The following is a 576,716-nucleotide window of genomic DNA, read 5'->3' as shown; positions in this document are numbered from 1 at the left end:
ATATGGCCAAGAAATGCAAGGGAAATGTATGTTTTTAGTCAGATTTTGAGGTTTGCAGGGCATTGTGAGTAAGAAAATGGTGTGGGATGGATGCAAACATTCCACCCTTGCTTCCACCCAATGTCTAGTTTTCAGAATTGTCTTGATCTGGTAGTTTTTTTCAGGTGGCAGCCTACCCAAGCCCTAAAGATGCAGCTGTTTATCATTGCAAATGGGATGATACTTGGAGTTAGCCAAATTATCCTGGCTTAATTTGTAAAAACAACACCCAACAAAATCAAATATCCTCTTTCTTGCCATTGGGCTTAAATGCTTTAGTCTAAAGGGAATCAGAAAGACTGTTACCCCAGATCTGAGTGGGTGGGGGCATGGCCGTGCCCATGCTGGGCAGCCCCCACCCACAAAAAAAAGTAAGTCCTGGTGTCTAGTGGGCTTTCTGCCCCACCAAGGTTGGCAGATGGGATAATTGCACCCACCCCCGCACCCCCCCGGGGGCAGAACAACTGTTTCCCTTTTTAGGTGGGGTGGCATGGACATGTCCAAGTTGGGCAGCCCCCACTGATACAAATAAAAGAAAATGATTTCTGGTGTCCAGTGGGCTTTCTACTCCCCGTGGGGGAAAGATGGGTCTTAGTGCACCCACCTTCCCCCGAGGGGGTAGAAAGACTGTTCCCACTTGTGTCTGGGGGTATGTGGGCATTGGCATGCCTATTGTGGGCACCTGCCTGCCCCTCTTTTATAAAAAATAAATGAATCCCTGGTGTCTAGCGGGCTTTCTGCCCCCCTGAGAGGAAAGCTTGGGGGTAAGAACACCAGACTGTTCCTATTTGTGTCTGTGGGGTGGGGGCATTGGCATGCCTATTTCGGGCAGCCCCTACCCCTATACATTAACAAAAAAATAATCTCTGGTGCCCAGTGGGCTTTCAGCCCCCTGGGACTGATTTGGGCTATTGCCCTTATCTTCTCCCCCAGGGGGCAGAAACACTAAACTGGCCAAAATAATAATGGGGGAGCAAAATCCCTTGCCCAAGGGGCCACTCCCCCATCACTGGTGTCTAATGTAGTGGATCCCTGCTTGGGGATCACCCTCCTATGGTGATCTCCAAACAGGGATCCACTAGGTAAGGGCATGATTGGAAAGGGGGAGGTTCTCCCCTTTCCAATAATACCTCTCCCATCTACCTAGGTGCTCTGGAGGCTGAAAGTGAAATGAGCCAATCTGCTCATTTCACTTTCATTTTCAGTGAAATTATGTCAGCGTGCAATTTCATAGAAAACCAAAAACAGCCTCAGGAGCTGGGAAAGCTCTTTCCCAGCTCCTGAGGCGATTTGTACAAAAACCAAATCCCTTTGCTGTAAACAGCAAAGGGATTTGGTGCTCATGTGATCAGGATGAAATGGTTTCGTCCTCCGCACACCAGCGGAGGACAATTTCCTAATGTTGCCTGCATTAAAGATTCTTTTAGAATTGTTTCCTATAAGTTTCCCTCATACATGACAGTTGTGCCTCTGTGCACATTTTATATAGCTTTTCTGTAATCATTGTTCTGTCTTTGCTTTAATTATCAGTGAGTGGAAGTGCTGGAATTGGAAAAATAAATACTCCAATTCACCCAATGTGTGGCAGAGGAAAGAGGTTTTAAGTCATGAGTGCTAGAGCTTGAAAACCAGAGTCTCACAGTCAATTTACAAAATTGTTTAAAAATAAATCTGCTTCAGTGAAATTAGCAACAAGTACACATGTGACAGTAAATCTGTTCTAGATTACCTAACTGGTCACAACTAGGCTAATTTCAAAATATTTTACAGAGTTAAGACACCTGATGCAGAGTTCTCTGTTTGTCCAGAAATTCTTAGGGGATTAAACTAGCAGTAAAATTACTCTAGTGATTAACACAGCTCTAGGAGAGTTCTTTGTTTTGCCCAGTCACAGTTGTGAATCATAAGGTAGTATAGAGGATTAATGTGCCTGCTGAAAGACACACCATGTAACATGCAAATCACTGATTATTTAGATAGGTACGTGGGCTACTGCTTCTGACACTGAGATCATAAGTTGAAATCCTTCTCATATAGTACAGTGATCTATTTAGTGGCATAAAGGTGCTCCATGCAAACTGTAAGTCATAGGTTTAGAATCCGATTTTTCTCAATCTGTTGTTATGCTAAGATTGCAAAGTAGTGTTCCTTTGAAAAGTGATAAAGCTTGTTAGTACAGACTATAACAATCAACTGCATTATGTTTGATATCCTTTGTGTTTCTCCTGACCATTGACCCTTAACATATAGGCCCTCATTTTGACCTTGGAGGTAAATCCAATTTACCACCACACTGACTGCCGCCAATATACCACTGCGGCGGCAGATATCTGTTCACCATATTATGACACACATACACCAATCCGTCAGTATTCAGCCACATACACAAATCCGCAACACCAAAGTTCAGTGATAAACTGGCGGTATCAAAACCCACACCGTTACGCCAACAGAACAACACCCACCACATTATGACCCACGAATCACCACGGCAGACATTCAACAGCGGTAAACCATTGGCGGTACATACCGCTGCGCTCAAAACGGACACACACAAACCAAACAACACCACATTGGACAATTCAAACAACACACACCTGACACCCATACACACACCACACCCACACACCCACACCACTATAAAACACACACCCACATTACCCACAACCCTTTACGACCACACATCATTTCCAGCAAAGAGACATCAAGACCACAGACACAACAAGAGCCACACACTACTCACACCTATACACCACTCACACACCCCACATCACACACACCAACACATTACCCAACACACCCTCACCTACACACCTCACATAACACCCATGGCACCACAAAGACACCCCCCGCTTCACAGAGGAGGAGCTAAGGGTCATGGGGGAGGAAATCATCAGGGTAGAGCCACAGCTATGTGGAGCACAGGTGCAGCAGATATCGATAGCTAGGAAGATGGAGCTATGGCGGAGAATCGTGGACAGGGTCAACGCTGTGGGTCAGCACCCAAGAACTAGGGATGACATCAGGAAGATGTGGAACGACCTACGGAGGAAGGTACATTCCATTGCAGCAAAACACCAACTCGCTGTACAGAGGACTGGCGGTGGACCCCCACCTCCTCCCCCAAAACTGACAGCATGGGAGGAGCAAGTCTTGGCAATCCTGCATCCTGAGGGCCTGGCTGGAGTAGGTGGAGGACTAGACTCTGGTAAGTCAACTCGCTACTACTATCACCCCGCTACCTGCATGCCATCACATACCCCCACCCTCACTCCCATCACTCTACTACTACCCACACACCCCACCATCACATCTCACCCATTCCAATGCCAAGCCCTGCATGCTCTACCAATGCATGGATACCACTCACAGCCCTGCATGGACACTCATCACTAAAGCATGCACGCTATAGAGAACTAATAATCCCCACCATACACCAACGTACACAAGTGAAAGCTGCGAGGGCAAATACAACCAAAGAGGACAAGCCACGTATGCACAATATGTCAGACACAGAAACCATAACACATCATATACATCCCCACAGGTACCCCAGCCAGTGTCACTGGAGAGGAGGTGCCAGCAATATCCAGTCCCCCAACAGAAGAGGCCCACAGTGATGATAGCAACTCTGGTCTTCAGGATCTGGATGACCAACCTGGCCTATCAGGGACCCCTAGACAGCTGGTTACCCAGGCCCAGTCACACACCACCACAGAGCCTCCCCATCAGGAAACACCACCACAGCACCCATCCAGCGTACCCATACCTCTGTCCTCAGGACACGCCAATCAGCGGTGTATCCACCTCTACAGGGACCCTAGGGCACACCTCATACCCATAACAATCAGGGACCTGGGGTCAGTGGGCACACGGTTCAGGGGATAGAGGCACAGGCCAACAGGGAAACTAGCAGAAGTGCTGTGTGCCAGGGGGAGGACAGGCCCAGGGAACCGACTCTCCAGGAGGCACTTACAGAGATCCTGGGAGCATATCAACATTCCTAGGACACGATGGGCCAGATCCTGGACAATGTGCAGGAGAACACACGGAAACAGGAGGGACAGTAACAGGGGATCAGGGAGGACTTGCAGGCCATCAACAACACCCTGGTCTCCATAGCAGGGGGGCTGGCAGACATGGCCAATATACTGAGGGAGGCAGTATCACAAGAGTGGGCCCCTGCCACTAGCCAGACATCTGAATTGCCTTCCACCTCCGCTGCCGCTAGTGGACAGGAGGCCCCGCCACAGGACCAACAGGCCACTAGCACCCCTCTCCCTGCAGAGGGAGAACCACCCCGCGAACGTTCCCTGCAATCCAGACTGAAGCCAGAGATACTTGTGAAGCCCCGCACCAGGAAATGAGATTCTCCTGATTGTCACCCTTGTGTCCCATTCAGTCACCCTGTCCACCTTGAACTGCCATTGCTCTCCTTTCTATGTCCCTTTGAATAATGCACCTGTGCTACAAACAGACTTGATCAATAGCCTGGACTTTCCTCCATCATCACCCCATCCTATTGAACTTGCCCCTCAATATTTTAGCACTTCAATAAACACCTTTGGAAAAAAAAGAAGTTTGGAGTATGTCAAATTTTTCAAGTATGTATTCATTTAAACAGGTACAAACATTGCAATTCAACTGTACAGAAAATTAGCATAGATTAATGACCTGTAGCTGGCTGCAGTGATCACATCAGGAGCATATGTGAGGTCATCAACATCTACAAAATGAATTGCCAAAGGGTACAGTAAGTGGGCATAGAAGTGGGAAAAAACAGCATGCCAGTGCCACAGAAATTCAAACAAATGTACTTGAAATGTGAAGTAACACTATCTTACCTGAGTGTCATTGGAAGTATTGTCTGGTCACTGATGTTCTGTTGTCCTCATCCTCCCTGTCCACAGGGTCCACTGCTGCCACACAGGCATCTCCAGCCTCCTCCTCCTGCAGAAAAGGCACATGGAATCTCAGGGCAAGGTTGTGCAACATGCAGCATGCCACCACTATCTGGCAGACCTTCTTGAGTGAGTAGCACAGGGATCCACCTGTTAGATGGAGGCACCGGAAACTGGCCTTCAAGAGGCCGAAGGTCCTTTCTATTATCCTTCTGGTTCACTCATGTGCCTCATTGTAATGTTCTTCTGCCGTGGTCCTGGCATTCCTCTCAGGGGTCAGAAGCCATGATAGGTTGGAGTAACCAGATTCACCTGCAAATTTTGAGGGACAACATTTAGCCACACACTATCCAATATGGCCCACACCATACCCCTACACCATCATCTACTGGGTGGGAACCAGGGCTCACCTATTAGCCACACCCTGTGCCTCTGAGTTTGGACAATCACATGTGGGATGCTGCTATTCCTCAGGACAAAGACATCATGCACCGACCCTGGATACTTAGCAATGACATGGGAGATGTACTGGTCCGCCAAGCACACCATCTATGTATTCATACAGTGGAAACTCTTCTGATTTCTGAACACCTGTTCATTCTGACAGGGGGGGACAAATGCAATATGTGGTCCATCAGTCGCCCTAATTATGTTGGGGATATGTCCCATTGCATGGAACTCAGCCTTCACTGTGGCAAAATCTTCAACCTGGGGAAATACACTTTCAGCTGCACATGTGTTTAATCAGGGCAGACAACACTCTTGTTAGCACTATTGAGAACATTGGCTGTGACATTCCTGCTGCCAAGCCCACTGTAACTTGGAAAGAACCAGTTGCCAGGAAATGAAGCACTGTTAGAACTTGCACAAGAGGGAGGATCCTAATGGGGTGACGTATAGCAGATATCAGGTCAGGCTCCAACTGGGCACTCAGCTCTGTGATTGTGGCCCTGTCAAGTCTATAGGCGAGGATAATGTGCCTGTCCTCCATTGTTGCCAAGTCCACCAGGGCTCTGTACACGGATGTATGTCTCCATCTCCTATTCATTCGTAGCGGTAGCAACCTATGGGGCAAAAGAGTGAGGAGCCGGTCACAAACGGCTATGTTTGATTTGTACAGTACGTCCTAATTCCACCAGTGCCGCAGCAATTATCCAGGGGCTGCCCCCCTGAAATGTCATCCGCCTGTCCTGTGTGGAGGGACAGGTGGAAGTGAGATAATTCCGCTGACGTTGTGCCCCGTTGTGGGAGGCGGTCGGGAATCGCCGTACAACTCCTCATTGGTTAACATTGGGCCCTCTGGGTTACAGTGGCCAATGGTGATCTACGCCAGCAGTGACGGTATGCACCGCCGCAGACGTGACTGCCATTTTCTATCTCATCCCTCACTTGCTACTTGACCTTCAACAGGAGAGGACCTACACTGTATGTGCTGCTGTGACCTGTGTCTGGAACCTACCATGGCCTGTGTGACTCGGAAAAGGGCCCCAGCCTTCACTTCGGCAGAGTTGGAGAGACTGGTGGAAGGGTCCTACTGCTGTAAGGGCCTCCAGACCAACAGGTGAGTACACTGTGGGCATGATGCATGTGGCGTGAATGCATGGAGTGGTGTGTGTGAAGGCCTCGTGTAAGGGGGTGGGTGGATGTCCTCTGGGCGGCGTATTGGTTGTGTGCTGGGCCATGTGTGTGTAAATGGTGATGTGAAGGGGTATGGTGGGCCATAAGTGTGACAGGCAGGACTGTTTGACTAATTCTGTTTTCCTGTGTGTATTTCCTCTGCAGGTCAGCACCCATCAAAAGAAGGGTATGTGGTGTGCCATGGGGGTCGGACCGCAGGGGTCTACGGCAGGCGGAGCGCCCACTGTCGGAAACAGTGGGAGGACCTGAGATGCTGGGCACGGAAGACAGCAGAGGCCCAGCTGGGGATGGCCTCCCAACGAGGAAGGGGTGCCCGTCGAACCCTGACCCCCTGATGGCTAGTATACTGGCGGTGGCCTATCCTGAGCTGGATGGGCGCTTGAGGGCATCACATTAGCCACAAGGGAGTGAGTACAGTGCCCATCATTACAACTTACGCATGGTAGGGTGGTATCTGGGTGGGGGATGTGTGTCAGTGGGTGCCCCAAGACCAGGCCTGACATTGCAGCATAGGTCCCCTTGTTGCTAGGGTTCAGAAGGTTAAATCTTGCTACCTAGCTCGTAGGCATCCACAACTGGTCAGGGCTGGGTGGGTCCCAGGTGTGCTGCATTTGGCGGTGTGTGCCCCTCCCCATGGCTTGGCTGCCAACTATTTCTCTGGTAGTGCTATGGCATATTGCGTAGAGCTGTTCCCTGTGTGTGAGGGTGCTGTGTACGCCAACGGTGGTGTTGGTGCAGCCATTGACCAAGTGTATCCTTTGTCTCTTCCTCCCCTTTTTGTTTTGTCACCCTGTCCTTATGTGCATTAGCATCATCTGGCGGAGGAGCAGAGGCACTGGCGACAGAGGGAGCTGCATCCCACAGGACCCAGGAGGCAGAGTCCACCGACGGTGTGGGCACCAGTGGGATAGAGGGCGAGGGGAGCACCACGGCAGAGATTGAAGGAGACAGTTCTGACACAGATAACTCCTCTGATGGAAGCTCCCTGGTGGTGGCGGACACCTCTGTGACCACCCCAGCTAGAGGTACATCCTCCACCCCCCGTACCAGCACCCCCCTCCCAGCAGCCCCTCAGTGAGTTGCCCTTGCCCGCTCATCCAGGGGGGTGGGCATCTCCTTCGCCCCAGGCACCTCAGGCCCTGCCCCAGTGAGCCCTGCTGCCCTGAGTGAGGAGGCTATTGACCTCCTGAGATCCATCTCTGTAGGGCAGTCAACCATTGTGAATGCCATCCAGGGGCTGGCAGCCCAGATGCAACAGAATAATGCAATCCTGGAGAGAATTCACACTGGATTGGCAGCCCAACAGAGATCGATCCAGGCTCTGGCCTCCTCTCTGATGGCAGCCATTGTCCCTGTTTCTACCCTACCCCCTCCAACTTCCTCTTCCCAGTCCCATTCTCCTCAACCCATCCCAAGCACACAGACAGACAAGCATGTACACAAGACATCACACAAGAGTGGTACAGGCAAACACAAGCACCACACCTCATCCCACAGTCACTCACACAAACACCATCCAGATGCAGACACACCATCATCCACTATTTCCACTGTTTCCCACTCCTCCTCGTCCACCTCCCTCCCAGTTCCGTCTACATTCACACCTGCATGCACTACATCATCATCCACTACCAGCATCATCACCACACCAAGCAGAACACACACCTCACTAGCAGACACCTCCACAACAGCCATGCACACGTCCCCTGTGTCCTCTCCCACTGTGTCTGTCCTCCCCCTCCTAAGGTACACAAACACAGGCACTCAGACACCCAACAGCCATTCCCTTACAACAGCATCCAGCCCATGCACCTGCACCAAAAATCAGCAGACGAGACACCTCCAGTAGGCAGCCTTCCGAGGTTGCAGGGGATGGACAAAAGCCTCCCCCACCAGCAGCACTACCACCTCCAGTGGGCAGTCGTACGAGGTAGCAGGGGATAGGCAGGAGCCTCCCCCCACCCACAGCAGCAGCACCACTGAGCAGCCGTCACCGCCGGCGGACGGTATGTAATCCTACCTCCATGGGCTGCTGTGCGGCCTGCCCCCTGCAAATCTAGTGGGTATGACACCCACCTGAGAGACTGTGACCTTGCACTCCCCAGGATCAAGAGCACAGGGCACGAGGCCCCTTCCAGAACCAGTGGGTAGGACACCCACATAGCCAAGACTCCCCAGGATCAAGAGCACAGGACACGAGGCCTCCTCCAGAACCAGTGGGTAGGACACCCACATAGCCAAGACTCCCCAGGATCAAGAGCACAGGGCATGAGGCCCCCTCCAGAACCAGTGGGTAGGACACCTGCATAGCCAAGACTACCCGGGATCAAGAGCACAGGGCACAAGGTTCCCTCCAGAACAAGTGGGTAAGACACCCACATAGCCAAGACTCCCCAGGAACGAGAGCACAGGGCACGAGGCCCCCTCCAGAACCAGTGGGTAACACACCCACTCAAGAGACTGTGGCCTTACACTCCCCAGGATCAAGCACATGGCATGTTGCCCCCTCCAGAGCAAGTGGGCAAGTCACCCTCTCAAGAGACTGTGGCCTTGCACTCCCCAGGATCAAGCACAGGGCATGTTGCCCTCTCCAGAACCAGTGGTCTTGTTTCATCTCACGGCTGAGGTGTCCCCCGTCCCCCATCCCCCTGAGGTGCCTGCCTATTTACTAACTGAGGCCCCTGCAGTGTACTTTCCATGTTGATGCAGGTGACATGTGTGGCTTTGGACTTTGGCCTGTGGCCATTTGGCCTACGAACATTGTGGACCGGGCTGTTCCGAGTTACGGGGTAAAAACGGTTTGCAGCTGATTGTGTGTATGGTGTTGGGGGGTGCGTGTGTGTGTGTCACTGTTGTTTTTCTCCCTCCCTCGCATGTGTGCTAGGGGGCTGTACTCATCGTCATCGTCTTCGCCGGCGTTGATGTTCGTGGTGGAGCAGCACATAGAAGATAATGTGGAAGACATGCAGCTCGTGCCCCATCGCGGTGTGGTTGTTCCCCGTGTCTCCAATGGTGAGTCCTTTCCCTTCTCAGCTCTGTTTCTACCAGGCTTTTGATGTCGTTGGTGCCGCCCCGGAAAAGGTGGCGGTTTGCTGTGTCTTAATCTGGTGGATGGAACTTTGACTTCCGCCTGGCTGTAGGCGGCTACCGCTGTGGAGGGTGTTGTTTACCCTTGGCAGCCGATGTGGTACATTGGCTGTCTATCGGAGATCATTCTGCCGTAGTCTTAATTTGGCGGTATTACCGCCACTTTATCACCAACCACCAGGGTTGTAATGAGGGCCATAATGTCTACAAGTATGGATGATATGTGATTCCTACACCCTATAAGACTCAACGTCTTGTGTAACATTTCCTGTACATTGATTTACAAACTTGTATGATTAATTGTGCCTCTCTGACTGATTAAAGCAATCTGACACCCTACACTTAGATGAGTAGAGCTATAAATGAATTACATATAAGAATTTAATAGATGACATTTAAATCAATATCACACTACTTTATAAAAAAAAATCTTTTCAGTGCTAGAACCTTCGCTCATTCCTTTGATAAGATACAATGACATATTTTTGCCCCACCACTTTCAAATTCACCAGCTGCCACTGACCGCCAAGGCAAAACTAAGATTGACAGATAAGAAGGTAAATATGATTTCTAAGCTACACAGAAGGACACAAGATAGGGCATACAATTCAAAGTCAAAGAGTCGAGGGGGGATGTGTGGTTTGATGTGTGAACTAATATCACTGTTACTAGTTAAAATCAATAACCTATATAAAAAAGTAACATGTACGAACTAAAACAGAGACCAGAGACATACAGATGTATTTTACTATCCTCCTGATAACTAGGGAAGGTCCCCCTTGTCCAGCTGAGGTTTGTTGAGCACTTGCCAATTACAAGAGCATTGCCATTTTGTTAGTATCGATGCTTGAGTCTTTGTAAGCAATGGCTGGAGAGGCAGAATAGGTAGTAAACATATATATATATCAGCGAATGATCTCTATATACGTTGAATGTGTACTCATTCATGGATAGTCATTAAAGCCAGGTATGCAGCAGTATTGTTGACTAGATATGCAACAATAACCCCTCCACTACGTTAAGATCCTTACGGGTTTACTGAAATACAGTCAACCTATATTGGGCATGTTAGTTTATCGCAAGGGAAATTGCCACACGAACGCATACAGTATGTCTAGGGCCATTAACGTTGCCTGGCCAGACGTAGCCCGCACCTGTTACTTACACACGACACCCAGAAAAGGGAAAGTTAAACATAAGTGACACTACAGATATGTTGACTGAAATCACGGGGATTTACAAACAAGGAGGCACTGAGGTGGCAGACAAAAGTTGCATGCAGCGGCAAACACAGGAGCACCTGTCATGACTTTTATTGTGCTAATGGAGCCCTAGCCAGCCAAGAGGAGTGACATTCTATTTTGTATCACTAGAAAAAACCCACCAGCTTGAAACAATGTGTACTCATTACACACCACATAATAAATACAAAATAATGAACATGTGCTTCATATGGTAATGGTGCACAATTTCCCACAGTATCGATCTTGGGGAGGCATATTAACAAGACTGTATACTACCATACATGATGTTCCACCTTTTGTAGCCATTGAGATGAAACTGCTGGAGATCATAAATAACTATAACTCGCACCCTAAAGTAGCAATATCTCATGACCCTCACCAGGCACATTGTTTATGATCTCACATAGTATATCACTCATGACATGTTCAATAACATCATTGGTAACATCACTGATGACATATCTGCATATATAAATATACTATTACATAAATATTAAAAATAAGATACGTCATTTAAAACAATAGGTACTGGGGATGGCTAGGGGTAATGGCTAGTATTTGTTTAAGGTAAAGGGATGGATATGGGTAAGGGTCAATAAATGTTTATTGGGTTTAAGAGACGGGTAAGAGTAAAGGGTGGAAAGGTTAAGAATAATACAGATGCAAGTCATAGCAACAGCTTTTAGGGTTCAGTGTGGTTGGTGGTAAGGGTGAGTAAGGTTTTAGTGATGAGGAGGAGTAAAGAGTGCTAAAGTGTTTTTAGGGCTTAGGAATCGATAGGTGTAAAGGGAGTAGCAAGGGATCTGTAAGTGTAAGGGACAGGTCGGAGTAATAAAGTAATGAAGGGTTTTATGTTTAAGGCATTGTTAGGGGTTGGGGTTCCTAAGGGATTGTTTTAAGGATATCATCGTCCCTCAGAAAATTGCCTTTCACAGACAACATTGTGCACAACCACAGCATGCAAACCAAAGTAGTTTATTTGAATCACCACATGATGTGTTTCAGCCAAAGGCATCATGTGGTGACTCTAATAAACATCTTTAGTTTGCATTCTATGGAATTGCACTGTGTTGTCTGTGAATAGTGATTTTCTGGAGGACGCTGATGTGTTTGTCAACATCCCAACACATCAGTCATGCACAGTTTTCTCATCAGAAATTGTACTGCAAGGGTTGCAGTGATATTATTATTTCATAGTAAGATGTCATCAGTGATGTAATATGTGGGGTAATTAGCAGTGCATGGTGAGGGTGCACGTTATAGTTACCCCAGAGCATGAGTTATAGCTTCATGAGATAACTCTAACTGCTGAATTTCCATAGATTTGTGTGTGTAAATTCTGAACCTAACTATAACGTTGCTGTAACCTCTGTTATTGTAGTGAACTTCTAAGGTTTTTTAAATTCTACTTCCTAACTATAACATTTCTGTAACCTTTGTTTTTTCAGAGAATTTCAGTTAATTTATATGGTTCTTTCAACGCAGCAGGGGATTGGCCACTGGGCCAGCGGCCAACCCCAACCATGCATCAAACCCCACACAGCGAATGGCCTTTGGCCGTGCGCAGTGGTGGGTTGGCCGCGAGCAACACCTCACATGCAGCCAACCTCCCCCACATACAGACAGCCCCACTCTGTGCACAGCTAGGGTGTTGACCACAGGGCCAGGCCTGCAGCCAGACACTCTGACCTAACCCCAAATGCAGCCACCCTGTGAGGTGGGCACATAGCCCCCTCCCGGGACGATTTTGGCCCTGGGGAACCAATCCCCGGGGCCTGCCACATTTTGTTAGGGGAAGGGAGTATGTAACCCCTCCAGGGTGGAGTTCGACCCCAAGGACTCCATCTCCAGGAACCAGCTTTTTTGTAAATGGAGAGGGGCAAGAGCCCCCTTCCTGGCCCAATTACTGGCCCCAGTGACCCCATCTCCCGAGGCTTGGCCCTTTTTAGAAGGGGGAGGGAAACACGTGGCCCCTTTTCTCAGGCTGTATTTCTGCCCAGGAATACCATCTCCCGGGGACTGGCCTTATTGTAATTGAGGAGGGGGCATGCAGCCCCCCTCCCCGGGCTGACTTATGGCCCCGGGGCCCCATCTCCTAGGGCCAGGACATATTTCTATGGGGGCGGGGCATGCAGCTCCAATCCCTGGGCCAACATTAGCCCTGGGGACCCCATCCCCTGGGGCCTTTCGAGTAAATTGTAGGTGGCCTGGAGAAAACTCAGGGCATCCACTACATATTCTAAAAGGGGAGAGGGGCATGCAGCCCCCTCCCTGGGTCAATTTAGGCCTTAAGGATCCTATCTCCAGGGCCCGGCCACATTATTGATGGGGTTTGGGGTACACAGCCCCACTCCCTGGGCCAGTACTGGTGCGGGTGCCCAGAAGCCCACGCAGGGCATCCCACTTCCTTTTTGTTGCAGGCCGCGTGGGAAGCCCCAATGCTCCTGCGGCCCCAGCCAGTTTTCCACATCCAGCAGGAGCCAGCATTGCTCCTGCCCGCAGGGAGCAGCAAAACATGCTGCTTCCCGCTGGCGGAGCAATTTTTTCATGTGCTCCCAGAGGGCAGGAGCATTTTTCCTGCTCCCGCTGGCTGGGAGCGGACTTAGGGTATGATTTAGATTTCGGCAGAGGGGTTCCTCCATCGCAACTGTGATGGATATCCTGTGCACCGAAATCTAAATACCATAGAAAACAATGGTATTTAGATTTCGGCAGATGGGATATCCGTCACCATTGCGACAGAGTAACCACTCCACCGAGATCTAAATCAGGCCTTAGTGTTTGTTCTTGTTGGCAGGAACTTTGAAATTGCTCCAGCCAAGCGAGAGCAAACATAGGAATCCCTGCCCCCACCGGGCAGGGAAACCGCTATGTCCTGGTGGTAGGCATCCTGGGAAATAGCTGGAGCTGGCCCTGGTGGGTGGGGTCCCCAGGGCCATTAATGGCCCCCTCCCTTTTGGTCGCATGACCAGGCCCATGGGGCTATGCTCCCCGGTGCTGAAAACAGTCCGGGAGAAGGTGCGGCATGCGGCATGCCCTCATCCCCTTCATTGGCTTGGTCGGGCCCCGGTGGGAGGATATCCCCCTGCCAAAATCAGATCCAATCCAACACATTGGTGTACTCACATCAACATAACACTGCCAATCAAGGTTCCATCACATTCATATGCCACAGAACAGAATCCCCAATCAAACCATCTCTCACTCAACTTGCATGCAAAACCACCAAAGCAAAACCTTACACACATATGGCCAGACATGTCAATGGTTGGTGGCTCAACAACTTTCACAAATTAAAAAAGGTTTAACTATTTTTTACTACCTGTCAAGTATCTGGCTTCGTCTACATTATGACCGTTACTGAACTCATGCCTAGTGAACCTTTCCTAACATGAGAGCTATATGAGGCTCAGGAAGACGTGTCTTTCATGTGCCTTTAGCACACTCACTATGCTTAATCCAACTCCTTCCAATCTGTAGATGTGAGTTGGGGCGTGTTTGAGGATGCATCAATGCCTTCATTTTTCAAACTTAGTGAGCATATCTACCTTTGAAATTAAGGTAGACATCCTGGGTAAGACTGTCCAAAGTTCCCTAAAGAGCACGTCCTAAACTACTAATGACCGTCTGATGGAGGATGAACATGGCAAGCAGGCCACAACTATGACTAATATATGTAGTATTAGGTGCAGAGTAGGTCTGTGTAATGTTATGTGTTTTGAAAAGCACACTATCACCAGAGATGGTATCCAGCCATCAACACTGGAGCAGTCAGGGCTGATCCATTGAATAACCTGCTTGAAGAGCCAAGTCTTCAGCTTCTTGCAGAATGCAAGCATTTTAGAGGTGGCACAAATGTGTGGGGGCAGATCATTCCAGCTTTTTGGAGCAAGGTAGGAGAAGGTACCATGACCATGTTCCACAAAATCGCTGGACAACGACTTGTCAGATCCCTGTTCAGATAGCCATGTGTCAAGCAGGAGCTACTGGGTACAACCATGGGGGTTCAGGCCTTTTATTCCTGATATCCTGGGGCCTGTCCTACTATGGATTCTGAGCAACTGGGCAAAGTACCCCTTCAGCACTTGACTCACAGGAATAGCATAGTCCAAGCAGTCCAAGGTGCCCTGGGCGGCTGGTGGTGAATACAGGAAGTGAACACAGGCTCACAAATCAAAATACATGCATCAGCACCAATAAAGTATTGTCCAGCCAAATACTCACTTTTATGAAAAGAAGAGAAGTATTTTTATTTTACCGCTCACACAGCACCAAATAAAATATGACTTTCACACACAAGTACACAGTCTCCCTTTGTTAAAGGCTCTAGTGTTTCATAGGCAGTTTCATGTGTCTCACTCCCTCCTTGCTCTAGCGATCATGGTTATTCCCCATTCATTTAAGGCAACATTCAGGGTAAGCCCCACAAGTAGTCCAAGTCTCAAGAGTCCGCTCTGACTCTATGGCAGAGTCAAAAGCACTCCAGTGCCAAAGTGCTATCTAGCAAACAAGTTCCCCGGAGGCGGATTTGGGCTCAAATATAGTCTTACCCACACCTGCAGGATCAGAGCATCTGGAGTGTGCCCCCCCTGTGGGCACCGGAGCAGCTGGTTTAGGTGTGTTCACTTCACACAGCCCTCGGTAATTCTGAGTTCCTCACTCAGGGTCCCACTCCCGGAGCAGCTGGAAGTTCCTCTCTGCTCCTCTTGGGAGAGTAAGTCCTTCAGTCCCCGCCCTTTGATGGAGAGATGGTAAGGCAAAGTTCCTGATGCTGGTCCCATGTCCCATATAGGTGAGCGGGGGGTCCCATGCCAGGCTTACTCCTCTGGAGATGATCCCAGCCAGGTTGCAACTCTTGCTAGTTTTGGTGACCTCCTCGGGCATACATGGTCACCATATCTCTGCTATACATGGGCACCATTACAATTGGCACAGCAGATGTTTGCATCGCAGTCCCTTGTGGCGCACGGGATCACCGGTTCTTGACTGTGCTAGGTCTATAGCCCACTCCACTTGGCAATCCGTAGATGGCTGCCCCAGCTGGCACACAGGTTTGCCAAATCCTCACTGCACATGGGCTTTGGCCTGATCAGCACAGCGATAAGGGTAGTTCACTTTGCGGGAGCCCCTTTTGGCATATGGGTCACCAATGCTTCACTGTACACAGGCTCTGCGCCGATCAGTGCATCAATATCCAGGATTCATTTCACCTCAGCCATCCCCTGGCATACGAAGGTCAACATCTTTATCCTACAGATGGGCAACAACCCAATTGGTGTAGCAGCCATTCCTTACACTTCGCTCAGGGAATCTACTCAACAGGATTCCCCACTGAACCTTGCTCCCTCCAGCGCTCTCCTCTTCCTCACGGGGCAAACTACTCTTGGAAGGCAGGAGGTTTTGGTGCTACAGAAGAGGTGGTTTTGGATTCCCATGGAGGTGTCTTCTCACCCAGCAGGGAGGCTAGCAGGCCCTGGCCCCCAGTCCTGGTCACAGGCAAAAGTCATACAGAGCTTCTCCTCCTTGCACAGCCCAAATGGCTGCTTGATAGTTGACAATTGTTGGGGTCTCAAGCTCCTCTTCTTATAGTACATTTTCAGATAACACATGTGATTTCAAGTCTGAGTCTTTGAAGTTTATGTGGAGGGTCTACTCCCTCTTGAAGTACCCACTCCTCTGCTCTCTTCCCCTCCTGAAAGCAGTCCGTCACTGCAGGAGTGACTACAAAGCTGATAGCCCCAAAACACAGGGCATGAGACTGACTAGAGACAGTAATATGTTCATCAAAATGTTAGTTCAGGGCCTCAGCCCTACCCTTCCTGATTCCCTTATCAGCCTGATCTCCTTCCTGATATGTGCCCAGACCCCTTGTGACTTCACTCTGAATCAAAGAGCACCCTTTGAAGTGCATGGGAGAAGCCTGGCTCTCCCTTCTCCAGTGTGTCCCACACAGCTGTCAGGAATGAAGCAATACACACATCTGTCACAAATCTGCCTGTACCTCTTCATGTTTCACCATGGAGGCCTGGGTCTCCCAAAATGGAACTGTGACACTTAGTAACCACCCACATAACACACTTACTGGGGAGTCAGTCCCTGGGGTCTGCAATGCCACCGCTGAAAAACAAAACAAAATGGGTAAGCAAGCTGTCCTGACCTCGGATGTTGCTTTTCAAAACAAGGACAGACCAAAGGAAGAACCGGGATAGGAAACAAGGAAGCTGAAAAACCCCAGGAGAGATAAAAAATAGAGGGAGAACAAGAGACACCGGAAAGGAGAGGAGAGAGAAAGAGCCAAGGATGGCAGAGGAAAAGAACAAGGACGAGAAGAAGATTGGAGAGAGGAGCAAGGACGAGAAGATGACGATTGGAGAGAGGAGCGAGGATGGGAAGATGGCAATTGGAGAGAGGAACGAGAAGAAGACGAGTGGAGAAAGGAGCAAGGCAAGAGGTTTGAGGCAGAGTCCTGGGACTTAAACCAGAAAAGCCAAAAGCCCTGCCATGGTTCTGGGGAACCATGCACTCGTGATGAGTGAGGTGGGAAAAACAAAAAGGGAAATACACTAAGGGAGGTGGGGCCCCGGTGCATGAATGTGTACATGGCACAATTTCTCACATAGCATAATGGTTCAACTAGGAAAGCATTAACAGAACTTACACACCTGAGCTGAATATAAGAAGGTGGGTAACTAAGTGGATATTTCTTCCTTTCAAAATCTTTTCGGGGCATCTACGCAATCTCCCTTTCTGATGTACACATGAGCACTGTATTTCTTTTGGTTGTCTGGGTTTCCCTTCAAGTTCTCTCCTGTTGTGCACTACCTTGTTAGACCCTTGTGTGTGGGGGAGTGCTGCGTGAGCACTTCATTAATGTGCTATGCGCCCTGGGTGTCTTGGTGATCGGGAACGGTCATTGTAGAACCGAATACTTACCACAGGTTTTTTTTTCTTCTTTTCTGGTTACTACGCTGTGAGGCTTTGGCCGTTGTCGCCACTCCAGCCCAGACACACCTAAAGAGAAAAGAAAGAAGACAACCATTAGAGTAGCACATATCATAAAAACTCCGATTATCTTTTTTTTTTTTAAAGAGACCCCGTGAGGAAATCAACTAAAAACAATAACCTACTCTGTTTTTTGTTGCATAAGCCAGAAACTGATAAAATCTGCCACCATTGCACACCATATAAGGCCTCCGAAGCTTCATTTCCGATACAAACTCCCGCAGGAACCCATAGTTTGCAAGGTATTGTGCCATCTACAGGCACACGTACATACAGTGCATGCACTTAATATACACACCTCAAAGCACTGTAGTTCAGGGACCATGCCACTCACAGGCACACATACACCCAGCACATACATTTACTGTGCATGCACTGCACAGTACTTTACCCTATCAGTCCATTCACAGGCACACCTACATCCAGCACATGCATTTACCATGTACGCACTGCCCAATACTTCATTATCCCTGTAGTGTACCCTTCCCAGGCACAAATACAGCCAGTGCAGATACACCATTCATGCGCTGCACAGCACTTCACAACCACCCAGTGTAAGCCATGGGATAAGTTAAGCACACAGCAGCACTACTTGAATGAATAAGCCTGTAGGTCGCATTCTAGGGATACAGGTTAAAGAGGACCTGTTCACTCATAATTAAATCACACACATTATGCTGTCACCATTGCGCATACTGACAAAATCCTGGTAAAGGCAGTAGCCTTTCACCACTATGAGGGTAGCACTTTGGGGGCCACCAAGCCAACAAGACTGCAATCCATGAGACAGGCCTATGTCATGGCGCACATGAATGATCCATGCCTGCCTATGACAATAGAAATCAGCATTAGATGTCCAGACATCAGTACAGTTGAGGCACTCAGAGCAAGAGTGCACATCCATTACCTTTCTGTCCCAACAGATGCCCTTCCCAGATCAGAACACCCAAAACCAACTCCTGACCTGGGGTTTTAGGGTGGTCAGAGTGGTAGAACTGACAGGAAACTCCATCAACATACCTGTGGCTCAATCCAACTCTGTGCTTCACTACAAAGTCTAACCTTTACAAAGAAATAGACCCTCTCACCAACTTGAGAGTCTCTCCCTTCATAGCCATCAACCATTTCAGTGGCTTATGATCCATTTTGCATCACAAACTTAGTGCCAAACAAATATGGGCAGAACTTATGCAAGGCCCATACTGTGGAAAACACTCCATAGCTACCCAGTTCTGTTCTCTGGGTATTAATCTATTACTACTAAAGGCTACCGGATGCTCTCTACTTTTGTCATCCAGCTGACCTAACACTGTTCCAACGCTTTTGGCAGAGGCATACATCTGTACAATGAAAGGATGAATGTAGTCACATGTTTTCAGTATAGATGTATTTCATAATGCCTTCTTCCATTACTCAAATGCTTTCTGACACTCCTCAGTCCATATCTCTCTTTTGGTCTGCTTCTTGGAAGTCTAAGCAGTCAATGGGGTAACTGTATTTCCATAGTTCACCACAAAGTTCCTGTCATACCCGGTGAGTCCTAAAAACACACTCAATTCAGTAGTACGCACTTCCCGCTCCATTACAGACTGAATCTTGGCCTCCAATAAGTGAAACCCTGCATTCACCACCTCATGCCCATGACTACAGAGGACTGCCTCACCTCACATTTGGTTAGCTTGATGGTCAGTTTCCCCTCCTATATCATAGCCAACACCTGACCTATGTTCCTCAGATTGTGCTGCCATGAATTGCTCAAGACCGCTATCTCATCCAGGTAGACCACACAGAACTCTTCCGGCCCTATAAGAACATGGTTCAACAGGTGCGGAAAAGTGGCTGGAGCATTTTCCAACCCAAAGGGCATTGCCCTGAAGTAATATAGCCCCTTTTTGAATACAAATGCAGTCTTCTCTTTGGCATTTGGCACCAAAGTGATCTGGTAATATCCACTGGTCAGATACAAGGTGCTCAAATACTTTACAGCAGCTAACCAATCCACAAGCTCATCTGCTTTTGAGATTGGATGGGCATCGGTTTTAGTTACCTCATTGAGAGCTTGGTAGTCCACACAGCATATCAAGCCAGAAGACCCTTGCTTTGGTACTAGAGCCACAGGACTGACCACGGAGTACAAGATCTCTCAATGACCCCCGAGGTCCAACATTTTGGCAACTTCCGCCTTAATGCATCCCTGAACCTGGTCAGACATTCTGTACATCTTGCCCTTAACCGGCAGACTGTCACCTGTGCCTATGTCATGCACACAGACAGGCGACAAACCCAGAGTCAACGTGAAAAGTTTGCGAACTGTCCCAAAACCTTTTTTATATTCCCTGTTCTGCTCAGGTGTTAACTCAGGGGCCTTCCACTGTGCCATCCATTATGTCTCTATGCAGCAAGTCAGGAAGAGGTTCATTGTATTTCTCTACTTCCTCTGTCATAGCCATGATATTCGCTGTGTAATCTCTCTAGAGGTAAGGCTTCAGCTTGTTACCATGGAACACCTTCTTTGGTTCCCTTGTGGCACCTGTATATATCAAGTAGTTAATCTCAGAAATCTTCTGAACCCCTTGTATGGCCCACACCATTTGTCCTCCAAAGTCTTGGGACATATAAGCTTTAGCTCCAGTAACTCCTGACCTTCATGATACCCAGTACTATCAGATGGCATAGCTTTCTGATAGTACTGTTTCTTCATCAGCACTTGGCTAGTTTGAAAGTGTTCCTTTGCCTAACTCATGTTTTGTGCCATAAACATCCTGCCATAGTCTACCACATCTTTCTGTGAAGAATCTGAGGTTCCTTCGCACCTTTCTTTGACTAAGGTGAGAGAACCTCACACCTGGTATCCATACAGAAGCTTAAAGGGACTGAACCCTATCCCCTTCTGCGAAATCTCTTGGAAGGCAGACAAGAGACATAACAAAAGAAGATCCTATTTCCTCCTGAGGTTCTCTGGCAAAGTTCCCATCATGCTCTTCAGTGTCTTGTTAAACCATTGGTATGTGAACTGTACGCTGTGGAGAAATGGTATGTCACACCAGGTTGCTCCCACTTCGCTCTCATGTAAAAGAAGATGAGTTGGTTCCCCAGTCAGAAATTACGCGCCTCGGAACTCAGGCGGTATAAAAGATCACAGGAGATCTCTTGCTACCACTAATGCTCCTCAGGGGTTCAGCTTCAGGGTATCTGGTGGCAGATCTACCACACTTAAGGTATAATTGTTGCCTGACTGTGAGGGGGTTTGAATGGACCAAATGGAAACCTACAACTCATAGATGCACTAACAGTTCCTTAGTCCTCCCTTCTGTTTTACCAATCATCTGACAAGTGGGACAGGTTCTACAGAACTGATCTGTGTCTCTGTTCATCCCTGGCCAGTAGAAAAGAGGGTCCAACCTACCCTGGGTTTTTCTAATCCCTACGTGTCCTGCTAAGGGCACTTCATGGGCCACTGACAACAGGATGTTCCTTTGCACTAATGGAACCACTAGGCTCTTGCTAGTTCCTTGCTCAGAATTCACCCGCTTACTATAGAGTAGGCCATCACCCAGCCAACATAGTGTTTCCCAACCATGCCATTGCTGACCTGTTCGTGGGCTACCTTCTATAGTCCCACAATTGTAGGGCACTCCTCCTGAGCCTTGTGGGGATTTTCCAAGGTAGGCCCTACAGCAGCTAGCAACCCTGGAGCTCTGGAAGCGACACAGACTCCAGCAACTGGCCCACTTCAGGAGCCTCAACCGCCCCTCCCTCTGCAGCAGAAGGGATGACCTCTCCGGCCATTGCCTTCCCGAAGTATGCCCTGTTCCACAAACTACTGTGTTCTGGACCTTGAAGATCAGCAGTGATCGCAGTTCCACCCTGAGAGTGATGTGCAGCCTGTGCTTGCTTTTCCCTTACTCCGACATCAATCATGACTGCCTTGTCATTGAGCTCAATCGAAACCCTGGCAAGTGAGTACTTTATGACCTCTCCACTGGCTACCAAACTTGTATCCTTGGTCCTAGGAAGTACTGCCTCAGGCCTAAGGTACTTTTTCTCAAATAGAGTGAAGAAGGCTCCGGTATCCCTCAGGGCAGGCCCTTTCCTCACATTGATACTAACACCCTGCACAAACCCCAATGTGTTAGGATGAATGTGCTTCAGAGTATCTGTGTCCCTCTCCCAGATGTCCATAGCAACTAGGATGAGCACAACAGGGTCCTTTTGGGTCCCTTCACCCATGTGTAACATGCTTGCTATCACGGTTGTTGCTGGGTCCTGTTCTTTTGTCTGATTACATTTCTTAAAGTGTCTCATCTTGTGGCACTTGAAGCAAGTCACCACCAGTAGCGGCAGGTAACATTTGAGAGTGGTAGGGAGTAAAAGTCTTTATAAGACTTTTATGTAGCGGGTGAAGCGAGCAAGCTCAATGGTTACAAACGTGGGGTCCAGGGTGGGTCCTCCTCCCAAGAAAAATTTGAAAAAAGATTGACGAACGGTGCATTTGAAGGGAAATGAATTTAGTGAGAAAATAAGATTTATAAATCAGTGGGAATGTAGTCTTGAAATATTAAATACATTAAAAACTGCCTCATATCTTACTGCATTAATATGTTCCCACTTTACTTTCATGTGTGAATTGTACACTGCAACAGCTTCAGGCCCTTTAAAGTGTGTGCTTACCAAGTGTCTTGCACTGCACGCGGCATCAACTTCGGAAGAAAATGCTCTAATCAGGCTTCAGGAAGTACCCACACCTGTTAGCTGCAATCAGCAATTCAGAAGTATGTACAGGCAGGTCTTTGAGTGGGATATAAAAGTGGGGGCTCACTAAAAGGGAACATGCAAAATACATTTCTGTGATTCCCACAGTATGCCACCTGATTTGTATTTTGGTTTCTGAGATATTATTGCATCCACAAATATAACACAACAACTGACATACACCTGTCAGTACTGTTGGCTTTGTCAATGGTTGTAAGTTATTTAAGGTAAATGAGTAACAACAATGATTCATTATAAATATTTAACATTGGAAATGCTTCAATTCTGAAATGGTGAGATTGTGAATTAAATATTATTGAGGCCTGTGGAAGAAGTATGGCCTTCAGTTATGTGTGATTTATGCTAGATATGTTTGCCCTTTTTCTCTTCACATCTCATCCATGTACACATTTTCAACCTCCTCTCTTTCCTCTTCAGCACCCTCTTTTCACTCTCCCCTGCATGCACTTCCTCATATCTCCCTCATTTTACCACCCCAAACATACACTTCACTCATTCACATTTAAGCACTTTATTTCCTTTTGTTTTTGCCTTCTAAATATGTTGACCTCCGGACACCCCCTTCACACACATTTACACTGAATTTCAATTATAACTGGAATATGTGACTATTGCTCTGTATACGTTGTAGAGGCGCCAACCTACTGACAGGCATTTGCTTTACCTTCAGCCTCAGTGCCAGCGCACTCAATCAAAGCCCCTCATAAACACCTGGCGCAAGTCAAAGTGTGCACTATGTAAGAGTAATAAAATGCAAGAAAAGAAACAGAGGATGATGAGAAAACTAACTCTCTTGCCGAATGCAATATTAAGTAAAATGTGTGAAATAAGAGGAACTAAATCCATTTTTAACAATCATTGTTTGCTTATCAATTCATGTTGTTGACATTAATGCTAAGGGCATGACAAAAAGGTCAGTTTCTGTAATAAGGAAACTGTAGCCATCACACCAACATGGGCAGACGCCAATCCGTCATGTGCAGCAATAATTAATTCTTGCCTGCAGTCCTGGTTGGGTATCATTCGATCACCCACTCCGGTAATGAAAGCAAAAGGAATGAATGTTTTGGGCACTCAACATATAGGAATATGTTGCTAGATATTTTTTAGGCAAAGGAGTGCCACTGCACAAAGTAATGATAGCAGCGATTATGTCATCATCCACTCTTGTGTGTGAACGAGTAATCACAACCACTACAGCACCCTGGACTGCTCCTTTGGTGGCTGTATCAGCCAGTGAATTGCCTGGTGGTCTTCTGGCGCCCAGGGCCTTAGCGGTCTTTGAAAAAGATTGCCAAAGTCATACTGAGGGCCATAGTCTACAACAGAAGCTGTTAAGGAAGTGCCTCAAGGTATCCATCTCGGATGTAGCATTAAGAACGCTGGCCTTGGTGGCAGCTTGTAAGACTGGAATAGGGGTTACAACAAATATGCGTTTCCTCTGAGGCAATGGGCTTTCTTTTATAACAGCTGTTTGAACTGCAGCCAGTATTTTTTCAGTTGATGCAAAATGCATTTCAGCATTGGAATATAAATGTGATTTATAAGCAATCAGCCAACTATCACTCTCATTATGGGTAACATATGTATAGTCAATGGATCCTGCAATTATATAGATCCCTAACCTACCTGTGTTGGCACGAGTATGTAAGGTTGTGGATGCAAGCATGTCAATTTGCAGTGTTCTGCATATTTGTGAGTATTTTGATGTCCAGTGTGTACTGGACAAATCTGGGTGAAAGAAATTGTACAACGGTTTAACCCGTTGTGCATAATCTGGTATGTTTTACCAAAGTACGGAAAGCCTAGGAGTGATTTTAGCTTTTTTATGGTGTTTCGTGGTTCCAAAGGAACACATTTCTCCAAGAAATGTGGTGCAAGGCTTTTTCTTTCATTGGATAGCTCGTATCCCACAAATAGGACACTGAGAAAGGCAAACTTTGATTTTTTTTTCTATTTAATTTGTAGCCGTCTTCAGCAAATCCCAAGACTAAGGTATCTACTCTGGCTGTGTGTATGTTCAAGTCATCATCCATGAGATGTATGTCAGCAACGTAAGACAATGCTTCTGAGTCAATTTCTTGTCAAATTGATTTTACTCGGACAGCAAACAATCCTGGATTGTTATTATCCCCCCTGTGGGAGTGAACAGATGTTTCTCTGAATTCCTAGGGCGCTGAATTAAGTTAGAACTCTGATTTCAGGTGCTATATTTTGGCAGAAAAATCCACTGGCAATGTCCAATGTTGTTGTATATTTTTTGGTGGATTACATTGTTAATTAAAGCTGTACTGTGTGAATTTTGAATTGCAAAGGTGCAGGTAGGACTGTTTAGATGTCTATGACCTAAGACTATGCAATAGGAATGATCTAGTTTTACACAGAGTTCAACTACACCCTGATGCTCTGGTTGTGAAAGAATTTTCCTCACAGGAGCTTTTGCTTCATGTTTATTTTGATTTTGTGACTGCACTCATGGTCTTGAGCGTATAGGTATAATATGGTACGGGGAACCCTTATCCCAACCTACATGACTGCAATATAATACCGGGGCTTGTGCAGGAGCCCAATATTTGGCACTGGCTTGCTTAACTGCTTCAGGGACAAGAACAGAGAAGGAAGGCATAATTACGTCTTCTCTTTGTGGGACTTTTCTAACAAACTCAGGCAGCCAATCTACCTCAGCCAAAAAAATGTAATAGGTGCAAGTTAAAATGTCCCAGAAATTACTTTAATAGTACGCGATATGACACCCTCAATTTGGATGTCCAAATCATAAAGCCTGTCAGGAGGGCTCACCTGTTGATATGGTATTTTCAACTTGAACAGATTCACTAGTTGCTCTCAAAACCAGAAACTCTTCAAATTTCCGTAGAAACATTGTGGCCTCTGCTGAGCTGCCCAGCAGTGTCAATACCCAGGTTTTGTACTAAAGGAGTGTTCTCAATATATGTGGCATATTTAGCTGAAATACCTGCTACTTTCGTCTTTTTAAACTATTTTTTTTTTGTTGTGGAAGTTTCTCTTCCTTTTTTATGATGATGTCAGGTGGGCTTTGTGAGTCAGTTTTTGATTTCACATACTCTTCATGTCTGCTTTAGAGTAGTCCTCTCTCTGAGCGTTTGAGTCCTGAAAGGAAAGAGAGGGACGTGTATCAGTATACCTGATAACTGTCAGGCTGTTTAAGTGTTTCACGGTTGTGTAAATTATAACACTTTTCAGTGGGATCCGGTTGCGGAGATCCACCCTGTGTTTTTGTTTTATCCTTATTTTTTTTGTTTGTGCCAGTGTTTTTTAGAAGAATCGGGTGCCTGCTTGGTATTATCTGTTTCTGATTTGCTGCAGCTTTTTAGGCCTGGCTCCTAAATTATCTTGACCCATAGATGTATAGGTGTCAGCAATAATGTTTGGTAATTCATGCTCCTGATCCACAGCAGGAATTTTCACAAGGTGTTGGCGTACTGCCAACACTGCTGCCTGCCTGCTTTTTAATATTCATAAAAAAGCTGAGGAAACTGTTGCCAATTGATTTCATCCCCAAACCCAGGGCAGGGGCAACTCTATATTCATTCTGAATCTTCTTTAGCACTTCAGCAAAACAGCAATAGACAGTATACTGAGTGTCATGGTATATATGGCAGCAAAGATTATGTCCCAGGTGGTTCAGTCTTCTAGAGGGAGATCCATACCAAATGGTAGAAACATTGTGAGAATTCTATGTTTGTCTTGGGATCCCATATGGTGAAACATTGTTTCAAGCTGGTTTGTTTTTTTGTGCAATCCAAAACAGAATTTCCTCCCATCTGGTGGTAACCTTACCCATGATTATGTTAATAGTGACAAGAGTAATTACAGGCACAGCTAATTGTAACTGCACAGCTCGAACAGCCCTTCCTGGGGCAGTTGTTATTGTACGCATAACAAACTACATTACAGGGTTTGGAATTCATCAACGTTTAATGGTACTATGTTTGGGTATGGTGTGTAACCAGATAGAAATGACTGGCCAGGTTGCCCCATCATTGCTAAGGGGACCTAGTCTTATATTTTGAAGTGGCTGTGGGAGGGCGCTTTGAGACCAATTGTGATGTTTGTGAAAAGTTAATGCTATTTCTAATTAATTATATGGCCTGCATTCATTAGGTATTCTGCTCTCAGTGTATGTATGAAATGTTTGTGTCATGGCATCTGCTGCAGGAAAATTGACCTAACAGTGGAAAATGTTGTATTCATATCCTTAGTGTCCCTCGACCAGGAAGGGAACATCTCCACCAGTAAGAGGGAGTCCCTGTGCCAATAAATGTGCTGTAACAGTATGTCTACAATTACGAGGAATGTTAATTGTGTGCGCCATTTTAAAGAATCGGATACAGAGAGAAAGTACTATGGTGGGGTGATCCTTTTAAAGGCTCAAGCTTGTACAGCTGCAGTTTAAACTAGGTATTTCCTAAACTGAGGAGGATTAATCCCTAACACCATGGACATCTCTGTACAATGGTGAAAAGGGGGCCTTGTGCTCACGTAAGAACTACTCAGGAGATCCATTAAATAAGTACCTGACCTAAAACGTTGGTGGCACCATGTTATACCATTCCTACGAATTAAGTAGGACTGTGTGTTGGGTCAACATAAACTTCTGGATATAGGGACTCAGTTCATCTGTACCATCAGGATATATTGACACAATTCCAACTAGCTCACAGTGTCGCATTTAAACCCCTAGACATACCATAGTAACAGATGGTGTTGACAACCTCAAACATCCATGGAAATTATGGAAACAGATCTACACTTTTGTTGTCAATTTACCTGCCCAAGGTAAGACAGAAGAAAGGTACGAAAATGTACTTTCCAACATTTATTTAAAAAATTGCATTCTTGTATAGAAAGCATGAGCTGCAATTATTAGACTGATAAAACAAAGCATGGTACCCAACCATGATAATGTTACTGTGTTGTTACACTCCTATCTATCTGATAGAGACTTCTAGCTGCAGATTCCTTACCTTAGAATTCCCTGGTGTCAGCTCTGAATCCAGAATTTTTTCTGCTGAGCAGTACCCTGCGCGTGCCGTCAGATGGCGTTGTTCAGATCCGCATGCGTCGTCCTGCTCTGCGTGGCATCGTCAGCAACATTGGAGCCGTCTGTGACGTTACGGTCTTCTATATAGGCACCACCCCCCGCGCATACGTCAATTATTTTCCTTCTGCACCGGTTAAGCGCGGGTCCAGATAGAGCTACCCTTTTTTTGACATTTCTTTGAGGACTTTTTCGATTGTCTGTGCGAATGACTTCGAGGAAGACTGGATTCAAACCTTGTGGAGCATGTCATTGCGCCATGTCGGTCACTGATCCGCACCAAGTTTGTCTCTGGTGCCTTGAGAAGAACTACAATGAGAAGTCGTGCTCTGACTGTCGGGCTACGGCTCTAAAGGCCTTGAGAGAGAGCTCTCTCAAACTTCTAGCAACCCGACAGCCGTCTTTGGCCGGCGCGACTCCGAGAGATCACAGTCCTACTCTAGGAGGAGGTGGCGGCACTGCTCCAGGACCCCCAAGTCATCTTCCTCGCATTCGAGGTCATCAGGGCATTCAGGTAAGAGGCACAAAAACAAGAAGAACTCCGCGTATTCCTCCCTTTCTGGGACTCGGAGCGATCCACGCTCAAATTAAGGAATTTTACAGGGCTATGTACCTTGTTTTTCAGCGGGCTGCATCTTTGGGTGGATCTTCGGGCCCTTCTTCAGAGCCGATGTTACCCTTCAATGCAGCCCTCACAGATGTCCTTCTGGGAACGTGGTCCAAACCTAGCAAAGGGGCTCCTGTGAATAGGGCAATCGGCCACCGCCATAGACCAGCTCCAACTGACCCTAGTTTCCTCACCCAACATCCCACCCTGGAGAGCTTGGTGGTCCAAGCCGCCACTTTCCGTGGTGCCTTCCCTTCCGCTCCCCCAGATGGGGAATCCAAGAGGTTGGACCAACTTGGAAAGATGTTGTTTTCTTCCTCCAGCCTGGCATTGAGGTCGGTAAACACCTCTTGCCTATTGGACCGTTTTCCCATACTTTATGTGATACGGTGGCACAAGTGCTGCCCCAGGTCCCGGAGGGCATACGGGACACTCTCACCCAAGCTGTCAAGAATGGGAGAGATGCAGCCAAGTTTACCATCAGGCGTGGCTTGGACATGACTGACTCGCTGGGCATGCCGCTTTCTTCGACAGTAGCCCTCCGACACCACACCTGGCAACGTACCCCTGCCTTTTCGGGGGATGTCCAGTCGACCTTGATGGACATCCCTTTGGATGGCTCATGCCTTTTTGGTGACAAGGATTCTCGAGCTACGGCCAGATCCTTGGGCCTCTCAGCGCTGGCTCATCCGCGATCTTTCTATCACCCCTTTGGAGGCTTCGGGAGGGGCATGGTATCACACCAACCACAGGTTCGCCACTGTCCTCCGGCTTCACAGAATCCCATGTGAGGATGAGGTTGTGGTACCTTCAGACCCATAGGGTCTAGCCAGAGGTCGGCCAGCACCCAGCCCCCCTCTTCTGCAACGCCCATGCCCCGCTAGTATGGTTCTGCAAGGCCATGTCCGCCCAGTTGGAGGGAGAATTCAATTTCATCTCCCTCACCGGCTTTCCATAACATCAGACAAATGGCTCTTGCAGATCATAGAGAAACGTTTTTCCCTCCCCTTCAAGTCTTTCCCTCCCTCTATCCCTCCGGTAAAACAACGGCTGATGGATGATCATTTGATCTTACTCCGTAAGAAGGTTACGTCTCTCTTGGCCAAGGGAGCCATAGAAAGGGTCCTGATGTCAGAAGTAGGCAGTGGTTGTTATTCCCACTACTTTCTGATTCCAAAAAAGAACAAGGGCCTTCGCCCTATCTTGGATTTAAGATACGTCAATGTCTTCCTCAAAAGGGAAAAATTCAAGATGCTCACTCTTGCTCAGGTCTTGTCTGCCCTAGACCAAGGAGACTGGATGGTAGTGTTGGACTTGCAGGATGCGTATTTTCACATCCCCATCCTGCCCGCCCACAGGCATTACTTGCGGTTCAAGGTTGGCCACAAGCACTTTCAGTTTATTGTGCTCCCCTCCGGTCTCACCAGTGCCCCTTGGGTGTTCACCAAAGTGATGGCGGTGGTGGTAGCTCATCTGTGCAGGTTAGAGATTTCAGTCTTCCCCTACCTGGACGTCTGGCTGTTGAAGGCTCAGACACCCCAGGCTCTCGTCACCCACCTTCAGACTATGGCAGACCTCCTGCATTTATAGGAGTTCACTATAAATGTGCTGAAGTCACACCTGACTCCCTCTCAGAAGCTCCATTTCATCGGAGCTGTTCTGGACACAGTGCAGTTTCGGGCTTATCCTCCCGAAAAGCGAGTCCAGGATATTCAGGTTATGATACCAATGTTTCTGCCTCTATCCTGGATTTCAGTGAGACAGACTCTGAGTCTGTTGGGACTCATGGCTTCCTGCATCCTATTAGTCAAACATGCCAGATGCATATGAGGGCTCTGCAGTGGGACCTGAAGTTCCAATGGGCACAGCATCAGGGAAATCTTACTGACATGGTTCAGATGTCGGAGGGAACAGCAAAAGACCTCCAGTGGTGGCTAGTGAACTGCGATTGGATCAAAGGCAGACTCCTCTCCCTTCACCAACCAGATCTCACCATAGTGACAGATACATCACTCCTGGGATGGGGTGGCCATCTGAGCGAGGCAGAAATCAGAGGTCTATGGTCTCCGTCGGAATCTGGGCTTCATATTAGCTTGTTGGAGCTTCGGGTGATCCGGCTAGCATTAAAGGCATTCCTTCCTGTTGTGAAATGGAAGATAGTGCAGGTGTTTAAGGGCAACACTACCGCAATGTGGTACTGCAACAAGCAGGGCGGTGTGGGGTCGTGGACCCTTTGTGAAGAGGCTCTACGTCTCTGTACATGGCTCAACGACCAGGGCATAACCCTGAAGTTTCAACACCTGACAGGTTCTCTGAACGCCAGAGTGGGCGAACTCAGCCAGCGATGCTTAGCGGATCACGAATGGTATCTCCATTTGGAGGTGGCGCAAGGACTCTTTCAGCAGTGGGGAGAGCCTTGGTTAGATCTGTTTGCCTCCAAAGAGAACGTGCAATGTCAGCAGTATTGTGCATTGGAGTTTCCACGGCGGCTATAGCTAGGCAACGCTTTTCATCACAAGTGGAGTTCAGGCCTCCTGTAAGCCTTTCCACCCATACCACTTCTGCCCAGAGTTCTCAAGAAAATCAAGAACGACAGGGCCCAAGGAATCCTAGTGGCTCCGGATTGGGCACGAAGAGTCTGGTATCCAGAGCTTCTCAAAATGAGCATCAATCCTCCAATCAGGTTGCCTCATCGGGAGGGTCTTTTGTTGCAGCAGCAGGGGAAGGTTCTCCACCCGAACCTGTCAACTCTGCGGCTTCATGACTGGAGATTGAGCGGCGGCAGTTGATGGTTTATGACCTTCCTCCCGAAGACTGTAATATCATTCTGGCAGCCAGGCATCCCTCTACCAAGATGGTTCACGCCTGCTGTTGGAAGCGTTTTGTATTATATTGTACAGAGAGGTCTATTGATCCTGTTTCTTCTTCTCTTTCTAATATCCTTCTTTTCATTCTGACACTCGCCCAACAGGGTTCCTCCTTAGGGACTCTTCAGGGCTATCTTTCTGCCTTATCGGCTTTTCTTCGACTGCCTGATCAACAGTTTTTGTTTAAGTCTCCTATTGTACAGAGATTCTTAAAAGGGCTTGTACATATGTTTTCACCTACGCCTTTTGTTATGCCCCAGTGGGACCTTAATCTGGCGCTCACTTTTCTTATGTGTGCTCCTTTTGAGCCTTTACATATTTGTCCTCTCCAGCTGCTCACTATCAAAACAGCCTTCTTAGTGGCGATCACATCTGCCAGGAGAGTAAGTGAGATGCAGGCTTTATCATCAAAACTGCCGTATTTCACGGTATATCCTAATAAGGTAGTCCTCAGAACTCGTGCCTCTTTTCTCCCCAAGGTGGTGACCCCTTTCCATCTGGGTCAGAACATCACCCTGCCCACCTTCTTTGCTCCACCGCATCCCTCTAAAGAAGAGGCGCGTCTTCACTGTTTGGACCCAAACAGAGTGTTGTCATTCTACCTTGACCGCACAAAGGAGTTCCGGGTGGATGACCAACTCTTTGCGGGTACGTTGGTGCAAAGAAGGGTCGGACAGTTCAGAAACTAACCATTTTGCACTGGGTCGTTCTCTGTATTAAAATCTGTTATGCATTGGCTAAGAAGCAGCCTTCTGAGGGCTTGAGAGCTAACTTTACAAGGGAGAAAGCTGCCACCACGGCATTAGCTCCAGACGTACCTGTCTTAGACATCTGTCAGGCAGCAACGTGGGCTTCCTTGCACACGTTTGCAAGGCAATACTGCCTGGATAGCCAGGTGAGGAGAGATGGGCATTTTGCTCTCTCGGTCCTACAGGACTTTCTTGTGTAAAGTATATGTCTGCAGCCCACCGCCAGGAGGTTATGGCTTGGGTATCCATTCTAAGGTAAGGAATCTGCAGCTAGAAGTCTCTATCAGATGAACAAGTTACTTACCTTCGGTAACAAATTCTTTGGTAGAGACTCTATCTAGTTGCAGATTCCTTACACCGAACCATGCCTCCCCGATCTGCGGATATATCATGTATTGTCAGATTTTTACCTTTTTTCAGGGTATGTCATTTCGCACAGACAAACAGAGAAAGTTGGTTCTTCCATGACTCCGCACTTATGGCGAGGGAAGTTGTGGAAAAGAACTGATGTACGCTTGCCGCTTGCTCTCCCCACTGCTGAAAGAGTCCTTGCGCCACCTCCAAATGGAGATACCATTCGTGATCCACTAAGCATCGCTGGCTGAGTTCAGTCCCCATATACTATACTGCTTTGTTTGCAGTAATATATAGCACAAACTGAACCTGAAGGTATTGGTGCACTTTACATGAGCACCCGCCACTTTACACAAGGTCACTTTAATTTTTTTAACCATGGAGATGTTTTCCCCTGGGAGGTGAGATTGTGCCCTCCTTGGGAAAGCAAACATCTCCATAACTAAAATAATGTGCTGCTGGTGGTAGGCACATATGCAGAGAAGGACGACCCACCCAAAATCTTTTTTTGTCTGCTTTACATAGCACAAATCAACCTGGAGTTATTGGTATGCTATGCAATATACCAGTTAAATTACACAGAGTCACTTTGATTTTTCTGGCTATGTAGATGTTTGTTTTCCCCTGGGGTCACATATCCCTGGCCCAAATAATGTGCCCCTAAGGGTCAGACCATGTGCAGAAAGGGGCTACCACCATAGTCCTTTTTTGCCAGTTGTATATAGCTTGAACCTGGCCTGAAGGTACAGGTGCGCTTTTCAAAAGCACCAGTTACATTGCATAGGGCTTCTTTCAGATTTTGGGCCATGGAGATGTATGCTTTCCACTGAGGGTGTGAAGGTGCCCCTCAGGGAAAGCAAACATCTCCATGGCAAAAATATTGTGCCCCAGGGGTCAGCACATATGCAGAAAGGGCCGACCCACATAGTTATATTTTAGGCAATTTTATATAGTGTGAATTCGACCTAAAAGTATTTGTGTGCTTTTAAGGGCACCAACTATCTTACACAGGGTTACTTTCATTTATGTTTGTTGGCCATGGCAACTGTGCCGCCCAGGGCAAAGCAAACCTCTCCATGGCCAAAACAATATGGCCCCGGTGTCAGCCCATATGCAGAGAGGGTGACCCTCCACACAATAATTCTTAACATGTTTTTCCCCTGGTATGGTGTGATTGCACCCTCCATGGGGATGCAATTGTAACCACCCAGGGAAAAGCAAACCTCTTTGAATATCATATATGCCCCAGAGGTCAGCCCTAGTACCAGGAGGGGACGAACCCCCCCCAAAAAAAGCTAAAATCCCTGGTGTCTAGTGGTATTCCTGCTCGTAGATCATGCAGGAGATTCTCCACTTTTCAACAATGCCTCCCTCCAACCTGGGTAGGCATCCTGGCCATAGAAACCTACGCAGATTTGGGATCCTGCAGTTCTTCCACTCCGGTGGGAGTTTGTGGTGTCAGCACATCGCAAATGAGCATGGCAAGGGGTGGGAGTTGAAGCGGAAAGAATTCTGCTTTGGACCCATCCTTGACTTCTGAGAGAAGAAACTTTGGTACAAGCACCAAGGGGTTCCTTTTAACCCGCCTCAGCATTGGGCAGTGACCGAAAGAGGGTGTGCAGGCATGAAAGAGGTTAAGGTAACAGGCTATGAGTTCCTTCATGATTCTAAAATTGATGAGCATCCTCGAATAACTGAAAGACTGGCAGCAGTTAGAAACTATTTTTAATGGCCAACCCTGTTTGCAGGTGTTGAGAAGTATGTTGAGACATATTGTATTTGAGTTCATATTAACAATGCACACACTAAACCTTGAGGTCTTTTGAAACCATTACGTGTTCCACCAAAGCCTTGGCATACAGTATCTTGGACTTTTTTGTAAAGTTACCCAAAAGTCAAAATTGTACTGACAATTTGACAGAGATGGGACATTTTGCTGCATTAAAAAGATTGCCCTCCTACTAGTTAGTACATATCTTAGTTTAGCATATTATTTGTTTACATGGAACAACCAGGTTGTGGGCTTTTCAGTTAACCTCTAAATTCTGGTTGCAGTGTGTAAAGAGCTAGACATGGAAGTCTGCCTATCTACTAGGTTTCATCCTCAGACAGGCAGGCAGAATAGTTCAATCAATATGCAGAACAGTAGTTGAGATTTCAAAACTTGATGTAAGAAGGGGATTGGAAGAAGAAGTTTTGATTAGCAGAATTAATCTATAATACTCACTATTGTGCCACATAATGTCACTTTTATTTTACTTAAATTGTCATCTTAGAAAACAGCTAGTAACCTTACCCTCATCTACAGCACTCGCCATGAGCAAAAACAAATTGACCTTCTGGAAATTCGACTATCCGAAGAAAAGACATTGGAAAAATGCCAATGCAAGGTACAAGTTATGTGCTGATAGAAAAAGAACTCCAGCACCCAGGTATGTAGTGGGATGGGAAAGTGTGGTTACTTAGAAATAAATTACATTTGAACATATTGTAAATCCCATGATTGTATAGTTAGAATTGTCTCAAACCATAAAAATACATCCTATGTTTCATGAGTACTTGTTGAAACCTTGTTCTGTAAAGACAAGTCGTGCTCCAAATCCTGTGCCCATTCAAGTAAAGAATACATAATGTAATTTACAATATTTTGGGTAGAGGCTGGTGGTATGGGCGGCAGTAGGCACCACCCTGGAAGAGGCTTTGCATCCCCAGTCAATGCACTATGCAAGACACCTGGGTGAAGGCAAGGAAAACTAAGGCCCTCAGTATGAAATTGGCAGTAAATCCCACTTACCGCTGCATTGACGGCTGCCAACTTACCACTGCTGCGACAGATATCCGTTACCATATTATGACACACACACACCAATCCGACAGAATACTGCCACAGACACAAATCCGCCAGCCCGAAGGTCAATGATAAACTGGCAGGATCAAAATCCACACCGTTACGCCAACAGAACAACGCCCACCACATTATGACCCACGAATCACCAAGGCGGACATTCAACGGCAGTAAACCATTGGCGGTACATACTGCTGCGCGCACAATGGACACCCACAGACAACACAACACCACATTGGACAGTTCACACCTGACACCCAATACACACCACACCCACACCACTATAAAACACACACCCACATTACCCACAACCCTCTACAATTACAAACCATTGCCAGCAGAGAGACACCAAGACCACTTACACAGCTAGAGTCACACAGTATTCACACCTATACACTACTCACGCACTCCACATCACACACCCCAACACATTACCCAACACATCCTCACCAACAAACCTCACAGAACACCCATAGCACCACAAAGATACCCCCGTTTCACAGAGGAGGAGCTAAGGGTCATGGTAGAGGAAATTGTCAGGGTAGAGCCATAGCTATTTGGAGCACCAGTGCAGCAGATATCAATAGCAAGGAAGATGGAGCTATGGCGGAGAATCGTGGACGGGGTCAACGCTGTGGGACAGCACCCAAGAACTAGAGATGACATCAGGAAGAGGTGGAACAAACATCTGTCCGAGGGAGCAAGGGATGTGCAGGAGCCTCCCACTACCAGCAGCACCACCACAGTGCAGCTGTCACCGCCGGCGGGCGCAATGTAATCCTGCCTCCATGGGCTGCTGTGCGGGCTGCCCCCTCCAGAACCAGTGGGCAAGACACCTACTTGAGAGACTGTGGCCCATCACTCCCCAGGATCAAGCACAGGGCATGTTGCCCCTCCAGAACCAGTGGGCAAGACACCCACTCAAGACACTGTGGCCCATCACTCCCCAGGATCAAGCACAGGGCATGTTGCCCCCTCCAGAACCAGTGGGCAAGACACCCACTCGAGAGACTGTGGCCCATCACTCCCCAGGATCAAGCACAGGGCATGTTGCCTCCTCCAGAACCAGTGGGCAAGACACCCACTGGAGAGACTGTGACCCATCACTACTACTGTGTTGATCTTATTACAAACACTTTGGCAAAATCGTTTTGTCATTGCATTTTTCAGGCGATTTAGGGGGATTAACTTGTTTTCTTGTGCATCTGGTTGTGTGTATGGGGTGTGTGTTGTGGGTCACTTTCTTTTATCTGCCTTCGCCGGAGTTGGTGTTCGTGGTGGAGCACAATACAGAATATAATTGGAAAAATATGCAGTTTTGGTTCCATGGCGGTGTGGTTATTCCCTGTGTCTCCAATGGTGAGTCCTTTCACTTCTAAGGTCTGTTCCCGCCAGGCTTTTGATGTAATTGGTACCACCCCAGAAAAGGTGTTGGATTGTCTGGTCATAATATGGTGGGCGGAACTTTGACTTCCACCTAACTGTAGGCAGCTACCGCTGTGGTGGCTGTTGTTTCCGCCCTGGCAGTCGGTGTGGTACATTGGCTGTATTTCTGAGATCTTTCCGCCATGGTCATAACTTGGCGGTAGTTACCGCCAGCCTGTTGGCAGTATTACCGCCACTTTATCACCGACCACCAGGGTCATAATGAGGGCCTAAATGTCCCAGGTAGCCACAGGACTATAAGGGACTTACCAATGGTAGCAGTAATTTGGAACTCTTAGAGTATACGTTTCTTTTTGTCCAGAGCATAGATAGTCCGAAATGTCAGAAACATTTTCCTAGGGACCAAAAAGTATGGTCTATAGTGTGACTAAGGGCTGCGTCAATGTCAGCAGATTTGGAGAGAGGACTGTGTAGCCCACAAGTCAGGATACATGGCATTTAAAAATAAGTCGCATAGAAATTTAATGTTAACATGTATTTACGGTGACTAGCACCTAGAAGCCATTTTTGTGGCATGCCTAGCTGTTCTTTGTAGAAAGCCAGAGAACAGACTAAAATTCTGTACAACTATTTATTAAAAATCCAATTCAATTGTTACGTTGTTGCTGAATTAATATTAAGGGAAAGCAAGATTGAGAAAGTAACGTTTTCCCTGCCTGAAGTTCCTGGAGGCTAACTTGCATGTGCTCTCCAACTTCTCCCAGCCAGTAATTGGAATCTGAATAAATATGAATGAAGTGTGAAATTCCACCTAGGAGCTACACAATAGGTCACTGTGATTGACAGGTTGACCTGAATGGGCAGGGATGCCTCCTTTGAGCCCAGCAGAAGGGTGGGGATGTGAGTATCCTTTTTGACATTGCAGTGTCAAATCCTGCTACAGTGTAAAACCCTGCTTGACTGCTCTACTGGGTTTACATGTAATACTGGGACACACTTGAAAGGAAGGAAACAGGATGCCCAGACGATTCTTGTATATCTACTATCTGGTTGCTGAAAAACCCTGCTTTTACCAGACTACTCTTCTGTCTCTGGGCTTTACATATACACTTGTGGGACACACTTGAAAAGAAGGAAACGGAATGTTAAGACAGTTCTTGTGTAATCACTGTCTGGTAGTTGGATAACTCTATATATTCCTCGCCTTTACATATCAGTGCTCATGCAGTGAAGACCATCCCCAGCTGTGTGACCAGGCAGAGTGATGCTATCCAGTTTCTCAGTATCTCTTCTTTTATTTAATGCCTTTTCCCTGGCTCTACTTCTAACCAACATATCATTCAGCGGAAGTTTGGAAGTGGGTTTGAAAAACTGCAGAAGCACACATCACTCCCACAGGATCCAAATTACAAGGCCAGTGCTTTGTAACAATAGGAAGGAAGATACTTTTCAATACCTAAAATAATGTTTTTCTTTGGCACCATTATCTCACTATCCTGATTATGACTTACACTTTATCATAGAAACAAACTCATCAGCCCAGGCTGTAAGAGTGATTTTTCTCATAGAGATAGCCTGAAACCAAGCCCTTAATCCTTTAAACATCCCTTTCCAAAATGTTGTTCTCAGAAGAACTGAATTGCATCATACAGGGAACTTCTATATATTAAGAGGTTTTCAATCATTGGAGAAATGTTCTAAAATAAGCTGAATGCCTGATTAAGGTTTAGAGTGACCACATTTTTATGATCTATGAGATGCTAAAACCCTTGACATGATGCGTAGCTGTTGTTCTTTTTGAAGTTTTCAATATGGAGCTTCTTTTTGTGTAGGAAAGAAAGCATTCACATTATCAAGACCAGAACTAAACTAAAATAGAGATCAGTGTTTGTATTCTTTTCCTTAACACTAAAACTCATGATTTTCAAAGAAAGCATAAGAAAAACCATGAAGGTAGAAAGGTAACGGGTACAGGAAGCAATACTCATAGACTTAACAAAATAGATATCCTTTTCCAATGCGTGACATCTTATTTATTATTACATCAAAAAATATGCTCACGACTTTCTGGTACCAGAACATCCTGGCACAAGGAAGACTACAGACTTGGTCAAGCATTATTTTGGTGCCCTATCTGGGGTAAAAACATCATAAAGTATGCCAAGACATGTGGATCGTGCTCAGGCCAAGAGTGATCATGAAAATGGTTGAGCTATTGCAACCCCTGCCTACAACAGAACAACTGCTGACCAATGTTCCAGTGGATTTCATAGTGGTATTACAGGGTATTACGTTTATCTTGGTAGCTGATCACTATTGCACCAAGGTAGTACACTTTATACCAGAATATTATATCACCACTCCACCCTAAATAAAACATCATAACCTCAAAAACATTCTTAAATAACATGGCAAACCTGAAGTCAACATGACTGAGAGAGAGGTCTAATTTCATAGCCAAATTCTTTTGAAGGGCACAATCAACTTCAAGTATGCTAGCCATCTTCCACTGACAGATGAAAATATATAGCATACTAATCAGGTGTTGGAGCAATACTTGCAGTTCATTACCACGAAATAGCAAGAGAATTGGGATTGAGGGATACTTTGGCTGTCTTTGATAATAACTCCCTCTACATAGTTCTTTATTCTTTCCCCCCTTCTATTGTACTTATGGGATGCACCCCTGTATGTGATCTTTGACAGCAGCAACATGCTTAGTCCTGCAAGTCACTTCCCTTTTCCAATGTCAAACAGTAGTACACTAAAACCGAAGCTGATGTGAGATTTTCTCAATGAAATTGTCATCTCGCACAGGTGCATCATCCTAGAGACATCAAATGGCTATACACATAATATGTGCATGGTTTAATTTCCTATCCGAAATTAAAGTCGTGCTTGCTTGTCCCTTTTCTATTTAGAGTCTGTAGCAGTCCTCTGCAGTATGTCTCACCTTAGCTGCAAGGTAGAGGATGCATTCTAAGGTACATAAAAGATGCCCAAACTTTTCTAAGGTTCTCTCTCCACCGGTAATGGCCAATGGGTCACCTGAATTTGACATAAAAGCAGTTTTGGCTTTCAGGGGATCATAAGAGGCAACTGCAGAGTTTGATCTGGTGAAACCGTTATGGTGCCTCCGAAGGTTCTTGGCAACCTGAATTGTCGGTGCATGCTCATAAGTTAGTAAGAGCTTTTCTTAGGTGTTTTCAGGGAAAATACTTTTGCAGCACCGTGGACAGAGAAGTGGTTTGGGGTTCAGGATTAGGGGCAGTTGGTGCTCCCTCTTATCCAAATCACAAAGTGTTCAGGTGCAGCTGAGGCCACTGGAATCTTTGAGGCAATGGAAGACTGGCTAGAAGCAGCTAGGACTCAGAGGGCAGGCCAAAGACCAGGAGAGTACAACACTTCCAAGTTTCTGTGGAGGTCAGGCGGGACTTCTAATTTGCTATAGGAAGGGTCAGAATTCCTGCTCTTCACATGCCTGTTAAATTGTGTGTGTTGTAGGGTCTCACAGACCACTCAGTTGGGCACCAACTTTCTATTTACATTTTTTTAATGAGTACCTCAGGTTCACTTTCTCTACACCCTCGTTTGTAAACTATTTTCCCTTTGCGGATCTGCTGCTGGACCTTTCAGTTTGATCCAGGGTTCTCGGGGGTGCCTGGTCCATGGTGGGGCTCATCCCAGCTCTGCCCTATGAAGTAACTGGTAAGTCTCTTTTTCTGATACTTGTTAATTTTGATACACCATCTTCACCTGCTTGCTTATCACTGTCATAGTAGCCAAAGTCATAATCACTTTATTTGATGGACTTAGTATACATAAAAGAAAAACAATGCACACACAATAAAAACATAAAAAACACACGATAGAAATGCATTTCATAAAAAACAGAAAATAAAAGAGACAATCCGTTTCAGCATTAACACAAAACACTTCATAGCATTTTGCTACGGGCCCGGACAGCCGATCTCAAGAAAGAACCTTGTCTTATCATCTGGAAACTGTAACAAAAAGCTGAAGGCAGCCTTAAAACCCTGATATTTCGACTTTTAATGAACTGAAGTAAGAAGTGCTTTGTATATTTAGAGTAAAATTTTCAAAAAAATGCAAAGCGCCTAATGGACTGCCAAGATCTCCCATCGCAGGGAATCACATCAAGGTTCATTTAAAACCCCAGTGGAAAACACAACAGATATTTTTACTGTGCTGGCCCTAAAACGGAACAGCAAGCTGTGTTTCCAGCGCCCCCCGCTCTAGAGAGATACATAGTGGGTGGACTTTTTGGAATCATGCTCAAATAAGCTACCACACTCGACTTCCACCCTTCTTTACTAATTCTTACGAGGCAATAAAGATTATATAAAGCTTGCTGCACGTGTTTTTTATTTACATTATAGTTACACTAACTAAAAACATGTTGCAGACCTATCTTTGAAAAGGTTGTCTCCACATCAGCTAGCCATGCAATGGAGAGTCTCCTTCACACTCAAAGCAATCCTTGATGATATCTCAGGTCAAACAGGCTCCTCATGTCTCCATACTGCTACCTACAGTGATGGAGGGCGTACTCTGTTATAATCTTGTATATAGCACAAACCCAATTCTTCTTGGCAAATTAAGTGAGAGGACGATATGTGGGCCACTAGAACCTTCCCCCAAAACAAGTTCCCTTCAGTCTGAATGGCTTCACATTTAGAGAGGCCCAATACCTCAGATCCATACGTTGCAACGGGAATATATTGTGTTTTGTAAATTTGCAACAATGTAATATGAGCTCCCCCCTCCCAGGGTTGTGGTAAATAATATAGTGAGCCAATTGCCCTTGGCAGTTTGGTCCTACACTGTGTGATATGTCATGTCCACGATCCCGCTGCAGCAAAAGTAACCCCCATGTAAGAAAAAGTGCTAGTGCATTTAAAACTATTAGTGCCAACGGAAAGAGTTGTTAGCTGCTTACTATTTGGGCCACATGCTATGATATAAGATTTGGCAAAATTAGTTTGTAGGTCCGAGTGCCCATAAAATACTCAAAGGCGTGCATCAGCAGGTGCAGGGCTTTTGGCGCTTGTGCCATCAGCACTGCATCATCGACATATAGGAGCGAAGGAAGCAACAAGCCTTTAACTTTGGGTTCATCAGGGGAAACGGAATTAAGGAAAGGGTGGTGCTTATTAATATATAAACTAAATAAAAGTATGGCCAATACACGCCCTTTCTCACCCCGAGAAAAACCCCATAAGTGCTAATTCTAATTCTGGCTTTCATGTCCCTGTGCAGATATGCTAAAAAAGTGCATAAGTGCTTCATCCATCCCACAAGAAAGGAGGTTTTCCCATAGCTTTGCGTGATTGAAGCAGTCAAACGCTGCGGTCAAGTCCATAATTGGGCCTGTAACACCCGGCTGGGATTGGTCACCTTTCTTAAAGATGGGTACAATAATAAAGTTTGTCCAGGAGCTGGGTAATGGAGAATTGACAAGACTATTAAAAATGTTCAATAATAATGGGGCTCAAAATTCGGGGGTTACACTTTATGAGATCAACTGGAACATCTTGCCACTAATGCTCTGATGGATAGCATCCTCTACTTCTCTCAAGCTTACCTGAATACCTAGGTGGTTATAAATAACCAGGGGGAGCTCAGTAACAATGGCTTAGATTTTTGTAAAGTCAGCCTCTCATGTCCCGCTGGGGATATGGCAACTAGTTGTAGCCATGGTTTGGTTCATTCTTCTCATATTCGATACAGCGAACCAAAAGAGTTTACTTTTCTTCATATTTGCCGCCAATAAAACTGAGTCCCAGTTTTGCACTAACATTTCGCTCTGATTCTTAGAGGTAGCCTCTTTGTATTGCCTGCGTAGGCTGGCTACCACTGAGGGAATCCTGGGTTTCGCAACAAGAGCCCTACGCAATAAGCGGTTAGCACCAAGCATTTATGATTGAACCACCTGGGTGTGTTGGATGCAGTCCAAGATGTTTTTAATAGGGCTTTTCTTATGTTAATACAAAGGTTATCGAAAGCTCCGACTACCTGATGTTCTACATCTTCTTCTACTACACAAGCCTTGACCAGTCCTGGGTTCACCTTAATCATTTGAATAAAAAATTGGTCTGGCTCCTGAAGTCTCCACACCAATCCTAGATTGTATCTTGATGATTACTACTACCACTATCCAGCCTAAATTGTGGCTTGAGGGAACTACTTCCCATTCAACAAGAGCTCTTTCAAATTAGTTAAGATGAAGAAGTAGTCAATTGTGGAGGAACAGCCTCTGCCCATATAGGCTGGTGCAGGTTACACCTTCCACTTCCATTGCATTATTTAAGTCATGGATGGGAGGCAAGATGGGTCATCAGCGTTAAGCCTTTGGAGTCAGAGCTTGCCAACGGGCTTATCAAATGACCTGCCAAAGCTCTTTTAGCGGTACTACGTGGATTCATTTGCAAGGAAAGTCTTGCATTAAAATCTCCTGCTAAGCTGAGCCAGGCCTGATGCCCTTTACTAACAGCGCACTACTTAGCAGTGAATTATTACAATCAAATAAAACTGGGAATTTAGTATTGGGAGTATTGACAAAATCATTATTATAAAAATGAATTAGATGCTGAGTCTAGCCCCTATTATACCTCAGAACCTAAAAACTTTTCCACTCGGACCAGGGCCTTGCCTTTGTCTAAAAGGCGTTCAGGGACACCATGGCAATGATGAGTGTTTAACTCCATTACTCCCCACCATACCATCCTGAGGGTAATTTGGTTGTGGAGAGGCAGAACAAGACTTAAAGCAGTCCTTAACAGTATGGATAGTAGGTTCTGGTCGTAGTTGGCTTCATCACCTATATGGGATCCAGGGAGCACTAAATGATATGCCCAGAAGCTCCTTGGAAGAACACACCCCTTATGAAGTTCTGTTTGGGATACCTATGTATGTCTCAGATCTTGATGGCCCTGGCACGGTGGTGGCAGAAACACCTTTTGACATAAATGAACGTGTTGCTGTTTAACAGAAAACAAACACAACAATTCGGTGATGAAAATTCCTTTGCCTATGCCGCCACCTTGGAAATGAGGGATTTGCCAACAACATCTACTGGCTGGATTCCTAAAGCCGGGGGTCTAGTATGAGAAAAGTTGTGTGAAAAAGGAGTGTGGCCCATCATATGGAGCACCAGGTCCAGTCCTGGGAATACACAATACCAGAACTGTCATCATACCACCGCTGCCTGGTTCTAAAGAAAAACGCTTTGTTTCAATTGACAACTTCAAATTTTGCACCATGTGACCAATCCTGCACAGTAGACCACAAGGATTCCTGAGTAGTTCCCTAGCCTCCCTCACTACCCAACGGGATATACCTCTGCAAGCACTCAACAATGCTTCTGCAAGTACCAATTCTACAATTGTCTCCCCCAGTTTGGGGAGGGCGGAGAATTAACTTTTGCTACTTCCTGTCACCACTTCACCGACAAGAAACATCCAAGATGTAGATCTCTACTATTGCAATTCCATACAAACTGTTGACATTGTTTATTATGAACGACCATCATTGGGTATGTCTACCAGGTCTATACCGGTTCCTGTTTGTGCACTAGCTGCTTCTGGTTATTTTGTTGACATCAACGACTTTTCTTCAAATCCCTCTGCAGCTGCAACTCCACCTGTCTCAAGAACACGTAAGCTTTATAACTGGCTTAAAACATTTATTTGGTTTGTCCATGGTACTATCTATGGATACTGCTGACATTGCTTGCCTTCCTGCTATGGACTGGGTTTGTCATTGTTTTCTTTTTGCTGACAAATGGTCACTATCTTCCTGATCGCTCTGCTGTTGAACTGGTGGATGAGGTTTTGACACCGTACCTTTCTTCGCATAAGGTCAGAAGAGACTTGTCCCTTATGAACATTTTAGCTGTTCCAATTCCTGATGGGATTGTGTAGGATAAAGTACCCTATGATATATTCAGGCCTACTGAGGTCATTTAAATTCGATATGTCTTCAAAGTGAATTATATTACTACACTTGGGGTTGTTTCTGATGACTGGGATGTTCAAACACCTGATTCCATGCTTTCTGATTTTGAATATTATACTGTATTTGAAAGTGAAGATGTATATATTAAGATACCAAATTATGGGGAGATGTTCTGTTATCATCATTATGGACATTCTTTTCTGCATTGAGCTAGTACCCTTTGATCAGTTTTAATTACACACAATGGGAGCATTGTCTGAGTCCTCCAGTGGGGAGTTTTAAATCATATATAGAAAAGTGTGCATGTTCTTCTGGGCACAATGCTAAAAGTGCAGAGTCATATTACTTCCTTTAAAAATTAGAAAAATATTTCTAACCAACACAAAATCTATTTGTATTCCTTTGTTTCCCAACTAGCCGTTGAGGGCTATTAACTTTGGAAAAACACTGTCGATTTGAAGAGTGTATGGGGAACACATGATTGGCAAATACATGGTAAGGAAGCTTTCTTTAGAGCATGCCTTATTTCTTTACAAATGATATTTTGGAATGTTCAGCAAACAACTTGCCTAGAGTTAGCAAAAATAAAATAACTTAATACACCCAGTATCCTAACACTAGCTAAATTTAACACTGGGCAGACACTTTTAAATGTCCCAGAAGAACAGATCACTATTTGGGTTCAGCATGGTACCATTAATCCCTCACTTTTACGTCCCACAGTTATTGTGGCCAGTGGACACAAATGGTTGTCAGGCACGTTTTGTGAATTCCACACGGGATTTCAGAGCAAGCCAACCGGACCTTTGCTGCATCACAGCTCAGCACTCAGGTATTATTACAAAATATTGGGCAAGATTTACAAGGTTGTAGTGCCTCCTTGCTCCGCATTAGCATAATTTTTTTCATGAAATTTGGCTCAAGGAGGCAATTTTTGTCGCACTATATTTACAAAGTGGCGCAATGTGTGCATTGCGCCTTTTTGTGACCCGTTGCGCCACATTATGCCTGTATCAAGCATAATGTATGCAAGAGGGGCATTCCAGCATTAGGAGGCATGCAAAAATGGTGCAGTGAAATTCACAAGGGCAGGCGGTGAAATGACGCACCCATTGAAATCAATGGGCCTCCTTGCACTTTGCAACACTAGCGTCAACATTTTTGACACGCGTGTAGCAAAGTGCCACAATAGCGTCAAACATTTTGACGCTATAGTTCTAACGACCGCCATGGTGAACCGTATCAAAAATACTGCGCACACATGGTGTCATTAGGTGGGGCAAGGACAGCGCAAGAAAAGTGGCGCATCAGTATTTCTTGTGAAGCTGGTCCATAGTGTGGGTAAACTTTGCCAACAGTCGTTACTTTTTTTGCATGTTAACAGCTGTCATAGAACACCTTAGTCTCCTTTTGGAAGACATTGACTTACAAGATTTCTTGTTAGGTCCTAGAAAGCCATGCTCAAAATGTTTTCTATATGCCAAATACAATGGAATTTGGAAACTTTCGCAAATGGTAGCTGCTGTACGTTTAAAGGAGATTGATAAATGAAACATGGAAAAGGCTTTAGACGTTGTTGATAATGGTACACATTGTCCAATCACATTTACATTCTAAATAACATCATGTCATCTGCAAAAGACATCATTCAGAATGATATGCAATTTTTACATCATGGACAGAGTCAACTTAGGTCCATTATGCAGCTGGGTTGGACATTGCAGGTTCTTAGAAGTGGCTATGTACCTTGGCAGCATGTTACCTTTACTGAGTTATTTGCGGCCTTCAATTTGACAAAACAACAACAGATAATGGCTAAAAAAGAAGCAAGTTACATTAGGCTTAACATTGAGTAATTGGAAAAGTTTTCTTTTTCAATAGCACAAATTCCACCAGCAGTATAACAAATGCGTGGGGGGACTAATCTGCCTGTTTCCACATTTCAGTTTAGCAAGTGTTTGAAACATTTTGCATTTGGCTGGTCAGAGCAGTTAGGGGGCAGTTACATCTACAAGGTGTGGGAGTTATGTTTTGACTATAAATTTCTAAACAGCGAAACATAGGTCTTTCTCACCGGAAGTGAATGTGAGGCTGCTGTTAGTCATTCTATGATTTGTAGGCAGGTGTCCTTGCAAACTTGGCTAGCTATCTGAAAGGGATTCCCGTCTCTTGGACTCACCCAATATTCCAGATACTTTCAAATGGAAGTTATGTGATGCTGAACAATGAAAGCTGTTGCGGGATGAAGCTTGGAATTGCCTATGTGATTTTGGTTTCCCAAATTGTAATTTGTTGGGTCATGTGTTATTTCCCCCCTACACGAGAGATAAAAGTAGCAGCAATGTGGCCACACATTACTACTTCAAATGTAAATTTTGACAAGCTGAGCAGTATAAAGGTGCTATAGTTTAAAAAACATGTGACTTTAACATAAGCCAGAGAGACCGATGACTTCCAACTAGCAAGGTCATCAGCAGAGATACAGTCCTTATTAAATACCAACTTCCCGAAACATTTTGGAGAATTGGTGAACAGGATTTTAAATGCATCTAATACTGCGGGAATTGTGCACTTTTTTAAGGCTTTCAGGTCTTCATTTGTTAGCACCTTCCAGATTGTATTTGGAGTGATACCTTCAGTCATCCATTCACTCTTCTCAAGTGTCTTTGGTGGACTCCCAATAACTTTGGAATTGATTGGCAGCAATCTGCTGTTGCTATTTCTGATACACAATGGCTGTACCATCTCAGCTAAGCAAAGTAATGGGGCTTCTACCTGTGGCGTGATTGCATGATGCATTACTTTGGAGTTTCACTGCTGGAGGAGCTTGAGCTAAATTGGTCGACATTCTAAACAATACTGATCTGTGTGCAGCCGATTTTCCACTGCTTGTGGTGCTTCTTTGAGTGTGCACCAAAGTTGTGTCTTGACGTGCATCCTGTGCCTTCTGTGGACATGGATCTGTTGAAGTTCTCGATGAGGCTTCATTCACAGACATGTCCATTGAGACTGCGGCTGAAACGCGAGGCAGCCTATATGAAACCACTAATTGATTTCCTGGCTCCTTCTACATCTCCCACTGTGAGGAATGTGCCACCCTCCGCCAGTCCTATTGTTGAGGCATCTGCACACATATGCTCTGTGGATCCTTCAGTTAACGCGCTGGTCAACTTGTCGCATGCCAAGGTGGAATCCTTCTTGGCTTCCATCACCATTGATGTAATCTGAGATTTCCTGCTGGACCATAATTATTGTTGAATTCATTCACTGGCATTTTTGTTCATATTACTGAAATTATCCTTTAAATTGGCCTGTCTACTGGCCTGCCTGGCTTGTCATCTTTGACACTTTTATCTCTTTCAAGTGTATTTTAATACTCTTTTAGGCCCTCATTACAACATTGGCGGAAAATCCCACTTACTGCTGTGCAGAAGACCGCCAAAACACCGCTGCAGCGGCAGAATTCCGTTACAACTATTACGACCCACAGCTCGAAATCGCCAAAATCCAGACACCCACACAAGTCCGCCACACCAAAGGTCAGTGATAAACTGGCGATAACAAAACCTCCACCGTCATACCAACAGGAATATGCCTACACTATCACGACCCACGAATCCACGCAGCTGTCTTTCAACCGCGGTATTCCATTGGCGGTACACACCGCCGCGCTCAAAATACACACACATTTACAAAACACAACCACATTGGACAGTTCGAAATACACACATTTGATACACATACACACACCACACCCACACACCCAATACAATATAAAACACACACCCACATCACCCACAAACCCTTACTACCAAAATTGAGAAAGAAGGCCAGAGAGAGACACCACCATCAACAACGCTAGCATCCACAGGCACACAACACCATCACTCACACAGCATCCACGCACCTCAGACAACACACACAAACACATCCCCTCACACATCACAACCGACACCACCTCACACATCACCCATACCACATCATGGCACCTCAACGACACCCCAGATTCTCTGAGGAGGAGCTCAGGGTCATGGTGGAGGAAATCGTTCGGGTAGAGCCACAGCTATTCGGATCACAGGTGCAGCACACCTCCATTGCTAGGAAGACCGAGCTATGGCGCAGAATCGTCAACAGGGTCAACGCAGTGGGACAGCATCCAAGAACTAGGGATGACATCAGGAAGAGGTAGAATGACCTACGGGGGAAGGTGCGTACCATGGTCTCAGGACACCAGATTACAGTACAGAGGACTGGCGGTGGACCCCCACCTCCTCCCCCACAACTTACAACATGGGAGGAGCAAGTCTTGGCTATACTGCATCCTGAGGGCCTCACAGGAGTAGCAGGAGGAATGGACTCTAGTAAGGCAAATCTTTATTACCTCACCCCCACCCTACCTGCATGCTATCACACCCCCTCACCCCCATCACTCCAACATCTCACAAATGTCCCACTATCACAACCCACCCATCCCAACACCAAGCCCTGTATGCAACACCAAAGCATGGACACCCATCACCAAAGCATGTCCACAACAGATACCCACACAGACCCCAAACCAATTATCACACAAGGTCCTAGACAAGAATGCAAGCACTGGAGTACAGGGTCACTCCCCCATTGCACACAATGGCACACACAGATGCAATAATCAAGCCTTTACACCCCTGCAGGATCCTACCCAACGTCACCGGACAGGAGGTTCCAGACATGTCCACTCCCCCACAAAAGAGGCCCACAGTGATGACAGCAGCTCTGTCCAACTGGATCTAGATGACCAGCCCGGCCCATCTGGGACCTCGGGACAGTCGGTTCCCCTGACACTGGCACAAGCCACCACAGAGCCTCCCCCCTCAGGAAACACCAGCACAGCACCGACCAAGCGGGCCCATCCCTCTGTCCCCAGGACATGTCAAGCAGCAGTGTGTCCACCACTACAGGGAACCCAGGCAAACCCACCAACCCAAGAAAATCAGGGACCTGGGGGCAGTGGCAGTGGGCACACGGTTCAGGGGACAGAGGCACAGGAAAACAGGGGAACTGGGAGGACTGCTGTGCGACAGGGGGAGGACAGGCCCAGGGAACCCACTCTCCACGAGGCACCCTCCACCATCATGGGAGCGTACCATCACCCCAGGAGACGATGGCAACGGTACTGGCCAACTTTCAGGAGACCCAGGGGCTGCAGGAGGAACACTATCTGGGGATCAGGGAGGAACTCAAGTCCATCAACACCACCCTGGTCACCATTGTAGGGGTGCTGGAGGACCTTGTCAACACCAGGAGGGACACTGTGGCACAACAAGGGGCCCCTGACACTAGCCTGGATAATGAACAGCTCACCACCTCCGCCGGCGCTAGTGGACAGGAGGCACCGCCACAGGACCACGACACCAGCATCCCACCCCTTGCAGATGGAGAACCACCCCGGAAATGGTCCCTGAGATCCAGGAACAAGACAGAGAACAATGCCAATACCCCCACCAGGAAATGAGACCCCACTGAATGTCATCCTTCTGTCCCACTTTGTCACCCTGTCCATCCATCAACTGCCCTAGCTCCACTTCCTATGCCCCTTTGGACAATGCACCTGTGAAACTAATAGACTGGACTCTGCCATGGACATTCCTCCACCATCACCCCTGCCCATTTTACAACCCCCTCCACTTATTTGCACAGAAATAAACACCCTTGAATCACAAAACAATCTGGAGTCAGTCTGTGCTTTCACAAATGTGTATTTACAATAACTATTGAACATAGCAATGTCAATTTTATTGTCAACATACCGATGTAACACAGCTCTAGTCCATGAGTTAATATAGCAGAGGTCACACAGTGGGATCCACGTCTGTTAAATGGAAAGACAAACTGACAAGTCAGGGTCCATACACTGGGTAAAAGTGACATACTTATGATAGGTCAAACAATTTTATGAGATGTGTGAGGCAGTGATATCTTCTTACCTGTGTCTCACTGGAAGTATTGCTGGATAACTTTGTTTCTGTTGTCGATATCCTCTTCTTCTGCCTCCTCTTCTTCACTGTCCACAGGCTCCACAGCTGCCACAAGACCTCCAGCTGGACCATCCTCCTGCAGAAAAGGCACCTGTCATCGCAAAGCCAGGTTGTGCAGCATACAGCAGGCCACAATGATCTGGCACTCCTTTGGTGAGTAGTAGAGAGAACCACCTGTCATATGGAGGCACCGGAACCTGGCCTTCAGGAGGCTGAATGTTCTTTCTATAATCCTCCTAGTTCACCCATGTGCCTCATTGTAGCATTCCTCTGCCCTTGTCCTGGGATTCCTCACTGGGGTCAGTAGCCATGACAGGTTGGGGTACCCGGAGTCACCTGCAAATGTCGAGGGACAACTGTTAGACATACACTAACCCGTAGGGACAACCCAAGACAACTATTCACAGGGTATAGGGTCCTTGTCCTCACCTATTAGCCACACACAGTGCCTCTGGAGTTGCCCCATCACATAAGGGATGCTGCTATTCCTCAGAATGTAAGCATCATGCACTGAGCCAGGAAACTTGGCATTCACGTGGGAGATGTACTGGTCGGCAAAACACACCATCTGCACATCATAGAATGGTAGCTCCTCCGGTTTCTATACACCTGTTCACTCCTGCGGGGGGTACCAAGGCCACATGTGTCCCATCAATGGCACCTATGATGTTGGGTATATATCCCAGGGCATAGAAGTCACCTTTCACTGTAGGCAAATCCTCCACCTGAGGGAAAACTATGTAACTGTGCATGTGTTCCAGCAGGGCAGACAACACTCTGGATAACACGTTAGAGAACATTGGCTGGGACATTCCCTGGTGCAATGGCCACTGTAGGTTGAAAAGGCCCACTTGCCAGGAAATAGAGTACTGACAGGACCTGCACTAGAGGGGGGATTCCTGTGGGATGGCGGATAGCTGACATCAGGTCTGGCTCCAACTGGGCACACAGTTCATGGATTGTTGCACGATCAAGTCTGTAGGTGACTATTACGTGCCTCTCTTCCATTGTCGACAGGTCCACCAGCGGTTTGTACACCGGGGGATGCCGCCACCTCATCACCTGGCCCAGCGGACGTGCCCTATGGAGGAGAACAGCGAGCAGAAAGTCAGCCAACACTGAGATATTACAAAATGTCATTTGCACAAATTTCTAAATCGTCAATGTGCCTGTTACTGTGTGTATGCAAGGCCTAGATAAGTGTGACGCAGTTATTGTTAATGCCATGTGGCCCCCTAAAATGGCGGCTGCCTGACCTGTAAGGTGGGACGGGTGGTATGAGGTAACTGCGCTGGCGTTCTACACCGTCGCGGTAGGCGGTCGAAGACCGCAGCGCAATCCTGCATTGGTTAACATTGGACCCTACGGGTCCCAGGAGCCAATGACGATGTACGCCGACGGTAACGGTACGCAGACGTGCGGACGTGACCGCCATTTTCTATCTGTACACTCACTTGATACCTGACCTTCAACAGGAGAGGACCTACACTGCAAGTGCTGCTGTGACCTGTGTCTGGAAGTGATGATGGCTCATGTGTCTGGGGAAAGGGCCCCTGCCTTCACTTCGGAGGAGTTGGAGAAGTTAGTAGATGGGGTTCTCCCCCAGTACACGTTACTCTACGGTCCTCCAGACAAACAGGTGAGTACACTGTGAGCATGCTGCATAGGCAATGCCTGTTTGGATTGGAGTGGATGGAAGATACAAGGGGGGGGGGCTGAGCCCTGCATGAGTGGACCATGAGTGTATGTTCGTCAGGGCAAGGGTGGGAATGTGGGCCAATGACTGTGACGGTCCGGATGGTTAAAGTTTTTCCTTGTCCCCTGTACTATTCCTGTAGGTCAGCGCCCACCAGAAGAAGGATATTTGGCATGCCATCGCCAAGGACGTCTGGACCCTGGGGGTCCACCACAGACAGAGCACCCACTGTCGAAAAGATGGGAGGACATTCACCGCTGGAGCAAGAAGACAGCGGAGGCCCAGCTGGAGATGGCCTCCCAACATGGGAGGGGTGCCCATCACACCAGGACCCCCCTGATGTTCCGGATCCTGGCGGTGGCGTATCCGGAGTTGGATGGGCATGTGAGGGCATCACAGCAGCCACAAGGGGGTGAGTACAGTCACATCCATCTGACTCTGCGCGCATTACGAGGTGTCTGGGTGGGGGAGGTGGGCAGTGGGTTCCCCTAGGCCAGGGCGAGCTTTGTAGGCAAGGTCGCTTTGTGAGGAAACCTATGTGGCACCCCAACCCCACCAGTGGTAAGAGCCTTCTACACCTAGTCAGGCTCCTGTGACTTCCATGTGTGCAGCAATCGGGCATAGGCCTTGTACCCCATAGCCCTGTGAATAATCTAGGAACTATAAGTGCATGGCGTAGTGCAGAGGGCTATGGTGTCTGTAGTGTCCGCCAACGGTAGTGGTATTGCATGCACTGAACATGTCTTTCTTCTGTCTTTCCCCCCCTTTTTGTGGTCTCCCTGTTCTTGTGTGCAATAGCATCATCAGGCGGAGGAGCAGTGGCACCGGAGCAGGAGGGAGCTGCATCCCACTTGGGCCTGGAGGGCGAGACAACTGAGTCTGAAGCCACCAGTGGGACGGAGGGCGAGGGGAGCTCCGCGGCGGGGACAGGAGGTGACAGCAGCGACAGCGACTCCTCCTCTGATGGGAGCTCCCTTGCCGTGGCGGGCCCTTTTGTGCCCCCCGCATCAACAGGTACAGCCACCACCCCCCGTACCAGCACCGCCCTCCCAGCAGCCCCTCAGCGTGTGTCCCGTGGCTGCTCACCCAGGAGGGTGGGCATCTCCTTTGCCCCAGGCACCCCAGGCCCTGCCCCAGTCAGCCGTGCTGCCCTCAGTGAGGAGGCTATTGACCTCCTGAGAGCCCTCACTGTTGGGCAATCTACCATTGTGAATGCCATCCAGGCTGTCGAGAGGCATTTCCAACAAACAAATGCATACCTGGAGGGCATGCATTCTGGCCAGGCAGCCCAACAGAGAGCATTTAAGGCTCCGGCCTCAGCACTGATGGCAGCCATTGTCCCTCTGTCCAGCCTCCCCCCTCCAACTTCCTCCACCCAAACCCAATCCCCTGTACCTCAGCCTATCCCAAGCACACCATCAGACCAGCATGCACACATCTCAACACACAAGGGTGGCTCAGGCAAACATAGGCACCACACATCCCACAGGAACTCACACAAGCATCATATCCATGCACACATATCAACATCCACTGCCTCCACTGTGTCCCCTCCTCCACATCCTCCTCCTCCCTCCCTGTCTCGTCTCCACTCACACCTGCATGCACTACATATTCAGCCACTACCTCCATCACCAGCACGCCCATCACCACACACCGCTCACGTGCACTCACCACCCCCACTACCATTCACACATCCCCTGTGTCCTCTACCAGTGTGTCTGTGAGCCCTCCTCCCAAAGTACACAAACGCAGGCACCCACCCACCTAACAGCCATCCACCTCACAACAGCCTCCAGCCCATGCACCTTCACCCAAATTCAGCAAACGTACACCTCTTACAACCACTACCTCTTCCTCCACTCCCAAACGCCCTCCATCTACCCGTCCAAGTGTGTCTAAAAAACTTTCCTGGTTAATATTGACCTCTTCCCTACACCACCCCCCGTCTTTCCCCTAGGGCCCGGCTTTCCAGGTCCCAACCCAGCACCTCAGCCACAACATCACCAGGCACAGTGGTGCCAGCAACTGCAGGCTATTGGAGTGCGCCAACCAACAGGGCTGCCAGTGTGCCACGGAGCGAGGGCAAGGACATTCCACCACCTGCAAAAGTAAAAAAGTTGCCCACACCCCGGAGGGAGAAGCAGAAAACACCTGCCACCAAGGGCTCAGGGAAAACAAAAGGGGATGGTGGCAAGACAGCTGCGCCACCATCCAAGGTGGGGAAGGGCCAGAAAATAAAGGGCAGGATGAAGCACTCTGGGCACCAAGTCCCCTCTAGAACCAGTGGAGAAAGGCATCCACTACCTCAGTCCTTGGCAGGATGAAGCACTCTGGGCACAATGCCCCCTCCAGAACCAGTGGAGTATCACACCCACTACCTCAGTCCTTGGCAGGATGAAGCACTCTGGGCACCAAGCCCCCTCCAGAACCAGTGGAGAAAGGCATCCGCTACCTCAGCCCTTGGCAGGATGAAGCACTCAGGGCACAAAGCCCCCTCCAGAACCAGTGGAGAAAGGCATCCACTACCTCAGTCCTTGACAAGATGAAGCACTCTGGGCACAATGCCCCCTCCAGAACCAGTGGAGTATGACATCCACTACCTCAGTCCTTGGCAGGATGAAGCACTCAGGGCACAAAGCCCCCACCAGAACCAGTGGAGAAAGGCATCCACTACCTCAGTCCTTGGCAGGATGAAGCACTCTGGGCACAATGCCCCCTCCAGAACCAGTGCAGACTGTTATCCACTTGAGAGACTGTGGCTTTGCACTCCCCAGGATAAAGCAGTGGGCAAACCACCCACTGGAGAGACTTGAGAGACTGTGGCTTTGCACTCCCCAGGATACAGCAGTGGGCAAACCACCCACTGGAGAGACTGTGGCTTTGCACTCCCCAGGATAAAGCAGTGGGCAAACCACCCACTGGAGAGACTTGAGAGACTGTGGCTTTGCACTCCCCAGGATACAGCAGTGGGCATGGAGCCCCCTCGTGGAGCAGTGGCATCATGCATTCATCAGGCTGAGGTGCCCCCCTTCCCCCTCCCCCTGAGGTGCCTGTTTCATTTCGATCTGATGCCCCTGCAGTGTTCTCTCCGTTTAAAGTCTGGTGTCATGTGTGGGCCTCGCCCATGCATTTTGAGCCTCTGATCTATGGACGATGTTTGAGTAATATCCAGACTTATGTAGTTGGTGTACATATTTGCATATACTGATTTTTTAAATCTGATTTTTATTGATTACATTTGTTCAAATCAATTCCTTTTGTCCTTGCGTTATTGAAGGTGGGGTGGGGGGGTATATGTAATGTTGCTGCATGTATTTGTGAGTATGGTGTTGTGGGTGAGGGTGTGGGTGGGGGTGTTGCGTGTGTGCGTCACTCTCTTTTCCCTCTCCCCTCCCCTGTGTTGTAGGTGCAGTACTCACCGTGGTCATCGCCGCCGTCTTTGGTGCTCCTGATAGAGGAGCAGGAAGATCATCGCAGGGAGTATCTGAAGTTCTGGCTCCATGGCGTCCTGGTTCCTCGTGGGGTGTGGAGAGGTGAGTGTTTTCCCTTCCAAGTCCTGTTTCCACCATGTTTTTGTAGCGGATTGGCGGGTTGTGATAGGGTGGACAGTACATTGTCTTCCGCCTTTCTGTTGGTGGTGACCGCCGCGCTATTTGTACCGCCGTGGCGGTCGGAGTGTTAAAGTGGCTGTCTATGTTGGCGGTTTCCGCCATGGTCGTGATTCCATTTTTTTTACCGCCGCTTTAACACCGGCCACCAGGTTTGTAATGAGGGCCATAGTGTTTTAAGTTTTAGAGTGTTTTAGTTTTTAGAGATAGCACTCTTGTCCTGACAAAGGGGAGGGTGTCATGGGTTCATTTTACACCTTGCGTGGGCACATATATTTTACCTTAACTTAGGCTTGTGGCCTATGCTGTTGCACCTAAAAATGTGCTCTGATTACGTTTATTCAGTTTTTTGTTTGCTTATAATCTGTTTATTAAGGTTTTAAAATCTTACATCGCTGTATGCATCATAAAGAATGGACTATTGGTTAATATACACATATTTTTGGCAACACATTGAGTAAAATAGTGCAGTAAATACACCGTTGAAAATTAAAGCTGTCCTAGAGGGAAGAGCAAAGAAATGAGCCGTGGTGTATCATTGCGCTGTTCGCTTCAGCTCTGCTGAATGCCTATTTGGGAGATGCAAGAAGACAACTAATAGAAATATGTAAACCAAGGGCGAAAAGAAAACCGGGGGACGTTGTGAGGTCTCCAGACGATTCTCACTTTGGTGAAAGTGTAAGGGGAAAGGAAGACTCCAGGACAATGCATGTCCCTCTGCGCAAGTCTTTGCCTGGGGGACAATCTCCCCTATTCTAATGGATCAAAGATGTGTAGTGCGCAGAGCCTAGGAGGTTGAAAGTATAAGTATTCTAAGCGGGACATCTGTTCCATTGCCATGGTGTGCCAAAGCTGTGTGAACCAGGACGCTATTGGAGGGGCAGAGGGAGACTTCCAGGCTTGGGGTATAAGTTGTTTGGCAGCACCAGTCATGTGGCATATGAGGGACCAGTCTGCATGTGTCATTTCTGCCAAAAATGTGGGGTGAATGGCATTTTGGTGAAAGTGTGGGGGGAACGATGACTCCAAGACAATGCGGGGGTCATTCTGACCGGCCACCGACCACGGGAGCACCGCCAACAGGCTGGCGGTGCTCCCACGAGCATTCTGACCGCGGCGGTTCAGCCGCGGTCAGAAGCGGAAAGTCGGCGGTCTCCCGCCGACTTCCCGCTGCTCGGGGGAATCCTCCATGGCTGCGGAGCACGCTCCGCAGCCATGGGGATTCTGACACCCCCTACCGCCATCCTGTTCCTGGCGGGTCTCCCGCCAGGAACAGGATGGCGGTAGGGGGTGCCGCGGGGCCCCTGGGGGCCCCTGCAGTGCCCATGCCAATGGCATGGGCACTGCAGGGGCCCCCATAAGAGGGCCCCACTGTGTATTTCAGTGTCTGCAATGCAGACACTGAAATACGCGACGGGTGCAAACTGCACCCGTCGCACCCCTGCAACTACGCCGGCTCAATTCTGAGCCGGCGTCCTCGTTGCAGGGGCATTTCCTCTGGGCCGGCGGGTGCTCTTTTGGAGAGCGCCCGCCGGCCCAGAGGAAATGTCTGAATGGCCGCCGCGGTCTTTTGACCGCGGTGCGGTCATTTGGCGGCTCCCTCCAGGCGGGCGGCTCCCGCCGCCCGCCGGGCTCAGAATGAGCCCCTGCGTGTCCCTCAGCATAGGTCTTTGCTGGGGGAGAGGGGACAATCTCCCCTATTCTAACGGATCAAACATGTGTAGGGCGCAGAGTGTATAAGTAATCTAAGCAGGACATGTAATTGATAAGAGTTGTCCATAGGTGCAGAAACTTTTTGTCTGTAAAAGACAATTTATGGGTCATCTCTTCCATTGCCATTGTGTGCCAAAGCTGGGTGAACCAGGACGCTATCGGCGGGGCGGAGGAAGACTTCCAGGCACAGGGTATAAACTGTTTGGCAGAGCCAGCTGAGTGGCGTATGAGGGACCAGGGTGTGTGTGTCATTGCTGCCAGCAATGTAGGGTGAATGTCCAGGACGATAGTGTGATAGTCTGCCGGGGTGGGATAACCTATGGTGCCCTTGAAGTGGCTTATGATGGGCATGCCTACTATATATGATGGAAGTCCTCCTTCTGAGCTCCACAGCGCCAGTACGAAGCAGAAGCTGTGGGGTATATAGCATGTAAGCCAGTTGGTGTGTGGTACCACTGCAGCATTATCTGGTATGCCATCTCCTGCTGGGGAATGCGTCTATGGATTTGTAGAATTTCTGTCCATAACTACTCCCACTGTTTCTGTGTAATTTCCTAGGTGGTGTCTGGGGCCCATTTCCTCTGGTATGGGTGGTAGGGTAGGAGTTACGACAGCTGAAGGACCTCATGTGTCTTTGACATCAGGCCACGGGTGCCCTCAAATCCTTGAACAAGTGTTTCAAAAGGGGTGAGTGGGTGCGTAGCAGCTAAAACATTGGGGGGATGGAGGGCCCAGTGCCATAGTTGGAAGGTATTGGTGGCGGGTGGATTCAGAGAGCCGAAATTCAGTTTTACACTGGTCAAAAGATGTAATTGTTTTCCTCTGAAATAAGTTTTGTAAATTCTACATTTGCCCTTCACCCAGTCCAGAAAAGAGTCTCGAGGGAGATCTGGTGAGAAGTCAGGGTTACGCGCAGTGGGGGTGTTTGCAGAAAAGGAATGTGGTCAGACCCCCACCCCACCGCAAGTTTGTTTCACATTTTCAAAACCGTGCACATTGGGGCAGCTATATAAGCACTACAGGGGCAGAGCTGCCTTGGGAATCACGCAAGGTCCCAGAGAAGGATGGCAGGTGACAGCTCTATCCATGTGTATCCAATGTTTTTCACTCTTGCGCACTACCCACACGGAGATGTGGCATAAATGGGCTGGCTATAGTAGTCCTGAATGATGAGACAGGAAAGCCCACCCCGGTTTCTTGGAAGCATAAGCAGTGCAGTGGAAACCTGAGAGTGTTTTTCCATTCCAAATGAAGGAGCGAAGGTTCCCCTGCAACCATTTGATCTCATCTGAGGGGATAGGGGTAGGTAGCGATTAAAAGAGGTAGAGAAGTCATGGGACTATGTTCATTTTCACTACCTTAGTGCTGCCCGGCCATTAAACCTGGAGTGGCCTCCATCGCCGGAGGTCTTCGAGTATGGCCCTGTGGTAGCACTGCCAATTAACCCTCATCCATGTATTGTATGGAGTGGGACGACCATTGGAAGGGGGTGAGTGTCTGTAGGCGATGAAGGTGTTGTGGAGGTAGCATTAGATTGTGCGTTTGGGACTTGGTCAGGTTGATCTTATACCCAGATATCCGCTCATAGGTTTGGAGGGCTTGGCCCACAGCTGTGAGGGAGGTGTCCAGCACTGTCAAAGTATGGAGGAGATCATCAGCGAACAGGAGGACCTTGTGATCTTGTCCCCAAAAGGGGATGCCCCTGATATCAGAGAACTGCTGAAGATGGATGGCAAGTGGCTCCACCGTGAGGGCAAACAACAGAGGGGACAAGGGGTAGCCCTGCCGAGAGCCCCTGCACAGTGGGAAAGAGCGAGTCAACTGGCCATTAACTCGAATGGAGGTGGAAGGCGCTGTATAGGAGGTCATAATCCTACTGATCATGATGGGACCCGGCTCTCTCTTCTGCAGGATTGCTTGTAAGAATGTTCAGCTCACCCTGTCAAAAGCCTTTTCAGCCAAGAGGGAGGAAGGAAAGGGGGGATGACATGTCTGTGGGCCTTTTTTAACTAGGTGAGCTAGGCACCGGACATTATCCGATCCTTGTCTTTGTGCATGAAGCTGACCTGGTCAGGATCTATCAAACCCAGTAGAAGGGTTTCTAAGAGGTTAGCTAGCATTTTAGTATACATTTTAGTACCAGTGTTCAGTCGGCCTATCGGTTAGTTGGAAGAACAAAGCGTGGGGTCTTTACCAGGCTTAGGTATGAATGGGATTTCTGCATTAGACATCGTTGGTGTGAGGCCTGTGGCGTGGGTGAAGTAGTTGTAAAGCTTGAGCAAGTGGTCTTGGAGTTGTGGCAGGAAAACCATATAAAAGGCCGGCGTAAGGGCATCCAGGCCTGGGCCTTTGCCCTTGGGGAGATCATTATGGGCCCTGCAGAGTTCAAATTCAGAGAAGGGTTCCTCCAGATGTTTAACCAAAATTGGGGGTAGTGGGTGCCACAGGTAGCTCTGGAGGTAGAAATCTATTGCAGTTAAATCTCCTCCCCCTAAGGTACAGAGGCCCTTGTAGCAGTACAGGAAGGCTTCCGGCTTATCTGATTCCCTGATAGCCCAGCCAGAGTCATAAGTTTTAAGTTTAGTGATGTGGGATCTGGCATGCTGTTGGCGTAGCCTACGTACCAGCAGGAAGCCCACTTTATCACCCCCTTGTATTATTTTTCCTTAAGTGATAAGAGGGATCACTCTGCCTTATTAACTCAATGTGCCCAGATCTGCCATTGCAGTATGGCCACTAGCCGATTGGTCCTTCATGTTAGGTGTTGTTATCGGAGCTAGAGAGAGGATGTCCTTTGTAAGCTTCATCTCAAACAGGCACACCTCCCGAGCACTGGCTATAGCAATGAAAGATATTATTCCTTGTATGGTCAATCAATCAATCAATCACTGCATTTGTAAAGCGCGCTACATACCCGCAAGGGTCTCAAGGCGCTGGGGAGGGGGGGTGCTACTGGTCGAAGAGCCAGGTCTTGAGGAGTCTTCTGAAGGCCAGCAGGTCCTGGGTCTACTTTACTGGTGGTAACTTTAAACCTATTCCAAAGAGTGTTGGGGGAGGTGTTGGTGAGGAAATTGAGCATGAAGTATTAGGTGATAGCGTCTTCCATTGCCGCTCTGTCCACTGGGTCCCTTGGCAGTTGGTGGGAGAGGAGCTAGTGTGGGGCCGTGTGTGTTGTACATGCTCGTGGTAGTAGTAGTAGTAGAAATAACTTTATTTGACTTTCAGCAGGTCATAAAAGTATCAAATATAATACGTCTACATATATAAATAGAATAAATAAGTTAAAATAGTAAAAAGATAAACAACAAAAAGATAACTAATACATGACATTAAAATTTCCCATTCACAAGTATTTAAATGAGCTAGATAAAAATTACATCACTACTCCCATAGACTTTCTTATAGTTAATACAGAGTATAAAAAGTTAGCCAAAATTCCACACATCTCGATAGAGGATAAAACCTGAAGGCTAACATACGCGGTACGACACGGGGGCAAATTAATTAATCTTAGAAGAGGCACTACTAGGCGCTTTCTCTGCTTGGCATAAAATTTACAGAATAAGACCACATGGATCGTAGTTTGAAGTGCCTTTGCATCACAGGGACATGCCCTTAGCGTAGTGCTCCAGACATTCATAGTTGGAAAGGTTACTAAACGGTGAAATGTGTCTAACCTTAGTCTAGTAAGAACAAAGCAGTGTCGGTGGTTTACCACATTAACCAAGTAGGGCTGCATGCCCTCCACAGACAAAATTAATTGGTTAGACATGACGCTGGCCTTTTTTGATTCAACCTCCCATCGTAATTCTTCTAGATACTTTAATGCTAGGGCTCTCAGATCCTTCCTGGTGATTTTTCCCAGCGAGGCTGGGTTTGTGTCTTTACTACCCATATTTTCAAAAAAGGTCATAATATATCTCAACCAGGGAACCCTGGCTGAGTATGTTGACTCCATGCAGTCAGACAGAATGGCCTTGTTTAATCCAGTATTTTCCGAGGTCCAGACTTTATGCCATAGCAATAATGGTTGAATCTTTATCAAGTCTGCAATAAAGGGGACCCCCAGTTCCGAGTGGATGATGTACGATGATGTACCATTTGGTACCATCAGCAGATATCTTAAGAAATCATTTTCCACTGTCTGAACCGGGTTGCAGTTGGCGTACCCCCAAATTCCTGACCCATACATAGCAGCCGGAATGCACTTGGCTTTATACATTTTTATCATATTCAGAGGGGTAATCCCCCGAGCCTTTTTGAGAAAATCCTTAAAGCCGCCGTTGTTTTAATAATCTGATCTCTTTTCGTTTTCATACAGTTGGCCCAGGAACCCTGTTTGTCAAACATTATGCCCAAATATGAAAATGTTCGAGCAATTTCAACCCTCCCGTCCTGGGTGGTAGTGTTGTAAGTCTACTGCGTTTCCCACCGTAATTCCTAATAACCGTTTTGGAACGATTGACGGCGAGTCCCAGGTATGACATAAAAGTAATACAAGTAGTTAAGAGTTTTTGGAGAGCTAGTGGGGTCCTGGCCATTAGTACTGCGTCGTCTGCATAGAGTAATACCGGGACAGCGCGATTACCTATTTGGGGTAGATCTTTACAATTACTTGCCAATTTGTTTTCTAAATTATTTATGTGCATTGAAAACAAGAACGGGGCGAGAACACAGCCTTGGCGCACTCCTCTATGTAGGCCAAAAGGGCGAGTACATTCCCCCTTTAGCCCATACCTTACTCTTGCTCTGCACCCTGTGTACATATCCCATATGAATTGAATTATAGCTTGTTCTACACCCATACTGCTTAGAATGTCCCATAGCTTATCATGTAATACACAATCAAATGCTGATGATAAGTCTATGAAGGCCAAATACAAGTTACCTGCTCTGATCCTTGTATACTTTCCAATAATGATACTTAAATTCAGGCTTTGCTCCACTGTCCCAATTCCTTTCCGGAAGCCGTACTGTACTGAAGATAAAGCGCCCTTTTCTTCCGCCCATATTTGCAGTTTATTCAGAATAATTCTCCCTGCTAGTTTAGCTGTTGTATCCAGCAAGGAGATTGGCCTGTAGCAAGCTGGATTAAGGCGATCACCTTTTTTGTATATTGGGATAATATTGGAGTCTCGCCAAGATGGTAAGGGTCCGCGTATGCAAATGGCCCTCAAAGTCTGCGTCAACACAGGCCCCCATAGCTGTATATTGGCCTTGTATAAATCTATCGGAACGCCATCGGGGCCCGGCGCTTTCTCTGATTTGCTTAGATTTATGACTTCCTCTACCTCCTCTAGGCTGAATTGAGGGGTTATGATCGGGCGTAGGCCTTCCTGGGGGCCTGGGCCATGTACGGGATCTGTGGACTTTATATCACTGGCCTGCGAATATATTTTGGAAAAGTATGCAATCCAGTCCTCTTCAGAAATCGCAATTTCCATCCTAGGGGTATTTCTATCCCCTAGCACAGGAGAATTTATTGTTTTCCAGAAGAGGATATTATCTTTCGTACAGCTTGCTGTATGCAGAGTTTCCCACAAGGTACTTTTCAAGGTCAGTTTCCTTTTCTTCATTGCTGTCTTGTATTCCTGTCTACACTTACGTATATCAGTAAAGGATTTTTTGGGGGCGCTTAAAGCCTTTTTTAATCTCTTATGTGCTTTTGTACAGTTGTGGTCAAACCATCCAGTATCCCTTTTCTGTCCCATCTTACCTCTTCTAATAGTAAGAGCTTCTTTTATGGCTTGCGTGATCTGTGTAAAAGCACTTAAGCATTTTCCTGGGTCTAAGTTCTCACTGAGAGTCTGCAAAGGCTTGATTGCAATCACATATTAACTGTTTCAGCAGAGACTTTGGATCTGTCTGAGACCATTTCAGTATGTATCCATTGCATGGCACTAATTCAGTATCATCAGCCCTATCGCCCCTAGCTGCTATAAAAGGAGTTAGTGAGAGGTTCAGGCTCTGGGAAGAGTGATCGCTAATTGCAATGTCGTGCAGAATATAATTCATGAGATAGTGTGCAAAATGGTTTGACATTAAGACATAATCAATCACAGTATTAGCACCCCTTCCATTGTAAGTTGGTTTAAACTGAGATTCATCCAAACGTAATTCATTTACAAAGGACAGATTATAAGTTTGAGCCATTAGGTTCATTGCATCTCCTTGAGTGTTATGTGAGAAGTGGAGTCTTAAACCAACGCCTTCAGGATCCCAGCCACATACCTTCTCCGAGATTTCTTTACAAGGATGGACATTGAAATCACCACCCCAAATGATGAGAATCTCGCGATTGTTATTTGCACATATTTTTTTTAGATCGTTTCCCATCGCCATTAGAATATTAGAAAATTCTCCTGGAGATGCATTATTATAAAAGTTAATGATTACTAGATGAGTCTTATGATCCAGATTACTCTCTATCATCTGATAGTGCAGACTCATGGTTTGCATCTCTAAATTCTGTAAGCGTAACTTGTTAGAAATGTATGTGCACAATCCTCCTTTTGGTCTACCATATCTGGTCTGGGCGGCAGGTGTGTGAAATGTTTTATAGCCGTTAATATGGACGGGACTTATAAGCCAAGTCTCTTGTAGACAAATACATGAGATATCTTCTATAAAGTTCACCCAGATCTCATTATCTATCTTGTTAGTTAGACCTGCAATGTTCCAGAAAAGTAAGGCTATTTCCGCTTTCTGTTGAGGATGACAGTACTGGTCATTTGGGATTCGGAGGGGTGCATCACCATCTATTGAGTGACATATTTATAGGGGCGTTACTCTGGTTTGAGTGAGATCGTGTCGAATTTCTTACAGGAGCCATTATGTGAGGTGTATCTTCCTTAATTATACCCGGCCCTGGTGTATATGCTTCCTGGACCAATTCATTGGAAGGAACTTTCTGGTTCTTGTCTATGTCTTCTAAGGTTGTAAGAGGTTGCAATCTATTACACCGTGTGATAGGGTCTGGTCTAATTAAAGGTATTCTTCTTACTGGTTATGGATTCTTAGGGTTATACCCCACCGGTCTTTGATAAAAGAAACCAAAAGGTCGTAGCGAGCTCCCTTGGGGTGTGACTTGTCTTGCTCCTAATTCTTGGATGATTCTATCCACTAGGTCTGGCGATCTAAATGAAAGAACCACACAGTCTCCTTCCAGTGCTTTCTTACTACTTCCCTACTTCCTATCCACTTAATTCTTCTGACCATTTTTATGTCGTCAAAGAGGACCCCCACCATTCCAGAACCCAAGCGGGCTCCTATCCAGTTAAGGGCTTTGTTTCTCAGAGCCGACCATGATTCTCGCTGTTGATCATCTATGAGCGGAACATTAGCCAAGACCACTACATATGGTGTGGCCTCCGGAGGGAGATGTAGTAGGTCACTTGGCAAGTATACCGGTGTAGCTGGGCGTCCACCGAAGCTGCTCCCAGTACGGCTACAGAGACTGAGTGGCCATACCCCCGGGGCACGAGCGGAAGCCTCGGGGGCGTGACAACAGCTGGAGGAACAATGGAAAAGGACGACGGACTAGAGAAAAAGTCGATGGAGAAACCGGAAGGAGGAAGACGAAGAGAGCGAGAGAGACGAGAACGGGAAAAGACGGAGTTAAAACCCGATCCGAGAAGAGAACCGCGAAGGACGGAGGGAAACCCCAGGGCGCCTCCCGGCCCTGCCGAAACAAAGTCGGGAGACCGCAAGACTGCCGGCCGCGTCCCCGGAGGGACGTGGTCCCTACAGGTACGTTCGTACCAGCCATGGGAATTTCTGCCACAGTGGTTACGGGGCATAGGGACTGCAGGGAGGGATAAAGGAAGGTCCTGTAAGGAAGGAGAGATCATTTGAAGTGGGGACATCTGCGATAACCGCCCCCCCCCTAACCTCACAACAGCCCAAAGGGAAAAGAGAGAGAGAGAGGAAAAGAACCACCCTCTCGAGAAAAGAGAGAAACCTAGGCACAACACGGGCAGGTGATGCACACCGAGTGATTGTTAGATACCTCACCCCAACCACATGTACCTACCCTCACCCCTATTAACCCGCTATAAACTTTACTTACCTCTACACTTACCTATTTTCGTTCTGTCTTTATTTTGGGAGACCCTCTGCTACTTCCAGTCAAGACCAGACAGGAATCCCTTCCAATCAGGACGGACCACAGCGGGAACCCGAATACAGCCTGAGAAAGAGAGAGGGATACTGGGTGAACTGACAAGAAGCAAAAGGACGGAATAAACAGAGACAAGAGAAACCCCCAACTTTAATAACAAATAAATAAACCATTCTTCCCCCGCAAACTGCGCCTATCAAATTATTCCAATATCTATCCTGCGTGGAGATAAAGAACCCACTACAGTGGTGTCAGAAGTGGGATATTGGAATAGGCGAAAGGATCGATAGAGACCATGGAGGGTACCCCTACAATAGCTGACATGATGCAGCAATTAGCTGAGGGGCAACGACACCTGCAAATTGTGTGGGAGGAGCAGCAGAAAGAAGCAAAAGTGGAACGAGAAGCCCTACAGAATGCCCTTAAAAGTCAGGCCACCATCATGGCCAACAATCAGTTGGTCCATGAGAATGCACTAAAAAGTCTCACGGATACCACTGCAGCCACTCGAGTATACCCGAATGTACCCAGCTCAGTCTTACAGAGGTATCAGGAAGGCGACGACCCGGACGCCTTTTTTACCAACTTTGAACGCGTTGCCACTTCCGCCACCTGGCCTCAGGATCAATGGGGACAGTACATCGCCCCTTTACTGACGGGGACACTCCAAGCCGCATACCAAGCGGTAAACCCGGGTGGCACAACACCATATCAGGACATTAAAAAGAGTATCCTGGAGCGGGTGGGCTTTGACACCGAACATTACCGGGTCAGATTTAGGAAAGCCAAGTGGGGACCCTCCGAGAATCCCAGGGCATTATACTTTCGGATTAAAGATTTGGGTCTCAAATGGCTAGGACCCATTGGGACTAATAGGGAAGATATCATTGAGGTTGTCCTTTTAGAACAATATCTAGACGCCCTACCCACAAATACCTGCAACTGGATCAAACAACACCCGAACCCTGATACAAACGCTACCATTGAGCTGGCCTGTGCCTTCCATCGCTCCCTCGAGTTCAAGACGCCCCTCTCCCGTACACCACCTAATCTCATCCGACAGAACCCCGGACAAACCTCGTCTCTAGGACGAAGACCGGTAGAAGACCTAGGAAAAACTCGAGCAACGGAGAGACCATACATACAACAACCTCAATGTTTTAGTTGCGGAGAGTGGGGTCATATTGCCCGGGTTTGTCCTCTAAAAACTGAAAAACCTGAACCCATGGAGATAGGGGTTACCAGAGGAAGGGTCTTCTTCACAGGGGGGAAAGAAACTCAGTACAAGAAAGAACTATTATTCAATGGGAGGTTGACTATGGCCCTCATCGACTCAGGCTGCAGTCAGTCCGTAATTAGAGCCGATTTAATAAACAGTCATGCCTTCACTCCGGGACTCACGGTATCCATTTGTTGCATACATGGGGAAACAAGAGAATATCCCCTAATTTGGGCCACCCTTTCATGGGAAGGAAAAGAGACCCCCATACGGATGGGGGTGGTTGAACGACTGGTTGAGGAAGCCATCATAGGAACAGATTTTAAGGACTTTTTCGATACTTCTGGATAGTACACGGAATAAAGAAGACATGAATACCTGGTGGAAGAATGCTCCCTTCTTTAACCTACCAATTCAACCCCCAGTTGTACGATACAAACCCACGAGAAGAGAAAAATGAGAAACAAGGAAATCCTATGCACAAGGGCTTTCGAACCACAATGGGGTAATTACACAGGTCCATACCCTTACCGGTCTTCCTCCTTTCCGTAGTTGTCAAAGGGAAGATCCGAGTTTGCTTAATGCATGGAAAACTGCCAGACCCCGAAGTCCTAACGATACAGGTTCTTCTTTTACGATAGACAAAAATCTGTTATATCGAATCACTGGCCCTAACGGGAGGGAAAAGAAACAGCTACTAGTACCCGAACCTTATAGGATACAGGTACTACACCTGGCCCACAGTCAACCCGGAGGTGGTCACTATGGGAGAGAAAAGACAGAAGAATACCTGTTAACAAGGTTCTACTGGCCTGGGGTCTTCTCTCAGATTAGAAAATTCTGCCAACAGTGCCCTAAATGTCAATTGATCGATCCCGGCCCAAAGAGAAGAGCCCTGTTGCAGCCCCATCCCATTATTGACGTACCGTTTTCCAGAATAGGAATGGACATTGTAGGTCCTCTTCTTCCTTCATCTAAAGGAAACCGTTATATACTAGTATTGGTAGACTACGCCACTAGATACCCCGAGGCCATTCCCATCACCAGTATTAACACCAAGAGTGTTGCTAATTCCTTGATAGGATTCTTTTCCCGGGTAGGTTTTCCCCGAGAAATATTAACCAACCAAGGGACCCAGTTCATGTCCAATTTAATGGCACAGGTTTGTCAACTGCTCGGGATTAAACAGTTGAGAACGGCGGTTTACCATCCGCAAACGGATGGTTTGGTCGAGAGATATAACCGCACCCTGAAAACTCTCCTAAAGAAATCCATTTCAGAATCAGGTAAAGATTGGGATAGGAAGCTCCTGTTAGTATTGTACGCCATCAGAACACATGAACAAGCCTCTACGGGACACAGCCCGTTCGAATTAGTGTTCGGGCGGCAACCTAGGACATTATTGGACATGGCCGCAGAACAGTGGGAAGAGGAAGAAGACGGGGAAAAAGCCCTTTTGGAATATACCAGCGACTTAAAAGTCCAATTACAAACCGTATGGGAGAACGTTAGGGAACATATGGAGAGGGCCCAGGGTAAGCAAAAACGGTACTACGATAGGAATACGCAATTGCGAACCTTTAAGGAAGGGGACAGAGTATCTCCCCAGTTCGGATAACAAGCTGTTGGCAAAATGGCAGGGGCCCTATCAGGTGGTAGGAGTGGTAACTCCTGTTACCTACAATGTCCAACTCTCGACCAATCCCAAAAGGTCGCAGATCTTTCATGTCAATCTGCAAAAAAAATGGGAGGAACCTATAGTAGGTCAGACCACGGGATGTTTAGTTAATACGGTTAAGGAACTAGAAATAGGATGGTGTCCCACTGACCGACCCTCTGAGCCTGAGGAACCCCATAGGAATATCGAAATCACATCTCAACAGAACACACAATTAACCCTACTCCTTAACGGTCATTCCCACCTGTTTTCACCGATCGCGAGGAAAACCACCCTAGTACAACATCAAATTATAACTCAACCTGGGAAGGTAGTTCAGTTGCGGCACTATCGTATTCCTGAAGCTAGAAAGATTCTGGTAGAGAAGGAAATAGAAAAAATGTTAGATCTGGGCATTATCGAGCCTTCCCAAAGTCCCTGGTGTTCTCCAGTGGTGTTAGTACCGAAACCGGATGGGTCTATACGCTTTTGTATTGATTTTAGACAAGTCAATGCGGTATTGCAGTTTGACACGTATCCCCTTCCAAGGGTAGACGAACTCCTAGAGAAATTAGGGAAGGCCAAATATATGTCTACCCTTGATCTGACTAAAGGTTACTGGCAAATTCCTTTAGCACAGGCCGATAAGGAAAAAACTGCCTTCTCTACCTCCTCAGGCCTATATCATTTTAATGTTCTCCCTTTCGGGTTACATGGGGCGCCCGCCACCTTCCAGCGACTCATAGATACCATTTTACGACCTCATACCGGATATGCAGCCGCCTATCTGGATGACATCGTCATTTATAGCGAAACGTGGAGTGACCATTTGTTACATTTAGATAAAATATTTACAGCCCTACAGAAAGCAGGACTGACAGCCAACCCATCCAAAAGCCGACTGGCGTTCAATGAGATCTCCTACCTGGGATATCACATAGGGAGAGGTGTCATCAGACCACAAATGAATAAAATAGAGGCCATTTTACGTACAAACACCCCCAGTACAAAGAAGGAGATCCATTCGTTCCTAGGCCTAGTGGGGTACTATCGGAGATTTATACCACACTACTCCACTTTAGCAGCACCCCTGACAGACCTATTGAAAAAAGGGCAGCCGAAAAACATCTCAAGTCTAAACCCAGTGCAGTCCCATAGTTATCATACCCTACAACGGTCTTACTACCCAACCTGTTTTAAAGTGTCCCAAGTTTGATCTCCCGTTTCATCTACAAACTGATGCCTCGGATGTGGGACTGGGGGCTGTACTTTTCCAGAAAGATAAAGAAGGCATAAGTCATCCAGTAGTCTTTGTTATTAGAAAACTTTTTCCCCGAGAAAAAAAGTATCCTATAATTGAACGTGAGCGTCTCGCCATCAAGTGGGCTATCGAAAGCTACAATACTACCTCCTAGGAAGATCTTTTATGTTATATACGGACCACGCTCCTCTTACCTGGCTCTCGCGGTATAAAGATACCAACGTTTGAATTCTGAGATGGTTCATGGAGCTTAAACCTTTCTCCTTTCAGGTTTGCCATCTCCCTGGGGATCTCATGGGACAGGCAGATTATTTGTCCAGGTTCCCGGGTCCTCTGGGTCTCGAACAGCCCCATTCAAGGGAGGGGATGTGTAGCCGGGCGTCCACCGAAGCCGCACCCAGTACGGCTACAGAGACTGAGTGGCCATACCCCCGGGGCACGAGCGGAAGCCTCGGGGGCGTGACAACAGCCGGAGGAACAATGGAAAAGGACGACGGACTAGAGAAAAAGTCGACTGAGAAACCGGAAGGAGGAAGACGAAGAGAGCGAGAGAGCCGAGAACAGGAAAAGACGGAGTTAAAGCCCGATCCGAGAAGAGAACCGCGAAGGACGGAGGGAAACCCCAGGGCGCCTCCCGGCCCTGCCGAAACAAAGTCGGGAGACCGCGAGACAGCCGGCCGCGTCCCCGGAGGGACGTGGCCCCTACAGGTACGTTCGTACCAGCCTTGGGAATTTCTGCCACAGTGGTTACGGGGCATAGGGACTGCAGGGAGGGATAAAGGAAGGTCCTGTAAGGAAGGAGAGATCCTTTGAAGTGGGGACATCTGCGATAACCGCCCCCCCCCCCCCTAACCTCACAACAGCCCAAAGGGAAAAGAGAGAGAGAGAGGAAAAGAACCACCCTCTCGAGAAAAGAGAGAAACCTAGGCACAACACGGGCAGGTGATGCACACCAAGTGATTGTTAGATACCTCACCCCAACCACATATACCTACCCTCACCCCTATTAACCCGCTATAAACTTTACTTACCTCTACACTTACCTATTTTCGTTCTGTCTTTATTTTGGGAGACCCTCTGCTACTTCCAGTCAAGACCAGACAGGAATCCCTTCCAATCAGGACGGACCACAGCGGGAACCCGAACGGAGCCTGAGAAAGAGAGAGGGATACTGGGTGAACTGACAAGAAGCAAAAGGACGGAATAAACAGAGACAAGAGAAACCCCCAACCTTAATAAAGAATAAATAAATAATTCTTCCCCCGCAAACTGCGCCTATCGAATTATTCCAATATCTACCCTGCGTGGAGATAAAGAACCCACTACAACTGGATTCGAGGATTTTGTCCTACAGGATATATTCCTCCCTAGATTTAAATGGGGCTGAGTAGTCACCGTCCTGGACGGAATATTGCCTGCTGTCTTAAATAGTCTGGAGTTTGGATCTGTTGGGTCTGATGGAAAATGTTGTGCTTTAGTCAGAGGGGTTGGGGTCCGATGTATTTGATTGGAATTAGATACTAATGGTTGAGGTTGTGACTTTCTCAGGGGATTTGCATTTGAGTGTGTGCCATTTGTCCTATTTTGCAGGGCAAATTGAGTGATATTCTCATAATTTGGGGTCAACAATGGAGAGCTGGAATCCTTTGTTACGTAATGTGTGTCTTCCCGTTGTAAAGACTTTATTATTCCTAAACCTACCTCAAGGTAACTCTCCACCCCCTTTAGACGCTCCAACATGGAATACAGAGTGGCTCCAATGGATGATTTCAGAGTGTTTACTAATTCATGGAGATTTATAAGGAGAGATCGAGTCGTATCTCCTATAATACTTGAGGGTTTCTTTCGAGGTAGTTTCTTTGATGTTTTTTTGGCTGGGGTGGTTATTAAATTTATCACTGGCAGTTTGTTTGGGATCTTGTCTACCAGATCCGCCTCCGGTTTCCTTGGTTGTTTGGCTACAGGAGAGATTTCGTCCAAGGAGTAAATTAGATTCGAGGTATCTTTAATACATCCATTTGTGTACCTTACTTCTGTGCACGCATCCCCGTGATCACCAGATGGGGAATTATTGTGCAACTCTGTAATTCCTGGTAATTCAAGAGATTGTTCTTTAGACAACGACAATTTCCCTTCTACAGTGGCAATTTGTTTATCTATCATTCCCATCACCCCTGAAATATATTTTAATATAGATGTACTATCATGCTCGTGGTATCCATTGAAGCTCTACATGTGTGTGGTCTGAGATTGAAATATTATTGATTCACACCAACTTTAAATTTTGCAGCAAGAAAGAGGTGATAAAGAGGTAGTCAATGCAGGAGTTGGAAAGTTGCACATGTGAGTAGAATGAATAGTCCCTTATATCTGGGTGTAAATATATCGCCAGATGTCAACCAGTCCAGCGTCCATGAGCGCCTTCTTAAGCAGCTTAGACAGAGCTCCTGCATCCTGTGCATGCACTGTTTCTGTCCAGGGCAGGGTATTAGACCACGTTAAAGTTGTTCCCCACAATTATGTACCCTCAACCGATCGCAACTGTTCAGTGAGTGTCTGTTGTATGAATGTGTCTTGTTCTTGGTTTGGAGCATAAAGGTTGATGACGGTCAGCTTGTCTCTGACACTCTCGACTGTTAAAGCAAGGAAACACCCACCAGGTTCCCTGACTGAATTCGCAGCTTTAGTATAAAAAAAACTTTTGCAGAGGATGACACCCAGTGTTTTGAAGTCGGTATTTGCCCAGTGTTGGGGTGGGTATTTGAGGTGTGCTATGCAGTCAGATCTAAGCAGATGTGTTTCTTAGAGGAATATTATGTCTAGGTCCTACTGTATAAGGTAACCCCAAATTTGCCACAGTTTACTGGGGGAGTTGAGCCCTCTAACATTGAGAGACAATACCTTCAAGTCGTGTGTAGTACCCATGAGGGAAGAATGAGGCACTGCTCATGCTGGAGAAGGTGTATGGTCATCCGATAAATGGGTGGTCAAGGGGGAATCTGTACCTTCACAGTTGAACTCATGTAGGGGCTGTGGTAGCAGTGTGGAACCCTACCAGGGAGGGTGTGGGTAAAGTGTAGGCGATGGGGAGACAAAAGGGGCCAACAGGGGCCTAACCGAGCAAACTACTTCATAAAGGATCAAGGGAGATTTCCCGACCCTATAGAGGTGTTCCCCTCAATGAAGAAGAAGCCCAATGGAGGGGGGTGAGAAGCGCAAATATGCTCTCTGAAGGATGAACAAACCCTTGAGAAGTAGTAAGAAAAAACACAAGTAGTAACAAACAGGTCTCGAAAGTCTGAGCTCCAGATTAAGAGCCTTGCTGAGGATGTAGAACGTGTATAAGTCAGGGAGGACCGGTGGCAGGCCACGGTCAGAGCCAAATCTAAGGTTGCGTTCATCAGTTCTCTTCAGTTGAGGAGGGTGAAGGTTCCATCTTCATCTTTTGGAGGTGAGCAATAATCTCAGCTGTCACTGTGTGGGAGGACTGGGCGGCCTTGTTATTGTGATTGCTGCTGCGCCGATGGACCGTTTGCCATTTGGATTGCCAAGCATCTAGGTGCGTAGATGCAAAGTGTCTCTGCTAGCGGAGTCCCCCAGTAGGCCAAGGTCCAACCTGACCTCAGCAAGGGAGCAGACCAAGCATTGTTTTCCATTATATGTGAACAGCAGGCCGAAGGGTTGGGTCCATTCGTTTTTGGTTCCTTGGGCACACAAGTGTTCCATCATGGGCTTGAAATATCTCCTCTTTTTCAGAGTCAGGGGAGAGAGGTTTTGATAGATGTGCACAGTGTGCCCATGGAAAACTAAATCTGCTTTCCCGCTTGCTGCTTTAGGCACTCCCTCTTTGTCCTGAAAGAAATGGACCCTTATAAGGATGTTGGGGGCATGTCAGGCCTTCCAAGCATGGTTGCTACTCGATGCACCCAGTCGAGGATCAGGGGTTCCCCCTCTGAAGCACCCCAAATGGACCCCATGAGTTACCTGGTGAAGGACATGATGTCTTCTCCCTCTGCCCTGATGCGCAGGTTGTTGCAGCAACCCTGGTTCTCCAAGTCTTCCTGTTTAGCCTGGAGCTCGATATGCTGCTCTTCCAGTGCACTGAGTCATCTCCAAAGCTCCTCTTGGTCCCCGCTCTGGAGTCAACCGTGCATTCTATGTCATCTACTCTCCCTCCCACAGCTGTCACGTCCTTGTGGAGATCAGTGAGGCTGCTCCAGGAATCCGTCTTTAAAAAGCCTATCTCCTGGTGGATGTCCGCCAAGAATTTCTCCATGTAATCCTGCGTGATGGAGAGTGTGGGAGGGGCAGCAGGGGCCTGTGCAGAAGGGTCCTTATTGCCATTCATGTCGGCTGTGAGTGCTTTAGCCCAAAGGGAGGCCACTGAGAAGTCCCTGGAGGTCTTGCCCCTGGGCATAATAGGCGAGGCAACAGTAGGGTGAGTTCCAAGGGTGCTGCGCAAGGAGCACCCGGCTTATCTCCACCACCATCAAAGGCAAGGGGTGTAGGAGGCGTTGTGAGATTATTGTAGGAGGCCAGTGGGTATCCACCCATGGGGGGTCATACCTGGGGCGCTAAAGGGTTGTGCAGGTAGGTGGTGCCCCACTCAAGGTTGTAAGGGCTGGCGATAGGAGATTTCAGCCGGAGCACATGCATGTAGTTAGTGTCAGTTCACACAGCTGATACACAAGCCCCTTAAACTGCAATCAGGTGACCAGGTTAGAAATTTAGCTTGTTAATGTGGGATGCCAAGTCTTTAAAAATCCTCAATACTTCCAAGTCAGTCCAGTGTAGTGGACCCCAGTGGCACACATACAATTTGCAAATTCACTTAAGGCAGCTAGAGCAGTAGTGAAGCAAAAGTGTGGGGAGGGCTGATGGTAGCCTCCAAGTGCGTCGCACAGTCTGGGCTAGACAGAGTCCAGTTACACCAGGAGGGTCTCCTGGGGCCCAACCCAGCATGGCCTTCAAATCAAATTGGGGGGCACTTACCTGCTGTCTCGTGATGGCAGAGAGCACCTTGGTCACTGTTCCCAAAACTTCCCAGGACGCCAATGAGATGCAACAGGGGCCATGATGCATAGGCATTGGGCTCCCAGGTAGGCAGGGAAGCAGTGTGTAGCCTCTTGTTGGGTGGAGTCATAGGCTCTAATTTCTCCAGGTTTCCAGGAGGAGTTCAGGTGGGGGTAGCAAGTCCAGAAGAGTGCCCCAGGCCCATCAGACCTGAATTGGTTACTGTGGCACCGCCTTCGGGTTTTTATGGGAAGAGGGACACTTATTTTGGGGTCCGCGGACTCAAAAGTTGTTTCCGCAGCTGCTCTCAGGCCCCCAGCAAGTAGTGGGCCTCATATCGGTCAGGCCCAGTTGTGGCGGAATTTGAGATTTGTCGACCACGATTTCCGCTGAGAAGTCAGTGTCATGCATCAGGCTGCCACATATCACCTTTGCTTTCTATGTTTGAATGAATGAGGTGCTGGTAGCTAGCTAAGGGTTGGGCCAACAGCTGCGAGGACAGTGTGGAATTGACTCAGTCACCCACAAACAGTGGTGCTGCCGCCCCGAATCCAGTAGTCTTATTCCAATAATGATAGTTCTACAACACCCCTTGGATTCAAGTGTTTTGTATTTGCCAAGCCAGCGAGCAGTTCTGTTGCGTAGCTGCTCCCAATATTCCATTTGGTCACATCTACGGGGGGAGCTCCTGCTAGAGATCAGAACGTGGGTTCAAGCTGCAGGGGGCAAGCGCAAAGTGTCTTTATTGGGAATAAGGCATGCTCCGGTTAGATCTTGGTTAATTGTCCTGCCCCCAAATGACTCTATATCCGACGTATCTACATTGCCAGTACATCAAGATCTGCCCTCTGGCCCTGTCGCTACAGATTTTGCATATTTCTTGTGGGCATCCCGAGTTGCTACTAGTCTTTGCAGATTGCTGTGCATTGTCATCCCCTATACAATGGACAATATTACTTCTCTGCAAAGATGGAGTGCTCCCGCTTGTAGTAGCAATTGGCTATTTAGGTAAATCTGCCCTACGGCTCGCAATGTAATCGAGACACTCCACAGTTGGTTTCAGTTTCTCCTCCAAAATGATACAGAATTTCCCACATAGAACATCGTAGTTTAGAGCAGTGGTTCTCAACCTTTTGATGTCTGTGGACCCACACTTTATCATTACTGGAACCTGGGGACCCCCACAGAATCATTATTGGAATCCGGGGACGCCCTCTCCCCCCCACTGAGTCATTACTGAAAGCTGGGGACCTATCCTGTTACTATTATTTAATTTTCTAAGCAGTCGCGGACCCCCTGAGGAAGCTTTGGGGACTCCCAGGGTTCCCTGGACCACAGGTTGGGAACCACTTGTTTAGAGGATAAGGGGTTACGTGGTTACATGTCTGAGTTGACTGGTTTGCTTCCTTTTTGCCACTTGAGTCTTTCCTGCCGGTTTCTTCCACTTGGCTCAAGTCCTTGTTGTGGCTGAGTCTTAATGGGGCTCAGAAGCTCTTAATCAGTTTCTACACAGCAGTTCGCATCGCAAACACTGACTACAACATTTGGGCCTTAAAGCACTACCATTGAGAAAAGGACAGTCTCTAAGTTCATCTATAGTAGGGCAATGCTCCAATGATGGCCTACTCTCAATGAGCGCAATTTAATTTGTGTGTGCATGCTCAAATGTTAGTAAGGGCTTCCCCTAGGTGTTTTCAGGGAAAATCCTCTTGCAGCACTGGTGGGCAGAGAACTCATTTGGGGGTCAGGGCCATCTCATCTAAATCACAGTGTGTTCAGGGGCAGCTGAGCTCACTGGACTCTTTGAGACAATGGAAGACTGGCTAGAAGCATCTGGGGCAGGGAGGGCAGGCCGTAGGTCAGAGGAGTACAACACTTCCTGGTTGCTGTGGAGGGCAGACTGGACTTCTAGGTCTATTGGCATATCATTTGTTTTTGAATGACAATCCATATAATGTGAAATTAACCTTACAGTATAGTAAGGAACGGATTGACTTTCTTGATATAGGCTTTTTTGTTGAAAATAATAGGATACAAAGTACCCTTTTCAGAAAAGCCACCTTGTGCAATAGTATTTTGCATGCTAGCAGTGCCCATCCCAAATCAGTCATCAATAATATCCCCTTTGGTGAGATGGTTCGCATTAGGCGGAACTGCAGTACGAGTAAAATCTTTACTGCCCATATTGATGAAGCCAAACAAAGATTTAGAAATCAGGGATATAGTGAGGCAATTCTTACCAATGCACACAAATGCATTGAGACAGTAAAAAGACATACAACACTTACCATTGATCATAAGAACAAAAGAAGCAAAGACAGATCTAGGTGTTTGGGGTTTACGTCACAATTTTCCATCTTGAGCAATGACATATATAAGATCTTACGCAGACACTGGCACCTGTTACTTGAGGTACCGGGTATGAGTAATTCTATCTCTAAGAATCCACAGGTGACTTATCGCAGGGGATGCACCCTGGGAGACCACCTCTGCCCTAGTTACATCACCACCAGCAAGGTACAGACATGGCTACCCACAGGCCCAAAAGGCTTTTTTACTTGTCATGAATGCAATGTGTGCAACTTTGGAGTTGATAAGATCATAAATTTCAGTTATTACATCACTAAAAGATATGAAATCAGACACTTCATTAACTGTAAAACTAAATATGTGGTATACATTTTGGGTTTTGAGGTGTGGTTGTGACAAAATCTATGTGGGGAGTACTATCAGACCCCTCAAACTTCGTATACAGGAACATATTAGAGCAATCAAAAACAAGGATACCAAAAATCCCATGGCGCTCCACATTTTGGAACAACATCCTAGTGATAGTGAAATTTGGTTCCATGGGGTGGATCAGGCACCTGTCAACCGCAGAGGAGGAGACAGAGAATTGGCCCTATGATGCAAGGAGGCAGCATGGATTTGCCGCCTACGTGCTGTTGATATGGGTCATAACTCAGATGATAAACTTCATTATTTCCTTTAGATACTATAAATCTTTTTAGATATGTTCTCTCCCCTCCCCCTTTTTTTGTTGTTGATATTTCTGATCATTTTTTATTGATTTTTCATCAAGCATAGTCTTTGTGATACTTAGTTCTGGTTTGTTGAGTCTTACTTTTGGTGTCCCAGTTTGATTGTCTTCTGTGTTTTTGTTAATTATGGGTTGCGTTATGTATTTCCCCTATTGCCTAATATTTTGTCTTCTTTCTGATTATTCTTACTTCCGGTCTTTTTTTTCCTTTTTCTTTTTCCCTTTTGTCTTAGTTGTTATTCTGTTTATTATATTCCGTTTTCCTTTTAATATTCATTATTTTTGTTTATTTTAAGATGGCCGCCACCTTTCTGTCTTTCTTGGTTGTTTTCAACCTCATCCAAGATGGCCGTGTCTTTCTCCTTTCCCGTTTCTGTTTCGAATCGGCACTACTAAGGCCGATTTGTTACGATTGCAACACGTCTGCGGGAGCGTTATCGTCAACTTTGGTGCCTGGCTTTCTATAAATACCTGAAAGCCGGTACACTTGGTTTTCATTGACCACGCTCTGTACCGGCAGCGTGGGTGACCATCGGTTTACCTTCTTACCGCCTCACACTTTGGGGTAAGTTTATAACAGGAATTGCCTTCAGTCTTTTCTCTTTCTGGTGATTACATTGGTGACTTCTAATAGTAGGCGGTCTGTTTACTTGCTGCAAACCAATGGGCTATTCTTAGAATCAGTTTACTACCGAATAGCAACGGAGACAGCTTGTCATTAACTCATGTTTTGGGCAGATGTTTATTAGTTTTGACTAAACGGAATTCTTATTGTCTCACTTTTCATTTACATATTGAGGTCTATTTCTATAATTTTTTTCTTTAATTCCCTTTATGCTTTATTTATGGATATTCTTTGTTCTTGTATTACCTTTTTGTATTAGTTCTTTTCATTTTATTATTTTTTACTGCTTTAGGTTTAACTTACCCCTTGGGTGTCGGCTGGTTACCGACACTTTTGTTCGTAAGAATTACCAATAAGTTGTGGAGTAAATAAGTGACATTGACATAAGGTATGAACTTTCTGATCATATATATTCCTTCTTGTTTCATTATTGGATATTCAATATGTAGAATTGTGTGTCATGGGCAAGTCCTTTACTAAAAAATAAGCTTTAGTGAATTCTTCTGGTAGTCGCTTTCTCAATATTGATATTACTATCTACACATGTGATTTTTACATTTAGGTGTGGGTCTTTTTGTTTAATTCTACTGTTCATGTTGGATATTGTTGGTTTCTCCTTTTTCTATTATATAATATTTAAAAAGTGCTGTACTTTGTTAAGTCTTTTAACCTAAGGTGACAATTGTTTCCTTTTCTTTTGTTTTGTGTGTTTGTTGTCTTTTGCCCTCTTGTGTATTTAGGCTTTTGGTGAGATCCTTAACACATTGTATTTGAAACATCTCTTTGTATGTTTTGTATGTATTATTAATGTATGTCTGTGCATATATTTAAATTATATCTGTGTGTTTTTTATCATGTTCTCAGCCCTGAAGAAGTCCTTTTATAAGGACGAAACGCATTGGCTGTTTTGTTTCTACATTCAAGGACACCTTAATAAAGAGAAGTCTTTTTTGTTATAATATGGACTAAGTGGATTCAATTACTCAGTTTTTTGTGGTGCACGTTCAAAATTTCTAGTGTTTGAACTCTTTTGAGGCAGTACCTTGGTGGCAGGTACTTTGTTCAGTTCACACAGTCAATCATTAACACTTTCTGATTACAAATACTATATACAAGCTGGCAATAGGAATAGGTGCATCTCCTTTTCAAACCCGCTGCCAATCCTTTTCTGGACTTCTAGGTTGTTATAAGAAGGGTTAGAATCATGTGCCTCCCATGCTTGTTAAATTTTGTGAATTGTAGGGTCCCACGGACAACTCAGTTGAACTCCAACTTTCTATTTACTGTTTCTTTTTTATTAGTACCTCTGGTATGCTTCCTCTACACCCTCATTTGAAAAAACGTTCCCTCTCCGGATGTGCTTTTGAACCTTTGTTTGTTCCAAGGTTCCCAAGGGTGCCGGGTTCATGGTGAGGCTCATACCAGCTCTGCCCTATGAAGTAACTGGTAAGTCTCTTTTTCTGATACTTGTTATTGTTGATACATCCTTGTTAACTGCTTGCTTATTACTGTCATAGTAAACATAGCTGGAGGCATCAGAGAGGCTACCCTACACAGAAATGGAAAATGCTCTGTCATCAAGATTGTGTCACCCCATAACTTCTCCTCACTTGGGCCCAGAAAGAGGTTATGGCTGTCTTAGGCCTCACTCAAGCCAGATTGACTCACTGACTGCAGTCATCCAGAAGGGTCACCTCATGCTGGACTGCAAAAGTCTGGAAAGGAGATGAACCTCACCACTCTGTACTCCATCACTGCCCCACTTGCTCAGGGTTAGCTGCACATCATCTTTGCTCTTCAGATTCACCTCTGCTGCACTCTTCGACCAGTCTCTGCATTCTTACAGTCAGGGGTTTCTCCACATTCCAGCGTTTAGGGGCCACTCAGAAGAGTCCTTGGCCTGTCTAGTCATTGGGGGAAACTGTTATAGGTACTGGTTAATCAGGCTTCTAAGAGGAGCCCTCTACTACCTTGCCTTAGTAGGCATGGCTTTCCTTATTAAGCACTCTCATACACACACTGCAAAAAAATAGAGGAACTTAGGGGTGTGCTCAGCCATGTTTCTACCAGGGAGAGGTGAATTTTATCAGGGTGAGCCAAGAGGTAGTCTTCCCACTGTGATGTGGGGAAAAAAGAAAGGCCAGTATCACAGTGCCATAGCATAATCAGCTGCCACCAATGGTTAGTAGTGATGTGGGTGGTAGCCACCCATGATAAAAGGAGAACCATTCTAGCCACACTCTGGTCACTCTACAGTCTAGTAGTCAAGGTGCACTCTGAATATCAAAACCAGACTATCAATGGCAATTAATATTGTTGTGAGGACCTCTAAGACCTGGGTTGGTCACCCCTGTTTTAGCGTAGCTTTGCAGTTCATGTATTATTCACATGTATTCATTTTAGTAAGGCTGCTTTTCAGCGAAGGCTTTTACATATTTTATTAGTTAGCTTTTATTCTAAGAAAGCAAGGAACACACTGCTAGTTTAGATAGTCTGTGTACAACATATAAGCAGTACTTTCTGTCAAAGATATGGAGCACAGTACATGATATGCTAGCCTGTACTGCCCGTTCAGGAGACAGCTTCTACCATTTAGACACAGCACTGAATTGGAACTACATTTCCAATATGGTTTGGTTTATTATATAAATAGTGCACTGATCCAAGAAGGGCAGAGGGCAGAGGGCATTCCAGCCATGACGATCCTGGGGCACACGTTCTGCCAGCTTTCTGAGAGGACTGCCACCTACACCACAGGCTGTTTCCCGGCACTTTTCTAGGTATGGGGCTGGGGCGAATCCCTTCGTTCGGGCCAGGCAGAAGGTTACAACCACTAAGCTTTCAGAATAGACACAGGGTTACATAGGAACCTCTAGCACAACTAGAATCAACTTACATCAAGTGGCTGTTGGAGAGCCTCAAGAAAGATCCTGCATTTTCTCTTTCTCACAACATACTCCCTGTCTGTACTATGTACCTCGATACCATTGTGTTTGAACACTATAGAACTGTAAGAAAATACAGATGAAACTGGCTAAATGCTATGAAAACAACTTTTATTAATAGATTTTTATGGTTCAGGCAACATGTTTTTTTACATCCACTGCTGAAATTAGCAGATTGTGCTAGACTCTTTGCTACATATCCATGTATATTACACGTTAGGCTATTATTTCATAAATACCACTAAATTCAAAACATGTAATTCATTGGACGAAAATCTGTCAAATATGAGCTATATTTCAAGGTTCTAATGTAATTTGCATAAATTGAAGATGTTTATCTAACATGAAGCATAAAACATTTCATATGCGATATATTATTGATAAGCAACTTATTTATAATTGGTCATGAATGCCTTTTTAGAGGTTCTAGTGGCACTTCCAATTCAACGATTTATCATCATAACCCCAGAGCCTCTTGGCTGTGTATTATGGTACACAGCCTCCTCATTGGTGGTAACTTTCATTACAATACATTGTTTATTGGGAAAGGGTTTTACTTCAATAGGACCACAGTACACAGTGGGTAATTTTCATTACAATACATTTTTTATTGGGAAAGGCTCTAACTTCAATGGGGCATTGCCTCTTTTAGCATGACTTGCCTTTGAGCATAATTTAATTAGCAATATATATGATGGTTTGTGGAAGGCTGCACGGTGCCAGTGGACAATCAACAACACACATTTGAATCAAATAAGAAGATATACCATTTTCTTCCCATTTAATTTTTTTGTCTTCAGTCCCAGTGCCTGCTGCGCCTCTCGGTTAGGCTGTCCATAGAGAAGACAGTTTAAAATCTCTGGTTCTCTTTTTGCTCCTTTCTTGTTGGTTAGGAAAGCTAAAATCTTTCGTACTTTATGAACTAAAAATGCCATTACTTCTGCCTCATCAGATGGTTCTTCATAAACCGGTTGTTTCATGTCATCATAGGCAGATATAATAACAGCTTGAAATAAATTTATTACAATACAAATCATAACTAACATAAAAGATGTCAAGTATATACCACCGAGAATCCTATTATTTAAAAATAATGTATCTCTAAAAGCTGAAACGCAGTAAGCTAAAACAGTCTGTGCTGAACGACTTAAATTACTGTGGCTCCATGAATGCTGTCCAAAAACCAAGTACCCAAACGCCATGTATGCAAAAAAGTACACAGCCACGACCAATGCCATTGAACAAATGCCGGGTAGAGCTGCATGAACAGACCTTTGTGCTAATCGTACACTGTAAAAAAATCTGGCATATCGAAGAGTTTTCAAAATAGTAAAAAATGCCAAAAAACCTTCTGTTATTCTCAGAGCTTCATCCACACGTGAAACAGTGTGAAATGGTGTAAACTGATTGGGGTAGTGAGCATAAAAATGAAGCAAATCAGATGCCAACTTAAATTTTACAATTTGAAGGTAAACCACCAAAAAGAAAACAGACTTTAGACCAAAGTTGATTAAATTAGACACCCGCTTTAAGTAACCTAGCTTTTGCTGATGTATAGTGTAAATCTCATCAGCGACATATATGAAGAGAAAAACAATAAGAATGATATGGGTAAACATTTCCATCTTGTCCATGTGATCAAACGTCATTAAGGTAAAAGAATGCACTGACAAACGTGTATGTACAATTCCTAAAGGAGTAGCTTCAAATACAACTGATACAGCACAAAACAAACTAACATCAGGGTTGAATGTAGTTAATTCAGTCATCACAGCCCAAGTATGTTCATCAAGCCAAGAGCTATTCCGAAGATCAAGAAGACTCTTAACTGAACTGAATAAATCATTTTCGGGGAAAAAATAAACAGTGTAACCCCCTGTTCCATATATTGATGAATTCCCATATGAATAATAAATCCATGGAGAGGTATCATATTCATAAGTAAATCCTGTTTGTGTTCTGGAAGCAGCAGTATGTGTAGATTTCCAAAAATCTGTATAGTTAAGCTTGTCCTCTTCATCAACTCCATACCTATGATGACAGTGACTTTTACCAAGGTTTGTTTTATAAATAAAGCTGTTGGATCGAAAACAGTTTTTTGGAACCTGTTTTGCTCTAACTTGTCTCATTCGTGGTAAACCTACAATTTTTGACCAGCTGGCAGACAGAAATGTGGGATGATTTTGATTATGAATCAGGGGCAAAAACACAGCACTCATCCAAATGTAAATGTTGTCCAGCCTATCAACATTAGACAAGTTTATGGACAACTGACTAGCAATTGCCCGATTGTAGAGGAAAACATTGATGTCATCGGTAGAGTAAGCAAGGTTTAGCACCAGTGTTAAAAAAATGAAGTGGCTGACAATCCCTTTAAAGAAAGTAAACGCTTTGCTTTTAATAACAGTCCTCTTTTTCATTATTGTAATTTCATCTTCTTGTAATGGTCGATACTGCTTGCTATTTCGGATTTTCACAAGTTCATAATGTAACTCCCTCATTTCATCCGAGTCTTTAGCCATATCCTCCACCTTAATTTCGAGGAAACTGTTTCTATTCTCCCAAGGAATGTGTCTCAAGTACTTATGGGACAATGAAGCAAGAGCAGAAAGAACTAATATTTTTGTAGTCTGCAGTAGAAATATACTCAGGAAAAGTGATATTATGTTTGCCAAGAGCCAATCTATTGCTGTTTCATAACTGTATGAAAGGCCATATAAAATAACAAAAAATGATGAAACAGCTACAATTATTAGGATTATGACCCAAGAAACATATATGCACCACCATGAGTATAAAATATCTGATTTCTTACGTGAAAGAATAAAACATGTGCTACAAGGGTTGTTTTGCTGATTCTTTTTCGAACTGTCGTCTGAGTCAATGGTTTTGGTACTATTTTGATTATTTTTATTTCTAAGAGAATGTAGTGGAGATGTTGGACTTAGGTGATCTTGCATAGGTTCTGTATTTGCAGAGATAGTCTCTTCATCTTGTGGGACAATTACATTTGCAACAGATTCAGAAACAACACAGTTGTTGAAATTTTTTTCAGCAGGAGCTGATGAAGGAATGGTTTGTGAATCTGATACTACAGAACTGTTTTTTATAGACTGTGCAGATTCTTTATTGATGTACCATGACCGCAAAGAGTCCTTCCAGCCTCTCGGCTGAACGTGAGATACCCAGAAAGATACATCATTGGTCATGACACTTTTCTCATCAGTTCTGAATTCTGCATATGCTTGATATGGGATGTAGGATGTGGGCTTATGCCTTCTCTGTGAATATCTAAATAAACAACTTAACAAAAGAGATATGGGTACTGTTACTAGAGAACTTTCAGCTCCTACTATTAATGATCTTATATAACGTTCTACCCTCTCAACTCGATCTTGATTTTTCTCAAAATTGTACAACAGTGTGCAAGTAAGGAGAATGCTCATCAGCACTGCTAGACAACAAGACAATCTTTGAAGTCTATTAAAGGGTCTAGCCATTACCAAAGCAAAAATTGAGACCCAAAGATGGACATCTTCTAAGTTGTTGGATACATTTATCAGGAAAAAGTCTTTTTTATGTAAAGGAATAGCTGGATTTGCAACTGGAAAGGTCCGGTCTATTAAGCCATCTGCCTTATCAACAGCAAGCCACTTTCTACAAATGAAGTACCAAGTGTGTTTGGTATACATGTGTTCAACTTTCACTCTGCTCAGGAACCACCCAGGTGACCCCCCTCTGTTGTTATGCCAGATTCTCAAAAAATACAGATCTCCCAAATCATACTTTGTAGTTAACAAAAAGGTATCTAATCCACCTCTGAGAAATGCTGAGTAGTCTGGGTGCTTCAAAAGATGAACTTGGCTTTCGCTAAATGTTCCAACTAATTTCAAGAAAACATCCGCTGTAGTTCCAGCCCCACAACGACTGCCTGTGTAAACAGTAACCAAATAGCATTCCTTATCAAATGGATCATTGTCTGGTAATATTACAACTTGATCCTTGCTAATTATGTCAATATTGTCCTGTTTCTTTGCCCACACAGCCAAAACAATGTAGATGGCAAAAATGAAAAGAATAGTAGACAAGGTGACTAAATTCTTCTTAAGATCGGTTAAGTAACTTTGTCTGAAATCCACTACATTTGGTGGGACCCATACTTTTCCAGCAACAATCTTGGGGATATTTTTAAAAAATGAATTAACCTTGGGAACCACTTTACGTTGTGAAAAATGGCAAATGCAATGAGTCTGAATATTGTTTGTAAAAGGACCAATTTCACAATTACCTTCACTCCAGCTTTCTGATAATGCATCAAAATCTATGCAAGAATAATGAACAATGGAAATACTCACTAGCTTATTTGTGTATTTTGGCACCTGAAATTCAGACCACAAACGAAGAGTTATGTTCCCCTGTTGTGGAGCCTGAATAACTGATTTTAAAGGTAAATTAATCACATAGGGATCCCAAATCCGAAATAAAGTATTTTCAGGTTTTCCATTTTCTGTAAATGTTGCACGACCAAGTGTTTGATAAGTAGCCAATGGAGAACTTCCACTATAATTATAACCTAAGTATAATGAAACATTAAAAGCTATTTTTTGTGTAGTAAAAAATTGTATCAACAATACTGGTGCTCTTGCCATGTCATATTCGAAGCCAATTTCCCCGCTTGTTATGTCAGTTATGTTAGGGTCAGGGCCTATGGCAATAGGAATTGGAACAACCAAAGTGGTATCCTTTATCATAATCATCATATCTACTTTGTCTGGAATAAGATGTGTTGGGTCTCCTTTTTCAGAAATGGCTGTCATCTGAAATCCAGTAACCGTTGTTTGAATATCTCTACCATATTTTAACCAAGGTAGAGGGTTCTCTTTAAATTCATAAAAAACAGTTGATACTATAGACTTTTCACTCACACCTTCTACGGTATTTTTGAAAGTGGGATGGAAACAATTTTTACAACCAGTTTGGGTTATGAACGTACTATCAATATCCCACATTTCATCTTTCTTCAAGTGGATTTTCCAGCTGTCGCTTTCCATTATCGTTTTTTCTCCTCCCGGGACATTTCCAGCCATGACTATTTCGTTAACAGTCTCGAGTACTGACAAGACTTGTTTAAGCACATTAATTTTTTCTGGTGATATTGTATCAAGATTCACAATGTCTGCATTTAACAGGGCAGCAATGATAATATTAGAGAGTGCTGTGAGCATGCCAGTGCTCAGTTGCTCTGCTTGTTCAGACAAAATTGTTTCTTCTCTAAATTTTCTTAGGACACCCACGACGTCTGCTAATTTGTCCACTCCTAGCTGTTGAGATTTCAGGTTTAATTCCTTGCTATTTTTGGTGACTTCATAAATAATTGTGACAATTTGATTGACTGCTAGAACATCCACCGCTGATATGCTCCCACACATGTTAAGAATATTTTCTCTCAACCTAGCTCTGTCTAGTAAATTGTCTGCAGCCACAGAAGAAATTTCATTGTTTAAAACTGATGCAACTGTATACATTAAATTACCTGCTTTTATAAAGTCTCCCCTTTCTAGATAAACGTTTATTGGCACGTCTTCTAGTCTGCTTGAACTTACAGCTGTCACTCTTGCAAATAAAGAAACTTGGGAAAAAGATCCCAGAGAATCGTACACTACAACATAGACTGGCAATCTATAGTTTTGTGAGGAATCACCAATAGGTAAATAAAAAGGCAGGGATACAGGCTCATAGCCATAATATACTATAGTGCCTAACATATCCACACGCAAAGAACTTATTCTGCTTAGTTTCTGTGTCACTGCTATTACCCTGTAAACAAGAGGTTCGTCATCATCATAGAAACCATTACAGTCTACAACAAACAGTGTTACTAAAGACGTTCCTTGATCTGGTTTAATATAACAGTTACCAATCCGAGGTGCGCCATTTACAAAAAAAGAATACCCAATAGATGTTTCCGTAGCAGCACCTATTTTAAATTTTAACACAAGGGTGTAGTTTTGTCCTACAGTCTTTAGCAAACTTAGGGCATCTATGGACATATATGGCTTAAACCTTCCTGTTGAAGAGTGCTTCTCCCAATCAAATGTTACCTCTGTTATACCATTCAGGTATAATAACCATTCGTATAGTGGTCTTCTCTCATCAGTAACACAGTCTAAACATTTTGCAGTTAAACTAAAACGGACTGTTGGCATTAAAGCTTCCCCACAGTTCTCAATACATTCCACATTTAGTTTAGGTACGGTATCTGGAACAATGCTTACAAATTGGTCTGCATAAGCTCTTCTTTCTCCCTTAGAAATAATTAAGCGGAAATTATATTGCTTGTTTACCGCAAGGGTCTTTGGGGCCACACTTTGAATAGGAGAAACAGCGTCTAACCACGCGAGGTCAGTCTGTAACGGGCTACAGGCTGCATTAGGAGATAATGTCATTGTTGCATAGTCAGATGCAACTTGTGTACAATACCATTTGAAAGATATTCCATCTAACGGGTCATGTGAATCTGGATCAGCAGAGCGCTTTCCACTAAGTGTCCAGCTATCTTGCAAACCTATTAAACGGCTAGATCCTCCCTCAATCCTTGCTTGAAGCACTCTTTGCTTAACTTCCACAATTACTGAATCAGACTGATAAAGTAAAGGATCGGTGTCATCCGTTGTATTTATTGTAACTGACACATTAAACAAATAAAACCCCAAATTTAATGTAAAACTGGGAATGACTAAATGACACTTGTTTACCGGTGATAGGGATGGTATTTTCAGATCTGTGCCCCAGCGTGGAGCATCTTTTCTGCTAGACAGTCGATAGACTTTCCAGAGTAAGCTAACATGTTGAGCATCAGGACAGTTCATCTCCAATGTGGCATACAGAGTCATCTGTGTCCCCTTTGCCATGGTGATAGCTAGGAGTGGATCACGGGGCTTTTGAATATGAAATTCTTTGACGACACAAGGCACTTTGTAACAATTAAGCATAGACTCCACGACCTTGGAAGTATATGTGCCAACAAATGTCTTCAAGATAAGAGGGTACTGCCCACTCCTTGTACAGTTAACTGTGGCCACAAATCCCTTATACTGCTTAGGGTTGAAAGATAGAACAGATTTGGGAATGTACTTGGCAGCATCCTGAATCCCATTCTTATATGTGTAAGTGTTGTTACTGATAAGTTTGGCCTTATTAGCGCTATAGCGTTCCAGACTAAACGTCCACTGACATTGTACAAAGGGGTGCTGCAGTGGAATGAACCAGATCACATGTATGAGAGTGAACCGTTCGGAGGGGCCACTGTTAAACAGGTGGATCTCCAGGTCCATGTCGCTCAGTGGCGTGTAGGTCAATTTACGGTTCATATGCAGGTACACACGGAAGATGTCCAATGCCCCACCCTTGAAGTCAACCTGGAAAAGGAAGGCAGGGCCCTGTCTCTGGAAGAAGATGTGGTGTTCGATTAAGTTGTCTTCCTGCTCTGTGGAAAAGTAGAAGCCCCCAGGGAAGCTAAATGATCCGGGTCTGTCAGGCTGAACGAGGCTAATGCTCTGAGTGTCCTGGTTCACCTTCAGAAGTACTTTGCCACTGGCCAGCTCCAGGCGGCCGAGCTGTTCTTCATCGACGGACTGGTTCACGAGCAGGAAGATGAGGCGGTCCACCAGGCTGCTTCCAGCTGGCGGCTCGGCGGCAAAACAAAGGTCGCTCCTGGCTGCGTGCGGGTCAAGGGTGGGCACCCAGCCCCCCAGGTTCTTGTGGTCAAAGAGCTGGTAGGCCAGGCTGCGGCCGCCGAGAGGGGTCAGTGTCCAAGACACGCTGAGCGCAGAGTCCGCAGGCAGCAGCGAACGGGAAGTGGCGGTGAAGATGTTCAGGAAGCCGGGGAGTACATTCATTTGGATATGAGGGTTCATCATCACGGAATCCTGGAGCTCCAGGATGGTGATGTGCTGTCCCTCCCGGATAAAGCGCGTTTCCACTTGGTAGAACCAGTAGAGGGCGCAGGTCTGGCGCACGTCCGCGCTGGGCAGCTGCTCCGGGCTGACCTCTGCCCTCGCGCTCTCGAGGATCTTGATTGGTGGGACATCTGCGCGTCGCGTGAAGAGATACCCTTTGCCCGTGCTCCAGAGGCGCGCGCACCAGCCGAATCGAACCTCCTGTAACTGGTACACCTCGGGGACGGGCGGCTGGATCAGAAAGAAGAGCAGGTCATGCTCGGTGAACCGGATGACAAAGGGCAAATGCCGGCAGCCTCCTCCAGCGCAGCCCTGGCTCATACATTGTACCGTCAGCTCGCACGGTAGAGGCGGCAGGCGCAGGGTCGCCGTGGAGGTCCAGTCATTGCCGTTGTAGAGCCTTAGGCCTCCCACAACCCAGCCGCAATCAGGGCCCGGGCCGGCAGCGCTCTCTGGTGTCACCCACTCCGCTGGCTCGTAGAAGATCCGGGCGAACTGGCCCCATAGGCACGAGATGTTATTGGGAGTGTCCAGCTTGTGAAACACCGGCTCTGTATCTAAACAAGACAGTGACAGTGGCGGGGGGCGCTCCTCGGCCCCCACCGCCACGAGGATGCCCGCCAACAGGTAAAACCGAATTTCAAGTATCATCATTGGTATAGTCTCGGCTCGCTGACAGAGGAGACTAAGACCTCCCAAAGCCGATTTCCTCGCGCATATTCGAAAACACGCATTCCGCGTGCCTGGGTTCGAACCGGTATGCGTCCGTCGGGCCCACGACATTGTTCTTTATTAGAACTCGGTGCGCAGCGCCTTGGCAGTGGGAGCCGCCGGAGCAGCTACGACGTGTGTTTTCCAAACGCCAACAAGCCATGGAGCCCGAAGTGGCTGTGGGAATGGTCATCCACTCTACTCTGGATGCCCACCAGACGAATATATTGAATTGAGGGTGCAGATTACACAATGCAGTGCAAAGGCAGGACTGCGAACCAAAAGTATCCCTGGCAAAAATGTCCGAAGAAGTCAACTCCCTTTCCGCTTCTGCTTTCTCTCTCCCCTCTGTCTTTTATCTCTCTCGTCATGGCCCACGGTTCCTACCGCCATAAACCCGGGGAAAGTTTGGAGAATGACACTGGCCGCGGCAGCCAGCTCCAAAAACTGTTGTTCCGTGGCTCAAACGTCCCAGGAGAATGCTCAATGACTAATGACCACCACGCCCCTGAAAATATTTTACCTGTCTCAGTGTGAAATAAGTTATTTACGTTCTCTGGTTTCCATACCCGTCAACCTGCCCCCTGTTATGGATATGACTCTTGATTTGTCCAGTTTCTCAACAAGCACCTCTAAGTGTACTTAAGTTTGTAGTTCTGGATTTCCATCCATAATTATGGACCTTTAAATCCCAGCGTGCCATGACCAGGAGTTACACCAGAAATGTGAAATTCCTCCCACGTTGATCCATACCTCAAATACTACAGGGTGAGCCTAACTCATCCTAGAAGAGGTCTCTTCACTCTTCCATTCTCCCTTCCATCCTTTTATCATCCTTATAGCCTACCATCCAACCATTCGTCCATCCTTTCACCATTCCTAGCATACATCAATTCACCATTCTATCCATTTATTCTTTCTCCCATCCCTCTGTCCACTATCACCCAGCAGTCCTTTCACACATTCATCTGTTCACCCATCCATCCTTTAACTATTCTAGTCTTCCTTTCATTTATCCAGTCAACCTTCAACATTCTTTCCATCTGTGATCCACCCTTCCATTTATCCAGCCTTTTGCCTATTCATGCATCTAACTATACACTATTGATCTTTAACTCTGCATGCTTCCTTTCACCCTTGACTCAAAACCCCTCCACCCTGTCATGATTCTCTCTTCCATAGTTATTTATGAACTTTTATTTACTGACCTGCAAGCTGGAAAGGGCCCATAAATAATGAATAGCATTTTCTGGTCTCAGCGTACCTGCCCGTTATGCCCAGTGGCACCCCCCCTCCACATTAGCTACTAAAGCATAGGGAGTGGGGTAGGCTCTTGATACCACTTACCATGACTGCTTGGTAGCCACTCTCATGAAATGGGGCATATTGACATCACCTGAAGGATTTCAGAGATCCATCTGCACAATGCATTACTTCTTTTAAACATGATTTTTCATAGTAAATGTTAGAAATGGGGTCTGTAGTTGGCAGTGGTTTGCACCCTGTCAAGTCGGGACCCTCACTCTAATCAGGGGAAGGGAGTCACACACCTAAGATAACCCCTACTCACCCCCCTGATAGCTTGGCACGAGCAGTCAGGCTTATCTCAGAGGCAATGTGTAATGTATTTGTACATACACACACAGTGACAGTGAAAACCCCACAAAATTACCCCCACACCAGTTCAGAACAAGCATTTGTAACGCAATATGTCCCGCATTTAATTGAGTTGGAGCTATTGGCATTGTGAATGCATAGCTGGACTTTTTTGCCACATTAATTGGTCAACTCTGCCGCATATTTTGGTCCTTTCTGCCACAGAATTCCAGTGGCCCTGCATATAACAAAGTATGGACGGTCAACTGGAATGTTTAAAACAAAGGCCCTTAAAACACAAACTACTCCCAGTTGCAAAACATATTTACCTGTCAGTTGGTACAGGTGACATTGCCCGCGGGGCAATAAATAAATAATTGAAGAATGTGTGCTTACTGGATCACTGTCCCTTTACTGCAGTCTGGGGAGTCAAACAAAACGTCCATGATTTTTCCACACACTTGAGGGCCATCTCACACGATATTAATGATCCCAGTTAGTCTTCAACTGAAATAGTAGTCAAAATATTGACCACTGCACAGCATAATCAACTGTAAGCTCTCCTCACGGTTGGTTTTATAAATACACGCACCCCCAGTTCCAGTTTCACAGAATCAAATATGTTTAGATCATCTAGTCAGGTTTCTGCTTTGTATTTGCTGCTTGTATCACACTATAAAAATAAAACAACAAGTCCCAGAATGCAAAGCAGAAACATAAACTAAAAGAGCGCATCACCCATCAAACTAGGGACCTGGACATCTCTACGAATACTACTCTAAGGGCTGGTTTTCAGCTTGTATCACGTTATAAAAATAAAACTACAAGTCCTAGAATGCAAAGCAGAAGCATAAACTACATGATCACATCATGTTTTGAACTAGGGAGCTGGACAACTCTACAAATACTACTCCAAGGGCTGGCTTCAAACTTTACGATATTACAGTTGAAATGCCCTCTTAAATAGTAGTGTATCATAGTAAAAACACGGCAAAGCCAGGATTCAGCACCTTACCTGACTGTTTTCATCACGGACTGCAGCTACAGCCCAGGAGCTGGGGTTGGCTGCCTGCACAGGGTTTGGAAGGCGATTCAGCGCTCAAATTTCAAAGTTATTTATTATGGGTGAGTGATGCTAGGAAGAATATTCAGCAAAGGACAAGCAATGATAACTCTTTTGGGACAACCAGCTAAGGATATGGCACGGGGTCAACGGATATCCGAAAGCGTACACATGGGTCATAGGCTAAGAATATGTTGCATTAATATTTGTGGCCTGAACAACACTCAAAAGAAAGGTGGCAAGGTAAGCTGATCTCATCTGCATTCAAGGAATGTATGATGGAACAACAAATGCTGGAACTCCGCATGCCTGAACAACGCAGTCGGAACAACGACTGCGTTGTTACCACAAATGCCTTTACCACGCATGCCTTCACAATGATTTTTCATTGTAAAAGCATGTCTAGTAAAGGCATGTGTGGGAACAGCATGCATGGTTCTAGCACGCGACCCCCCCCCCCCCCCCCCCCCACCTGCCCTAAGGCCCAGAAGTACCCCACCCCTAATACTAAAACTACCTCGACCCCCACCCCTAAAACATAAATACCCCGGATACCTCCAACCCACCCCCAAAAACCAAATTACCCTGCCCCAAACCCCAAAAACCAAATTACCCGACCCCCTCATCCCCAAAAACCAACTACCCCAATCTCCCCACCACCAGAAACCAAACTACCCCGATCCCCCACCCCCCAAAAAACAAATTACCCCGCCCCCAAAACAAAACTACCACAACCCCCACCCCTAAAAGCAGAACTGCAGCGATCATCGCCCCTAAAATACCAGAACTACCCTGATCCCCCCACTCCTAAAAAAACAAACTACCCCAACACCCCCGCCCCAGCCCTTAATCCACCCCACCCCTAAAAACTACCTCCCAACCCTGCCTTATCCCCACCTACCTGACCGTGTCCTCTCCTGAAGCACTCTCCCCATTTCTCTACCTTAAACACACATGCGTTGTTCAGCACATCCGTGGTTAAGGCAGAGAAAAAGGGAGTAATTGTTAACGCAAGTGTGGTTCCGCTTGCGTTAACGTAATCATTGTTCCGGAGTTGTTTTTCCGGATGTTTCCCGCATTCAAGAGGCTCGTATCCCTTGGGGGAGACAGGAAGTTCTGAAGGAGCTATGGCTGACACTCAGCTCTCACAGCAGACGGTAACAATGCGGGAGGTGGCAGCTTTGGCCAAAAACTCTATTTGTAGCCCAGACAGCTCCCTTGTAGATAAAGGGGGTCGCTGGGTCATCTTAGAATGCAATATAGGTATGGCTATCTGTGGATCACATTTTGATGAGGCTGAAGTACTTAATGCTTTAAATTTGGAATTAGCTTCATGCCACCTCCGTTAGTAATATGTGGGGATTTTAACATCCACCTGGAAGTTCAATCAATCAATAGTTTATTCGGTCTAAAATTAAACCATTAAAAAGGATAAAAATGAACCGTACATACAGAAAAAAAATAATAATAATTGAAATCATAAACATCACGAAAAGAAGGAAGCAATAACAGTTGGCACACTGCTTGTCCAACGGACCAGAGGTTAAGTAAAACTCCTCAGTTTGTACCTCCTAGCTTAAGGGATACCATTTGCCAAGACAGTTTAGAAGAAAAACAGATAGTATGCCAAATCTTTTCAGATACTACCTATAAAAACTATTCTGGAACAAGTTATACTTGAGAAATGGTTCATAATACTTCGTAAAATATTTCGTGGTTGCAACGATTAAAAAACCAGACAATTAAAATGGTGCCATAGAGTTAACCTCATGTCTTAAGTAAATTAATCAAGGGAATTAAATCTTACCATTTGCAAAGTGCTATGTGCTAAGATAGTATGAATCGATTTAAAACAGATAGTATACCAAATCTTTTCTAATGATACCTATAAAAAAACTATTCTAGAGCAAGTTTATACATAAAAATAGTTCGTAATACTTCATAAAATAGTTCCTGCTTGCGAGAGTTAAAAACCAAACAATAAAAAGGGTACCATAGAGTTAACCTCATATCTTAAATAAATTGATCAGGGGAATTAAATCTTACCATTTGCGAAGTGCCATGTGCCAAGATACTATGAACCGATTTAAATGAGAAGACCCACTGGAAAACATACACAGGGATAAAATCTAATATCATGAATAGATCAGCACAGGTAATTATATTTAAGATCCCTAACTATTAAAAAATCCTCGTCCACTAACTGCTGGACTAGGGTCTAAAATAGTCCTACTGCGGATTGTCCATGCTGCTGACAGATACTTAGAAACAGAGCTTACTATCAGCGTGGAAGTATCATATTTGCATAGTCTGTAGGCACTGATTCGGTTTTGTAATAGCAGTGCTTTACACAAGGGAATAATCCACTTTCCTCTAGGGCATTTATACAAGGGGCAAAAAAATAGAACATGCTCAGGAGTTTCCTTGCATAAATGGCAGTTTATACATTTGTCAGACGTAGGACTGTTGGTCGGCCAACGGGCCGTTAAGCTGTTAACTGCTAATGTTCCGTAGCTGAACTGAAGGAGTAAAGCTCGGACACGTGCTGGTATGGGGAGATCCAGGACATTTTCGGGCCGGGGTTCTTGCTTGACCAGCAGAAACTCTGCTGTCAGCCGACCTGGCCCATTAGAATGAAAAAACTCCTCGTAGATTTTCCCCCAATATCGTTCTTTGATCAGCAATCTGGCGTTAGCAGGAATCATCTCGGGATTCTCCCAGTAGTGGGAGAAGCCCAACTTGACCCAGGCTGATTTCATCTCCCTCAACCAGCAAACTTTTTCCCATCTCTGGAAAGGTGGTATTAGATCTTTAATTGCTGTCCTAAAGGGTTCGAGTTCTTCTGTTTTCCATAGTCGAACCCAGTATAGAAGTGGCCTTAAGCATGCTGTATCTTTGATGCTATTTATACCCAGGTCTAATCTTAGGGGGAGCATCGGCGTGCCCTTCCCTAGCCTAGATATGTGTCTGAGGAAGTTGTTTTCTTTAGTTTGGAGGGTGCCCAGTTGTCTTTATGAACCCTAGAGTTCCGCTCCATACAGGGCATCGGCACGGATTTGGACTTTATAGATTTCAGAAATAAGAATCAAAGGGGGGCTTACTGCGGTACTGGCCTTCCGGTCTAGCACTCCACTTCTTTGGCTGATAATGAGTGCCCCTTTCCTTATGGCTGCGTCCCAGCTGCCCTTATCAGATAGTCTAATGCCCAGATAATCGTATTCCGTTACCCTCTCCAAGAGGACTGAATCCATCATTATATTTGCTTTTAGCTTCTTATTCGGGGCACTATATATCATAAGTTTTGTTTTCTTGGCATTGATATCCAGCCCGTAATCTCTGCAAAATACACAAAACTGGTTAACCAGATTTTGGATTCCCATTGGTGTTTTGGCCAGCAAGATAGTGTCATCCGCATAAAGTAGGCATGGCACTTTGTTCCCGGCCAACTTTGGGGAGTCATTGGTGCAGTTTGCTAAATAGTTAATACAATTATTTATGTATAGGAGAAAAAGGGTAGGGGCTAGGACACAGCCCTGTCTGACTCTTCTTTCAATGGCAACTGGATCTGTTAGGTCGCCATCCTTACCGCTCCTAATTTGTGCGTAAGTGTTCTCATGTAATCGGGCCATAAGTTTCAAAAGACCATTTGGGATGCCCATGTTGGCTAATGTCAGCCATAACTGGTTCCTGGGGACCAGATCAAATGCGGCTCTAAGGTCAACGAAAACTACAAATAGGTTACCCCCTACTGCTTCCACAGTCTTCCAATTGATTGTTAGGAATCTTAAGACTTGATCTACAGTGCTGACTGCTGGCCTAAACCCTGCTTGCAAGTCGGAAATGGCATTGGTTTCTAGAATCCATTCTTCTAGATGGAACAGGATTTGCTTTGCAAAATTGTTTTGGAAATTATCAAGTAAGGAGATTGGACGGTAGTTGGCAGGGTCAGAGGGGCTGCCTTTCTTGAAGATGGGAACTATCTCCACTCCCTTCCAGGAACTCGGGACCGGTGCTCCTGCAGCTACTGCATTAGAGACCAGGTTCAGGTATGGGGCCCATATATCTGTACTTGTCTTGTACAGGTCACCTGGGATTTTACCAAGGCCGGGGGCCTTTCCCCATTTCAGTGAGGCAATCGCAGCCTTGGTTTCTGCCAGGGTGAATTTGATTGGGAAGGTCTCAGAGGTCATAATATGGTTCAATTCCCTGGTAGTAACACCTGTAGTCCCAGAGTATAATCGGCCAAAGTGATCTGTCCACTCTACAGGGAGTATTGAGGCACCAGGCGAACGGTTAGGTTCTTCACTAGCATCTGCCACCAGTTTCCAGAATTTCGAGGTATCATTAGCTTTTGCAGACTCCAGAAGGGAGGCCCATCTGAGTTCATTCCGTGTCCTGCGGGCTCTACTTAGTTCCTGTTTGTAATCTTTCCTTGCTTCCCTTATATGTTCTGTCTGCCCCCCTCCTAAAGCTCTCAATAGTTTGTGCTGTGCTTCCCTGCATGCGGCACTGAACCACCTTACATTACACTTCTTTTTTGCTTTGTTGGCAATCTCTTTGGTGAAAAGGTGTTTTAAAGAATTAAATAGTTGTGTGTGGGCTGCTATAAGCCCTTCACTATCTTCTAAAAGCAGGGGTATACGCTCCATATGATCAGCCAACTGGCTATACACAGATGTCATTGTACCTGTGTCAGTGCTCACAAATTCCCATTTGACGTTTCGTCTATTATTTGTCAATGCGAGCTGCTGCTCGTAAATCTTGGGGCAAGGGGCTTCAAGTAGAGGTAATAGACTCCTAAGCGATAGAATCAGTGGCTCATGATCACTTTCCTCGTGTTCTACAATGTTCATGTCAACCATATGACCCCACAGCCGAATATCAAGCAAAATATAGTCTATCTGGCTCTTCTGGGTTCCACGCCTAAATGTAGGATGAAGGTCAAGGTCCGAGCGGGAACGACCGTTACAGGCCCGAAGGCCATGTGCCAGTGTAATGTCCACAACTTGATGTGTTAGTCTGTTCATTCTCGGTCTTTTGCTTGACACCAGTTGGGGAATGCCCCAATATGCGTCCTCTTCTTTGTATAGTTCCTGGACCAACGAATAGGGTTCAAAAGTAACATTAAAATCCCCTGCGATAAGAATAAAATGGGAGGAGGATTTGCAAGAAAGGAAACTATCCAAAATAGTCAATGCATCTGACTCATATTTACTACCCAAGCTCCTGTTATAGATGTTAATTATTAGGAGCGGTTTCTCCTTAAGGGATGGTATTGATAAACCCATCAGATCGGGACAGCCCATATCTACTATTTCAACCCGGCATTTGAGGGAGCAGTGAAGCCATGTGAGCAGCCCGCCTGAGGGCCTCCCGGAGTTCGCCTTACTTGCTGGGACCCAATAGCTTTTGAAACCAATTCTATATTTGGGCTCCAGTGCCCACGTTTCTTGAAAAAGGCATATTTTGTGTTCATCTATAAATTTTCCCCATTCAGGGATACTCATTTTATTCTCCAACCCTGCAATGTTCCAGCTAAGAACTGTGTCTAAACCGTCTATTTTATCTTGGGGAGCTTTGGCCGTAGAGTGCCCTCTTGCAAATGAAGTGCCATGGGGAGGTTTAGTACCCCTTTCAATCATAGCTAAACTGGCCTCAGTTGGGTTTTCCGCTACGTTATCACCCAAGATATTACTTGCCCCATTTGGATCGGGGCCTGGCATAGTCGATTCGAATGCCCGGACAGGTGGAGAGGACCCGTGGTTACTGGGACCTATTAAATCCGGGGCTGGGTTGATCTCATGCGCCTTACCCTCCTTACTAACTCCCCAAATACAGATCTCCAACTCTGATCACAGAGGGAAAGAGGGGGACTGTTTTCCATCCTAGGGGGTTCTATCTGGGCTAGTGTGAGGGTTAGCATGGAGTCTCTGATGTCTACGGTAAGAATCTGATCAGCCTCAGGATTGCCTAATCCTATTCCTTGTGTTTCAATATTTCCGGCTATAGGATAATTCTTATCCCAATTTCTAGTTCCTTGAGGCTTAGATGGGCCATGCGCAGGGCTGATTTTTAGTCAATCAATTTCAGAAAGAGATGGTGAAAGGGAGCTACGTCCTAACTGGGGGGCAAGCTGCATCTGCGAACTAGTAGCACCTCTGGGTGGCATTGGCGCCCCCTTAATAGCTGGTAAAACATTATGAGGGTAGAAAGCCTGGAGTCTACACAGAGATACTTCTCCCCCTAGAGGGTTGGATTTGCACAGATTCAAAGAGAGCTGCTGGACAAGGGTGGGTGAATCAAAATTGATAACAATACAATCCCCCGTGCCGGGGTTCTTGAGTGGACCCACCCTCCTCACCATTAATATTGAGGGTACCATATGGAATGCAAATCTAGCGTTACTGTGTAGCCAATGAATGACCTTATTTTTCAGTTCTGTGAGTGTTTCGGGAATGTTGGTTTTAAGTTTGGGAACACTTGTGATAACAAGAACGTATGGGCAGGCTTCCGGTGGTAGATGTAAAGTTCTTGGATTAGTTCCTTGATCTCTATACATCCGATCTGTTGATGGGTAGTTCTGATCAGGAGTATCTTAGTAGGATTTTGTACCCATGTTATTGGAAGAAGCAGCTCCTTCATTCCCCCTCGGAAAGGGAGAGGCAATCTTAGAACACTTGACTTTTGAGGCATTGACCAGCCTAACAGTTGGAGCCCTCACTGGTTGGTATAAAGGATCAGGGCAGTTTATTGGAGGGTTATGATCCATGCCCAATGGTAGGGGAAGGCTACTGGCACTATTGCCTAGAAGGCTCGGGGGAAGAATTCGGCGGGAATACTGCAAGTCCGGTGAGGGAGGGATGGTCATCTGCTTGGACTTAATAAAACCTTCTAGTTTCTCCTCAATGGCTTGTAGGCGAGTTGTTATAGGGTGTAGCCTTTAGGAGAGCTCGTCTTTTATATGTTCAATTATATAATCAATTTCTGGGCGGTCATTGATAGAAGCTTGGGCTAATATATAGTCCTTGTTCCGAGTTGGTGCGACATGATTGGGGGAGTTCAAGATGCAGGCCCGTTCGTTCCTTAGGTTTGCCTCACCTCATTTTATTTTATCCTTTGTGTTGTGCTCTGGGTTGGGTACAGACCTATCTAAGAGAGGCTGTGTAAGTTCTGGAGGCTGTGTAACATTTTCCTGGGTCTCCACAGCAGACTCTTGGGTAGTTAGAGGTGAGATAGCCGAGGCAGGCTGTAAATCGGGTGGATGGAGGGATTGTGCTGGAATTTGCGGTGGGGATAGGGATAGGCAATTAACTCCCGTCAGTGGGGGGGCAGTTAGACGGCGCTCCACCATTTCAATTTCCTTTTCTAATGCCCCAACCACTTTTTGGAGAAATCCATCTAGGGTCTTGTTGTTACCGGCCTTTTCCAAGAGTACCCCCCCCCCTTCCGTCTACCCATCTTGACTATTTGGACTCTTTTTATCCAGCCGGTATTTTTTGTCAGTCTTTTTCTATAGGTGCTTTTCCTCCCCTGTTCCCACCCTGTTTCCGCCCCACTGGGGCCTTGTTGGAGAAGCTAGAATGACAGAAGGGCACAAATGCTGCTCACCTATGGCGGTATGATGTCCTGACGATTACAGTGTGTTCGACCGCTAGTCACCGACCTCAGTATCAAGATGAAAATGGTGTGGCCCAACCCAGCCTCCTCTGGTCGCCGACGGACGCAGGAGAGCCCGCCCTTGGCCGGGGCTTTGCCCGGGCACGTCCCGCGAAGCGAGCGCGCAAAAGTTTTAAAAGGGGCCTCGTCCCGCCCCTGCTGCCTCCTCCAGTGAGCGCGTCCCGCCAGGAAGCGGGCGCGCGCAAAAGTTTTAAAAGGGGCCTCGTCCCGCCCCTGCTGCCTCCTCCAGTGAGCGCGTCCCGCCAGGAAGCAGGCGCGCAAAAGTTTTAAAAGTGGCCCCGTCCCGCCCCTGCTGCGTCTCCCAGTGAGCGTTTCCCGCCAGGAAGCGGGCGCGCAAAAGTTTTAAAGTAGCCCCGTCCCGCCCCTGCTGCCTCTCCCAGTGAGCGCGTCCCGCCAGGAAGCGGGCGCGCAGAAGTTTTAAAAGGGGCCTCGTCCCGCCCCTGCTGCCTCCTCCAGTGAGCGCGGCCCGCCAGGAAGCGGGCGCGCAAAAGTTTTAAAAGGGGCCTCGTCCCGCCCCTGCTGCCTCCTCCAGTGAGCGCGTCCCCCTGGAAGTTAATAAGGGCCGAGGCAAGTCTGATAGTTATCACAGCAGTAAACCCAAGGTATTTAGAACCATAAAAAGACTAATGAAGGATCATGCTCTTATTGATGTCTGGGAAAAACATAATGCCCCAGACCCTGGCTACACATATTACTCTTCCCCTCACAATAAATTTGTACATCTTGATTATTTTTTTTGCCTCAGCCGCTCTAGCCTCTGAAGCAGAGATAGAACTTTCCCTTTGAATTTTATCAGATCACAACCCACTACTCTTGGCTATACCAATAACTGGATTTCTTAGACCTCACAGAGCCTGGTCAGTTGATGAAAACTTATTAGTTGAGCTGGGTTATTTAAATCATATGCATAGTTGGCTGAAACAATGTTTACAGAATAATAAAAACACGGCTGTGCCAGGAATGATGTGGGATGCGTTAAAAGCTGGGGTCAGAGGGGAGACTTTGAGCTTTAGTCTACATCTGCAGAAGGGGAAGGAGGCAGAGGCTAGGAGTCTCTATCAAAAGCTTATGTTGGCGGAGGGGAAATTGACGCAAAGTATACTGAAGATGGAAGAGGTAAGTACAGCACAAACTGAGCTATCTGTGTTAAAAGCTAAAGCCAATCAGCGTCTTAGTAAGACAGCAGTAACCAAATATCAGATGTTTAAGGCTGAATGTTATGAATATGGGGAAGCCACAGGCAAAGTCTTAGCAAGGCGAATAAGACAAAAAGCGGTAGATAGGGATATAGCGGCTTTTAAGGACTCTTATGGACGTAAATTGGGGAAACCAAAGGAGATCTTGAACGTTTTTAGAGATTTCTATGAGGAGCTTTACTCTGATGATATAGAACTTGCAGCTGGTGAGTAAAGGGAAGCCATAGAATTCCTTGAAGGTTAACATCATTTAGGATTACTCAAGAGGAGCAAAATGTATTGGATACTCCAATCCTATCAAACTCTTACCAGAAGAAATATACGAAGTCATGAACTCCTTGGCTTCAGGAAAAGCGCCGGGGCCAGACACCCTGCCACTCAAGTTTTGAAAGTTATTTTTTCAAGAACTACGATAAGACATGTTAGTAACCTTCCAAACGGCTCAGCAAAGTCAGATCCCACTGTCTTGAGAAATAGCCAGCATAGTATTTTTTTTAATTTTTTTTTTAGAAAGGATAGACTTCCTTATTCTCATTGTTAAATTGTGATGGGAAAATATAGGCTAAGATCTTAGCAAGCAGGTTGGCAAGGGTTATCTCTCCTTTAGTATGCAAAAGGCAGAATGGGCTTATTCCAGGCAGGGAACAGCTGACCATATCGGGAGAGTTACTTCTCTATTTGATCTTGCGAAAGTACATCAAACATCACTCGGCTTGCTTTTATTAGGTGCCGAGAAGGCATTTGACCGTGTTTCTTGGGATTTTTTATGAGAGATCTTGAAATGGAAGGGGGTTGGAGAATATTTTTTAACAGGTATTAAAGCTATGTATCAGGCCCCCAAAGTCCGGGTACGTCTGGCAGGTTTAGAATCTGACTTAATATCTATTTCTAGCGCTACTAGACAGGGCTGCCCGTGCTCCTCGCTATTGTTTGCATTATATATAGACCCCTTTTTAATTAAATTGGAGGACTGCACAGATACCAATCCGGTTGTTTATTAAAGGGAGAGGTATAAGGTTTTTGCTTATGCTGATGATGTGGCAGTGACTACAACCGACCCGGAGGGAGCCTTCAAAGAAATTGAAAGGTTGGCAAAGCTGTTTGGAACATAATCTGGCTACAAATTAAATAAGGATAAGACCCAGGTTATCTGCTCCGACCAGACTATTATCAGGGATAAGCAGGTTCTATCTGATGCTTTATATTTGGGGATTATAATCACTGCTGCAGTAGATCAGTTGGTGGAGCAAAATATGGTCCCTCTGATGGTTAAAATACATAGAGACTTAGACAGAATGCATCACTTAAATCTCTCTCTTTTGGGTCATTGTAATGTATTAAAAATGAATATTCTGCCTAAAGTATTACGGCCCTCATTACAACCTCGAGGCAGCGGGCGCCAGAATACCGCCGGTGCTGGCGGTATTTCTGGCTCCCTATTTTGACTTTTCCACTGAGCCAGCAGACGGTATCAGTGTTACCATCTGCTGGCCCATGGGAAAAGTCACATCAACATTGATGCCGGCTCGTAATAAAGCTGGTGGCAATGCTGATGTGCAGTGGGTGCAGTAGCACCTGTTGCGCATTTCGGGCAGTGAAATGGATGATGGGGCTATGCCTGGGGGCCCCTGACTGCCCATGCCAAGTGCATGGGCAGTGCAGGGGCACCCCAAGTCCCCCTTTACGACAGCCTTTCCATGGCGATGTTTACTGCAGTGGCCAGGCTGGCGGTCGGGGACTCATAATCCCCAGGGCAGCAGTGCCAGCACCGCTGCCCTGGGGATTATTGACCACCAGGTGAAAGCCTGGCGGTATAGTGGAGGGGCCGGTGGTATGGCTGTGGCTATTGTGCCACGGTCATAATAGCTGGCGGAACACAGCCAGCCTGTTAGTGGTGTTACCGCCAGCTTACCACCGGCCACCAGGGTCGTAATGAGGCCCTATATCTCTTCCAATCGATCCCTTTAGAGTTTGCCAGAAGCTGACTTGCCAAGCTAGATTCAATAGTAGCAATTTCCTGTGGGGCTATACTGAACCTAGAAGGACCTTGAAATATATGACTCTCCCAAGATCTCTGGGTGGATGGGCGGTTCCCCATTAAACGCTATATTATTATGCATGCTTTTTGCAACATATGAATGTATTAATTACTGGAGATATGGACGGGTGCAGCTATGCACAGTCTCTCTATTTATGCAATGCTGCTGGGTTCTGAGGCTAAAGGTTGGCTCCTGAAATATATAGAACCCAGCTATTTTAAAAGAACAAGAATTAAGGTTTTATGGGCTGGTCATTAGATATGGGTACAGTTAAAACGGCGGATTTCTATAGGAAGGATACATTTTTATACTATATTGTCCTCCTCGTTACTCCTTCCTTAAGTTTTTAAGGGTTCTGTGTTCGATATTTGGGCACACCGAGGGATAACTATGATTGGAGATTTATACGCCAACTCCATACTTAAATCATTTACGGAATTACAGGCCCAGTACAATTTGTTGCAGAATAATTTTTTTAAGTTCTTGGAAATTCGGGATTTTCTCCATAGTCGTAAAAAGGAATGGTCCCCAGTGAACATAATTTCAGTAATAGATGCAATCCGGCGTAAGGATAGGATAGGAGTACTCTATAACCTATTAGTAGATACTCAGCACGATGATCTTGCTCTCCAGAATGAAAGATGGGGTATGCGATTTGGTAAAGAAGGGGTCTGGTTGGAAGAATCATTGGAGATGGCAGAAAATATTTTTTTCAGCTAGTCTAAAAACCCAACACTATAAGGCGTTATTTAACCTGTATTATATGCCAGCTAAGGTCCTTAAGTGGGGGTGCCTCCGATTGAAATGTAATCGTTGTTGGGGGGGGGGGGAGAAGGCTGAGATTATGCATATGTTTTTTGTTTGCCTAAAGCTGAAGCCACTGTTTTATGCAGTGGTGCACTTTCTTAGTGTTATTATTAAGGGACGGGTCAGTCTTACACCTGTATTAGTGTTACTGGAGGTGGTGGACTCGGCGGAAGAGAATGGATATGTAAAAAAGGAAAGGTACTTCCTTTTTATGGCCATGGCAATACTTCGGCTATGTATCGCCTCAGACTGGATAAAAGAGGAGCACCGACATTGGAAAATTGGAGGGCAAGATTGTTAGTCATCCATATTATGGAATTGAGTTTATATAAACTCAAAGGCTATAAGAAGTTGTGTTGGGGGAACATATTTGGGCAGTATTGACTAAATGGTCGGCAAATATTACTGTGTGAGCAAGGGACATTAGATTATATTATCGCTTGCCTATGCTAAATTTGTCTTTTTCTCTATCTTGCCCGATTGTGATTTTGGTTTGTTTCTTCAATGGTTGTGGTAATTGATGAATAAGTGTAAGATGTAAGGTAGCCTGCCGGGGGTGGGGAAATAAAAAATAAATAAATAGTAGTCTATCATAGTAAAAACACTGCAAAGCCAGGATTTCGGCACCTTACCTTACTGTTTTCATTCTATAGTGCAGCTGCTGCTCTTGAGCTGGGGTTGGCTTCCTGCACAGGGTTTGGGAACAGCTGCAGTGCACACATTTCAAAGGTATTTCTTAAGGAGTTCAGTAAAGTTGTAATATTGCGCTCAAACAAATAACTCATTATTCCTGGAGGCCTAAATAGAACAAACATCTTCAAGGCAGAAAATAGCTTTAAAGCTCTCTGCAGTAACACAGCTGTTGCATTTAATGTTAAAGCACTACATACTGAGGTAACATAATTTAAAGCTATATCGGGTCTATATATTCCATGTCCAGCCACACCCGGCCCCTTCCGCTCACTGATTTTTTTATTCCCCATTTGTGATGTTTTTCTGTCTAATTTAAAAAAACCTCTGGTGATTAATGATATTTCTGGAGTGAGAACATTCTATTATCTAGTGGAAGCTTGGTGCCATCCTAAGGTAGTGCAGATGGTTAACGTGTGCTAGGCAAATCACAAAGTGCATATAACGTAAAAATGTAAAAATAACTCTCGCGATTAATGTTCTTTTTGGGGAGAGAACGGCTTTGTATTTTCAAATCTGGGTCAAATCTCGACTATGAAGTCACTCTAGGTCTCTGCTATGTGTCCTAGTGACCCTTTGTTTTGACCACACTCCCCACCCCTTGCTTCTGACTTCACAGAGATCTCATTCCCCACAGTGGACAAAGTGACACCCAACTACAGCTTGCCTGGGCATGATGAGCAACAGTTCTTTTAACACACCTCCGGACCTGGAAAGAAAATGCTTTCCGATGTGCTTGGAAGCGCTAGCATTAATAAAAAACAAATATAAATATTTACCATGCACTATCTGAGAAGGTAATCTGGTAACCTACAGATCACATGAATAAAAGCCAAAAGCAAATATGAAATGACTCCTATTAGGTAACAATGTGAACACTCTGAGCAGTGCTCCAATACTGTGTGCGAGTTCGCGCTCTGAGTGCTGTAAACAACATGGCAGCCACGAAGTGCAGACAAAAGAAAAAAATGCTTTATGATGTGCCTAGAAGCGCTAGTGTGAATAAAAAACAAATACATAAATATTTTCTATGTATTATCCGAGAAGATAATCTGGTAACCTAGTGCTCCAATACCGCTGATCGAGTTCGCGCACTGAGCTCCATGGCAGCCAAGGAGCGCAGATAAAAAGTGTGGGCCGGTCACGGATTCGTACGAACCCACATGTGTGGTACCTTTGAACACACTGAAACAAAGATGTTGCACGGAGTCCGAGGGGTGAGGCGTTGCTGGAGCCTGCGTGGCGTCAATTCCTTACTGCTACTGGGGATGTGAAGCGTTGGTTCTTTGCGGTTGCAGGGGAGGTGAAGCAGGGTCGGTGGCGAGGTGTCAGTTCCTCAGGATGAATCTAGAAAGTCAAGATGTGCTGCATTGACTTCGTGGTGCTGCGATCACACCAATGTGCTACAGACGTTGTGGTGGAGTCCGGTGTCCCAGACATCGGGGACATGGCACTCAGGACTTACACTGTGGTGGGACTTCGGAGGCGCTGTGGCATCGTCAGGCCTGAAGCGTCGGTCGCAGTCGTTGCACTCAGTGCAAACCACAGTTCCTGGTGCAGGCAGCAGCGTGGAGTCAGACAGCGGCGTCCGTTCCAAAGTCGTTTTGGAGTCGATGCACTTGGTTTCTTCTTAGTTACTCTAAACCTCACTTCCAAGGGCCCATGAACTGGGTTTGGCACCACTTGGCAAGTCAGGACTCTCGGCAAGAAAGTCCAGGTGCTGGCATATGAAGTCTTTGATGTCCCTGGGACTTCTAACAGGAGGCAAGCCCAGTTCAAGCCCTTGGAGAACCTTGGAAAGCAGGATGTAGAAAGCACAGTCCAGTCCTTTCACTCCCGGGTCAGAAGTAGCAGCAGCAGACCAGCACAAAAAAAGAAACTGGTTGAGTGTCAGGTCCTCCTCAAGCATCCAGCTCTTCTCACAGGCAAATGCCCTCAGTCCAGAATTGTTCTGAAGATGTGGGGTTAGCAGTCCAATACTCAAACTTCAAAGGAAAGTCTTTGTAGTGCATAAGACCCTGCCTCTCCCTGTCCTGGCCCCAGAACCACTCCAGGGTGTTGGAGCCTGCTTTGTACAAGGATAGGCACAGCCCTATTCAGGTGCATCTTTTAGCTTTTTTTTTCCCCTTCACTCTAGCCCAGGAAGACTCATCAGGATCTACAGGACACACCTCAGCCCTCTTTATGTGACTGTCTAGAGTGAATTCACAAACAGCCCAACTGCCAGTGTAACTCAGAATTGTATTCAGCAGCCAGGCAGAGGCACAGAACGGTTAGGCAAGAAAATGCCCACTTTCTAAAAGTGGCATTTTCAATCTTACAGTGTAAAATACAACTTTACCAAAAAATATATTTTTAAATTATGAGTTCAGAGACCCCAAACTAAATTTGTCCATCTTCTCCCAATGGAAAACTGCACTTAAAAGATATTTCAGGGCAATCCCCATGTAGCCCAATAGAAGAAATAGGCCTTGCAATAGTGGAAAACAATTTTAGCACTATTTCACTATCAGAACATGTACAACACACTAGTACACATCCTACCTTTTAAATACAGTGCACCCTCCCCATTGGGTTGCCTTAGGCCTAATGTAGGGGTGCATTACATGTAGTAAAAGGGAAGGTTTGGGCCTGGCAAGTGGGTACACTTGCCAGATCGAACTGGCAGTACAAAATTGCACACACAGACACTGCATCAGCAGGTTTGAGAAATTGTTACAGGGCTACTCGTGGGTGGCACAATCAGTGCTGCAGGCCCACTAGTAGCGTTTGATTTACAGGCCCTGGGCACACGAAGTGCACTTAACTAGGGACTTAACTAGTAAATCAAATGTGTCAGTCATGGAGAAACCATTCACTAATACAATTTAGACAGAGCACACTTGCACTTTAGCACTGGTCAGCACTGGTAAAGTGCTCAGAGCCCTAAAGCCAGCAAAAACTAAAATTCAGCACAGGATCACAAACAGGAGGTCAGAATCAAAAAGTACAGGGGAAACTACGCCAAGAGCTTACAGGTTTAGCAGTAAAGTATAGATTTTGAATTTTGTGTGTTTTGATGGAGATATTTTCTGTGTGTTGCTTTGTGTTGCGTTCTGTGCTTTGCAAACCTAGGTGACATTGAAACTTCATGTACACTAGACCTAGAGTGAGGACACATACTGAACTCCCTTTTATTGGCAGGCCCAACTGGTTGGCTAACTGGTAATGCCTGTGAGGGGTAGGTGTGGACAAAGTGTGTAAGCCCTTTTGGAGAACTATCCTGATAGACACTACAATCCACCCAAAACAAACCCTCCAGGATTTTGCAGTTTTGCGATTTACCCCCTCCCCCCCCCCCAAAAAATAAAAACAGGACTTTTGTAAAAATCCTGAGCTTGAAACTTATTTCCATCACAAAATAGCCCATGATGTTAATCTCTTTTCCAGCTAATCCACTCTCACATTAGTGGGTTCCAAACTTTTGTTTTGCCAATTCTTGTGAAAAAATACATCAGAACTAATGGTACATGGGGATCCACAATCAGCCATTACCATTAAATCCCTTCTATCAATATTGATTTCACTCATTGGTGGTACATATGGGTCCAACACATCACTCATTATCTCATTGCTGACAGCCAAATTAACTTTCTTAACCTCAGTTCTACAAGACCTTTCCTCGGTACAACACTTTGGGGGTCATTTTGACCTTGGCGGTCTTTTGTAAAGACCGCCGAGGGACCGCCGTGCGGAAGACCGCCAGTGCAGGCGGTTTGCCGATCGGCCTATTATAACCGTTGGCAGCTCTCCGTCCCTTTACGGACGGAGAGCCGCCAACAGCCATACTGGCGGGCGGCGGGGAAGTGGAGGTTGCTCCACCTCGACCGCCACGCCAACAGAACATTGCCCAGCGATTGACCAAGGTCTTCAGCCCGGCGGGCAGAACGGAGAACCGGCGGATGACCATGGCGGTAACCGCCATGGTCATAATTCCATGCAGTAAGACTGCCAATATAGGATTTGCAAACTTTTTTGCAGTTACTTAATATTCACAATCACAAATAGCAATTACCAAATAGCGATTTGGTAAAATATCGAATTGCTATTTGTTAATTGCAATTTGTGATTTTTGCATTCTGGAACAGCTTGATGACCTCACAACCAGGAGATGGACCAGCCCATAGTGTTTCAAGCAATAGGGTGCCAGTTTGGAGTGTCACCCAGGACCAAAACACACCATGGCTGCTGAGGGAATGCAAAGGTTGCTGGAGGCAGAAAAAGGAAACTGAAGTTCAGTGAGCAGGAACTGGAGGTGCTCTCTGAAGAGGTGGTAAACAGCCATGACAAGCTCTTTGGGAAAAATCCCATACCCCAGAGAGGGAGAAGCAGAAAATATGGACTGACATCCAGGCAAAGATCATCGTGGTGGGTGTGATGCAGCGCTCCATTGAGGAGATACATAAGCGCTGGTACGATTTACGTACACTTGCGAAGGAGAGGGTAGTGATCAGGCTTGCCGAGGTAAGGAGTAGTGGCAGAGGACCGTCCACCCAGACACCATCCACCCCCTTGGAGGACATGGTAGAGGCAGCTCTGTAGCCTAAAGCCATCATTAGGGTCACTGACATAGACACCTCAGCCACACCAGGTACCAGCAAAGGTAAGGACAACAATTATCAGAATTACCATATGTGCAGGGAAAATTGTCCCCAAGAGGAAATCAATGTTAACACTTACTGATAAAAATAGTCCATGCCACACATTCCATGCTACCCAACAATGCCTTATGGGAGTGATAGTCCATACTCCAACAGTGAACCAAGATCAAACATTGCAGCATTGTGCATCCCCATACAGCTAGAGAAGACAAATGACAAGCAAAAACACTATGTTAAGGAAACTGTTTACTTCAAAATTATTATTTTTTAACTTTGAACAGAGACATGCAAAAGTAATTTGTAACTGAAATATTGCTTATTGATGTTGCAGATGTCCCTGCACCACATGCAGCAGCAACAGAAACTGGGTGAGGGGGGATGAAGAAAGCCAGACACTGTCTGAAGTCGAAAATGGCATTTCCACATCACCCATAACACCTGCACAACCCAAACGCAAGGCAACATAGGCACCACTTCCTGAGTTCAACCTGGAGTTCAATGATGTGACACAGGACATGCATACACCACATTCAGACGATAGACGCACCCACAGACGTCAGTCCCTTTCCATGCCCAATACACTCCCCTCAGAGTCATCGAGCAGATGTCAGGCAGACCTCAGACTAAGGTGAGAGCCAATCTATGGAGGTAGCAATGTTGAAGGTGCAACGCCTATAATGTAAGCACATGAAATCAATGCACAGTTGGTGTCTCTGAATCACAACATGTGTCAGCTGAATGCATCAGTGTTGGAAGGACAGAAAGCAGCAACAGACAATTTAAGGAAGATGGCGAATGCCATTAAGGAACTCTGCACAGTAATGCAGCAGGACCATGTCACCCACCATAGGCGTCATCACCAATTGATGGGTATAGCAGATCTGTCCATCACCTTACAAATGCAGCTGCTTTACTGTCACAACATGCCGTGGGTATGAAAGTGGAGATGGCACATTGCAGCAAATGTTGTACGGGGATTGGTGTGGGTTAGTAATGCTCTGGAGAACATTCCGACAGCCCGGATCGCTGGGAACAGCAACCTAGGTGGTGGGGATAGTGAGGAGCATTCTAGCCTCAGTAGTGTGACTGCCCCTGTGATGGAGTATAGGCATCGCAGTTCCAGACACAGTGCTGTCTCAGAAGCCCCAACAAGAGATGCCGCTGAGCCCACTGACCATACCAGTGAAGTGCGTGAATACAAAAAGTAATGGGGACATGTTCCAGAACTTGTTGTTTTGTGACATTGCAATACCTATGAAATGTTAATGGTGAAGCATTTGATTTAAGTACAGATTTTGCTTTTGGACTACCTATGTTGTATGCCCACATATTTGACCTGAAGTTAAGGGAATAAATGTGATACCTGTAGCAATAAGGAACAATACATGGCCTCTTCATTAATTAATTGCATGTAATTACAGCACGTCTTTATCTGCCTTCTGCTGATCTTGATCTATCTGCTGGGCGACAGGGCGGTAATGGGTCATCATCCTCATCAGATTCCGTATCTGAGGGTTCCCGGGATGTGCCTCTCAATGTTGTGAAGTTGTGCAACATAGCACATGTAGCCACAATCTTGCAGCAGGTCTCAAGACTGTATTGTAGTGCCCCGCCACTTTTGCGCAGGCATTGATAGCATCTCTTCAGCATGCCAAATGTCCTCTCTATCACACTTCCTGTCCTCCTATGTGCAGCATTGTAACACTATTCACTTGGTGTGGCTGGATTGAGTTATGGTGTGAGGATGAAGGACCGCACTGCATATGCACTGTCTCCCACAATGACAGGAGTGAATATTGAGTCATTGTCATCTCTAACTGCATCTGTACACTATGCTACATTGTTCTGTGATTAATTACCAAGTAGGTATCTTTCTCCAAACTCTCCACAAAGTAGCTGTGTGTAGATTCCACTATGCCTAAATATAAAGGAGTTATGCATGCTACCAGGGAATCTGACCACTAAATCAGTGATGATGTTTGAGGCATTCGATAGACCTGCATGTTCATAGAATGGCTACATTTCTGATTTCGGTATCTATATTCATTGGCAGATGGTGGACAGATTGTGACGTGTCTCATCAATGCAGCCAGTGACATGTAGCAATTGGGCTACCTGTCATTTGGTGAACTGTAAGTCCTGTAGGTGTAGGAGGCTGGCCTGGTTTGTAGTGAGTACCTAAGGTACTTACATCTTACACCAGGTCCAGTTATCCCTTATTAGGGAAATGTAGACAGTGTCTAGAAGCCAGGCTCTCTAGGGGTAGTGTAGATGAGCAGCCATGGCCTAACTCAGAGACATTCAGAGCTCATGCAGTACCACTGTATTCACGCAGTACTCACACACATGAAAGAAAATACAAAGTGTTACAAAAAGGAAGGTACTTTATTTTGGTGACACAAATGCCAAAAATACCATAGAGGCTATACTCCCTTAGGAGGTAAGTAGTACACAAATTATATACTCTAGTGTGCAGAAATAGCTGTAAAACATTTAGAAAACAGTGCAAATAGTGAAAATCTCAATAGTTAGAAATGGGCCTAGGGGGAACACAAACCATATTCTAAGAAAGTGGGATGCGAAAGTCGGTTTTCCACCTAGGCAAGTGTAGTGTGTAGTGTGTAGAGGGACGCTGGGACTATTAGAAGACACCAAAGGTAAGTAATAGAACCCACCCCAGAGCCCAGGAAAGCAGGAGTAATCAAAGTAACTTTCCTAGAACACACAAGAACACGAGAAAGAAAATTATGCAAGAACCAGAAGAGACTGCAAGACACCAATGGTGGATTCCTGGACCTGAAGACTTGTGGAAGAAGGGGACCAAGTCCAAGAAGCACAGAAGAGTCCAGAGAGAACAGGAGCCCCTGCTAACCCGGATGAAGGTGCAAAAGAGGAACCACCGGTGAAGAACAACAGTCAGTACTGCACCTAAGAAGAAGGATGCAGGTTCCTGGTTGGTGCAGATGATGCCCCACGCCGGATGGATGATTGCAGTCTGGTTTGCGTCGCTGGATTCCGCCAACAAGCCTTGGCACTCGCAAAGCTTGCGGTTAGCTGAAAATGGCACTTCCCAGGACCAGGTGGGATCTGGTGGACTCTACCCAAGGGGGGAGCCAGAGGCGGCTCTCAGCAACTCAGAGAGCCCTCAGAAGATCAGGCAGCGTGCACCAGAGTCCCATAGCACGGGGACAAAGGAGGTGCAAAAGGAGGCCCACGCAGCACTATATCAAAGGGTCCCATGCCGCCAGAGAACCATGCAGGAAGCTGTGCGTCACAGGATAGAGTGCTGGGGGCCGGAGCTGCACGGTGCACGAAGAACTTTGTGGAAGGATGCCAACAAGCCTTGGCAACTGCAAAACATGCGGTCTAAGGTGGTACTGTCTTGCGTGGTGGAGGCAACCTGTTACCTCCACCAGAGTTGGACAGTAGGACGTCAGGACTGTCGGGACCACTTCAGTCCACCACCCATGATGCTGGATCCACGTACTTCGTCAGGAGAGGGGACCCACGCCACGGGTCATCGCTGCAGAGGGATGCCTGCTGGAGCAGGGGAGTGACTCCTTCACTCCAATGGAGATTCCTTCGTTCTTCTGGTGCAGGCTGAAGACAGGCTGTCGTCCGAGGCTACGTGACCTGGAAACAGTTGCAGTTGCTGGAAGGAGCTGAAGATACAATGTTGCAGAAGCCTTCTTTGCTTCTTTGTTGCAGTTTGTAGAGTTCCTGGAGGGTACAGATGCAGTTTCTTCGGTGAGAAGGTGAAGTAAATGATGCAGAGGATTCCTGCTGGAGTCTTGCAATCCGAATCTGAAGAACCATCCAAGAGAGAGACCCTAAATAGCCCTGAAAGGGGGGTTGGTCAGCTAAACAGACAAGCACCTATCAGGGGAGGGCTCTGACGTCACCTGCTGGTACTGGCCACTCAGATGCTCCCAGAGTTCCCTCCCAACTTGGAATCCAAGATGACAAAACCCATGGACCCTCTGGAGGAGCTCTGAGCGCCAACCCTGGGATGGTGATGCACAGGGGAGTGGTCATTCCCCTTTCCTTTGTCCAGTTTTGGGCCAGGGCAGGGCCTGGGGGTCCTTGAACTGGTGTAGACTGGATTATGCAAGGAGGGAACCAAATGTGCTCTTCAAAGCAATTCTAGTTGCTTGGGGAGGCTACCTCTCCCAAGCCTGTAACACCTATTTCCAAAGGGAGAGGGTGTAACACCCCTCTCCCAAAGGAAATCCTTTGTTCTGCCTTCCTGGGTTTGAGCTGTTCAAGCAACAGGAGGGCAGAAACCTGTCTGAGAGGTGGTAGCAGCTGGGGTTGCCTAGAAAACCTCAGAAGGCTGTAATGGCAGTACTGGGGGGTCCTCTAAGGTGCCCTCAGAGTGCATGGAATCATACAACCAATGCTTGCAAAAACATGGGGTTATGATTCATACATGTTTGATAACCAACATGCTTATGTTTGGAGTTACCAGTATGTAGCTGGACATTGGTAGTGACCTATGTCCAGTACAAGCGTAAAATGGCATCCCCGTACTCACGAAGTCTGGGAAAATGGTCCTGGAGGTCGTGGGGGCACCTCTGCAGGGGTGCCCTCACACACAGGTACTCTTCACCCTGCCCTCAGGGCTGGAGGTCCTGCTATAGGGTTGACTTATAAGTGACCTGGTGCAGTGTAAATGGCAGTGAAAGGATGCATGCAGCTTTTCACACAGGCTGCAATGGCAGTCCTGCAGAGGCCTTTGCATAGGCTCCCTATGGGTGGCAAAAGATATTCTGCAGCCCATAGGGATCCCCTGAAACCCCAATGCCCTGTGTACCTCAGTATCATATACTAGGGACTTATAATGTCCCAGTATGCCACTTTTGGGTTAAATACTGGGTTACCAGTATGCAGTGACAACATTTAGAGGAGATAGAGCATAATCACTGGGGTCCTGGTTAGCAGGATCCCATTGAAAACAGTCAAACACACTGACAGGCAGAAAACTGGGGTAACCATGACAAAAAGAGGGTACTTTTCTACAATATGGTGTTGGGGAATTTGGTGTCCTCATTTATTTTAGTTAACATTGCATTCAGGAATGAATGGAAAAAGCGTGAGAGCACACTTTGGGACACACCTCAAGCTGCTGCCATCACATTCTGATAGCTTCCAAAGGCTAAGAGGTGCAGGGAACATAACACCTGCACATGAACGGGTTTTGCATTGGTTCTGTGTTTATGTCGCTGTATTTGTGGTTGCAAATCTGCTATTAGGTAAAAATCTGGGCTGAAGTTATCCTATACTTGTCATAGATTTCCTCCTCTGGTCAAACAATGTTGTGCGCACTCTGAAAATGTGCTCCTGTCTCCTTCCCCCTGTCCTCAAACCTGCCAGGATCATCATCCTCCTCACCATGACGTAGAGTGCAGCTATTGTTGAAAAAGCAGATGCACTCTGGGTCCCTTTATATAGTTTGCACCTGATTACCACCTAATTTGAGTTAGGAGTAAATTGCACATGCAAAATCCCCGTTTTGCGAACATTCACAGTTTGCACATGGTTCAGACATTGAATTTGCTATTAACTATTTCCGAATCACAATTTGCTATTCTCAAAAATTAGTTGTGATTTTAGGGAAACGCTAATTTAGCAGTTCCTTAAAACTGGCCTGCAAATGCCTTTTATACATTGTGGAAAGTGATTTTGCATTCGCAAGCAGCCTATTTTTGCGTTTCGCACTGTTTTGCGAATGCAAAAACCTTTGATACATGTGGCCCTTTATTCTTTATGCGTGTCTTTCACCCACCCCACACTCCCTCACTCCACTCACCCGATGGCACTTAGCATCATACTTCCCATACTTTGGGCCACATTACGACTTTGGTGGTCTCAGGATCGCCATGTTGGTTGTACCACCAACAGGCTAGTGGAGAAGACCACCAAATTATGACCATGACGGTATTCCCAATAGAATACAGCAAAAGCTCTGCCGGTACCACCACAGCGGTCTGGCCCGCCATGGACAACGGTAGCCACCTGCGGGCCAGAGGAGACCGTGTTTCCACCGGACATATTACGATGTTGCACACCACCAAGGTTTCTGCAGAGGTCACACCACTACGGAAACCCTGGCGGAAACCAACTGCATAAAAGGAGACACTCACCTTTAGGAAACCATACTCGTCCGGAGCCGCCATGGAACCAGAACTACACATCTTCCTGCTGCTTGTGCTCACCCAAAGACTTCGGCATCTGTGGCGACGACAGCAACCATAAGTACACACTCTTACCTGTAACTGTTGTATATTGTCAATTTTGTACACTCACACAACGTACATTTGGTAAAGGGGTGCGAGGGCGACACTCACACGTAAAAGCATACTAACACGCACATTCACATACAGCCACACTCGCATATACACAACAAACACGCCACGGCCACCACCCACACACGCCACAAACACACACAGGTACGCACGAAAACACTGCACAGGCCCACACACACAATACCACACAACACCACAACACGTCACAACGATAACACAACCTCACCATCTCCAATCTCTTGGCAGGGACCCTCAGGGAACACTACCCAGGTACACATCACACATACATCACAACCTAACAGGCAAAAAATACATACAAATATGCAATCATGCAACCTACTGATCAACATACAAAGAACACTATCAAAAATTTCATGCACATAACACACAGAGTCAAAGCACACATAGCCACACAACACACTAACAAACACATCTCAACACACAATACCAACACAACAAAAAACACACACCCTACAACTTTAAGACAAAAGCACTACACACATCCTTAAATACTGCTTATACAACACATGTAGCCCTAGTAGTACACACAGACACACATACAGACATACAACTAATGTCAGCCAGGAACTACTCTGTACTAGGGAAAGAAATGCATGACAAAAGGGGTAACCAGGAAACCAACTACATGGTGGGTGAAATTATTATTAGTTATAAAATCATTGTCAACAACAAAGGCCATAGGCCAATCCATGAGTGTAAAGTCCATATGCACACAGTGCACAGATCTGTGTCCCGAACTTGACTCCTGACTGCCATGTAACCTCCACAGGTTGGGGCATCTATGGGGCAGGCAGGCACCTCAGGGGGTATCTGGTAGGAGGGAGGGCGGTGGTTTGGGTTTAGGTCTTGGAGGGTGTCCTTTGGGATCTGGTTTGGGAGGGGGATTTGGGCTTGGTCTTAGGTTTAGGGGAGGGTTGGCTTTTTGGTGGCAGTGTTGACTACTTGGCAGGGATAGCGGCATGGGTACTTGCATGGGAGGTCTTGGAGGTGGAAGAGCCAGACTTAGGGAGTGACACAGATCATTTAGGGGTATGAAAGTGTGGGAGAGGAGTAGGGAATAGGCAAAACTGCGAAAAGAAAGCTTTTTTGACACACAGGGATGGTCATAGCAAAAGGGTGTGGTTGTGGAGGGAGAGGGAGTGGTTGACTGTGGTGCTGATGTGGATTTCTGGTGCATGTTTGTGGGAAGTATGTTTGTGGGTGTTGGGTATCTATTGGGTGGGTTAATGAGGGCATTTATGTGTCTTGGGAGGAGGGGGTGGAAGTGCTGGGGATGCCATGGTGGGTGGGTGACTGTAGGGATGGTGACTACAGGTATGGTGGATGTGCTGCATGTAGGCATGTCTGTGGTTGTGGTGTCTGCGGGTGGTGACTGGGGTGGATGTCTGAGGGTCTGCTGGGGTGTTGTCTGCAGGTAGGATGGGTTTAGTGGCTGGGTCTGTGAATGTTGGTGTGGTGTCTGTGATGCTGGGGGCGGTGGGGGTGTCAGGGCAGGTTGTGACTTGATGTGTGTGCAGGTGTTTGTTGCTTGTGTGCATGCCGGTGGTTTGTTTTGTGGTGCTTATGTTTGTCTGAGCTACCCATGGATGTTGAGGTGGATACATGCTTGTCTCTGTGTGTGCTTTGGCAGGATCAGGAAAGGGGGGTTTGGGAAGAGGAAGATGGACGGGGGACGGGAGACAAAGGATGGCTGGTTTCCATCATTGTGGAGGCCAGAGCGTGAAAAATCTCTGTAGGCCAGCCAGTGCACCTTGAATTCCCTCCAGCAATGCATTATTGTATCTGAGTTGCAAGTCCCTTGATGGCATGCATGCTGGCAGACTGACCCACAGAGATGGGCCTCAGAAGGTCAATAGCCTCCTCACTGAGGACAGCAGGGCTGACAGGGGCAGAGGTGCCTGCAGCAAAGGAGATGCCCACCCTCTTGGGCAAGCGGGCACTGGCAACTGGGTGGGAGCTACAGGGAGGGCAGTGATAGAAAGGGGGGTGGCAGGCAGAGATGGTGATCGGGTGGTCCCAGATGGGTCAGCCACCACCAGGGAGTGTCCACTGGAGGAGGATTCTGAAGCTAAAGACGTTGATCCTGTCTCCCCCTTGGCACTCCCCTCGCCCTCCGGATCACTGGGTTGCTCGGTATCCGTGGTATCAGACTCCGGGTCCCGTGGCCAGCAGCTTCCCCACTCGGCTGTGCCCCGTCCCCTTCGCCTGCTGATGCAGAGAAACAGAGAGAGAGGTAGGGTCATCACATTCTTAACATACACATACATTACACCATACACCAGAGTAACATCACATCTATGTCTAAGAAAGCCCCACGTAGGAACCATTTAGAGCCTACATCATGTTACAACTACATACTTCCAACAATCCTATACGACAACAGTCTCACCCACAACATAAGCCAACCATCTGACCACTACATCATCATCCCATCAATTCAGCTGTAACACGAAATATTCATGCACAAGATGATTTGGGAACATCAAGAGTCTCTCCCTATACAGATCATCTGTGACGCAGCGAAGACCGTCAGCGCCTCACTTATGGGCTGCAGTCAGATCAGTGGTCCACGTCTCGGGTGGCCGTTTCTGCTGCGGTCCGCTTTTTGGCTAAATTTACCCTTTGGGCACTGTTTACGCTGCCCTTGCTCTTTACCCTCTTAATTTGCTTACCTGTTCTTGCTGTTTTCCTCTTTTCTTCTTTTTTCTTTTCCCTGCCTTAGCCATGTTCCTTCTTCTCAAGAGTCTGTGTTCCTTTTCCTGCATGCTTTGCTCACTACCTTGCTATAATATGACTATTTTTCCATTCACCTGAATGTGGTCTTTCCCAATCCAAGATGGTTTCCTCAATACTTCCTGCATGCCACTTCCTGTTTGTCAGTATATAAGCACAATTGGTCTTCTGTTCCTTGCGTTGCAAACACTTCCTTCGTGGTTGTGCTCCTCGCTCCCGTATCCTGTGATTTTGGATTTCTCCTGTTCTTTTTCCATCCTGCAGCTTGTTCCAGTTCTTTTTTTGTGCTTTTGTTCTTCTTTTTTCAGGAGTCCTTGATTCTGAGGTTTTTCCCACATTGTTTTTTTTCCTCTGGGACTCCTTCTGGAAGTTACAGCCTGCTTGGTGTTTTATTATTAGCAGAACCGTGGCTACTGGAAAAGGTTGCCCCTATCTTGGTCAATCCAGAACAAGCAAGAAACCAAGTGGTGCCCAGATACTGGCTGATTACAGCGGTAAGAAGCACTCAAGTCGTGACATCATCATGTATCAACAAATCATCCTTAGCAAATGCTGTTAACTGACATCACAGTATCATGCCTACCCCTCATCCAGACTTGCACAGGCCATCACCAGTAGTCATGTTTCTTGAAAGTAAACTCATCTTACTTCAACTACAACATAGCACGTTGCTTTGCAATCGCAGACCTATCATGTGACTCAGTCCATAGCATTCACAATGTCAAATACCTCAAATGAAATCACTACATATGGCAAATCCAAATAATGAGGTTAATAAAATGACATACCATGTCTGCAAAACATCTATCAAAAGTGTATACAGATGTTTAGATAGAGTTTCTGGACCCACTTATCTTACTCATTTACACATAGACAACAAAGGTATGACCAGCAATAGAAGCCTACTTAGCACACAGGATACACACAGACAACCACAGGTAGCATACTAACACCTTCAATACAATGGACACTAATCATGTGCATAAAGGCCACATACTATTCCACTATTCATATTGAGTGGAAACCTCTACATGACAACATCAAGAAACCAACATCACTACTAACTGTCCAGACTAGTGTAACCTAACATTTTAGGACTAAAGTAACACTGACATAAGCCACTTCTAATGTAACCATGTTTGATACATACACCTAGAGTCCAGAGAATTGACTTACAACATATCCCATTCCACCAAAACTTGAATGACAGCCAGAACACCTGCTACACTATGAAGTTAGGCTAAAATTAACTGATCCATTAGAAAATGTATCAATATAGCCTCAAATTAGCAAAGATAAGTATGGCAAAGTAGAGCCCTCATAAAAAACAGCTACACAGTACAAACTGGCACCTGATGTAGGTAAAAAAAACTGCGTATGATGCACCCATATAGGGACGATCCTGACCTATGTAGCATGGACAAAATACATGGCCTAAAGGATCAGCAGGATAGCCACTTACCTACTCAATACCATGTACATGGTACAAATTTTCTGAGCACACGTCAATGATATGTCCTGTACTGCTCATGTATCATTACCATCATGCTTTCCATCATGTACAATGTCCAACCTGATGAAACATAACATTTGCCAATGTGTAATTTAGACATAACAATGGGGACACCTCCTCACACCTCAGAGGGAGTTTAGAAAGTATGGTATGTCAAATTCCTGATTGGGATAACGCCCTCACATGAAGTTTACATCTATATCGAACACAGGAATATTTTGCCCTGTTACTCATCTGTTAGACACTATGTTGCACAGCGAGCTAGTTCCAGTGGAATAGGAATAGTCAAAGACCAAACAGCTGGACAACTTAAGTATCTGTGTATCAATGTTGGCAACTGTAGTACAATGTCTTCCTATGAGACTTATTACCTGTAGCACTTACCCCACTATCACAGCTGAGATACTTAGACATCACTTAACTTGCAGAGGTATGTACATGTATGTAGTCAGTACTTATCCCCTTGAGGCTGCTGTGCTGCCCTCAGACGCCCATCCACCTCAGGGTAGGCCTCCGCCAGAATGCAGAACATTAGAGGGTCAAGTTCCAACAGGTACCCCTCCCTCCCTTCCCTCATTAGGAGGATATCCCCAGCTGGGCCTCTACATTATTCTGGGCCCAGCGTCTCAGGTCCTCCTACCACTTCCTACACTTGCTTGGCGATGCCACGCCAAATTCCCTTTTTTTGATGGGCGTTGACCTGCATGGATGGCATACGCCAAAGGAAAAAGTCTTTTGCACCATACCAACACAAGTGGGCAGAACACTTCAGTCACAGCAAATAGGCAAAGATTCCAATCATCTCAGTTCACACTCATGCACAATTTAGCATCTGCAGGCAGCAAAGCCTTCACTAATCAACATTTCAGGTAAACCATCATACACCCACACCTATCACACATTGGTATACCATTGGACTCACCTGCTCCTCTGGTGCACCATATAGCTGTCCATACAGTGGTAGGACCTCCTTCTGGGGTGAAGACTAGGGTATTATCACCTGCAGGACGTGGCATGATAATTAAGAGACAGTACACTGCATCTCAGGTAGTGGAGGTGGAAGTCACACTGCAGAAGATGGCAGTCACGTCCGTCAAATACAGGACCGTCACCACCGGCAGACATGGCCATTGGCCCAAGTCCACCAAAGGCAGAAATGTGTTCCTATCGCAATTTTCACTGTGGTTGTGACCGCCTACTGACATGCCAAATTCCGTCTGTAGAGTTAGGTCACTGACACATGTCCAGTACAGTAGGTCAGGGGGCTGCCATTTTGAGCACATTTCATGCATGGAAAAGTTTTGGAATCTGCATCATGTAAGATTTCCTATATTGTGCGAAATATTAATTAGTACTGCCTTCAGGTTTAGTAGTCTATTTGTGCATGTGAGTAGTTAAAGCTGTGTAACAGAGGGATTTGTTTTGATAGAAAAGTACACCTATTCTCAACATCCTGTGTGCATAATAAATGCAGATTAAGTGCTACAAAATGTGTTTCACATGTAAACTCCAGTAGACTATCAATCACTGACAGCCACAGTTAAATATGCATGTATGGTTCATTAGATAACTATGTGAATGTGCCCCAAGGGGAGTGTTATAGGATGCATAGCAATAGGCTGTACTGTAGATGTCAGATGTTGTAACTCACCTTGAATTCAGATATGTGTGACTTGTATATGGGCATATTCATTATGTGTGCATTGTTCATTTCACATACAATATTTACATGTTTCCACAGTTATCATTGCATGAGGAGAGGAAGACAACCTCCAGTGTACTGCCCTCTAATAGACCTGCACACCATGAAGGAGAGACATACTGTACAGACATATCGCCTGAATAGGCATACAATCATGGATCTTTGTGATCAGTTGGAGCCAGATCGATGCCTACCATTAGCAATCCCTATAGCATACCTCAGTTTGTTCAAGTCATGTTAGTGCTACACTTCCTGGCCACTGAGTCCTTCTAGAATATAGTGGCCCTTACTGCAGGGATGTCTCAGCCCATGTTCAGTCTGGTTTTGAGGAATGTACTGTGTGCATTGTTGAAGCTACATCAGGTTTCCCCAGTGTACGGATTTGGCCTATGTGAAGGCAGAGTTTTATGCTATGTGACATATTCCACATGTGGTTGGAGCCATAGATGGCACCCATGTAGCAGTGGTTCCCCCCAATGCCAATGAACAGGTATACAGGAACAGGAAAAACTACCTCTCCATCAATCTTCAAGTGGTGTGTTTGGGAGACCAATACATTTCACAAGTCAGTGCAAAGTATCCACGATCAATCCATGATTCCTTCATCATGTGGATCAGCAATATTCCACTGCTGCTGACACAACTCTACACAGACAGGGCCTGGCTGATTGGTAAGTCAGATTTGACATGTGTGTTTGCAAAGTTTATCTCCTGCTATCACAGTTGTGCATGTCCTCGATATATGTTTATGTTAGTCTACCTATGTCCTCACAGGGGGCTCTGGCTATCCAAACAGTCCTTGGTTGTTGACACCAGTGAGGTACCCAACCACACCAGGGGAAGTCCGCTACAATGAGGACCACAGAAAGACAAGGCGTGTCGTGAAGCGGACTTTTGGGTCCCTGGAGGCAAGATTTTGCTGCCTGGACAGATTAGGAGGAGCCCTCCTCTACTCACCCAACACGGTATGTCAAATAATTGTTGCCCTTTGCATGCTCCACAACTTTGCACTGAGACGTCAGATACCATTCCTACCAGATGAGGGGGATGCAGCGCAGCCTGTGGGTGGAAATTTAGATTTGCAAAATGATGATGAGCCAGATGAAGATGAAGCTAGAGACTTTAGTTCACATCTCATCAATCAGTACTTCAACTGACGCAAAGTATGTGATGTCTCCTTAATACTGATATGTCAGTTTGTCACCTAGAGTTGATGGGTAGCATGTCACCAATGTTCCCTCTAATTTGTTTCCACTGTGTGCGGCAGTGTGAGGTCTCTGTGCGCTGCAGCCAAGGATATGTGTGCCAAGAAATTGACCATTCACACGAACGCAGCGCATAACTACCAAGATCTTTGGCATTAGCCTCTCCATACCACTAAAGCAAAAAAGGGATATTTGTATAAACATTGCTCCATGCAATAGGGAATTAAGGCAGTTTTGTGACATGGTTGCACACCCCAAGGACATGACCTTGTTAAGTGCCACCTACACCCCAGTTAGAGAAAACAGAAATCAGGAGGTTGAACCATTATGAAACTTTAATGAATACTCTCAGAGTGCTGGAGAGGGCCCTGCACATCAAATACAGCTAGTTGTATAATTAGTTAACATTTACAATTTGATGAACACACTGCTGATAAATGCCATGATGCCCCTGCCAAGATACAGGCTGAGAAATGTTCCTACCCCACCCACACATGGACTGTAGGAGGAGCCCCATCATAGTTTAGACAAGTCAGGTGCCAACATAAGATGTGTGACATGTTTGTTTTTCTCGCCGGTCCTTGCCATTTTTCCAGTGCTGATAAACTCGGTCTAAGTCAACTTTCCCATTTGATTGGTAAGCCTTTGTCCTCATCAGCATGTCTAGGTGACTTTCCTCTAGTCTGTTTCTTAATTTGGACTTGATTGAGTTCATGAGGCTGAATCCTCGTACGCAGTCTGCACTTGAAGCCTGGAAAGTTGCACAGACATCAACAAGCTGAGATACAACACTATGGTGGTCATTCTGACCCTGGCGGTCTTTGACCGCCAGGGCGGAGGACCGCGGGAGCACCGGCGACAGGCCGGCGGTGCTCCAATGGGGATTCCGACCTCGGCGGTAAAGCCGTGGTCGGACCGGCACCACTGGCGGGGTCCCGCCAGTGTACCGCGGCCCCATTGAATCCTCCGCGGCGGCGCAGCTTGCTGCACCGCCGCAGGGATTCCGACCCCCCCTACCGCCATCCAGATCCCGGCGGTCGGACCGCCGAGATCCGGATGGCGGTAGGGGGGGTCGCGGGGCCCCTGCAGTGCCCATGCCACTGGCATGGGCATTGCAGGGGCCCCCGTAAGAGGGCCCCTACATGTATTTCACTGTCTGCTGCGCAGACAGTGAAATACGCGACGGGTGCAACTGCACCCGTCGCACAGCTTCCACTCCGCCGGCTCGATTCCGAGCCGGCTTCATCGTGGAAGCCTCTTTCCCGCTGGGCTGGCTGGCGGTCTGAAGGCGACCGCCCGCCAGCCCAGCGGGAAAGTCAGAATTACCGCCGCGGTCTTTCGACCGCGGAACGGTAACCTGACGGCGGGACTTTGGCGGGCGGCCTCCGCCGCCCGCCAAGGTCAGAATGAGGGCCTATATTGTGCAGCATTCCGCAGAGTGAAATTCACCATGTCTTGAAAAGTCCTAAACAATCCGTTTTTGATATGCGCTGCCACCACATATTTATAATCTCTGTACTGCCAAACAACATCATCAGGGGTGTCACAATCACCCAGGACCAAGACCTTCTTATACTTTTCAACAAGTCTTTGTACATTCTCAGTCCCAAAATCAAACTGGGATTGTGTTGTTACTGTATGGAAATCAAAGCTTGTCCATTCCTTCAATTCATCTTCTGGGAACCTTCTTTCCATGTGCTCACAAAGAAGTTTAATAAAAGATAACATCGGCTCACTATCATACTCCCGGTCCTCTTTCCACAAAGCCATCAGATCTCTTACTGTGTTGCTCCAAAAGACCGTGTCGCCCAAATACTGTTCCTTTATTTGGGTAATTTTTGCTCTTGCATACTGTACAGCGGTGGTCAAAGAGTTTTTCTGAAACAACTTGCACAAAGATGCAAGTTCACCCAGAATGTCATTTAGTGCTGCAAAGGAAATGTGGTAGTTTGAGTCAGATAGTTTTTTGTAGCAATATTTAGCAATTGGGTCATTCTCCTCAACTCTTTCATGATCAAAGTATTTGAGAGCAACTTTGTAATTATGCAAGAGTTCACCAACAGCAAAATGCCTTGAAAGCCACCGCACCTCATTGAGTGGCCGAAAGGAGACCGCTTCACATTCAGTGACCAAAGCAATTTCATCCAGCTTGGACTTCCTTAACGGAGAGCGGGAGAACACAGTGTAGACAGTCCTCAGTAATGTTTCCATTTCCCTGATCATCGGCACTTTTTTCCAGGCATCATCAACTCCCAAATCTTCTCTGTGTGCAACACAGTGCTGCTCAACTAGATGGGGAATGGATTGTTTGAGGCGTGTAGCAACACCATTGTTCTTTCCCAGCATCACTGATGCACCATCTGATGTGAACATGATCATTTTCAGAAGATCCAGTTTATTGGCAGTGTAGAAGTCTTTTACAGCTATAGTGATAGCCTCCGCATTGCATGCACTCAGAGTTACAATTCCCCCAAACACTGTTTTGTGCTCTGTTGATGTTACAGATCGGAACTTGAAGTAGAGGATGAGCATTTTTGTAACTGAAATATCTGTGCTCTCATCAATTATCAATGTGTGATACCGAGCACTGTGAAGTTCTGCCATGAAGTCAGAGCGTATCACGCTGTTGATGGCCTCCAAAAACTCAAAGGCATAGTTCTTGCTCCTCTAGCTGTCTGGTATCTTCACATACAATGCGACGTGGTCATGGATGTCTTGAACAGCTGGCTCATGAGCTTAACTTAAAGGAGTTAGATCAGAGGAGCCAGTCCAGTAGGGATGGTGGCAGCAATCCTACAGTGCAGCCGGAGAGAAGAGTACACATCCCAAAAGACCTTGTGAGGGATTATAAGAGGGAGGATGATATCTACTTGTGGTTCAAGGGTTATGAGTCAGCTCTCCACATGAACCTGGTCCCTGAATCTCATTGGGGGGCAGCCCTGTGGAAGCATTTTGAGGCAGAGGTGAGGGACACACTGACGGCCTTAGGGGATGCTCAGAGTCTCACCTACCCTGTCATGAAGGAGGCCTTACTCACCAGGTATGGTCTCACCCCTGAGAAGTACAAGGAGAAAATTAGATCCTACAAGAGAAAGGAATCCCAAACATGGTTGGAATGTGTTGATTCTTTTTGCAGGTCACTGGATGGTTGGGTGAAGGGCAGTAAGGTAAACACGTATGAGGGGCTTTATAATTTAATTGCTTGGGAGCACTTGTACAGTTTATGTTTTCCAGAGCTGCGCCAGCACCTCATTGACAGCAAGCTGACTGACCCCAGGAAGCTTGCGCGGGAAGCGGACCACTGGGAGAGCACCAGGGTCCAAAAGAGGTATGGGGGAGACCACGCCAAGGGTGGGCAGGGTCCCTCTCAGAAGAAAGGGGGGGTAAGGGCAAACAGGGGGAGTTCTCTAAAGGGCCCCAAACTGATTCCCAGGGTAAGGATTCCCAACCCCCCAGTGAAAAGAAGCCATGGTTGTCCAAAGGGAAGCCAGTAGCAGGTGGTCCCCCACGTAAGTGCTATGCATGTGACCAGGTGGGTCATGTGAGCGGGGACCCCAAATGCCCCAAAGGTACACCGGCACCCACTGGTGCACCGTCCCAGGGTTTGGCCAGTGTAACGCTTGGGGAGGAGTTGGTTTCAGGTGGGTGGGAACCAGCAGAAATGACCCTTGTCTCACTAGGGGACAGTGAGATGGTCCAGAGAAACCTAGGGCCTCATTCTGACTTTGGCGGGCGGCAGAGGCCGCCCGCCAAAGTCCCGCCGTCAGAATACCGCTGCGCGGTCAAAAGACCGCCGCAGTTATTCTGAGTTTCCCTCTGGGCTGGCGGGCGTCCGCCAGAAGGCCGCCCGCCAGCCCAGCGGGAAACCCCCTTCCATGAGGATGCCGGCTCCGAATGGAGCCGGCGGAGTGGAAGGGGTGCGACGGGTGCAGTTGCACCCGTCGCGATTTTCAGTGTCTGCTTGGCAGACACTGAAAATCATAGTGGGGCCCTGATAGAGGGCCCCTACAGTGCCCATGCCATTGGCCCCCAGGGGCCCCACGACACCCGTTACCGCCATCCGGTTCCTGGCGGCGAACACCGCCAGGAACTGGATGGCGGTAAGGGGGTCGGAATCCCCATGGCGGCGCTGCAAGCAGCACCGCCGTGGAGGATTCCCCAGGGCAGCGGGAAACCGGCGGGACACCGCCGGTTTCCTGTTTCTGACCGCGGCTGTACCGCCGCGGTCAGAATGCCCCGGAAGCACCGCCAGCCTGTTGGCGGTGCTTCCTCTGCCATGGCGGTGAGACACCGCCAGGGTCAGAATGAGGGCCCTAGTGCCTGATAACACTAAGAAATACAGGCAATGGGTGACCATCAATGGACAGAGGGTGGAGGCTCTGAGAGACACAGGAGCCAGTGTGACTACAGTGAGGAGTCACCTGGTGTCTGAAGAGCAGATTGATCCCCGGGTACTTCACCAAGTAGTTGCGGTAGACAACTCTGAGCGCCTCTGCAGAGTGGCACAGGTTCCCTTTGAATGGGGGGGGGTCTCAGGTTCCTGGAAAGTAGCTGTGAGTCCAACCATGCCTGTTGATTGTTTGCTAGGTAACGACCTGGAGGATTCCCCTTGGAAGGAGGTGGAACACAGGTCTCACTTGGAGATGTTGGGTCTGCCTGGGTGGGTATGCGTATCCACCCGGTCTATGGCAGCCAATCAGGGTAGTCAAGAGCCCCTGGAGCCTGAAACAGTGGCCCAGGGGACCACCAAGAAGAGGAAGGGCAGGGGGCGCGGGAAACCGGCCCGAGAAGTTCCCACGGTCCGGGAGGAGGCAGAGCCTGAGGGTGATGCCCCGGAGCCTACAGGGGAACAGGTGGCTGAACTGGGGGAGGTCCCTGAGCTGTCGCAGTGGCAGCAGGAAGGGGGACCCACCAGGGAAGCATTCTGCACAGCGCAGAAGGAGTGCCCTACTTTTGAGGGGCTACGGCAGCAGGCTGCAGACCAGGCGGCTGGCGAGGCGCCAGGTACTCACCTGATATATTGGGAGGATGGCCTCCTGTATAGTGAGCCTAAGGTTCCTGAGCCTGGGTCAGCTCGTATGCTGGTGGTACCCCAGTGCTTCAGGGCCTTCCTACTGGGTTTGGCTCATGATGTGCCTTTGGCAGGACTTCTAGGGCAGGACAAGACCTATAAGAGGCTTGTCTCCCACTTTTACTGGCCCTTGATGCACAAGCAGTCAGCTGCTTATTGTAGGTCTTGTCAGACTTGTCAGGCAAGTGGCAAGAGTGGGGGGAAATGCAAAGCTCCCCTCCAACCTTTACCTGTAGTCAGTACTCCCTTTGAAAGGGTAGGAATTGACATTGTGGGGCCTCTGGATCCCAAGACAGCCATGGGCTCACTATCATACTCCCGCCATGGGCAACAGGTTCATCCTGGTCTTGGTGGACCATGCCACACGGTACCCAGAAGTCATTCCTCTAAGGATGGTCACTGCCCCTGTGGTGGGACGTGCCTTGATGGGAGTTTTTACCCGCATGGGGTTCCCCAAGGAAGTGGTATCTGATAGAGGTACAGACTTCATATCCACTTATATGAAGTCTCTGTGGAAGGTGTGTGGGGTAACGTACAAGTTAACCACACCTTACCACCCCCAAAGTAATGGTCTGGTTGAAAGATTCAACCGCACCTTGAAAGGCATGATTCAGGGCCTGTCAGAGCCCTTGAGGCGTAAGTGGGACGTCCTCTTGCCATGCCTTCTGTTCGCTTACAGGGAGGTGCCTCAAAAGGGACTTGGCTTTAGACCCTTTGAGCTCATCTATGGCCACCCTGTGAGGGGACCGCTCAGTCTGGTGAAGGAGGCTTTGGAGAAAGCTCCTAGTAAACCACCCCAGGATGTATTTAGCTACATGCTGGCACTAAGAAACCAGACTGCCCGCTTCAGGATTCTCGCTCAGGAGAACCTGGAAGCAAGCCAGGAGGATATGAGACTTGCAATCCCCCAGGAACCCTTTGAGGGTCCTACATGTCAACCGCCTCAAACCACACTTTGAGCGAACTGAGCTATCCATGCTCCTAGCGACAGATGACGGGGTGGAGGAAAAGAGTGAGCCTCTTCCTGACCTCCTGTCTGCAGGAGAGAAAGATGGGTCTGTGGAGGGAGTGATCCTCTCCCCGTCCCTGACTGAGGAACAGCAGAGGGACTGTCGCCACGTGCTGGGACAGTTTGCCTCGCTCATTTTCCCTGATCCCAGGAGTCACACACCTGTGCACACATGATGTGGACACTGGGGACAGTACACCTGTTAAACATAAGGTTTACAGGGTGACTGTCAGGGTCAGGGCTTGCATTAAGGAGGAAGTCTCCAAAATGTTAACCCTAGGGGTTATTGAGCACTCCAGCAGTCCTTGGGCCAGCCCAGTGGTCTTGGTCCCAAAGGCTGCTGCTCCTGGTGCCACTCCAGAACTTAGGTTCTGTGTGGACTACCGGGGTCTCAATGCGGTCAGCAAGACTGACGCACACCCCATCCCCCGAGCTGATGAGCTCATTGATCGGTTAGGAGCTGCCAAGTACCTCAGTACGTTTGATTTAACATCTGGGTACTGGCAGATTGCCTTAACTGAGGGGGCAAAGGAGAGGTCAGCATTCTCTACCCCAGATGGGCACTTCCACTTCATTGTGATGCCCTTTGGGATGAAGAACGCCCCTGCCACCTTTCAGAGGTTGGTCAACCAGGTGTTGGCAGGACTTGATGAGTTCAGTGCCGCCTACCTGGATGACATTGCTGTGTTTAGTTCCACATGGGAGGAACACCTGCAACACCTCTGGAGAGTGTTAGAGGCCCTGCAGAAGGCAGGCCTCACTATTAAGGCGAGCAAGTGCCAAATAGGGCAGGGTTCTGTGGTGTACTTAGGACACCAGGTGGGGAGTGGCCAGGTGGCACCCCTACAGCCTAAGATTAACACTATTCTGGCTTGGGAGCCTCCCAAGACCCAGACTGAAGTGAGAGCCTTTTTAGGTCTCACAGGATATTACCGGAGGTTTGTTAAGGGATATGGTACCATTGTTACCCCCTTAACTGAGTTGACTTCTAAGAAGCAACCCAAGACAGTGATCTGGACAGAGGCTTGCCAGAACGCTTTCGATGCCCTGAAGGCTGCCATGTGCACAGCACCTGTGCTGCAGGCACCTGACTACTCCAGGGAGTTTGTTGTGCAAACAGATGCCTCAGAGCATGGTATTGGAGCAGTACTCTCACAGCTTAATGAAGAGGGCCTAGATCAACCCGTAGCCTTCATTAGCAGGAGGTTACTACCCAGGGAACGTAGGTGGAGTGCCATAGAACGCGAAGCGTTTGCTGTGGTCTGGGCACTGAAGAAGCTAAGACCCTACTTGTTTGGGACTCACTTCCGAGTTCAGACCGACCACAGGCCCCTCAGATGGTTAATGCAGAGGAGGGGTGAGAATCCAAAACTGTTGAGGTGGTCCATTTCCCTACAGGGGATGGACTTTACGGTGGAACATCGTCCTGGTACAGAACACGCCAATGCTGATGGTCTGTCCAGGTTCTTCCGCCTTAGTGATGAGAACTCCCATGAGGTTGGGTAGTTGCTCCCCACTTTTAGCTGGGGGGGACACGTGTTAGACTTCATCTTTGGCGTGGTCTCCCTTAACTTTTTGCCTCTGTTCCCCATGTTGTTGATGTGTGCTGGACTCTGATTTTACTGTTTTTGTTACTCGGGCACTTTACCACTGCTAACCAGTGCTAAAGTGCAAGTGCTCCTGTTTCAAATGTGTACATAATTGGTTCTCCATGATTGGCATATTTGTTTTACTGTTAAGTCCCTAGTAAAGTGCACTAGAGGTGCCCAGGGCCTGTAAATCAAATGTTACTAGTGGGCCTGCAGCACTGGTTGTGCCACCCACACAAGTAACCCTGTAATCATGTCTCAGACCTGCCACTGCACTGTCTGTAAGTGTATTTTTACACTGTAAATTCGACTTGGCAAGTGTACCCACTTGCCAGGCCTAAACCTTCCCTTTTCTTACATGTAAGGCACCCCTAAGGTAGGCCCTAGGTAGCCCCAAGGGCAGGGTGAAGTGTATGGATAAGGTAGGACATATAGTAATGTGGTTTAGATGTCCTGACAGTGAAATACTGCCAATTTCGTTTTTCACTGTTGCAAGGCCTGTCTCTCTCATAGGATAATATGGGGGCTACCTTTAAATATGATTAAAGTGTAGATTCCCCTAGAGAGTAGATGGACATGTGGAGTTTGGGGTCCCTGAACTCACAATTAAAAAATACATCTTTTAGTAAAGTTGATTTTAAGATTGTGTGTTTGAAAATGCCACTTTTAGAAAGTGAGCATTTTCTTGCTTAAACCACTCTGTGACTCTGCCGTGTTTGTGGATTCCCTTTCTGGGTCAGTTTGACAGTTGGGTTGTTTTTCACCTCACACCAGACAGTGACACAAAGGGAGCTGGGGTGTAACCTGCATTTCCTGATTAGACATCTCTGCTAGGCGGGAGGGGTGGAGTGGTCACTCTCATCTGAAAGGACTGTGCCTGCCTCTGACAATGCCGGCTCCGACCCCCTGGTGTGTGTCTGAGGCCTTGCCTGGGCAAGGCAGGATTTCACAAGTAGGTGTGAGTCCCCTTTGAAGAAAGGTGACTTCAAAGACTAAAATGGGTATAAGAAGGGCACCCAAATCTACAGACTTTAGAAACACTTCTGGAACCAAGAGGAACCTCTGGCTGGAGAAGAGCTGATAGCTGAGGAAGAAGTGCTGCCCTGCCTGTGACTGTGCTTTGTGGAGCTTTCCTGCAGTGCTGCTTCTGCCAGAGTAAGAGGGCAAAGACTGGACTTTGTGTGCCTTCCATCTTGTGAAGAAATCTCCAAGGGCTTGAGTTTGAGCTTGCCTCCTGTTGTTTGAAGTCTCAGGGACAGCAAAGACTTCTCTCTGCCAGCACCTGGAGTCTCTGGAGAGACTCCTGCCCCGACAAGTGGTGCCCTATCCAGTCCCTGGGCCCTTGAAAGGAAAGCTGGTGGAATCCAAGGAAATCAACTTCGGACGACTTCGGACCGACGCCGCTGCTGAATCCGGTAATGCCGCCTGCACCTGACGCTGTGACCTTCGCTGGAACGTGACGCTCTTCGCAGGCCCGACGCCGCAGCAGCCCCGCTGAAGTCCGAGACTCCGTGGAAGTCGCCACACCACGTGGTGACCGACACCGCTCGAAGTGCACGGATTCAACGTTTCGCACAGACGCCGCGATCCCCGACTTCGCGTCTCTGCTTGTTTTCCCTCTTCACCAAAGGTACTGTACTTGGGGGTCTACACGACTCCGTGTCCGGCGCCGCTGGTGTCGGCTTGTTGGGAACGACTCCATCACGACGCTGCGTTAACATCTCATCGAAGCATTTTTGTTTCTAAGCACTATTTTTGAGTTTAATCTTTAAAAATTCATAACTTGACTTGTGTATGTCGGATTTTTGTCGTTTTGGTCTTGTTTTGTTTAGATAAATATTTCCTATTTTTCTAAACCGGTGTTGTGTCATTTTGTAGTGTTTTCATTAAGTTACTGTGTGTGTTGGTACAAATACTTTACACCTAGCGCTCTGAAGTTAAGCCTACTGCTCTGCCAAGCTACCAAGGGGGTAAACAGGGGTTAGCTGAGGGTGATTCTCTTTTACCCTGACTAGAGTGAGGGTCCTTGCTTGAACAGGGGGTAACCTGTCAACCAAAGACCCCATTTCTAACAGGCCTCACACATCTCTTTCCTCCTATCCCATTCATCATGCCCCAATGGGCTCTTAACCTGGTCTTAACATACCTTATGTGTACCCCATTTGAACCGCTTCACAACTGTCCTTTACGGCTCTTACCTATAAAGACTTTCTTTTTAGTTGCCACTACTTCTGCCTGCAGAGTTTGTGAACTCCAGGCTCTGTCATCTAAGCCACCTTTTCTGGCCATACATCCTGGCAAAGTGGTGCTTCGCAGAAGGGCTTCTTTTCTACCTAGGGTAGTGACACCCTTCCATGTCGGACAGTCCATCACCTTGCCTACCTTTTATGCACCCCCACTTCCCTCTCATGAAGAGGAGAGACTCCATCGTCCGGACCAAAAAAGAACATTGGCGTTCTATCTTGATCATACCAAAGACTTCCGAGTGGACGATCAACTCTTTGTGGGATATGTGGGTGCAAAGAAGGGGAATGCGGTGCAGAAGAGGACCATTTCATGATGGGTACTCTTATGCATCAAAAAGTGCTACGCTCAGGCTAAAAAGCAACCTTGTGAGTTCACTCCACCAGAGCTACTGCTGCTACCAGAGCGCTAGCACAGGGCTTTCCAGTCCTCAACATCTGTCAGGCAGCGACGTGGGCATCTCTGCACACTTTTACCAGAAACTACTGCCTAAACAACCAGGTCCGAAGCGACGGCTACTTTGGCCGTTCGGTCCTGCAGGACTTCTTGGTGTGATCTTGGTTCGCAGCCCACCACCGGGAATGGTATTGCTCGGGTATCTATTCAAAGGTAAGGAATCTGCAACTAGAAGTCTCTATCAGATGTACAAGTTACTTACCTTTGGTAACGTTATATCTGGTAGAGACATATTCTGGTTGCAGATTCCTTACTGACCCGCCCATCCTCCCCACACAGCGAACTGATTTCTAGGGACAGGAACTTTTCCTTAAGGGCCCTAGTTTTGACACACCACTCTCAGGCCCTCATTCTGACCTTGGCGGTCAGCGGAGAGGCGGCGGTCGGACCGCGAACAGACCGGCGGTCAGAAAAATGGCATTCTGACCGCGGCGGTCACCGCCGCGATCGACCGCCACTTCCCCACTCCGACCGCCACGGCGGTCATGACCGCCGGGCTGGAGTTTGCGCACTCCGGCCCGGCGGTCGTCCCAAGACCGCCAACGGTATCATGACCCTGCCTACCGCCGCGGTTTCTGGCGGTCGGGAACCGCCATGCGAACCATGGCGGTAGGCACTATCGGGGCCAGGGAATTCCTTCCCTGGCACTGATAGGGGTCTCCCCCACCCCCCACTACCCACCTGAGTCCTCCCCCCACACCCTCCACCCCCCTGCCACCCCCCAGAGGTGGTACGAACCCCCTCCCCACCCCCACCCCGACATGCACATACATGCACCCCGACATGCACACACCCCCAACATGCACATATACACACCCCCTACACACACATACACAACGGGGACACATACCCGCACACATACATGCAGACATGCGCACCTGCCGAACAGCACACATTACCCATAGACACAGCAGCACCCCCCGCCCGCATACACGCACTCACACACCCCCTCTACACACTCACACGCACACCCCCATGCACGCCCACATCGCACAACACCCCCCCTCCCCCTCCCCTCACGGACGGTCAACTTACCTTGTGCGTTGGTCCTCCGGGAGGCGACGGGAGCCATGGGGAGGTGACCGCCAACAGAACACCGCCAACAGAAGACCGCCACACAGATATGTGGGTCGTAATTCTGTGGGCGGTGTTCTGCTGGCGTGGCGGTGGAGGTTGACCAGTCTCCACTTTTCCGCCGACCTCCAGTGTGGCTGCTGGCGGTTTCCCGGCGGAACGCTCCCAGCGGTCGGAATGCGCACAGCAGCATACCGCCGCGGTCGGCGGTCTTCACCGCGGCGGTAACTCGGCGGTCTCGCGAAAAGACCGCCAAGGTCAGAATGAGGGCCTCAGTGTTCTTCATGACTCCGCACTACTGGCGTGGAAAGTCGTGAATAGCAACTGACATCATCGTGCCGGGGTTGGCACCTATATACGCATGTGACGTCATCACGGCAAACACAATGCCAACGACGCCCGCGGAGTCGACCAACGCCACCTGATGGTGCACAGAGGTACTGCTCAAAGAAAAATCTCCAGATCCAGTCTGACGTCTGGGGAAATTCAAAGGTAAGGAATCTGCAACTAGAATATGTCTCTACCAGATATATCGTTACTGAAGGTAAGTGACTTGTACGTTAATCATTAATGAAAGAAAATAAGGAGTGTTAGGCTTTAGCTGACTCATTGTCAGTCTGACCCTGCTGGTTCCATTTTCGTAGGCTTCTCAAAGAAAGTGGGGAACTGCTTCTGATATATTTGCTGGCAGCTCCTGTTTTGTGTAAACTGCACATGCTTTTCCCTGTTGCGTTATGTTTATTTTCTTTAAGATCACGGCCAAGTTTACCGCCTTCTCACAAGAACTAGAACTCCAGCAAGAGGACAACGAACTGAAGAAGAACAGGACATTGCTCCAGTACAGTCTCTCCTTTTCCCATGCCATGGATAGCTCCTTTTTAACAGAAGGCACCTCCTACTTATTTAGTAAAGGCTGCATATGTACGTTACAGTTAAAAATAGGTTTTTCATTTCCCACCATAATGTTTCCAGTTTTTCTCAACCTGAACTTGTCCATATCGTTTGAAACTCCAACACACTGTAATTTGCGATTTCATATTTAGAATGCATGGAAAGGTACTCCCAGCGATTACAAATCATTGTGATTCAGTATTTCTAAATAAGGAATAATACCATGCCAGTAAGGTGCACACGATGCCAGCAGAAAAAGCAAGTGCACGTTCAGCGATGCTGAACTTGAAACACTAGTTGAGGAGTGTGTGGTTGAAAAGGCAAATCTTTTTGGAAAGGCCTCATTCAGTGTCCCAGAATCTACCAAAAACATGTACTTGGGCGCAAGGTCAGATTGGGAAGGCAGGCAGTTGGGAACTGACCGATGGGCGGGTGCTTCAGGGTCACATGTGGGGCGGTTTTATAAGTGCCTCATTTAACCAGCCCACAGAGCCTTACAGTCTGGTAGGCCCCGCCAGGCCACTGTAATGTGTAATTCACCTTCGCTATGCCTCCACCCACTCAAGCCAGGCTAGAGGCCCCCATTCTAAACTCAGGGCCCCCATGTGTCTAGAGCAGCATTTTCCCCTGACACCTCCCTGCTGGGCAACCACATTCTGGCCATGGTGAGAAGAGGAGGAGGAAGTATGCAGAGGCCTGGTGGGGGGTTGGGGTGAGGGGGTTTAGATGATGTCACCTCGTCCCTAGTGACTTTTAGGCTGGTGAGGGGTGTGCAACTGCATACGCCTCACTATGAGGCACCTTTCCTTTCGAGTGCCAGCATCCTTCAGAAACCTGTGTGCTTGTGGGCAAATCAATTACTTTCTCCAGGCCTAAATAAAATTGAATTTGATCTTGTGCAGTTTAACTAGATGAATGGTAGAATGCAAGGGGGATAGATGGATGAGTGAAAGTGTGAATGGATGGATGAGTGAGTGAAACGTTGGATGGATGAGTGAAAGGATGGATGTGTGAGTGAAAAGGTGGATGGATAGATGCATGGATAAATGAGTGAAATGATGGATGTAAGAATGGATGAGGGAAAGGAGGAAGAATGGATGAGTGAAAAGGTGGATGGCTAGATGGATGATGAGAGAAAGGAGGGATGAGTGAGTGCAAGGATGGATCGATGTATTTAAGGATAAATGGATGGATCAATGAATGGATGGACTGAATGAAATGATGGATTAATGAATGAGTGGATGTATGGATGAGCAAAAGAATGGATGGATGAGTGAAAGGGAGGGTAGATGAATGGCTGGATGAAAGGATAGATGGATGAATGAGTGAAAGGGTGAATGGATGAACAAATGAATGAAAGGTTGGATGGATAAGTGAATGAAAGGATGGATGAGTTACAGGGTAAATTGATGGATGAGTGGATGGGTAAGTGAAAGAGTGGATAGATGGATGAGTAAGAGAGTGGATCTATGGATGAGTGAAATGGAGGATGGATGGATGAATGAGTGAAAGGGTGGATTGATGAGTGAAAGGATGGATGGATGGCTGAAAGAATGGATGAAAGGGGGATGGATAAGAGAAAGGAAGGATGACTGAGTGAAAGGATAGATAGGTTTACTGGATAGTTTTGAAGATAGATGGGTAGGTTTGGATATGGATGGTCAGAGGAATGGAGGGAATGGTGACAGACTGAATGTTGGATGAAAGACTGAATGGATTACAGAATGTAAAGGTGAAATGGCAGGGGCATTGTCAATCCTCCGCTTTAGCAGCTACAGCAGGGTTGGGGTTTTTGATGGACCTCTTCTGTCTGTAACTCAGCAGACAAAGGCTCATAATGCAATATGGTGGGAAGTTGAGTGAGTGAAAGGATGGATGGATGGATGGATGTGTGAGTGAGTGAAATGGAGAATGGGTGGATGATCGAAGGGGTAGATGGATAGATTCATGGACAAATGAATGTAAGGATGGATGGGGAAGAAGGATGGATGAATGGATGAACAGATGTGTGGAAGGGCGGTTGAATGATGAGAGAAAGGATGAATGAGCAAAAGGATGGCTGATGAATGAAATGGTAGATGGATGATTGAATGAATGGCTGGATGGATGGCTTGGTTGAAAGGGTGGATTGATGAGTGAAAGGATGGATGATGGATGAGTTAAAGTATTGATCTAAGGATGGATGAATGAGTGAACGAGATGATAGATGGACGGCTGGATGAAAGGGTGGACACATGGATGAGTAAAAGGATAAATGAATGGACGTACAGATGAGTGGATGGGTCAGAGGGTGGATGAATGAGTGAAAGATGGATGGCTGAGTGGAAAGGAGGATGGATGGATGTATGGAGTGAGAGGCTGGATGGATGAGTGAAAGGATGGATGGATGGATGAAAATGGGGTGGATAAGTGAAAGGATGGATATGTTTGATGATAGATGTATAGGTTTAGATATGGATGGACGGAACGGTTGCATACTGACTGTTGGATGAAAGACTGAATGGATGACATAATGTAAAGGTGAAATGGTGATTATCATTGTGTGGATGGAAGGATGAAAAGATGAATGGATAGATGCTTGGATGAAAGAGACAAGCAAGCTCTTCTAAGGAGGGTCTCAATGGCTTGCTTGGTGTCATAAGAGTTTTGGATCAAAGTGGGAGGTATTTAAATTGTATGGCTACTCCTTTTCTGCAGACCGTCTAGAAGAGGCAGCTGCAGCTTTCCAAACAGAAGAACCACCATTGCATAACGTGAGATCATTGTGGATGTTAAGCCTGGAAGTTAGCAACTCTTTTATACCTGCCACCTGGTAACCACCTGCTTTCACTTAGTGGTAATTTGTATATGCAATTTGGCTATTTTTAGAGGAATCACAGTTTACAAATGTTTGGTACATAGGAATAATGATTCTCAAATTCTGATTTCTATTCAAGGAATCACTAAATAGTTCTCTATTTCGTGATTCCTTATTCATTTGGTTTCGTTTGCAATTTTAGAGACCCCTTATTTTTACCCTTTGATACAGAAAGATTTCCTATTTTAGCATTTGCAAACCTGTTTGCGGATGGATTTGCCTTCTCAAAACCTTTGATCATGAGACCCTCCGCTCCCAAAAATATCAAGGAATAGCATAGGTACTCCCACAAACACCTCAGATGATGAGATCTACACAGTGCTGAATCTGGAATATATAGTACCAGAAGACATCTTACCACCAACAACTTCTGAGGACACAATCATCCAAAGCACTAACACTTTTGTTACCGTTTCCGTCACACAGGCACTGAAATGGATTCAGTGACAAATAGGTCAAGGCCTCAGAGGCGTGAACAAAATACGCAGCAGGATGCAGGGCCCTTTGCATAATATTTTTTCGAACTGGAGTGTGATATGTTAACTGTTAAAAAAACAGAATAGAGCAATGTGTGATGTGCAGCGTTGGGATACTGATTTACGAAAAACAAATCAAACAGGTTTTCTATCTTCGTCCAAGGGTATTTTAGATATGGCAGATGCTGTACAAGCATTATGTCAAACCTTTATGAAAGACATAAGCTGCTCTAGTCCAATATTTTCAGTAAAAGATTGGCCCAGGACCTGATTACGAGTTGGGTGGTTGAACCGCCACAACTCCAATATGGCGGTGGTGAGGCAGCTGTCAAGGTGACGGCCTCACCACCATTGTATTACAATGTTTCCACCAGGCTGACTGGCGGAAATGTCTGTAGGAAAGTACCATCTTGCCTGGCATGTTACCCCCATTTTTCACTGTATATATGTTGTTTTAGTTGTATGTGTCACTGGGAACCTGGTAACCCAGGGCCCCAGTGCTCATAAGTGTGCCTGAATGTGTTACCTGTGTAGTGACTAACTGTCTCACTGAGGCTCTGCTAATCAGAACCTCAGTGGTTATGCTCTCTCATTTCTTTCCAAATTGTCACTAACAGGCTAGTGACCAATTTTACCAATTTACATTGGCTTACTGGAACACCCTTATAATTCCCTAGTATATGGTACTGAGGTACCCAGGGTATTGGGGTTCCAGGAGATCCCTATGGGCTGCAGCATTTCTTTTGCCACCCATAGGGAGCTCTGACAATTCTTACACAGGCCTGCCACTGCAGCCTGAGTGAAATAACGTCCACGTTATTTCACAGCCATTTTACACTGCACTTAAGTAACTTATAAGTCACCTATATGTCTAACCTTTACCTGGTAAAGGTTAGGTGTAAAGTTACTTAGTGTGAGGGCACCCTGGCACTAGCCAAGGTGCCCCCACATTGTTCAGGGCCAATTCCCCGGACTTTGTGAGTGCGGGGACACCATTACACGCGTGCACTACATATAGGTCACTACCTATATGTAGCTTCACAATGGTAACTCCGAATATGGCCATGTAACATGTCTATGATCATGGAATTGCCCCCTCTATACCATCCTGGCATAGTTGGCACAATCCCATGATCCCAGTGGTCTGTAGCACAGACCCTGGTACTGCCAAACTGCCCTTCCTGGGGTTTCACTGCAGCTGCTGCTGCTGCCAACCCCTCAGACAGGCAGCTGCCCTCCTGGGGTCCAGCCAGGCCTGGCCCAGGATGGCAGAACAAAGGACTTCCTCTGAGAGAGGGTGTTACACCCTCTCCCTTTGGAAAATGGTGTGAAGGCAGGGGAGGAGTAGCCTCCCCCAGCCTCTGGAAATGCTTTCTTGGGCACAGATGTTCCCAATTCTGCATAAGCCAGTCTACACCGGTTCAGGGGACCCCTTAGCCCTGCTCTGGCGCGAAACTGGACAAAGGAAATGGGAGTGACCACTCCCCTGACCTGCACCTCCCCTGGGAGGTGTCCAGAGCTCCTCCAGTGTGCTCCAGACCTCTGCCATCTTGGAAACAGAGGTGCTGCTGGCACACTGGACTGCTCTGAGTGGCCAGTGCCACCAGGTGACGTCAGAGACTCCTTCTGATAGGCTCCTTCAGGTGTTGCTAGCCTATCCTCTCTCCTAGGTAGCCAAACCCTCTTTTCTGGCTATTTAGGGTCTCTGTCTCTGGGGAAACTTTAGATAACGAATGCAAGAGCTCATCCGAGTTCCTCTGCATCTCTCTCTTCACCTTCTGCCAAGGAATCGACTGCTGACCGCGCTGGAAGCCTGCAACACTACAACAAAGTAGCAAAGACGACTACTGCAACTCTGTAACGCTGATCCTGCCGCCTTCTCGACTGTTTTCCTGGTGGTGCATGCTGTGGGGGTAGTCTGCCTCCTCTCTGCACTAGAAGCTCCGAAGAAATCTCCCGTGGGTCGACGGAATCTTCCCCCTGCAACCGCAGGCACCAAAAAGCTGCATTACCGGTCCCTTGGGTCTCCTCTCAGCACAACGAGTGAGGTCCCTCGAATCCAGCAACTCTGTCCAAGTGGCCCCCACAGTCCAGTGACTCTTCAGTCCAAGTTTGGTGGAGGTAAGTCCTTGCCTCACCTCGCTAGACTGCATTGCTGGGAACCGCAACTTTTGCAGCTACTCTGGCCTCCGTGCACTTCCGGCGGAAATCCTTTGTGCACAGTCCAGCCTGGGTCCACGGCACTCTAACCTGCATTGCACGACCTCCTAAGTTGTTCTCCGGCGACGTGCGACTCCTTTGTGTAACTTCGGATGAGCACTGTTTCACGCATCCTCGTAGTGCCTGTTTCTGGCACTTCTCCGGGTGCTACCTGCTGCTAAGAGGGCTCCTTGTCTTGCTCGACGTCCCCTCTACCTCCTGGTCCAATTTGCGACCTCCTGGTCCCTCCTGGGCCACAGCAGCGTCCAAAAACGCTAACCGCACGATTTGCAGCTAGCAAGGCTTGTTGGCGTTCTTTCGGCGGGAAAACAGTTCTGCACGACTCTCCACGGCGAGAGGGATCCGTCCACCAAAGGGGAAGTCTCTAGCCCTTTTCGTTCCTGCAGAAACCTCAGCTTCTTCTGTCCAGTAGAAGCTTCTTTGCATCCACAGCTGGTATTTCCTGGGCATATGCCCATCTCCGACTTGCTTGTGACTTTTGGACTTGGTCCCCTTGTTCCACAGGTACCCTAGATTGGAAATCCATCATTGTTGCATTGTTGGTTTGTGTCTTTCCTGCATTATTCCTCTAACACGACTTCTTTGTCCTTAGGGGAACTTTAGTGCACTTTGCACTCACTTTTCAGGGTCTTGGGGAGGGTTATTTTTCTAACTCTCACTATTTTCTAATAGTCCCAGCGACCCTCTACAAGGTCACATAGGTTTGGGGTCCATTTGTGGTTCGCATTCCACTTTTGGAGTATATGGTTTGTGTTGCCCCTATCCCTATGTGTCCCCATTGCATCCTATTGTAACTATACATTGTTTGCACTGTTTTCTAAGACTATACTGCATATTTTTGCTATTGTGTATATATATCTTGTGTATATTTCCTATCCTCTCACTGAGGGTACACTCTAAGATACTTTGGCATATTGTCATAAAAATAAAGTACCTTTATTTTTAGTATAACTGTGTATTGGGTTTTCTTATGATATTGTGCATATGACACTAAGTGGTACTGTAGTAGCTTCACACGTCTCCTAGTTCAGCCTAAGCTGCTCTGCTAAGCTACCATTATCTATCAGCCTAAGCTGCTAGACACCCTATACACTAATAAGGGATAACTGGGCCTGGTGCAAGGTGCAAGTACCCCTTGGTACTCACTACAAGCCAGTCCAGCCTCCTACATTGGTTGTGCAGCGGTGGGATAAGTGCTTTGAGACTGCTTACCACTCTTGTCATTGTACTTTTCATAAGAGAAAAATATATAAAACAAGTTCAGTGTATATACACATAGCCAAAAAGTTTTGCATTTCCTCTTTTCACTCTATTCTAAGTGCTGAAAAGTACTTCTAACTTTCTAAAAAGTTCTAAAAAGTTTTAAAAGTTTTTTTTCTCTGTCTTTCTAAAAGCTCTGACAAACTTTTTATCTTTTACTATCACTTTAACTCTCTCTAAAAATGTCTGGCACAGGCCAAAATGTTGATCTGTCCAAACTTGCATATGACCACCTTAGCTGGAAAGGAGCAAGGAGTCTCTGTGTAGAGAGAGGTTTGAGTGTAGGGAAGAATCCTTCCTTGGAACTGTTACTTAACATGCTTAGAGAACAGGATAAGGCTAGAAGTGCCCCATCTGTTGAAAAAGTAGCTAATGGTTCCCAATCTGATCCAGGGACTCCCCCAGGAAAAGATTCAGGAAAGAAACTTCAAAGCCTGCCCATTACTAGACAGTCTAGCATAGTTGGTAATGATGAAGAGCCACACCATACAAATAGTGTTGTCTCACATCATAGCAAAAGCATTTATTCTCACCACAGTGGTACTGATGTTTCTGTTAGCCAAGCTGTTAGGGTGCCCTCTGTAAGGGACAGGTCTCCTTCTGTCCACTCTCACCATACTTCTGTTTCAAGGCATGTCCCTCCCACCTACCCTGATGACAGATTGTTAGAAAGGGAGCTCAATAGATTGAGAGTGGAACAAACCAGACTGAAGCTCAAGAAGCAACAGCTGGATTTGGATAGACAGACTTTAGAAGTAGAGAAGGAGAGACAGAAACTGGGTTTAGAAACCCATGGTGGCAGCAGCAGTATTCCCCATAGTCATCCTGCAAATGAGCATGATTCCAGGAATCTGCATAAGATAGTTCCCCCTTATAAGGAGGGGGATGACATTAACAAGTGGTTTGCTGCACTTGAGAGGGCCTGTGTTGTACAGGATGTCCCTCAAAGGCAGTGGGCTGCTATCCTATGGCTATCATTTAGTGGAAAAGGTAGGGATAGGCTCCTTACTGTGAAAGAAAGTGACAATAATTTTACAGTTCTTAAGAATGCACTCCTGGATGGTTATGGCTTAACCACTGAACAATACAGGATAAAGTTCAGAGAGACCAAAAAGGAGTCTTCACAAGACTGGGTTGATTTCATTGACCATTCAGTGAAGGCCTTGGAGGGGTGGTTACATGGCAGTAAAGTTACTGATTATGACAGCCTGTATAACTTGATCCTGAGAGGGCATATTCTTAATAATTGTGTGTCTGATTTGTTGCACCAGTACTTGGTGGACTCTGATCTGACCTCTCCCCAAGAATTGGGAAAAAAGGCAGACAAATGGGTCAGAACAAGGGTGAACAGAAAAGTTCATACAGGGGGTGACAAAGATGGCAACAAAAAGAAGGATGGTAAGTCTTCTGACAAGGGTGGGGACAAATCTAAAAATGAGTCTTCATCAGGCCCACAAAAACACTCTAGTGGGGGTGGTGGGTCCAAATCCTCCTTTAATCAAAACAAAGAAAAGAAACCATGGTGCTATTTATGTAAAGTAAAAGGCCATTGGACAACAGATCCCAGTTGTCCAAAGAAAAGCACCAAGCCTCCTACCACTACAACCCCTACTGCTACCCCTAGTGTCCCTACTAATAGCAGTGGTGGTGGGAGCAAACCTACTAATAGCCAATCCAAGGGAGTAGCTGGGCTCACTATTGGTAACTTAGTTGGGGTTGGCCTTGTTAGGGAGGCCACAAAGGCTGTGTTAGTCTCTGAGGGGGCTATTGATTTAGCCACCTTAGTTGCTTGTCCCCTTAATATGGATAAGTACAAGCAGCTACCCCTAATAAATGGTGTTGAGGTTCAGGCCTACAGGGACACTGGAGCCAGTGTGACTATGGTCATAGAGAAACTGGTCCACCCTGAACAACACCTACTTGGTCACCAGTACCAAGTAACCGATGCTCACAACAACACACTTAGCCACCCCATGGCTGTTGTTAATCTCAACTGGGGGGGGGGGGTTACTGGTCCAAAGAAAGTTGTGGTAGCCACAGATTTACCTGTAGACTGTCTACTAGGAAATGATTTGGAGACATCAGCTTGGTCAGATGTGGAGTTGGAAGCCCATGCAGCAATGCTGGGCATCCCAGGGCATATTTTTGCTTTGACAAGGGCTCAGGCCAAAAAGCAAAAAGGACAGGGAAGCTTGGATCCTGGAACAATGGACCAAGTGCTCCCTAAAGCTAGGGCTAGTAGAAGCAAACCACTTCCTACTATCCCTCCCTCTACAGTGGATTCAACTTCTGAGGAAGAAGAATTCCCTCCCTGTGCAGAACCTACACCAGAGGAGCTTGAAGCAGACACTGCTGAGCTTTTGGGTGAAGGAGGGCCTGCCAGGGAGGAGCTGAGTGTGGCACAGCAAACCTGTCCCACATTAGAGGGTCTAAGACAGCAAGCTGTCAAACAGGCTAATGGGGATGTCAGTGACTCTCACAGAGTTTACTGGGAGGACAACCTCTTGTACACTGAGCATAGGGATCCTAAACCTGGAGCTGCCAGGAGATTAGTGATTCCTCAGGAGTACAGAAAGTTCCTCCTAACTCTAGCCCACGACATTCCCCTAGCTGGGCATCTGGGACAAATGAAAACTTGGGACAGACTTGTTCCCTTGTTTCATTGGCCTAGGATGTCTGAGGACACAAAAGATTTTGGTAAGTCCTGTGAAACCTGTCAAGCCAGTGGCAAGACAGGTGGCACCCCAAAGGCACCCCTTATTCCACTGCCTGTGGTTGGGGTTCCCTTTGAAAGGGTAGGGGTTGACATAGTTGGCCCCCTTGACCCTCCTACTGCTTCAGGCAATAGGTTTATCTTGGTGGTAGTGGACCATGCCACAAGATACCCTGAAGCAATTCCTTTAAGGACCACTACAGCACCTGCAGTGGCAAAGGCCCTCCTGGGAATATTTTCTAGGGTGAGCTTCCCAAAGGAAGTAGTATCAGACAGGGGAAGCAATTTCATGTCTGCACACTTAAAGGCCATGTGCAAGGAGTGTGGTGTAACTTACAAGTTCACAACACCCTATCATCCACAAACAAATGGACTGGTGGAGAGATTTAATAAAACTCTCAAAGGCATGATTATGGGTCTCCCTGATAAACTCCGCAGGAGATGGGATATCCTTCTACCATGCCTCCTTTTTGCCTACAGGGAGGTACCCCAGAAAGGAGTGGGCTTCAGCCCCTTTGAACTTCTTTTTGGACACCCTGTTAGGGGTCCACTCACACTTGTAAAGGAGGGTTGGGAACAACCTTTAAAAGCTCCTAAGCAGGATATTGTGGATTATGTACTTGGCCTCAGATCAAGGATGGCTGAGTACATGAAAAAGGCCAGCAAAAACCTTCAGGCCAGCCAAGAGCTCCAGAAGCAATGGCATGATCAGAAGGCTGTTTTGGTTCAGTACCAACCAGGGCAGAAAGTGTGGGTCTTGGAGCCTGTGGCCCCAAGAGCACTCCAAGATAAATGGAGTGGACCCCACACAATTGTTGAAAAAAAAGGGAGAAGTCACCTGTTTAGTTGACTTAGGCACTGCCAGGAGTCCCCTTAGGGTGCTCCATGTCAACCGCCTGAAACCCTACTATGACAGGGCTGATCTCACCCTGCTCATGGCAACTGATGAGGGACAGGAAGAAGACAGTGATCCTCTACCTGATCTCTTCTCTTCCACAGATCAAGATGCTCTTGTGGAAGGTGTAGTTTTGGCTGATTGTCTTACTGCTGAGCAGAAAGACCATTGCATAAATCTCCTAGATCAATTCTCTGAACTCTTCTCTACTGTGCCAGGTACCACTTCTTGGTGTGAGCACACTATAGATACTGGAGACAGTTTACCTGTCAAAAGTAAAATCTATAGGCAGCCTGACCATGTCAGGGACTGCATAAAGCAAGAGGTGCAGAAAATGTTAGAACTAGGAGTGGTTGAGCACTCTGAAAGTCCATGGGCTTCTCCTGTGGTACTTGTACCAAAACCCCATTCCAAAGATGGAAAGAAGGAAATGCGGTTTTGTGTAGACTATAGAGGTCTCAACCTGGTAACCAAAACTGATGCTCACCCTATACCCAGGGCAGATGAGCTCATAGATACACTGGCATCTGCCAAGTATCTAAGCACTTTTGATTTGACTGCAGGGTATTGGCAGATCAAATTGTCAGAAGATGCTAAACCTAAAACTGCATTTTCAACCATTGGAGGCCATTACCAGTTTACTGTAATGCCTTTTGGATTGAAAAATGCACCTGCCACTTTTCAGAGGTTGGTGAACACAGTCCTGCAAGGGCTGGAAGCTTTCAGTGCAGCATATCTGGACGATATAGCTGTCTTTAGCTCCAGCTGGGATGATCACCTGGTCCACCTATGGAAAGTTTTGGAGGCCCTGCAAAAGGCAGGCCTCACTATCAAGGCTTCAAAGTGCCAGATAGGGCAGGGTAAGGTGGTTTATCTGGGACACCTTGTTGGTGGGGAACAGATTGCACCACTTCAGGGGAAAATCCAAACAATTATTGATTGGATTCCCCCTACCACTCAGACTCAGGTGAGAGCCTTCCTAGGCCTCACTGGGTATTACAGGAGGTTCATTAAGAACTATGGCTCCATTGCAGCCCCTCTTAATGACCTCACATCCAAGAAAATGCCTAAAAAGGTATTATGGACAGCAAGCTGTCAGAAAGCTTTTGAGGAGCTGAAGCAGGCCATGTGCTCTGCACCTGTCCTGAAAAGCCCTTGTTACTCTAAAAAATTCTATGTCCAAACTGATGCATCTGAATTAGGAGTAGGGGCAGTCCTATCACAACTTAATTCTGAGGGCCAGGATCAACCTGTTGCTTTTATTAGTAGGAGGTTGACCCCTAGAGAAAAGCGTTGGTCTGCCATAGAGAGGGAGGCCTTTGCTGTGGTCTGGGCTCTGAAGAAGTTGAGGCCATACCTGTTTGGCACTCACTTCATTGTTCAGACAGACCACAAACCTCTACTTTGGCTAAAACAAATGAAAGGTGAAAATCCTAAATTGTTGAGGTGGTCCATATCCCTACACTGAATGGACTATACAGTGGAACATAGACCTGGGAGTAGCCACTCCAATGCAGATGGACTCTCCAGATATTTCCACTTAGACAATGAAGACTCATCAGGTCATGGCTAGTCTTATTGTCCTTCGTTTGGGGGGGGGGGTTGTGTAGGAAAGTACCATCTTGCCTGGCATGTTACCCCCATTTTTCACTGTATATATGTTGTTTTAGTTGTATGTGTCACTGGGACCCTGGTAACCCAGGGCCCCAGTGCTCATAAGTGTGCCTGAATGTGTTACCTGTGTAGTGACTAACTGTCTCACTGAGGCTCTGCTAATCAGAACCTCAGTGGTTATGCTCTCTCATTTCTTTCCAAATTGTCACTAACAGGCTAGTGACCAATTTAACCAATTTACATTGGCTTACTGGAACACCCTTATAATTCCCTAGTATATGGTACTGAGGTACCCAGGGTATTGGGGTTCCAGGAGATCCCTATGGGCTGCAGCATTTCTTTTGCCACCCATAGGGAGCTCTGACAATTCTTACACAGGCCTGCCACTGCAGCCTGAGTGAAATAACGTCCACGTTATTTCACAGCCATTTTACACTGCACTTAAGTAACTTATAAGTCACCTATATGTCTAACCTTTACCTGGTAAAGGTTAGGTGCAAAGTTACTTAGTGTGAGGGCACCCTGGCACTAGCCATGGTGCCCCCACATTGTTCAGGGCCAATTCCCCGGACTTTGTGAGTGCGGGGACACCATTACACGCGTGCACTACATATAGGTCACTACCTATATGTAGCTTCACAATGGTAACTCGGAATATGGCCATGTAACATGTCTATGATCATGGAATTGCACCCTCTATACCATCCTGGCATAGTTGGCACAATCCCATGATCCCAGTGGTCTGTAGCACAGACCCTGGTACTGCCAAACTGCCCTTCCTGGGGTTTCACTGCAGCTGCTGCTGCTGCCAACCCCTCAGACAGGCAGCTGCCCTCCTGGGGTTCAGCCAGGCCTGAACAAAGGACTTCCTCTGAGAGAGGGTGTTACACCCTCTCCCTTTGGAAAATGGTGTGAAGGCAGGGGAGGAGTAGCCTCCCCCAGCCTCTGGAAATGCTTTCTTGGGCACAGATGTGCCCAATTCTGCATAAGCCAGTCTACACCGGTTCAGGGGACCCCTTAGCCCTGCTCTGGCGCGAAACTGGACAAAGGAAAGGGGAGTGACCACTCCCCTGACCTGCACCTCCCCTGGGAGGTGTCCAGAGCTCCTCCAGTGTGCTCCAGACCTCTGCCATCTTGGAAACAGAGGTGCTGCTGGCACACTGGACTGCTCTGAGTGGCCAGTGCCACCAGGTGACGTCAGAGACTCCTTCTGATAGGCTCCTTCAGGTGTTGCTAGCCTATCCTCTCTCCTAGGTAGCCAAACCCTCTTTTCTGGCTATTTAGGGTCTCTGTCTCTGGGGAAACTTTAGATAACGAATGCAAGGGCTCATCCGAGTTCCTCTGCATCTCTCTCTTCACCTTCTGCCAAGGAATCGACTGCTGACCGCGCTGGAAGCCTGCAACACTGCAACAAAGTAGCAAAGACGACTACTGCAACTCTGTAACGCTGATCCTGCCGCCTTCTTGACTGTTTTCCTGGTGGTACATGCTGTGGGGGTAGTCTGTCTCCTCTCTGAACTAGAAGCTCCGAAGAAATCTCCCGTGGGTCGACGGAATCTTCCCCCTGCAACCGCAGGCACCAAAAAGCTGCATTACCGGTCCCTTGGGTCTCCTCTCAGCACGACGAGCGAGGTCCCTCGAATCCAGCAACTCTGTCCAAGTGGCCCCCACAGTCCAGTGACTCTTCAGTCCAAGTTTGGTGGAGGTAAGTCCTTGCCTCACCTCGCTAGACTGCATTGCTGGGAACCGCGACTTTTGCAGCTACTCCGGCCTCCGTGCACTTCCGGCGGAAATCCTTTGTGCACAGTCCAGCCTGGGTCCACGGCACTCTAACCTGCATTGCACGACCTCCTAAGTTGTTCTCCGGCGACGTGGGACTCCTTTGTGTAACTTCGGATGAGCACCGTTTCACGCATCCTCGTAGTGCCTGTTTCTGGCACTTCTCCAGGTGCTACCTGCTGCTAAGAGGGCTCCTTGTCTTGCTCGACGTCCCCTCTACCTCCTGGTCCAATTTGCGACCTCCTGGCCCCTCCTGGGCCACAGCAGCGTCCAAAAACGCTAACCGCACGATTTGCAGCTAGCAAGGCTTGTTGGCGTTCTTTCGGCGGGAAAACACTTCTGCACGACTCTCCACGGCGAGAGGGATCCGTCCACCAAAGGGGAAGTCTCTAGCCCTTTTCGTTCCTGCAGAAACCTCAGCTTCTTCTGTCCAGTAGAAGCTTCTTTGCATCCACAGCTGGCATTTCCTGGGCATATGCCCATCTCCGACTTGCTTGTGACTTTTGGACTTGGTCCCCTTGTTCCACAGGTACCCTAGATTGGAAATCCATCGTTGTTGCATTGTTGGTTTGTGTCTTTCCTGCATTATTCCTCTAACACGACTTCTTTGTCCTTAGGGGAACTTTAGTGCACTTTGCACTCACTTTTCAGGGTCTTGGGGAGGGTTATTTTTCTAACTCTCACTATTTTCTAATAGTCCCAGCGACCCTCTACAAGGTCACATAGGTTTGGGGTCCATTCGTGGTTCGCATTCCACTTTTGGAGTATATGGTTTGTGTTGCCCCTATCCCTATGTGTCCCCATTGCATCCTATTGTAACTATACATTGTTTGCACTGTTTTCTAAGACTATACTGCATATTTTTGCTATTGTGTATATATATCTTGTGTATATTTCCTATCCTCTCACTGAGGGTACACTCTAAGATACTTTGGCATATTGTCATAAAAATAAAGTACCTTTATTTTTAGTATAACTGTGTATTGTGTTTTCTTATGATATTGTGCATATGACACTAAGTGGTACTGTAGTAGCTTCACACGTCTCCTAGTTCAGCCTAAGCTGCTCTGCTAAGCTACCATTATCTATCAGCCTAAGCTGCTAGACACCCTATACACTAATAAGGGATAACTGGGCCTGGTGCAAGGTGCAAGTACCCCTTGGTACTCACTACAAGCCAGTCCAGCCTCCTACAATGTCGTATTACTAACTTCCTACAGGTCAGCCCTCTAGAAACAGTGTGGCGCCAATGGCCTCAGCTTCCTCTGGCCGAGATCAATGCCATAGCATACAGCACCCTCGTAATGTGCACTGTCTGTCATAGTAGACAGTGCGCATTCTGAGGGTGCTGGCAAGGGTGCCACTGCACTGCCCACAACATGATCATGGGCAATGCAGCGGGCCCTCTTTGGCCTCTAACTCTGCCTTTCCACCAACCTTTTCATGGCGGGAACTCTGTCTTGAAAAGGCTGGTGGAAAGGAAAGTTGTGATCAGCACCCCTGTGGTTGACCATGATTTAGACCGCCGGTAAACCATCGGGATCCCTGATCTTGGCGGAAGCTGTGGTTTCCTGGCAGTCCGACCGCCAGGATCGTAGTCTGTCAGCTGGGCCACCAGGATTGCGGCGGTCCGACCACCACCGCGAGTTTGGCGGTCCTAGCCCACCAAACTCGTATGTGGCCCTGAGTCTTTTTGAAAACTGGTCACTAGCACTACATTAATGTGCCCCAGATCACTACATTTCCAGGCCCAATTAACTAGACAAAATACTTTGATGAATAAGACTTAAAAAATTAGTAATATCTTGGAGGTTAAAGTGAGCCCTACTTTACATCAATGGTCTCCCATTACAACACCAGGAAGTGATGAAGGTACAAGTGGCACTCACATATTTGTCCATGTCTCAGTGTTACACACATGTCGTTTGAATAGAAGTGAAGTAAAAACTCCATGTAGCCATTAGTCAATCAACAGACAAACAGATAGTAGAACAAAGGGCAAATAAATGTATATTATTAAGGAGACATATCTGTATGTTAGAATACAGTAGTGTCAAAATACATTTTCTTATTGTTGTGTTTATTGACAAACAAAAAATTCAAACACATATCTGTGATATAACAGAAAACTTAAAATGTTGATTCAATGTGAAGCACAAGTCTATTTATCTCTTTATTTGATATATTACATCTCGTTACAATAAGCATCTGTGATCTTTTGTCTTTTAGTCTCTTCCTTCAGCTAAATGTAACTTGCCTTTGTCATCAATAATTTCTTGTGGTAATCCTCTCAGCATTGCTATGTTATGCAGTATTGCACACGCATCTATTATTTTACATGCAGTCTCTGGTGTATACTCCAAAGCAACCCCACCTCTTTCAAGGCATCAAAATCTTACCTACAAAATTTGAACAGTTCTTTCAATCACATTCCTAGTTTGTTTTTTTGCGCAGCATTGTAACACATTTCCCTGGCAGACACTGGCTGCAAATAAGGAGTCTAAATCCAAGGACGAAAGGCATAAGCACTATCGCCTGTAACAAACAATAAAATGTGGTAAATCTTAATCTTCTATGACATGTTACATACACTATGTCCAGTTACCTAGCAGATAACCATCTCCGATGTCTCCTCGGGTAGTCGACTATAGAATGCACAATTGCCAACGATTAGAGAGTCATGAGTGCTTCCCGGAAACTGGGCAACATTGTATGTTGTAATATAATCTGCATTGCACACCACTTAAATGTTTGAGTTGTTTCTTGTTAGGAAATTGTGCAGTTTGGTAAAAAATTATTTTAGTAGACACATCATGATGGCTTTTTGGAAGAAATATGCATATTGAGTTTGAAGAGCATTACATCCAAAATGTTTCAAAATACCCTAGTCAATGCACTCTGGGATGTACCACCAGACAATGCAACAGCATTTTGGTAAATTTCTAATGACAAGCATATGTAGGTAACTTTAAACATAAACATGCATTGGGATCGCTTGACTGGGTCCAGTGGGCCTTGCAAGCATTGGCTCCAATACATTTATGATATACATAATGGCAGCCTTGCTGAGTGTGTATGTCACTTAAACCTCTTTCTCAGTTTGATCAAATAAAGTTGTACGCTGTCTGTAAATGCACTCCTGTCTCCTTCTCCTTATATGTAGAGCCCCCAGAGAATGCCTCCTGACCATCATCTCATAGAGTGCAGCCATTGTGGATGTTAGGCCTGGAACCCAGCTACCCTTTTATACCTTCCGCCTGTTTACCACCTGCTTTCACTTAGTGGTAATTTCAGGGGCAGCTGGTGTTCAAGGGCTAAGGGGCTGCACCCCTGGCCTTTTCTGGCCTCTCCAGTGAAGTATATATTTAATAATTACATGGTGAAAATAAAACATTTTCTGCACAACATTTTCCGAGTGAAAGTTGTGCACTTTGAAAAGCCCCACTGCGCCTGCGTCAGTATGTGGCTGAAAGCTGCACAGTAGGGCTGACAGGGCTTGCCCACGCAAAGCCCTTACATTTTCTCAGAACGCAGTCCCTGGCTTATCTACTCCTCCACCAGAAGCCCTGATAGTAAACAGCCTGAAGCGTTTTTTGTTCAGCCCGGGTTTCTGAAAACTTCATGGTACTGTCACTCCGATATTATTCTCCACCCTTTCCCATTTACTCAAATGGTGGGGTGTGATCAGAAGGGTCTACGTACCAGAGGTCACATTTTATTAAAAGAATGTGGCATTGTGCAAAGAAAATCCCCTTTTCCTGCATTACAAGCAGTCTGTGGCAGAGAAATGGAATAAATACAATAAATAACTCCATCCAGGGCTCTCTGGGAGACAGGAGTGTGACCTGAAGACCTCAAGTCATAAATATGCCAAAGACAACCCTGCATACCAGTAAGTTGGAGCTCTATCTTTTTTACAGACAATAAGACAAAAATCTGTTCTCTCAGCTCTCCTCTCCTTTCACTTCCTCTGTAGGTGATTTCGTCTCTCAAAGGCAGTAATGGTTCCAGTAATTTATCATGGCTAGTTATTGTTTTATTTCTTCTGCAGACTAATGATGTGATATGTCATATTAAACATGTAATCTGCAACTCAAATAAACGTGTACCTTTTATCACTGAAACTGATGGATACTGGATGGGTGAGGCAATGTGTGTTTGTTTGAATGTGTTTGCAGGGCTTGACTGAGTGGCTGAGAAAGTGTGGGTGTCTGTGTATAAGAGTTTTGTGAGTGGCAGTGGATGACAATGTGAATGAGTATATGGGTAGGTGATCAAAGGCAGTGGGTGAGTAGGTGAATGGAAATACGTGGGTAGTGAGGCTCTCTCACAAGGTGCAATTCCGTCTTCTATTTGTGCCCCACCACTGCTTTCAGTCACCAGCCACCACTGGGTAATTTGCACATGCTATTTGGCCTTTTGTAGAGGAATTGCAATTTACAAATATTTGGTACATAGGAATAACGATTCGCAAATTCAGATTCCTATTTAAGAATCACATGAGGCTATAGGTTCTCAAATATATCAAGTAATGGTATAGGTATAATGTTACTTTCATAAGTTCAACAACACGTAGAAATACTGCTGGTATGTATGGATGGATTAACAACATTAGCATGCTTATGGCAGGATTGTGTGTGTTGCAGTGTGCGGTGCCTAAAAGAGGTAGGCAAACAATCACAAGCTAATAGGTTTGTTTGTATTCAAATACCTCATAATCGTCAATGTTCAACTGTGGAAATACACAAATATGCTCCTGTCAAATGCAGGAGTAGAAGATGTTCTAGGGTGGAAAATGTAGGTAACAACCAAGCATTTAAGGTGGGTACATAGAATATGGTTTTCCATTGAATAAACTATTTTCTACATTGTAGAGAACAACCTGACATTTAATGTGGGTTCACTGGACGTATTTTTCCACGGTCCAAAAATGTTTTTACACAGAGAACAAAAAAGTTACATGTGCAATGTTACTTTATTGTTTGCTAAAATGCAATTTTACTTCCTGAGAAGGACTTTGTGGTGCTGAGCAACCCAGCAAAAACACACCTTTTTAGTTTATCACAGAGAAACCCTATAAAGATGGAAAGGTGACAGTCTGCAACATGTTTTCATTCTTTATCTTGGCACGTTGGGAATCTGGCCATTGGCAAATACCTGTGATTCATCCATCCATTCATCTGGCTTCACTCTCATTAATGCTGGGTGTATGTCTGTTACCATGACCAGTTAGTTCAGGGTATCACAGAGGTGTTCTACGTAAAATCAGGCCTATATAAATAGAGTTGGATCCATTACAAACTCCAGAATGAAAAGTGAACGGAGGGGTAGACAAAAGTGGAAATCCTGGGGGAAAGTATTTTGGAATTTGACTCCTGTTAAGATCAGAGTCTTTGTGTTTTCATTGCAGATCATCAACAGAACTGTGGAAGAGAATGGAGAGGAGCAATATTTAAAAGGGGTGGGGTTATGACCACCTCTTACAACCGATCGCCCATTCAGAATCCTGGAGAGGGGAAGACCATTCACTCTAGCCAGAACTCCACATAGAGGGAATTAGAAGCTATGGGCTTTCTCTAATCCTCTTTAAACTCCATCCTATACCAAGGAGAGAGAGAGACGGCTGATTAGGTAACGTTGAGGATACTTGCCAGTTATGACCACTACCTCTTCTTTGTGTCAGGTAGGAACTGTCAAGGGAATTAAAGGAGGTTAGTCTTAAGGGTTTGGGCTGAAAAGTGGGGAAGAAAATTCAGGCTACTCACTAAAGATGACCATTGCCTCTTCTTTCTCTTTGGACAGGAAACGTTGCCTAAACAAGCTTAAACAAAGAAGGATCTGGCTTTGTCAACTAATCCCCTCAATATGGTCAACTCATAAGTAATGCCTTATTTTTGTCTAGCATAGCAGCATGCAAGTGTACGTATCTGGGCTTTTAACCACGCCCACCTCACGCCCATCACTGTCGCTCGTTCATGGGTCTGCCCTTAAAAAATCCTTTGTTATCATTGGTAAACGCTTTACGTTGGTCCCTTCTTGGGGCGGTTTTATTACCGCCTTTGACATCGACAGTGTTACATGGCTAATTGCACTTTTGTCGATTCATTTGACTGCGAACCAACTTTTTTCTTTTGTGTGGCTCCTTCATGCTCATGGCGCTTTGAATCGGCTCACTTATGTGAAACTGTTTTACTTTTCACTTTCAATATATGTGGCAAGAAAAGTCCGGTTAGGAGTTTACAACACTAATAGCTCTAACTCATTTTTTCGTGGCCGCCGCAACTTGAGATTAATTTACCATTTTTAGTATGCCTGTAGCACGTTCCTCCACACGGTGTTATTCTTGCATTTTTCACATTCATTGTAAGAGTTTTGCTTTTTTCAAAGTGTGTTTTTGCAGACTTTTGCGCATGAAAAGTCCTTGACCAAATGCCCTGATTTATCCAATATTTGTGCAGTATTAATGTTGTTACATTGTGGCAAAGAGCAAAACGTGGCACGGCAACAGGCAATTAATACGCAGACTACAGTTTGTGTCACAAGTCGCATACTTAAAATCCCCGGGCACTTTCATTACTTTTTTCCAAGGCGTCCTCTGACTCTACTATAAGCCCCTATGTCAAGGGTTCTGCTGTTCGAACACCCCTCCATATGTACGGTGACATGGTTGCGTCAGTGCGCCAAACACAAACGGACTCCTCCCTTTCTATTCCAACTTATGGTATACATTTGTATGATTTGTGCAGGAGGCTGGCCTGGTTTGTAGTGGGTACCAGAGGTACTTACACCTTGTGCCAGGTCCAGTTATCCCTTATTAGTGTAGAAGAGGTGTTTCTAGCAGCTTAGGCTGATAGAAGGTAACTATGGCAAAGCAGCTTAGGCTGAACTAGGAGACATGTAAAGCTCCTACTATACCACTGGTGTCATATGCACAATATCATAAGAAAACACTGTCCCCCCAAAAGGTACTTTATTTTTATGACAATATGCCAAAAGTATCTCAGAGAGTACCCTCAGTATGAGGATAAGATATATACACAAGATATATGTACACAAACCAAAATTATGCAGGTAATAGCAAGAAAAGTAATGCAAGCGGTGTAGAATTACAGTAGATTGCAATAAGAGCACATAGGTATAGGGGCAACACAAACCATATACTCCAAGAGTGGAATGCGAACCACGAATGGACCCCAAACCTATGTGAGCTTGTAGAGGGTCGCTGGGACTGTAAAAAGACAGTGAGGGTTATTAAAATAGCCCACCCCAAGACCCTGAAAGGTAGGTGTAAATTGCACCTACTACGCCCAGAGAGCACAGAAGTCGTGATAGGGGGATTCTGCAGGAAGAACAAACACCAGCAATGCAACAACAGTGGATTTCCGGACCTGAGTACCTGTAAGACAAGGGGACCAAGTCCCATAGTCGTGACAGTGTCTAGAGTGGGCAGAAGCCCAGGAAATGCCAGCGGAGGGTGCAAGGAAGTTGCCACCTGTTGGAAGAAGCTTGGAGTTCTGCAGGAAAGAAGAGGACTAGGAACTTCCCCTTTGGAGGATGGATGTCCCACGTCGCGATGAAGTTGCAGAGGTGTTCCCACGCAGAAAGACCGCAAACAAGCCTTGCTAGCTGCAAGGGTCGCGGTTCGGGTTTTTGGGTGCTGCTGTGGCTCAGGAGGGACCAGGACATCGCTACTTGGAAGAGGAGACAGAGGGGGCGCCCAGCAACTCAGGGAGCCCTCACAGAAGCAGGCAGCACCCGCAGAAGTACCTGACCAGGCACTTGGAAGAAGAGTGAACCGGAGTCCATGCAAAGTCACAAAAGGGAGTCCCACGGCGCCGGAGGACAACTCAGAAGGTTGTGCACTGCAGGAAGGAGTGTCAAGGACCCAGGCTTGGCTGTGCACGAAGGAAATCCTGGAAGAGTGCACAGGAGCCGGAGCAGCTGCAAATCACGCGATACCCAGCAATGCAGTCTAGCGTGGGGAGGCAAGGACTTACCTCTACCAAACTTGGACTGAAGAGTCACTGGACTGTGGGAGTCACTTGGACAGAGTTGCTTAGTTCCAGGGACCATGCTCGTCATGCTGAAAGGGGACCCAGAGGACCAGTGATGCAGTCTTTTGGTGCCTGCGGTTGCAGGGGGAAGATTTTGTCGACCCACTGGAGATTTCTTCGGAGCTCCTGGTGCAGAGAGGAGGCAGGCTACCCCCAGAGCATGCACCACCTGGAAATAGTCGAGAAAGCCGACAAGATGAAGCGCTACAAGGTTGCTAGTAGTCGTCTTGCTACTTTGTTGTGGTTTTGCAGGCGTCCTGAGCAGTCAGCGGTCGATCCTTTGGCAGAAGGTGAAGAGGGAGATGCAGAGGAACTCTGATGAGCTGTTGCATTCGTTATCTGCAGAATTCCCCAAAGCAGAGACCCTAAATAGCCAGAAAAGGAGGTTTGGCTACCAAGGAAGGAGGATTGGCTACCAAGAGAGGTAAGAGCCTATCAGAAGGAGCCTCTGACGTCACCTGCTGGCACTGGCCTACCCTGGGAGGTGCAGGTCAGGGGAGTGGTCACTCCCCTTTCCTTTGTCCAGTTTCACGCCAGAGCAGGGCTGGGGGATCCCTGAACCGGTGTAGACTGGCTTATGCAGAGATGGGCACCATCTGTGCCCATCAAAGCATTTCCAGAGGCTGGGGGAGGCTACTCCTCCCAGCCCATCACACCTATTTCCAAAGGGAGAGGGTGTAACACCCTCTCTCAGAGGAAATCCTTTGTTCTGCCTTCCTGGGCCAGGGCTGCCTGGACCCCAGGGGGGCAGAAACCTGTCTGAGGGGTTGGCAGCAGCAGCAGCTGCAGTGCAAACCCTGAAAAGGCAGTTTGGCAGTACCCGGGTTCTGTGCTAGAGACCCGGGGGATCATGGAATTGTCCCCCCAATGCCAGAATGGCATTGGGGGGACAATTCCATGATCTTAGACATGTTACATGGCCATGTTCGGAGTTACCATTGTGACGCTGTACATAGGTAGTGACCTATGTACAGTGCACGCGTGTAATGGTGTCCCCGCACTCACAAAGTCCGGGAAATTTGCCCCGAACGATGTGGGGGCACCTTGGCTAGTGCCAGGGTGCCCTCACACAAAGTAACTTTGCACCCAACCTTCACCAGATGAAGGTTAGACATATAGGTGATTTATAAGTTACTTAAGTGCAGTGGTAAATGGCTGTGAAATAACGTGGACGTTATTTCACGCAGGCTGCAGTGGCAGGCTGTGTAAGAATTGTCAGAGCTCCCTATGGGTGGCAAAAGAAATGCTGCAGCCCATAGGGATCTCCTGGAACCCCAATACCCTGGGTACCTCAGTACCATATACTAGGGAATTATATGGGTGTACCAGTATGCCAATGTGAATTGGTACATTCAGTCACTAGCCTGTTAGTGACAAATTTGGAAAGCAGAGAGAGCATAACCACTGAGGTTCTGGTTAGAAAGGCCTCAGTGAGACAGTTAGGCATCACACAGGGAACACATACATATAGGCCACAAACTTATGAGCACTGGGGTCCTGGCTAGCAGGGTCCCAGTATCACATAACAAACATACTGACAACATAGGGTTTTCACTAGGAGCACTGGGCCCTGGCTAGCAGGATCCCAGTGAGACAGTGAAAACACCCTGACATATACTCACAAACAGGCCAAAAGTGGGGGTAACCAGGCTAGAAAGAGGCTACTTTCTCACACAACCCCCCCACCCCCCCAAACGAAGGACAATAAGGCTAACCTTGGCCAGTTGAGACTTTATTGTCTAAGTGGTGATAAGTGGAGAGTAGCTCTGCAATAGACTGGTTACTCCCTTTATCATCCACTATATGGTTACTTCCCTGTGGGGATGTAAACCACCCTGTTTGAAGTTTTTTAGCTAACCAACAATGTGAAGATATATTTTCAGAGTTCCTATCAGTAAGTTTTAGTTTAGAACAGTGGGAATTGTCCACTGGACCTATTTCTAGTGATGAGAATGCCAGACAGGGATGCTGTCTCAGTAAAGCCATAGCTGGGCAAAAACTTTGTCCATATGGCTGTAAGAGAGAACAGGGATGCTGTTTCTCTTTAGTTGGAGCAGGGCAGGGATGCTGTCCTATGAGCTCCACACTAGGGCAGGGCTGCTGTCCTAAGTGTTAGGAGGCAGTGCAGGGTTTCTGCACTAAAGTTTCTCTGGGAGGGTTGGAGGGATGCTCCGTGTTAACTAAAATGGTGCCCTTTTTCTCACCAATATTAGTTATCCCACAGAGAGGTACTTTCACCTCAGGGAGTACAGCTGTGCCAGCTGATGACTCCCCTGTTACAGGTGCCACCCCAGGAGAGGTTTCTCCCACCACAGGAATGGTATCCTGAATGGCAGGGTGGTTAGGGGATACTGTGATACCCTTTTTACCTGTTGTTGGAGAAGGATCCTGAGTTTTCAGGCCTTTTTCTCTCCTTTGCTTTTTCATTTCAGCTGAAACAAGAGGAAGCAATTCCTCAGGGATACCCAGCATGGCTGCATGGGTATAAAACTCTACCTCCGCCCAACCTGAGGTCTCTAGGTCATTACCTAAGAGACAGTCTACAGGTAAGCTAGGTGATACTACCACCTGCTTAGGGCCAGTAACTCCACCCCAACTAAGCTGAACTATAGCTAAGGGAAGAAACTTAGTGGAGTTATGGACATCAATAATCTTGTACTGTTGTCCAATGATGTGTTGTTCAGGGGGCACTAGGTTTCCAGTCACCAGAGTGATACTGGCACCTGTGTCCATGTAGGCCTGGGCCTCAACACCATTTATTGAAACTGTCTGCCTGTACTTATCCATTGTAAGGGGACAAGCAGCCACTGTGGCAAGGCCAATGCCACTAGGTGTGACAGAAACTATCTTGGGACTGACTACCCCAGTTTCTATGATGGACCCATAAGTTAACCCAACTACACCCTTACTTTGACTGTTGCCAGCAGTCCCACCACTATTACCACTACTGCTAGGGGCACTAGAGTTTGATGTATTAGTGGTGGTTGGCTCAGGGGGTTTACCTGGACAAGACTTATCCCCATGCCAATGGACTTTATTTTTACACACATAGCACCAAGGCCTTTTAATATGTGTATGTTGTGAAGAAGAGGAAGAATTTGATTTAACCCCACCCCCTGAAGAGTGTTTAGGATTTGAAGAAGGATCTTTGGTTTTACCCTTATCCCCATGCTTATCCTGAGATTTCTCACCATCTTTCTTCTTGCCATCCTTGTCACCCCCTGCATGAACTTTTCTGTTCACTCTTGTTCTAACCCATTTATCTGCATTCTTTCCCAATTCTTGGGGAGAGGTCAGATCTGAGTCCACTAGATATTGGTGTAACAAGTCAGACACACACAGTTATTCAGAATATGCTGTCTCAGAATACGATTATACAGGCTTTCATAGTCAGAAACTTTACTGCCATGTAACCACCCCTCCAAGGCCTTCACTGAACAGTCTACAAAGTCTATCCAGTCTTGTGAGGACTCTTTTCTGGTGTCTCTTAATCCTGTATTGTTCAGTGGTTAAGCCAAATCCATCCAAGAGTGCATCCTTCAAAACTGCAAAATTGTTAGCATCACTTTCTCTAACAGTAAGGAGCCTATCCCTGCCCTTTCCAGTGAAAGATAGCCACAATATAGCAGCCCACTGTCTTTGAGGGATCCCCTGTACCATACAGGCCCTCTCAAGTGCAGCAAACCACTTGTTGATGTCATCCCCCTCCTTGTTAGGGGGGACTATCTTGTGCAGATTCCTGGAATCATGCTCTCCGACAGGATTACTATCAGGAATACTGCTATTGCTGCCACCATGGGGTCCAAACCCCAATCTCTGTCTCTCCTTCTCCAGGTCTAGGGATTCCCTATCTAAGGCCAGCTGTTGCTGTTTAAGCTTCAGTCTGGTCTCTTCAGCCCTCAACTTTTTGAGTTCCCTTTCTAACATGTTGTCTTCAGGGTGGGTGGGTTGGGAATGCTTGGACACAGAAGATAAATTGGAAACAACGGAGGGAGATTTGTCCCTAACTGACTGAACCCTAATAACCTGGCCTCCAGGAATAAAGACAACCCTACTATGATGGAAACCTCCATTACTACCAGCATTACTAGGTGGCCTGCTAGGGGGCAGATTTGGAATAGAGCCCTCCCCACCTCCCTCAAGGAGATCCCCTGAGTCAGAATGGGAGCCATCTATTAACCTCTCATTTGAAGTGCCTCCTAGGAACTCATCATTCACAATAAGCATGTTATATAGAGACTCTTTTGTAGGGTTCTTTCCTATCACTAAACCTCTATCTAAGCAGAGACTCCTTAGGCTCTTGTAATTCAAATTGTCATAAGTAGTATTGACCGTTTTAAGAGTAGAGTTTACCACAGACATGATAGCAAAAGGTTTAGAGACAGTGAGAAGGAAGAAACTTTTTAAAGAACAGAGAAAAAAACTTTGCTAACTTTTTAGAAACCTTTAGAAGTTTAGAATACTTTTCAGCACTTAGTAGAAAGTGTAAGAGGAGAAAAGCAAAACTTTTTGGTTAGGTGTACCTACACTGAACTTGTTTTGCATATTATTCTCTTATGAAAAGTACACAATGACAAAGTGGTAAGTAGTTACAAGTACTTATCCCACCGCTGCACAACCAATGTATGAGGCTGGCCTGGCTTGTAGTGGGTACCAGAGGTACTTACACCTGGTGCCAGGTCCAGTTATCCCTTATTAGTGTAGAAGAGGTGTTTCTAGCAGCTTAGGCTGATAGAAGGTAGCTATGGCAAAGCAGCTTAGGCTGAACTAGGAGACATGTAAAGCTCCTACTATACCACTGGTGTCATATGCACAATATCATAAGAAAACATAATACACAGAAGTACTAAAAATAAAGGTACTTTATTTTTATGACAATATCCCAAAAGTATCTCAGTGAGTACCCTCAATATGAGGATAGGATATATACACAAGATATATGTACACAAACCAAAATTATGCAGGTAATAGCAAGAAAAGTAATGCAAGCGGTGTAGAATTACAGTAGATTGCAATAAGAGCACATAGGTATAGGGGCAACACAAACCATATACTCCAAAAGTGGAATGCGAACCACGAATGGACCCCAAACCTATGTGAGCTTGTAGAGGGTTGCTGGGACTGTAAGAAGACAGTGAGGGTTAGAAAAATTGCCCACCCCAAGACCCTGAAAGGTAGGTGTAAAGTGCACCTACTACCCCCAGAGAGCACTGAAGTCGTGATAGAGGGATTCTGCAGGAAGAACAAACACCAGCAATGCAACAACAGTGGATTTCCGGACCTGAGTACCTGTAAGACAAGGGGACCAAGTCCAATAGTCGCGACAGTGTCGAGATTGGGCAGGAGCCCAGGAAAAGCCAGCTGAGGGTGCAAGGAAGCTGCCACCTGTTGGAAGAAGCTTGGAGTTCTGCAGGAAAGAAGAGGACTAGGAACTTCCCTTTTAGAGGATGGATGTCCCACGTCGCGATGAAGCTTGCAGAGGTGTTCCCACGCAGAAAGACCGCAAACAAGTCTTGCTTGCTGCAAGGGTCGTGGTTAGGGTGTTTGGGTGCTGCTGTGGCCCAGGAGGGACCAGGACGTCGCCACTTGGAAGAGGAGACAGAGGGGGTGCCCAGCAACTCAGGGAGCCCTCACAGAAGCAGGCAGCACCCGCAGAAGTACCTGACCAGGCACTTGGAAGAAGAGTGAACCGGAGTCCACGCAAAGTCACAAAAGGGAGTCCCACGGCGCCAGAGGACAACTCAGAAGGTTGTGCACTGCAGGAAGGAGTGTCGGGGACACGGGCTTGGCTGTGCACAAAGGAAATCCTGGAAGAATGCACAGGAGCCGGAGCAGCTGCAAATCACGCGATACCCAGCAATGCAGTCTAGCGTGGGGAGGCAAGGACTTACCTCCACCAAACTTGGACTGAAGAGTCACTGGACTGTGGGAGTCACTTGGACAGAGTTGCTGAGTTCCAGGGACCACGCTCGTCGTGCTGAGAGGGGACCCAGAGGACCGGTGATGCAGTCTTTTGGTGCCTGCAGTTGCAGGGGGAAGATTCCGTCAACCCACGGGAGATTTCTTCAGAGCTCCTGGTGCAGAGAGGAGGCAGGCTACCCCCAGAGCATGCACCACCTGGAAACAGTTGAGAAAGCCGGCAGGATGAAGCAATACAAGGTTGCTAGTAGTCGTCTTGCTACTTTGTTGTGGTTTTGCAGGCGTCCTGAGCAGTCAGCGGTCGATCCTTTGGCAGAAGGTGAAGAGGGAGATGCAGAGGAACTCTGATGAGCTGTTGCATTCGTTATCTGCAGAATTCCCCAAAGCAGAGACCCTAAATAGCCAGAAAAGGAGGTTTGGCTACTAAGGAAGGAGGATTGGCTATCAAGAGAGGTAAGAGCCTATCAGAAGGAGCCTCTGACGTCACCCAGTGTCCAGTTTCATGCCAGAGCAGGGCTGGGGGATCCCTGAACCGGTGTAGACTGGCTTATGCAGAGATGGGCACCATCTGTGCCCATCAGGCTGGGGGAGGCTACTCCTCCCAGCCCATCACACCTATTTCCAAAGGGAGAGGGTGTAACACCCTCTCTCAGAGGAAATCCTTTGTTCTGCCTTCCTGGGCCAGGGCTGCCTGGACCCCAGGGGGGCAGAAACCTGTCTGAGGGGTTGGCAGCAGCAGCAACTGCAGGGCAAACCCTGAAAAGGCAGTTTGGCAGTACCCGGGTTCCGTGCTAGAGACCCGGGGGATCATGGAATTGTCCCCCCAATGCCAGAATGGCATTGGGGGGACAATTCCATGATCTTAGACATGTTACATGGCCAAGTTCGGAGTTACCATTGTGACGCTGTACATAGGTAGTGACCTATGTACAGTGCATGCGTGTAATGGTGTCCCCGCACTCACAAAGTCCGGGAAATTTGCCCTGAACGATGTGGGGGCACCTTGGCTAGTGCCAGGGTGCCCTCACACAAAGTAACTTTGCACCCAACCTTCACCAGATGAAGGTTAGACATATAGGTGACTTATAAGTTACTTAAGTGCAGTGGTAAATGGCTGTGAAATAACGTGGACGTTATTTCATGCAGGCTGCAGTGGCAGGCTGTGTAAGAATTGTCAGAGTTCCCTATGGGTGGCAAAAGAAATGCTGCAGCCCATAGGGATCTCCTGGAACCCCAATACCCTGGGTACCTCAGTACCATATACTAGGGAATTATATGGGTGTACCAGTATGCCAATGTGAATTGGTACATTCAGTCACTAGCCTGTTAGTGACAAATTTGGAAAGCAGAGAGATCATAACCACTGAGGTTCTGGTTAGCAGGGCCTCAGTGAGACAGTTAGGCATCACACAGGGAACACATACATATAGGCCACAAACTTATGAGCACTAGGGTCCTGGCTAGCAGGGTCCCAGTGTCACATAACAAACATACTGACAACATAGGGTTTTCACTATGAGCACTGGGCCCTGGCTAGCAGGATCCCAGTGAAACAGTGAAAACACCCTGACATATATTCACAAACAGGCCAAAAGTGGGGGTAACCAGGCTAGAAAGAGGCTACTTTCTCACAATTTGCTACTGTCACTAAGACAACATAACACCATACAGAAGACAAACCAGTCTCAAAACTAAACAGAGGAAGGGCACATCCTGTCATGAGCAGTTGCTAACACCTGGCGCAGGTCAGTTCCCAGAAAACTATGTGTGGACTCTTGACACTTTTCAAGTTGGTCGTGGCAACAGGATAAATATGTTAAAATGAGACACACATTTGTAAAACCAATATGTTGTTGCTGTTGTACAGCAAAAAAAAATGTTCCCAAGTTTCTCTGCAGAATATTGTCTGTGTGCTCTATTTTGTTTGGGTCCTGATGATGAGGCATTAATTCAGCCAAAAGTTCCAACACAAAAAAACTGATGTTAGACTAGGGTATGTAAGTGCCACATACAACTCCTGTGCTTCATCGTGATAAAATGTCGCTAGATAACTATTGTCCTATGAATTAAAACTTTGTGAATAATTCAATGTAAAGCATTATTCCTCACTATAAACGTAGTGCCATAGTGCCTGCTGGTTTTTGGGTGGCTCTTGTTTTATAATGCAAATCCCAAGATATACAGACCGTGCAGGCTCCATGCTTATAAACTACAGTTCAGGTAAAGTGCTGACACACTGCTCATAAAACCACTACAGTTTAGGTAAAGTGCAAGCACACTGCTCCAAAAACCACTACAGTTCAGGTAAAGTGATAGCATACTGGTCATGTTGTGTAGCCATTTTAGCTATAGCTCCATGCACGTTATTTTAACACACTAGGCCAAGCCGATGTGCACCTTAACCTAGATATATTTTATTCGGCTTTATTATATTATTGTTACAATAGCCACTTTTACGGTCTTGTATTATTTTCTGTTTAACTAACTGTTTTGCCTAGGCCAGCACTTCTTGCTCACTGTGCTTCTTCCAAGGCTACAGCACGGTACATTGCCGGTGAACAAGGTAGAAGTTTAGTCTCCAACATTCGTAGAAAACACACATCCTTACGTAAGGACATTTTATCAGAACATCAGCTATGTTGTTATAAAAACATTTCCTTGTCCGTTACCCATTAGAGGGAGATTCCAGACAGAGAACCACAACTGTATGCCGATTGCTGAATGCTTTGCTTCAGATGCTAACGCAGACCGCAGGCCTTTGCTCAGGTATGGGGGATGATGCTTTCTCAGGGGAACCTATAGAGCAGAATTCGAGCTTAAGATGCTGTGCGCTATTATAGCCTAGGTAGGAGTTAGTCTATTGACCACAGTGACAATATGATAGCGTTATTTCTATGCTTCACTCTTCAAGTCACAATTTTTACATTGTTATGTTGTGTTGTCCTGGTTATTGCAGCTCACTCTTTGCTATCTAAGATGCAGTTGTTTTATTAAAATCATTATTGAAACATATACTGCCTCCATTTGTCATTTATATATGAGACTAAGGTAACTGAGAGAAACGGATGAGACCTGAGTGACCACTGCTTCCCTGAGAAACCAAGTATGTCATGCGCTCGGATGCCCAGTCATCCCTATCCTTGGGTAGAGATGAGGCACTGCTAGTTATCCGGAGCAAAACCCGGATTGGAGCGACAGGTGTCACCCGTAGTGGATCACACTTAGGCCCTCATTACAACCCTGGCGGTAAATGCCACCTACCGCCGTGCTGATGGGCGCCAATGTACCGTGACCGCGGCAGTATTCCGCTACGAGCATTATGGGCCACACTGAGAACTCCGCCACTGTACAGACACCCACACAAGTCCGCCAGCCCAAAGGTCAGTGATAAACTGCTGATAGCAAAGCCCACACCATTACGCCAACAGGAATACGCCCACAGTATCACGACCCACGAATCACCGCAGCGGTCTTTCAAGCGCGGTAAACCATTGGTGGTACATACCACTGCGCTCAAAATACACACACATTTACAAAACCCCACCACATTGAACAATTCAAACAACACACACCTGACACACATACACACACCACACCCACACACCCACACCACTATAAAACACACCCCACATTACCTACAACCCTTTCAACGAAAAACAAGATTGCCAACACAGAGATACACAAGCCAGGAGCACCCACTCAATCAGAGGCACAGAACACCATCACCCATACACCATCCACGCACATCACAGCATACACCCCAACACATCACCCCACACATCCTCACACATATCACTCACACCACATCCATGGCACCCCAAAGACACCCCAGGTTTTCAGAGGAGGAGCTAAGGGTCATGGTGGAGCCACAGCTATTCTGAGCACAGGTGCAGCAGACGTCCACTGCAAGGAAGATAAAGCTATGGCGGAGAATAGTGGACAGGGTCAGCGCCGTGGGACAGCACCCAGAACAACGGATGACATCAGGAAGAGGTGTAACAACCTATGGGTGGTTGCAAGACACCAGGTAGCAGTACAGAGCACTGGTGGTGCACCCCCGCCTCCTCCCCTACAACTAACAACATGAGAGGAGCAAGTCTTGGCAATAATGCATCCTGGGGGCCTCCTAACCCACCCGTCCCAATACCAAGCCCTGTATGTAACACCAATCCATGGACCCCCAACACAGACCTGCATGGACACCCATCACCACAGCATGCCCAGCAGAGAGACTCACCCAGCCGACAAAATCACCACTCACACAAGGCCAAGCTGACAGGGAAATCACAATCATACAGGGAAACACCCCATGCACACCATGGCGCACGCAGATACAATAACACTGCATTTGCATCCCCACAGGACCCATACTCAGCGTCACTGGAGAGGAGGTGCCAGCTACATCAAGTCCCCCCCTGAAAAGGCCCACAGTGACAATAGCAGCTCTGCACGCCTGGATCAGGATGACCAACCTGGCCCATCCGGGACCTCTGGACAGTCGGTTCCCCTGCAACAGTCCCAACCCACCACAGAGCCTCCACCCTCAGGAAACACCAGCACAGCACCCACCCAGCAGGCCCATGCCACTGTCCCCAGGACACGTCAATCAGCAGTGTGTCCACCACCTCAGGACCCCAGGCAACCCCACAAACACAGGACGATCAGGGACTTGGGGTCAGTGGGCACAAGGTTCAGGGGACGGAGGCACAGGACAACAGGGAAGCTGGGAGGACTGCTGTGTGACAGGGGGAGGACAGGCCCAGGGAACCCACTCTCCACGAGGCACTCTCCAACATCCTAGGAGCATACCACCATTCTCAGGAGACCATGGGCCAGATACTGGCCAAGTTGCAGGAGACCCAGCGACTGCAGGAGGGACAGTACCTGGGGATCAGGGATGACCTAAAAAACATCTACACCTTCCTGGTCACCATTTCAGAGGTGCTAGCTGACACAGACAAGACCATGAGGGAGGCAGTGGCACAACAACGGGCCCCTGACACTAGCCAATCCGATGAACAACCTTTCACCTCCACCGGCACTAGTGGACAGGAGGCCCTGCCACAGGAACAACAGGCCACCAGCACCCCACGACTTGCAGAAGGAGAACCACCCTGCAAACGGTCCCTACGATCCAGGCAGAAGCCAGAGAACATTGCCAAGGCCCCCACCAGGAAATAAGACTCTCCTGATTGTCACCCTTCTGTCCCACTCTGTCACCCTGTCCACCTTGAACTACCATTACTCCCCTTCCTAGGCACCATTGGACAATGCACCTGTGATACCAAGAGACTGGACTCTACCATGGACTATCCTCCACCATCAGCCCAGCCCATTGCACATCCCCTCTACTTATGAGCACTTATATAAACACCCTTGGAACAAATACTAATCTGGAGCCTGTCAAAAGATTCACATATGTATTAGTACAACATTATCAAACTATTGCAACTCAAATGTACAGTGAAATATACTTTGGAATGACCTTTGGTGGGCAGCAGCACACATAGCAGAAGCCAGAGTGGGGCACAGAGATCTGAAATTAGAGATGCCAAAGGGTACAGTCAGTGGTCATAGACATAGGGAAACAGGCTGCCATGTACAATGTCCAACAGAAAAATGAAATGTAAAGTGAATTTACAGTGTCTTACCTGTGTGTCACTGGAAGTACTGCTGAATTATATTGCTTCTGTTGTCAACATCTTCTTCCTCTGCCTCGTCTTCCTCACTGTCCACAGGCTCACCGCTGCCACAAGACCATCTCCAAGCACATCCTCCTGCAGAAAAGGCACCTGGCGTCTCAAGGCCAGGTTGTGCAACATGCAACGATGATCTGGCACACCTTCTTGGGTGAGTAGTACAGGGAGCCACCTGTCAGAAGGAGGCACCGGAACCTGGCCTTCAGGAAGCCGAAGTTACGTTCAATAATCCTCCTTGTACGCCCATGTGCCTCATTGTAACGTTCCTCTGCCCTTGTCCTGGCATTCCTCACTGGGGTCAGTAGCCATGAGAGGTTGGGGTAACCAGAGTCACCTGCAAATATCGAGGGACAACTGTTAGACACACACTAACCCTTAGGGACAACCCCATACCCAGACACCTACTCATACTGTGTGGGGACCTTGCGCTCACCTATTAGCCACACCCAGTGCCTCTGGAGTTGGCCCATCACATATGGGATGCTGTTATTCCTCAAGATAAAGGCGTCATGCACAGAGCCAGGATACTTGGCATTCACATGGTAGATGTACTGGTCCGCCAAACACACCATCTACATATACATAGAGTGATAGTTTTTTCTATTCCTGAAAATGTGTTAATTTCTCCGGGGGTGGGGGTCAAATGCCACATATGTACCATCAATGGCACCAATGATGTTGGGGATATGTCCCAGGGCATAAAAGTCAGCTTTCACTGTTACCAAATCCTCCACCTGGGGGAACACGATGTAGCTGCACATATGTTTTAGCAGGGCTGGCAACACTCTGGTCAACACGTTGGAGAACATTGTCTGGGACATCCCTGATGCCATGGCCACTGTTGTTTGGAAGGAACCACTAGCCAGGAAATGGAGCACTGACAGGACCTGCACTAGAGGGGGGATACTTGTGGGCTGGCGGATAGCTGACATCAGGTCTGGCTCCAATTAGGCACACAGTTCTAGGATTGTGGCACGATAACTGTAGGTTATGATAATGTGTCTGTCTTCCATTGTCGCAAGGTCCACCAGGGGTCTGTACACGGGAGGAGGCCGCCATCTCATATTCAGCCTCAGTGGTTGAAGCCTATGGAAGAAAACGGTGAGCAGAGGGTCATATTCACACATCTATTGCACTAATGATGATTTGTTTCCTTTACAGAACCAGTATGTGATTCCGACAATCAGTTGCTGTGGCAATATCCACTCCCAAACCCTCTCCCTCTTCCCGCCCCAGTGTGTCTAAAAAGCTTTTCCTGGCAAACATTGACCTCTTCCCTACCCCTACCCCCGTCCTTCCCCTCAGGCTAGGGTGTCCAGAACCCAGGCCAGCACCTCAGCCACCAAGTCCGCATCCGCTGTGGTACCTGCAACTCACAGAGGCTCAAAGGGGGCAACCGTCAGTCCAGCCTGTGTGCCACCAACCCCTGCAAAGGACAAAACCATTCAGACACCTGCCAAAGTGAATAAGGGGACAGCATGCAGCAAGGGCAAGGAGCTGCCAGAGCCAAGGTCACAACAGCATCTTCCAAGGTGAGGAAGAGGCAGAAAACCCAAGGCAAGGCACTTCAGCCATCAGAGGCTGCAGGTGAAGGCCTGGTGCCCACGAGTACAACCACCAGCCCCACACCTGCACCCCGGGCACCACCGCCAGCAGCCCCGCCGCAAGAACCGCCACTAGCACCACTACTGTCAGCAGCAGCATCCCCAGTGGGCAGCCTTCCGAGGGTGCAGAAGGGATGGAGCCTCCCTCCACCACGGCCAGCACCGCCAGCAGCCCCGCCGCAAGCACCGCCACCTGCACCGCTGACAGGAGCACTACCAGCAGCAGCAGCCCCAGTGGGCAGCCGTCTGAGGCTGCAGGAGACGGCCTTGAGCCTCCCACCACCATTGGCACCACCCCCACCAGCCCTGGCACTACCACCAGTTTGTAGCCTTAGCCACCGCAGGATGGTGTCTAGCCCTGCCTCCATGGTCTATCATGCAACCTGCGTGCCTCAGGCACCCAGGTGAGGGAATGTGAACTGCCACACCCCAAGTGCTGCATCACTGGGCACAAGACCCCCTCCAGAACCAGCGGAGATATGAATCTGCTCACCCTATCTTTGGCAGAATGAAGATCACTGGGCACAAGGTCCCCCTCCAGAACCAGTGGAGATATGCATCCACTCCCCCCTCCTTGGCAGGATAAAGCACACTGGGCACAAGGCCCCCTCCAGAACCAGTGGAGAAGTCATCCACTAGAGATACTGTGGCTTTGCACTTCCCAGGACCAAGCAGTGGGCGAACCACCCACTTGAGAAACTGTGGCTTTGCACTCCCCAGGACAAAGCTGTCAGCAAACTACCCACTAGAGAGACTGTGGCTTTGCACTACCCAGGACCAAGCAGTGGGCAAACCACCCACTAGAGAGACTGTGGCATGGCACTCCCCAGGACCAAGCAGTGGGCAAACCCCCCACTAGAGAGACTGTGGCTTTGCACTCCCCAGGACCAAGCAGTGGGCAAACCACTCACTAGAGAGACTGTTGCTTTGCACACCCCAGGACATCGCTATGGGCAAACCACCCACTTGAGAGACTGTGGCCTTGCACTCCCCAGGACATCGCTGTGGGCATAGAGTCCCCTCCAGGAGCAGTGGCGTTGTCCCATCTTCGGTCTGAGGTGCCCCCCATTCCCCATCTCCCTGAGGTGCCTGTGTGTTTTCGACCTGATGCCCCTGCAGTGTTCGCTCCGTATTGAGGCGGGACTCAAGTGTAGGATTGGCCCATGATTTTTGGCCCAGTGGTCCACAGACATTTGGAAAGGACAATGTACGGTCTTATGTACATATTGTATATTTTTGTAAATACTGTTTTTCTATTTGTTACGTATATCTGCCTATTTCTAATATATCACTGATTTAACTCAATTCCTTTTGTCCTTACGTTCTTCCAGGGGGTTATAGGGTGTAAATATAATGTTGTTGCATGTGTTTTTTGTGTATGGTGTTGTGGATGAGGGTGGGGGTGGGGATGTTGCGTGTTGCGTGTTTTGTGTGTGTGTGTGTGTGACTCTCTTTTTCCTTCCTCCTCCCCTGTGTACTAGGTGCAGTACTCACCGTGGTCGTCGCTGCCGCCTTTCATATTCCTGGTAGATGAGGAGGTAGACCAGCATGGGCAGGACCCGAAACTCGGGCTCCATGGCATCCTGGTTCTTCGTTGAGTGTCGAGAGGTGAGTGGTTTCCCTTCTGTGTTCTGTTTCCGCCGTGCTTTTGATGGCGTTGGTACCACCCCGGAAAAGCTGGCGGATTGGCGGGTTGTGATGGGGTGGGCGGTACATTGTCTTCCGCCTGTTTGTTGGCGGTGACCGCTGCGGTGTTTGTTGCTACCACCGTGGCGGTCGGAGTGTTAAAGTGGCTGTCTGTGTTGGTGATTTCCGTCATGATCTCATTTTTTTTACCGTTGGCCTGTTGGCAGTATTACCGCCGCTTTAACACCAACCGCCACATTTGTAATGAGGACCTTAGTCTTCCACACCACGGGTGATTCTGCCACTCAAAATCTAGTAGTCTCATTAGAATAATGAGAGCCTACGCGACATGGCACCGCCAACGTTGGGTCAGGCTCTAATGTTCGGGTCCTCCAGAGTATCTCTGTCTCATTATATACAATGATGCCTCAATACCTTATACGGAGACGTCCATGGTACTGACAATTTTCACTCCAGCTACGTAGGCTATCCTATCTGAAGCTGGAGGTTGTTCAAGCTTGAACTTTAAAAGGAAAGAACCCTATTTGGTGTGCCTTCTCTGAACATATCGTCCATCTAGGATGGCAAATCCACAGCAGATAACAATAGCAGTTAATATGAGACAACCTCGGACTGCACACTTACTAGCAAATGGCCTAACTGCCCAGGGGAGTTCAGTCACATTTGTGGTGGACGCCCATCCAGCTTATAGAACAGAACTCTTCTATTCTTGGGTCACATTTCCAGCAGTTGATGGGGACACAAACACATTTGATCTCTATACACATGCAAACGCACCTTGACAATACAGGGCATATGTATATTTAGCAATACCATTATCTTCTCAAGAACATAATAATTGGTTTGATGGCGCCCTACCCCATACAATATTACCAGTAAGGTTAGGACCTTTAAGTCAGTGGTTCCCAACCTGTGGTCCGGAGACCCCTGAGGGTCCGCGAAGCCTTCTCAGGGGGTCAGAGAGAGCCTAGAAAATTAAAAAATATTAACAAATATTGACAAATTAGGTCCCCAGCTTCCAGTAATGACTCAGGCGGGGGTCCCCGGATTCCAATGATGATTCAGTGGGAGTCCCTGGATTATATTAATGTTAAATTGGGGGTCCACAGAAATCAAAAGGTTTGGGAACCACTGCTCTAAGTAATGATGGTCCTACCTGGCCTTTATTGGCCACCTATACACCACATCCTGCAGTAGTGCATTTAGCACAGGGATGTGGAATTCCTATCGCCCCACGCCCGGGACATCTTGTTTGGGGTCAAGGGCAACAAGTTTTTATGTGTACGTTGTCCTTGGGACAAGTAGGCCCAACCCTCTGCAGCACAAACCCTTTGGCTGCCTGTTTACAGAGAGTGGAACTCTCTGCAGTTGAGGTAATGTGTTACCAAAAGATAATGCTGTTCGAACTTGTATTTATGGTTCATTATTTGAAAACCTTCATTATTAGGGTGAGTGCTGTAAGTAAATGTTTTAAGGTCACACTTCACTACTGACGTTGGTTCCAGTACTAAAAAAAAAAAGACGTGTATACACATGTTTGAAAAGTTTAGGCTATGAGGCTAAGTATAATGCTCCCAGAATGCTCTCTGATTATATGCAAATGAAATGTCATTTAGTAAAATGTGTTGATGCATGCTAGTATTTCCCAAAAATATTTCTAATGGAAAATCAGTGTAACCATTTTCAACACGATTATGGGAAGCATGAAAATAAACAAACACTGACAAAGCCAACTGATCTCACATATTTTTATAAGTCTTTTAGTTTCATCAATGCGTGTCTTGTTTTGACATGGCTTTTGTAACACTTTATTGTTGTGGGAGCGACCAGGCCCTCAACATTGTAACAAACACTGGCAAAAAAAAAAAAAAAAGGTTTTTGAAATCTGAAAGCACAATTTGCCACCAGTGGCATAACAACGGCCCGCAGCCACCCTCCAGGGGGCCCCTTCAGCACAGCACCTGCCCTGAGTGAGTCTGGAGAGGGGGCTCCTCCATGTTCTTTGCAAAGGGGCACCCTCCAGTTTCGTTACGTCACTGATTGCCACTGTAGTTCCTGACACTGAACAAAACTACTTTGTGTGCCAATATGCTCCTTGTGGAAGAGCAGAATGCGATCACTCATAGTAAAGCCAGCCGAAAGAGAGAGAAATAGAAGTTTAATAAAAACAAAATGTCTTAGTTAACACCAGACCTAATTAGGGACCAAGACCCACATGTAGGTAGCTTTTTGCATGTCGCAAACAGCGACTTTCGCTGTTTGCGATGTGCAAAAAGCACATTGCGATGCACAAACCCAGTTTTGTGGTTCGGTAACCTGGTTACCGAATCGCAAAACGGGCTTGCGACTCGCAATTTGGAAGGGGTGTTCCCTTCCTAATTGCGACTAGCAGTGCAATGTAGGATTGTTTTGTGACCGCGAACGCGGGCGCAAACCAATCGCAGTTTGCACCCATTTCAAATGGGTGCTAACACTTTCGCAAAAGGGAAGGAGTCCCAATGGGACCCCTTCCCCATTGTGAATGTCACTGTAAAAAAAATTTCGGAGTAGGCAAATGAAACGAAAACGTTTCATTTTTCGTTTTCGTAATGCATCTCGTTTTCCTTTAAGGAAAACGGGCTGCATTACAAAAAAAACAACAACAAAAAACTGCTTTAATGAAAAGCAGTCACAGACATGGTGGTCTGCTGTCTCCAGCAGGCCACTATCCCTTTGAGGGCCGCCATTCACAAGGGGGTCGAAAAATGCGACCCAACCTCATGATTATTCATTAGGTGGGCATTTGCGAAGCCCTTGCGAATCACAGATGGTGTCAGGGACACCATCCTACATTCGGATTTGCAAATCTCAAATTGCGAGTCGCTCTGACTCGCAATTTGTGGGTCGCAAATCTGAACCTACCTACATGTGGCCCCAAATTCTTAAAGTCACAAAAGTGCACCCATGGTATATGTCGTACCCCTATCAAATATTGGTGAACTGTATTTTAGCATGGGTAAATACGCATGTGTAGATTTGCTCATGTGAAAATCTATTGAGCATTTGCAAGTTCATTTTCCCTCCAGCCACTTTCTTCCCAACCCTGGAAGAAGTTCTAATTCTGCCATTGTCAGGAGTAAATGTCCAACCTTTCTTATTATGGGAAAATATTAGAGAGAAGCTGGTGAAAATCTTTAAAACATGCAGGTTAGTAGGTTTGCAGACTCAAAGGCATTCCAGCCCTGGAACTATTGCTTACTGCTTCCTCCAGCCCCAGTATGCAGATCTGCAGAAAGGTGGCAAAATAAGGAAATTGCTACAGTAGGGATTGAAACGCAAGTATTCAAGCCCTACTATGGTAGTAGCCCTGGCATAATCAGAGAGGCTATTATCAGAGCTCTTACATAATGAGATTGCTGCCATAATTTGTCGCCACACTACATGGCACCAAAGGGACAAGTAGATCTTTTTACAGGACAAGTAGATTTGAGAAGCAACCTGTCCCCTGGACAAGTAGATATTTTAATAAATTCCACACCCCTGTAGCAGTAGCTGAGGTTTGTCGCTTATATACTGAATTAACAGCAACATATAGACGATTACTACAGTTTGTGATGCAAACATTAAATACAAACCCAGCACGTGCTGCTCCAGCACAATCACATGCAGTCACGCCAGGTATAAACCCTGCGACTGTACATTAGATCATGGGTAAACTACCCGCCAAACAAGAGGAAACTCCGTTCTGGTTAGCAGAAAAAATTAATGCGCTGGAAGCAAGATTTCCCCATACGGGACCTCAGGATAAACATAGAATTCTAACGATGTGCTTCCAATTTGGGATGGTCGCTACAGTAGATAACTGTAATATTTGGGGCAGGGTATTTGCCGCGCTCTATACAACCGCACACGGTACACCGACACTTGCCAATTTTCCGAAAATGTTGAAACAAATTCAAGATGAATATGGGGCTGCCCCGGCCCTGGACTTGGGGATGCAACTAATGGGCAATTTTGCCACAGTATCCTCAATTATTTTAAGTAATCTTAAAGGAGAAGCAGTCGCACTAGCAGTGCCTAAGATTATCGCAGAGACCTATTCTAGCATTGGTCGAGATAGCTTAGGGGCCAGACCAACTAAACCACAATTTCAGGGCAAATCTAACAAAGATTTTTCCAAGCAAGCTCCTGAGGGTAATAGGAAATGCTGGGACAAAAAACAACAAACTCCAAAAAAAGAGAGGGGAGAATCTCCACGTATGGAGACCCCACAGAATAGATATAGGTGGTCATTACAACCTCGGCAGTCTTTTAAGAAGACCGACGAGGGACCGCCGTGCGGAAGACCGCCAGTAGTGGCGGTCTGCCGCTCGGCGTATTATGACCGTTGGCTGCCCTCCGTCGTTTTTCCGACGGAGAGCAGCCAACAGCCATACTTGCGGGCGGCGGGGGAGTGGAGGTTGCTCCACCTCCACCGCCACGGCAACAGAACACCGCCCTGCTAATCACGTCCTGTGATTCTGCGCGGCGGTGTTCTGTTGGCGGTGTGGTGTCGGGGGAGCTGCCCCCATGGCTCCCGTCCCCTCCCGGCGGATCGACGGAACAGGTAAATCGATCGTCCGTTAGGGGAGGAGGGAGGGGTCCGTATTGTGTGGGTGCATGGGGGTGTGCGTCTGTGTATGTAGGGGGGGTGTGTGAGTGCGTGTATGCTTGCGGGGTGTTGCGTGTTTTGGGAATGAGTGCGTGTATGTCTGTAGGTATATCTGTGTGGATGTGTGCGCGAATGTGTGAATGTGGGTGTACATGTCTGACTGTGTGTGTGGATGTTGGCATGTATGTTGGTGTGTGTGCGTGTATGTGTGTTGGTGGTGCCTGCGTGCGTGTCGGGTGTGTATGTGTAAGGTAATGTCGGGGGTGGGGAGGGGGGCCCTGCCACCTTTGGGGGGTGGCAGGGGTGGTGGGGTTGTAGGGGAGGGAGTCGGGGTGGGGGTGGGGAGACCCCTATCAGTGCCAGAGAAGGAATTCCCTGGCACTGATAGTTCTTACCGCCATGGATTTCATGGCGGTTCCACCGCTAGAAATCCACGGCGGTAAGCCGGGTCATAATACCGGCGGCGGTATTGTGACGGCCGCCGGGCTGGAGACCCAGGTCTCCAGCCCAGCGGTTGTCTCCGCCCTGGAAGGGCGGAACGGAGAAGCAGCGGATGACCATGGCGGTAACCGCCATGGTCATAATACAAAAAACAGGACCGCCAGCCTGTTGGCGGTCTTACCGCCGCTTTAACACTGTCCGCCAGGGTTGTAATGACCCCCATAATCTCAGAAATAGAGATAATATAAAAATGCCTGATAGATATCAATATACTGATACACGCCAATGTCGTTTCTTTCAGGACTCATCGGAAAAAACGAAATGAGAGAGGTGGGCGATCAGAGCAGAGATCAGAGTACGTGGAACCGAGACAGGAATCACAATTCTCATCTGAGGTTTCTGTTAAAAAGGAGGAGAAACCTGTCCAACAAAAACCCCAATTCAAAAAGAAAAAAGTGGCATAGAGTCAGTCTGCAACTGGCACAAAGCACCAATATTCTGCTGCTTGCGCAGTCGTAAGTGGGTATATGGAAGACAATTAATTTTGTCCCCTACATACATTTACGCAAACCCTAGGGGATTGCACAGCACAATTGGCAGACCTGAAAGCTCTGTTGATGGCACTGGAACATACGGATCCTGCACAGCCAACGCTGATTGTTTGTGATTCTTACTATTGTGTCCAGTCCTTCAATGAATACCTGCATTACTGGCGCCACAATGGGTTCAGAGATTCTAAAGGCAACACAATTAAACACAGAGTTTTGTGGGGGAAAGTAGCAGATCTAAAAGAAACGCTACCAAATGTCCACGTTGTACACACACTTGGACCCCAGCGTGTTGGAATATACGTTGCTGGGAATACATTGGCTGATGAAGCCGCAAAGTCAGCAGTAGCTGTGGCTGCTGTTGCTGCAGTAACTCGTTTGAGTTCTAAACTGGGCGCAGACATATGAGCTGCCGTGACAGCTATGGCGGATGGTACGCCCTATTCAAAAGGATTTCCTGACAAATATTCCTACCGTATGGGAGGTATGCTGAACGCTGAAGTTAAGATACCAGGCGTAGGGGTACGAGATATTCCCAACAAAGATATAAGATCACAATTGATTAAAGCAGCACATGAAGGGGCGCCATCTGCCCATGCTGGTGTAGCGGCCACAATCTCAATCCTACAAGCCTGTTATTGGTGGCCAAGCCTGTACAAAGAGACCAAGCAGTATGTCCTTTGCTGTGACATCTGCCAACAAATTAAAGTTTCAACTGCCAAACGCCCGCCGCAGACACCCCTCTTGATTTCAAATAAACCATTACGATGTGTGTATTTGAACCACTGCGGTCCCCTAACATCAGATAGTGCATACAAGTACATATTAATGGCTGTTGATTCTTGCTCCAGATTTTTATGGGTGTGGTCACAACGCTCGGCTGACGCTTGGACTATTATTAAAGATTTTTGAGTCTTTAACGGTACATATGCGGTTGCAGCTTTCCACTCGGACCAGGGCCCTGCTTTCGCCTCAAGGCCATTCAGGGACACCATGGCTTTGTTGGGGGTCCAACTCCAGTACTCGCCTCCATTCTATCCCGAGGGAAATAGTGTCGTGGAGCGAATAAACGGTGATTTAAAGCAATCCTTAACAGCCAGAGTCTTAGGTACGGGTTGTAGTTGGCGTAATCACCTGTATGGAGTTCAGAGAGCACTTAATCTGCCTAGAAGGTCCCTGGTGGGTCGTACTTCATATGAGTGCCTGTTTGGAACTCAAATGTATGTTCCAGATTTTGATGGTCCTGGCGTGGAGGCAGCAGAAACCCCGTTTGACATAAATTAACATGTCACTGTCTTACAGGAGTTGCAACAGTTCTGTGATGATAACTCTTCTATCAGTGCTGCCTCCACAGGAATCAAGGATGTACCTGTAACACCTACCAGCTGGATTCCTAGAATAGGCGATCTAGTACATGAAAAGGTTGCTGTGAAAAAGGAATTTGGTCCTTCTTATCAAGCACCAGTCACAGTCTTGGGTATACACGGTACCAGAACTGTAATTCTACCGCCGTTGGCTGGTGCCAAATAAAATCATTTTGTCTCCATCGACAATGTCAAACTACACCATGTGGCCGAACCTGCACAGCAGACCAAGAGGAACAACCAGTAGTTCCCAAATCCTTCTCACTACTGGTCAAGAAGTCCCTCTACAAGATGTAAGCAGCAACACTAACACCTTTCTGAGCTTGGGGAGGGTGGAAAATGATCTTGCATTGGTTCCACTATATCGAACAATACAGAAATGATTTGATTCAACTTCAACACAAACGGATGGCGCTATTTATTCTGTGCCACCACGAGAAACACCAACTCCACCAATGAACACAACTCCAACTTTTGCACAAACTGCTTCTTGATATTTTGCCGACATCAATGATGACGTCTCAGACTCATTTGCCTCTTCGACACCTGAACTGTCAAAAACACGTAAGCTAATGAACTGGCTCAAAATAACATATTTTATTTTTTCCATGGAACTATCTATGGCTTTCCTTGACTGTACTAGCTTTCCTACTTTGGATTGGTTTTGTTATAACTTTCTTTTTATTAATACATGGTCATTTTCTTCCTGAAAAATCAACAGTTGAACTGGTGGATGAGGTCCTAAAACCACATTTTTCATCACCAAAGGTCCGAAGAGACTTATCCTTTGTGAACATTTCCGCAATACCAATTCCCAATGGGATTGTTTGGGATAAAGTCATATTTGATATATGCGGGCCCACTGAAGTTATTCAAATACCATATGTGTTCAAACTATCTATGAATGATACCATAATACCACGCATTGGTTCTGATGATTGGGATGTGAAAACAGTTGATTCTATGATGACTGAATTGCAGTATTACACCGTATTTGAAAACGAAGATGTGTATCAATCTAAAGAAAATTATGGTGATATTTTTTGCTATAATTATTATGGGCATGTGGCAGTGGGTGTGGCGATAATAAGGACTAGGATGCTCGAGTGGGTTGGAAATGGTGACTTTATTTAAAGTTATTTAAAGCTATGAAAAAGTCTTCAGTATTATATGGTTTGTGGGTTCTCCATAATATAATGTCTCTTCACTTTTTCCCCAGGTTTCCTCTTGACCGGCGAAGATATTCCTCTTGGGTCTCCCAGATGCACCGGAAATAAGAGGAACGGAGATATGGGTGAGTCGGGATTGTGTATATGTACAGTTAGTATTAATATTACAAGACGAAAAAGGGAGAGAGAGAGAGCGAGAGAGACAGAGAGACGTCTCCTGGGAAAGTGAGACGAATGTGATAATTAGAGTGTACAGGGAAAAAAAATCACCTAGTAGTGTCTTCTTAGGGTTTCTATCCTGGGTGCTCTTTAATTCTTTCTTTGGAGTGCTCTTAGTATTCTAGACTTCTGCTCTTTTCCCCATGGGACTCCTGTTCCTTCCTGTCCTTCTTCCACCTCACTAGCGTCCCTCTCCTCCCCCCTGTCCCTCCAAATTCCCCCTCCCCTCTCCCTGTATTATCTCTCCCCTCGCTTCCCCTGGCGTCCCACTCCCCTTTAACTAGAAGTTGTCCTTTATATAGGACCGTACCTGGTTAAGCCACGTCCCTCCTGGGACGTGGCAGAATCCTCGTCCTTCGGGTTTCCTCTTGGTCGCAATCCGGCCTTGGGCGCTTGCCTCCAGGGTTTCTCCGGTGTTCGGTCTTCTTCCTGTGTCCTCCAGTCTTTCGCTCCGTCTTCTCTCTTCTCTGTCGGCATTTTTCTGTCCTTCCGCGCGCTTCGCGCGTAGTCCGTCCTCCCTTTCTACTGTTTTGGGAACCCGGATATCCGGGTTCCCTGTAAGGCTGCCGGCGTCAACGCTGCTATGACGCCCGGGCGGGGCGTCGTCCAGGACGGAGAATCGGGACTCCGTTCCCGATTCTGCAGTTTCAGTAGCCGGAATATCCGTCAGCTGGCTACAGGGCACTATTTCATACACAGAGCAAGCAGCCCGAAAACTATTTTTAATTATACACAATGGGAACATTGTCCGACTCCACCACAAGGGAGTTCCAAAACATATTCTGAAAAATGTACTTATTTCTCTGGGCACAATATAAAAAATGCTGAGTTGTATTATTTTAAAATGCCACATACTAAAGATATACACATATTATTGACAAATACAAAATGTATATATATTCGGAATCCTTTGTTTACCGGTTGACTATAGAAGGCTATGAATATTGGCTGAAGTCAATTGACCTGAAAAGTGTATGGGGAACTAGACACTGGCAAATTAGGGGGAAGGAAGCTTTATTTAGAGCATGCATGATACCTGTATAAATGATATTCTTAAATGAAACAGTACAACAAACAAGTTGTTAAGGCTTAGCAAACATTAAGGACTTAAACACACCCAGTATACCTGCCCTTGCGAAGTTTTATAAATGGCAAAAATATACAAATGCAACTGAAGATCAGCTCGACGAATGGGTCCAGAATGGTACATTTAATGTTTCACTGACGCGTCCTGAAGGGTGGTTATTGTGGCCAGTGGATACCAATGGGTGCCACCAACGTTTTATTAACTCCTCTGGAGGTTTTAGAACTAATAGACCAGACCCTCGCTACATATATTCTGAACATGTGGGTATAGCTACAGCGTACAGTGTAGGGAAACTATGCCAGCAATGGTTAAGAACTTCCTCACTAGATGCGGTTAGAGAACACCTCAGTCTCCTGTCTAATAATACTGATTTACAAGATTTTCTGTTAGGCCCCAGAAAACACAGCAGAAAGTGTTTCGTATATGAAGTGTATAATGAAATTTGGAAGCTTTCCCAACAAGAAGCAGCTGCCCGGTTAAGGCAAATAGACCAGGAAAATCTAAAAAAAGCATTAGCTGTTGTGGATAATGGGATTAATACCCTGTCCGACCGAATATACACCTTAAATAACATTGGGGGTTATTCTAACTTTGGAGGAGTGTTAATCCGTCCCAAAAGTGACGGTAAAGTGACGGATATACCACCAGCCGTATTACGAGTTCCATAGGATATAATGGACTCGTAATACGGCTGGTGGTAAATCCGTCACTTTTGGGACGGATTAACACCTCCTCCAAAGTTAGAATAACCCCCATTGTCTCTTCTGCTATAGACATTATACAAACAGATATGTCTTCTTTACACCATGGACAGAGTCAGCTAAGGTCCATTATGCAGTTGGGTTGGACACTTCAAATATTGACGGCGGGTTGCGTTCCCTGGCAGCATGTCAGCGCAAGGGAAATATTTTCTTCCTTTAATTTAATGCGACAACAGCAACTAATGGCTAAGAAAGAAGTGACTTAATTCATACTAAACATCGAGAAATTAGAAAAGTTGTCTTTTACCGCGGCTGAAATACCATTTGCTGAGTGGCTAATACACGGGGTCATAAATCTGCCTATTTCTACACTGCAATTCACCTCCTGTTTAAAACACATTCCGGTGGGCAGATATGAAAGGCTGGGAGATAATAACATCCACAGGCTCCACAGCTGCAACAACACCGCCATCTGGACCATCCTCCTGCAGAAAAGGCACCTGTCGTCGCGAAGCCAAGTTGTGAAGCATACAGCAGGCCACGATGATCTGGCACACCTTCTTTAGTGAGTAGAATAGGGATCCACGTGTCATAGGGAGGCATCAGAACCTGGCCTTCAGGAGGCCGAAGGTCCGTTCGATCACCCTCCTAGTTCGCCCATGTGCCTCATTGTAGCGTTCCTCTGCCCTTGTCCTGGGATTCCTCACTGGGGTCAGTAGCCATGACAGGTTGGGGTAACCAGAGTCACCTGCAAATGGCGAGGGACAACTGTTAGACACACACTAACCTGTAGGGATATCCCCAGACCTAGACAACCATTCCCACTGTCTTCCTTCCAGGTGTTCACCTAATAGCCACACACGGTGCCTCTGGAGTTGACCCATCACATAAGGGATGCTGCTATTCCGCAGGATGTAGGCGTCACGCACTGAACCAGGGAACTTTGCATTCACATGGGAGATGTACTGGTCGGCCAAACATACCATCTGTACATTCATCGAATGATAACTCTTCCGGTTTCTGTACACCTGTTCACTCCTGTGGGGGGGGGACCAAAGCCACATGGGTCCCTTCAATGGCACCTATGATGTTGGGGATATGTCCCAGGGCATAGAAATCACCTTTCACTGTAGGCAAATCCTCCACCTGAGGGAAAACGATGTAGCTCTGCATGTGTTTCAGCAGGGCAGACAACACTCTGGACAACACGTTGGAAAACATAGGCTGGGACATCCCTGATGCTATGGCCACTGTTGTTTGAAATGACCCACTTGCAAGGAAATGGAGCACTGACAGCACCTGCACTTGAGGGGGGATTCCTGTGGGATGGCGGATAGCTGACATCAGGTCTGGCTCCAGCTGGGTACACAGTTCCTGGATTGTTGCACGGTCAAGCCTGTAGGTGATGATCACATGTCTTTCCTCCATTGTCGACAGGTCCACCAACGGTCGGTACACTGGAGGATGCCGCCATCTCCTCACATGTCCCAGCGGACGGTGCCTATGAAGGACAACAGGGAGCACAGAGTCAAACAACTCAGAGGTATGTACCCACAGCTTACACAGAACACGATTCCTAATCCAAAAAGTGGCCTGAATGTGTGTTGAGTCTAGGCCTAGGTATGTGTGACGCAGTTAAAAATGAAGCCATGTGGTCCCCTGAAATGGCGGCTGCCTGACCTGTAAAGTGGGACAATTGGATGTGAGGTAACTGTGCTGGCGTTGTACACCGTCGCGGTAGGCGGTCGAAGACCGCAGCGCAATTCTGCATTGGTTGACATTGGACCCTATGGGTCCCAGGAGCCAATGACGATGTACGCCGACGGTGATGGTACGCACCGCAGCGGACGTGACCGCCATTTTCTATCTGTTTTCTATCAGGTATCGAATCACTCGATACTTGATCTTCGACAGGAGAGGACCTACACTGCAAGTGCTGCTGTGACCTCAGTCTGGAAGAGACAATGGCTCGAGTGTCTGGGGAAAGGGCCCCTGCCTTCACATCGGAGGAGTTGGAGAAACTCGTGGATGGGGTCCTCCCCCAGTACACGCTACTCTACGGTCCTCCAGACAAACAGGTAAGTACACTGGGAGCATGCTGTATGGGCTATGCCTGTGTGGAGAGGGGTGGATGTAAGAAGGAAGGGGGGAGAGTGCGGCGTGCATGAAATGACGGTGAATGCATGTGCCACAAGCCAAGGGTAGGGATGGGGGCCAATGACTGTGACGGTGCAGTTGGTAATACGTTTCTCTTCCCCCTGGACTAATCATGTAGGTCAGCGCACACCAGAAAAAAGATATTTGTGGCGTGCCATCGCCAAGGACGTCCGGACCCTGGGGGTCTACCACAGACGGAGCACCCACTGCTGTAAAAGATGGGAGGACATTCGCCGCTGGAGCAAGAAGACGGCAGAGGCTCAGCTAGGGATGGCCTCCCAACGGGGGAGGGGTGCCCGTCGCACCATGACCCCCCTGATGTGCAGGATCCTGGCGGTGGCGTACCCGGAGTTGGATGGGCGCTTGAGGGCATCACAGCAGCCACAAGGGGGTGAGTACACTCTCATCCTGCTGATTTTGCGCGCAGTGGAGGGGTCTGGGTGGGGGAGGTGGGCTGTGAGTTTCCCTAGGCCAGGGCGATTTTAGTAGGCAAGGTCCCTCCGTAAGGTAGGCCATGTGGCACCCCACCCCACCTCTGTAGAGTGACAAGTACACCTAGTCATGCACGTGTGTCATCCATGTATGCAGATGTCGTCCATAGCCTAGTAGGTTATTTCCCAGGAACTGAACAGTGGAGCCCAAGAGCGCGGCGTAGTGCAGGGGGCTTCTGTGTCTGTCGTGTCCGCCAACGGTAGCGGTAATGCATGCACTCAACATGTCTTTCTTCTGTCGTCCCCCCCCATTTTTGTGGTCTCCCTGTTCTTGTGTGCATTAGCATCATCAGGTGGAGGAGCAGTGGCACCGGAGCAGGAGGGAGCTGCATCCCACATGGGCCCAGAGGGCGAAACTACGGACTCGGAGTTCACCAGTGAGACGGAGGGAGAGGGGAGCTCCACGGTGGGGACAGGAGCTGACACCAGCGACACGGACTCGTCTTCTGATGGGAGCTCCCTTGTGGTGGCGGCAACATCTGTGCCCCCGCATCTACAGGTAGAGCTGCCACCCCCCTCCCAGCACCGCCCTCCCAGCAGCCCCTCAGCCTTTGCCCTGTGCCCACTTACCCAGGAGGGTGGGCATCACCTTCGCCCCAGGCACCTCAGGCCCTGCCCCAGTCACCCCTGCTGCCCTCAGTGAGGAGGCCATTGACCTCCTTAGGTCCCTCACTGTTGGGCAGTCTACCATTTTGAATGCCATCCAGGGTGTAGAAAGGCAGTTGCAACAAACTAATGCATTCCTAGAGGTCATTCATTCTGGTCAGACGGCCCTTCAGCGAGCTTTTCAGGCTCTGGCCTCAGCACTGATGGCAGCCATTGTCCCTGTCTCTAGCCTCCCCCCTCTAACTTCCTCCACCCAGACCCAATCCCCTGTACTCCAGCCTATCCCAAGCACACCTTCAGACCAGCATGCACACACGTCAACACACAAGGGAAGCTCTGGCAAACATAAGCACCACACATCCCACAGGCACTCACGCAAGCATCACACACATGCAGACACACCAACATTCACTGCCTCCACTGTGTCCCCCTCCTCCTCGTCTCCCTCCTCCCTCCCAGTCTCGTCTACACTCACACCTGCATGCACTACATCTACAGCCACTACTGCCATCACCAGCACACCCATCACCACACCCCGCTCATGTGCAGTCACCACCCCCACTACCATTCACACGTCCCCTGTGTTCTCTCCCAGTGTGTCTGTGACGCCACCTCCCAAGATACACAAACGCAGGCACACACCCACCCAACAGCCATCCACCTCACAACAGCCTCCAGCGCATGCACCTTCACCCAAAGTCACCAAACGAACACCTCCTACAACCACAACCTCTTCCTCCACTGCCAAACCCCCCCCAGCTACCCGTCCCAGTGTCTCCCAAAAACTTTTCCTGTCCAACCTTGACCTCTTTCCCACACCTCCCCCACCCCGTCTGTCTCCTAGGTCCTGAACTAGCACCTCAGCCACAACATCTCCGGGACCAGTGGTGCCTGTAGTCACAGGAATATGGACAGCCAGTGTGGCACGGAGCCACAGCACAGACAGGCCCCTACCTATGAAGCATCAGAAGTTGGCCAGTGCCCTGCAGGAGAGGGGGAAGACTCCAGCCACCAAAGCCGCTCCCAGGGGGTCCGGTGGGAGTGTGGAGTCAGCTGCGACACCTTCCAAGGTGGGGAAGGGCCACAAGAAAGCAGGAAAGTCTGGGAAGAGCAGCACGGCGGCGGAGACCGCCATCATCCCCGCTGCCCAGGAGGCCACAGCCATCATCCCCGCTGCCCAGGAGGCCACAGCCATCATCCCGCTGGGCCAGAGAGGACCATCAGCACAAGCCCCGCTGGGCCAGAGAGGACCGCCAGCACAAGCCCCGCTGGGCCAGAGAGGACCGCTAGTACAAGCCCCGCTGGGACAGAGAGGACCGCCAGCACAAGTCCCGCTGTGCTAGAGAGGACCTCCAGCACAAGCCCCGCTGGGACAGAGAGGACCACCAGCACAAGCTCCGCTGGGGCAGAGAGGACCGCCAGCACAAGCCGCGCTGGACTAGAGAGGACCGCCAGCAGAAGCCCCGCTGGGACAGAGAGGACTGTCAGCACAAGCCCCGCTGGGCTAGAGAGGACTGCCAGCACAAGCCCCGCTGTGCTAGAGAGGACCTCCAGCACAAGCCCCGCTGGGACAGAGAGGACCACCAGCACAAGCTCCGCTGGGACAGAGAGGACCGCCAGCACAAGCCGCGCTGGACTAGAGAGTACCGCCAGCACAAGCCCCGATGGGCTAGAGACGACCGCTAGCACAAGACCCGCTGGGACAGAGAGGACCGCCAGCAGCTGAGTCACTGCAAAGGAGCACGCCGCCTCAAGCACCGTTGAACAGGGCACCGCAGTCTCAAGCACCGCTGAACAGGGCACTACCGCTCCAAGCACCGCTGAACAGGGCACCGCCGCTCCAAGCACCGCTGAACAGGGCACCGCCATCTCAGGCACCGCTGAACAGGGCACCGCTGCTCCAAGCACCGCTGAACAAGGCACCGCTGCTCCAAGCACCGCTGAACAGGGCACCGCCGTCTCAAGCACCGCTGAACGGGGCACCGCCGCTTCAAGCACCGCTGAACGGGGCACCGCCGCTCCAAGCATCGCTGAACAGGGCACCGCCGTCTCAAGCACCTCTGAACAGGGCACCGCCGTCTCAAGCACGGCTGAACAGGGCACCGCCGTCTCAGGCACGGCTGAACAGGGCACCGCCGCTCCAAGCACCGCTGAACAGGGCACCGCCGCTCCAAGCACCGCTGAACAGGGCACCGCCGCTCCAAGCATCGCTGAACAGGGCACCGCCGTCTCAAGCACCTCTGAACAGGGCACCGCCGCCTCAAGCACCGCTGAACAGGGCACCGCCGCTCCAAGCACTGCTGAACAGGGCTCCGCCGCTCCAAGCACCGCTGAACAGGGCACTGCCGCTCCAAGCACCGCTGAACAGGGCACCGCCGCTCCAAGCACCGCTGAACAGGGCACCACCGCTCCAAGCACCGCTGGCCCATGAGCGCCAAGAGCACTGACGCTACTGAGTCCATCACGGGCAGAATGAAGCACTCTGGGCACAAAGCCCCCTCCAGAACCAGTGGAGAGATCCATCCACTACCTCTGTCCTTAGCAGGATGAAGCACTCTGGGCACAAAGCCCCCTCCAGAACCAGTGGAGAGATCCATCCACTACCTCTGTCCTTAGCAGGATGAAGCACTCTGGGCACAATGCCTCCTCCAGAACCAGAGGAGACTGTTATCCACTTGAGAGACTGTGGCTTTGCACTCCCCAGGATATGGCAGTGGGCAACCCACCCACTGTAGAGACTTGAGAGACTGTGGCTTTGCACTCCCCAGGATTGAACAGTGGGCAACCCACCCACTGTAGAGACTTGAGAGACTGTGGCTTTGCACTCCCCAGGATATGGCAGTGGGCAACCCACCCACTGTAGAGACTTGAAAGACTGTGGCTTTGCACTCCCCAGGATATGGCAGTGGGCAACCCACCCACTGTAGAGACTTGAGAGAATGTGGCTTTGCACTCCCTAGGATATGGCAGTGGGCAACCCACCCACTGTAGAGACTTGAGAGACTGTGGCTTTGAACTTCCCAGGATTGAACAGTGGGCATGTGGCCCTCTTGTGGATTTGGCGTCGTGCACTCAACCGGCTGAGGTGCCCCCCTTTCCCTCCCCCTGAGGTGCCTGTTTTCTTGCTCTCTGATGCCCCTGCAGTGTTCTCTCCATCATAGTCGGGGATCTTGTGTGGGCCTTGCCCATACCATGTGGGCCCAGTGTTCCACGGACTTAATTGGAGCACTACCTGGATTACTATGCTTGGTGTATATTTTGTTTATGGTGTATATATATTTTTTTGCATACTTGCTTTTAATATATTTCTATGGTTGCATTCATTTCCTTTTGTCTTTGCATTCTTCCGGGGGGCTTGGGGGTGTAACTATCATGTATAAATATGTATTAGTGTTTGTGTTGTAGTGGGGGTATTGCGTGTGTGTGTCCCTGTTTTTTTCCCTCCCCCCTCCCCTGTGTCATAGGTGCAGTACTCACCGTGGTCTTCGCCGCCGGCGTTCGTGCTCCTGGTAGAGGAGCAGGAAGACTTTCGCAGGGAGAATTTGGAGTTCCGGCTCCATGGTGTCCTAGTTCCTCGTGGGGTGTGTAGAGGTGAGCGTTTTCCCTTTGGAATCCTGTTTCCGCTGTGTTTTTATCCGCTGTGAATCCGCCCCAGAAAAGGTGGCGGATTGGTAGGTTGTGATACTGTGGGAGGTACTTTGTCCTCCGCCTGTCTGTTGGCGGTGACCGCCGCGCTGTTTGTTTGTACCGCCGTGGCGGTCGGAGTGTTAAAGTGGCTGTCTTTGTTGGCGGTTTCCGCCACGGTCGTAATTGCAAATGTTTTACCGCCGGCCTGTTGGCGGTCTTACCGACGCTTTAACACCGACCGCCAGGGTTGTAATAACCACCAAATTCTCAGAAGTCCTCCATGCTCAACTTGACCCTTTGTGAGGCTACCTGAACACAACTTGCATCCGAATTCCATTTGACGTGGGTCACACAGGGGATCACCTATTCAGGCATTCAGATACATCCTCCACCAGACCATACAGTGGCCCGTAACTATGGCAGCCTCCTTATGAAAATGCAGACAGACCTCTCCAGGTGGAAGAGTCATTGCTTTTCCTGGCTGAGTCACCTGGCGGTGATCAAGATGACATTCTTACCGAAAATCCTGTGCATAATGCAAATGGTTCCCCTCAAGCTCTCCCCATGGGTGCCTGACAAGTTGCAATCGGTTATCTAGGATTTTATTTGGGCGGGCAAGAAGAGATAGGTGGCTAAGTCGTAAGCATATCTTTCACAGGCAGAGGGAGGCCTAGGTGACCCTAATTCACACTATTACTATCAGGCAGCACAGCTACATAATGGAGTGGTCTCGGCAAAGCACCAAAAATTATTGGTGTTTTATTGATCAGGCGGTGGCGGACATCCTGATCCGGAAGGTGTCATGCCTGCTAAAACATCAGCCTATGTGAGTGTAAATCTCCACAGTAGTGCGCGCCACAGTGTGGGATAAGGTATAGCTTTGGAAAGAACTTCCCACCCCTCTGTCCCTCAGACATTGATAATAGGAAATCTGGATCTCCCCCCCAGGCACAATGATGCTCTGCGTTCCCTCCATGGCAGGTGTCTAGACGGGGCCACTCACCTGAAAAGCAGGATGTCTGCAGGGGCAATGGTATGCCCCCGACCTCCTGGAACACCTCTCGGCACCTCCTGGTGGACACAGAAACCCCAGCAGGTGTCCCAAAAGGAAAGGGGGTGGAAGAGAAAGAGACAAAACACTGCCACGTCTTGCCGGTCCAGCCAGACACCCTGTATCTTCGGGGGCAGGTCGTTGTTGACAGACTTATAGTAGAGTTAGAGCACTCAACTTCCATGAAATTGAATCTCTCTTTCTGATATGGACATGGGAGCGGTAGAAAAACACCGGGATGCTCCAGCACTTTTCTTGGATAATAATAACTGTTGGCACAATTACTAACACTGCATTACCAAAAACCCAAACTGAGTACCATAACAATAAGTACTGTGACCCTAGGGCTGGCTTTACAGAGATTCACTGTTGCACACTACAATTAGAACTGTGGTTGCACTTATCATGCACAAAAAAGACAAACAAGGGCATTAATTATATCACATATAACTTTCCTGCATGCATAGGATTAAACGAAAAGGAACAAAAACAATCCAAGAAATACAAATGACCACTCTGGATTCAACCAGTTAGGGTGGCACAGTTTGGTTTAGTTTCACTCTGTGTGTGAAAAACCCTTCAAAAAGCAAATTCCTCAAACCTGATACACAGGCATGAATGGCACAATTTAAATCCAAGAGTTATGCTATTAGAGAAAGAAAAGTCACGTAAATGCTCTTTTCAAATTGCACTGTCACTTTTTGTAGTACTTGAGCTCAAACAGATTTCCTGAAGCACATTTAGGCAAGTAACTACAATAATAATGTAGAATGTTCAGAAATACATTAGTCTCTTCAAGATAAGCATTGTGCCAAAATACGTGGTCTGAAATACAACAGCTGTTCTAGGAAAGCGCAGTGCTCAAAGAACAAACTCCCTGGAGAATACTAGTCACTTAGCTGCAGTCTTTTCCAGAGTGCTGGAGGAATGCCTGGTGTCAGCTGGTACAGGAACGAAGAAAATAATTGCCTCAAACATCCTGAATACAAGGATGACAGCAGGGGCTGGACTGCCAAATCAGATGCTGAGATCAGGAAGCAAAACAAAGCCAAGCAGGGAGGAAAGCAGTTGAGTTTCCAAATGTGGATGAGTCACCACACCCAATTAGAAGCACATGTCTACACCACACCCAATTAGCACGTCTACACCTATTCACATTAGCAAACAAGCATGGTAAAACAAGCATTGATAAAACCAATTGTGTAACACAGCACATTATGTTTACTTAGAAACATGAATGTTTAACCAAGAACAGAGATATGATTGAACCCTAATCCCTGGGGATGCTGACAGATAACGCAGGCGGCACCATGGGGATTCCTGACAGCAGGATGCCAACTGCAAGCAGGTAGGTGACCTGTTTGATGAGAATTGCCTTGTTGCTTCTCCCATATTCAATCAGCCTTTGGGATCCCATCTACAGCCCATTAGCAGTACATGGCTATCTCCCACTGGTTGATGTAGCCCTGACTTCGCCCCCATGCCAGCCATCCCTCACTTCCTTTAAGAAATGGCTCCTTACTCACTCTTCCACAAGCACTTTCTTTATGATATTTACACTTTCCTCACCACCCCCAAGAAGCCCCCAGAAGCCCCTGAGGTCACCTGTGCAGTGTAGATGAAAAGGGGAATATGATCATGTCTTTACAGACAAGGAGTGGAGCGATATCCTTCACTGCGCCCGCGCCTCAGCCCGTAACACTACGAGTAAGGAGCTGTTTTTGAAGATCGTCCATTACTGGTACTTCACACCAGCTAGAGCTGCCCGGTGGAACGTAAGTAAAGACAGAGAATGCTGGTGCCATTGCGGGTAGACAGGCACTCTTACACACATATTTTGGCAATGCCCTAAACTCGACATTTTGAGACGAGGTGCTGGCTGCGGTGTTTGATGTTTGACATGTTTGATACAGATATTCCAAGGTTCTCTAGCTATGTTTACTTGGCCTCCCTAATCCCTTGATGTACCCTCTGAAGTCTCCTAAGGGGCGGGTGACCACATTGGCACTGGGAGCCGCTAACCAGGTTGTTCTTTCTTAATGGGGCACGGATGGGATACCCACACAACTAGAGTGGGTGCATAAGCTGTGGGAACTACTGGGAATGGAAAAACTGACTGATGTGGTGACCCACTCCTTACGCCTATTTGACAAGACCTGGGGACCCTGTATCCATTATCTCTCGGATAAGTTCTGAGAATAATCATGCCTGCTATTTCTGCGGATCCTTTGACGGACCCATCCAGAGCAAGACCCCTTCACATCTTCTACGTGATGGCCTCTTATTCACGTACGCTTTCCGGCTGACAAAGGCTTTCAGACTAGTGTCTAGTTTTTACTTCCCCCTAATCCTTCCTGCTATCACCTATCCCACTCCCCTTATTGTAAGGTTATCTTGTACTTCTTTTGGCCTGTCGTAATCAAGCAGATTACTCCCCACTGGCTAGTGGATGTAGGTGGGCTACTGAATTCTTATTGCTTTATTGATACTAAAAAACCCAGATCTTAAACCTAAAAAACTGTGAGGTGAATGAAGGACAATACAAGACCTGATGAGAATAAATGAGATAGTATTCCTGTGTTGCCTGGTGGTACCAAATCCCGCTCCAATATGATTTCCTTTTTGCTGTGGATGCAGAATGGTATACAGCTATACAGCCAAGCATTCTTCTCCATTCCTCTGTATGAGGATGGTCAATTTCTTTTCACATTTCAGTTCCAAAATAAAGTTCTCATTTGCTATCGAATTCCACAGGTGTATACTGAAAGTCCCTTGAATTTTAGACAGATTCTGGAGACAGATTTGGAGAATTTGCAACTACCCTGTAACTTGGTCTTAGTACAATATATTGAAGATTTGCTTGTAGCTTCAAAGACAAAAGAAGACTGTAAACTAGAATGAATTGCACTTTTGAATCATCTTACTGCCACTTACAAACATGCTGTAGTGTAAAATGTAAGTGATTGTGGTATCATATTGAAAAGGGGTCAAGGAAAATCTCAAAAGAACTTGTTTCTGTAGTTCTGAAGACAAATCCCCGAAGAGGGAGATGAGGATGTTCCTGGGTATTGTTGGCTGCTGTTATCAGTGGATTCCAAACATTTCTCTGACTCTGAAGCCTTTAATATGGCTTACTCACAGTGATATAAAGGATCTGGTGCCATGTGATGATGAATGTTTGACATGCTTCCGAGAAGATGAAATATGTGTAGGGTGCCTGCTCTTGGAATGCCTGATTATGACAAACAGCCTGTTCTCTTTCATGATGAAATAGGTGGCTGCTCATTATCCACTCTGAGCAAAAACATGGTGGTATCATGAGGCCTATAAAATACATAGGATACATTTCTGCTTTGTTATACCCAGTAGCTGTAGTTCTTTCTGGTTGTCTGAAACCAGTTGCAGCTGTTTGTATTACAACTGAACAAAGTGATTGAATTGTCATGGGACATACATCTACTGTATTTGTTCCTTATTCAGTTGAGAATTTTCTGATGTACCAGGTCTCAGCATCTGTTACAAGGTAGCAGCAAATCAGACTGGTGGCTGAAAACATCTCAATCAGAATATTTATTTCTTTGAAACCTGCAATGCTGCTACCAGTCTCAGATAGCAATGAGGACAATAGAAATAATGATGATAAATCAAAACATGATTGTGTGAATGTTACTGAACCATGCACCACACCAAGACAAGATATCAGACACATTCCTCATGAAATGGCTGATATGATTTTGTTTGTAGATGGTTCTTGTTTGAGAGGCCATTTGAGAACATTAAACGCCGCCTATGCAGTTTGTTCCATTTCTGAACTTGTTGAAGTATCATGTCTTGCTAACGTAATTTCAGCACAAGTGTCCGTGTTGATTGCATTGATGGGAGCTGGATGCCTTGCAAATGAATTAAAAGTGACAATTTATACAGATAGCCAGTATGGTTTTGGGGTGGATAATAACGTTGGTCAACTGTGGTCACAATATACTTTTATACAACTTCTTGTAACCCTCTCAGGAACAGTCCTATATGCTTGATTTTGTATAAGCAACACAACATCTGAAAGAATTGCAGTATTCACGTTTACAGCACATAAGACCGGGGATGACATGTTACAACGGAAAACAAATATCCTAATCAAATTGCAAAGTACTGAGCACTTGAGAATGCATCTGTGAGATCAAATGAACAAATCACAATAGATGAATAAGAGCAAAATTAAGACAGTGCAAGTTCTACCGGAAATGTAAATTATGTAAACTGGTTCCTATTAAATCCAATTCAGACAACATTGAGTGAATTCAGGGAACTCCAGGAGAAGGTATCAGAGAATGAAAGACATAAGTAAGAACAAGGAAGTTTCAAAAGAATCTACAACAATGTTTAGATTACTTTGGTATAAAAATGTGTTAGCTAGACTATGTAAAAAGTGACTCGATCGCAAGAACATTCTGAAAGTACTGGTTCAATCCCAAATTCAGAGCTGTTGCAGAAGATTTGTGTCATTTGTCAGGGAAACAGTTAGGGAAAGAGAACAATTGTTATGAATCCTACTGGCAAATCAGAGAGCCCATTTACCAGACTCCAAGCAGACCTGACCTCATAAAGATGCCCCTTTACAACTAGCTTAAATATGTTCTCATGATTATCTCTTTATTCTCTAAAGACCTCATGAAGATGCCCCTTTACAACAAGCTTAAATATGTTCTCATGATTGTCTCTTTATTCTCTAATTGGGTTAGAGATGTGATAGTATGAAAGCAGCCACACTTTTGTTAATGGAATTAATACCAACATTTGGTTTGCCAACTTTTATTGAGACATATCTTGGAACTTATTCCAAAAATAAGATCCTGACACTGATTTGTACAGCTTTGCAGATTGCACAGAGGGACATTATAGTTATTGTCCTCAATCATCTGGCGTAGTATAAAAGGTAAATGGGACCATCAAAAATAAGCTGGCTAAAGTATGTGCATCCATTAATCTGAAATGAACAGATGCCCTTCCTCTTGTTCTGATGAGTCTTAGAAGTACCCCAAATAAAGACTGGATTTTCACCCCTTGAAGTGCTAAAAGGCACAGCTATGCAGACTGCATGCATGCCCTCAGCAAAAACTTGTTTCAATTACTGATGTTACCGGGTTTATTGCTGCAAAGTTCTGCCTGATGTAGTGAAATCTGTCTCCCATCAGTTATATTTCAAAACAAAGCTGACAAAAGAAATCAAGTGGCATCCACTGCGACCTAGAGACTGGGTCATGATTAAGAAGCATGTCCAAAAAAGCTATTGTGAAGCTCAAGTGAAAATCCCATACCAAACTGTGCTTCACTGCTGTGAAGGGTGCTGGTATTCCACAGTGGATTCGTGCAGCTCACACAAGACGAGTGAAGACAGCAGATGAAGAAGTGGTGACTACAGCCACTAATTCATAGAGTCAACCTCAAGTGCGCAGAGTGGATCCGAAGGGGAGTGAAAGAAAATTTGAAGCTGGTGAAGTTGTTGTTGAAGGTGAAAAAGATCCTCGCAAAGGAAAAAGTGGTCAGTTCAGTTTAGGGGTCAGAGTTGCAAAGGAACAGCAGCAAGAAGAACTAGTCTCCAATCCAACTCATGAAAAACTCCAGTTGAAAATTAAACTGGAGCCCCAGGGAAAGAAAGTGGTACACAGTGAGCTGGGTTGCTGGTGATGGTCAAAGCTCATGTTCAGCTGTGAGTGAAGAAGAGTCAAGTAGTCCTAAGTGAAAATACAAGAGCGCTATCTCCCAAAGCAGTGAAGAAAATTTGCAAAATAAGACACTGGGAGTGTGAAACGACAGGACCAGAAGTAATTGAAATAGATGCAGACAACAGTGATGGTGAATTACCTGTTGCTAAAAGACCAACCAGAAGGTGATTCCTGAATAAAAAGTATGCCTCTCCTTAATGGCTGTGTCTACCATCAGTGTCTGAAGAAAAAGAGTCAAATTCACCAATGGACTGTTCTAAATTCCTTTTTTCGAAGAGCCACCTAGAATTTTGCACATCCTGATGTTCATGAATTTTTTAATCTAAACTTTTTAAACTTGCAAGAAAAAGACTAGATGATGAAATAGAGTCTTGAGTCTATGAACTGATCAAATTTGTTCTGATTATTTAAAAAAAAAATTTTTAAAGAAGATTTATTATTGCTTCGAAAAAAGTTTCATTAAGACTGATTTTGGAATCCTGAATTTTGTTTACATTTTTGTTTTCATTCCAATTAAAATGGCATACAACAAATGCTGTTAAACTGTTAGCATGATCTCGTTGATATTGATACTAAACATTTTCATTGTCTTATTGTTATGCCTTATTTCTCCAGATGAATATGTTTCCACAGAGGTTGAATTAACTACAGTACATGATGAGATTCGACATTACACACATAGGGAAACATCAGTTAGTAGCTTCAAGAGTAACATTTATGCAAAGTTGTTGGATCAATTTGTTGCCATAATGAGAGTTAAGAACTGTTTAGGTTGCACTTTTCTTCCTTCTTTTGCAGGTGAAGGAGCTATGTAGCTACAGTTGTTGTTCTTATACAGTTTATAATGTAGTGTTTTCGTTAGTATATTTAATGGGCAGGTGTTCCCATGGTCATACCGGTTGGACTTCAACGTTTTGCTGGAGAATTTTCCTGTTTCTGAATATGCTGAGAATAGGGTAACTCATGGAAAATATTTGAATACAGTTGCATGAATTAATCCTTACACTAAAACTACTAAAGGCAAGTATGTGTGTGATCGGAGTAAAGAACAGTATGTTTTTCTTAAGGAATATAATGAAAGGAGAGTGAAGATTTTGCAAGAATGGAAGGATGAGTGGAATATTAAAGATGAGCTAAATATTGAGGCACATACTGCAGTTTCTTTAATTTCAAGATGTTTGGGTGAATATTGTGTGTGGTGCAATTTAATGTTATGATCATTATGCTGGGAACAATAGACATTGCTGTTGTTTTAATCACAGAATTTGAGGGTAAATATTCAGCATGGACCATTGTCTTTTTAGGTCAGTCAATGATGGTGCCTAAGGCATTTTTCTGAGTAGGATTAAGGAAACTTTAGGATGGTAATAATTAGTGACTTAACCTAGGTATTATGATCCTGATTGTTTGTAATTTTTCACTTACCAGGTGTCAATATGTAATACCCATTCCCTAATATATGGGATGGTGTGATGAACAATATTTGCCCAATGTTATACAAGTGTAAGATTTGCAACTGTGGAGTATATACCCTGGGAAAATAAAGGCGAAACAGATGTGAAGATGTTGTTGTAACCACATCAAACAATTGATAGTTTTCACAGAAATACAGAAGATGCACATTCCTTCAGAATCTATGTATGTGATACAAATCAATTTTACACTTATTGGGTATAAACACCATCTTTTTTTATGTGATCTAATGTTCAGAATTTTGAAAATGATTTTGTGCTTGACTTGTTTTTGATTTTGGTAATTGCATCTATAACACACGGAATGGTAGGCAAATTGAATATATATGGTTAAGTATTAGTCATATCATGCTCTTCTGTTTTTTTGGATAGAGGCAAAGGTTGCTAGAATGAAATTTCATCAAATACAATGGCACAACTGTATGTATGATAAATTGTTTGATTTTAGCTATATATAGTGATTATAATTTATGTTTATGATGTTTGTTATATTTGCTGTATATATGGTATTGTACTTTGTTTTATATCCGTGATCAAGGCTACGGCCGAAATGCGTTGGAGGGGAAACTTTTTCCTGATTAAATGATTTCTCGGCAATGTGAAGGTGTCCTGGCATATCCTTACTTGGAGGATATACTTTCGATAATTTGGGACTTTCGGAGCCAGGCAGTGGACCACTGTGCAATAGTTTTCCACTTTCCGGTTGAATTTTGGTGATTTTGTTATTATATATATATATATATATATATATATAACAAGATTCTCTTTCTACTTAAGCAAGAGAAAACCGCACTCTGTCGTTGTGCCAAAAATAATTAGACTTTTATTCCATTAGTGAGATCACAAACAAACAAAACAGGAATCCCCTGACGCGTTTCGGTCACACCGGACCTTGTTCACAGGTGTTTCCTGTACTGGTTTAGCGCTTTAAATAAACTACCCAAACTCAACAGAAAAAATACTCAAGTTACACCAAAATGTCAAAAATTACCCCTTAACATCACAAAATATGTACACTTTAACAAAGAAAAACCAAATACTTTTTTAAATATTCTTCAAATTGCAACAATGTTTTTACAAAAAAACAAAATATTTTTTTATTGAATTCCACATTGCAATGTCTTCTGGTAGATGTAGTTTATATCATCTCCTTAAATCAACAGATTTTTAAATATATTTTTTGAATTTTGTTTCAGGGACTAAAAAAGATTGAAAGACAATATAAAGACAGTTCTCGAGGTGTATTAACCACCTACAGGGGGCCTCATAAATTTTTGATTAATGTTCACATAAGATTCCTATTCATTTGTTGCCTAAAATGCCACAGTCCCCAAAGTTCATTTTAAACAATAGTCCTCACTAAATCCTACACCTCTGATGTAAATATATTTAGATGTTATTCCTTCAATAAACTTTTATTTTTAGCGCCAAAAATATATATCTGTCTAAAAAATCTATATAACAACGGAAGAGAGACAAAAGAGGAGGTAAGAACCAGGAGAGTAGGGAACCATTTGGAAATGATTTTGTGCTTGATTTGTTTTTGATTTTGGTAATGGCATCTATAACACACGGAATGGTAGGCAGATTGAATATATATGGTTAAGTATTAGTCATATCATGCTCTTCTGTTTTTTTGGATAGAGGCAAAGGTTGCTAGAATGAAGTTTCATCAAATACAATGGCACAACTGTATGTATGATAAATTGTTTGATTTTAGCTATATATAGTGATTATAATTTATGTTTATGATGTTTGTTATATTTGCTGTATATATGGTATTGTACTTTGTTTTATATCCGTGATCAAGGCTACGGCCGAAATGCGTTGGAGGGGAAACTTTTTCCTGATTAAATGATTTCTCTGCAATGTGAAGGTGTCCTGGCATATCCTTACTTGGAGGATATACTTTCGATAATTTGGGACTTTCGGAGCCAGGCAGTGGACCACTGTGCAATAGTTTTCCTCATTCCGGTTGAATTTTGGTGATTTTGTTATTACATATATATATATGTATATATATGTATTCTATATGTGTTTTATATATTATGGTTGCAGCCTTGAAGAAGTTCAATAGAATAAAACATTGCTGGGTATTTATTTATTTTTATGCTAAAGAAGGAAACCTAATAAAGAAGAAATAGGAAAACTGATTATAATGGACTTTTTGTTTTATATTTTGAGTGTACCGTTAGGATTATCATTATGTGTTTTTCTGCTTTGCAGAAGTGCCATTAGCAGCCGGTATTGCAGAGTATGCAACAAATAAGTAACAGGAGAAGGTTTTGGATATGTGATTTACATTACCTAACTGCTTTGTTAGTTGTTTGAAAGACTGAGAAAGAATTTAGGGTTTCAGATTTCCATCTGAGATTGAGACTGGAGCATGACCGAAAGGGTGCACTGTGTATGGTGCTTCATAGACCTATAGGAGTTAGGTCAATAGTGTGGGTGAGAGTGAATGTGAATTAAGTTATGTTGCTAGTTGTAATTTACCAAATGGTGACAAACCAATATTTAGAGGTCTTATTATGTGAGAAATCTACCACTAATGCTGTATAGTGAAAGCATTTAATAATCAGATATTTATAATACTAAGAAAACATCTGATCCATTTGATCATTTTACTGCTACCCCCTAGGTTTGAGGTGATCAATAAGCTGATGATTGATAGTGTTGAAGGCTGCTAAAAGCTCCAAAAGCATCACATTATCAACACAGCTACCATAAGGAATTGTTCTCAGTTCATTTTACCAACCTCACCACAGTTTCCTTTCCTAAACCAGGACAGGATCCTGCATGTGAGTCATTTAAACTTCCTGCTGATTCAATAAAATATAGCAGTTAGGCTGTAGCAGAACTTTCCAACAATTTCAGTTTGGTATCAGGGATTTGGTAAGAGTGCTTTCTCTTGATAAAGGTGTGGATGTGGGCATAGCTTGGATTTAGTGCATTTACAGCACTACACCCAAACCATTTGGACAGATGACACCAGCTAAAGTATCACCTTTGGTCCTGAACAGGGCAGGAAATGAAAAATTAATGTCAGGGATCCCATAAATTGGGGGCCACGAGCAGAGTCACGAATAGCACAGTCTGGCTGTCAACTTACACAGTTATTTTTTTAAAGCTTCCCCCATGAGGATTGATAGCAAATACAGATTTTCCTAGTAGACTATGAAGGAAATTCTTAATTTTATTAAAGACACGGAGGGGAGTATTATGCTTTAGTCTTTTCTTTATTTCTAATAATAAGGCGAACAAAAGTAGCCAATGGGAAACAAAAGGTAGTTCGAAGTAATGCACCAATCACTGACAAACCGCTCAAATAATACCTATCTTGACTGGGAACAGTCCTCTTTTCTTGTGCAAGGTTAGTAAGTAACAAATAACGGAATAATGGAGCAACAAATACAAATTGCCATGCAGAACAATAAAATGTCTTGTAGAATGAACAAAAGTCTATAAACAAATTCCGGATGAGAGTGCGGATTTGGCAACTGAATGTTCCTGAAGGCAGATGGAACAGCAATCCTTGTAGTTGAAGGAATGATGGCAGAATCTCTAAGAAGAGGTCTGTTGTGTCGTTGTAGATGCTGGAAGGGAGGGTAGAAAAACAAGAGCGTCAGTATTTGTAGAGGCGGGATAATACTTGTCTCCGTGTCTTTAATAAAATTAAGATTTTCCTTCAGAGTCTACTAGGAAAATCTACATTTTATGGCAAGACCGGAGGCTCCTATTATGCTATTTTAAAGCGCATCAATCACATTTAAAGAGGCATGTTGTATTGGTTTACAATATAAAACTCTAAAAACATTGCCATTAGACCAGTCAGCCGATGTGAGAATATCCTCAAGGCGAGAACCAGCCCAAAAGGCTTTAGACGCCATGGCTCCTCTAGCCGAATGGGCACCAAAGGAGGAGGTATCAATACCAGCAAGAGGCATAATCCAACGAACCCAGCGAGCCAAAGTAGGAGAGGAGACGGGATTGAAAGGTTTTCTGAAAGAAATGAGGAGTTGGGTTGTGGAAGAATTTCTCAAACCGGCTGTCTGTTGCTCATAGACTTTTAAACATTGACCTACACATAACTTAGGGTGATCAGGAAAAAAGGGATAAAAAAAAAAACTGATGAGAGATTAGTCTTAGTACGTCTAAACACATTAAAAAGAACACCTGAAGGAGTAAAATTTCGAGCTGTAATATCTAAAGCTCTAACATCAGATAAACGTTTGAAAGAAACAAGACATAAAAAGCATGGTGAGTTTAGCAGAAAGTTGCTTTAACAATAACATTGAATTGTCCGGCCAGGAAACAAACAGATTCAAAACAGCATTAACATCCCATAACGAACTGTATTTAGGTTTCGGAGGATTGGAAAATGTAACTCCCTCTAAAAGCCGGCATACCAACAGATGTTCTCCAACCGGTTTTCCCAGGATGTAAGAGTGTGAAGAAGAGATCGCAGATCTGTACAAGTTGATAGTGCGAAATGACTTACCTTTACTGGCCTCTGCCGCCAGGAAGCTGACAATTAGGGTTACATCTGTTGTAAAGGGATCAACATGTTTTCCCACACAGCAGCTATGCCAGAGAGACCAAGCTTATCTATATGCTTTCTTTGTTCCTGGAGCTCTTGCCATGTCAATGAAGTTTTAAGCCTCTGCCGAAATAGGTAGGATAGATTGGTATTCCCCGATATTTTCCAAGCCGAAAGGGAAAGGACATTCTGAATTAGACTGTGGCGGAGGCCGAGGGGGTTGGTCAAGAGATCCGGGAACAAAGGGATTAAAAACGGAGAGTCGATTGACAATTCCAGGAGAGTAGGGAACCACACCTGAGAATGCCAGAAAGGGATTCTGAGAACTAAGGAGGCCTGCTGACGTCTGACTTGCGCCAGGTCTCTGGAAATCATGATGAAAGGAGGAAACGCGTATTTGAGGAAAGATGACCAATCCTGAGCAAACGCATCGAAGGCAAGAGCTAGTGGATCCGGGTGCCAACTGAAGAATCGTGGAAGATGTGCATTGAGACGGGATGCAGTAAGGTCTATGTGAAAGGGACCCCATTTGCGAAGAATGTTGTTGAAAACCTGTGTGATGAGCATCCAATCGCTGGAATCCCGGAAGTGGCGAGAATACCAATCTGCTACGAAACTGAGGTTGCCTAGCAGATACTCTGCTTGGACAGAAATTCTGTTTTGAAGACAAAACTCCCAAAACCCTTTTGATAATTCCGCTAAAGGTTTGGATTTTGTGCCTCCCAGGTGGCTGATGTAACGAACCACGGAAATGTTGTCCATTTTGAGAAGAACCAAACAAGAAACTCTGGCCCTCATTACAACCCTAGCGGACGGTGTTAAAGCAGCGGTAAGACCGCCAACAGGCCGGTGGTAAAAAATTTGCAGTTACGACCGTGGCGGAAACCGCCAACAAAGTCAGCCACTTTAACACTCGGACCGCCACGGCGGTACAAACAAACAGCGCAGCGGTCGCCAACAGACAGGCGGAAGACAATGTACCGCCCACACTATTATGACAGGCCAATCCGCCACCTTTTCCGGGGCAGATTCACTGCGGATAAAAACACGGCGGAAACAGGAATTTCGAAGGGAAAACGCTCACCTCTACACACTCCACGAGGAACGAAGACACCATGGACCCAGAACTCCAAATTCTACCTGCGATAGTCTTCCTGCTCCTGTACCAGGAGCACGAACGCCGGCGGCGAAGACCACAGTGAGTACTGCACCTACGACACAGGGGAGGGGAAGGCAAAATACAGGGACACACACATGCAACACCCCCACCCTCACCCACTACAACACACACACTAATACATATCTATATATTATAGTTACACCTCCCAACCCCCCCGGAAGAATGCAAAGACCAAAGGAAATGATTGTAACCATTGTAATCTATTAAAATACAGTACTATAAAATATATATACACTATAAACAAATATATACACCAATAATACAAGTCCAGGTATTGCACCATTTATAGTCAGTGGACCACTGGGCCCAAAATGCATGGGCAAGGCCCACACTCAATACCAGATCAAAACAGAGAGAACACTGCAGGGGCATCAGATAGAAATACAACAGGCACCTCAGGGGGAAGGGAAGGGGGGGCACCTCAGCCGGAGGAGTGCACGACGCCAGATCCACGAGGGGGCTCAATGCCCACTGTTCAATCCTGGGGAGTGCAAAGCCAAAGTCTCTCAAGTCTCTACAGTGGGTGGTTTGCCCACTGTTCAGTCCTGGGGAGTGCAAAGCCACAGTCTCTCAAGTCTGTACAGTGTGTGGTTTGCCCACTGTTCAGTCCTGGGGAGTGCAAAGCCACAGTCTCTCAAGTCTATACAGTGGGTGGTTTGCCCACTGTTCAATCCTGGGGAGTGCAAAGCCACAGTCTCTCAAGTCTCTACAGTGGGTGGGTTGCCCACTGTTCCATCCTGGGGAGTGCAAAGCCACAGTCTCTCAAGCTGATAACAGTCTCCACTGGTGCCCAGAGTGCTTCATCCTGTGAAGGACAGAGAAAGTGGATGGATGTCTCCACTGGTTCTGGAGGGGGACTGGTGCCCAAAGTGCTTCATCCTGTGAAGGACAGAGGTAGTGGATGGATATCTCCACTGGTTCTGGAGGGGGACTGGTGCCCAGAGTGCATCACTCACCCCGTGACGGTCCCAGTTGCGTCAGTGCCCCTGCCGCTCATGGGCTAGCGGTGCTTGAGTTGGCGGTGTCCTGTTCAGCGGTGCTTGATTTGGCGGTGCCCTGTTCAGCGGTGCTTGATTTGGCGGTGCCCTGTTCAGCGGTGCTTGATTTGGCGGTGCCCTGTTCAGCGGTGCTTGATTTGGCGGTGCCCTGTTCAGCGGTTCTTCATTTAGCGGTGCCCTGTTCAGCGGTGCCCTGTTCAGCGGTTCTTCATTTAGCGGTGCCCTGTTCAGCGGTGCTTGAGTTGGTGGTGCCCTGTTCAGCGGTGCTTGGCTTGAGTTGGCGGTCCTTCATGGCCCAGCGGGGCTTGTGCTGGCGGTCCTTCATGGCCCAGCGGGGCTTGTGCTGGCAGTGCCCTCCTGGGCAGCTGGGCTGGGGCTGGCGGGGCCCTCCTGGGTAGCTGGGCTGGGGCTGGCGGTGGCCTCCTGGGCAGCTGAGCTGGGGCTGGCGGTGGCCTCCTGGGCAGCTGAGCTGGGGCTGGCGGTGGCCTCCTGGGCAGCTGAGCTGGGGCTGGCAGTCTTCTCCGCCGTGCTGCTCTTCCCAGACTTGCCGGGTTTCTTCTGCCCCTTCCCCACCTTGGGAGGTGTCACAGCTGAGTCCACACTCCCACCGGGACCCCTGGGAGCGGCTTTGGTGGCTGGAGTCTTCCCCCTCTCCCGCCAGGCACTGGCCAACTTCTGATGCTTCACCGAGGAGGGACTGGCTGTGCTGTGGCTCAGTGCCACACTGGCTGTCCTGGTGGCCGGTGCACTCCACATACCTGTGACTACAGGCACCACTGGTCCCGGAAATGTTGTGGCTGAGGTGCTAGTTTGGGACCTAGGAGATGGACGGATGGGGGAGGTGTGGGAAAAAGGTCAAGGCTGGACAGGAAAAGTTTTTTGGACACACTGGGACGGGTAGCTGGAGGGGGTTTGGGAGTGGAGGAAGAGGTGGTGGTAGTAGGAGGTGTACGTTTGGTGACTTTGGGTGCAGGTGCATGCGCTGGAGGCTGTCGTGAGGTGGATGGCTGTTGGGTGGGTGTGTGCCTGCGTTTGTGTATCTTGGGAGGGGGCGTCATAGACATACTGGGAGAGGACACAGGGGATAGGTGAATGGTAGTGGACGTGGTGACTACACGTGAGCGGGGTGTGCTGGTGGGTGTGCTGGTGAGGGACATAGTGGCTGTAGAGGTAGTGCATGCAGGTGTGTTTGTAGACGAGACTGGGAGGGAGGAGGGAGACGATGAAGAGGGGGACACAGTGGAGGTTGGAGTGTCTGCATGTGTCTGATGCTTGCGTGAGTGCCTGTGGGACGTGTGGTGCTTATGTTTGCCTGAGCTTCCCTTGTGTGGTGAGGTGTGTGCAGGCTGGTCTGATGGTGTGCTTGGGATAGGCAGAGGTAGAGGGGATTGGGTCTGAGTAGAGGAAGTTGGAGGGGGGAGGCTAGACACAGGGACAATGGCTGCCATCAGTGCTGAGGCCAGAGTTTGAAAGGCTCGGTGAAGTGCCGCCTGACCAGAATGAATGCGCTCCAGGAATGCATTAGTTTGTTGCAACTGCTTTTTTACACCCTGGACGGCATTCAAAATGGTAGACTGCCCAAAAGTGAGGGACCTCAGGAGGTCAATGGCCTCCTCACTGAGGGCAGCAGGGGTGACTGGGGCACGGCCTGAGGTGCCTGGGGCGAAAGTGATGCCCACCCTCCTGGGTGAGCAGGCACAGGGCAAAGGCTATGGGGCAGCTCGGAGGGCGGTGCTGGTAGGGGGGGTGGCGGCTGTACCTGTAGATGCGGGGGGCACAGATGTTGCCGCCACCACAAGGGAGCTCCCATCAGAGGACGAGTCCGTGTCGCTGGTCTCAGCTCCTGTCCCCGCCGTGGAGCTCCCCTCCCCTCCGTCCCACTGGTGAATTCAGAGTCCGTAGTGTGGCCCTCCATGGCCATGTAGGATGCAGCTCCCTCGTGCTCCGGTGCCACTGCTCCTCCGCCTGATGATGCCAATGCACACAAGAACAGGGAGACCACAAAAAGGGTGGGGGGAAACAGAATAAAGATATGTTGAGTGCATGGATTACCGCTACAGTCGGCGGACAAGACAAACACAGAAGCCCCCTGCACTACGCTGCGCTCTTGGGCTCCACTGTTCAATTCCTGGGAAATGGCCTACAAGGCTATGGACGACATCTGCACACATAGATGACACAGGGGCATGAATAGGTGTACTTGGCACTCTACAGAGGTGGGGTTGGGGGGCCACAGGGCCATGCCTTACGGAGGGGCCTAGCCTACGGAACTCGCCCTGGCCTAGGGAAACCCACCGCCCTCCTCCCCCACCCTGACAACTCCAATGCGTGCAAAGTCAGCTGAATGAGAGTATACTCACCCCCTTGTGTCTGCTGTGATGCCCTCAAGCACCCATCCAACTCAGAGTAGGCCACCGCCAGGATCCTGAACATCAGGGGGCTCGTGGTTCGACGGGCACCCCTCCCACGTTGGGAGGCCATCCCCAGCTGAGCCTCCACCGTCTTCTTGCTCCAGCAGCGAATGTCCTCCCATCTTTTCCGGCAGTGGGTGCTCCGTCTGTGGTAGACCTCCAGGGTCCGGACGTCCTTGGCGATGGCACGCCAAATATCTTTTTTTCTGGTGGGCGCTGACCTACATGAAATGTACAGGGGAAGAAGAGAAGTCATTACCAACTGCACCGTCAAAGTGAGTGGCCCCCATCCCTACCCTTGCCATGTGGCACATATGCACACCGTCTTTCGAGCACGCAGAACTCTGCCCCCCTTCCTTCTTACATCCAGCCCTCTCCACACAGGCATAGCCAATACAACATGCTCCCTGTGTACTTACCTGTTTGTCTGGAGGACCGTAGAGTAGCGTGTACTGGGGGAGGACCCCATCAATGAGCTTCTCCAACTCCTCCGATGTGAAGGCAGGGGCCCTTTCCCCAGACGCACGAGCCATTGTCTCTACCAGACTGAGGTCACAGCAGCGCTTGCAGTGTAGGTCCTCTCCTGTCGAAGATCAGGTATCGAGTGATTCAACAGATAGAAAATGGCGGTCACGTCCGCGGCGGTGCGTACCATCACGGCCGGCGTACATCGTCATTGGCTCCTCGGACCCATAGGGTCCATTGTTAACCAATGCAGCATTGCGCCACGGTCTCCGACCGCCTACCACGACGGTGTACAACGCCAGTGCAGTTACCTCACATCCCATTGTCCCACTTTAGAGGTCAGGCAGCCGCCATTTCAGGGTCCCACATGGCCTAATTTCCAACTGCGTCACACATACCTAGGCCTAGTCTCAACACACATACAGGCCACCTTTTGTGTATGATTGGTGTTCTGTGTAAACTGTGGGTACGTACCTCTGAGTTGTTTGACTCTGTGGGCGCTGTTGTCCTTCATAGGCACCGTCCGCTGGGACATGTGAGGAGATGGCGGCATCCTCCGGTGTACCAACCGCTGGTGGACCTGTCAACAATGGAGGAAAGACATTTGATAATCACCTAAAGGTTTGACCGTGCCACAATCCAGGAACTGTGTACCCAGTTGGAGCCAGACCTGATGTCAGCAATCCGCCATCCCACAGGAATCCCCCCTCAAGTGCAGGTGCTATCAGTGCTCCATTTCCTTGCAAGTGGGTAATTTCAAACAACTGTGGCCATGGCATCAGGGATGTCCAGCCTATGTTTTGCAACATATTGTCCAGAGTGTTGTCTGCCCTGCTGAAACACATGCGGAGCTACATCGTTTTCCCTCAGGTGGAGGATTTGCCTACAGTGAAAGGTGACTTCTCTGCCCTTGGACATATCCCCAACATCATAGGTGCCATTGATGGGACCCATGTGGCTTTGGTCCCCCCCCCCCACAGGAGTGAACAGGTGTACAGAAACCGGAAGAGTTATCATTCCATGAATGTACAGATGGTATGTTTGGACCAGTACATCTCCCATGTGAATGCCATGTTCCCTGGCTCAGTGCATGACACCTACATCCTGCAGAATAGCAGCATCCCTTATGTGATGGGTCAACTCCAGAGGGACCGTGTGTGGCTATTGGGTGAGCCCCTGGAAGCAAGACAGTGGGAATGGTCGTCTGGGGTTATCCCTACAGGTTAGTGTGTGTCTAACAGTTGTCCCTCGCCATTTGCAGGTGACTCTGGGTACCCCAACCTGTCATGGCTACTGACCCCAGTGAGGAATCCCAGGACCAGGGCAGAGGAACGCTACAATGAGGCCCATGGGCGAACTAGGAGGGTGATCGAGCGGACCTTCGGCCTCCTGAAGGCCAGGTTCAGGTGCCTCCACATGACAGGTGGATCCCTATTCTACTCACCAAAGAAGGTGTGCCAGATCATCGTGGCCTGCTGTATGCTTCACAACGTGGCTTTGCGACGACAGGTGCCTTTTCTGCAGGAGGATGGTCCAGATGGCGGTGTTGTGGCAGCTGTGGAGCCTGTGGACAGTGATGAAGATGAAGCAGAGGAAGAAGTCATGCAGAACAGGGACTCAGTGATCCAGCAATATTTCCAGTGAAACACAGGTGAGAATACATTCCTGCCTACTACATGTACTTTTACACTACTACCTCTCTACTGTCTGTCGTTTTCACCCAGCGTATGGTCACTGAGTTGTCACTTTCCCTTATGGTTTCACAGATGTGGGTCCCAACGTGTGTTATCTACTTAGATTCCTCATGGACTAGAGCTGTGTGACATAGGTATGTTGACATTACTATTTCAAGAACATTTGGTCACTGTAATTGCAAATACACTATTTCGAAATCACAGACAGACTCCAGATCATTTTGTGCTTTAGGTGTGTTTATTTAAATGCAAAATATTGGAGGGGGAAGTTAAATGGTGAGGGGTGATGGTGGAGGAGTGTCCATGGCAGAGTCCAGTCTATTAGTCTCACAGGTGCATTGCCCATATGGGCATAGGAAGTGGAGCTGGGGCAGTTTAATTATGGACAGGGTGACAAAGTGGGACAGTGGGATGACAATCAGGGTGGTCTCATTTCTTGGCGGGGGTCTTGGCATCGTGCTCTTTCTTGTTCCTGGATCTCAGGGACCGTTTGCAGGGTGGTTCTCCCTCTGCAGGGGGTGTGGTGCTTGTGTGGTGGTCCTGTGGCGGGCGTCCTGTCCACTAGCGCCGGCGGAGGTGTTGGGCAGTTCATCGTCCATGCTAGTGTCAGGGGCCCCTTGGAGTGCCACAGTGTCCCTCCTGGTGTTAAGTAGTTCCTTCAGCACCCCTACGATGGTGCCTAGGGTGGATCTGATGGTTCTGAGTTCCTCCCTGAAGCCCATATACTGTTCCTCCTGCATGCGCTGGGTCTCCTGAAACTTGGCCACTACCTTTGCCATCGTCTCCTGGGAGTGGTGGTATGCTCCCATGATGGAGGAGAGGGCCTCGTGGAGAGTGGGTTCCCTTGGCCTGTCCGCCCCCTGTCGAACGGCAGCCCTCCCAGTTCCCCTGTGTTCCTGGGCCTCCATCCCCTGGACTGTGTGCCCACTGCCACTAGGTCCCTGTTGTTTTTGGGGTGGTGGGTTATCCTGGGTTCCCTGTAGTGGTGGACACACAGCTGATTGACGTGTCCTGGGGACGGAGGTATGGGCCCGCTGGGTGGGTGCTGTGCTGGTGTTTCCAGAGGGGGAAAGGTCTGTGGTGGCCTGTGACTGTGTGAGGGGAACCGATTGTCCCGAGGCCCCCGATGGTCCGGGCTGGTCATCTAGATCCAGTTGGACCGAGGTGCTGTCATCACTGTCGGCCTCTTCTGTGGGTGGAGTGGACATGTCTGGACCCTCCTGTCTGGTGACGTTAGGTAGGGGTCCTGCAGGGGTGGAACGGCATGATTATTGCATCTGTGTGTGGCATGGTGTGCAATGGGTGGGTGACCGTGTACCCCAGTGATGGCATTCCTGTGTGGGAGCTTGTGTGATGATGGTTTAGGGGGGTGTATGGCTATGTGCAGTGTACATGCTTTGGTGAAGGGTGTCCATGCTTTGTTGTTGCATGCAGGGCTTGGTGTTGTGATGTGTGGTTTGTGATATTGGTGTGATAGGGGTGGGGGCATGTGATAGCATGCAGGTAGGGTGGGGGATGTAATAGTTAAGATTTGACTTACAAGAGTCCATTCCTCCACCTACTCCTGCGAGGCCCTCAGGATGCAGAATCGCCAAGACCTGGTCCTCCCATGTTGTTAGTTGTGGGTGAGGAGGTGGGGGTCCGTCGCCAGTCCGCTGAACTGCCAGGTGGTGTCTTGAGACCACGGAACGCACCTTCCCCCGTAGGTCGTTACACCTTTTCCTGATGTCCTCCCGATTTCTTGGGTGTTGTCCCACGGTGTTGACCCTGTCCACTATTCTTCGCCATAGCTCCATCTTCCTTGCAATTGAGGTGTGCTGCACCTGTGCTCCAAATAGCTGTGGCTCGACCCGGACGATTTCCTCCAGCATGACCCTGAGCTCCTCCTCCGAGAACCTGGGGTGTCTTTGCCGTGCCATGGGGTGGTGTAGGTGATGTGTGGGGTGGTGTGTGTGGTGATAAGTGTGCTGATATGTAGTGGTGTGTTGTGTGAGGTGCGTGGAAGTTGTGTGGGTGATGGTGTTATGTGCCTGTGGATGCTGTTGTACTTGCTGGTGGTGTCTCTCTCTGTGCTTTGTTCTCAATTTTTGTCGTAGGGGTTTGTGGGTGTGCGTTTTATATTGTATTGGGTGTGTGGGAGTGGTGTGTGTATGTGTATCAGGTGTGTGTATTTTTAATTGTCCAATGTGGCTGTGTTTTGTAAGAGTGTGTGTATTTTGAGCGCGGCAGTGTGTACTGCCAATGGAATACCGCGGTTGAAAGACTGCCGCGTGGATTCGTGTGTCGTGATACTGTGGGCGTATTCCTGTTGGCGTGACGGTGGAGGTTTTGTTCTCGCCAGTTTATCACTGACCTTTGGTATGGCGGATTTGTGTGGGTGTCTGGATTTTGGCGGATTCCGAGATGTGGGTCATAATAGCTGTGGTGGAATTTCCGCAGCCGCTGCGGTGTGCTGGCGGTCTTCTGCACAGCGGTACACTGCTTTTACCGCCAATGTTGTAATGACCGCCTCTGTCTCTTGCCAGGCTCCTGATTGCAAAGGAGCCAGCAGGCATCCCTTAACAGTTTATGTGCAATCTTGACTCCTCTAGAGACCATGAGCCTCCAGTCGAGATTGGACCACACCGGGCTCCCCAACCCAGCAGACTTGCATCTGATTCTAATACAAGATCTGGGGCTGATGCGAAAATAGTCCTGCCGTTCCAGGCATCTAAATGGTCTATCCACCATTGAAGTTCTGAACGAGAATCTTGGTCTAGTACTATGGAATCTGAGTAAGCGAGACCTTTTTGAAGGTGACAAATTTGTAGCCTCTGCAATGCCCGGCCATGTAATGGACCTGGAAAAATAGCTTGGATCGAAGAAGAGAGGAGGCTTACGATTCTTGCCAGAGATCTGAGGGATAAACGAGAACTTTGTAATATCAGCAGAATCTCTGACTTTATGGACTTGATCTCTGATGACGGAAGAAGAAGAGTGGCCGAAACGGAGTCCACCAGAAAACCTAGGAACTTGATGCTTTGAGTCGGAACCAAGGAAGATTTTTCGTAATTTACAATAAAACCTAGATCTGAAAGAAGAGTGCAAGTAAGATGAACCTGAGACAGAAGAGAAATACGATTCTGATTCATGATCATAATATCGTCCAAGTAAATGATTAATCTGATGCCTCGGGCTCTGAGAAAGGCCGCTACTGGTTTCATTAATTTTGTAAAGCACCATGGAGCGGATGACAGGCCAAAAGGAAGGGATGTGAAATGGAAAGTTTGATTGGCCCATTGGAATTGGAGAAATTTCCGAGAGTCCGGGTGTATGGGAACTGTGAGGTATGCGTCTTGTAGGTCTAGCCGTACCATCCAGTCTCCCTGAAGCAATGAATCCCTGAGATGTAGAATAGTTTCCATTTTGAAGTGTCGATATATTAAAAATTGATTGAATTGTTTCAGATTGATAACCAGACGCATCTTTTTGTTCTTTTTCTGGACTAGAAATACTGAACTGAGAAAACCTGAAGGATCTAGAGAACAAGGAGCTATTGTCTGTTTCTGTAGGAGAGATTGAATTTCTAAAGTAATTAATTTTGTCACTTGAAGAGAAAACTGAGGGGGGAGGAAAACTTGATTGAAAAGGCTCTGAGAAGAGCTTGATAACGTAACCCTGAACTGTATTTAAAACCCAGGGATCTACTGTGAGCTCCCTCCATTTTGGAAGGCACAAAGAAATACGACCCCCTACAGCAGGTAGACAGAAATGTTGACTTACTGGGTTGTGCAGAGAATCTGGAGTTGCGATTGCCTTTGGTTCTGAAGCCCCTGTTTCTTTGGGGATAGAATTGTGGCCTGTAGTCCTGGTATGTGTTGTTGTTGTTGTAGAAACCGCAGGACCCTTGGTTGGAATAGGAACGGCTGGCAAAGCGCTTCCTGCCTCTGCCGGCCCTGGCGAAAACCTGTGCTGAAAAAATCTTTTTCAGGGATTGTTGTGCTTTGTCAAGGGAGGCGAATGTTGCAACGTATTTACTTAACTCTTTAATCAAAGAGTCCCCAAAAAGTAAACCTTCTGCCTTAACACCGGGATCTGATCCAGCTAAATTAACCAGTTTGGGATCAAGTTTAAGCAGGAGTCCCTTCCTGCGTTCATGGGTAATGGAAGAATTTGTATTCCCAAGTAAACATAAGGCACGTTGGGCCAACAAAGATAGTTCCACAGGATCGACGAAAGCATGTTCTAGCCGGGCTGTTTCAGCCAACTCGAAAATGCGGGTTACGGGTCCCACAATATCTAAAAGTTTATCTTGGCAAGTAGACCAAGCTTTGTCGACTCCTTTGCGCGGGTCTTTTCCGTATTTAGTGAAGAAAGTAATGAGTGATGAGTCAATTGTAGGAGTTGCAGTGATTTTGGAAGGAAGGGCGGGGACATTCAGACTTGAGTTTCACCCGTACCTATTTGTCCAAGGGAGTGCGTAACCTGAATGTTACATAATCCGCCACATGATCAGTGGGAAACCACTCAGTAGAATGTGGATGTTGGATGTCGCTCGGGTCAAACATTGGAACCCCCTGTGCATCCAGGATTGTGCATGACCCCGAAAAATCTAGAGTCCTGCATTTGGATTTTTTATGAGGAGGAGGGGAGATATTTTCTCCAATGTCCTTGTCGGAATTATCCGAATCCGAATGAGGGTCATGCATCTCGTCGCCCGTGTCAAATATCTTAGAGATAATGATAGGGGAAGAGATAGGTTTTGATTTAACCATGCATTTTTTTGAAGATTTAGATATTAACCCCTCCTTTATTGGAGGTCTTTGAGGAGCCAAGCCCTCTGTCCTTTGTGAGACATTCTCACTAACCAACAGCGTCGATTTAGCATTTTTTTCGAAGGTGCAGGACGCTTTCTGCTTTCCCCGCAGATTGGGACAGCATGGTTTTTGACACCAAATTGACGACTGAATTTTCTAAATGTTTTGACAGTTTTTGCCATGAAGCTGAAATAGCTTGATCAACAGGCAATTGGATAAAGTCATTTAAATTTTCTTTAAGGACATCTTCCTCCTCCTCCTGGGTTAGGTGAGAAATAGAAGAGCTGCCCATGGTGGCAGCAAAAAAGACTGGAAAAACAGACGTGAGGGAGGAAAGGGTTAAATTTCTCACAGAAGTGAGGAAAACAGCAAGGCTCCGCCTGTGGGTGGGACAAAATACTTGAAAGACGAAGCCAAAGAGCTCCGTAAATGAAATAGAGAGTCCGACGTCGGAGCAAGGCTGCAACCAGATGAAACAGCTGAGCGAAAGCAGTAAGCGTTGAAAATAATTATTTTCCCCTTAGTAGCCGGTAAAATATGGCTATCGCGCACTGAGGGGAGAACGGGAAGAAACAGTAGTTGGGGAGCGAGCGAGCAATGGCGCGACGCGAGTCGCAAGAGTGTAATGCAGCTACAAGCCGACTAGCTCAGAATAAAGCTTGACAACGAGCCTAAACATTATAAATACAGCTTAAATACTAAACACGTTATCAAACCAGAACAATATGATATGAATGTAGAGAGAAATAATACTTATCTTGACTGCGAGCAGCAAAAAAAAAGAGGGCTGTTCCCAGTCAAGATAGGTATTATTAGAGTGGTTTGTCAGTGATTGGTGCATTACTTCGAACTACCTTTTGTTTCCCATTGGCTACTTTTGTTCGCCTTATGGGATCAGTAGTTCTATTCTTGACTGCAACTGCTATTAGAAATAAAGAAAAGACTAAAGCATAATAGGAGCCTCCGGTCTTGCCATAAAATTTGTTCTGGCTTACTTAATTCATCACAACTATGCCGTACTGTAGCATACCTTATGGTACCTGTTGCAGAGATCTTTATATACTCAACTAGTTCATGATATAATAGCGCCAAGATTACTCTGGTGATTAATGGGTTATAAGCAGGCATTAAGGAGCTGCAGACAAAATACAAGGCTTAAGTTTAGAATCATTCAAAACTCAAGGAGACCCCCAAATTGCATATTCTCATTAAAAAATGTATTTCGCAACAAAGATTGTGTGGTCAATCAAAAGCTGAATAATGAAGACTCCCACAAGGCGATTCCATGGTATCCGATTTTCCAGATGTGTGGTTGGCAAGAGCTCAATAGTAATGCACAGAATACTACACGAAAAGGGAAAGGCAAAAAAGGAACCCCAAGAAGCATAAGATCCTAAAAACAAATCCATGCTGCCTTACATTCAATTGTCGCCTAGTTGTCTTGTCCATGACTACAGAGATGAATCAATATCTAGTCAACTCAACTAGTGCTCCTGAATTACCCCTACTGTATTATGATCCTATAGATGTCTGGAATCAAATCCCCCAGGTTCCTATTTAATCATTAGTAATAGCTGATATAGACAGACACATCCCACAGTCTCACAGTGCATGCAGATCTCTTGCATACAAAACATGGAAAAGTTGAAAACCTGCCCGTTCTTTAACATATGTGAAGCCACAACAAGCTGTTTTTATTTTCTCACTGTCATCAATATCGTAGTCTCCAACTTTCCAAAATAAGATTCAAACAAAAGGAGTGCTGTTGACCATTTAAGTGAAACGTTTTGTTTAGCCCAGATGGAACTGGGAGTAAGAAACCTCTAACATCCCCGCAGGCAGCCTCCTGCTCTAAAGGGAAAGCAAACAGAGTGCAGTTGCTGCTGAATGTGTCCTTGTGTCTGCAAAATACTCTGAGAAAAAATAAGTACATTTCACTGGGACCGACACGAATCTCGGAACCAGGTCACAATATTAGCTGCCGGATCCATGATGACTCCATCCGGCCCTTTTTTGCCGGCACTGGTCCTGAACTAGTGGCACCCTTCGGGGGGGGGCTTGTGTTGCTGGCGCCGCATCTATAAATTTCCTACCCTCTCCCCCTTGTTCCTCACTTCCCCACCCCCCCCTTGTTCCCCACCACCAGAGCCAGCAAAAACAGTGCCCTCTCAGCCTTGGAACAACGAGGTAGTTTCTGTTTACATTTTACTTTTGTAACAGTGATTATATACAAAAGTTTATACAGGGCGTGTACAGCTGTTAAAATATTGGCGGGCGAAAGTTAAAGAAAATGTAGTTGTGTGAGTGAGGGACTGGTGAAGTGCAGGGAAGCACATGCAGAGAGAGAGAGTGAAAGGAAAGGAGTATGCTAAGGAGGAAAGCTATGAGGTGTGAGATATGCAGATATAAGGAGAATGAGCGCAAATGTCTAAAAAGTGGTGTGAAGAGGAAAACTGACATACGTAAGTGACTGAGACGCGTCGAAAGTCTTGCCCCTTCCACAGACCTTAGTAGAGACAGAAATAACGAACACCTCAGGAGGGCGGGCGACCTTCTTCTAGCCCTGAAGCACCCTTTTTGTGTCTACTTTGGCGGAGGGAGGGGTTTTCTTCGGCCCCGCCCACACCCAGACCAGAGAGGAGGAGAGTAAATTCAGCCGATCAAAACGCAGCGTGAGAATCACAAGCACAAACCACAAACAGTTCACGAAACAAGGACGTGTTCATTATCTGGGAGGCTCGAAAAATGACTTCTCTGTACCCTGGTTTGAGAGATTGCAAGGTAAGCAGAAATTGCATTTGTACCACGCTCTCCGAAGGGTTCTTGTACGGGCACTGTGAAGTAAAATGGCTTCTAGGACTTTCAGTGTAAACTCACCTTTGCCCTTATTTTTTTTTTTTTTTTTTACAGCGCAGCCGTAATAGAATACAATAGAACAGTCCAGTCTGGTTTCTGTATTTAAGCACCATATGTGAATACATTGTTGTCATTCGAGAGCTAGCTTTGGATGCTTTGAGGGACGCTAAATCCCTCTTTTGCTAGTTCATAGATACCTCCAGTCTAACGATGCACAGTGGCAGCACAGCAGTAAACAGCCAGTAACAATTCTGCATGATTTAGTGTTCCCTTACTAATGTGCAGAGGGATCAAACGATTCAGAAGTTTATAGATAATTCTTAATATCTGCGATATAGAAATAAGCCGTTTCACTAGCAGTGGTTGGCCCAAAGATGGAGAAAAATTCACTACCACAATTTGGTGGGTCATTTGTGAAAATCCTCTCCCTCCTTGACGATAGTTTTGTCATTTCCTTTATAAGCGCGGTAGTGCACCCTTTTCCGTTAAAGAGTGAATGGATCTGTTTAAAGGATTGTTAGCCCCCCCCTGGTTTGCTTCATATAGCAGGAATAGGGTGGCTGACTAGGGAGCCTCGAGAGGTAGTTAGATGGCCCTCTCACAGCCCTGCATACAGGTGCCTGAGATGTGCTTCATTGTTTTAACTTTAACAAAGCTAACGTGGGCATCTGAACTTTGCAGTGAATATTCACTGTATCGGTAGGGGATATGCCCCCAAAATCTTTTATAGTGAAAAGGGCCTTGTCTGGTCAAAGAAGAACTTAGCAGTGTTCATGTTATCGGTCTTGGGGAGAGAACGAGTGAGTGCAAGCTGACCACGAGGTGTAGGAGATACACACAGGTCAATGTGAATCGAGCTAGGTCGAGTCATCAAAGACGGGTGGGGAGGGGGGCCATTAGGGTTTTCTGGCTCACCGGCAACATTTTCTCCTGGTTCTCTTCATAGTTGAGATCCGATGCATCGCTGGTTTAAATTGCCTGGAAATCAAGCATCACACTCTCAACACATGTGAGGCCTATTACGACAGGTGTGTCTGCTCAAGTCTCCAATGGCAGTGTTAGACGGCAGGGAGGCGTAAAGTGAGTGGCGGGGCGTAAACGTTGGGTATGACTTTTATGTAGCGAGTGAAGAGAGCAAGCTTAATGGACAAACGTGGGGTCCAGGGTGAGTCGTCCTCCCAAGAAAAAATTGACATGGTATATTTGAAAGCAAATGAACTTAGTGAGAAAGCAAGGTTTATAAAGCAATGGGAACGTGTAGTCTTGAAATACTAAACACATTAAAAACTGCCCAATATCTTTCTGCATTAATGCGTTCAATAGTTACCTTAATGTGCAAATTGTACAACGTGACAGCTTAAAGCTCTTTAAAGTGTGTGCTTGCCCAGTGTCTTGCAATACATGCAGCCTCAACTTTGGAAGAAAATGCTCTAACCAGGTGTCAGGAAGCTGGCTACAGTCAGTTATACGGAAATATGTGCAGCCAGATCTTTAAGTGGGATGAAGACAGTGGGGGTTCTCAAAAAGAGACCATGTAAAACATATTTCTGTGATTCCCATGGTGTGCCACCCGGCTTGTATTTCGGTTTCTCTCTGAGATGTTATTGCATCCAGAAATATAACACAGCAACTGACATACACCTAAAACCTTAGCAACACAAAACGATGATGGACGGAGTGTTGAAACTTTTCAAACACTCACCCCCAGTCACAGATCTAGGTTTAAACCATTGTTCTTTTGCTCACCATGCCACCCCAGTTTGGACCCTGCCATATGCAAATCAATCTTGACCCTGTTTCCCATGGGAACAATCCAGCCCGAACTGCCAGGACAGGTCCTCCCTGCACCAGAAACAAGTCTTACTAGAGGTTTTGGTTATCAGCATCACTGAAATGATAACCCACACACTGTCAGATTTCAACAGCAAGAACCTTAAATTTGTGGTCTTTTAGAGCTACAAGTGATTGGTTTATGGCATTTATAAGTTGTAGACTCCGCAAGATCATCAACCTCTCCTTCACCTCCGCCACTTTCCCGGACAGCTGGAAACACGCAGAAATCCAACCCCTCCTCAAGAAACCCAAAGCCGACCCCAACGATCTCAAAAACTTCCATCCGATCTCTCTCCTCCCTTTTCCAGCTAAAGTCATCGAGAAGATCGTCAACACTCAACTCACCCACTTCCTCGAAGACAACTCCATCCTGGACCCCTCACAATCCGGATTCAGACGAAACCACAGCACTGAGACTGCTCTCCTCGCCGCCACAGATGACATCAAATGGACAACGGCGAAACCTCAGCCCTCATCCTCCTCGACCTATCAGCCGCCTTTGACACAGTCTGCCACCGCACCCTACTGACCCGCCTCCAGGAAGCCGGCATCCAAGATAAAGCCCTCCACTGGATCTCATCCTTCCTCTCCGACAGAACTCAGAGAGTCCGTCTCTCCCCTTTCCGCTCCAAAGCGACCAACCTCATCTGCGGCGTCCCCCAAGGATCCTCCCTCAGCCCTACGTTGTTCAACGTCTACATGGCCCCCCTCGCTAAACTGGCCCGCCAACATCATCTCAGCATCATCTCCTACGCCGACGACACCCAGCTCGTCCTCTCCCTGACCAAAGACCCGCTCACCGCCAAAACAAACCTCCACGAGGGACTAAAAGCCATCGCCGATTGGATGAACAACAGTCGCCTGAAACTCAACTCCGACAAGACGGAAGTCCTCATCCTCGGGCGCACTCCCTCGGCCTGGAACGACTCATGGTGGCCCTCCGACCTCGGACCCCTGCCAACCACGCAAGAAACCTCGGCTTCATCCTGGACTCCGCCCTCACCATGTCCAAACAGGTCAGCGCCGTCTCCTCCTCCTGTTTCAACATCCTTCGAATGCTCCGCAGAATCTTCAAGTGGATTCCAACAGAAACCAGAAAGACGGTGACCCAGGCCCTCGTCAGCAGCAGACTTGACTACGGCAACGCACTCTACACAGGCATCCCAACCAAAGACATCAAACGACTCCAACGTATCCAAAATGCCTCCGCCCGACTGATTCTCGACATACCCCGCCGATGTCACATCTCCCCTCACCTGAAGGAACTCCACTGGCTCCCGGTAGACAAGAGGATCACCTTCAAACTCCTCACCCACGCTCACAAGGCGCTTCACAACACCGGACCCTCCTACCTCAACACCAGACTTAACTTCTACACTCCAACACGTCAACTCCGATCCGCCAACCTCGCCCTCGCCATCTTACCCCGAATCCAGCGCAAGACCTCCGGCGGCAGATCCTTCTCCTTCCTCGCCGCCAAGACCTGGAACTCTCTCCCCACACCTCTACGCCAGACCCAGGACCTCCTCGCATTCAGAAGGCTCCTCAAGACCTGGCTCTTCGACCGCTAAACAGCAGCGCTCCACGCCCCCCCCCCCCCTCCCCCCAGCGCCTCGAAACACTGACGGGTACATAGCGCGCTTTATAAATATTGTGATTGATTGATTGATTGATAGATCTCTTGGTGCTGTTCATTCGCCTAGTACAAATATATGTTTTGAGGCCTGGTACAGCGTTGAAGAACATAGCCTTTAAGTCTTAAGCTGAAAAGCTTTTAAAGAGAAAACCTTCAACTGAGAAGGCCCTGCCAGCTCTACATTTGAGCTTAATGCAGGGTAGTTAAGCCTAAAATAATCTACTTTTCCACATGCTATGGATAGTCAGATTTTATCAGGGCAAGCTATTTTTAGGGCCTACTGGATGTTCTTGTGAAAGAGCTCCAGCTGATTTAGAGCAAGTGTTCTGTTTACTCAAAAAGTGAATGAGTTGTAAAGATGCCTTTAAATCTTGTTTATATCTTGTCAGATTTTATGTTTGTTCAAAGACAGAGGGCAGATGTCGGCCTATGCCTTCTTACAAACTGCTGCCTATTCTGTTCTGGAGATTGATGTTTACTTTTCTTCCTCTGACTGCAAAGTTGAAGGATTCTGTAAAATGAACTGTCAGACAATTGTGCGGGGGTACAGGGAGTGTTTAATGGAATGATGTATTTTTATCATAGATTATTTAAACAGATTGCTTCTAAATAAACTGCACAAATATAGTAAATATATGAGCAGTTAGGATAGTACAGTTTTTGTAATACTTAAGTGTGATGAATACAACGATTTTAATAGGCTCATAACAAATCACATCACTTTAGTTGGTGATGTGCACATAACTATTTGCTGCAACCCAATTTCACCACATTATCATTTGTACTTTGTATAATTTTATCAGTAAAACTTCATGTCAGTAGGAAAGTATATGGCCATTTCAATGGAAAAATGGTGTCTGTAAATTGCAGTGTGCATCACGCTTAAGTAGAGAGTGGTGATATCTATAGCACCTCCCTCTGCCTCCTCGCACTAAGCACTGGGCGTTGGTGTTCCCTCCAGAAATGACAGCACACAGCAGAACATCCCGCTCTGTGGTAGAGAGTGGTGGGATTAAAGCACCCTCCTCCTCCTGCCACTAAGATCTCAGGGTGTTGTATTACACTCCAGCAAATGTCAGCAGACAGCATTGCATCCTGCACCTCAGGAGTGAGTGGTGAGCTTTATAGCGCCCCCGCCGTCCCTGGGTCTAAGCCCTTGGTCTTTGCAGTTCCCTCCATCAGATGTCATCAAACAGCACTGCCCCTGGGCACTTGTTCTGCGTTTGCCTCAAAAGCTTCTTTGATTCTCTGGGGTAGCTCAGTCAAGCCATCAAGGCCTAGGTCGTAGGAGGTGGTGTGCATATTGTGATTAGAGAAAATATAGCTAAGTTATCCATTTTGATGTAAAGATGTAATGTTCAGCCAGGGGTGGCCATGCTATCACCTTAGAAATATAAGTAAATGCACGGTAAAATAGTCCGTCAAAGGATAGCTGTAAGGCATTTCACTAAACACTAGGCGCCCATGTTTACGCATAATATGGTTGTTAACTAATCAGGATTCCTGGTCTGTTAGTAATTATTGCACAATTATATAGAGCAGTGGCTCTGTATGTTTTTGTTAGTAGCACTAAAGTTACCTCTTTGCGGACTGTTGTTAATTAGTGTAGTTTCTACTCACGGTCTGTCACCACATCACTTGGTTACTTCATTAATACAGTCCTATTATATAAACAATAAAGACGTCATCAGTGCAACAGAAATGATATTGAAATATTTTTTTGCAGGCGTACCTACAATTTCAACAGACAATGACATTTCAGCATTGTAGTTCATTGACCCGTCAATGTTATCGAAGGTGTAATAATACTCAGTGCTCTTAATGATTACCCAAAAAGTTACAAGTATGAAATGCAACATATAAAAGAGCACAAATATCCAGAAAGTGGCTTAACAGTAACTGTCAGAGCAAGGCAAACAGTTTCATTAGTCCTATTCTACCTCTAGTCCATTTGTTCAAGTTAATGTTAAATCCTGCATTAAATATCAGTCAATTGAAAGGATCTTCAAAGGCAAACTTTTAAAGTCCTTTCAGGTACCGGCGTGAAGGCGATCAAGAATAAATGAAGGGTGGCACACAGTTTAAGGTAATGAGTCGGGGTTGTTTAGAAATGAATTGCCTTTTATTTGGAAAACAGCAGTAAGTTGTCACAGTGGTGTTGGCTGGTGCAGTGGATGTTTTTTTGCTAGATCAGGTTTTGTCATTTGCTGTGAAATATTGAACATGTATTTTTTTTTAGCTTGGGACGTAAGTGATATTATTGTTCAGACTGAATTTCTCAAACTTTAGATTTTTGACAGCGTCTCATGGGTCTCTTTTACCAAGTTTTCAGTCTCAGATAGTGTTTTTTTTCTGGTCGATGCTGAACTACTCGTTGGTCCTGTTTCGACTTCCTTTTTTTATTTTAAGTGTCTGCTTATCCAGTTTGGAGGTGATATTATGTTGGACGTTTTCTAACAATGACATGGATCCTGCTGTGACGTATGTTATTAATTTGGGAAGAATTTATCACTTAGAATATGAAATAGACAGACTGCTCCAAAAGACATGAAAGCACCTTGAACCCATGATAAGCTCCCAACTAAGACGTTTAATACCTTTCACATAATGCGTGGTTCTGGCTGTGTAATGTCTCCTGTTCCTCTGATTGTAAATGTATGTGTAATGACAAGTTAAGCTGCTCACTGTGCTGTTTAGCACACTCCAAAGTACATGTTTTCACCTTCCCCAACCTTTATGGTTTCTCTAATACAGTTTTATCAGGACTATACAAACACCACACTGATCTATGTACATCACCTCATGTATAAGATGTCCCAGCTACAGTGAGAATGTTGCATTACTTTTCCTTGGAACTGTGTTTGCCATATACTGAAATACCTGAAGTAAATAGTGCCTCTTGACTTAGAAATCAGAAAGACAAACAATATTACCTGCTGAAGTTACAAATTCAGTACCAGCTTCTCAAGGAAGGATGTACACTTTGACCTATTTGCTCCCTGAAAGGGTCTGTGTATCTTCTGGAATGTTGGTACTTCACCTTCTGAAAGGGAGGAGGTGGTCAATGGTGTGTTAATGCAACAATTAATTAGAAGGCTTCCTTTGGTAGCAGAACTCACAAAGGATCAGAGTCCTGATTAGTTTAGCAAATCCTTGCTGTTGTTCATGAATGTCGTTACTGGGTGAAATTCCTTCAGAGTAGCTTTATCAGGTTTGAGGCATTATAGCATGTAATGGTTTGAAACTGGTTTCAGTCGATGCATTTTGTCCCTTTCCTTTTGCAGGCATGGCAGGATGCCGGGCTCCCACTTTCCACTCCCAGCAATGAAGCCTGCAAACTCTTTGATGCTGCTCTAACTCAGGTAACTATTTCTTTGGTGAAAATAACTGTGAAATACACAATTCTATCAAGCATTAGGTGAAAGGATGTTTCGATTTATAATTTAAGGTATGGCAGAGACTGCTTTACGTGTTTTACAGAGTTCATATAGACTTTTGGGAGAGAGGCATTGTGCTCAACTCTTGGCGATTGTATCATTTATCAAGCACACAATAAATGACGGGAGAAATGCTTGCAACTTGTCTAAACCACTGGCAGTCGCTCATGGTAGCATTTCAATCCATAATTTGCTCGTCCAATGTGTTGTCTTAGTCAGAGGCTCCACTTATACAATTAAGTACTTTGTGGTGAGGCCCCCGTCGGGAGGGAAGACAAGCAAACCCAGAATGGTTTTGGTTTTGATTTTGTTAGGCCTCATCAGCAGAGTTTTCAGTGTTTAATGTAACCCCATAAGTGGCCAAGGTTTTACCAGTACGTACCATAGCCTCCAAGCTAGATCTCTTTGATCAGGCATAACTTGTCTGAAACCAGCCTGGAGTTTCTTGTGTTCCCTTCTGGAGAGTTACCTGCCTGGTGGTTCAGGATGGCCTAATCCCATGAGGAGCAGAGCCAGTACTGATTTGTATAAAACCGACTTGGCTTATACAAATCGGGCACGATGGGTGAAAATGATAGGTTGGAATGACACCCAGAGAAATTTCCATTGGTTTAGACTATTTAAAAGCATTCTTCCCATCTCCCTTTCTGTATTTGATTGTATCGTTCATCACATTCACTGGCCTAATTGCTTCTGAGTGCCATTTGTGATGTATGAAATGTGTCTACTGCGCTAAGCTCTATGACCATTTAATTGGCCCATAGTGTTATAAGTCTTCAAAGGGAAAGCTTTCCATCTTCTTTGTTTAGTGCAACTGTTTTTTTAAAATTTTCAGCAGTGGGAAAATCTTTTCAGGAATCTATTTTGACCAAAGACAGGATGACAAAATGTGCTGTTAAAATCTTGTATTTAATGTGATCTCCTCAAAGTATTTAAGGAAGAATGTATAGCCTTGGAGGGAAATTGCTGTGTCTTAAAGTCTTGCCTCTAGTGAAGTAAGAGAATGCTTGGTTCAGTGGTTCTGGGGCATAGTCAGTCACATGTCAGGTATGACTCGGACAAGGCTGTCAGGATGGAAAAGAGTCCAATGCTAGATGCTCTGCTGAGTAGGCCAGCAGGGTCAGAAGAGTAACTAATTGCAGAACCACCTCTGATTGGCAGGTGGAGCTTGTGCAGAGTCAGGCGTGTGAAAAGCCAGCGGGGCTGTGAAGAGTTTGCCTTATGTCCCTAAAGGCCTCTACTCCTCTACTGCCATGTTTTCCAAAGCATTGCTGACGCCAATAAGTTTGGCCTTTGTCTTGCTCTCAAACAATTCACACACTGGCACCTGTGCATATAGACAACACCCACAAGGTATCCACACCCAAACCAACATGTTATTTGGAATGCCGACAGTGTAAATAGCCATGTAGAAGTAGCAGATATTATTGTATATATCTATAGTAGATATTATAATCTTATTTAATTGATAACATTCACTAATTCATTGTATAGCAGCACTCATATAAAGGTATAGGCAACCTCCTATAGGATACTGATAAATTTGAAGAGACTTTAAGACCTCATGTTTTTCCCATGTTGTATAACTTACATAACAACTTACACAACAAAAGTGCATTAACACTTATGTAAAAGCCAGACCCCTGGACGTAGCTTGGCTCACCTGTCCCTGTTCATTTTCAGTCTGTGGATAGGTGGGGATTTATAGTGGTGTTTGAGGATCACGCATTACTGTAATAGGACCCAAATAATTGACAGCACTGTTACACTACCAAGAGGTATTATATGGAGCAACAGAGAAGCAACGCGTTGGTCTACCTGATAGTATCACAGAAAGCAAACAGTCAGTGACACTGTTAATTAATTAATCAGAGGTATTATGGGGAGTCTACCCAGGCGCACCAGAGAAGCAACAGAAAAACAGCCCATTGGTGACATTAACACATCAGGTAGTTGTACATGGAGACTGTCCAAAAGCAACAAAAATGTGATCCATTACAGACATAGTTACTTCTCAGGGTCTGCTATGTGAAGTCTGCCTAAGAGTGAACGAGGAGCAACACTTTGAGGGCACTGTTAGACAAAGAAAGCAAGTATGTATGTTTTTCAACCAGGATTAAATAGAACTTGGTTGAAGGGAGGACAGGAGAGACAAAGAGAAGAAAAGAAAGCAGTTATTGCCTCAGACCATCCCTGGCCCCAACAGGTCTCAGGAAGATACCTTCAACATTTCAGCCTCTCTTGTATGCCTTGGCTGATGTCCCTTATAGAAGAGGATCAAATAGCTGGAAAAAAGGAAGGGTGGAATAGGGGAGGCCAGAAGAGAACGGGGAAGTCTAAGACAACATTAGAGGAAGGACTCCTAGGAGAGAGGGACAGACAACAGAACCAAAAGAGTGTGAAATGAGAGGGAAAGGGAATAAAATGTGAGGGGAAAGACCCAGAAGGGGAGGAAAGGATGGAAAAGGGAGGTGGACAAAAGAAGGAATCACACAAAAAGAGAGAAGATGGAGCAAAGATATAAAAAACGAATATAAAGAAATACAGCACAGGTATGAATCTTAAATGTTGTAGCACATTATTGACTTTCAAGGCAGCCAAAGTGTAATATGTTTTATAGCACCTCGAACTGGGGGCTCTTAGGTTTCTTTCAGGATGACGTGTAGCCTGCCACTAGAGAATGAAGGTTCTGTCCAAAGCCCCTTCCTGGGCCTAACGTGGCCAAACAGGGGAGTCACCACAAGGCAACCAAAGAACACCCAGACAGTGGGATGATCTGGAGAATTATGAAGAACAGAGCATTACTAATAGAGCACAGGGGAGCAAAGGATGACTAAAGAAAGTGCACTGGTTCCATGCTCTTTATTTTATTCTGGCAAATATTTGTTGTGCGAGGTCACAGCTTCCCCAGCTATAGATTTCCTTATGTTTCCATGCCCTGCTAAGTATTTAATAGCTTTATCTGACATTCTATTTCACCTACAGGTTTCTCTTAATCAGTTTCTAAGTCTGTATGTGTTTTTCTTTGTCATATTTATTGACTAAAACTGTATTTGGTTGTGGTCTGATTTTACTGTTTTCTTTATATTAGCCCAAGGGTTTATAGAAGGTTGATCCTTATGATCTTGTTGCCATTACCATAGCATGTGAGGGAGGGGTGCTGAAGTGAGATTGAGTGTGAATGGGTATGTGGTGTTCTGTATCTAAAGGTTGAGTGTGAATGGGTATGTGGTGTTCTGTATCTAAAGGTTGATGTAGAATGTGATGTGGTTTCCAGGGTGGAATGTGGAGAGGTGAAGAAGAGTCAGTTGCTCTGGCTTGAAGGTGGATGAAGTCTCTGCCTATGTGTACCTAATAAACTGAAGCTATGTCAACTAAACCTTCCTGCGTTGTTTTGTGGACTGCACAGGGTACCATGACTCATAATATTCAGTGAAATGAGAATCCATCTGCTTTACACTCAACTCCCTTTAGTAATTGGGTAGTGCAGTGTTGTGGTGCGAAAGTTCAAATTTATCATTGAGAACCTACAAAACACGAGACTCTGTAACTGGAGATTCTAGTAATTCATGCAATGTTTCAGCAAGCCACCCCAGTGCACCAAGTCTCCTGGCTGAGATTTCCTCTGTTGAATCACTCGCAGGGCACACTCAATCATAATTTTAGTATAATAAATTGGGAAATAGTAAGTCAGATATTTACAATATTTTGAATTTGCAACTGCAGTACAGGGTGTGTTAGAAAGTGGATTTTTAGTTGTGGTGGATAGTAGCCAATCACAAGAATGTCACCATTTTTGTTAGGCCTATTCAAAGTTTCAGCAATTTAGACCTGAACTTAATCCCATGTAGCTGTGGCACAGAGCAGACAGGTTTAACTTAAGAAAAACGTGTAAAGCATTTTGAAGTACTAAAACAGTTAAACGTCAAAAAACGCAACACAATAAAAAAAAAATCACACTCCAATTTATAAACATAAATAAATTTAATGAACAAAATAACATTATGTCAAACATCCAGTAAGGGAAACCAGAGTTAAGAATTTTTAAAGTTTATATTAATTAGTACCAAAAAGTGCAATACGCCAACCACAAGCAACTGGTTGTGCTAGCTTGGACAAGGGTACGTTTTCAGGCCAGCTACAATAGATTGTGGGCAGTATAAAATTATCTGATTTGTCCCTGTGGAATAGTTCTCTCCTGCCATCAACAGCCTTCAGCGAAAGTAGACAGTGGACTGATGCAGAGAGAAAGGGTTCAACAGATTCTGGCGCCAGGATAGAGGATAGAGCCTCAGTGAAACTGTTGGCTTATACAGGAAAACCTCAGGTGGGATAAGTTCAAATATTCGCTTCCCGGAGGTTTCTGGCATTGATCAGATCTGCTTCAACAGCAGCTCCAATTAAGCTTTCTAGGGAGAGGCTGGTCATTCACTGGCTAACAGACTTCTCCTGGTCCTCCCAAGTACATCCTAGGAATTGTCATACAGTCCTTACTCTATCCAAGTGTAGAGACCGCTGGTAGCCTTTGGCATATGTGTTTCATTTTGCTCTACTTATCAGAAAGACAAAATCCTTAGCAAATGATGGAGACCTGAATGAGGAATCAGTGAAGTTCCTTCAGTGTTCAGGTGATGTGTTTTAAATATGATCAGGTTCCTAGTAAGTAGGATGCTCTACAGACACAACAGTATGCAATGGGAAAAGCCTCTGAACAAACTTTTGCTTTCATCCAGGTGGGGGAGAACAGTCCCTCCACTGATGATCTGAAGTCAGCTTTAGGGAGGACGTTTTATATTATATGCCCACAGTAAGAAGCTTATTACTCCCATTAGTGCGCTGCATTTATGCTTTTGAGCTATCAGCTTTGGGAATATGGTGTATCCTTGACCATACACTGACAGTCTATCACAGTTCACAATGTCCTATGTACTCCTTAGTAGCCTCTACTAAGTTGGCAACTTTTTTGTTTATATCATTAGCTTTAATGGTGCAATATTTTCATGAACAATATTGGGACAATACATTTTTAACATGATTTTTAAGTCATGATATTCTGGCACCCTACACTCACTGCCTACGCCCCCAGCCCAGCATCATTGTTGGGGGGCCAATCCCCCTAAACAAATATTCCTGGCTACAGGCCTGAAAGTTACAAAGAAGGCATTATAACTTCTATAACACGATGACCTAGTCAGGTAAATATTTCCTGCTCTTACCACAACAATAATGGACTAAGCCTTTGAATCACACCTGTGAAATGGGTCACACTTTGGTGCAAACTAAAGACCTAATCTAAAAACTGTTTGGTGTTCATAAATCCTGAAATGAGAGAAACATATTAGAGCAGTCAGTTCTTCCAATCTCCTAGCCATAACAATGGCCACCAAACTTGTCAGTTTAACAATCAAAAACTTAAGGCTCAAAAGGCGCTCTCTGAAGTTCCTTCAAAATTAAGAAGAGGTCCCAACCTGGGATGATGTTCTTAATTTTGCTCTTAAGAGCTCCGACCCCTTAAAACGTCTTGTAATCCAATTCTTAGCCTATAAACGAGAACCCCAAGAAGATCTGAATACCTCAATAGCTGACCACTGCACCCTTAAAGAGGACACAAACAGGCCTTTAGCAGAGCCATCCTGCAAAAACTGCAATCAATTCTCTGGATTGCAAAGAGCTGGAGCAAATATGTTATCTTTACAGCACTTCAAGAAGGATGTCTATCAATGGACGTACACTCTCTGAATAGAATGGTTTTCTAGAAGCTTGAATAGACTTGTAAAAGAAACTGACAAACCTACATTTTTATGTGTCTCCCTTTCAAATTCCAAACTTCTAATTTTAACCTCTGGAGGTAAGCAAGCAGTAAATGAGATGAAGGGAGTAACAAATGTCGAATTAGAGGAAGAAACTATACTTCTGATGTTAACGTCTCACTGAGCAAAGGGAACCATTGTCTTTAGGGCTGGATGGAAAAAACTGAATTATCTCTGCCTTCTCCCTCTAAATTCTTGCAATTAAATGCAGAATCAAAGGAATCAGGGGAAATGCAAACTCCATTACTGACTGAACCGATTAATTTAGTGAGGATGAACATGTTCTGAACTGCCTGTTTACATAAGACATAGCCACTGAATTGTCTGTTGTCACTACCACATTTGAACCCTCAATACTGCTCTAAAACACTCCAAAGGCTTTCCACACAGCTCTGAGTTACTTCCAGTTTGAAGCATGATTCCTTTCCTGGCCCATCTAATGTCCCTGAGCCATTCTTGATGCAACACTGCTTCACATCCCATCTTGCTGGCATCTGTTGTTATTACTACCAGATGCTGACGAGAAAAATAAACCTCCTTCTTCAAATTGACAAGAACTAGACACCAATAGAGTTGATTTCTTAATCAATGAGTAATTGGAAGAATGTAGCTCAAGTCTTTTCATACTGGACTCCAGTGATGAAGAATATATTTCACCAGTTGTCCCCAATGACTTTGGGCTTATGGAACCACAAACGCACAGGCTCCCTAAAAAAAGAAAACATATAAAATTGTCAATGTCCTATTTGACTATTAAGACAAAAATAGTCTCACAAAAGATATAAATAAAATCTACCATGTCCCCTTGGTAATTCTCTAGCTAGGGCCTGGTCTGTACTAAGAAGATTGTACGTTCTGGAACGATTTTTGCTCTTCTTTCCACAGCCAGACCGAAAAGACCTACATCCATATGGAACTATGCTCCAATGTAAACAAGACTGAGCTGGAATCCATTTTGATTTTTTTAATGTTTAGAAGAAACCCAAAACTTTCTGGAGTGTTAATCACCAACGGATCTTTTCTGAAACAAGTTATCATCAAAAGATCATCCAGATCAAAGTAGTCTTGAACCCAACCCCCTTCTCGTTAAGAATGGCAACCACTGGGGCTAAAATCTTGGTGAGCACCCTGGGTCAAGATTTTAGACCAAAAGACAGGACTTGATATTTCCAATGTCTGCTTTCATGGTGATGTGGTTGACATTTTAATGCTGTCCTTCATGTCACAAAAGGTGTCTCTGTGACAGTTTATGCCTTTATAATAATCAAACACTGAGTTCAACCAAATGTTGAAAGGATTAGACTGATAGCCTAACAGAATGTATTGAAACAATATTGACTTTCTAATGATTAATGATTTAAATGTGCCTGTAAAATAGAAGGAATGTAGTTCCACATTATACTGACTGAAATACATTGTCTTTTCATTTAAAGTGAATGTAACATGCATATTAATGAAGTAACATTAATGTTGAATTCATAATTTTGCATATTAAGGGCCTGATTACAACTTTGGCGGAGGGGGTTAATCCGTCCCAAATGTGACGGATATCCCACCCACTGCATTACGAGTTCCATAGGATATAATGGACTCGTAATACAGCGGGTGGTATATCCGTCACATTTGGGACGGATTAACCCCCTCCGCCAAAGTTGTAATCGGGCCCAAAATGTGTTAAAAGGTATTAATTAAATAAATGTATTGCTATAATTCACTCATGTGAGGCCTACTAAGTCTGTTTCTTGTGATTGTGCTGGAAATGCTAATTAATTTCTTAACATGAGCTTTCTTCCAGAGTTCGTTCCCATGAGACTTGCTTTGGTAATAGACCTCTGCTGTTAAAAACAGAGAGGAAAAATGTAACAGTGTCCTTAAGTTTAGAACATCCTGACCAGTGGACTAACAAATTATACAAATATATTTCAAACTCATGTGAAGCTACATGGATGGATGAAGTTCCCATTACAGATCTGGGAAGAAATGTAGATGTTGCAAACTGGAGACGTGTGGTCGATTTCTATTGGATGATGCCCCTTGAACATAATATGGATTGTCATCTTTGGCAAATCAGAATGTTGTATGAACTTTAATATACTGATGACCAGTTGAACTTTGGTCAGATTCCCAACAGATCGAGATGCCCAGAGTTGAGATGTTCAGCTCTTTTTCCAGAAACTCGCTTGCTGTTTCCCTGCAGAGGTATCTTCCACTCTGCCTTTGCACCTCTGTGAAACCGTATTGAGACTTAAAAACCTGTCTTCCAATCCCCTTCAGAAGACTCTTGGTAGTGCTTCTGACATGCTGACGCTTTCCCTCTTTACCTACCTTTTGCCCACTGTAGCTAGTAACTTGTTGCCTGAGATTATCTTTTTCCAAATTCTTTTTGCCCTTTTTGTGCTTTTTGTCTTTTGCCTGCTTGTGTTCCGCTCCAAGGATGTCTTTCCCTAACTTGACTGACAGTACGGATTTCCCTGTGCCCAGCTAAATATGTAACTCTGCTAAACTGAATTGACTGATGCTTGCTGAGCCTGACTGTTGGAAATGTTCGCTCTGCAGGGTCACCCCCAAACTTTTTGCCTTCCTCCCTATCTTTTTCTGACCTCATTTTTTCTGGCTTTAGGACTCTGCACACTTTACCACTACTAATCAGTGCTAAAGTGCATATGCTCTCTCCCTAAAACATGGCTCATACCCAATTGCCATATTTAATTCACTTGTAAGTCCCTAGTAAGATGCATTACATGCACCCAGGGCCTGTAAATTGAATGCTACTAGTTGTACCACTCACATAAGTAGCCCTTTAACCATGTCTCAGGCCTGCCATTGCAAGGCCTGTGTGTGCAGTTTCACTACCAGTTCGACTTGGCATTTAAAAGTACTTACCAAGCCTGAAACTCCCCTTTTTCTACATATAAGTCACCCCTAAGGTAGGCCCTGAATAACCTACAGAGCAGCGTGCTAAGAAGTAAAAGGCCGGACATATACCTGTGTGTTTTATATGTCCTGGTAGTGGAAAACTCTTAAATTTGTTTTCCGCTGCTGTGAGGCCTGCTCCTTTCATAGGTTAACATCAGGGCTACCCTCATATACTGTTTGAGTGGTAGGTTCTGATCAGAAAGGGGTAGACAGGTCATATTTAATATGGCCAAAATGGTACTACAAAATCCTACTGACAGGTAAGGTTGGATTTTAGATTACTATCTTAGAAATGCCACTTTTAGAAAGTGAGCATTTCTCTGCACTTAAATTCCTCTGTGCCTTACTGCCTGTTTCCAGTCCACGTCTGGGTTGGGCTGGTTGACAGCTCCCTTATGCATTTCACCCAACAAAACCAGAGAATACCAACCCTGACCTCTTTCTAGGTGGTGAACAGGAATCACTGCATTTTTGTGTGCCAAAATTGAAAGGCAGTCCATTTAAAGCTTGTCTCTTTTTTTAAAAATCTGTCGCTCTAAATTGCCTGTCTGGGATAACATCCTGAAGCTCCAAGAAATGATGCAGAGATACCATTTGAATCCCTCCGTTGTCTTGATTGCTTCCTGCCAGGTATTGGAAAAGAGACTCAGTTTCCCTCCATCCACTTCCTACATGCTGCTCTTAATCTGGGCATAGTCAGGAATGCTGAGTGGCCCTCGAACCCTGCAATTTCCTGTAACCGCCCTCCCAAAGACTGGGTTGAAATCATTATTTAAACAAATGTTATTGGCATTTCATAAATAATATGCAGCAGTCCTCTGCAGCAAATCCAAGGAAAGTAAATATACTATCTAAAACATTCCTACCCCCCTGCTGTTGCGCAGTCCAACTGTGTTGTCATGTCAATCATGGCTTGAAGTGGGTAGTGTTAAGGTAAGTCAAGGGTGGGCTCTCGCTGTCATAAGATATGACAGTATGGGAATGTCCAGTAGTGCACAAGATCTTAAGGCTTAAATGACCTCAGATGAAAGGGGCTAATCACTCCCCTGGGGTGTATTGTGGAGCTCCCAGTGGTGAGGGGTACCGCTGTGTGTAACAACCCAATATTGTGTCCCACGCCTTAGCCACGTCCAAAAACCCTCACCCTCTCTGGGCTTCTCGAAATAATATCCCTACCTCATAGCCTGCCCACCGTTTAAACTCTCTTCTCTAACCTTGTACCGTAGGGCCCGTCATGTTGCGCGTTCATTCTTGCTTCGCAATCAGGCAGGCCAAGTCGTGCAGTCTTCTTGTGGCTTTATGTTTAGCAGTGTGGGGGAACCAGTGGAGTAGGCAGTGGAGTGCAAGTGACCTCCCGCTCACTAATATCAGCCACGTTATTTGTAATTTCCTCCTAGAACAATGTTTGCTGTAAGCACGCCCACATCATATGCATAAGTTCTGCCCTCACCTCCCTGCATTTAGGGCTTAGTGCGATAATCATGTGAAAATGTTGATCAAGCTGACCAGGCGTGAGACACTTCTATGGGCTTCACAGGGTGTCTATCAGTTGGAATCGAGCGTTCTGCAAAACCTTAGGTGCCCTCTTCAGAATAGCCGCCTAGTCGGTGTCTGGTATAAGCGCGTCGAAATCCACTTCCCACTTGGAGCGTAGGTTATTCAAGGTCAAAAAGGAGTCATCTCCAATCGACCCGTGGAGACATGTGACTGCTTTAAACCGTCCAACTGAGATGATAGCATATTGACTAGTTTTCTCCAGTTGTGGCTCAGCCTGCCTCTTCCCCCAGTGCTTCTTCACCACAGATGTCCCCGCTCTATGGAGCAGAAAGTGTCCACATGGAAGGTCATACTCCAATCTAAGTCTTCAAAGGGGAGAAGGGTGTCATCTTTATAAATCCCCCTCAGCTTCTGCGCTCCTGCTTCCGCCCATGCCTCTAGCTCCCCCTCCACTCTCACCCATGTGTTAGTGCTAGCAGAGCTCCCATTGGAATATCTGGTGAGTACGGAGCAGTCATATCTATTTTCTGAAGGCGCCGTGCCCTGCAGCGTTGTTGTACCTGAAACTCCACTGAGACCTGTCCCCTCGGATGCCCTAGTTGCAGCAGTACTCTAATTAACATACAAGTATCTGGGACCTCCATTCCCAGCTCCCAGGGTTGAAATCATGATTTGTTAAATGAAGGTTCATACTTTTTTTTTCTCCCTTCTGTGATTGCAAGTTCTTCTACTCCTTGAATCACCCTTGCACTCAAATGTGAAGGTTAGCATATGCTTTCTACTTTTAAAAGACTTTTAGGAGATTTGCTAATGACAGTTTCAGGTTCTTCAACACAGAGATTGTCCCTTAAATAAGGCATCTGTAGCAGACAAGATTTCAGCTTCTGAGATACAGCTGCTTCCTTGCTGTCATTGTGACACTTTCAGAAGTTAATATCCAATAGGCATTTACCCTAAGATTTCATTGCTGCCAGAGTTTGAGAGACGTCGTCCCCATCTTATATAGCCACAGATAATGGCTGAAAACCTTTGACTAAAGAAAAGAAGGAACAAACTGAATAAGTCCCTGCTCTCATGCCAAGATGCAGATCAGAATGACTTTTTAAGGAAGCGTCCACTTTCTTGTCGACAGGATCTGAAATTAGTACTTCATGAGAAAGTAATCTGGTTGACTGACCCGTGAAATCTGTTAACAAAAGAACAATTGTTAGTCTCTGAGGAAGATCTGACTCCCTCTTTACCACTGGATATAGCCTTTCAATAAAACTAGAAATGTAGGTTGTTTTTTTCTGGGTCCCTCCATTTCGTCTTAAACAAACCACTGACTGCATGATTTACAGGAAATTTTGGAAAGACTGGCTTATTGACTTGTCTAAAACCAGTCTTCACTGATAGTTGATTGGTCATCATCTAGAGGCCAAATTAGAGGAAATGTACGACATCAATCCCTTTAACTCTTCTATCGGAATATACTTGCCCCTGGGAGCACCAACTTCTCAGTCATCTGTATCATAGCTCAGCGAAGACCAGGTCAAAGCTTCAGCAGAGGGGGAAGTACAGGAAATCTGAGATAAATCAGCCACTGTGCCTTGAATTTTGCCTACCTCACCCCTTGCTAGGTTGTCTCCCTTTGGCAAGTGTAGATAGGTCTCACCTCTGGGGTTGAGTGTCTCTCAGACACTTATCAAGGCTTAGGTGCAGATTACCCAAAAGTTCAGCTCTTAGTGTTGAGGGTCTTTACCAAGTCTCAAATTTTACAGGCTTGTCACAGTGCAGATCTTGAAGTTCGATTCAGATGGCAGCAGGTGCCCAAGTAAAGTCTTGCTTCCCCTCCAATTTTGGGAGAGACGCACTGGCTGGAGGCTTGGCTCACAATCCAGAAAATGACCACAGAGGAACAACAGCTGGCACCGAAAGCTGACATCCTCCCACGCAGGTGTTGACTGCGGCAAGCAGATGACCCCCCTGCTGGTCACTGGTGAGTTAAAGTTGTCTTGTGGGCAAGGCCAGAGGTCACAGCAGCACAATGGCAGTCACCAGCGGGGTCACAGGTGCAGCGGCACAGCAGTCCTCAGGCACTGTCACTAAACGACAGCAGCACAGTCTGCTTTGGCACAAACATCTCTCAGTAGCGGTACAAACTTCCTGGTTGTGACTGGCTCCAGCTTTGACACAAATTTTGTGGTGGCATTAACAACTGCTGCCTACTATTCTTTCAGGAACTGTCCACATAGAGAGTCTATGGCCATTTGCCTCGGGGCACGCAGATCGCTCTCCTCAGTCTTCCTTAAGCCAGCTGATCCACATAGCACCAGTTCTGGCTCTTCAGGTCAATCATACTTCTGTAGGGATGGCAGACTCCACTCACTCAACAGCACCCTAGCAACAAACTGCAGTCCCACTTTTCACCCCCACCAAAAGGTAGTGTTCATGAAGACTAATCTGCAGCTCTTCTCAACAAAAGAACCTCATCGAAGTTCCAAAGAAGCCCTGTCTTTTTCTCCTCTTCAGTGTCTGGGTCTCCTACCTCCAGCTTCAGGAGTATCCACAATATACTTAAACTTTCTGGAAAAACAAACACAGAAATATGCCAGTGACTTACAAAATGAAACCCACAGACCTTCATTAGTCGTGCTCATTCATACACACCTAAATACTGTGTGCACGCTATACAGCACAACGGTCTGTAGAGTGCACTACAAAGGCCAATTAAATGCACACAGTTAACATGAAATTGGTATGTCAATATATGGATCTGGGCTACTGCATGGAAGTGGAACCTTACCCAAGTGGCCCAGAATGCCTCCAGTCCAGTGTTACAGATAGAAACGTTTAGTTACAATGACTGATTCATAAAGCACAGTATGTTGCCACCAGTGCTCTACTGGACAAACCCATGATCGAGACTGCATGCCTATATCAGTGGAATTAAGACATACTTGGTGCACCCCTCCTGGTCCCAGGACAGGATCAGGACCTCACACATGACCAGATTCAGGCCTAGACCTTTGTGCACTGTATTAGCATGCTATTGGGGCCAAAATAAAAAAAAACAGAATACTAGATACTCTCAGTGATGAATTTGGGGTTGGAGAACATAACTGTACAGCATTCCGGGGACAGTGTTGTCCCATCAGTAAATGTTATCTCATTTAATATTTTCAGGTCAAAATTATCAGTGCATATCTTTCCCCAACACCAGAATGGATTTCGTTTTTTTATTTTATTGGCAGTAGTTTATGAGTCAGCCTTTGGTTACGGTTGACTTGTGTGGGTGAGCTGCCTTCATGCAATAGGGTCGATTAGGTTTCTGTCATGTTTTGGTATCAACAAATGGCATTTTGCTTATGTTTATATTTTTGTTCATTGGACCCTTGTTTTGAGTAGCCTCTTGATGCCAAAATATTTAGGCGAAACTCTGGGAAGAAATCGGGAATGTCGCTTGTACATTACACCTCTCCAACTAACCTGGGCTCTCTACGCTCTTTTCTTGATCCCCTAATTGCAGAACAGAGCTTGCTTGACTCTTCCGAAATACTGAATTATAGTATCTACTTTAAAATTCAACAGGATTAAAGGGTGGAATCTGCCATTTTCATCATCACTTCAGTTGTCTTTGCTTGAGAATCTTACTGTGTGCAGCCTTCCTTCATCTCACTGTAATATTTCACAAGGTCTAGTCTAAAGTTGCTTCTCTTTTCCATATGTAAAATATCTTATTGATTTTCTACATTAAATAAACTTTTTTATCATGCATTGTAAAACAGTTGCAAGACGTGATCAAAATAGCTGCTGAATTCATTAGCAGGGATTTACAGTTGCTTGTGTTTTTCAATTATAGTATGCAACATGGACCAATGATAAAACAGCAGGAGGCATAGAGGGGTGCCTTTCAAAGATGCAAGAAGCAGATCCAACTTTTGGTAAGTACTGAAACTTTTTACTCTTGCTTGATGAAAGTATGGACAGTCTGTGTGATGGTATGTACCATAACTACCCGTCTGAAGGTGGACAGGGCATCCTCCTGATGTGTCGTCCAACAAGCAATGGACTAAAAAGACACCACACTTAGGATACATTTAGAAGGATTCTAGAAAAAAATGAAAATTGTGGGCTATAAGCAAGCACTAGAAAGGAACATTAATAATCATAAAATAAAGTATATGTCTATGTACATTATGTAACATATATAGCAAATTATAGCATTAGTGATTATTTCACAGTAAATATACAGTTTTATGTGATATTGACATATTAGTCATATGAGCTGAGTTTAGAGGGGTAATCTCACTCTTTGGATCAGAGGGCGCTTGTGCAGCAGTACACATCAATTGCCAATCTCATTCAGCACTCCAACAAGGACACTGGCAGATGTTGGAACTTTTTTTTTCTTTTCTGATTTTCCAAAGCAGGCAACCCTTTAATGTCAGGGTACACAATAACATTGATGGACTCCTTGTCCCATCATAGTAAATGTAACTTAAATTGGTGCACATGTTATGTGGTTACTCCACCGCAAACTGTAGTTCACCAGGTGCATCTATGTGGTAAACGGGGAGATGAATAAAATGCATGTGTGAAACACTGGCTCACTGGTTGTGCTACATTATTCTGCTTATGTCTGACAGTAGCAGCACTATTTATGTACATGACCACATGCCACCATGTGGGAACTTGGGTGTGGGGGGGGGGGGGGGGGGTGTCACACCTCAGTCAAGTTGAAGGTATTGAGGGTTGTGGCCAGAATGAATAAGTCACAGGTAATCTGTCTGCACAATTACTGGGATCAAACTGGCTGTGCAAAGTAGTCTATTGAGTCATACATGTAAATCATGAAGGGCAGAGTAAAATGAATACACTCTGGGGGTAGCGTTATAATGGCGCCCGATGTCTGTCAACTGCCAGTGGTGCAGCCAGGTCACCAAAGGGCAAGCGTTTGAAGTGGCAGTAGTGCGCACCAAAGGTGGAAAGGATCTGTCTAGATGTGTATCTAGCACACCATTGAAATCCTCTCCAATCAACCAAGGGACATCGCTCCATCGTGCCAGTAACCTATTGAGTATGTTTAGAAAGGAAGCCTGGTCCATGTTGGGGGCATATATGTTACCAATGAGCATGTGGCGACCACTTAGCTGTCCTCGGATGAACACATACCAGCCATCAACATCTACGGCCTGTTCCATCAGTTCAAACGGGACCCCAGGTCGAACCCATATTAACACCCCTGTGCATATGATGAGTAATTTGTAGAGTGTATCAGGCCTCAACATTTTCTTCTAAGTGCGTCTGCCTCTGATCTCATTAGGTGAGATTCCTGCAACATGAGCGTTGCAGAGCTTCAGAATGGAGCATATGGCACATCTGCGCGCTGGAGTGTGCATGCCACGAATACTCCAGGCCATTACGTTAGCGTGCACCATCTTGTATAGAGTTAGTAAATCAAGGCGTAGCGCATAATAGCCGCCCAAGTGTTGGCACTAATAGGGTGTGCGGGAGCAAAGCGGTGCGCAGTAAGTGACATCATGGATTGCCTAGCGGGGAGCAGGTTATTGGGAGTGTGACAGAAAACAACGTACTGTAACAGTAACATAGCAAATACCAAAAGAGTAGCACACTAGAACACGTGGCCACCCAAACCGAGCAGCGTTAAATAAAACAGGTTGATAGTTGGTGTTACAGCAGGGGTAACCAGATGAGGGTCTGCAGTTTATAGTGATAGTAGGACCGCATTGCACACCACCTTACTGAGAGCATAGCATTCACGAACACATTTGGAGCATTATACGCAAACAGTGGTTGCGCTTGCATGGAGACAATTTAAGAAATAATTTAACACAAATAATAGTGTCTGATGTCTGCGGAGTTATATCTGGGGAATATGCGAGCTCTGCACAGAAGGCCATGTAGTAATGGAGCTCTCTCCATCTGAGGAGGGGGATCCCAGGACATCCGACTGGAGAAGCATCTCGAAGCCGAGAGTGTGGCCACCTGTTGTAAGGCGTTGCTCCAAATCTGAGACCGCAGAAAGGTCTCTGTCTATTTGTGACTTCTGCCTATGTTGCCCCCGTCGGTTCAGCCGAGAGCTGTCCTCCATTGTGATCTCAATTTGTGCTGAGCAGGAAGTAAAACCATCAGAGCCTTCAATCCAGTGCCATGCCTCCTCAGGGGTGGTAAAGAAATGTGTGGTGTTTTCAGCCACCACACAGAGTTTAGCTGGGAAGAGGGGAGAGTAGCCAAATCCCATTTCACATAGTCACCGCTTCACTGCTAGGAAGGTATTAGGCTGTTTCTGCATGGCAGTTGTATAGTCTGTAAGGAACATCACTTTGGCGTTATACACCTGCATATCTGTTAGTGAGGGCATCTCTTTTAACACTGTCTCTGTCACAGTAAGGGAGAAAGCGTATCACCATTGGCCGCAGGTTGGCACCCATCAGGGGCTGCCTTGCAGGGACCCGATGCTCCTGTTAGATGGAGAAAAATTGGGAAAGCATGTCTGGGGGGTGAGCCGCGTGTAACTAGTCCTCAATTTACTTCACTAGGTCCTATCCCTCAGTACCCTCTGGCAAACCCACCAGTGGAACATTATTTCTATGGGACCTGCCCTCTGCGTCCCCTCCATGCAGCTCCAGTATTCGTACTCTTTCCATCCGTTCCTACAAAGAAGATTTCAAGCTGGTGGTTCTGGGTGGCAGCGTCGTAACAGTTTGCTCTGCCAGTGCCACCCTCTCCGGCAGTTTCCTGTGATCCGCATGCAGGAGGCCCAAGTGCGAGGCAATCGTGTCTATTTTGATCTCCAGTGAGGTCGGCATGTTGTCGATGGCCAGCAGTACAGCATCTAGGTTGTCCTCCAATGTGCCGGACGTGCCACATTCGTCATACCAGTCATTAATTGTGGCATGGATGCTCAAGACTGGGATGTGGCCGGCTGTCCCATAGCTCGCTGGCGACCCATGGCCTATGGTGTATTGCTTTTTAGGGTAATGAAGCAAGACAGGGTGACCAATGTCCACCAGTCAGCTCCTAGGCGGCCCGCAATGGGTCATGCAGCTTTTATCAGGGTATAGAATATAGTTGATCTGTCACTTATACGCCTCACATACCAGGCACGGCTGTATACAATTTCAAACAGTGGGCCTCCTATCCAGTCTCGATGGCATGATCCTCAGCACTCACTTCATTCATCACATCACAGTGCCCCACCTCTATCACGTACTAGCACAGTCTTCGCACTACCAGGTCATGCGCTGCTCCATTGATGGCACCAGGTAGGACAGAGCATGCAGCGCTTTTGAAATAACCTTACTCAGTGTGTCATGTCCAGTGGCTACGCTGTTAGATCCAGCGCTGTGCCACTGCGCTTACCCACCGCACCGTTGTCACTGCACCTCCAGTAGGGTAAATTAGGATATCCAGAGTATAGGGGTGCACAGGTCTGGCACACGAAATGCGTGCCCCACACCAACAGCTCTGTTCCCAGGACACTGCCGCTGTAGGGCCTCGCAGTCCTTCACATTTAGCTCTGTGGCAATATCCGTTTGGCAGAGTGCCATGGTCGGGTCTGTTCCACAGGAAGAGGGTTCGATATCCTGGTGTTTTAGTCGCCAGGGATGCTCTCATTCCCCGCTGATGCAACAGAGCCCGTGCTCGGGCATCAGCTCACTCCTAGCATCCGCGTGGCCTCACAGCCACTGTTGTGACCCGTTCCGTGGAGGCCTCGCTGACTGCACCTCCGTGGCTCTCCACCTCTCAGTTGTGCTCTCACAGTCTTGAATGCGGATCTCCTTCACTTCTTACCGTCATCGACCTGCTATGTTCAGACGTCCGGCTACGGTGCGGGCCCAGACTCCCCTCCAGGCGACCCGTAGCTTGGGACGTACCAGCCATTATCAGTCGCTCAAAAGAAATGGCGCCCAGTGCCACAGCCTCTCCGCAACCCATGCATGTCGATGTCGGTGGGCATCGCCTCGTGATGTGGTTGCTTTTATCAGGATAAGTTGGTGGTGTGGCAGCGCTCCACTTACTTGCGTCCGTCATGTTGTCTCCTCAAGCCACAACCCCCCCGGCAGATGTTGGCTCATGTGGGTATGTCAGCACCTCATCAAGAATGTTGAGTTTCTATTTGCCCGTTCTTCTTCTCACCTGCATCTGCCACTTTCATTTTAGAGGGCTCTCTCTTCAAGCTCCACTATCCCCTTTGTCTATTTCAGGCTCACATCTACCTTTTTTTTTTTTTTTTTAAACAGTTTCAGTATGGTGTCTTATGTGTAAACATATTGTTACATCATCTTTCTTTTACATTTGATTTGAATCTTGTATTAATAATCAGTTACTGGAGTTGCTTCATCAGAATTATCAGATTTTCTGTGTTAAATTTTCACCTTTAACATATTTTGAGAACATTTAGTGTGGAAGGTGGGATTTGCAAGGCCTTGAGACCTGTGCTGAGAAGTCATCTCTGGGCGGCCAGCCACAACAAATGCCATTCTGCTTTTCACTGTATGTTGGTCGCAGGGTCTGATTTTTGGCCAGGACCTGTGCTTCACCCTCTGTGGGCAGCCAACCTCTCCTGTGCACAGCCCTGGGCTGTACTCAGCAGGGGAGTTGGCCACAGGGCCTGGCCTTAGGTCACCTCCTGTACCCAACTTTCCGTTGATAGCCAACACCAGTAGTGCCGACTGTAGGGAGTGAGGGTTGGCAGAGACGCATGGCATCTGTTGAGGCCCTGCACCCAACTCCCCATGGGCAGCCAACCATGCTAGGCATGACCTCTTATTCTGTGCATTAATGGATGGCTGCAGAGCTTCTCCTTTGGCCAGGCCCTTTGCCAAAAATTATGGTGGCAAATAACACCCATTGTAAATGGCCTTTGGTCATTTGGGAGGGGGTGGGGGGATAGGTGTGATTGGCCGAGGGTCTGTCCCTATGCATCCTTTGATCCCAATCCTCAGTGGGCAGCCACCACCTGCAGCACATGGCCTTTGGCTTTGAGCAGTGTGGGTTTGTTGCAGGCTCTGACCTCAAGACCATATTCGTCCAGTTAGAGGGAGGATTTGGTTTCATCTTTGATGGTCCATAACATCGGAAAAAGGGTCTTGCAGATCATACAGAAAGGCTATTCCCTCCCCTTCCAGTGTTTCCCTCCCTCTATCTCTCCATTGAGAGCACGTCTGATGGAAGATCATTTAATCTTGCTCCACGAGGAAGTCACAGCTCTCTTGGCCGAAGGAGCCATAGAAAGGGTCCCGATGTCAGAAGTAGGCAGTGATTGTTATTCCTGCTAATTTCTGATTCCAAACAGGAGCAAGGGTCTTCGCCCTATATTGGATTTAAGGGACGTCAATCTCTTCCTCAAAATGGAGAAATTCAAGATGCTTACTCTGGCTCAGGTCTTGTCTGCCCTAGACCAAGGAGACTGAATGGTAGGGTTGGACTTGCAGGATGTGTATTGTCACATCCCCATCCTGTCCACCCACAGGTGTTACTTGCGGTTCAAGGTAGGCCACGAGCACTTTCAGTTTATTGTGCTCCCCCTCGGTCTTACCAGTGCCCCTCTGGTGTTCACCAAGGTGATGGCAGTGGTACCAGCTCATCTGTGCAGGTTAGGGATTTCAGTCTTCCCCCTAACTCGACGACTGGCTGTTGAAGGCTCCTATGCCCCAGGAATTCACTGGGGTCCACCATAAATATGCCAAAGTAACACCTGACTCCCCCTCAGAAGCTCCCTTTTATTGCGCTGTTCTGGACACAGTGCAGTTTTGGGTTTATCCTCCCGAGCAGCGATATTCAGCTTATGATACCGATGTTTCAACCTCTATCCTGGATTTCAGTGAGACAGACTCTGAGGCTGTTGGGACTCATGGCCTCCTGCATCCTGTTAGTAAAACATGCCAGATGGCATATGAGGGCTCTGCAGTGGGATCTGAAGTTCCAGTAGGAACAGCATCAGGCAAATCTTACTGACATGGTTCAAATCTCAGATAGAACTGCAAAAGACCTGTAGCGGTGGTTAGTAAACTGCGATTGGGTCCGAGGGAGACTGCTCTCACTTCCCCTGCCAGATCTCACAGTAGTGCCAGATGCGTCACTTCTGGGATGGGGTGGCTATCTGGGAGAGGTGGAGATCTGAGGCCTCTGGTGGAATCCGGACTCTATCAACTTGCTGGAGCTCCAGGCGATCTGACTGGAATTGAAAGCATTTCTTCCCATTGTGAAAGGGAAGATAGTGCAGGTGTTCATGGACAACACCACTACAATGTGATACTGAAACAAGTCCTACGTCTCTGAACAAGGCTGGACAGCAGGGCATAATCCTGGTGTTTCAACACCTGGCAGTTTCTCTAAACGCTAGGGCGGACGAACTCAGCCGGCAGTGTCTAGTGGATCCCAAATGGTATCTCCATCAGGAGGTGGTGCAAGGACTTTCAGCACTGCGGACAGCCTTGATTAGAGCTGTTCGCCTCCGCAGAGAACACGCAATGTCAGCAGTATTGCGCATTGGAGTTTCCAAGGCGGCAGTCTCTCTGCAACGATTTTCCGCCCATACCGCTCCTGCCCAGAGTTATCAAGAACGACCGAGCCCAAGTCATCCTAGTGGCTCCGGATTGGGCACAGAGAGAGTCTGTTATCCCGAGCTTCTCAACATAAGCATCAATCCTCCAATCAGGCTGCCCCTTTGGGAGGATCTTCTGTCGTAGCAGCAAGGGAGGGTTCTCCACCGGAACCTGTCGACTCTGCGCCTTCATGCGTGGAGATTGAGCAGCGGTAGTTGATGACTTTTGACCTTCCTCCTGAAGTCTGTAAATTTATTTTGGCAGCCAGGCGTTCCTCCACTAAAACGGTATACGCCTGCTGTTGGAAATGCTTTGTATGTTATTGTACAGAAAGGTCTATTGATCCCCTTTCTGCTTCTCTTTTTGATATCCTTCCCTTCATACATTCCCTGGCCCAGCAGGGACTTTCAAGGGCTATCTTTCTGCCTTATTGGCATTTCTTTGGCTGCCTGATCTGCCTTCTCTGTTTAAATCCCCCATTGCCCATAGATTCCTCAAAGGGCTTGTACATATGTTCCCCTCCTTAGCCTTTTGTTGTGCCCCAATGGGACTTAAATTTGGCCCTCACATTTCTGATGTGTGCCCCCTTTGAGCCTTTGCACAACTGTCCCTTCTGGATGCTCACCATCAAGACAGTCTTCTTAGTGGCAATAACATATGCCACCAAACCTTAGCTCGCAGACACAGTCAGCCTCTCCTCTCCACTGGAGACGACGGACGCGAATGACTCGGCTCACAACCTCCACCGCTGGATCGCCGACTACGCAAACACCCTATCTCCCACCCCCATCACCACAAGATACCCAGCTGGTTCATAAATGACATCCTAGATTCTAAATGCACCTGCAGACGACTCAAACGAAAATGGAGGAACAGCAAAAACATGGCAGACCGCACAGCATGCAAAGTCAGAGTCACTGTGCACCACCACACATCAGAGCCTCCAGAAAGGCTGTCATCCAGGAATGCATCAGAACCAACGCGCACAACAGCAAAGAGCTTTTTAGCATAGTCAAGGAGTTTACAATCCCTGGCACGGAGACCACAGACATACCCCCTCTCGACCTCTGCAAAGACCTTGTCACATTTTTCCACTGTAAAATCCAGGACATATACAAAGGGTTCGCAAGCCAAATCCCACCTCTAATGCGGACCAGCACCATCACGGAACTCACCACCCAGCCAACTCTGAGCCAATGGACCCAATCTCCACAGAAGACACTTGAACGTTCATGAAGTCTATCCACTCAGGGGCACCATCGGACCCGTGCCCACACCACCTCTTCAACCGAGCGAGTGCCACCATCGTCCCCGAGCTGGACAATCAACCACTCCGTTGAAACTGACATCTTTCTGAATGACTGGAAACATGCAGAGATCAACCCGCTACTTAAGAAACCCACTGCCGATCCTAGAGATCTAAAAAGCTACGGGCCCATTTCTCTTCTCCCCTTTCCAGCCAAGGTAACTGAAAAGGCCATCAACACACAGCTCACAGAATTCCTAGAGTCAAACCACATCCTGGACCCCTACCAATCTGGTTTCAGGAGCAACCACAACACCAAAACCACCCTCCTCACAGCCACGGATGACATCCGCACCATACTGGACCACGGAGGCACGGCTGCCCTCATCCTCTTTGACCTCTCCGCTGCCTTCAACACTGTAACCCACAATACCCTATGCACCAGACTTCATGACGCCGGCATCTGCGGCAAGGCCCTGGACTGGATCTGCTCCTTCCTCACTGGAAGAACACAGAGTCAGATTTCTGCCGTTCATCCCAGAAGCAACAGAAACCCACTGTGGAGTACTCCAAGGCTCCTCCCTGAGCCCAGCCCTGTTCAATATCTACATGGCTCCGCTCGCTAAAATCGTCAGACAGCACGGTCTCAACGTAGTCTCCTACACCAATGACCCATAACTAATTCTCTCCCTCACTGACAAACCTTTATCAGCCAAAAACATCTTCCACAACGGAATGAGAGTAGTCGATAACTGGTTGAAAAATAGCTGCCTCAAGCTCAACTCGGACAAAACTGAGATCCTCATCCTGGATCCCACTCCCTCCATTTGGGACGACTCCTGGTGGCCAGCTGCCCTCAAAAGCACCCTCCTACCCACCGACCACACATGCAACCTGGGCATTGTCATGGGCTCCACACTGTCCATGACTCTCCAAGTCAACGCAGTCTCATCGTCATTCTTCCACACTCTCCACCTCTTCCGAAACATCTTCAAGTGGATCCCCACTAATGCAAGAAGGACGGTCGCCCACGCAGTTGTCTGCAGCAAACTTGACTATGGCAACACTCTCTATGCTGGAATCATGAAGAAGCTCCAAATAAGACTCCAGAGATTCAGAACGCAGCAGCCAGACTCATTCTAGACATTCTCTGCCACAGCCACATCTCCGCCCACCTTAGAGGCCTGCACTGGCTCCCCCCCTCAACAAACGCATCACCTTTAAGCTCCTAACACATGCCTACAAGGCTCTGCACAACATCGGACCTGCCTACCTCACCCACCACCTATATTTTTACACCCCTGCCAGACAACTCCATTCTTCTCAACTTGCCCTCGCCACCACCCCTAGAACTAGGAAGAGCACAGTGGAGCCATATCCTTCTACCTTGCAGAGCAGACCTGGAACACAGCACCAAACCACCTCAGGCAGACCCCCCTCGCTGAATCCGTCCGAGAAGGACCTCAAGACCTGGTTCCTCGAATGGTGCCTTGAGACCCCATGGGTGAAAAGCAACACTATACAAATTACTGATTGATTGATTTAGAATGAAGAGGTGCAAGGTAGAGTGCTGTGGCATAGAATTTAGAGGCGTTGAGTGCAGTGGTGCAGAGTAGAGTAGAGTGGAGTGGCCTAGACTGGAGTGGTGTAGAGAGCATTGGCGAAGAGTGCATAGTAGAGTGGGGCAGAGTGCATTAGCATAGAATAGAGTGTGCAGAGTAGAGTACAGTGACAGTGTGGAGTGCTGCAGAGTAGAGTGAAGTGGTGTGGAGTAGTGCAGCATAGAGTGGAGTGGGGTCAAGTGGAGTATGCATGATGTGGTAGTGCACTGCCATTACAGACAACACGTCTTCAATTTAAGTGACCATTACATTTGCACAGACATATACTTTTACTGATAAAAGTATACAGTGCATAAACGATAATGTGTGGAAATGTCATCACTTATTGTACTGATTTTTTTTTTTTTTAATGTATTAATTCCAAAAAATGTGCTTCATTTCTGCTTCCCTAATTCCGACATATTCTGAAATATTTGTACAGTTCATTTAGATATTTAAATTTTGTTTTTGTGCTAGAATAAAAACATTGTACAGCCTGCCTTCCAACACACCCCAAATAGCCAGAGGATTGTCACATATATCCCCTAACTTTGAAGCCAGAGGAAAACAGAGCTGACATGTGACCTCTATCTTTTAATGCACAGCTAATGTGACAAGATAAGAATAAGATTTAATGGCCTATTTACAGAAATCGAGCACTGGTGGATAGATACTGTAAAAAAGCTATGGCCCACGGAAGGGATGAACTCAAGCTGGACAGCCTAAACCAAATAAAGCCAGCAAATAGAAAGCAAGCAGATGCGAGTTACAAACCACAAATGTACCCAAGATGTTGTTACTGTGCTGTTTGGTAGGCTTCGACCTAGGAATGAGACACAGCACCCTGTTGCAAGTAGGCTGGATGCAAGTGCGGTATTTACCACACCAAGGAAATGTTGTGAAATCATGTCCAACAGACGTAACGGTATATTGTTTCAAAAATCTGACATTGCAGGAAAACGTTAGAGTAAAACGTTGAGAGAAAAATGGCTGTTGTTTTTTTTTTTTCACCTCAATTTCAATAATTTTTTATTTCAGCTGTTATTTTCTGTAGGAAACCCTTGTAGGATCTACACAAATTACCCCTTGCTGAATTCAGAATTTTGTCTACTTTTCCGAAATGTTTAGCTTTCTGGGATCCAGCATTGGTTTCACACCCATTTCTGTCACCAACTGGAAGGAGGCTGAAAGCACAAAAAATAGTTAAAATGGGGTAGGTCCCAGTAAAATGACAAAATTGTCTTGAAAAATGTGGTTTTCTGATTCAAGTCTGCCTGTTCCTGAAAGCTGGGAAGATGGTGATTTTAGCACTGCAAACCCTTTGTTGATGTCATTTTCAGGGAAAAACTACAAGGCTTCTTTTGCAGCTCTTTTTCCCCATTTGTTTAAAAAAAAACAAAAAAAAACTTTTCACTGTATTTTGGCTAATTTCTTGGTCTCCTTCAGGGGAACCCACAAAGTCTGGGTACCTCTAGAATCCCTAGGATGGTGGAAAAAAAGAACGCAAATCTGGGTAGCTTATGTGGACCAAAAGTTATGAGGGCCTAAGCGCGAACTGCTGCAAACAGCAAAAAAAATGCTTGGCATCTGAGGGGGAAAAGACCTGCCAGTAAAAGGGTTAAGAGAGTGAAACGGCCCTACCAGATCAACACTTAATTTCTTCCATGAACCCATCAGACATTCTATAGACTCTAGAGGTGGTGTGATGTTTTGAGAGACTTGTCCCAATTAGCACAAATTGTACAGTTCCTTTCTATCTGTTCAATTTCATTTTGTGTGGCCACCAAAAAATACTGTATTTTTCTTTTGGTTAAAGTGGCCCTCATGAGCTTCTTTTATAATAATATCTCTCAGTTTATCTATTGGAATGAGTTTATCATTTGTTATGAGAACATTGCCCTCAGTGGTAAGTTTATCTGAAACTTTGCAGAATGGTTGAATATTGTCTGCCATTGCCTTATCATGAGGCCACCCCTCTGACATAACTCATGATTTCACATAAATCTTTGTCATTGACCATTTCTTCTTCCATTATCTTTCAGAACATACACTAACGTGTTCTATTTCAACAGCAGTAGTCAAGCAACTCTCATTCTCATTACTCTCTACATTATTGTTATTTGTTAAAATAGGGGCTCTAGATAAGTAATCTGCTCTGATATTTTTGCCTCCCGATATGTGCATTACCTGAAAGTCGTATTGCGTACTTGTGAACCTTGCAATTCTGGGAGTCCCACTCTTGTTGTTTGTCCATTGAGAATTGAGACAATTGTCTTGTGATTAGTTTTTAATATGAAGTGTCTTCCCCACAAGTAGCTTTTACATTTTTCTGTCACCCACAAACATGCCAGAAGCGCTTTCTCTATAACTGAGTAATATGTTTCTGCCTCTCTTACTACTCTTGAGGTGAAACCAATTCAGTTTTCTAGGCCATTTTTAGTTTTTGTAAGCACAGCCCCCCATCTGTATTTTAAAGGCATCTACAGTCAAGCAACATTGGAGACCTGATCATAAGGTTTCAGTACACTCACCTTAAATAGTTTTTGCTTAATTTCTTCAAACACACTTTCACACACTGAACGCCCATTTGAAAATTGTTTTCTCTTTCAACAGGTTTGAGATTGGCCTGACCTTAGTTGCAAAATCTGATATGAAACGTGAATAAAACTCACAAAGACCTGAACATGATTTGACTCAAGCTTTGTTCCTTGGGTGGAGGTGCTTCTAAAATGGCTTCAATTAAGCCCCGTATCGGGTGAATTCCTTTGGATGAAATTATGTGACCCAAGTACTCTACAGAGGACTTCAGAAATTTGCATTTTTCTCTTTTGAGAACCACCCCATGCTTCTCAAATATGTTTAGTACCTAACTTAGGATTTTGTTGTGCTCTTGTCGATCTGGTGCATGGATCAAGACATCATCTTGAAAAACTGATACATTTACAAACATCTTTGAGTAGTGTGGTCATTATCCTTTGAAATACTGAAGCTGCTGACGCATAGTCCAGACGGCATTCTGCAATATTAGAATGTTCCCCACAACTAAACAAATGCTGTCAAATATCTGGACTCGGGTGCCAATTCTACCTAATGATATGCTGTTGCCAAGTGCAGTTTGGGAAACACCCTGGCGTCTTTCATTGTAGATAACATCTCGCTTATTTTTGGCAGTGGGTATGAATCTACCCAAATCTTTCTATTCAGTGCCCTTAGGTCGACACACACCCTCAACTCCCAATTGTTTTTCTTTGCAACCACCAAAGAAGGGAGCCATAATGAGGCCTCTATGGGTTCAAAAATAACTTTGACTCCCAAATTCTCAAGATTCTTCTGTAGATCATTTCTAATACTAAATGGAACCCCTTTCAACCTGTGTTTAGCTAGTGTAGCGTTTTCTTTTATTTTATACTTAAAGCCACATATTTTCAGCAGAGAATACATAGGGGAACATATTTCACAGGTCTTCAGTTTCATCAGAGTCTCTAATCACAGGTACCTGATCACTAGTACCTGGTAGTAAAATCATCCCAAACAAGTCTTGATAAAACCCAACCTAATATGTTTAAGCCTTTTACCACTACACACATTTTTCCATATGTGCGTCTCCCCCTGAATTCTAAGGTCTTTGGAGTTCAATCCTTCTCCCTTCATAGCCCACTTGTACAGACCCGTAAGGGTCCATGCATTGTTCAGGATCACCATTTTTAACTGTCCTTTCATCAACCACCAGCACCATTTCTTGCACCTCATCAATCACATTTTCATCCATGTCATCACTCTCTTTGGATGGGGGGGGTGGGTGGTGTGTGTTGGGGTGGTGAGTGAGCCGCCTACCGGTGACAGGGAAGAAATTCCCTGTCATCGGTAGGGCCTACTGCCATGGTTTTCCATGGTGGTAGACAGGCTCATAATGCAGCCAGCAGTACTGTGCCGGACTCCGGGCTGGACATTGACAACTCCGGCCCGGTGGCTGATACCACCATGACGGAATTAATGTGTTGGCTGCAGCCAACCCGCCATTCTCATAATGTGGCGGTATGTACTGCCAGCCTGTTAGCGGTACTATCGCCACATTAACACTCATACCCCTATACTCTGGCATTATTTGATGGATGCTTATGACATCATTCTTGGGAGGATAACTGGCCTCTGACTTTTATTTGGGCTGCAACTCACAGTGAGTAGGTAATAATGGTTGTGTTTTTCTCTTTTGTACCTGAAGAACATAGGGAAAAAATGCACATGAATAACCTTTGGAATAAGGTCCTGCATTGTATAGGAATCAAATGGGATGGGTTGAAGAGTCTGATTTCACCTGTGATTCCTTGAAGGAGGGAGCCTCAGGTGCAGGCTCAGCCTTTGAAGCCAGAGGCTAAGCACGATACATAAGCTGTTTTAGATCCACTACAATATCAAGAAGTCTTATAGCTCATACAGAATAGTTTTAGATTATTGAAAATGAAATGAACGTAAATGCACACATGCTGTATTAAATGCTCACAGTGTGGGACCAGTGACAAACAGGAAAAAATATTTAAAAAACATTAGATCTAGCCAGTGTATTCTTTGCCAAAATATAGCACCTGAGCATCATTATATAACCACTTTATTCTTTTTCAGTATGCATATATAAGATTGCTCTTGTGGTTTAAGAATAGCCCTGGGCTCTTGGCAGCAAGAATGATGGCAATCTTGCAAGAAGAGCCTGAGGAGCTATCATATACTGATGATATATATCACAGATGATGGCTTGACTGAACACCTGACAAAGGTGGACAGAATACTGACTTTGCTTGCTCAAAATGGGTATAAATTAACTTTAACAAATCTAAAATTACATTTTTTTTTGATGTGAGTTTTCTTGGATTTGAATTATCCAGTGAGGGTAGAGGATGGGCACCTGATATCTTACAGAGGTCTGCTATTTTACAACATCCAAATACTCTGACAAAATTTTAAAAACCCTAATTGGATTTCTCAACTTTTGTAGAGCTTACGCCTATTGAGCAAGTGAAACCCTTGCATGATTTAATAACTTCACATTCTTTGGAAAAATTTTGGGTGAAAGCGCACACAGTTACCTTGCGTGGACTGCAAGTAGACATACCAGAGACTAAGGGGCTGATGTAGAGCTTGGCAGAGAAGGTACTTAGGCCTGATGCAGTACCCTGTCAGCCAAACCGCAGCTCCGCCTGACTGATTTAAAGTTGGGCAGACATTTATAATGCCTGCCTATGACGACCCAATGGAGTATGGGCCTTCAGAGGTTCACTTAGAACATTATTTGCCTGATTTTAGTTGGATTATGTTAATTTTTTGTAATTTATTTTATTTTTTGCTGTTCGTTATGTACGAGTACAAAAAATAATTATAATTCTCACACCATGGGATACAAGTCCCTTGGTTAGTTTGACTTTTTCCCCCCAAAAAAACTCTTGCTTTGGAAGTTTCTTTTTGGTAAAACTAAAATGTTGTAAAGGTTTGACAGGTGGCCGTCTTGTTACAGGGCGCCCTCCATCAAACTTTTATTAACTGTCATTATCTCATGATCTTGTTCATGTCTTAGTAGCTTTAAGAATTCTTGAAAATCTGTAGGATCTGTTCATGAACTGCAGGTAAAAGAGGGAGTGAGATTGTGGTTTCTTCATCTTTGTGGCCTTAAAAGGCATTGGCCTTGCCATGCCGATTTCTTAGGTGATGAAAAATTATGTAATCTAATCTGGAGTAACATAGTGACCATCTATTATATGTAGGATTGTGTACCTAGTGGAACATAAGAGTCCTTCATTCTTACGGTCTGTCCAGACCGTGATCATCTCTGCTGCTCCCACATGATCATCATGAGCATCTAGTGGGTAAATTATACATTGATGGTTATAAGTTCTCAGTTGTAAATGGAGTAGTTATTTTCAGTAGCATTATGAGTTTTGAATAAAAACAACCAGCATCTGATTCAGGATGTGGTGACAGAAAGACCCCTTTGGTGATTACTGAAGCATCAGTCTTAACAGTAATAGGTAAATTGTGATTAGGTTGACAAAGGCTCTGTGCAGAGATGAAAGCATTTTTTAATGTCTTAAGTGCGTGTTCCTGTTCCAGGCCCCACTTGAGCGCTTCTGTTTTTTTAGTTAACTTGGCGATAAGGAGTGACTATAGATGAAAAGCACAGATAAAGTGTCTGTAAATAGTGGTAAGGCCTGTAAGACCCTGAGGTTCTTTAATTGTGGAAGGAGTTGGTTATTCTGTTACATCAGAGACTTTGCCAATATCCATACTTTTCCCTTTTGAGGAAATAAGGAAATCTAAAAAAAAAATGTGACAGTAGAAGTCTCAAATAAGCACTTCTCACACTTGCCATGTAATGAATGGTTTGGAGATGTGACAAAACTGCTCTTATATAATTCCTTTGCTGTTCAATAGTTTCTGAAAATATGAGAATGTCATCAAGGTGTATTACCAGGTAAGTATCCAATAGGTCACACAAGACTTTGCCAACATAATGATGAAAAGCACGTGGGGCATTGCAAATGTCACATGGCTTGACTAGATACTCGAAATGACAATAACTAGTATTAAATGCAGTCTTCCATTTCTCCTCAGTCTTGGTCCTTATCAGATTGTTCCGCTTGAAGATTATGTTTGGAAAAGACCTTTGCAGTCTTGATATGATGGAAGAATACTGAAATTAATTGGCAAAGAATAGTTACAGTATTTAGTTCTAGATAGTAAATACAGGGCATGAATTTACTGTGAATTTACTTAGGTTTGTCTGTTGAACGCAAAACTGTGAATCTGGATGACGAATTGGTTTCATAACCGCTGGGTAGATATTCATCCAAACCCTACATCATAAAAGCAGGAATCGCTATCATCTCATGCATACTTTTCAACATCTACATAAAGTCCTTACCGGAAATGATTCTCATTTCACCTTTTCTAACTATGCAGATGACATGCAAATATTTATTAAACGGGAGAGCCACAATCGCTTTGAAAACTTCAAAATCTTCAGTTACCTATGAGCCATTGATCAGTGGATTACATGAAGCACCTCAAATTGAATGCGTCCAAACCTGAAATACTCACCAACTGTGGCAGTTGGAAAAATTATGTCCGAGGGTACGCCTGGCCTAACAATCTGGAACCACCACTTAAAGTATCCAGAGAGATAAGAAAACTCTGAATTACCAAGTGTATTACTCTGAAAACCCTGTGACACATCTTTGCCCACCTAGGATTTCCACAAAGATCCAAGTCACTATCTCTCCTATATTATCTAAACTTGATTTTGCTAATGGCCTATAACACAGATCACCTCTATCAACAATGAAAAGACTACACATAATTCAGAACTCTGCTGCCAGTCTACTACATGTAAAGCAACAAGCTCACATCTACTGTTCCTTGAAAGACCTACATTGTTTATTGGTTGCCTAAGATCCACCTTCAAGTTGCTTTGTATCAACCACAAAGCAATAAATGGCAAAGGGCCATGTTTTATCAGGAAGAAAATCACCAAATACATACAGCAAAGAAACCCCCACCCAAATTTCTGTTCTGAGCATATCTCTGCAGTGGAAGGTCAGTGGAGGTTGTCGATCATGTAGGTCTGTTAACACCAGTTATAAAGCATCAAGATCCTCTCTGAGACCTTAATACGAGGCCCATGCAGCGGCCTCCTCACTCCATGTAGAGTAATATCTCAGTTGTTGAAATTGGCAGATGTAGGGATTTCCCAGAATCTCTGTTTTAGATTGAGCACCCTTTTCTCCAAAGAATTGAGGCAAAATGTGTTTAAAATATATGGACCATCATAATCAGAAATATGGCCTGGTATACTGTCAGTAATTTTGCTGAACTGCCAGTTGATGTGCGGCCAAACCTCCCCTTACCATTCCCTAAACTCTGGTTCAACAGTGGAAGATAAAGCGTTACCCCAGAACCAGGGTAAGGGGTTGGGGAAAGGAAGCCTGTGCTGGGCCCTAGGATGTTCCATTTTATGTACTCCAGAGTTGGCAAAGATACAGTTGGCTCCACTATAGAAAAGGATGACCAAAGCATGGATGTAACAAAACAAATCCGTAACTTACAGTAGGAATGTCTCCGGAATTAATTGTATAACTCCCTCTTTCCTTAATGTTAAACACCATAGAAAGCCTAGGGAAGACCAAGAACGAACCTTGAGCCTGGAGGAGGAGAAGGGGAATCTGAAATAAAGCACAGTGAGGATAGAAAACAGACAAGGATGTAGTGAACCGAAGAGGAACCAGAAAGGAAGAAATAAAGAGGGAGGGGCACAATAGCTGGGTATGAACTGTAACTACAAATGAATGCTAATGCAAACATGAGAGGTTGTCGGCACAGACCCACAAAAATGCTCAATTTTACAGTGTTGCCAGACTCTTAATTTTAAGATTGTATCACCCCCACAAGGACACTTGTCAAAGAGTCAACGTGGTGACAGATGCAGAAGGCCTCAAGCAGAGATCTTCATAGCCCACATGGGTGACAAAGGGCTCTACATAAAAATGGCTGTCCTTCAGCCTTGCACATACACACTCTGACGAGTTACTGTCTCATGTTTATCATTCAGTTAAAACTAGTTTCCATGCAACATATACGTATATGTTATCTGGAAAGCCCTGCCCCTTATGTTATAAACATGCAGTGCAGGGCGCTTTTCTTTTCCTCAGATTTACAAGACCTGCACAAACGTCATGTTTGTCACTGCTAACGCTTAATTTGCTCACATGGGAGAATTCATCAAAGGCCTTCTGCTGAGCAACATTTTCAAGAGCACTTTGAAACATGAAACGTGCATCACTATGAGAATGGAGTTTCATTGACTATAGTTTGGTCGTACTGTTGAAACGATTTGATGGGATTGCTTTGTCCAAAGCTCATCCTTTCCCTGAACTCAACCGTTTCCAAACTAAAGAAAATTAAATAGATCTTTTCAATGCCATCCCACTGTAACCCATACCGGGTCTAACCCAGAGGCTTAAACCGTGGCCCTGTACAGAAATCTTCCCATAACAGAGCCCAATAACCTGTCTGCTCATCAATGCCTGATTCGCTTCCATGTTCAGCCTCTAGTCCACTTTAGAGTACAGAACTCAGCCCATTTCACCTCAAAGCGCATCCAAAGGACACACCATGCCCTCACTATCTGTAAAGGCCAGCACTTTGGCCACGACTAAAGTCCAGCATAGATAACACTCAATTTATTTGATCTCGCAATGACTCCGTTTCCCAACTGTTACTACTTGGGGCGTTTGATAACTGGATGATTGCCAGTATTGCTTTCTGTATAAACAACTGGACTCTTACTGACATGTATTTATTGTTATTGTTGGCAGCACTGTCCAAATTTTAGCATTCACTAAAAAGAGTTGTGCAGCATGGATTGTCAGAATTGTGCATCATTCTCTGGTGATCAGAACGTGAAACATTTCTTGTGCATCAGTAGTCTTTTCTTCAAGCTCTCACACATTGAATGTGGGTATACTGTTGCATGAGATACCCTTGCTCATAGTTTGTTTTGTAATTCAGCATTTTGTAAAAGGTTTTGCTGGTGGAGGTGGGAACATTATGTCTAGTGATTAGAACTAGATGCTGTCTAGATCTGATCAGTTCTAATAACGATCTCCAGCAAACTGTATGGGTAGTATAACAGTAGTGACACCTGGGGCTTGCCACTCCAAGGTGCTTTGCCTTCATATTCAGGGAGTCCTTCATGCTGCACAGATTATGAATACATGCATGGTGCACTGACATAGATTAATGTTAAGATAGGCATTGTGTTTACATGGCATGCTCACACCCAAAGGTCACAATAAGAAGTGCTCCAGGATCGGGGAAAACTAGAGTAAAAAGATATGTGTTTTAGGTTTCTTACTAAAATGAAAGTAGGAAGAAATGGTAGGCTGTTCCAAATCGCAGGTACTGAAAGGGATTTACGACCAAAGGTGGATTTATGAAACGAGGGACCAGAAGATCAGAATAAGATGAGCAAAGAGATCCTGAAGTATTTCAATAGATTAGGTGTAAGGAAATTGGTTGTGGAAGTATACAAACATTTGTATACCAGGAATGTAATTTTGAAAGTAATTCTGTTACTGACAGGCAGTCAGTGACACTTTCAGCCAAGGGGCTTAGCACATGTAAAGCACAGAGCTAAAATTACTGATCTTTCTGTTTTATTTTGAACAATCTGAGGACTGTGAACATTTTGCTTAGAAGTAAATAGGCAGAACGAGTTACAATTCAATTCTGGATCCATTAGTGATGTAAATGCTGTTGTTTTACCATCATTAGAAAGAACGGGAGACTAGCCCTCAATCTGTGAAGATAAAAAGAGCATGAAGCAACAATGACAGAAACGTGCATGTCCAGTTTGAGATTTTAATCTAATTTGACTTCTAGGCTTTTCTAAATTACTTGGGTTTAGCGAAAGAACTTAGAGAAGAAGCCCAACAAACAGGGGCACAGGCAAGATGGTCCCTTTCCACCACAAGAATCTCAGTCTTCTCCAAATTACTTTTGAGGCAGTTATTATCCATCCATTTAAAAAAAAATATATATTGCATGCACTCACCTAATCCATTGTGACGTAAATTGGTCTCACTTAAATGGAAGGCGAGTTAAGTATCATGCATAGGTCTAGAAATTCCATCCTCTTGGCTGGTTTGCTTCTCTTACTAAGTAGCTGACCTATCTTGATGGCTGACATACTCTTGCAAGGCGAAAGCAATAGTTTTGCAAACAAACTGTTAAAAAAAAAAAAAACTAGATTGTCATTGTACTTATTAACCACATTTACTGTTAAAATGATTCTGATATTGTTTATCCATAACATGTTTCTTTCACACTTTTTACCGAAATATATTCTAATGTCAATGCTCTAATTAACTAATTAGGTAAATCAATTTAATCTGATTTTGCAATCATATTCAGTGGTAGATAATTAAGGGTGATTTCATTATATAATCCAATGCTTAGGAAAGTTTTTCAGATAATCTTTCTGTAAGCCAAATGCTTTGCATTGTCGGTAGTTTTTTTTAACCAGTTTGCCATTTCACACGTTAACGATTAACTGGTCTTTTTTGAGGAAAGTAATGTAATTGGGGCGAACAAGATATAAACCGAACGAATTGGCTTAGGTAAAGCATACTGTGTAGCTGGGGTAAAGAAAGAACAATAACGGAGTAGTTGTAACTTCACAAATTCACACTGAGAATGTAACCTTATAAACTTTATAAAAACCTGTGACACACTGACTTTTTAAAAGAAAAGCATAGGACTGCATGCTTTGCCAAATATTTCTGTTAAAGCACTTCTATACCTTGAAAATATTTTCTCACACTTTTCTTGTAGTGATGGGGCACGTGATAGCTAATGGACTGGAGCTGATTGGCACTGGTCGATCTGTGCTTTGTGATGTGGAGTTGGACATTGCAGTAAAAAGGATGGTTGAGCTCTCAAAAGTGCAGCCATTGAGCGACAGGGAGCAGTTGCATGTGGCCGCAGTGGAAACATTTTCAAAAGGGTAAGCATTTTTTCTCCTTTGAATTAAATCCTATAAAACATATTGAAATTCAGTGCCCAGTTGTTTCATGTGGAGAAGAAACTCAATGAGCAAGCAGAGAATACAGGGGAGACAATGGTTTGGAAAAATAGCAGTCTTTGGCAAGGCTAGTGAGTCTTGCTTGCACTTTAAGGGCCTGATTTAGACTTTAGAGTATGGTAACTATTCTGTTAGGGCAAAGTAGTAAAATAATCAGTCGCTCGGTCCCAGTAATTGTACTCTTAATTCAGATATCTCTTAACATTGGCAAGAACCACCATAATTGCAGATTCTCTCAATGTATTAAAGTTTGACGGACAGTACTGTCAAAATTACTTTTGACAGAGTGGGATTTTGTTTTTAAAGAACGATCCCCCACCACCCCCAACCCCCTCACATCATGGGAGTCTTCTTCTATGGTGTGAGGGTCATTTAAAAGTTTTTACTGTCTCTTACTCTTGATCTGGCATGCAATCGAACAGCTAAACCTCGGACTGGCCTTACTCCATCAGGCTGTTGGAGGACTATTGTCAGCGACCTGTAAATCAGGTGGGCAGACCTTCATTTTGGTGGAGAGAGTACTCCATTCCCGTTGTGATGGAGTAGCCTATCAGTCAAACTCTAAATCAGCCCCTAAGTCCTGACTAAAACATTTATAAAGAATGGTGCAGTAAAATAAAATCAAAACAGTACAGTTGCTTTCTGTATGCACTGCATCAGTGAAATGAAGAATTGAAATGTGGTGATTCAGTGTGCTAGTTAAATAGTCCCTCATGCATTGCAATGCATGTGCTTTATAGAAGGCCAGATGATACACCAATATATCGAGTAGAATGAAAACAAGCATTTACAATGCAACGGGTCTCGCGTTTGCTCATTTTAGAGCTGATCGCGTTGTAAACTCCCAACCCGACTTTTCACCTATCGGGCAAAAGTGCATTTATGTACACAACCCGAAAAAGTGAATTTAACAATGTAAAGCGCTCGACTTTTGCCAAGCGAGATCGCACTCGTAAATTACAGAAAAAGTAGTCCACGAGCCCGATGGAAAACAGCGAGCCTCGCATGTTTTCTGTACTTGGTCGCTGCGCTCGAGGAGGGCTAGCCACCGGAAAAGGCATGACATATGCATGCCTTCGACTAATGAAAGCAAGCAGATTTTATTAGGCAAGCCCACGAACCAATAAAAAACACTGACGTGAAGTTGACAGGGCTCCGAGCCCTTTTCTAAATACAAAAGTCTTGCTGCAATACGCATGCGCATGCAACGCAGGCTCAACCCTAAAAATGACCCTTGAGATGAAGCCAAAGCCCATTCTAACTTAGAGCTATTGCCTATTGGCAAGAGGCCTTGCATACAGATGCTCTGTCAAGCCACACCTAAAAAGGAGAACTTTGGAGAGTGCACTGCCTAATAACAAGGTATGCAGTGGATATTGAAAAAGCATGGATGGTGCTTGTGCGCCCTTGTACATTACCTTCAGTTCCACAGAGAGGAGGTGGTTCCCAAGTATAGGGGACCGTGAAAGTGCCAGTGTTCTTACTAACATTACCTTCGGTCTCAAGGTACCTACTAAATATATCAACATTTGCTTCTGGGAACTGAACAAAATTGTTTCATACCAAATACGTATCTCATACAAAATTGATAGTAATAGACTTAACAGGATACCTTTATCTTGGTACGGTGTGTGTAAGGAGTTGAGATGGGGGTCTGCCACCTTCATCGATGAAAGTGTGTGTGTATTGAATACTACTTTTTCTTTCTGTACATTTGTGGCTTATAAAACTGAAAATGAACAACATTTGTTTGAAAAAGCAGGTGCTTTCCTTTCCCTCTTTTCTGCGCTCTGTACCCAACTACTCAGTTGTTTTTATTGAGAGAAATTTTGGAACTCTTGGTGGTGGCAATTTTATGGAACCCCACAGATTACGGAAATATTCTTCACAGAATAATGATGAAAATACAGACTTTCAATCAAGGTTCGAGGTTTGCAGAGCATTGTGGGAAAGAGAGCTGAGCGGGGTCAATTAATGTCACACCATCCTGGACTCCAGTGGGTGTACAGTTGTCAAAAATGTCAGAGGTTGCCCCTCGCAGCCTATCTACTACGCAAGCACAAACTCATACCATTTGATTTCGGCACAAAACATAGTGATAGGTTCAAAGAGTAAATGATAACAGTATCAGGCTAATGAACCAATGACATACTGATTGTGAGCAGTAATGCCACATCAAGGATCTAACCACTTTACTGGCCATTTACATGCTTTTCATACACCACACACAAAGCCATCAAACACACAAGAAGTGATGTGAGGAATGCTTGCAATTTGTCTAAACAAAGGCTATTGCTCAGGGTAGCATGCCAATCCATTGTTCTTTTACCCACCATGCCACCTCAGTTTGGACCTTACCATATGCAAATCAGTCTTGACCCTGCTCTGAAGATGTCGTGATTGAGCCATACATCAGACTGTGTGAACATAACTACATTTGAAAACTGGGCTAAACATGCTGGAGGTTCCCTATACAGTCCTTCTAGAAAGACTAAGGACTTGAGGGTTTGGCAGACCGGATACTGCTACAAAACATTCACTGCAAAATGCAATGCGTTGACTCTAATGCACTTGTATTACAGTGGATAGAACATCTGCCACGTTTTTATGGAGGATTAAAGTAACAAGCAGGTCAAAGGCAAGACCAAAATGTGCTATGTACTGGAGTCAATGAAAACAAGGTAACTGAAATCTAATTGAGGAAGAAAAACTCTGGCATTTATTTGCAGAATAAATGGAACAACTTGAAAGGCTACATAGCTAACAAAGTAATGGGCCATGGAAGGTATCTATCGTTGCACAGCCATTTAATGTCACATACTATGTATTCATCTGAATTCTCCACTTCAGTCAGTTTCCCAGAATTTCACTTTTGTGTGGAACAAAGTGAAGCATGTTGGAATACACAGGTCTGACTAGGATGGACATTGGGGACAATAATACTGCGTCTCTACCCTCTTCCCCTGCTGAGAGAGAACTCTGCATTGGCAAAACGGTTTAACAGCGAGAAGTTCACTGTAAGCAATTTACCGCTCTAGCCTTTTTGGAGATTCTTATATACAAGCTCCTGAGGGAATCCTTTGGGTGCCTTTGAATTGAAGCACCAGGGACTGTTTTGCAAAACACACTGAAAAGAAGGTATCCATATAAAGCTTATAACCTTTATAAATAAGTTATTGCGCAAGCTCCCATATAGTCTACTTTCTAATTTCTAACATAAGTAGGCAACCTGCATGATTTATTGTATTGCATATATATATTCTCAGGCTTATACATAACCAGTAGAGCTCTTGCACAGCATGTACATTCTGGTGCCATAATGAGCTCTTTTGCCTGGTATGTATTACTTGAACTGCAGCTGACATTTGTATAAGATCATTGAGTGCTATACCCCTACCTGGAGTATAAATATCTGGGACTTGGCAGACAAAGTTTTACAACAGACTGATTTTTTAACAAAGTATTATAATTGGGGTGGTTCAGAGCAATCAAAAACGTATCTCTGACCATGACCAGTGAAAAGCTGAAAGTTGCCTACATATGATTAGACCAGTGGGACTGTATAGTTGGTTTATGCACTATTCTTATTGTAGGAAGTCGGCTCTGTATATACTATTTCAAAGTAAGAAATGGTGTGCACAGAGTCCGAGGGTTCCCCTTAGAGGTAAGATAGTGGCAAAAGTAGATAATTCTAATGCTCTATTTTGTGGTAGTGTGGTCGAGCAGGAGGCTTATCAGAGGGTAGTGTTAAGCATTTGTTGTACACACACAGGCAATAAATAAGGCACACACACTCGAAGACTTACTCCAGGCCGGTTTTTATATTGAAAAATATATTTTCTTAGTTTATTTTAAGAACCACAGGTTCAAAATTTACAATTAATACTTTAAATGTAAGGTACTTCACTTAGATACTTTAGGAACTTTGAATGAAAGCAATATCACATACAATCTTTGTAAAAATGGCAATAAGCTATTTTCGAAGTGGACACAGTGCAAAAATCAACTGTTCCTGGGGAGGTAAGTGAAGATTAGTTTTGAAGGTAAGTAAAACACTTACAAGTCTCACGTTTGGGGCATAGGCAGCCCTCTGTTGGGGGTTCAAGGCAACCCCAAAGTTACCACAACAGCAGCTCAGGGACGGTCAGGTGCAGAGGTCAAAGAGGTGTCCAAAACACATAGGAGCCTATGGGGAACAGGGGTGCTCCGGTTCCAGTCTGCCAGCAGGTAAGTGCTTGCGTCCTCGGGGGCAGACCAGGAGGCTTTTGTAGAGCACCGGGGGGCCACGAGAAGGCACACAAAGTACACCCTCAGCGGCACAGGGGCAGCCGGGTGCAGTGAGCAAAGCAGGCGTCGGGTTTTAGATTGAAAACAATGGAGGGACCCGGGAGTCACTCTAGCGTTGCAGGCAGGCACAGGGGGGGCTTCTCGGGACAGCCACCACCTGGGCTAGGCACAGGGTCGCCTGGGGGTCGCTCTTGCACTGAAGTTCGGTTCCTTCAGGTCCTGGGGGCTGCGGGTGCAGTGTTGGTTCCAGGCGTTGGGTCCCTTGTTACAGGCAGTCGTGGTCAGGGGGAGCCTCTGGATTCTCTCTGCAGGCGTCGCTGTGAGGGTTCAGGGGGGTCGTCTCTGGTTCCTCACAGGCTCGCAGTCGCCGGGGAGTCCTCCCTGAGGTGTTTGTTTTCTACAGGTTGAGCGGGGGGCGTCGGGTGCAGAGTGTGAAGTCTCATGCTTCCGGCGGAAAACGTGTAGTCTTTGAAAGTTGCTTCTTTGTTGCAAAGAAGTTGCAGGTTTTGAACAGGGGCCGCTGTTCATTGGAGTTACTTGGTCCTGTAGTCCAGGGCGGTCCTCTGAGGCTTCAGAGGTCGCTGGTCCCTGTTGGATGCGTTGCTGGAGCAGGTTTTCGAAGTTGTAGACAGGCAGGTAGGGCTGGGGCCTAATCAGTTGTCGTCTTCCTCCTTCTCTGCAGGCTTGTAGGTAAGCAGTCCTTCTTTCTTCAGGTTGCAGGAATCTGATTTCCTGGGATCTGGGGAGCCCTTAAATACTGAATTTAGGGGTGTGTTTATGTCTGGGAGGGCAGTAGCCAATGGCTACTGTCCTTGAGGGCAGCTACACCCTCTTTGTGCCTCCTCCCAGTGGGAAGGGGGGCACATCCCTAATCCTATTGGGGGAATCCTCCAAACTCAAGATGGATGATTTCTCAAGGCAGGGGTCACCTCAGCTCAGGACACCTTAGGGGCTGTCCTGACTGGTGGGTGACTCCTTGTTTTTCTCATTATCTCCTCCAGCCTTGCCGCCAAAGGTGGGGGCGGTGGCCGGAGGGGCAGGCATCTCCACTAGCTGGGATGCCCAGGGGCGCTATAACAAAATGGGTGAGCTTTTGAGGCTCACCGCCAGGTGTTACAGTTCCTGCTGGGGAAGGTGAGAAGCACCTCCACCCAGTACAGGCTTTGTTCCTGGCCACAGAGTGACAAAGGCACTCTCCCCATGTGACCAGCAACATGTCTGGTGTGTGGCAGGCTGGCAGGAACTGGTCAGCCTACACTAGAAGTCGGGTATGTTTTCAGGGGGCATCTCTAAGATGCCCTCTGTGTGTATTTTACAATAAATTGCACACTGGCATCAGTGTGCATTTATTGTGCTGACAAGTTTGATACCAAACTTCCCAGTTTTCAGTGTAGCCATTATGGAACTGTGGAGTTCGTGTTTGACAAACTCCCAGACTATGTACTCTTATAGCTACCCTGCACTTACAATGTCTAAGGTTTTGCTTAGACACTGTAGGGGCATAGTGCTCCTGCATATATGCCCTCACCTGTGGTATAGTACACCATGCCTTAGGGCTGTAAGGCCTGCTAGAGGGGTGACTTAACTATGCCACAGGCAGTGTGAGGTTGGCATGGCACTCTGAGGGGAGTGCCATGTCGACTTAGTCATTTTCTCCCCACCAGAACACACAAGCGGTGAAGCAGTGTGCATGTGCTGAGTGAGGGGTATCCAGGGTGGCAAAAGACATGCTGCAGCCCTTAGAGACCTTCCCTGGCATCAGGGACCTTGGTACCAGGCATACTAGTTAGAAGGGACTTACCTGAGTGCCAGTGTTGTGCCAATTGTGGAGACAAAGGTACAGTTTAGGGAAAGAACACTGGTGCTGGGGCCTGGTTAGCAGGGCCCCAGCACACTTTCAAATCATAACTTCGCACCAGCAAAGGCAAAACGTTAGGGGGTAACTATGCCAAGGAGGCATTTCCTTACACTTATATTTAGCCCAGAATGGTTTCAACTCCCAAAGTGAAATGGTAAGCCATAGGTGTACCATGAAGTGTGTTATGCTCCCATAGAAATTGTTAGGCATATGAATTTTTGTTTTGTGCATTAGCATCCCAAGAAATGGAGTAATCAATAGGCACAAAAGCAGTATTGTCATGAAGCATCTGCATTGAACAAGGGAATATGTGACAGAACTAAATGGGGTGGAGGCCGCCAAGTTAGCACTGTCTGAAAAATCACTTCCTAATTTTTCTCCATGAAACAGTCATTCAATAAGATGCAATCCCTGCTAGCTATCTAAAATAAATCATCATGTATTGTGTGATAAAAATGGTAAAAGCAAAGATATGCCTGAAGTGGGCTGACACATTGCCTTATGCTTTGGTTGGTGGAAGCAAGATATCAAGTGGCACAACAGCAGGACTATGGATAAAGTGGGCTCATCCTTTTCCGTATGCTGTAATTGGCTCAATATCTCATCAGCAGCTTGGGTGGACTGACACATTGCCCTGCGCTTTGGTGAACAGAAGCAAAATGTGAACGGCACAATAGCAGGACTATGCATGAGGTGGGTTCACCCCGTGCTGTATATTGTAATGGGTGGGAGCAAAATGCCACTCCATGAGCTGGAATGCTTTAGGCAGAAGCATCGCTGGATAGAGAAGACTCTCCCCTATCCAGTGGTGGGGGAGACTCTTCCGCACTCCAGCGATGCCTCTTCTGTTGTGGTGGACCCCAGTAGGGTGGGGAGAATTGGTGCCAGAAACGCAGAGCAGCTTTTATCTGCTCGTCTAGCACTGTCCGGTATACTTGTGATATCGGAGCACAGCGGCTACAGGGTCTGAGGTGAAAGCGAGTCCAGTCTAGTCCCCATCTGTATTTTAACAGGGGAAGTCTCCAGAGCTAGAACCAGGGCTTCCCCAGCTTCTTGTCAATACAATCCCAACAGCTGTAGTGGGAACGTAGCATGACCATTGGGAACTCCTCAACAGCAGCACTAGAGGGGTTAAAGTGACTTATATTGAACTACATAACTATAATTTCACACTTCAGTCACCATTTATTCAAAATATGAGCAACCATAGGTAATCTTTCATATCAAAGAACAAGAGGCAAATGATTAGTTTTTGGGTCAGAATATTGGTGTTATGATCTATTATAATGAATAAAATGAAAATGTTTACTGCCGTATGTAAAAAGGATATTGCAGGTCACCTCCGAGGTCTTTGACCATATAATGGAACTTCTCTGTGACTTGGTGACTTGCAATGTTGACATAGTGTATGATGGGGGGTACAATATCCCTGTATAAACAGTACAGTGTACATTGGTATACACAATTGTTATTACAGTTTTGTGATACATATCGAAAAAACCCACAAGGAGTAACTGAAAATGTATTGATCAAACAATACAAGTGATGGAATAACCCTAAGCATCCGACTGGCTTAGATGAAAACCTGGGATTTGTTCCAAAAGTCCTTTCCAACATGCGAAAGGTGCTGTGATGCAATGCTAATGGCAGAATGTGTGCTATATAAATGCCAAATAACAATATCAGGACTAACAAGAAAGCATATTGTATGGATAGTAGCACTCTACTCTCAAAGTCTGCTTTTTTTTGTGGTATTTTTCAGTGAAATATATATATATATTTATGTGTGTGTTTTTATTTTTGAGATGAAAATGTATGTATTTTCTGAACTCCTAGGCTGATGTTTGGAGAAAAAAGGCTGAATTTCCTAAATCTATTTAAAGGTTATGTTTGAGTGATAAATCATGTGGCTTTGGGTAGACTTATTACTCATACTGTTAACTTGGTGCTAGTAGCATTGCAGCTATGGTTGTTTTGTATTACCCACGTAGAGGCATTCAAAACTGATACAGACTTTTTGCATTACTGCTGGCAACCCTGCGTGATGAAGTGATGGGATCGCTGGTGCGGATCATGCATGGTGTGGCACCGAATGTATTCTTGTTTGGATTGACCACTATGGCACCACTAATAATAATAGAAGCTTGAGATGATTTTCAGTGAAGATAAGCAGCTCTTAATAAAGAAAATATTGGAGACCACTGACCCACTCTGAATAAAAGCACGGATACATGTTTGCATAAAGACTGTAGATAGGCTGATGGATGGTACACAAAACCTTAAAATAATATTCTCCCTAGTTTGGTTTAGTGAAGGGCGGCATGGAGGCGTTTGTCATGCGTGGAAAGATGAGCCTTTCAAAAAGCTGAATCCCCAATTTAAGCTTAAGATAGAATATTAAGTACTCAGGATACTCATTTAGGGTGAGTAAGTATAGCCTAACCGAGAACCAGTAAAGACTAATAAAGCTAAAGACTTGCCTTTATCATAAAGACAGAAAGCACCTTCCACAAATGACAAAGGTGCATACCTAGAGACAACTGTGGATATTTGTAAAGTAAAGATTAGTATAGAGTCAAATTGTAACCCATTATTGTGGACAGACTTAACAGGGAAAAAGGAAGAGCTCCTCTTGCCTATGTAATACTAGCTCATCAAGGAGTCTGCCTAAGCAGTCAGCTTTATCACCTTGGTTTTGTCTGAATTGCTTGCGAGCCAATGGATGCCCAACCACTGAAAAGACTGACTTAAAAAAGAGGTGGAGAAGGACCATCAACGACTTATCCCAATCAAGAGAGAAAATATGCTGAGTATTGTCTGTGTACATGCAGCACCAGACAATTTTGGGTTTGGTGAGCTTAGCCATATGCATAGTATAGATTGTGAACAGGTAGACCTATAAGGCGGATCCCTGGTCACAATATAAGGCGGATACCTGCGGTCACGAGAAGTGCAGTGAGAAAAGGAGGAAAAAGACATATTGGACCTAATTAGTAAAATACCACATGCAGCAGAAGACCAAATTGCAAATCTTCACAGCTTGTAAACAGTCCATCAGGATGGACTGATAAGGGCACTAACACCACTTTTGCTAGCTTCCATCCTGAGGTTATGCAAGACTGCCAGTAATCAGTTTGGAAGTTGGCTGTGAAGTATCAGATGTATCAAGAAAGCTACAGAGAAGTTACCCACATGCATTTCACAAAATATTGCAAGCAAAACAACGGTAAATGAAAAATAATTTGTTTGTTTGTTAAGGTTCAAAGAATGCCTAGTAACACCCTTAGATTAAAGTAGCAGATTATTAATAGATGTGTAACAGAGGAGGCCACAGAGACATTGGCATTCCATGGATATCCATTTGAGAAATACAAGTGAGCCACCGGGTAGACAAGATGAGATGCTGCCATGGGATGTATTTGCTGCTTCACCTCAGGAGTATTGGGCAGTGTGTACGTGGCTTTGCTGGTGAATCTCTAAAAGGAGAGCAACAGTGGAGACTGCCTAAACCCAGTGGAGGGTAGCAGTCTGAAAAAGAATGAAGAACAGTGTGAAAGACAATTGCAGAATGTTTACTTGTAACTTGAAGTTGCTTAAATCTCATTTTAAGATCTGCTGTGGGAGAAGAGAGTAGAATAAGATTTGAAAAGCTTCACCTCTTACTACAATTAATGAATGAAGGTGAGATGTGACTACATAGTTAGATTCACTAGGCTTAAGAATTTGGTCTGTAATACATTGGCAGTTGCTAGATGTGGTGCTGTGGTATCATGCTTCTCCGCTTGATCTACTTGATAAGAGGTGAATGAACAGGAAATACGCCAAGTGATGACATCATTGTGGCCTTTTTTTTTTTTTTTTTTAAGTACATCAAACCAAGTCCTCCTCTCCTAGCAGGGAATACAGAAGGGTGTATGGTACAAATTGGGGAAGACCAATATGCAAACAATATTCAGCCCGGTTATGAAAGCGAAGGAAAATAGTGCTCAGAAACGAGAACCAGCATTCTGCATGGCTCAAGAAAAATGAAGTGGATAGAACAGCAAAATACTGTCCCCTCCAAGAAGTGGACAATTCTTAAAGGTGGCAAAAATTTTCACAGAATACTATAGCTTTAGAACCGTCCGTAGCGGGCTCTACCGGCTATTAAAGGCCCGCTCCCATTTAACAAGGGAAAGGGCCTTTAATAGCCGGTAGGGCCCGCTATGGCGGGTTCTAAGGCTATTAGAACATTCTGCCACTCAGGGCAGAATGTTCTCTTAAAAAAAAAAATTGCTCACGGAGGCCGAGGGGATTAGAATCCCCTCGGGGGCTCCGTGAGGCTTTTTCACAGCTGCTGCTGTGAACAAAGCCCATTGGAATGTTGGCGCTGCGGGCTTTTACCGGCCAGTAAAAGCCCGTAGCACTCCATTGTTTTCAATGGAGCTGCCAACTTCCAATGTTCTAATGAGTGGTAAAGCTAGCATCGTGTAACAGTATCCCAGAAACCAATTTTATTTTAACCAATGCAGGCACCAATTCTCCTGGGGAAAGCAACAACTTCCTTTTTGCCTTTGTAGAGGCAGGTATTGGACTTCGTGAGTGGACAACAAGAGATTGACAAAAACATTACCTAGTCAAACATGGGGTCACCTCTGGTGCTGTGTTATGCATCTGCAGTTCGATTAAAATTTCCAGCGTCAGCCTGGTAATTTCGATTTTATTTTTTATTTTTTTTGTAAGTAACTTTAAGCCCATCATCTTGTTTAACTTGTGATGGTAATGTCATGTCTTGTTAATAATCAAATATCTCCAGATGGATGTAAGCGTAACCATACAAAGGAGAATTGGTTGCAGCTCAGTTTTGATGAAACCAAAGTCATTCTGGTTGCGTCCTGAATAACCCTCTTTAAATTCACCCAAAAATGTTGTCTCTGTACTGTTCACCTACCCCATCCCAATGAAATCTAAAGTAAAGACCATTAGAACCCTCCTTGACAACACTTTATCTCTGGAGACATGTACTGTTCAATGTTATCTTACCAAAGGAGTCTTAGCAAAGCCCTTTATGTGTCCCATATGGGAAAAAATATGTTATATTCACTTAGATGCAGAAATTACATTAAATGCCCACATAAACTTAGCTGCTGCCAGCTGTTCCTCCCAACTTAACAGTCTTGGACTTTTGACTTTGCTGTTTTCCTGGCACATAGAGATGGCTTTGGGAACAGCAGTTCTTATAAGCCGCAATTACTGTAAGACTTTATATTGGCCTCCTGGAGTTTCAAATCCAGTGGTGGCAGATGGCACGAAAGGCTTGTTGTTCTCTTGATTGTAATTTTTAAGAGAAGAGAGGCTTGAAGCCCATATACACCTAAATAAAAACAGGGGCAGTCAAATTTGAATATGGCTGTCTTATGTACAAATGTGGAAATCAAAGTATGTAGTTTATCCTCTACACCTGGCATCCCCCAGGCACCAACTGCCACTCTCCCCTCTCCCAGTTTCCACGCAGGGAACCAGAACCTTGGCACCCCAACATTCTTCCCTACACATCACCCTCCTTTGTAATGACAACAAATAAGAACATAAGCAGAAAATGACAACAAGTAAGACAAAACAAAATTTATATACAACACCATTATTATGTCTGACGTTATCAGAACTTCAGAACTCTCAACTCACCTGGTTAGGTCACAGAAGCTAATACATGTTGTAATCTCTGAATCTTGCAGGACTAGACTTTGACCTGCACAAAATATTTCTATCCCTGCCACCATTTCTGCAACACTCTCTTGTCTGCACACCCATCTTACCACCCGCATATTCAGCTTTGTTTTCAGGTACAATGGAAAGGAAGGACTTGTTCCACGTTTTCCCATTATCCAACACCACCACATGATCCTTGACCTCCTTCACTCTCACAGGAGAAGAAAAATGAGATAACCGTTTGCGGCAAAACCCGGCTTAGTGATCCTGACCAAATTTCCTTTCTGAACATCCAACCTCATGTGCAACAGTCCCTGGACATGTACTTCTTTTGTACTGCAGATCTGACATCCACTACACTTCCCATTCTCTCCAAATCCAAACCCTTCTTGTCCATCCATTCTTTGTTTAACTTAGAACCAGCCACTCTACCTCTCAGTAAGGTGAAAGAGGACATAGGGGTACTTATATGTGGTGTTGCTCTTATTCCCCACAATAACTCTTCAATAGAATCTTTCCAATTTACTTTTTTGATAAAAGCAAGTTCCAAGTTTCTTTTCTGACCCCTTTTTGAACCTCTCTACCAGGCTGTTGCTGCGGGGTTGGTATAGGTTTGTTAAGACATGCTTTATGCCTGCGCCTACTCTGAAACGTTGCATTTCTAATGGCACCAGTTGTCTACCATTGTCGGTTACCATTTCCTCAAGGAAACCTTCCTTCAAAAACACCTCCCTAAAGAATTTGATAATAGAATCTGAGCTCACATTATCCACAAACTTTACTTCCGGCCACTTGCTCATGTAGTCCACCATAACTAAATCATATTTAGGTAAACTACCAAAAACTCCAAATGGTCCAGATACATTGAATGTGACCTTGGATCATGGTATGTTCTTTACTTGAATTGGGTGCACAGGTGAGTGATATGTTACTTGAGTCTTGTCACTAACACACTCAAACTGCATTCCCAAACATAATGTTCTATGGCTTTGTCCAAAGCTAGCCACCAAACATCCTGCCTCACCCTGCGTTCGCAGCACAAATTCCTGGATGTCCCTCATGTGCTAAGTCTAATACTCTTTTAGGCAAGGTTTCCAGAACTACCAATTGATCACCTCTTCACAGTATGTTTCCAACCACAGACAATTCCTCCTCAGCTCTCTTGTAGGGAATTAAGACCTCTGAGTTTTTTTTTTTATTTTTTTTTTTTTTTATTTATATCAGGCCATCCTTGTGTTATGAATTTCTTTACACTTTGTAAGTGCTCTTCTTCAGCTGTGCATCTAACCACTCCACTTCCTTTAGGGCCCCTTTGGATACTTCTGTAACAGAATTCACCATACACACCATCTCCAAGTCGCCCATCACATCTAATCAGTTCTCATTTTCATTCAAAGGTAACATTAAAAGACAATCTGTCACCCTATTCTTCACACTTGGTACATACATCAGCTTATGCTGGTATCCTTGCAACTGATATTGACACTTTGAAATATGAGGGGTAGCTCTACCACCAGCTTTTGTTGTGAATAAATCTACTAAGAATTTATGGTCAGTTCTCAAAATGAACTCTCTTCCCCATAGAAAGTTCTTAAAATACTGCACGCCCCACCATAATGCCAACACCTCCTTTTCTGTTGTGGAGTACATGTTCTCAGCTCCCCTCAAGGTCTTAGATGCAAATGCTATAGTTTCTTCATTCTTATTACTTCTTTGCTGCATGAGAACTGCACCTAACCCTGTGTTGCTTGCATTAGTAGTAACAATACATAAATCATTGATGTCAAATGCCTTGAGGGGATGTGCTTCTGCAATGTCTCTCTTAATTTCTTCAAAACACCTGGTAATCTCTTCGTTCCAAAAATACTTTGCATTTTTCTTTATAAGATTATGAAGGCATGCTGTCTTGTCAGAAAGATTATACACAAACTTTGCGTTATACTCTACCAAATCTAGGAACTTCCGTAGTTGGTCTTTGTCAGTAGTTTCAGGCACACTTCTTATAGCATCGAAGAGTTTCATTTTGGGTTCTAAACCCTTCTCAGATATGTTATGTCCTAGGTAATCCACACCTTTTTGTGGAAATTTGCACTTGTCCTTCCTCAGAGTTAATCCACTTGTTTTTCTGATCTCCAAGACCTCCATCACCCTTGCATCATGTACCATTTCGTTCTTACCAAATATCAAAATATCGTCCTGAAAATACACAACTCCTTCTATCCCTTCAAACAATCTTTTCATTAACCTTTGAAATACTACCGACGCAGATGCCGGTCCAAATGGCATGCAGACATATCTGAACGCCCCTTCAGGAGTCACAAATGATGTGTAATGTCTAGACCTGCTCAATCCAATTTGATGATAGGCTGAGGAAATATCAAGTGAAGCAAAAAATTGCACCCCACATATCGAGTGAAGCGAAAAATTGTGCCCCACTCAACGTTGACACGATTTCATTTATATTTTGTAAAGGTTGCTAATCAACTCATATATTCGCATTGAGATCTCTCAAGTCCACACATAATCTTAAGGACTTATCCACACGCGCTAGAACCACAGGGGCTAACCATTCAGATCCTCCAATGGCTTTAATAATTTCCATGTAACATAGCTTGTCCAATTCTTTTTTGAGTTCTAATCATAACTCAAGTGGTACTCTAAGAACATTTTGTGCTACAGCCTTGTATCCCTTTTTTAATACTATGCAATGTTGATACCCTTTCATCTTTCCTGGTTCCTCCCTAAATACTTCTGGTTAGTATTTGACCCAATCTCTACACACACTCCATTTCACCTGGCATACGGACTCACTCTTGGACAGAACCATATCTGGATGATTAGGGTCGAATATGATTCCAAACTCTCCTTGTTCATCCCAACCCAGCAAGTTGGTTCCATCTTTCACAACATGCACAGGACCTAAAGCACATTTTCCATCAAATTGTAAATTTGCCTCACATTTCTCCATCGCCACCCTTTTCCCACCATGTGCAAAACATTTTATACAAGATTCATTTAACTCCATGTTGTCATTCATGCCAAAATCCGTTATGTTTTTTAATGCGAATGGTGACCCCGAATCAGCCAGAAATTTCACATCTTTGTTGTTGACTGAAATAACACATGATGGAACTTTTCTTTTCTGTGCCACCACCACGGAAGGTATTTCCATGGTTCAATCACATTCTGGTCTAATCCATGAAAGCATAAGCACTTCGTTATTTTCCTCTTCGGAATCACAATAACTGTTTTCAATCATCCTGACTGCCTGTGGAGTTCCACCCTTAGTGCTGATGCCTGCTTTACAAACTTGTGCATAGTGTCCCCGCTTTCCACACTTGAAACACAATGGAAACATAACGTCTGTCCCTTCTCCTCCGGCACCCTGGGTGGTGAAACTTCATGCTCCTGATGTGGCTTTAACATGCCCCCCTTTGAGATTTGACTTGACTTTGGTGTCACTTTCAAGTGTTTAACTTCCCAGCCATTGCTCCCCCGGTCACCTCTTTCATGCACTATTGTGAACATCCAATGCTCCTAGCTAACCATAAATCAGTGTTCGGTGGCATGTGTAGCTGCAGATACACATGCTGTGCATAGTCCGCCGTCTGGTGTTGGGTCGGAGTGTTACAAGTTGTTTTTCTTCGAAGAAGTCTTTTCGAGTCACGAGACCGAGGGACTCCTCCCACTTCGGTTCCATTGCGCATGGGCGTCGACTCCATCTTAGATTGTTTTTTTTCCGCCATCGGGTTCGGACGTGTTCCTTTTCGCTCCGTGTTTCGGGTCGGAAAGTTAGTCAGAATCAACGGAAAATTTGTCTGTATTGTTTCGTTCGGTATCGGGATAGTTAGGGCAAATCGACACCGAGCCTTAAAGAGCTCCGGTAACCCTTTGGGGTATTTTCGATTCCCCCGTCGGGCCTGGTCGGCCCGACTGCGTGCAACATCGAGACTGATGGAATGGACCCCGTTCCGATTCTGTCCTAAATGCCACAGTAAATATCCTTATACAGACCAACATTTGGTCTGTAACTTGTGCCTGTCCCCCGAGCACAAGGAAGAGTCGTGTGAGGCCTGTCGCGCGTTTCGGTCGAGAAAAACGCTCGGGGACCGAAGAGCCAGGAGGTTGCAGATGGCTTCCACGCCGACAGGACAACAAGGGTTCGAGGAGGAGGAAGAAGAAGAAGAAACTCTCTCCATCCGCGAATCGGATTCCGAAGAATTCGACGTCGACGAGCAACCAACCGCGAGTAAGACGTCGAAAGAAAGAACACATGAAAAAACAGACAAAGCCCAGGGGACGCCACTGCCAACAGGCCATGGCATAACCCATAAAGTAGGTGACCGTCCATCGGCACCGAAAAAGGGCGAGCTGGTGCCAAAGTCGTCCGACTCAGGTCGAGACACAGGCACGCAACACTCTTGGGACCGAGAGAGTGGTGCAGAAAAGGCTCGACACCGAGATAGCGGCACCGAAGCTACTCGACACAGAGACAGCAGCACCGAAGCTGCTCGGCACAGAGATAGCGGCACCGAGAGGCCAAGACACCGAAAAAGAGAAAGATCTTGTTGGAGCCGAAAACAACTAAAGACACGGTTTCGGTGCCAAAACACCCGGCAACCGAACCAAAAACCAGTTCCTACTCAGAGGAACAATCACTGTCCTCCCAACTAAAAAGACACAGATTTGAGGAGGAATTACAAACTACAGAGGTAGATCACATGCAAAAGCGGATCTTTATCCAAAGGGGTACAGGGAAAATCAGCACTCTTCCCCCAATCTGAAGGAAAAGGAAACTTGACTTCCAGCAACAAGACAAGCCACCACAAGTAAAGGTGGTAAAGAGGGTAACTCCACCACCCTCTCCACCACAGTTAACTCATGTATCACCGGCACAGACTCCACCACAATCACCAGCTCATACCACCATGAGCCAGGATGATCAGGCAGCATGGGACCTCTATGATGCTCCAGTATCGGACAATAGTCCAGAGTCGTACCCAACTAAACCCTCACCACCTGAGGACAGTACAGCATATGCACAGGTGGTAGCTAGGGCAGCCGAATTTCATAATGTATCTCTACATTCGGAGCCTATTGAGGATGACTTCCTCTTTAACACCCTGTCCTCCACCCACAGCCATTATCAAAGCCTTCCCATGCTCCCGGGAATGCTAAGGCACGGTAAACAGATTTTCAAGGAGCCTGTTAAAAGCAGAGCAATAACTCCAAGGGTGGAGAAAAAATACAAGGCACCGCCCACAGACCCTGCTTTTATTACATCACAACTGACACCAGATTCAGTAGTCGTAGGAGCAGCTCGTAAAAGAGCCAACTCGCAGACATCAGGCGACGCACCACCTCCGGACAAGGAGAGCCGCAAGTTTGATGCAGCTGGGAAAAGGGTTGCAGCACAAGCTGCAAATCGGTGGCGCATCGCCAACTCGCAAGCACTCCTAGCGCGATACGACAGGGCCCATTGGGACGAGATGCAGCATCTCATCGAGCACCTCCCCAAAGAATTCCAGAAACGAGCGAAACAAGTGGTTGAAGAGGGGCAAAATATCTCCAACAACCAAATACGTTCTTCTATGGATGCAGCAGATACAGCTGCAAGAACAATAAATACTGCTGTGACAATAAGGAGGCACGCATGGCTGCGCACATCTGGCTTCAAACCTGAGATACAACAGGCAGTGCTCAATATGCCGTTCAATGAACAGCAATTGTTTGGCCCAGAAGTGGACACTGCAATTGAAAAATTAAAAAAGGACACTGACACAGCCAAAGCCATGGGCGCACTCTATTCCCCACAGGGCAGAGGCACATTTGGCACATTTCGCAAAACAACTTTCAGAGGAGGGTTTCGAGGTCAAGCCACAGAAGCCAGCACCTCACAAACAAGACCACCTACCTACCAGGGACAATATCAAAGGGGTGGCTTTCGAGGCCAATACAGAGGGGGCCAATTCCCAAGAAACCGGGGAAAGTTTCAAGGTCCCAAAACCCCTCAAAATAAACAGTGACTCACAGGTCACACAACCCCTTCACACAACACCAGTGGGGGGAAGACTAAGCCAATTCCACAAATCATGGGAGGAAATAACAACCGACTCTTGGGTCTTAGCAATTATCCAACATGGTTATTGCATAGAATTTCTCCAACTCCCTCCAAACGTCCCACCGAAAACACAATATGTCAAAACAGCATATAGACCTTCTAGAACTAGAAGTTCAAGCATTACTGCAAAAAGACGCAATAGAATTAGTACCAAAAACACAAAAGAACACAGGAGTTTACTCACTGTACTTTCTAATACCGAAAAAGGACAAAACTCTGAGACCAATATTAGATCTCAGAACACTAAACACCTACATCAAATCAGACCACTTTCACATGGTCACGTTACAAGACGTAATACCACTACTGAAACAGAAAGACTACATGACAACGTTAGATCTAAAAGACGCGTATTTCCATATACCGATACATCCCTCGCACAGGAAATACCTAAGGTTCGTATTCAAAGGAATACATTACCAATTCAAAGTGTTGCCATTCGGAATAACAACAGCACCAAGAGTCTTTACAAAATGTCTAGCAGTAGTAGCTGCACATATCAGGAGGCAGCAAATGCACGTGTTCCCGTACCTAGACGATTGGTTAATCAAAACCAACTCGCTAACAAAGTGTTCACACCACACAGATTATGTTATACAAACCCTTTACAAACTGGGTTTCTCCATCAACTATGCAAAGTCACACCTTTTGCCGTGTCAAACACAGCAATACTTAGGAGCGACAATCAACACAACAAAAGGGATAGCCACTCCAAGTCCACAAAGGGTTCAACATTTTCACAAGGTGATACAAGCTATGTATCCAACACAAAAGATACACGCAAAGATGGTACTAAAACTCCTAGGCATGATGTCCTCATGCATAGCCATTGTCCCAAACGCAAGATTGCACATGCGGCCCTTACAACAGTGCCTAGCATCACAATGGTCACATGCACAGGGTCAACTTCTAGATCTGGTGTTGATAGACCGCTAAACATACATCTCTCTTCTATGGTGGAACAGTACAAATTTAAACAAAGGGCGGCCTTTCCAAGACCCAGTGCCACAATACGTGATAACAACAGATGCTTCCATGACAGGGTGGGGAGCACACCTCAATCAACACAGCATCCAAGGACAATGGGACGTACATCAAAGAAAGTTTCATATAAATTGTAGGAAGTTGGCTCTGTATGTGCTATTTCAAAGTAAGGAATAGCATGCACAGAGTCCAAGGGTTCCCCTTAGAGGTAAGATAGTGGCAAAAAGAGATAATACTAATGCTCTATTTTGTGGTAGTGTGGTCGAGCAGTAGGCTTATCCAAGGAGTAGTGTTAAGCATTTGTTGTACATACACATAGACAATAAATGAGGTACACACACTCAGAGACAAATCCAGCCAATAGGTTTTTGTATAGAAAAATATCTTTTCTTAGTTTATTTTAAGAACCACAGGTTCAAATTCTACATGTAATATCTCATTCGAAAGGTATTGCAGGTAAGTACTTTAGGAACTTCAAATCATCAAAATTGCATGTATACTTTTCAAGTTATTCACAAATAGCTGTTTTAAAAGTGGACACTTAGTGCAATTTTCACAGTTCCTAGGGGAGGTAAGTATTTGTTAGGTTAACCAGGTAAGTAAGACACTTACAGGGCTTAGTTCTTGGTCCAAGGTAGCCCACCGTTGGGGGTTCAGAGCAACCCCAAAGTCACCACACCAGCAGCTCAGGGCCGGTCAGGTGCAGAGTTCAAAGTGGTGCCCAAAACACATAGGCTAGAATGGAGAGAAGGGGGTGCCCCGGTTCCGGTCTGCTTGCAGGTAAGTACCCGCGTCTTCGGAGGGCAGACCAGGGGGGTTTTGTAGGGCACCGGGGGGGACACAAGTCCACACAGAAATTTCACCCTCAGCGGCGCGGGGGCGGCCGGGTGCAGTGTAGAAACAAGCGTCGGGTTCGCAATGTTAGTCTATGAGAGATCTCGGGATCTCTTCAGCGCTGCAGGCAGGCAAGGGGGGGGTTCCTCGGGGAAACCTCCACTTGGGCGAGGGAGAGGGACTCCTGGGGGTCACTTCTCCAGTGAAAGTCCGGTCCTTCAGGTCCTGGGGGCTGTGGGTGCAGGGTCTCTCCCAGGCGTCGGGACTTTAGGTTCAAAGAGTCGCGGTCAGGGGAAGCCTCGGGATTTCCTCTGCAGGCGGCGCTGTGGGGGCTCAGGGGGGACAGGTTTTGGTACTCACAGTATCAGAGTAGTCCTGGGGTCCCGCCTGAGGTGTCGGATCTCCACCAGCCGAGTCGGGGTCGCCGGGTGCAGTGTTGCAAGTCTCACGCTTCTTGCGGGGAGCTTGCAGGGTTCTTTAAAGCTGCTGGAAACAGAGTCGCAGCCTTTCTTGGAGCAGGTCCGCTGTCCTCGGGAGTTTCTTGTCTTTTCGAAGCAGGGGCAGTCCTCAGAGGATGTCGAGGTCGCTGGTCCCTTTGGAAGGCGTCGCTGGAGCAGGATCTTTGGAAGGCAGGAGACAGGCCGGTGAGTTTCTGGAGCCAAGGCAGTTGTCGTCTTCTGGTCTTCCGCTGCAGGGGTTTTCAGCTGGGCAGTCCTTCTTCTTGTAGTTGCAGGAATCTAATCTTCTAGGGTTCAGGGTAGCCCTTAAATACTAAATTTAAGGGCGTGTTTAGGTCTGGGGGGTTAGTAGCCAATGGCTACTAGCCCTGAGGGTGGGTACACCCTCTTTGTGCCTCCTCCCAAGGGGAGGGGGTCACAATCCTAACCCTATTGGGGGAATCCTCCATCTGCAAGATGGAGGATTTCTAAAAGTTAGAGTCACTTCAGCTCAGGACACCTTAGGGGCTGTCCTGACTGGCCAGTGACTCCTCCTTGTTTTTCTCATTATTTTCTCCGGCCTTGCCGCCAAAAGTGGGGCCTGGCCGGAGGGGGCGGGCAACTCCACTAGCTGGAGTGTCCTGCTGGGTTGGCACAAAGGAGGTGAGCCTTTGAGGCTCACCGCCAGGTGTGACAATTCCTGCCTGGGGGAGGTGTTAGCATCTCCACCCAGTGCAGGCTTTGTTACTGGCCTCAGAGTGACAAAGGCACTCTCCCCATGGGGCCAGCAACATGTCTCGGTTTGTGGCAGGCTGCTAAAACTAGTCAGCCTACACAGATAGTCGGTTAAGTTTCAGGGGGCACCTCTAAGGTGCCCTCTGGGGTGTATTTGACAATAAAATGTACACTGGCATCAGTGTGCATTTATTGTGCTGAGAAGTTTGATACCAAACTTCCCAGTTTTCAGTGTAGCCATTATGGTGCTGTGGAGTTCGTGTTTGACAAACTCCCAGACCATATACTCTTATGGCTACCCTGCACTTACAATGTCTAAGGTTTTGTTTAGACACTGTAGGGGTACCATGCTCATGCACTGGTACCCTCACCTATGGTATAGTGCACCCTGCCTTAGGGCTGTAAGGCCTGCTAGAGGGGTGTCTTACCTATACTGCATAGGCAGTGAGAGGCTGGCATGGCACCCTGAGGGGAGTGCCATGTCGACTTACTCGTTTTGTCCTCACTAGCACACGCAAGCTGGCAAGCAGGGTGTCTGTGCTGAGTGAGAGGTCTCCAGGGTGGCATAAGACATGCTGCAGCCCTTAGAGACCTTCCTTGGCATCAGGGCCCTTGGTACTAGAAGTACCAGTTACAAGGGACTTATCTGGATGCCAGGGTCTGCCAATTGTGGATACAAAAGTACAGGTTAGGGAAAGAACACCGGTGCTGGGGCCTGGTTAGCAGGCCTCAGCACACTTTCAATTGTAAACATAGCATCAGCAAAGGCAAAAAGTCAGGGGGCAACCATGCCAAGGAGGCATTTCCTTACATAAATCACCTAGAATTGTTAGCAGTATTTCTAGCGTTGAAAGCATTCCAACCAATGATAACCCACAAATACATTCTTGTCAAAACAGACAACATGATGACAATGTATTATTTAAACAAACAGGGGGGAACACACTCGACACAGTTGTGTCTCCTAACACAAAAAATATGGCATTGGGCAATTCACAACCACATTTGCCTAATAGCACAGTTTATTCCAGGGATCCAGAACCAGCTAGCAGACAATCTCTCTCTGGATCACCAACAGGTCCACGAATGGGAAATTCACCCCCAAATCCTGAACACTTACTTCCAAATTTGGGGAACACCTCAAATAGATCTGTTTGCAACAAAAGAAAACGCAAAATGCCAAAACTTCGCATCCAGGTACCCACACCGGCAATCTCAAGGCAATGCTCTATGGATGAATTGGTCAGCGATATTTGCGTACGCTTTTCCCTCTCTCCCTCTCCTTCCATATCTAGTAAACAGATTGAGGCAAAACAAACTCAAACTCCTACTAATAGCACCAACATGGGCAAGACAACCTTGGTATACCACACTACTAGACCTGTCAGTAGTACCTCATGTCAAACTACCCAACAGGCCAGATCTTGTACACAACACAAACAACAGATCAGGCATCCAAACCCAGCATCGCTGAATCTAGCAATTTGGCTCCTGAAATCCTAGAATTTGGACACTTAAACCTCACACAAGAGTGTATGGAGGTCCTAAAACAAGCTAGAAGACCATCTACTAGACACTGCTATGCAAGTAAATGGAAAAGATTTGTTTGTTACTGCCATAATAATCAAGTCCAACCATTGCATGCATCTCCAAAAGATGTAGTAGGATATTTACTACATTTACAAAAATCAAATCTAGCTTTCTCTTCCATAAAAATACATCTCGCAGCAATATCTGCTTACCTGCAGATTACTCATTCAACTTCCCTATTTAGAATACCTGTCATTAAAGCGTTTATGGAGGGCCTAAAGAGAATTATACCACCAAGGACACCACCTGTTCCTTCATGGAACCTCAACATTGTCTTGACAAGGCTCATGGGTCCACCTTTCAAACCCATGCATTCTTGTGAAATGCAATACTTAACGTGGAAAGTTGCATTTCTCATTGCCATCACATCTCTAAGAAGAGTAAGTGAAATACAGGCGTTTACCATACAAGAACCATTTATTCAAATACACAAAAATAAGGTTGTTATAAGAACAAATCCAAAATTCTTACCAAAGGTTATCTCACCGTTCCACTTAAACCAAACAGTGGAATTACCAGAGTTCTTCCCACAGCCAGATTCAATAGCTGAAAGAGCACTACATACATTAGACATCAAGAGAGCGCTAATGTACTACATTGACAGGACAAAAGAAATTAGGAAGACAAAACAACTATTTATTGCCTTCCAAAAACCTCATAAAGGAAATCCAATTTCAAAACAAGGTATCGCCAGATGGATAGTAAAGTGCATCCAAACCTGCTATCTTAAAGCAAAGAGAGAACTGCCTATTACACCAAAGGCACACTCAACCAGAAAGAAAGGTGCTACTATGGCCTTTCTAGGAAATATTCCAATGACCGAAATATGTAAGGCAGCAACATGGTCTACGCCTCATACATTTACTAAACACTACTGTGTAGATGTGTTATCTGCACAACAGGCCACAGTAGGTCAAGCCGTACTAAGAACTTTATTTCAAACTACTTCCACTCCTACAGGCTAAACAACCGCTTTTGGGGAGATAACTGCTTACTAGTCTATGCACAGCATGTGTATCTGCAGCTACACATGCCACCGAACGGAAAATGTCACTTACCCAGTGTACATCTGTTCGTGGCATTAGTCGCTGCAGATTCACATGCGCCCACCCTCCTCCCCGGGAGCCTGTAGCCGTTTAGAAGTAGATCTTGAATATTTGTACATTTGTAAATATATTACATTAAACCTTCATTTTGTACATACGTATTTATTCCATTGCATGGGCACTATTATTAGCATACACAACTCCTACCTCACCCTCTGCGGGGAAAACAATCTAAGATGGAGCCGACGCCCATGCGCAATGGAACCGAAGTGGGAGGAGTCCCTCGGTCTCGTGACTCGAAAAGACTTCTTCGAAAAAAAACAACTTGTAACACTCCGACCCAACACCAGACGGCGGACTATGCACAGCATGTGAATCTGCAGCGACTAATGCCACGAACAGATGTACACTGGGTAAGTGACATTTTCCTTCCAAATCAGGATCATCCGTGGCTAAATGTTTTTCCTGCACTTTCCTGTTGTTCGTTCTCTTGATCTTTTGATCCCGGATGATTTCATCTCTAAACTCCCTATAGTTACAACTTCTTAATGCTGCCACAAAGTAATCTATTGACTCGCCTGGAATTTGTGAGCGTTGAAGGAATCTGTGTTGTTCCAAAACTATATTTTTCCTCTGGTTGAATCTCTTATCCAGTGTGTTTATGACTGTCGCATACTCAATAATGGTGGAAGTTGATTCATGTTCCTCATCTCCCACTATATAAACACTGACTGGAGGTAATGTTTTCAAAATGTTTCTACCTTCTGCACCCAAATTGTATATTAATAAAGCTTTTTTCTTTTTTGGTGTGAATGTGTCTCCATCAATAGCCTCGAAATATGCCTCGACAGTCTCCTTCCAAATTTCCCATGGCACAATTGGTGTTCCTGCCACTTGCATGAAAGGTGCTAGTATTTTATCCATTTTGTGCCCAGTGTGCTTCAATTGATAACTATCCCAAATTTTGTTTCTATTTTTTTTTTCCCTTCTTCTTTTATCTTATGTATAACAAGCCTCCTTTGTAGTCATTTTCTGTAACAATGCTATTATTTTGCAGGGATCACCACAGTCTCTTTTATTTGTATGTGTATCTTATTACGGTATTCTGTTAGGCTCAACACTATCTGCTTCCCAACCTCTCAAAATGGCTGGTGGACATGCTCACTTGTGTGCGCGCAGGAATTATTTCTAGCGCTAGTTGGGCACACACACTCTGTTTTTTTCAGTTTAACCCCTTCGCTGCCAGGCCTTTTCCCCCTCCTGTGCCGGGCCTTTTTTTGCCTATTTGGGGCAGTTCGCGCTTAGGCCCTCATAACTTTTTGTCCACATAAGCTAACCAAGCCAAATTTGCGTCCTTTTTTTCCAACATCCTAGGGATTCTAGAGGTACCCAGACTTTGTGGGTTCCCTTGAAGGAGGCCAAGAAATTGGCCAAAATACAGTGAAAATTTCGTTTTTTTCAAAAAAATTGGAAAAAGTGGCTGCAGAATAAGGCTTGTGGTTTTTCCCCTGAAAATGGCATCAACAAAGGGTTTGCGGTGCTAAACTCAGCAGCTTCCCAGCTTTCAGGAACAGGCAGACTTGAATCAGAAAACACAATTTTGGCATTTTACTGGGGCATACCCCATTTTTGCAGTTTTTTGTGCTTTCAGCCTCCTTCCAGTCAGTGACAGAAATGGGCATGAAACCAATGCTGGATCCCAGAAACCTAAACATTTCTGAAAAGTAGACAAAATTCTGAATTCAGCAAGGGGTCATTTGTGTAGATCCTACAAGGGTTTCCTACAGAAAATAACAACTGAAAAAGAAAAATATTGAAATTGAGGTGAAAAAAACATAAATGTTTCTCTACGTTTTACTCTGTAACTTTTCCCTGCAATGTCAGATTATCGAAAGCAATATACCGTTACGTCTGCTGGACTCCTCTGGTTGCGGGGATATATAGGGCTTGTAGGTTCATCAAGAACCCAAGGAACCCAGAGCCAATAAATGAGCTGCACCCTGACGTGCGTTTTCAATCTATACCGGGTATAAAGCAATTCATTTGCTGAAATATAAAGAGTAAAAAATTGCTATCAAGAAAACCTTTGTATTTCCAAAAAGGGCACAAGATAAGGTGTTGAGGAGCAGTGGTTATTTGCACATATCTGAATTCCGGGGTGACCAAACTAGCATGTGAATTACAGGGCATTTCTCAAATAGATGTCTTTTTTACACACTCTCCTATATTTGGAAGGAAAAAATGTAGAGAAAGACAAGGGGCAATAACACTTGTTTTGCTAATCTATGTTCCCCCAAGTCTCCCGATAAAAAAGATACCTCACTTGTGTGGGTAGGCCTAGCGCCCGCGACAGGAAACGCCCCAAAGCGCAACGTGGACACATCCAAATTTTTGGAAGAAAACAGAGGTGTTTTTTGCGAAGTGCCTACCTGTAGATTTTGGCCTCTAGCTCAGCCGGCACCTATGGAAACCTACCAAACCTGTGCATTTCTGAAAACTAGAGACCTAGGGGAATCCAAGGAGGGGTGACTTGCGGGGCTCGGACCAGGTTCTGTTACCCAGAATCCTTTGCAAACCTCAAAATTTGGCTAAAAAAACACATGTCCCTCACATTTTTGTGGCAGAAAGTTCTGGAATCTGAGAGGAGCTACAAATTTCCTTCCACCCAGCGTTCCCCCAAGTCTCCCGATAAAAATGATACCTCACTTGCGTGGGTAGGCCTAGCGCCGGCGACAGGAAACCCCCCAAAGCGCAACGTGGACACATCCTAAATTTTGGAAAAAAACAGAGGTGTTTTTTGCGAAGTGCCTACCTGTAGATTTTGGCCTCTAGCTCAGCCGGCACCTAGGGAAACCTACCAAACCTGTGCATTTCTGAAAACTAGAGACCTAGGGGAATCCAAGGAGGGTTGACTTGCGGGGCTCGGACCAGGTTCTGTTACCCAGAATCCTTTGCAAACCTCAAAATTTGGCTAAAAAAACACATGTCCCTCACATTTCTGTGGCAGAAAGTTCTGGAATCTGAGAGGAGCTACAAATTTCCTTCCACCCAGCGTTCCCCCAAGCCTCCCGATAAAAATGATACCTCACTTGCGTGGGTAGGCCTAGCGCCGGCGACAGGAAACACCCCAAAGCGCAACGTGGACACATCCTAAATTTTGGAAAAAAACAGAGGTGTTTTTTGCGAAGTGCCTACCTGTAGATTTTGGCCTCTAGCTCAGCCGGCACCTAGGGAAACCTACCAAACCTGTGCATTTCTGAAAACTAGAGACCGAGGGGAATCCAAGATGGGGTGACTTGTGTGGCTCGGACCAGGTTCTGTTACCCAGAATCCTTTGCAAACCTCAAAATTTGGCTAAAAAAACACATGTTCCTCACATTTCTGTGGCAGAAAGTTCTACAATCTGAGAGGAGCCACAAATTTCCTTCCACCCAGCGTTCCCCCACGTCTCCCGATAAAAATGATACCTCACTTGTGTGGGTAGGCCTAGCGCTCGCGACAGGAAATGGCCCAAAACACAACGTGGACACATCACATTTTTTCATAGAAAACAGTGCCTACGTGTGGATTTTGGCCTCTAGCTCAGCCGGCACCTAGGGAAACCTAGCAAACCAGCGCATTTTTGAAAACTAGAGACCTAGGGGAATCCAAGATGGGGTGATATGCGGGGCTCTGACCAGGTTCTGTTACCCAGAATTCTTTGCAAACATCAAAATCTGGCTAAAAAACACTTTTTCCTCTCATTTCGGTGACAGAAAGTTCTGGAATCTGAGAGGAGCCACAAATTTCCTTCCACCCAGCGTTCCCCTAAGTCTCTCCATAAAAATGGTACCTCACTTGTGTGGGTAGGCCTAGCGCCCACAAAAGGAAATGGCCCAAAACACAACATATTTTTTCACTGAAAACAGAGGTGTTTTTTGCAAAGTGCCTACCTGTGGATTTTGGCCTCTAGCTCAGCCGGCCCCGGGGGGGGGGGGGGGGAAATGCCCTAAAATAAATTTGACCCCCCACCCCCCCAAACCCCCCCTGCCCAGGTGCGACCCTTGCCTACGGGGTCGCTCCCCCTGCGTGACATTGGCGCCAAAAAACTAATTCCCGGTGCCTAGTGGTTTCTGCCCCCTTGGGGGCAGATTGACCTAAAATCGACCAATCTGCCCCCAAGGGGGGGCAGAGATGGCCTAAAATAATTTTGCCCCCCCCACCCCTACCCCCCCCCCCCCCCGGGGAGCGACCCTTGACTACAAGGTCGCTCCCCTTGTGTGACGGCGCAAAAAAAAAGATCCCTGGTGCCTAGTGGTTTCTGCCCCCCTTGGGGGCAGATTGACCTAAAATCGGCCGATCTGCCCCCAAGGCGGGCAGAAATGGCCTAAATACATTTTGCCCCTCCAGGGGAGCGACCCTTGTCCAAGGGGGTCGCTCCCCATCTGTAAAACAGAAAAACAAAAAAATCCCTGGTGCCTAGTGGTTTCTGCCCCCCTTGGGGGCAGATCAGCCGAATCAAAATAGGCTGATCTACCCCCCCCCCAGGGGGGCAGAAATGGCCTAAAATAATCCCCCCTGACCCCCCCCCAGGGAGCGACCCTTGCCTAAGGGGTCGCTCCCCTTGCGTGAAATTCACGCAAAAAAAAAAAAACTCCCTGGTGTCTAATGGTTTCTGCCCCCCTTGGGGGCAGATTGGCCTCATCAAAATAGGCCAATCTGCCCCCAAGGGGGGCAGAAATGGCCTAAATATAATTTGCCCCCTAGGGGAGCGACCCTTGCCTAAGGGGTCGCTCCCCACCTAAAAAAAAAAGAAAACATAACAAAAAGAAAAAAAAAAAAAAAAGATCCCTGGTGCCTAGAGGTTTCTGCCCCCCCTGGGGGCAGATCGGCCTAATAATAGGCCGATCTGTCCCCAGGGGGGCAGAAAAGGCCTTCCCAAAAAATTGCCCCCCCTGGGAGCGACCCTTGCCAAAGGGGTCGCTTTGTTGCGTGACATACGCGCGCAGAAACAAACTCCCTGGTGTCTAATGGTTTCTGCCCCCCTTGGGGGCAGATTGGCCTTATCAAAATAGGCCAATCTGCCCCCAAGGGGGGCAGAAATGGCCTAAATATATATTGCCCCGTAGGGGAGCGACCCTTGCCTAAGGGATCGCTCCCCACCTAAAAAAAAAGAAATCATCACAAAAAAATCACAAAAAAAAAAAAAAAAAAAAAGGTCCCTGGTGCCTAGAGGTTTCTGCCCCCCCTGGGGGCAGATCGGCCTAATAATAGGCCTTCCTAAAAAAATGCCCCCCTGGGAGCGACCCTTGCCCAAGGGGTCGCTCCCTTTTGCCAATTTCAAGGAAAAAAAAAAAAATCCCTGGTGCTCCCAGCGCGATGGGGGAGACCCTGTGACTAATCAGCGCGCGCTCGCGCGCTGACGTCACAGGGGGGGTTGGGGGGGTCGGGGGTGGGAGGGGAAGGGCTTCCCCTTCCATCCCTGACTTGGGGGGGGTGGGGGGGAACCCCACAGAGGGAGCGAGAGCGCTCCCTCTGGGCTCTGTGCACAGGACGTAATGGTTACGTCCTGGGCACACATTTACGTCCTGGGCACAGCAGCACTGTGCCTCAGGACGTAACCATTACGTCCTGGGCACAGAAGGGGTTAAATTGGCCGCCGGACATGAGCAGAATGGCAATGACTTGCGCACATGTGCAGACACCACCGATTCTTCCTCACCAGGTTGCCTCCTAGACCCCACTGTGTCGCGATGGCCCAACGACCGATATTGGCCCCTGCACATCACTCGCCTGCCGTGCATTACGATCTGCTCCCGCACTAGGCCCCTGCACTGGGCCCAACACTGCCAGCTGTGCGCCTCGCTGCACACCCAGACCACGGGCTCCACTGTGCACCGCAGCCGCTCTTCAACTTTGTTGTATCCCGCCACTCATCAGCTATATCGGAGCCCGATGCTCATCGCCACTGAAAAGAAGGCACAGGAAGTTAGAGGTACGTAGTTTATTCTCTACACCCGTCCCCCTCCAGGCACCAGTTGGCACTCTTCCCACTCCCAGGTTCCACGCATGAAATCGGAACCTTGCCACCACAGCATTCTTCCCTACACTGACGGAAAAGATTAGATGGGTATTGTGCATGTTCAAAATGTAATGATTCATTCATCTGTCATAAAGAACACTCCATATCACATTCTAAAACTCTAGAATGTTCCATTCATTTATTACTGATCTAGCCAACAGTATGACATGGCTGCAGTAGCAACGACCGGACACTTGCCTTTTCTATGCTTCAGGTTTAAAAAATGTTTTGAAATAATTGGTGACATTTGTAAGACCCATTTTATGTCAATGTATGACATAATTCAAAAACATGGATGTGTCTGTTAAGAGTAGTTTTCTTTGTATTACATTGAAAATGTTATTTTAATTATTTTGTTTTCATTAGATTTGCTTTGTTACTCTTTTGCAAGGTTTATTTGTTAATAATGTTTAAATTAGTATTTTTTTTCTACTTGCATAAAGGTTCATATAGAGTTCTGGATGGGTCACTGTAAATAACAATATTTTCTCCTCTTTTTAATTGACACCTGATGCCCAACAAGAGCAACGTGAGACTATCTATAATGTCACTCAAATCCAAGGAGGGGAATTCTTTCTCTCTCTGGGATAGGCCAGTTGCCTGGGAAAACCTCCCAGACAAACAGCCGTATAACCTCACACACCGCTCGCACGCACACACGAATTGACACACGCAAGGTAGGCTGCCTGCATACAGATGTCACACACAGATGCATATACAAATAAATTCATGCATGTGCCTGCAAGCAAATACTCACATCCAAGTTCCTGTTGAAAGGATGGCGACTGCTTCTAATATTGCAGTGCCTCCGAATGCTCACAAAAGCACCTCCACATACCTGATCACAGCAGCGATTGTAGCGCATATATGGTCCTGCCCAGCTAAATGACATTGTACGAATGGTTCCGCAGAGCTCTGCAACTTTCTAACCCATGATCTTTGTGGAGGCTTGAGCACCAATATCTAGGTCCGCAGCTTGAGGCAGGACACGGGGGCAAGAAAAGGGAGGATAGTGAAAGGCATACGCAACAGAGAATGCTACCTGCACACAGTTCTACCCAGCTCCTCATCCTTACTGATGCAAGGGGGCAGAGAACTGGGCCGAATTGAATGTCGCTGAGAGTTAGTGCTGGGTTGTTTTTTAGACCAGAACTCAGGCAACAGTGCCAGTTTTCATAGGAAATCTGAGTTCTCACATTGTCCCTTTTCTCTCTCTCTATTTCAATTTTTCTCCCTTGACACCTTCCTCTATTTTCACTCATGCCACGTGTCTTATCCAGGTGGCTGGTTGACACCTGTTCGGTATAAGTCAATAAGGACGCTCAATGAAGGACCACACGCCAATTATAAATACAATTTAGCTTTACTAGAATTTCAGGTAAATGTAGGCATTTAGTTCATTAATAATAGTAGAATAAGAATAGCAATGAAAACCATCTATTTATGTATAAGTACACTACAAAGAGCATCCCCCCCCTCAGGCATCACGGTCAGCAAAACAGGGAGGCAGTGCTGGGACATGGCAGCTTTCACAACTCCATCTGCGAGCTTCAAATCCCTCACCCACACTTCAGTGCTTAAATAACTCGAAGCTTGGATTCTATCTCATTCTGGCATTTTCTAGCTATGTTATCAGTACTTGGCTGCTCTGCCCTTCTCCGGCCTTTGTTTTCATTCCATCTTCTCCCTGTAATCTCGTTCTCAAGGGTGAGAGGGAGTCTTCTACACAAACAAGCTTGAAAATAATATCATGAACATTTCCACGTTGTTTGGGTGGGGTTTCAGCAGGCATCACACTCATCTACACTGCTCAAGCTAATTAACCCTTCGCGTCACAATGTCTTCCGCACCTTTCCCTATACTGATCACCACGTTTATGGAAAAATTGGAACGTCCTCATGCTAGCATTCAGAGTGGGTGTTTTTGCTGCACTATACTACGGGGGTTTTTTTTTTTTTTTTTTTTTGCTGCATGACAACTGCCAGGCACAGTAGTTGGAGTACAGTAGAGCTCTCTTCTAAGTAACTCTTCTGCTTCTAGGGCTACCCTCAAAATCTCCTTTCAGAAGAATAGCCACAATTGAACAATTTTTGTTTCTAAACCACAATATGTTTAATGAGTGTTCAATGAAATGTCTGTACATTTGTCATGGGTAATCCTGCTCACGATTTACATGTTTACACTCTTTTCAAACCTGCTAAGATTCCTTGGACCAAGTATGCTCCCAGATGAGAATGCAAACGCCATGCAGCTAGGCATAACTTTCTTTTCAGTTCTGCAAAAAATTGTTTTACAATGATTTTAATTAATCCCAGACAAAACTGAGCGGACAGTCTCGCATTTGTATTGCATTTTATTGACACTTGTATGCAATGACTTGTATTTCTTCATTTGGGGCATCAAACAAAAATGTAGTGAGAGGGTACTCGAACCAGAGGACCAATGGTGATGGCTGGGACAGATAATCTAAGACTGAGAAAAGGTGTCCACAAAGAGCAGTGGTGGTGTTCCTGAGGTCTGCAATGAAAGAGGGGGTAACAAAGGGGAAATATTTATTTGGGGTGTTAACATAGTGTAGGGTTTAGAAATGGGGGGTAAGCGATACAAATAAGGAAATATTAACTCTTGTTTAAAGAATGTATGTAGTGAAACAGCCTGCATGATCTGTACCATGCTTGGTCTTGAAAAATTGAACAGTTTGTGGTTCTGTAGTAGAGACCTTCTCCCAGGAATTGGAAGGTGGGGGAAGGCATGCCTAGGGGAAAGTTGCTTTGAATAATCATGTTTTCTAGGTGGCACAGTGTTTGTTAACCCACACATTCATGGCATTGGTTAAATCTTAAGATGAACGCAAATTTAGATAATCATGACACTAATTGATAGTAATGCCAGTGCCTGTATACTGTCAAAGCTGCCGTCTGAGTTAATAAGTCATTATTGGAATCTGGGGAGCCCGAGGGAGTCATTATTGCACTCCTGGAACCCCAGTCTAAGCAATTTAGATGATTTGAACCGCAAATAAGATAGACACAAATACAGAAACAAGCAAACTTTCCTACAAATAGGTCTAAGGATACCAACTTATTTAAAATCTAAATTTAAACTCCTCACATTTACAGAATGTTTCAATTTGACATTTCGCTTGTATATTTATATTCACTTTATTAATCTGTTAACATCATTTAATTTTGTAAGCAGTCGCAAAACCCCTGGGTAGGCGTCGCAGACCCCAAGGGGTCCCCGGATGAGAGGGTAAGAACCACTGTTGAGATGGATGATGTACTGCGGTTTTGTAGGTTCTCTGAGTTTCAATGTGTGCTGCTTTGTCAATGGAGTAGAGTTCATCTGGCCCAGTCTATTCTGATGTAAGTAGAGGCAATGGTTATGTCTGTAGGCATGTCTTCTAGTTTTTCATCATGACTTAGCAGATAAAAAAGTAGGGGCACAATAACGCAAACCTTACCCCCTTCTTCTAAATCTAGGGGGTGTAATAGGATGGAAATACCCTTGATCACTAGATTTTGGGGAATAACATAGGAAACTTTGGTTTGAGTGCTGATCCCTGCATGTTTCCCCCGGTGTTACTTGGATGATTATGGCTACTTTTAGCTGCAGAGTATCTAGCTGATTCTGAAAAATTTCTAATCTTCTTTGGGATAATGTTAAGTGCTGTTTCCAGCCTCATCAGGATTTTAGAGAACACCTTGAGTGAGGCCTACAGCAGTAAAGTTGACCAGAGGACACCTCCTAAAAACTGTGCTGAGATATGTGTTTCAGAACAATTTAGTTTGCTTTTCTTTTGCCTGTTCAATTGCTTAGGTTAGCAACCTAGCCCAAATGGTACCTGAGATCCGAGGGTCCAGATATGATCAGGTATGATTTTGAGGTAGGAACTTGCTTAAAGTAGCATCCAACTACAATACAAACTGGTCTGGAAGATTTCCTCTCCCACAGTTGGTAATGCAATCCATAATATTACTATTACTATTCAAATCTTTACTGTCTTTACTATTTACGGGCTGCTTGGTATGATGACTGTCTAATATTTCCAATATATAACACACGCTTTGGGTCAGTCTGTTTCCACGATTGCATCCATTTGTTGAATGTCTTAAGTGCTTAAGTGTCTGCTTTTGATTCAGCAGATATCCTCTCTATTCCTGTTTGTCCCGTCCATTAGCATTTAGGTACCATTATGTTTTTACTGGATGCATTGTATCCTTCCACTTCTGACATCAAAACACTGTTTTTCACTTTTTGGGTATTTGTCATCTTTCAACTTTTGCACTTGAGGGGAGTTTATTGCCATTCCTCTTTCCCCTTGAGTGGATGGTGTGTGTGTCTGTCTCTCCCTGTTGACTCTGTTTTGTGTCTCTCTCCACCATTCCCTCTCCCATTGAGCAGCAGTTCTCTCTCTTTCTCCCTTAATCGGCCTACCTCTGCTTCTCCCTCCTCTCTTGCCAACACCAAGTAGTGTTGATCAGTGTTTCTCTTTTACCCTGTGATACTAGTGAGCAGATTACTGTTGATTAGTGGTTTGCACAGGGCAGCTTATCCCTTTCACCTCCTTTTTGCCTCTCTTGTCTCCGCACTCCAACCTGTCCCCCTGCCCTGATACCATGGCATGTCCTGGTCTATACCACGTCTTGGTCCAGTGTGCTTACAACAGCCCCTCCTCCCCACCTCTGCCATCCATGTGTGTATATGTGTTCCTTTTGTTGGCAAAAAATATATAGATTTTGTTTGCCATAATGAGCTTTTCTGTAGAGTCTGTGCCGGTCGTTTTTTGATCAGTAACAACACTGCCCATAAAAAAAAGCATTGGCAATGAAATAGGTCTCGCATTTACTTGAGTTGGCGCTATTCGCATTGGAAATGCATAGCTGGACTTTTTTTTGTCACATTAATTGGTCAACCCTGCCGCATAATTGGTCCTTTCTGCCACATAATTCCAGCCCTGCATATCACTAAAGGGCTAGTAGGCCTACTGTAATATTTTTTTTAAACAAGGCTGTTAAAACGCAAACTACTCCCAGGTGCAAAACATATTTACTTTGCAGTTAGTACAGGTGACATTGCCCACAGGGCAATGAATAAATAATTGTACTCCAAGAATGCATGCTTACTGGATCACTGTCCCTTTACTGCAGTCTGGGGAGTCAAACAAAACGCCCATGACTTTTCACACCCTTGAGGAGAGCCATCTCACCTGATATTAATGATCCTCAGTTAGTCTTGAACTGAAAAATTATAAAATACTGAGCATTGTACAGTAAAATCAACTGTAAGCGCTCCTCAAGGCTAGTGTTATAAATACATGCAGACACAGCTCATGTTTCACTGATTCAAACGTTTGTAGTTCATCTAGTCAGGTTTATGCTGTGTATTCGCAGCTTGTATCACGTTATAAAAAGTAAAACTACAAGTCACAGAATGCAAAGCAGAAACATAAATTAAATGAGTGAATCGAACTAGGGAGCTGGGCAACTCTACAAATGCTACTCCAAAGGCTAGTTTCCAGTTTGTATTACGTTACAAAAATAAAACTAAAAGTCCCAGAATGCAAAGCAGAAACAAACTAAATGAGCGAATCACGTTTTGAACTAGGGAGGTGGACAGTTCTACGAATAGTACTCCAAGGGCTGACTTCCAACTTTACGATATTACAGTTGGCATGCCCTCTTGAATATTAGTGTATCATAGTAAAAACACGGCAAAGCCAGGATTTCAGCACCTTACCAGACTATTTTCATCGCAGACTGCTGCTACAGCTCATGAGCTGGAGTCGGCTGCCTCCACAGGGTTTGGAAGGGTACTCAGTGCACAAATTTCAAAGGTATTTATTAAGGAGTTCCCTAAAATTGTAATATTGCGCTCAAAAATATAACTTATTATTCCTGGAGGCTTAAAAAAACAAACACCTTCAAACCAGAAAACATCTTTAAATTGCCATGCACTAACACGGCTGCTGCATATCAATGTTAAAGCAATAAATACTGAGGCAAGTTTATTTTTAAGCTATATCAGGTCTATATATTCCATGTCCAGCCACTCCCGGCCCATTCAGATCACTGTTACAGCTGTTTTATTTCCATTTGTGACAATTTTCTGTTTAGAGTGCATTTAATGTAAAAACGTCAAAATAACTCTGGCGCTTTATGTTCTTTCTGGAGAGAGAACTTTTGTCTTGTGGAATCCTGGACTCATGATAAGGTAATGCACAGGGTTAATGTGCCTGCCGCAAAGAACGTGACCTAGGCAGATCACAAAGTGCATGTAATGTAAAAATATCAAAATAACTCTGGCGATTTACGTCCTTTCTTGAGAGAGAGAACATATTTTTGTCTAATGGAAGCTTGGAGTCATCATAAGGTAGTGCAGAGGATTAATGTGCCTACTACAAAGAACGTGTACTAGATAAATCACAAAGTGGCGCTATATGTTCTTTCTCGAGTGAGAACGTACTTTTGTCTTGTAGAAGTTTGAAGTCCTCATAAGGTAGCCTACAGCGTTAATAGGCCTGCTGTAAAGAACGTGTACTAAGCAGATCATAGTGAATATGATTTAAAAATGTCAAAATAACTCTGGTGATTAATGTTCTTTTTGGAGAGAAAATGGCTTTGTATTTCTGCCTCTGGTTCAAGTCTCGACTATGAAGTCACTCTCTCTCTGCTATGTGTCCTGGTGACTCTTTGTTTTGTCCATGCTCCCTGACCCTTGCTTCATAGAGACCTTGTTTCCCACACTGGACACAGTCACACCAGCCTACTGCTTTCCGGGCTTGACGGTCAATGGTGCTTTCAACACACCTCAGGACTTGAAAATAAAAAGCTTTCCAATGTGTTTGGAAGCGCTAGCGCTAATAAAAAAACAATTAAAGAAACCTTTACCATGCATTATCCGAAAAGGTAATCCGGTAACCTATAAATCATGCGAGTAAGAAGCCAAAAGCAAAAGTGAAATGACTTATTAGGTAACAGTATAAAAGTGTTTGCGTTGTGAGCGCCATGGCGGCTATGGAGCGCAGACAAAAGAAACAAGTAGTTCACCCAGGCTGAAGTATTTTGGCAATCGTGCAGTTATCACTGTAACAGGGTTGGTGTCCAACACGGTAACCAGAATGTCCCAAGGCGGACCAACGTAAAGCATTTACCAATTGCATCAAGTGATTTGTGAACGGGAAGCCCACAAATGAATGACAGTGATGGGTGTGAGGCGGGCCTGTTAAAAGCCCACAATACTTACAACAGGTCAAAGCGCGTGCGTGCTCGACCTAAAAAGTTAACTGTAGGACTAGAAATAAATCCCTGGGGTTCTCAAGAGTTGCAAGAGATGCCAGGCAAATCAATGCTCATTAAAGTTTGATAGATAAAATATTATTGTTTAGTATTCGGCATAGGCTTAATCAGTTATAACATGCACTCTTTGTCTATGACTTTTAGCGATTTTAAGCCCATACCCTCTGGACCTAACATTTTAGGGAGACATTGCAGCCGGAGTCGCCACCTAGGGAAATAATGGTTCAGCTTTTAAATTGTTGAGACCAGGATCTTATCCTACATCGGACTAGGGAACATGGCCCTTGGGCAATTGAAAGTGTGAAAATTCCCAGCTTTGCAGACTATACTACAGAAGTACGTAGTCAGCGATGTGCCTTTTATCGATGTTAAGCAAGTGCTCCTCCAACAAGACATCCGATATGAGTTGTGATAACGGGCCAGGCTGAAGGTCATCGCGGATGGCAAAGCATAAGCATCTGAGCCTGTGGGGGCCAGCAAAATGAGCTCTACAAGCAGAACACAAAAACAGACTTGAGCTTGAGTGCTAGAAATAGAAGAATCAGGGAATCATCCAAATAGACTCTCAGCAATGGAGTAGTCGATACAAGAGAGAACAAAACTGGTTCAAGGTGTCACAAATTACAGAGGTCAACATGAACATGGATCGCAAGACAATGTAGTGTATTCCGAAAGCCTCAGAGATCCTGGGGCCAGGCTCAGAGTTATTCCAGTGACATCTGACCTTGTTGATTGAGTACAGCGACACAGTTTCCATGGGACTATGAAGGGAGTAAATGAATGAATGAATGAATAAATGAGTGAGTGTCCAGTGGGTGTGATGCCTCAGGCTACCTTGGGAAGTACCCTGAGCTCGATCGGTGCTGGATTGCATATTGGCGTGGCCTGCAATTAACTTTTGGTTATGTGGTTTCCTTAGCACACTAATTCAGGTTTGATGGTAGAATACTCTTCAGTCACATGCACCACACAATCTCTATTAGGAAATGAGAATCACAATTCAAAACATTGAGATCTCGATTGTGAGGCATTTTGACAACCCTCGGCGATAGGGGTATGCTTCAACCCACTCGGAGTGTAGTGCCCCAACAGGGTGCAATTCTGTACCCGCAAGATTTATCAGATTATCACAAGGAGCTATGGATTGAGGACTCAAGCTGATGAACGAGTAACCAGTCACTGAGGTGCTCAATGAATGTTGGCCTAATGGACGTCACTGTCCTTGATGTATATACATTACATGTACCAAAGTTATAACTTTTTGACCTGGAATATCTAAGGACTGGGGACATCCACCAAATGTCTGAATAATATCCTATCTAAACTCAGATTTATAACATTTCACTTGTATACAGGAGGTCCACATCACTAGATCCGAGCTTTACAGATTAAGAAGTAGGTGGCAGGGCCAACTAATAGGCACGATGTACACCGCATACTCATAGGGGGCACTTTTCTAGATTGCCGAAGGGGTGCCCTATAACTTAGACTAGACATCAGTGGACAAGGAAGGGAAATATGTTATCACAGAGGGGACCCTAGATGGAATTGGCTTGGTGCATCACAGGGGTTCTTTGACGAAAATGTCTTGGTGCACCCAAACATTTACCCTCCTAATGTAAACCAGCAGCACTTCCTGGCATCCTTAGACAATGAGTTGGATCATGCAATAGATGAGACGTATCTGATGGGTGGGGATTATAACATGTTGTTGGATGTTAACAAAGATAGAGCCATATTGCTCTTGTGGGGAGCCTCTTGCAATTAATTCATTCTCTGGCTTCAACATTGGCAGTTAGAGGAGGCATGGGGGGAGTTTCACCTTACAGGAGGGAATGCTCAAACTCCTCCGACATGCACAAGGTACACTCCAGAATGGACTTTCCCCGTTAGACTTAGAAATGTGGTAGACGTTCTTGAGACAATATTTAAGCAGGACCCGGTATGATTACTGCCTTTTTGAATGCAGGTAGCAATTGGTGGACTAAGACCATTAGTGCTGACCTGGCAACTGCAGGCCGAAGAACTTTTAGATCTCCCTTTCAGGACAGTGGTTGTGGAACACATCTCACGGCTTGATGGGAAAAGCTGTTCCCACTGAACCGGAAGTGCTTAAGGTCATAATAAGAGGAGTATGCCTCAAAAAATACCTTTGAGATAAAGCTAGTATTTACCCCTCCACTAACTGCACTAGAACACAGGACACATGGATGGTAGTAGTGGGGTCGGGGAAATGGCTCTGAAGCTCTTAGAAAGAAAAGTGATGCTAAGAAGAAATACTGAGATTTACTGACAGAGTTTGTGGAGTGGGGTGAGCAACAAGGAGTTTGTGGCCAGGCAGCAGGGGAGGGGGAAATGGCAGAACCACTCTGATGTTGAGCAAATGCCCATTTATGCCATTAGGTCAGCAGCTGGAAATATCCTGCACATGCATGCTTGAAATCAACAAAACCTTTGCTGATTTTTATAGGGAGTTGTATTCCCCTCTGGTGGAAGAAGGGAAACAATAATTTGGTGCTTTACATGGCTGGTGTGGTTTTGTCAAAGTCACCTGGGGGAACATGTCAACATTGGATGCTTCCTTGACCTTAGGAAAGAATAATATGGCAATTGACAAAGGGGGAGACACCTGAGTTGAACAACCTGCCACTGCACCTCGAGAGAGATAGAGGTCTCAACATAGCATAACCTCCAAGATCCACTTAGCATAGGCACATAAAATGCCAGGGAATGGGGAAAATCTTCCTTTTGTTTGTTCTTCCCAAAATTCCTACAGATCTCCAATATATTTGGATAGGTCACCTCAGAGTATTGTGGCATGCTTCATCATTGGTGACCTAAATACATCATGGTTGGAATAATGCCCCCACTCAACCATTGTAGGAAAGTAACCTCTTTCTAGCTTGGTTACCCCCACTTTTGGCCTGTTTGTCAGTGTGTTTGACTGTGTCTACTGGGATCCTGCTAACCAGAACCCCAGTAGTTATGCTCGCTCCCTCTAAATGTAGTTCTTGGATACTGTTAACACAGTATTCCACTCATAATTGGCATACTGGTGCCCTCTTAAACGTCCCAAGGGCATTGGGGTTCCAAGGGATCCCTATGGGCTGCAGCATTTCTTTTGCCACCCTGAGGGAGCCCATGCAAAGTCTTCTACAGGACTGCCATTGCAGCCTGTGTGAAAAGGTGCAGGCACCCTTTCACTGCCATTTACACTGCACCAGTTCACTTATACGTCATCCTTATTGCAGACCTTCCAGCCCTGAATGCAGGGTGCAGAATACCTATGTGTGAGGGCACCCCTGCACTGTGCAACTTGAGCCCCCAGCACTCTATCCTACGATGTACAGCTTCCTGAGTGGTTCTCCAGTGGCGTGGGATCCCTTTGTGTAGTGCTACGTGGGCCTCATTTTGCACCTTTTTTGTTCCCGTGCTGTGGGACTCCTGTGCGCACTGCCTGGTCTTTTGAGGGCTCTCTGAGTTGCTGAGAGCCCCCTTTGACTCTCTCTCATGGGTAGAGTCCACCAGATCCCTCCGGGTTCCGGGCAGTGCCATTTTCCCCTAACCACATGCCAAGGCTTGTTGGCAGAATCCAGTGACGCAAACCAGACTGCAATCATCCATCCGTTATGGGACATCATCTGCACCAACCAGGAACCTGCATACGTCTTCTTGGGTGCAGTACTGACTATTGTTCTTCACCGGTGGTTCTTCTTTTGCACCTTCATTTGGGTAATCAGGGGCTCCTGTTCTCCCTTGACTTTTCATTGCTTCTTGGACTTGGTCCCCTTCTTCCACAGGTCTTCAGGTCTGGGAATCCATCATTGGAGTCTTGCAGTCTCTTGGTTTATGCATAATCTTTTCTCGTGTTCTTGTGTGTTCTAGGAAAGTTACTGTGATTTACACCTGCTTTCCTGGGCTCCGGGGTGGGTTCTATTACTCACCTTTGGTGTTTTCTAATACTCCCAGTGCCCCTCTGCACACTACACTTTCCTAGGAGGGAAAGTGGCTTTAGCATTTCACTTTCTTAGTATATGGTTTGTGTTCCCCCAGGCCCATTTCTAACTATTGTGATTTTCAGTATTTTTTTTAACTGTTTTTACAGCTATTTCTGCATTCTAGTGTATATAATGTATGTATTACTTACTTCCTAAGGGAGTATAGTCTCTATGGTATTTTTGGCATTTGTGTCACCAAAATAAAGTACCTTTATTTTTGTAACACTGAGTATTTTCTTTCATGTGTGTGATTACTGTGTGACTACAGTGGTATTGCATGAGCTTTGCATGTCTCCCAGTTAGGCCTTGGCTGCTCATCCAGACTACCCCTAGAGAGCCTGGCTTCTAGGCACTGTCACAATCAAGCTGAGCACACTGTTCCTAAGAAGAGAGAAGGCACATGGGCACTTCTAGATTTAGTACTAGAACCCTCACACATCCATTGGATGTCATGCTTCATCATTGGGTCTGCTCCTCGTTGGGCTGGCACTGCAGTGCCCGACGGGCCCCTACAGGGGGGCTCTGTGCCGGAGATATTTTTATCTAAGCGTGCCACGAGGAGAAGTAGGAAAGAAATCAGACCTACTAGGAAGAACGGAGAGAACTAGAAATAAAATTGGCTCGAGGACCACCCAGCATGAGATTTATTGGGAATGGTGGATCTTGGACAAGATTAAAAACACAGGGAGTATAAGGAAAATTATGTTCCTATACTCTAACCATTGACATGGGGGTACAGAGGAGATTTGCTCTCACCCTAGCTAGAAGGTTGACATGTTTCACACCTCAGCTGTCTCTAAGGATCAAATGGCGTTTCATCAGGACCACAGGGACCTTAGTTCCTCTCAAAAAGCGAAAATACACATTGGGCAAAAGAAAAACAAAAATAATTTACACGAACAGCTACGCAAAAAAGAAAGAAAAAAGCCTCAATCAGCATAGACCCTCCACAATTTAAGGAATGGGCATCATGGGAAAAGTGCTGGCCAAAGGACTGTCATCTCAATAACGGACAGGTCCCACGCTGGAGCACCTACCCGTGGCCGCACACCCGGAAATCACAGTCTACATTTCACTAATAAGGGATAACTGGACCTGGTATAAGGTGTAAGTACCTTAGGTACCCACTACAAACCAGGCCAACCTCCTACAACCATATATAGGGAGTTCTTGATAAAGTGGTTTTGGATACAGACAAGAACCCAGTTCAAAAAATATCTTGGGTAATTCCTTGGATTTTTACTTTAGTGATTGTGTTACCCAGGTATGGTTAAAATGTAATCAATTAACTAGATTGTTATCGATATATGATGCATCTTTTATTTACTCTTTGTAATACTGCTAAAATAGCCAACATGATTCAACCATTTCTTGTCCTAATGCGTCAAACAGCCTTTGTCAGGGCGATGCCAAGTGTTCCCTATCTAAGCACACTCGGGCCATGTTATTCATGAGGCAAAGGCTCTCACACCTTAAAGTATTTTTCGTGATACAACATGTGTAAAAGTAATAATATATTTTTTTAAATGCAAGGGATATGTTTTCAAAGAAAGCAAACCATTATCTAAGACCCCAATATCATGTGCTAAATGTGCTAAGATTTGTGAGTATGCCACATTGCAAACATGTATTTTTATTGAAAAACAAGTGTGACAGTACAATCTCATTTACAGTACTGGCTTACCCCTGATCTGGGTAAGCGAGGTGCCATGGTTGTGGCAAGGGTGCACTTACCTCTCTCTAGTCACACACTGAATATACTGTAATATTACAATTGTCATCATCCTTTCAGATGATTGCCCATTTTATATTGAAATAATTGCTGGTCTGTGATGTTGTATTTAAATGCCAAACATTGTAGTGAGAGAAACCATATCAGCATTTGTGCTTCAGAAGTGCACTACACATATGGGACCATTGACTAATTGTTCACTGCATTCTTCCGATAGTGTTTGAATTTTCATTTTTTCGTCTGTATTCAAATGGTGTAGCTAAGCGTTTACTTCCCTTTATTGTGTATGGTTGTTTTTCAGGTACATAATTGGGAAGGTACTTATCACCTCTCTGTGTTCGACGTTTTTCATGAATCTTTGTGCGTGCTGAGTAAGTCACTTCGGTGGTAAAACAGAAAGTCACATAATAGAATTTGTGTTTTTCAAGATACTGTTTGTATGCGCCAAATTTAGCCAGTTATAAGAAATAAGGCGTAAAGAGACATGGCAAATACATACAACGTCACGAAAGACAATGCAAGTGCCATGTTATTGACCCAGGCAATCAAATAAAAGCCACACAATGAGATTTTCTTTTTTAATAGTTTGTAAGCGCAAAGTTAGTGTAGTTTATAAGACAATTAAATGAAGGAGTGAAGCTGAGAAGACACAACGCCTAAAAGGTGAATCTTACCTCATCAGGGGTAAAGTGCTGACAACCATACTTACAAATCTTTATTCCCGCTATAAAACACAGTTTTGTGTTTTCATTGAGCATTATTTATGTGAGTTGGCTACATGTGACCTCATTGAGGCAACCATCAGAGGGAATCGTGGGATATGTTGTCCCTTTTGCAGCACAGGATTGTTTCAAGGTGCTTGTTTTACTACTGTAGATATGTCTTCCTAGCAACCATTTTTGGGAAGAATTTAGTTTTTTTCTTATACCTAGATTGAAAACTGTAAGTGTTTTGGTCACATGATATGCTGTAAAAACGCAATTTACACATTTGTCACTGGAGCAGCTAAAAAAGAAAGAACAAATAGTTAATTTATTCTATTTTTACGAAGATTATAATTTCAAATGTAATACTAAAAGCTTACTCTTCTTTTGACACTGAGGGACTTTGGAAGAATCCTTATATGTTCATCAGTGTCTAAAAGTGGAAGAAAATATGCATCATGACAGTAAATTGAATATGAGAGGGATATATGGCATCAATAGTGCTGCCCGCTTGATTTATTGCTTTTTGTGTTTGTTTTAAAAAAAAAATAATAATAATTATCCTCCTATTTTATGATTGATTCTAACAGACTTCATCACTGAGCCCTTGAGAGCTGTTTTTCATTTGATAGGTCCAATGTTGTTCCAAGTAAAGCAACTTAGATTATGTATTTTTCCCAGAATTGTTGATCTTATCTATTATGCACTATTTGAAATAATCTTCTGTGTGATTCATTTGGAAAAAATGTCTCAATTTCAGAGTTACTTTTTTTTTTTTGCAGTGGAAGGTATTGCTGTGTTCAAGTATCTTGGTTTTAAATTTCCTGGTGATCATACCTATATATTTCAATTTGCAATTGCAGATTATTATGTATACTACATTTGATGTATAGCAGTTTGTGTGATTCCTTAATATCCATGGTGATCATAGTCCTACAGCCAATTACTTTTTCTTTTCGGTCACATTACAGATGTTACATATACACCAACGTTTACACCGCATGGGTAATGACCTGTAGCTGGAGGCATATTCCATAACATCCGCAGCATTGTCTCTTGGACTTGTATGCACAAGAAAGTTTCTTAAGGATTGAACTTGTTTAAAGAAAACATAGGTTCATAGGTCAGCTGTCCTGACGTAAGAATCTTCCATTGTTTGTTGATTATATTTATCAGTTTGCTGGAATGGGTGCTATATGTTGTGACACATTTTAACTTGTTCATTTCTTTTTTCTGGTGGGTTTTGAGTAGTTGTTCCCTCGAGGTGTTCTTTGCTCATTTATTGCCGTTGTAATAATCTTCAATGGGTATTGTTGTTGGAACAATTTTTGTGTCAAAATCTGTGAGTTTGTAGTCGATTTCCTTCAAGAAATGTCTTCTAAGTCTCAAGAACAGTCCAATTGGGAGGCTGTTTCTCAGTGATCTAGTGTGGAAGCTATTTTAGCTTAACAAGCTCTTTTCGTCATTTGTTTTATAATATACTTTGCATGATAGAATAGTTCGATACTGTTGATCCATTCATTGAATTCTATATATTGTTCATTGGAACCTCTCCAAATTATGAACACATCATCAATATATATTTTCCAAATGACGAGTTCTGGAAGAAAGGAGTTGCTGATGTTGTATATATTTGTCTCAAAGTAATGAACATAGAGACAGGCAAGACTTGCCAAAAAGGTACTGCCTTTTGATATTCCATGGACCTATAAATAGAATTATTATTCAAACATGAAGTAATTTCTGGTCAGTGGCATGTGAGTGCATTCCAAAATAAATTCAGTTGGGGTTATAAAATTTCAAGGTATTGCTTGTAAATATTTTGCTATGACCTTCAGAGATTCTTCCTGGAGGATCCTTGTGTACAAGGATTCTATATCCAGAGTCACAAGGACAACAGTCTCCATGTCAGACTGTATCCGTTCTAAGATGTTTAACATATATTTTCTGCCCTTTACATATGATGGCATATCCATAATCAGTGGTTTTAGGAATGGTCAGTGATCTTCGAGAAATGTTCGAGTGCAGAATTAATACAATTCATCTTCTAGTGGGGAGGTGTTTTCTTTTATTTACTGTCAATCGTTTATAAAAGTATGGTTTGGGCTATTCTTCACACATAATTTGCTTCTTACTTTGTTATCTAGTAGTTTTCATTTGCATTCTTGACCATGTATGCAATATCTTCTTTAATATCCTCTGTGGAATCCCTTCCAAGCTTTTTATGATTCCTTAAATCAGATAAGTCTTTTACATTCAACATTGGTATCACTACTATAGTACCTCATTTGTCTGCTGGTTTTATTATTACTAATTGAAGTGTACTTAGTTATTTATGTGCCTCCTGTTCAGTTTTTTAAAGGTTGTCAAAGATATGGGTAGGTCTATCATTTAATTTATCAATATCCCTTTCTACTGCTTGTTCAAAAGCTAGTAACTCATGTGACATAGTTCCTGCTGGAGGATTAAATATTCTTTTTTTTTCTCTTCAAATTGGTGTTGGTATTGCCATCTTATTCTTTACGTTCAGTGCCTACAAAAAAAGGTTTTTAGCTGTATGGTTCCAAAACATCCGGCTACTGCCTTGCCAATCTTGAAACATCTGCTCTGGCAGTTGGCACAAATCCTAATCTTTTGTTTAACACGTTTATCTGTGTGTCAGTGGATTGCATGTTGCTCGGGTTAATCACGATACTCGTGGTTTGCTCAGACCTCCTTGGGGCTGGATCTCAACATTCTGATGGTTTGTTGTATCTTGTCATTGAACCTTTTGCCATCTCATCTTTCCTTTTCTTCCTTGGCCTTTGCCTAAAAAAGGCATTAGTTAGTGATTGCATAGTCCGATTTGGAAGAGATGAGTATGGTTGGTGCATAAATGGATGCAATCCAAAAGTGGAAGTTTTCATTCTCACTTCTGTCAGTCCGTTGATGACTTTTCCCTAGAAGAACTCAGATCTATCTGATTGTTTTGATTGCTAATCAGCCTTCCACCTGAGTTTTATTCTACATATAAAGAGCTCATTAGCCCATAAATTGATGAACATACATAAGCATGTATTTCATAAGGGTGTATAGTCGAACACCACTTTCAAGGCTACAATTGTTTTATTCCCAGAGGGGGTTGATTGCATATAAAGGTCAACTCTTACAGGCCACTGTCATTATTGAACTCAGAATAAAAGATCCTGGAGAAACGGCTTGTGAATAGATGATTACTATATGTTTATGAGTTAGTACATCAGGACCAAAATGAGATTATCCTGAGGTGGAACACTGGCTTAAATTTACGGTGGTGTTCAACAGAGCATCACAAGTGTCCCCATGATGCGTTTTGGCCTCACTCATTATAAAGAAGGCTTTCAACACTCTGGGATGGCCATTTCTGTTTGCAGTACTCTGGAAAATGGGATTGGGACAAAGAACCAGGTGATCAAGGTAAAAATGAGGAAGTTATTCTCTTCACCATGGTGAATCTGGAGGAGTACACATCAGGGATGCCTGCTCTCACTGCTGTTGTTCAGATTGGCAGAGGAGCCTCTCATATGTGCTTTGTGGGAATGCATTCAGGACTGGGGCATTAGGATACCAACTGGTATGCATCTGGGTTCTCTATATGCAGATGAAGCTTTACTGTACCTGAGAGAATCACAGTGGACTTTGTCAGGAGTCATGGAGATTTTGGGTGAATTTTGACAACACCCTGGGCTGAAGGTTAACTAAAGAAAATCTTGATTATTCCTGATGAGCCGAACCCAGTGTACATAGATTCTCTCCATAAGTAAGATCCTGACAAGACAAATTTTGGCAACGGGACAAATATCTCCTTTTGGACCATACTGCCCCTCTCACCTATTGGACAGGTGGCTGTAGCTAAAATGTTAATAAAGCCACAATTACTATACCACTTTGTGGCTATTACTGTGATAATAAGTAATTTTTCACAGAGGTGAATAGTTTTTGCTGATCTAATTTGGGCATCACAGAGAAAAGAGACTGGCCTTTGCAAAGCTGCTGAGGCCTCTAACTGAGGGAGGTATAGGGGTATCCAGCATGGAGTTGACCTGATGTGTAGCACATTTAACATGTTAAATAAGATGGATTATGGATGTGGCAGGCCAGCAATCCATAGAGGTCCAGAGCACCATCAAAGACCATGCAGTTGATGGAGTGTGTCTGGAGACCAGGAAGGGATTGAGGAAACATACCAAACCTGTTCGAGTAGCTAAGTTCTATTGGCATAAATATGTTGTTAAAATGGCTCTGTGGAGCTTACCGAGTTGTAGGGAGCTGACACTCACCTATGATATGAGGCAGTAGACAGAGGTTGGGATATGAGAGGTGACCGTTCATGGTGGCTTACTGCGCACCTTTGACTTTGATCCAAAGCGTGTGTACCGGGGGAAAGGACAATTTATGGCCCACACTGTGTTGCTGCGAGCTGCTAGACGAACATGGAGGGCAGAGAACATGGAGCCTGTTGGATCTGACATCCTCAATAAAATACTGACACTGGGGCCTTGCTGACATCCAGTGACCATCCTTTTCATGACAATGGCTTCTGCATTTTATGTTGATATATCTGCTTTGAAAACACAATGAGAATGGCGCATGGGGAGGGAATTTAGAGAAGCTGAGTGGTCCAGCGCTCTGGACTACCCAAAGATCATTACGAAAAATCCACACACACAGATAAATCTTTTACATTAGCTGTGTCTAGACCATAAGAAGATATAGCATAGAAGTTCCCTGGTTCATCAGACCTCTGCCCATGGTTTCTGTAGGCACAGGCTGAGTTCTACCACATGGTATGGGAGAGCTTGCGAATCCAGCCCTACTGGGTATTGGTCGTGGGTCTGATAGGTGCAGCAGGAGGGAAGATGATATCACTGGACCCCTTGGCCTGTTTACCGGGATTGATGTAGCATTCCAAACGTAAAAAGCAGGTGCTGTTTTATAGACATAGTGTTAGTACTGGTCAAGATGAACATCTGGCGGGAAGGCCCAATAACTAGGCAAATATTAGAGCAAAAGGCTGCTTTATTAGGACAGGTATGCAGACTCATTTAATATAACAAACATCATTTAATGACCCCCAGCCTCACTAAGGCCCTCCCTTCTCTCCCACCCTTAAACCTTTCCCCTTCAAACAAAACAGTACAGCCAAAGTCATCCAATACTCATTCAGCCTAATTACCTTCTTTCCTACTCTATCCTCCAGGACCCCACCCAAACCATCTGTCCCCTGTATTTACCAAACCCCTACCTACCCTGCCAGGCCTCAACCCTTCCCTCCTATTTGGATCTCTTACTTTTCTTCAATCTGTCCTAAGTGACAACTAAGTCTGCGTACCCACCCAAAAGCTAAGCCTATGTCACCTCCAATTTGAGGGATGGAGGGGGCCAAACTGACTAGCTTCTACCGCTAAGAACACTTGTACTAGGGAGGGTATTGACCTAACTGCCTGTGACCTAAAACAGTCACCCTGACCCTGCTTCTAAATGACCAATGATTATCCTCCCTTACCTAGCCTGTACCACCTGCTTGAAATCCCTGGGTGCGAACACCCTTTGGATGCACCCCCAGGACACCATACAGTTAAGTATAAGGGCAAAAGGCTGCTTTATTAAGACAGGTATGCAGACTTATTTCCTATAACAGTCATCATTAAATGACCTCCGGCCACTAATACAATAGAGATCCTTACACCCCCCACCTTTAAACGTATCCCCTTCAAACAAAACAGTACCCCAAAGTCATCCAATACTCATTCATCCTAATTACCTTTCTGCCTACTCTACCCTCCAGGACTCCAACCCAACCATCCGTCCCCTGTATTCCCTGAGCCCCCACCTACCCTGTCGGGCTCCAACCCTCCCTTCCTGTTTTGATCTTTTCCTTTCCTGCCACCAAGAACAATCCCTGCATAGGTGTATTTCTTGTCTCCCCTTCTTTCTACCTTTTCATTGTGTATTGACGTGAGAAAGTTTATTAATGTGAGCAAAAATAACGCCTGCAGACTGTCACTAAACAATCAAATCAATCTTTATTCGTATATTACTCCATAAAAGAGATGCAATTCCTTTAAAAAAACAAAGATGACACACAATAAGATATTTCTGAGCATTAATAACAAATAGATGCATCGTGGATTGTTCAAATTGTCCCACAGAGGGACACTTTGGTAAATGTTTACTCCATATCCTCATCTTTGGGAAAGCTACTAAAAAATGCAATGTCCTAAAACGCTTCTAAGTTAAATAAAATCTATCTTGGATATTTGAGATTATGAATAGTTTTGAATTGTCTCATTTGCTTCAGTCTTATAAAGTGCTACTGTCGATTTCCTGCATTCTCTGTTTGCTCTATCACTTTCCCTCCCTTCCATTAATTGATTCTTCAATTCTTTTTTGCTGAATTGAAGAACAATACCCATCGTCTAAATTTTAATCCAGATTTCTACTTTTCAGCAAATTTTTCAAATGCACAAAACATGGAATTCTGACCCAATGTTCAAGTGTGAGGCAATCTTCTGTAAATCGAGTCCCTTCTTTAGACCAAATGCCATGCCATGCCAATAAGGCACTAATATATATTGAGTCTATCACATAGGGACAGCCTAATTCTCTATGTGCCATATAAGTAGAAGTGGTATTTGGCACTGCAAGTAGTCTACATAGGAATTTATTCTCTAGTGCTTGTAATGACTGAATCTCAGGCGTTGAGCCCCAAAGAGCAGAACCATACATGATACTATTAAATGTTTTGCTTCTATAAATTTGTAGCATTTCCCTAAGGGGTTTATTGCCAATTTTCCTTAAAAATCTAAAAACGGCCTCTTGCGCTAATATACTAAATCTTGATTTTTTTCTAGATGTTGTTTCCAATGGCCCGTGCTAGAATACTATACACCAAGATATGTAAAACTATTTACCTCATCAGATTTGTGACCCTTAATAATATAAGTTTTCTTTCTGGCTTTCTCGGGCCACAAGTCAAATTCAGGCACATATCTCTACCCTCCATGAGCTCTACAAGACCCTTAATCAGCCACTGCAGCCCATTTGTTGTTTGTGACAACAGGACTGCATTGTCTACATATAGAAGGACTGGGACAGGACATTCCCCTATTTTAGATGTGTCAATTGCCAGACTTTTTAAATGGGCATCTACCCCATTAATAGTGAGGTAAAATAGGAGAGCTAAAACGCAGCCCTGACGTATGCCTCTCCCAATCCTGAAGCCTGGGGTACATTCACTATTTCTTCCATACCTCACTTGTGCTGTTAAATGGTTGTACAATTGTGCAGAAAAGCTAGTTATATCTAAGGGCGCGCTGTAGGAGGCTGGACTGGCTTGTAGTGAGTACCAAGGGGTACTTACACCTTGCACCAGGCCCAGGTATCCCTTATTAGTGTATAGGGTGTCTAGCAGCTTAGGCTGATAGATAATGGTAGCTTAGCAGAGCAGCTTAGGCTGAACTAGGAGACGAGTGAAGCTCCTACAGTACCACTAGTGTCATATGCACAATATCATAAGAAAAGACAATACACAGATATACTAAAAATAAAGGTACTTTATTTTTATGACAATATGCCAAAAGTATCTCAGTGAGTACCCTCAGTATGAGGATAGCAAATATACACAAGATATATTTACACAATACCAAAAATATGCAGTATAGTATTAGAAAACAGTGCAAACAATGTATAGTTACAATAGGATGCAATGGGGACACATAGGGATAGGGGCAACACAAACCATATACTCCAAAAGTGGAATGCGAACCACGAATGGACCCCAAACCTATGTGACCTTGTAGAGGGTCGCTGGGACTGTAAGAAAACAGTGAGGGTTAGAAAAATAGCCCACCCCAAGACCCTGAAAAGTGAGTGCAAAGTGCACTAAAGTTCCCCAAAGAGCACAGAAGTCGTGATAGGGGAATTCTGCAGGAAAGACCAAAACCAGCAATGCAAAAACAATGGATTTCCAGACGAGGGTACCTGTGGAACAAGGGGACCAAGTCCAAAAGTCACGACCAAGTCGAGAGTGGGCAGATGCCCAGGAAATGCCAGCTGTGGGCGCAAAGAAGCTGCTACTGGACAGTAGAAGCTGAGGATTCTGCAGGAACGACAAGGGCTAGAAACTTACCCTTTGGAGGATGGATGTCCCACGCCGTGGAGAGTCGTGCAGAAGTGTTTTCCTGAAGAAAGACCGCAAACAAGCCTTGCTAGCTGCAAGTCGTGCGGTTAGGGTTTTTTGATGTTGCTGTGGCCCAGGAGGGACCAGGATGTCGGCAATTGCGTCAGGGGACAGAGGGGGCGCCCAGCAGGACAAGGAGCCCTCTCAGAAGCAGGCAGCACCCGCAGAAGTGCCGGAACAGGCACTACGAAGAGGAGTGAAACAGTGCTCACCCGAAGTTGCACAAAGGAGTCCCACGCTGCCGGAGGACAACTCAGGAGGTTGTGCAATGCAGGTTAGAGTGCCGTGGACCCAGGCTTGGCTGTGCACAAAGGATTTCCGCCGGAAGTGCACAGAGGCCGGAGTAGCTGCAAAAGACGTGGTTCCCAGCAATGCAGTCTGGCGTGGGGAGGCAAGGACTTACCTCCACCAAACTTGGACTGAAGAGTCACTGGACTGTGGAAGTCACTTGGACAGAGTTGCTGGATTCAAGGGACCTCGCTCGTGCTGAGAGGAGACCCAGGGGACCGGTGATGCAGTTCTTTGGTGCCTGCGGTTGCAGGGGGAAGATTCCGTCGACCCACAGGAGATTTCTTCGGAGCTTCTAGTGCAGAGAGGAGGCAGACTACCCCCACAGCATGCACCACCAGGAAAACAGTCGAGAAGGCGGCAGGATCAGCGTTACAGAGTTGCAGTAGTCGTCTTTGCTACTTTGTTGCAGTTTTGCAGGCTTCCAGCGCGGTCAGCAGTCGATTCCTTGGCAGAAGGTGAAGAGAGAGATGCAGAGGAACTCTGATGAGCTCTTGCATTAGTTATCTAAGGAAATCCCCAAAGCAGAGACCCTAAATAGCCAGAAAAGAGGGTTTGGCTACTTAGGAGAGAGGATAGGCTAGCAACACCTGAAGGAGCCTATCAGAAGGAGTCTCTGACGTCACCTGCTGGCCCTGGCCACTCAGAGCAGTCCAGTGTGCCAGCAGCACCTCTGTTTCCAAGATGGCAGAGGTCTGGAGCACACTGGAGGAGCTCTGGGCACCTCCCAGGGGAGGTGCAGGTCAGGGGAGTGGTCACTCCCCTTTCCTTTGTCCAGTTTCGCGCCAGAGCAGGGCTGAGGGGTCCCTGAACCTGTGTAGACTGGCTTATGCAGAAATGGGCACCATCTGTGCCCATGAAAGCATTTCCAGAGGCTGGGGGAGGCTACTCCTCCCCTGCCTGAACACCTTTTTCCAAAGGGAGAGGGTGTAACACCCTCTCTCTGAGGAAGTCCTTTGTTCTACCTTCCTGGGCCAAGCCTGGCCGGACCCCAGGAGGGCAGAAACCTGTCTGAGGGGTTAACAGCAGCAGCAGCTGCAGTGAAACCCCTGAAAAGGCAGTTTGGCAGTACCTAGGTCTGTGCTACAGACCCGTGGGATCATGGGATTGTACCAACAATGCCAGGATGGCATAGAGGGGGCAATTCCATGATCATAGACATGTTACATGGCCATATTCGGAGTTACCATTGTGAAGCTACACATAGGTAGTGACCTATATGTAGTGCACGCGTGTAATGGTGTCCCCGCACTCACAAAGTCCGGGGAATTGGCCCTGAACAATGTGGGGGCACCTTGGCTAGTGCCAGGGTGCCCACACACTAAGTAACTTAGCACTCAACCTTTACCAGGTAAAGGTTAGACATATAGGTGACTTATAAGTTACTTAAGTGCAGTGTAAAATGGCTGTGAAATAACGTGGACATTATTTCACTCAGGCTGCAGTGGCAGGCCTGTGTAAGAATTGTCAGAGCTCCCTATGGGATCTCCTGGAACCCCAATACCCTGGGTACCTCAGTACCATATACTAGGGAATTATAAGGGTGTTCCAGTATGCCAATGTAAATTGGTAAAATTGGGCACTAGCCGGTCAGTGACAATTTGAAAGAAATGAGAGAGCATAACCACTGAGGTTCTGATTAGCAGAGCCTCAGTGAGACAGTTAGTCATAACACAGGTAACACATACAGGGCACACTTATGAGCACTGGGGCCCTGGCTGGCAGGGTCCCAGTGACACATACAACTAAAACAACATATATACAGTGAAATATGGGGGTAACATGCCAGGGAAGATGGTACTTTTCTACACGCACCCACATCTATTAACATTTTCCACAACTTTGCATGGTTCACTAAATCAAAAGCACTGCTAAGACCTGCAAAGCAGAGAAACGCATGACCGTTTTTTGCTATTTTGTATTTACTTATTATTAAATTGAGATTTATACACTGTTCCAATGTACGAACCTCGGGTCTAAATCCCAGTTGGGCCTCCGACTCTAATCTTTTCCCTAATAATTTGATTGAAGAATCTAAAAGGGAAATCGGTCGATAGCATTTAGGGTCACCTCTGTTTCCCTTTTTTAAAAATGGGAACAATTATGCTTTCTATCCAAGATGTTAGGATATATCCCTTTGTCACACTCAGAAAACCTGGGTCAAAATAGGGCACCATAGATCCATATATGTCAGGTAAGCATCTACTGACATCTGTAGGAGGCTGGCCTGGCTTGTAGTGGGTACCAGAGGTACTTACACCTTGTGCCAGGTCCAGTTCTCCCTTATTAGTGTAGAAGAGGTGTTTCTAGCAGCTTAGGCTGATAGAAGGTAGCTATGGCAAAGCAGCTTAGGCTGAACTAGGAGACATGTAAAGCTCCTATATACCACTGGTGTCATATGCACAATATCATAAGAAAACACAATACACAGAGTTACTAAAAATAAAGGTACTTTATTTTTACGACAATATGCCAAAAGTATCTCAGTGAGTACCCTCAGTATGAGGACAAGTTTTATATACACAAGATATATGTACACAAACCAAAATTAGGTAAGTAATAGCAAGAAAAGTAATGCTAACAGTGTAGAATTACAATAGATTGCAATAGGAGCACATAGGTATAGGGGCAACACAAGCCATATACTCCAAAAGTGGAATGTGAACCACAAATCGACCCCAAACCTATGTGAGCTTGTTGAGGGTCATTGGGATTGTAAGAAAACAGTGAGGGTTAGAAAAATAGCCCACCCGAGACCCTGAAAGGTAGGTGTAAAGTGCACCTACTACCCCCAGAGAGCACAGAAGTCGTGATAAGGGGATTCTGCAGGAAGAACAAACACCAGCAATGCAACAACAGTGGATTTCCGGACCTGAGTACCTGTAAGACAAGGAGACCACAGTGTCGAGAGTGGGCAGGAGCCCAGGTAATGCCAGATGAGGGTGCAAGAAAGCTGCCACTGGTTGGAAGAAGCTTGGAGTTCTGCAAGAAAGAAGAGGACTAGGAACTTCTCCTTTGGAGGATGGATGTCCCACGTCACGATGAAGCTTGCAGAGGTGTTCCCACGCAGAAAGACCGCAAACCAGGCTTGCTAGCTGCAAGGGTTGCGGTAGAGGTTTTTGGGTGCTGCTGTGGCCCAGGTGGGACCAGGATGTCGCCACTTGGAGGAGGAGACAGAGGGGGCGCCAAGCAACTCAGGGAGCCCTCACAAAAGCAGGCAGCACCAGCAAAAGTACCTGAACAGGCACGTGGAAGGAAAGTGAACCGGGGTCCACGCGAAGTCACAAAAGGGAGTCCCACGACGCCAGAGGACAACTCCGAAGGTTGTGCACTGCAGGAAGGAGTGCCGGGGACCCAGGCTTGGCTGTGCACAAAGGAAATCCTGGAAGAGTGCACAGGAGCCGGAGCAGCTGGGAGGCAAGGACTTACCGCCACCAAACTTGGACTGACGAGTCACTGGACTGTGGGAGTCACTTGGACAGAGTTGCTGAGATCCAGGGATCACGCTCGTCAGGATGAGAGGGGACACAGAGGACCAGTGTTGCAGTCTTTTGGTGCCTGCGTTAGCAGGGGCAAGATTCCGTCGACCCACGGGAGATTTCTTCGGAGCTTCTGGTGCAGGGTGAAGGCAGGCTACCCCCAGAGCATGCACCACCTGGAAACAGAGAAAGCCGGCAGGATGAGGCGCTACAATGTTGCTAGTAGTCGTCTTGCTACTTTGTTGCGGTTTTGCAGGCATCCTGAGCAGTCAGCGGTCGATCCCTTGGTAGAAGGTGAAGAGGGAGATGCAGAGGAACTCTGATGAGCTCTTGCATTCGTTATCTGAAGAATTCCCCAAAGCAGAGACCCTAAATAGCAAGAAAGGAGGATTGGCTACCAAGAGAGGTAAGAGCCTATCAGAAGGAGCCTCTGACGTCACCTGATGGCACTGGCCACTCAGAGCAGTCCCCAGTGTGCCCCCAACACCTCTGTTTCCAAGATGGCAGAGGTCTGGGACACACTGGAGGAGCTCTGGGCACCTCCCCTGGGAGGTGCAGGTCAGGGGAGTGGTCACTCCCCTTTCCTTTGTCCAGTTTCAAGCCAGAGCAGGGCTGGGGGATCCCTGAACCGGTGTAGACTGGCTTATGCAGAGATGGGCACCATCTGTGCCCATCAAAGCATTTCCAGAGGCTGGGGGAGGCTACTCCTCCCAGCCCTTCACACCTATATCAAAAGGGAGATGGTGTAACACCCTCTCTCAGAGGAAATCCTTTGTTCTGCCTTCCTGGGCCAGGGCTGCCTGGACCCCAGGAGGGCAGAAACCTGTCTGACGGGTTGGCAGCAGCAGCAGCTGCAGTGGAGACCCCGGAAAGGTTGTTGGGCAGTACCCGGGTACTGTGCTAGAGACCCGGGGGATCATGGAATTGTTCCCCCACTACCAGAATGGTATTGGGATGACAATTCCATGATCTTAGACATGTTACATGGCCATGTTCGGAGTTACCATTGTGACGCTATACATAGGTAGTGACCTATGTATAGTGCACGCGTGTAATGGTGTCCCCGCAATCACAAAGTCTGGGGAAATTGCCCTGAACGATGTGGGGGCACCTTGGCTAGTGCCAGGGTGCCCACACACTAAGTAACTTTGCACCTAACCTTTACCAGGTAAAGGTTAGACATATAGATGACTTATAAGTTACTTAAGTGCAGTGGTAAATGGCTGTGAAATAACGTGGACGTTATTTCACGCAGGCTGCACCGGCAGGCCTGTGTAAGAATTGTCAGATCTCCCTATGGGTGGCAAAAGAAATGCTGCAGCCCATAGGGATCTCCTGGAACCCCAATACCCTGGGTACCTCAGTACCATATACTAGGGAATTATATGGGTGTACCAGTATGCCAATGTGAATTGGTAAATTTAGTCACTAGCCTGTTAGTGACAAATTTGGAAAGCAGAGAGAGCATAACCACTGAGGTTCTGGTTAGCAGAGCCTCAGTGAGACAGATAGGCATCACACAGGGAACACATATAGGGCACATACGTATGAGCACTGGGGCCCTGCCTGGCAGGGTCCCAGTGACACATAAACATATATACAGTGAAATATGGGGGTAACATGCCAGGCAAGATGGTACTTTCCTACAGCATCCCATCAGAGCTCCGGTGCCTTCCCTTTCTAACATCTTCCCATGGCAGATCTCGCTTCTTCTCAACTAATCATTTTCAGAAAGGGTGGCTTGATCTCAATTATCCTAGTTTCCGATGAATGCATAGCCAAGCGATCTGGATTAAATATTATACCAAAATGGGAGAGCCAATCAGCTGATGGAACATGTACAGTAATTTCAAGTGCATCTCTATTTTTTAGGAATGGTTGGTTAATGGTTTTCCAGAATAGGGTGCTATCTCTTAATGCCACTGCTTGCTCGAGATTACCCCATGCCCTAGCTCTCAATTGTGCCTTCCTAGTCTCCAGTGCATGTTTATAGCTTGAACGTTTGGAAATTAGGTCTTCCTTATTTCTTGGTTGAGCCTGCAAGGCTTGCTTAAGTTACTGACTTGCTTGTGAGCAATTATGATCAAACCATCCCTGTTTTACTCGTTTTTATTGCCAGGTGTCACTTTTATGCTCTCTGATATGGCATTACTAAGTTGATTAAAAGACACAAAAATCTCTAGCGGAATTTGATTAAATTCTGTGCATATTAAAATTTCTTGTCTATATTGAGTCACAATTTTTTTTCATCAGGTCTATTTCATTTATCCTAGTCCATTTTATGACCATTCAATTTTCCCTTTTTATTCCTATATTTGTTGCTTGTCGTTCTCCTGTATTATAGGGGTTAGCTAGCTTCAGGGTAAGTGACAACGGGTGGTGATCACTATATATAGTTGGTTTAATCTTTAATGGTTCAGTCATAACAACATTATTTCTAGAGATTAGTATGTGATCAATAGTTGAAAAATGCCCTCCTCCCCTAAACGTTGGATACTTCTCTCCCTTGGCCCCTCTTGTTCCACCAGTTCCAGATCGTATCTAAATATTAATTCATCCAATATAGTTCCATAATTGTTATGTAAAAAATGAGATAGGGCGTTTCCCTGATCATCGGTAAGTCTGCATGTCTTTTCTATAGTAGTCTGACACGTCCCGATGTTAAAATCTCCAGCCCATATTAATATGTATGTAGATGTTATATCATTTAAAAATAGATGCAAATCATCCTGAAGGGTTAATGCCACTACTTTTTTAGTATCCTTAAATTTGTTATAGTTATAGTTGATTAGTACAATTCCTGTGGTACCATCAATCCAGAAATATAAAAACTGATAAGGGGAGTCAAGGAAGGATTTCACCAATGTGAACGGTACCAATGTTGAGATCAGTGTTGCTAACCCCCCCCTTAGCCCTCGCACTAAATGAGGGGGTAAGCTGAAGTAATGAATGCGGAATACCATTTAATAAAGAAGGATCCTTTATGCCATATCTCTTGTAGGCAGATCACATGTGAAGAACTTATTATGGTCTGCCATTCCTTAGCAGCCAGTTTGGTTCTTACACCAGCTATATTCCATGACCTAAGGATAATCAAGTCCCTTAATTAAGGACCTCCCGTCTGTCACAACATTACCATTACAGCTCAGGATATTGGATTATGACTCTATAGTAATAGTACATATTGGTGTTTCGTCTGATGCAAAAACTCCTATTCTATTCATATCCTCCTGCTGTTCATCTAGATTTGGGAACATTTTTAAGTATGATTGTGTATGGAGTGGCATCTGTGGTAGTTGTAAAACCTCCTTCACACATCTATCTCTATTCACACTCTGCCATTTGTGATTTACATCTGATTGCCTCAAGTGATTAGTGCAGGGTGCCTTTAGTTGAGATGATTCCCTCAGTGTAGAGTGGTAGTTTTCAATACTTCTTTTATTAGGGTCCTTATTCCCTGTCATTGTATTGTTCCTTATACCTATATCCATTTGATTCTCATTCGGGACAGTATCACAACTACAGGCGGGATTTTTAGCTTTAATCACTGTCCTAACACTTACTTCTATCTTGCTTACACGTTCTTTTATCTCCTTAATTTCTAGCAATACTTTGGACTCTATATTGTCTAGTTTACTATGTAATTTATTAAACAAAGTTTCCATACTTTTTAATAAAGGGCCATCATGAACTATTGATGCAACTAACGAGTGGCCTCCATGCTATTCAGAGGTTCTGTTACCACCCTGAAGAGGCTGTAATGGTGGTATGAGATTAGATTGTATCTGCCTACTTTTCTTTTTAGGTGGAGGAGAGGTTGGGTCATCTATACTATTCAAAGGTTAAGTTTCTGCTATTTTATCTGTTGGTGCTGATGGGCCTAAAGAAGACATAGGAACCACCTCAAAAACACTTTCCTTTGGAGATTCTAGTTCAATAATCGAATTAGCAGCCTCTGTACTCACTTCTATAATAGCCTAATGTGAAAAATGTTTGGTTGCCACTAGACGTGCTTGAGCATTAATAATCTCTTCATTGAGTTTTCTTATAGCGTATGTAAGATAGTTAGTAATCATATTAGTAGTGCTAGAAGTTTTTGTGCTAGTACCATTTCCCACTTGATTTTGCTTTCTTTTCTCCATTATAAATGTAATCTATAGTTGCTAAATAAAATTATCTTTACTAATCTAGGCAGGATTTATACAAATTCTCAGACAAAAGGACCAACAGAGTATGTCCAGCCCAGCCTCCTCCGGGCTCTGACAGGACGGGCCCGCTCTTGGGAATGCAGCGACCTTTTCACCGTGCCTCCGGGCACAAAATGGAGGCTCTAATGCCCCAAAGGAGTCTGGGGCTTCTGATTCATCCCCTCCCCCCCAAAACGCAGCGTAGAGTCCATCCCGGGGAGCGGGAATGCAGCAACCTTTTCACTGCGTCTCTGGGTGCAAAATGGCAGCCGGTGGCTCTAATGCTGCAAAGGAGTCTGGGGCTTATAGTTCGGGCCCCCCCCCAAGCAGCGTAGAGTTTGTCTCTTGGCTTGATGCCAAATAAAAAACAGGGCTGTTGCCAAACAGCTGTCAGCACTCGCAATAGAGCTTCAGTGACAGTAAAATGCAAAGACAATATACCTAGAATTTCTATAACATTTTTCTAGCTCATCACCTACATCCACCTGGCAAATCAAGGCCATGGCGACATCCAAAGAGGCGAGCTGTACTGCTGAATCCTTCCTTGCAATTAAGTCATTCACCGAGCCACCTTCTGGCCAAGACAGGTGGTGAATGATTCTAAATTCACCTGGTGTTTTCTTGGGAACTACACCCAAAGTGGAAACAATAAGATCAGGTAAAGGCCAAGAATTGAATGGACCTGCCATTCTACCTTCCGACACCTCTTGTGTTAGTTTAGCTTTGACCACCAGTGTATGTTGTCTGGCTGACTGCAGATTTTCCGCACAGCATCTGATCTTAATGCCTTGGTATCCAAGACTGAAACCTAACTCAAAACTCCACTTCAGAGTTGTGGCTGCTTCTCTGTGGGGGTAGAAAGCCAGCCAGTTCTTAAGCACTTCAAGTTTAATCAGAGTAAAAGCCCATGTTTCAAGAGCCAAATAATCCCCGGCCCCTTCCTTGAGTAGTTGTTGCTATTTGCTTCTCTTTTCCCAAAACACTGGATGACTGCGTGTCTCTCACCAGACCGAGAGCACTCTTGTTAATATTCACAAAGGGCGCTGTAACAAAACCAGTTGAAATTCCAGTAGGCCCCTGTGGCACTGACCTGTCTATTATTCCAGTTCACCCCCTCTAACACTCCTCCTCACCAGGGGTGGGTTTCCATTGAAAAGACCAATAAGGTACAGCTAGACCTCTTGGTTTATGCATAGTGGGTGGTGGACATTGTGGATACATTCACTGAACCCACAATTCGTTATCCACCTCTCCCCATGGTTTGTCCAGTTTGAAGACTATTATTACCCAGAACTCCTCATCATAATGATCCAGGCATGGCCTCCAAACTCTGCATGAGTTTTCCTGATTGTGTCTATGATCTTAAAAATGGCCACAGAACATTCTGGGAATTTCTCGCAATAGACACTTGAAGAATGCAAATGTATTTCGTGGGCACTCTCGGCCACCTAGCTAGTTCCCACGCTTCTTCCCTCCAGCCGTCCTTAGCTTGCAACTCCCTGTGCAGTAATTTGTAGACATCACTAAACTCACCTCTCTAAATGTTCTCCTTTGTTGTGTTAGAAATTTGAGCCCTGAGGTGCACGGATACCCCCTTATAACAAAAACGATTAAAGAAATTCGTTTTTTTTTCTTTTCAGTATTACTTTTGTCCTCTTTCACACCATACTCTCCCCATCCCCAACATTTCCATCATAGACTCCTCAATCAATATTTTTGACTGCCATTGGTTGTGATGCAGGAGCTTCATACCTTGCTGTCAGAAAGGTTGCCTGAGGCCTCTCCCTCTCTTCGTACCGGGTCGCCAAGGTCACTCCCAACCTCTCCGGTCTCCTGTCGTCACAGCTTTGGGAAATTGTCCCTAAGTTGCCTGACAAGTCGCCCCAACCTGTGGATTGGGTGGTCCTGGGCCCTACCTTCTGCTGTTCTATTGGGACACTAGTAGGGAGTACCTCATTCGCAATCTAGACCCCTCTACCTGGACATGTACATAGTGGCCCCCCTTTATGTGAAAACAAACCTTGAAATTGGAGTAGTGCATGACCCCTATCCCCTTTTGCTGTACCAGCATAATGCTGTACTCCTATGTAAAGTTGCTGACCTAGCAGCACAATCGGTATTTAATTCCCTCCATAACGTTTGGGAAATCATTCATTTTGTGAGCCAATATATTTTTAAAAGTATCAGGCCTATTTTTTTATTTTTATCGCCCACTGTATTTTGCTTTAGTTCTTTGTGAAGCTGCACTTCACTGCAATCTGAAAGCTGTGGTCCAGCTTCAACGTGAGCTAGGGACTGTTTTATTCCCTCCTCGCTTGCTGTCATCTTGACTTTATATGTGCTCGCGTCCAACTAGACGGACTAGCACACTGCTGCCCCTTAGTTACAGGCCCCTGCCTCCGCACTCCGCGAAGGCCTGTGATAGTACTTCAGACTGTAACAAATCTTCCCTCCCGGCCTCATGTAGTGTCTTTAAAGCCTCTCTTACCGCCTTATTCTGATTCATCATAATGAGCTACACTAAAATTACCTCACTGAACAAATAAAATGCTAACTGCCTCACCACTCAAAACAGGGCCTAAAACAGGGATATAATTTACTAGCTCCTACCTCCAGGACCACCTGCACTAGGAACGGTATTGACCTAACTGCCAATGACTTAAAACAGTCACCCTAACCACACCCCTATTTCTAAATGACCAATGATTATTCCCCTCTTCCCTGGCCTGGCCCACTCACCCGAAATCCCCAGGGGCGAACATCCTTTGGATGTCACCCCCAGGACCCCATTTCAATGGGGTGCAAGGCACACGATGCCCCTGGGTGCACGTTTTAACTGAAGGACGTGTGGAAATGGTCACCCACAAAATGACGTGCTATTAAGGTGGGGGGGGGGGGGCAAAGTTTACGTCGGGGTTCCTGATTGTAGTCAAAGCCAAATATGACAATCTCCCACCATGGAGAATAGGCACCAACGGGCTAGGTGTGGAAGTATACTTCATGATTTTTGTGAAAGGTCAAAGGTTAGTACGACAGATGCACTAGGTAAACCTGGGTGTGATATTTGGTCGCTCCAGTGATAAAAGGTGGTGCATGATTCAGTGTGGAAGAGACCTCTCGATCCTAGCATGTGAGTTACCATATCTTTAACGGTATCCAATGAACATTTTATATTTTGAACACTGCTGCTTATGGTGGGGGAATTTTTGTCCCATGTATGCAGAGGTTGTGAACTGGCTACTTCTGCTCTACCAGCCTATTGAGTCCTTTCATATTCATAACTTCCAACCATGTCCGTACCCTTTTATAACTTAACCATATTCTTGATAGACAGTCGTTTGTTGTTGGCCTAATGGATGTGTCCATGACAGTACACAACACTGTTTTTCTTACTAAAGCAGGTGGGCAGAATTGATAGGCATATGAGTTTGTATGATTGTGTGTAGATATTTTGGTGGGTGTTCACCAGGTGCCCACTCTAGATTATCCCTGGTTGTGTGGGCAGGTGGTTATCGCCCCTCTCATCTCAAAAGCTCTACTGAGTGCTGAGAAAATGATACCCACTTCTAATAGGTGTTTGGATTGGTTTAGATGATAACAATTGGCCTTATAGTACATGGAATTGTGGTATCTCTCTACAATGGCCTGTCTCTTAATTTCTTCACCCATTTGAGTTGTGTCGTCTCTAGTCACCTTTAATAACGCAGTGACTAGCTGCTTCAGAGTAATAAGTTATAACGGTTGAGGTGTGACCTGATAATGCGTTCTGCCAGCAGCCAAGGTGAAAGCAGGTCACAGAGCATCGTTATAGCTGCAGTTTAGGCAAGGAAAATAAGAAAACGCCTTTCTGTATTCTGTTTTATCTTTTTCTAAAAATAGGAGTGGTTTAATAACAAGGAAATAGTTAATACATGTTTATTTTGTGCTTCTGTATGTAATTTGAAGAAAGACAGCATTTCTCGGCATATTTCTACACATTCTGAGCATCAACATTTTTAAGCCGAGCCTTATAGAAAGAACAATCGCTTGGTTGTAAAAGATCTGTTGTGAACTTAAAGTAGGCTGCGAGCCCATCATTGCATACCATTGGTTGGCTTTATTGTCACTCTCATTAGTTTGCGTTTCATGTGTTGTCTTATGTGGACTTGCCTTCCTATTTTATGTTTGTCCCTGCCCTGGTCATTGAGACATATGTGTTTCCAGCTGTCTCGCTCATGCACTTATCTTCTTCCCTATGTGCCACACTCTGTTTCTTTCTCACCAGAATACTTCTTACCCTATCACCCTATGTTGCTTTACCCTAGCATGCTTTTCCACTCCCCATTTTGATTTCTTGCTTCTTTTCTTTTTTCTCAAGGGCTGCTGTTCCCCTCCCACCCTTCCTCTATCTGTGGCTGCCTCCCATGCTTCCGCGCCCTGTTGCTACCCCATCCCCACACCCAGAGTCTGTTTATAAAATGTGTTCTTTTTTTGCGAAGAACCAGGCATCAAATTGCAAAAAAAAAAGCACTTGCCTAATTTTTTTCGTTAGCAGTATTCTTATAATCTATGGCAAGGGCTACTTTAACAGTATATATTTGCTCAAACTATCAGTTGTAGAAAACATTTGTTTTCATGTCTCACGTATGAATTGTAATTTGCTTTTGAGGACTTATCGTTGAGGCTTTGTAATATTGATGGGTTATTTCCTTGTTTAATTTGTAAGTGAAGTAGTAAAAGCTCTCCTATATTATTTTAGTAGAAGGCTGTGTCCGCAACCATTGAAAGTATTTCCTCTAGGTTTTCAATAGAAATGCACATTTCATTCTTGTTATTAAAATGTTTGTTTATTGTTTGGGTATGGTGTTATGTACATGACAATTCAGCCATAATTTATACTCTTGGTTTGGGCTCTATTACAGGACAAATATTACAATTAAAACAGATCCTGAGTTTCCAGGCCCGAACTTTGCATATTCCTTCCATTAACTTCTCTTCACCCATTGTCAGTCCCTCAGGACAGGATACATTTATAAACACAATAAGTACTGGGAAAAAGGGGTGTTTTTCTGGTTGAGGTTTAAGTCTTCTTTGGAATCAAACACATGCAGACTCCAAAGCTAAGAACAACCTCTCAAGGCATGTTAAATCAAGATTAAGATTAGTTGCAGATCGAAGGAATACAGATGACACTGGAGAACGGTTCTTGACTGCTCTGCATAGCAAAAAATATTCTTTGAACAAAGTAACAAAAGATATTCTTTGAACTAAGTCCCAAGGAGGCGCAGGGGTTAAAATACAGATTCCTGCCTTCATTTCTTGATCATTTCAAGTACATTAAATAGCTTATTGATTTCTACTTGAATTAGATGTATTTCAAAATCTACAGTGTAAGCAGTGATCTGCTGGAGTTTCAGGTTGGGCCTAATTTACAGTGACTCATACCTGCAGTAATTTTGCGATGTGTTTGTTTCCTTTCTAGGTGCTTACCCAGAGCCGCCATTCTTTGGGAGCAGATCCTGCAAGACCACCCAACAGATCTGCTGGCTCTGAAGTTTGCTCATGACACTTACTTTTACCTTGGATCGAGTATCCAGATGAGAGATTCTGTGGCCCGGGTTCTGCCTTACTGGAGCTTGAACAAACCTTTTAGCAGGTAAGGGATTGTTTTAGGAAGAGATTCTAGGAGATTTTACCCCAAATATATTTTTCACAACTAATAAAATTGGGGCTGGACTTAAAGTTGTATGGTAACAAAAACAGCCCAGGCTTCTGAATGAGAACCTGCTGGTTTTACCAACTGTGAGGGCAGTATGGTGGAGAAAATTCCACCTGTGGATTCTTCTTCGGATTTAGCACTTCCTCCAAAAATTAGAGTATTTTCTATTGCTGCCCAACTGTAAATAAGATTCTTAAACGTTGTGGGAATTGCCACTATACCAACTTTACGTTGTTTATGAATCTATTGGTAATTAGTATAATTGAATAATAAGTAATTATATGAATATCATGTATAGCTAATCTCCATGGCTGTTTATCCATTATTTCCAAATCTCACTTAGCATTTCAAGCATTTGTTCAACATAGAAGAAGACTGAACAAAATTTTGCATATTAGGCACCTCTCACCTGGCAATACTCTGTTAGATATGAATCATAACATGTTAATAACAAAGTGAAAAAGGTAAGCACTATAAACTGCTGGTCCAAACAAGCACCTTCTCCTCTCCTGCCAGTGTGTGTTTTTTTGTTTGTTATGTAAGGCCTTTGGTCTCGCTTTTGATATGCTTCTGATGGATGCATCCTGCTGCAGATTTCTCACTTTATGAATTTGATTCAAGGCCTTAAACTGTCTGGAAAACTTTTCACCAGCAATCGTTGCTGTACACTGCCTGGTGGCACCATGAGGCTTCAGCTTTAAGCATGCTGGACATGACAACATTGCGATATATGAGGTGGCAGTGTCAGTTTAAAAAAAAAAAAAAATCACACCTTATCGACATGGGTTTGAAGCTCATCAGTTGTTTTCACTGACAAATTCCTCAGCGTTTTCATGGGGAATTGTTCAATATCGCCTCCATAACTCTTAGATTTTAAACTCTTTCATAGGTGCTGCAGGGTCATGTTCTTATTGGATCCACATGGCATTTGCATATGGTGTTTAGACTCATAACAGAACACAGTGAACTATGACTCTTGTGATTCGATGCTCTGAAGGGCATAATGGACTGGGAGGACAAGTTGATTTTGGCAAAAACCTGCAAGGGTACGACTCCATGATCATCCTCACTTTCAGGTAGGTTCTTTGACAGGGAACGATCTCCCCATGTGATCTTCCTCCAAAAAACAAAAAAGGCATATGACAAAGTCCTCTTCTTCCTGGAGGAAACCATCCTACTCCCACCTCTGTTTAGAGTCTTTTCAGGCCTGGCAGTCTACATACAAATAGCCAGATGCCATAGGCCTGCCCCAGGTGACCCACACTCTGTCCTCTTATGCTTCTCTTAAAACTCTGGTAGTCCATGCTTCTTCCTCGAAGCTAAACCGGTATGCAACTCGTGATAAGGAATCGAAAACCTGATTCTATGAGCTGAAAAGTTTTTGACTCTAGCCTCTCTTGCGCTCTGTACAGTGAGCGCCATCTGCTTTCTCAGCTGATATGGTCATGTGCTCTGGTAATTGACAAATTAACAGTAATGTCCCTGCAAGACCATTTGAAAGACGTTTACCAATTTGGTCATTGACTGCTAGATCGCTTCTAAGCAGACCCTGAAGTGCAGTCTAAATTCAGTGAATAGTGTGGCTTAATCCACAGGCTTGCCCGTTATGCTATGTTGTGATGCTTGGATGCTTTTTCCGGGAGATACCCAGCTAACACTCATGGACATGCCCTTCGATGGCGAACAGCTCATCTTGGAGAAGGACTACTCCTTACTGGTACGCATCAAGAGCATAGAGCTACAGCTCACTCACTGTGCCTAGCCTCCGTAATAAGACAATTCAATCAACAATGCAGACAATTTCAAGGCAATTCCAGGGTGATGCAGAGACAACCCTCTCAATTGTTGTAAACATCCCACCAAATGGCTGGCTCCTTTCACTGAAGGGGTGAATCTTCGGGATGCCAACACCAGCAACAGCAGATCAAATCTCGAACATCCTATGCCAGGTATGCTGCCTCAAAACCTTCATGTCTCACTGCCTCCTTTTTTACACCACCATATTCAGTTGGGGAAGAGGGTCTTCCGGTTAATCACTAATTTGAGGACTATCACAACTGACTTTAGGGTCATTACGTTGATGTGCATTGGCTACACCCTACCCTTTCTGTTCCTCAGTCTGGTTCCCCTCCTTTTGCCCAGATGTGCTGCCTGACACACAGCTTCATTTTGGAGGCAAAATTCCTGTCCTTGCTCATCGAAAGGGACATAGAAGTGGTGCCTCTGGGTGAAAGGGGCATTGGATTCTACTCCTTTGACTTCTTGGTCCCAAGAAATGGAGGTCTGCGGCCCATCCTGAATCTCCACCTTCTAAACGTATTCATTTGGCAGGATGAGTTCAAGATGCTGTCCCTGAGGCAAGTCTTAGTGGCCCTGTAAATAAGGATTTGTTGTAATCCCTGGATATCCAAGTCTCCTATTTTCAACTTCCAATTCTTCCCACCTGCAGATATTACCGGAGACTCATCATGGGATCCTAGCAGTATCAGTTCAAAGTCTTGTAATTGTGGGTGGCGATTAATCTGCATGTTCTCACTAAAGTGCCGGCAGTGGTTGCTGCTTCACAGTAAAGGTCTGGTGCCCAGGTATTTTCATAGTTGAATAACTGGGTAGTAAAATGGGAGTACCCACCCCTGGTCGAGGAACACATTCACTGCACAAAGACACTCCTCCACAATTTGGTCTTTGCTGTCAACTCCTAAAAGTCTTATCTGACCTAGTGCAGAAGTTGATTGTTACAGGTGCGGGACTGGACATGATCAACATAAAGGCTATTCATCGCCCTCTGAGGCTCATGGATGTTCGGGAGATAATTCAGAGGTTTTTGACTTGCACATAACTCCCAGTTCTGAAAGTCATATGTCTGCATGGTCACATGGCCTCATGCATACTTTTGCTGTCACATGCCAGATGCAGAATAAGGGCCCTGTATTATTGCCTGTGGCTCAGAAATCAAAGGAGTTATTCAGCTTGACTGCTGATCCTCACATTGCTTTTCTTGGATTTGCACTGCTGGATGGCACATAGCAATTCTTTATTGGATCAACCTTTCAGTCCCATACATGCCTAGTCGACTTTGCTCACATGCTTCTTGTAGTCTGGGCGGTCTTTCTGGACAACGTGAAGGCACGAAGATTTTAATTCCCATCAGAGCAGCACCTGCACATAAATATGCTGAAGCTGTCAGTGGACTGCTTTGCCGTAAAGACATTTCTCCTTTTCATCTTGGGGAGTGCAATTCAGGTTCTAGCGAACAATAACGCCACTTTCCAGTACATTAACAAGACCAATCGAAGTGGGATTGGGAATTTCAAGATAGGAGGCGATTCACCTGTGGCAGTGGTGTGGCAACTGCAGATCTTCCTGGTAGTGACTGATCTTGCAGGTTTCCTCATTGAGAGGGTGGATGTTCTTATCCACCTCTCGCTGGAAGAACACAAGTGGGAGCTACACCCTAAAGTGAAGAAGATCTTCTTCAGGGACGAGTACCCATATGCGGATCTGTTCACCACAGCCCATAAAAGTAAGTTTACTTGATCTTGTGCCATGCACCTCCTTGTGAATGGCCTAAATGGTAATGCCCTAAATTCTATCTCTTCTCTGGGCCTTCTTTACGCCATTTCATTGATTTTGCTTCTTTGTTAAAATGCCTTCGTAAGATGTGGGAGGATAAGACACAGATGATCGTGTTTTCCCCAGACTGGGCAAGGAGGTATGTTGATCCATTGGCACTCTGCATTCCATCACCTCTTCCTCTCTTCACAGGGTGGAACTGATCTTGCAGGAGAGTCTTCAGGTCCTCCAAGCTCAAATCACCAAACACATTGATTGCATATGTGGATATTGAGCAGTGCCAGCAAGAGTCCTTTTGCCTTCCTGATTAAGTTGAGGATGGCGTTTTTAGTGGCAAGAAACCCGCTAAGTTGTAAATCTATGCCTGTCGTTGGAATAACTTTGTTCAGTGGTTTGAGCCATCCTTTTAAATGCTGTGTCCATGATTACATTGAATGTTTCATCTTCATATATGTCTTACTCACCAGCTATTCCTACTTTGGTCCTTATTTGCCCGGCCTTTTTACTCAAGGTGGTTTCTGCCTTTCACATGGGCCAATCCATTACCCCTCCACCTTCCTTTCCCCCTCCTTATCCCACCAAACAGGAGAAGTTGCTATACAGACTGGAACTCAGACGTGCTTTCTCCTATTACTTTGATTGCACTCAGCAGGACATAGTGGATTATCAGCCCTTTATTGGTATTGCAAGAGCCACAAATTGCAAGGTAGTGTCCAAATGTATCATTTCTCATTCGGTCAAATGCTATATCGAGATCTGCTATACATTGGCCAAGAAGGACACTCTGAAGGGCATTCTTGCCCACTCCACTAGGGCAATGGCTGCTTTCTTAGACTTTGATGTAGATGACATCTACAGGTGGCCACAAGGTCACCCCTGCATAATTTTACCAACAATTACTGGCTCAAGTGTGCAGTGACATATACTTTTATGAGTTAGTGCTGTGATTAATATGATCCGAAGTTATGCAAACGTTATGTCCTGTGCTTGTTTGGTTACCCTGTTCCTCTGTGTATGCCATGATGGGGTCAGTTGTGCTTAATATATTCCATTGTCATGATGTCTGGTGGGCTGAGTCATTGCTGAAACAGTTCAGAAACAATTGATGAGCTTTTCCCCATTGCTGCAGAGAAGCTTTATAAGTCGGCCTCACTGCTGCAAGGATATTCAAAAGATGAGGATTCAGTGGAAAAATTATGTATCCACCATAAATATCCTTATCAAAAACCTCTTCTCTTCTATGCTCAATATCTTTCACCAACCCGCATGTCTTTTATCAAACATTAAAAACAGTGGCAGCCGGCAGCTTTAGGAGGGAGGGGGCGGGGGGGAAGCACACACACACACTCATTCTATCACACACACACACACACACACACACACACACACGCACATCTATTAACAACACTCATAACATTCAAACATGCATGCACCAAACATTCATTTTAAAAGATCACACACACACGCACATCCATTAACACTCATAACATTCAAACATGCACGCACACGCACCAAACATTCATTTTAAAAGATCACACACACACACATACACACACACACACACACACACACACACACACACACACACACACACACACACACACACACACACACACACACATACACACACACACATACACACACACACACATACACACATACACACATACACACATACACACATACACACACTTCAGCCTCTGAGGGAAGGCAGCAGTCCCAGCCTCATCATAGAGTGGGATGGGGTCAGGGAGACTGCTGACCCCACCCCCCTCTGTGATGAAGTGTCACTGATTGACACTCACCCTGAGCGCTTCAGGGCTTAAACCTGAAGCGCTTATGTCGAAGTCAATGGGTGATGCTCTCCTCGTCACCCAGTGGAGGGCCTCAAGGCACCTTTGCTGAGCCGAGGAGGTCACGCCCATAGGAGCTGTGACCTCCTCAGACCAGCAAAGTTCTGCTCAGGCAGCCAGAAGTCTGCGCAAATCGCTCATGTCTGCTCCTTGCTGCCTGACCTGAACATGAAGAGTGTCTGTCAGGCTGACCTTTGTTCAGCCTGACAAACACTCTTCATGAGGGGCAAAAGGTGGGAAAGGGGCGTGGCCCCTACGTCCTAAAGGGCGGGTCGCACCTGATTAAAAGAGCCTCGCTGGTTCCCTGCCCCCTCTCACAGATGGGAGTCCTGGGGAGGCGAGCACACTCTGGGTATCTGCTGCTGCTGCGGTCAATGCACTTTTTGTTAACCATGTTAGATGTTCTGATTGTCATTAGTTTGATTAGGTGATATAAAATCAAAACACAGTGCATGTGCGGTTTCACAACTGATCATCATATATGAACTGGGGCTGCATAGTTGTGGGTCAGACATGAAGTGGCTCCTGTAGTGGGTCCTCTGCGCCCCCGGAGGTGGGTTATTTTCCAATTGTTTCCAGTTAATTGAAGGCATATTGTTTTATTGTGACACCAGCATGGGTACTATGCTGTCCTAATGTATATTATGTAACTGCTGAATAAATACTTGTTTGAAAAAAAACATGAAAAGAGCCCTAGTCAGTAGTTGTGAAGAGCATTATAGGCTTGTTCTTATCCTCACTCGAAAATTTCAAGGATGGACAACGGAGTGATAGTCAACCTGTCTGACATTCGTTCACTGCCTCTGTATATCATAGTTCCGTTACCACATATTCAGTATGGTTGGGAGTTTTAGCTTCCAATTACTCAGTGACCAACCTTCCTGTCACCAAAAGTTAATCTGTCTGTTTCCATTTTTTCAATTTTTTTGATGTGTACCACGTACTGGGGCCTTGGTCAATTAAAGCAACATGGGGCCTGGCTGAAATATGGTGCTCCACTATGCCTTTAGTGGCAACTAGAACGTCTTTCCAGTGACCTCCAATTAGTAGGCAGAACCAATAAATATGATTTGGGTTCCCTCTGGTCCCACACTCCCTCCAACAAAGGTCTGGCAACTCCAGAAACATGGCTAATATTGTCTGGGGCCAGGTAACAGCCTGTGATTACTTTACTGCAGCCCCTCTCTGTTGCACCAATGTATATGCTATCCAATTTTAAAGTTAGCTGTCTTTTTTTAATATTTTTTATATTTTTAATAAATTTTCATTACAGATCTATGTACCATGACTTTATGCTTACATTAGCAGGATTTGGTTGATCTAGTAAAACATTTACATCCAATCAAAAAACAAAATGTACACAACTTAGGTCTTATTATAACATCCAATATATTTGTCTGCTATGTTTGGCTGATGAATCTTGTATTTTGGTATTAAGTGGCCCCTCGTTTAGCTACTTGATTACACTATTCCCTGCTGGCCCCTGCTTGTTTGTGGTGGTGGGGGATGCTGTTCTGTTGTCTATTTATGGTGTGTGTTGGGGATGTATTTGTTGTGCGTGTTCTAAATATTTGCCCATCTCTTGTTGGCTAACGTGGGTAGCAGCAGCTATAGGGAGTGGGTGTGTTCACGTCTAGTATGGCGTGTCTCGGCCGGTTGCTTTATTGTCTTATAACTGCTCAGATACTATCTGGTTGTGTTGAAGGCTGTATCATTACCCTGTTCATGGTGGTTTCTCATCATTTTTAGCCTCTAGTCTAGCTACTAAAGTTTCCCAGGCTTCACATCCTGTGTGTTGTTGGCCCTCCCGCTCTAATTTCCTTAGTACCTGGTATTCTGTTTGGGTCCAGCGCAGTGTCCGGGTGTGCCAAGTTTTCAAATCAGGCGCTTTGGGTGCTTTCCAGTTCATGGCTATCAATCTTTTGTACATCACGTATGCTAGGTCTGCAAACTTATGTAGGTGTCTATGTTTCTTTACTCTCGTCCTCGGCCCTAATAGACAGGACTTGGGGTCCACTGTCAGTGCGATACCCGTCAGTTCTGTGATTTCTTCTACCACTCCATTCCACTCCTTTTATACCTGAGGACACTCCCAGACCATGTGGTAGAAGTGTGCCAGTGGGGCATTACATCTAGGACAGGCTGGGTCCGACCCAGGGAACATGCGTTGAATCCTGGCTGGTGATAAATATGTTTGGTGTGTGTAGTTGAACTGTGTGTAACGAAATCTGGGATCTCTCGACACCCCTCGGGTGTGGTATAGGACTTTCGGCCAGTCCTCTTGCGGTTTCGGGTCTGGCAGAACAGTGTTCCACCTATCCCTTGCTCTCTCCAAATTAGGTTCAGGGGACTTATTCAGGATTTTGCATAGGTTCGTCACTACTTTTATTTGATTATCGTATTGCAGCATGTGGTGTAGTGTGGAGGAGATCTCTGGCTCTTGGTCTCCAGCCGCCCATGTTTTTTTGATTGAGTGGCATATGGCATAGTAAGCTAAAAATTGCCCTGGGTTCACTGCTGTGAGGGCTTGTATAGATTCAAATGTCATTAGTTTCCCCATCTTCAAAACAGTCTCATACCAATTGTATGCCCGCCTCCGTCCAAGCCGTGAGTGAGTGCGACCCAGCCGCAGCCCAACCAGGGAGCCGTTCCAGAGGGATGAGCGTCAAATAGGGGAGCACCTTATATCCTTTTTGTATGTACCTCCCCCTGCATGAGTGTGCCACTACCATTAATGGATTATCAGACGCACCTTTTAGTGTTTTATTTGATAGCCATGTGATCAGAGGTTCTCCCTGTAGTCGGGCCATCAGCCATGCGGATTCCGCCAGCGCGGGCCTGTGGATCCAGTTCAGTATCCACTGTAACTGTGCAGCAGTGTAATAGAATTTGAATTTGGGGGCGCCCAGACTGCCAGCTCTTATTGGGCGCTGCAGCGTGGAGAGTGCTACGCGCGTCCTGCCCCCACCCCATATAAGCTGCAGTAGGACTGCGTTCAAATTACAAAAAAAGCTCTTGGGGAAACTAAGTGGCAATGCTGCAAAGTAATATAGCAGCCTGGGCAATATCAGCACCCTGCCCAGGGGTGACAGCGGTAATTTATTCCAAAAACACAGCGACCCCTTCATAGAAGCCAGTGCTCTCCCAAGGTTGCCATCTCTGAGATCCTCCGTTTTATGATATATGTAGACCCCTAGATATTTAAACGTATCGAAACACCATTTCACGCGTCCTACAGGGGCATTTTCTTTTCTTAACGGGGACCATCTAATTAGTGGGTACACGCACGATTGTTCCCAGTTTACCACCAAGCCCGATATCCCTCCGTATTCGGTCAGTAGCGATATTACTGAAGGTATCACCTCACTTCCTTTCCGTACATATATTAAGGCGTCGTCTGCATATAATGATATAGCGTGGTATAGCCCATTTCTGATTATTCCCCATCTATCTTTCATTGCACGTATTAGAGTCGCTAATGGTTCCATCGCTATGGCAAACAGTGGGGAGAGGGGGCATCCCTGCCTGCTGCCTCTGGTGATTGGGAAGCTACCGGATATACCCCTCCCGTTTTCACCCTAGCTTGTGGTTTGGTGTACAATGTCTGTACCCAGCGTATATAATTAGGGCCGATTCCCATGCACTGCATAGTAGCAAGTAAAAAAATCCCACTCTAGTGTGTCGAATGCCTTCTCAATGTCTAATGAGAGTACCATCTTGTCATGTGCATCCGGGGGGTGTCTCCCATGACACTCGGCAATTTCCGGATGTTTAAAAAAGTATTACGTTTTGGGATGAATCCATTTTGGTCATCATGTATCAGGGTGTGTGTGATGGGGGCTATCCTGTTAGCCAATATTTTACCTAGTATTTTACAATCTAGATTTAGGAGCGAGAGTGGTCTGTAAGATTTAACATCTGTGGGATCGCGCCCTTGCTTAGGAAGGACCACTATCATTGCCTCTCTCTGTGTTGGAGGCAATATCTTATTGGACCATGCCTCCTCAAATACTTTCAACAGATGTGGCCTTAAGTGTGCCGAATAAGTAGAATAGTATTCTATTGGGAGGCCGTCTGTACCTGGTGCTTTGTTCCTAGGCATCTGCGCTAGAGCTAAGTCCAGTTCCCCCAGCGTCAGAGGAGCCTCCAGTGTCTCCCTGTCTGCCTGTGACAGCTGCGCCAGGGGTGAGCCTGCGAGAAAGGACCCAAGTTGTTGGGTCGTGCATATTGTGCGTTTGGTATAAAGGTTCGTGTAGTATTCCCTGAAAGTCCCATTTATCTCTTCTTGGGTGGTGGCCATTGTGCCTGCGTCTACCCTTATAGCCCCTATGGGGGACTGCTGGCAGTCCTCACGTAGGAGCCACGCCAACAGCCTGCCCGATCTGTCTCCCTCTGTTTGTAGGCGCATTAAGTGATATTTGTGGTCATGTCGGCGGAGTTGGGTACCTGCATTGTTATATTTTGTACGCGCTTCTTTTAGCCCTATGTAGGGTGTCTCATTGCGTGCCACTGCAATTTCTATTACTCTCTATTCCTTTTCCAATTTGCTGACCTCCGCATGTAGGGTGCGTCTCACTCCCCAAGTGGTTGAGATGCAGTGACCTTTGACTACTGCCTTGTGCGCATCCCATTCTACTGCTCTTGAGTCTGTGGAGTCTTAGTTTATTTCCCAGTACTGTCTCAGTGTTGTGTTCAGTACTTCTGCAAATGCCTGATCTTGGAGAGCTTCCACCTGTAAACGCCAGGTAGGGATTACTGAGCGTCTCTTGCCCCAGTTCAGTGGTTATTCTAAGCGGCGAGTGATCCGATAGTGTCTTGGCTAAGTATTCTGTTCTATTGACCAGTGCGCATATGTCCTGGGTTCCCCATATTATGTCTATTCTGGTGTATACTTTGTGGGGTATTGAATAGAATGAGTATTCCCTCTGTTGTGGATGTTTCATGCCCCATAAGTCATGGAGTCTCATGTCGCCCGCCCATGTCTGCAAAGGGCATCTAACATTTCTATTTGTTGACGCTTTTGGGTGTGTGTTTGACCTGCCTAATACTGCGTTCTGTGTGCTATTGAAGTCACCGCCCCATATGGCCGGGGCTTCGGGGTTTACCAATAATGCTGGAGTAAGTGTGCCCAAGAATTCAGCTATCGCGCTATTAGGGACATAAATCCCAATTAATGATAATTGTCTCCCATCTAACTGCCCCTCTATTACCACATATCTGCCCCCTTGGTCTATCCTATGCGAGGTTTGGACATATGGGACGCCTCCTGCTATCCATATCAGTACTCCTCTAGAAAAGGCCGAGTATGTTGTGCCTATGACCTGCCCTCCCCACTTCCCACGCATCTCCTGTAGGTCAGGCTTTAGTAGGTGAGTTTCTTGTAAAATGGCAATGTGTGCTCCCTGACGTCTGAGGCGTGCATGTACCTGGGATCTTTTGGTTGGTGCCCCCAGACCCCTCACATTCCAAGTGACTATTTCATATTGATGTGTGGCGTGATTCGCGTTTTGAGCCATGTAACATTGTGTGATGTAACTGCATGTGACAAGCTCCAATTTAGCATACCCTTCCGGGCTCCTCCCATGACTGCCGGATATATAGTTAAGACTGACAGCCGCAGCAGTGTTTCCTGTATTTTGAATAGATCTATAGTGTACAAGTTAACTGTTTCCCCCCCCCCCCCTCCTCCCACCCCAACTAATTCCCTACCCCAACTATAAACTCGTAATAAACTACACATGGGTGCTTGCGGAGTGTTTGCCCCCCCAATCACATGCTCAATGACCATAAACAGTGCTCTCAGTAAAGAGGTGGAAATTTGTTCAAAAGATACTCATAGGTGGAAGTTACATCCTCCATCGTATAACTTTGCACACAGATGTCCTGTGCCATCCTTCAAGTTTATCGCTCAGTTCAGAAGGAGAAGCGGCTTGACAGCTTGCATTTATAGTGCATCCGCAGATCTGGGGGTGAGCTTCAGGCCCTTTAACACTTCTGTTAACGTGGAGTCTGAGGTGGCCGAATCGGATTCCGGGCTGTCCTCAGGGATCGGCGGAAGTGCCTCAAAGGAGTTCTGTATGTGCAGGGGAGTTTCCTTCAAAACTTTTGCCTTTTCTTCTGCTGCCTGTTTTTCAGTGGGTTGTCCCTTGGGTCGTTTCTTGGTGCGCTTCCGCAAAGGGGAGATGAGCCATTCCTCTCCCTCGTCTGTTCCCTCCTGGGATCGTGCAAGACCCTCGGCATGAAGCCACGTCCAGGCGTCTTCAGGAGAAGTGAACACATGGGTGCGATCATCTGATAATACTCTTAATTTAGCGGGAAACAGTAGGGCATATTTAATATTATGCTCGCCGAGGCGTTGCTTAATTTTTGCATAGGAATTACGTTGTCTCTGTACCTCTTGGGTAAAGTCTGGGTAGGCATTAACAACTGAGTCCTCATGTCTGAATGGGCCTTTGCTACGGACCTGCTGCAGTATTGCGGTCTCTTTAATTTAAGAATCTGGCTATCAACGGTCTAGGTTGTTGGCCCGGGTCCTGCGGTCTCCCTGGGACTCTGTGCACCCTTTCCATGGAAAAGAACTTCGATGGAGCCCCATTCAGCACTTCTTTGGTTAGCCATTGTTCTAGGAATATTTCCGTGTTCTGCTCCGGTAATTTTTCGGGGAACCCTAGAAAGCGTACGTTATTGCGGCGGGATCTGCCTTCTGCTTCTTCAGCCCGTCTCCATAAGATCTTCACCTCTGCGTCCAGTCGTTGAATTTGTTTTTGGTTATCCGAGGCCATACGGGTCAGCTCATTCAACACATCTTCTGCTGATTTCACTCTCTCCGCCAGTTTGCGGTGGTCCACTCTAAGTAGTGTCCATGATTGCCTGCAGTACTTTTTGAAATTGTGTAGAGTGGGCTTGGAGTGTGCTTTCCAATGACTGTAAGGTTGGTATTAGCTGTTGATCACTAGGTGCCGGTCCATGTGTGTTTCGGTCTTGACTTTTCGCAGATTTGGATTTCCCGGCCATTTTGCTTTACTGTTGGTCTACTTTCGAGGTGCGGCGCAGCGTGACTATGTGCTGCTTGGGGGGCAGATTTCACTTTTGGTGCGCTCCCGCCCCTCCGCGTGTGGTTCTTTACCTTGCCACAGCCGGGACCATTTACGTTTTCTCCCTGGGTGTACCAGTCAGCGGTGGCGTAAGCCGCAAGCATTTGAATAACAGACACTCCCTCCAATTTGTAAGTGTCCTGGGGCAGGAGCGTGTGACCTCCAGCAGGCTACCCGGCCGTCACCAGTAATGCAGCGTCTTGGGCGGCCTGGGTCATCCCCTCTTGTACGTCCCCTGTATTGTTCTTGTGTGCAAATTTGGCCCCCAGCGGGGCTGGGAGGGCCGGGTGTCGATGGTGGATGAGGAACAGTGGTGAGGGGGGGGGGAGGACCCCGACCAGCTCCTTCACGGGATCTGTGTGAACGTTGCTCGCATTAACAGGGGGGGGGGGGGGGGGGGAGAGTTCTGCTGTTAGTGATGACAAGGGAGCTATGCCTCTGGCTCCTGGATATCACCGTCGGGCTCGGGTGGGCGATCACTGGCACGGCGCGGCTTACGAGTACTCTCGGGCGAGCCCATTCACCTCCACTTGCCAATATCTATTGCCTCCCAGGTTGGCAGGCAGCCATTGCGGAGCAGCGCGCGGCCTCAATCCTCAGTGCGCGGGCTCCACTGCACATCAGCCGCTGGGGCGTCCTGCCTGGCGGCAAGAATATCAAAGTTGCGGCGGCCGCCTCCGCTCGACACAGGTGGGGGGTAAAAGGGGGGGAAAGCCACAATTAGTTGTGGTCTCCCCTAGTTGGGAGCCCCCCTCCGTGGTCACCCACTCACCACGCGCCAATGCCTCGCAGCCGGGACAGCAGGCAGTGCTCCATGCCGTCCCAGCCTCTGCGGCCTCCTGAATTCCCTCGATGCCGCAGCCACCGGCTCCCACGCGCTGCTGTCCAGTCTCTGCTGCTGCGTCGTTGTCTGCAGCACCGCCCGGCCCCGCAGCGGCACACCGGCTCCCCGAGACAAATTTCTCTGCCTGCGGGCGCCGAACACTGCTCCGGCAGCGCCCTATAGGATATTTTCGGCAAGCTCGAGTCGGAGCTCACGCTTTAGGTGTCCTTCTCGGCCGCCATTTTGGCTCCATCCTCAAGTTATCTGTCTTTATGAGGTTTCATTACTCGCTATGATGCACGCCCAAGGGCATGTTAAAATACTGGGTTATATGCTGAACAGACAGCCTATCTAGGGACTAGTTCAGTTATCAAAATCATACAATACTCCGGACCATAGGTCCTTGCAACAGAGAGCATGTCTCTGTTGCATGGACATATGGCCACCCTTGTGGCAATTTTGATTACCTGGGCTGCATCGATTGTTAAAGAGAACATATGAGTCCCATTTGTGACCGCTACGCTGTTAACCTGCAAGTGTGAATTTTTCATACATGCTTTTATAATAAGTATGAAAGACCTCCTCCAAATATCAGTGAATCACTTGTACTCATTGCTGACTCAATTCTCACCATAACCCTAATCCTTTGCCTGTGGGGTTGTGGGCAAGGCAACTTTTTCACCTTTCTCTCTGAGGTCCACGTCTCCAGATAAACTGATTGCTTGATTGATTTCTGTCTGCATTATAATTTTTGAAATGCTAATAAATGCTTCCCATCTGATAGGCATTTTCAGACAATTTTCAGGGCCTTACGTAAGTCATATAAGCTATATTGATACAGCTGTAAGTTTTGAGCACTGGTTCATTCTTAGAAACGTTTCCAACTGGAAAATGATAATGATCTGAATGCTTTTTGATTAAGCTGTCCTTTTTGGAATTACTCTGACTAAATTGAAGAAATTTAGGCTTTTCTACCTATACTCACAAATGCAGCTGTGTCATGTGGGAACCTTTGGATCACCCTAATCTGATCCCTATTTTCTTTTAAGAAATCATCTACCCACTTATTTTCACAACTAAATGACAACATTTTTATTTAAAATAAGGACAAAAGTTTAATGTGTGTATTCAATTCTCACTAAGCCGACAAAATGAAGAGTGAATGTACCAATGCACTTGGGCAACTTGGTAGTAGACTTTGGTACAATAATGAATGTAAGATCGGCAGAGGTGGTCATTCAATGAGAAGGACCTCTAACTAGCACACTCTTATTATACGAACCTGATAATAAGGAGAAAACATTATTTCTGTCTTGAAAACAACATCTTCCGTTACAGAGCATGATTGATGTGGGTTTTACGTTTAGTAACATGTCAAAGTAGATTTATAAACCGCAAACTCTTATAAAGAGATTCCGGGTTGCAACAATTTATGCAACATATTTATGGAACAGGCATCTAAAATCAACACCACAACACCCACCATCCCCTCTGCCCCAAACCACCACCAGTTTGGTTTTTCTCTTTTTGGCATGACAGAACCATTTTGCCCTGTAGGAATGTTTAGTTGTCTTGAATGTATACATTTCCTGGTGGTTCCCTGGACCTGGTTGCGTCTCTGACATCTGGGTCTTTTTTATAGTCTTTGTAGCCAATGCTATTTCAGCTACAGGACATATCCTAGCTGCCTTTTGAGATAGTTCAAAGTATGCAAGAAGGCGAATGCAGCCGTTCCTAGGATCTTGTCACCTCTATTTCCCTTCTTGACTGTCTTCGGTAAATTGATTCTCTAAAGGCAGGACCATGACTTTCTCAGTGTCGCCTAGGGTGGATTTCACATAGGAATTGCCAATATTGTTCAGGAATTCTGCTTCTATGGACTTGTTACAAAATATATTTATTTAACTATAGAACACATCCCATTCCCCGTTTTTTTACTTAAAAAGAATTTTCAGCTCGGCGAATTGTCAAAAAATGCTAAAGGCACTGCATGTTTCTGTCTTGTGCTCAAATTTGGTTGAACTATTCCAGTTGCTGGAAATTAACGCCATAGCCAAGGTCCCCCTCGTTTCCACATAGGATACATGTTCCTGCTGCTCTTTCTGGTGATCTCTAACTCAGAGCATCTATATTTACTATCCCACACTTACATCTCATCAAGTAGTAGTGGTAGAATAAAGAAAGAGACATGGCTGGGACAGGGCCTAGACGCTCACGAGGCAGATGATTAGTGGCTTTATTCCAGCACTCCAGTGAATAACATGTTCTTAAATAACAAATACAGATTATGTCACTTCACATTCCTGTTCAGAATGTACTATTCACAACAAGATAAACAATTTTCCAGATGTTGACCCTTTTTGTAAAGGATATCTCGATCCTGAGGGGGACTTTATGCATCTTGCTTGACAGTGCCCTGACATGCAGGTGCACTGAGAGTGGCCATCTTTGTATAACTCAGGACCATGACAGAATGTGACCTCCTTCCCTCATCTCTGTTGGCGGGTTTTTGTAATGATATTCCAGTCTCTAAGACATGACGATGAGACTGTTGCTACCGAGGACTAGTGCCGCCATATGGTGGGTTGCTTCCCCACCACCGTTGGTTGGTGTGCGTTTGTACTGTATCTTGTGTGTGACACTGCTGAGACAAACGCAGCTGTGCTCCCACGTGTTATTACCCAGAAATATTTAGAGCCCTTTGCAGACGTGTTTGGTAGGAGGGGATATTCTAAACAACAGACGACTGTAACCCTGCTTATGGCTTGCTCTGTGGTGCAGAGACCTATGGGCACTAAGTACTGTATAAATTTGATATTTGAGTTAGTCCCTATGATCGACCGTTTGTTCAGCATATGGTCCGGTGGTTTGGATGCAGGCCTATGTCCACACCCTACCGTTCTGCAAGAATGACAGCAGTTGCTGACCTCTCCTTGTGGGTATACACACAATTGTGGGCCATGCTATGACCCAATTGCATCGTCTCTGCAAGCTGCCCTTCTGCTGTTTTATTTCCGATTGGCAGTATTATGTCAAGTACTACTTTGGGTGTAGCCACTTTTAATTGGTTTAGCAGGTACTGGTATTTATAGCAATTTGATGTATAGTTTAAGTATCTAGATTATTTTATACATATGAATTATATTCTCTATTTCTATATGGAGTGTGGAATTTTGAGTGCAGCATTCCCTTAAGAGGGGCTTGTTCGAAGCCTTCAGAGATCTAAAAAAGCCATATTTGTTGAACCTAGAACTGAGCATGTAATGTTTTGAGTATAATGAACACGTTGAAGAATTCACACCGCATTAAAGTGAATTGTATTTGTTCATGGAAAGCCAGTGTAATTAGCATAAAGCATCTGAAACATTCTCGTATTTCCTGATGCAGGAACGGGGCTGACTGCTGCGTTTGAACATATTCCTATCTTGCTAAAAACTTTACTTTTGGTAAACCCAAATGGACGAGTTCCCGAAATTCAAGTTCAATCAAACAAACAAATGCATTGATGAAAATACCCCTGTGTGCAAAGGGGGAAAATAGGAAAGATCCTGTGCATTTGTCTTTAGCTGATAAAAGCACGAGATAGTCGCCACAGTTACCTGCTCCTCCTTTGACAAATCAGAGTTTGAGTGACCAGGTTCTGCACAGCAGATACTAGTTTGGGACTAAGACCCAAAATTGGAGACCAAAACAGAGCATCCTGGTCAGAGGGATTATGTGCTGTGAGCATCAGCTCCGCCTCAGACTAATTGAATTTTAAAAGGTTTCTCCTCATCAAAATCTACACATCTTGAAACAGAACAGGAAGTCTGTCAGGTGATTCGAGATAGTTTCCTCCTAGGAGTAACTGGGCCTCACCGACTTAAATAAAAATGTTATGTGTTGACAATGAAGATTATCATCCAAAGGACACAAATATAGGTTAAAAAGTACTAGGGAGAACACTGATCCTCGTTGGAGAGCACACCATTAGGGCTTGGAGGAGGAAATGAAAGCAAGCAAATGGCCAGATTGCATCTAGTCACTAAGAAAAGATCTGATCCACATGATTGCTTAACCCTTAACCCCTAGGTAAGAGGTGATTGATGACAAGCTGATGGCTGATGTTTTTGAACGCCTCTAAAATGCCCAGCGGGATCATGGCATGGTACCAACATCTCTGTTCATGTTTGACTGACCTCACCGTAATGTCCAACCCTAAACCAGGAGAGGATCATTTGTGCCTGGAGTAGTTTAATATTCCTGCTGATTCAATAAACAGTTGAAGTTAGGCAGCAACAACACCTTTCGACATTTACACAAGTTAGGAAGCAGTGACATTGACCTATAATTTAAAGAGTCAGTGCAGTCAAAAGTTGGCTTCCTCAGTAAATGGCAAAAAGTTCCTCTTTTTACATTGGACCACTCCAGTACAGTTTTGATGACTTGAATAATTAAAGGAGCTAAAGGTTCTACTATTGAAGTTACTAGCTTAGCATGGCTACCACGGGTGAACTAGCAGCCTTGCGCTTAATAGACAACATGCTAAGCTCAGTCATAGAAAATGAGGAAAATGTGTGAAACCTTGCAGTAGATTGAACTGATGGGAGCGGATGACAATCTGGAGTCGCAAAAAAGTCTTTAATGGGAAAGGCCCTGTGAATAACCATTTTCTGGTAAAAAAACAAGACTGGACTTCTCAACTTCGTATTGAGATGGTTCACATTTACCAACGCTTGAGGATTGGCCAAGGATTCCAGACTTTTGAGCAATTATCTGGGTATATATTTTTTCGTTTCGTTGTCAGAAGTTTATTTTGTAAAATAGTATTTTTTACTACCCTAATTGTATTCTCCGATGATGCGTGGTCTACATCCAAGAACTAATGTTCCTTTTTAAAAATGTCAGAAATTCACTAAAAACATTTAAAAATCACATTATGGTTCAGGTTATTCAAACACAATAGTTTACACTCTTCCTGGTTAGTTTGTGATATCACTCTCTGGTATGATTTCCCTTGCCTAGCAGGTTAAATCAGAGAAGGCATGGACTATTCCTTAATTTGTATTTTTTATGCACAAGTTTATTTGTATGGTGCAGTTTATGTGGTAAAATCCAGCATATTTTCACTGGGAATAAATAGTGATGTTTAGAATTTTTAGATGTAGTCACATCTATGAGAACAGAGATGTGTGGCTGCACACTTTAGCTTCTGCTGAAATTGTGTTTTTTTAGGCTTATACTTACTCTGTGCTAAAAACGGGTGTATGTTTAAAGCAGTACATTTATCAAGTGTAAAATTTAATGATGCATTATAAGAAATGAGGCTTTCTACACCTTGTTTTGCTTGTGTTTTTTAGTTATGTGAGGGGCATGTACTCTTTTGGGCTTATGGAAACAAACTTTTATGACCAAGCTTACAAGATGGCCAGCGAGGTAAATTGATGGCACTCACTTTTTTGTTTAATGTTTCATGTAGTGTAATTTGTGTTAGTGCGTCATAGTGTTTAATCAAATTAACAGATAATCCATTCGTTGCTGTATAACCACTGACGTTTCCTCATTAAGTATTTGAAGTCCAGCCGCCTGTCAGAGATATTTCTTTGGGCGTTTTTAATCAGCAGTGATGTTTTGCAGGCTAAGCATTGCATCATGACAAGCCTGTTATGTAAATGTTGCTTAAAACCGGCGTTTAATCTGTATAGCTAGCAAGTAGCTCTATGTAAAACACATTTTACGCCAGTTGCGGTTTATAAGCCAATAACCCTTTAAATTCTCTGACTTCACTTATCACTTTTCTCATTATTAGTTGAAGTTTAACAGTCTCAGTATTCTATCCCAGCATTAAAGTAAGATATTTTTGGCCCTGTAATTGACCTTATCCGTGCTCAAACAAACATACCACTGTTTTATTAAGCGTGAATGCTCTCAAAAATACTATCACTCTTTGTATGGCCATTGCTGAGATTGCTGTTCATAGAAGCCCACTGTCTTCCTGGATAGTAAAACAAGAGTATTCCCAGGGTTTGCGTCGGTTCTGGTGCTGCTGGGCATCATGGGCTGGATTTGCTGTCAATTTCTTCAGGCCCGCATGGTGCAAAAAATCACCAGGCCCGAGAGCGAACTCTTGGCAATCCTCCTCGAATGAGATTTGCCTCCCAGCATATAAATCCCCCAAATAGGTACATCCTCTGTCCTGCCATGCTCTGAAGGACATGTCATCCTCTACTGGATCTGTTTCAATGCCCAAACTGTAACTTCCCTGTGGAATGAAGCTCGCCTCAGGACTACCTGGGCAAATCGTTGCCAAATTGTTGCTGTCTGCCGAATTATGTATGGGAAGTCCACAGGGAGCACCAGAACGTCCATCAGCAGTTCAAGCAAGTGTTCCACTGCAGTGCTTCCGGACAATAGACATTTTTCCCAGTTATCACCATGGTCCAGCCAGCGGGCCGCATACTAAAGATGTGTGGCGTCGTAATACAAGTACAGCCGTGGGACTTCCAGCCCCCTCCTCGTACCGTTTGATATTTGTTGCCAAGGCCACTCTACCTTGATGCCTCTGCCACAGCAGCTAGATGAGAATGTAGTCTAACTGCTTGAAGACCTGTGATGGGAGGGGGCAAAGGGAGTTTTGCAGCACGTGCAAACAACTGGGCAGGAGAACCATTTTAGCTATGGCCACTGTAGGTGTCGCGTGGGCTCTCATTATCCTAAATGAGACTACTGGATTTCTAGGCAGCAGGATCGATAACGGTGTGGGGTACTGAGTCTGACCCACTTGTAAAGAACTCTGTCACCCTAAATCCGGTTTTTGCTCCGGCTAACTAGTAGTGCCTCATTTCTCCCAGGGGGAAGAAATGATTAGGCAGCCGTGCGCATGACATCTTTGGAACTTCTCGGGGAAGTCGTGGTCACTCAGATCCAAACCAACTCTCTCATTTACAATATGGTCTCATATACAAATGACAAAGACAGTATAAGTTTTATATAATGTTTTAATAAAACAACTGTATTTTAGATAATAAGGCGTGAGCCGCAATAACCAGAACAATACAACATAGTAGGATTGAAATAGTTACCAGGAGAGTAAAACATAAGAACAAAGCTATCATATTGCCTAACAGTTTCTACTCTCCCTCTGCTTGTTCTATTTAGAGCACAGCATGTTAAGCTTCTAGCTTGCCTTTCCGAATCACTGGGGAGACATAAGCCCTCATACCTGAGCAAAGGCCTGTGATCTGGTTCAGCATCTGCAACGAGGCAGTCAGCGTCTAGCTGTGGCTCTCTGGTCGGAATCTCCCTCTTGCATGTATTGGGACAAGGAAGTGATTTTATAACTAACATGTCATCGTGATCACAAAATGTCCCTACGCAGGAATGCCAAATCTAAACTCCTACCACGTCTATCGGCAATGTACCAGACTGTATCCTTGATTGAAGAACAGAGTGAATATGTTATGAAGAACTCCAGTGCTGAAGTAGGCAAAACAGTGTGATATGAATAAAAAACAACACCGTAGAACTGGCTATTTGAAAAATAACAGTACAAAGCCTAATAAAAAGCATTTAGAGCAAAGTGCACAGAGGCTCTAAGCTGTCAGCAAATGAATAAAATACATTCAGGGCAAAGTGCACAAAGGCCTAAAGCCTGAAGCTAATGCGCAAAGTATACGTAAAACTAACCACACTACATAGGAAAATGGCTCCCTGATGCAGATACGCTCCACTTTTTGCCTGATATTGATGCTGACTTGACTGAAGTGTGCTGGGACCCTGCTAAACAGGCACCAGCACCAGTGTTCTTTCACTAAAACTGTAATATTGTTTCCACAATTGGCACACCCCTGGCACACAGAAGTCCCTTGTAAAAGGTACCAGTGGTACCAAGGGCCCTGTGGCCAGGGAAGGTCCCTAGGGGCTGCAGCATATGTTGTGCCACCCTAAGAGACCCCTCATCTAACACATGCACACTGCCATTGTAGATTGTGTGTGTTGGTGGGGAGCAAAGGGCAGAGTTGACATGGCACCCCCTCAGGATGCCATGCACCCAAAATGCTGCCTGTGGCATAGATAAGTCACCCCTCTAGTAGGCCTTAAAGCCCTAAGGCAGGGTGCACTATACCACAGGTGAGGGCATAGCTGCATTGTAAGGAAATGCCTCCTTGGCATGGTTACCCCCTGACTTTTTGCCTTTGCTGATGCTATGTTTTGAATTGAAAGTGTACTGAGGCCTGCTAACCAGGCCCCAGCACCAGTGTTCTTTCCCTAACCTGTACTTTTGATTCCCCAGTTGGCACACCCTGGCATCCAGATAAGTCCCTTGTAAGTGGTACCCCTGGTACCAAGGGCCCTGATGCCAAGGAAGGTCTCTAAGGGCTGCAGCATGTCTTATGCCACCCTGGAGACCCCTCACTCAGCACAGACACACTGCTTGCCAGCTTGTGTGTGCTGGTGAGAACAAAACGAGTAAGTCGACATGGCACTCCCCTCAGGGTGCCATGCCAGCCTCTCACTGCCTATGCAGGTATAGATAAGTCACCCCTCTAGTAGGCCTTACAGCCCTAAGGCAGGGTGCACTATACCATAGGTGAGGGCACCAGTGCATGAGCACTGTGCCCCTACAGTGTCTAAGCAATACCGTAGACATTGTAAGTGCAGGGTAGCCATAAGAGTATATGGTCTGGGAGTCTGTTTTACACGAACTCCACAGCACCATAATGGCTACACTGAAAACTGGGAAGTTTGGTATCAAACTTCTCAGCACAATAAATGCACACTGATGCCAGTGTACATTTTATTTTAAACTACACCCCAGAGGGCCCCTTAGAGGTGCCCCCTGAAACCTTAACCGACTATCTGTGTAGGCTGACTGGTTCCAGCAGCCTGCCACACTAGAGACATGTTGCTGGCCCCATGGGGAGAGTGCCTTTGTCACTCTGAGGCCAGTAACAAAGCCTGCACTGGGTGGAGATGCTAACACCTCCCCCAGGCAGGAGCTGTAACACCTGGCGGTGAGCCTCAAAGGCTCACCCCTTTGTCACAGCACCGCAGGACACTCCAGCTAGTGGAGTTGCCCGCCCCCTCCGGCCACGGCCCCCACTTTTGGCAGCAAGGCCGGAGGAAACAAAGAAAACAACAAGGAGGAGTCACTGGCCAGTCAGGACAAGCCCCTAAGGTGTCCTGAGCTGAGGTGACTCTAACTTTTAGAAATCCTCCATCTTGCAGATGGAGGATTCCCCCAATAGGATTAGGGATGTGACCCCCTCCCCTTGGGAGGAGGCACAAAGAGGGTGTACTCACCCTCGGGGCTAGTAGCCATTGGCTACTAACCCCCCAGACCTAAACACGCCCTTAAATTTAGTATTTAAGAGCTTCCCTGAACCTAAAACTTCAGATTCCTGAAACTACAAGAAGAAGAGGACTGCTGAGCTGAAAAACCCCTGCAGAGGAAGAACAGAAGACACCAACTGCTTTGGCTCCAGACTTACCGGCCTGTCTCCTGCCTTCCAAAGAAACCTGCTCCAGCGACGCTTTCCAAGGGACCAGCGACCTCTGAATCCTCTGAGGACTGCCCTGCTTCGAGAAAGACAAGAAACTCCCGAGGACAGCGGCCCTGCTCAAAAAGAACTGCAACTTTGTTTCAAGTAGCAGATTTAAAGACCCCTACAACTCCCCGCAAGAAGCGTGAGACTTGCAACACTGCACCCGGCGACCCCGACTCGACTGGTGGAGAAACAACGCTTCAGGGAGGACCCTCCGGCGACTCTACGACTGTGAGTAACCAAAGTTGTCCCCCCTGACCCCCCACAGCGACGCCTGCAGAGGGAATCCCGAGGCTCCCCCTGACCGCGACTGCCTGAACTCCATTTCCCGACGGCTGGAAAAGACCCTGCACTCGCAGCGCCCAGCACCTAAAGAAACGGAACTCCTGCGCAGGAGTGACCCCCAGGAGGCCCTCTCCCTTGCCCAGGTGGTGGCTACCCCGAGGAGCCCCCCCCTTGCCTGCCTGCAACACTGAAGAGATCCCTTGATCTCTCATTGAAAACCATTACAAACCCGACGTGTATTTGCACACTGCACCCGGCCGCCCCCGCGCTGCTGAGGGTGTACTTTTTGTGCTGACCTGTGTCCCCCCCCGGTGCCCTACAAAACCCCCCTGGTCTGCCCTCCAAAGACGCGGGTACTTACCTGCTGGCAGACTGGAACCGGGGCACCCCCTTTTCCCCATTGAAGCCTATGTGTTTTGGGCACCTCTTTGACCTTTGCACCTGACCGGCCCTGAGCTGCTGGTGTGATAACTTTGGGGTTGCTCTGAACCCCCAACGGTGGGCTACCTTGGACCCAAACCTGAAACCTGTAAGTGACTTACTTACCTGTTAAAACTAACATTACTTTACCTCCCCCAGGAACTGTGAAAATTGCACTTTTAAAACAGCTTATTGTGTTTTATGTGAAAAGTATACATGCTAATGAAATTATTCAAAGTTCCTAAAGTACTTACCTGCAATACCTTTCAAATGAGATATTACATGTAAAATTTGAACCTGTGGTTCTTAAAATAAACTAAGAAAATATATTTTTCTATAACAAAACCTATTGGCTGGATTTGTCTCTGAGCGTGTGTTACTCATTTATTGCCTGGGTGTATGTACAACAAATGCTTAACACTACTCCTTTGATAAGCCTACTGCTCGACCACACTACCACAAAATAGAGCATTAGTATTATCTCTTTTGCGACTATCTTACCTCTAAGGGGAACCCTTGGACTCTGTGCATGCTATTCCTTACTTTGAAATAGCACATACAGAGCCAACTTCCTACATGCATGAGCAATATTCCCCAACAGTGTCTAAGTCTATTCCTAGACATTGTAAGTACAGTGTGGCTATATTAAGTAGACGGTCTGGGAGTTTGTCAGAAACAAACTCCACAGCTCCATAATGGCTACACTGAATACTGGGAAGTTTGGTATCAAAATTCTCAGAATAATAAACCCACACTGATGCCAGTTTTGGATTTATTAAAAATGCACACAAGGGCATCTTAGAGATGCCCCCTGTATTTTACCCAATCCTTCTGCTGAGAGACGAGTTTCTGACCCCATGGGGTGAGGGCCTTTGTGCCCTCTGAGGCCAGAAACAAAGCCTGCTCTGGGCGGTGGTGCTTCACACCTCCTCCCTGCAGGAACTGTAACACCTAGCAGTTAGCCTCAAAGGCTCAGGCTTCATGTTACAATGCCCCAGGGCACTCCAGCTAGTGGAGATGCCTGCCCCCTGGACACAGCCCATACTTTTGGCGGCAAGTCCAGGGGAGATAATGAGGAAAAACCAGCAGAAGTCACCCACCAGTCAGGACAGCCCCTAAGGTGTCCTGAGCTGAGGTGACCCCTGCCTTTAGAAATCCTCCATCTTGATTTTGGAGGATTCCTCCAATAGGATTAGGGATGTGCCCCCCTCCCCACAGGGAGGAGGCACAAAGAGTGTGTAGCCATCCTCCAGGACAGTAGCCTTTGGCTACTGCCCCCCAGACCTAAACACACCCCTAAATCTAGTACTTAGGGGCACCCCAGAACGCAGGAAATCAGATTCCTGCAACCTGAACTACAAAGAAGGACTGCTGACCTACAAGCCTGCAGAGATGGACGACAACAACTGCTTTGGCCGCAGCCCTACCGGCCTGTCTCCAGAGTCGAAAACCTGCAACCTATGACTCATCCAACAGGGACCAGCGACCTCTAAAGCCTCAGAGGACTGCCCTGACCCCCAGGACCAAGAAACTCCAGTGAGCAGCGGCTCTGCTCAAAAACAGCTACATCTTTGCAACAAAGAAGCAACTTCCAAGGAACTCCCTCTTCCTGCCGGAAGCGTGAGACTTCACACTCTGCACCTGGTGCCCCGGCTCAAGATCCAGAGAACCAACACCACAGGGAGAACTCCCCCGTGACTGCGACCCTGTGAGTAGCGCGAGACGACCCCCCTGGACCCCAACAGCGACACCTTCAGAGAAAATCCAGAGGCTCCCTCTGACCCCGACTGCCTGTAGCAAGGGACCCGACACCTGGACCAAGCACTGCACCCGCAGCCCCCAGGACCTTAAGGAACCGAACCTCCGTGCAGGAGTGACCCCCAGGCGACCCTCTGTATAGCCCAGGTGGTGGCTGTCCCGAGAATCCCCCTCCCTGTGACTGCCTGCACCGCTAGAGTGACCCCCACGTCCCTCCATTGAATCCTACCTAAAACCAGACGCCTGCTTTGCACACTGTACCCGGCCACCCCTGTGCAGCTGAGGGTGTGTTTTGTGTGCCTAATTGTGTCCTTCCCCCCCCCCCCCCAGTGCTCTACAAAACCCCCCTGGTTTGCCCACCGAGGACGCAGGTAGTTACCAGCTGGCAGACTGCAACCAGAGAACCCCTGTTCTCCATATGCGTCTGTGTTTTGGGCATCTATAACTGATCACATAATTGTCTCTGTGAATGTATCAAACTGGGTTAGATCTCTTAGGATAAATTCATCTACCACAGTAATCATTCAATTCTGAAGCTCACTCTTAACATTATTATTATTATTATAATAAAAACCCAAATCTGCAAAAATAATTGGTTCACCAATGATCTCCGGGCACTGAAGCTGCATGGAAGCTGGCCGGAAAGGAAATGTTGAAAATCAGAATATGCCTTAGAGAGTGTTGCTCCCTGCATGCACTGCAGAAGATAAAGGCAAGTCATTGTAAGAGCAAAAAAAAAAAGTAGCCAGTAAAACAACTCCTCAAACTCTTTTTCGAAGATACAGTAAATGGGTAGCCACTTCCCAGCCCCAAGCATCTGATCCCCTGACTTGTAACACTGTTTAGTTTGTAGCTTTATGCTAAAGACATCTTGGAGACATTCGGAAAGTTTACCTAGTAATGTATTCCGCCAATTGCTTAGCATCGACTTTGTGATTTGTAACTCACATTTTCTGCCTTTCTATTTGCTGACTTTGTTTTACAACAGGTTCAGTTCAACTCCCCAAAGGAGCAAAGCCTTTTCATACTACCGGTCCTTGTACACTTCCACAAGTGCTCCTTTTGGTAAACAGGCCTGTAGATCTTGTTCTTATGTTGTCACATTTGCTGTGCATTCAAAGACAGATATCAAATATCAGGCTCTGTCTCCCAAAGGAGCTTGATGTTTACTTTTCTTCCTCGGACTTCAAGGTAAGAGGATTTCTGATGGATACAACTACCTGTAGATTCCTCACCTTATGAATTCGTCCCTGCGTCAGCATCCGATGGAAAGTCTTCTTCCTAGCTGTCGACGAGGACGTCAACATGCCAATAAGAGGTCCTCGTCGGCATACTGACGTCAGTTTTCCTTTTTTCCGTGCCTTCGACGCCAATGTTTTTTCTTCCTGGCTTGTTGATAACTGTAGCGCTTTTTGGTGGTTACAATGTCTCCTCCAAAAAAGTCAGGTTTCAAGCCGTGTAGAGAATGCGGGGGTCGGATGTCAGTGACCGACCCCCATTTGGATTGTGTTTGGTGCCTTAGTTCAGAGCATGATGTGGAAGGATGCTCTTCGTGCCAGAGCATGAATCCAAAGGCTCTGAAAGAGCGTGAGGCAAAGCTTTTCCTAGCAAAAGCGAAGAGGAAGGGCCATAAAAAGGATTCCTCCCATGCTTCACCCAAGAAGCATAAGAAGCGGCGTCATCATGACTCTCTGCGCCGTCATGACTCTCTGTGCCGTTCGGAATGGAGCCGATCGAGGTCGAGGTCTCTGTCTTCTCGATGGCAGAAGACATGGGAGATGAGCCCTACTGTGACGTCTCAGCCCGGGAGTCCGGAGTTGTCGCCGGCGCCATCTGTCTTTGAGGTCGTTCATTGTAGCCCTCAATTTTCGCCGGCGTAGAGGGAGCCTGATGTACAGCAGACCTCTGCTCAACAATACCCGGCTTTCCCGGCTCCAGGGGTGGATCCAGCTGCATTTTTTTATGCAATGTATGCCGTGTTTCAATCCATGGCCCCTGCTGGTGCACCGGCGGGTCCCACGGGGCCATTGGCGTTTGATTTGGGCTCTCCGGTGCCGTACAAGGCGGCTCCATTCATGCCCTTTTGCCCTACGGAGACTGGCGGTTCGGCGCCGAGGGTATCCCCTCGCAGGAGTTCACCACTCGTGACGGTGGATCCACCATCACGTCAGCCAACTCCATCACTGCGCCATCCAACGTCAATGACGTCTCCTTCCAGACCGGCTCCATCGCCTTCCTGCCAACCGACTCCGCGGAGGTCCTCGTTCGACTCCGTGTCGGCACCGGTGCCGGGTGAGACTTGGAGTCTTCCATCTCTTCCTGGGCCTTTTCGAGGTTCGAAATCGTCGGCGTCGATGGACTCTTTATCGACGCCGGCCCTAGAGACACATCTTCGATCTCGTAGGAAGGCATTAAGACTTTTGGAGGAGGAGGAATATAGACAGCTGGAGGAAGGAGAGATTGAGCCTTCGGATGAGTTCCAGGGTCTAGCCACTGCAAGTGGTCAGGATACTTCCCCGGAGTGGGACATTGCGTCTCCGGGGGAGTTTACAGAAGAGGCCGCTTCCTTCCATACAGTGGTAAGGAAGGCAGCAGAGTTCCTGGACTTGCTTTTGTCTGTGGCGGAGGTGAAGACTAACCTGCTCACAGATGCACTGCATCCCTCTTCGTCCAGTGCTGACCCTTTGCTGCCTTTCAATGAGGCTTTAACGGAGCCTATATTAGACTTATGGAAGAAGCCAGTAACAACTCCTGCAGTGAACAGGGCAGTGGCGAGGAGACATAGGGGCGCACCAGGAGATCTGTTTTTTCTATCACGACACCCAACTCTGGAAAGCTTAGTAGTCCAGGCGTCATGTTCCGCGAAGTCTGCTCCTGGGACATTCACTGGAGTCCCAACTGATAGGGAGTCCAAGAGGATGGAGCAGTCTTCGAAGAAGATCTTTTCATCATGCAGTATGGTGCTTAAGGCTACTAATTCTACCTGTGTGCTGGGCAGATACGTCCACGCCCTTAAGGACTCCACTAAAGAAATGGCAAAGGATCAGCCACAGGAGATGCAAAAGTTGTTTGGATCCCTTTTTATGGATGCGCAGGCGGCTGCTCAACAAATTATACAATCTGGCCTGGACACTTCGGATTCAATAGCCAGGGCCATGGGAACATCTGTGGCTACTAGGAGGCATGCCTGGTTAAGGTCCCCTGGTTTTTCTTCCGATGTTCAATCCACTTTAATGGATCTACCATTTGATTGGGGAAAAGCTATTTGGGGACAAGGCGGACTCTGCCCTTGAACGGTTTAAGGACTGTCGGGCCACAGCTAACTCCTTGGGCTTACAGACCTCTGCTACAACATCTTATAGACCTTTTCGCAGGTTTCAGGGGTTTACTCGAGGCTCTGCCTTTCGGAGGTCGCAGTCCTTCGCCCAGCAGCCTGCCAATCCGCCCTATTGTGCCTTTAGAGGGCGGGGTAGGAGTAGAGCTAGAGGGCCAGCCCAGCAGCTGTCATCTTCGTCATCCTCCTCTGGTGGACAACAGCAGAAGCAGCCCTAGTTTTCCCACTTTATCATCCATACTTCTCCTGTAGGGGGAAGATTGAGTCTTTTTCTACAGAAATGGAAGTTGATTACAACAGACTCGTGGGTGCTAAGAATTGTGGAAAAAGGTTATGCTCTCCCCTTTCAGGAGTTCCCTCCTCACTTTCCTCCACGTCCCTCTTTTTGTTCAGAAGACCATCTTCTGTTGCAACAGGAGGTTGTAACCATGTTGGCAAAGGGTCAGGGGTGTTCAAGATATTTCCTGATTCCCAATGTGAACGGTCGTTTAAAGCCGATCCTAGACTTGAGGATTTTGAATTTGTTCCTCAAGCAGGAAAAAATTCAAAATGCTGACCCTAGGGCAGGTGCTATTGGCGTTGAACAAAGGAGACTGGATGGTGTCTGTCGACTTGCAGGATGCGTACTTTCATGCTCCGATACTCAAGTCGTACAGGAAGTATCTCCGGTTTGTGGTCGGAACGCAGCACTACCAGTTTACTGTCCTTCCGTTTGGACTTACTTCAGCACCTTGGGTTTTTACGAAGGTGATGGCGGTTGTTGCAGCACATCTCAGAAGGAGGGAAGTAGTGGTTTTTCCCTACCTGGACGATTGGTCGATCAAAGCCAAGTCTCCAGAGCTTGTGTTGTCTCATCTGCGAATGACAACCCAATTGTTGTTCGATCTGGGTTTTTCTGTAAATGTGCCCAAATCTCACCTGGAGCCCTCTCAACGCCTCCTAGGGGCAGTACTGGACACAACAATGTTTCGGGCCTACCCCCGCCTCAGCGGGTTCGGGACATTCAGGCGCTGATTCCGTTGTTTCAAGTTGGAGCGGCAGTTCCAGTCCTCAAAGTCTTGCGCCTGCTAGGTCTGTTTGATTCTTGCATTCTGTTGGTCACTCACGCTCACTGGCATATGGGGGCTCTTCAGTGGTGCCTCCGCAGGCAGTGGTTCCAGCACAAAGGAGATCTCAGGGATTCAATAAAGATTTCCAAGGATGCTGTAGCGGATCTTCATTAGTGGACGGCAACCTTTCCCAAGGAAAACCGTTTTCACTGCCACCTCCGGTGGCCACAGTGATATCGGATGCTTCCTCTCTAGGGTGGGGAGCTCATCTGGGGGACCTGGAGATCAAGGGTCATTGGTTTCCAGCGGAACAGATGTTGCATATCAATCTGCTGGAATTGCGGGCGGTACGTTTGGCGCTCAAGGCCTATCTCCCTTCCCTTCGCGGTCGGTCAGTTCAAATCTTAACAGACAACACTACCGCAATGTGGTATATAAACAAGCAGGGAGGAGTAGGGTCGTACCTTCTCTGCAGAGAAGCCCTACGACTCTGGTCCTGGGCTCAGGACCATCAGATTTGCTTAATAGCAAATCATTTGGCCGGAGTACTGAATGTACGTGCGGACGGTCTCAGTCGTCACTTCTCGATAGATCACGAGTGGCGTCTCCATCCAGACCTGGTCCTCCACATCTTCGGGATGTGGGGTACTCCTCAGGTGGATTTATTTGCCACTCGAGAGAATGCGCATTGCCCGTTGTTCTGCAGCCTCCAGTGTCCGTTGCAAGGAGCATTGGGGGATGCGTTTCAGATGTCCTGGAGCGGCCAGTTGCTTTATGCGTTTCCCCCCCATACCCTTGATTCCTCGGGTTCTGAGGAAGGTTCGTCAAGACCGGGCCCAAGTCATCTTGGTGGCACCGGACTGGCCGAGAAGCGTATGGTATGCAGACCTGCTTCAACTCTCTGTGCCCTCCGCTCCATCTCCCGCTCGGGGCAGACCTCCTCTCACAGTCGCAGGGGCAGGTTCTACACCCCCACCTCCAGAGCCTGCACCTTCATGCCTGGAGATTAAACGGGGCAACCCGAGTTCATTTTCTCTCCCCCCGGATGTAGTGGATGTTATTCTATCGTCCAGGCAACACTCCACTAAATCCATTTATGCTGGCAGGTGGGCAAAATTTGTGGCTTGGTGTGGGGAGAATCAAAAAGATCCCTTGAAGGCCCACCTTTCTGATATTCTTTTGTTTGCTCTTAGTTTAGCAAAGAAAGGCTGTACGGTAGCTACGGTTAAAGGTTATTTGGCGGTTCTGTCGGCTTTTCTTTGCCTTCCGGACCAACCTTCTTTGTTTAAATCTCCAATTGTAAATAGATTTATTAAAGGTTTAGTGAATAAGTTTCCTCCCATGCCCTTTCACATGCCTCAGTGGGACTTGAATCTGGTATTAACTTTTTTGATGGGGCCGCCTTTCGAGCCCATGCATTCATGTCCGTTGAGATATTTGGTCTTAAAGACTGTTTTCTTAATTGCAATCACATCTGCTAGGAGGGTTGGGGAGCTTCAAGCCCTGTCTGTTAAACCTCCTTTTACCATGTTTTTCCCTGAGAAAGTGGTGCTGAAAACCAGGGTGGCTTTTCTGCCAAAAGTTGTCACTCCTTTTCATATAGGGCAGTCTATTACCCTTCCCTCGTTCTCCCCTCCTCCCCACCCTTCTAAAGATGAAGAGAGGCTCCATAGGCTGGACCCTAAGAGGGCGCTGAGTTTCTACCTGGAGAGGACTAAAGACTTTCGTTTGGATGATCAGCTGTTCGTAGGGTATGTTGGACAGCGAAAGGGCAGAGCGGTCCAGAAACGAACACTCTCCAGGTGGGTCATCTTGGGTATAAAAATGTGTTACTCTCTGGCGAAGAAAGTCCCTCCTGAAGGTATCAGGGCCCATTCTACTAGGGCTAAGTCTGCTTCCTCGGCCCTAGCGAGAGGAGTTCCGTTAGTAGATATATGCAAAGCGGCAACTTGGGCGTCCCTCCATACCTTCGTAAAACATTATTTTTTGGACTCTGAAGTGAGGAGGGACGGTCATTTTTGCCCGTCCAGTGTTGCAAGATTTCTTGGTGTAATCAGGCGGGTACCCACCACCGAGTGCGGTACTGCTTTGGGACTCTATTCATAAGGTGAGGAATCCACAGGTAGTTGTATCCATCAGAAGAACAAGTTACTTACCTACGGTAACGCTTTTTCTGGTGGATAAACTAGCTACCTGTGGATTCCTTACGGTCCCTCCCGCCTCCCCGTTGCCTGCCTCATTTCACAGTTCTCTTGCAGTGGTTGATTTTTGCTTATCTGAGGATATGTTTATTTGTGTGTATATGTGTGTGTGTGTGTATATATATATATATATATATATATATATATATATATATATATATATGTATTTTTATGTAAATATATGGGTTCAATGGACAGTGTTATTGTGTGTGTGTGTATATATATATCTTTCTTTACGGTTTTTGATGGGTCGGTTCTCATCTGTTCGCCTCAAAGGCACGTAAAAAATGAGGTGAAACTGACGTCAGTACACCGACGAGGACCTCTTATTGGCACGTTGACGTCAGACGGAGTCACGTGAAGCCGTGCCATTATGACGTCCTCATCAACGTGGACAGCTAGGAAGAAGACTTTCCGTCGGATGCTGACGCAGGGACGAATTCATAAGGTGAGGAATCCACAGGTAGCTAGTGTATCCACCAGAAAAAGCGTTACCGAAGGTAAGTAACTTGTTCTTATGTGACAATCTTGCTGGACACTGGGGATTGCATTCAAATTAATTGCAAGTATTTCAGATTCCACCAGAAAGCACAAATAAAGCCTATTTTTGGTTAATTCTGAGGTGTGTTGGAAACAAATACTTTAATATAATCTAAACAAATCAGTACACTAGGCAATGGCATTTCCACACATTATTGTGAGTGCTGTATTGTTTGATTAGTAAAACTGTATGTCTTGGCAAATGTAATGGTAATTTTTATTGAAATTGTGGTGTCTGTAATGACACTGTTATCTCACCATGTATACTCCACTCTACACCACTGAATGCCACTGCACTCTGTGGCTTCCCTCTACTCTACCCTGCACCACTCTACTATTTGCCAGTGCACTTTACGCCACTCTACTGTACACCGTTGCACTCTGTGACTGCACTCTATCCACTCCAGTCTAGATCACTCTACTCTGCACAACTCCACTCTGCACTACTCCACTGTGCGCCACTTTGCCATACTTTGACATCTGTGCCAATGCACTCTATGCAAATGCACTCTGTGTACCACTCAACTCTATGCCCCTGCACACTCTGCCAATCCACTGAATGCCATTCTAATCTACTCTGCATCACTGCACTCTATGCCACTGCACTCTACACTGCTTTAATCTACGACACTCTACTCTGCCACTACACTCTACACTGCACCACTACACACTAAGCCATTTCTGCCTACTTTAAGTCCGTCTACGCTACGCCACTGCACTCCACAACACTCTGCTTCACTCTGCGCAACCCCACTCTATGCCACTACACTGTACATCACTCTGCTCTAAATCACTGCACTGTACGCCACTTCACTGCACTCTATGCAACTGCATTCCAGGTCACTGCACTCTACCCCACTGCACTCTGCTCTGCAGCACTGTACTTCACGCCACTGCTCTCTACACCACTGCACTCTACATCACTATGTACCACTGCACTCTACAACACTCTACTCTGCAACACTGCACCCTCTGCCACTGAACTCTGCACCACTCTGATCGGCACATCTGCACTCTATACCAGTGCAATACCTACACCAGTCTACTCTCCTCACTCCATTCTGTGGCACTGCACTCTACGCCACTCCAGTCTACACCACTGTGTGCCTCTGCTTTCTCTGCCACTCTATGCCACTCTGCTCTACTTTGCACCACTGTACTCTGCCATTGTACTCTGTGTGACTCCACCTAATGTCACTCCACTCTGCACCACTCCACTGAACTCTGTTATGCACCCCTCTATGCCACTGAATTCTAAGATGCTACATTGTACGCCAATTAATTCTAAGCCACTGCCCTCTATGCCACTATACTCTGCAACACACTATGCCAGAGCACTCTACACCAGTCCCTTCTACTTTACGCCACCCCGTGCCCCTGCACTGTATTCTGCACCACTCTACTCCATGCCACTGCACTCTACACCATTGCACTCTACTCTGCACCATTGTACTTCATGCCACTGCACTCTACGCCACTCTAGTCTGCACTACTGCATTCTTTGCCAATATATTCTATTTCACTCTGTGCCACTATACTCTACCACCACTCTACTCTGCACCACTCTGTGCCACTCTACTCTGCTGTGCACCACTGCACTCATCGCCACTATACTTTACTATGTAACACTCAAAGCTATGCCACTGCATTCTATGCTGCTGCATTGTATGCCACTAAATTCTGTGCTACTGCATGGTATGCCAGTTTACTCTGAAACACTTTCAGTCCCCTCTACGAAAGTCCTCTTTAGTCTACACCACTCCACTTTACACCACTCTACGTAACTCCACTCTTTGCCACTCCAGTGCACGACACTCAGCGCCACTCCTCTCTGTGATACTGCTCTACTCCACTCTAAGACACTTTACTTCACAGTTCACCGTTTTACTCTACAACACTCCAGACCACTCTCCTATATGCCCCTAACTTTTAGCCATGATGAACAGCCACGCTGATGTACAACATGGCTAAAACACACTGGCAAAGGCAATAGTTTTTGCATAAGCGAGACCAATTGGCTTTGCCAGTGCTTGTTTTTAATGAGCAACCCCAAAGTTACCACACCAGCAGCTCAGGGCCGGTCAGGTGCAGAGGTCAAAGAGGTGCCCAAAACACATAGGCTATAATGGAGAGAAGGGGGTGCCCCGGTTCCAGTCTGCCAGCAGGTAAGTACCCGCGTCTTCGGAGGGCAGACCAGGGGGGGTTTGTAGGGCACCGGGGGGGACACAAGTCAGCACAAAAAGTACACCCTCAGCAGCGCGGGGGCGGCCGGGTGCAGTGTGCAAACACGCGTCGGGTTTACAATGGTTTTCAATGAGAGATCAAGGGATCTCTTCAGCGTTGCAGGCAGGCAAGGGGGGGGATCCTCGGGGTAGCCACCACCTGGGCAAGGGAGAGGGCCTCCTGGGGGTCACTCCTGCACAGGAGTTCCGTTCCTTTAGGTGCTGGGGGCTGCGGGTGCAGGGTCTTTTCCAGCCGTCGGGAAATGGAGTTCAGGCAGTCGCGGTCAGGGGGAGCCTCGGGATTCCCTCTGCAGGCGTCGCTGTGGGGGCTCAGGGGGGACAACTTTGGTTACTCACGGACTCGGAGTCGCCGGAGGGTCCTCCCTGAGGTGTTGGTTCTCCACCAGTCGAGTCGGGGTCGCCGGGTGCAGTGTTGCAAGTCTCACGCTTCTTGCGGGGAGTTGCAGGGGTCTTTAAATCTGCTCCTTTGAAACAAAGTTGCAGTTCTTTTGGAGCAGTGCCGCTGTCCTCGGGAGTTTCTTGTCTTTCTTGAAGCAGGGCAGTCCTCAGAGGATTCAGAGGTCGCTGGTCCCTTGGAAAGCGTTGCTGGAGCAGGTTTCTTTGGAAGGCAGGAGACAGGCCGGTAAGTCTGGGGCCAAAGCAGTTGGTGTCTTCTGTTCTTCCTCTGCAGGGGTTTTTCAGCTCAGCAGTCTTCTTCTTCTTGTAGTTTCAGGAATCTCAATTCTTAGGTTCAGGGGAGCCCTTAAATACTAAATTTAAGGGCGTGTTTAGGTCTGGGGGGTTAGTAGCCAATGGCTACTAGCCCTGAGGGTGGGTACGCCCTCTTTGTGCCTCCTCCCAAGGGGAGGGGGTCACATTCCTATCCCTATTGGGGGAATCCTCCTTCTACAAGATGGAGGATTTCTAAAAGTCAGAGTCACCTCAGCTCAGGACACCTTAGGGGCTGTCCTGACTGGCCAGTGACTCCTCCTTGTTTTTCTCATTATCTCTCCTGGACTTGCCGCCAAAAGTGGGGGCTGGGTCCAGGAGGCGGGCATCTCCACTAGCTGGAGTGCCCTGGGGCATTGTAACACGAAGCTTGAGCCTTTGAAGCTCACTGCTAGGTGTTACAGTTCCTGCAGGGGGGAGGTGTGAAGCACCTCCACCCAGAGCAGGCTTTGTTTCTGTCCTCAGAGAACACAAAGGCTCTCGCCGCATGAGGTCAGAAACTCGTCTCTCAGCAGCAGGCTGGCACAGACCAGTCAGTCCTGCACTGAACAATTGGGTAACATACAGGGGGAATCTCGAAGAGGCCCTCTGTGTGCATTTTTTAATAAATCCAACACTGGCATCAGTGTGGGTTTATTATTCTGAGAAGTTTGATATTAAACTTCCCAGTATTCAGTGTAGCCATTATGGAGCTGTGGAGTTCGTTTTTGACAGACTCCCAGCCCATATACTCTTATGGCTACCCTGCACTTACAATGTCTAAGGTTTTGCTTAGACACTGTAGGGGCATAGTGCTCATGCACCTATGCCCTCACCTGTGGTATAGTGCACCCTGCCTTAGGGCTGTAAGGCCTACTAGAGGGGTGACTTACCTATGCCACAGGCAGTGGGAGGTTGGCATGGCACCCTGAGGGGAGTGCCATGTCGATTTAGTCATTTTCTCCCCACCAGCACACACAAGCTGGCAAGTAGTGTGTCTGTGCTGAGTGAGGGGTCCCTAGGGTGGCATAAGTCATGCTGCAGCCCTTAGAGACCTTCCCTGGCATCAGGGCCCTTGGTACCAGGGGTACCAGTTACAAGGGACTTACCTGGGTGCCAGGGTTGTGCCAATTGTGGAGACAATGCTACATTTTAGGTGAAAGAACACTGGTGCTGGGGCCTGGTTAGCAGGGTCCCAGCACACTTCTCAGTCAAGTCAGCATCAGTATCAGGCAAAAAGTGGAGGGTAACTGCAACAGGGAGCCATTTCTTTACAAACGTATTTTCTGTCCTTAAGCGTCATTTAAAAACACCTTTTTAGGTCTTGCCTCAGTCATTGCATGTGCTGTCGGAGGTGAGACATTTTAATTTACAAACTTAGAGCTCACCCATTGCTTACTATTGGTTGGCTTCATTCTCAATTTCATTATCTTCCTTCAATTTGGTCAGTGCTTGCTGGCTTCACTTACATGTTTAGTTTGTTAGTCCTTCCCCTAGAACATGGTGCAAGTAGTTGTATCCATTTACTGCTCGTACTTTTCAGGCTACTTTTTTCCCTTTTGAATGAAGCACTCCATAAGAGTGCATGTGTTTGCAGGTGGTCTCTGTGTTTATTAGGTTTTTACTGCAAAAGGGGCGGGTCTACGGGCATGACTGAACGGGAGTGCTCAGCATTCCCACTCAGTGCGCATGTATATTTGGCCGGCTGTCTTGGGCTCCCACTCTGCCTCGGAGCGCCCAGCCAGGGAGCTCTGTCCAATCCTACCGCTGCTTTCATGCTGCTAGCAGCATGAAAGCAGCGGTAGGATTGGACGCAGGGCAGGCCGGGACCCTGAGCCTGTCCCTGCAGATGAGGAGTGGTTAGGAGGTGGTGCAGCGAAACGGGTACGTAAAAAAAAATAATAAACTTTGGTTGCACTCCCTCCTCACCCTCGCTGCGCCTTCTACCATCCACGAGCCGTGACTGCACTAGACCTTTACAGCTAATTTACAAATTTGATGTAAACTTAACGCTGCCTCTGTTCCCTTTTAAGCCACCAGCCCAGCCATGCAGTTTGTCCTTCATTCATCCTGTGCTATTTCTTTTACAAATTAGAATAATTGGTTTCACAATTTCTTATGTGCCTGTGTTATGTACACTCTTAAGTGTTGCACTTTTCCTTCTCTACTTTTGCACTCGCTCTTCCTGGTGTTGCTCTCAGTTCTGTTTGTTCCCCACTCACCTTAGTGGTCCAGCTTTTTCATTGCTTTCCAACTCTGGGTTATAGTGTTAGCTTTTATGTTGGTTCTTTCTTGTTTTCGCTTACTGCCACAGAAGCTCACACAACAAGTTCCAAGGACCAGACAGGCCTTTTATTCCACTGGGCATTTCTTGGTGGACTGGGGTCCTTGGAGGCCAGTTTTGAAAGTCCACGGCTTCTGGTGGAGCCTGTCACTATCCCCAGTTCTCCAGGAAGGTAGAGAGAAAGATCAAAGAGAGAGAATGGATGGATGGAAAGAAGGAGATAGCACAAGAATAAGTAAGCAGTACTGGTATTAACATATTTGTCAGGGCTGCCTTTGCTTCCCCAGTTCGGTCTTGCAAGTTCCTTTACCTTTACATGTTTATCCCCGCAATCCAATTTCTTTCTCTCATCCACACAACACTTTGCTTTCTTACCCCACCCACCCTCTGCTCTTCTGTTTAGCCATATCATTTCTGCAGAAGTACAAGAACAAATACTTTTCTCTGTTACAAGACACTGCTCCTTTACAATTACCAATTAAAGCCTTGTATTACTAATGCACGTATGCTCATAACACCTTTCACTTTGCAGCACATTATTAAGTTGTAAATGTAAACGGCACAGGAGTTTGTGCACAGGTATTTATATTATTTCACATCTGTTTTGCCTTTTTTCAATTTGTTACTGTGAAGTTAACACCCAAATTACGGAGGGTACAATACAGTACATCAATGTTGCATGAGGTGCAGCAAATCAAAGATGAGGCAGTATGTGTAATAAGCAGTGGACGAGCTTGCAATCTCTTCTTATTCATGGTTTACTCCTGTGAAACTAACACTCACATGTGCATTTACGTCACCCCTTTCCTGCTATTTTATTCTTTTCAAGGCAACTGCTACATTTGCTTTTGCTTTGTTCTATTTTATTTAGGTGTTCTTTTTAGACTTCTGAAATAGTGAATGCTTTTATGTTACATGTATGTAGCTGCCACTAACGTGCATTTTATTAAACCAGATTTACACATTTACATGCAGTCATAAAGATCTTAGCAATTACAAACCCAGCTCACTCCTACCATTCCTAGGCAAAGTCCTGGAAAAGAGATCAACCAGCAGCTCTCCACCCATCTTGAGGAGCACCATCTCCTGGACTTCAGCCAATCAGGTTTCCACAGCACAGAGACTGTCCTCTTAACAGCAGCAGATGAAATCCGCATAATCATGGACAGAGGAGGAACCGTCCTGCTCGACCTCTATGCATCGTTCAACATTGTCTCCTACTGCACCCTCATCACCAGACTTCAGGAGCCCAAGGACTCGTCCTCAGTTGGAATTCCTCCTTCCTCTCTAACAGGACACAACAAGCCAGACTCTCCACTTTCACCTGCGAACCCAAGAAACTCATCTCTGGAATCCTCCAGAGCTCCTCCCTCAGCGCGACACTGTTCAACATTTACGTGGTGTTAGAAATGGGTTCTCTAGTTGGCAGAGGTATTCACCTTTGTCCAAATAGGGGCCACAATACTAGTCAGGGCAAATCACACACAATACAAATCATCCTGTGCCCACCCTCCGGTAGCTTGGCACTGAGCATTCTGGCTTAACTTAGAAGGCAATGAGTGAAGTATTTGTGCAACAAATCATACAGTAACAGAGTGAAAACACCACAAAAATACATCACACAGCTTTAGAAAAATGATATTTATCTAGTTAAATTAAGGTAAAAAACAATAAAGATTCAATAAGTGCACTTTTGCAAGAATAAAGAGTCTTAAATCTTAGAAATCAACAGTTGTCTCTTGGTTTCACAAAGTACCTGGTTTGCGTAAAAAATAACATGCACAGAGACCGCAGAGGAGGAGATGCGTGGAAAAATAGGGTGTGCGTCGGATTTTCCAACTCGGCACAGATGATGCGTTGTTTCTTTCCACACTGCACAGGGCCTTGCATCGATTTTGGGCGCACACTCTTGGTTCCTCACTGCGATGCGGGAATCTTTTTGACGCCCAGGGATGATGCGTGGAAATCCTGGGCATTCAGTACAAACTCACAGGCCTTTCTTCTGTTGCACGTCAGGCGCTGCGTTGATTCTTCACTTGGGAAGTCAGGCTGCGTCGTCCTGGTTCGGCTGTGCGTCGATCCGGTAGGGCTGTGTGTCGAGTTTCCGGCTGCAAGGCAGGCACTGCGTCGATACTTCACTCCGGAAGTCGGGCTGTGTCGTTCCAGCTCGGCTGTGCGGTGATTTCTCGGTCGCAAAACGGCTGTGTGTCATTTCCGGCAGGCTGTGCGGTGATTTTCTGGGCACAAGGAGTTTCTTGATGTGAAGTCTTTTTGGCCCTGAGACTTCAGAAAACAGGAGATGAGCGCAATCCACGCCCTTGGAGAGGACTTATCAGCAAAGTCAGAGGGCAGCAGGGCAGCAGTCCTTCTCAGCAAAGCAGCCCAGATGAGTCCTTTGGGCAACCAGGCAGTTCCTCTTGACAGGTTGCAGGTTCAGGTCCAGAAGTGTCTGATTTGCTGGGGCCAGGGACCCAGTTTATATACCCAAAAATACCTTAAAAGTGGGGGAGACTTCCAAGAGTGGTTTTGAAGTGCACAAGATCCCCTTTCAGTACAGGTCTGTCTGCCAGGGTCCCAGTAGGGGGTTTGGCAGTCCATTGTGTGAGTGCAGGCCACTAGCCTTTGAAATGTAAGTGGCCTCCACCCTTCCAGCCCAGGAAGACCCATTCAGTATATAGATGAGTGCAGTTGTGACGGAGTATCCTGTGTTTGTGGTTGTCTGGGTGAAATGCACAAGAAAGCTGTCAACCAGCCTAGCCTAGATGTTGATTGGAGACAAGCTGTAAGGCACAGATGGATTTTAAGTGCAGAGAAATGCTCACTTTCTAAAAGTGCCATTTCTAAAATAGTAATATAAAACCCAACCTCACCAATAGGCAGGATTTTCTATTACCATTCCAGCCATACTAAATATGACCTGGTTACCCCTTTCTGATTAGAATCTACCACTAAAACAGTATATAAGGGTACCCATAATGATATTCTATGAAAGGACCTGTCCTCACAGCAGTGGAAAACGAATTTAGGAGTTTTCCACTACCAAGACGGATAAAACACACATGTACCTGTCCTGCCGTTTACCTACATAGCACCCTGCCCTATGGGTTACCTAGGGCCTACCTTAGGGGTGACTTATATGTAGAAAAAGGAGAGTTTAAAGCTTGGCAAATACTGTTAAATGCCAAGTCGAAGTGGCAGTGAAACTGCACACAGGCCTTGCAATGGCAGGCCTGAGACATGGTTAAGGGGCTACTTATTTGGGTGGCACAATCAGTGCTGCAGGCCCGCTAGTAGCATTCAATTTACAGGCCCTGGGCACATGTAGTGCACTTTACTAGGGACGTACAAGTAAATCAAATATGCTAAATGGGAAAGAACCAAAGTTACCATATTTAAGGGAGCGAGCATACGCACTTTAGCACTGGTTAGAAGTGGCAAAGTGCACAGAGTCCTAAAACCATTAAAAACAGTGTCTGAAAAGTGGAGGGAGGCAGGCAAAAAGTTGGGGGATGACCCTAAGGCTATCCTGTCTAACACGTGGCATCCCTCGCCTTCATCATTAGAACCCACAACGTCAACATCTCCTACGCCACTGACACTCAGCTCATCCTCTCCTGCACCAACAAGAACACTACCACCAGGAACAATTTCACAGCCAGCATTACCGACGTGCAAACTGGATGCATGAGTACTGCCTGAGACTAAACATAGGTAAAACAGCGGTCCTGGGACTCCACCTGTTGGCCACCCGACTTGGTCCCACGCCTACACCTGCGCCCCATGCTAGAAACCTTGACGTCAACCTTAGAGACAAGCTCCCAATGAACTTACAAGTTAACTCTGTGATATCTTGTTGCCACATCTTCTGAATGCTTTGCAAAATCTTCAGATGGCTTCCCACGTACACCAGACGCAGATCACCCAAGCCCTCATCACCAGAAGACATGGCTACGGCAGCACACTATGTGTTGGCATTTCCAGCCACCTCACTCAAAGACTCAAACCATTCTGAACACCACTGCCAGACTCATCATAGATATCCCCAGAAGATCACCTATCATGCCCTATCTCGCGGAACTCCACTAGCTGCCCATACAGAAATGCTGCCTACCTCAGTGACCTACTCCTCCAACCCTCCAGATACCTATGCTCCACTTCTTTTTGCTTTGCACAAATCCCCTGCATAAGCAGAAACATGACAGGAGTTGCGCCTTCTTCTTCAACTCTCTCCCTCTACATATCTGGACCACACATCCACTCCTTGACTTCTGCAAGAAGCTGAAGACCTAGATGTTCAGCAAGGAGCACCTGCAGACCTATGCTCCTGCTCTGGCACCTGGATACCCTCGCGTTGGATAAGTGCACCCTACAAATCTCCATAACATAACACCTACATTTCCGAGTTCTTTCCTTTACGAATTTCGCTCCTCTGTAACTTTTGGTCACCCTCATATACCACTTTCTTCTCTTCCTCCCTGTGCTCCTGTACACTGACGCCTGCTCGTTGACCTCACCCCTGTTATTATTGTATGTTCATTTGCTGACACAGTGCTGCAGCTTGAGGTAGGCTCCTACATTCCAATCAAACACTTTGACTGTTAAGTTTTCTTTTTTTATACGTTGTAACCCTTCCGTGGAGGTGTGCATGCATAGAAATGCACACCTTCTCTTTCCTTCGCATCACAAGTACATTGCAAAAAAAAAAAGGCGCTCCCCACAATTTTGATCTTTTCGCATGCAGCGCATTACTTTAAACAAGCTGTGAAAGGAAGAACATACTTCTTTTTGTTGTCTGAAACAATTAAATGCAAGGTTTCCTTTATGCTGCAAAAAAGGTGTGAAGTACGGATGCCTTGCAGGTTTGTTTCACAGTTCACGGGCCATCACTGTGTCAGAATGTGGAAACTACAGTGCCTGTTATGTTATGCAGATTTGTAGACCTCACTATCAGCTGGGACTGTATCCTGGCCTGGCCGTAAGGACCACAAATGCAGTAATTACTTGCCAAACTGGTGTCGGTTTTTACAACGAATTTCTTGCAATGCAACCAATTTCACGTTCACTGGCTAAACATGTCTTAAATAATAGACATGTGTTCTTCTTTACACCATATACATTTACTTCATCACACATTCAATTGCGTATTCTTTACATAACTTATTAAAAATAATACAAACAATAATTCATAATTTGTACTGTCTAACATGTAATAAACTCAACAAGTTATGCAAATAAAGACCGCACACAAAAACATTTAAGGCGAGGCCTACTGGCTTAGCGAATGCTTCTTCATCTTTTTAAAATAAGATAGTCCTACTTGACATTTTTGTTCTAACCCCTGCTCTTCCATAACCTCAAGTCTCTATAAAATGTACTTTGTTCTGTTGTAATGTAAAGTGCCCTCCCACTGTTGTGTTACGCAACAAATCATCATCACGATTTACAAAAACATTTCCTGTTCATTTAACAACAGTGCCACAAATCACAGAAGATGGTGGAATGAATGGGTTACTAGTGTTAACATTGAGGGGACTGTGCTCTTCCAAGTATTAAAAACAACATTGAATTTTAATTCCTTTTTAAAATAGGTTTGAGTGGTATGTAGAAGTTCCTGTTGAAACTATTAAAGTATATTTGTATTGAAAATAATCATCTTAAAATATTTGTTATTCTTGTTATACTTAGGCGTTAGCTGTGGACCAGAAAGATGCCTGGTCTGTGCACACGATTGCACATGTGTACGAAATGACAGCAGAAGTAAAGAGTGGTTTGAGGTTCATGGAGGCTACTGAAAAGAACTGGAAGGTTTGTACACACAGTATACTGAACACATCCTAGTGTACGCATAGTCACAGTTTACACAAGCGTTGAGCTAGAATGCTTTGCAAAAAACAGAGAGTCCATAAGTGACCCATTATTTTTATAAGAATGTACAAACTAGGTTTAACCAGCATTTCATTCGAAGTCCTCTGGTTAACTTGCACTTATTGTTTAGATGCCTATATATGCATAATTAAAGCACTTTCTCATTTCAAGTAAGGGACGTGAGACTTTAACGTTCGCTGAATCCATGTACTTTCGGTTTGTTTCACAAGAGGTAGGGAAAAAAGTTGAAACATTATTCCTATGTTTGTAGCAAGTTTCTTTTTATGAAATGTTAAAGAAATCCTGGAGTATACTTGGATAACTTCAGATGTTGCAGTTTTCGCATGGTGCATGTTTATTTTCCACTAGAAGGAAAATTGTGAATGTCTTAAAAAAAAAAAAAAAAAAAAAAAAAGTTAATTTTTTAAATTACTCTTTCCCCCCACAGTGGAATTCCTTTAGCCATATCTCTAGTAATCCCACCCTGGAAACATTTTTACTCCTGTTGTGAATGGTGTAAAGTAGTGAGAATTCCCGTAGTGGGGAAACTACTTACTCCTTTAAGATTCCGAGTGTTTATTTACTTTTGCAAGTGGGGCCTTTCTCGTACACTGGCAAACCAGCCCTTAAAAAAAAAAAAAATCATGAATGGAAATGTCACCATGCTCAATAATACATTTATTTGCATGTCTCATTTACGCGGACTAAACTCTGCCAAATACTGATTCTGTGTTAGGGATTTTTTATTTAAACATCTTTTCACATTGTTTTGAACTCTTTAGCTGCCGAGGATGACGAATCTGCTAGGGCGATTTTCTTAAATAGTAGTTGTCACTCGAACATGCAGCAGCTATTGGAAATTTTCGCAGTGCGATCAGATTCTGACCATTCTAAAACCCCAAATTAATTTGAGGCAAGACTGCCGATCAGTTTCAAAGATGGAACCTGACTTAATCTCACCATTCAGTAGATCGATGAGTGCAGCCCTTATTTGTGCATGCTTTTTATTTGCTTGATCGCTGTGGCTACCTTCATGTGCTTTATTACCACAGAATACTTATTATTGCCTATAACAATAGCTCCTTACAAGTTAAGGGGTGGGTGCCCTCCAGGAGTGCCTGGTGGAGGAAAGTATGCAGTGAAGTTTCAAAATGTCAGCCACTCAGCAGTTTGACAAGACTGCACGAATCTACCATTTCATCTCAAGATGGCTAATGGAGGAACTTACTGATAAAGATGTCGAACACGAATTTCCTTCTTGGTCAATTGAAAATCAGATTAATTTGAAACATATCTGTGAGGCATGTTATACTACTAAATTCTAGGTCTCTCTTGTTTTTTCTCTATAGGTATCTTGCAGCTAGGGTTACCCCCACAACTATTTTTCTGATGTGACTGATATTTCATGCCATGACGGGTAATAAAAATATCAGGAAAAACACTCAAATCTATTGCCCACTCCTCTTTGAAATGTCATTACTTTCCACGTGTTATGAAATTTTTGCACATGTATGTGTCCTTTAGGGCTGAGGTGCCTTAGGTAGAAGTATTTGACTATTCCTGATAAAATGTGCCCGCTCACTTTCCTTTTTAAGCCCAAATACATTATCTTAAGGCACTCTCTCCTTCATGGAGGGCGGCTACCAATTGCTTGTTAATAAACAATTTAAAATCTTATCCAGACATGTGGAAGTCCAAAAAGTAGGCCGCAAAAGCTTTTCTATGATCCTTAGGACAGATAGGACACTTGTGTTCATCAATGTGTATTCTGGCACTCTTTGTGGCCATGGAATTATAGAATCAGATGCATGGCCAGGTAATGCCGCACAGGGCTCACAAGTACTACATTTTATATGTCTCTCAAAAATGAAAGTATTATCTCTGGAAAATAATGTTTTTCATGGAACAATTCAAGGACATTTCACAAATTTCTGATATTTCTGACAAGTGAAGCTCCATATGAAAAGGAGAAAGAAAGGCAATTTATACAATAACTCAAGCTGTTAGTGATATGAAGAGGATACATTTTCACCAATTTGGCAGATATATTTTATTGTAATTGGATTTATAGAGCATTTGTTTACTACCCCTGGCGAGGCGTTGAAATGCTTTATGACGTGTAGTACACTACTCTAAAACCCAAGGTTACCGGTTAATCTACTGGTTATTGTTGGTTATTGCAATTAATCATGTGCTCCCAAGAAAAATTGGATGCATTTATTCCAGTTTTTTTTTTATATATTAATACCAAGTAGGTGTAGTCATTAGGGGGGGCTATGTGATTTAAGGTGGATGGTTCGTGAGATAGGCTGGTGGAGATTAGGAATGTTAGATCACAGGTATAAGGTTTTAAAAAGGAGACATTCTGATCTGCAGAGTTTTCATTAATAAGGATTGAGGCAGACAAGCATGGGATTGAGAGGAGGCTATTCTCAGAAATAGAAGGTATTCAAATTCAGGGAATGGAAGTCAAGAAGAGGGTCACTCTGAAGAAATGAGAGGAATCAAGCAGGAGTATGTCAAGGTAAATTTTTCATGCACGATTTAGGAGTATAATGGGAGAAGGCTTTCAGTTAGCAAACAATCGGAGAATGTAAACTGTGAAAAGAAACATAATTTTCCATAGTGCTCCATATCAGGGGCATACAGCTTAAACATATTATTTCGAGTGTACACACCATTTAAACAGTAAGAGCCCTAGCCTGTTGTGTCCCAAAACTAGGACAGTGCTTTTAAACGTAGTGTGGCGTATCCCAACCTTCGTATGTGTTACGAATGCTGCACAAGGGAAATTGGTGCAGAAAAAGAAATTATCTCACAAAAAATGAGGTATTTTGCACTGGCTGAGAGTGTCTTGCCAGTGCGCAATCAAATGTATCCCCTGCATTGTCATCTAATCCTGCTCAAGTATATGTTGTGCATGTATGTGTATGTGACTATTGTAGCATATGCTTTATATGTATAAGCAAAACAGAGAGATGAAGGTCTGTGTGTTCTAATTTGGACGCCCTGGGCCCGTTTTGGTGCACAAGTTGGGGATGATGTTGTTTTCCCAGATAGTGGAAGTGTATCAGGATTGAAGGAGGAAGGCAAATTAGACAGTGAAGGGATGGCAAAGGAAACAAAGCTTAAATACAAAATTTGATTAGGTCCTTCCTGTAGTGTTGCCACTTGGTAGATGGTGGAGGTGTAGGGGGTTGCAGTCTGTTGTTCAGAGTGAGACAGATTCTTTAGTTGAGACCAGCCTTTTCTCTTTTCCCTGATCACGGTCTTTGTGGCTGTCATAGCCAGATGTAGATAGTTCACACCTCTTTATGTCTTTATTGTGATTGCCCAGGTTGGAGACTATTCTGCTGTGAGGAGCATCACCTCAAGCAAAAGCTAGGTCTACAAAACTGCATAGAGAGGTACTTGAAAATGAAGGCACTCCAAACCAGCTCTCCTGCCAGTTCCTCTTGTCTTGATCCTTTTAAAATCCCTGTTTCTGCCACCCTTCAGAGCAACAACAAAATGATCTTCACTCCTGCTCTCCCAACCCTTCAATGTGTACAACCCATCCAGATTGTTGCACCTTGGCGTGGAGCGCACCTGGTGCATGCTGTGGCTTGGGTGTAGGGTTTGGCTGACCTTTAATGGTGCACTGCCACATCACCCACACATTGCCACATGCTGACCATGCTGTCCTGAGAAAGATTGTAAGTGTTAAAAGTTATAGCCAAAAGAAGCTTACTTGGTTCAAGCTGCACATGCAGCCATGTTATCAACAATTATGGCAGATTTGGAATTTAAAAAAAATATTAAAAATCAGCTAAACCTATTTTAAAAAAAGACAACTTAGGTGCTCTTCGGCTGCATTGCTGATTCCACTAGATGACAATGAGTAAACATTTGACTGTACTCATTGTAAGCCATTCCATAGACAGAATGATTACAGAAGGAAACAAAAGGTATCTTTCATCTGTTGAAAGGCTGCAACTAAACACAAAACATTTTCTTACTGAAGTTGCAGGAGGGCTGCATTCAGTGCATAATGTGGGGGGTGGGGACTTGTGGTTGGGGTGTGTTTTCAGTGCATGATTTGCAGGCTCCCTGTCATGTGCATCTGTGGGGGGAGGGAAAACTGCAAATGAGGGAGGATTAACCCTATGCAAGAGGGACCTCCTAGAGGCCTGCAGCTCTCACCCAAGTGTCTGACTGGGTCTGGAAAAGGCATTCAGAAATTGGGACCTGGGTGGGCCGCTGACAATCACCTAAAACAAGGCAAGGGTCACTCCCATTGGGGGGCAATTTTATTTTAGGCCATTTCTGTCCCCCTTGGGGGCAGATCGGCCTATTTTCTTTTTTTTTTAGGTCAATCTGCCCCCAGGTGGAGCGGAAACCACTAGACACCAGGGAATTTTTTTTTTGTGCCAATTTCACACAAGGGAAGTAAACCCTTAAGCAAGGGGTGCTCCCCTGAGGAGGGGGCAAATCTATTTTAGACCATTTCCGCCCCCCCCCCCCCAAAAAAATGCAGATCAGCGTATTTTAATTAAGCCGATCTGCCCCCAGTGGGGGCAGAAACCACAAGGCACCAGAGATTGTTTTCTTTTTTTTAACTTTTTTTTACAGATGGGGAGCGACCCTTTAGGCAAGGGGAATGCTGGATAGAAGGAAATTTGTGGCTCCTCTCAGATTCCAGAACTTTCTATCACTGAAATGTGAGGGGGAAAAATTGCCACATTTTGATTTTTGCAAAGGAATCTGGGTAACATAACCTGGTAAGAGCCCCACAAGTCACCCCATTCTGAATTCCCCTAGGTGTCTAGTTTTAAAAAAATTATAGGTTTGCTAGGTTTCCCTATGTGCTGGTTGAGCTAGAGGCCAAAATCCACAGCTAGGCACTTTGCAAAAAACAGGTCCGTTTTCTTTGGGAAAATGCGGTGTGTCCACGTTGTGTTATGGGGCATTTCCTGACACAGGCACTAGGCCTACCCACACAAGCGAAGTACTATTTTTTCAGGAGAGTTGGGGGAATGCTGAGTGAAAGGAAATTTGTGACTCCTTTCAGATTCCAGAACTTTCTATCACCGAAATGTGAGGGAAAATTTTGAGGTTTGCAAAGGATTCTGGGTAACCAAAACAGGTGAGTGCCCCACAAGTCACACCATCCTGGATTCCCCCAGGTGTCTAGTTTTCATAAATGCACAGGTTTAGTAGGTTTCCCTAGGTGGCAGGTGAGCTAGAGGCCAAAATCCACAGCTACGCAGTTACCAAAAACACATAAGATTTCAATGTAAAAATGTTATTTGTCCATGTTGGTCTACCCACCCAAGTGAGGTACCATTTTTATCGAAATACTTTGGGGAACACAGAATAGCAGAAGTGTTATTGCCCCTTGTCTTTCTCTACATTTTTTCCTTCCAAATGTAAGACAGTGTGTAAAAAATAAAAAAAAGGGATCTATTTGAGAAATTACCTGTTATTCACCTGCTAGTATGGGGACCCCGGAATTCAGAGATGTGCAAATATCCACTGCTTCTCAACACCTTATCTTGTGCCCATTTTGGAAATACAAAGGTTTCCTTGATACCTATTTTCACTGTTTATATTTCACCAAATGAAATGCCGTATACCCAATATGCAATGAAAACCCATTGCAAGGTGCAGCTCCTTTATTGGCTCTGGATACCTAGGGTTCTTGATGAACCTACAAGCCCTATATATCCCCGCAACGGTATATGACTTTCAAAAATCTGTCATAGCTGGAAAATGTTCTAGAAGAAAACGTGGACAGAAATGTCTCTTTTTAAACAATTTTAAACAATTTCTTTTTTTACCTCAATTTTAATATTTTTTTATTTTAGCTGTTACGTTCTGTAGGAAAACCTTGAAGGACCTACACAAATGACCCCTTGCTGAATTCAGAATTTTGTCTACCTTTCAGGAATGTTTAGCTGTCCAGGATCCAGCAATTGTTTCACACCTATTTCTTGCACTAACTGGAAGGAGGCTGAAAGTACAAAAAATAGTAAAACTGTGGTATGTCCCAGTAAAATGCCAAAATTGTGTTGAAAAATATGGTTTTCTGATTCACGTCTGCCTGTCCCTGAAAGCTGGGAAGATGGTGATTTTAGCACCACAAACCCTTTGTTGCTGCCATTTTCAGGGGAAAAACCACAAGCTGTCTTCTGCAGCCCTTTCCCCCCCCCTTTTTTTTTTTTTTTAAATGAAATTCTCACTGTATTTTAGCTAATTTCTTGGTCTCCTCCAAGGGAACCCACAAACTCTGTGTACCTCTAGAATCCCTAGGATGTTGAGAAAACAAGGATGCAAATTTGGTGTGGGTAGTTTGTGGATAAAATGTTATGAGGGCCTAAGCACAAACTCCCCCAAATGGCCAAAAAAGGCCTGCCACCTGAGGGGGAAAAAGCCTGGTAGCGAAGGGGTTAATGTTGCTGTTTGCTCATGGAAACAGAGCAACACTTGTAATGCTATATTAGTTTTAATTCTAGAAGATAAACTGAAACTATACCAGGGTTTGCTATGTTCTGTGTTATTTCTCACGTTGCCTGTTACCCTCCCATCCATGTAAAACACTGGTTTTGTGCTTTATAAAAGTGTGTTAACATATTCAACATATTTTGGCTTTCTCATCGGATGCACCTGAGTGGGAGGACATTATGGATGTATAGAATGTTATATATCTGAGTTTTCATTGCAAATTATTCCATTGTAGCCAAGTGTAACAGCTCCGGCATGTAAAATCTTTAGGAATTATGTTATATAGAGCAGCTATATTCATGTGAATATTCAAAAGAATCTCAATTTGTTTTTTATTTTTATTGAACACTCTTAGGCCATCTGACTAATGGTGTTAGGATGCAAATACTAGTTGGTCATATTGTGAAGCAATATACTTAAATTAATGTATACAGTCTGTAGAAAAGATCTCCAGAAAACAAAATCTGGTGTATGCTATAAATGATCTCCCAGGGCAAAAATAAAACTAATATTCCATTCAGCTGTAAAAGGCACTTGAAAGTCAATTTGCAAAAAAGAAAAGCATGCAAATCTGTTTGGTGAAAGATCAAATTTAAATTCAGGCCATTTAAATGGGGACCTTTTTTGGCCTAAATCCCTCTCATTTGGGGAAGGCTTTCCCGTTCCTAATACTTGTGGTAGACATGCTTGAAACATTAGTTTCTAAGGTTACTAAACTGTCCGATTAAACATGGGGTCGTAAGTAGACATGCTCCATGTGTTTCTAACTCGGAAGGCATCTAGTATTGATTGAGCTCTTACATGTTCTGTAGTGAGCTATAAATGTAACCTTGTTAGGGTATGACTGTTTTAAATGTTGTTAGGTTGTCCACTTCTTTCTGGGCATCCATATGTCTGGTAATGTACTAACATCAAAATGTGAAGGTTGAGTCACCTGTTGTGTGAAATGATCTTCACTCTAGTGGTAATATTTTGCAATACTTCATGTATGTTAATGGTTGGGCAATTGCCGCCACACTACATTCAGGCCTCCAGGTACTTGGGGAATACCCAGTGAGAAGTGCTGAGCAGTCATATCATTCTAGGCAAGGAAACAAGAGTTCTCTGTCCATATACTGTGCATATAGCGCAGAAAAGAAAAGCTATCCTTGTGATTTCTAAAAGGAGGTCTTATAAGCAAAACCTCTCTAATAAAAGATATTCCTCAGTGTCCAATTTATTCATTTGAATAAGAATCATATTCTGAAACTGATATAACATGTGGCGTTTGTCCATAGCGTGTATGCAGTTCCCATTTAAAATGTGTGTTAATACAATCACATTGATCATGAAAGTAGTATGCACTAATAATTGTATTTTGATTAACGTCATTAATATTATTGTATTGTGTTTAAATATGCAACTTGATACATCACTACAATAATTAGAAGATTCTTTTCTCATATATCAATAGTTGCCTCTAACAAACTAGCGCAAGTTTCATAGATTCAACCTCAATACAGACCTCCCATTCCAATAGCACATCACCAGGAAGGCTGTGTACTAAGTCTTTTCTCTCCTTAAGAAAACAAAATGCTTTCTCTGAGAAACTGATTTCAGAAGAACATTACAGGCTTGGTCCTTCCATATTTGGATAAAGACAGCTCTGGGCCTGATTTATAGTTTGGCGGAGGGGGTTACTCCATCACAAACATGATGCATATCCCGTCTGCCGTATTACAGTTCCATTATAGCCAATGGAACTTGTGATACGGCGGGTAAAATATCCGTCACATTTGTGACTGAGTAACCCCTCTGCCAAACTCTAAATCAGGCCCTCTGCGTTCAGTGGCCTTCCAGACACCACTATGTCACCCTTGAAAGGCACCCTAGAAACTCTGGCCTGTGTTATGAAGAGGCTGATGAAGTTTGGCTACATTTCACCAATAATGACTTAACTACACTGGCGCCTCCTTCAGGCTCAGATCATCATCAAGACCAGCTGACTCCAGTGAAAGGCCATCAGAAGTAACACCCTATTATACTAACCACCTCTGGGGAACACTGTTGCCTCTGGAGCCAGGACATCACCAGAACCAAGACCAAAAAATGCAAGAAAATAATAGAAGACATGCCTTCTATATGTTTACATCCAGGATCTGGAACAGCTTCCACACTGACATCAGAACTGTTCCAATACTGTTGCAATTTTAGGTGAAATAGAAGGCTCATCTCTTCTAACACACTAATAATTACCTTTTGCATACTTTGCATAACAATGATATTCTCATCTATGCTGTCACCCAGGCTCAGTGCCCTGTTGCTTCACAGCTAGGGCAACGCTATACAATGACGAGTACATAAATATATTGCTATTTCCCAATAGATTGCCTAGTAGCAAATAATATGTCTGTTTGTTTTGCAGTATTTGATTATTAAGATTTCATGGGGGTGGACAAGATACAAAGGACAGGAAAATGCAACAAATCCAATGAAAACCACATTAAGTGATCTTTATTCAAACAAAACAACAATATCCCCTGCAGGGTGGGGTGAGGGAGAGACAAGGAGAGTAATGGTAGGGGAAGGGAGTAGGTAGGGGTCAGTGAAGGTGGTGATAGCAAAGCTTAGTAAGTGAGAAAGTACAAGCCCCTAATTGTGTGGAGCTGGATTGGGACAGGCACATGCCCCCAGGGCCCATCTACTGTATGTGCGAGAGATCAGCTGGATTAGACAATTCAAAGTGTAGGTTCCCCCTAGTGGGGCAAGGGCGGATCAGGTGGCCATATTTTTGAGTATCATGAAGTGTCCACAGATGTCTTTGAAGAAGTCTAGTCTATCGTTAAGTTTATAAGTAGTCTGTTAATGAGTGTTAGTGGAGCGTTGTTTCCAGTAATAGCATGTCCCTTAATGTGAGTTTGTAAAGTTGCAGAGTTTTTTCCCAGCTACCAGTTTGGCTATAGTAATCTGCAACCTTGTTTTTGGGATACATGGAACATGTATCACATTGCTACTGGCTAATCCTATGGTTTGAGGAAAGCCACTAAGTGTCGGAGAAGTGTTATGGCTTAGGATGTTTTGGGAGGGGGGGAATTGTGAGTGAGGACAAGAATAAGGTATTTGGTTTATTCAGTATTGAAGAGGTTCTTTTAGCACTTCAATTTGAGAATGCATGTAGCCACCTGTGCTTTGGTAGAAGGCATAGAGAGTTTCAAATACTTGCAATGCACTTGTTTCTGGGGTAGAAGTAAGTGTTGCGGATATGACTGATCTTTGGAAGTGGGTAGACAAAGTTGTAGAAGACCATACAAAAACAAGTTTGATACCTGTATCTGAATGTGATCCAGGTGGTATGGGATGGTCGTCATCAGATTTGAAACATCCCTGTTTTAGTTGCCTACAACTGAACACCAAGAGGATTGTATTCCAAGGGAAAGAGAAATGTGATACTTCAGTGATATTTGGGCAGTAGTTTTCTGTTCTGCGGTGTGGAAATCTGTGCTTTTATGAAGCAACGCCAGGGGCAACTTTCCCGAAGCATCAAATTTCAAGATTGTTCTGACACACATTTGCAGATTTTAAGGGTGATCTTTGTATGGATTCTAAATACTACTTCATTCAAATAGTTTCTTATCTTATTTCTCACCAAGAGATACATTTGTTATTGGCACAATTATATTTATAAATAAGCAAAGCAATGTTTCTGAACTTAAGGGCATTATTTTTAACATTTAATCATTTCATTTCAGGAGTGTGACATGCTTGCCTGCCATAATTATTGGCACTACGCCTTGTATTTTATCGAGAAGGTAAGGAAGACAACATTTGTAGTCTTTTTTTTTTTGTTTGAGACTACTACAATGGTGGTATCCTATGGAATTTTCTCTTAAACTCCTTACTTATTGCTGAAATGTTGTCGGCGCTGACACCGTTGTATAGTACACTGCAGCTTTTCATGGAGTGCATAAGGCAACAAGGCTGGGCAGGACGTTTAGGGCCTTATTTGGAGTTTGGCAAAGTGGACCATCCATCTTAAAGTGGTGGATGTCCCATCACCTTATTTATCACGGCATTGACATCAGTGCAATCCATAATACAGTGTATGGGACATCTGCCACTTTCTGGTGTTTGTCCCTAATCTGTCTAACTTTAAATTCATCAAGGAAAAGTATTATCTTTTAAAGGTGCCTATAATAAGCTATGCTAGAGCTAGCATGTTTGCCCTCCCTTTTCAAACTGCCAAGACATGCACTCCACTTCTGTCCTATATTAGGTCTGACGTTAGCCGAGACCTTTTGGTTTTACTAAAGTAATATGTGCAGTAAACTTACTTAAAGGGGTTCTCAGCCACCTCTCCTTGCCCATCGGTCTGTTGTTTCATTCCCATTTTGCTTTCTCCCACTCCAGTATACAGCATAGGACTATTGGTCAGCCCATTTAAGCCTCTTGTTATTGTCACTTCGAGTGACTGAATTTTGCTGTTTCACATGGTAAACATCCACACACAGAGTTCCCTTTAGTGCCAGTGTTGCTTGTTGTAATAGTAGGATGCATTTGAAGTGAGTATAAGGTACATTCCAGCTTTAGCCGTTCCTCTCTCCTCCCTGTGTTGTTGTGAATTCCTTATTTCCCATCTATATTTTATTAGGCATTTTGTGATATAACATGTGGGCATCACACATTGACCACACAATTGTTACATCATCCTTTTAAATTCCTTTTGAAGTAGATTGCTGCTATTTCATTGAGTTCCTGGCCTCTTTTTCACCTATGATTCTCTGATCGACTTTGCCCATGAAGAAAGCTAAACTTCATGGTGTTTAATTTGCAGCACACTTATAACCCTTTTTTAAGTATTAGAGGGATGTGGGATGTAATTTGAGTTTTACTATCCGATATTTTATACTGTGAACCCTTTTCTTCTTCTTTCCATCTTCATTTTCTTTTTCCTTTCATTTGTTCCTTTTTTCTTTCCTTTTTGCCATCTTTTTTCTTTCTTTTTTGCCTTCTTTTGTTCCTTCTTTCCTTCTTTTTACCTTTTCTTTTTTCTTTTCTTCATTCTTTTCTTTTTTCTTTTTTCTGTTCCCTTTTTCTTCCTTTCTTTTTACCTTCTTTTGCCTTGTTTCTTTGTATTGCTTTCTTTTTTCCTTTACTTTTCTTGTTTTCCTTGTTTCTTTTATCCTTTTTTCTTTTTCTTCTTTCTTTCTCTTTTGCGTTTGATTTGTTCCCTCTTTCTTTTTAATGCACTTATCTTTTCTTTCTTCCTTCTCTTCTCCCTTTCTTTATGTATTTTTTTCATTATTTCCTTTTTTGCCTTTGTTCTTTTCTTCCTTGCTATCCTTTTTTGCATCTTTATTTCTTTCTGTCTTTACTTCTTTCATTTTTCTTTCTTTTTACCTTCTTTCATTCTTTCTTTATTTACCTTCTTTTGTTTTCTTTCATTCTTTCTTTTTGCCTTTTTCCTTTGTCTTTCCTTTATTTTTTTTGCAATCTGTCTTGCATTCTTTCCTTCCTTGTTTTTCTATTTCTTTTTTGCCTTTGCTCTTTTTTACTTTCCTTTCCTTTCCTTTTCTTTGTCTTTTTCCTCTTTCCTTCTTTGTCTTCTTTCTTTTTTGCTATCATTCTTTCTTTTGAGCTCTTTCCTTCCTTATTTCTTTTTACCTTTCCTACTTCCTTTTTCTTCCTTTCTGCTTCCCTCCCTTCTTTCCTTCCTTTTTGCTTCCCTCCCTTCTTTCCTTCCTTTTTGCCATCTTCCTTCCTATTTTGCCCTGCTCTCTTCCTTTTTTTCTGCCTTCCTTGTTTTTTTACTTCCTTCTATCTTTACTTTCTTGCCTTCTTTCTCAAAGGTAAGGGTATCGGCCAATGCCAGACCAATGGCTTTTTAGGTCAGTATTAGACAAGACCGTATGATTTTACTAAACGTGTGTATAACATATTTTCAGCCAGACTTTCTTCATTAGTCTGTGATTGTGCCATTCCTATTTTTCTTCTGCTCACTCGAGGGGCAGTGTTAGCTGGCTTCAGCTATTAACTGACTTCACTATGAGTTATGACGGTATGCTGGCCTTTCACAAGGAGCACATCCACACCCAAGTTAGTTCCTTCAGTGCTCGATGTACCATGGTAATATGTACCTTTTTGAGACCAGAAAAACACTTTTGTCTTTAGTCATGTTTGTTTTGGATTTAATGAGGGGTGGCAGTTTTCCAAACAATAAAGTTTTGCAAAAACCGTTACAAAACAAGAATTGCCAAAGGGCTGGTAGATAACACAAGACCCGTTGACTTGGACAGTGCTTGTTTCAAATGAAACCACCATCAAAAAGCAAGAAAATGTTCAAAACATGGTTGTTCACTTGTCTTATTTCTCTTGTTCTTTTGTTTAAAAAAACTTCCTTCATGATTATGCTATGAGGCATTCTCAGGTGCTTTTTCTCTCACTCGTTATCTTTTCCAGCTCAACAATGGTCCTCAACAGTGGCCTTAAGGCCTGCGATTTTATCTATAAATCTTTTAAATACATAAATGAATAAGTAAGAGGAATAGATAAACTACCCAATACACTGAAAGTGTGTATGTTTATCTCCAAGTTTAGGTGTAGTGTCTGTTACTGCAACTTCAGGATTTGAATCTGCTATTATGCGCTATAACTGGGACTAATGGTCACTACGAATAAAAAAAACAATACTGCCCACATATTTATTTTGATATACAAATTCTATAGATTACTAAATTATATATTTTTGTATATTATTTTCTATTGTCTCAAACTATAGAACTGAAATTCTATAACAAAATATTTTTACTGAAAATGTCATCTTGTGGGTGCCAAGGGACCAGAAAATATAATGTTCGATGGCATCTGTCGCTGTAGATACGCATGTTCTGCAATAGCTCGCCATCTGGTGTTGGGCCGGAGTGTTACAAGTTGTTTTTCTTCGAAGAAGTCTTTCGAGTCACGGGACCGAGTGACTCCTCCTTTTGTCTCCATTGCGCATGGGCGTCGACTCCATCCTCGATTGTTTTTTTTCCGCCATCGGGTTCGGACGTGTTCCTGTCGCTCCGAGTTTCGGAACAGAAAAAATAGTTAATTTCGGAAGATTTTCGTCGGTATTGTTGCGTTCGGGATCGGCATACTTACATTCAACACCGCATCGAAGATCGAAGAGCTCCGGTGCCCTTCGGGGTAATTTTTCGATCCTCCGTCGGGGCCTGGTCGGCCCGACCGCGTGCTGAAGAACGCCGATGGAACGGACCCCGTTCCGTTTCTGCCCCAAATGCCACAATAAATACCCCTACACAGACCAACACTTGGTCTGCAACCTGTGCCTGTCACCTGAGCACAGCGAAGACACCTGCGAGGCCTGTCGTGCGTTCCGGTCCCGAAAAACACTCTGAGACCGTCGAGCCAGAAGACTTCAAATGGCGTCCGCACCGACAGCCCGACGGGAGTTCGAGGAACAGGAAGAGGAAGGTACCTTCTCGATCCAAGACTCAGACTCCGAAGGATTCGACGATACACAAACCGTGAGTAAGACGTCGAAAACCACACAAAGAAACATTTACAAGGCCCAGGGGACGCCACTGCCACCAGGCCATGGCTCAACCCATAAAATCGGTGACCGACCGTCGGCACCGAAAAAGGCCCAAACAGTGCCGAGATCGTCCGACTCCGGTCGAGACACCGGCACGCAGCCTTCTCGGGACCGAGAAAGTGCTGGAGACAAGCCTCGACACCGAGATGCCGGTGTGGACACGGCTCGACGCCGAGACAGCGGCACCGAAACAGATCGACGCCGAGAGGTTTCGGCCCCGAAAAGGAAAAAAGTCACCTCGGAGCCGAAAAAACACGCAGACACAGTTTCGATGCCGAAACAAACTGCAAGCGACCCAGCTTCAGGCTCTTATACAGAAGAGCACTCGCTAACCTCCCAAATGCAGAAGCATAGGTTTGAGGAAGAGCTACAAGCAACTGATGCGGACCATACGCAAAAGCGTATCTTCATTCAGCAGGGGACAGGAAAAATAAGCACCCTTCCCCCCATTAGGAGAAAGAGAAGGTTGGAGTTCCAGACGGAACAAGCACCACAACCAAAAGTGGTGAAAAGAGTTACACCACCACCCTCTCCTCCGCCCGTGATTAACGTTTCACCAGCACAAACGCCATCACACTCCCCAGCTCACACCACCATGAGCCAGGGTGACCAAGACCAGGACGCATGGGACCTATACGACGCCCCAGTGTCAGATAACAGCCCAGAGGCATACCCTACAAAACCATCTCCACCAGAAGACAGCACCGCGTACTCTCAGGTGGTGGCTAGAGCAGCACAATTTCACAACGTAAGCCTCCACTCAGAACAGGTCGAGGATGATTTCCTGTTCAACACACTCTCCTCCACCCACAGCTCCTACCAAAGCCTGCCTATGCTCCCTGGTATGCTCCGGCACGCAAAAGACATATTTAAGGACCCGGTCAAAAGTAGGGCAATCACACCAAGGGTGGAAAAAAAGTATAAGCCGCCTCCTACAGACCCGGCTTTCATCACAACACAGCTGCCACCAGACTCTGTTGTTGTAGGAGCAGCTAGGAAAAGGGCCAACTCTCACACATCTGGAGATGCACCACCCCCAGATAAAGAAAGCCGCAAGTTTGATGCAGCTGGTAAAAGAGTCGCAGCACAAGCTGCAAACCAGTGGCGCATCGCGAACTCCCAGGCACTACTTGCGCGCTATGACAGAGCCCACTGGGACGAGATGCAACATCTCATTGAACATCTGCCCAAAGACTTCCAAAATAGGGCAAAACAAGTGGTTGAGGAGGGACAGGCCATCTCCAACAACCAGATCCGCTCCTCCATGGACGCTGCAGATACAGCTGCACGGACAATTAATACATCTGTAACTATCAGAAGGCATGCATGGCTCCGAACGTCTGGATTTAAACCAGAGATTCAACAAGCAGTTCTCAATATGCCTTTTAATGAAAAAGAACTGTTCGGTCCAGAAGTGGACACAGCGATTGAGAAACTCAAAAAAGATACGGACACTGCCAAAGCCATGGGCGCACTCTACTCCCCGCAGAGCAGAGGGAATTACAGCTCATTCCGTAAAACGCCCTTTCGAGGGGGGTTTCGGGGTCAAAGCACACAAGCCAGCACCTCACAAGCCACACCGTCCAGTTACCAAGGACAGTATAGAGGAGGTTTTCGGGGACAATATAGAGGAGGGCAATTCCCTAGAAATAGAGGAAGATTCCAAAGCCCCAAAACCCCTACTACTAAACAGTGACTCACATGTCACTCACCCCCTCCACACAACACCAGTGGGGGGACGAATAGGTCATTATTACAGAGCATGGGAGAAAATCACTACAGACACTTGGGTTCTAGCAATTATCCAACATGGTTACTGCATAGAATTTCTACAGTTCCCTCCAAACATACCACCAAAAGCACAAAATTTAACAACACACCATTCCAATCTCCTAGAGATAGAAGTGCAGGCACTATTGCAAAAGAATGCAATCGAATTAGTGCCAAACACACAAATAAACACAGGAGTTTACTCACTGTACTTTCTGATACCAAAGAAGGACAAAACACTGAGACCAATCCTAGACCTCAGAGTAGTCAACACTTTCATCAAATCAGACCACTTCCACATGGTCACACTACAAGAAGTATTGCCATTGCTAAAGCTGCACGACTACATGGCAACTTTAGACCTCAAGGATGCTTATTTCCATATACCAATTCACCCATCGCACAGGAAATACCTAAGGTTTGTATTCAAAGGAATACATTACCAATTCAAGGTACTGCCTTTCGGATTAACAACCGCACCAAGAGTCTTTACCAAATGTCTAGCGGTAGTCGCTGCACACATCAGAAGGCAGCAAATACATGTGTTCCCATATCTAGACGACTGGCTAATCAAGGCCCATTCGTTGATAGAGTGCTCAAATCACACAAATCATATCATACAAACCCTCTTCAAACTAGGGTTCACCGTCAATTTCACAAAATCCAAGATTCGGCCACGCAAGGTACAACAATACCTGGGAGCCATAATAGACACATCAAAAGGAGTAGCCACTCCAAGTCCACAAAGAATTCAAAATTTCAACACCATCATACAACGCATGTATCCAACACAAAACATACAAGCAAAGATGGTATTACAACTCCTAGGCATGATGTCATCATGCATAGCCATTGTCCCAAACGCAAGACTGCACATGAGGCCCTTACAACAATGCCTAGCATCACAGTGGTCTCAAGCACAGGGTCACCTTCTAGATCTGGTGTTAATAGACCGCCAAACTTACCTCTCGCTTCTGTGGTGGAACAACATAAATTTAAACAAGGGGCGGCCTTTTCAAGACCCAGTGCCACAATACGTAATAACAACAGATGCTTCCATGACAGGGTGGGGAGCACACCTCGATCAACACAGCATACAAGGACAATGGAACGTACATCAAACAAAACTGCATATCAATCACCTAGAACTTCTTGCAGTTTTTCAAGCACTAAAAGCTTTCCAACCAATAATAGTTCACAAATACATTCTCGTCAAAACAGACAACATGACAACAATGTATTATCTAAACAAGCAGGGAGGGACGCACTCCACGCAGTTAAGCATGTTAGCACAAAAAATTTGGCATTGGGCAATTCACAACCAAATTCGCCTAATTGCACAGTTTATACCAGGGATACAAAATCAACTCGCAGACAATCTCTCTCGAGATCACCAACAGGTCCACGAATGGGAAATTCACCCCCAAATACTGAACACTTATTTCAAACTCTGGGGAACACCTCAGATAGACTTGTTTGCGACAAGGGAGAACGCAAAATGCCAAAACTTCGCATCCAGATACCCACACAAACAATCCCAAGGCAATGCCCTATGGATGAACTGGTCAGGGATATTTGCTTACGCTTTTCCTCCTCTCCCTCTCCTTCCTTACCTGGTAAACAAACTCAGTCAAAGCAAACTCAAACTCATATTGATAGCACCAACTTGGGCAAGGCAACCCTGGTACACAACGCTGCTAGACCTATCAGTGGTACCCTGCGTCAAATTGCCCAACAGGCCAGATCTGTTGACACAGCACAACCAAAAGATCAGACACCCAGATCCAGCATCGCTGAATCTAGCAATCTGGCTCCTGAAATCCTAGAATTCGGGCACTTACAACTTACCCAAGAATGTATGGAAGTCATAAAACAAGCAAGAAGGCCATCCACCAGGCACTGCTATGCAAGTAAATGGAAGAGGTTTGTTTGCTACTGCCATATTAATCAAATACAACCATTACACACAACTCCAGAACATGTAGTGGGTTACTTGCTTCACTTACAAAAATCTAACCTAGCTTTCTCTTCCATTAAGATTCACCTTGCAGCAATATCTGCATACCTGCAGACTACCTATTCAACTTCCCTATATAAAATACCAGTCATTAAAGCATTCATGGAGGGCCTTAGGAGAATTATACCACCAAGAACACTACCTGTTCCTTCATGGAACCTAAATGTTGTCCTAACTAGACTTATGGGTCCACCTTTTGAACCCATGCACTCCTGCGACATACAGTTCCTAACCTGGAAGGTGGCATTTCTCATCGCCATTACTTCCCTGAGAAGAGTAAGCGAGATTCAGGCGTTTACTATACAGGAACCTTTTATACAACTACACAAAAATAAAGTCGTCCTAAGGACCAATCCTAAATTTTTGCCAAAGGTTATTTCACCGTTCCATCTAAATCAAACAGTGGAACTTCCGGTGTTCTTTCCACAGCCAGATACCGTAGCTGAAAGGGCACTACATACATTAGATGTCAAAAGAGCATTAATGTATTACATTGACAGAACAAAGAACATCAGAAAGACTAAACAACTCTTTATTGCATTTCAAAAACCTCATGCAGGAAACCCAATTTCAAAACAAGGTATAGCCAGATGGATAGTTAAATGCATCCAAATCTGCTACCTTAAAGCTAAACGACAGCTGCCCATTACACCAAGGGCACACTCAACCAGAAAGAAAGGTGCTACCATGGCCTTTCTAGGAAACATCCCAATGCAAGAAATATGTAAGGCAGCCACATGGTCTACGCCTCACACATTCACCAAGCACTACTGTGTAGACGTGTTATCCGCACAACAAGCCACAGTAGGTCAAGCTGTATTAAGGACATTATTTCAGACTACTTCCACTCCTACAGGCTGATCCACCGCTTTTGGGGAAATAACTGCTTACTAGTCTATTGCAGAACATGCGTATCTACAGCGACAGATGCCATCGAACTGAAAATGTCACTTACCCAGTGTACATCTGTTCGTGGCATCAGTCGCAGTAGATTCGCATGTGCCCACCCGCCTCCCCGGGAGCCTGTAGCAGTTTGGAAGTTACCTTCAATTATTTATATATGTATCATCTCAACCTTAAATAAGTGCATACTTAGTCACTCCATTGCATGGGCACTATTACTACAATTCAACTCCTACCTCACCCTCTGCGGGGAAAAACAATCGAGGATGGAGTCGACGCCCATGCGCAATGGAGACAAAAGGAGGAGTCACTCGGTCCCGTGACTCGAAAGACTTCTTCGAAGAAAAACAACTTGTAACACTCCGGCCCAACACCAGATGGCGAGCTATTGCAGAACATGCGAATCTACTGCGACTGATGCCACGAACAGATGTACACTGGGTAAGTGACATTTTCATTACTAAGGTTGTCTACAAAGTTATCAGCTGTAATGCAGATTAGTGAAAGGGAACGAGTAATCCCTAAACTGTTGTGAAACACAAATTCACAAACTGCATTTCGTAGTATGTTTAGGAATACTACAGTCATACTAGTCTTGAGCTAGAAAATATGGTTTGCACTTCTAAATGCATAGACCTCTGCCTCGTCTCTCTTTTCACTCTACCTGGGTGCCTTCTTCAAGTAGCAGTCGATAATAATAATAATAATAATAATCTCCATTCTGATTGCAGAAATCTCCACAAATGTAAGCCTACATTTTCGTAGTAAATGTTGAATGGGGAGTACGTACTAATAAATGGGAGGAGTTTAAAGAGGAGTAACAAGGGATTTAGAGAGGGCTATGGTTGAGTTTAGGGAGAAACAGACACCCACTCACAAAAAATTAAACCCATTGCCATTCATAGCTGCACTTCTAAAGCCACACAGCCATAAAAGCCCCCAAACAGTAGTAACTGTACTCCAGCTGAGACCTAGACTAAGACCAGCACCATACATGCTCAACCACTGAAGCTGCAATACATTTCTATAGAAAATCACTTAGGAAACAATGATAAAATAAATTACCTTGTTTTGACTTTTGAAAGAAATATATAAAATAAAAAGAAATACTATGGAATCATGTTTTAAAATAAACTTTTAAAGTTAAAAATAACTTATTTTTTGTAAAAATATAAATTAATTAAAATTCTGTATATAGGTTTTGGTTATTCTTAATACATAATAAGTCAAAATAAACATTTTACTTTGTGATTTTTTTTTTTAAATCAATCTTTAAATAGTTATACATTAAATATTATTACATTTTCAATGTTTTAATACAAGTTTAAGATAATAGTGCTGTAACATTTTATTTATGCAAGGTTTAAAAATAATATATAACTATTTACTTTGAAAAAGCTAATAATATCAGATGTTTGCTATTTTTTTCTGTTTAAATAACATTTGACTTGTCCCTGTACTTTATCATAGGGAGATCTCTGCTCTGGTGGCGGAGGCTTCTGTCTATAAGTGAAAGGTTACTGGCAGTAACTTTACACTGGTAAATTTGGCCCCACCCCCTGGTTTCAGGGACACCTATGCCAGCACTTCAGAGAAACTTTACATTCAGAAATGGTGACTAGACAAAATAAGTGAAGGTAGTCCAAAGTGTGAGGGAAACTTTACATGTGACAAAAAATCTGCACATGTAAATTTACATCTGTGAATATGGTCCTGTGTATTCAGTGTTTTCCCTCTTCCCCTTCTTCCATTAGAGTGTATTGTATTGTGCACCTACCTCAGTACTTTCTTGTATTTCACTAATACATGGTCTCTTTCTTTGACCCTCTATTTCTACAGGGTTATGAGTATCTCTTGTTCTTCTTTACATTTTACTATGTTACCGACAGCTCTCTCTGCCATTAGCTCCGGCACAAACCCATCCATTTAAGGGAGTCTACTCATCATACATTAAGTTACAGTAGCCTAATAATGCTGAGTTAGGCCTGTCTCCCTTTCCTTTTCTGTCTAATCAGGGTGGTTCTCCACATCCCATTTTTTTAAGTGAACTCTCACCTGTATCCCTAGTAACTAGTTAAAAATCTCCTTTCCATCCTTCTAAATAAGTGTATATTTTGTAATCCTCTCCTCTCATTGGTGCAGGGTGAATTTCTATTTTTCTTCCAGTGATGCAGGATCTTGAATTCCCTTGATTAGGTTTGGGTCCTTTCCTCATCTATATTTTCAGGACCTGCCCCATGTGCTTCTCACAATGTCCAGTAGTGAATGATTGCATTTCTTATCCCAATAATAGAATGTACTTTGTCCCTAGATTCCTTTAATGCAGTATATGTAGCCTTCGGCTGTGAGTGGTAGTCATCTTCCTTACTACTTACACTAATGAAGCATCTCTCCTCGTGTGCAAGTAGATGACATCCCTCCTCAGCTCCTCAACTTCAGCAGTCTTTCACATTCATCCTCACTGTTAGTATGTGGATGATAAACTACTGCTCCATTAGAGTAAGGCCCACGTTCTGTAAGTGTATTGTGCTGTGCCCTTCCCTCTAAGTGTGGAGTGTGTTATGTCTCCATTACTGCAATGCCTTTCCTTCAGGTACACTTGCACATCCATATGTATAGGGTCATTCACCCCTCCACTAAATCAGTCTGTGAATCTCCCCAAGTTCCCTACTGCTGCTACATGTGTTCTCTATTTTATCAGCCTAGTATGTCCAGTACCATTCTCCCCTCATTACATCCAGTGCTTTAAATGTCACTCATTCCTGTGATCTATGTGGGAGTCTGTCCCCGCACTCTTATTAGTGCATTATTTTTTCAGATACTCATATTACTGTAGAACTTCCTCCCATTCATTGTTGTAGTTTTCTTCCCCTTCCATCTATTAATGCAGAGCCATCCTTCTTGGTCTGTAGGAGCATTGAGGTGCAGTATAGCAAAGGTGTATGCATCATTTACATCAGCACATCGATGTTGCAGAATAAATGACAGCACAAGGCAAGTGAGAGGACTCATATCGTTCTCAAAGGGGCGGAATTTATTAATAGGCCACTTTCTTTTATATTTTAATGCATTAGTCTTTCCTGGCTGCCTTTAAAAATTGAACACTGGAATGCTGGCTCTTTAAAAATCAGTTCTTCAGTTTGAGAAATGGTAGTAAAGGGTGATAAATAGTCTCTTAATCAGAAATTTGACAAATGAGCACTAGATCTTGAGCATGGTAAGCAGAGCCTAGATCGAGGTCTGGAAATCACAGGTCATGCTATTGTGTGTATAGAGTTTGGTATATCAAAACACCCTAACTATTCTGTAGATCAGTAGAATGGAAGAACACCTAGAAATCATCCTGAACAGTCTGAGAAAAGCAATGCCCCAGAGTTGAAGATTTTTGGCTTTGGGGATTTAGATATGTTCTTGCTGCTACACAATCCCGTATACGAGAAACTTCAAGTGCTGAAGATTTGCTGAGTATTATGGGGTCCAGCTGCCCTTCTTGCGTGAGGTGATGGTTTCTGGTGTGTTTTAGATTCCTGTACAATGGATGGGGTCAGTGGTGATTGTGTGTGTAAGGATTAATTCCTAAACTCCTTAGTATCAGCAAAGTAAGTGGTTGAGGGTTTCATTTTTCTTGTTCAGTTAGCTGTCCCGTCAGCAATTGGACTGAACAGGGATTGAACAGAAAAGGGGCAGAAAAACATTTTGAAAGTTAACATTGATCGCTTCTCATCACAGAGATTGAGGCCCTAATTATGAGTTTGGTGTGCGGAAAAGGCCGACCGCCAAACTCCCGCGGTCAGGTTACCACCTATGCAGCAGCCCTGCCATGGCCCCTATTATGAGTTTCCCGCTGGCCCAGTGGGAACGCACAACAGCATTGACGACAGCTTATAATAGAGCCAGTGGCAATGCTGTTGTGCGTCAGGTGCACCATCACCAGCCGCACAAGCAGACCGTGATTTGTGCGCCAGGGCTGGCCAGCGGGCCCCCATACTGCCCATGCCAAGTGCATGGGTAGTGCGGGGGCCTCCCTGGAGCCCCCAGCACCCCGTCTCCGCCAGCATTTATATGGCGGTGCAACCGCCATATAAACACCGGCGGAGAGAGGGGTCGTAATCCCCAGCAGCGCTGCCCTGGCAGATTAAGACCGCTGGCACCGCCAGGCCTTCGGCTGTTGGTGCCGGCAGTCCAACCATGGTGCATTTGCCACAGTCGTAATGTCGCAGTCGGACTGCTGGCGGTCTGAAGACCGCTATTCTCATAATGAGGGCCTGAGTCTTAACATATGCCAATTATACTGCACCCAGCGCTAGTGAATACACATTTTAAGGAAAAACCTTATTACTTCATCCCTGGAATTCACCCTACCAAGACCTGACTACTATGTCCTACTAATGCTACTGTTTTACTTATTACTCAAGATGATTTATGAGTAATTTGGAATAGCAGGCTTTTCACTGCATTTGTTTCATAAAGTGTCAAACATAAGAGCTTGTGCCCTGGTTAGACTGCTTGATTACACATCAAACGGGGGGTTGGTGTTTTTCTGTGTATTGGATCCAAATCCTCTGGGTATTAAACTGGCCCTTGCACCCCGTGGCTTTGTATGAAGTATAAATGAGTTTGTGTATTTCCCCATGGAGTCAATGTAGAGGTTTCAAGTTGGGTTCTATGTTCCCGGTTTTGTACCTGATGTATTGTATCCATACATGGATGCATTCATCAATCCGGACATGGAAAGGCTGGTGGCCTCCCTATGTGGCTTGTTTATAGGGATGAAAGGGCCTATCACAGCATCAACCCGTTTTTAAATGAATACTTTTTCTTATGCGAAGGTAATTACTTTTTGTAAGCAAATTATTTAGCCATTTTGAGAGACATACCTCTCCATTTCTCCAACACTAGCAGAGAAACATGAGAAAGATAACGTGGGTGTCCTTAAATTGAGTTTATTGACTCTCTAATAACACTTGATCCTGCAGTTAAGTAGCCACAAAAAGGCAACACCTGTTTGTTTTCCTGTTTTTGTGCGACCCCTCCGCTACTGCATATGTCAAGTTTGTTATTGTTTATTTTTTACAGGGTGAATATGAAAGTGCTTTAACAGTGTATGATAAGCACGTAAGTATTACAAGAGCATTTTCATTGTGCGTTTAATACTAAAGTGAGGCTGAATAAAGAAACGCTGTTAGTAGGTGAACTGCTTTTAGGCATTTAATTGTGCTCATAAGCTCTAAGGACAAAGGTTTATAAATGTCTCTAGAACCCTGCTATGGTTGTGGAGGCTCATGTTAAACATGTTACCCATTGTGTATTTTTTATATTACGTGTTTAGTTGGGAACACTAACCGTGGACATCATTTAGGGGACTTTAGGCGTCGCCAGGGTGTCGCAGCTGTGATCTCTGGCTTTACTACTGCGACCCTTGGCACTATTTTTACAGCTCCTGTCTGCGAAGTTAAACAGAGCTTTAATGAGCCTTGTTTAATTCCCATGCCTGTCATCTACATCATGTGCATGACAAGGCATCTGAATCAAAAGAACATAAACTTCCAAAAGAATTATTTATTGTTGCAAGAGTAAAGAGACATCAGGGATAACAAGTGTGGGCGGCATATAGACAGGTGTGAACGCTAGTGAGGCAGGTGAGAGAAATATTTGGTAGACACATAGAGAGGTGACAGAGGGACAGCTAGGATTTATAGAGAGGGAAAGACCAGCAAGAGCAGACGATAGTATGAGAGATGTGATATAGATGGAGATAAATAGGAAAGACATAACTAGTAGCGCCAGAAAGAAAGGGGAAGGCGTGTGAGATAGGTAAGAGAGACAGAGAGGAAGGGGCTTGTGAGAAACATGATAAAGAGTATCTTGTGGCAGATCTGAGAGGGAGGTAGGTGAGGCTTGTTAGAGAGATACAGCTCAGAAGTGTACAGGTAATAGTCAAATAATGGAGGCAGCTAGGGGGAGTAGGACGACAGCCGAGGAAGGTGATGGACCAGTGAGAAAGAGTTTGTTTAAAGTTTATAAGTTGACCATTACCAGTGGTGTGTCACATACTTGCAGCCAAGACCTTATCAGACTAAGGGAAAGATGTGAAAAAGAAAGAAAAATCAACACGACAAACCATTTTTATCTTTGCACCCATCTTCTGGTACAGTATCCCTGTATCCATTAGGGCCTTCACAATCCACTCCAGTTTAGGAAACATCAAAAGATGCACCTATTTAAAGAACTCTATATTACGATGCAATAACACTTCACTTCTGTTCCTAGAAACCAGCTACCTTTCCAATCTCTTGATGATTGTCTGTTTTTTTAATGTAGACCTCTCTGCTGCAAAGAGGCGAGGTCCGTTTTGTACAAATAGCACATACACAGATAAAAAAAGACTTAAGGTGGCAAAGGGCGTGATATGACTACAGCACAAAACCTGAAAACACATGAAATTCACATGTTAATACCTTAAGCTTATCTGTCACTACTGCCTAGTCCCCGTTTAGTCCTGTTATCCATAGGTGCCTGTAACCAGTGCATGCCATGCCATGTCGGCCAATGTAGACTCCCGCAAACAAAGTCTAAGATCAGCTTGACACTGCTGATTTCTTTACGACATAGTCCTGGATATTATCTGCATGATCTGGGCATTAGGGCATAGCCTCATTGATGTGGGACCTGCCATATTTGGTTGTCTTGTGGCATCTAGTTTATCGTTCTGCACTTTCTCTTGTGACCTTGGCTCCCTGGTTGCTCATCATCAGTGTCGCTCACTCCTCTGTCACTGAAGAACATTTACTATAGCGGTCATTATTCCACTTACGCCCTTGGATTACTTCATGTGACTCCTGTATGGGCTGCTCAGAAAATTTACCATGTCTGCCTCTATACAACTCATGCCTGTGGTTCTCTCACCCGTCCTTCAAGGGGGATATATACAGCATCTGCTGAGGATCCCTCTATCCAGCGTGTAGCACGAGCTGCTCCTGTGTTGCTGTTGTGTGAATTCTACAGAGACCCACCCAGTCCAGAGTAGCATTCAATTAATTTAAAGTGCGCATGTTTTAAGTCTCACTTCTCTTCCCTCCCTTAGGCCCTCCAACCTATGGAAAGATGAGAACACCACTCTGTGCATTCATGAACAACAACAAAACTCTTCCGTAATTGGCCACACTTCTATTCAGAAATCTTACCACTAAGCACTCCCACGGGGCAACCTGGTACTCATCTGTTAATCCACTGCCTTTGTCAGTGTTATGAAGCACTATATAACTAAAACTACAATTTAATCACGCCTTCCCCCCCAGACTCACCTAATCCTAATTCCCATCCCATCATCACATATTGAAAGTGGAAATGAAAAGTGAATAAATGTGTAAGAGTTCGCCTGATGGTGTGCTAAGTAGCAGACGTTATACAGAATTGAATTAGGGATTGCGCATTTATTGCTCAGTATGTGAAGGTCTCAATATGTTATGAACGTGTCTGAGATAGTGAACATCACTGTTCAGTTTAATGTTATGGTCATGAGGCGTAATTGTGGATTATAACATGCTCGCTGTCTGCTGGTGTAGTACAATTGATTCTGTATTATACTGTGTTAAATGGTGTGTTCTGTTATATGTGGATGTCACGTCATTTGCGATATTGTGCAGTCAGTGTGGGTTAGTTCAGAAAAATTACATTATAGTTTTAAAAATGACACTAGGACGTAGGACCATATTTTGCTTTAAATAAAAAAGCATTACCCAGTCTTACTGAGGGATGCTTTGTTGCGTTCAAGCTCCAGAGTTTTGCTAGGGTAATATTATTGGTGCATCTTCCTAGCTTGGCAAAGGTAAGGGAGGTCTGTTACCCCACCACCTTACCTAAGGTCTGAGAGTGTTCCTTGACCTCTCCTCCTTGCCATGAGACATATTCTGTCTTATTAAATAACACAGGAGACCTGACAGCTCCATGTTTGCATTTGCATTGAAAGCTGAGTAAAAAAGAAAAAGTAGTTCCCTAAATGTGAGCAGTGGAAGAATACAAGTCATGCTGTCAAAAGGATGGTAAAAAAGCTTTGCTCTGAGAGAACGATAATCACAAGAAGAGGAAGAAAGCCATTGAACAAAAAGCAAGCTAATGAGCGTGGCAGTGAGGCCAGCTAATGACAACCAACACTGGCTTTAAGGCCACTGTAAGATTTTGGTAAGGTCCACAAGAGGTAGTTCGACAAGTGCGCTAAAAGCTGCCTGTGAGCAGGACCTAAAACCATTCATTTGGCAGGGGAACTCGAACTTAAAGAAGCACAGGCAGTGAAATTAGGGCTTCAAGCAGCAAATGTTCATGTTTCCATACATTGCAGTATTCACTGTTGCAGATATCACAACAGTGGATTGTATGGTGGTTGTGGTAAATAGGAAGACACAGCTCGTTGAAATTATTCAAGTGAAAAGTCGCCTGAATGGAGAGTGCGGTTTCTTTTCTCAATACTGTGCACTCTCTTGTTCGCAATGATGTGACAATAATGTCAAAACTTGGATCTAGCCATGTTAGTGCCAGTTTTTATTCTTGGCACGGGCCTGCGAGTAAATATTGCTTGATTGTAGACATGAAGCCTGTGACCTCTATGAGGTTAACACTGACGCCTTATGTGTAATGTTTCCATGTATTCTGGTAGTTTGATGTGAAACCATACTCTGCCCACACACAATGAACTGATGCCCTCTGGAGTGTTTACTTGGTTCTGATGTGTTTGATAAAATATTTTAGAAATGCCATAAGAATGTAATAAGGCATGAACACAGAATTCTGTAGGTATGTTTGATGTTTTGAAATGTAAAACATAATTTATAGGTAAGGAATGTGGACTGTTTAAAACGTATTCTAATTTGAAGTTAACCTTTTTTGATGCAGTTTCTCGTGTAAATTTCTTTTATCAGGGAACACAATGTTCTTATTTCAATGTAGCTAGCAAAAAATGTTGAGTACTGGGCCCGCAGACGAAGTTGATAGTCATGCCAAGAAATGAAGACCAAGTGGTAGTCAAGGGTTTCCCCTGACTTTGATGGGGCTGTCTGCACCCGAAACAGAACTCCCGAGAATGTTTCTCACATTTCATAATACACTGTTTTCTGCATTAATTAACAGCTCATCTCACTATTTTTGCAAGACAACTTAATATTTTCACTAATTGAGCAGTAAGAAACACTTTTTTTTTTATCAAATCAAATTCCGAAGGAGGTTAATAATTTACAGACATTAGAAGAAATGTTGCGTAGTAAAGTAACAATCTAAAATTACAATTATCCTATCATAACAGTCAAATTAATGAAACTCCCAACATTTTTTAAATCTATCACACTCCGTTATCGTAGAATGACTGTATATAATATTTCAAGCATCCTGAATGATCATTATATTATTCCACAAAGGCAGGATCACACTTTAGCACAACATTGGATAAATAAAACATGGTCAAGATCCTGAATGAAATATCTACAGTATAGATAGCAAGAATCAATCAGACATTTCTTCTAACATTTTCCCAAAATTACTCTTAATGGCAAGCCATTTGTTTACATTTACAAAAATAAATATTTGTAGTTTCATGCACAAGAGGTGCATAATTCAATACATCAATAATCATGTAAAAAACAGTTACACAATCCATCAAAACATCAATTAGAAGAAAGAGATACATTATCATCCAGTATACCATGGTCAAATAACAAAGATGAGAAAGCCAGTATTAACAAGCTCAAAAATATGACGCCAGAGGGGCACAGCCCACAAAAAATAATTTAGGAGCAATGATAAAATACCCCTCCAGGGCTTGTGCACATATTGTAAATCTGTTTGGAATTAGAGGATCCACCTCTTGTGCACCCCTGCAGGGGGGCCCAAAACTGTTTACCCCTTTTCTAGCGTTCTTGCCCTTCTGTTGGTAATTTGCAAATTGTATAACTAAACCAGACGTGCTAACCTTTGACGAAATGTAGGAAGCACTGAATTGAGCCATGCTGCAGCTATGCACATGTGAGCCGCAGCCATTGCAATAAAAACAAAAAGCTGGACAGGGCGGTTCCCTGCATTTTTATGTGTACCCAACAATATCAATTGGGAGGTTGGAGTTGCATCCAGGTGGAGTGCCACCTTAAAAAATCTAGTTATTTATAGTTTACAGGGATCCAATTTGGGGCAAGTGGAAAACATATGCTCCAGATCTGCTTCCCAGGTCAACAATGTGGAATAGAAGTGCCTTCACTTCTCCCCATTTGGCAGTTTTAGCTGGGGTGTAGTACAGATCAAAAATAGTTTTATAGTGTTGCACCGACAGTCCTGCAGGTAAAAGAAGGGTCTGTCCGAACGCAACTGATTCATAAAGGAGTAATCTATAGTTTCTAACCTCCTCTGTTATTTCCCTGATGGCCGCTCTAGATGATCAGACATTGAGCCCTCCAAATAATCATAAATTTGACTTACCTTACGCTTTGAATTATTGTGAATGAGCTCCATCAAAGCTTGATAGGTTAACCAAATTGGTTTGCTGCATTTCTTTGAAAGAAAATCACAGACATGAAGATAGTTTAAAAAAATAGTCTTGTCCGCCCTATAATCCAGCTGAAGGTCTCCAAAAGAAAGTAATTTGTCCCTGCCCAAAATAATCCCCCAATTTCTCAATCCCATTAGCCTCCCATCTCAGACAGCAGGAATCAGTAAGGTGTGTTGAGCTCCATGCAGGGGTCTAGCAGCTGCATCTCCCTATACCAGTCTTTTTTCTAATAATTGCTCAGAACTTAAAGGCTACCAGTAAGGTCTTGAATTTACCTTTTTGTAATAACTTGGCTCCACAAATTTTAAGAAACCATCCTTAGCTTCATCCCCTATTAACAAGTCATATGTAGGAGGGATACCATCCCCAATCTGGAGATCACCCGGCTACCTCATAGAAGAGATTCCATGTACTGCAGGACGACCACTCATTGATAGAATCTGAAATTAGGGACAGCCTTAGCCACCCCTTGTCCTAGGCAACATCAAAAACTTGAGGGCCCGTCTAGCCTTGGCAGAGGAACAGAGAAAACTGCTAGCTATGGCTTCCATTATCCTAAATCATCTATTCTCGAATTCTAGGGGGTTGTGTTGAAGAGATACAGAACTTTAGGAAGAAATAACATCTTGACCACATTACAGTGCCCCATAATTGAATGATGGCGATTATCCATACACCTAAAGCCCCTTCTCACTTTATCAATTATTAGGGCTAAATTTAATTTGACTATCTAATCTGTGTTGAAGGTCACATTCACCCTCCAGTAAGTTGCTTGATCCCTGACACGGTCACCCTCACATTGTATCTGATTATTAATGACCACCTGGGCCTTATTACGGTTTACGGAATAACCAAAAAAAGTCCCAAATTTGGAAGGTTTATTCTCCCTTCTAGATCTGGCGTCACAATTGCAATGTTATCTGCATATGCCAAGATTTTAGCATTGTAGCCGTGAGTCCTCATTGATCTGATTAGAGCATGAGATTCTAGCGTCCCTATCAAAGGATCTATATCCCTGGCTGTGGGATTTTTATACACCGCTTGGATGGCTTTAACAAACCTGGCCCAATTTCTTTTCCATTTTAAAAAAGGCCCACATATACCCCTGTGCTACCCTCTCAAATGTCTTTTCGGCATCTAGCATGACTAGGGTGATGGGATCTCCCGAAACTGATGCTTTGTCAAACAGTGCTATGGGTCAATGTATATGATCAGTGGTCCTCTCGTCCTTGTATGAAACCGTGTTGTTTTGGAGACACCAGTTTGCCAATGACTCAACTGAATCTTGTTGCTAACACTTTAGCTTAGAGCTTGGTGTCACTATTATTTTGAGTGATGGGTCTGTATGTTCCGGGATCTCAGATATTCTGGGATCCATTTATTCAAATGAGTAATATACTCTTCGTCAGTTAATTGTCCCTTTTTGAATGACCAAGTCCAAGGTGATCTTCCCCCCACTTTTAAGCAGAATCTCAATAACCAGAGGATTGTGATGTGACAACACACCGGGATATATCTCAATTTGCAATCCATTAATAAGACCAATTCATACTTGATATATGAGTATAATAGGTGTCGGCCATAAAACTAGTTTAATATTCAGAAAATCAAACAGAGCAGGATCATCAAGGTTAGACCCATCGATAAAGCAGATTGTGGGAGTTCCACTTGGCAGTAGGCACTCAGCACCTCTGATAAATATGGGTGATCACTATGTTTAAATCTGCACATATTCCTGCGGGATAAAATGCCCATCCCATGCATGTTTGTCCCCTGTGCATTATGTGCCACTGTAAAACCCGAAGACTCAAAAAATCTTTTACCCATTGAGCCCTTGTTTTGCTTTCCTTATCTTACGACCGAGCTGACAAAACTTCTCTGGAATGCACTTCTTAGTTTAAAGAAGACATTTATTATTATTACTTCACCACGAGGTTCCTGAGAGACGAGATTAGTAGGTTGGAAGCACACGTTTAAAAGTAGTCACAGCAATGAAAGGAGAAATATATCAAAGTACTTCTCAATTGCAATGTACACAGCAAACATATGTGATTATATTATAGCATAACTTCAAAGCAAAGAATAAAAGTCAAAATTCATCACCGTAGGGCCTATCACTGCTAGTCATCTTTCTCATGCCTGCAAGTTGATGACTCCTGTTCAACTGCGAGAAAGAGATTTTCCACTCAAACGGGAGGTTAGGCAGCTGACGTCCGCTCCAGACTGAAGTCTTGGAAAATTCCCCCTTGCTGCTGCCCAGGGACACCGTCTTATAATGAAAAAGCCTGCTAATAGGCCCCTTCCTCTAATAGTCAAAACATGCAGAGTTGGGAAGAAAAGAAGCCATTGGAGATTGGCCAGATCTCCTAAACCTCGCTTCTTCCCAAGGCTGAGTAGAGAGGAAAACACAAAATATACGCTCTCTTATCACTCTAGGGTTCGGTGTGAACACAATACGAAAAACACAGCTTGGTCTACCATGTGGAAAAACACAGCTCACCTGCAATGTCTCAACTGCAATGTCGAACTCCATGATAAAGCCAGTAGGTAGCAAAACTGAATACAGAATGTAATGTCTAATGCCACGTTAAAGCCAATAGGCAGCTAAACTGAATACAAAATGTAATGTGCTACTGGTGAACATTGAACAACTAATATGCGTAGTGGTGAAACACAAAGTCAGTGGTCAAACACAATTAATGGCATAACATATCCACCCTATGACCAATGGCTTTTGTTTACATTCCTCTTATTTCAAACAAAAACTAAAAAACTAAAACATTGTAAGCAAATCAGATTTGAATGATAAAAACAATCACTGTAAAGCAATGGAAGTGGATTAACATATTGATCTCATAACCTTTCAAATCAGATACATCTACAATGAAAAGACTGAAACTTATTTACTCTGATTGGGATAATAACTGATTGAATAGTGTCTCTAAAATAGCAAGTTGATGTAGCATGAGTTCTACTCATGTAAAGGTACACGGTCCACCTGAAAGGTTTGCTGGAATGTAAGTGAAAGTCAGGGTTCCACACGAAAAAACACAGACAGTTAACTGGCAATGTTGCTTAGTTCCAGTGGAAGAATGTAATCAAACAAGTTGCAATGGTACTCTGTATTAATCCCATGTAGAACTTGAACTGAAGGCGCCAGTTGCGCAAAATGGATCCATGGGGTTTGTACTTTAATCAATCAGGTTCAGGTTGGGGGTGCGGTCCCTCCCCCGACCCCACACGCAAACACCCAAAGGGAGACCACAGCACACTCATGGTCAGTGGTGAGTCGTAGTAGGATCTGCAAAATAAACAAGCATTTACAATGCATCGGGTCTCGCGTTTGCTCATGTTAGAGCTGATCGCGGTGTAAACTCCTAACCCAACTTTTCACCTATCGGGCAAAAGTGCATTTATGTACATAACCCGAAAAGGTGAAATCAAGTATGTAAAGCGCTCGACTTCTGCCAAGCGAGATCGGGCTCGTAAATTAGAGAAAAAAAAGTCCACGAGCCCGATGAAAAACAGCGAGCCTCTCATGTTTTCTGTCCTTGGTCGCTGCGCTGGAGGAGGGCTAGCTACCGGAAAAGGCATGACATATGCGTGCCTTCGACTAATGAAAGCAAGCAGATTTTATTAGGGAAGCCCACCAACCAATAAAAAACACTGACGTGAAGTTGACAGGGCTCCGAGCCCTTTTCTAAATACAAAAGAGTCTCCCTGCGAAACGCATGCGCGAGCGCATGCAACGCAGGCTCAACCCTAAAAAGTATGACTTTTCTTGCAAATAACATTTGTCATCTGAAATGTGCCCTTCTTCTTCCTTTTTGTCCTTGCTTTATAATCAGCAGGACATTATTGGGGCCCTTTGATATGATTTCTGCAGGTTCTGGAGCGTCATTTGGGGAATCAACCCACACTTTAGCACTGAGATTTTGATCTGCTGCACCACAGCTTCCGTTTCCTTGCACTGTCAGAAGGGCTGGGGCAGACTCCTTTCTTACCAAACCTCCATTCACTGCACTTATGACAAGTTGGGCAATTCTGTCTCCAATCTGTATGAATGAATCAGATTCTCTTCTGGTTATCAGAATAACTTTGATTTCGACTTGGTAATCAGCAGCAATCTCTACCCCTAAAACCTGATCAATTTGCCATATCTGTCCTGGTAACTTTCCTCTCCCAAACTGATCTTTGACTGTTTGTGGGACAGATCTCTGTTGTGTGTGCTGACAAATAGGGCATTGCAAAATCACAGTTTTTATCAAATCTAAGGGAATGTGCATCTCTCTAATCTCTGCCCATCTGTAAGTGGCTTTTTCTCCCACATGTCCACATTTCTGGTGCGCCCACTTAGCCATCCCCACCAAGTCGGAATTCTGGGTTGACACTTCTGTCTTAACACTTTTCTCTTTAACATATGCAAGGGAATTGAACCAGTTATGTACAAGCCATGTGGAAAACCAAACGGCGAATCCATTGGTAGTGAACCAAGAATCAGTGTAAAAATGACACATCTCAAGAAGCTCTTGCTTTAAAGTCTGACACACATTGTACCACTCTGCATATTGGTTACTTTTTCCTTCTCCTGTGGTAGACAACAACTTTTCAGTAACTGGATTGTATAACACTGCTTTCCTTTGTCTTTCAGTATCCATGTATTTCAATGAATCATTAGTCAAACAAACACGCTTTCTATCCTCAGGGGACAAGAATTAAAATGGTGCACTCAATTTCACTAGTGACTCTTTTACCTGTGGTACCTTCTGCACCCTCTCCTCATCCTGTAAAGGGACTTGACACCTGTTCATGTAGGGCTGCAGTGACTCAAGCCCTGTTTTGTATGTACCAGATCCAGTGTATGATACTAGCCTCCTGTGCCTGTCCTATACTGTGAGATTTAGGTGAACTCATCACCCACTGCATGATTGATAGTTCAGGTTTCAGAATTAGATTATAATTTATTTTCATTTGCTCAGTATTCACTAGAGCCCAATAACAAGTCAAAAACTGTTTTTCAAAAGGAGTACAGCGCTCCACACTGTCAGATAGTTTTCTAATCCAAAGCTCCAGGGCCACCCTTGTCCTCCCCTGCTTCTGACCCATACTCAAGGTGGCATCAGTGTTTCCCTCTTCCACTGCGCACAAATCTAAAGTCTGTTGAATTATTTCATTTGCCAAATCAAAAGCACGCAGCTGCTTCTCACACCCTTCAAACTCATGTTTTTTCCTAGTTACCTTGTACCAAAGTGTTAAGATTTTACTCAGATGAGGGCTATCCTGTTTCCAAAAATCAAACAAGCTTGTGAAACTCTGTGTCTCTTGCTTAGTGCAAATAGTAAGAAACTCTCAAATCTTTTGTTTTACCTGTGACAACATCTGTCTATTTTCTGGATTCCACTGAATTCCCAGAAACTGCACATTTTGCGACAGTACCTCTGTCTTGTCTGAATTAATTTTACACATCGTACTTTGCAAAAGCGGTCTGAATATAACATTCTCAACTTCGTGCTCAGTGTAATCTTTTAAGGAATGCACTTGAACTCCTGCCAGAATCTGTGGGCTGCTCTGCGCACGGAGATCTACACTCTGCTCGAGACTCACACTGGCCCCCACCTTTTTCAACCTCCTCATTACTGGAATGGGAAAAGCCAGAATCTCCTGCAACAGCTTTATAGATTTCAGTTTTATCTTGCAACAATTTGTTCTGGCTAATTTGCTCACATAAATTCTTACTTTCATGTTCTAACTGCTTACATCTCTCATGCATTTTTCTGTAAGCAGACAAAAGTATCCAAACCCTTCTGTCAAGAACAAAAGGGACATCATTTCTTTCAACAAGCATATTTTCTAAATATGAAAACACGTTTGTTTTATCCAAGCACTCATCCCAAGACTCACAAAGTCCTGATAAACAAGAAAACATGTTTCTCGCAGCACCATAAGGCAGTTTAACTTCACATGCATTTTCAAACATGGTCTGCCGTGCTTCTTTAATGCTCTAAACAACAAAAACAATTACACTTTTAAATTGTGCACCTCCAATCTCCAATTCGACTCCCAGACTGACTACTCACGCCAAAATGTTTTGCTTTCCTTATCTTACAATCGAGCTGACAAAACTTTTCTGGAATGCACTTCTTAGTTTAAAAAATACATTTATTATTACTTCACCACGAGGTTCCTGAGAGACGAGATTAGTAGGTTGGAAGCACACGTTTAAAAGTAGTCACAGCAATGAAAGGAAAAATATATCAAAGTACTTCTCAGTTGCAATGTACACAGCAAACATATGTGATTATATTATAGCATAACTTCAAAGCAAAGAATAAAAGTCAAAATTCATCACCGTAGGGCCTATCACTGCTCGGCATCTTTCTCATGCCTGCAAATTGATGACTCCTATTCAACTGCGAGAAAGAGATTTTCCACCTAACGGGAGGTCAGGCAGCTGCCGTCCGCTCCTGAATGAAGTCTTGGAGAATTCCCCCTTGCTGCTGCCCAGGGACACCGTCTTATAATGAAAAAGCCTGCTAACAGGCCCCTTCCTCTAATAGTCAAAACATGCAGAGTTGGGAAGAAAACAAGCCATTGGAGATTGGCCAGATCTCTTAAACCTTGCTTCTTCCCAAGGCTGAGTAGAGAGGAAAACACAAAATATACTCTCTCATCACGCTACGGTTCGGTGTGAACACAATATGACAAACACAGCTTGGTCTACCATGTGGAAAAACACAGCTCATCTGTAATGTCTCAACTGCAATGTCGAACTCCACGATAAAGCCAATATGCAGCTAAACTGAATACAGAATGTAATGTCTAATGCCACGTTAAAGCCAATAGGCAGCTAACCTAAATACCAAATGTAATGTCTAATGCCACGTTAAAGCCAATAGGAAGCTAAACTGAATACAAAATGTAATGTGCTACTGGTGAACATTGAACTAATATGCGCAGTGGTGTAACACAAAGTCAGTGGTCAAACACAATTAATGGCATAACAGCCCTCTGAGTCTCCTGCAGGCACAAAATATCTGCCCGTAATATTTTCAGCTCTTCTATGATACACCTTCTTTACGAAGTGTCATTCAGACCACAAATATTAATAGTGGCAATAGGTAGCTTACTTATGTGTGCCTTTTAATCAATCCGTACTCCCGTCCAAATGACAACTGGCTGGCCAACTTTCTGTATATACAAATGTGAACATACCAGAGACAAAATAACCTGCAAAGCCCACTTGAACTTCTCTGCTCCCCTTGTGTTGAAAACCCTCCCATCCCACTCCCACTCTGTGCCCTCCCCGAGATCACCCGCCCTTCCCTAGCGAGCCACAACCCTTCACCTTCTCCCTCCCACTCGTACTGCTAGAAGCAATCAGGCCAACCCTGGCCAGAGTGATGGCACCCTTGCTCGTCCTCCCCTCCCACATATAAACACAAATCTGTAATCCTCACTAAAGCGAGAGATACTTAGAGCGAACTACACAATGGGAAAAATACAGTGTAGCCCCATGCCTAACCATGTATCTGTTTCACGGATTTAAATCATTGTGATCACTATCAGATAGAACCAGTTTAAAGTATATCAGTGCACATTGCTGAAGTCAGAAGAAATAAAAAAAAAAGACAGAGCGAGCACCTAGAACCGAGCAAAAAAACAACACAAAAAGAGAGGAGCAGGCTGGATTGTGGCCATTGTGAAAGCCAATCAGGTGTAACCAGACAATTCATCAATGGACTCCTTGGCTTTAATTTCTGAAGTAAGCACACAAGTTTTGCTTTTAAAAATATGAGGTGAGCAGGATTTGTCAGGTATGCTTCAGCACCTTTCTCTTGACAAGGCTTGATTAGCTGTCTAAGCCTCTACCTCCTCTCTACAGTAACATGGCAAAAGTCTGTTCTTACAAAGAAAATATGTCCGTCAAAGCTTCCTTTTGCATCTGGGAGAACTCTCTCAAAGGCAGCGTGCCTGAGCAAGAAGTTACCAAATTACATGATGATGGCCGTAGGCCTTGCGGTTCCTTCCCCTTGTGTTTGGCTTTGTTTTTGTTAACACGAGGTAAGCGATGGGCTCGATGTACCTCTTGCTCCCAAATACAAGATAAGATATTGAGGAAGGCTCCCTTAAACAGCTTAACCACAAACACCTTCACATCTATGTCCTCAGCACCTTCTTCAGTGCCTAATACATGCAGGTTAGTACATCTCTGCCTATTCTTGTAGTCCTCAAGCTTCCATTGGATAAGCGACATTTGAAAGACTTGAGATTCTGTTTGATCTTTTAGCTCTGTGACCTCCTTCTCCAAAGCTGCAGTGCAGTTTTTGACGTGAGTAATCCTCACCAAACTCAGTGCAGGCTTTGGAGACTTTAAATTGCACCCTGAAGTTTCTTTGTGGCCAATCTGTCTTTCTGACTATCAGATCGAGACTTGAAGTTGCTTGATAGTGCTATGAATGAGCCTCAATGTAGGCTCCTTCGCTTCAGATGCGGAAGCCTTGTGCGTCTTTGTATACACCTGCTGAGTCACAGAATAGTTCTATTTCAGTGTAGGGGCTGGTGCATTCCCAGTTACATCTTCAGTTTCTCTTCGATCCTGGTTTCAACTTTTAACTTTCCTGTGGTGTTTCACTTGCTTTACAGTGGAACTCAGTTTATCAGGGAAACTACTTGAACTGCTATCAGGGGTGGACGAGCCAGATATCACTTCAGGATCCTCTGCGCTTTAGGTGTCTGAGCCATCAGTTAATAAGGAAAATCTGTCCCCTGGACCTACAGATTCATCTGCGCCATTACAAGCTCTAGCACCATCTACTAGGGCCCTTATATCGGTTGTACTGAGTTTCAGCATTAGAGGAGCCTTTCTTTCTTTTGCAGCATCAAACACTTCAGGGGGTTAACCAGCAAGGCTCCACTTGAAACTGACTGCTGCCCAGTGGCCTTCACAGCTGCCTTATCTAGATTTTTAGAGCGCTGACTGTCCCATCCCACAGTAGCATCTGGTATACCACCAAAGACCTTTGTGTAATTCGTAAAGGTAAGAGATGCCACAGGTATTGCAGCACCAGACAATGCTTCTGTTACCAGAACCACGCCCTCCATTTGAGGCGAGAGAAGCATGACATATTTCATCATAGCCCCAGCCCTTTCTATCAAATTTCTCCCTTCCAAAACATTGGCGGAAAGTACACTGACATGAGGGTCGGTCAGTACCATCGAGCTGCCGGGTTACTGGGTCAAATGCACCATTTGAGTGCTCTCCATGCCGGCCAAGGTGACAGTAGCCGTCAGAATCTGACCGGGAACCTCTGACCATGTTTCCAGCATCTCATTAGTGCTACGGCTACCATCTATGACAACACCATCCGCCACACCAGGATAGCTCCCCTGCAGCACCTGGCCTTCTTGGGGCTGTTTTGCCGCCCCCACTGATTGAAAGAACTTCACAATTGCGGGATGAGGTCCGGGCCTCCAGGCCATAGCATCACTGCCCGCCTTCTTTTCAGCGTCCCCCACTTGCTGTTGGGACTCATTTCCTTTCAAGCCCATTTTCGCTGTGCTACTGACGTCCCTGCCACTATGACCCCCCTTAGAAGCTAGCTGAACTAAAGCTATGCAAGGTACGCTGGGGTGTGGCAGACCGCCCCCTGCAGCAGCCAGGGGCTCAAAGTGTAAGGTGCCCAACGTGCCTGGCCTCACTGTGAGCAGACCATGCGAATAATAGCTGCAATATTAACTATTTGGACTGCTTGAGCTCCAAACAAGCAGGTTGCTCCAAGCCATGCAGCCAAACGCCCACTGCAGTGCTTGTGCATCCCGTGGGAGCCTGTCCACACTCTACCTCCAGCAAGTACTGAGAAGCTGGATAGCAGCTGATTAATGGCAAGCTGTATGAAGCTGGCTCTGTATACACTATATCAAAATGAGATATAGGGGGTCATTATGACCCTGGCTGAAGGCAGAGAACTGGCGTTAAGACCGCCAACAGGCTGGCGGTTTTACTTTGTGGAATTATGACCATGGCGGTTACCGCCATGGTCATCTGCCGGTGGGCTGGAGACCTGGGTTGTTGGAAAGTGGGTGGCTGCTTACTCAGTTTCTCTTTCCTCTTTGTATGTTGGAGTGGACTCTGGCACCAGGGATGCTCGCCCTCCGTGCCCTGCCGTGGGATCAGCCCCTCCGCAGGGCCCTGACCTTGAGGCAAACCCCCCCCCCCCCCCCCAACCAAAGGGAAGGCAGCACTTCCGGCACACGCCACCACTCCCGTTCCCCAGGGAGTATACCGTCAGTCGGGAACCAGTTCCAACATTTGTTGGTTACAGGAATTGGGAGGGGAGGCAGAAAACTTTGGCACGCCATTCTTCATTCCAGTGGAAGTCCGCCGTATGCAAGCAGTCCCTCCAGGGATCCAGGCAGGTATTCGGGACCTCCAAGGGCCCTTCCACAGGTGTCACACTCGAGCTTCCCTATCTGCTGCTCCCTTTCTGGCCCCGGGCCCTCGAGACATCACTCACGAGGTCTCTCTTTTGCCTTCAGCCTGGCGGCGCCTCACAGCTGCGCTGTGGTGCTCAGGGAGTGGAGCGGGTCCCTTCTCACAGGCTGTACCACTCCGCTGCAATCTCTGATGCAGCTTGCGCGCTGCGCCACTCCAGCTTTGTTTCGGGATTCAATTGCGCCCTTCTTGGCCCCCGTGGGCCCAACCAGAGTAGCGTCCCGTGGGCTTGTCAAGGCCTGGGTCGGGTGGACAACTGTGCTCTCCGTCCAAAGGGGGTCGGCAGGGAAGGCGCTCAGGGCTCCAGGCCCCCTCCACGCCCGCCTTCCCTTTCGTCCTTAGGAGCTCCGCCACTGGCATCTCCGTCACTCCCCACCGCCCCCACGCCACATCCAGCCGGGGCAGCATCGTTGCCAGGGAAGGATGGTGGCCGATCGTACTTGCGGGCCAGAAAACGTCTGGCAACTCACTCCAGGTTGAAGCGCACAGCAGCCAGGCCCAGCCAGCCATGTTGGGCACAGGCCTCCGGGCAGGGCTCCGCAGCGTGAGTTCCAGGCGTCGCTGATTCAACAATTCCATGCCTGGGACAGCTAGGCGATGTTCCTTCCTCCGTGCATGGGTGATGCGCACTGGGGCTGATGGCAGCAGGTGACAGAAGGGTCCGTAGCACTCTCAAAGTGCGACCGCCATCTTGAAGCCCTAAACCACACCTCTCAACAGCCAGGATTTTATCTGTTTATGAAAGCTGTATAGATTAGATGGACGTTTGAGGTACATGGGCAGTCTGGTCTAAAGTTGGACAGGTGGAATAAACAAAACTTAGACCACTCCACAAAGCTTTCTTAATTCTGGGAACAGAAACTGAACTTGAGGAACTTTGAGGTATTCTGATTCTGCTCCATGCAATGCTTTGTGTGCCAGACAGAGAGCCTTAAATGTGACTCTTTTTTTGACTGGGAGCCAGTGAAGCTCCGCCAGGGCATTGGAGACTAACTTATACTTTGCTAAATTTTCGAGGAGGCAGGAGGCTGCATTCTGCAGTGTCTGAAGCTTATTTAATGACAGCTGCTTGATGCCCAACTAAGGGTCGTTACATAAGTCAAGCCAGGGTAAAATCAAAGTTATAACTGATTTTTGGAGCTTGAAAGGAATCAAGAACAACACGTTCCTCAATGATCGTAGCATGAAAAAACAAGACAATGTCAAATTTTTTCATTTGATCCACAAACAGCTCTGCATCAAAGACTGTCCCAAGGTTCCTAACCATTGGAACTGGGTTGGGGAGAGACCCAAGGGCCTGAGGCCACCAAGAATGATTCCAAAATGAGGTCTCCTTCCCAAAGGGGAGAACATCAGTTTTATCTGAATTCATCTTTAAGCAGATTAACACAACAACTTAGGTATCATCAGTGTAGGCCTGTATAGCAAAACCAAAGGAATGGATCAGCTTGGCCAGGGGAGCCACATAAATATTAAAACGCGAGGGACTAAGTGATGACCCCTGGTGGGCCCTGCAAGGCAGGGAAAAAGGTTTAGAATTAAACTTCCTAAAGGCTACTGTCTGTTCCCTGTTTGTTAAAAATGAGGAAAGGAAATTGTGCGCCCAGCCAGAGATCCCAATTTCTGCCTGGCATTCAAGCAGTACAGTATGGCTCAGTGTATCGAAGGCTGCGGATAGAGACAAAAGGACCACTGCAGCCCTCCCACCATTGTCCATAACAAGCCTAATCTCTTCTGAGAGTACAACCAAGACTATCTCTGTTCTATAGCCTGACTTAAAGCCAAACTGTGCCTCAAGCAGAAATTCATTCTTTTTCAAATAATCTGGCAAAGTGTTATTGAAATGTTTCTCAGAAACCTTCACTGTACATGGTAGCCGTGAGAGTAGACAATATTTTATTTTCTCTTCCTTAGGGTCAAGTGATGGTTTTTCAACAGGGGAAGAATTGAGGCTTTTTTTCGTTCCAGTGGGAAAATGCCTGCCATGATAACGGTATTCAACAGAGTAGTTAGAACCGAAGCTATTTTGTCTGCTGAATCTTGCAGTACTTTAAGCAGAGAGGTGTCTGAGGGAGCTCTTGATTTGGTGTGCCCTATTAACTCAATCACTTGTTCTGTGGTGAAAGGAAGAAAATTGCAGAGCTCTGCATTGTTCAGGGACAAAGGGGAAGATTTTTAACTTAGATCTAACGAAGAGTGGGTGAGATCGAAATTACTATATTCTGTCTCCACTTTGTTTTTAAAAGCTTTCCACCAGTTTGTCACAGACAAACTAATTTGTCCAGTCAAAAAGTTAGGACTGGAAAGAGCCTGAACAATTTTAAAAAGCCCTTTCGAGGAGTTTGCGGCCAGATTAATATAATCCACTCTCCAGGCTTTCTCTTGCCTATGACATTCTTGTTTCATATCTCTTAATTTCGGAGAGAACCATGGTATGGTTGGCCTTTTCCTATGAGATTTCACCTTCTTTAATGGTGTCTGTTTAGAGACTGCCTCATTTCTCCACTCTGTATAACTTGTTGCTGCTGAATTAGGGTTGACAGTGAATATTAAAATAAAACATTTCCTTGCCCTAAGGTTTATCTTTTAAGACCTCCTTCAGCTTTGCCAAAGGGGCAAGTAGAGTTACCCAAGTGTAGGAGCTGTAACTGGAACAACACTCCATGTCTTGCTCAAAGAAGAGAGCTTTTCTTACTCCCCCACCCTCTCATCATTACTCAAGTTCAGGAGAGGATTGCTTCTTAGCTGCTTATCCCACCCATTTTACAATTGGGTTTGTTACAGACTCTTCCTTTAAACCCTGGCCTTGTCCTACAGCAGGGAGAATAAGAGTTGTCCTACAATGCCCAAGTGTATAAGGGGTACCTAAGCAATACATAACTATAAAGCTGTGTTTGTAAAAAAAAAAAAACATTATTGACCAGGGCAGCGCTGATAAGTTTTGCGGGGGCAAATTTGCAATTGTGAAAAAATGCTGAGGACCAAAGGACTGGGGTAACTTACAGCTGTCCCCAAGCCACTCTCAATATTTAAAACAGGACACAGGGAGAGTTATTCTTGGCCTCCTTTATCCTCCCAAGGCAGCTTGCAAAGGTCACAGCCTTAAGGCAGTTAATATCTAAGAACGGCTTAAGTGCACCATGATGTGCAGCATTTTGTTTTCCATGGAGGACTATAGCGTCTCACAGCTACTTCAGTGCTGTCTCCCCCGATGCTCTCCTTGAGAATGCATTTGTTTTCTTGCTCTCACCCTCCTATGCCCCTTCCCTTTTCAAATACGTACTTTGCACGCTCTATATTGCTTCCTCCTCCCACTCCCTTATCGGAACAGTGAGCCACCAGAGTGTCACAGGGTTAAAATCCAGTCAAAGAATGGTCTGGCCAGATGGTTGGGGGACACCAAGTATCTGAATGGGGGATTATTACTAAAGGCTTCATCTAGCATCTACCTGTTGACATGGGTGAGGCTCTGCACTAACTGCAAGAAGCCTATCTCTGAGAAGGACATACAAAATTGTGAGAGAAAGGCATCACCTCCTAATCTTCCCACATCTCTAAAGCCCACAAAACCAACATAAACAAATGTTGGCCTGAGATACTCCCAGTCAAATGATATTGGTTATTACGTAGTTGGTGTTTCCTTTATGGTGGTGACAGCATGAAATTCTGATTTTTAGCATGAAATTTGGATGTTTTTACAACTAGACATATCAGTGTTCACACCTGATTTGCAAATTGGTATGGGATGGTGGGGGGAGATGTGAACATAAAATTACTATTGTTACAATCAACTGCTACTCCATCAACCTCCCTTTAGGTCTGACATGATGCAGGAAGAAACTAGTTTAGAGATGGGAAGATTGCTGTCTGAGGTAAACTGGGATTCTCCCAGGCAGCAGACATCTTGTCAGAATGAACGCAAGGTCAGGTCATGCACTTGTTGATACTTGGCTGCGTATCTGGTGCTGAATAAGAAGCATTTCACATGGTAATACTGCAGTACATTGTACTTGGAGGGCTGGAAGTGGAAGCAGAAACTTTTTTTTGTTTGTTTTAAATGTATTTATTCAACAACAAGCCCAGGAGCAGGGCATATACAAACAAAGCCAATGCCAGGAATGCCCAGGCGTCAATTTTATAGCCAGCCAATAATAGATGTAATAAGGGACATAGTCCCATTATACTCAGTGCAGCAGGGTCCGGTCAACATATTGCATACTGGCCATAAGGATTAACATTAGAAACATACCTAAAAACAAAAGGGCTAAATGTTACCACGCTCCCAGGGGGGAAAAAGAACAGGTAAGGAACCAACAAAGAAGTGAAGTGCGGCAGGGAGGAACACGGGCAGCACAATCATCCATCCCAGCAAACCAACATGGCACAGACAGGTGGTAACGCAGAGCGGGTCCTCCATGTGAATGGCCAACCAAGAAAGCACACAACATTTCATTTATGAGACTCCAGATAGGAGCGCAAGGGCGCCCAAATGTCCCTCAGGTGGGAGCCCTAAAGGGCCAGTTCCCAAAAAATCGTTAACTGCTCCTGACAAAACGCTGCATCTCGCAGCCAGTCGGCACCGCGAGGAGCTCGGACCTTCCCCCAGCACATCGCCACTCTGCGCTTAGCCAACAGCAGCAATAGTCCCACCAGCCTCCGCGAAGCCGTCGCCACCCTGTCCACCAGTCCAAGCAGCACCAGCACAGGGGAAAGAGGCAGATCCAAACCAGTGATTTCCGCAATCACATGCATCACTTCCAGCCAGAAGGCGCTCACCTCCCCACAATTTCACGCCAAGTGTAAAAAATCTGCGTCCGGGGCGCAACACCTTTTGCAATTAGCATCTGCACGCAGCCCCATAGCATAGAGTCTTCGAGGGGTGTAATATAAACAATGCAGAAATTTTAAATGGATAAGCCGCAGCCGGTAGTTCGGCGACAGTACTCTCATATGTGCACAGCATTTCTTCCACGCTTCTTCAGAAATGCACTCCCCAATGTGCAGTTCCCATCTGGCTTTAGCAGACGCAGCAATATCCCTCGGCTGTTCCTGCAAACAACCATACAGCCTAGTAATGAGTTTGTGCGGCGACTGCACACACCACAACATCTCCAGAGCCCGGCAGGTCCTCGGAATCGCCGGGAAACCCGCACGGAGCATCGCATAGACTCGCAAAACATATAACCGATGCATAACTTTATCGGCTTCCTCTCCGGGGAGATCAGCCCCTTCCCCCCCCCACCCTCAAAAAGCAATCCCCCAAAGTAGATAGACCCAAGCCATCAAGGAAGTCCCACTGCTGCAGGTCCCGGCATCCTCTCATCAGTGACATCCAGCACCGGCATCGCAGGAGCAAAAGTCTCACATGTCTCAGACCGTCGCAACAAAGCCTCCCAAGCACTGGAGGTGCCCACCACTGTATCCACTCCACGGGTCCGGGGCCGTGACAAACACCCAAGGACCCGCGGCAGCCTATCCGGCCACACCGCATCACTCTCAGGCGCAAGATGTGGTAGGTAGTGCACAGGGCGGATCCAATAGTACACAAAGTGGGCCTGCGCACAATAATAATAGAGCTCCAAATCAGGGGCAGCCAGACCGCCCAGTTCAAAGGGCAGCGTCCGCTTCTCCCAAGCAATCCTGGGCTGCCCACCCGCCCAGACCAGTCGTATCGGGGCCGAACGGAGGTGCCGCAGGAAACCAGCAGCAAGTGCCAGTGGGAGGTTCACAAATAAGTACAGAAATTTTGGCAGCACGACCATTTTAGCAATAGCTATGCGCCCTAAAAGCGACAACAGCAGCGAGCGCCACACCTTGATGCTGTCTTCCAGCCAAGGTACTAGCCTGCCGTAATTAGCCAACCAAAGCGTTTTGACATCACAGCTCAGCCAGATTCCTAAGTATCTGACCGGACCGCTCGCCCACTCCGGATAGCCGGACAGGAAGCTCGCTGTCCCCGCAGTAAGAGGCAGCACAACAGATTTAGACCAGTTGATCGTTAAGCCAGAAAAGGCGCCAAATCGAACAATCTCGTTAAGCAGAACATCTAGGTTCTTACTCTGTTCGCGAACATACAGCACAATATCATCAGCGTACATCGAGATTAATATGGGCCGCTGCCGGTACGGCATCCCTCTGTTATTATGGTGTTGTCGCAAAAAGGCTGCACCGGCGCCATTGCAATAAGAAGTGGGGACAGGGGGGCAACCCTGACGGGTCCCCCGGGCCACCGGGAAGGGGTCCGAGACATTGCCGTTTAACCGCAGTCAAGCAACAGGGTCTGTGTACAGCAACTGAATCAATTTAACGAATCGCGCACCCAGGCCCACTCTGCCAAGCAGCGCAAATAAATACTTCCACGCCAGCAAGTCAAACGCCTTTGTGGCATCTAAAAACACCGCCGCCTCCTCCTCCTCCGCCTCAAGCGTGCCCATCACCGCAAAGAACATTCACAGATTATGCGTCGTCGACCGCCCCGGAACAAACCCAGACTGGTCAGGTAGCACCAGCCGCGACATCAACGGCTGCAGTCGCGCCGCTATCATCTTGGCCAAAATTTTATTATCCATGTTGATCATAGAGAGTGGGCGATACAAATCACAACTATGGGGGTCCTTGCCAGGCTTGAGAATCGTAACAATCAGCGCTTCCCGAAGGGAGGTGGGAAGAGCTCCAGTCTCCATCGCCTCAGCGTAAACCTCCAACAATTGAGGAGCTAGTATAACAGAATATTCTTTATAGAAAGCAGGGGTCAGGCCATCCAATCCAGGGCACTTATCACCTAATCGCTGCACTCACCTCCTCCACAGAGAAGGGTGCATCAAATAATCTCTATGTGCATCGTCAAACCAGAGCAAGCTGATCTCAGAGAAATTTTCCAGCGCAGACTCACTATTCAACTCATTGGGAGCAGACTATAAATCCGTAAAATATCTAGTAAAAACTTTCATAACTCCCTCCGTCCCAGCCACGCGCTCACCCTCCAACCCATCTATTTCAGTAACATAGCTGCTAGCCCAGGGTTTGCGTAGCATGTTCACCAGCGTGCGTCCCGCTTTATCTCCCTCGCAATAGTGCCTGGCCGTGACATACTTCCCCAAAAAACAAACGTCCCGCAAAGAGGCCTCCTCATAGAGAGACACCGTGCCCCGCAGGGCCGTTAGCGTTCCACCAGACCAATCTGCCACCAATTTGGCCTCCAGATCAGCAATACGAGCCTCCAAATCGGCCAATTCCGGCTGCAACTATCTTAACACCCCGTGCTGCTTCGACAGGCACACTCCACGGATAACCACCTTAAAAGGCCTCCCATAGCGTCCCAGCAGAGTCCACCGATCCACTATTCTCGTCAAAATATTGAGTGATAGCCTCGTGAACCTCCTCAAAACGCCGCATCCCGAAGCGCCCCCTGTGGCAGATGCCAGGCAAAGGCGGCACCCACCCCCCCCCAGTCATCTCCAGCTCCAACTTGACCGGAGAGTGATCCGACAGAGTTCGGGCAAGATGCTCCACCGATCGTGTCCAAAGTTCCACATCGCGCGTGCCCAGGCAGCGATCCAGGCGGGACTAGCTATTGTGCACATAGTTGACACATGTGTCCTCCCGCTTATCCCCATGCCTCGCCCTCCATATGTCGGTCAAGGCGACATCACTCATAACTGTTGACAAAACATTAGCAGCGGCGGAGTGTCGCGCCCTGGAAGAGCTTTCCTGATCCCTCTCCGAATCAAGGACTACGTTGAAGTTTCCTCCCCAAATCACAGCGCCACCCCCCAACAATTCAACCAGACGCCAGCCCTCGCAGAATAATTTAGGGTCATCAACATTAGGGCCATAAACCGAGACAAGCCTGCAAGGCCTGTCTAGTAGCGTTCCACTCATCAAAACATAGCGCCCATTCGGATCAACTATTACCCGCTGCATGCGCCATTGTAGCCCCTTACGCAGCAAAATCGCCACGGCCCTCGAATACAGCGAGAACACCGCACTGTGACATTCACCGATCCATCCAGCTTTCAAATGATGCTGCGTAGCCGTTACCAAGTGCGTTTCCTGCAGCATGCATATGTCGATATTCTGGCGCTTAACATAGGCAGACATGAGCCGCACCTTACGTCCATCATTCAAGCCACGCACATTCCAGGAGAGGCAACGAAGAAGCGTCACCCTACCCAGCGCCACCAAAGTAACAATACCAAAATTCATGCCACCACGTCACTCTCCCCAGCCCACCAGCCGCACATAGGAAAAGGAAGCAGAGGTAAAAGGCCAAAGAACAGAAAGGGAACAAATTGCAATCAGAATGCAGACCCCCCAACCGGTTCAATACCAGAACCCACCCCCCCTGTAGGAAGTTGGCTCTGTATGCACTATTTCAAAGTAAGGAATAGTATGCACAGAGTCCAAGGGTTCCCCTTAGAGGTAAGATAGTGGCAAAAAGAGATAATACTAATGCTCTATTTTTTGGTAGTGTGGTCGAGCAGTAGGCTTATCAAAGGAGTAGTGTTAAGCATTTGTTGTACATACACACAGGCAATAAAAGAGGAACACACACTCCGAGACAATTCCAAGCCAATAGGTTTTTGTTATAGAAAAATATATTTTCTTAGTTTATTTTAAGAACCACAGGTTTAAATTCTACATGTAATATCTCATTTGAAAGGTATTGCAGGTAAGTACTTTAGGAACTTTGAATAATCACAATAGCATATATACATTTTACATAAAACACATTTAGCTGTTTTAAAAGTGGACACAGTGCAATTTTCACAGTTCCTGGGGGAGGTAAAGTAATGTTAGTTCTTGCAGGTAAGTAAACCACCTACGGGGTTCAAATTGGGGTCCAAGGTAGCCCACCGTTGGGGGTGCAGAGCAACCCTAAAGTCACCACACCAGCAGCTCAGGGCCGGTCAGGTGCAGAGTTCAAAGTGGTGCCCAAAACACATAGGCTTCAATGGAGAGAAGGGGGTGCCCGGTTCCGGTCTGCCAGCAGGTAAGTACCCGCGTCTTCGGAGGGCAGACCAGGGGGGTTTTGAAGGGCACCGTGGGGGACCCAAGTCCACACAAAAAGTACACCCTCAGCAGCGCGGGGCGGCCGGGTGCAGTGTGTAAACAAGCGTCTGGTTTCCAATGGGTTTCAATGGGAGACCAAGGGGTCTCTTCAGCGGTGCAGGTAGGCAAGGGGGGGCTCCTCGGGGTAGCTACCACCTGGGCAAGGGAGAGGGCCTCCTGGGGGTCACTCCTGCACTGGAGTTCCGATCCTTCAGGTCCTGGGGACTGCGGGTGCAGGGTCTTTTCCAGGCGTCGGGATTTTAGAGTCAGGGAGTCGCGGTCGGGGGGGGCCTCGGGATTCCCTCTGCAGGCGTCGCTGTGGGGGCTCAGGGGGGACCACTTTGGTTTCTCACAGTCTCGGAGTCGCCGGAGGGTCCTCCCTGAGGTGTTGGTTCTCCACCAGTCGAGTCGGGGTCGCCGGGTGCAGTGTTGCAAGTCTCATGCTTCTTGCGGGGATTGCAGGGGTCTTTAAATCTGCTCCTCTGGATACAAAGTTGCAGTCTTTGTTGAACAGAGCCGCTGTTCTCAGGAGTTTCTTGGTCTCTTGGAAGCAGGGCAGTCCTCTGAGGATTCAGAGGTCGCTGGTCCTGGGGAAAGCATCGCTGGAGCAGTTTTCTTCTGAAGGCAGGAGACAGGCCGGTAGGACTGGGGCCAAAGCAGTTGGTGTCTTCTTTCTTCTTCTGCAGGGGTTTTTCAGCTCAGCAGTCTTCTTCTGTAAGTTGCAGGAATCTAAATTCTTAGTTTCAGGGGAGCCCTTAAATACTAAATTTAAGGGCGTGTTTAGGTCTGGGGGGTTAGTAGCCAATGGCTACTAGACCTGAGGGTGGGTACACCCTCTTTGTGCCTCCTCCCAAGGGGAGGGTGTCACATTCCTATCCCTATTGGGGGAATCCTCCATCTGCAAGATGGAGGATTTCTAAATGTTAGTCACTTCAGCTCAGGACACCTTAGGGGCTGTCCTGACTGGCCAGTGACTCCTCCTTGTTATTCTCAATATTTCCTCCGGCCTTGCCGCCAAAAGTGGGGCCGTGGCCGGAGGGGGCGGGCAACTCCACTAGCTGGAGTGCCCTGCGGTGCTGGAACTAAGGGGGTGAGCCTTTGATGCTCACCTCCAGGTGTTACAGCTCCTGCCTGGGGGAGGTGATAGCATCTCCACCCAGTGCAGGCTTTGTTACTGGCCTCAGAGTGTCAAAGGCACTCTCCCCATGGGGCCAGCAACATGTCTCGAGTGTGGCAGGCTGCTAAAACCAGTCAGCCTACACGGGTAGTTGGTTAAGGTTTCAGGGGGCACCTCTAAGGTGCCCTCTGGGGTGTATTTCACAATAAAATGTACACTGGCATCAGTGTGCATTTATTGTGCTTAGAAGTTTGATACCAAACTTCCCAGTTTTCAGTGTAGTCATTATGGTGCTGTGGAGTTCGTGTTTGACAGACTCCCAGGCCATATACTCTTATGGCTACACTGCACTTACAATGTCTAAGGTTTTGCTTAGACACTGTAGGGGCACAGTGCTCATGCACTGGTGCCCTCACCTATGGTATAGTGCACCCTGCCTTAGGGCTGTAAGGCCTGCTAGAGGGGTGACTTATCTATACTGCATAGGCAGTGTGAGGTTGGCATGGCACCCTGAGGGGATTGCCATGTCGACTTACTCGTTTTGTCCTCACTAGCACACACAAGCTGGCAAGCAGTGTGTCTGTGCTGAGTGAGGGGTCCCCAGGGTGGCATAAGGTATGCTGCAGCCCTTAGAGACCTTCCCTGGCATCAGGGCCCTTGGTACCAGGGGTACCAGTTACAAGGGACTTACCTGGATGCCAGGGTGTGCCAATTGTGTAAAACAAAAGTACAGGTTAGGGAAAGAACACTGGTGCTGGGGCCTGGTTAGCAGGCCTCAGCACACTTTCAAATCAAAACATAGCATCAGCAAAGGCAAAAAGTCAGGGGGTAACCATGCCAAGGAGGCATTTCCTTACACACACACCCTCCCCCCCGAAAGAGGATGAGACTAACCTTTCCCAAGAGAGTCTTCATTTTCTAAGTGGAAAAACCTGGAAAGGCCATCTGTATTGGCATGGGCAGTCCCAGGTCTGTGTTCCACTATAAAGTCCATTCCCTGTAGGGAGATGGACCACCTCAACAGTTTTGGATTTTCACCTTTCATTTGCATCAGCCATCTGAGAGGTCTGTGGTCAGTTTGAACTACAAAGTGAGTACCAAAGAGGTATGGTCTCAGCTTCTTCAGGGACCAAACCACAGCAAAGGCCTCCCTCTCAATGGCACTCCAACGCTGCTCCCTGGGGAGTAACCTCCTGCTAATGAAAGCACCAGGCTGGTCAAGGCCATCATCATTTGTTTGGGACAAAACTGCCCCTATCCCATGTTCAGAGGCATCTGTCTACACAATGAACTGCTTGGAGTAATCTGGAGCTTTTAGAACTGGTGCTGTGCACATAGCTTGTTTCAGGGTGTCAAAGGCCTGTTGGCATTCTACAGTCCAGTTTAATTTCTTGGGCATTTTCTTGGAGGTGAGTTCTGTGAGGGCTGTCACAATGGATCCATATCCCTTCACAAACCTCCTATAGTACCCAGTCAAGCCAAGGTATGCCCTGACTTGAGTCTGGGTTTTTGGAGCTGCCCAGTCCAGAATAGTCTGGATCTTAGGCTGGAGTGGCTGAACTTGGCCTCCACCTACAAGGTGTCCCAAGTAAACCACAGTTCCCTGCCCTATCTGGCATTTGGATGCCTTGATAGAGAGGCCTGCTGATTGCAGAGCCTTCAAAACCTTCTTCAGGTGGACCAGGTGATCCTGCCAGTTGGAGCTAAAGACATCAATATCATCAAGATAAGCTGCACTAAAGGCCTCCAAGCCAGCAAGGACTTGATTCACCAACCTTTGGAAGGTGGCAGGGGCATTCTTTAAACTAAAGGGCATAACAGTGAACTGATAATGCCCATCAGATGTGGAATATGCTGTCTTTTCTTTTGCTCCAGGTGCCATTTTGATTTGCCAGTACCCTGCTGTTAAGTCAAAGGTACTTAAGAATTTGGCAGCACCTAATTTGTCTATCAGCTCGTCAGCTCTAGGAATGGGATGGGCATCTGTCTTGGTGACAAAATTAAGTCCTCTGTAGTCCACACACAACCTCATCTCTCTCTTTCCATCTTTGGTGTGAGGTTTGGGGACTAAGACCACTGGGCTAGCCCAGGGGCTGTCAGAGTGCTCAATTACTCCCAATTCCAGCATCTTGTGGACTTCCACCTTGATGCTCTCCTTAACTTGGTCAGACTGTCTGAATATTTTGTTTTTGACAGGCATGCTGTCTCCTGTGTCCACATCATGGGTACACAGGTGTGTCTGACCAGGGGTTAGGGAAAAGAGCTCAGCAATCTGATTGGAGGAAAGTCCTGCAGCAGATTGCTGTTGGCCAGAGAGGGGTCTGAATAGATCACTCCATCTACTGAACCATCTTTAGGGTTTGATGAGAGGAGATCAGGGAGAGGTTCACTCTCCGCTTCCTGGTCCTCATCTGTTACCATCAACAGATTTACATCAGCCCTGTCATGGAAGAGCTTAAGGCGGTTCACATGGATCACCCTCTTGGGGCTCCTGCTAGTGCCCAGGTCCACCAGGTAGGTGACCTGACTCTTCTTCTCTAGCACTGGGTAAGGGCCACTCCATCTGTCCTGAAGTGCCCTGGGAGCCACAGGCTCCAGAACCCAGACTTTCTGCCCTGGTTGAAATTCAACCATTGCAGCCTTTTGGTCATACCAAAACTTCTGGAGCTGTTGGCTGGCCTCAAGGTTTTTGCTTACCTTTTCCATGTACTCTGCCATCCTTGAGCGAAGGCCAAGTACATAGTCCACTATGTCTTGTTTAGGCTCATGGAGAGGTCTCTCCCAGCCTTCTTTAACAAGAGCTAATGGTCCCCTTACAGGGTGGCCAAACAGAAGTTCAAAGGGTGAGAACCCTACTCCCTTCTGAGGCACCTCTCTAAGCGAAAAGCAGACATGGCAAGAGGACATCCCATCTCCTTTTGAGTTTTTTTGGGAGCCCCATGATCATGCCCTTTAATGTCTTGTTGAATCTCTCAACAAGGCCATTAGTTTGTGGATGATAGGGTGTAGTGAATTTATAAGTCACTCCACACTCATTCCACATGTGTTTCAGGTATGCTGACATGAAGTTGGTACCTCTGTCAGACACCACCTCCTTAGGGAAGCCCACTCTGGTAAAGATACCAATGAGGGCCTTGGCTACTGCAGGGGCAGTAGTCGACCTAAGGGGAATAGCTTCAGGATACCTAGTAGCATGATCCACTACTACTAGGATGTACATATTTCCTGAGGCTGTGGGAGGTTCAAGTGGACCCACTATGTCCACACCCACTCTTTCAAAGGGGACCCCCACCACTGGAAGTGGAATGAGGGGGTGCTTTGGATGTCCACCTGTCTTACCACTGGCTTGACAGGTGGTACAGGAGACACAAAACTCCTTAACTTTCTGGGACATGTTGGGCCAGTAGAAGTGGTTGACTAATCTCTCCCACGTCTTGGTTTGTCCCAAATGCCCAGCAAGGGGAATATCATGGGCTAAGGTCAGAATAAACTCTCTGAACTCCTGACGCACTACCACTCTCCTAGTGGCACCAGGTTTGGGATCTCTTGCCTCAGTGTACAGGAGTCCATCTTCCCAATAGACCCTATGTGTTCCAGTTTTCTTGCCATTGGACTCTTCAGCAGCTTGCTGCCTACGGCCTTCAAGAGAGGGACAGGTTTCTTGTCCCTTACACAACTGCTCCCTTGAGGGTCCCCCTGGGTCTAAGAGCTCAACCTGATAAGGTTCCAATTCCACAGGCTCAGTTCCCTCAGAGGGCAGAACTTCTTCCTGAGAAGAGAGGTTCTCTTTTTGTTGTTGTGTTGCAGCTGGTTTCCCAGTTGACTTTCCTTTTCTCTTGGTAGGCTGGGCCCTTTTTCCAGACTCCAGCTCTACTTTTTCACCCTGTGCCTTGCACTGTGCCCTTGTCTTGACACACACCAGTTCAGGGATACCCAGCATGGCTGCATGGGTTTTCAGTTCTACCTCACCCCATGCTGAGGACTCCAGGCCATTTCCAAGCAAACAGTCTACTGGGATATTTGAGGAGACTACCACCTGTTTCAGGCCATTGATCCCTCCCCACTCTAAAGTTACCATAGCCATGGGATGTACTTTAGTTTGATTGTCAGCATTAGTGACTGGATAAGTTCGTCCAGTCAGGTATTGACCAGGGGAAACCAGTTTCTCTGTCACCATAGTGACACTGGCACCTGTATCCCTCAGGCCTTCTACACTTGTCCCATTAATTAAGAGCTGCTGCCTGTATTTTTGCATGTTAGGAGGCCAGGCAGCCAGTGTGGCTAAATCCACCCCACCCTCAGAGACTAATGTAGCTTCAGTGCGACACCTGATTTGCTCTGGGCACACTGTTGATCCCACTTGGAGACTAGCCATTCCAGTGTTAGCTGGAGTGGAGTTAGAAGTGGTTGTTTTCTTGTGACAGGCCTTGTCTCCAGTTTGGTGTCCAGGCTGATTACAGCTACGACACCAGGCCTTTTTGGGATCAAAGTTTTTACCCTTGTACCCAAAATTGGTTTGTGAAGAGGCTCTGGGCCCACCCTCCTGTGCAGGTTTTTGGGGGCCTGTAGAAGACTCTTTACTATTTTTGTTTTTGGATGTCTCAACACCTTTCCCCTGGGAGGCTTTGTGACCCCTTTCTTTTGGTCACCCCCTGTGGAAGTCTTGGTCACCCTAGTCTTGACCCAATGGTCCGCCTTCTTTCCCAATTCTTGGGGAGAAATTGGTCCTAGGTCTACCAGATGCTGATGCAGTTTGTCATTGAAAAAATTACTTAACAGATGTTCTTTCACAAATAAATTGTACAGCCCATCATAATCATTTACACCACTGCCTTGAATCCAACCATCCAGTGTTTTCACTGAGTAGTCTACAAAATCAACCCAGGTCTGGCTCGAGGATTTTTGAGCCCCCCTGAATCTAATCCTATACTCCTCAGTGGAGAATCCAAAGCCCTCAATCAGGGTACCCTTCATGAGGTCATAAGATTCTGCATCTTTTCCAGAGAGTGTGAGGAGTCTATCCCTACACTTTCCAGTGAACATTTCCCAAAGGAGAGCACCCCAGTGAGATTTGTTCACTTGTCTGGTTACACAAGCCCTCTCAAAAGCTGTGAACCATTTGGGGATGTCATCACCATCTTCATATTTAGTCACAATCCCTTTAGGGATTTTTAACATGTCAGGAGAATCTCTGACCCTAGTTATGTTGCTGCCACCATTGATGGGTCCTAGGCCCATCTCTTGTCTTTCCCTTTCTATGGCTATGATCTATCTTTCCAAAGCCAATCTTTTTGCCATCCTGGCTAACTGGATGTCCTCTTCACTGGGATTATCCTCAGTGATTTCAGAGAGGTTGGTCCCTCCTGTGAGGGAAACAGCATCTCTGACTATTATGTTTGGAGTCAGGGCTTGAGAGGCCCTGTTCTCCCTAGTTAGGACTGTTAGGTGGGAATTTTCCTCCAAGTCACTATCTTCATCCTCTGTGATACCATCCTCAGAGGGGTTGGCCTTTTCAAACTCTGCCAAAAGCTCCTGGAGCTGTAGTTTGGAAGGTCTGGGGCCCATTGCTATTTTCTTTATTTTACAGAGTGACCTTAGCTCCCTCATCTTAAGATGGAGGTAAGGGGTGGTGTCGAGTTCCACCACATTCATATCTGTACTAGACATTATGCTTCTAAAAGTTGGAATACTTTTTAAGAATCTAAAACTAGTTCTAGGTTCTAATTCAAACTTTCACAAACTTTTAAACACTAAAAGAAATGCTAACCGGGACTAACACAAGGCCCTAGCAGGACTTTTAAGAATTTAGAAAAATAGTTCAAATTGCAAAAATCAATTTCTAATGACAATTTTTGGAATTTGTTGTGTGATCAGGCATTGGCTGAGTAGTCCAGCAAATGCAAAGTCTTGTACCCCACCGCTGATCCACCAATGTAGGAAGTTGGCTCTGTATGCACTATTTCAAAGTAAGGAATAGTATGCACAGAGTCCAAGGGTTCCCCTTAGAGGTAAGATAGTAGCAAAAAGAGATAATACTAATGCTCTATTTTTTGGTAGTGTGGTCGAGCAGTAGGCTTATCAAAGGAGTAGTGTTAAGCATTTGTTGTACATACACACAGGCAATAAATGAGGAACACACACTCCGAGACAATTCCAAGCCAATAGGTTTTTGTTATAGAAAAATATATTTTCTTAGTTTATTTTAAGAACCACAGGTTCAAATTCTACATGTAATATCTCATTTGAAAGGTATTGCAGGTAAGTACTTTAGGAAATTTGAATAATCACAATAGCATATATACTTTTTACATAAAACACATTTAGCTGTTTTAAAAGTGGACACAGTGCAATTTTCACAGTTCCTGGGGGAGGTAAAGTAATGTTAGTTCTTGCAGGTAAGTAAACCACCTACGGGGTTCAAATTGGGGTCCAAGGTAGCCCACCGTTGGGGGTTCAGAGCAACCCCAAAGTCACCACACCAGCAGCTCAGGGCCGGTCAGGTGCAGAGTTCAAAGTGGTGCCCAAAACACATAGGCTTCAATGGAGAGAAGGGGGTGCCCCGGTTCCAGTCTGCCAGCAGGTAAGTACCCGCGTCTTCGGAGGGCAGACCGGGGGGGGGTTTGTAGGGCACCGGGGGGGACACAACTCCACACAAAAAGTACACCCTCAGCAGCGCGGGGGCGGCCGGGTGCAGTGTGTAAACAAGCGTCTGGTTTCCAATGGGTTTCAATGGGAGACCAAGGGGTCTCTTCAGCGTTGCAGGTAGGTAAGGGGGGGCTCCTCGGGGTAGCCACCACCTGGGCAAGGGAGAGGGCCTCCTGGGGGTCACTCCTGCACTGGAGTTCCGATCCTTCAGGTCCAGGGGGCTGCGGGTGCAGGGTCTTTTCCAGGCGTCGGGATTTCAGAGTCAGGCAGTCGCGGTCAGGGGGGGCCTCGGGATTCCCTCTGCAGGCGTCGCTGTGGGGGCTCAGGGGGGACAACTTTGGTTACTCAGTCTTGGAGTCGCCGGAGGGTCCTCCCTGAGGTGTTGGTTCTCCACCAGTCGAGTCGGGGTCGCCGGGTGCAGTGTTGCAAGTCTCACGCTTCTTGCGGGGATTGCAGGGGTCTTTAAATCTGCTCCTCTGGATACAAAGTTGCAGTCTTTGTTGAACAGAGCCGCTGTTCTCGGGAGTTTCTTGGTCTCTTGGAAGCAGGGCAGTCCTCTGAGGATTCAGAGGTCGCTGGTCCTGGAGAAAGCGTCGCTGGAGCAGTTTTCTTCTGAAGGCAGGAGGCAGGCCGGTAGGACTGGGGCCAAAGCAGTTGGTGTCTTCTTTCTTCTTCTGCAGGGGTTTTTCAGCTCAGCAGTCCTCTTCTTCTGTAAGTTGCAGGAATCTAAATACTTAGGTTCAGGGGAGCCCTTAAATACTAAATTTAAGGGCGTGTTTAGGTCTGGGGGGTTAGTAGCCAATGGCTACTAGCCCTGAGGGTGGGTACACCCTCTTTGTGCCTCCTCCCAAGGGGAGGGGGTCACATTCCTATCCCTATTGGGGGAATCCTCCAACTGCAAGATGGAGGGTTTCTAAAAGTTAGAGTCACTTCAGCTCAGGACACCTTAGGGGCTGTCCTGACTGGCCAGTGACTCCTCCTTGTTATTCTCATTATTTCCTCCGGCCTTGCCGCCAAAAGTGGGGCCGTGGCCGGAGGGGGCGGGCAACTCCACTAGCTGGAGTGCCCTGCGGTGCTGGAACAAAGGGGGTGAGCCTTTGAGGCTCACCGCCAGGTGTTACAGCTCCTGCCTGGGGGAGGTGATAGCATCTCCACCCAGTGCAGGCTTTGTTACTGGCCTCAGAGTGACAAAGGCACTCTCCCCATGGGGCCAGCAACATGTCTCGAGTGTGGCAGGCTGCTAAAACCAGTCAGCCTACACGGGTAGTTGGTTAAGGTTTCAGGGGGCACCTCTCAGGTGCCCTCTGGGGTGTATTTCACAATAAAATGTACACTGGCATCAGTGTGCATTTATTGTGCTGAGAAGTTTGATACCAAACTTCCCAGTTTTCAGTGTAGCCATTATGGTGCTGTGGAGTTCGTGTTTGACAGACTCCCAGACCATATACTCTTATGGCTACCCTGCACTTACAATGTCTAAGGTTTTGCTTAGACACTGTAGGGGCACAGTGCTCATGCACTGGTGCCCTCACCTATGGTATAGTGCACCCTGCCTTAGGGCTGTAAGGCCTGCTAGAGGGGTGACTTATCTATACTGCATAGGCAGTGTGAGGTTGGCATGGCACCCTGAGGGGAGTGCCATGTCGACTTACTCGTTTTGTCCTCACTAGCACACACAAGCTGGCAAGCAGTGTGTCTGTGCTGAGTGAGGTGTCCCCAGGGTGGCATAAGGTATGCTGCAGCCCTTAGAGACCTTCTCTGGCATCAGGGCCCTTGGTACCAGGGGTACCAGTTACAAGGGACTTACCTGGATGCCAGGGTGTGCCAATTGTGTAAAACAAAAGTACAGGTTAGGGAAAGAACACTGGTGCTGGGGCCTGGTTAGCAGGCCTCAGCACACTTTCAAATCAAAACATAGCATCAGCAAAGGCAAAAAGTCAGGGGGTAACCATGCCATGGAGGCATTTCCTTACACCCCCCAAGCCCGAAGGAACGAAATCAAAGACCCACAACATAGTGACAGGACTCATCCAAGGGCCGTAGGCTAGCTACCCAACCCGCCAACCGTACCGGAGCAGGGAGGGGAGGGCCCAAATAACAGGTATAACTTCAGAGCGGCAAATGTGAAAAACAAAGGTACTGCAACAGCGCTCCCAGATAATCATCAAGATCTACTGGTTCTCCAGCACTCATTTGACAGTTAATCATTGTCACTTAGGTCTGCTCGCTCAGCTCCAGCATCAGCCGCCTTCACAGCCACAGGCCTCCGGGGAATCGTCTTAACAAACTTAGCCGGCAGCTTCGGGTCCGTAAAGAAATGTAATGTGCCCCCATGTTGTATTCGGAGCTTTGCAGGGTAAATAAGAGAAAATCTGCCATCAGTCAAACTTAACAAGCGTTTAATTGGCAGGAAGGCCCTTCGCGCCGCCTGCACACTCTGGGTGTAATCCGGAAAGAAGCTCTGCTCAGAGTTCTTATAAATCACTGGGCGCCTCTCTCTGGCTAGCCGCAGCACAGCATCTCTATCGCGGTAGTTCAGCAGGCGGATAATAATGGGTCGCGGCGAATTCCCAGGTGGAGGCTGAGGGCCAAGCGATCTGTGGGCTCTCTCCACCATGAACATCTTGGAAAGCTTTCCAGGAAATAGGTCTGCAAACATTTTCTCCACAAAGTCCTCCATCCTGCCCATGTCCGTGGGTTCCGGAAGACCAATCATTCTAATGTTGTTACGGTTCGAGCGAGCTTCCAAATCTTCTCCCGCTCTCTGTGTTGTCAATCCTCCAGCTCCGAAGTGCGCGTCTCTAACTGGTCAATGTGAGCATCATGATCATCCACTCTGGCCTTGATGCGGTCCATCTGTTCAGTTAGGTGATCTAATTTAGCGTCTATGCCTGCCAAACTGTTTTTAAGATCCAAAAACATGGCTTTGACCGATGTGTCCAAAGGTCCATCCTCCGCCGGAAGATCTCCCGACTGAGAGGCAGAAACTCCCCCTTCCTCCTACCTCCGTGAAAGGAGATCTTCGCCTGCCTCTGCTCCGCCTTTCCCATGCCGGCAGCCGCCGCGAGCCCACCAAGGAAACGCTCCCTTCCAATTGCTGAAAAGAGGAAACCAGCGCACCAGGTACACGCAGGAGGGCAGCACCACAAATATGAGGCTCCAATAATAGCGCGACGTCCCTCAGGTAGCTGGCCTCCCTTCCGTTACTGTCAGTCTCTATCCACCACTAAAATAGGGAGCCCACCACCAGTCAGCCAGCGGGGCCAAGGCCATCCCCAGATCAGGCCTCCGGAGGGCACAAGCCGTCTCCTGCTGCCGCCAAAGGGCCAAAACGACCCCCCGGTCCGATCTGACCGGCGATGGGGCCGCCCAGAGGCCTTTCACTAAGCACCCTCGCCAGATAAGCCAAAGAGAGAAGTGGAAGCAGAAACTTTGTGTCATATGCAAGAATGTTAAGCAAGTTTCCCCGTGTATCACATTTGCAGAGAAGAGGTCATCATCCTGTTGGTCAATAATGTGTTGAGTCCATTGCACCCATAACAATTTCTGGAATATCAAGGTAAAAAAAAGTATAAGGCTCTGGCTGCAGCATGAAAGAAGTGGTAGCCAATAGTGCGTTGTCTTAAGATGCGCAAGGACAGGGAAGCCTACTCTTGGTGTCGCCTGATGTCAACCTCACAGGGGTGCATCTGAGGAATCATGAGCTCCTTCCTGCTTTCGTGTTCAGAAAGGATTGCTGCCATAACCAGAGTTAATTATCCAGGTGTTGGTGGCAGGGGATATCAGGAGAGGGTCCCTCAGAAGTTCATTAAGGCATTTTACACCTTTCTGCATGTACAAAGGTGGTTCATCATAAACAACTCTGTTGCTTTAGGAAGTAGTAGAAAACTGTAGACTTGCATCTGGTATGTTTCTTTCATTTGCAGTGGTAACCGGGGGGAAATAATATTGTTGTTGTTTAATACTTGAAGAGGTATTTCCTGTAGGGTATTGGGAGGGGCTAGAGAACTACCCGGGAGTCTTCGGCCCTACTGTGTAGGATTGTCCACATGATTCAATTTTACTTAATCAATGGAGACAAAGCACTTGTCTTTACAACCAGCAAGCTCTAGCAAAATCACAGTTCTGGTACCTTGAATTCCAATGACTGGCACATGGTATGATGGGCCAAATTCCTTCTTCACTGCAATTTTTTATCGAACCAGATCCCCAACTTTTGGAATCGAGCCGTTAGGTGCTGGTTGCTTTTTCACTCCTTTAGTGGCAGCATGCATGTTTGAACGTTCATCTTGGAAGTCTTGGAGTTCCAGTAAGACAGCAAAACTTTCATTTATGTCCAAGGACGTGTCTGCCACTTTTGCGCCAATACCATCAAGATCTGGAAGATACATCTGGATGCCGAACAGGACTTCGTATGGGCTCAGGTCACCCAAAAATCCCCCAGGCACATAATTTAAAGCTCTTTGGACTCTGCAAGTGGTGTAGCCAACTGCGACCTGAACCTAATACTCTAGCTGTTAAGGATTACTTTACGTCTCAGTTCTTCCTTTTCAATATTGAATTTTCCTCAGGGTGATATGGAGAGGAATAATGCACAGCCACACCCAGGATTCCCATGGTGTCCCTGCAAGCCTTAGAAGCAAAGGCAAGGCCCTGTTCCAAGTGGAAGGCAGCTACTGCATACATGAGCATGTGGCAGACTGTATTTGAGTTCTGCCATCTTTCCCCAAAGCTCTTTATGCTTTATAGTATTCACTTTTGAGTCTCTGAATCCACTTAGGCGCCAATAATGCACGTTTTTATTGAAAGACTGGACATGCTAATACAAATCGTGAGTTTTGAGTTTTCAGTGTAGGGTCAAATACCTCATCTACATCGGTGGCAAGCAAGAAACTGGCCCATTGTATCCATATAGGATGTAAAGCTTTGGCATACTGGGCGCTGGCCTTAGTGACAGCCTCTAAGGACGGGAGTAACAACAATAATACATTTCCCTTGAGCCAGTGGTCATTCCTTTATGACAGTCATTCAGTACAGTGTCACCTTCATTGAATGTTACATAAGTGAAGCCAATGGCACCCAGTGTTATCCGGATGACCAAGTTTGTTTTATTTATACGTGTGTGTAAGTGTCATGCTGCATGCATGTTAGTCTGTAGTTCCTGTAAGACAGTGAAACTTTCATTTATGTCAAAGGGTGTGCCTGACACCACTGCGCTGGGACTATCAAGATCTAGGACATACATCTGTATGTTCTGGTGTTCAATGTTTACTGGAGAAATATGGGCAAATTAAATGGTACAGTTGTTGTATGCCTTGTGCATACTATGGGATGTAAGTTCTGGCACAATTGACAAATCCTAATAAGGATTGTAGTTTTTAAAGGCGTTTGGTGGTTGTAATCAGGCGCACCTCTCTAGGAAGTGTGGTGACAGCATCTTTCCCTCATTTGACAACTCGTATCCTAAGAAAAAGACACTGAGAAAAGCATATATAGTTAATTTGAATTTGAATTTATAGCCATTTTCAGAAAATCCCAAAACAATGCATCTGACTGGCTAGGTGAGTGTTTAAGTCGTTGTCGGTTAGATATACATCATCAATGTAGGACTATGGTTCAGGATTGATATCATGCAATATTTATGTTACACAAACAGCAAACAGCCCAAATCTGTTCTTATACCCCTGAGGAAGCCGACGAAAATGGTACCGACAGCTGTGCACTAAAAAAGAGGTCTCAGGTGCTATGGTTTCACAGAAGAACCCTTTGGAAATATCCCAAATTTATTATTATTTTTTTTACGGTCAATATTGTTCATTAAAGTGGTACTGTGTGAATTTTAGATTTCAAATGTGCATTCGTGCCAATTTAAATGTCTACAATCTAAGACTATTTTATAGGAGTGATTTGACTTAACTACTGGAACGAAAGGGTTGTTCATGGGAGATACACAGGGTTCACTGATTTCCTGGTGCTCAAGTTGTGAGAGAATTTCGAGTACAGGAGCTTTTGCTTCATGTTTGATTGGGTTTTGAGGTTGCACTTGCGGGCTGGACTTTATGGGTGTCACATGGTAAGGTGAGTCCTATCCCAAGCTCGCATGATTGCGCTATAGGGCAGAGGCTTGGGTAAGGGCCCATTCTGCAGTATAGGCTTGTTTAACAAGGACAGAGAAAGACGGTATTATTAGGTCATCACCTTGTGGTAGAGTTCTAACAAACTCTGGAGGCCAATCCTTTTCAGCTAAGAGAATGTCATACCTAAGTATTAGTGTTTCCCAGAAAATTACTTTAATTATGTGTTTTTTTTGTTGTCCCATTCAATTTCTATATTCAATTTATACACTCTGTCAGGAGGGGTGACCCACTGATCTGGAGTTTTCAACTTCTATGTAGTAGTTAGTTGCTTTCACATCCAGAAACTCTTGAAGATTTTGGCAAACTATTGTGACCTCTGCCGAGCTGTTTAGCAGAGACACTGCTCACATCATGTTCTGAATTAATATTCTCAGTATTTGCCACATATCGTGCCAAAATTCCTGCAACCACTTTCTTTTTTAATTGGAGTTTTTGCTGTCAGGTTACAGGGCCTTTTTTATGATGAAGTCAGATGAACGTTATGAGTCCTTTTTTTGTTTCATGTACTCTTCTTGCCTGCACTCTGAGCACCCCGCCCTCTCAGAACGTTTGTCCGATGACTCCTGGAAAGAACAAGAAGGTGTGTGTCAGAAAACTAATACCTGTCAGGTTGTTTTGAGGTATCCCGGTTACTTAAATGATAACATTTCTCAGAGTTCTCCTAGTTGCGGAGATTTTCCCTGCGACTCAGTTTTTTTTTGCCTTGTTTTTGCTTTGTTTATCCCACTGTTTGTTAGAAGACTGTTTCTTGCTTGGTATTGTCTTTTTCAGAACTACCTTTAAGCTGTGGTTTATTTTGTCTGGCCCCCAAAATATCGTGACCTATAGATGTATAGGTTTTAGCAGTAATGTTTTGTAAATCGTGCTCGATCTATTCATGGAACCTGTGTGAGATGTTGGCGAACTGCCAGTGCTGCTGCTTCCCCTTTAATATTTCCTAAAATAATTGAGGATACTGTGATGAAGTTGGCAATTAGTTTCATCCCCAGATCCAGGGCAGGGGCAGCCCTGTATTCATTGTGTATCTGTTTTAACACATCAGGTAAACAGCAAGAGATGGTGACCATGCATTATGGTATAAATTGCAGCATAAACTTTACCCCAAATGGCACAGTTTTCAATAGAGGGCACCTTTCCAAGTGGCAAGCACATTGTAAGAATTCTCTGTTTATCTTGGGGTCCCATATGGGGAAACACTGCTTCAAGCTGGTTTGTATTTTTGAGGCATCCAGAATGGAATTTCCTCCTGTCTGAGGGTACTTTACCAATGATAGCATTAATTGTTACTGGGTTAATCCCAGGTGTAGCCAGTTGTGGTTGAACAGCTTGAGCAGCCCTTGTTGGGGCAGTTGTTAATGTATGCATAACAAACGGAGCTAAACTTCTGCATAATCTAACTAGATTACTAAATATAGGGCGCAAATCAGCCACAGGTAAATTCTTTATATTGGGATATAGTGTGTAGCCAGACAAAACTGGCTATGTTGCTCTGTCAGTACCAGGGGGACCTAGTCGACATTGTCTAAAATATGTGGTAGGGCACCTTGAAACCAATTTTGGTGCCCCCTAAGTGTTAAGGGTATTTCTAAATCATTATGTGGTTTTTCTTCGCCTGGTACGTCGGCAGCTGTGTATGTATTAAACGTATTTGTAATGGCGTCAACTGCAGGTAGAGTAACCCATGAGTAAAATATTTCAGTTTTGTACGCATCCTGCTCCTCAACCATGAAGGTAACATCTCCACCCCCATTGGGTAACCCATGCATGTTTAAATGTGCTGTAACAGCAGGTTTACATTTATCAGGAATGTTAATTGGATTCGCCATTTTGATATATGGAATTCATAGAGGGGAGTACAAAGGTGTGCAGTATCCTTTTAAAAGTTCAAGGTTGAACAGCCTATAGACAGATGTAGGTGCTTGCTATAATTCTGAGGAGGATATAATCCCTAGCACCACAGGCATCTCCATATTAAGGTAAATAAGGCACATTGGGAATACAATAGAAACTATTAGGGAGACTCATTAATCAAGTACCAGACCTAAGTACGTTGGTGGAGCCAAGTTATACTTTTCCTACTAAAATAACAGGATTGCGTATTAGGAAGATAGAACTGCAGAATGTGGGAGACTTAAGTCTGTCCACACCATCAGAAACCACTGACCCAATTTTTGGGTAGCTCACAGTGCCTATCCTACACCCCCCAACTCTGCTGGGGTGAAGGGTGATTGTGGCAACTAAAAACATGACACACTGACTCCCAAGGAAGATATGTAAACAGATCTCACCCTTTTGTTGTGCTACTCATGCATGCCCAGGCGAAACACACAAAATATATGATGTTTTCAATAGATTTATTGAAAAAATCCTAATCTTCCATCGAGAGAATGAGCTGCGATAATTAAACAGATGAACCAAAGCAAGGTAATCAGTATTTTGAACATGGGAAAGAGGATGAATAAACCAACCACAAGTGATTTCTAGATGTTCCTATGTAACCCTAAGACTATACGGAGAGCATAGTTGGTGTAGCCTCTGCCATTGCCTGATCTAAGGGATTAGCCTTAGCCCCATACCTGGAAACTGAGTCAGGAGTCAGACTATGGTGTGGATGGCAAGCTCTCTGGAAGCTGGTAGAGCTGCATGTCGATTACAGCATTCCTCAATTGGGTCACGGCTGGAGTGCCCCTCTGTCCTTTCCGGGTCAGTGAACCACTTATTTAACAAAAACCATTGTGTTAGAAAAATAGCTCTGATGTAATAAAATGTCCAGATGTTAGAAGCTGTTTCCTGATAGGGCAATGCAAGCACTAGGATATCATGTACTGTGTTCCTAGCTTTGAACAGAATGTACTGATTATATGTTGAGAAAAGGCTAGCTAAAACAAGCCACTCATACAATATATTCCTAGAATAATTTCATGCAAGCAAAGTGTGTAAAAGCAAAATCAGGGAATCAACTGAGCCCAAGAGGACATCACTAAACTGCTTGTACGTCTTGATTAATGTAATTTTGCTGTGGGGAGATAAAGGGCCTTTACGTTTAAAGTACATTTGGATTGTCTTGTAGACGTTCACATGTTCACCTCAAATCCATTAAGTGACCTACTACTTGCATTATTTGCTTTTTACATTTCAGCTTGCTCCTCATTGTCTTACAAGTGGATCTATGCTCGATGTGGTGGATACATGCTCTTTGCTTTACAGACTTCAACTGGAAGGTAAATACACTGTATTTTTGCTTCATTTGTCTTGGTTATCTGATGATGCAATGACTTATGATTTTATAAATATGAGCTTTTAGGACTTCATGAACTATATTCCATTCGCAAACCAAGGATGTGCAATTTGTACACTGACTTGTTTGTGGGAACGCAGTTTACAATGCGCCCTATTAGTACTATCTGCCGTAAGAATATTACTTAGGCGTATATCACAATTTGGCACATTACAATTTGCCTGTGATTGGTTGTGAATTCAGGGGTGATGGACTGCAAGGGGCAGCAGACCTAAATCTCTCCATTTGTTTTCTCAAATAGAAAACTATTTTTAAAGAGCATAAGATATCTGTTAAAGGAACAGGTGCTGCTTTAAAAAATGTTTCCCGTTTCGGAATACATCATGGGGAGCAGATCGTGGTCCTCTGCATCACTGCCTGCTCCCCTTGTGACTGACTATTTATTTCACAAAGTAGAAGCTGTCCCATGGAATCGCTTACTACCTACACTTAGGGGTCCAGAAATGTTCAAGGTTTGCGACCAGACTCATAAATGTGCCTTTTTACATTTAAAAAGGTATTTACAACTCTAAAATACCTTTGTACATAAGGCTCTTTATTTGTTTAGCATTATGTTTATTTTTAGAGGACAGTCTGATCACAAGATATGGTAGAAACGTAAGATTAATTTACCAGCCTGAAAACAAACAGAAACAGCAGTGTTGGAACAAACTGCTGTCAGGCGTTTTAGCTGAAACTCCTTAAAACCAGTAAGTATTTATTACCAAATAAAAGGCTAAAAGCACATATATTTTATGCTGTTCAGTATGAAATACCTCTGTTTCAGGGTGCAATAGGAATATGCCTAGTTTGAATTTACTAGTACCTTTGAGGATTTCAAGAATCATGGTATTTGCTCTTCATCAAGCAAACTCAATCTTCTATTGCTAGTCTTTAAGAGCAGGGAGTTGATGGAGGTAAACTGCCTCAACCATGTCAGTTAGGATTTTGCAGACATTTTGAGTTCTGGTGGCAGCCAATTGAAAAACATTAGGAGAGGGTACATGTGAAAAATGGTTTGCGTTACATATACCACAGAGCCTCTGAATGGAGAACATCCACTTATGACATTCAGTTTGTTTCCTAATGAAGAGTGAAACAAACCTCATGACCTGTTCTTAACATAATGCCATCTTGGATAGATCATAAGTGCTTTGTTTTGCTTTGACAAACACACTATCAAAGTGCTATCTACAAAAATATTTGTTTTCAATTGACCTGTTCTGTGCTTTGTTCATGGGTAATCCTGATATTGCACAGTGAAACACCAAGAAATACTAGTTGACAGACCTTTTTGTCATTGATTCGTGGATTTAATCTTTGATAGCGTGACATTACGGCTAATTGCTTGAATGCCATGTTAAATGCCCCTTGTTCATTACTACACTAGATATTGCTACAAAACAGTAGACATATAGATGTCTTCACAAATTTTGACCTTCATCAGGTGACATTGTCAAGTGTGGCAGATGATCAATATGCACCTTGCTTTCTTAAATTATTGCGAATTGACTCAATAACAGGTGTCACCATGATCCTGTAAAAAGCATGCATTACGAACAGAAATTGTAAAAGTGTCACTGTTCTGATTGAAAACTTTAAACAACATTCTTACAAATATCTAATCTACTAACTTATGAAATAGTGGTGATATTGCACTGAAATAGCCTGCTTTAGTCTCACCGGGACCCACAGTATTAAATGGATAAAAGTCACGTGGAATGTTTGGTCAAGGAGATGACTAAGTGCTCAGTGCCTTCGTGCCTTCTCTTGGAACTTGTCCAGAAGGGCATCCCAAAGATCTGATAAGGGGTATTTATGGAGACCTTTTAATTCTTCCCTGTGTAACAGTGTGCTCTCAGCCCTAGCCCATGCCAGCATGGCATGGAAAGAGCCCATATAGAGGCTACTGGCGAATTTGCCGCCTTCCACTTCCGAGTAATAAGCCTTTTTGCCAAGATGATGGACAGGTCAGTGAACTTAATCGCTGCCCTGTGCCTCTTGGTGTGTCTGTAAAGCCACAGAATGCAGACCTGCCAGGTGTAAGGGAGGACTGTGCTTGTGCAGTGAGTTAAGTGAGCTGTAACATTCCTCCAATATGTGGCCAGTGGAGGACAAGACCAATGCATGTGTATCATCCCTGCACCCGGAGTTAGACAGCGAGGGCAAGCTACTTCTGAGTGGTGAAAATAATGGTTTAGATTGCTATCGGTTAAGTATGCTCAAGTAAAATCTATCATTGGATTAATTTTATATGTGCATTTCAGGACACTATGGCAGGATGTGTCAGGATGGTCTGGCAATCACTGTCAGTTCAGGTGTGGCCAAGATTTGCATCCAAATGGCCTTGCAGTCGTGTAAGAGAGAATGCAGTGTGTGCATGCAAAGCACTGGCAAGCCAGCAAGTCTGGTATCCTCCTGTGCCACATGTAAGTATTGAATGCCTAAATGCTGTGTGAGTTCCTTTTGCATGTTGCCCCGAGCCTGAGTTAGCGCAGCAATAAAGGAAGCATATAAAAGGAATTGACCAGGCGAGAGTTCAATGCTTGCTGTGAACTCCTCCAGTGGAAGAAGAGTGCCCTCAGTGTGCAGGTCACCTACAGTATGCAGGCCCACCGCATGCCATGGGCTCAGTTCTCGGAGCGTGGTAGTAACTTGTTCTTGCAGTATACCAAAAAGTGGTAGTGCCAGAGCTTTGGGCATGGCATAGCCGATTGGGTGACAAACAATGTTCTGCGAAAACACTGATAAGCCACAAGTAAAAGGGGATGTGCATTGGCATACTTATGGTTAATGGCTGGAAAAGAGCGAGGGTGTGTTCTACGTCCCATGGGGAGAAGTAATAGAGTGTCTGCAAGTTGCTGGCCAGGACCACTCTGAGGTGCGTGTTATGACAGTGGAGGTCACCTACCATGCTTTCAAGGGATTGAAAAAAAGGAGTGTGGATGAAGAGTGGAGGATTGACGAAATAATATAGCAGTCCCGGCAGCACCACCGTTTTCAGCAGGGCTACACGGCTTGCCACCAATAGTGGCAGTGTCTGCCAAAAATACATCTTTTAGTACAAAATATCTTGCCAGCAATGCAGATACTCTGTTTATCAGTGAAGTTAATTGATACATAACAAAGATCCTGTTTCAAATGTTAATCAAACTACAATATTGAATTTCAAATTGAAAAATGAAAGTATTGGCATGGGCAGTATTTTAAAGCCAATTTGAACTGCAAGGTTAATCCCTTTGTCACCCCTTAATCATGCTTTGTTGGTATAACCTCAGAGCCCACAGGACTTTCTGACATCCATTTCCAGTTAATGATCTCCCATTGTATTACTCCGTTTCCACTTTCCACTACTGTCCAGTGAACAAGAGACACCATCTGCCTTTCTCACTTTTTTTTGAGTATAAGTGAAATTTGAGATTGGTGCTGTATACCCATGATGATCCCCAGTGTAAAGTGTGTTAGTCACCACTCTTGATTAGCTTAAGTGATCTCTAGACTGACATTGTCACTTGGCATTGGAGCAAGCCGTTTTGCTAGGTTGTTCTTATGTCACATTGAAGACTAGATATCACAGACTAATTTAATTCCTCAAGAAGAGGCTTGTTTTCGTCCGGGAATGAACACATCGTATCATGTTTTTGCTCTGTAGTATCTTGTATGTAAGTCCAAGGTGGCAGCAGGGTAAACCTTTCTGCCTGCTTATTCTTCTTCTGTTGATCTTGATTTTCTGTGTCGTATGTTGTCCAACTTGGGAATTTCACTTAAGCTATTATATTTGATTAAACAGGTACATAGTTTAACATGGACCCATTTTCAAATCGATTACTTTGGACAGCTGTTGTCTAAGGTGAGAACAATGTTCTTCAGAGTGCTGTTATTTGCAGATCAATTTTTGAGTAAGTGAGTGTAGGCGGGTGTTATGCCCCTCGCCTACCGAGATTCAGCCTTGGCGCCGATGGAGTCTTTCTTCACTCCCCATTACGCGTCGTCATGGAGACGCGTGGGTCCCGCACAGCCGGGCACAACCGGACTTCCGGGTTGTCGGCTCGGACAACGGAGAAGACGCCATAAAAACGGATGCCGCGGCAGAGAGAGGAGAGCAGACGAGAGGAGAGCAGATGAGAGGAGAGCAGACGAGAGGACCGAAGAATTTGAGAGCGTGGAGCCGCCTGTGGCCGAACCAAGGAGGAAGGAGCAGAAGCCCTGCACTCACACCGGAGTGAGAGAAACCGCCAGAGAAGACGAAGAATCCTGCCACGACCCAGGAGGGTCGTGGCTAACCCAGGTACAGGGTTTATTCAGGGGCACCTGCACTAAAGGGGTAGGAGGGAGGAGAAAGGAGGGAAAAGGAACTGGGGAGGGTGGAAGGGGAACAGGGCAGCTTGGGTTGGGGAACTGAGGACTCGGGAGTCACAGAGCACGTCAACCGCCCTGCACTACTATGTCACAGCCCCGGTAATCGCCCAGGTTTTTGTTTTCTCTCTTTTTCTGACCCGAACCCCATAACATCACCAACCCCTGTCGTTCCTTTCCTCACACCCCTCCCTTATACTAATAAGATAACAAAGATAGTAACTTACCGTCCCACTTACCGAGACCTGTCCTATTGTTCTGCCGAGAGTCCACGAGCATCCAGGAAGAAGCCGGCAGCAGACCACCCCCTACAAGAAGGACAGAAGGAAATATTGAGGACCTGCACAAACCACCTCACATGTAAAACAGAGACTCCCCGGAGAAAAGACTAAGGAGAAGACCAGTTTCTGTTTTTTTTATTGATTTTTTTTTATTTTTTATAATCAATAAACCCTGGCTTCGGCCTTATAAACCCTTACAAAACTGAGTCTGAGCCTCTGTACTATCGAGCCCAATATCCACGCCCCACCACAGTGAGGTGAAAAACTGCTTGGGATCACACATTATAAATAACCAGGATTTGCTAGCTCCCTGATGTGGAAGCCTCATAGAGAAGCAATAGGAAGTAATGTTGTACCTGCGGTGGGAGTTTGCATTAAGTTTCACACGACATTTCATCTGAGTTTTGCTGGGGCTCATCACTACTTCACAGACGTCACTTCTCCTCAAAAGCACTCCTACCGTTCTTCCTATGCGAGATACCCCACATCTATCACAGCCAGCATCCAGACGGAACTCGCATCCACTCACCTGCTGCCTCTCTGTTCCTTGCTGTGGTCCAGTCCTGAAGGAATTAACATTCCAATTTAGGAAATGGTACTTTTAAAGTTATTTTACAGGCCTGTGTACATCCCTTGTTAAGAAAATTAAGTTCACCTTTAGGTTAGAGCAATACTTGTTCTTGTCACCATGTGCCACAGGGCCACATTGTTTGTTAACTAGCTGTCAAATACTTGGTCAGGACTGCAACAAATAAGTATTTATTTGTACTTTCATTGCAGCTGCTGTTTGAAAGTAGAATGATCTGCTCACTTTTAAACATGGAGAATTACATTTATATACATGCATATGCATATATTTGTACAATAGCACTTATTCCACTCACATTAATCAGCGGAGTCTAGCAAGTACATCATTATTTTGAGAATATGTGGCTGTATACTCTCGAGACATTGTATGAATTGAAGATGGATGGTCTCATTTCTGGGATACCAGGACCAGTCGGAACTAAGCTGTCCAGTACACAAATCCATTGCACGAATTGTAGATTTAGCCAAGCTAGACGAAGAGGCTTTTTAAGGTTTGGTTAGTCTTAGGCTTTTCTTACAAAACATGAATGTCACCTTTTCAAGAAATTGATCATTTTATCAATTAATGCAAGACGAATAATACAAATAACTCAGCTTAGTACCCTAAAAAGTTGAATGTCAGTGAAACAAATGTTATAACTTCAACTCGATAAAAATTCAGAGATTGAATATCCAGGGAGATAACCTCAAAACAGGTTATTAAGCAAAATTCAAAAATACTTAGCTTAACTGCATTTGTGGAAACGCGAGTGAGATGGAAGAAAGAAGGGCTGCAAAGAAATAGAATTTAAAAAGAATGGTTTAAAAAAACCTAGAACACCTTGTAGTTGCATATTTCACTGACATTTAAAAACAAAAATGAGAATTCCTGTTGTGGGTCTTTAGTACAGAAATTGTAACCCAACATGTTTTCTCAGGTCTGCAGGTGTACTTGGAGTATGTAAAAGTCACCACGTGTCAGCTACTGTGTTAAGATGAAATGCTGTTGAACTCTCGCAAACTAACACCTAATGGGATTTTGGGACCAATAAATTACCCTTTAAAAGAGCTCCAACATGTTTAAAAGCGTCAGTTCTAGCTTGTTGGAAAACCTTTGAAAGCAGGTGCTTCTTATTGGTGGATCCGGTGCTATAAACAGTGGTTGGGGGGGGGGGGGAGGGTACTATTTTCAGTGTAGCCACCAGAGCCCAGTAGTGTGAGAGAAACAATGTAACCAATTTATGGAGACATTCAGGGGTATATTTCCCTTCCTTCTATTTATTTGTTTTTTCTTTCGTTCCACCTCTCTCCTTCAGTCTTTTTTTCAGTTTTTTACCTTTTTGCAGAAGTCCCACATTGGCGTCTTTTTGTCTCTTTCATGTCCTCCTCTGTTGATATATTTTCTGTCTTATTCTGCGCTATTCCTTCTCTTTTTTCCTGTTTCAGCTTCTTTCCTGAATGATGTATATTTTCGTTTTTTTTTTTTTTTTTTTTTTTAAGTATCACCCTAAAAATGTAGAATTTGTTAACGCTTATTTCTTTGGGTTGAGGTAATGCTCCATTAACAGAACACAACTGGATAAATGCAGCTATTGTGTATATATACGCAGTCTTGCCTGGGCAGTCTTAGGTGTATACGAAGGCACTGAAATGGGATGTAAATGCATTGGTTTCGTAGCAGGTTTTGCATTTTATTTTAATTTTATCACAAAGATAAGGGAATTTTTTGGTGGGGTTAGTAAATATCAGTTTTTCTTCCAGGTGTAAATGTCGGAGATCGGTGGAAGAAGCTTGTGCAGGTCACAAAGAAGCATGCTAAAGATCATATTCTGATTTTCAATGATCTGCATATTTTGATGTCCTCTCTGGGTGCAAGTGATCACAACACAACCAGTCAGCTTTTATCAACTTTGCAGCAGGTTACAGAGTAAGCAATTTATATATTTTGCCAATTTGAGATTCTTATGGTATGTCGGCCCAAATCCTCAAACATTATGTTGTGTAAAATTTTGACTAGTACTTATTTATGTAGCACCTTATACCATCACAAATTATATTTTTGAGGAACAAGTAATGTTGCTGTTGTACTGTCATACAAAGCAATGTGAAACTAAGCGAATGGGATAGCCTGTGAAGTGCGGTCCAGCATGAGTTTCAGGAGCAGAAGAATTTTCAGTGTCTGTTGAATTAGCCAGCCTGGTTCTATCAGCAAAAGAAATACCACATCCTCCTCTATGGAAAAGTGATAGGAGTTAACCATGCACATTACCTAAAATGAAGATAAACACCTGGGAATAAAGTAATTTTGGTTTACTTTCCTCTTGTGGGATATGTGACTGCACGCACATAGTAGCTCGTGGATTGAAAAGCAGACCGCGCTTGAGCAGATAGCTGCTGTAATGAGTGTTGATTTGTCACTGGCTGACCTGTGTGCCTCTAAATTTATTGGACCATCTTGCTGTTCAATAGTTGTCATGGATCTTCTAGAACACTGTTAGGATACTAAAAGCAGTAAAAACAAGTTTGCATGGTCTGCTTTGTAAAATCTTTATTGAACGTCTTGCAGAATATTTTAAGGTTGTAAGGAGTAGAAAGTGTTTTAGAATGCCTCAAAAACAAGATATCTTTTTTTATCTTCCCTTGCTCCCATTTTTTATACTACGCCTATTTCCATACATCATAAAAATCTTGTTTATAGTCTTTATTCACATGAGACAGAACCACAGGTACCCAATTCAACATATTAATAGTGCACATCTTTGGCTCTACAGGGGGGGGGGGTTCATTGTGGGTTCAAGCATTTTTTAACATACTAAATACTGCACAGAAAGGTTGTTGGGATGTCCCCTGCATAGTAAGTGGCCATTCTCCAGTGCTGAGTGCTCAACTGCATGTAAATCTGGCATTGTAACTTTTATTTTTCCATGGCATCACACCAACCTAGTTTGTGTGCATAGGCTGAGGGTACAGTGTCAAGAAACTGTTCTGTGAACTGAATGGTGCGCAGTGGGTGCCCTTGTAGTAGGCAGGTGGCCACTGTCTCTCTTTCTCTCTCGTGGCAATATACTGTGTTAAGTATTTTCTGGTGGACCAGAAGTTTGCACTTCTGTCAGTAGAAGTGGTCTACTAGCACATATGTTGTAAAAATCTGTTATGTGAAATCCAAAAACCTTGCACTAATAACCCGTGTGTTTTGGAGAGTGAGTTTACAGTGAGACGGTGATACATGTGTGGTAGTAGGCCTCTGTGTGCAGCATGTGTGAGTCTGAGTATTGAAGCCAGTTGGATCCATCATTTTGTATGCAGTTGGTTTAGCCTGGCACAAGATGGAAAGATGAGGACCGCAGCTTCAGGCAGTACAAATCTTTTGACTACATTCATGTGGCAGAAGTATGGCGATTCAGACACTGAAGCAAGGAGGGTGGAACCAGGGCTACGTTTTCCTTATTCCAGAACACTGTGATTTTATAGATAGAAGCGGTGAGGTGTGGGACTGCATTTTCTATTGTTCAGTGAGGACCTTTCTCCCACATGCATTTCCTTCTGTCTGTCCCTGATTACTGCTTCAAAAAGGCAGATGAAAGCTAGGTGCAGATATCTTCCCCTTCATTATGCTCATGCGATGCAGTGAGGCCTGCTCACCTGGTGTGAGAAGCATTTCTTTACACAAAGATGTGCCTTGAGAGCATCAGCAGAGGACCTTGAGAGGAGAACCAACCCAGAGTACTGGTACTGCTGTGTATCTAGAGCTGATGTCTCCCAGAGGTGAGGGGGTATAAACTGATGTTTGCATGAGCCGAGGGTCTGCATTCTGCATAGAACCTGGCCCGTCTATTAAGAGAGGGAGGAGGTGTGCGGGACCCTGCAGGACAATAGACTGTCTACAAGGAGAAAGAGGAACATTGTTGTAAGGAAGATGTGTTGCTTCTGAGAGGAGCCAGTCGTCCTAGGAGGATGCAGCTATTCTTCACCTCTGGAGAAAGGGGTTGGCCTGTGAGGCTACAAATGCTGGAAAAGATGTACCATGACATCCGGACCTGCCATGCCGTAGTCTTTCAACAACCATGACCCATTGCTTCTGGATGGTGCCACACAGCCAGAGAGGTTGTAGAAGCCGGATTTACAGTGCTGCAATCATCAATAATTTTGGGCACTTAGGAGAGGCAGCTATGAAGAAGGACTCGCATGATTCCCTCTGGAGAGTCTAGTGAAAAGTTCTTCATCCCTGTTATGCATGAGTTTTAGAAGGCTAAGCAGTTTCACAGGGGCACCCAAACAATTTCACTTATGTCCTTCCAGCCTTGAACTATGGCAGTCTGTACTGGAACATGATCAAACGACTGCATAAAGAGCAGTGGCATTTTAAGAGTGTCTATTTGCAGAAAACCACAGCTGGATCAGTTAGCGACCTAATCAAGTCCTGTAGGCAGTTCAGGACTTCTCTTCCTCAGCCCCCTGCTCCCTCCTACAGAGGCCTTGCCAAAGGCTTTGCTGCTAGGGGCCAGCCTATCTGTAGAGAATAACCTGTGCAGTTTCACAAGAATAAGGTAATGTTAGCCATTTATACTTTGCATAAAATCAAGTGTAACAGGGCGATATTTGCTTCTTTTACCAGGAAGGTACTAAGAAGTGTGTATTTCTGAATTAATGCAATTGATGTGCACCTAAAGACATTTTCAGTCATCGAGTACCGAAAGCCAGGCACAGTTAGATTCGTATTGAGGTGTTCTTAGCACTGTTTAAAAAGTATTAAATATTTTTACAAATCTGACCATGATGATAGTTTACAATTATATAACTCTCTATTTATCTAGTCATTGATTGTACTGAAAAAGCAAATGAATACGGTGTCATTTTATAGGAGCTTCAGTGAAATGTTTCTGTAACAGCTTATGCTGGAGTTTTGGAGATGCGATTAGTCTCTTTCTTTGGTGCATGGGACTTGTGATCCTTAGTTCAGTGGATCCGGGCAGTGAGTATGAGTTCATGATCAGAAAGTGGCTAAGAAGAACAACATTCACAGTAACTATTTTGTTGTACTGCATTGCATCATTTATATATCACTTACTACCCTTATTTGGGGCGCTAAAGCGCTTGCTTGCAAGAGAAGACTGCTACCCCAGTTAAGGTGTGTGTTCTGAAAGCTGTTATCTTTCTTTTGATCCTTTGTGGGAAGTGCTTCCCTTTTGTGCGTGACTGAGGGTCACACAGTTAATGGTTTTCAGTAAGATAGAGCACTAGCATAGGGGCTGCCAGCTGCAACTGCTGATACAGTAATGTCCTAAGCCTAAGCCAGCCTCTCCACCTCCATCTATAATCAGCATGACCCGGCGGCATTCCTGACTAGCTTGAAGACGCTCTGGCTCAGCCTGCCAGATAGTTGCAGGTCAGCACTTGGCTCTTGGCACAGGTGAGTCAGTTCAACAAGGGAAAGTTAAAATGGAACTGATGAGTCGGAGATCACAATCAGCTCAGGGGCACAGGCTGGGGTAGTGTAAAATCTAGTAAATACTCTTCAGACATAGGTCACTAGTAAAAGAGGTTTATTCTAAATCCACCTCATCCATCGCCAGCGGGGGATAAATTGACTCTGGATGACACACCAGTAACAGTACTAGAACCGTACCTTAAACATTCTTAATTCCACTAATCTGCATGTGGTTCTACTCTTGAAACCACTTACAGGAGACACCACACATCTCCCTTCCTTATTTATTTATATAAATTATAAACATTGGTTTGTCAACTTATAAACCTTGGTTGTGATATAAAACAGCAGAACCACCACCATACCTTTTACACAGTGACCAAATATTTTAGATAACGAGCTGGCATTTTCCTATGATAACTCATTCTTACTTTCTCCCTAATGTCATTCTGATCATTTCAAGATCTCCCATCTGGTCTTACAGCCACTCCCTCTCTTTTGTTTCTGATCTGCACATCACTTTAACTTCTTTCTCCTCCAAAGCTTCTCTTTTCACCACTCATGCTCACCTTTTCTCTCATGTCCATGTTTATTAGCACAACCCTGTTCTTATACCAAAATCCTTTCATCAGCTATTTTTATAGCATTTCCAAGTAACTTAATTACTTTTTGTGCCTTGGTGAACTTTAACCATGATGCACATTGTACAGGTGATTTCATTTTCACAACATCTCCTACTTTGATTTCAGCATTACGGACATTTTTTCTTCTGCCAGAATCCTCTTTTCTCTTTCCATCAGCCTTTCTTCTTAAAATTCTCCAACCTGTATGACCATTGAACTTTATGCTTTTGTTCCAATCCATCCAACCTGGACATAAACACATGTTCGACGCTCTTCCCTTAAACAGTTGAAACAGAGTCTTCCCAGTGGTCATGTGTGGAGACATACGGTACACAGTAATTCTCTCCTGTAACTTTTTTCTAGTCTAGACAGTTCATCTTAGCCAAGTGTATAATCTCCTTAATGTATTTGATAAATCACTCAATGGTCCCATTCGTTTCTGGATGATAAATGGGATTTTTTTGGTGGATAGTGCCACGTCTTTAAGTAGTTTTCCATTTCATTAGAGCAAAATTGAGTACCATTGTGAGACAAGATACTTTTTGGAAAACTCCCTTTTTGGAAAACACTCTCCATTAACTCAATGATGCCAAAAGATGAAATATCCCTGACATTCTTAACCTCAAGCCACCTTGAGTAGAGAACCATCATTACTATTTGGTAAGGTGTAACATGCTCACCTTGCAATGGACCCACAATGTCAATTGATACCACCTCCCATGGTTGACTCTGTAAATTCCTGCAAACTATGGGAACTTGATGAGATCTCAACATGTTATTGCTACAAGAGCAGTCCACACACTCCCTAACTGTCCGTCCAATATTCACATCTATTCCTGGCCACCAAAAACTCTCTCTCAAGTTTTCGTTTTATTTTTACTATACCTAGGTGGCCTGCGTGAGCCTGTTTTAATCAGTTTGTTTCTCAGTTTTGACGGGGGAATCTAGTTTATCTCAGCAATAAATCATGATCTGCAGGCAAATCATCTTTAACCAAATTCCACACACACTCAAGATTTGTAAACTTTCCATGACTTATGGCACTTCCTTTAAAGTGTCATCATTTTGTAGTTCAAATTCTATTCCTCTTCAGTTACACCACCAAGTGTAGTTTCATACACATCTTGTGTTAGTTCACACACATCTTCCTCTAAATCTCGAACCTCATCTTGTCTGTCATTAATTTCTTCCTCTTCTACCAGTCTTGAATGACAATCTGCACTAACATTTCGTATGCCTGGCAGATACTCCACAATAAAGTTAAGTTCTTTCAATGCAATGATCCATCTTCGTACCCTTGCTGAAATGCAATCTAACCCCTTCTTTTTGATCACCTCTGATAATACCACAAACTTAGTTCCCCCAATGAAAAACTTACATTTCCTGAGAGCCGAAAAGAATGCCAGAGTCTCCCTTTCAATCACAGAATAGTTTTTCTCAGAGACGTTTAACGTTTTTGACACACACGCTATAAATCTTTCCTGTTCATTGCTTCTGTGGGTCAACACGGCTCCCAAACCTTAAGAACGGCATCTGCAATTATGTGCGTGTCTTCACCTGAGATAAATGCCTGTAAACACAGTGCCTTTTTCAACCCTTCCTTTATTGCCTTGAACTTCAAATCACATTGATTACTCCACTCAAGTTCCTTGCCTCTCTTTAACAGACTTCTCAAATTCACTGAATTACCTCCAGTTTCTTATGTATCTCCCATAGTAGTCTACCATTCCAGAAAATGAAATTAACTCCTCATTAGACTGTGGTGTTTTCAAATTACTTATTGTGTCAACCAATTCCTGTTTGGGTTTCACACCTCCACCCGAAATCAGGTTTCCTAGGTACCCTACCCCAACCATGCCAACCTAGCATTTGCTTCTATTGAGTGTGAGATTAGCCTCCTTTAACATCTCCAAGACACTATGAACATGGACATTGTTTTCCTCCATAGCATTACCAAATATCAGAACATCATTTTGGTAGCACTTGACCCCATCTAACTCCTTTAAAACTTTACACATTATGCGTTGAAACACTGATGCACCCGACACAAGACCAAATGACATTCTTCTGTATTTAAAAGCACTCATGGGTGTTACGAATAATCTTGTCAAGGACTAATCTGTTCATCCCACGAATACGCAATGTTGACCAGGCTGCTTGTTCCCAATTCCACCTAAACGTTGCATGCTTCCCACTTAAATGCACATGATCGGCACCGCAACATCCCGGGGCAAAGGGGATGGATGAGAAAAGGATAGAGATACTGGAGTCACAGGGCTGGATCCAGACAACTAGCGATGATTCTTGAAGAGACGGTCTTTTTAATGATAATTTGTCCATCAGTCAAATAACCAATATTTCATAACCCATGTATACTCTCTCATTAAACTATGATGTACAAGCTCGATGTACTTGTTGGGGTCCCTTTTCCCGCTTTTGATGGCTCTCCATCTCTCTAGGAATTTTCAGAAAAAATGTTGTTTACCTGTAATTAAATAAAACCTTGAACCTTCTATACTGTGTATAACTACTCCCACTGTGATCCCACATTAGTCCCTTGTCACCTCAATTAAGCCTACCTAGAGGTTCCTTGACGTTCAGTGGATATCTTGCGTGTTTCACCTTGATGAGATTTCCCAAGATGCTGACTCACTCGACTCCTAGACATTTACATAGGTAACAATAATAAGAACAAACTCTCAAGGAATTAGATTCTCCAGATATTCAAGGGTTAATCATTGTACTGTGCTAGTATTGTGACGAACACAATTCAATGTTTAAATCACACTGAAAACATAGGGTTAATATCAAAGATACCCTCTTGGTTGATAAGCTGCGGTATACAAATACTTGCTTGATTAAATCCATATCAGACGTGAATCTCTTGTACCTGAACCTGTGACTCAGCATTGGGATTGAGCACCACACCTAATAGCCTTTGGTGTGGCCAACTCAATAAATTGTCTTTTATTGGACACATAGACCTTGCATGTCTTCCTCCTAACGCCAAACAGCCTTCAAAGTAACCTAGCATTTTGATTGGTTGTCCCCTAAACCCTCTTGGGTTCACATCCATCGAGTGTAATTTATTACTTTCCTCCAAAAATCGTTCAAAACACTGTTTAGAAATACTCCTCAAATGCGTTGACTTGGTAATTTGGAACATAACTTCCTGTGAATCTTCTTTAACATCTCTTATGGTACTTTTCTTGCCCCTGTTACGACAACACTTATAGAACTGCCTTTTCTTCCCACAGCCATTACAATAAACCTTTGATGCCGGGCAAGAACTCGCATTTGCTCTGTGACTGCAACACCTAAAACATTGTCCCATGAATTTTGTGTGTCTGTTTCTCTTTGTTTGACTTCTTTCTCTTTTTCTTTGACTATTTCCTTCCTTTTCACCTCACACAACAACTCTTCCACTTTCTCACATAATTCTGAAATACACTTTAACATATGCTCCCTCTGAACCACCGTAATTTCCTCCAAAGATGGCTCATCATTCACCACAATTCTTCCCTGATCTTGTTGCTACCATACCTTAGGACAAACCGATCACAAATTCTTTCCTCTAATATCGCACCATATTTGCACTTTGCCAGTTTTCTTAGACTCATTAGTTACCCTTCAAACTGTCTCATCCTTTCCTCCCAAAATAATACCTCCCTCAGGAGATAATGTCTGGCCAGGTTTCATATTTGTTTACATTTCTTTGTTCATTTACACTCAGATCTGGTAAATTCTTCATGACCTCTTGTACCTCACCCACCAAACAATGCATAAGTAGAGCATTCCTCCTTTCCTCATTTAATGTTGGCCCACACACCCTTGCATAATGGTTGAACATCTTTTCGCATTTGCTTCGTTGTATGGTCGGCTCACCTGGGCTGCTTAAGAAAAATGGGGGTGTCATTATGTTATGCATATTCCAATACTCCAATTCACACAGAGCTACACCATAAGTGTATGCCACCCACTTATCTAAAAATCTCTATCACAATAAAGTTTAAGTTACTGCGGACACAGTATAATCCTCATGCAATGACGGGCTTAAGAGTGCATGTCACCGAAATAAAAGTGCAGACCGTGCTGAATGCTGTTCAAACGTGGTGTGCCTGTCACCTTGCCACAAAACAGACTGAAAAGTACCTGTAACCAAGATGATTCGATATGACAGATTTGTCATTGCATTCAAGGTTTACCAGTCAGTACTATGCTTTCCTCTCTGACCTGCAAATCTTTGTGGTGTGCCAGTCACAGCTGTGTTTCCGCTAGGTAAATTCATCCTTGGTTTCACTCAAAATCGCAAATACGGAGTTCTGAGGTGCTACGATGCTGACATGATGCTTTGCCCTTTACAACAGCTGACATGCAGCAGCTGAAACGATCAAGACAAATCTGGATAAAATAAAAAATGGCTGCCTTGCGATGCTAAAAAGTGGTTTTGGTAGGCAGTAGAGCCTATTTTACACTCATCTCCACGTGGATGTATTTGTTTCACTCAGCAATTGGCCCCAAACAACTCAGACTTGGAACGCAACTTTGTTCCATCACCACTGGCTCGAGTGCCTCCGCCAATCCTGCAGACCTCGGATGACGCCACCCTCATCAGCACAACGCTCACTGCAAACTCAGCCTCCGTACTCCTCCATTTCACACAGGCATCTGCCTGTCAGCAACCCCACCACAAAGCATTTCTGCCACTTCTGCCAGCTGGTTTTTTTAAACCCCACAACTTCAGTCGATAAGTCTACTCATTCTTCTTCTAGCACCGTCTTCTTGATTACTCCTCTTTCTCCATGTTGAGGTGTAACTGCACCCATTGTCACCAGCGTAAAATCTAGTAAATACTCTTCAGACATAGGTCAGTAGTAAATGAGGTTTATTTTAAATACACCTTATCCATTGCCAGCTGGGGATCAACTGAGACGGGATGACGCATGAGTAACGGTAATAAAACCTTACCATAGACATTTGTGATCCCACTAATCATGTGGTTCTACTCTTGCAGAAGACACCACAAGTAGTTAGTCATTTGTGCGGTGGTCAGTGGTGGCATGGCATCCTATCGCAAGCTCCAAGGCTTGGTTTTACTTGTGAAAAAGTGTCACTCGAAGAGTCACACATTTAGCAGTAGTATGTCACTCATCAGTTCACTGACACCAACAAAATGTCACACATAAGCAATGTGAAAACTTGGTCATTATGCCCGTAAAGGCAACGTCTTGAAGCCAGCACAACTCTCCTCACCCTGTGAGCACCACTGGGGGATTATGCACCAGTTCTTTACTCAGGGGTGGGTCACACCCCTGACTAAAGAACTGGGGGTTGTTTGTGCACAAGTAAAAAACAGCAAAATTGCAGCCAGCCACCTCTATTTCTGCCTGTTGGACCACTCATCTCAAGAGTGTAGTCACCTCTTGTGTCAACTGTTGCACCAGAAAACAAACAAGCATTTGCAATGTAATAGGGCTTGCATTTAGTTGAGTTGGAGCTAATGGCATTGCAAATGCAAAACTGGACTTTTTTGTCACATTAATTGGTCAACCCTGCTGCCTATTGTGGTCCTTTCTGCCACATAATACCAGTGGCCCTGCATATAACTAAAGGATTAGTAGGCCTTCTGGAATATTTTTTCCAGATGCAAAACATATTTACTTGGCAGTTGGTATAGGCGTCTTAGTCAGCGGGGCAATTAATAAATAATTGTACTTCAAGAATGCATGCTTATTGGATCACTATCCCTTTACTGCAGAGGAATTGAATAAAACGTCCATAATTTTTCACATGCATGAGGAGAGCCATCTCACATGATATTAATGATCCTCAGTCAGTCTTGAACAGTGAAATATGAGTTATAAAATATTGACCACTGTAAAGCATAATCAACTGTAAGCTGTCCTCTGTTAGTTTTATAAATACACGCACACACAGCTCAGATTTCAGACTCAAATGTGTGTAGTTCATCTAGTCAGATTTCTGCTTTGTATTTGCAGCTTGTATCACGTTACAAAAATAAAATTACTAGTCCCAGAATGCAAAGCAGAAACATAAACTTAACGAGAGAATACGCATCCAACTAGGGAGTTGGACAGCTCTACAAACACTACTCCAAGGGCTGGTTTCCAGCTTGTATCACATTATAAAAATAAAAGTACAAGTCCTAGAATACAAACCAGAAACATAAACTAAATCAGCGAATCACGTTTTGAACTATGGAGCTGGACAACTCTTTGAATACTACTCCAAGGCTGGCTTCCAACTTTATGATATTATAGTTGGAATGCCCTCTTGAATAGTAGTGTATCACAGTAAAAACACAGCAAAGCCAGGATGTCAGCGCCTTACCTGACTGTTTTCATCACGGACTGCAGCTGCAGCTCATGAGCTGGGTTGGCTGCTGCACAGGGTTTGGAAGAGACCACAGTGCACAGATTTCACAGGTATTTATTAAGGAGTTCAGTAAAGTTGTAAGATTGTGCTCAAACAAATATCTTGTTATTGCTGGAGGCCCCAAAAATACAAACATCTTCAAAGCAGAAAATAGCTATAAAGCTCTATGCTGTAACATAGTTGCTGGATATAAATGTTAAAGCTCTAAATACTGAGGCAGCGTCATTTTAAAGATATATCGGCCTATATATTCCATGTCTAGCCACTCTTGGTGCCTTCAGCTCACTGTTACCGCTGTTTTCCATTTGTGAGGTTTTTTTCGGTTTAGAGTGCATCTAATGTAAAAATGTCAAAATAACTCTGGTGATTTATGTTCTTGGTGGAGAGAGAACTTACTTTTGTCTAGTGGAAGGTTGGAACCATCATAAGGTAGCGCAGAGGGTTAATGTACCTGCTGCAAAGAACGGTTACTAGACAAATCACAAAGTGCATATAATGTAACTAGTCTGACCACTCATTAGGATCATTCAAAAATATCTGCACAGAAACCCTAACCATCGAGTTGGCAACAGTGGAAAAGGTATGATAATGCATCACATGATATGAAAAGCCAACACTTGCATATACCACCCTTACAATGGTCTTTGCAGAGTCCAGACTGTTTCCTGTGCTCCTATAAGGGCTTCTAATATTCACCATCATGATATAACGCTGCCACTCACAGGAGTTTGACACAGCACAAATTATACCCTGTACTAGGAGCATCAGAGCGCTTACTGAGCATCTCAATTATAGTAGGAGTAAAGAATCAGGCAAAAATTGTAACAGCAGTGGCCATGATATACACAAACAAAACAGCACAGGCATGCTCATTTAAAGACTGACATTCAAAGATAGTTTAAAATAAAGAAAGTACGAATCAGCACGTCTAATCATTAACAGTCTAGTCTGGTCAGATAGGTGAATGAAGATGACTCTCGGGACAGGAAGAGCAGAACAGTTCATTGTGCACTGCAGTGGAAGTACTCCATAGGAGGTAGGAGGACACACTGAAAGGCGTATAGCATGGGGTGGGAGAAATGTTTTTCGAGACAGAACCCATGATTTTTATGCATGTTTTAAATAATGATTACCAATCGGTAATTAACATAACTGATCCTCAAGCCACACACACACAAAAAAGAGAAATTAACAGCCTCTTCTCTACTTAAAGATTAACATTCAGGGTTAAACTGAAAACTCAACTTTTATCAACCAATATTATGGAACTATTGTACAGAGGAAGCCACAAAGAGGCAAAAAGGCCCAGAAGGGTGTCTGGCACACATCAACCCATCGCGGACGTGTCAGGTTACTGCGCAGTATAGGTATACTCTGCATGGTTTTCAAACAGTTGATGTACAGGCACATGGAAACTGAAACTAAGAACAGAAGAGCAGTGGGATGGGTAAGCATGGTTGGAGGTCTCAAATTCTTTCAGGGGTGAGGGGCAAGGAGTGCACGGCAGTGAGTGCCGGCCTGTGGCAAAGCAGCATCCATCTGGGTTTGTGTACGTTTGTTTAGGGGGTGGGATGTTGCAGTGAGAGCTCACGTGACCTTCCTCAACATAAACAATGCACACCTAATCCCCCAGCAGACCTAATCCCCCAGCAGTGCGGGGTATGGGAGAGGGAGAAGGAGAAAAATAACCTTGTCCCATGCAGCTCTTCTCCTAAGCATCCTTCGAATTTAACGAGGTGGAGCTCGACTTCATAAGACACCAGCACTGAGAAGGAGTCCATAACTTCAACATTGGGAACACAATGTGCCGAAAAGAAAAATGCTAATTAAGGCAAGGGGTTAATTAGGGTTTCAAATATATAAAAAGGACAGCATATAAATGAAATCTGAACTTAAAAAAAAAAACAAGGAAGTGTGCACCGTACAAGTTAGCCATGTATTACAGCCGTAAATGAAAGACATCGCTCACGGTGACTGAAAACATCCTGGGCTCATGCTGTTATACAAGTAAACAAGAAAGTTGGCGCCGTGCTGAAACATGAAGTGCGGTGCCCATGTAGATACAAGTTAGGCTTGTGTCAAGAACTGAAAAAAACAATAGTCCCCCAAGTCAGCAGATACTCATGTAAAGCGTAACAATACAGTACTTGGCCTGTGCTCTTAAGTGGGGATAAGCACCGCAAAAGGAATGAATTATGCATGCCTTTCACGAATGAAATCAAGTGATTTTTAAAAGTCAGGCCCACAAACGAATGAAAGTGATGGGTGTGGTTAAAACCCACAGAATAGATGACAACAGGTCAGAAGTGCTTACAATCAACCTAAAAAGGAAATGAGCCTCTCAGGTACACGTTTCCTGCAGTCCAGTGTGCTATTTATGTTTCACTCTTCAGAAGAGACCACATAGACCAGGTCCGCTCATTACAACCAAAAGCAAATTCCAGCTAGATCTGAAGCCCAGGACAGACCACTGGTACTGTAAGTACTGTCTGACCGCACTCAGTAAATGACTATTTGAAACACAAGCCAGTTAATCTGTCAGAAGCAAGCTGCAGAGCAAGTCAATTTTAACACACTGGAAGACTGCTTGGTATGCTTATTAATATGCCTGCATTAGCGTGCCTTGCGGTGGGGTGATCCCAGGGCTCACTAATGCAAAACTAGTGCGTTATAGTGCGGTGATGTGGCCACCAGCACTGCAATGCATTAGTCCAACCCCTAATGGCAGGGCTGCATACAAGTTAAAACCATATAATGTTTTCACTGCCTACCTGTCACTCACAGGTGGAATCCATGCATCGCCACAGAGTCAGCACGAGCAGCTAATGTGTATCTAGTGGGCCCAACATTTAGTTCCCACCCCCTCAGTGGGCCCAATGCGCCGGCCGGTGTACTGGGGAGAAATGCAAGCCTAGATGTCTCCTCCCAGGGTGTTATATGGACTACATACAGTAATTTGTTCAGTAAATGAAATGTCAGATGCCGTAAAGATATTTATTAGCAGGATGCATTTAACAAGTTCACAAAGATAAGCACCAGTGGGCTGGAGGTCAGAAGTCAATACCATAAAAGCCATGCACGACCAACCAGAGAAACTCGGTAGAGTTTAAATCATTAAATTTTTTAAAGTCTTGTGGAGTCAGTTTATGAAAAGAGAATACAGTTTGAATAAACACAAGTTCTAGTAACACGTTCACAACATAACATCTAAAAGCGCACACTGCATTCTAAAAGCGCACGCTGCATTCAACATTTATTAGCCACATATATACAACCCCCTCCTTTCAATCAAAAATAAAAACAAAAACAAAATAATAATACATTTTACATATAATAATCCTTAAATTTTTTGGGCATACCCACATTCCTTTGTATTCTTTGCTGATTTACATAATTCTCAATCGCTTCTGATACCTTATCAGCAGATACAATTTCTTGACAGTTTGAAGAATTGGATGTCTTATTCACAGCAATACACAGTTCCTGACCAGTTGAATTACAAGATTGTATATCAACAAGAAAATCATATTCCTGGCTCCTTTCAGCACCTTTCTATAAAATAATTTTTCTAGCTTGTGTTTCCAAAATTCTTACTACGTCTGGTTTGCTCCACCACCCTTTGTTGTGAAGAAGAACTGACCCCTTGGACACTTATTCTGCTCTACAAGGTCTTGAAAATTGTGTGCCACCATTTTTTATTCATGTGGGAATTCGGACTAATAACCAATCCCCAACTTGCACATCCACCATTTTAACTTTGTGTTTTTCATGAATTTTTATTTTTTATTTTCTTTGATTACTTAGTACAGTGGATATAACTTCTGATACATCATCAAATTTCTTTTTATTAATTTCTCTAATATGCCACATCATGGAAAACGTTTACGCAATAACATAAATGGACAAACACCAGTAGTACTATGTGGCGTTAACAAATATGACCATATTTTGTTTCTCAGAAAGATTTTAACATCTTGACCCATTGCTTATGCAGATTGAATTCCTTCTTTAAAAAATCTGTTGATGTGTTCAACTAGATCATTTTAAAATGGAGAATAAAGAGCAATTTTGACTTGTGTAATATTATGTTGATTCAAGTAATCTAACATTTTTTAGACATGAAGTGTGTTTCATTATCAGTGACAATTTCTTTTGGAGTGCCTTCAAAAGCAAAAATAACCTCCTAAAATTTGATAACAGAATCATTGGCAGGTTTTGATACGAATCCAACATACACCCATTTAGAAAAAATAATCTGTTAGCACAATCATATACTTCAAAGAACATGGAAGTAAATCAAATGGGCCAGCAAAATCTAGCGCTAATGTACACCAGGCATAGTTTGGATATGAAACATTCTGAAGGGGAATTTAATGAATTTTCCAATGTTTGTCAGAAACTAAGCAAGTAGTGCAATTTCCTATAAAATTAGATACTTGTGAGTCCATACCACAGTAGAATTGTTTAACAGACTTGCAGGTGCTACTTATTCCTAAGTGCCCTTTTTGTGCTTCTTCAATTAACAATTTCCTTGCTGAAAATGGAGGCTCTAAACGGTCAGCACGTAGCAAAACACCATCCATTTATGAGAGCTCATTAATAACTCGAGTGAAGGGACATACTGATGCTTTCACACTTCTTTCACGAGGCCAACCAATATTAAAAAATGAGGTGTCCAAACAGAATCCTTGCTTAAAGCTTCCACCCGTTTTTTGCGTGAAAGAACAACTTTGTCAAATAAAACATCTTCAATCAGCGCAACCACACATTCATTTTCACCTCCCATGCATTTCTCTTCATTTACAGGCAACCTAGAAAGGCAGTCTGCTCTGACATTTCTACCTACTGGAATATATTTAAGAATACAATTATTTTTCTTGTAACTTAAAGTAGCCTAACTAGCCAAAGCCTTTCCTGTAACAGTACCTTTCAGCAGCTAAGTGGTTTATGATCAGTGTACATGTCAAATTGATGTCCTTAAATGTAGATCTTTAATCTTTCCACTGCCCAAGAACATGCTAATGCCTCAACTTCAATTGTGCTTTAATGAGACTCAGCAGAACTTAAAAAACGTGAGGCAAAAGCAATAGTGTTTTCTTGCCCTTGAACCCATTGAGAAAGTACAGCACCCAGGCCTATTTGATTTGCATCTACAGAAATTAAATATCTCTTATCAGCAGTGAAAGGTGATAAAGCAGGTGCTGATACAATCATGTTTTTTACAATTTGGAAAGCTTTATCTACTTCTTCAGACCATGTATATTTAGTGGATTTCTTCAACAAATCTCTTAAAGGTTGAACAATATATGCATACCCTTTGATGAACCTAGAGTAATATTCGATAAGGCCTAGAAAATACCTAATAGTGTCCTTCTCTCTAGGAGATCCTGCATCCTGGATAGCTTTACCCAAAGAATACTTTGGAGAAATACCCTTAGGACTTATTGTGTGTCCTAAATATTCAGACTTTTTAACATTATTCCTGCATTTGACAGCACGCAACGTTATAACAAACATTGTAAACCTATCAAAAAACATTTTAAAGATTTTGTTATGCTCAGCTAAAGTATCTGCAAAAATGAGAACATCATCCTGGAAGGCCTGTGCTCCCACAATCCCTTCCAGCATCATGTCCATGAACCTCTGAACGACACTGGCGGCTGATGCTAACCTAAATGGTAATCTAGTGAACTAATATGCACCAAAATGTGTGACGAAGGTTGTAAGTTCTTGGGAAGCTTGATCAAGCGGGATTTGATGGTATGCTGATTTTAGATCGAGCAGACAAAAGAACTGTGAATGTCAAATATTGGCTAGAAATTCTTGTACCTTGGGTAAAGGATGGTACTCAATCACAATGGTTTTATTAAGAGTGCGAAGGTCAGCACACAATCTTAAGGAACCATCCTTTTTAAGACAATAACTATAGGACTGACCCATTCAGAGGGTCCTGGATCAACAATAATAGCCTCCTTAACCATGTCATCCAGTCATTTTTTCAATTCTGTTCTAATGCTGAGCGGCACTGGACGAACTTTGAGTTACAGGAATAGCATTTTTTTTTATTTGATTGAATAGATATAATTTTGTATGTGCCCATTGGAACTTTTGAATAATTCAGGGTATGCCTAAAAGATGTCCTCAGATAACAATTTATCATGAAATTGAATCATGAAAATAGGCATGTTATTCATACACACACACACAGGATGTTCTGCACCAGGCACTAGCATAAGCCCTAATTTGGCCAAATCACGCCAAACAAGTATGTCTACCCTTAATAGCAACATAAATCTTAGTAAAAATACTCCTGTCTAGCCAAAATAGTTGATCCTCAAAATAACCAACCATGTCAATAAATGTATCCCCATAGGTCTTAGGATGAACATCAGTATCTTCTACTTTCACTCTGCCTTTCCAATGTGTGTTGAATAATGTGTCTGAGATGATAGTGATGGGTGCACCTGAATCACACATCATCACAATAGTTGTTGAATCGCCAATTTGTACTTGCCACACAGGATCTTTTATTCTTACTCCTGACTTTTCTTCAATCTCTAAATTAAGAACCAAATTAGATAAATCCAGTGTATCATTATTTTCTTCTAAATTGATACTTTGAACCTTTAGATTTTTGCTAGATTTACAAACACAGTAGAATAGCTTACCTTTCTGCTTTTTGTGCAGCATTTCCCACGAGCTGGGCATTGAGGAGAATTTCCCAAATGTGTTCTTGAACCACACCTAAAACAAATTAGATTACCTTTAAGAGAATTGGTTTGCCCACTCTTGCCTTTGACCTGAACTAGGTTTATTTGTTCTTTTTCCATAATTGTATTTACAGCATTAGAAGATGAATTAATGCAATCCTGTGACATAATCCGCAAAGAAACTAATGATCTCGCAATACTTTTAGCTAAACGTATTACTTCACTTAACAATGGATCCCTACAACTTAATAACCTTTCTTGATTTTTTCAGAATAACAACTGTAAACAAAATTGATCACATAAGTAAGTATCAAGTGCTGCCCCAAAGTTACGTGTTGTAGCAAATGCTCTTAAGGCTGACACAGATTCATCTGGACATTGTTTTTTTTTTTTTTTTTAATTAAATGAAACCTTTCTAGTGGAACACGTGGCTCTTCTGAAATTGTTTTCTCTAAACGTGCAGTGCCTTCTGCAAAAACGTTTCAGTCTCCTGCTGCATCCTCAACAGGAGCGACTTTAGGTAGGTTGTCCAACACTTGCTGTCCTTCACTGCCAAGATGACTAAATAAAATAGCTGCTTTACGTTGTGGTTCATAATCATTTGCCTCTACAGCAACTAAATAGCTTTCGAAAGAGCGTAACCAACAGCTCCATTTAATGGGTGGTTAACCAGGTTGTTGCAGGAATGGAGTAACATTGGCTAAATTGCTTGCAGGTAAGTAAGACATGTTTGTAATTATATCAGATATACATATGATGTAAATATCTATCAAGTAATTAGCTAAAGTAATTAACAATAAAGAACAGCCAAAACTTGGTGTGTCTATCAATTATAATCTAACTAGCTGAGAACTCATTAGGGGTAATAACCAGTCAAGGTGTGCCTATCACCGAAAAGCACATGCAGAGAATAATTACAGTGACTTGATGTGCCTATCACCATTGACAGGCTTTTGAAAACAACTCTTCCGATGCGAAGCGCTTGCAGATTAGCGGCTTCTGGGGCTATTGAATGCCACATTTAGCATAAACAGCTCAGGGTACAGGTGCATGTAAACAAAACAAATCCTGTCAGATCGTGTTTGACCAACACTGCGCATGCATCGATATCTTTAACATTCAACAGGATTTGTGACCATAATATTATCAGATAACACCATTTGCGCATGCGCCGACATAAACCACCTTCCAGGAAGTGCCGTCTGAGTTGTTGAGATAAGTGCATTCAGCAGGACGTGCCATCTTAAGATAAATCAGTGAAAAGAATGCCACAAACCGCTGCTGAGCCATGTAAACCAACCACTGCAATACTGCCTTCTGTGAGTGCGTGTTCAGTAAGTAAGTAAAACAGCTTGCTGAACAATTTCCTTTTGGGCTTGTAGACAAAAAAAAAAGAAAAAATTATCTTCAAAACGTGAAACAGATTTAATTAATTTTTTCCGCTGGTCACCAAATTGTTGTTTGGGCTATATCCAATAATTGGTTCAGGAAACGAAATGTCAGATGCTGTAAAGATATTTAGCCCACAAAGATAAGTACCAGCACTCTGGAGGTCAGAAGTCAACTGCCACAAAGCCAAGCACAACCAGCCAGAGAAACTCTGTTGAGTTTAAATCATTACATTTCTGAAAGAGAATACTGTTTGAATAAACACAAGTTCTATTAACTCTAATAGCACGTGCACAACATATAATCTAAAAGCACACGCCGCGTTCAACATTTATTAGCCACATATCACTCGCAGGTGGAATCCATGCATCTCCACAGAGTTGGCACAAGCAGCTAAAGTGTATCTAGTGGGCCCAACATTTAGTTCTTACCCCCTCAGTGGGCTCTATGCGCCGGCCGGTGTGTTGGGGAGAAATTCAAAACTACATGTCTCCTCCTCCCATGGCTCTCCAGTCCAAGCACACGAAAGTCAGATGCAGCAATCCGCAGGCAGTCCAGCATGCAGCTCCCTCCCCGGGAGAAGTACCTGTTCGAGTCGCTCCGAAGTGCACCAGGAGTAGAAATTCGGACGCAGGGTAGGCAGTTCTCCTTCAAAACACCTGTTCTCTCTATAGACTGGGGACAACAAACAGCGGAGCCTCTCCTGTGAGGAGGAGAGGTGCAGACCAGTGCTCTAGGTGCAGGGGCCCTCCACCAACAGCCCGCAGCTCCAGTGCCAAAACAAACACAGTACCTTCTGATAATCTCCTGTCCTTATAGCCTACCAAGGGCCTCCAGTGTCACCTGTTCTGATAGGGGCAATCACTTTAAAATCGTAAGGAGTCACTCGGAGCCCCAGCACTATCGGACAGCTATCTTGGGCTGCTGCTCGCAAGTCGTGTACCTCAAACTTGGCCACCCGCACTGGACCCCCCATTGATTCACCACACAACATAGGCAAGCAAGAAGGGTCTCTTTCCCCAATTAACCCCCTCCAGATTAAATAATAACAGCTACTAGAGTAGTCTCAGATTCTTCCTATTTAAAACCTACGACCTAAAGAAGAGTTTCTAACCTCTATCCTGAAAAAATAGGAATTGCCTCCCTCCTCTACCTGCCTGATGGGTTGAAGGAGTCAGGTAAGAGGCTGAACTCCTGATCACAGCCCAATAACCCGTTTCCTCTACACTGCTCGTGATCTAGCCTGTGCCTGTGGCAGTGGTTATTTGGTCATTATCACTCATCTGAAGAACCCCATGAGGTGGTGGGTGTTGGGGGTGGGAGTAGGGAGAGGGGTGTGAACAGACAGGCCTAAAGGGCTTGACCCTCCCCAGATACCTACATTCCAGCTGCACACAGCTGCACTGTGGATGTAGTGTCAGAAGCGTGGCTTCATGTAGCAGCCTGCTCGTTAGATCTTTTACACCCTTTAGTGACAACACACACACACACTCTCTCACTAAGACCTAATTGTGCAGGCATTCTTACCATCATGATCGGAATCTTCCTCTTGCCAGTGACACCAGGATTTATTCACAGCCTATTGACGCAAGATACACTTTTTTACTATGATAAGCTGATTACATACAGTGGTTCAGCAGGAGGATGTGGGCCGTGGTGCAGGCAAGGAGCATGGTCCCATAGTTTCCTGGCTGGGGAGGTCAAACATAATTATGAGGCAGTGGACCACTCAAGAGCTTTGCACCGTTGCCAGTGCAGCTGGTGTTCTAATGACAACTCAGCTTTAGTTATTTTCACCAACCCCTTCTAAACAGCCAGAGTAGACGTTAAGAAAATATGTCCATAAACAAAAGTTTTTATTCTAATTTTTCTTATTCAGTGACTCTAATACATAACAACAACTGTGCATGCTAGCAGTTATATCAGATGGCATCCAACAGTAGTTCCTCCATAAAAAAGAAGTTGAGAAATGTAATTTGTCAAGTGAATTGTGCTTTAAAACTGCCATAGTCTGGTTCCTGAAGAACAGAAAAATTATTACTGAAACATCAGCATATTTCGTTCTTCACTGTGGGAATAATCACCAGCACCTTTTTAAACTGGCCCTGAAAACATGCTAGTTATTTTACACTTTTTGTTCAGATTTAAAATTGAAGAAATACTTTGGAAATGCCACCTTCTAATAATTTTGCTAAACGTCTAAACACTCCAGTTGCCAGAAACCTTTTTTTGATAGTTCATCATTACTCGTGGCAGTGATGTGAGAGGAAACCCAATTGCATACAGGTTGCACGGATACCGTAGCTGGCTATTTGTTCTTTGAATGTTTGGGCGAATCATATACTACAGTATTATGGAGACAACTCTTTTCCCTAATAGTGCTTTGGTACCGTACATTTACATGCTGCTGCTAACAAATTAATTTCTGATTGAACTTGGATATTCATTATGTGATGTATTCTGTTACTTGAAGTAAATGTAAATGTGTAAAGCAGTTTTTACCTCTTCCTGTTTGCAGAACTCCTGGTGATAACTATGAACATGCTCTTGCGAAGACTTTGGGCTCACCCCTTTGCCAAGCTTTAGTAGAAGTGGAAAATAAGAATTATAGTAAAGCTGTAGAACTTATTTATCCACTGCGGTACCAAATCTGTCAGATAGGAGGCAGCAATGCTCAGGTATCAGATCAACAATTTATTATTGCTATATGTCATTGCTTGTGCATGTATGACTTCATAAGCCTGGTCATTTCGTTTGCGTTGTTTCAAAGCTGAAGTGTATTTAAAAAATGCTAAACTAGGTTACAATGCAGGTAACTTGCATTGCGTGTTCATTCCTTGACCCCTGCTGAGACTACTAACAAGGTATTTGCTTACTATTGTATAATACTTTGAAAAGTGAACACCTGCCCGGTGTAAACTGGACTACGATCACTAACATATTCTCAACCACTTCTGCCCTGGGCTAGTTTTAAACTAGTGATTAAAGTCAAAAGTATTTTGCTAAACTGCTGAAACGTCTAGTCTGTCTGGGTGCTGGTTGCTCAAAGCTTTCCCTCACAACTCCTCTCTCAGATTTTAAATGAACCAGCTCAGACGACCAACTGTTTGTTGGATTACTTACTCTCTGAAGTTTTGGAAGATATAGAGGGAAGGGCTGAGAGGTGACAGTGTCTGCAATACCTACCTTGGATGTGTCTAATCAATCTTTAATTTCCATTCAACACACCGCATCCCCACCTTTTCAGAGTTAGTCATAGTAAAGTGTGCTTCCAAAGACCGCATGACCTAGTAGAAACACAAGTTTGTGGTTTTGAGTCCACATGGAATCAGGCTGCAGTGTTGACATTAACTGCTTGTTTAGACGTCTCTGCGTCACCCACCAGAACTGATTCACATGTGCCTCTTGTAGGACTGACAAAAGTCTGGCTTCTGATTATGACAAGCAGCAAGCCATGAACCCATAGTGTCCATCCATCTGGTGGGTTGCACTCAGTCTACCCATACGCTGCATTGCCAGACTTCTGCCAGTAAAGCGTGGGTGTCCATCATCCTGAGGCCTTAGTTATATGTAGTGGGGTCTCTCATTCCCTGTGCCATGCCTACTGAAGCCGGGTGACAGATTGCCAGTTGCTTTCACAGGTGATTGAATACGACAGCATCAACAATTAAGAATCACCAGAAGTGTGGGTAGCAGGGAGAATCTAAGTAGAGGAGGGACTTTTCAGATACTGTGCCTGGCTGCAGAAAATGAAGCTTCACCAGTGGAAAAAAACATGGGCATCACTGAGCCTTAAGAGGAACACACACGTCTGTTTCCACATTTCTGCTAAACCACTGTGTTTGAACCTGCCCCAAGTGTGGGCAGTGTGTGTATTCCCAGTGTGTGCAATATAAAAGAAGAGCGGGTATAGGTTTCCCTGCTTCATAAATGCTGAGGGTCACTGAAGCGTGTACAAAGAAAAATAAAGTTATTTTTGAATCCAGTTATGACAACTCTGTGGAGTGTGCCCGGGATTTACATGTGCTCACGGGAAAATTTGAAACAATTAATTATAAAAGAGCAGGTGTCTAAGATGCTGCAAAAGCTACCTCAAGACATACTTTGTCTGCTCAGTCTTCAAGGATATCTTTCTTGGACATAGCCACAGCTGAATCCTTCCTCATCAGCCACAGAACCATGGGACTGAAATTAGGCCATGTTCATCATTTCTGTACATGTTTCAACAATAAAACAAAAACCTAGCAGGTTTGGCCTCAACTAGAATTTTTTCCTCTGATTCCTCTTTCAGAGGTTCATATTGAACCTCTGTAGCAGCCTTGTCACACATGGTTAAACACCTCTGTAATCTACACATTGTGTACCGTAAGACCTGTTCCTTTGACCTAATTGTGTTGAGGTGCAGCACAATTGAAATTAGTTCACCATCTTCTGATGGATACTTCTGACCTCAGATTCCACACTTGTAGAATATCCCCAGTTCTGAAGATTTTTTTTAGCATTGCTCCTGCAGGCCATTAGGTGGCATGTGCAGCTCCTTGTCAAATCCACTCATCTCTGGCAGTGACAGCTGGAGCCCCATGTAGGAGCCACCAGGCACACTGGTGTCTGTTTCTTTATTTCTGCACCTTTTTAAGCAGATCCAGTGTTAGCTTCTATTTTTCCCATCAGTTGATGAGCTTTTGGGCTTTTTTCTCTAAACAAAAACAAATAGTCGTATGTCCCCGCCTAAAACTGTAGGATTTAAACCTTGTAGGTACTGTTGCAATTAAATGTCAGTGACCGATCCTCATTAGGTGTGTCTGTAGTGTTTGGATTCAGGGCAGGACTCCATCAGTCAGGGAGTATGTGCTGATAAACTCATTTGATTTGGGAAAGCTGAACCAAGCTGTACATCGCCGAGCACTGTAGGAAGTGATATAAGGCCTGCGTCTGCTTAAATTTGAGGGCAGAAACCCAGTCAGGCTCCCAGGATGGTCCCACAACAGGTTGTTACGGTTCAAGCCTTCAAGTAACTCCAAATTTAAACAGAAGTAGGAGTCGTCCAAGCACGCCTCTCCAGTCTCCATCTGAGAATTTGCTAGGATGTCAAGGTGCCCCTCAATCTCATTCCTGGTCCCCTACAAAGGAGCTTATTATGCAGCTGAGCCTGATGCTCCTTGACTTTCCAGGTTTGTTGGTGACACCAAAACAGATTGAGGCATTAAGGAAGGCCATGCTCTGCAGCTTCTTCTGGTGCATCTTCATGACCCAGAGATTTGCAGGGACCTCCAGTGAGGTTACTGCCAGCCAGTACACAGATGTCTGTGCCTCCTAATCCCTCTTTAGGTTCAGCTCCGTCTCCACGCCTGGCATTAAAATGCATGCCGTTTTCTGCTGCAGCAGTGCCTGAGGGGGATGCTGATCCCATAGTTTTGTGACTCCAAACTGAATCCTCCTTGGCCAAAGCAGAGTTCCTGCGCTGTTCCAACATGCCTATCCCATTACATTCTGACACTGTGCAGGAGCTCCACCAACATTTTGAATCAGACAGTGCTGGTGGTAATGGAAATCAATTCTTTCTGCAATATAATTATATTGTTTTATCTGGATCTACAAGAGGCCAGTAGACTGGACACTTGCCCTGACATGGGGCTGGTTTCGCCCCTGGCCTTTCTACAGAAGGGTCAGCCTCATTTGCTGTGGTCATCAGATGTGCGGCTGAAGTACTAGATTAATAGCTGCCTTCCATTGGGGTAAAAACCAACATCCTCACTGAAGTGTTACAGCCCAGCAGACCTCCTCCAAACCACTACTGTTCAAGTACACCTGGACAGACACCCTTGTGGACATTTGGACTAAACCCTGCACATGCCTGTTTGTGAACAGACAGGTGGTATGACTCCACAGACCTGCTCTGGGTGACTCTGCATATCTAACACAACACCCTACTCCTGAGAGCCAGGTAGTACAGGCCTCCACTAGCAGGTTTAATCCTAATTATTTTCCCACTACTCCCCTAGACAGAGTAAAAACAAATTGAAGCATTTGGAAAGAGGATGTTTTCTTCTGCTAACCTTGCCCTCAGATCAGTCGGCTCTTTGCTGGGATAATACTCCTATGCAGAATGAAAAATAGGCACAGAGATCTTGCCAGCAGTCCCAGAAATCCTTTGCACTAACTCTGCACAGACCATTCAGGGTGGCCAGGACACGACCCTCAAGCTCATAGCACCCCGTCGGTGGACTCCATGCAGGTCAAAGTCCTAGGAGCTGTTGCGGAATCTAAGGTCGTCCTCCCACTCCAAATCTTCCGGAAACCCGGGCAAAAAGTCGTAGCGTGCTTCAACTTCTCCATGTCCGTCGGCCGAAAAGACATGGGAGCATCTGCATTCTAGGCCTCACTCTCCGGTTGAGCAAACTCATGGGCCAACTGCATGCTTCCCTGAATTTCTGGGAGTGGGAGCAACCCCTGCCCAACTCTAGGAGTTTCATGATGCCAGGTGCAACATATTTGAGGGGGCCAACCCCTCTGGTGTGCATTCTGGCCCATGAGGTTGGCAGGGACCCCTGCTGGTTCTGAGCCATTAGCTCCGTTGCCAATGGGGCCCCAAGCATCCACTTGTGGATCCGAACCCGTGCTGGTCGTGCCACCTCACCTGCCCCGGTGCCGCTCATGATGTGATGTTCCCGGCGCCCACTGGTGGCACCATCCCCATTTTGATTCCCAACTCCTATAACGGAGCCGGAGAGGCGTTGCTCAATGTCATATCCGGTGCAGGCAGGAGTCTTGCCTTTCAGATTGGATCCTAAGCCCTATTCCTATGGGCTTGGTCTCAGAGAGAAATGGAAAGGGTGGTCACTGGACCCTGAAATCCAGGCTTATGAACAAGGCAAGGACTGGTGTAAGGAACTGTGTGAAGCCAGTGGCCTGGATACTTCCTAAGATGGTGGCATGCAAACCCAACACAGAGGTTCCTGTGAGTGGGACAGCCGCAGGGACACAAGTTTCCTCACACAACACCCCTCCCCTGAGAGTTTGGTGATCCATGTTTGCACCTCTCATGTCAAAACTGGTGTGATCCCCACCGTTTTACCGGTCACGGAATCGAAAAGGCTAGAGACACTTGGGAAGAAAATGTTTTCTTCTTCCAGCCTAGCTTTGCTGTCTCTGAACAACACATACCTCTTGGTCCGCTATTCCCACACTTTGTGGGATATGGTTGTGCAAGGGCTGCCTAAGGTCCTGGAGGAGGCCCATGCCATGCTCTCACAAGCAGTAGCAGATGGGAGAGATACAGCAAAGTTCACAATCAAATGTTAACTCAACACAACCAACTTGCTGGGCAGAGTAGTTTCATTGACAGTGGCCCTTAGGCACCATGCCTGAATACACACTACTTGCTTTTTGGGAGGTGTCACATCTTCTTTGATGGACATGCCTTTTGGTCGCTCCCGTCTCTTTGGAGGCGAAGAGGTTTAAGGACAGTCAGGCTACAGCCAAGTCTTTGGGGTTCACATGTCGCGCAATCTCCAGACCGCTTTTCTTCCCCTTTGTGGCTCCAGGAAGCCGCTACCAACTGTGCCAGTTCCTGCCCAGCCATCCTGCTGCACATGCTCCCCAGCCCCTGCGGGGCTGAGGGCACGGTATCCACAAACCATGAGGATCTGACAGTCAGAGGTCTGGTCAGTTCACCACTCCTCCCGCAGCCTCCAAACCCTCCTAATCTGCCCTTATACCATCACAGTCACTCAGTTGGTGACCGGATCCATTATCAATCACCCCACTGGCAGTTTATAACATGAGACAGGTGGGTTTTGCAGTTGGTCTGAAAAACCTACTCCCTTCCCTTCCCGACTACTCCGCCCCTCATGCCACCATCTCAAGGCAGGCTGGCACGGCATCATCTTTCTCGTCTCCTCAAGAAAGTTGCAGCTCTATTGGCTAAGAGAGCCATAAAGAGGGCCCAAGGCCAGAAATAGGTTGTGGTTGGTATTCCTGCTGCTTTCTGGTGCTGAAGATGGATGGAGGCCTTCGTCCTATCCTAGAACTGCCGCCCCTCAACTACTTCCTCAAGAAGGAGAAATTGAAAATGCTTCCCGCGGCTCACGTTCTGTCTGCCCTGGCCCATGAGAGTGGATGGTAACATTGGACTTTCAGGATGCATTTTTAGGGTCGAGCGCTCAAGCACTCTGGCCCCTGTTGTAATCTCTGTGTGGGCTTTTAACCATGCCCACGTCACGCCCCTCACTTTCATTGATTCGTGGGCTTGCCTTTTTTTAAAAAAGCACTTGATTTAATTTGTGAAAGGCATGCATAAGTCATGCTTTTTCCGATGTCTAGCCCTCCTCGAGAGCACCGGTAAACTACTGAAAACATACAAGGCTCCATGTTTTCAGAATGGCTTCTGGATTACTTTTTTCTTTTTCTTTCCTACGCACCGTGATCTCGCTGGGCAATAGTCAGGTGATTTGCATGACATCGACCCAGTTACGTGAATAATTGCACTTTTGCGGGTTACATGGATAATTGCACTTCTGCCAATACGTTTGATTGTGAGTGAACTTATGTTTCCTTTTGTGGTTCTTCTTCCCACTCATGGCGGCCGTCGGGTCGCTTATGTGTAACTGTTTTACTTTTAAGTGGCAAGAAAGTTCTGGTTAGGAGTTTACAACGCTGATAGCTCTAACTCATTTTTTAATGCGGGTGTACTAAATCTAATATCTTAAGTTCGAACTTCACTTGTTTCATTAAAATATATATTTTTTTTAAACGGAGCCCCTCTTAATATGTCCAGTACAATGTACAGGCTGATTTGTTTCCTTTTATTTTTACTTGAGGATGGCATATTATGAAAGTTGTTTTATCTTGTGCTCTTGGACTCGCACACAAGCTAGATTGGAACTTAAGCCAATGTAGCAGTGTCCAAAACAGAAGTGGCCATCACTGTGCGATTATTTATATATATATATATATATATATGTTCGATGGCATGTGTTGCTGCAGATGCACATGCTGTGCATTATCCTGCCATCTAGTGTTGGGCTCTGAGTGTTACAAGTTGTTTTTCTTTGAAGAAGTCTTTTCGAGTTACAAGACCGAGGGACTCCTCCCTTTCGGCTCCATTGCGCACGGGCGTTGACTCCCTTTTAGATTGTTTTCCCCGCAGAGGGTGAGGTAGAAGTTGTGTATATAGTAAAGGTGTCCATGCAATGGAGTAAGTATGTATGTACATAATGTGTTTAAAACTAGTAAGTATTTACAAAATTTACAACTTTATAGGTTTTATTCAACTAAAACTGCTACAGGCTCCCGGGGAGGCGGGAGGGCGCATGTGAATCTGTGGCGTCTCATGCCACGAACAGATGTACACTGGGTAAGTGACATTTTCCGTTCGATGGCATGTGTAGCTGCAGATGCTGTGCATAGACTAGTAAGCAGTTATCTCCCTAAAAGCGGTGGCTTCGAGTCACAGGACCGAGTGACTCCTCCCTTTCGGCTCCATTGCGTATGGACGTCGACTCCATCTTAGATTGTTTTCTTTCTGCCATCGGGTTCGGACTTGTTCCTCTTCGCTCCGTATTTCGAATCTGGAAAGTTAGCTAAATATTGAAAAATTTGATGGTATTGTTCTTGTTCGGTACCGGGTTAGTGTTCGTGTATCGGCACCGACATCAAGACCGCTTCGGCGGCCCTTCTCGGCATCCACTCTTCATCGAGGCCTGGTCAGCCCGACCACACCTGTCGTCCCAGACTAATGGACCGGACCACCTTCCATTTCTGTCGTGTCACACAAAGTATCCTTATACAGACCAGCACCGGGTCTGTAACCTGTGTTTGTCGTCTGAACACAGAGAGGATACTTGTGAAGCTTGGCGAGCGTTTCGATCGAAGAAAACCTTGAGAGATCGATGCGCAAGAAGACTGCAAATGGCGTTGAAACCGAAAGAACAGCTCGACGTCGAGGAGGAAGAAAGAATCTCCATCTAAGAAACGGACTCTTATAAATCAGACAGTGAACGACCCTCGACAGTGCAACAAACTGTGAGTAAACCTGCCCCGTCCCAGACGCAGGGTCACACCAAGAAACTCGAGGCCATGGTGACGCCACCGCCAGCAGGCCATGGCTCAACCCACAGAAGGGAAGGTGACCAGATAACATCGGCACCGAAAAAGGCCAAAGAGTTGCCGAAGACTTCCGACTCCGGTCGAGATTCCAGCACTGAAAAATGTAGACACCGAGTGATCGAATCGACCAAACCCCGTAAAAGCTCCTCGGAACCGAAAAATACTATTACGGTAGAAACTTCGGTACCGAAAAAAGCGGCCTCAGAGCCGAAACGGACCTCATTCACTGAGGAGCAAGGGCTTCCCATGCAACTCAAGGAAAGACATAGATTTGAGCAAGAATTGGATATAGAGGAACCTGATCAAAGACAACAAAGGTTACATATCCAAAAGGATACTGGCAAGATTCACACTTTACCTCCACTCAAATCTAAAAGAAAACTTGCATTTCAAGAAACAGAGATGCAACCAAAGGCCAAAGTGGTTAGAGGCAAGTCACCACCACCACAGGTCTCACCACAACCATCCCCACTGCACTCACCACACTTGTCACCAGTGGGAACACCGTTAATGCAGTCACCCACACATACTGGGATGACCCAAGATGATGCTGATGCATGTGATTTATATGATCTACTGATATCAGATAACAGCCCAGAGTGTTATCCAACCAAGCCGTCACCACCAAAGGACAGTACAGCATATACGCAAGTACTAGCCAGGGCAGCTACGTTCCACAACGTAACGATGCACTCTGAACCAGTGGAAGATGACTTCCTTTTCAACACTCTGGCATCCACCCATGCATCCTATCAGAGTATGCCAATGCAACCGGGCATGCTCAAGCACGCACAACAGGTCTTCGAAGAGCTATAATGCCTAGGGTCGAAAAGAACTATAAACCACCCCCAACAGACCCACCGGCCTCAGTGGTTGTAGGGGCGGCAAGAAAAAGGGCAAACTCACAATCGTCAGGGGATGCCCCACCACCTGACAAAGAGAGTAGAAAATTTGACGCAGCGGGCAAGAGAGTGGCATCACAAGCAGCCAATCAATGGCGAATTGCTAATTCGCAAGCCCTACTTGCACGCTTCGACAGGGCACACTGGGACGAGATGTAAGACCTCATCCAGCACTTGCCCAAGGAACACCAAAAACGTGCCCAGCAAGTAGTTGAAGAGGGACAGGCCATATCTAACAATCAGATAAGGTCCGCATTGGACTCTGCAGATACAGCAGCACAGACTGTCAACACGGCTGTAACGATTCGCAGACATGCTTGGTTGTGGAGTTCTGGATTCAAACCAGAAATTCAACAAGCGGTATTAAATATGCCGTTTAACCAACATCAGTTGTGTGGGCCGGAAGTCGATACTGCCATCGAAAAAATGAAAAAAGACACGGACACGGCCAAAGCCATGGGCGCGCTCTATTCCACACAATTCAGAGGCACTTTTAGGAAACCACAATTTAGAGGGGGGTTTCGGCAACAAACATCTGAACCTTTCACCTCCCAAACAAAACCCACCTATCAATCACAATACCAAAGGGGGTGGGTTTCGTGGTTCCTATAGAGGACAATTCCCAAGAGGAAGAGGGAAATTCTAGCCCGCCAAACCAAGCCCTCGCAAGCAGTGACTTCAATCTCACAACACCCCAACACTTGTCGCCATTGGGGGGAGGCTAACCAAATACTACCACAATTGGACACATATTACCACAGACACATGGGTCCTATCGATTATCCAACATGGTTATTGCATAGAATTCACAACATTTCCTCCAGATGTGCCACCAAAACCGCACAGTCTGTCTCGACAACACTTAGACCTATTACATTTAGAGGTCCAAGCACTGTTACAAAAACCAGCAATAGAGCTAGTACCCAATCACCAAAAAGGAACAGGCGTTTACTCACTATATTTCCTCATTCCAAAAAAGGACAAAACGTTAAGGCCTATTTTAGATCTCAGAACACTGAATCTCTTCATCAAATCAGATCATTTCCACATGGTAACACTACAAGACGTAGTTCCCTTACTAAAACAGGGGGAATACATGACAACACTGGATCTCAAGGATGCGTATTTCCACATATCCATCCATCTCACAGGAAAATACCTAAGGTTTGTAATACAAGGCAAACATTATCAATTCAAAGTGCTACCGATCGGGATAACAGCCCCCAGAGTATTTACAAAATGTCTAGCAGTAGTAGCAGCTCACATAAGGAGACAGCACATGCACATATTCCCATATTTGGACGACTGGCTAATAAAAGCAAACACTCAACAACAATGTCAAATTCACACGCTATACGTCATAGAAACTCTACACAAACTAGGGTTTTCTATAAATTTCCAAAAATCACATCTGAAACCATCCCAACTACAACAATACCTGGGAGCAACACAACACACAAATAGCAATTGCCACTCCAAGTCCACAAAGAGTCCAATCGTTCCAAAATGTAAGATCAAGCATACAACCAAACCAACACTACACGGTAAGGTTTGTAATGAAACTACTAGGCATGATGTCCTCATGCATAGCCATTTTCCCAAACGCAAGACTACACATGCGGCCCTTTCAACAGTGCCTAGCAAAACAATGGACGCAAGCACAGGGTCAACTACAAGATCTAGTGTTGATAGACCGCTAAACACACTCTTCGCTTCAATGGTGGAACCCTATAAATTTAAACAAAGGGCGGCCATTTCAAGACCCAGTGCCTCATGCCATTATCACAACAGATGCTTCCATGCTTGGGTGGGAGCACACCTCAACAATCACAGCATACAAGGTCAATGGGACAATCAACAAAGACTACTTCACATAAATCATTTGGAACTACTAGCGGTATTTCTAGCATTAAAAGCGTTTCAACCACTGATAGCCCACAAACACATTCTTGTCAAAACAGACAATATGACAACAATGTATTATCTAAACAAACGGGGGGGGGACACATTCGTCACAGCTGTGTCTCTTAGCACAAATAATTTGGCATTGGGCAATTCACAACAACATTCGCCTGATAGCACAATACATACCAGGCATTCAAAATCAGTTAGACGACAATCTCAGTCGAGATCCAACAGCAAACTCAAAAATGGGAAATACATCCCCAGGTCCTACAATATCACTTCTACCACTGGGGGACCCCAAACATAGATCTATTTGCAACAAAAGAAAAGGCAAAATACCAAAACTTTGCGTCCAGGTATCCACACCCTCAGTCCAACGGCAATGCCCTGTGGATCAGCTGGTCAGGGATATTTGCTTATGCTTTTCCCCCTCTCCCGCTCATTCCTTATCTGGTCAACAAACTGAGTCAAAACAAACTCAAACTAATACTTATAGCACCAACATGGGCTCGCCAACCGTGGTACACAACACTGTTGGACTTATCAGCAGTACCCCACATCAAACTACCAAACAGACCAGATCTGTTGACACAACGCAAACAGATCAGACACCCGAATTCAGCATCGATCAACCTAGCAATCTGGCTCCTGAAGTCTTAGAATTCTGATATTTAAACCTTTCACAAGAGTGTATGGAGGTCATTAAACAAGCGAGAAAACCCACAAGACATTGTTACGCGAACAAATGGAAAAGATTTGTTTGCTACTGTCAGGCTAATCAAATTATACCACTAGAAGCCGCCACACAAAACATTGTAAGTTATTTACTACACTTAGAAAAGTCTAATCTAGCTTTCTCTTCCATTAAAATCCATCTTTCTGCAATATCTGCAGATTAAATATACAACATCGCTTTTTAGAATCCCAGTTGTTAAAGCCTTAATGGAAGGACTAAAAAGAATCATACCCCCAAGAACACCACCAGTACCTTCGTGGAACCTTAATATTGTGTTAACACTACTCATGGGCCCACCATTCAAACCCATGCATTCTTGTCAAATACAATTTCTAACTTGGAAAGTTGCCTTTCTAATAGCCATCACATCACTTCGAAGAGTGAGTGAAATACAAGCATTTACTATTCAAGAACCCTTTATACAAATACATAAACATAAAGTGGTTCTCCGTACAAATCCAAAATTCTTACCAAAAGTCATATCACCATTCCATCTAAACCAAACTGTAGAACTCCCAGTCTTCTTTCCACAACCAGACTCAGTAGCTGAAAGGGCATTGCATACATTAGACATAAAAAGAGCACTAATGTATTACATTGACAGAATGAAACAATTTCGTAAAACAAAACAATTGTTCGTAGCTTTCCAAAAACCTCATGCAGGTAACCCTATATCCAAACAAGGCATTGCCAGATGGATAGTTAAATGCATTCAAACCTGTTACCTTAAAGCTAAAAGAGAATTACCCATTACACCAAGGGCACATTCCACTAGAAAGAATGGCGCCACAATGGCTTTTCTTGGTAATATACCTATGACAGAAATTTGTAAGGCAGCCACCTGGTCTGCGCCTCATACATTTACTAATCATTACTGTGTAGATGTGTTAGCAACACAACAAGCCACAGTAGGACAGGCTGTATTAAGAACATTATTTCAGACAACTTCAACTCCTACAGGCTCACCACCGCTTTTTGGGGAGATTACTGCTTTGTAGTCTATGCACAGCATGTGTATCTGCAGCTACACATGCCATCGAATGGAAAATGTCACTTACCCAGTGTACATCTGTTCGTGGCATGAGACGCTGCAGATTCACATGCACCCTCCCACCTCCCCGGGAGCCTGTAGCCGTTTTGTAGTTGCATGAAAATTGTAAATATGTAAATAAATATTCTTTTACTACACACTATGTACATACATTTCTACTCCATTGTATGGGCACCTCTAGTATCCTCACTTTACCAACTCCTACCTCAACCTTTGTGGGGAAAACAATCTAAGATGGAGTCGACGCCCATGCGCAATGGAGCCGAAAGGGAGGAGTCACTCGGTCCCGTGACTCGAAAAGACTTCTTCGAAGAAAAACAACTTGTAACACTCCGAGCCCAACACTAGATGGCAGGAACAGTGCACAGCATGTGAATCTTCAGCGTCTCATGCCACGAACAGATGTACATTGAGTAAGTGACATTTTCCATATATATATGTTCGATGGCATGTGTAGCTGCTGATACACATGCTATGCATACGTCTGCCATTTAGTGTTGGGCTTGGAGTCTTACAAGTTGTTTTGCTTCGAAGAAGTGTTTTCGAGTCACGGGATCGCGTGACTCCTCCTCTTCGGCTCCATTGCGCATGGGCATGGACTCCATGTTAGATTGTTTTCTTTCCACCATCGGGTTCGGACGTGTTTCCTTTCGCTCCGATAGTTCGATTTGGAAAATCTTAAACTCTTAATTTCTTGTCTGTATTGTTTCGGTCGCGTTACATCTTCGATCAACCCTTCCATACCGTTGAAACGAACATCTTTACTCACCCTTCAGGGCATGCGCGTGCCCAACTCAGGCCTGGTCGGGCCGACCGTGTGGAACCCTCATGGATCGGACTCCATTCCGATTCTGTCCTCAGGGCCACGCTAAATTCCCTTATACGGACCAACACCTCGTCTGTAATCTCTGCCTTTCCCCAGACCATCAGGAAGAAAATTGTGAGGCCTGCAGATCCTTCTGGTCGAAAAAGACTCTCTGGGACAGAAGAGGACGGAGGCTCGAGATGGCATCAAAAAGCACCAAACATCTCGACATCGAAGAGGAAGAAATCATGCAGACCACAGTCTCCTTTCGAGGGTCCGACTCCGACCAGGATTCTGAGGAGGACAGACCGGTCACGGCTGGACAGCACGTGAGTACGCCTGCCCCTGTGTCATCTAAGCATAAACATAAGGCCTTAGAATGCCACTGCTGGAAGGCCATGGCTCGACCCGAAAGAAAACGCTCAGTGACCAACCCACCAGCTTGGCACTGAAGAAGGCCATCCCTCTCAAGCCATCAGACTCGAGCCAAAGCTCCGTCTCTGAACCGAGCAAACACCGCTCTTCCGAGTCAATCTCGAAAATCATTATCGGAGCTGAACGCGATACCGAAAAAGCCAGCTTTGGAGCCGAAAAAACCTAGGTATACTGAGGAGCATGGACTTTCAAAAGCACTTAGAGAAAGCCAAAAAACTACTGAGGAGGAATCACAAATACAACCAATCATGGAAGCAATGGATGAAAGGTAAGCCAGGATTCATATCCACAAAGAAACTGGGCAAATTTTAACCGCACCTCCTCCAAAACCAAAGAGGAAATTAGCATTTCAGGAGGAATTGGACACTACACAGCCTCCAGCCAAAGTGCCAAAAACAAAGGAGAGACCTCCACCTCCTACATACGCAGTGTCAAAACCATGTGCATTATGTAATACAAACCCTGCACACACTAGGATTCTCAATAAACTATCAAAAGTCACTACTACAACCTGCGCAAATACAACAATATATAGGGGCAATACTAAATACTCAAAAAGCGCTTGCAAGTCCAAATACGCAAAGAATACAAGCATTTCACAATATATTGGCACAAATACAAACAGGTCAACAGTACACTGTCAAATTGGTCATGAAAGTATTAGGCATGATGGCATCATGTATTGCACTTGTTCCACATGCAAGACTAAACATGCGGCCCTTACAACAGTGCCTTGCACAACAATGGTCACAAGCACAGGGTCAACTTCAAGATCTAGTGTTGATAGACCGCCAAACATACATGTCCCTTCAGTGGTGGAATTCCACAAATCTAAACAAAGGGCGGCCATTTCAAGACCCTGTGCCTCAGACCATACTTACAACAGATGCATCAATGATTGGCTGGGGAGCTTACCACAACAATCACAACATTCAAGGACAATGGGATGCCCAAAACAAACAGCTACACATAAATCACTTAGAGCTGTTAGCTGTCTTCCTAGCACTCAAAGCTTTTCAGCCTCTCCTTATTCACAAGAATGTCCTGATCAAAACAGACATGACCACCATGTATTACCTAAACAAACAAGGAGGGACACATTTGTCCCAACTGCCAATTTGGAAATGGGCAATACACCACCAAATTCACCTGGTAGCACAATACATTCCAGGGATACACAACCAATTAGCAGATGTTCTCAGCAGAAATCATCAACAGACACACGAGTGGGAGATTCACCCTCAAGTACTTCAAAAAAATACTTTCAACAATGGGGAACACCAGACATAGATCTGTTCTCCACCAGCGAAAACGCAAATTGCCAAAACTTCGCATCCAGATACCCACATCCCCTATCCAAGGGCAGTGCTCTATGGATCAATTGGTCAGGGATATTTGCTTACGCTTTTCCCCCTCTCACACTCATTCCATTTCTAGTCAACAAATTGCGTGAAAACACGCTCAATCTGATACTCATAGCGGCAACGTGGGCACGTCAAACAGACCAGATCTGTTGACACAAAACAAAAAGCAGATCAGGCACCCAAATCCCAACACAGTCAATCTAGCGATTTGGCTCCTGAGGTCACAGAATTTGGGTATTTACAATTACCAACTGAATGTATGGAAGTTATTAAGCAAGCAAAAAAAAAAACAGTACCAGACAGTGCTATGCCAACAAATGGAAAAGATTTGTATATTACTGTCAATCTAAACAAATTGCCCCTCTTTCAGCATTAATACAAGATATTGTATTCTATTTACTTCATTTACAAAAATCAAATTTAGCATTCTCTTCCATAAAAATACATCTCACTGCAATTTCCGCATATTTGCAAAATATACAGCACAGCTCTTTATTTAGAGTTCCTGTTATCAAAGCCTTCATGGAAGGTTTAAAACGCATCATCCCACCAAGAACACCTTCAGTTCCTTCGTGGAATTTAAAGATAGTGCTTACGTGACTTATGGGCCCACCATTTGAACCTATGGACCCATGTCAAATGTAATTCTTAACATGGAAGGTTGCCTTCCTAGTCGCAATTACATCATTGCGAAGAGTTAGTGAAATTCAAGCTTTCACTATTGAAGAACCGTTCATACAAGTACACAAACATAATGTCGTACTACGAACTAACCCTAAATTTCTTTCTAAAGTAGTATCACCTTTTCATATCAGTCAAACCAGTCTTCTTCCCACAGCCAGATACTGTGGCAGAAAGAGCTCTACATACATTAGACATTAAAAGAGCTCTAATGTACTACATAGATAGAACAAAATGATTCAGGAAAACTAAACAGCTATTTGTAGCTTTTCAAAAACCTCATACTGGTAACCCCATTTCAAAACAAGGTTTAGCAAGATGGATAGTAAAATGCATCCAAACAAAGCTAAAAGACAACTCTTAGTTGCTCCTAAAGCACATTCCACAAGGAAGAAAGGTGCTACAATGACCTTCTTAGGAAATATACTAATGGCTGAAATATGTAAAGCAGCTACTTGGTCAACACCACATACATTTACTAAACATTATTGTGTAGATATTTTAGCAGCAAAGCAAGCCACAGAAGGTCAAGCTGTACTAAGAAGATTATTTCAAACATCTTCAACTCCTACAGGCTAACCACCGCTTTTGTGGGAGGAATAACTGTTTTCTAGTCTATGCATAGCATGTGTATCTGCAGCTACACATGCCATTGAACAGAAAATGTCACTTACCCAGTGTACATCTGTTTGTGGCATGTTCCGCTGCAGATTCACATGCATCCTCCCTGTAGGGTGCATGTGAATCCTGTAGCCGTTTAAGTTAAACAAACACTTGTACATATGTATATATGTGTGTGTATGTATGTATATATATATATATATATATATATATATATATATATATATATATATATATATATATATATATATATATAGAGATATTCCATTTGCATGGACATATCTTTTCTTTATACTGTATCACTCCTACCTTACCCTCTGCGGGGAAAACAATCTAACATGGAGTCCATGCCCATGCGCAATGGAGCTGAAGAGGAGTTACTCGATCCTGTGACTTGAAAACACTTCTTCGAAGAAAAACAACTTGTAACACTCCAAGCCCAACACTAGATGGGAGACGTATGCATAGCATGTGAATCTGCAGCGGAACATGCCACAAACAGATGTACACTGGAGTGAAATTTTCACATAGAAAAGTCGCTATGTCTTTCCCAGCAACGCAGCAGACGGAGATGGGCCCGCGATCCCTGCTAAATCTGAAGGAATCTTTCAGTCATGATCTCAACTTCACAAAGAAAAGCCACATCAGAACTACAGTTGCGGCAAGCCCATGGTAGTTCACCGTATGGAATGCTTTGTATCTAGTTCTTAGGATGACTGCTGTTCGCATGGAGTAAACTGTTGCCAGCAGTATCCTTACCGTATATCCTTTTATAAATACAAAAATTATCTTGGTAACATCGGTCATCATGTCTGGTGATTGAACTTTGCTAGAACACTTTGTTATTAGCCCTTTGGAACTTATTTTATACTGGGGAGAGATATATATGTGGCATGTATAAGTTTATATACCTATTAAAGGCTTATGATCAGATTTTGTGATGCTTCATATTTAATGTAGTGGGTAATAGATAACTGTCTCATTAAAATCCCTCTTTTTTCTCATATACTCAATAGAGTATAGAATGAAAATAGGTCTTATCGGGGCTTGGTGGCATGTTGAGTGGATCCTTATGCAAAGTTTTTTATAAAGATATTCACTATAATGATGTTTGCCATAATTTTGTTGTAACATATTTATGCTTCCGAATGGGGATAGAATTTTCAGTTATTTGTTTAAGTCACTTTAAGATGGCCGACATGTTTCAGGGTAAACCTGTTATTGTTCTGCTTTAGTCTATTTTCAGTGTCATTGAATGTTTTTTGGGGTTTTGCACTTTGCACTTGGTATATTTCAATGATTAAGTGAATGGGTTGATTACCCGTGAACAAGGAAACTTTGTTTCCGAAACGCGTTGGGCTTTACCACGCCAATAAATTCCCGATTTCAGCTATCCTTTGTGACGGAGACTAATTTCTACGTCCGGGGCGAGTCACCACAGCTCGCCCAGGTGTTTGGATGTTTGCTGTTTTATATATATATATATATATATATATATATATATATATATATATATATATATATATATATGTATGTGTGTATATATATATATATATGTATGTGTGTATATATGTATGTATATATATATGTGTATATATATATATATATATATACACATTTACACACTGAATATGGCTGCTACGTAATGTGTTCTTCTCTGAAGTACTAAATGCAGTCCTGTGCTAGCGGTGCAATGTTTACGTCTCGCGAGCAGCAGCATTCACAACAACCGGCATCTGACAACATGGCGTCCGCAGTCTCTCCCATGTTGCCCCAGGCGCTGCAGCCGCCCAATGAGAGCAGCGAGCCTCCCAGTCCTGAAGTTCCTTCTTTGTGAGTGCGAATAGCAATAGATGGAGATGGGAAATTCGGATGTTAGATGGCTTAGTGTTCGAATATCTTTTGGACGTTCCTGACCTTTCCATTTAAAAAGTATTGCATCCTATATATTTGTACTGTTTTGCTATTGGATCCAGTGCCTGCTACTACAACTCACAGAATGTACAGGTTTGGTAAATCAAAGCTTACGTAAATTTGTTGTGTGGCAGATGTGAAGTGTTATTGCAACACTGATATGAAGATGAGCTTGTTAGGGAACGCAACACTTCTGGCAGTGGAGCAAAAGATGCAGAGGATTGTCACCTTTCTTAGAGAAATGTATTGCCCAAGTGCACGTGTTCACCTGTTACTGAATGTTTTACCCTTGTATTTCTCGCTTTGTATATGTATGCGTGGTATCTCTTTAATGCACACCTAGCCAAAGTTTAGCGGACTGCTGCACATGGTCAAACTCAAGCATAAAGTAAGTGAGTGATAGAAGAGGTAGCTGGTTTGCAGGCTGTTTTAATGTATTGCGAGGTAGTGTTTTTTTTAAGCAAGTTTTCTCCAATTCTTTCTTAAATTAGTGCATCTTTCGGGAAGTCAAATACAAGGATATTGTGCTGGATCCTGGGTGCATAGATGGAAAATGCAGGATGTCTTTTTATTTTATTAGAGTCTGTAGGCTAACGATTTCCTGGCTGCATGTGTGCCAATAACCAAAAGAGATGGTGAGTTTGTCTGCAAGTTAATCGGGGGTGCTTGTTGTGATGGATTTATAAATGGTACTGCTGGCTTTGGTGATGATGCAGGTCTGCAAGGGAAGCTAATGGAGTTGCAGCAGGATACCGTAAGTCAAAAGCCCTCACCTGATTCCACTCCATGACATGGCTCAATGAGTTGACTGCAAGCCGCTGCAACCTGGAAATCTGGGTCTGAATCTGACTGGGCCACATTAGCCTTCTATTCTTCTGAGGTCGACAGGCCCAGTAACTCCTGATGTTGAGGGGCAGCTTAAGTGGTCAGAGTGTGATTATATTCTCATCTGAGTTAATACTGACAGGTGTATTATATGGACTTTAGCAACAAAGGCAGCAATTTTTATTTCAATCTGAAAACCTAAAGGTCTTAACTTTTAAAAGGTAAAGTGGTGGAAAAACACTGAAGCTGCTCACCTCACAGAAGTCATTGACCACTGGCCCACCCTATTCCTGGAAAATCTGGAAATGACAGAGGTGTCAGATAGACTTCCCTTTTTCTCCCCCCAAAAACAAAGAGAGTTGTTACAGACCAGTAAAATCCCAGTTTGTGCAATAATCTATTTCAATCTGGTACATGTTTCTTCATTAAAACTCTTCTTCCTGTGTGTAAGGAAATGCCTCCTTGGCATGGTTGCCCCCTGACTTTTTGCCTTTGCTGATGCTATGTTTACAATTGAAAGTGTGCTGAGGCCTGCTGTAAGGAAATGCCTCCTTGGCATGGTTGCCCCCTGACTTTTTGCCTTTGCTGATGCTATGTTTACAATTGAAAGTGTGCTGAGGCCTGCTAACCAGGCCCCAGCACCAGTGTTCTTTCCCTAACCTGTACTTTTGTATCCACAATTGGCAGACCCTGGCATCCAGATAAGTCCCTTGTAACTGGTACTTCTAGTACCAAGGGCCCTGATGCCAAGGAAGGTCTCTAAGGGCTGCAGCATGTCTTATGCCACCCTGGAGACCTCTCACTCAGCACAGACACACTGCTTGCCAGCTTGTGTGTGCTAGTGAGGACAAAACGAGTAAGTCGACATGGCACTCCCCTCAGGGTGCCATGCCAGCCTCTCACTGCCTAAGCAGTATAGGTAAGACACCCCTCTAGCAGGCCTTACAGCCCTAAGGCAGGGTGCACTATACCATAGGTGAGGGTACCAGTGCATGAGCATGGTACCCCTACAGTGTCTAAATAAAACCTTAGACATTGTAAGTGCAGGGTAGCCATAAGAGTATATGGTCTGGGAGTCTGTCAAACACGAACTCCACAGCACCATAATGGCTACACTGAAAACTGGGAAGTTTGGTATCAAACTTCTCAGCACAATAAATGCACACTGATGCCAGTGTACATTTTATTGTAAAATACACCACAGAGGGCACCTTAGAGGTGCCCCCTGAAACTTAACCGACTATCTGTGTAGGCTGACTAGTTTTAGCAGCCTGCCCCAAACCGAGACATGTTGCTGGCCCCATGGGGAGAGTGCCTTTGTCACTCTGAGGCCAGTAACAAAGCCTGCACTGGGTGGAGATGCTAACACCTCTCCCAGGCAGGAATTGTCACACCTGGCGGTGAGCCTCAAAGGCTCACCTCCTTTGTGCCAACCCAGCAGGACACTCCAGCTAGTGGAGTTGCCCGCCCCCTCCGGCCAGGCCCCACTTTTGGCGGCAAGGCCGGAGAAAATAATGAGAATAACAAGGAGGAGTCACTGGCCAGTCAGGACAGCCCCTAAGGTGTCCTGAGCTGAGGTGACTCTAACTTTTAGAAATCCTCCATCTTGCAGATGGAGGATTCCCCCAATAGGGTTAGGATTGTGACCCCCTCCCCTTGGGAGGAGGCACAAAGAGGGTGTACCCACCCTCAGGGCTAGTAGCCATTGGCTACTAACCCCCCAGACCTAAACACGCCCTTAAATTTAGTATTTAAGGGCTACCCTGAACCCTAGAAAATTGGATTCCTGCAACAAGAAGAAGGACTGCCCAGCTGAAAACCCCTGCAGCGGAAGACCAGAAGACGACAACTGCCTTGGCTCCAGAAACTCACCGGCCTGTCTCCTGCCTTCCAAAGACCCTGCTCCAGCGACGCCTTCCGAAGGGACCAGCGACCTCGACATCCTCTGAGGACTGCCCCTGCTTCGAAAAGACAAGAAACTCCCGAGGACAGCGGACCTGCTCCAAGAAAAGCTGCAACTTTGTTTCCAGCAGCTTTAAAGAACCCTGCAAGCTCCCCGCAAGAAGCGTGAGACTTGCAACCCTGCACCCGGCGACCCCGACTCGGCTGGTGGCGAGCCAACACCTCAGGAGGGACCCCAGGACTACTCTGATACTGTGAGTACCAAAACCTGTCCCCCCTGAGCCCCCACAGCGCCGCCTGCAGAGGGAATCCCGAGGCTTCCCCTGACCGCGACTCTTGGAATCCCAAGTCCCGACGCCTGGGAGAGACCCTGCACCCGCAGCCCCCAGGACCTGAAGGACCGGACTTTCACTGGAGAAGTGACCCCCAGGAGTCCCTCTCCCTTGCCCAAGTGGAGGTTTCCCCGAGGAATCCCCCCCTTGCCTGCCTGCAGCGCTGAAGAGATCCCGAGATCTCTCATAGACTAACATTGAAAACCCGACGCTTGTTTCTACACTGCACCCGGCCGCCCCCGCGCCGCTGAGGGTGAAATTTCTGTGTGGACTTGTGTCCCCCCCGGTGCCCTACAAAACCCCCCTGGTCTGCCCTCCGAAGACGCGGGTACTTACCTGCAAGCAGACCGGAACCGGGGCACCCCCTTCTCTCCATTCTAGCCTATGTGTTTTGGGCACCACTTTGAACTCTGCACCTGACCGGCCCTGAGCTGCTGGTGTGGTGACTTTGGGGTTGCTCTGAACCCCCAACGGTGGGCTACCTTGGACCAAGAACTGAACCCTGTAAGTGTCTTACTTACCTGGTAAAACTAACAAATACTTACCTCCCCTAGGAACTGTGAAAATTGCACTAAGTGTCCACTTTTAAAACAGCTATTTGTGAATAACTTGAAAAGTATACATGCAATTTTTATGATTTGAAGTTCCTAAAGTACTTACCTGCAATACCTTTCGAATAAGATATTACATGTAGAATTTGAACCTGTGGTTCTTAAAATAAACTAAGAAAAGATATTTTTCTATACAAAACCTATTGGCTGGATTTGTCTCTGAGTGTGTGTACCTCATTTATTGTCTATGTGTATGTACAACAAATGCTTAACACTACTCCTTGGATAAGCCTACTGCTCGACCACACTACCACAAAATAGAGCATTAGTATTATCTATTTTTACCACTATTTTACCTCTAAGGGGAACCCTTGGACTCTGTGCATGCTATTCCTTACTTTGAAATAGCACATACAGAGCCAACTTCCTACATTGGTGGATCAGCGGTGGGGTACAAGACTTTGCATTTGCTGGACTACTCAGCCAATACCTGATCACACGACAAATTCCAAAATTGTCATTAGAAATTGATTTTTGCAATTTGAAAAGTTTTCTAAATTCTTAAAAGACCTGCTAGGGCCTTGTGTTAGATCCTGTTTAGCATTTCTTTTAGAGTTTAAAAGTTTGTAAAAGTTTGAATTAGATTCTAGAACCAGTTTTAGTTTCTTAAAAAGTATTCCAACTTTTAGAAGCATAATGTCTAGCACAGATGTGAATGTGGTGGAACTCGACACCACACCTTACCTCCATCTACAGATGAGAGAGCTAAGGTCACTCTGTAAACTAAAGAAAATAGCAATGGGCCCCAAACCTACCAAAGTACAGCTCCAGGAGCTTTTGGCAGAGTTTGAAAAGGCCAACCCCTCTGAGGATGGCAACTCAGAGGAGGAAGATAGTGACTTGGAGGGAAATTCCCCCCCTCCAGTCCTACTTAGGGAGAGCAGGGCTTCTCAAGCCCTGACTCCACAAATAATAGTCAGAGATGCTGGTTCCCTCACAGGAGGGACCAACAACTCTGAAATCACTGAGGATAACTCCAGTGAAGAGGACATCCAGTTAGCCAGGATGGCCAAAAGATTGGCTTTGGAAAGACAGATCCTAGCCATAGAGAGGGAAAGACAAGAGATGGGCCTAGGACCCATCAATGGTGGCAGCAACATAAATAGGGTCAGAGATTCTCCTGACATGTTGAAAATCCCCAAAGGGATTGTAACTAAATATGAAGATGGTGATGACATCACCAAATGGTTCACAGCTTTTGAGAGGGCTTGTGTAACCAGAAAAGTGAACAGATCTCACTGGGGTGCTCTCCTTTGGGAAATGTTCACAGGAAAGTGTAGGGATAGACTCCTCACACTCTCTGGACAAGATGCAGAATCTTATGACCTCATGAAGGGTACCCTGATTGAGGGCTTTGGATTCTCCACTGAGGAGTACAGGATTAGGTTCAGGGGGGCTCAAAAATCCTCGAGCCAGACCTGGGTTGACTTTGTTGACTACTCAGTGAAAACACTAGATGGTTGGATTCAAGGCAGTGGTGTAAGTAATTATGATGGGCTGTACAATTTATTTGTGAAAGAACACCTGTTAAGTAATTGTTTCAATGATAAACTGCATCAGCATCTGGTAGACCTAGGACCAATTTCTCCCCAAGAATTGGGAAAGAAGGCGGACCATTGGGTCAAGACAAGGGTGTCCAAGACTTCAACAGGGGGTGACCAAAAGAAAGGGGTCACAAAGACTCCCCAGCAGAAGGGTGATGAGACAACCAAAACTAAACATAGTAAAGAGTCTTCTACAGGCCCCCAAAAACCTGCACAGGAGGGTGGGCCCAGAGCCTCTTCACAAAACAATGGGTACAAGGGTAAAAACTTTGATCCCAAAAAGGCCTGGTGTCATAGCTGTAAACAGCATGGACACCAAACTGGAGACAAGGCCTGTCCCAAGAAAGGTTCCACTCCAAACTCCCATCCAGGTAACACTGGTATGGCTAGTCTCCAAGTGGGATCAACAGTGTGCCCAGAGCAAATCAGGGTCCACACTGAAGCTACTCTAGTTTCTGAGGGTGGGGTGGATTTAGCCACACTAGCTGTCTGGCCGCCTAACATGCAAAAATACAGACAGCAACTCTTAATTAATGGGACTAGAATAGAGGGCCTGAGGGATACAGGTGCCAGTGTCACCATGGTGACAGAGAAACTGGTTTCCCCTGGCCAATACCTGACTGGAAAAACTTACACAGTCACCAACGCTGACAATCAGAGAAAAGTACATCCCATGGCAATGGTTACTTTAGAATGGGGAGGGGTCAATGGCCTGAAGCAGGTGGTGGTCTCCTCAAATATCCCAGTGGACTGTCTGCTTGGAAATGACCTGGAGTCCTCAGCATGGGCTGAGGTAGAGCTAAAAACCCATGCAGCAATGCTGGGTATCCCTGAACTGGTGTGTGTGAAAACGAGAGCACAATGCAAGGCACAGGGTGAAAAAGTAGAGCTGGAGTCTGGAAAAATGGCCCAGCCTACCAAGAGAACAGGAAAGTCAGTTGGGAAACCAACTGCAACACAGCAAAAGAAAGGGAACCTCTCTTCTCAGGAAGAAGTTCTGCCCTCTGAGGGAACTGAGCCTTTGGAGCTTGAACCTTATCAAGTTGAGCTCTTAGGCCCAGGGGGACCCTCAAGGGAGGAGCTGTGTAAGGGACAAGAAACCTGTCCCTCTCTTGAAGGCCTTAGGCAGCAAGCTGCTGAAGAGTCCAAAGGCAAGAAAAATGGAACACATAGGGTCTATTGGGAAGATGGGCTCCTGTACACTGAGGCCAGAGACCCCAAACCTGGTGCCACTAGGAGAGTGGTAGTGCCTCAGCTGTTCAGAGAGTTCATCCTAACATTGGCCCATGACATTCCCCTTGCTGGACATTTGGGACAAACCAAGACGTGGGAGAGGTTAGTCAACCACTTCTACTGGCCCAATATGTCCAACATGGTTAAGGAGTTTTGCCTCTCCTGCCCCACCTGTCAAGCCAGTGGTAAGACAGGTGGGCATCCAAAGGCCCCCCTCATTCCACTTCCTGTGGTGGGGGTGCCCTTTGAAAGAGTGGGTGTGGACATAGTTGGTCCACTGGAACCTCCCACAGCCTCAGGAAATATGTATATCCTGGTAGTAGTGGATCATGCTACCAGGTATCCTGAAGCTATTCCCCTTAGGTCGACTACTGCCCCTGCAGTAGCCAAGGCCCTCATTGGTATCTTTACCAGAGTGGGTTTCCCTAAGGAGGTGGTGTCTGACAGAGGTACCAACTTCATGTCAGCATACCTAAAGCACATGTGGAATGAGTGTGGAGTGACTTATAAATTCACTACACCTTACCATCCACAAACTAATGGCTTAGTTGAGAGATTCAACAAGACATTAAAGGGCATGATCATGGGGCTCCCAGAAAAACTCAAAAGGAGATGGGATGTCCTCCTGCCATGTCTGCTTTTCGCTTACAGGGAGGTACCACAGAAGGGAGTAGGGTTCTCACCCTTTGAACTTCTGTTTGGTCATCCTGTAAGGGGACCACTTGCCCTTGTTAAAGAAGGCTGGGAGAGACCTCTCCATGAGCCTAAACAGGACATAGTGGACTATGTACTTGGCCTTCGCTCTAGAATGGCAGAGTACATGGAAAAGGCAACCAAAAACCTTGAGGCCAGCCAACAACTCCAGAAGTTTTGGTATGACCAAAAGGCTGCACTGGTTGAGTTCCAACCAGGGCAGAAAGTCTGGGTTCTGGAGCCTGTGGCTCCCAGGGCACTCCAGGACAAATGGAGTGGCCCTTACCCAGTGCTAGAGAGGAAGAGTCAGGTCACCTACCTGGTGGACCTGGGCACAAGCAGGAGCCCCAAGAGGGTGATCCATGTGAACCGCCTTAAGCTCTTCCATGACAGGGCTGATGTGAATCTGTTAATGGTAACAGATGAGGATCAGGAGGCAGAGAGTGAACCTCTCCCTGATCTTCTGTCATCAGACCCAAAAGATGGCACAGTAGATGGAGTGATCTACTCAGACACCCTCTCTGGCCAACAGCAGGCTGATTGTAGGAGAGTCCTACAACAGTTTCCTGAGCTTTTCTCCCTAACCCCTGGTCAGACACACCTGTGTACCCATGATGTGGACACAGGAGACAGCATGCCTGTCAAGAACAAAATCTTCAGACAGTCTGACCATGTTAAGGAAAGCATCAAGATGGAAGTCCACAAGATGCTGGAATTGGGAGTGATTGAGCGCTCTGACAGCCCCTGGGCTAGCCCAGTGGTCTTAGTCCCCAAACCTCACACCAAAGATGGAAAGAAAGAGATGAGGTTTTGTGTGGACTACAGAGGGCTCAACTCTGTCACCAAGACAGATGCCCATCCAATTCCAAGAGCTGATGAGCTCATTGATAAGTTAGGTGCTGCCAAATTTCTAAGTACCTTTGACTTGACAGCAGGGTACTGGCAAATAAAAATGGCGCCTGGAGCAAAAGAAAAGACAGCATTCTCCACACCTGATGGGCATTATCAGTTTACTGTTATGCCCTTTGGTTTAAAGAATGCCCCTGCCACCTTCCAAAGGTTGGTGAATCAAGTCCTTGCTGGCTTGGAGTCCTTTAGCACAGCTTATCTTGATGATATTGCTGTCTTTAGCTCCACCTGGCAGGATCACCTGGTCCACCTGAGGAAGGTTTTGAAGGCTCTGCAATCTGCAGGCCTCTCTATCAAGGCATCCAAATGCCAGATAGGGCAGGGAACTGTGGTTTACTTGGGACACCTTGTAGGTGGAGGCCAAGTTCAGCCACTCCAACCCAAGATCCAGACTATTCTGGACTGGGTAGCTCCAAAAACCCAGACTCAAGTCAGGGCATTCCTTGGCTTGACTGGGTACTACAGGAGGTTTGTGAAGGGGTATGGATCCATTGTGACAGCCCTCACTGAGCTCACCTCCAAGAAAATGCCCAAGAAAGTGAACTGGACTGTGGACTGCCAACAGGCCTTTGACACCCTGAAACAGGCAATGTGCTCAGCACCAGTTCTCAAAGCTCCAGATTATTCTAAGCAGTTCATTGTGCAGACTGATGCCTCTGAACATGGGATAGGGGCAGTTTTGTCCCAAACAAATGATGATGGCCTTGACCAGCCTGTTGCTTTCATTAGCAGGAGGTTACTCCCCAGGGAGCAGCGTTGGAGTGCCATTGAGAGGGAGGCCTTTGCTGTGGTCTGGTCCCTGAAGAAGCTGAGACCATACCTCTTTGGGACTCACTTCCTAGTTCAAACTGACCACAGACCTCTCAAATGGCTGATGCAAATGAAAGGTGAAAATCCTAAACTGTTGAGGTGGTCCATCTCCCTACAGGGAATGGACTTTATAGTGGAACACAGACCTGGGACTGCCCATGCCAATGCAGATGGCCTTTCCAGGTTCTTCCACTTAGAAAATGAAGACTCTCTTGGGAAAGGTTAGTCTCATCCTCTTTCGTTTGGGGGGGGGTTGTGTAAGGAAATGCCTCCTTGGCATGGTTGCCCCCTGACTTTTTGCCTTTGCTGATGCTATGTTTACAATTGAAAGTGTGCTGAGGCCTGCTAACCAGGCCCCAGCACCAGTGTTCTTTCCCTAACCTGTACTTTTGTATCCACAATTGGCAGACCCTGGCATCCAGATAAGTCCCTTGTAACTGGTACTTCTAGTACCAAGGGCCCTGATGCCAAGGAAGGTCTCTAAGGGCTGCAGCATGTCTTATGCCACCCTGGAGACCTCTCACTCAGCACAGACACACTGCTTGCCAGCTTGTGTGTGCTAGTGAGGACAAAACGAGTAAGTCGACATGGCACTCCCCTCAGGGTGCCATGCCAGCCTCTCACTGCCTAAGCAGTATAGGTAAGACACCCCTCTAGCAGGCCTTACAGCCCTAAGGCAGGGTGCACTATACCATAGGTGAGGGTACCAGTGCATGAGCATGGTACCCCTACAGTGTCTAAATAAAACCTTAGACATTGTAAGTGCAGGGTAGCCATAAGAGTATATGGTCTGGGAGTCTGTCAAACACGAACTCCACAGCACCATAATGGCTACACTGAAAACTGGGAAGTTTGGTATCAAACTTCTCAGCACAATAAATGCACACTGATGCCAGTGTACATTTTATTGTAAAATACACCACAGAGGGCACCTTAGAGGTGCCCCCTGAAACTTAACCGACTATCTGTGTAGGCTGACTAGTTTTAGCAGCCTGCCCCAAACCGAGACATGTTGCTGGCCCCATGGGGAGAGTGCCTTTGTCACTCTGAGGCCAGTAACAAAGCCTGCACTGGGTGGAGATGCTAACACCTCTCCCAGGCAGGAATTGTCACACCTGGCGGTGAGCCTCAAAGGCTCACCTCCTTTGTGCCAACCCAGCAGGACACTCCAGCTAGTGGAGTTGCCCGCCCCCTCCGGCCAGGCCCCACTTTTGGCGGCAAGGCCGGAGAAAATAATGAGAATAACAAGGAGGAGTCACTGGCCAGTCAGGACAGCCCCTAAGGTGTCCTGAGCTGAGGTGACTCTAACTTTTAGAAATCCTCCATCTTGCAGATGGAGGATTCCCCCAATAGGGTTAGGATTGTGACCCCCTCCCCTTGGGAGGAGGCACAAAGAGGGTGTACCCACCCTCAGGGCTAGTAGCCATTGGCTACTAACCCCCCAGACCTAAACACGCCCTTAAATTTAGTATTTAAGGGCTACCCTGAACCCTAGAAAATTGGATTCCTGCAACAAGAAGAAGGACTGCCCAGCTGAAAACCCCTGCAGCGGAAGACCAGAAGACGACAACTGCCTTGGCTCCAGAAACTCACCGGCCTGTCTCCTGCCTTCCAAAGACCCTGCTCCAGCGACGCCTTCCGAAGGGACCAGCGACCTCGACATCCTCTGAGGACTGCCCCTGCTTCGAAAAGACAAGAAACTCCCGAGGACAGCGGACCTGCTCCAAGAAAAGCTGCAACTTTGTTTCCAGCAGCTTTAAAGAACCCTGCAAGCTCCCCGCAAGAAGCGTGAGACTTGCAACCCTGCACCCGGCGACCCCGACTCGGCTGGTGGCGAGCCAACACCTCAGGAGGGACCCCAGGACTACTCTGATACTGTGAGTACCAAAACCTGTCCCCCCTGAGCCCCCACAGCGCCGCCTGCAGAGGGAATCCCGAGGCTTCCCCTGACCGCGACTCTTGGAATCCCAAGTCCCGACGCCTGGGAGAGACCCTGCACCCGCAGCCCCCAGGACCTGAAGGACCGGACTTTCACTGGAGAAGTGACCCCCAGGAGTCCCTCTCCCTTGCCCAAGTGGAGGTTTCCCCGAGGAATCCCCCCCTTGCCTGCCTGCAGCGCTGAAGAGATCCCGAGATCTCTCATAGACTAACATTGAAAACCCGACGCTTGTTTCTACACTGCACCCGGCCGCCCCCGCGCCGCTGAGGGTGAAATTTCTGTGTGGACTTGTGTCCCCCCCGGTGCCCTACAAAACCCCCCTGGTCTGCCCTCCGAAGACGCGGGTACTTACCTGCAAGCAGACCGGAACCGGGGCACCCCCTTCTCTCCATTCTAGCCTATGTGTTTTGGGCACCACTTTGAACTCTGCACCTGACCGGCCCTGAGCTGCTGGTGTGGTGACTTTGGGGTTGCTCTGAACCCCCAACGGTGGGCTACCTTGGACCAAGAACTGAACCCTGTAAGTGTCTTACTTACCTGGTAAAACTAACAAATACTTACCTCCCCTAGGAACTGTGAAAATTGCACTAAGTGTCCACTTTTAAAACAGCTATTTGTGAATAACTTGAAAAGTATACATGCAATTTTTATGATTTGAAGTTCCTAAAGTACTTACCTGCAATACCTTTCGAATAAGATATTACATGTAGAATTTGAACCTGTGGTTCTTAAAATAAACTAAGAAAAGATATTTTTCTATACAAAACCTATTGGCTGGATTTGTCTCTGAGTGTGTGTACCTCATTTATTGTCTATGTGTATGTACAACAAATGCTTAACACTACTCCTTGGATAAGCCTACTGCTCGACCACACTACCACAAAATAGAGCATTAGTATTATCTATTTTTACCACTATTTTACCTCTAAGGGGAACCCTTGGACTCTGTGCATGCTATTCCTTACTTTGAAATAGCACATACAGAGCCAACTTCCTACACCTGCTAACCAGGCCCCAGCACCAGTGTTCTTTCCCTAACCTGTACTTTTGTATCCACAATTGGCAGACCCTGGCATCCAGATAAGTCCCTTGTAACTGGTACTTCTAGTACCAAGGGCCCTGATGCCAAGGAAGGTCTCTAAGGGCTGCAGCATGTCTTATGCCACCCTGGAGACCTCTCACTCAGCACAGACACACTGCTTGCCAGCTTGTGTGTGCTAGTGAGGACAAAACGAGTAAGTCGACATGGCACTCCCCTCAGGGTGCCATGCCAGCCTCTCACTGCCTATGCAGTATAGGTAAGACACCCATCTAGCAGGCCTTACAGCCCTAAGGCAGGGTGCACTATACCATAGGTGAGGGTACCAGTGCATGAGCATGGTACCCCTACAGTGTCTAAACAAAACCTTAGACATTGTAAGTGCAGGGTAGCCATAAGAGTATATGGTCTGGGAGTCTGTCAAACACGAACTCCACAGCACCATAATGGCTACACTGAAAACTGGGAAGTTTGGTATCAAACTTCTCAGCACAATAAATGCACACTGATGACAGTGTACATTTTATTGTAAAATACACCACAGAGGGCACCTTAGAGGTGCCCCCTGAAACTTAACCGACTGTCTGTGTAGGCTGACTAGTTCCAGCAGCCTGCCACACCAGAGACATGTTGCTGGCCCCATGGGGAGAGTGCCTTTGTCACTCTGAGGCCAGTAACAAAGCCTGCACTGGGTGGAGATGCTAACACCTCCCCCAGGCAGGAGCTGTGACACCTGGCGGTGAGCCTCAAAGGCTCACCCCTTTGTCACAGCCCAGCAGGGCACTCCAGCTTAGTGGAGTTGCCCGCCCCCTCCGGCCACGGCCCCCACTTTTGGCGGCAAGGCTGGAGGGAACAAAGAAAGCAACAAGGAGGAGTCACTGGCCAGTCAGGACAGCCCCTAAGGTGTCCTGAGCTGAGGTGACTCTGACTTTTAGAAATCCTCCATCTTGCAGATGGAGGATTCCCCCAATAGGGTTAGGATTGTGACCCCCTCCCCTTGGGAGGAGGCACAAAGAGGGTGTACCCACCCTCAGGGCTAGTAGCCATTGGCTACTAACCCCCCAGACCTAAACACGCCCTTAAATTTAGTATTTAAGGGCTACCCTGAACCCTAGAAAATTAGATTCCTGCAACTACAAGAAGAAGGACTGCCTAGCTGAAAACCCCTGCAGAGGAAGACAAGAAGACGACAACTGCCTTGGCTCCAGAAACTCACCGGCCTGTCTCCTGCCTTCCAAAGATCCTGCTCCAGCGACGCCTTCCAAAGGGACCAGCGACCTCGACATCCTCTGAGGACTGCCCCTGCTTCGAAAAGACAAGAAACTCCCGAGGACAGCGGACCTGCTCCAAGAAAGGCTGCAACTTTGTTTCCAGCAGCTTTGAAAGAACCCTGCAAGCTCCCCGCAAGAAGCGTGAGACTTGCAACACTGCACCCGGCGACCCCGACTCGGCTGGTGGAGATCCAACACCTCAGGAGGGACCCCAGGACTACTCTGATACTGTGAGTACCAAAACCTGTCCCCCCTGAGCCCCCACAGCGCCGCCTGCAGAGGGAATCCCGAGGCTTCCCCTGACCGCGACTCTTTGAATCCAAAGTCCCGACGCCTGGGAGAGACCCTGCACCCGCAGCCCCCAGGACCTGAAGGACCGGACTTTCACTGGAGAAGTGACCCCCAGGAGTCCCTCTCCCTTGCCCAAGTGGAGGTTTCCCCGAGGAACCCCCTCCTTGCCTGCCTGCAGCGCTGAAGAGATCCCGAGGTCTCTCATAGACTAACATTGCGAACCCGACGCTTGTTTCTACACTGCACCCGGCCGCCCCCGCGCTGCTGAGGGTGAAATTTCTGTGTGGGCTTGTGTCCCCCCGGGTGCCCTACGAAACCCCCCTGGTCTGCCCTCCGAAGACGCGGGTACTTACCTGCAAGCAGGCCGGAACCGGGGCACCCCCTTCTCTCCATTCTAGCCTATGTGTTTTGGGCACCACTTTGAACTCTGCACCTGACCGGCCCTGAGCTGCTGGTGTGGTGACTTTGGGGTTGCTCTGAACCCCCAACGGTGGGCTACCTTGGACCAAGAACTGAACCCTGTAAGTGTCTTACTTACCTGGGAAAACTAACAAAAACTTACCTCCCCCAGGAACTGTGAAAATTGCACTAAGTGTCCACTTTTGAAATAGCTATTTGTAAAGTATACATGCAATTTTTATGATTTAAAGTTCCTAAAGTACTTACCTGCGATACCTTTCAAATGAGATATTACATGTAGAATTTGAACCTGTGGTTCGTAAAATAAACTAAGAAAAGATATTTTTCTATAACAAAACCTATTGGCTGGATTTGTCTCTGAGTGTGTGTACCTCATTTATTGTCTATGTGTATGTACAACAAATGCTTAACACTACTCCTTGGATAAGCCTACTGCTCGACCACACTACCACAAAATAGAGCATTAGTATTATCTATTTTTACCACTATTTTACCTCTAAGGGGAACCCTTGGACTCTGTGCATGCTATTCCTTACTTTGAAATAGCACATACAGAGCCAACTTCCTACACTGATATTCCGCTCTATGCCTTTCTCCACTCCTTCATACAATCTCCCCATTTAACTGTCCACTCCCTGCAAACTACTTTTCCATGTAACATTCCTCCCATTCAGAATTCCATTGCATGTAACTGCCTCTCCACGCAACTTCCCTTTCCTGAAACATTCCGTACAACATTCCACTCCTTTGACACTAATAACAGTTCATACAATATACAATTCCCTTCCAAGCAACAATACACTTTGTGTAACATTTCCCTCCATGCAGTACTCCATTCCACTGTGTGCAATTTTTTATTCCACTCCATGTGACATTTCTCTGTGCGCAAACAAGCTACAGAATGAACTCCCCATATAATTTGTCACCACGCTATGAACCACTCCAAACATCATTCCTTTCCATGCAACTTTACTCTGTATGCCAATATATGTGGCAAGAAAAGTCCAGTTATGAATTTACAACACCAAAAGCTCTAACTCAAGCAAATGCGAGACCAATTGCATTGCAAATGCTTGTTTCATATTCCCTTTGTGCCTGCCCACAGGCATTACCCGAGGTTCACAGTCTGCCACGAGCATTTTCCGTTTTCTGTGCTACCTTTCATCCCTCTCATGTTCACCATGGTGATGGCGGTGGTTGCAGCTCATCTGCGGAGATCAGGTTGTCAGTCTTCCCCTATTCCTATGACAGGCTGCTGAAGGCTGTCTTGCCCCAGGCTATCATCTCCTCCCTCTAGATCGCTGCAAACTTCCTGAATTCGTGGAGGTTCACTATAAACATGTCAAAATCACACCTGACTCCCTCTCAGACGGTCCCATTCATTGAAGCTGTTCTGGACACAGTGCAGTTTCTGGCTTATCTTACCGAGTGGCAAGTCCAAGGTATTCATGCTATGATATTGATGTTTCAGCCTCTTTCCTGGATTTTGGTGAGTCAGACTCTGAGGCTGCTAGGACTTATGGCCTCCTGTATCCTGCTGGTGGCAAATGCATTTTGGCATATGTGGGCTCTGCAGTGGTACCTGAAGTTACAGTGGGCACAGTATCAGGGGAATCTCTCCGACCTGGTCCAGATCTCAGAGGGAACTGCAAAAGATCTGCAGTGGTGAGTGACGAACTGCGATTGGGTCAGCAAATGATCCCTCTCCCTTCTCCAACCATATCTCACAGTAGTGACAGATGCTTCACTCCTGGGATGGGGTGGCCATCTGGGGGAGGTGGAGATCACAGGACTCTTGTCTCTGACGGAACCCAGACTCCACATCAATCTGCTGTAGTTGTGGGTGATCTGATTAGCGTTGAAGGCCTTTCTACCTTCCATCAAGGGGAGACTGGTGCAGGTGTTCACGGACAACACCACTGCCATGTGGTACTGCAACAAACAGGGCACAGTGAGTTTATGGTCCATTTAACAAGAGGCCCTGTGTCTCTGGACATGGCTGGAACATCAGGGCATTTCCCTGGTGGTTCAACACATGGCTGGCTCTCTGAACGCAAGGGCAGACAAACTCAGGTGCAGATGCATAGCGGATCATAAGTGGCGTCTCGATCCGGAGATGCTACAGTGTCTTTCATCAGTGGGGGGAGAGCCTTGGTTAGAAATGTTCATCTCTGCAGGGAACACGCCTGGCAGCAGTTTTACACACTGGAGTTTCCAAGACGGCTCTCGCTCGACTACGCTTTTAGTCTAGAGTGCAGCTCAGGCCTCCTGTATGCCTTTCCTCCCATATTACTTTTTCCCAGAGTTCTCAAGAAGATCAAGAATGATCGGGCCAAGTCATCCTTGTGGCACCGGACTGGGCATGGAGAGTCTGGTATCCTGAGCTACTGAGCATGGCAATTGATCCTCTGATCAGGCTTCCCCTTTGGGAGAATCTTCTGTCGCAGCAGCAGGGGAATGTTCTCCACCTGAACCTGTCCAGTTTCCACCAACTTGCGTGGAGATTGAGTGACGGCAATTGACAGCCTTTCACCTTCCTCCTGAAGTCTGTGATATTATCTTGGCAGCAAGGCGTTTCCCCACTAAGATGGCATAAGCCTGCGGTTGGAAGAAATTTGTGGCTTAGTTTGCTAACAGAAATGTTGATCCCCTTTCTGCCTCTTGCCTATCAGGGCTCAGCTCTGGGCACTCTTAAAGCTGATTTTTCTGCTATCTATGCATTCCTCAGATTGACTGATCAATCCTCTATTTTTAAATCTCCTATTGTACGTAGATTTGTGAAAGGCTTAGTTCATCTTTTCCCCCTTCTCCTTTTATCATGCCTCAGTGGGAATTGAATCTCTTGCTTACATTTATAATGAACGCTCCCTTTGAGTCGCTTCACAATTCTCCCCTGCAGTTACTTGCCATCAAAACAGCTTTCGTTGTGGCCATAACATCTGCCTGACGAGTTAGTGGGTTACAGGTCTTATCATCTAAGCTGCCATATCTGTCCATTCCATCCTGGCAACGTGGTGCTTTGCACGCAGGCCTCCTTTCTTCCAAAGGTGATCAAGCCCTTTCATGGACGACAAGCCATCACCTTGCCTACTTTGTACGGGTCTCCTCACCATTCCAAAGATAAGGAGCGTCTTCATCGTCTGGACCCCAAATAAGCGTTGCTGTTGTACCTTGACTGCACACAGGAATTCCGGGTGGACAGTCCGCTCTTGGGGTATGTTGGCACTAAAAAGGGTTGTACTGTGCAGAAAAGGACCATTTCCAGATGTGCCGTGCTCTCCATTAAAATCTGTGGCACCTTGACCAAGAAGCAACCCCCTGAGAGCTTGTGCTTTCATTCCACCAGAGCCACAGCTGAGACCACTGCGTTAGCACAGGAAGTTCCAGTTCTGGATATCTGCCAGGCAGCAACGTGGGCAGTCAGGTCCATAGTGATCGGCATTTTGCTGGTTCGGCCCTACAGGACTTCCTTGTCTGAAATTGGTCTGCAGGCACACCTCCGGGGATGGTACAGCTTGAGTATCTATTCTAAGGGAAGGAATCTGCAGCTAGAAGTCCCTATCAGATAAACAAGTTACTTACCTTTGGTAAGTCCTTATCTGGTAGAGACTATACCCAGCTGCAGATTCCTTCCTGGGCCACCCATCCTCCCCACTCTGCAAACGGATATTAGGGCCCTAGATATCCACACCATTGCTCAGTGTTCTTCATGGTTACGCGCTTCTGGCGTGGAAAGTCATGAAAATAAACTGATATCAGCACCCTTGGGTGTGGTGCCTATATCTGTGCCACAGACATCACTTGCAGCGCAGATGATCGTGACAGCGCAGGCAAAGCTGATCAATACCACCTACCGACGCACAGGGGTACTGCTCACAAAAACTCTTCCGGATCCAGTCTGACACCTGGGATAATTCTAAGGTAAGGAATCTGCAGATAGATACAGTCTCTACTAGTTAAGCATTACCAAGGGTAATTAACTTGTTTGTTTTTCCCCAAAATACCCTGAACCCCCAACGGTGGACTACCTATAACCCAGAGACTGGAACTTCTCACTTGTGTACTTACCTCTAAAACTGTACTTTAGCTTCTTTCCCCAGGAACTGTTCTGAAAATGCAGTGTCCACTTTTAAAATAAATATTCTCTGTTTTCTTAAAAACTGTTTACTTGACTAAAGTGAAACAAAGTTACATTGATGTCTATGCTAAGTACTTACCTGCAACAGTATTTACTGGTGAACTGAGTCTTGTGGTTCTAGTAATAAATTAACAAAAAGATATGTATCTACAGGGAGTGCAGAATTATTAGGCAAATGAGTATTTTGACCACATCATCCTCTTTATGCATGTTGTCTTACTCCAAGCTGTATAGGCTCGAAAGCCTAATACCAATTAAGCATATTAGGTGATGTGCATCTCTGTAATGAGAAGGGGTGTGGTCTAATGACATCAACACCCTATATCAGGTGTGCATAATTATTAGGCAACTTCCTTTCCTTTGGCAAAATGGGTCAAAAGAAGGACTTGACAGGCTCAGAAAAGTCAAAAATAGTGAGATATCTTGCAGAGGGATGCAGCACTCTTAAAATTGCAAAGCTTCTGAAGCGTGATCATCGAACAATCAAGCGTTTCAGTCAAAATAGTCAACAGGGTCGCAAGAAGCGTGTGGAAAAACCAAGGCGCAAAATAACTGCCCATGAACTGAGAAAAGTCAAGCGTGCAGCTGCCACGATGCCACTTGCCACCAGTTTGGCCATATTTCAGAGCTGCAACATCACTGGAGTGCCCAAAAGCACAAGGTGTGCAATACTCAGAGACATGGCCAAGGTAAGAAAGGCTGAAAGACGACCACCACTGAACAAGACACACAAGCTGAAACGTCAAGACTGGGCCAAGAAATATCTCAAGACTGATTTTTCTAAGGTTTTATGGACTGATGAAATGAGAGTGAGTCTTGATGGGCCAGATGGATGGGCCCGTGGCTGGATTGGTAAAGGGCAGAGAGCTCCAGTCCGACTCAGACGCCAGCAAGGTGGAGGTGGAGTACTGGTTTGGGCTGGTATCATCAAAGATGAGCTTGTGGGGCCTTTTCGGGTTGAGGATGGAGTCAAGCTCAACTCCCAGTCCTACTGCCAGTTCCTGGAAGACACCTTCTTCAAGCAGTGGTACAGGAAGAAGTCTGCATCCTTCAAGAAAAACATGATTTTCATGCAGGACAATGCTCCATCACACGCGTCCAAGTACTCCACAGCGTGGCTGGCAAGAAAAGGTATAAAAGAAGGAAATCTAATGACATGGCCTCCTTGTTCACCTGATCTGAACCCCATTGAGAACCTGTGGTCCATCATCAAATGTGAGATTTACAAGGAGGGAAAACAGTACACCTCTCTGAACAGTGTCTGGGAGGCTGTGGTTGCTGCTGCACGCAATGTTGATGGTGAACAGATCAAAACACTGACAGAATCCATGGATGGCAGGCTTTTGAGTGTCCTTGCAAAGAAAGGTGGCTATATTGGTCACTGATTTGTTTTTGTTTTGTTTTTGAATGTCAGAAATGTATATTTGTGAATGTTGAGATGTTATATTGGTTTCACTGGTAATAATAAATAATTGAAATGGGTATATATTTTTTTTTGTTAAGTTGCCTAATAATTATGCACAGTAATAATCACCTGCACACACAGATATCCCCCTAACATAGCTAAAACTAAAAACAAACTAGAAACTACTTCCAAAAATATTCAGCTTTGATATTAATGAGTTTTTTGGGTTCATTGAGAACATGGTTGTTGTTCAATAATAAAATTAATCCTCAAAAATACAACTTGCCTAATAATTCTGCACTCCCTGTATATAAAATCCTATTGGTCTGGAGTTAAGTAATTGAGCGTGTGTTTCTTCTACTGCTTGTGTGCGTACAACAAATGCTTAACACTACCCTCTGATAAGCCTAACTGCTCAACCACACTACCACAAATAGAGCATTAGTATCTATTATTGCCACTGTCAAGCCTCTTGGGGAACCCCTGGACTCTGTGCACACTATATCTCATTTTGATATAGTATATACAGAGCCAGCTTTCAACAAGGCACGTCTTAATTGTTGTAGAAAACCCGCTTTGGTTAGGCTATTCTTTAATCGGCCTTGGCCATTGCCTGTCTTCCAATCTTTGTCGTCCCACTCTTTCTGACCTTGCAAGACCACTTAATAATCCACAGTACAGCTGTTCCTCCTCCACGCTGCTGTTTTTTCCCTTTCGGTGCCGCAGATCTCTTAAACTTGTTTGCCTGATGCGCTGTTAAGGCTCTCAAGCAGCAGTGTTCATTTATGGCGGTCCGTCTGGTGCATTGGGTGACCCCTGGTTGTGAAGATACTGTTTTGTTGCACAGGATTAGAGTAGGTTGCACACGGGGACTAGGAAACCAAGCGAACTACATGCTACTCTGTCTTGATCTAGGTCACCCCTGTTTTAATCTAGCAGCTTTACTGAGTGATTACTGACTCCGTTGTGTTGGGACATACGTGGTCTGAAGTAGCCTTACCTCTTCATCCCGGACATGATGCTGTGTAAAGAAAGTGTTTAACTGAATAGGAGCTAGTTTTGCACACCGGTGCGACACGTTGCCCTACAAAGCAACCTGACTTCCTACGTTTCCTTAATTGTACTTTTTATAAAGAAATTATATTGGCCTTGTACAAATCTATCCAATGCATTTTTTTTTTTATTTATTTATTTTTTTTACTTTATTTCCCTGTTTACTGCGAGAAATAATCTATTGGGTCTGATGTGGACAGAATCCAATTACGTACCTGGATTTCATACGAAAACATGTGCTTATTAAGTCATTCCAGAGTGAAAACAGATTTATTCTTTCATTTTCTCCCAACCATTGTCTTACGGTTGACAAACAGTCCTGGTCTTCCATACCACGTGTCCCTCACCCTCTTATGCTTATCCCACCACCTCCCCAGAGTCCAAAGTACCAGTGATTATAGACTGGTCAAAATATGGATTGGGATGGATTCTGGTACGTCTGTAAATACATGACTTGTGGTTCTCCAGAGGTTACCTTTTGGCAAGTTTATAATTTCTAGCTGAAAGCCATTTTTCCTGGCATCTAAAGGAGCTTACTAAATGACATTGAACAGCTCTTCACATTGCCCCCATTGCCAGTTCCATGAGCTGTCCGTTTTCTAAACTGGTCACCAGTGTCTATTATACTGCTTACCACTGGCAGGTTCTCACATTTTCAAACCGTGCCAGTGCCCATAGTGGTGGTTCTCATTATTCTGTCCACCACTGCCAGCTGATCTCACTGCCACCAGTCTGAGCTCCACCTATTGCCTACTAATGTCACCTCCTCACCTTGATCAGTGTCAGTTTCACAGTGACACATCCTTACATTGCCTAATAGGCCCACTTCTCATACCGGACTCCAGTGCCAGCTTCTTATGCTGCCTATTTGTGCCAACTCCTCCTACAGCCTACAATTTCAGTTCCTCATACTTTAGACTTGTGATTTGTTTCTCACACTGCCCTCAGACTGCTGAAGTGGCAGCCAGTTAGCAATTGTTTTCTTTAAGCAAAAGCATAACCAACTTCCTAATCGCCTCCTCTTTCGCTGCTTTCCATTCTGTAACATTATCATTTCCCCAACCTTTTTCTTGCTCCTCCCTTTGTCACGCTCTCCCTCTCACTTTCAAATAAACTGCACACTTTCTCATCCTTTAGCTTTCTATTAAACTCTCATCCTCAATTCACTTTTCTTTCAATCTATTTTTCTTGCTTCCATTTTCTTCCTTCCTTTCCTATTGTTTTCTCTTTCCATCCTTCATTGCTCTTGCTTTTCATCTTCCTCCTTACTCAGTCTTCTCTTCTACCTTATGTTCCCTTCTTTGACATGATCATATCCTCCAAACGGAGGATACCAACAGGGCTGCCTTTGCCATCTGTTATGAATCAGAACAGCACCCAGGGCAAGAATTTAGTTGAGTGGTCCTTAAGCGGCCCTGGTTCAGGCATCTGCAGTACCTATTTAATAGAGACTCTGAATGATATAAGCACACCCTTTATTGTTAAATCCTGAGCAGTGCCCTTTCAGTGTCACACAGTTGTCTTTAGGAATACTATAATTCCCTTACTAATCAGTCATCTAACCACACAAATGCATTTTATATCAAATCTCAGTTTGCTTCTGCATTTCAATAGACTCTCCAACTACCCAGGCGTTGCAGCAGTCTGAACTGTTGATTTTTTCTATGGTTGTTTAATGTACTGAACTGCAGACCCAAAGAAGCGTAATTACGTTGTATTGTGCTATCATTAGTTATTTGTATTAACTGGTTCCATTAAAAGAAAAATTAACCCCGTTGAATAAATTTGCAGAACCTTGATGTGTAATCTTGTCACTCACTACCTTATAGTCAGAAAAGTCCATTTTGGTTGGCTGTCAAAGCTAAGTATCATTTAATTATTGGACATTTTATTTTTAGAGAGACATCTTCAACCAATTACTTATTCATTGTGCTATGAACAGTAAACTAAGTTCTCATCAAAAACTAGCAAGGTACGTAAAATTACATAAAACACATTTTCCATGTTAAAAATAATCATTAAGAGGGAGTTGGAGGTGGAGTTGTAAGATTGTGTCTTGAATGTATGCTCTGTAAATGCAGTTTTACATTTATATCTACTTTTGTTTATTTATATACGTTTGTTACATATTTGTACTGTCAGTCAAAAGCGCCTCTTTTGTCTTGCCATGATAGCATACAGGAAGGAAGACTGCATGTTATAATGGATACATCTTCATGATTTCTCATAGCATAACTGACCTTCAGGTGCCAAACTGGTCTAGAAACTTGTTCCACAGCAGTAGTTCCCCAGCGTTGCCACATGGTGCCCTGAAGCTTCATACACGGATTTGTATGCAGGATGTGTCAACATCCGCGTTCATTAGGCACAAACAGACATCAGATGCTTGTTTTCAAGCCTCATCAGTGCAGTCTGGAGCATTCTCCTTGATTTTTAGAAGAAAGTCCTCAATATTTGACCTCAACTAGGTCAAATGTCTACTCCTAGGATTTTAGTATTTGAATAATGTTGCAGATGCTGCAAAAAGGTGTTTTTATCTGACCCGCGTGACGTCTGGACATTGTGTCTCGGTTCGGATTACAACCCCTCTGCCTGTGAATCCTGTTCTTTAATGTACCTTAAGGCCATCAGGGAGCAGAAGGCCCAGGTATTTCTGATCCTGTGGTGAAACACGGAAGCATTTTTCTTCGGGCAAGACTTCTGGCAAGGAATGATTTCCGGCAGGCAATTTAAGATTCTTCATAGGAAGGGGAAATACTATATTGCTTTGAAGAAACAGTCCTGCTTCTGACACCATTTAGATTCGCCCATTGCTGCCAAGTTTCCCAGGTGCATATGCAATGTGCTGCTCAACTTCAGGTTTTATTTTTTTAGAAGTTCTTTATTACAATAGAAAAAACAGGACTACAAGACTCAGAATTCAAGACAAATCTTGGATTGGATCAGCACATCAGGCATGAATGTGGGAAACTTGGCAGGGCTGCTCTAAATACAGTTCTCCTATGATAGAGTACTCATCATTGGAAAAGATCCTTATATTAAAGATGAAACCAGAATTTCCGACTCCATCAGCTGACAGATTCAGGCTTTCCGACTGGGCGTCCTGGATTTGTTCAGGATGGCTCTGACACACTCATCAACTCAGCAAGGGCAAGCCTGTTCCTGTGGATTTGACAATTCTGGTGGCTCTGACCCTGATGTATCTCCTCACTACACTTTCATGGTCTCCCACCACGGCATCCAAGAGGAAGTCAACATCCTCAAAGAAACCATTCTCTGATAAGTCAGAAGCACTTGTTATGCTAATTCAGAGGCCTCCTTCAGCGCAGTCTTGAAATTTGGCTGAGAATATCTTAGTTACAAAAGTAGTGGTTAATGTTGGAAAGGTGACACGTCAGGTAAATTCACCTTAATTTATTCTCTTACAGGAGTGAGAGCAAGGTACAGGCCCATACACCAAGGATCTATCTCGAACTGTCACTACAACATTCTACGTGGAACTTACCTTATGTCACAGGGTATTACATAATATGGTTTTATATGGCATGGCATAATTTTGTAGCCAACACCACACACCTCCCCCTTTACAAAACAACAAAGCATCAATAATGCAAAAGCAACAATTACCTAAATGATAACTGTAAGAAATAATTATAAAACTTATCTTACTTACACCATGCATAGGCTATAGAAACAATTGAAATAACTGCATATGCATAGGCTATAGAAACAATTGACATAACCGCATCAGTTCATCGCCATAACTACATATGTACAGCTTATAGAAACAATTGACCTAACCACAGCAATTTATTTCCTACATATGCACAGGTTATAGAAACAATTGACATAACCGCAGCAATTCATTTCCTCCCTACTTCAAATCCTTCAATTTTGCAGGAACTGTAACTTCTTCCTGAGTGTGCTGTTTTGGAAAATAAAGGAATCTTTGATTGTTTTCCACTCATCTCACAAGCATTTGAAGCTTGTACACGTTCTGAGGAATTGCAAATCTGTTATTCAAAGAAGGTATGCAAGCTTGACTAGCAGGACTATTTCCAAATTCAAATTCACTACTATGTGGTGGAGAACCATTACTATTTGCCCCATATACCATTTCATCCCACAGCCATTATTTTCTGCTATTCACTCCTCCATCGTTGCAACGTGCCAAACTTTCCCATTGCTTAATTGTGCTGAAGGAGAGTACACTTTACTAATTTTGTATGGTTGGGAAAAGTGACTGTCTCCATTTTTCACTCCCCTGTCCATCTTAACTCATACCCAGTCACTGTCTCAAAGAGTTACTTCTTTACACATCTCTTTTTGTTACAATATTCTTTCTACATCTGACATGCCTCCTCCAGATTAGGCTTTACAACTTCCAAATACCACTTACTCTGATACGCATGCGACATCCGCACTAAGTTATTTTTTGTGAATGGTGGCATTTCCTGACTGTAATCGATTATAGAGGGAGTGATTCCGTACGCCCAAACTAGTTTATAAAGCTCCTTTTCCCAATATTTCCAATCATTTATGGCAGCCTGAATACTACCCAGGATCACCCTGTTAAATCTTTCTACAGCTCCATTACTGGCAGGTTGATATATAGGCGGTTCTTTCAGCTTAACACCATTCGTTCCTAAGAAACTGTTACATTTCTCAGTCGCAAGCTGTGGGCCATTATTGCTCAATAGCAACTTTTTCCTCAGGAAGAAAACCACATGTCGCATTCACACACTCACACACTTCTAACTCTGGCCACTTAGAGTATCTGTCAAATAGTACTGTGATGTTCTTTGAGACTCCTTTATAATTCATGATCAGGCCCAAAATGTCAATGGACACATTTTCCCTTGGATTTGATGGAGTTACAGTATTTCCTAGAGTAGGTCTAAAAATTGTGAGTGTTTTATCTGCATTAGCACAGTGTATGCAATTCCTTAAAAATTCTCCATATCAGAATATATTCCTAGCCACCAGTAGGAAAGTTGTATCTTCTGCTTAGATTTAACTATTCCTAAATGTCCTTCATGTGTGATTTCAAGAACTTTCATTCTAATGGTCTGTGGAGGAATAACTCTATTCACCTTGAACAAGAATCCTGAATCAGAGCTAAATAATCCATCCTTGAGATTCCAACATTTCTTGCGTTCCTCACTTAATTTACCTTTGCTTGTCACCAACTTAACAATCTACAGTGACAGTGTTATACCCTTCCTATACTCAAGGCCCATTACTAGTAATAGCACTTTCCGTCTGCACAGGTGACCTACTCAAGTAATCTGCTACCTTGTTTTTCTTGCCAGGCAGATACTATACATCATATGCATAGTCCAAAAGTTTAAGAGCCATTCTAGCTATGCGTGGCATAGCCTTATTGGAAACCTCTGGTCAGTACTTTAACCAAAGGTTTGTGATACGTGTGTAACATGAATTTGATGCCCTACAAAAATTGTCTGAATTTCTCTGTTGCCCCACACACGCAAGTATCAGTCTTTCAATAACACAGTATTTTTCCTCTGATGACGTTAAGGAGAGTGAAGCACCCTTACTGGACATTTGTGTTAATACTGCACCTAAACCTTATCCACTGGCATCAGCAGTTAAAACTGTGCGAGCTTTTGGATCAAAATCATATAAAGGTATAGCAATACAGATGTATTTTTTTATTCCAATAAAATCTCTTTATTGTTCATCATTCCAATTTAAACTCTGTTGTGCCTTCAACAATTGCTTGATATTGTATTTTCTGCAAAATTCCTCCCAAACTTAGAATAGAAATCCGCAAGTCCCAGAAACAACCTAACTTTGTCCTTACATCTGGGAGCAGGTGCATCTCTAATTGACTCCATAATTTCTTTTTGGGGGGAAATTCCTCTCCTTTCTCGTGCCCTAAGTATGATACAGAAGGTCTTCCAAACCTGCACTTATTTTAACTCTGCAGTCAACCCATAATCCATTAACTTCTTTAAGACTTTGTATATATTACAATCATGTTTGTGCTTGTCCGTCCCCATGATCAAAATACCATCCTGGAAGTAGGCTACCATCGGTAAATCCTTTATTAATTTTGCATCAACCTTTGGAAAACTGTAATGGCTGATGCCAAACCAAAAAGCATACGGCCAAACCTGAAACAAACCATAGGTGTTATGAAAGCAGGTAGGTTTTGCTTGGTAGTATGCTGATGTGAGATCAATGGTGGAAAACCATGTGACATCCTTTGTCTTAGCTAATAAGTCATTGATCTTAGGTAAAGGAAATATTTCTATGACAATATTTTTATTGAGCTCCCTTAGGTCGATACATAGCCTTGTTTTTCTGTTTGCTTTCCTGGCAACTGCCAGTGCCGCAAGCCACTCAGCACGCTCTGTGGGTTCGATGATAGCCCTCTTTTGCAAGAGATTTGATTCATTAGTGTAAAGAAATGGCTCCCTGTTGCAGTTACCCCCCACTTTTTGCCTGATACTGATGCTGACTTGACTGAGAAGAGTGCTGGGACCCTGCTAACCAGGCCCCAGCACCAGTGTTCCTTCACCTAAAATGTACCATTGTATCCACAATTGGCACACCCTGGCATTCAGATAAGTCCCTTGTAACTGGTACTTCTAGTACCAAGGGCCCTGATGCCAAGAAAGGTCTCTAAGGGCTGCAGCATGTCTTATGCCACCCTAGAGACCCCTCACTCAGCACAGACACACTGCTTACAAGCCTGTGTGTGCTAGTGAGAACAAAATGAGTAAGTCGACATGGCACTCCCCTCAGGGTGCCATGCCAGCCTCTCACTGCCTATGCAGTATAGGTAAGACACCCCTCTAGCAGGCCTTACAGCCCTAAGGCAGGGTGCACTATACCATAGGTGAGGGTACCAGTGCATGAGCACTGTGCCCCTACAGTGTCTAAGCAAAACCTTAGACATTGTAAGTGCAGGGTAGCCATAAGAGTATATGGTCTGGGAGTCTGTTTTACACGAACTCCACAGCACCATAATGGCTACACTGAAAACTGGGAAGTTTGGTATCAAACTTCTCAGCACAATAAATGCACACTGATGCCAGTGTACATTTTATTGTAAAATACACCACAGAGGGCACCTTAGAGGTGCCCCCTGAAACTTAACCAACTATCTGTGTAGGCTGACTGGTTCCAGCAGCCTGCCACACTAGAGACATGTTGCTGGCCCCATGGGGAGAGTGCCTTTGTCACTCTGAGGCCAGTAACAAAGCCTGCACTGGGTGGAGATGCTAACACCTCCCCCAGGCAGGAGCTGTAACACCTGGCGGTGAGCCTCAAAGGCTCACCCCTTTGTCACAGCCCAGCAGGGCACTCCAGCTTAGTGGAGTTGCCCGCCCCCTCCGGCCACGGCCCCCACTTTTGGCGGCAAGGCTGGAGGGAACAAAGAAAGCAACAAGGAGGAGTCACTGGCCAGTCAGGACAGCCCCTAAGGTGTCCTGAGCTGAAGTGACTCTAACTTTTAGAAATCCTCCATCTTGCAGATGGAGGATTCCCCCAATAGGGTTAGGATTGTGACCCCCTCCCCTTGGGAGGAGGCACAAAGAGGGTGTACCCACCCTCAGGGCTAGTAGCCATTGGCTACTAACCCCCCAGACCTAAACACGCCCTTAAATTTAGTATTTAAGGGCTACCCTGAACCCTAGAAAATTAGATTCCTGCAACTACAAGAAGAAGGACTGCCTAGCTGAAACCCCTGCAGCGGAAGACCAGAAGACGACAACTGCCTTGGCTCCAGAAACTCACCGGCCTGTCTCCTGCCTTCCAAAGATCCTGCTCCAGCGACGCCTTCCAAAGGGACCAGCGACCTCGACATCCTCTGAGGACTGCCCCTGCTTCGAAAAGACAAGAAACTCCCGAGGACAGCGGACCTGCTCCAAGAAAAGCTGCAACTTTGTTTCCAGCAGCTTTAAAGAACTCTGCAAGCTCCCCGCAAGAAGCGTGAGACTTGCAACACTGCACCCGGCGACCCCGACTCGGCTGGTGGCGATCCAACACCTCAGGAGGGACCCCAGGACTACTCTGATACTGTGAGTACCAAAACCTGTCCCCCCTGAGCCCCCACAGCGCCGCCTGCAGAGGGAATCCCGAGGCTTCCCCTGACCGCGACTCTTTGAATCTAAAGTCCCGACGCCTGGGAGAGACCCTGCACCCGCAGCCCCCAGGACCTGAAGGACCGGACTTTCACTGGAGAAGCGACCCCCAGGAGTCCCTCTCCCTTGCCCAAGTGGAGGTTTCCCCGAGGAACCCCCCCCTTGCCTGCCTGCAGCGCTGAAGAGATCCCGAGATCTCTCATAGACTAACATTGCGAACCCGACGCTTGTTTCTACACTGCACCCGGCCGCCCCCGCGCCGCTGAGGGTGAAATTTCTGTGTGGACTTGTGTCCCCCCCGGTGCCCTACAAAACCCCCCTGGTCTGCCCTCCGAAGACGCGGGTACTTACCTGCAAGCAGACCGGAACCGGGGCACCCCCTTCTCTCCATTCTAGCCTATGTGTTTTTGGGCACCACTTTGAACTCTGCACCTGACCGGCCCTGAGCTGCTGGTGTGGTGACTTTGGGGTTGCTCTGAACCCCCAACGGTGGGCTACCTTGGACCAAGAACTGAACCCTGTAAGTGTCTTACTTACCTGGTAAAACTAACAAATACTTACCTCCCCTAGGAACTGTGAAAATTGCACTAAGTGTCCACTTTTAAAACAGCTATTTGTGAATAACTTGAAAAGTATACATGCAATTTTGATGATTTAAAGTTCCTAAAGTACTTACCTGCAATACCTTTCGAATGAGATATTACATGTAGAATTTGAACCTGTGGTTCTTAAAATAAACTAAGAAAAGATATTTTTCTATATAAAAACCTATTGGCTGGATTTGTCTCTGAGTGTGTGTACCTCATTTATTGTCTATGTGTATGTACAACAAATGCTTAACACTACTCCTTGGATAAGCCTACTGCTCGACCACACTACCACAAAATAGAGCATTAGTATTATCTATTTTTACCACTATTTTACCTCTAAGGGGAACCCTTGGACTCTGTGCATGCTATTCCTTACTTTGAAATAGCACATACAGAGCCAACTTCCTACATTGGTGGATCAGCGGTGGGGTACAAGACTTTGCATTTGCTGGACTACTCAGCCAATACCTGATCACACGACAAATTCCAAAATTGTCATTAGAAATTGATTTTTGCAATTTGAAAAGTTTTCTAAATTCTTAAAAGACCTGCTAGGGCCTTGTGTTAGATCCTGTTTAGCATTTCTTTTAGAGTTTAAAAGTTTGTAAAAGTTTGAATTAGATTCTAGAACCAGTTGTAGATTCTTAAAAAGTATTCCAACTTTTAGAAGCAAAATGTCTAGCACAGATGTGACTGTGGTGGAACTCGACACCACACCTTACCTCCATCTTAAGATGAGGGAGCTAAGGTCACTCTGTAAAATAAAGAAAATAACAATGGGCCCCAAACCTACCAAAATACAGCTCCAGGAGCTTTTGGCAGAGTTTGAAAAGGCCAACCCCTCTGAGGGTAGCAACTCAGAGGAAGAGGATAGTGACTTGGAGGAAAATCCCCCCCTACCAGTCCTATCTAGGGAGAACAGGGTCCCTCAAACCCTGACTCCAAAAATAATAGTCAGAGATGCTGGTTCCCTCACAGGAGAGACCAACACCTCTGAAATCACTGAGGATAACTCCAGTGAAGATGACCCCCTGTTAGCCAGGATGGTCAAAAGATTGGCTTTGGAAAAGCAGCTCCTAGCCATAGAAAGGGAAAGAAAAGAGATGGGCCTAGGTCCCATCGATGGTGGCAGCAACTTAAATAGGGTCAGAGATTCTCCTGACATCCTAAAAATCCCCAAAGGGATTGTAACAAAATATGAAGATGGTGATGACATCACCAAATGGTTCACAGCTTTTGAGAGGGCTTGTGTAACCAGAAAAGTAAACAGATCTCACTGGGGTGCTCTCCTTTGGGAAATGTTCACTGGAAAGTGTAGGGATAGACTCCTCACACTCTCTGGAAAAGATGCAGAATCTTATGACCTCATGAAGGGTACCCTGATTGAGGGCTTTGGATTCTCCACTGAGGAGTATAGAATTAGATTCAGGGGGGCTCAAAAATCCTCGAGCCAGACCTGGGTTGATTTTGTAGACTACTCAGTAAAAACACTAGATGGTTGGTTAACTGGAAATGAAGTGTGTGACTATGTTGGGCTTTATAATTTGTTTATGAAAGAGCACATTTTAAGTAACTGCTTCAATGAAAAGTTGCATCAGTATCTGGTAGACCTAGGTCCAATTTCTCCCCAAGAATTGGGAAAGAAGGCAGACCACTGGGTCAAGACTAGGGTAACCAAAACTTCCACTGGGGGTGACCAAAAGAAAGGGGTTACAAAAACTCCCCAGGAGAAAGTAGGTGACCCTAGAAACAAAGAAAAAGAGTCCTCTGTAGGCCCCCAAAAACCAGAACAGGTGGGTGGGCCCCAAGACACAACCCAAAACAAAGGTGGGTACCAGGGTAAGAACTGGGATGCCACTAAGGCATGGTGCCACAACTGTAAACAGTCTGGGCACCACACCAAGGACACTTCTTGTCCCAAAAACAAACCCCAGAACAAAATTCCAGGGGTAACCAGTGTAGCCATGGGAGATGACTCCTCAGATGAGGAGGTCTTCATAGCCTTCAACTGGAAACAGGGCCCAACAGGTGAGTTGGAGATTCCAGAGGGAAGTAGACACTTCCACCACCTACTGGTGAATGGAATCCCAACCACTGCCCTGAGAGACACTTGTGCCAGTCACACTATTGTGCATGACAGGCTGGTACTCTCAAACCAGTACATCCCAGGTGAGATGGCCAGAGTAAGAGTTAGCCCAGACAGGGTCACTAATAGGCCTGTGGCTCTTGTGCCCATAGAAGTGGGTGGAACTTTTAGCTGGAGAAGGGTGGTAGTCAGTACAGACCTCCCCCTTGATTGTCTCCTTGGAAATGACTACCCAGAGGTTAGTCAGAGCCTAAGAGAAGAACTGGTCCAGTGCCAGTCCTCTCCCAAGGATTCTGGAAGTCCTGCCTCTGCAGTAAATGCAAGCAGGCCCCAGAAGAAGAAGAAAAGAAAACAGAGTAGGAAGGGTGGACAACCTTTAGCCAAGGTTACAGCAAGCCAAGGAGATTCTGCTCCAGTAGGGGAGAACTCCAAAAATGGCCCTGATAAAGTCCAACCTGACCCACAAGAAGTCCTGGCTAGTCAGGCAACTGTTAAACCTGAGTGGGTGGCTCCTCAGCTAACAGAAGAAAGAGTGGAAGAAGGGTGTTTACTACAAGATGTGGTAACCCCCCACTCCAATACAGCAGACAGGCAACCTGAACCCAAAGAAGCCTGTAACTTAGCCCCTTCCCTTTTAGGTGAAGAGCTAAAGGTGTGGTTCTGGGCACTGACAGCTGTCAGTGGCCTCTGCTGGGTGTTAGCCTTTATGGCTGCACTATCCTTAGCATGGTGGTCTGACCCCATGCCAAATAGCAAGTTAGGCCCCCTGACCCTATTGGTCATGGTGGGGTTACTCCAGCTCTGGGTAACCTCTCTGGGTAAGCTAGGGGTAACCCTGGCCAAGATAAGATTAGCAGAGGTGGATACCTCTAAACCCAAAATAAAAAGAATGGGTGGAGACATTGAAGAGGCAGACAAGAGGCAATTCAGACTAGGTCCTATCACTGTGGAAGTGGGTCAGTTCCCCAAAGGGAATGACCTGAACAGAAGGATGTAAGGCAGAGTAGGCCCTGCAACTAACCAGCCTATTTCTCCTACTCTTCCTCGCCTGACAGACTAGGAAGACTCTCCCAGCTTGGGCTGAGTCTCCTGGCCTGTGGGCTGGGGGGGGCTTGTGTAAAGAAATGGCTCCCTGTTGCAGTTACCCCCCACTTTTTGCCTGATACTGATGCTGACTTGACTGAGAAGAGTGCTGGGACCCTGCTAACCAGGCCCCAGCACCAGTGTTCCTTCACCTAAAATGTACCATTGTATCCACAATTGGCACACCCTGGCATTCAGATAAGTCCCTTGTAACTGGTACTTCTAGTACCAAGGGCCCTGATGCCAAGAAAGGTCTCTAAGGGCTGCAGCATGTCTTATGCCACCCTAGAGACCCCTCACTCAGCACAGACACACTGCTTACAAGCCTGTGTGTGCTAGTGAGAACAAAATGAGTAAGTCGACATGGCACTCCCCTCAGGGTGCCATGCCAGCCTCTCACTGCCTATGCAGTATAGGTAAGACACCCCTCTAGCAGGCCTTACAGCCCTAAGGCAGGGTGCACTATACCATAGGTGAGGGTACCAGTGCATGAGCACTGTGCCCCTACAGTGTCTAAGCAAAACCTTAGACATTGTAAGTGCAGGGTAGCCATAAGAGTATATGGTCTGGGAGTCTGTTTTACACGAACTCCACAGCACCATAATGGCTACACTGAAAACTGGGAAGTTTGGTATCAAACTTCTCAGCACAATAAATGCACACTGATGCCAGTGTACATTTTATTGTAAAATACACCACAGAGGGCACCTTAGAGGTGCCCCCTGAAACTTAACCAACTATCTGTGTAGGCTGACTGGTTCCAGCAGCCTGCCACACTAGAGACATGTTGCTGGCCCCATGGGGAGAGTGCCTTTGTCACTCTGAGGCCAGTAACAAAGCCTGCACTGGGTGGAGATGCTAACACCTCCCCCAGGCAGGAGCTGTAACACCTGGCGGTGAGCCTCAAAGGCTCACCCCTTTGTCACAGCCCAGCAGGGCACTCCAGCTTAGTGGAGTTGCCCGCCCCCTCCGGCCACGGCCCCCACTTTTGGCGGCAAGGCTGGAGGGAACAAAGAAAGCAACAAGGAGGAGTCACTGGCCAGTCAGGACAGCCCCTAAGGTGTCCTGAGCTGAAGTGACTCTAACTTTTAGAAATCCTCCATCTTGCAGATGGAGGATTCCCCCAATAGGGTTAGGATTGTGACCCCCTCCCCTTGGGAGGAGGCACAAAGAGGGTGTACCCACCCTCAGGGCTAGTAGCCATTGGCTACTAACCCCCCAGACCTAAACACGCCCTTAAATTTAGTATTTAAGGGCTACCCTGAACCCTAGAAAATTAGATTCCTGCAACTACAAGAAGAAGGACTGCCTAGCTGAAACCCCTGCAGCGGAAGACCAGAAGACGACAACTGCCTTGGCTCCAGAAACTCACCGGCCTGTCTCCTGCCTTCCAAAGATCCTGCTCCAGCGACGCCTTCCAAAGGGACCAGCGACCTCGACATCCTCTGAGGACTGCCCCTGCTTCGAAAAGACAAGAAACTCCCGAGGACAGCGGACCTGCTCCAAGAAAAGCTGCAACTTTGTTTCCAGCAGCTTTAAAGAACTCTGCAAGCTCCCCGCAAGAAGCGTGAGACTTGCAACACTGCACCCGGCGACCCCGACTCGGCTGGTGGCGATCCAACACCTCAGGAGGGACCCCAGGACTACTCTGATACTGTGAGTACCAAAACCTGTCCCCCCTGAGCCCCCACAGCGCCGCCTGCAGAGGGAATCCCGAGGCTTCCCCTGACCGCGACTCTTTGAATCTAAAGTCCCGACGCCTGGGAGAGACCCTGCACCCGCAGCCCCCAGGACCTGAAGGACCGGACTTTCACTGGAGAAGCGACCCCCAGGAGTCCCTCTCCCTTGCCCAAGTGGAGGTTTCCCCGAGGAACCCCCCCCTTGCCTGCCTGCAGCGCTGAAGAGATCCCGAGATCTCTCATAGACTAACATTGCGAACCCGACGCTTGTTTCTACACTGCACCCGGCCGCCCCCGCGCCGCTGAGGGTGAAATTTCTGTGTGGACTTGTGTCCCCCCCGGTGCCCTACAAAACCCCCCTGGTCTGCCCTCCGAAGACGCGGGTACTTACCTGCAAGCAGACCGGAACCGGGGCACCCCCTTCTCTCCATTCTAGCCTATGTGTTTTTGGGCACCACTTTGAACTCTGCACCTGACCGGCCCTGAGCTGCTGGTGTGGTGACTTTGGGGTTGCTCTGAACCCCCAACGGTGGGCTACCTTGGACCAAGAACTGAACCCTGTAAGTGTCTTACTTACCTGGTAAAACTAACAAATACTTACCTCCCCTAGGAACTGTGAAAATTGCACTAAGTGTCCACTTTTAAAACAGCTATTTGTGAATAACTTGAAAAGTATACATGCAATTTTGATGATTTAAAGTTCCTAAAGTACTTACCTGCAATACCTTTCGAATGAGATATTACATGTAGAATTTGAACCTGTGGTTCTTAAAATAAACTAAGAAAAGATATTTTTCTATATAAAAACCTATTGGCTGGATTTGTCTCTGAGTGTGTGTACCTCATTTATTGTCTATGTGTATGTACAACAAATGCTTAACACTACTCCTTGGATAAGCCTACTGCTCGACCACACTACCACAAAATAGAGCATTAGTATTATCTATTTTTACCACTATTTTACCTCTAAGGGGAACCCTTGGACTCTGTGCATGCTATTCCTTACTTTGAAATAGCACATACAGAGCCAACTTCCTACAATTAGCAACATCTTCTTTAACACTGAGGAATGCTCCTCACTGTCTGGGACACTGGAATTGTTCCTTACCTTAACACTATTTTGTGCACAAACCTTGTCATTTTGCCCATCCCTCCTGAACATACTTCATGAAATTGTTCCTTCTATTCCTTTACCAACTCTTGTTCTAGTCCTTACGCTAATAATACATTATCTACACTAACAAAATATTCAGAGCTCTTTGATCCACCCATTCAAGAACAGATGGTTCCACCTCTGCAAAATACAACTTGCTCAATGTATTTCTGCCTTTAAATTAAAAAGTTAATTTTCTGTACCCTTGCATGGGAATTCTCTCTCCAGTGAACATAACAGGATGTATATCTAATTCTTGAAAGGAATCACCCAATGTGTTAAACCTTTCCTTCCACACATTCTTGTTTATGATAGTGTGGGGTGGGCCTGAATCTACAACTACAGCAGTGTCAATTCCCTCAATCGTCATATTGCATAAAGGTTTGTTCTTTGTAGATTTTAAGCTGGACAATCCACACACAAAATACCTTCAGTCTCCTCACTGTTATCCATTTCAGAGTATTCAGAATCTGATCTCTCTGAAATCAACCTCACACTTTGTGGCTTCTTATTCTTTTTCCTGCAAACCTTTGAATAGTGTCCTAGCACTCCACAAAATAAACATTTAGCTCCTAGAGCAGGACAGTTCTTATCTTCCGCAAGGTGATTCTTACTGTCACACCTGAAGCAGCTTAGTTTAATATCTTAGGAAACTTCATTCACCCTCGTATTAACTGCCTCATTTTCCTTCCCTGTATCTGGATTATATACCTCACAAATTGTTGTTTCTTTGGACTCAGGTGCTGAAGAAGTAGTAGTGACAGCCTTAGCACATCTCTTAGAAACTTCTCTTTTCTTGACTAAGGCAGTAATATCGTTTAATGATGAATCCCTGTTAACCCATAATCTTTCCTGTAAATTTGAGTTGTTCGTTTGCATGATGATCTGACTATGGATCAAATAGTGAAACACACCAAACTTACATAAAATTGGCAGCTTCTTAAAAGCAGACACATAATCGTCGATGGGCTCCAGTTTACCTTTCTAGCGCTGCACATATTGCTGGTTGATAATACTTATCAAGATCCTCCAAAGCATTTCCAATTACATCTGGACTTTCACTTCTGCAAGTTTTATTTTCCATTTAACTGAACATTAGTAACCCATCTGGACTGAGTCTATGCAAGAGAATCTTTTTCTTCCTTGACACATTAAAATCACCTGAACCTTCTTCTATTGCTGAAATATAATTCAGGAAATACTCCTTCTGCCCTGGTTGTTTAATTTGTGGTTCTCCTGGACAAGGGAGAACTGGCAAGGGTGGAGTGAAACAAATTCCTTATGCACACATGGTATTATTATATTTGTATTTGGGGTTTTTTGTAAAGCGCATTCCAGCCATAGGCACTGAAGTGCTGAAAACTGCTTGAGCAGATAGGCTGCAACAGCAAACTTCTGGGAGAAAATCCAAGATTTGAGTTGCTTATGAAAAGATACATGAGCATAGAGCCACCTAATGTGTTCTGGAAGTGAATTCCAGAGCTTTGACACATCCACTGAGAAGTCCCTGTTTCCCATGATAGCTTTCTTACAGTGGGGAACTAGAACCTTCAGAAGGCCAGACGATTTTAAGTGGCGGCTAGGAATCTACCGCCTAATCACGGATTGAAGGTGTCCAGATCCCTGGGAATGGAGAGCATTGTGTCGCAGACAAAGAGCTTTGAAAGTATTTGCTTCCTAATAGGGAGCCAATGAAGCTGTCTTAGACTCTCCCTGGCAGAGGCAGACCTGGATAGTCCTAGCGCCAGACAAGCTGCTGCATTCTGTATGAGTTGAAGCGTATACAAAGAAAGTTGGTTGATGTTTAAGTATAATGCATTGCAGTTGTCAAGTCTGGATATAATGAGCGCAAGGACCGCATATGTTCTGAGTTCTTTGGGAAGGAACAGTAAAACTATTTTTAGGATTTTAATCATCCAACAGACACTGACTATTGGATTGACCGGAAGGTCAAAAGTCAAGGAATTGTCAAACATGATGCTCAAGTTTTTGGTAACTGTTATTGGGGATGGTGAAGCCCCACAGGATTCAGGCCACCAACAATTACTCCAGACTGACCTATCTGCCCCAAATACCAAGATCTCAGTCTTTTTCCCCATTCATTTTCAGCCAATGCTGGGTCATCCATCGGCCGACTTCCCTCATGTAGTTAGGAAACCTATCTACAACCTCTCCCCAATCCTCACTGATGGATTGTTGGGAGGGATCAAGACAGCCATTCACCAGGAGATACTTGGCTAGTGTGTAATTTATGTGCTTTTCTAGAATCTTAGCTGGGCCAGGCAGGAGTGAGATAGGGCGAAGATTTTTAAGATTGCCAGGGTCTCCCCCATGTTTCTTTTTCAGCGGTATAACAACTGCCTTTTTCCAAGTTGAGGGAAACACCCCTGAATCCAACACTTCTGCAAAAATAGCTTACAATAACAGTTCCTAGAATATATAATATTACAAGACTGAGTGAATAGTGGGTGGTATGACTATGAATTATTTAAAAGTACCCAGTTGTGTGCTACCACGACTTCTAAACTGTCTTCAGGTGTGCGTATCACCGTGAAATATTCTGCTGAACCTTCCATAGATTTGCATTAACCTTTCATAATATGCATTTACTGATTCTTTTGGCTCTTGAGTAGCTCTCGTGATCTTTGACTAGTTCACCTTTCTTTCTGGTACCTTTTGCTTTTATTGAGTTACACTTTTCTGTACCTTTTTAGGGGCTAGTGTCTTTTCAGGATGGACTCTTGGAGGCTCCTAAACTGGCCATATCCTGGCTGCTTTGCATTCAGCCCAGAATTTTTGTGGACAATAATTTATACAATGCATTTATATCTACCCAAAGCACTTTTGAAATTGTCACTAATCTCTCCACTTCCCTATATCATTTATTTGATTCTTCCCTAAGCTTTGGAAAATTTGTCGTGAATGTAAGGAGATTAGATCTGTTCAAAGGGACATGCACATATGCTCCTCCATGCACTTCTCACAAAGGGAATCCTGCAGCAACTGTTCCAGATTCAGTTTCACTTATATTTGCACTTTCCTTTCTGTCCTTTTCTTTTGTGTCTTGCTTCCCCTATCTTCCACTTGTCCCTGTATGTCTATAAATCTGCCCATTCTTTTGTACTATTAGCTAGATCTCTGATATGCGAAGGAAGGGCCCAATCACAAAGGCACTTACAACTTGTAAAGTTATGAGTGTGGATTCTCCACCCTCTGGGCAAAATCTCCACACTGTAGTGCTCAGTGCCGATATTCCGCCATGATTGTGGAGACTCCACCCTCATAACTTTACAAGCCGCAAGTCCCTTTGTGAATCAGGCTCACAGTCTTCTTTCGTATCCATTCTGTAATTTCTGCACACATTTTTCCTATTGTATAAATAAATGTTGTCTTCTTCAGCCAAGCCCTCAAGCTTTCTATGTACTTCACATACTTATCTGTCTGCTTCCTTACTCAGATATATTAATTCTTCCTCATTGTTGGAAAATATTAATATCTTTCCTCACCGGTCACTTGATTGTGCTGTAATAACAGTAGTGACAACTGTACCAGCAGCCTGATCAGGAGGTTCAGGTGTATATGAAACATCATTATATGAAGGGGATCTCGAGTCCAAAAAATCATCTTAAATCTATCCTCCCCATCTGCATTGTTCTGTTTTTCTTTTTCCGTTCTCGTTTTTAAGTTCATAATTTCAAATATTTATGGTCGTATGTGCCCCATTAGCAATTACAGGAAACACATCCACTCTTACTTATTTCCTCTTTCTGTGCTTTTTCTCTGCATACCACATCTTGAATGCAAGAAATAGCTCAGAACATCTCTACCTTGGCTGTTGGTTTTCTTTTGTTCCTTTTCAGTTGCTGTGTGATTCCACTCATTCTGTGCTTCAAATTTAACAGGTCTCCACTTAAGTTTTCTCTCATACATCACATGCCTCAAAATCTCAAGTTTTATGACATTAAAGATACTTTGCAAAGGGCATTTGATGTTCTTGTCCCCAGATTTGATCTAATTTCATTGTTGTAACCACAGACACGTGTAGCCCTGAATGTGGCATAGTTTCATAGAGTGGATGATCTTCCAGAGGTATCTTCTCTCCCTCTATGATAGTATTTGAAAACTTTTTCAATGCAGGACCAATTTTTGATCTGACTCTTCTCACACCATGTGATATAAACAGTGTTAATTAACCAATCAAAGGGCAACTAAAATAGAGACCAACCAGCCGCAGTGCAGCTCACACATAATTATTTACAGCATGGTTCCGTATAACAGTAGACCAGTCACAGTGGTGCTCGCTGTGGTGTAATGCTGTTAGAACTGCGCACAAAACAGACAAACAAAAGTTCTTGTATGTTTATTTCCTAGTATGGACGAAAAGGGAGCCAATCCCAAATATAACTACAGGAAGAGAAAAATACCTCTATGGCACTATCAATCACAATAAAGCAGGTTCTTGACTAGCAGTAACCCATTCTGATCAGCACGTTTACTCCTGTGCACCAAAAAATAAACAGTCACCAATCAAGATTTGAACCCTTCCACAACTAGACCTTTAGCATCTGAGGAAAACACCCTACTGTTGTGAATGTAGCGCATCTCAAAATACACCTCCACTTGGCAGACAATTTCAACAATATGAATATATCTTGAGATCCTGGATTTCAATGAATCCGTTTATCAACCCAATACTACAACGATCACAATAATTCAATAATTTTGAAGCATTCAATCACCACATTTCCAACATCCTTACAATAATGCCCAAGTAAGCAATAGAGAACTAGATCACTATAACTGAAAAATATGAAATCATCAAAATCACAATAACTAAGACTAATAACCCACAATTCACACTGTGTAAATCGCACACATACCATCATTCATCACACCACAATAATCTGCACCCACAAACTCCAAGTACCACAATACACTTGGTCAATGCCACAATCTTTTGCAATGCATCTGCCCTAGTAATACTCACACTCCTTGGAATGGACCTACTTTAGGAACACTGGAAGACTGATAATACTCCCATTGTCCAGGCTATAGAAACCAAGAGTGTATACCAGTGCTTCTCAGAATATTTAGAATGAGTATCCAGTTTTTAGAATTACAAACTTCTGCGACCCACCTAGCTTTGATGGACATGAAGCTGGCGATTTTAACTGTAACTGAAGCATGGTGTGGTAGTGTACTGTCATTTACAGACAGCACATTTTCCATTAAAATTGGCATTTAATTTGTTCAGACATACAGTTTTACTGATAAATCAGTATTGCACACAAATGATAAGTTGTGGAAATCAGGTTTTAGTGAATATTGATCATTTGTGAAAGCCAAAAGGGCAGATATATTTTGATCATGTTAAAATCTGTGTTTCTGTCACACTTCAGAAATACAAAAAACTGCTTCACGTCTGATTTCCTAACTGCTGAATACGTTCAGTTCATTTACAGGTATTTAATTTAAGGTATTTGTATTTTGTAGTTTGTTACAAAAAACTACATCCTACTGCCTTTCCTTTCATACTCCATGTACGCCAGCAAGACTGTCACATAATTTACTTTAGTTTCTCTGACTAAAAAATAAGAAGGGTTCGTAATCACAAATCACCATGTTTAAAAAATAAGCAGCAGTTTGTCAGTCTTAGAAGCGGAGCAACTGTGACAGGACAAATACAGCATTTAAAGGCACCTTTATTTATTGCTTGGACTTTTGCGACTCACCAAAAATCTCCTCGCATCCACAGTTTGCGAAACACTAGTGTAGACAGAGCCAAGGTAGGGTAAATGTTACCTCCATATCTTATCTATTCTGTTACCTTTGTGTTCCTTGCCTGCATTCTCCTCCAAAACTGATGGCGTTATTATATGAGATAATCTAAAGATAAAGCACCGGGGTGGTGGTGGTGTTCTCAAGGATGTATGAGGAAATGTGTCCCAAAATAGATTAGGATTTACATTGAATTAAATAGAGTAGTCAGATAAATAAGCCAAGACAAAGATCGCTACCTTGAAGAATTATTAAATAATTATGATTCATTAAAAAAAAGCTCAATTTGATTAATCTCATCTCATATATAAGATGCAGAATGAGCTGACTTAAGGCCCCTCTCAATAACACAGTCTGCTGCCTAAGAGACAATCAGAACACGTACATCTCACCTCCAGAATTGTTCTTTTATCGCACAATGCACAGTAAAGGTCACAATGTATATAAGATGAGCTAAATGATACTCCGACGTCACAAGAGGGTAAAATCCAATAATACCTAATACAATTATCTAAATAAATAATAATTAGTTTCTCTTTGCCTTAATGTAATTGAATGTGACAGCACAAATCTTGGTCCACATAAAACGATGATAGACTTAAGAAATGAATTGGCCCTCTGAGCTTAGGGCAGGAAGAACTGGAGGAACGTTCAACAGCATTTTAGAGAAAAGCTTCTTCTACGGCTTATAAAGACCAACATCCTACTACGAAAGAATCACAATACACTTTTCAGAGTGCATGTTGATGCATGTGAAGACATTAAGAATGAAAACGTGGTGGCGTTTTTAAATCCAAAATGGAATTTTGGCCTAGTTCAGTCGACTCCAGGATACAAAAATTCTGTAGTGTTTTGTACTCTGTTTCAATGTAAGTCAATCATATTACTAAACAGTCATTATTTATTTGAAATCTGCTGTATCACCTTCAATGAAAATAAAATAGGTTTTGAGCTTGGTTTTGCTAGCTTTGGTATTGTGGGATTTGTGGTCAAATACTTAGTTAAATTATCAGTATCTATGGTTCACAACGTATAAGCCAGGGAGCACATGGTTTGTAAACATAAAAACATTCAGCATTTTCAGTAAACAGTTGTTACTCCAGTTGGTGGACTTTCTCTTAGAAGAAGAGTAGCAGGTGATATATGTTGTTACAGCAGGGTTTTGCAGCAGCCTAACAATGTTTCCTTTTTTCAGTTCCCTGTTAATGGAGCGGGATGCCCTGAAGCCAAACTCGCCTTTGACTGAGAGACTCATGCGGAAGGCGTCGGCTGTTCACGCGTTGGCACACCTTGGATCCCTTTCTGACAAGATAGTTAAGAGTGTTTGATATATAGAACGAGAGGCTTGATTGTGGTCCTGAAAACATAATTTGCTTCACCAAGGTCTAGAGCATTTGATTTCACTTTTTTAAATTACATCCACATTTGGAGGGCTCTGATCCTTGCTAATCAGTAGCAGTCAAAACGTACTTAAGGTTTGTGACCTACAATCAAGATGTAAATCTATGAGATACAGGCTTGTATTTTTTTGGGTATATCTGGCTGCCCAGTCAAACTCCCAGTCCATACAGTGATTCACATGCTGACAATGGTGCAGTGTGACGGTATGAGAACCCATCACCAGTGGTTGATGGCATTAATGAAGTGGTTATCATGATACTGCTGTGCTTTAAGTTCACGTTAGTAGGCGTAAAAAGTACCACGTGGTAAGGACTCTTGTTTACAGCAGATTAGAATGCAGATACGTAAGTTTCCCATTTCTTAGAGATTACATGTTCATTAAACTCCCCTTTTATATCATCACAGGGAGGTCTCATAGCTTATTTCTAACATGTGTGACCATTGACCCACTGTTCAGTGTGTGATATTCAAGTGCCTTTAATGATCTGTGAAGTTTCACCTTTGCGAGACATGTGGAAGTTTAATTGGTTGAGAAGTCAGATGTGTCCATCTTGGGAGGGGTGTTTCATTTCTTTTATTTTGTGTTGTACTGTGCAGCTCACTTGGCAAACCATTTGCAGCAGTCACCTTCCTACGTGCCTGCTGCCTGCTGTTCTGTGCCCTTTGTTTGTGAAGTTGTACTGCCTCTTGCTGTCTTCCTGTGGAGTTTGCAACTCAAGGGGCAGCCAGAAACATGAGTGCAGAGGTCGATTCTTGGGACTGGAACAAGTTGAGAGGTAGCAAGAACACCACTTGCAATTACAACGGGGTTCCACAGCTTCTCTTCCCCCTTTGGCTGAATAAATTGAGCAGAGGGACACCAGGTAGGAAATGTGGTGTGCTCATCCCTCTTTCCTTCGGCGAGTGTGAGGCGAGGAAGCAAATGCCAGGGTCCAACCTAACAGCACGCGAACCGTGGTGCAGTCTAATCAGCATGGTATGAAGTGCAGCACTCTATGCGCTTCCCTTTGTGGTGTCTGTGCCACAAAGTACAGTGTCTGGCCACACGCGCTCCTTCTTACGTGGTCTTACTCTGCTGCTTACTCCCTTCTCTCATTTTCGCTCCCCTCTCAGAGCTGTTTTCCTTCTCCCTATTAGCACTCACCCTTGCCCATATCCCGCCACCTGCCTTCCAACACCTCCCTCAGCCTCACCATAACGCCTGGCCTAGTTGAAGTGAATGGGCCTAAATAGTCCATCTGCTACCAGCTGCCATGTTTTTCTTCGTCTCGGCCTCGCTTACTATAGTGCCTTACGGTCCACCTACTTTTCCATTTCCGCTTCAATTCATTCAGCCTTGTTACCCCAGCCCCGATACCTTCCTCTTTCTGAGCTGCCCCAACACTTCCCAAGTTCCCTGCTAATTCCTTATTCCAAACATCAGCTTCGAGATGCTTCCAATAGACAATGATTGAGTAAATGTAAGTCTGTAGTAATTTCGTGCAGCCCCTCAACAGTTTTGTAGAGTAAGAATATGTTATAAGCAACATACTAGCATTAGCTGTTCGCAAGTGACAAGCAATGCAGCACTATCGACCCGATTTATTTTGGGCAATTTTTCATTTTGCACTTCGGTCTGCATCATCTGTAAAATGTATGTAAAATCTCTGAAGAGGCCGTGCTGAAAAGGACATGTGAATTAGAATAGCATTACCATACCTTAAAAGACTGTTTAGAGCAGTAACTGTGGTCCCATAGATCAATTCACTGACAGGCTTTAACTCAATTTTCATCTCAAAACACAGATGCTCTTTTCCTCAGTTCCACTTTGTGCCTATTATCAAGACTCAATTAGCGCTGTGAGGACTGTTCTTCATTCAAATGCATTACAGCGCTGCCTCTGGGGTAGTTAGGAAATGTGCATCATTCACAACTTCTCTGACACTTTCTCCTGACAGCCACGTAAACAGCAGGACAAATAATGGAGCAGTTGCGGTGCTTGACTTTCTGTTTCTCGCTGCACATTAACAGGGCTCTGTATAGCAATAAAGTGGCGCCCATTGGCAGGGCTGTTGGTGAGAGAAATGGACGAGAGCGTTGCCCCCCAGCCCCTGCTGGCTGGGTTACGTGCGCCTGTTTTTACAGGCAGCAGGGTTTAAATGGAGAGCCCTGCAGAATGATTCCCTTCTATTTATACTACAGCCGTGCTCAGAAAGTTGGAGCGGGCCAGTGACTGTCGTAATCTAAATGAAATGGCAAATGCAGCTTTTTGTGGCTGGGTTTTGGGGATGAAGAAGGCATTTCTGAGCAGTTTAATGAAGCGGGGAGGGGGATTGTAAACCTAAGGACATTGAGAGCGTGACTACTCAGAGACCTACTGGAGGCGAGTTGCTAATAGCGGGATGTAGGTCAACGCACAAGTCTATGAAGTTTATTCCCTTAAAGAAAATAGACACTGCAATTCAAACAATTTAGCAATATGTATTGATGTCCATAATCTTACACGCCTGGCTCATTATACGGGTCCACTTTTGGGCCTGCAATGTTTGCCTTTTGAATAAGAGTCAGTGATCCATCCATGCGCCCAACTGACCCTCCGTTCTCACACTCATTATTTTATCCTAATACTTACCTGTCCTTCCATCCCCACGCTCTTCCATTTATCCTCATACTCACCTGTCCTTCTGTCCTCTCGCACATCCATTTCTTCTCACTCGTCTATCCTGACACTCGTGTATTCGTCCATCATTAAACTCGTTTATCCATCCATTTCACTCATTTGACCATCTAGTTTCATATCTATTTGTCCATCTATCCTTGTGTTCCTTTGTTGATCCATCCTCATGCTCGTTTTTCCATTCATCCTCATACTAATTTTTTCAGCCATCATACTCATTTCTCAATACACATTCACCCTCATTTGTCCGTCCATCTCGACACTCATTTCCCCATCCATCATTCCATACTCACACTCTTTTATACATCCTCGCTCATTCATTCATTCATCCGTCCATCCCTCTGCATGCTATAATTGATTTAATAGTACTGGGATCCACTTGGTGCATACTATTTACTCTTTTAAGGACCAGAGAACTTTGTTTCCGCAGTCTTTAATTATAGAGAACTGCAATTTTTTGAATTGTTTTTAGAGATAATTTGCATGTAAAACGGAAAATACAGCATAGTTAAAATGCTTTGAAAGTTACTTTTTTCTAAAATATCCTGTATGATGGATACATACAATAAGCTATGAAGTGTGGACATGTTTAACGGTGGATCCTGTAGATACTGTCATAGTAGTTGACTATCAATGAATTAATGCATGGCACAGTCAGTGATGCAATTGATGTCATACAGTGTATGATAGAATAGCTGTCTGATCTAAACAATATATAATCACAAAATTGTTACCGTGCATGTTTCCTTTATCCAATCTTTACAACTATAAGTTGCTTCCTAATATTTAAATTTGCCACTATTTTGTCACTGTGGCTTTCATTTGCCTCAATATTACTTTAATTCTTTCAATTCCAGGGTTTCTTGTCCTGTAGCACTGCCTTTTTAGATCTTTTTTCTAGTTTGAATAAAACTTATGCAAATTCTTTTACGAATGTTGTGCAGACAAAATTTATGTATTTGACAATGGTGAGTGTTATTCTTCCCATTGTATTGTTGAATGATTAAAAATATGGCAAACTGCATTTTCAATAAAGGTTATTAAAAAAAGGGAATTGTCTTTATTCTGCAAATACAATTGATTTAAGTGTCCAACATCTCATCTTCTAATTGTTTCAGAACAAATGAAGTGGAATCTTTTTTCGCTGTTGTATTGGCCAAATAGAGGAATTAGTGGTATAGGCTTAGGAGAGGGGTATGTGTTGGGACAGCAGCTTGTGACCAAAGAGAATGTTCACACTTTAGGAGTATAGACAGATAGCAGAAACCCCGTCCAGATTAACTCGAAATCCGTGTGTCTGCCTTCTTCAGAATGGTTAAATCAAGGGGTACTGTTCAATTAGGTTTCTGTTCTGTTTTTGATAAAGTTAAAAAAAAATTACAATATGCTAGTTTCTGATGAATGTGCACCGAGCAGAAAATATATTCACTTCTAATTCATGGCACTCCTCTCACTTACTTTCCTTTTGTTTCTTCCTTCTTTTTTGCATTTCCCCAATTCATCTCTTTCACCACTGACATTTTTCACTATTATCTGCTTCTTTTCTCTATTCATTACCTACTCATACTCTTTTCGTCCCTCCATATTCTTCTTTCCCTCTAATTCCACTCACTCTGTTCCTTTTGTCAGCATTTTCTCTCTCCTTAAGCTCATTTCCTTTCTCTCGTCTTCATCCTCTTCTTAACTCCACCTCTTCACCCTCTTCCACATTATATACGATGATGCTTCTTTCCATCTCACCACCCCCTCCCTGTGCTTGCTTTCTTTGCCCTTCTCATCTTTCTGCAAATCTGATATTCTTTCTCTTCCTTTTCTCTTCTCATCTCTTCAGTGCCCCTTCTCTCCCATCTACATGTGCATGTCTCCCTTTGTTGTTTGAGGGAAGTCTTCAGCTCCGAAGTGCCTTAATTCTATATCCCTTTAGGGCAATTTTTCCGATGTGTATTTTTCGATTGCACTGTGCTCCAATGTATATTGCTGTGTGAGCAAGCTTTCTTCAGAGACTTGGTGGTTTGCTGTCTGATAGAGACTTCTTACCTTAGAATATTCCCCAGGTGTCAGATGATCCGGAAATTTTCATGTAGTACCCCTGCATGCTGGTAGGTGGCGTCTTTCTGTTCAGAGTCTATGCAGGAAGTGATGTGTGTGGTTCCGATATTAGCACGACCCCACTGAGCTGAAGTCAGTTCTTTTATATCCATGCCACTTAGCACTGATCTGTGAAGAGCAACCCCTCAGTCACTTTTTGACTATTTTTTGGTCAACACTTCATACAGAATTTATTCTCCTGTGGTGACAAGGATGTCCCCTAAGAAACTTATGGGTTTCAAACCCTGTGGTCCCTTTCACAGGCAGAAGTCTGTGACATACCAACTCTTGGTTTGTCTATGGTGCTTGTCGAGGGACCACAACTTCAAGACCTGTGAGGACTACCGGGCTATGCCCCCCCCACCCTCCCCCCCCCGAAGGTGCTAAGGGAGTGTTCCCTCAAGCTACTCGCCCAACATCAGATGACCCTGGCATTCATGACCCTGGTTGCGCAGAAGGTCACAGGACCACTTGCGGAGATGCACCCAACAGTCACTGTCTAAATCCAAGACATCAGGTAAGTCCCACCGCATGAAGACAAAAGAGGTCTTCAACTTCGCCAGGCCCTCCAAGTCCTTGGATGAGGTGTGGGAGCATCAGCACTCCAGGCCTCGCTGCTCTTCAAAGGGTCTACTCCACACCTCCCTGAATTTCCCAGAGCTGGAGCAAACCCTGCTCAACCCTGCCACGTACCTCATACTTGGATGTTCCTGTCATAGAGACTCCCGTTATAGTAACAAGACTGCTGGATTTGGGTGGCAGCACCACCGAGCACGGGGGACTGAAGTGGTCATTTTACACAGACCGCCAAAGCCATGGGATCACTGCCTGCTCTTAAAAATGTTTTCACCCACATTCACAAAGGGGAAGAGGTCCCTTGGGGACCTCTTTCCGTTTGAGAATGGGTTACCACCAACTTGAAGTTGGTGGTAATCTGTGAATGTTTTCTGGGTTGCAAAACATTCCTACATACCAGTGTGACTCACTATTAGGAAGGGACGCCCCTCGCACCCCCTCTTCCTAATAGTGAGTCGCAAACCTTATTTTGCAAGTTAGTAATACGTTACCAACTCACAAAATAGGGTTGAGACATACCAAACAGCATTTCACTGGTCGTTTGTGACCGGAAAAAAGCTTCGTTCATCTGGCCCTACCTGCCTCTTAGGCCGATACACCCATTCAATCTGAGGCTTGGTTGAGAAAGTGCTTCCCATGGTTTCAGATGAGACCTGAACCTTTTTGTTGCAGGCGATTGGAGATGGCAGAAACACAGCCAAGTTCACCACCAGATGTAGACAAGGCACAACTGACTCACTGGGCGGAGCGATTTCATCGTCAGTGGCCCTTATGTAACATGCCTGGCTGAGAACCACTGGTCTTTGAGAGTATGTCCAAGCTTCACTCATAGACTTGCCCTTGATGGCTCTCACTTTTTTGGTGAGAAGGCGGATTCAGAGCTGGAGCGCTTCAAAGATAGCAGAGCTATGGCCAGGTCCTTGAGCCTATCCATAGCCCCTCATCAACCCTTGTCTGCCTTTTACCCCTTTTGTGGCTGCAGAACGGCTCACAGCAACATTTATTTCTACCTAGCCACCACTGCCAACAGACTTCACAGCTTTATTGCGGCTTCCCAGTTTTAATTCAGCAGAAGACGTGGTTCCAACAGACTGCATGGGGCCACTAGCCTGAGGTTGACCCAGTCTTCCATCCCCTGGCAGCCTCTAAACCCCTTTAGTGTGCCCTCATACCAATATGGGCATCCAGTGAGGGGCAGGATACGCCACCACCTGGATCACTGGCAGTTGATAACATCTGACAAATGGGTTTTACAGATTGTCCAAAGGGGCTTCTCCATTCTGTTCCTGGAATCCCCTCACCCGTACCACCCACTCACGACCAGGTGTCAGAGGAACATCTCTGCTTGCTCTATCAAGATGTGTTGGCTCTCTTGGCCCAGGGAGCCATCAAGAGGGTGCCGGGACCAGAATCAAGATGTGGTTGTTATTCTAGCAACTTTCTGGTGCCTAAGAAGGATGGAGGCTGTATACAGCCTTCTTCCTTTTGCAGACCTGCACCTTCTCAACGTCTTCGTGAAAAAGGAGAAATTCAGAATGCTCACATTAGCTCAGTTCCTGTCTGCAGTGGGTGCTGGGGATTGGATAGAAGCGTTATACTTGCAGGATGCATACTTCCATGTTCCTGTCCTGCCTGCCCACAGGTATTAAGTGCGGTTCATGGTGGGCACTTCCAGTTTGCCATGCTCCCTTTCGGCCTCACCAGCACCCCAAAGGTATTCACGAAAGTGATGACGGTGGTTGCAGCACATCTGCAGAGGTCAGGGGTTCCAGACTACGCCGGACCTTCTGCATTTTTTGGGATTTAGTGTAAAAGTGCTAAGGTCACAACTGAATACTCAGACTCTCCTTTTCACTGGAACTGTTCTAGACACAAGGCAGTTTTGGGCCAAAGCCCTCATAAGGCGAGTCCAGGATATTTAGGCTACAATACCAATGTTTCAGCCTCTATCCTGGATTTTGGTGAGACTGACTTTGAGGCTGTTGGGCCTTACGGCCTCCTGCATCTTGCTACTTACACATGCCCGCTGAAATATGTTGGCTTTGCAGTGGGACTGGAAGTCCTGGTAGGCACAGCATCAGGGAAATCTCTTTGACATGGTTCAGGTCTTAGAAGTAACTGCAAAAGACCTGCAGTGGTGGCTGACAAACCGTGATTGGATCAGAGACTGACCCCTCTCTTTCTCTCCCTGCTGCAGTTGACTGTAGTGACATATGGCTTCACTCCTGCTCTGGGGCAGCCATCTAGAAGCAGTGGAAAGGATTCTGGTGGAGTCCGAGCTCCACATCCACCAGCTGGAGTTTTGGGTGATACGATTGGCACTAAAGGCCTTTTTTTCTCTCGTTCAGGGGTAGTCCGGTGCAGGTATTCACAGATAACACCACCACTATGTGGTATTGCTGCAGACCGGGTCAGGTGGTTTAGTGGACCTTTTGTCAAGACGCCCTGCATCACTGGACATGGGTGGAACTTTCCTAGTGGTTCAACACCTGGTGGGCTCTCTAAATGGCTGGGTGACCAACTCAGCCGTCGATGCCTAACAATTTGGCATCTCCATCTGAAGGTGGAGCAACATCTGTCAAGGATGGTGAGAACCTTGGTTAGATATGTATGCCACCGCCAAGAACGTGCAATGTCAGCACTTCTGCATGCTGGAGTTTCCAAGGTGGCTCTCGCTCAGTGACGCTTTCATCTCGAGTTTAGTTTTGGCCTTTTGTATGCCTTCCTGCCGATACCACTCCTACCCAGAGTTCTCAAGAAGATCAGAAACAACCTGGCCCAAGTCATTCTTGTGGCTCTGGATTGGGCATGGAGAGTTTAGTATCCTGAGCTATTCAGCCTGTGCATCGGTACTGCAGTAAGGCTGCGTCCTTGGGAGGATTTTCTGTTGCAGCAAGAGGGGAGTGACCTGCACTCAAACCTCTGCACAATCTGCCTCCTAAAGTCTGTGATTTTATTCTGGCTGCCAGGAGTCCCTCCACCAACACTGTATACACCTGCCGCTGGGACAAAAAGTAAAATATGAGTTGGCTATTGAATCCAATATTATCTTAGGAGTTCTCCATCTACTCCCCCCCTCCAAGTCGTAGATCCTGCAATGTGTATTTTGCTTGTAAGGTACATGTGGCTGTAAGTGGTACAAAAAGGGGACAAAGGTGATGTACTGGTGGCAAGCCATGGACCATGATGGATATATAGTATCAAATGTATAGAGCAGCAAACAAAACCATAAGGTGCAATCATACCCACTCAATCCTGTGACATTGCCAAAAGTACCTTGTCAAAAAGTCATTATAGATTTGTAGATTTTTAAGGTCCCATGAACTGAATAACTATTGCAAACGTTTTGCAATAGTAACCATTGAACCATTGACTAGTACAGCTCATGAATTGGGGGGAAAACAAACAAACATATATATATATGTTCGATGGCATGTGTAGCTGCAGATACACATGCTGTGCATTATCCTGCCATCTAGTGTTGGGCTTGGAGTGTTACAAGTTGTTTTTCTTCGAAGAAGTCTTTTCGAGTCACAAGACCGAGGGACTCCTCCCTCTCGGCTCCATTGCGCATGGGCGTCGACTCCATCTTAGATTGTTTTCTTTCGGCCATCGGGTTCGGACGTGTTCCTCTACGCTCCGTGTTTCGGTTGGGAAAAGATAGTTATCCATCGGAAAATTAGACGTTATTGTTTGCGCTCAGTACCGGGTTAGTGCTAGCACATCGACACCGAAGAAAGGAAAAGTTCTGGCAGCCCTTCAGGCTTTCCACGCCTCGGCGGGGCCTGGTCGGCCCGACCGCGTCCATCTTCAACACTCATGGTCCGGACCCCCTTCCGCTTCTGCCCCAACTGCCACGCAAAGTATCCTTATACAGACCAACACTTGGTCTGTAATCTGTGTTTATCCCCCGAACACAAAGAGGATACTTGCGAAGCCTGTCGGGCTTTTTGATCCAAGAAGACACTGCGGGATCGTAGAGCTCGAAGACTCCAGATGGCGTCGACACCGGCCGGACACACTGACATCAAAGAAGAGGAGACGTTCTCCATTCGAGATTCGGACGAGTCTGAGAGTGAGCAGCCGAAGACGCAGCAAACCGTGAGTAAACCAGCCCCGGCAAAAACTCACTCGAAGATCATGAAGGCCCAGGGGACGCCACCGCCAACAGGCCATGACTCTACCCGAAAACACGGTGACCAAACATCGGCACCGAAAAAGGCCTCCCAGCAGCCGAAGACATCCGACTCCGGTCGAGATACCGGCTCCGAACAGACTCGGCACCGAGAGTTCGGCACACCAAAAGTCAAAAAGGTTTCCTCGGAGCCGAAAAAGACTGTCTCAAAACTTTCGGTACCGAAACATTCTTCCTCGGAGCCGAAACAAAGCTCCTATACAGAGGAACAAGGCCTTTCCACACACTTACAAGGCCACAGATTTGAACAAGAGCTGGGCATGGGAGAGCCTGACCATATCCAAAGAAGGCTCCATATCCAAAAGGACACGGGGAAAATCAGAACTCTTCCTCCAATCAAAATGAAGCGGAAGCTCGCATTCCAAGAGGTGGAAATACAGCCAAAGGCAAAAGTGGCAAAAGAGAAAACTCCTCCACAATTTTCGCCACAACAATCACCAATTCATTTGCCACATCTGTCCCCTGTAGCAACACCCCCAATGATGCAGTCACCAACACACACAGGGATGAGTCAAGATGACCCGGATGCATGGGATTTCTATGATGCACCGGTCTCTGACAATAGTCCCGAATGCTACCCGGCAAGACCTTCACCACCTGAAGACAGTACTGCTTACATGCAAGTGGTTTCCAGGGCAGCTACATTTCATAATGTAGCATTGCATGCAGAGCCCATAGAAGATGACTTTTTGTTCAACACCCTGTCATCTACGCACAGCCAATACCAAAGCTTGCCAATGCTGCCAGGCATGTTAAAACACGCTAAACAGGTGTTTCAAGACCCAGTCAAAAGCAGAGCCATCATACCTAGGGTGGAGAAGAAATATAAACCTCCCCCTACTGACCCTGTGTACATCACACAACAGTTAACTCCAGATTCAGTGGTAGTAGGAGCAGCCCAGAAAAGGGCGAACTCACAAACTTCTGGAGACGCACCACCGCCCAACAAAGAAAGTTGGAAATTCAATGCAGCAGGCAAAAGGGTGGCAGCACAGGCAGCCAATCAATGGCGAATTGCCAATTCTCAGGCTCTTCTAGCAAGATACGACAGGGCACATTGGGATGAAATGCAACATCTCATTCAACACCTTCCCAAAGAGTTTCAGAAACGTGCCCAACAGGTTGTTGAGGAGGGCCAAAGTATCTCCAACAACCAAATAAGGTCGGCCATGGACTCAGCAGACACGGCGGCCAGAACAGTAAACACAGCGGTAACCATTCGGAGACACGCATGGCTACGAACCTCCGGATTTAAGCCCGAAATTCAGCAAGCAGTGCTAAATATGCCATTCAATGAACAACAACTATTTGGGCCGGAGGTGGATACAGCGATAGACAAACTGAAGAAAAAGACTGACACGGCACGGCCAAAGCCATGGCCGCGCTATACTCCCCACAGAGCAGGGGCACTTTTAGGAAGCCACACTTTAGAGGGGGGTTTCGGGCCCAGACCACAGAGCCTTCCACCTCACAAGTCAGACCCACATATCAGGGCCAATATCAGAGAGGAGATTTTCGAGGACAATAAAGGGGTGGACAGTTCCCTAAAACAAGAAGGAAATTCCAGAGCCCAAAAACCCCACAAACTAAACAGTGACTTCAACGTGTCAAACCCCCACCACACAACACCAGTGGGGGGGAGACTCACAGATTATCACCACAACTGGGAACACATAACTACGGACGGGTGGGTCCTGGCCATTATCCAACATGGTTATTAAATAGAATTCCTACATTTGCCACCAGATGTGCCTCCAAGAGCACACAACATGTCCAAACAACACTTAGATCTGTTACAACTAGAAGTCCAAGCATTGTTACAAAAAGAAGCAATAGAACTAGTACCCAACCATCAAAAAAGAACAGGTGTTTACTCCCTGTATTTCCTAATTCCAAAAAAGGACAAAACACTGAGACCCATATTAGACCTCAGAACACTAAGGGGGTCATTACAACATTGGCAGTTAAAGGCGCTTACCGCCGTGCAGAAGACCGCCAATACACCGATGCGACCGTGAAATCCCGCCACAGCTATTATGACCCACATCTCGGAATCTGTCGAAATTCAGACACCCACACAAGTCCGCCACACCAAAGGCCAGTGTTAAACTGGCGAAAACAAAACCTCCACGCCAACAGAAACACGCCCATGCTATTACGACCCACGAATCCACGCGGCGGTCTTTCAGCCGCGGTATTCCATTGGCGGTACACACCGCCGCGCTCAAAATACACACACATCTCCAGTGCACCGCCACATTGGACAATTCCAAATACACACACCTGATACACATACCAACACTCCCACACACCCAACACAATATAAAACACACACCCACAAACCCCTATGACCAAAAAATAAAGACGAAGGCCAGAGAGAGCGCACAGAATAGACAACCCCACCACACAGAGGCACACAACACCATCACCCACACAACATCCACGCACAAAACACCACACACCACTACACATCACCACACTTATCAACACATACACCACCCCACACATCACCTACACCACCCCATGTCACGCCAAAGACACCCCCGGTTTTCTGAGGAGGAGCTCAGGGTCATGGTGGAGGAAATCCTACGGGTAGAGCCACAGCTATTTGGCTCACAGGTGCAGCACACATCCATAGCCAGGAAGATGGAGCTATGGCGCAGAATCGTGGACAGGGTCAACGCTGTGGGACAGCATCCAAGAAATCGGGAGGACATCAGGAAAAGGTGGAACGACCTACGGGGGAAGGTGCGTTCAGCGGTCTCCAGGCACAACATCGCGGTTCAGCGGACTGGCGGCGGACCCCCACCTCCACCCCCACAACTAACAACATGGGAGGAGCAAGTCTTGCCCATCATGCATCCAGAGGGCCTCGGAGGAGCCGGTGGAGGAATAGACACTGGTAAGTCAAATATTAACTATCATATCCCCCACCCTACCTGCATGATATCACACACCCCCATCCTCACACCCTCCCCTATCAGTACAACTCCTCACTAATAACACAAACCACACATCCCAACACCAAGCCCTCAATGTCACAACTAAGCATGGTCACCCCTCACCAAAGCATGCTCACTGCACATACCCATAACACCCCCCCCAACCATCAGCACACAAGCCCCCCCCAATGGAATGCTTCCACTGGTGTACACGGTGAGCCACCCATTGCACACCATGACACACACACATGCAATAATCATGCACTTATGCCCCTGCAGGATCACGAAGGACCGTCACCACACCGAAGGGTCCAGACAACTCCACTCCACCCACAGAAGAGGCCCACAGTGACGATAGCAGCTCTGCCCTACTAGATCCTGATGACCAGCCCGGACCATTGTGGGCCTCGGGACAGTCGGTTCCCCTTGCACAAGCACAGCCCAACACTGACCTTCCACCCTCTGGTAACACCAGCACAGCACCCACCCAGCGGGCCCATACCTCCCTACCCAGGACACGTCAATCAGCGGTGTGTCCACCACTACAGGGAACCCAGGAGAACCAACCCAACAACAACAGGGACCTGGGGGCTGTGGTAGTGGGCACACGGTCCAGGGGACGGAGGCACAGGAACACAGGTGAACTGGGCGGACAGGCCAAGGGAACCCACTCTCCGCGAGGCCCTATCTGCCATCATGGGAGCATACCACCACTCCCAGGAGACGATGGCGACGGTCCTGGACAAGTTTCAGGAGACCCAGCACCTGCAGGAGGAACAGTATTTGGGGTTCAGGGAGGAGCTCAGGACCATCAGCTCCACCCTGGGCACCATCATAGGTGTGCTGAAGGACATACAGCAGACCTTGAGGGACACTGTGGCACTCCAAGGGGCCCCTGACACTAGCCAGGACGATGAACTGCCCACCACCTCCGCCGGCGCAAGTGGACAGGACGCCCCGCCACAGGACCACCACACCAGCACCCCACCCCCTGCAGACGGAGAACCACCCTGCAAGCGGTCCCTGAGATCCAGGAACAGGACAGAGCAAGATGGCAAGACCCCGCCAGGAAATGAGACCACCCTGATTGTCCTCCCACTGTCCCACTTTGTTACCCTGTCCATACTTTAACTGCCCCAGCTCCACTTCCTTTGCCCATATGGGCAGTGCACCTGTGTGACCAATGGACTGGACTCTGCCATGGACATTCCTCCATCGTCCCCCATCACCATAGTACAATCCCCCTCCATTTTTGAGCACTTCAATAAACACCCTTGAACCACAAAAAAAACTGGAGTCAGTCTGTGATTTGGTAAAATGTATTATCAATGACAGTGTAAAAATGCGTTTCTAGTTGTAAAGCCAACATACCTATGTCACACATCACAAGTCCTTGAAGGATGCAAGCAGATAACACACGTTGGTAACCACACCTGTGAAACCGTAATGGAAAGGTACAACTCAGTCACCAAATAATGCTATGAAATTACACACAGGATAGAGGAAGACGTGTGACAGTGAATGTAATGGTAAAAATGAAAATGTTCTCACCTGTGTGTCACTGGAAATATTGCTGTATGACTGACTCCCTGTTGTCGTTGTCTTCTTCCTCAGCTTCCTCCTCATCACTGTCCACAGGCTCCACAGGCGCCACAACACCGTCATCTGGACCATCCTCCTGCAGAAAAGGCACCTGGCGTCGCAAAGCAAGATTGTGAAGCATTGAGCAGCCGATGATGATATGGCACACCTTCTTCGGTGAGTAGAATAGGGAACCACCTGTCATATGGAGGCACCTGAACCTGGCCTTCAGGAGGCCGAAGGTGCGTTTGATCACCCTCCTAGTCGCCTATGGGCCTCATTGTAGCGTTCCTCTGACCTGGTCCTGGGATTCCTCACTGGGGTCAGTAGCCAGGACAGGTTGGGGTAACCAAAGTCCCCTAATAGCCACACACTGTGCCCCTGGAGTTGACCCATCATATAAGGGATGCTGCTATTCCACATGATGTAGGCGTTATGCACTGAGCCAGGGAACATAGCATTTACCTGGGAGATGTATTGGTCTGCCAAACATACCATCTGTACATTCATCGAATGATAACTCTTCCGGTTGGTGTACACCTGTTCACTCCTGTGGGGGGGACCAGAGCTACATGGGTCCCATCAATAGCGCCTATGATGTTGGGGATATGTCCAGGGGCATAGAAGTCACCTTTCACTGTAGGCAAATCCTCCACCTGAGGGAAAATGATGTATCTCCTTACGTGTTTCAGCAGGGCAGCCAACACTCTGGACAACACGTTGAAAAACATAGGCTGGGACATCCCTGATGCCATGGCCACTGTTGTCTGAAAAGACCCACTTGCAAGGAAATGGAGCACTGACAGCACCTGAACGTCAGGGGGGATTCCAGTCGGATGGCGGATTGGTGACATCAGGTCTGGCTCCAACTGGGTACATAGTTCCTGGATTGTGGCATGGTCAAACCTGTAGGTGATGATTAAATGTCGCTCCTCCATTGTCAACAGGTCCACCAGCGGTCGGTACACCAGAGGATTCCGCCATCTTCTCAATTGTCCCAGCTGACGGTGCCTTGGAAGGACAACAGCAACCACAGAGTCAACAAATTTCCAGGTATGTACCCACAGATACACAGAACACGACACCAAACACAAAACCATTCCTGTATGTGTGTTGAGTGTAGGCCTAGCTATGTGTGACGCAGAAGTAAATGAAGCCATGTGGGCCCCTGAAATGGCGGCTGCCTGACCTCTAAACTGGAACAATGGTATTGTGAGGTAACTGCGCTGGCATTGCACACCGTCGCGGTAGGCGGTGGTAGACCGCGGCGCAATGCAGCATTGGTTAAAATTGGACCCTATGGGTCCCAGGTGCCAATGAACAAGTGCGCCGGCGTTGATGATATGCACCGCTGCGGACGTCACCGCCATTTTCTATCTATTCAGTCACTCGATACCTGACCTTCGACAGGAGAGGACCTACACTGCAAGTGCTGCTGTGACCTCGGTCTGGAAGCGACAATGGCTGCTGCGTCTGGGGAAAGGGCCCCTGCCTTCACTGCTCAGGAGTTGGAGAAACTAGTAGATGGGGTCCTCCCCCAGTACACGCTACTCTACGGTCCTCCAGACCAACAGGTAAGTACACAGGGAGCACGTTGTATGGGCTAGGCCTGGGTGGAGAGGGCTGGTTGTAAGAGGGAAGGGGGGGCAGAGTTCAGGGAACATGAAGGACTGTGAATGCATGTGCCACATGTCAAGGGTAGGGAGGGGGGCACTTACATCAACGGTGCAGTTGGTCATGACCTCTTCTTCCCTTGTGCATGTCATGTAGGTCAGCGCCCAGCAGAAGAAGGACATTTGGCGTGCCATCGCCAAGGAAGTCCGGACCCTGGGGGCCCACCAGAGACAGGGCACCCACTGCCGGAAAAGATGGGAGGACATTCGCCGCTGCAGCAAGAAGACGGCGGAGGCTCAGCTGGGGATGGCCTCCCAACGTGGGAGGGGTGCCCGTCGCACCATGACCCCCCTGATGTTCCGGATCCTGGCGGTGGTCTACCCTGAGTTGGATGGGCGCTTGAGGGCATCACAGCAGACACAAGGGGGTGAGTACACTATCATTCTGGTGACTTTGCGTGCAGTTGAGGGGTCTAGGTGTGGGAGGAGGGCTGTGGGTTTCCCTAGGCCATGGCGACTTCCGTAATGCAGGCCTTGTGGCACTCCACCCCACCGCAGTAGAGTGCCAAGTACAGATATACATGCCCCTGTGGCATCCATGTGTGCAGATGTCCACCGTAGCTATGTAGGCTAGATCCCAGAAATTGCATCTGTAGAGGCCAGGAGCACGGCGTAGTGCAGGGGGCTGCTGTGTTTGTATTGTCCGCCAACGGTAGCGGTATGCCATGCACTCAACCTGTCTTTCTTCTGTCCCCCCGTCCCCTTTTTTGTGCTCTCCCTGTTCTTTTGTGCATCAGCATCATCAGGCGGAGGTACAGTGGCACCAGAGCACGAGGGAGCTGCATCCCACATGGCCATGGAGGGCCACACCACGGACTCTGAATACACCAGTGGGACGGAGGGCGAGGGGAGCTTCATGTCGGCCACCGGATCACCAACCAGCGACACAGACTCGTCCGCCGATGGGAGCTCCCTTGTGGTGGCGGCACCATCTGTGCCCCCCACTTCTACAGGTACAGCTGCCACCTCCCCTACCAGCACCGCCCTCCCAGCAGCCCCTCAGCGTTCGCCCCGTGCCCGCTCACCCAGGAGGGTGGGCATCCTTTGCCCCAGGCACCTCAGGCCCTGCCCCAGTCACCCCTGCTGCTCTCAGTGAGGAGGCCATTGACCTCCTCAGGTCCCTCACTGTTGGGCAGTCTACCATTGTGAATGCCATCCAGGGTGTAGAAAGGGAGTTGAAACACGGTAATGCATTCCTGGAGGGCATTCATTCTGGTCAGGCTGCCCTTCAGCGAACCCTGCAATATCTGGCCTCAGCACTGATGGCAGCCATTGTCCCTGAGTCTAGCCTCCCCCCTCCAACTTCCTCCACCCAGACCCAATCCCCTGTACCCCAGCCCATCCCAAGCACATCATCAGACCAGCATGCACACACCTCAACACACAAAAGTAGCTCAGGCAAACATTGGCACCACACATCCCACAGGCACTCACACAAGCATCACACACATACAGACACAGCAACATCCCCTGCCTCCACTGTGTCCCCCTCCTCATCGTCTCCCTCCTCCCTCCCAGTGTCGTCTACACTCTCACCTGCATGCACTACATCTACAAGCACTAGGACTCGCACCAGAACACCCAGCACCACACCCCGCTAACCTGCACTCACCACACCCACTCCCATTTACACGTCCCCTGTGTCCTCTCCCAGTGTGTCTGTGACACCCCCTCCCAAAGTACACAAACCCGGGCACCCACACACCCATCATCCATCCACCTCACGACAGCCTCCAGTACCTGCACCCAAAACACCTAAAGTGACACCTCCTACAACCACCTCCTCTTCCTCCACTCCCAGACCCCCTCCAGCTACCCATCCCAGTGTTCGTCAGAAACTGTCCCTCTGCAAAGTTGACCTTTTTGCCCCCGCCCCCACCCCCACCACTCCAATTCATCAGTCCCGTCGTAGCGCCTCAGCCAAAAAGCCTCCAGTACCAGTGGTGCGTGTTCCCAGGGCAGGCAGTGTGACACGGAGCCAAGGCACTGCCAGTCCACCCCCTGTAAAGGCTCTGAAGTTGGAAAGTGGCCGACTGGACTGGCTGAAGACTCCTGGAGGCAAAACAACTCCCAGGGGGATTGCAGAGTCAGCTGTGACTCCTCCAAAGGTGGTGAAGGGCCAGAAGAAGTCTGCACAGCCTGGTGTGAGCATCACGGCAGAGAAGGGCGGCATCCTTCCCGGCGGACGGGACGCCACCGCCAGCACCGTCGTCACTGGTCAGGAGACCACCGCATAGGCATTGCCCAGGAGGACCCAAGTATCATCACTGGTCAGGAGACCACCGCCAGAGTCATTGCCCAGGAGGGCCCAAGTATCGTCACTGGTCAGGAGACCACCGCCAGAGTCATTGCCCAGGAGGGCCCAAGTATCGTCACTGGTCAGGAGACCACCGCCATAGGCAGTGCCCAGAAGGGCCCAAGTATCGTCACTGGTCAGGAGACAACCGCCAGTCATTGCCCAGGAGGGCCCAAGTATCGTCACTGGTCAGGAGACCACCGCCAGAGTCATTGCCCAGGAGGGCCCCGACAGCCACAGCCCTGCTGGACAATGAGGGACCATCATGCCACACACCAATGCCCAGTCCAGAGACCGCCATGGCAAAGCACCGCTGAACAGTCCAGAGACCGCCATGGCAAAGCACCGCTGAACAGTCCAGAGACCGCCATGGCAAAGCACCGCTGAACAGTCCAGAGACCGCCATGGCAAAGCACCGCTGAACAGTCCAGAGACCGCCATGGCAAAGCACCGCTGAACAGTCCAGAGACCGCCATGGCAAAGCACCGCTGAACAGTCCAGAGACCGCCATGGCAAAGCACCGCTGAACAGTCCAGAGACCGCCATGGCAAAGCACCGCTGAACAGTCCAGAGACCGCCATGGCAAAGCACCGCTGAACAGTCCAGAGACCGCCATGGCAAAGCACCGCTGAACAGTCCAGAGACCGCCATGGCAAAGCACCGCTGAACAGTCCAGAGACCGCCATGGCAAAGCACCGCTGAACAGTCCAGAGACTGCCATGGCAAAGCACCGCTGAACAGGGCATGCACCGCTGAACAGGGCATGCACCGCAGAAGAAGGAAAAGACCGGCACATCAAGCATTGTTATCCCATGTGCAGCTGGGACTGGGACGGGAACTGTCACAGGGAGACTAATCCAGTCTGGGCACCATTCCCCCTCCAGAACCAGTGGAGAGATCCATCCACTACGTCTGTCCTCCACAGGATAAAACACCCTGGGCACCAGTCCCCCTCCAGAACCAGTGGAGACATGCTTCCACTACCTCAATCCTTCACAGGATGAAGCACTTTGGGCACCAGTCCCCCTCCAGAACCAGTGGAGGCTGTTATGTACTTGTGAGACTGTGGCTTTGCACTCCCCAGGATGGAACTGTGGGCAGCCCACCCACTGTAGAGACTTGTGAGACTGTGGCTTTGCACTCCCCAGGATGGAACAGTGGGCAAACCAGCCACTGTAGAGACTTGTGAGACTGTGGCTTTGCACTCCCCAGGATACATCAATGGGCATGGAGCCCGTCGTGGATGTGGCATGGTGCTGTAATCTGGCTGAGGTGCCCCCCCCCCCCTTCCCTTCCCCCTGAGGTGCCTGTTGTTTTTCTCTCTGATGCCCCGGCAGTGTTCTCTCCGTGTGTGGGCCTCGCCCATGCCTTTTTGGCCTAGTGGTGCACGGACATTGAGATATACATATCTGCACTACTTCTCGTACTGTTTATACCTTTGTATGAGTTTATATATATCTGTATATAATTGACACATGTATATTGATACATTACAATGTTTGTACTGATTTAGTTTTGTCTTTGCATTCTTCCGGGGGGGTCGGGGGTTGTTACTGTGATGTTTGTAAATGCATTGGTGTGTGTGTTGTAATATGCGAGGGTGGGGGTGTTGCGTGTGTGTGTCCCTGACTTTTGCCTCCCCTATGTCGTAGATGCAGTACTCACCGTTGTCTTCGCCGGCGCTGCTCTTTGTAGATGAGTAGGAATACAAGGGCAGGTAGGATTTGTAATTCCGGCTCCATGGTGTCCTCCTTCCTCGTGGGATGTGTTAAGGTGAGCGTTTTCCCATTGCAGAAACAGTTTCCGCCGTGTTTTTATCCACGGTGAATCCGCCCCGGAAAAGGTGGCGGATTGGCGGGTTGTGATACTATGGGCGGTACATTGTCTTCCGCCTGTCTGTTGGCGGTGACCGCCGTGCTGCTTGTCTGTACCGCCGTGGCGGTCAGAGTGTTAAAGTGGCTGTCTTTGTTGGTGGTCTCCACCACGGTCATAATTCCCTTTTTTTTTCGTCGGCCTGTTTGCGGTATTACTGCAGCTTTAACACCGTCCGCCAGGGTTGTAATGACCCCCTAAATCTTTACATCAAATCAGATCACTTTCACATGGTGACACTTCAAGACATGATTCCCTTGCTCAAACAACAGGACTACATGTCAACATTAGATCTCAAGGATGCTTATTCCCACATACCCATACATCCTTCCCACAGGAAATACTTGAGGTTTGTAATCCAAGGCATTCATTACCAATTCAAAGTGTTACCGTTCGGCATAACAACAGCCCCAAGAGTATTCACAAAATGCCTTGCAGTAGTAGCTGCTCACATCAGGAGGCAGCACATGCACGTATTCCCTTACTTAGACGATTGGTTAATAAAAACAATCACTCAGCAACAGTGTCTTCTACACACAAAATAGGTTATAGAAACCCTTCACAAACTAGGGTTCTCTATAAACTACCAAAAATCACATCTACAACCGTGTCAAATACAACAGTACTTAGGAGCAACAATCAACACACAAAAAGGGATTGCCACTCCAAATCCACAAAGGGTACAAGCCTTCCAAAATGTTATACTAAACATGCACCCAAACCAACACTATCAAGTGAGGTTTGTAATGAAACTCCTAGGCATGATGTCTTCATGCATAGCCATTGTCCCAAACGCAAGACTACACATGCGTCCCTTACAACAATGCCTAGCAACACAATGGACACAAGCACAGGGTCAACTTCAAGATCTAGTGTTGATAGACCGTCAAACACACTCCTCGCTTCAATGGTGGAATCCTATAAATTTAAACCAAGGGCGGCCATTCCAAGACCCAGTGCCTCAATACGTGATCACAACAGATGCTTCCATGATAGGGTGGGGAAGCACACATCAACCAGCACAGTATACAGGGACAATGGGACATTCAACAAAGGCAACTGCATATAAATCATCTAGAGCTGTTAGCAGTGTTTCTAGCATTGAAAGCATTTCAACCGCTAATAGCCCACAAACACATTCTTGTCAAAACAGACAACATGACAACAATGTATTACCTAAACAAACAGGGAGGGATACACTCATCACAACTGTGTCTGTTAGCACAAAAGATTTGGCATTGGGCGATTCACCATCACATTTGCCTAATAGCACAGTACATCCCAGGGATTCAAAACCAGTTAGCCGACAATCTCAGTCGAGATCACCAACAAACACACGAATGGGAAATTCATCCCCAGATACTACAAACTTACTTTCTACACTGGGGAATACCAGAAATAGACCTATTCGCAACAAAAGAAAACGCAAAATGCCAAAACTTTGCGTCCAGGTATCCACACCCTCAGTTCAAGGGCAATGCGTTAATGATGAGTTGGTCAGGGATATTTGCCTACGCTTTTCCCCTTCTCCCACTCCTTCCTTATCTTGTAAACAAATTGAGTCAAAACAGACTCAAACTAATACTGATAGCACCAACCTGGGCTCGCCAACCATGGTACACAACACTACTAGACCTGTCAGTAGTACCTCATATCAAACTACCAAACAGACCAGATCTGTTAACTCAACACAAGCAACAGATCAGACACCCGAATCCAGCATCGCTCAATCTAGCAATCTGGCTCCTGAAGTCTTAGAGTTTGGACATTTAGACCTTACACAAGAATGTATGGAGGTCATTAAGCAAGCTGGAAAACCTACTACAAGACATTGTTACGCAAACAAATGGAAAAGATTTGTTTATTATTGCCATCATAATCAAATCCAACCACTACACGCTTCTGCGAAAAACACTGTAAGCTATTTATTGCACTTACAAAAATCAAACCTAGCCTTTTCTTCTATCAAAATACATCTCACAGCAATATCTGCCTATCTTCAGATTACACATGCAACATCACTCTTTAGAATCCCAGTCATCAAAGCATTTATGAAGGGTCTAAAGAGAATCATAGCCCAAGAACACCACCAGTTCCCTCGTGGAACCTCAATATTGTATTAACACGACTCATGGGTCCACCATTTGAACCCATGCACTCTTGTGAATGCAATACTTAACCTGGAAAGTAGCCTTCCTAATATCTATCACATCTCTTAGAAGGGTAAGTGAAATTCAAGCATTCACTATACAAGAACCCTTTATACAAATACATAAACATAAAGTGGTTCTCCGGACAAATCCAAGGTTCTTACCAAAAGTTATATCACCGTTCCACCTAAACCAAACAGTGGAACTCCCAGTCTTTTTTCCACAACCAGACTCAGTAGCCGAAAGAGCCTTACATACACTAGACATCAAAAGAGCATTAATGTATTACATTGATAGAACAAAACAATTTTGCAAGACAAAACAATTGTTTGTAGCCTTTCAAAAACCTCATGCAGGAAATCCAATATCCAAACAAGGCATTGCCAGATGGATAGTGAAATGTATTCAGACCTGCTATATTAAAGCAAAAAGAGATCTGCCTATTACGCCAAAGGCGTACTCCACTAGGAAGAAAGGCGCCACAATGGCCTTTCTAGGAAATATACCTATGACAGAAATATGTAAGGCAGCCACATGGTCTACGCCTCATACATTCACAAAACATTACTGTGTAGACGTGTTAACAACACAACAAGCCACAGTAGGACAGGCTGTATTACGAACATTATTTCCAACAACTTCAACTCCTACAGGCTAAACCACCGCTTTTGGGGAGATAACTGCTTACTAGTCTATGCACAGCATGTGTGTATGCAGCTACACATGCCATCGAACGGAAAATGTCACTTACCCAGTGTACATTTGTTCGTGGCATGAGTCGCTGCAGATTCACATGCGCCCTCCCGCCTCCCCGGGAGCCTGTAGCCGTTATAAGTTGATGAAACTTGTACATTTATAAATTTGTAAATATATAATATTTTGAGACACATTATGTACATACATACTCACTCCATTACATGGGCACTTTTACTATATACACAACTCCTACCTCACCCTCTGCGGGGAAAACAATCTAAGATGGAGTCGATGCCCATGCGCAATGGAGCAGAGAGGGAGGAGTCCCTCGGTCTCGTGACTCGAAAAGACTTCTTCGAAGAAAAACAACTTGTAACACTCCTAGCCCAACACTAGATGGTAGGATAATGCACAGCATGTGAATCTGCAGCGACTCATGCCACAAACAGATGTACACTGGGTAAGTGACATTTTCCATATATATATATATATATATATATATATATGTTCGATGGCATGTTTAGCTGCAGATACACATGCTGTGCACATCCCGCCATCTGGTGTTGGGCTCGGAGTGTTACAAGTTGTGTTTGTTCGAAGAAGTCTTTTCGAGTCACAAGACCGAGGGACTCCTCCCTTTTCGGCTCCATGGGCGTCGACTCCAACTTAGATTTTTTTTTTTCCGCCATCGGGTTCGGACGTGTTCCTTTTCGCTCCGTGTTTCGGGTCGGAAAGTTAGTTAGAATCTCGGAAAAATCGTCTGTATTGTTTGCGTTCGGTATCGGGTTAGTTACAACAACCGACACCGACTTTTGAAGAGCTCTGGTGGCCCTTTGGGGTTTTTGCGAACCCCCGTCAGGGCCTGGTCGGCCCAGCCACGTGTCTCTTCAAGGCTATTGGAACGGACCCCATTACGCTTCTGCCCAAAATGCCATAACAAGTATCCATATACAGATCAGCATCTGGTCTGTAACTTGTGTTTGTCGCCGGAACACAAGGAAGATACTTGTGAAACCTGTCGAGCGTTTCGGTCCAGGAAGACACTAAGAGACCGAAGAGCAAGGAGACTGCAAATGGCGTCGGCGCCGACAGGACAAGAGCGTTTCGAGGAGGAGGAAGAAACTTTCTCCATCCAGGAATCGGACTCGGATGAGATCGATCCCGAAGAAACGCCGAAAACCGTGAGTAAGACGTCGAAACACAAAACTCACGAAAAATAGGTGACCGATCATCAGCACCAAAAAAGGGCACGCTGGTGGCGAAGTCATCCGACTCCGGTCGAGATACCGCCACACAGCAATCTCGGGCCCGAGATAGTGGCTCCGAGCAGGTTCGGCACCGAGATAGCGGCACCGAAATGGGTCGGCACCGAGAGACCACGACGCCGAAAGTAAAGAAGGTTTCGTCGGAACCGAAAAAAGCAGCCGAAAAGGTTTCAATACAGAAACATCCGGCCTCGGAACCGAAAACAAGTTCCTACACTGAGGAACAAGGACTGTCCACACAAATGAAGACACATAGATTTGGACAGGAATTGGAAACAATAGAGCCAGACTATACACAAAGAAGGCTCCATATCCAAAAAGAAACAGGGAAGATAAGTACTCTCCCTCCGATTAAAATTAAATGCAAACTTGCCTTCCAAGAAAAAGACAAGCAGCCACAGGCAAAGGTGGCTAAACAAGTAACCCCGCCACCATCTCCACAATGCTCTCCGCAACCATCACCGGTAGCCACTCCACCAATGATGCAATCCCCAACTCATACAGGAATGAGTCAAGATAACCCTGACGCATGGGACCTTTATGACGCACCAGTGTCAGATAATTGTCCTGAATGTTATCCATCTAGACCGTCGCCACCAGAGGATAGTACAGCCTACGCACAGGTGGTGTCGAGAGCAGCGGCATTTCATAATGTCAGCCTGCATGCTGAGCCCATTGAAGACGACTTTCTTTTTAACACACTGTCGTCCACACACAGCCAGTATCAAAGTCTTCCTATGCTACCCGGAATGCTAAAACACTCCAAACAAGTGTTTGAAGAGCCTGTAAAAGGAAGGGCCATTACTCCAAGAGTAGAGAAAAAATACAAACCGCCACCAACAGATCCCGTGTACATCACACAACAGCTAACACCGGACTCGGTTGTAGTAGGGGCAGCGCGCAAGAGAGCGAACTCACATACTTCAGGAGATGCACCACCTCCAGATAAAGAAAGTCAAAAATTTGACGCAGCAGGCAAGAGGGTGGCGGCACAGGCAGCAAACCAGTGGCGTATTGCCAATTCACAGGCTTTGTTGGCCAGATACGATAGGGCCCATTGGGACGAAATGCAACACTTTATAGAACATTTACCCAAGGAGTTCCAAAAGAGAGCGCAGCAAGTAGTAGAAGAAGGACAGAGTATCTCCAACAATCAGATAGTCAGCAGTGGATGCTGCAGACACAGCTGCTAGAACTGTCAACACATCAGTAACAATAAGGAGACATGCATGGCTGCGTACATCAGGATTTAAACCAGAAATACAGCAAGCTGTGCTGAATATGCCATTCAACGGACAGTAGTTGTTTGAGCCGGAGGTGGACACTGCGATCGAAAAACTTAAAAAAGACACTGACACGGCCAAAGCCATGGGCGCACTCTACTCCCCACAGAGCAGAGGCACATTTTGAAAAACACAGTTTAGAGGGGGGTTTCGAGGACAAAGCACAGAACCCACAACCTCACAAACAAGACCCACTTACCAGAGCCAGTATCAGCGGGGAAGTTTTCGGGGACAATATAGAGGGGGACAATTCCAAAAGAATAGAGGGAAGTTCCAAAGTCCCAAAACTCCTCAAAACAAGCAGTGACTTCCAAGTCACAAATCCCCAACACATAACATCGGCGGGGGGAGACTAACCAAGTTTTACAAACATTGGGAGGAAATAACAACAGACACTTGGGTCCTAGCAATTATCCAGCATGGTTATTGCATAGAATTTCTAAAATTCCCTCCAAACGTCCCACCAAAAACACACAATATGTCAAAACAACATATAGATCTTCTAGGACTAGAAGTTCAGGCATTGCTACAAAAAGAAGCAATAGAATTAGTACCAAACCAACAAAAAGGGACAGGAGTTTACTCTCTGTACTTTCTCATACCCAAAAAAGACAAGAGTCTGAGACCTATACTAGATCTCAGAACATTAAATACATACATCAAATCAGATCACTTTCACATGGTGACATTACAGGACGTAATCCCACTGCTCAAACAACAAGACTACTTGACAACACTAGACCTAAAGGATGCATATTTCCATATATCGATACATCCTTCACACAGAAAGTACCTAAGGTTTGTATTCCAAGGGGTACATTACCAGTTCAAGGTGTTGCCATTCGGAATAACAACTGCGCCAAGAGTTTTTACAAAATGCCTGGCAGTAGTAGCTGCACATATCAGAAGGCAGCAAATACATGTGTTCCCGTACCTAGACGATTGGTTAATCAAAACCAACACGCTAAAACGGTGTTCACAACACACGAAGTACATCATAGAAATCCTCCACAATCTAGGTTTCTCAATCAACTACACAAAGTAACACCTTCTGCCGTGTCAAACACAGCAATACTTAGGGCCGACAATCAACACATCAAAAGGGATTGCCACTCCAAGCCCACAAAGGGTTCAAGCATTTCACAATGTAATAAAAAACATGTATCCAAAACAAAAGATACAACTCAAAATGGTGATGAAACTACTAGGCATGATGTCCTCATGCATAGCCATTGTCCCGAACGCAAGGTTGCACATGCGGCCCTTACAACAGTGCCTAGCATCACAATGGTCACAAGCACAGGGTCAACTTCTAGATCTGGTGTTGATAGACCGGCAAACATACACCTCGCTTCAATGGTGGAACAGTATAAATTTAAACCAAGGGCGGCCTTTCCAAGACCCAGTGCCACAATATGTAATAACAACAGATGCCTCCATGATAGGGTGAGGAGCACACCTCAATCAACACAGCATCCAAGGACAATGGGACACTCATCAAAAACAGTTTCACATAAATCACTTAGAACTATTGGCAGTATTTCTAGCGCTAAAAGCATTTCAACCCATAATAAGCCACAAACACATTCTTGTTAAAACAGACAACATGACAACAATGTATTACCTAAACAAACAGGGAGGGACACACTCAACACAGTTGTGTCTCCTGGCACAAAAAATATGGCATTGGGCGATTCACAACCACATTCGCCTAATAGCACAATTTATTCCAGGAATTCAGAACCAGTTAGCAGACAATCTCTCTCGGGATCACCAACAGATCCACGAATGGGAGATTCACCCCCAAATACTAAACAAATACTTCCAGAATTGGGGAACACCACAAATAGATCTATTTGCAACAAAGGAAAACGCAAAATGCCGAAACTTCGCATCCAGGTACCCACAAGATCAGTCTCAGGGCAATGCGTTATGGATGAGCTGGACAGGGATATTTGCTTACGCTTTTCCCCCCTCTCCCACTCCTTCCATATCTGGTAAACAAATTGAGTCAAAACAAACTCAGACTCATACTGATAGCGCCAACATGGGCAAGACAACCTTGGTATACATCACTACTAGACCTCTCTGTAGTACCTCATGTCAAACTACCAAACAGACCATATCTGTTAACACAACACAAACAACAGATCAGACATCCAAATCCAGCATCACTGAATCTAGCAATTTGGCTCCTGAAGTCCTAGAATTCGGATACTTAGACCTTACACAGGAATGTATGGAGGTCATAAAACAAGCTAGAAAACCTACCACTAGACATTGCTATGCAAATAAGTGGAAAAGATTTGTTTATTACTGCCATAATAATCAAATTCAACCCTTACACTCATCTGCCAAAGACATTGTAGGATACTTACTACATTTGCAAAAGTCAAAGCTAGCTTTCTCTTCCATAAGGATACATCTTACCGCAATTTCAGCTTACCTGCAAATTACGCACTCAACTTCACTATTTAGGATACCAGTCATAAAAGCGTTTATGGAAGGACTAAAGAGAATTATACCACCAAGAACACCACCAGTTCCTTCATGGAACCTCAACATTGTCTTAACACGACTCATGGGTCCACCTTTTGAGCCCATGCACTCTTGTGAAATGCAGTACTTAACATGGAAAGTTGCATTTTTAATTGCCATCATATCTCTAAGAAGAGTGAGTGAAATTCAAGCATTTACCATACAAGAACCATTTATTCAAATACACAAGCATAAAGTAGTTCTACAAACAAATCCAAAATTGTTACCAAAAGTTATATCACCGTTCCACTTGAATCAAACAGTAGAATTACCAGTGTTTTTCCCACAGCCAGACTCTGTAGCTGAAAGAGCACTACATACATTAGACATCAAAAGAGCGTTAATGTACTACATTGACAGAACAAAACTAATTCGAAAAACAAAACAATTATTTATTGCTTTCCAAAAACCTTATACAGGTAATCCAATTTCTAAACAAGGCATTGCTAGATGGATAGTTAAGTGTATTCAAACCTGCTATCTTAAAGCAAAGAGAGAACTGCCTATTACACCGAAGGCACACTCAACCAGAAAGAAAGGTGCTACCATGGCCTTTCTAGGAAACATTCCAATGACCGAAATATGTAAGGCAGCTACATGGTCTACGCCTCATACATTTAACAAACACTACTGTGTAGATGTGTTAACGGCACAACAAGCCACAGTAGGTCAAGCAGTACTACAAACATTGTTTCAAACAACTTCAACTCCTACAGGCTGAACCACCGCTTTTGGGGAGATAACTGCATACTAGTCTATGTACAGCATGTGTATCTGCAGCTACACATGCCATCGAACGGAAAATGTCACTTACCCAGTGTACATCTGTTCGTGGCATTAGTCGCTGCAGATTCACATGCGCCCACCGCCTCCCCGGGAGCATGTAGCCGTTAAGAAGTTGATCTTGAACATTTGTAAATTTGAAAATATATTACTTTAAACTACATCATGTACAATACTCCATTGCATGGGCACTATTACTAGCATACACAACTCCTACCTCACCCTCTGCGGGGGAAAACAATCTAAGATGGAGTCGACGCCCATGCGCAATGGAGCCGAAAAGGGAGGAGTCCCTCGGTCTCGTGACTCGAAAAGACTTCTTCGAACAAAAACAACTTGTAACACTCCGAGCCCAACACCAGATGGCGGGATGTGCACAGCATGTGAATCTGCAGCGACTAATGCCACGAACAGATGTACACTGGGTAAGTGACATTTTCCATATATATATATATATATATATATATATATATATATATGTGTTCGGTGGCATGTGTAGCTGCAGATACACATGCTGTGCATTATCCTGCCATCTAGTGTTGGGCTCGGAGTGTTACAAGTTGTTTTTCTTCGAAGAAGTGTTTTCGAGTCACGAGATCGAGTGGCGACTCCTCTTCGGTTCCATTGCGCATGGGCATCGACTCCATGTTAGATTGTTTTCTTTCCGCTGTCGGGTTCGGATGTGTTTCCTTTCGCTCCGAAAGTTCGATTCGGAAAACTTAGAAAACGCTTTATTTTCGTCGGTATTGTATCAATCGGCTTTACATCGCTCATCGATACATCGGTACCATCGGAGAAGACAACTCTACTCGCCCTTTGGGGCGCGCGCACCCAACTCTGGCCTTGTCGGGCCGACCGCGTGGAAACCTCATGGATCGGACTCCATTCTGGTTCCGTCCTCGGTGCCACGTGAAATATCCTTATACAGACCAACATCTCTTCTGTAATCTTTGCCTTTCCCCAGATCATTGAGAAGAAAATTGTGATGCCTGTCGATCCTTCCGTTCCAAAAAGACTCTTCAAGACAGGAGGGCACGAAGTCTCGAGATGGCATCCAGAAGCTCCGAATGTCTCAACGTGGAGGAGGAAGAAATCATGCAGACAGCAGTCTCCGTTCAAGGTTGTGACTCCAACCAGGAATCTGACGAATACAGACCAGTCACGGCAGGACAACATGTGAGTACGCCTGCCCCTGTACCATCACAAAGACAGAAACATAAGGCTTTCGGTACGCCAATGCTGTAAGGCCATGGCTCGGCCCAAAAAAAGACTTCCGGTGACCAAACTGGCAGGTCAGCGCCGAAAAAGGCCACTCCTCCAAAACCATTGGCGGCAATAAAAAGTTCTGTGTCCGACTCGAGCAAACTCCATATTTGGGAGTCGAAAATTGGGAAATCCCTTTCGTAGCCGAGAACATCCACTCCACCATCTTTTTTTGATACCGAAAATGCCGGCTTCGGAGCCGAAAAGGGCAGGTTACACAGAGGAGCATGGACTTTCAAAGAAACTAAAAGAAAGCCGCAAAACCTCTGAAGAGGAGTCTCAAGTACAGCCAATACTTGAAGTAATGGACGAAAGGCAAGTCAGCATTCATATACACAAAGAAACAGGCAGGATCCTAACAGCACCTCCTCTAAAACATAAGAGAAATCTAGCTTCCAGCTAAAGTGCCAAAGCCGAAGGAGAAACCACCACCTCCTCAATTTTCTCCTCCTCATTCTTCTCACTCTCCACACCTGCACACCTCTCCTCCTACCAGTCCTACACCAGTGCAGTCACCATCACACATTTTTGACTCACAACAGGACAACGTAGATCCATGGGATCTTTATGATCCAGATCCATCCCTAGCAATGACCCACACTGCTATTCCTCTAAGCCTTCACCACCTGAGGATAGCACTGTGTACAATCAGGTTTTAGCTAGGGCTGCAGCATATGGTGGGGTTACCATGCACACTGCACTGTTGGAAGCGGATTTTTTGTTTAATACACTCTCCTCCACACATTCAAAATATCAGTGCCTCCCCATGCTCCCAGGCTTGTTAAAACACGCCAATCAAATATTTAATGAACCAGTTAAAGCACAGATACTTATGCCAAGGATAGAGAAAAAGTACAAACCACCTCCCTCTGATCCTGATTACCTAACTCAACAAGTTCCTCCAGATTCAGTAGTAGTCAGCGCTGCCAGAAAAAGGGCAAACTCCCAGTCATCAGGAGATGCACCCCCACCAGACAAAGAAAGCAGAAGGTAACAAGAAGGCATGCATGGTTCAGGTCCTTAGGCTTTAAACTCGAAATACAGCAAGCGGTGTTAAATATGCCGTTCAATAAGAAACAACTTTTTGGCCCACAGGTTGATACAGCCATTGAGAAATTGCGCAAAGATTCAGACACCGCAAAAGCAATGGGCGCACTATACTCCACACCATACAGGGGATCCTTTCGGAAACCTCAGTTTAGAGGTGGATTTAGAACACAAACAGCAGAGGCATCCACGTCGCAGACAAAACCAACCTACCAACCACAATACCAACAAAGTGGTTTTAGGGGCACATATAGGGCGCAGTATCTCAGAAATAGAGAGAAATTTCAAACCTCTAAGCAAACTCCGCAGCACCCTAACCAGTGACTTGCTTCATCCCCTTCCACTCCACACCTCTCTTGTGAGGGGAAGACCGGGAGATCCACACAAATTGGCAAAACATTACCACAGACAGTTGGGTATTATCAATTATCCGAAATGGTTATTGCCTAGAATTTATACAAATTCCCCCAATCATTTCACCAAAGTCACACAAACTATCCACAGAACACATCAATCTGTTACAGGAAGAAGTCAAATCTCTATTACTCAAATAAGCAATAGAACCCGTGCCACAAGCTCAAATAGGGACAGGAGTTTATTCATTATATTTCCTGATTCCCAAAAAAGATTGCACCCTCAGACCAATGTTAGATCTCAGGACCCTCAATTTTTACATCCTGTCAGAATATTTTCACATGGTAACTCTACAAGATGTTATCCCACTACTCCAAAAACATGATTTCATGGCAACATTAGACCTCAAGGATGCATATTTTCATATACCAATCCACCCTGAGCACAGAAAATATCTGAGGTTTGTCATTCAAGGAAAGCACTATCAGTTCAAAGTGTTACCCTTTAGAATAACAACAGCTCCAAAGGGTGTTCACAAAGTGCCTAGCGGTAGTCACAGCCTACCTAAGAAGACAACATATACATGTCTTTCCATATCTAGACGATTGGCTAATAAAATCAGTCATACGCAGTGTCAAAACCATACGGATTACGTGATACAAACCTTGCATACGCTAGGGTTCTCAATAAATTACCAAAAGTCGCATCTACAACCGGCACTGATGCAACAGTATTTGGGTGCAATACTAAATACTCAAAAGGCGCTAGCATGTCCAAATACGCAAAGAATACAAGCTTTCCAAAATATAATCACACAGATACAAACAAATCAACGGTACACTGTCAGATTTGTCATGAAGATCTTAGGAATGATGGCATCATGTATTGCAATTGTTCCACACGCAAGACTAAACATGCGGCCCTTACAACAGTGCCTTGCACAACAATGGTCACAGGCACACGGTCAACTTCAAGACCTAGTGTTGATAGACTGCCAAACATGCATGTCCCTTCAGTGGTGGAATTCCACAAATCTAAACAAAGGGCAGCCATTTCAAGACCCTGGTCCTCAGACCATAATTACAACAGATGCATCATTGATTGTTTGGGGAGCTCAGCTCAACAATCTCAACATTCAAGGACAATGGGATGCCAAACACAAACAGCTACACATAACTCACTTAGAGTTGTTAGCTGTCTTCCTAGCACTCAAAGCTTTTCAGCCTCTTCTCACACAGAAGAATGTCCTTATCAAAACAGACAACATGACAACCATGTATTACCTAAACAAACAAGGAGGGACACATTCGTCCCAACTCTCCCTTCTAGCCCAGAAAATTTGGAAAGGGGCAATCCACAACCAAATTCACCTGGTGGCACAATACATTCCAGGGATACACAAACAATTGGCAGATGTTCTCAGCAGAAATCACCAACAAACACACGAGTGGGAGATTCACCCTCAAGTACTTAAAAAATACTTTCAACAATGGGGAACACCAAACTTAGATCTGTTCGCCATAAGAGAAAACGAAAAATGTCAAAACTTTGCATCCAGACACCCACATCCCCTATCCAAGGGCAATGCTATATGGATCAATTGGTCAGGGATACTTGCTTACGCTTTTCCCCCTATCCCACTCATTCCATTTCTAGTCAACAAATTGCATCAAAACTCACTCAATATGATACTCATAGCACCAACGTAGGCCTGTCAACCGTGGTACACAACATTGTTAGACCTGTCAATAGTACCACACTCCAAACTCCCAAACAGACCAGACCTGTTGACACAAAACGAAGGACAGATCAGGCACCCAAATCACAAGACACTCAGGCCCTCATTACGAGCCTGGCGGTCTGTGACCGCCAGGCTCGCGGTTGGCGGGAGCACCGCCGACAGCCTGGCGGTGCCCCTTAGGGCATTCTGACCGCGGCGCTTTGGCCGCGGTCAGTGCAGGAAAACCGGCGGTCTCCCGCCGGTTTTCCGCTGCCCGTCAGAATCCTCCAAGGCGGCGCAGCATGCTGCGCCGCCTTGGGGATTCTGACACCCCCTACCGCCATCCTGTTCCTGGCGGTTTGCCCGCCAGGAACAGGATGGCGGTAGGGGGTGTCGCTGGGCCCCTGGGGGCCCCTGCAGTGCCCATGCCAATGGCATGGGAACTGCAGGGGCCCCCGTAAGAGGGCCCCGCTTGTGTTTCACTGTCTGCATAACAGACAGTGAAATACGCGACGGGTGCAGTAGCACCCGTCGCACCTTCCCACTCCGCCGGCTCGATTACGAGCCGGCTTCATGGTGGGAAGGTCGTTTTCCCCTGGGCTGGCGGGCGGCCTTTTGAAGGCCGCCCGCCAGCCCAGGGGAAAACTCAAAATACCCGCCGCGGTCTTGCGACCGCGGTACGGTATTTTGGCGGCTCCCGCCAGGCGCGCGGTCACCGCGTCTGGCGGGAGTCGTAATGACCCCCTCAATCTGTCAATTTGGCTCCTAAGGTCATAGAGTTTGGATATTTACAACTACCATCAGAATGTGTGGACGTTCTTAAGCAAGCAAGAAAACCCACTACTAGACAGTGCTATGCTAACAAATGGAAACAATTTATATATTACTGTCAATCTAAACAGATTGCCCCTGTTAAAGCATCAGTACAGGATATTGTATGCTATTTACAAAACTCAAATTTAGCATCCTCTTCCATAAAAATACAACTTACTGCAATTTCAGCATATTTACAAAATATACAGCACAGCTCCTTATTTAGAGTTATTAAAGCTTTCATGGAAGGCTTAAAACGCTTCATACCACCCAGAACACCTCCAGTTCCCTCTTGAAATTTAAACATAGTGCTTACACGACTTATGGGACCACCATTTGAACCCATGCACTTATGTCAAATGCAATTCTTAACATGGAAGGTTGCCTTCCTAGTCGCAATTACGCCTTTGCGAAGAGTCAGCAAAATTCAAGCCTCCACTATTGAAGAACCGTTCGTACAAGTACACAAACATAAAGTTGTACTAAGAACAAATCCCACATTTGTGCCAAAAGTCGTTATGCCTTTTCATATAAATCAAACAGTGGAACTTCCAGTCTTCTTCCCACAGCCAGACTTTGTTGCAGAAAGAGCTCTACATACATTAGACATTAAAAGAGCACTAATGTACTATATAGACAGAACAAAACCATTCAGAAAAAATAAACAACTGTTTGTAGCTTTTCAAAAACCTCATACAGGTAACCCCATTTCAAAACAAGGACTAGCAAAATGGATTGTAAGATGCATCCAAACATGCTACATTAAAGCCAAAAGACAACTCTTAGTTACTCCTAAAGCACATTCTACAAGGAAAAAAGGTGCTACAATTGCTTTTTAGGAAATGTACCATTGGCTGAAATATGTAAAGCAGCTACTTGGTCAACACCACATACATTCACTAAACACTACTGTGTAGACGTTTTAGCAACACAACAAGCCACAGTAGGTCAAGCTGTACTCAGAACATTATTTCAAGCAACTTCAACTCCTACAGGCTAACCACCCCTTTTATGGGAGGACAAACTGCTTTGTAATCTATGCACAGCATGTGTATCTGCAGCTACATATGCCACCGAAGGGAAAATGTCCCTTATCCAGTGTACATCTGTTCGTGGCATGTTCTGCTGCAAATTCACATGCACCCTCCCACCTCCCCGGGAGCCTGTAGTCGTTTAAGTTAAAAACACTTTTATATATGTGTATATTTATATATAGATTTGTATTAGCATGGACATCTCTTTTCTTTTTCGCCTATATACTCTATCACTCCTACTTTATCCTCTGCGGGAAAACAGTTTAACATGGAGTCGATGCCCATGTGCAATGGAACCGAAGAGGAGGAGTCACTCGATCCCGTGACTCAAAAAACTTTCTTAGAAGAAAAACAACTTGTAACACTCCGAGCCCAACACTAGATGGCAGAAGTATAATGCACAGCATGTGAATCTGCAGCGGAACATGCCACGAACAGATGTACACTGGTTAAGTGACATTTTCCATATATTTCACCTCCCGGCGATTGCCCACAGCCCTGGGAACTTCCACCTCCCTGGGGATAGATACAGAATTTGCGTGGGGGTGCCAGCCCTGCCCCCCCCCCTACCCCTGCAGCCCCAGGGACTGCCGCCTCCCCTGGGCTAAATCTTTATTTTATATGGGGGAGGTCCGTAAGCCCTCCCCCACAGCCCCAGGGACCACCACCTTCCTGGGGCAATTTACTGTAATGAAGGGGGGTGGGGATGCGGCTCCCTTGCTGGCGCCTGGGACCACTACCTCCACAAGGCTGGAAAAAAAAATAATGAAGGGGGTCTGCTACGAACCCCCAGGGATCACCACCTCCCTTTGACAGCTCCCACCAAGTCAGAGCAAACACTTTGCTTCCAACGGGTGAGAGCTGTCAAAGTGCTCTTGCCTGCTGGAAGCAGAGATTTAATCTCTTATCCTGCCCATCGAGATTAGGGCAGGGAGAGAGATGAAACAATTGCTTTTGCAGACAGGGATCTGCATGTTTAGCAGCTCCTTGTGTGCAAAAGCAATGCCACCTCCTGCAGAAGGTGGGCATCTGGCTGGGACTGCGGGGGGCCTTGTGGCTCCCCCCATGGCCACATTGCACACTTGGTGCCGTGGAGGGCATCCAGAACAGATGGCTGGGACCCTGGGTATGGGGTCCCCAAGGCTGAGATCGACCCAGGGAGAGGGGCCACATGGCCCCCCTCCTCCATTTAATGAAGGCCAGACTCTGGGTGATGGGGTCCCCGGGACTGAGTTCGGCCTGGAGGATGGAGTCCTGGACCCGAAATGGGCCTGGGGATGGGTGCTGCGTGGCACCTTCCCCCAGTGGTGGACCCCAGATGATGCAGTCCCTGGGGACAAAATCGGCCGAGGGAGGTGGGCTGCATGACCCCTCCCTCCTGGTCACTGCCCATTTACCCAACGAGGTAGCACTTAGTAATTAACCAGTAGAAAGTACTCCAGTTGGAAAGACATTTTGTGCAAAACTGTGGGCTCTCGTTGGTTAAAACAAGCAGGTGAGTTTCTGTTCTGGCCAAGATGCTCATTTCACAGAAATTAAACAGGAAGCACCTCAACAGAAAGCACTTACAAATATAAACATAGCAGGTGCCCCAGTTGAAGCTGCACTTCTGGAAAGGACAAATGATCCTAACTTGTGGGCTTGGCAAAGCGAATTTGTTTACTCTGCGATTCCATATTGAAAAACGATCTGAAATCCTTTGTGGAGGTGAATGCCTCTCTTATCAATTGGTGTAGAATCTGTATGTGACAAGAGGGTTCTATCTTGTCCTATCCTGATAAAAGCAGTCCATGGTTCTTCCTTTAAATTGCTACAAGTATGCAAATGTGCAAATCACCTGGAAGCCTTGCCTGCTTGGCCCCGCCCTATCCACCTTAGTGCAAAGGTCTTCCCGCCCTTTGCATACAGCTTACCAAACAGCCCCGCAGTGCCTTTCCCGCCGATTTTGGTGGCGCGTTCTTGATGCTGAGGAATATGAAGCTATCCCCATTAAATAAAGAAGCACTCACGTCATATAGCTAAGAGGAATGACCAAGCTGTAAAACCTGCTCCCGTAGAAAAGACAGTGGCTTGGGAGTGAGGAGGTGTTTTCTTCCTCGGGCAAGAAGACTGGTTGGGATGAGGCCTTTCTTGTTATAAGTAAATGGCACATGACACCTCAAAATGCCCCAGCTTCTGCCCACCTAGTTAGGCTGGCACCAACCCCAGTTGGAGGTAAGGTATACCCACAGAACCATTTTTGAGGGGCCACAGAAGAGAGGACTGCTTATTACCCTCACCACACTTTTCGATGGACACAGGCTCTACACAAGGGCAGAAGTGTCCTCTATCTTGCATTTTGAGAGAGAGGGATTGATTGTGGGATTGATTTCAGTAAGGCAAACAAGAACTTTAAAAAAAAAAAAAAAAGTGGGTACTGTTGCTACCGGAAACTTTTCTTTCATTGGTGAGGAAGTGCACAGGCTGGTGAACCCTGTAAAGCTAGACCCTCACCCAGCCTTCCTCAGAACATTTTCCAGACCTGCTGAAAAACAGAAGAGAACACGACCTGCTGTCTGTGACGTAAAAGGAGCTCTGAAGGTTTGGACCAGCTCCCCCTGTACCCAAGACAATAAGACTCTAAGGGTCAGTTATGTGATCTTCTGTGTAGATGCAGGGACACAAAAGCTGCAGGAGATCTTTTCTGTAAAATTCCCAGCTGACCAGTGGAAACTGGAACTTGGACTGGACTTTGCTTTTGGCCTCTTCCTGGCACCCTACGAGTTTTTTAATTGTCCCCCTAGGTCCTAGGGGACTTAGAAGTGTACTCCTATGGTTACTTGGGCACCAAGAAAATGCATGTAAACTTTTGCTCAAGATCTCTTGAGCCTAGGGTACCTACAACAAAAAGTATCAACTGGCAGTTCCACATGGTTGGATTGAATTTCAGGTTTGTCCCAATAGAAAATTGCTACCTTTTGCGTGATGTCCCTCCAGATTTTTGCTTTATCTGTTTTGCTGGCTCTACTACTTGTTAACAGAAATAAAGTACACAGAAGTCTAAAGCGCCTGTGCTCCCTCTTTAAACATGGTTGAATTTGTATACTCCTCACTGGTATATTTAATTTGCCTGTAAGTTCCTAGTATATGATGTAAATAGTGCACCTGGGGCCTTTAAGTTGAATGCCAGTTGTGGGCTGCAGCACCTATTGTTCCATCCACTATAGTGGCAGTGCAAACATAGCTCCAGGCTTACAGTGTGTATTGTAGCAGTTGCAGTGTAATACTGATGTGTAACCTGTTAAAATACCCCTTTTTGACGGGTAAAAACCTCCCGTTTAAATATCAGTAATTCAACCCTGTGTAAACAGTGTAGCCCACAAGAGTGTGCATGGTATTTAAAAGAGCGGCATGTAGGAAATTATCATGTAGCTGAACTGACATGGCCCTAAAGACTATTTTTACGTGGCAGGCCTAGTTGTACTTGGTAGAAATTCAGAGTACAGCTTAAAATACTAATACTGTATCTCAGTAATGGGACTTTCTAGAACAATATTTCCAGTATTTATTAAAAATCCAATTCAATGGTAAAGTAGCACCAGTCTAGGGTTCCTCTGTATTCCAAATCCCAACACACTCTCCGGTTTCCCCAAGACCCCTTTCCAGAATGGAGAGAGAACAGAACAATGCCAAAATGTGTGATAGGTTCCCTGGGGAAATCCCGCACTTCATGCACCTTCCATCCGATATCAATCCCATGAGGCAAGCTCGGCCTTGGTATAGTATACCCAGGGGAGCAGTTTTAGCTGTATGTGTCTAAACTGCGAAGCTATGACTTGTGCGCCGCTCCAAAAATCAAGTTCTCCTACCTCTTGTTTCCATGCCCTTTGTGCTGCCACCGTAGGGCCTGGTGCATTCCTCAGCAGTATCTTATATGTGTGTAATAGCTTCTGTTCCTTTATGTTCATGAGAAGGAGCTTAGCCTTTAATGAGGAGAACTCTGGTATCTCGGTTGTGGCCTGGAACGCTGGCATCTGTGGGAGTTTCAGCACACCATTGTGTAGAATATCCCCCAAAGTTGAGATACCAATTGTATCCTATACCACAAATACTTCAAGGCCATAACCTGTGGAAGGTATGTGCCTCACCATAGCGGTGTCTCTAATGTTAGCTTACCAGTCCAGCCGGTAGCTTTTTTAGCACCGCCCATACCTGCAGCACCACCCTAGTGGCTAGTGGAAGAGACTGTGGCACATCGTCACCATACAGCATGTGTGGGAGACTCTGTGTACCCATTGCCCTCCATTCAAGGGCGTAAGCCAGGGTCCCCGAACCCCCATTCATGGATTATAATAAGATGAGCCACCTAATAATAAAAATGGATATCCGGCGTGGCCACTCCTCCCTCAAACACCGTTCTGCAACACTTCCAGTGAGATGCGTGGTGTTCCACCCCTCCAGAGCATTGCCCACTGCTGTGCAAAGAAGGAAAGGGAAATCGGAAAAGGTGATTTTGCAATTGATATAAAATCTGCGGTAGCACAACCATCTTGAAGTTGGCCTAGCGTCCTATCAAGGACAATGGAAGTGCACTCCAGAACTTAGCGTGCCTCAACAACTGCTCCAACTGTCGCACCAGATTGCAATCAAATGAACTCTTTGCATTCCCAGTAACAGACTCCCAAGTACTGGAACCCTGAGGGGACATATCAACCGGGCATGGTGCTATAGGGTAGACCACCGATTTGTGGGGGCCCGAAGGCCCAAGTATGTGCCGAATGTTTCTAGCATCCATAGCACCCTAGGCCCTGACACTGCCAAATCCCCCAAATAAAGAAATACATCATCCGCGTACAGGGATATCTGACCACTCAATGTGTCATTCCACTCAAAAGCTCTATAAAAATGTGTCTCTCTGTACCCAGGCTACCAATGGTTTAATTACCACTAGAAATAATAAGAGGAACAATGGGCACCCCTGACAGGTACCTCTCATCACTGGAAACCAGTCTGAAACCACCCCCCCAACACGCACCCTGGCTTGGAGATTAGTGAACAAAAGACGACCCCTCTCTAGCGTGTCCTGAAACATTCCTAACAACACCTGGCCTGTCTCAGGCCACACTAAGTGCCAGTATTCAAGTAGGAACCCATTAAGTCTGTGTGCCTTACCTGATTGCAACTGTGCAAAGGCTGCCCTCATCTCTTCACCAGTTTCTTCGCCTTCCAAGGTTTCCCTATCTTCTAGAGACAGAGTGGGCATTGGCAGACCCTGAACAAACTAATGTGAATCTTCATGCGGACTCAGAGTCCACCTGATATAAATTCTTGTAGTAGTCTTGGGCATCCTTTTTCACACTACAATGTCAAATCCTGCTTTACATGTCTGTTGAGCCACATGTAACACTTGAGGCATACTTGAAAGGGAGAGAACTGGATGCCAAGACAATTCTTGTGGATCCCTGTCTGGTTGCTGCCTTTGTCCTAAAAGACTTCTGTCTCTGGGTTTGTTGTGGGTAATGTGCCTGTTTCAAACTGGATTTTAGAGTTAGATGTGGACGGACACTATGATTACCATAGTACACTCCCCCAAACACACAACTGAAGACTTTCACCATCTTGGATTTGACCTACCACATTGTATGTTGGGTTATTTTCCAATAAGACAAACGGGAATAACTGCAGAAGTATGAAGGTCCGGACCTGGGAATTTGTAACCCCACTTGTTATGAAGGGGCCAGGAGTCACTCTCCCACCTACTAGCTCATGCCAGGCATAACTATGGCAGCACCAGGCTCTTTAGAACACTCTCTGGACTTGCTGAAGATCAGAATATTACTGGACCTGCTGTCTGTGACCGGAGAAAAAGCCCTGAAGGACTGGACATGATCCCTCTTGTACTTAGGACAAAGAAGTGGATTCCAAGAGTCAGTTGGCTGACCTCCTTTGTGGCTACAGGGAGACAACAAGCCACAGGTTTCCTTTTCCTGGGTGTTCCCAGTCGAAAGGTGATAACTGGACCTTTACTGGACCTTGCTGTTGGCCTCTAGGTGACACCATGTGACCCTCTCTAAATGCCTCCCCAGAGGTCCTAGATGGCTTTAGAAGTGTACTCCTGTGGTGGATTGTGACTTAAAAGATGTCAGATAGTGGAATCCTTGATCAGGATGAACCTGGTTGATGTATCCAACCTGTGCCCTATGTCAGTCACCTAAAGTGTGCTTCAGTTCCTGTCTACTGCCGCCATTGACTATCATTGGCACATTGTAATTCTTAAATCTGGTCCTACTTAAAAGTTTTAAAATTAATTCCTCTATATCCCCTTATTGGAGTTTTGTAATTTTGTGTCATTTGGTTTATTACATTTTGCTGATTCAGGTTTGGAATTGTTACTGTGTTAGATTTCAACATTATGGGGGTTATTCTAACTTTGGAGGAGTGTTAATCCGTCCCATAAGTGACGGATATACCACCAGCCGTATTACGAGTTCCATAGGATATAATGGACTCGTAATACGGCTGGTGGTAAATCCGTCACTTTTCCGTCACTTTTGGGACGGATTAACACCTCTTCCAAAGTTAGAATAACCCCCTATGTCTGTTTTGCTAATGTATTAATACTTCATACATTTCCCTTCATTAAGCCTGTTTGCTGTGTGCCTCAACTACCAGGGGATTCAGCGCAGCATGCAACAGTGTCCCCAACTTGCAGTTGGCTCTTCAGAAAACAAAAGCTGAGCTGGAGGAGAAGAGAGTGTGAAGCTGCGGCTAGCTCACCTTAAAAAGGGAAGAGGAAGAGAGAGAGATGGGAAGAATGGGCCTAGGAAAAGAAATTGAGTGAAGGGGGAAACAACTAAGAGAGTAGGAAGATAAAGAAGAAGAACAGGAGGGAAAAGGAAAGAGAGCTGGAGAAGTAAAAGGATAGCCCTTGAGAGAGAGAAGCTTAGCATGGCAGTGCTGACAGCTCCGTCTGTGATAAGTGACTCTACCTCTAGTTGAGGCCAGGCAATGGCCAGACTAAGACAACTTGTACACATATGTGGAAATGCAGGATATCTTGGAATGGTTTGTGAGCTTTGAGGTCAGATATTCCCCTGCTATGTCTTTGACGATTCTCGAACATAGTAAGTGAATATGGAAGGCATTTTAAGTACATGTGCTAGACACTGGTCATTACGAGTTCCTCAGCTACATGATGGCTTCACTGAAGACAGGGATGGTTGGTATCAAACACTCATATTAATAAACCCTCACTGAATCCAGTATTATTACCTGCACTCAGAGGGCACCTCAGAGGTACCCCATGAAAGCCTACCAACTCCTAGCGTGGACACTGACTTGTCAAGAACCAGTGCAGCCTTCTTGGACAGAGTTCTGTCCCCCTGAGGTGAGACCCCATGCTCTCGAGGGCTCAGAAAAAAGGCCTGCGCTGGGTGGAGGTGTTACACCTCGTCCAGACAGGATGGACATTTCGGGGTGGGGAGCTTCAAAGGCCTTGCCACCTTTGTAATGCAATCCAGGCCTCTCAAAATGGTAGAGAAGGCCGACCCACAGTTCATGACCTCACTTTTGGAGGCAGGAGTGGTGGGAAAATTAGGCAGATTAGGAAGTGTGCCCACCTCATGCCAGTCCCACCCCTAAGATAAAGGAGTTGAAGTGGCCACTACCTTCTAAGTTCCTCCATCTTGTTTGGAAGGAATGTAGTCCACTAGGGTTAGGGTTATGCCCACTTCCCAATGGAAGTGATCATAAAAAGGGTATAGTCGCCCTAAAGGTGAGTAGCCCATTGGCTACTACCTGCCACTCCCCGTAACACCCCTCAATTTAGTATTTAGCTGGCAACGCTGAACACTAGAACTCAGATTCCTGACTACCTAAGAAGAGTCCAACACTACAGAGTGGCACCAGCAGAGAAGACTGCAGACACCAGCCTGTCTGCAGCTCCTGATGATAACTGTGCCAAAAGACAACCTGTCAGGCAGCCCCGCGACCTCCAAAGCTTTGGGAGGAATACCTACCTTCACCAAAGATCAGGATCTCCCAAGAACAGCAGACCTGTTCCAGAAGAAACCAACTTTAAAAGAAAAAAACTCTGCCCTGGGGAACCATGAAACAGCTTCCGTACTCACCTCTGCACCCAATGCTCACAACCCGAGTCCAAGTGGCCCACCGGTTGTGTGATGGTTACCCAATGAGTCTGAGTCAGAGTCCTCCGTGGGCTGACTCCTGCCGGACTATGCCTCCAAGCCTGCAGCCTTAACCCGGAGACTCCCCCTGATCATGACCTGCCCAGTAAGCTGATTCTGACACCAAAGGACCCCTCTAGACCTGGAGCCCATTGGTGAGCTGGACCATCGGTGTCCCTACGTCCCCTAGCATCAGAAATTACCTGGGTAGCTGTGGGTTTTCTCTGTTCAGCCTCCTGCCCGAACCTGCAGTCTTTCCAAAACTGATCTCCCCCATTTATTTGCATTTGAAGTACAATGGAGTACCTGCTTGCCCAAGTTGAGCAGGGGTTCAACAGGAAAGTGGCTGTGGTCATTGTTGTGGTAAGGGACAAGCAAGGTGTTGCTGGTCTTTTGTATATGATAAGATTTCCCCTAGCTTGGTGCTAAGACCAGAAGTCCTTATGGCTTGTACCATGTCAGCTGTGTTGACAAGATCACAGGCTCCATGTTAGTTTCAGGATGAGACTGGGACCACTCCTGATTTGCAAGGACAAGGGCAGACTCCGGTAAGGCAAGGGCCGTGCCATGGAGGTCATCACTTCTGTTCAAAAGGGAGAGCAGGAAGAGGCTCCCAAAGCTGACCGGGTGCTGGGTTTTTATGTCACTTCAGAGCTGCAGAGATTGTTATCTACTGGAGGGCCTCTCTGGGATGATTTCCGCAAAGCACAGGAAGAGCACCCTACACTTGTGGGAATTTGGAAAGAAGCCTAGGAACAGATCTTCAAAAGAGTGGTTGGGAAACACTAATTTGCCTGGGAGTATGACCTACTCTATAGTGAACCAGTGAATCTTGAGCCTGGATCTAGCAGAAAGTTAGTTGTTCTATTAGTGCACAGGAATTTCCTGTTGTCACTAGCCCATGAGGTGCCCTTGGCAGGACACGCAGGCATTAGAAAAAAATAACAGGACAGGTTGGCCTCTCAGTTCTACTGATCAGGGATGTGCAGAGATGCAGAGAGATTCTGTAGAACTTGTCCTACTTGCCAGGTGTGTGGTAAGTTAGGAGGGAGAACAAAGCCACTGTTATTGCTTCAACTCGTTGAAGGTGTTCCATTTGAGCAGATGGGAAACCCTTCCCACTCGCTCACAGTCAACTAACAAGTATATTGTTGTTGTGATGGAGCATACCAGCAGGTATCCTGAGGCAGTACCTCTGAGGAGCATGAGTGCATGGGTGCTAGTGAGTGCTCTTATAGGACTCTTTCTCTAGGGCTGTATTTCCAAGAATGATCATCTCTGACATGGGAACCAATGTTATCGTCTTATGTGTGAGATGTGGGAGCAAGCTGGTGTGACTTACCACTTTTCCATGGCATACCATCCACAAGCCAATGGTGTGGTGGAGGGGTTTAACAAAACCCTGAGGAGCATCATAGGAACTTTGCCAGAGAACCTCAGGAGGAAGTGGGATCTTCTCCTGCCATGTCTCTCAAAGGGGGTAGGGTTCAGTCCCTTTGAGCTTTGTAAGTGCACCCGGTGCAGATTTCACTAACCTTAGAGAAAGGTGAGCAGGAACTTCAGAGTCTCCATAGAAGGATGTGGTGGACTGTGTGATTGGCCTCAGGAAGTTGATGCTGCAATACATGAGTCAGGCAAAGGAAAATCTTCAGGCCAGCCAAGCGCTTATGTAGTTATGGTACAACTAGAAAGCTAAGCTAACTGGTTATCAGGATGGTCAAGAGGTGGTAATACTAAAGGCTAGTTGTCCCAGGGCTTTGGAGGACAAATGATGTGGGACCTACAAGGTAGTTCAGAAGATTTCTGAGGTTAACTACTTGGTGGACACAGGTGTTACAAGGGAACCCAGGAGGATGTTCCATGTTAACAGGTTTAAGCCTTACCTCCGGAGACATTACACAGTGAAATCATGGCTACTTGTCAGGAGATTGAGGAAGACAGTGAGCCTCTTCCTAACCTGACTTTAGAAGTGGTTCAGTTACCCCCCTCCCCTCCTCCCCCCCACCACGAGTTATTGCATGAGCAGCAGAGAGATGTAGAGATATGTTGGGGTAATTTTCCAACCTTTTCTCACTGGCTCTAGCGTTGACACCTGTCTATGTATGTGGTATACACACAGGAGAAAAACTGCCAGTGTTGCATTAAGGTGGAAGTTGCCTGTATGTTGAACAAGGAGATCATTGAAAGGTCTTGTCCTGTGGTGCTATTATTAAAACTAGGGTAGACCGACTTGTGCTTCTGTGTGAACTGTTGAGTCCTCAGAGAGGTAACCAAGACCAATGCCCATCCAGTCCCAAAAGGAGACAAGCTTGTGGATCAGTTAGGTGCCGCAAGTTACTTTGATTTGACCAGTGGGCACCGGTAGATCGCCTTAACACCAGGTGCAAAGGAGAAGACTGCATTTTCCATGCCAGAGAGGCTGTATAGCTTTAAAGTGATGACCTGTAGGTTAAAGAATGCTCCTGCCATTTCTTGATTAACCATATTTTAGCTGGGCTGCAGCAGTTTTTTGTGGCATGCCTAGATGGTATTACGGTGTTTAGCAATTCATGGGAGGACTGCCTGAGACACCTAGGACAGGTGTTGGCTTATATAGAGGAGGCAAAACTGATCACCAAAGCAACCAAATATCAGGTGGGACACTCCTCTGTAGCCTACCTTGGGCATGAGGTGGGTAACGTCAAGATCAAAACATTGGATGCCAAGATTCAGCTTGTGCTGGAGTGGGAAGTGCTACTACCTAAACTGAAGTGGAGGACATTCTAGGACTCACCGCACTGGGCCCCCCACCCACTCCTGCCAACCATGCACGCAACCTCGGCTTCATCCTCGACTCCGCTCTCACCATGTCCAAACAGGTCAACGCAGTCTCCTCCTCCTGTTTCAACACCCTCCGCATGCTCCGCAGAATCTTCAAATGGATCCCTACGGAAACCAGAAAGATGGTGACCCAAGCCCTCGTCAGTAGCAGACTTGACTACGGCAACGCACTCTACACAGGCATCCCAACAAAAGACATCCAACGACTGCAACGCATCCAGAACGCATCTGCCCGCTTGATCCTCGACATACCCCGCCGTTGCCACATCTCCCACCACCTGAAGGACCTCCACTGGCTCCCCGTGGACAAGAGGATCACCTTCAAACTTCTCACCCACGCGCACAAGGCTCTACACGGTGCCGGACCCGCCTACCTGAACAACAGACTCAACTTCTACGTACCCTCCCGCCAACTCCGCTCTGCCAACCTTTCCCTCGCCATCATCCCCCGAATCCAGCGCAAGACCTCCGGCGGCAGATCCTTCTCCTACTTCGCCGCCAAGACCTGGAACTCACTTCCGACCTCCCTACGCCAGACCCAGGACCTCCTCACCTTCAGGAGACTCCTCAAGACATGGCTCTTCGACCGTTAGCAGCCACCCCCCCCCCCCCCCCCCAGCGCCTTGAAACCCTCACGGGTACATAGCGCGCTTTATAAATTTCTTGATTGATTGATTGATTGGGTATTACAGGAACTTTGTGGCACACTATGGAAGTATAGTTGCCCTGCTGACTGCTTTGACCTCCAAGAGACAGCCCAGAAAGGTGATCTGGACTGAGAAGTGTCATACGGCATTTGAGGAGCTGAAGAAGGCACTATGCAATACATCTATTTTGAAAGCACTTGACTAAACTCAACCTTTCAGTGTACAGATGGATGCCTCTGACAAGGGAGTTAGAGCTGTGGAAGCTCAACTTGATGACAAGGGTAGAGAGTTAGGTAGCACAGGAATGCTGATGAACTTTCCTGCTGGTTTTGCCAATCCATTTTCTCCAGCCTTTCCACATTAGGAGTTGGTACAGGGTAGTCTGATCTGAGAAGGGTGTCGGTTGGGACAGAAAAGTCCCTCACATGGTGAAGGACATGCACTCTGACCTGAGCGCCCCAGCTGCAATGATATCTGGATCCCTGGTGCTGATTTTTAGTCATGGGCAAACAGGGAACCTGTGTGTGTGTGCCATAACCTAGACCTGTCTCACAGTTTGCTGTCTCGTTGGACCAGGAGGGTGCCCAAAGTGCTACCCTCATAAGTGATATGATGGTGGCAGCATACCGTGTATTTGTAATAGTGATTAGTAGAGTGAACAGTCTTTTTTTTTTTTTACTTGTGTTGCTAGACTGAGGCCCACTCATATAAGGTTCTGCTGCTGTGGGCTTAACTCACTCTGCCTACATGGTATTAGCATGTAGCACTGTGCAGTGTGCATATTTTGAAGCATGGATGCCTGTGAGTGGCACAATACATGGAGGCCTGTGGGTTCCATATTGGAAGCATAGGATCTTAAAAATTAAAAAGAAAACCTGGGAGTGACCCTTTTTTTTTTTTTTTTTTGCTGCGGTGTGGCCCCTCTCCCAGAGCCCCTGGGGGCCCATCCTCCAGGGCCGAGTTCAAAAACAGTGGGGGGGAGGGGTGCACGACATCCTCCCGGAGCCTAAAAAGGCCCGGGTACCCCATTCTCCAGGACCAAAATGTTTTTAAAAGGGGAGGGGGGCAGCAGGGCATCCCTTCTCAGGCCTAAGAAGACCCCGGGGAATCCCATTCCAAAGGGCCAAGTAATTAATGAAAGGGAGGAGGATGCGCAGCCTGCTTCCCAAGTCTCAAAAAGGTCCCAGGGACCCCATCCCCCGGGGCTGGCTCAGTGGCCCAAACCCGGGACACAGTAATTTACCTGCCTGTACTACTGCCTGTGAGAGAAAATATGGGTGTCTGCTCCTAGCTGGCAGGAGATTTAAAAATGCTCCTGCTGGCTGGGAGGAGACCTGTGTTCTATTTTCTGTGCCACACTCCTGTTGGCAGAGAAACAAAACACATATTGTTTCCACTCGAAGGGACTCGTGTTTCGACAGAGGAGAGTGGTTCAAGCAAGTGTTTCTGTGGAGGATCCAATACTGGGGAACCTACATGTACCCTTTATGAATAATTTTAGGATAGTTCTACATAATGACTCTGTGGCAGATGAATAGGAAATTGATTAGTTCTCTCATTCCCAATTTACATCATGGTGGGCTGTATGTCACCTAGAGACAAAACATTTGTTCTTAATAAGATGGACACTCCAGATCTATTTAGTGTTGGATACTGAACAGCCTAAACACCAGTGGGTTTATAACGTTTGCAACACCAACAATATAGTTAAGCTGTGGCCATTTCTCAGGGGTTCTTTTAACCATAGTATTCCTTCAGATAGTAAAAAGCATTAAATAATAAAGTTATGGTATTTTAGTTACAGATAATTTGATGCAGAATGTTATTCTGTTACATATTTATATTTTTGTTAATTCTGAAATAAATTGGAGAAGTTAGTTTAATCTACTGCTTGCAGGTTTGGTCAAAATAATAAAATGGTGTACTTTTAATTAATTGCGGGAGATGATTTTAATTTCAAAATTGGCCCTATTATTTTGGAAGTATTCTTATAGGAACGTTTCCACATTTGCTACATATCCAGAGCACTTTTCCATGTTTTTACAGTCTGCTAATGCAAAATATATGGCATCAATGTTAGCCTAGCTAGATGTGAATTGTTTACATGAATGACCCAATTGTTATAACCTAGACATAGAATAGATTTTCAGGGATTAGGTTCCGCCCCAATTGACTTCGTATATAGTAACTATGCTACATTTCTTCCTTCTGATGAACAAATCTAGCATATGCGAGATTCCTCACCTTGTGAATACCCCTACGTGCCAGACTAGACATTGAGGGGCATATTTATACTTTGTACCTTTTTAGCGTCATATTTTTTTACGCTAAAACGTCGCAAACTTAACTCGATATTTATGACACTAGACCCGTCTAGCGTCAAAATATTGGAGTTATCGTCATTTTTTGGATGTGTGAACTCACCTTACATCAATGAGATGCAAGGTAGTCATTCCCATCAAAAAAATTACGCTAAGCCCTTACCGCCATATTTATCTCCCTGTGCAAAAATGATGCATAAGTGGGAGGCGGACCCAAATAATGACACTAAGCTTGCTTAACGTTATTATTTAACGCCTGGGTCAGACCAGGGGTTAAGGTACCTGTGGACCCCATTCCATGGCCATACACCATGGAATGGGCCCACAGGTGCCCACCCCAAGCCCAGGAACACCACCACCGACACCAGAGGGACACCATAGGATGGGGGACCCCTTTCCAAGTAAGTAAGGTAAGTATTTTCAAATATTTTTTTTAGAGTGCAGTTGTGGGCCCTTACATGGAGCCCCCTGCCTGGCACTGGGTGTAATGGCCAAGCCCAGAGGACACTGGTCCCCTGTGCTGACCATTGGGGTGGTGTGCATGACTCCTGTCTTCACTAGACAGGAGTCATTTTTGGGTGGTCGTGCATCAGTAAATTACGCTAGGCTGGTTACCGGTATTATTTTTGGCGTTAACCAGGCTACCGTCATTTTCTGTTGCACAACCTCCTTTTCCAAAACTGCCACTCCCACCCGACTAGCGTTGCTTTTTTTTATGCTAGCCCAAGCTTAGCGCCGGCTTTGAGCCATTACTGGAATATGGCGCCCGGCTGGTGCTGTAGAGTGGCGCAAGCCGGCGCTAACCTTTTTGATGCAAAACTGCGTTAGCGCAGTTTTGCATCAAAAAGTATAAATCTGGGCCTGAGTTTTTTTTCTCCGCAATTCCCTTGCATTCTGAGAAGTGGTTCTTTCTTCTGGAACACCAGGTCCATCCTGCCGTGGAAGTGAAATCAGGGTCAAAATATACTCTCCACTTGTGGACGTTAGTTCCTTTAGTTTCATGTCTTCCTATCCCTCGATTTTGGTCACTTGATAGTTATGCAACAGATGCTCTCAAATGAACCTGAAGACCATTCAGGACTGTAAGGCCAAATTCAATGTCGGTAAGCATCATATGAAAAAGTCTTGAGTTTTCACATTTTTTATCCATGCATGTACATATAGGACTTTATCCAGTACAATTTTACATCTCCTTTTTTTTTTCCCATATGCGTATCATGTCAAACTTTCTATGTAAGTTTACCTCTTATGTATGGCCATGTATCTACATATTTATATATTATCCTCACACTGCAGAGAGAAAACAAATAACTAACCTCTCGAAACCTCATCAAATCACCTCTCTGACTCATCCTATTCCCCTTCCAAAATATTCCTTACCTCCTCGTGAACTCATCCTAAACCTCTTTTACTGCTATGAACTCTCAATTACAATTAATGAAGGCATGTGGAAGTGGAGGAGCCATCAAAGACAGACTTGTGGATCACCCGCATTCCTGAGAGTTTAGTGGGGTACACACATAACTCCTCCCCTCCTCCCCATGCTCACTTGTGCACATCCTGGGAAGGAGATGGGGCTGATAAGGAAGCCATAAATAAGCCTGAAAGCCTTTGAAACGTTTGATAGGCATATATCAGTGAGAAATCCAGTGTGATCCCCTAGTCACTCCCAGGGCATGTGTTGTGTGGCTATAAAGAGTGGAGTCGCTTCTGCTGTGATAGACTGCTTCCTTGACACACGACCGGAAAGAGAAGTGAGGACTGAAAAGTGGGCACCCTCCCACAACATGAACTTCAAAGACTAAGGGCCTGATTTAGATCCTGACAGAGGGAAATACTCTGTCACAAATGTGACGCGTAGCCCGTCTGCTGTATTACAATCCCATTATATCCTATAGGGATCATAATACGGTCATCGGGATATCTGCCACGTTTGTGATGGAATATGCCATCCGCCAAGATCTAAATCAGGTCTTAAAACACTAAGGGCCATATGTACGAACACATTTTCCCATTGACACAGAATGGGAAAAACCCTTTGCTACATCTGGCCCTAAATTACATCTGTGTTTGAAAACCGATTTTGAAAAAGGGAGCTTGAGTCTCCCAAAATTGTCAAACAGAAGATGTACATCAGAGTGGAAAAGCTCAGCATGCCTTTTGCTTGTTGTGAGCAGTACTGGGGACTGAGGGTGTCTAGTCTCCTTGCTGAATGAGGGGGCATCCTGGAGTGGCAGCATCTGGCTGCCGAGACTGGAGGACCCTGTGAAGAGGAGGAGAGTGCTTGGAGGGAGTAAGGTCCAGCAGTGAGGATCATGTTCGAAGGAGGGAGTGAAGTCCAGTGGGGATTCTGTTGAGTGGTTCCCTGAAGAAGAGTGTGAGGTTTGGCTGAGCGTTGAGGACTGTTGAACTGATCAGACTGTTAGTCCAAGTGCTGCTGTCCGCAACCCCTGTATGCCAGGTGGGGGTCATGGTGAAGAAAAGGGCCTTCCCCCTGGTGCAGCACTTCGACAAGAAGAGGGGCCATCACCTCCATACAGGTTTATGATCCAAAGGGGTGATTGCCCTATGTGTATTGTTTGTATCTCCTCTATTCCAGGCGGGGGCTGCAGTGAAGATAGATGCTGTTGCCCTGGTGTATTGCTGTGACAAGAGGCTGACCATTGTCCTGTGCAGTGTTGTGACCTAGAGGGACCATTACCCTGAGTGAGCTGTTTGTCATCTTTGAACGCTAGGTGGGCCGTGGCCCTTCAGCAGCATGCAACAGTGAAGCGTAGCGAGTTGCTGCATTGCAACGACCCTCTCTCTTCACATAGAAGCAGAGCATTGATTCAATCACCCGAACCCAGAAGCACCCAAGATTGGCCGCTGGACTTAGGAAGACTTACCACATGGTCAGAGGAGTGTTGTGGACGCCTGACACCTCACCCTCAGCATCCATACTCGTGCTTGCTGTTGGGCTGCTGATGCGTGCCCAGGCCTGCCAAACTGCAGCTTTGGCAAGTGCAGGTGTAACTGATTGGTAGGCCACCAAGCCTCTGAGGGGGGAACCTGCTCTGATTAAAAGCACCACAGTGCTGAGACACTGTGAATTTTAAGAAGCTTTTGTGGAACTTGTAAGACTAGTTCTTCCCATTACGACCTAACACATAAATGGGGAATAACCACAGTCTTTGGCCAAGTGAAGTGGCAGTCAAGGACTTACCTTGACAACACTAGAGTGCCTGCCTTATAAAGACTGTGAGCATATGTTGTGTGTCATATTTCACTTTGTGTTCATATATAAATACTACTTTTGTCATAGAAGAGTATCTAGCTGGACATTCATTTATAGGACTTGTTGTTCGTGTTTCAGAGTTGGGAGTACGTGTACTTGATGACTCCTGTTCGACTGCGAGAAAGAGATTTTCCACCCAAACGGGAGGTCAGGCAGCTGACTTCAGCTCCTTACTGAAGTCCTGGAAAATTCCCCTCGCTGCTGCCCAGGGACACCGTAACAGGCCCCTTCCTCTCAGAGTTGGGAAATAAACAAGCCATTGTAGATTGGCTAGATCTCCCAAACCTCGCCTCTTCCCAAGGCTGAGTAGAAAGGAAAACAGAAAATATACGCTCTCTTATCACGCTAGGGTTTGGTGTAAACACAATACGAAAAACACAGCTTGGTCTATCATGGGGAAAAATACAGCTCATCTGCAGTGTCTCAACTGCAATGTCGAACTTCACGTTAAAGCCAATAGGCAGCTAACCTAAATACAAAATGTAATGTCTAATGCCATGTTAAAGCCAATAGGCAGCCAGCCTAAATACCAAATGTAATGTCCAATGCCACGTTAAACCCAATAGGCAGTTAAACTGAATACAACATGTAATGTGCTACTGGTGCACATTGAGCAACTAATATGCGCAGTGGTGAAACACAAAGTCATAGGTCAAACATAATTATTGGCATAACATCTCCACCCTATGACCAACGTCTTTTGTTTACATTCCTCTTATTTCAAACAAAAACATTGTAAGCAAATCAAATTTGAATGATAAAAGCAATCACTGTAAAGCAATGGAAGTGGATTAACATATTGATCTCATAACCTTTCAAATCAGATACATCTACAATGAAAAGACTGAAACTTATATACTCTGGGATAATAACTGATTGAATAGTGTCTCTAAAATAGCAAATTGATGTAGCATGAGTTCTACTCATGTAAAGGTACACGGTCCACCTGAAAGGTTTGCTGGAATGTAAGTGAAAGTCAGGTTTCCACACGAAAATCAGACAGTTAACTGGCAATGTTGCTTAGTTCCAGTGGAAGAATGAAATCAAACAAGTTGACAAACTTTATATTGATCCCATGTAGAACTTGAACTGAAGGCGCCAGTTGCTCAAACTGGATCCATGGGGTTTGTACTTTAATCAATCAGGTTCAGGTTGGGGGTGCGGTCCCTCCCCCCACCCCATACGCAAACACCCAAAGGGAGACCACACAGCACATTCATGGTCAGTGACGAGTCGTGGTAGATCTGCAAAAGAAAAAAGCATGACTTTTCTTGCAAATAACATTTGTCATCTGGAATATGCCCTCCTTTCTCTTTTCCTTGTTTTATAATCAGCAGGACATTATTGGGGCCCTTTGTTATGATTTCTGCAGGTTCTGGAGGGTCATTTGGGGATTCAACCCACACCTTAGCACTGAGGTTTTTATCTGCTGCCAGCTTCCCTTTCCTTGCACTGTCAGAAGGGCTGGGGCAGACTCCCAAACCTCCATTCACTGCACTTATGACAAGTTGGGCAATTCTGTCTCCAATCTGTATGATTAAATCAGATGCTCTTCTAGTTATCAGCATCGTTTTGATTTCGACATAGTAATCTGCAGCAATCACTCCCCCTAAAACCTGATCAATTTGCCATATCTCTCCTGGTAACTTTCCTCTCCCCAACTGATCTTTGACTGTTTGTGGGACAGATTTCTGTTGTGTGTGCTGACAAATAGGACATTGCAAAATCACAGTTTTGATCAAATCTAAGGGAATGTGCATCTCTCTAATCTCTGCCCACCTGTAATTGGCTTTTTCTCCCAGATGTCCACATTTCTGGTGCACCCACTTAGCCATACCCACCAAGTCAGAATTCTGGGTTGACACTTCTGTCTCTGAAATTTTGGCTTTATCACCAGTCTCTGAATATATGAACCAGTTATGTACAAGCCATTTGGAAAACCAAACAGCTAATCCATTGGCAGTGAACCAAGAATCAGTGTAAAAATGACACGTCTCAAGCATCTCTTGCTTTAACCCCTTCGCTGCCAGGCCTTTTCCCCCTCCTGTGCCGGGCCTTTTTTTGCCTATTTGGGGCAGTTCGCGCTTAGGCCCTCGTAACTTTTTGTCCACATAAGCTAACCAAGCCAAATTTGCGTCCTTTTTTTCCAACATCCTAGGGATTCTAGAGGTACCCAGACTTTGTGGGTTCCCTTGAAGGAGGCCAAGAAATTGGCCAAAATACAGTGAAAATTTCGTTTTTTTCAAAAAAATTGGAAAAAGTGGCTGCAGAAGAAGGCTTGTGGTTTTTCCCCTGAAAATGGCATCAACAAAGGGTTTGCGGTGCTAAACTCAGCAGCTTCCCAGCTTTCAGGAACAGGCAGACTTGAATCAGAAAACCCAATTTTTCAACACAATTTTGGCATTTTACTGGGGCATACCCCATTTGTGCAATTTTTTGTGCTTTCAGCCTCCTTCCAGTCAGTGACAGGAATGGTCATGAAACCAATGCTGGATCCCAGAAACCTAAACATTTCTGAAAAGTAGACAAAATTCTGAATTCAGCAAGGGGTCATTTGTGTAGATCCTACAAGG

The 576,716-nt window shown here is 45.6% G+C and overlaps 1 protein-coding gene across 1 annotated transcript; it reads left to right on the top strand.

Annotated features, from left to right (window-relative positions):
- The first annotated feature begins 216,382 nt into the window (after positions 1–216,382).
- TTC38 (tetratricopeptide repeat domain 38) lies at positions 216,383–525,786 on the top strand. The gene is made up of 14 exons (XM_069228235.1): positions 216,383–216,540; positions 223,369–223,446; positions 237,586–237,667; positions 258,521–258,692; positions 323,759–323,932; positions 342,678–342,753; positions 367,349–367,468; positions 377,740–377,799; positions 391,351–391,389; positions 433,384–433,465; positions 440,487–440,652; positions 461,790–461,949; positions 502,106–502,179; positions 521,883–525,786. The coding sequence occupies exons 1-14, from the start codon at positions 216,505–216,507 to the stop codon at positions 522,013–522,015; spliced, it is 1,452 nt and encodes a 483-aa protein (XP_069084336.1). The 5' UTR covers positions 216,383–216,504; the 3' UTR covers positions 522,016–525,786.
- The last annotated feature ends 50,930 nt before the right edge of the window (positions 525,787–576,716 follow it).

Source organism: Pleurodeles waltl, chromosome 4_1 (genome assembly GCF_031143425.1).
Source record: "Pleurodeles waltl isolate 20211129_DDA chromosome 4_1, aPleWal1.hap1.20221129, whole genome shotgun sequence".
NCBI classification, from domain to species: Eukaryota; Metazoa; Chordata; class Amphibia; order Caudata; family Salamandridae; genus Pleurodeles; species Pleurodeles waltl.
Note: the sequence above shows the minus strand (reverse complement) of the source record. Positions and strands in the feature narration are given on the sequence as shown.

Bases quoted from the DNA above. Each gene is read 5' to 3' on its own strand.
- TTC38 (XM_069228235.1), top strand. From the start codon at position 216,505: ATGACTTCTCTGTACCCTGGTTTGAGAGATTGCAAG. The intron at 391,390-433,383 runs GTAAGTATTACA...TTTACATTTCAG, and splicing joins TAACAGTGTATGATAAGCAC to CTTGCTCCTCATTGTCTTAC. The intron at 461,950-502,105 runs GTATCAGATCAA...TTTTATTTTTAG, and splicing joins TAGGAGGCAGCAATGCTCAG to AGAGACATCTTCAACCAATT.